Source organism: Myotis yumanensis, unplaced genomic scaffold, assembly GCF_028538775.1.
Source record: "Myotis yumanensis isolate MYYU_CA2020_CCGP unplaced genomic scaffold, mMyoYum1.0.hap1 SCAF_16, whole genome shotgun sequence".
In the NCBI taxonomy this organism is placed as follows: Eukaryota; Metazoa; Chordata; class Mammalia; order Chiroptera; family Vespertilionidae; genus Myotis; species Myotis yumanensis.
The window spans coordinates 34,226,805-34,788,132 of NW_027223767.1; the positions used below are offsets into that span (position 1 = coordinate 34,226,805).

The 561,328-nt window shown below is 48.1% G+C and overlaps 22 protein-coding genes, 2 long non-coding RNA genes and 2 pseudogenes across 52 annotated transcripts in view; 14 read left to right on the forward strand and 12 right to left on the reverse strand.

Moving 5' to 3' along the window:
• TANC2 (tetratricopeptide repeat, ankyrin repeat and coiled-coil containing 2) overlaps positions 1 to 65,953 on the forward strand; it is a 265,295-nt gene extending 199,342 nt beyond the window's left edge. For 5 of the 10 annotated variants that reach the window (XM_070395132.1, XM_070395136.1, XM_070395137.1 and 2 more), the window contains 17 exons: positions 385 to 616; positions 5,028 to 5,194; positions 9,160 to 9,767; positions 24,091 to 24,199; positions 33,602 to 33,724; positions 34,966 to 35,202; positions 39,560 to 39,745; positions 43,113 to 43,206; positions 49,127 to 49,260; positions 50,162 to 50,285; positions 54,123 to 54,298; positions 54,987 to 55,119; positions 55,670 to 55,699; positions 56,523 to 56,614; positions 58,506 to 58,652; positions 61,468 to 61,568; positions 63,128 to 65,953. In XM_070395132.1, the coding sequence (XP_070251233.1) occupies positions 385 to 616; positions 5,028 to 5,194; positions 9,160 to 9,767; positions 24,091 to 24,199; positions 33,602 to 33,724; positions 34,966 to 35,202; positions 39,560 to 39,745; positions 43,113 to 43,206; positions 49,127 to 49,260; positions 50,162 to 50,285; positions 54,123 to 54,298; positions 54,987 to 55,119; positions 55,670 to 55,699; positions 56,523 to 56,614; positions 58,506 to 58,652; positions 61,468 to 61,568; positions 63,128 to 65,090 (4,656 nt within the window). In that variant the 3' untranslated portion in view covers positions 65,091 to 65,953. The remainder of the gene's footprint in view (positions 1 to 384; positions 617 to 5,027; positions 5,195 to 9,159; positions 9,768 to 24,090; positions 24,200 to 33,601; positions 33,725 to 34,965; positions 35,203 to 39,559; positions 39,746 to 43,112; positions 43,207 to 49,126; positions 49,261 to 50,161; positions 50,286 to 54,122; positions 54,299 to 54,986; positions 55,120 to 55,669; positions 55,700 to 56,522; positions 56,615 to 58,505; positions 58,653 to 61,467; positions 61,569 to 63,127) is intronic. The other 5 variants (XM_070395133.1, XM_070395139.1, XM_070395135.1 and 2 more) reach the window with 3 other exon arrangements.
• A 7,360-nt stretch (positions 65,954 to 73,313) lies between these two features.
• Positions 73,314 to 83,307, reverse strand: CYB561 (cytochrome b561). Of its 2 annotated transcripts, none has more exons than XM_070394063.1 (6): positions 83,240 to 83,307; positions 77,226 to 77,437; positions 76,432 to 76,530; positions 76,145 to 76,248; positions 75,514 to 75,671; positions 73,314 to 75,302 (listed from the first exon to the last, which is right to left on the reverse strand). In XM_070394063.1, exons 2-6 carry the CDS (start codon positions 77,422 to 77,424, stop codon positions 75,110 to 75,112), a joined length of 753 nt encoding a protein of 250 aa, XP_070250164.1. In that variant the 5' UTR covers positions 77,425 to 77,437; positions 83,240 to 83,307; the 3' UTR covers positions 73,314 to 75,109. The 2 variants fall into 2 exon arrangements, with proteins under 2 accessions (XP_070250164.1, XP_070250166.1); XM_070394065.1 differs by lacking the exon at positions 83,240 to 83,307 and adding an exon at positions 78,944 to 79,151.
• Positions 83,308 to 83,486: 179 nt separating this feature from the next.
• On the forward strand, positions 83,487 to 113,418 carry LOC138994669 (uncharacterized). 2 transcript variants are annotated; one of them, XR_011468458.1, is made up of 6 exons: positions 83,487 to 83,603; positions 89,888 to 90,462; positions 103,843 to 103,890; positions 104,979 to 105,144; positions 106,782 to 106,922; positions 111,775 to 113,418. It is a non-coding gene; the product is annotated as an uncharacterized lncRNA (long non-coding RNA). The 2 variants fall into 2 exon arrangements; XR_011468459.1 differs by lacking the exons at positions 83,487 to 83,603; positions 89,888 to 90,462 and adding exons at positions 93,469 to 94,865; positions 95,498 to 95,832.
• Positions 113,419 to 113,547: 129 nt separating this feature from the next.
• On the forward strand, positions 113,548 to 132,489 carry ACE (angiotensin I converting enzyme). Of its 2 annotated transcripts, XM_070394684.1 has the most exons (25): positions 113,548 to 113,839; positions 114,394 to 114,561; positions 115,158 to 115,251; positions 115,838 to 115,981; positions 116,427 to 116,618; positions 117,195 to 117,292; positions 117,672 to 117,844; positions 118,146 to 118,369; positions 118,677 to 118,821; positions 119,133 to 119,231; positions 119,485 to 119,607; positions 119,965 to 120,176; positions 120,848 to 120,984; positions 121,999 to 122,157; positions 122,476 to 122,563; positions 124,420 to 124,563; positions 124,738 to 124,929; positions 126,135 to 126,232; positions 126,419 to 126,591; positions 128,376 to 128,599; positions 128,910 to 129,054; positions 129,357 to 129,455; positions 131,207 to 131,329; positions 131,629 to 131,816; positions 131,979 to 132,489. In XM_070394684.1, exons 1-25 carry the CDS (start codon positions 113,576 to 113,578, stop codon positions 132,206 to 132,208), a joined length of 3,936 nt encoding a protein of 1,311 aa, XP_070250785.1. In that variant the 5' UTR covers positions 113,548 to 113,575; the 3' UTR covers positions 132,209 to 132,489. The 2 variants fall into 2 exon arrangements, with proteins under 2 accessions (XP_070250785.1, XP_070250786.1); XM_070394685.1 differs by lacking the exons at positions 113,548 to 113,839; positions 114,394 to 114,561; positions 115,158 to 115,251; ... (7 more) ...; positions 119,485 to 119,607; positions 119,965 to 120,176 and adding an exon at positions 120,236 to 120,706.
• Positions 132,490 to 142,967: 10,478 nt separating this feature from the next.
• Positions 142,968 to 160,408, forward strand: KCNH6 (potassium voltage-gated channel subfamily H member 6). 3 transcript variants are annotated; one of them, XM_070393543.1, is made up of 14 exons: positions 142,968 to 143,043; positions 144,137 to 144,367; positions 148,039 to 148,200; positions 148,302 to 148,507; positions 148,845 to 149,270; positions 150,541 to 150,940; positions 151,947 to 152,146; positions 152,751 to 153,003; positions 155,999 to 156,192; positions 157,722 to 157,812; positions 158,142 to 158,243; positions 158,356 to 158,524; positions 159,183 to 159,366; positions 159,450 to 160,408. In XM_070393543.1, exons 1-14 carry the CDS (start codon positions 142,968 to 142,970, stop codon positions 159,741 to 159,743), a joined length of 2,988 nt encoding a protein of 995 aa, XP_070249644.1. In that variant the 3' UTR covers positions 159,744 to 160,408. The 3 variants fall into 3 exon arrangements, with proteins under 3 accessions (XP_070249644.1, XP_070249646.1, XP_070249645.1); XM_070393545.1 differs by lacking the exon at positions 158,142 to 158,243 and having other exon boundaries at positions 150,541 to 150,695; positions 150,855 to 150,940; positions 157,722 to 157,806; XM_070393544.1 differs by lacking the exon at positions 158,142 to 158,243 and having other exon boundaries at positions 157,722 to 157,806.
• A 2,157-nt stretch (positions 160,409 to 162,565) lies between these two features.
• DCAF7 (DDB1 and CUL4 associated factor 7) lies at positions 162,566 to 184,608 on the forward strand. Of its 2 annotated transcripts, XR_011468519.1 has the most exons (8): positions 162,566 to 162,963; positions 172,813 to 172,971; positions 173,636 to 173,747; positions 174,124 to 174,242; positions 177,496 to 177,705; positions 178,649 to 178,766; positions 179,813 to 180,049; positions 184,549 to 184,608. XR_011468519.1 is itself a non-coding variant. In XM_070395610.1 (7 exons), exons 1-7 carry the CDS (start codon positions 162,826 to 162,828, stop codon positions 179,983 to 179,985), a joined length of 1,029 nt encoding a protein of 342 aa, XP_070251711.1. In that variant the 5' UTR covers positions 162,566 to 162,825; the 3' UTR covers positions 179,986 to 184,608. The 2 variants fall into 2 exon arrangements, 1 of the variants encoding a protein (XP_070251711.1); XM_070395610.1 differs by having other exon boundaries at positions 179,813 to 184,608.
• Positions 184,609 to 187,642: 3,034 nt separating this feature from the next.
• On the forward strand, positions 187,643 to 187,990 carry LOC138994905 (small ribosomal subunit protein eS26 pseudogene; annotated as a pseudogene).
• A 989-nt stretch (positions 187,991 to 188,979) lies between these two features.
• On the forward strand, positions 188,980 to 195,209 carry TACO1 (translational activator of cytochrome c oxidase I). Its single transcript, XM_070393009.1, has 5 exons — positions 188,980 to 189,426; positions 189,729 to 189,835; positions 191,194 to 191,321; positions 191,821 to 191,998; positions 192,336 to 195,209. Exons 1-5 carry the CDS (start codon positions 189,147 to 189,149, stop codon positions 192,534 to 192,536), a joined length of 894 nt encoding a protein of 297 aa, XP_070249110.1. The 5' UTR covers positions 188,980 to 189,146; the 3' UTR covers positions 192,537 to 195,209.
• Positions 195,210 to 200,270: 5,061 nt separating this feature from the next.
• MAP3K3 (mitogen-activated protein kinase kinase kinase 3) lies at positions 200,271 to 262,337 on the forward strand. Of its 2 annotated transcripts, none has more exons than XM_070395028.1 (16): positions 200,271 to 200,680; positions 210,210 to 210,331; positions 223,954 to 223,994; positions 228,598 to 228,697; positions 232,163 to 232,276; positions 237,316 to 237,436; positions 248,149 to 248,282; positions 252,831 to 252,904; positions 254,595 to 254,662; positions 254,858 to 254,950; positions 255,566 to 255,757; positions 256,279 to 256,427; positions 257,045 to 257,176; positions 257,668 to 257,797; positions 258,108 to 258,285; positions 259,583 to 262,337. In XM_070395028.1, exons 1-16 carry the CDS (start codon positions 200,677 to 200,679, stop codon positions 259,809 to 259,811), a joined length of 1,881 nt encoding a protein of 626 aa, XP_070251129.1. In that variant the 5' UTR covers positions 200,271 to 200,676; the 3' UTR covers positions 259,812 to 262,337. The 2 variants fall into 2 exon arrangements, with proteins under 2 accessions (XP_070251129.1, XP_070251130.1); XM_070395029.1 differs by having other exon boundaries at positions 252,831 to 252,892.
• On the reverse strand, positions 233,071 to 233,409 carry LOC138994835 (small ribosomal subunit protein uS10-like; annotated as a pseudogene).
• A 1,262-nt stretch (positions 262,338 to 263,599) lies between the features above and the next one.
• On the reverse strand, positions 263,600 to 265,947 carry LIMD2 (LIM domain containing 2). Its single transcript, XM_070392961.1, has 5 exons — positions 265,800 to 265,947; positions 264,995 to 265,085; positions 264,760 to 264,804; positions 264,540 to 264,679; positions 263,600 to 264,462 (listed from the first exon to the last, which is right to left on the reverse strand). Exons 2-5 carry the CDS (start codon positions 265,034 to 265,036, stop codon positions 264,303 to 264,305), a joined length of 387 nt encoding a protein of 128 aa, XP_070249062.1. The 5' UTR covers positions 265,037 to 265,085; positions 265,800 to 265,947; the 3' UTR covers positions 263,600 to 264,302.
• A 2,295-nt stretch (positions 265,948 to 268,242) lies between these two features.
• Positions 268,243 to 291,554, reverse strand: STRADA (STE20 related adaptor alpha). Of its 5 annotated transcripts, none has more exons than XM_070395313.1 (14): positions 291,468 to 291,554; positions 290,173 to 290,344; positions 286,623 to 286,678; positions 284,890 to 284,947; positions 282,637 to 282,665; positions 276,706 to 276,808; positions 276,161 to 276,282; positions 274,758 to 274,866; positions 274,519 to 274,642; positions 272,771 to 272,942; positions 272,190 to 272,294; positions 269,731 to 269,972; positions 269,401 to 269,443; positions 268,243 to 269,131 (listed from the first exon to the last, which is right to left on the reverse strand). In XM_070395313.1, the coding sequence occupies exons 3-14, from the start codon at positions 286,632 to 286,634 to the stop codon at positions 268,979 to 268,981; spliced, it is 1,272 nt and encodes a 423-aa protein (XP_070251414.1). In that variant the 5' UTR covers positions 286,635 to 286,678; positions 290,173 to 290,344; positions 291,468 to 291,554; the 3' UTR covers positions 268,243 to 268,978. The 5 variants fall into 5 exon arrangements, with proteins under 5 accessions (XP_070251414.1, XP_070251413.1, XP_070251416.1 ...); XM_070395312.1 differs by having other exon boundaries at positions 286,599 to 286,678; XM_070395315.1 differs by lacking the exons at positions 282,637 to 282,665; positions 284,890 to 284,947.
• Positions 273,446 to 290,504, forward strand: LOC138994955 (uncharacterized). Its single transcript, XR_011468498.1, has 3 exons — positions 273,446 to 273,680; positions 282,194 to 282,311; positions 290,251 to 290,504. It is a non-coding gene; the product is annotated as an uncharacterized lncRNA (long non-coding RNA).
• Positions 291,555 to 295,632: 4,078 nt separating the features above from the next.
• On the reverse strand, positions 295,633 to 312,082 carry CCDC47 (coiled-coil domain containing 47). The gene is made up of 13 exons (XM_070395123.1): positions 311,890 to 312,082; positions 307,232 to 307,500; positions 306,663 to 306,770; positions 305,976 to 306,150; positions 304,279 to 304,400; positions 303,983 to 304,048; positions 303,443 to 303,544; positions 303,150 to 303,260; positions 301,865 to 301,950; positions 300,484 to 300,542; positions 299,600 to 299,709; positions 299,225 to 299,392; positions 295,633 to 297,719 (listed from the first exon to the last, which is right to left on the reverse strand). The coding sequence occupies exons 2-13, from the start codon at positions 307,493 to 307,495 to the stop codon at positions 297,639 to 297,641; spliced, it is 1,452 nt and encodes a 483-aa protein (XP_070251224.1). The 5' UTR covers positions 307,496 to 307,500; positions 311,890 to 312,082; the 3' UTR covers positions 295,633 to 297,638.
• Positions 312,083 to 312,241: 159 nt separating this feature from the next.
• On the forward strand, positions 312,242 to 349,605 carry DDX42 (DEAD-box helicase 42). Of its 4 annotated transcripts, none has more exons than XM_070395116.1 (18): positions 312,242 to 312,664; positions 316,486 to 316,722; positions 324,040 to 324,190; positions 327,285 to 327,346; positions 328,716 to 328,752; positions 329,589 to 329,738; positions 334,469 to 334,573; positions 335,947 to 336,066; positions 338,397 to 338,573; positions 338,989 to 339,117; positions 340,303 to 340,402; positions 341,020 to 341,067; positions 341,593 to 341,690; positions 342,544 to 342,820; positions 344,028 to 344,254; positions 345,532 to 345,642; positions 347,421 to 347,522; positions 348,110 to 349,605. In XM_070395116.1, exons 2-18 carry the CDS (start codon positions 316,502 to 316,504, stop codon positions 348,824 to 348,826), a joined length of 2,832 nt encoding a protein of 943 aa, XP_070251217.1. In that variant the 5' UTR covers positions 312,242 to 312,664; positions 316,486 to 316,501; the 3' UTR covers positions 348,827 to 349,605. The 4 variants fall into 4 exon arrangements, with proteins under 4 accessions (XP_070251217.1, XP_070251216.1, XP_070251218.1 ...); XM_070395115.1 differs by lacking the exon at positions 312,242 to 312,664 and adding an exon at positions 312,677 to 312,830; XM_070395117.1 differs by lacking the exons at positions 312,242 to 312,664; positions 316,486 to 316,722 and adding an exon at positions 322,101 to 322,863.
• Positions 349,606 to 349,707: 102 nt separating this feature from the next.
• FTSJ3 (FtsJ RNA 2'-O-methyltransferase 3) lies at positions 349,708 to 356,788 on the reverse strand. 2 transcript variants are annotated; one of them, XM_070395120.1, is made up of 21 exons: positions 356,588 to 356,788; positions 356,347 to 356,439; positions 356,078 to 356,183; positions 355,751 to 355,797; positions 355,553 to 355,632; positions 354,834 to 354,933; positions 354,557 to 354,751; positions 354,342 to 354,457; positions 354,120 to 354,224; positions 353,933 to 354,033; positions 353,631 to 353,711; positions 353,390 to 353,536; positions 353,110 to 353,245; positions 351,903 to 352,084; positions 351,674 to 351,797; positions 351,320 to 351,594; positions 350,978 to 351,063; positions 350,798 to 350,897; positions 350,511 to 350,694; positions 350,334 to 350,428; positions 349,708 to 350,255 (listed from the first exon to the last, which is right to left on the reverse strand). In XM_070395120.1, exons 2-21 carry the CDS (start codon positions 356,411 to 356,413, stop codon positions 350,063 to 350,065), a joined length of 2,520 nt encoding a protein of 839 aa, XP_070251221.1. In that variant the 5' UTR covers positions 356,414 to 356,439; positions 356,588 to 356,788; the 3' UTR covers positions 349,708 to 350,062. The 2 variants fall into 2 exon arrangements, with proteins under 2 accessions (XP_070251221.1, XP_070251220.1); XM_070395119.1 differs by lacking the exon at positions 356,588 to 356,788 and having other exon boundaries at positions 356,347 to 356,552.
• A 61-nt stretch (positions 356,789 to 356,849) lies between these two features.
• On the forward strand, positions 356,850 to 360,946 carry PSMC5 (proteasome 26S subunit, ATPase 5). The gene is made up of 12 exons (XM_070395124.1): positions 356,850 to 356,954; positions 357,503 to 357,574; positions 358,457 to 358,526; positions 358,835 to 358,932; positions 359,098 to 359,154; positions 359,232 to 359,462; positions 359,754 to 359,880; positions 359,977 to 360,167; positions 360,267 to 360,365; positions 360,444 to 360,554; positions 360,648 to 360,734; positions 360,838 to 360,946. The coding sequence occupies exons 1-12, from the start codon at positions 356,931 to 356,933 to the stop codon at positions 360,889 to 360,891; spliced, it is 1,221 nt and encodes a 406-aa protein (XP_070251225.1). The 5' UTR covers positions 356,850 to 356,930; the 3' UTR covers positions 360,892 to 360,946.
• A 55-nt stretch (positions 360,947 to 361,001) lies between these two features.
• SMARCD2 (SWI/SNF related BAF chromatin remodeling complex subunit D2) lies at positions 361,002 to 372,830 on the reverse strand. The gene is given in 14 exon segments (XM_070395121.1): positions 361,002 to 361,937; positions 362,010 to 362,111; positions 362,227 to 362,349; positions 362,538 to 362,673; positions 362,850 to 362,947; positions 363,099 to 363,260; positions 363,382 to 363,483; positions 363,627 to 363,722; positions 364,421 to 364,576; positions 366,879 to 367,001; positions 367,148 to 367,190; positions 367,383 to 367,567; positions 372,300 to 372,362; positions 372,364 to 372,830. Coding segments are annotated over 14 exon segments (1,596 nt in total). The 5' UTR covers positions 372,517 to 372,830; the 3' UTR covers positions 361,002 to 361,883.
• Positions 372,831 to 376,462: 3,632 nt separating this feature from the next.
• LYZL6 (lysozyme like 6) lies at positions 376,463 to 383,389 on the forward strand. The gene is made up of 5 exons (XM_070394781.1): positions 376,463 to 376,503; positions 379,829 to 380,056; positions 380,958 to 381,116; positions 382,031 to 382,109; positions 383,236 to 383,389. Exons 2-5 carry the CDS (start codon positions 379,918 to 379,920, stop codon positions 383,303 to 383,305), a joined length of 447 nt encoding a protein of 148 aa, XP_070250882.1. The 5' UTR covers positions 376,463 to 376,503; positions 379,829 to 379,917; the 3' UTR covers positions 383,306 to 383,389.
• Positions 383,390 to 387,522: 4,133 nt separating this feature from the next.
• On the forward strand, positions 387,523 to 393,016 carry LOC138994762 (intercellular adhesion molecule 5-like). Its single transcript, XM_070394909.1, has 7 exons — positions 387,523 to 387,577; positions 388,805 to 389,071; positions 389,925 to 390,245; positions 390,501 to 390,779; positions 391,460 to 391,729; positions 392,376 to 392,618; positions 392,814 to 393,016. The coding sequence occupies exons 1-7, from the start codon at positions 387,523 to 387,525 to the stop codon at positions 393,014 to 393,016; spliced, it is 1,638 nt and encodes a 545-aa protein (XP_070251010.1).
• Positions 393,017 to 397,872: 4,856 nt separating this feature from the next.
• On the reverse strand, positions 397,873 to 405,529 carry LOC138995012 (somatotropin-like). The gene is made up of 5 exons (XM_070395381.1): positions 405,510 to 405,529; positions 399,105 to 399,312; positions 398,731 to 398,847; positions 398,393 to 398,554; positions 397,873 to 398,073 (listed from the first exon to the last, which is right to left on the reverse strand). Exons 1-5 carry the CDS (start codon positions 405,527 to 405,529, stop codon positions 397,873 to 397,875), a joined length of 708 nt encoding a protein of 235 aa, XP_070251482.1.
• Positions 405,530 to 406,494: 965 nt separating this feature from the next.
• CD79B (CD79b molecule) lies at positions 406,495 to 410,165 on the reverse strand. Of its 2 annotated transcripts, none has more exons than XM_070394398.1 (6): positions 410,021 to 410,165; positions 409,320 to 409,367; positions 407,836 to 408,138; positions 407,495 to 407,613; positions 407,178 to 407,219; positions 406,495 to 407,067 (listed from the first exon to the last, which is right to left on the reverse strand). In XM_070394398.1, exons 1-6 carry the CDS (start codon positions 410,085 to 410,087, stop codon positions 406,969 to 406,971), a joined length of 678 nt encoding a protein of 225 aa, XP_070250499.1. In that variant the 5' UTR covers positions 410,088 to 410,165; the 3' UTR covers positions 406,495 to 406,968. The 2 variants fall into 2 exon arrangements, with proteins under 2 accessions (XP_070250499.1, XP_070250497.1); XM_070394396.1 differs by having other exon boundaries at positions 409,320 to 409,370.
• Positions 410,166 to 414,359: 4,194 nt separating this feature from the next.
• SCN4A (sodium voltage-gated channel alpha subunit 4) lies at positions 414,360 to 445,492 on the reverse strand. Its single transcript, XM_070393323.1, has 24 exons — positions 445,078 to 445,492; positions 444,869 to 444,987; positions 444,648 to 444,737; positions 444,220 to 444,348; positions 443,681 to 443,772; positions 441,378 to 441,692; positions 440,509 to 440,572; positions 440,130 to 440,271; positions 438,901 to 439,110; positions 438,216 to 438,369; positions 435,597 to 435,835; positions 433,634 to 433,807; positions 432,132 to 432,488; positions 426,143 to 426,637; positions 424,115 to 424,247; positions 423,261 to 423,415; positions 422,771 to 422,944; positions 421,760 to 421,882; positions 420,140 to 420,418; positions 419,839 to 419,892; positions 419,470 to 419,607; positions 418,876 to 418,980; positions 417,978 to 418,248; positions 414,360 to 417,473 (listed from the first exon to the last, which is right to left on the reverse strand). Exons 1-24 carry the CDS (start codon positions 445,348 to 445,350, stop codon positions 416,248 to 416,250), a joined length of 5,511 nt encoding a protein of 1,836 aa, XP_070249424.1. The 5' UTR covers positions 445,351 to 445,492; the 3' UTR covers positions 414,360 to 416,247.
• A 21,684-nt stretch (positions 445,493 to 467,176) lies between these two features.
• Positions 467,177 to 469,921, forward strand: PRR29 (proline rich 29). 2 transcript variants are annotated; one of them, XM_070393370.1, is made up of 6 exons: positions 467,177 to 467,257; positions 467,560 to 467,635; positions 467,938 to 468,044; positions 469,183 to 469,406; positions 469,540 to 469,610; positions 469,803 to 469,921. In XM_070393370.1, the coding sequence occupies exons 1-6, from the start codon at positions 467,198 to 467,200 to the stop codon at positions 469,829 to 469,831; spliced, it is 567 nt and encodes a 188-aa protein (XP_070249471.1). In that variant the 5' UTR covers positions 467,177 to 467,197; the 3' UTR covers positions 469,832 to 469,921. The 2 variants fall into 2 exon arrangements, with proteins under 2 accessions (XP_070249471.1, XP_070249470.1); XM_070393369.1 differs by having other exon boundaries at positions 469,540 to 469,921.
• A 902-nt stretch (positions 469,922 to 470,823) lies between these two features.
• ICAM2 (intercellular adhesion molecule 2) lies at positions 470,824 to 480,636 on the reverse strand. Of its 2 annotated transcripts, XM_070393368.1 has the most exons (5): positions 480,277 to 480,636; positions 475,358 to 475,454; positions 473,359 to 473,625; positions 472,020 to 472,340; positions 470,824 to 471,024 (listed from the first exon to the last, which is right to left on the reverse strand). In XM_070393368.1, the coding sequence occupies exons 2-5, from the start codon at positions 475,428 to 475,430 to the stop codon at positions 470,846 to 470,848; spliced, it is 840 nt and encodes a 279-aa protein (XP_070249469.1). In that variant the 5' UTR covers positions 475,431 to 475,454; positions 480,277 to 480,636; the 3' UTR covers positions 470,824 to 470,845. The 2 variants fall into 2 exon arrangements, with proteins under 2 accessions (XP_070249469.1, XP_070249468.1); XM_070393367.1 differs by lacking the exons at positions 475,358 to 475,454; positions 480,277 to 480,636 and adding an exon at positions 474,013 to 475,145.
• Positions 480,637 to 489,023: 8,387 nt separating this feature from the next.
• Positions 489,024 to 559,184, reverse strand: ERN1 (endoplasmic reticulum to nucleus signaling 1). Of its 2 annotated transcripts, XM_070393151.1 has the most exons (22): positions 558,975 to 559,184; positions 535,093 to 535,213; positions 521,564 to 521,597; positions 520,483 to 520,555; positions 516,932 to 517,004; positions 514,768 to 514,890; positions 511,433 to 511,534; positions 510,362 to 510,623; positions 509,448 to 509,526; positions 508,344 to 508,509; positions 504,282 to 504,400; positions 503,445 to 503,636; positions 502,260 to 502,527; positions 501,506 to 501,596; positions 501,032 to 501,221; positions 500,180 to 500,279; positions 499,718 to 499,917; positions 496,560 to 496,707; positions 495,434 to 495,561; positions 494,355 to 494,478; positions 493,899 to 493,966; positions 489,024 to 493,188 (listed from the first exon to the last, which is right to left on the reverse strand). In XM_070393151.1, the coding sequence occupies exons 1-22, from the start codon at positions 559,035 to 559,037 to the stop codon at positions 492,937 to 492,939; spliced, it is 2,976 nt and encodes a 991-aa protein (XP_070249252.1). In that variant the 5' UTR covers positions 559,038 to 559,184; the 3' UTR covers positions 489,024 to 492,936. The 2 variants fall into 2 exon arrangements, with proteins under 2 accessions (XP_070249252.1, XP_070249253.1); XM_070393152.1 differs by lacking the exons at positions 520,483 to 520,555; positions 521,564 to 521,597; positions 535,093 to 535,213; positions 558,975 to 559,184 and adding an exon at positions 517,324 to 517,478.
• Positions 559,185 to 561,328: the final 2,144 nt, after the last annotated feature.

The following is a 561,328-nucleotide window of genomic DNA, read 5'->3' on the forward strand; positions in this document are numbered from 1 at the left end:
CAAATTACTGATCTTAGATAAATCAAGCAGTTTCTTAGTAGCTTTGTGGGTTTTTTGTTGTTGGTTTTTTTTTTGCTTTTTCTTTTTTAATATATTTTTATTGATTTCAGAGAGAAAGGTAGAGGGAGAGAGGGATAAAAACATCAATGACGAGAGAGAATCATTGATCGGCTGCCTCCTGCACGCCCCACACTGGGGATCGACCTGGTTCATAGCTTGATGCTCAACCACTGAGCCATGCTAGCCAGACTGAGTTAGCAGCTTTTATTTTTATGAAAAAGTTGAGGGATAGGGAAACAAAAAACCATGTTAGGGAAGATAATAATCGTGGCTGTTGCTCTTGCTACTGGTAAACCTGTCTGCATTCTCATCTTTCTTTTGTAGGTAGTTGCCTATCATTATTGCCAAGCAGATAATGCCTACACCTGCCTGGTGCCAGAATTTGTCCACAATGTTGCTGCCCTGCTCTGCCGCTCCCCTCAGCTGGCGGCCTATCGGGAGCAGCTTCTTCGGGAGCCTCACCTACAGAGCATGCTGAGCCTTCGGTCCTGTGTTCAGGACCCCATGGCCTCTTTCCGGAGGGGTGTCCTGGAGCCCCTGGAGAATCTCCACAAAGGTACAGATGAGATGCAAAGAAGATGAAAGGTGGAGACTCTGGAGCCCGAGTTTACCTGCAGCATGTTACAGAAATGATTTTTTTTATCACATTGCCAAAATTAAATGCTCCATAGCTGATGTCCCACAGAATACAGTTAACAGATAAAAGATTTTACTTGAAAAATAAAAATTCCTATAGGAAGTGCCACTTCCTCCTTTCCTTATAAATATTCTCATTATCATTTCCAAATATAATGCATCTTTCTTGTGGTAAAGATAGTAGAACTTCCAGTCCTTTCTGTGAAGTTCAAATAAATCAGTAAAATCATGGCTCCAACTCAGTGTTGTGGAGTTTCCACTATTAGAAACCTCCAATCTTTATGCTTGATGCTTTTTATTACTCTACAGTTCAGGTAAAAGGAAATGGCATCCATGGTTGCACAACTCTATATATATATATACATACTAAAAATAACTTAATTGACCACTAAAAGGCATAAAGATATTTTTTTAAGTCGGGGAAGGGGTGAAATGGAATTCTCCCTCTCATGCCTCTGCCTTCCTCCTCTTTTCCTCGGCATTTCTAGTGTTGACTATGGAGTAAGTGCAACGTCTCCTCCTTTACCCATCTCTGCCCTATCCCCACCCCATCCCCTTAACAATGTTTTGTCAATTCTGGAAGCCAAAGAAAAAGATTTGAGAAAGCATGAGATTCCTCAGCAATCCTGTTTATTCTTGGGAGAATTATTTACCTTTCTTGAGAGTTTTGGAGATACTCATAAGAAAGAACAAGTGATTATAATTTCTGTTCTCCTGGCTACCATCTTCAGCTATTTCAGCTGTTGTGCTATTTACTCAACTATCAAAATTTCTCTTCTCCACTCTGATGATCTCTGAATATCTCTATACCTATTAGCTTTACCACACCCTAGGCTTGTTTAAATCTTGAAATTTCTCCACAAATATATTTAATTATTTTTTGTACATTGAAGTTTCTCAGCCACCAATATGAAGTGAAAGATCATACTAATATGTTATCACAACTAAAAGGAAGGTAATTCACATGTAATATGCAGATTGTCTGAACAAAAATGTTGTCTAATATGAGCCGCCTTTTCACTTTTGATAAGTTCTGTACAATATACAACAATGAAATATCATGCACTGGGATTCACTTCTAACTTTGGTACTTGCTACCATCTCATCTCATGCTGTTTCTATAATTCTTATTTCTCTCAGGTACCTAAGTAGAATCTTACAATGGGACTAGTAAGGAAGAAAGTTCAAGTATTTGTTAAGTATACATGTGAGGGCAGTGAGGAGTCCCTGGCGAATATATATATATTTTTTCAAGGGATTAAAAACAAGGATTAAAGGGTTTAGGAAACCTTTCCAAAGACTTGTCAGCTAAAAAAAAAAAACTTGTCAGCTAGAACAGTGGTTCCTAAGAACCAGTCCATTTGAGGTTTTCATTAGTCCATAGCAAAATAAGAAAATAGAAACAGCCTACTTGAAACCTGTATGGTTTTGTGGACTAATGTCACCCCCATAGATTCCATTTTTTTTAAAAAAAAAAGAAAAGAGTCCGGCTGGGGGTGGTTCAGTGGTTGAGCATCAACCTATGAAGCAGGAGGTCATGGTTTGATTCCTGGTCAGGGCACATGCCTGGGTTGTGGGCTCAATCCCCAGTAGGGAGCATGCAGGAGGCAGCTGATCAATGGTTTTCTCTTATCATTGATACTTATTTTTTTAATATATTTTTATTGACTTCAGAGAGGAAGGGAGAGAGAGAGAGAAACATCAATGATGAGAGAGTATCACTGATTGGCTGCCTCCTGCACGTCCCCCACTGGAGATTGAGCCTGCAACCCAGGCATGTCCCCTTGACCAGAATCGAACCTGGGACCCTTCAGTCCACAGGCTGACGCTCTATCCACTGAGCCAAACCAGCTAGGGCTTATCATTGATATTTTTATCTCTCTCTCTCCCTCTCCCTTCCTCTTTAAAATCAATAAAAATATATTTTAAAAAAAGAAAAGAAACACCTATAAATATAGATGTAGTTTTGCATATGCATATATGTAAAGTTTAGATAGATTATGTCTCTTTTACTTCTTTAATGTTAAAATACTGTTTTATTCTATGAAATAATGGTGATAGTGGATAGTAGTTGTACTTTAAATGTTCTTACATTTAAATATATAAGTAGTAATTTTTAAATTTTTCATTTGTCTGTAAAGTCTTTTAAAAGCTACTGAGTTAGGGTATGTTTTTAATAACCTACAAAGGTTTGAAAATGAACATGTAGGAATATTCTTATAAAGCTAGCTGCATTTGAAAGACACAGTCTAAAGATCCTCAAAGTTTTACCTTTTAAGTTGATAATTGAAAAACTTCATCATTTAGCAAAGAAAAGAAATTTAGGAATAGTTCTCAGTGTTTTGCAATATTAGTATCATTTGGAAATTCTTTGCCTTTGTTTATCTGAATCCTAAATAATATATTTTTAGATAAACATGCCATCCTTATTTCTTAACAGGGGAAATATTTTGACACCTAATAGCACCTGTATTCATAGGTGACTTCTAAGTAACTCCTTCAAAAGAAGAGAATCTCAAAAAAAAAAAAAAAAAGTCAAGATTTAGAATAATATAATTATCTTAAGTAAGGCACTTATTTCATTTTTTTAAGAAATGATATATTGTTTACTCATGGGATGAATAAAATTTAATTTTATTAGGCACTGAATTGTTTTGTTCATTAAAACATCTACATCATAATTTAACGCAAGTTCTTGATCTTGATGCTCGAGAATGTGTTTGAAATGTTTTTCCCAAAGAAAATCTCAACAAGTGCATTATCATCAGACCTTTTTCTCCACTTGAAAATCATGGCTTTCTTGTGAAGGAGCCTGGTGAAGTTAAAGGACGTGTAATTGAAGCAGTGGAGACAGTGGTGTTGCTGGTAAATTTTTAACAACCAGCTGCAGGAGGAGAGCTTGTAACAATTGCCAGTTTCCATTGTGTAAATAAATATTCCCACCTTGCCTATTTTAGGGTGCCAGTTCTTGAAAATATTACAGTGTATTCTCCTGAAGCAGTCAGGATGGCTCCAGTGCACCACTGGGTGGGGTCAGGTGATGGTGCTCAGTAACAAGGGATAGGTCTATTATAGCTGCCCAGCAGACTGCAACTAGAAAATTCCTCTATCGAAATTAAAGGCACAATTACACTTAAGAGAGCCAATGTCCTCAAAGTCAAGAACATAAAAGCCCCCAGTTTTGCAGGTAAATCCCAATTAGTGCCAAGCAACTCCACTCTTCCTTAATGCTTTGGACTCCCCAAAGGAATAATGTGCTTTCTTAGTACTACATCATATAGAATGCTGTCTCATTAATATTCATTGTTAATGGTAAGAACTAGGATCCTATTTCATTTCTCGTCCTAAAATGTCACCAGATAAAAGTAATAGTAAAAACTTTTCATAATTTGAAAACCGACTTTTAGTACTTAGGATATTGAAATTAAATTCCTTTATATAAAGCTTGTACTTTAGGGGGGGAAATATAAAGTCTTATTAATCATGCAGAAAAATGTACATCTTTTCAAATGTGAAACTAAAATATGTAGACTTTCATTTGGTCTTAACTCTTTTAAAGGCTAACATTTGTACTAAAATGTTGATTCAACTTGGGAATTTTTTAATTGTTCAATGTAGTAAATCAATAAGCATTTAATGAGAGTAGAAGCCTGAAATGTTACCAACCCTTCTTATACAGCCTAGCCCTAAGGATAAACTGATTTTGTCAATTTAAGATAGAATAGAGTTCAGAAGGGAACTGAACACAAGCATGGCATACTTCATGTGACTTATCCCCTGGGAAGATCACGGAAGGGTCTAATCCCACTGAAGCTATTTTAGGGATAGTCTAGGAGGCTGCTAGTTCTATAGGAGTTTGTGATCCAACCTGCCTAGTTAAAGTCTGTCTATTGGTTGGGATTCCTTTTCTCTGTTCCCCCATCCCTTCCTTCTCACTACACATGCACATGTAGTCCTTTATACTGCTTTGGACTTCAAATTAAACCTCCTTTTTTTTTAATTCCCAAAGGAACATGAATTACCATGTGCAGATTGTCATAAATATAATGCTCAGCCTGTCTCACATCTGATAACATGGGGGAAATGATGATGATGATACATATATTTAATATATATGTGACAAAAGCTTTTATACCTGATGGAAACAAAATGAATTCACTACATGAATTATTCTGTCTTTATAGTAAATTATGTACTCTGAGCACTCAGTGAACAAACGAAAAACCTTTTTTTAGTATTTTTTGCCCCAACCAGATATCTAATCAAAGACCCATAAAGAACTCACTTATTCACTTGGTAATTATTAAGTAATTTGTTTCTTTCTACCTCAGAGAGAAAAATTCCAGATGAAGATTTCATCATCTTAATTGATGGATTAAATGAAGCAGAATTTCACAAACCGGATTATGGGGATACAATTGTATCATTTCTGAGTAAAATGATTGGAAAATTTCCTTCCTGGCTCAAACTAATTGTAACAGTTAGGACCAGTTTACAGGTATGTGTTTGCTTTGGAACATAAATTATTTCCCTTAGAGAGTGCTTAAACTGAAAAACTTCTAGGTCCTTTTCCTTTAGTGATGAGGTTTACTAAACCTCTACTATGTCCTAGAGCCCTAGCAAGAATAATTCCCTAAGAGCCTATTCTGAGAGTAAGACATACGATTTAGAGAGCACATTCTCTGTATATGACTCTCTTAGCTCCGATTCTCATTCCTATTGCTCTGGGTAAGTTTTGATAAAGTGTCCTTCAAAATAGCATGAAAAGAAAGTGTCCATTTTTCTAGACATTGTCCTGAGGACAAACAGCAATGCAAATAGAGTTCCTAACACTCTAATTTACTGCTTGACTTTTGTTTTATATTTTTTATCATTTAATGCCATGCTAAAGTTGGTACAATCTAGAGTCAGATTTTCTAGTTCCTCCCTCTGCTTCTACTTGAACAAATTTTCTATAGCATGATGGTGGGCTTCTATGTGCCTTCCTCTAAGAACTATTGGCAATATTAAGGTTTGAGGTTAAATTTACTACAACTACGAGATAAGGTTTATTTTTAATTACCTTCCCTGCTCATTCGCTGATCACTTAATGGCCCGGACGAAGGACTAGGAATGTGGAACTGAGCCTGTAAAAACATATGGTCGAAGGATAAATGACCCCACCTTCTCTGCCATTCTCATTGTAGCTGAGTTGGTATCTCTCATTCTTTACTTATTTACACTTGTTTGCAACAGGATTTCTCAACATTTTTCCCCTAACAAGCTGTCTTTTTTATAAACATTAAAATATTTTTTTAATATATTTTATTGATTTTTTACAGAGAGGAAGAGAGAGGGATAGAGAGTTAGAAACATCGATGAGAGAGAAACATCAATCAGCTGCCTCCTGCACACCCCCTACTGGGGATGTGCCCGCAACCAAGGTACATGCCCTTGATCCGGAATCGAACCTGGGACCTTTCAGTCTGCAGGCCAATGCTCTATCCACTGAGCCAACCCGGTTAGAGCAAACATTAAAATATTTTGATGAACACTAAAATCTTATATATTATACACCTATCGCAGATCCTCAAATAACGTTTTGTTCAGTGTTGTTTTACTATAACACTGATGAGATGCCATATGAACTTAATTCTTTTTTGTATCAATTAGCATATGATAAAATTGGTTTCGTTATATGTTGTTTCACGTAAAGCTATAGAACCTATTGATGAAGTTAAGTGAGGATTTACTGTATTTTGATGCAACCCCCTCATAACAATTGCTAATGTACAGAAAGTGGTCTTGCTTCCCTCCTTTCTCCCCTCCCAGGCACTTAGTATCATCCCTGTATATTAACCAATTAGCTTTACTGCCCTCTTTCAAAAAGTATATTTCTAATGCTGGCTACCACCTTGTAGATGTTTGTTATTAATCTCAAAGTAATTTGAATTAAAGGCTGTGAATGAATCAGCATAAATGCTCTTTACAAATAAAAATTATATAATCTACCATTATCGGCCAGTAGCTTCATTGTTAAAGATGAAGGATGAATAAAAGAAACTTCTAGGAACACTCATCTCTGATTAATTTTATTAAATCTATGCTTAGGAAATGTTATCCTCATTTATATTTTTATATAATGCCATGTGTAATCTCAAAAGACTTTTTAAGTATAACTTTCATCTTTCAGCTATGCCAAAGAACAGGAAAAGTATTATGCATATTAATCTACAAAGTCCAAATTTCAGTGTCGTTATAGACTTCCCAGATACTTCATTCACTTCAACCAAGAATTTTAAAAAATTATTTTCATTCAGCTCTGAGAGTGAAATAATTTATAGGTGTTAAACAATGAACCCTTGTATTGATCATTCGTTATTTCTACATTTCTTAAGTTCTTCAGGTGTGTCAGGCATTTGCTAAGAGCTAAGGATACAACAATGAACAAGACAGACAATTTCCCTGCCCTCATAAAGCGTATGTTCTATTGAGGAACACAAACAATAAATAAGTAAAAAATTATATATACATATATTAAAATTATAGGTAGTATTAGTGCTACAAAGACAAAATAGGATAAAGGGATAAATGGGGGTGATTGTTGTTTTAGATAGGACAGATAGGAAAGGCCTCTTCAAGGAGCCTTGTAGAGTGATGAGATCTGATTTACCTTTTTAAAAGATTTCTTTGGCTGCTGGCTGTGTAGATAATAGAATGTAGGGGATTAAGAATGGAAGCAGAAATACGGGTGAAAGATGATGGTGGCTTAGATTAAAGTGATGATGATGGAGACCCTGTAAAGTCATATTTGGACAACATTTTGAAGAATCAAAAGGATTTTATGGGTTAAATGTGGATGTGAGCAAGAGAGAAGATTCGGGCGTGAATCATGGGGTTTTGGTGAGCAACTGGGTAAATGCTGGAAAGGAGAAAGATCATAGATACCTCCTACAGTTTGGTTGTAGGGTTTGTGATAATACCATTTATTGACATGGGAAGGTTTTGTGGAGGGGGCAAAATTCAGCAGTTCTGATTTAGTCACATTAGGTTTGTGTATGAAACATCTAAGTGTAAATGCTTAGTAGACAGAAATAAAAGAGGAGAGCTCAAGGGAGATGACTAAGCTGGAAATACTACAAAGCTAGGCATTATCTGCATAGAGATGATAATTTAGAACTATGGAACCAAAACTGTCTTAGGGAATGAGTGGCTGGATAAAAGAATGGAGACCTGAGCCCGGGAGGACTGAGAAATGAAGAAGGAACCAGCAAAAAGTCCTGGGTAGGAGTTGCCAGTGTGCTAAGAGGAAAGTTAAGGGAACATGCTATAGGGTAGCAAGCTGCAGAAGTGACTCAGGGAGAAAGGTGTGACCCCCTGTGTCAAATACTGCTGCGGAGAGATTGAGGAAGATGAAAACTGCAGCTTGATTATTGGATTTGGCAAGGTGACAATTACTGATAACCTTAACCATTTCAGTCAGGTGATGGTGTGGAAACCTTATTGCAACAAATGGAGGAGAGAATGGAAAAGGAAGAATTAGATACAGTACATAGAGAAAACTTTTATGTGAAATTTTACTAAAAAATGCGAACTGAGCCCTAACCGGTTTGGCTCAGTGGATAGAGCGTCGGCCTGCGGACTGAAGGGTCCCAGGTTCAATCCCGGTCAAGGGCATGTACCTTGGTTGTGGGCATATCCCCAGTAGGGGGGGGGTGCAGGAGGCAGCTGATCGATGTTTCTCTCTCATTGATGCTTTTAACTCTCTATTCCTATCCCTTCCTCTCTGTAAAAAATAAAAATATTTTTTTTAAATGGGAACTGAGATATAGCTGAGGGGAGGAATTATGGGGTCTGTGTGATCCAATAGTAGAGAAGAAATTGATGGCAGGAAAGAGAGTGGTTACTTATAGGAGCAAAGTCTGTAATCAGATGACAAAAGATAAAATCCAAAATATGAGTCACCACAAAGCCCTATCACCTCTCCCCAATATATTGTCCAAGCTAATCACCAAGGCACCACACTTTCTACTATTAGAAATATTCCTTTGGGCTAAGGCATCTTCAAAAGGTCTGTATTAAAATGCATCATTTTATTTGGAAGATTGGAAAGCCACATTTTTATATGGCGTTGAGTCCTTGTGCATTTCTTACTTTGACATTATGCCATAGTTTACACTGAGGAGGAAAAAAAGTTATATGGTACTCCATTTTCTGTTTATTTTAAAGTGTTATTTAGAATATTGACCATTAAATCACTCCTAAAGTATCCTTTATGAAGAACCATAAAATTATCTTAAGTCTCAATATTAGGAAGAATGTTCCTCCTGTGCAACTAATTTGTTTTAATCTATGCATACTAATACTTGATTATGTTTTCTTTAGCCACTCAGAAGTTCAAAATAATTTTTTAACCCCATAGTTTATCATAAGAATTAGGGGAAACTGAAGGTCTTTCTGTCTATCTCTCTCCATCTGTTTTAGGAAATTACCAAGCTGCTGCCTTTCCATAGGATTTTTTTGGATCGACTAGAAGAGAATGAAGCCATAGACCAGGACCTGCAGGCTTACATCCTGCACCGGATACACAGCAGCTCAGAAATCCAGAATAACATTTCACTTAATGGCAAAATGGACAATACTACATTTGGCAAACTCAGTTCTCATCTCAAGACCCTCAGTCAAGGGTCCTATTTATACCTGAAACTCACATTTGACCTCATAGAGAAAGGCTATCTAGTGTTAAAGAGCTCTAGCTACAAAGTAGTTCCTGTTTCGCTCTCTGAGGTTTATTTGCTCCAGTGCAATATGAAGTTCCCAACCCAGTCTTCCTTCGACCGGGTGATGCCTCTCCTGAATGTGGCAGTGGCCTCTCTCCACCCACTGACTGATGAACATATCTTCCAGGCCATCAATGCCGGTAGCATTGAAGGCACACTGGAATGGGAGGACTTTCAGCAGAGAATGGAGAACCTCTCCATGTTTCTAATCAAACGCAGAGATATGACTCGTATGTTTGTACATCCTTCTTTTCGAGAATGGCTTATCTGGAGAGAAGAAGGAGAGAAAACCAAATTTCTCTGTGATCCCAGGTAAGCCATAGATCTGTAATAAGCAATTCTGAACCTATTTTGTTTTTACTGCAGGGAGCATGGGTATTGAAAGCAATGAGAAGTGTTCTCCATTGAACATTTCACATAAAGGAAATATCTCTGTTTCTTCTCAAGACAAGGCTATAGTGAGATTAACAAATTTATTTTCTCACATTGTTATTTCCTTGAGATTCAAAATCTGCATAGATATGCAGAATGCTCCTGTACATTCCTGTATTTTTCCTAAATAATATTCTGGGTTCTTACTGGTGATCCCAGGCTATAATTAATTTTGCCATTTAACAGACTTCTTCAGTGTTCTTCAGATATGAAGAAAGAATTGATATATTATCCATCTCTTTGACTTAGAGCAGAATCGCTTTAAAATTGCGATTGCCCTTTTAAAAGCCATACCATTGTTAAAAGTCACCAATGATTAATCTCATTAAAGCCCAGCCAGTACTAAAATTTACACTGGAAAATTGAATCTTAAATCTCATAGCTGAAAAAGACTGGTGACCAACTAAAGAGATCATTTGGTTTAGCCACTTTACCTTTAGATAAATAAGGTGCCATTATTCCCATCTATAATAATAAAAGCATAATATGCTAATTAGACCGGACAGCCAAACAACCTTCCAGACGAAGCTGCAGCAGCAGGGGCCGAGGCAGAGGCTGTTAGGGGTGATCAGGCAGGCAGGCAGAGGGGTTAGGGTAATCAGGCAATCAGGCAGGCGAGCGGTTAGGAGCCAGCGGTCCTGGATCCCCCGAGGGGTCCTGGATTGCGAGAGGGTGCAGGCCGGGCTGAGGGACGCCACCCCTCCCACCCCCGTGCACAAATTTATTAAAACTCTAGTTTTACTATAAAAGGCCTTAAAAATTCTGAATCACTTGTCAAACATCAAGTTAATAGGTGCGAGAAAGGAGGAGGGTCTAGAAGAGGGGTGGCAAATACATGGTATGTACCACCACTCCCATCTTTCAGCCATGGCAGACAGCACTGATTCACCCCAGCATTCTTTCCTGATGGACTTGACCCTGACTTAAAAATCTTCCTCAGCTCAACAAACCAGACTACATATGAAACTGTTTCCCATTCTCTTGGGTAGAACTAGATCTCTATCTTCCTAGGGGTGTGTTCTTTCTACTTCTCCACATTACCTTTTTTCAAAGAATTATTCCTTTAATTAAGTTGGTGTTTTCAAAAGCAGGTCTACTCCTGATTTCCTGGAAACAAAGAAGACACCAACAACATAGGTGGCAAATGCAGAGTTTATTCTGGCTCAAAAAGATAGGCCAAATTTGACTGAGGTTTTATTACTCTCTTGGCATGTTCGTCACCCGGCCTTATTAGAGACAACTGCTTGTGGGCATGCTGCTCAGCCCACTTCAGGCTGATTCATTAGAAAATTAGTTCCAGGCTCTGATGATGATATCAAGCCAGACAGTAGATTTCCTGGTATTTACTCTCAAAGGGAAACTTAAACAAACTAGTGGAAAGAACATGAACTTTTGAGTCAGATTACCTGCTTAGAAATCTCACCTCTTCTAGGAACTGTGACCTTTGGAAAGTTACATGTTTCTGATATAGTTTTCTTATTTACATAAAAGGGATAATAAGTCCTAAAGTTGTTGAGAATTAAGTGAGATGTAGTAAGTATAATGCCTAGACTAGTACACAGTACATACAGAGTGTTTAGGAAATGTCCTTTTTCCCTCCTTCTCTTTGCAGTAATGGACCCTTCAGGTCCACTTTAACTCAATCTTAAGATTAATTGGATAGGTAGCAACAGTCTTCTGCTATTAGCATTTTGGGGCACAAGATTTAAACAAACAAACAAAAATTGTATGATATTCCCAAGAGGATTTTATTATAAATCCCACGAGTACTGCTGAGTACTGCTACTGATGCTTAACACATAAGAGTTGGCAACCACATATTTAAGAAAAAGAGACCAATCTAGAATTGGTCTCTTTGACTTATAAACACTTTGAAATCAGTTTCCAGAGAAACTTTGCTAGTTGATCTGCTCTTTCATTCTGAAACATCTCAGAGGATTGAAAGCTGAGGTTCACAGTAGCCAGACTACCACAGAATTAGCAGTGTCCTTACAACAAATGAAACCTTCAAGGGCTCCCAAAGGACAAAAGGTGGTATTTATGTAGCCATATCATGGTTTTACAGTCTTACCTTCTCAACATTGTTTATTAACTAGGAGCATTTCAGCAACAGGCTGATACACTGAGACAAGAAGAGCAAACACTTCTAACTTCAAATGCTGTGTATAGGCACACCTGAGAGATATTGCAGGCTCGGTTTCAGACCACCACAATAAAGCAAGTCATAATCTTTCTGTTGGTGAAGGGTCTTTCCTTTAATTTGTTAAAAAAAAAAAAACAACGCAGCATCAGTGGAGCTCAATAACATGAAACACAATAAAACGAGGTGTACCTGTAGTCTGTTGCCTGGTGATTGAATAACGCTCGGGGCTGCTGAGGGATCATCATATATCACTTAATGGCAGAGAATAAAATAGTAGGACCAAGAGTTATCATAAAAGCTTCCTTACATTTCATTTCAGTTGGAATTCAGTCTTCCACCCAGCACTGTCTGGCACCAGCTTTGTTACTAAAGTATTGATCTCAGAGTTTGAGGCCCTCTGGGTCAATGAGATGGAAATTCACTAAGAATTTAATGCTATTGGCAAAGCCCAAGGTGGCCTTTCAAGGAAACTGGCTGTAATTGTTTTCCATTTCAGGCAAGTCTGATTAGTCGGGCTCTCTCCAAACAGGGTTTGTCTTTGTGACCTTCTGCTTCTACTTCCTGTACATATTTCCCTCTCTGTTCTCTACCTTCTTTCCAGTTTCTCTCTATAGCATCTAATGTATCTCAGTAGATTAGGGGAGACCAACTTGATGCCTCTAAAATTACACTAGATAGGCCAGTGCCTAACATACATATCTCTGTGTAAGGAGAACTTTCAGAAGCAAGGGACCATCTCTGTCTCCTAGTCCATTTTCCTGGACTTTCAGCACTCACTTGTTCACCCTGAACTTGTTGACCTTATTAGGGCATTAGACACAGATAAGAATATTCTACTGAAGCCAAAAGTAGTTGATTTCATCAGAAATAGGCCACCCAGGAAGCTACTTCTGCTAAACTGAAGAGTCAGTAATCTGAGGATGGTGCTGGAAAGAGGAAATAGCAGAGGCAGAAATCAGTGTTGCAGTTGAGACAGTTTTCTTCATTTTAAGTATCAGACTTTCTATTGTTCCACAACCAGGGCAGAGAATTGATGGCCCAGAGAAATGACCTAATGTTGCATAGACATACAACTGTCACAGAGAGAGATGAGTTAAAGATGTCTTTTCTTGGCTTGTTAACAAGATGTAGGGTATTTGTATGTGTGTGTTTACCAAACTAAGTAAAGTAGCACTCAAAAATCTTTTATTCAAAACTTGTAAGATTTTGGATTTGCTTTCTACATAAAAGTATACCCTTTGAATCCCTTACAAACCTGAGACCACCACATTATTCTGTTTTTTATTTCCCACTATTCATCACTGTCATACTCTATCATACTCTGAAATTAATCTGTCCTATAATTTTATTCCCTTAAGCACTGAGATATCAGATTAACTCACTAATCTAATAAACTAATCTCTGCTATTATGCTAATAAGAGGGAAGTAGAAAACCCATTTGAAGCAACTTACGCATTTTAAGTAAGGCTTTTGAGAGAAGTCACCAGCCTTATGCCTAACCTATTAGTGACTTTGCTAGGTGAAATTTTAGGCTGATAAAGTAGACAGTTGGGACCTCCAGCCTAGTGGTGCTATATAGTTTTTAAAACAGTGGTTCTCAACCTTCCTAATGCCGCGACCCTTTAATACAGTTTCTCATGTTGCGGTGACCCCCAATTTCATTGTTACAAATTGAACATAATTAAAGCATAGTGATTAATCACAAAAGCAATATGTAATTATGTATGTGTTTTCTGATGGTCTTAGGCAACCCCTGTGAAAGGGTCTCGACCCACAGGTTTTAAAATTTAAAGCCTTGTGGTGCTGCTTAATATTTCTCCATAGCTTTAGGCTATCCCTGAATGAATCCCCACTCTATGTTTCTGTTTCCTTTTCTCACTATCTCTATTTTCATAGTATCTGGACTCACCTTCCCTAGGAACAGCTTGCAAATCAACATATATGTATAAATGGGAATATATATGTAAGATTTTAATACAGAGATTAGAAGACTCAGCCGCCTTATTTTCTTTTTAATTCTCAGTTGCCTTATTTTTAACTGTTTGAATAAAACACATAAAGCTTGTTGTGAACATTTTTTAATGAGTACTGAGCTGCTACAACCTGAGATTGTGATTTAGAAGCCTAATTTGGGGGTGTCCTGATTTCCTCAAACTAAGAGAAACAACTTTTATGGTGAGTGAGAAAAGGAAAAGGCTACACAAATCCTGTTTATACCTATGAGGATAGTTGAGTACTTACTTGATTCTTTGTGAACAGAGTTGATATATTAAGTGGTCTATTGAGATTTTTTTTCCAATTATTTGGGCCCTGTTAGTCAGTGAATTATACATTGGAGACCTGGTGCTCCAGATGCATGCCACAAAGCAGAGTGTCAGAGAAGAAGCAGCTTATCTAAGGAAAAAAGAGGGCAGTCTTCCTATAAAGGAAAATTCACTGTGCCAGGACCTGGACAGTCTGGCTTTTTGTAGAATGCGTAGGTCTGAAATGACCACAAACTGGTGAATTACAGGGTTATGGTGATTTTGTTCATTTTAATCCAAACACGAGCCTCCAGACCAGATGACATTTAACCTTCCCCCGACTGAAGCGCAAACCCTCAAGTTAGGTCATGGGTTCCGCTTTCTAAAAGCATTAGGAAAGAATTCAGCAAAGTGATGGGTCATGGGGAGAAAAAAAGAACTCCAGGAACTAAATCAACCCTTAGGAGGTTTGAAAGAGTTAAAGCAAAGAGAAGGGAAGTATACCAAACATCCCTTACTAACACTTACCCATTAGTAGATGATCTTAGCTGCTGAAAATATTAACTGTCTGATCTCTGTACTGGATTTAGATCTGCTTCATTTCTAATTCTTTTCTACCACTAAGGGGAAATCACTATTCTCGTGTCATTATTTGGATGTGTGATTTCCAATAGAGATTTCATTAATCTGTAATATTATTGGGGATTTGTCTAATTTAACAATAAATATTTTTTCTTATTATCTATGTTTCTAACTCCCTATTGGCATCAAGAGTAAATTTGAGACTCATATTTGAAGTGTTACTCTAGTGACCATAGCTGTGGTTTTATGATATAATGCAAGGGGAAAATTACATTAAATCTAATGTATATATGCACGAATGTTCTTCTACTTTACAAATTTTTCTCATGGGACCTACATCTATTAGTCAGATAGGCAGATGTTCCCACCTTTAAAACTCTCATATCTTTGAAGATGGGCAGCAATAACATTTTTTTTTTCCTTTTTCAAACCCAAAATTAAATTTGGAAAAAGCTGGTTATCAGAATTCTTCTCCAACACATTTAAAACTGAGAATTACTTATTCTTATTATCAAAGAAACTCATGTGAAGTTTGCTAATTAATAAGTATACAGAGAAATAATTCTGCTTATAAGATGGAGAAAGAACATCATTTTAAGACTTGCAGGCATGTAAGAGAGTGAACTAATAAAAACACAGAAAGAACTTGTACTCTCCTATATTGGTTGATTTTGCTACAAGAAAGTGATAGAGCTTATATGTTTAAAAATATATTTAAGTGGATATGGACATAGTTATATATGTATACAAGGTGGGACAAAAGTAGGCTTAAAATTGTGGGTGTGTGAAACCCAGAGTTTATTCTTGTATAATTATTTATTTATTGTATTATTTTCCATACAAACAACTATAAACCTACTTTTGCCCCACCGTGTGTGTGTGTGTGTGTGTGTGTGTGTGTGTGTTTATAGCAAATACTGGTTAAAACAACTTCACCTAAAAATCTGAAAATGGGGAGAAGTAGAGCAGGTGGTTAAGGGAAATTTTTGGTACAGTAGCACCCAACCCCCTTATCCACATGGGATGTGTTCCAAGACCCCCAATGGATGCTTGAAACTGAATAGTAACCAAACCCTATACAAACTATGTTTTTTTCCTATACATACACACCTATAATAAAATTTAACTTATAAATTAGGCAAAGTAAGAGATTAACAACAACAATAATAAAATAGAATAATTATAGCAATATACTACAATAAAAATTATGTGAGAGAGAGTGTGTGTATTTTTTTTGTGTGTGATAACCAATATGGCTACTAAGTGACTAACAAGCAGGTAATGTACACAATATAGATACTATGGACCATGGAATTATTTACTTGTTGGGCAGGATAGAGCTAGAGGGCATGAGATTTCATCATGCTACTCAGAACAGCATGCAATTTAAACTTATGAATTATTTATTTCTGGAATTTTCCATTTAATATTTTCAGAATGGTTGACCACGGTTAACTAAAACCAGGAAAGGTAAAAACCCTGTATAAGAGGGGGCTTCTGTACTGAAAGTTAAGAAATAGAGGCTAATTTGTCCTGTTAATGAGTCTCTGAAGCAACACTGGCTGAATGAAAAGATGGGAACTCCACTGGATTTCCTAGGTTGTCAAACTAAGATTAATGGCACAGTAATCAGAAGGAGTATCGCCAGCTTAATGGGATATGACAGCACACTGTCTTTTTTGTGAGTAGAGCAACTTACTCTGCTGTCTCTACAGTCTTTCAAAAGCAGATAGATCTCCACATTTGGTAAAATCAACTCTAATAGTGTTCTATTCTCTCTACATGGCTGTGACATGTATTCACTGTAGCATATCTAGTTGGTGCTACCACCCAAATTTTACTTTTAAGTATCCACTTATTTCCATCTCTACTTACCACAGTGGTTCTCAACCTTGGCTGCGCATTAGAATCGCCTGGGAATCTTTTTAAAATCCTGATTTCTGGGCCTCATCCTCCGGAAATTCTGTTTCTTGTTACTAATGTTGTGGCCCCACCCCATAACAAAGAAACAGAATTTCCAGAGGATGAGGCCCAGAAATCAAGATTTTAAAAAGATTCCCAAGTGATTCTAATGTGCAGCCAAGGTTGATAACCACTGACTTACCACACCCTAGGCTCTCACGTGAACTACTTTAGTCTCCTAATTGGTCTCCCCTTCAATCCATTTCACCAGAAGCCAAAGTGATTTTTAAAAATGCAAATCAGACCATGTAACCTCTTCCTGAAATCCTTCAATGGTTTTTTGTTGTGATTATAATAAAATTAAAGACAGATTTTTCAAAGCCCTGTATTACAAAGATAGCTTCTGCCAATCTCTCTAAATTGAGCTAGTTTATATACAATTTCCTGGTCATAAACAGTCATCTGCCAATTCCTTGAACTTGCTGAACTCCTTCCCACCTCTAGGCCTTTGCACTTAACAATTCCCTCCATCTGGAGCTCACTTTCCCTGGCTCATCACATGGCAAGATCTCATGCCTCCTTTAGATCTCGGCTTAATGCCACCTCTTCAGAGAGACTTCCGCTTGTCACCATATCTAAGTAAGTTTCTCCTGGTTTTCTTTATCATAGCAACCTTTTTTACTTTCTACACTTATCCCAATCTATTATTAATTTACTGTATATGAATACTCCTTTCTTGTTTACTCTCCCCTCTAGAATGTCAGTGAGCTCAAGTGAGAACAAGAACCTTTTTTATCATGCTCACCTTGGTGTTCCTAATGATTAATAGAGTGCCTGGCACACAGTGAGCACTCAGTAAATACTTTTTTAATAATGAGTTAGTGAACAAAAGAATGGTGAGTGGTACTAACACTAAGCTTGCAACTGAAAATATTTGAGAAACTCCTCTCACAGTTCAAAAGACAGTGTCTTTTGTTCACTCGGTGACCATGTGTCAGGAATAAGCAAAGACAGGCATTTCAACAAGCATTCAGTGAACATTTATTGTGTAATATAGTCAAGGTTCTGTGTTAAGCACTGAAGGAGATACAAATATGAATAAGATAGATCTGTCTACCAGGACTTACAGCTTAGTGGTTTTAACAGACACATTTATAACTATAATTCAAGGCAGAGCCCTGTACTAGTGGTATAAACAAAGAGCTAAGGAACATGGAGGAGTAAGAGCGACGTGATAAATCCTGTGCCTACTGCTGATGTTTCAAACGGCGACAGTTTGGTGAAGTCATAGCTCTTCTGCCTCGTGAAGCCCTGCCAACTGCTTAAAGACTCCATTGTCAGAGGAGAGGCATCCGTTTTCCTAAGGCCAGTGGTGCATTAATGAACCAAAGGGCAATCGGAAACTGAGGCAAAGTGGGAGAAAGCAGTAAATCTCTCCAAAGTCTATGTTTAAAAAGAATAATGCTGTTCTGCTCATTTCTACAAAGGTAGATCTTGGGCATACTTTACTTAGTCTGCTACATATAGTTCATCAGGCTCTTTAATTTCCACATTGAATAAGAAACAGTAAGACAAGCTGACTAGAAATGTATTTTGTATTTAGGATCCATAAGAAGGACATACCAAAGCAATTTCTAACTGATAAGCTAAAGAGAAAGGAAAGAAGTGTGGGTGTTACTTGCTGAGAATTGATAGCAGCAAGCAGACTGTAAGGCAGCAATCACCAAAGTTTAAGTGCAGGCAGAATTTTTTAAGTGAGAGGTGAAAAAGATCAGGATTGTCCATCTAGTCTCAATATTTGAGCCATAGTCACACTCATTTCACAGTTGAACAATGCCAACAGAGATGCCCACAAATTCAAGTCTGAGTTGGATAGTGAATTGGAAAGTGGACCTAGAAGTCCTCGTGTTGCTCTTCCTGGAACCCATCTGCTTAGCATTTATTCATTCATGAAATATTTGTTGAACTTCTATTCTACAAGGACTGTGCTATACTCTAGAGAAACTTAAGTGAGTAAGACATCCCCAGCATTAAAGCCTTGCCCTTTAAAGGGAGGTCAGGCACATAGCAGCCAACAATAGGGCAATAGTGCAAGTGTGAGATGCAAAGTGCCTTTGGGGAATTAAAAGAAGTTCTGATGGTCTGAAAGATTGATAGGAATGTGGCTAGGGAAAAAAGCCTTGAAAACCATATTTAAGACCTTAAGATTGTATTCTGTAGATAATAAGGAATCTCTAATTTTGAGGCAGAGGAGACAATGATCAGATAACCCTGATGATGTGAAAAATAGCTCTGACAAGTGGCATGTGGCCCTATTTGTCTGGGTGAGAAATGCCACGGCCTGTAATGTAAGAATAGAGAGCCAGGTATGCGTGGGAGAGACATTTTGGAGATACTCAACAGCACTTGGTGGGTGTGAGTGTGTAGAAGGTAAGGGTGGAGGGATCAAAAGTGACTTCAACACTTACCCTGAGCGGTGTAGCAGAGTTAAGCTACTGATGGACAGAGCATTCTGAATGGAGGAGGGGTCCTAGCATGAGCAACAGCAGGAGAAAGAACAGGCTATGGGGAGAAGGTGAGTTCTATGTTGGACATGTTTATAATGAATTACCTCCAAGAAAAGATGCACAAATATATTTAAACATGTGACTTTGAAAAATAGAAAAAGGGAAAACTCAGACACAGAATTATGGATTTTGGAGTTATCAGTGAATAACTGACAGTAGAAGCCATAGGACTAAATAAGATCACTTAAGAGTATAAAGCAGGAAGTTTAGAAGTATGATAACAATATATTTAATACTAAAATAAAGTGATGAACCAAATAATAATTTACAAGGGTAATATTAGAGTTAGAAGGAGAAACAAGAAACAGTAAGGTTGTGGAAGTCAAAGGAGATTTTTCTGGGCCAGGTCTGAAGCAATGAATGTAATTTCTGCCTGTATTCCATTATCCAGAACTCAGTCACATTACCCTCTTGAATGTGAATGCAAGGTCCCTGGCAAAGTAGCCACTTCACCACAGCTCTTGACTGTGCAAAGGAGCACAAATCTTTTGTAGGCAGCTACCTGTCTCTGCCCCATAATGCTGGTCTCACTGTGTCTCCCTAAGTCATTCTCCACATTTACCTCTATTACAGAGATTTTACAGCAGCAAACATTATTTCAGTCCAAATTATGAGATAAATAAGATAGGCTTTAGATTGCAAGCAGTTCTTTGCCAGCTGGCTGTGACTATATCACTTTATTACATCTGAGCACCACACACAGGAATATCAGAACACTTCAGTGTTATTTCTCTGAAACACCAAAGTGTTGTATATCAAGTTTGTCATTCCAAGAGCTAATGAAATCTGTGTGACTACACATTAGTGACTACGACTAGAACAATGGAGAAAACATCCATGCTAGAAATGTTTGATTCCATCTGTTAGCATGTTTCAGTGCTACAAATAGAAACTTTAAGGCTTGCTATCTCCCTGGGGGGGCTAAGTGAAAATCTATTAGAAAAACAAACATAGTGTCATTATATGTTTTGTATAAAACAAGTTATTCAGCTTCTCAACTGTTAAATGTGCGGTGGTGGGAAGGAGGGTGATTCTTGCTTTAGAAAAGGTTTTCTTCTTCTAAGAGACCTCATAACTCTCAACTTTCAAGGTCTAGGGAAGTAGGGTTGTCATGCAAGGGTAGCTCCTCACTGCCTTGTTGTAATCCACAGTTGTAATCCATATGGAGGGGCTAAAAATGAGAATGGAGATAGGATCTACCCTCTACTATTCTGGGTACTCCCTCTCTGCCTTTAGTCAGAGCACGTATATATCCAGGACAGGGGACCAGGGACAGTGCTGGGAAGAATCTTCAACTCTGACCTAAGGCTAGAGGGAGAAAATAGAAAGAAACAAAATCACAGGCTAAAAGAAAACTAATTAAGAGGCTACTGGTGATCTTAGAGAATAGTAAGACTAGAAGTCAAAAGGAAGTGAGTTCAGGAGTAAGAAACTGATAAGAAAAATACAAATAAATATAGACAAATGTAGTGTAACACATTCGGACCATAGGTTAGCCAGTGGCACCATATTTTATCAGAACAGTAAGGCACACATGGAAATGCCAGCATATATTGTAAATTGCTTTTACCCTTTGTGTCCTGAACACCGTAAGCTTTGAGTTCAATGAACTGATCAGAGTCATTCTCTTATGAGTAATGTAATTTGCTTATATCTAAAAAAAAAAAAAAAAAGAATTACATTGTCTCCTTCATCTTTCTCTTGGCCTATATTGCTTTTTGTTTCTCCTGTGTGCCTGATGAGCAACAACAAAGCAAGCTCTATTAGCTGAAATGCAAATGTCTTACCAGGATTTCTTAGTTATGGTAGTAAAATGAAGGCACTAGGGCAAAGTCAATTTTGTGTCTAACTAAAATTTCATTTTCTTGTCAGACATGAACTTTTTTCCCCCTTAATTCTGATAAGCCTGGATTTTCATTAGAATGCTTCAGGCATAGGTGGTGGATCAGAGGCCTGTATTCAGGAGTTCTAGTCACTATGTACAGCTATGGATAGTTATTTAAAGTAATAATTCTTGCCGAAACCGGTTTGGCTCAGTGGATGGAGCGTCGGCCTGCGGACTGAAGGGTCCCGGGTTCGATTCTGGTCAAGGGCATGTACCTGGGTTGCGGGCACATCCCCAGTGGGAGATGTGCAGGAGGCGGCTGGTCGATGTTTCTCTCTCATCGATGTTTCTGACTCTCTATCTCTCTCCCTTCCTCTCTGTAAAAAATCAATAAAAATATATTTTTTTAAAAAAATTAAAAAATTAAAAAAAATAAAGTAATAATTCTTACATCAGGGAGGCTACTGATGGTTCCATGAAGGCTATCCTTGTCTGAGATATTCTCTCAATTAAATAACTTCCCTGCCATTGTGGTTCATCTTATCCAATCAGATAACCACTAGAATTCGGAAATTCTATGAAGCCCAAGATTAGAACATGGTAAAATTATTTTTTAATCTTATTAGAATGAAATCTCCATGAGATGACTCCTGTAAGATGGGAACTCTCCCACCCCCTGTTCTTTACTGAAACTTAAAAAAACAAAAACTAAGAAATAAAGAACATGTTTGTTTTAAACTTCAGTGTGAGATATCTTAAATGTTAAACCTGGCAGAGTAGCCAGTGTTCATTGTGAGAGAATATCATCCAGTAGACATCTGGGCTTCCTCTCAAGGAAGTGTTACCAACAGAAATTCACTTGCTACTTTTTCCTTCTGTTGGATTAATTCACTGGATTTGAAATTGAAATTGGGTTTATTTCTCTTTTCTATGACACTTCAAATGAAAGGAATAGAAGAATTGTGTTACCAGTGGCATTAGGACTCTGCTGGCCACTAACCTGGTGGGGAGTAGAGAGTTACTTAAAGTAATACAGTTCCACAGAGTTTTGTGTCCACAGAGCTAGAGCCAGTGTGGCAAGAAGGCACATCCCAAAGGCGATCGGGTGTCCTTTCTTTAATGCCCAGTTTTCTTTTGCTTTCAAAAAAATTTATGGGAAATTTTTATATGCAATATTAGAGGCCCGGTGCATGAAAATTCATGCACTGGAGGGGGTGTCCCTTAGCCCAGCCTGCCCCCTCTCACAGTTCGGGAGCCCTCAGGGGCAGGAGGTGACCCAGCGATCAGGGGAAGGTGATGCCCCATCACACCTCTGCTGCTGCCACTGCTGGCAGCGCAAGCCTCAGCCAGCCCTGGTTTCCTGAACCTTGGGCAGCCCTAGGCAGCTTGGCAGCCAACATCCGAGGCTTGTCTGTGCCTCAGGCCAGCCCTCGGCAACTGGGGGGATTAAGGGGACTGGGGGACTCCGGAGGCAGGCGCGCGGAGCGGCCGGGCCCACCTGGGGGCGGGCCCGGCCTTGCCATGTGCCTGCCCCCCCAGCGGGGCTGAGGGGACTGGGTGCCGTCATCTTGTGGCTGTGGGCACCACCATCTTTGAGAGCATAGCAGTCAATTAGGATATTCCCTCCTTATTGGCTTTGGGCACCGCCATCTTTGAGGGTGGGACAGTCAATTAGCATATTCCCCCCTTATTGGCTGTGGGTGCTGCCATCTTTGTGACAGCATGAGGGTCAATTAGCATATTCCCTCTTTATTTGATAGGATATGATGCTAGGTGCTTTGAAGAATATAAATCACTCAGAATTTTTGTCATAAATGTAAACAGAAACACACACACATAACCCTCGATATATACACATGCATATACCCATACCTATCCATACATACATTCACACTTTAAGGAGTATTTCATTAGGATGCTTTGAGCTAGAAGAAATAGAAAATTCTAGCTCAAATGGATTAAATAATAAATTTTTAGATACTTTATATAACAAGAAATCCAAAATTAGGGCAGCTCCTAATGCTGTACAGTCAGGGCTCAGGTGCTATATTTCTGCAATTCTCTTAGCTTAATTCTTCCTTTGGCTTTGTCTTAGCGTAGCTGCCACATGATTACAAGAGGGCCACAATAGTTCTGGGCTACAGGGGCAGAGAACACAACATGCAGAGGCAGAAAAGGGGTTTTCTCTTTCATAACAGAGTGGGAATCTGTTAATAAGGAGATAGGGAGGAATGGATGCCATCAGGAAACCTATAGTCTAGTAGAGGAAAGGGTATGTGGAAGTGTGGTAGATACTGTATAAGACATATAAAGTATATATAATGGTAGTTCCAAAGAAAAACTATTCCTTTTCCTCTACTGGAAGGAAAGGGAAGATAGCTGCTGACCAGAGAATACTTCACTTGGGGAAGAGGTTGTTAATCTAGTTTGAATTTGAGATACTCTGGTACCTCCAGGTGCAGAAATCCAATAGACAGTTGGATGTATACTGACCTAAGGCTGAGAAGTCTAACTAGAGAAAAGGATACAGGATGCAGGTGGTGGTGAAGGCCCTGAGGATGGATGAGCTAATTCAGAGGACAGACCAGGACCGAAAATGAGATCCTTAGGAACACTGACATTTAAAGCATGGGTGAAATAAAGTAGTTGACAGAGACAAAAAATAAAAATGAAAATCTTTTCATGCCATCTGTGTGTGGGATGGGTGTAAGCTCACTAGAAATGACATTTTGTGATATTCACACGTGTGATTTGGGTAAAGGACTGGTAAAAGCGAGGAACCTTTCAATACTTATTCTTTGCCCAGTTGCAGTTGTCCTTCCCTAAGAAACTGGTTGAATGAGACAGGATCTTGAAGGTTTGGCTAGACCTGAACAGTCCTCCACCCAAAGCAGAATTGGTACATTAACATTTCTAAAATGAGTCTCTTTTTCTTTGCAGGAGTGGTCACACGTTACTTGCCTTCTGGTTTTCCCGCCAAGAGGGAAAACTAAACCGACAGCAGACTATTGAACTGGGACATCACATCCTCAAAGCACACATTTTTAAGGTAACGAGAGAAGTTAGAGGTTTTTTCTTTCCATCTCCAGCAGGCTTTCCTTAACAGTATTTTTGAAGCTACTGGTATTTCAGTAAAGTCCTTGCTTTCTGAAATTATTTTGTTGCAAAGCCAGTCCATGTCTTGAAAAATATGGCTGTTCCTCCCTAGGCATTTGGAAAGAAAACCTCATTTGTCATCTCCCAGCTTAGCATACTGCTAGGCTTTCCAGGGAATGTACGTGTATTATCATTCAGCTGAGAAGCATATAGATGTATATTCAATATATGACCTACAATCTCCTGAGGACAGTCATGTTGTAGCAGTTAGTTGCAGATTTTCACAATATCTAAAATCACTGAGAGCACTCTTTCAATTTTCTTATAAGTCTTTTTTAAAAATTGTATTTTATTGATTTAAGAGAGGGAGAGAGAGAAACATCAACCTATTGTTCCATTTATTAAGGCATTCATTGGTTGATTCTTGTGTGTGCCCTGACCAGGGATTGAACCCGCAGCCTTGGCCTATCAGGACAACACTCTAACCAACTGAACTTCCTGACCAGGGCCTTGTTTCTTAGTGAAGATTTCAATTCACTTAGTGAAGATTTTAATATTTCTAGTGTTGTGATGTTCCAAGTATCTGGAACCATTCTCTTTTCAAATTATAATCCCAGTTTGTCTCCCAGTGGTTTCAAAATTTTTAAGTACTCTATAGCATCAGCTCCCATCTCTCCACATTCACAAGGCTGGAATGGAGGACCCCGAGGCGGGCACATCATTCACTCTTTGTGCACGAATGCATTTGTTTACTCAGCGCTTACTGAGGCATTGTCCTAGGTACTAGTGCTGCAAAAACAAGAAAGATACAGACCCTAATCTCAAGGAATTTGTAGTGTTGATACCAGTATAGGGTAAAAACACAAAGGTCAAGGAAGAAATGTTCTGATTTTTCTAGCCCACAGTTTGCTGGAAGTCTGCTACTTCCCATCCTTACAGTCTCTTCAGACTGCCTTTCCTGGCTCAGGGTTGAGATACAGGTATCTTAAACAGTTCTCTGGGTTGGACTTCCTCCAGGAGATACTGTTAAAGATAAATCAGTTCTCTTCAAAGAGAAAGATGGCAGTAAGGACGATTCAAAGAGCCTAGCAAATCTTCCCCATATGTAAGCACACAGCCAGAGAAGCCTGTTCGTCAGATAGACAGATGTGAACCCACAGTGACGGGTCCTTTATTTGAATCATAATTTTCTTCTCTGAAAAATCACTGTACTAAAAAAAAAAAAAAAAAAAAAAAAAAAAAAAAAAAAAAAAATTATCTTACCCAATGACAAGTGGGAGAAGAATGGGACTAAAATAACAGGCAAGGTGGCTTCTTCCTGTTTCAAATGGGCCAAAACGGCCGAAACCGGTTTGGCTCGGTGGATAGAGCGTCGGCCTGTGGACTGGGGGGTCCCGGGTTCGATTCCGGTCAAGGGCATGTGCCTGGGTTGCGGGCGCATCCCCAGTGGGAGATGTGCAGGAGGCGGCTGATCGATGTTTCTCTCTCATCGATGTTTCTAACTCTCTATCTCTCTCCCTTCCTCTCTGTAAAAAATCAATAAAATATATTAAAAAAAAAAAAAATGGGCCAAAACGTATCTGCTGCCCTAACCGGTTTGGCTCAGTGGATAGAGCATCGGCCTGTGGACTGAAAGGTCCCAGGTTCGATTCCGGTCAAGGGCATGTACCTTGGTTGCGGGCACATCCCCAGTAGGAGGTGTGCAGGATGCAGCTGATCGATGTTTCTCTCTCATTGATGTTTCTAACTCTCTATCCCTCTCCCTTTCTCTCTGTAAAAAAATCAATAATATATATATTTTAAAAAGTATCTGCTACTTTGAGAAATTCTGAGATAATTATCCTTCAGTTAGATAGGAAATTTAACTTTTAAGCATCACCACTTTGAACTCTAAAGCTTTTAGCATCACTGTCTGCCTAGGATCAGATGCAAAGCAATTTATGCTTGTCTTTTCTGTACCGTAAAATGAACACCACATTAACAGGTAAATGATAAGTTTTGTTTGACCCACTGTGACTATATCCAGTGCATGGAGACCTACATTTTAACCATATACACCCATCATTGACACAGTTTTATCTTATGTTGCTGCAGACAACATGGTTGCCTGAGATAAGAGTGGCTCCCTGTGTGATTCAGGCCATAAATACTTGGGTGTACAGCATAGGTGCTGACATGACTGCAAGTAGAAGAATGTAGACTTGGACTACGGTTTTCCTGATGCTGCACTTTTAGGGTCTTTTAAATGCAGAGTGCTCCCTGTTGATAGGCTTTGGCTTCCCCCAGACTGCTAGAATTCTCAGTGCCCATCAGCTGAAGGTCATGAAAAGGCAAAAATAGACTCTATGCTTATACCCTGTACCACTTAGAACAGGGGTCCTCAAACTTTTTAAACAGGGGGCCAGTTCACTGTCCCTCAGACCGTTGGAGGGCCGGACTATAGTTTAAAAAAAAACCTATGAACAAATTCCTATGCACACTGCACATATCTTATTTTGAAGTAAAAAAACAAAACGGGAACAAATACAATATTTGTATTTGCATGTGGCCTGCAGGCCATAGTTTGAGGACCCCTGACTTAGAACCTCTAATCAGCAGTGACATGTAGCCCAATTTATATTTATTTCCAGTTAATTTTCAATTTCCCTTATTTTATCTTTGTGAAAAAGTACATACCATGTCATTAATCACTCTAAAAATTCTGAGGTTGTGGGTCTGTAATTCTGGAAATTAGGCTGGCTATGGAGCCCTTTTCATTCTTTTTGCCTCTAACAACTTTATTGGGGTCTAATTTATATATCATAAAATTCACCCATTTTACTCGTACAAGTCAATGACAATTAGTGTAATTAGAGTCGTGTAACTATCGCCACTATTAGTACCTTTACATTACCCTAGAAATAATCTTTGTGCCCATTTGAAGGTATTCTACATGCTTCTTCTAGCTTCTGGCAACCCACTGATCTACATTCTCTCTATAGATTTGACTTTTCTGGACATTTCCTATAAATGAAATCATACAATATGTGGTCTTTTGTGTGTGGCTTCTTCACTTAGTGTGATGTTTTCAGGGTTCATCCATGTTGTAGCCTGTATCAATACTTGATTAATTCTTACTGCCATATAATCCATATTGTTTATTCATTCACTAGTTGGACATCCAGGTTGTTTCTATTTTTTGACTATTGTAAATAATACTGCTATGAACATTAGTGTACAGATATTCCCCCTTTTAGTTTTTTTTTTTTAAATAAAATTAGCCATTTTATAGTGAACAACTCAGTGGCACTGAGTACATTTACAATGTCAGTGTTCAGGTTTTTGTGTGGCTATGTCTTCACTTCTCTTGGAAATAGACCTAGAAGAGGAATTGCCAGTCTGTTTTTCAAAGTGGCTGTACTTTTTCACAACCCCACCAGCAATGTATGAGTGTTCCAGTTTTTTTAAACCTTTGCCAGTACTTGTTAGACATTGTCTTACCTTTTCTTGATATTAAGAAAATCATATGCACTGTGCCACAAAATATAATTTGGCCATATTGGTAGATAGGAAGTAGTTTCTTACTGTGATTTTAATTTGTATTTCCCTAATGACCAATGATATTAAGCACTTACAATTCTTTTATCATCCTCTCATTGCTATTTAGATTTTTTCTTTTTAATCTCTGAAAAGAAAGCAGGGTGTTTGTGAATTGTGGCCAGAAATATTTCAATCTAGTTTGTGATGCAGGGTGTTTCACTGATTTGGGTCTATTCACTGGAAGGATTTTGGAATGCTCTTACATTAGCTCCCTAAATGCTGCCTTCTAAAATGTTCCTTGGATTGGTCAGTACTGTAGCATTTCTTACCAGAACAAAACTATTGGCCAGGGGGAAAGTGCTATAAGTAGACATCTAGAGCAGCGGTTGCCAACCTTTCGGACCTCGCGGACCACCAGTGATCCGAGGACCACCGGTTGGCGACTGCTGATCTAGAGGGTAGAAGATCCTTAGACATCAATCAAAAGGCATGGTTTCAAGTACAGAACCCATTTACCTTAAGCAGTCTCAGTTTTCTCATCTATAAAATGGTAAAAATATCTGTCAGGTTGTTATAAGGAGCATACAATAAAATACATAAGGCACATAATAAAATGCAAATACATAATATATACTAGACATATATCTAATACAAGGTTATATGACTCAAATTATTAATAAAAATCTCCTGACAATAAGACTTAATCATAAGCACAGATTTTATATGGTAATATCACCCTTACACTTCAGAGGTTACTTAGCATCCTCTACAGCAGTGACGGGCAAATATGGCTTTGTACTTCATAGAGTCTCTCTGGAAACCACTTAACTCTGTCATTGTAGCTCAAAAGCAGCCAGAGACAATACAGAAATGAATGGGTGGGTGTCCTTGTCCTTGTGTTCTTATAAAACATGATTCATAAAAACTGGTGGAAGGCTGGATTTGGCCTTGGGCCATAGTTTGCCAACCCCTTTTCTACAATGAAAGACATCATCTCCTTTGTTTACCAGGATCCTTTCATTATAACCAAACATGGCTATTTGGGTGGTGGATAAAAAGGGTAATGATCCATTTGAGATCTTTGAATAGCTACTAGTGGGTTATTGGCAATATACTTGTAAATAATGTGCCTTAAAGAAACTCATTAAATAACCCCCCAAGGTTAGTTTTTGCCATGATCTTAAGATACCTGAGCCATAGTTAAGATCCCTAAGATGAGATTGCTCTGGCTTCGTCATGCTTTCTCTTTCTTCGGGAAGTATTCAAAAATACTGAGCAAGTTTCCTACCAACTAGTAAAGTGCTATAAATTTAGATTCTAACAAATATTTAAGAAAGGGACTCCATTGCCATTCATCTCTGACAAAACGAGATCCCTTCTTGCCTGAGCAATAGTTATAGATACTGAAAAGACCTTTTTCTAGTTGTCTGAACCTCAAGGTCTCTCTAAGAATCCATCAGCTTAGAACTATGTGAGGTTTTTGCTACCTCCTGCCTGGTAATGGGATCTGCCTGTCACCTTTGTCAACTTGAGTTTAACTAAACTGAACTCTTTGGAGCAAAGGGTCAACCCCACCAAGCAGAAGAAATCAGTAGACTAGCAAATCTGTAGTACAAGTAAAACTTATACCACAAATCCTAGAATCTAGCTCTATATTTCAGACTTATTTCCTATGTATTTATTCCAGCCTCACTGGGACTCTGAGTGTTGCTTTGTGGTCTCTTTCTGGACCATTTAATTGAAGTTCATTTACCAACTCCTTTTCCCATTTTTTCTCCTCTAGCTCTTAACCAAGTCAAATAACTAAACAGCCTGATTTATGAGTCACTATGACTTCTTTAACTACTCTCCTCATCTCACTAGTAAATCATTCTATATCATTATCAATTCTTACCTTTTTCTCATAGAGGACAAGATGTCCCTGTTCCTATTTTTTTTATTATGAAATATATCTAACACATAAGAAAGCAGAGGTAATTGAATGATCAAATACTATACCATTTTTAACAGGTGTTAAGATTTGTCCATGTTTGCTTCAAGTCTTTTTCTTTATGTTTAAGAAACAAGTACAGGAGAAGTCCCCTTTGTATCCTTCTCTTACCCCATTTCTCTCCCTTCTCAGAGATGATTTCTACCCTTGAGTTATTATGTGTTCTTCTCATCCATAATTTGTACTTTTCCAACATAGATATATATTCATAAACAATATACAGAATTATTCCATGATTTTTAAACCTGGCATAAATAGTATCACAGTCGTTATATAATTCTATGTATATTTGAGATTTATCAAGAGATCTAGATCAATGGTTTTCAACTCGTGAATACAGTAGTCCTCCTTTATCCTAAGGGGATATATCCCAAGACCCCCAACAGAGCTTCTTCATCAGTGAATGTAGCCTCTCCAGTAATTTTTATATTTTTTAGTCCAAATCTCTTCCTGAATTTGTGTAACTGTCCCTTACTTGTGGTAAATGGCTAGATGTCACTTGTTTCAGGGGATGCCTTGTGGAAGTTTTCATACAGGCTTCATGCTTTCTGGTGTAACTTGTTGCTGTCTGTTCGTGTTTTCCACCCACAAATTTAATGTCCTTTCTATCTTAACTAAGCACTTACACACACTGGGGTCATAACTTTTGCAGTTGAAGATACACAACTAGCACTATTTCATTTTTCTCGTTCACAATTTCACACAAAAGAGATTTGTCCTTGCCCTAGCTGGTTTGGCTCAGTGGATAGAGCATCGCCCTGTGGACTGAAGGGTCCCAGGTTCGATTCTGGCCAAGTACACATGCCTGGGTTGTGGGCTTGATCCCCAGTAGGGGGCGTGCAGGAGGCAGCCAATCAATGATTCTCTCTCATTGATGTTTCTATCTCTCTATCCCTCTCCCTTCCTCTCTAAAATCAATTTAAGATATATTTTTTTTTAAAAAAAAAAAAAGATTTGTCCTTACTGTAGAGATTAACAACTTCAGCATACTTTTTTATTTTCTTAAGTCAAGAACTTTCACCTTTTCACTTAAAGGAAGCACTTTACAGCTTCTCTGTGATGTGTTTGAATCACCAGCATCCCTACTCTTGTGCCTTGAGGCCATTATTAAGTAAAATAAGGGTTACTTGAACACAGCACTGCAATACCACCACAGTCAATCTGATAACTGTGGCAGCTACTAACATGACTACTGGGCAGGTAGTGCATACAGCGTGGATACACTGGGCAGAGGGATGATTCACATCCCAGCAAGATGGAGCAGGACTGCAAGATATCATCATGCTACTAAGAATGATGCACAATTTAAAACATAAATTGTTTATTTCTGGAATTTTCCATTTAATATTTTCAGACTGCAGTTGATGACAAGTAACTGAAACCACAGTAAACAAAACCACGAATAAGGGGGGACTACTGAACGTTAGATTCTCCTGGGGAACTTGAAGCACATACACATATTTCTTACTCCCAGAGACCATTATTCATTATTCTGGAGTATAACCCAGGCTTCTGTTTTTTAATTGGTACGTTTTATTTCTTAGAGCAATTTTAGGTTTACAGAGAATACAGTTGGTTCTCATATACTCACTCCCCCACCACGTTTTCCCTGTTATTAAAATCTTGCACTGGGGTGGGACATTTGTTATAGTTGATGAGCCTATATTGACATATTAACTAAAGTCCATAGTTTACATTAGGGTTCATTGTGTGTGTTGTAGTGTTGTATCGTTCTATGGATTTTGCCAAACGTGTAATATCATGTATCTACCATTACAATATCATACAAAATAGTTTCACCTACTCATAAATTCCAAAGCTATCAAAAGCACTCCTAGGTAACTCTGTGGAATTGGCAGGCACACCCAGTGGGGAAGCAGCTCTAATGAAGCCCAACTGTTCTGGGCTTCATTCTATCCTAAATCTTTGGCCCAGCAATTCTTCAACTTGTAGTCCTTCCATGTCTTCAAGGAGGATGTATTTTAAATTTTGTACAGCTTTGCCCTAGCTGGCTTGGCTCAGTGGATAGAGCGTCAGCCTGCAGACTGAAGGGTCCCAGGTTCGATTCCGGCCAAGGGCACATGCCTGGGTTGCGGGCTCAATCTCCATTGGGGTGCGTGCAGGAGGCAGCCCATCAATGATTCTCTCTCATCATTGATGTTTCTATCTCTCTCTCCTTCTCCCTTCCTCTCTGAAACCAATAAAGAAATATATTAAATTTTGTACAGCTTTTCCAGTTGTCCTTTGCAGGAATGTTTGTCCAAATTACCTAGATCAACCATTACCAGAAGTGGAAATCCACCCAAGTTCCCCTGAGCAAAAATTACAGCACAACGTTCTGGGAACATCCGGCTTTACTCTAAACAGCTTAGGCTTTCTCATTTAAAATGTACTTGGTGCCCTGAATGACTGAAACTATCCTGGGTATCACGTAGAAAAAAAGGGTAATTTACATTCAAGACTTATAGGTCCTAAGCAGAGGAGAGAGTGCTACATCTTTCAGAGAAGCTAAATACACGTTGCTGATTTGAACATAAATAGAAGAATGTGCATTTCAAGGCATAAAGCAAGCAGAAGTAGCTTAAGTTTTTAAAAAGAATGCCTACCCAAATCCACTTATTAGATCTCAAACTTCATTGTTAATATCTTTCTGCCCTTGGGATTTCCTGCTTTAACTCCTCACTTGACCCAGACACTGGCGGAATGGTAAGATGACTGAAAGAGTCTTGCCCTAACAACAAAAAATTTAAAACACAACGTATTCTAACTTCCTTTTGCAGAAGCCCACATGAAAGGGGCAAACATTGGTACATGCCATGGGAACTAGGCCAGCCATACAAGAGAAAATTTGTTACTGATGGCAGTCAACCTATGTTGTTTTCCTGCGGGTGAACAGACATGATCATTGCACTGTGTATCAGGGTGAGGAATGCTAGCTACTGTAACAAACCTACAAAATCTCAATGACTAAACAAAGGTTCATTTCTCATTTACATTGCAATTCAGTACAGATCCTTGGACAAGCTTCTTCCACTTAGTAGTAAAATCTCCAAGGACCTCAGAATCCTCCATTCAAGAAGAACAATAGAAAGTGTGGGGAGGCCCTGGCGGGTATGGTTCAATGGTTGAGCATCAACCCATGCACCAAGAGATCATTGGTTCGATTCCCAGTCAGAACACATGCCTGGGTTTCGGGCTTGATCCCCAACATGGGGCATGCAGGTGCAGCCAATTAATGTTTATGTTTCTCTGTCATCAGTGTTTCTATCTCTTCCTCCTCCGTCCCCTCTCTCTAAAATCAATTTCAAAAATTTTTTTTAAAGAAAAAGTGTGGAAAAATGCACAGGAAGTTTGGGTCCAAGCCTGGACATGATCTATTACTTCTGCCCATATTTTATTAGCCAGAAATCAGACACATGCCCCACATGACTGTAAAGGAGATTGGGAAATATCATTTTCCCAAATGTCCAGGAAGGAAATGAGATGGAGATCAATGATCACATTGCATTTTCTGTGTCACAGTGTGTATTTTACTAACTTGAATTTAAGAGATTGATTCAAGGCTAATAGAAAAGGTGTGTGTGGGGGGGGTTATATCCAAATATAGCAGAAGAGAGAGGTATTATGTAGATTTGTTACAAGAGACTGCTAAGATAGAGACATTTGACCTTGGCTTATTCCAACAGAGCCAGTCTATGTCCCTGTCAGTGGTTTTGCTGGGCACAGGCATTGTTAGGGTGAGACTCTACTCTCACTTATTAGTATCCCAAACCTAGAGGTCACTAACTTATTGCCAGTGGTACTTTTTAGCTGGGCTAATGACTTGTCTCAATATTTCTTTTTCAGGGTTTGAGTAAAAAAGTTGGTGTGTCATCCTCCATCCTCCAAGGTCTCTGGATCTCCTACAGCACAGAAGGTCTGTCCATGGCATTGGCATCTTTAAGAAATCTCTACACTCCAAATATAAAGGTAAATGAATACGAGTTACATAGATTAAAGAATTAACTGTGAAACATAGAATTAGGAGGACATTTAAGTGGCTATTTAATTAATCTTTGACTTGCCTTAGACTATCTCCTATTAGCCTTTTATTGATAACTAGAGACCTGGTGCATGAATTCGTGCACCAGTGGGGTCCCTCTGCCTGGCCTGCGTGATCGGGCCAGAACTGGCTCTCCGAAATCCCCCAAGGGGTCCCGGATTGCGAGAAGGCTCAGGCCTGGCCGAGGGACCCGACCAGTGCACGATCAGGACCAGGGAGGGACGCAGGAGATTGGCCAGCCAGAGAGGACCGCAGGAGGGCTCCAGGGAATGTCTGGCCTGTCTCGCTCAGTTCTGATCGGCCGAACCCCAGCAGCAAGCTAACCTACCAGTTGGAGTGTCTGCCTCCTGGTGGTCAGTGCACGTCATAGCAACTGGTTGACTGGTCAACTGTCTGCCCCCTAGTGATCAGTGCACATCATAGTGAGCGGTTGAGCGGCCTTAGCATATCATTAGCATATTATGCTTTGATTGGTTGAACAGATGACCGGACTCTTAGCATATTAGGCTTTTATTATATAGGATATGTTTTTTAAAATATTTTATTTATTTCAGAGAGGAAGGGAAAGGGGGAGAGAGAGATGGAAACATCAATGATGAGAGAGAATCACTGATTGGCTGCCTCCTGCATGCCCCACACTGGGGATTGAGCCCGCAACCTGCATATATGGCCTGACCGGGAATCAAACTTTGACCTCCTGGCTCCTAGGTTGATGCTCAACCACTGAGTCTCGCCAGCAAGGCCGATAATATGTTTTAAATGGTTACATTTTATTCTGTGAATTAAAGAGCAAACTATTGGCCTCCTATAATAGTTGACCCTGATTTATAGGATCAGGTCCTGCTGCTTTTAGGGAGTAAGTCAATCTCAGGTGGCCTTTGTTTTAGTAGGGGCTTTTCTGACCAATAGTTCAATGGTAGAGACTATGTTCAGCACGACAGTACAGGTGGCATTTTCTCTAGTTACTAAGTGGTTTATGTAGAGACATTTTACATCCCTTTCCCAAGGCAAGGTGTTGAAAAAAAGGAACACATAACAATTATTTTATAAAGCAGTTAATTAAATGCTACTAGACACTATTATGGGGTCCCAGGTGACTTAATAAAAGATGACTAAAAGGATGTGACTAATATTTGTTTGAGTGTTATTTTTATTTACTTATTTCTAGGTCAGCCGACTGCTGATTTTGGGAGGTGCCAACATTAATTACCGGACAGAGGTTTTAAATAATGCCCCAATTCTGTGTGTCCAGTCTCATCTTGGTTACACAGAAATGGTGGCCCTGCTGTTGGAGTTTGGAGCCAATGTGGATGTCTCTTCTGAAAGCGGCCTGACTCCTCTGGGCTATGCCGCAGCGGCGGGCTACCTGAGCATCGTCGTGCTGCTGTGCAAGAAACGGGCCAAGGTAATGGCTGCCTGGCTCTGCTGCTTCTCCTTTCTTCCCTTTATCTCTCTTCCTGCTGTAGTCATCCTTATCTCCTGTGTTACCTCATGAATCCAGGTGGAGCGCATCAAACCCTGTTAGGGAGTAGATCAAAGGGAATACGGGCTCCCCAGACATCCCAGTGTTTGCATGCCAGCTCCACACTGCATCTGGTCACAGTCCTAAACCCTTTGAGGGGCACTTAGAAAACCTCATTAGCAGCAGCCACAAAAAGTCTCTACCTAACAACCAAGAAATTCTCTACTGAGCTCAGAGTAAGGAAAGAGAAGGTGGAGGAGCAGGGAGACTGCAGTGGGAAATCTGAACTGAATGGTGCCTGCAGCCTCAGCCTTTCATGTGTAGAGAAGATAAGTTAGCCATGGAGATAAGAACAGAGACCAGACTCCCTCTTCCTATCCTTGAAGATCCCCACCAAAGAGGTATGGGGAGAAGGTGGTTCTCTCTGATTATCCTCAAATTGACCAGAGGCACTCAGAGTGTTCCTGTTAGTATATTTTAATTCTCTAAAAACCTTTCTAAAAAATGTGTTTGCTTTATAGTAACCCAAGAGCCACTGATGTAAAATAACTCAATTTCAAAATATTGGTGAAAAGAAAAGTGCTGGCCTCAAAATGGAGGCCTCTGAGGAAATTGTAGCCTTGTGGTATTTTGTTTCAGTCCTGAAAACAAACTGAGGATTTTGGTGGTTTTGCAATGAAATATAAGTAATATGAAATATAAGGATGACCTCATTCTGAGGTGTCCAGTGTTTTTACCAGCGAAGAGAATGGAACTCCTGAGACGCCCTTGGGAACTGGGACCTGGGACCCTCATTGGAACCCCGAGCCTCTGATGTTTACGGTGACACAATGATGGGCCACCTCTAAAGTCCTGTTCAATAGAATGAACACCTCAAGAAATAGAATGATAATTGGGCCTTATTACTGTTGCTGTGAATTCATATTTTAATCTCAACTGGGTCTTCCCTGCTGCTCAGCTGTCATTTTACTCATCTCTCATTTTCCCCACAGTAGATGTATAAATCTTTTGTGTTCTTTTCAGTACCCTCTCAAACTTACTTTACCCTCCTACATTACTAAGATTGAGTTCCTCTCAGTGTATATCTCAAAACTACGAATCCTTACCTACACTCCCCTTTACTTCTGCCTTAGAAAGGAACTGTTTCCTCCCTTTCCAAAGCAATGGCCTCCAACTATATTTTTTATCTCAATGAGTTGCTCATTCTCTCACATTTTATTTCATTCTTTTTCTAATTTATACTGCCTTTTCCCCCAGTTTCTACAACCTTATGAATGTCTCCTCTAACTCAAACGAGAAATTTTCCTTTCTCCTGCTAACCAGGAGCTCCCATCTCTTACCTTCCATATCTACCACACCTGTTCTACGAGTCATCTGTACTTGCTACCTCTGTTCACTTAGTACTCCTTAACTACTTGTCGTGTGGCTTCCATGAGAGAAGGAGGAGGCAAGTCATTAAAAATTGTATACTTTGGAATCAAACACAACTTGGTCAAAGCCTGCATTCGCACTTACTTTCTGTAACGGCTTGGAGAAGTCATTGAACCCCTCTTAATCTTACTTGTTTCATCCAGAAAATAGGAGAATTAAAAACAAGAAAGCCTTTTTAAAAAGAGATGAACTCTCTTTATCTGATTTAGTGCCTGATAAATAATAGTCTTTAAAAAAAAGAACACACTTGAACACAGACAATAATGTGGGTGAAGGCCTGGATGGGGTGGGGTTGGGGCAGGTTGGAGGCGGGAAAGAGAGACATGAGGGACATCTGTAATACTGTCAATAAATAAATAAACAAAATAAAACACAGTCTCCTGGCACTCAAATGTAGCCACTCTCTCAAAATCCACTAACAACTGCCAGTCACCAAATAAAGTAACTTTTTCTCATTTCTCACCCCTTAGACCAGGGGTGGGCAAACTTTTTGACTCGAGGGCCACAATGGGTTCTTAAACTGGACCGGAGGGCCGGAACAAAAGCATGGATGGAGTGTTTGTGTGAACTAATATAAATTCAAAGTAAACATCATTACATAAAAGGGTACAGTCTTTTTTTTTTTTTTTTTTTTTTTTTTTTTTTTTTTTAGTTTTATTCATTTCAAATGGGCCGGATCCGGCCCGAGGGCCGTAGTTTGCCCACAGCTGCCTTAGACAGTATTGAGTATACTTCTCAGAACTTGTAATATGGTCCTAGTACCCCTCCTGCCTGTCTGGTTGCTCTTCTCTCTTCCTTCTCTTAATATAACTGTTCACTAAGATTTTGTCCTCTCCTCATACTCCCTCCCATGGTTTCTGCATTAAGAAGATAATGAAGAATATTAGCCATTTATTTTGTAGAAAGTTCTTGAATTTTAGTTTGTTTTATATTTTCTCGTCATTAGAATATATATTTTTGTCAATTATACCACCAAAGTGATACCATTAACTTCTGTTGCTTTGTTAAGGTGGTGCCTTCCAGGTTTCTCAGGTGTGAAGTTACTGTCTACCCTTTTTAATTAAGAATTATATTTTAGGGAGATGCTTTGAGACCTGTTTCTCATGCTTTTGTCCACTAATTTTAGGATCCATCAGTGTTTGCCCAATGGTGATTTTCTATTTCTCCCATTCCTTCAATATTTTTAAATGGAATTCTATTGTAAAGAAGAGCTGTAACTTCTCCCCCATGTATTTAGTCAGTTATTTCTAGCACAGTGGATTTCTAGATACTGATTTTATACTATGAACTGTAACCGTTGCTATTATGATTTATTTTGTTGCTCAACTTGGCCCATATTTGATCATTGGAAGCTCTTTCAATTTGGGTACTGTGTCCTTTCAAATCCCTAACCCATTATTTCATAAGACCCTCTCAACTTTGCAGTTTAAACTAACGCTTTATGTACCCTTTCCTTAAAAAAAAACAAAAACTAGAATTAATCATTTCCTATTAGTGAATTAATATAGACTTAAGTTCATTTGGGCGTTGTAACAAAATACCATAGAGTGAGTGAGTGGCTCATAAACAACATTTATTTCTCACAGTTCTGGAGGCTAAGCCCCAAGATCGTGGTGCCAACAGATTCGATGTCTGGTGAGAGCTTCCTGGTTCACAGACAGATCTTCTTGCTGTGTCCTCACGTGGTGGAGGAGGACAAGCAAGCTCTCTGGGGTCCCTTTATAAGGACACTAATTCCATTCATGAGAGCTCTGCCCTCATGACCTAATCACTCCCCAAAGGCCCTATTTTCTAATGCCATCCGGGTTAGAATTCCAACATATCATTTGGGGGGGATACAAACATTCAGACCATAACACCTTTACGACTAAATTCATTTCAGGTTCTAGCTGGGAATGCTCTGAAATTTTATTGCACCTTTACTCTTCTTATGGCATTTATTATAAACTTCTTTTTTGGACAGACGTTTGTCATATTGGTCACATCTCCCCTACCTTGTTTGAAAATCCTTGAGCACGGAATTTATATTTTACTATCTTATTCACCTTTTCATTCACCTTGCACATCGTAGGCATTCAGTAAACATTTGTTAAATAAATGGCTGAGTGGACCTAAAGCTGGGGGAAATCAGATAGAGAACTTGTTTCAGATGTTCTAACTACCACTGGAAGATAACCTGCCTACCTGTCAGAAAAGGCTGTGGCTAGGGACCTTCTGGTAGATTGATCTTAATCAGGCCCTTCCTTCAGCCTAAACCAACACTGCGTTGTAAAAACTGCTTCTGGAACTGAGTCTAGCATTAAGGTCCAAGTAACTCTAGCCATTTTGGTCAAATCTTTGAGATTCTGCCCTCACACGGGAAGAAAGATGCAGCCTTTGCCAAAGCTTGGTGGTCAAATGTGTGATTCATGGTACAAAAGATATTTTACTTCTTTGGAAGACAAAGGGGGGGAGGGGGCAGAGAGATAGCTTCAAAATGGTTTTTTTTTTTTCCTTTCATGGTTTCAAATACATTTTTTTGTACCAAGAGATCTACGAGTCTTTCAAATCATGGTCGGAAAAGAACTATTTAAGGACAAAGGAGAATATACCTCAGAAAAACAAAGCTGAAACTGGAGGGTTTTTTTGGTTTCTTTTGATGTGAAAACAAAAGCCTGACCCTGTAACCTCAGGGGGCTTCTACCAGAGTTATAGCTCAGTAGTGATTTAGGCTGAGTAGGAGAGTATCCTCTAAATTTTCTCAGATTGGTTCAGGTCGTGGGAAAAACAGACTCTTAGTAGTCCAGGCTGTGCAGTGGGATGATATGACTGGAGTGGGGGTACAGCCCCATTCTTCGTTCACACAGATTTCTCTGTCCCCTTCCCTTAGGTGGATCACTTGGATAAGAATGGACAGTGTGCTTTGGTCCATGCTGCACTCCGAGGTCATCTGGAGGTCGTCAAGTTTCTGATTCAGTGTGACTGGACAATGGCCAGCCAGCAGCAAGGGGTGTTTAAGAAGAGCCAAGCCATCCAGCAGGCCCTCATTGCTGCAGCCAGTATGGGTTACACTGAGGTAAGAAAGCAGGCAATTAAAGTTGGGTTTTTTTTTCAATCTATGTATTGAAAGACTAGGAGACGAGGAGAAAAGGGTTGCATTATTGCAAAATTGCCACTCTAATTAATGTGAATTCGCTTTTTGATCACTACTCTGAGGAATAGGAAGCATAGACTCCATGAAGCAGTTGAATTCTAACCAAGGTACCTAGAATTGTGGGCACAGAATGTGGGAATTAGAAAGGACCTTGGAATTTATCTAATCCAGTTCCTCCCCATCCTTTCACCCCTATTTAACAGATACTGACACTAGGCTCAGAAGGATTATTTATTGAGCTGTGTCCCCATGGATAGGCAGTGTGACATGGGAATAGCACACATTTAGAGTCTCAGAAGGACTAGGTTTGAGTCCCAACTTTGCCACTCATTAGCTCTGGACCTTGGGCAATTTACCCAATCTCTTGGAACCTTAGTTTCCCATCAATAGAGTGAGTCCAATAAACTATTTTTACAAGGCTTGTGTGAAAGGTACTTTGTAAACTATTAAATACTATACAAATGGTATTTTTGCTAACTTAATTATTTATGATAGTAATAATATAGTGGCAAAATATATGGAATTGGTAGTATACTAGGAAATGTTAACAATCAGCTATGGGAAGGAGAGTGAGTGGAACAGGAGAGAGGGAGGAGGAGAGTGAGAGAGAGAAAGAGAGACAGAGACGAGAGCATACATACAGTCATGCGCCACCTAACATGTGCCACCTAATGACATTTTGGTCAACAACAGACCACATATATGAGTGTGATGTAACCAAGGAGTATATAAATGGCATCTGGAAGAAGACACTCAAGAGGTTTGTCCCTAATTTCAAAGGATTTACCAAGGATGTGAAGGTTGCAAAAATCAACAGGGCTGTGGCTGAGATGGCAAACACTTTAACCTGGATGGGGGTGATGATGAAATTGAGGAGCTCCTAGGGGTGGTTCCTAAGGAACTGACTAATGCAGAGTTGTTGGAACTAGAACAGGAACACATAACTGAAGAAGAGGCAAAAGAAAAGGAATTGCAGAAGAAAGAGAAGAAGAATCCCTAAGAAAATTCACAGTAGGGTTTAGTAGAAGCTTTTGAAGACCTCAATAAGCTCCTTTAAAAGTTTGAAAATATGGACCCCCAACACCAAAAAATTTTCATTAATAATGCAGTATCTGCTTATAGGCAAATTTATGATGGAAAATAAAAAAAATTTTTTAAAGACCACCATGGACATATTTCTGAAAAGATTGACAAGTCCTCAACAAGAGCCTCAGGCAGGTCTTTCAGGGGGTGTTCCAGAAAAAGACATTGTTTTCATAGGAGATGACAGCTCTATGCATGTTATTGCCCCTGAAGACCTTCCCGTAGGGCAAGTTGTGGAGGTGGAAGACAGTGATAGTGATGATTCTGAGCCTGTGTAGGCCTAGGCTAAGGTGTGTGTTTGTGTCTTAGTTTTTAACAAAGGAAGTTTTAAAAATAGAAAAAATTAAATTTTAAAAATAGGAAAAATCTTATAGAATAAGGACATAAAGGAAATATTTTTGTGCAGCTATACAATGTCTTGTGTTTTAACCTAACTGTTAATACAAGAGTTGAAAGTGTGTTTTTTAATTATAAAGTTAAAAAGTTATTGAAAAAAATTTTTTTTTAATTTGGTGTAGCCTAAGTGTATAGTGTTTAATAAAGTCTACAGTAGTGAGGCTCTAGGCCTTCACATTCCCTCATCACTCACTCACTCACTCACCCACCAGAGCAACTTCCAGTCCTGAAAGCGCCATCATGGTAAGTTCTCTATAGAGATGCACCATTTTTTTTATCTTTTATTTTGTGTTTTTACTGTACCTTTTCTGTGTTTAGATATACAAATACTTAATATTGTGTTACAGTTGCCTGTGGTATTCAGTACAATAATGTGCTGTGCAGGTGTGTAGCCTAGGAGCAGTAGGCTGTACCATATAGCCTAGGTGTGTAGTAGGCTATAGCATCTAGGTTTTTGTTAAGTGTACTCTAGGATGTTCAGGCAAAGACAAGATCACCTAATAACACATTTCTGAGAATATGTCCCCATCATTAACTAATGCATGACTATACTTAAATTTATTATAAATTTTACTGATACAAAGAACATGTAGTACCAGTTTACAAGTGATAATGAGCACAATACTCTTAATTGAATGCTAATGTTGATGTTTGCTAAATTTGTGTCATAGCCAGCCTAGCAAGTTGGCTACCATGCAACTCCACTGTGATTTTATAAAATGAATTTGTACCCCAATTTACCCAATAATTTTATTGTCATTAAATCTGATATGTGACCTATTGTTAAACTACTTCTTGCCCTCATGCAAATTATATTCATTAAACTGGAAGTTCTTTTAGCTGCAGCACTAAATCAAATCCTGATTTGTAATGTTTGCCAGTTTCAGGGTGTAGATACTCCCTCCGTGGCCGATTTCAAGCTACCAATGTGACATCACTGAACACAAAGTTGTGGAGAGGTACACAGTAGCACACCATTCTGTAATATTTTCATCATACAGACACAATAGATATAAATCACCTCAAGAGCATAGATAATTGTAAAACAGTTAAATAATCAGGAAATTACAAGATTTTGTTTTTTAACTTTTGTTTTAAATATAATTTAATTGTGATTTAACTTTTAATAAACATCTTTGTTTAACACTGGACTTGCAAAAATCCCGAAAATTTAAAGTTCAGCTTTCATTGGCCGGTACCACTGCATGAGTTGCTTCAGTAATGCAGCTACCCTATCAACTGACCTAACATGTCACCAAGGGAATGTTAAGTAAAACTGGAATTTTATTATCTTTGTGAGGCTTTTTAAAACTCTCTACACAGTCAAATTTCTAGAAACAGAGCTGTCACTTTCCTTTCTAATTAGCAGCCATTCCCCCATGTCCCTAAAACAGCCCTTATATTTAAAGGAGATAATCGCTCTGCTCTGAAGATATACAAGCCCTAAGGTTGTCCATATTTATTTTATTTTTTGTTTAATGATTGTTTTTTTTCTGTTTATTTATTGGTTTTTTATTTGGAGGATGAAGGGTTGCTTCTTTAAGTTAAATATGAGAAACATGTAATGTTTAAAAGTCACGTGCCATGTAAGCGAATTGTCTTCAGAGAAGCATGTAAACTGTGCCTGACAGGAACAAATACTCATCATGGCAGCTTCGGGTCCCTTTGCCAGGCCAGGCACTTCAGTTCCTTCTGTGTGCAAGAGGCTTCCTAGCACTTGTGTCATCCAAGTAGCTTTCAAACCTCACAGGCTAGTGTCAGTAGCATAGTTTTCCACCTGAAGTTGAGCTGACACAACTTCTTGTTTCAGATTGTCTCCTACCTACTTGATCTTCCAGAAAAAGATGAAGAGGAAGTGGAGCGAGCACAGATCAACAGCTTTGACAGTCTCTGGGGAGAGACAGGTACTTGTCATGGACGGCACTCTCGTCTCTCATGTATGTGTTGTATGTGTGCGGAGGTGTTCTCTGCATCACCCACCCTGATTTTCCCTCTGGCACACCTTGGGCATCTCTCTGGTGGCTTTTGTATTGGAGACCAATTCAGCCGAAGTAAAAAGTCAAGCAATTTCTCTCTTTCAATTCTCCTTCCCTTTGGATTCCCCATACCATTAGCACCAGAGTCTTCTTTCAAACAAAACTTTCCCCTGCTCTTGTTTCCAAATATTTTTAAAAGACTGAAAGTTTCCTTACAGTGTGCCAAACCAGAGCAGAAAATAGTTGTGGCCTTTCTCTTTTTTGATGTTATCCTTGTAACAGTTAGGAATAAATAATTCTCCTGTCAAAATAACTCTCTTCACCTGTAGTTGTAAACCAGGAGATTACATTTTTATCTACGATTCTGGCTTCACCAAGTGCTATGGCAGAGTGGTACCTGACACAGTATGAGTCAAGTGGGTCTCTGGGGGCAACATGAAGGTGTCACCCTGTAAAGTGCAGCCACATGCCATCTCTCTGTCTGTAGCAAAGAGATTTCTGTATTGCTCAGTAATTTACTACATAAACGGAAGCCTCTTCCTGTGACCTTTGTAGGAAATGATTATTGTCTTTCCCCCAAGTCTAAACTGCAACATCTGGAGAAACATTAGTAACCTCCTATGTGTTTTTATGGAACCAGGGCAATGAAAATTGTAGAGTCACCACAGATATGTGTCATTTTTGCCAGGAGGAGACCAATATTGAGATGGCCAAGTTAGGGAGAATATTTACCAAACAAGAAGGCTATGTGTTTTGCTTAGAGTCAAAGTGTTATTAAAAATAAGAAAAGATACTTGAATTCATTTAAAATTTACAATCACCTACTGAATTGCAATGTTTCCATCCATGGCAAAAATCTTACATAGGTTTCATGGCTTCTCTAACATTATGTAGAATGGTCCAGAGCCCAGGAATTTACTCCTCAAACAATCCCTCCCTCTGTAAGAGCCAAAGGGAGCAGATGCCAGGCAGCTGCAGCTTAAGAGCCTGTGACAGATTAAAGGAAAATGTGCAGCTGGAAACAGCTGTTGTCTCTGGGACCTCACCCTGAGGGAAGCCAGAGGACAGACTGGGAGAAGAGACTGGCCAGGACATCAGCAGTCCTGGAGTACGCATGTTGTGAGCTAGAGCTGCAGAGGGACATGCTGGTTTACTGCTCCTGTCAGCAAAGCCTTCCCCAGCACAGCGCTGCCATCCCTCCCAGCAGACTCCCGTGGTCAGACCACGCACATATAACCACAGGGAGAACAAAAAAGTAATGGTCTAATGGTGATAATGGATAGAAATTACAAGACCTACACATTCTAGTAGTATATTTAAAATAATTACTAAAAATGTTCAAGAAGGGTGTGAACTAAGTAGAAGACCTTTTTATCTTTAAGAATTGCTTACTAGAATAAAGCTTTTGGTCTGAGGACTTTTAAAACATTTCATACTTTAAGTATGCAGTAAAGTTTGTTACATTGTCTTACACATGTATCATATCTCAAGGTTGTGAAAACTCAGAGCTTCGTGTCAGTTTGATTATAATCAGAATTGTGTTTAACGTGATATTTATATGAAACAATTTCAGCTTTAGAAACATAAAATGCTATTTAAATTTGGCATAGAATGAAATACATTTGTAGTATAATTTATAGACCTATAAAAAGTTATTTGACCTTAGAAAAATTTGGAGGAAATGATATCTTTGTATGTGAAAATGTTCTGACAACCCACCAAAAATTATGAGTTGCTTTTCTTTCTATAGTGATGGAACTAAGTAAACATGTTTCTTTCTAACTTATAGCACATAATCATTTAAAATTTATAATGATCAATTGAATTGTGATGTTTCCTCCAAAGACAAAATCTTATATATGTTTCCCTTATATAGGGAACGAAGGTCTATGATCTACAGCCAGCTGGTTGGCTGCGACCTGTTCTAAACAACACAATTTATCCCTGAGGAAAATATGATGGTCATGATGTCTTCAACAATCTGTACCACTTGCTAAATTGAATCTAAGACACCAGTAACTATAAGAAACTATATAATCAATACATTTTGTGCCAGTACAAAAAACAACAACCTCTGCCAGTTAAACACTTGGGTTGCGGGAAACGAGTTAAGTCGGCTCGCGTGAATTGCGCGTACTCGGCGGGAGCCGTCTTAACTCGGTTCATATAGATTTGCGGTGGAGTGCGGGAAACGTGTAAATTCGGGCCGATTGTAACTGCGTATTACCAAATATTTGTTTCAAAGATACCTACCTGCGTATGCGAACCGTTTCATACCCATTTCAATCGAACCCATACTTCAAAAGACATAGGAATTTTAAACTAACTCTGATTTTGCGCGGGAAACCTAAATAATTGCCCGCGCCAGCTTATATTGTGGCGGGAAATTCACCCGACACCAGAGTGTAAACTGGCACAATTCTTTATTACCACATCAATTGTAAGAGGCATTCCAATTCAGAGGTGTTAAAGTGTGAAAGAAAAAAGCACATCTTAGAATCAGTGAACTATATCTTAGCATGTAGTGAAATATTGAGGTGCAATTTTTACATGTCGGATTTTCTAAAAGCAGGTCACCAGAATATCCTTGTTGCCTTTGTCCCCATTTTGCAGCCTCTTATCCTTCCAGGTAGCATCTTCCTACATCCAGCTTTCACCCTCTGGCTGACCCCTCCCATCCCACAGGGTTTTCACAGACTTTTTATGGAACAACACAGAAGAAAAGCAATTTGGTGACAAGATTATTCGCCACTTCCTCTTCTCCTTTGTCGTATGGGCAAAAACTATGACCAGCATTAAAAGCTTCTAGCAACTCAAGGGCCTGAGTCATCCCATGGCCCAAAGGAAGCCAGTTCCCAGAGTAAACAAGATACCCTCATTCATGCCCTCATCATCTCTTGCCTAGATTATTGCAAATACATCCTAACTGCTCTTCTTGTCTGTAGCCGCACCCTTTTGTGATTCATCTCCCAGACTTCAGCCAAAGCAATCTTTCTGAGCCACAGTCTGTTCATGTCACTTTCCTGCTTACCCCCCTTCAATGACCACCTGTCACATTAATTAAGTTATTTAATGTAACATTAAAAGACCAGTCATGATCTCTAGCCTCATCTATTGCCAGTCTCTCCAGTTACTCCATATACAATAAACATGCTATTTCCTACCTCATTGCCTTATACATTCTCTGCCTGTGCCTAACATGCCTCCTCCTTGCCTTTGAATGCCTGTAAGTCTCCTATTTCTCTTTCAGCTTCTAGCTCAGATTATCATCTCTTCCTAGAGACCTTCTCAAACACTTCTTCCCCTGTGACACCTCCATACAACCAACATCCATGGACTTATTTCTGTTGTACACATCACACTGTATAGTAATTTATTTGTGTGGTTTTTTTTTTGTGATTCTTACTGAACCATGAGTTCCTTAAGAGCAGAGACAGTGTCTAACAAGTAGCTCAATAAATGTTTAATTAACGTTTTGTAGCAGTGATCAGTGTATGTCTCACAACCACACCCTCCCATTGGTCTGACATGACCTGTCTGCTGCACTCTTTCTAGGTTGGAAAAAAAAAACAAAGAACCATTTGCTTTGCTGTGTTCTATTTAGTGTCAGCATCCCATCCAAGCAGACTGGCTTTTCCCCAACTCTGAGCTGTGTCCTGTCTGCCTCTTCATACTCCTTAGATTTTTCCATTTGGAAAAGGACCATTTATGTCAGATAATCTCATCAGATGCTGACAAGCTAGCGAGCAAATTTTGTGACTGGTCTCTCAGAAAGAGATTTGGCTCCAAACTGTTGTGGTTGCGCTGAGAATCAGTTTGTTGTTTTTATAGAACTGGCTTTACCTTAATCTTTTTTCTTTTTTTCCCCCCAAAAAAAGTTTTAACAGTTTTTGATAAGACTGCTATAAAATCCAGCCAAAGCAACTCCTTACTTTTGGATTTTGAAAAGCACAGATTCCATTTTACATAGTTGTGTTGCTCTGAGATGAAATTGGCCAGCTGCGTTAATGACCATATTCAGCTATCAGCTTTGAGATATGAATTCCTGCCAAATTACATCATAACCTAAGAAGATACAACAAAGAAAAAGGCCAAATGAAACATTCCTTCTCATATAAATGTGCAATCCAGTGGGTTGAAATGAGCCAACCAGAACAATATAACTCCAGGTTAGAATGGACAGTATAAGTTTAGCGTTCAAGATGGGCCCTGGGTATGCATGGCAGCTGTATTCTATGAACTGGCATCATTGCTGAAAGGCTGATTCTGAAATACTGTGCATGTTTTCTCCAGGGAATTATAAATTCTTTTGTGAAAAATAATGTATTTGTCCCCCTTTTCCCATACATAGGATATTAAAAGGGAAGTTTGCTGCAACCCTGTCACCTACCTAGTAGCTACTTTAAATGGGATCAGAACATGGGAGTTAGAAATTTTCCAGATTATTTGTTTTATGTACCAACAAGGTGATGTTACAATTCCTCACAAGTATCTAACTTATTCAAGTTCTTTTCACCCCCAGCTTTACTGAGATATAATTGATATATGACATTGTGTAAGTTTCAGGTATACAATGTTATAATGTCCATTCAAGTTCTTAGACTGCTCTGGTGTTCTGACCCAAGAACTGAAGTGTTGCAGTTTCTGAAGTATTAGAAATATAAACTTGAGAAAGAGGGAAGATTGCTTTGATTTTGATTTGAAGAATAAGAGACAAAACTTCTTTATCAAGTCAATAGTCAGACCCATCAATACCTGCACACATTCATTGGGGGTTTAGAAATGACCCTCACCCCAGGTAGGACCACGCCACTTCCTGTCTGTGAGGAACAGGACAGAAATAATGTTAGGATTTCTCAAATAAAACTGAAAATGCATATAGGACAAGGCATAGATGCATCTAGTTTGAGTGAATATATCTTCTACACTTGCCCCTTAAGCCCTTCTTATCACTGAGGAAGGAAAAGATTACTTGAAGGTTTATCTTGGTGGAAATTACAGGTCATCTTGGTTTTGCACATGAGTCAGTTGTGGATAAATTTGGCCAAGCCCAAAGACAAAATGCTATAATTTGCACTTGAAAAAGATTATAAGTGACCATTTGATTTGAATTTCCATTGCTTCCCTCATTAGATACCAACTGTATCAAAGATCACAAACAAAGGACAGCAGCAAGGAAAGACTGTTTAAGTTTCTTCCTGCTGTGTCTCTTATACTCACTATAGCTAATTTCTATCTGTGACTTCATCTTTATATTCACAAGAAAAGAGTTTTTGTCACACCTCTCATCTTGACTATTGCCTTGAACACTTCTGATCCTCATATAAAAATGGTTGCAGATATACTAGAAATGTCTGTCTCAACTAATGAAGGAAAGGAATGAAAACTGTCCCAAGACCCGTGGACTGCAATTTCTAACTTTGGTTCTTGGGTTTAAGGATCCAAGAACTGAGGTGGCCAGAGATTGTTCCTAGCTAATTCTAGAAACAAGACCTTACTCTGCAAAAGCCCTCTCCCTGCATTCCAGCCACACAGATACCAGTAGAAGGTGTGTAGCTAGGAAGAGGTACCAAAAAAGAGGGTAGGAAAAAATAAAATGAAGTAAGTTTGATCAAAGGTGATTTTTCCGTAAATGTGTTCTTATAATTGTTTCTGCATATTATAAATAAGCCCATTTAAATGTAGTTGTATTCACTTAAATTTTCATGACAAAAGTAGCTAAAAATCATTATTCTTGGAAGTAAAGTAGCATTTATATGAATCAAACACAGATATACTGCCATGTTTAACACACAGGATTAGAGATGGCAGGAGCCACCTGTTTTCAGTCTGTGTTCTCTGCCCTTAGCCCTGACAGCTGCAGCCGGAAGGGGCAAACTGGAGGTATGTCGTCTGCTCTTGGAACAAGGGGCGGCAGTGGCCCAGCCAAACCGTCGAGGGGCAGTGCCCCTATTCAGCACTGTTCGCCAGGGCCACTGGCAGGTAAGCAGGGCAGCTACTTCTAGGACCATGGGCAAGAGTGAATTCTAGGTGGGAAGTTCTGATGCATAGAGAGAAAAAAGAATCTCAAAATTTGAGTTACCCAGCAATCATCCCATTTGAGGACTTGGGTGTTTGTTATTAATATTCCAGTTGGGAATATGTCAAAAATTTAACATTCCAAATCATCCTCATTTCTAGATTGTATAGAAAGACTGGCTACTTTTGGCCTGGTCGTAGAATTGCCTCTTTCCAGAGAACATTTTACAGTATCCACAAGTTCTTGGGGAGGTTCATATCTCAACAGATCCCTGCTGACCACTTATTTGCAGGTGTCTGATTTGCTAAAAGAAAATGTGATGTATATAAATTCTAGTTATGCGGTCTTTCCAGATGTTTGGCTTCTGGATAGATGCTCATTTGTACACTTAGGATGGAAACGAAAGCATATTGGTAATAATCCTTTCCAAAGTACTTGAGTAGAAAAAAGGCTGTAGAAGCCAAACAGTGGTAAAGAGTTGAGACTCTCTATATTCAGTTCAGTCACAAATATTCACTGCAGGCAGCTTTGCAACTTCTAGAGGTTAATAAAATGGCACTGACACAGGAGGGACTTGTGTTGGAGTTTAGTTATGGGATTGCTTAGTCCCCATCTTGGCCATTGTTACCTTAAATTCTTTTTTATTTAGTGGCTGAGTCGAGCATTCAGAGTTGAGTTCTTCACATTTAGCTGTCCCTGCGAGAGTCGGAGATCAAATCACATGGTACAAGGACGGTGCGGAACTTGAGGGGGTGCTTGCAGTGGAAAGTTATCTGGGGGTTCACACAGTGTCTGGGATAGCGTGCCTGCGTCTGCTCAGCAGCTCTTCCTGGATAATTGGCTCCTGTTTCTCTGAACTTGCAGATAGTTGATCTTTTGCTCACCCATGGAGCTGATGTCAACATGGCAGACAAGCAAGGCCGGACTCCCTTGATGATGGCTGCTTCCGAAGGCCATCTGGGAACTGTGGACTTTCTACTTGCACAAGGTCAGTCCTGGGCTGCCAGAGCTGGATGGTCAGTGCCCATAATTTACCGTGATGGATTCCAAGACATGTTAAGAACAGATATTAATCCTTGTGGCTTGAGGGATCTTCAGTATTCTAACCAAATTAACATATTCAAACTCTTCAGTTAAAGTGTTTGAATAATCACCAAACTTGGCATTTTAATGTATCTTCCAGGGCTTGTATTTTGACCTTAACTTTATCAATTATTTTGCAGTCCTGCACAACTAATATTTTTCTTGTATCCAAAGAAGGCAACTGGAGACTAAGACAATTGCTGACAATGGTACCCTATTTGAGGACTCGGGATATTATTACCCTCCTCTTGTAATAAATGCCTTTTGACATTTACCAACATTCACATATTCCTGGTGAATGGGAAATAAGTTAAAGGATACACACCACCATCAAAACATTTCAGATTCCTTTTGATTGCTATGACCTCAGTTACCTGTGCAGAACAGTGGGGAGTGCTGGTGGGCCTCTGCAGTGGAAACGCTGGGGTCACTACTCATTCTGCACTACTATCTAGTGCAGTGGTTCTCAACCTTGGCTGCACATTAGAATCACCTGGGAATCTTTTTAAAATCCTGATTTCTGGGCCTCATCCTCTGGAAATTCTGTTTCTTTGTTACTAATGTTGTGGCCCCACCCCATAACAAAGAACAGAATTTCTGGAGGATGAGACCTAAAAATCAGGATTTTAAAAAGATTCCCAGGTGATTCTAATGTGCAGCCAAGGTTGAGAACCACTGCTCTAGTGGAACTTGAGCATTTATTTGCATGAAGCAGGAGGTAGTGTGATTGTGACTTGTCTTAATGATTCCATTCTAGTTAGCTTCTCCTGTTAGTAAACTGGACCAAAAACATCTGTCCATAAGCACATACACTTCAAGGAAACCAACCTCCTGAAGAATCATGCCCAGGTTAGAGCAGCTAAGGGTAATTGAGTTAGAACGAAGAGGTTTCTTCTAAGATTTTAAACTACAACTCGGTCAAACACTTACTGGATCTTTAGTTGGATCTTCCAAAGAAGATTTGTATCCACAGCCTCAGGCTCTAAAGGTGGGATCAGAATCAGAGAACTGCTCTGCCGGCGTGCAGAGAGGTTCTTGCTTCCTCGGTACAAGGTACCAAACAAGTCTGGTTTCATATCTCTTCTCACTTCTGCTTAGAGGGAGTTGGTTGAGGAAGTGGGATGTGCCTGGACTCCCAGGATAAGATGTGGCAGGAGTAGATGTCTCAGGACAACCCAAGTCTCCTGGAAAGGCAGGAGCTCTTCAGCCACTGATGACCTTGAGGTAACTGCACATTCCAGTAGAAGATCATCAGGCACAGATTCCAGCAAGTTGTTCTCCCTTAACCACTGCAGAGATTCTGATCTTTATACTATTTAATTTTTCACACTTAAATCAGAAACTTTTACTAAATCAACAAATTCTATGAACAGTTATTTATCCCACATTATTTGTAGAACTCTATGCCAGGAACTGTGAGTAATTTTTTAAAATTAATATACAATAATCTGTGCCCCCTCCAAGAGTCCATAATCTGGTTAGGAAGGGATGAAACAAAGATAAATAATTACCTTAAAAAGCAGAGAATCCTGAGTGCTCTGGCAAAGGTATTTGAGTTAGAATAGGACAGACTTTGAAATTTGAATAGGAAAAATGTTCTCTGTTTAGGGAGGGGGAGTAATGTAATTGAAAAGTGAAGAAGGAGGAACAGTACACAAGTTTGGGGAAATAGGCAAGTTGTCCGGTGAAGTACATGAGTGCTGTTGAGAAATAAAATAGGAAGCATATGTGCAAAGAAATGGAAAAGGAACAGATTAAAAGAGTTTGGACTTAATTCTAAAGGCATTGGGGAGCCTTTCAAGATTTTAAAAAAGGGAATTTATGCCAGAGTTGTGCTTTAAAAAATAAAAAAGTCACTCAGGCAATAATGTGAATAGATTTGATGAAGGAATTATAGGGATCCATTAGGAAGCCATTGTAGTAGAATGGATGAGAGGTAATGAGGCCCTAATCCAGGTGCAGTAGCTGTTAGAATAAAACAGAAGGGCCAAATGCAACAGTGATTATGATACAAAGATTGATTGCATTTAGGAAATAGGGAGGAGGGGTTGAAGACAACTCCAAAGTTTGAAGATGGATGTTTGGAAGAACTGTTGGTCTTAACTGCAAGGGGGGGGAAGAAAGAGGAGGAAAATTACAAATTGAATTTTGGGTTTATTTCATATGTATCTCCTTTTAACTTCTTAAATTCCAACTTTTCTTATTTTTTGAAAAATCACTTTATAATATACATCCAGAACCTTCTTATCCTGTTTTTTTCACCATTGGAGGCTCTGACCAGAGAATTTATAGATGTTGTGTCTAAGAAAACTCCTTGGATTCTGTCTCATATTCAAAATCATTCCATGGTAGAGTCAGTGTTTTTATTGTTATTTTTTAATCCTCACCCAAGGACATGTTTAGAGGAAGGGAGGAAGAGAAAGAGAAACATCAATATGAGAGACGTCGATGTTCATTGATGGGTTGCCTTCCATATGTGCCCCAACAGGGATCGAACCAGCTACCTTTCAGTGCACAGGACAATGCTCAACCAACTGAGCCATTCCAGCTGAGCAGAGTTGATGTTTTAATTGCAGAACGTACCATTGTGAAAGCTAACCCAGAACATTTATGTGTTAGAGGTGTGGTGCCTTCCAGCCCTTCGTCCTGCTATGGGAAACCACAAAGTGTGGCTATCTGACCTCTAGGGATACACAGGTGATAGGCCCAATAGCTGCTGAGTAGACCTGAGCTGGCTGTGGCAGGTCCTAAGCTTAGTCTGACATCTGAATCCTGTCCTGCTGAGGGGCAGCCTGGAAAGTGTTCCCTGTGCAGTAAGTTGATCTCTTTAATTTAGTGAGTCTGACATGCCAACTGTGTGAAAAGAATTATCTTAGGTTCCCTTTGAAACTAGCAAGGAAATAATAGGCTCTTTGCCACCCAAAAGCTTACAATTTAAGCTGAGAACCAAGTGTATATTGAATTTTAGGCTAATTACAAAAGGTGTCAATTGAGCTTGATCTTTATAGATGAAAATAGACATTTTGAAGGCAGATGCAGAATATAAAAGGGGCTTAGACAGTGGGCATGAAGTTATTGAAGGCTGACTAGTTTAATTAAATTTGAATTTCCTCTATGCCCTGGATCTCTTTCCATGAGTCCATTTCCCTCACATTCTGTCAAGGAGTTTATACTATTATAAATGAAAACTTTCACTGAGTTCAGAAAACATTCATTGAGAATTTAAAAGATTAACTACAGAATAAGGTGACATGTTAAACAGATTCAAGAGGAAGTAACAGTGAACCACAAGAAGCTTGAAGACGGGGATTGGAGATGGTTCCTAGGAAATGGGCAGAAGTGAGGCAACTCGTGGGGGGCGGGGGGGGGGGACATATTCTGCACATGGAAGCAACATAACCAAAAGTGAGGGTTCAGGAACATTTATGGGAGAGTCTAGAGGCAGTGAGTACATCCATTTTGCCAAAGTAGCGGATTCTCACAGGGAAGTGAGGAAACTAAAGGACAGAGGGTATGCTTGGGAGAGATTGTGGAGGACCTGGAATGCCCAGTAAGACAGCTGGACTTTCTTCTCCTCTGACAGCTTGTAGGATCAATTTTTTTAACAGTTTTTATTGAAAGGTAACTCATATACCAGAAACAAAACCTGTGCTTTGGCAGAATGTACGCCTTAAGTTCCATCTTTCCCTTCTGCTATTAATTTTCATGTTTCCTCAGTCCTACGTTATACTTGCTCTCATAGGTGCCTCCATTGCTCTGATGGACAAAGAAGGGTTGACAGCCCTCAGTTGGGCTTGTTTGAAGGGTCATCTCTCTGTAGTACGTTCTCTGGTGGATAATGGAGCTGCCACAGACCATGCTGACAAGAATGGCCGCACCCCATTGGATCTGGCAGCTTTCTATGGTGATGCTGAGGTGGTGAGTGTCTTTAAACAAACTTCACAGTGGTAGGGATAGGGCAGGGGTGGGCAAACTTTTTGACTCAAGGGCCACAATGGGTTCTTAAACTGGACCGGAGGGCCGGAACAAAAGCATGGATGGAGTGTTTGTGTGAACTAATATAAATTCAAAGTAAACATCATTACATAAAAGGGTACGGTCTTTTTTTTTTTTTTTTAGTTTTATTCATTTCAAACGGGCAGGATCCGGCCCGCGGGCCGTAGTTTGCCCACGGCTGGGATAGGGGAATGTTCCCTGTAAAGTAAGTTGATCTCTAATTTAGTGAGTATGGCATGCCTACTCTGTGAAAAGAATTATCTTAGGTTCCCTTCGAAACTAGCAAGGAAATAATAGGCTCTTTGCCATCCAAAAGCTTATAATTTTAAGCTAGAACCAAGTATATATTGAATTCTCCATCCATAATGCTATCTGGGGTTGAGAGTTGTGTGTGGTGATTCCTGATATAAAGTTCTTGGATCTATACTTTAGAGGACAGAAAAATTCAAAACATCACTAAAGACCAAGAATATAGGTATGGCCTAACATACCATGGCTACTCAGTCTGGTTCAGACCCGCAGTTGAATAAAGTGCAGGCAGCAGCCAAAACCCCTGGTGGAGCTGAACCATTGCACTTGTGTTAACTGCTCTGCTTGATCCATGTGCTAGGTCCAGTTCCTGGTGGATCATGGGGCCATGATCGAGCATGTGGACTACAGCGGAATGCGCCCGTTGGATAGGGCAGTGGGTTGCCGGAACACTTCTGTTGTCGTCACTCTTCTGAAGAAAGGAGCCAAGATAGGTAGGAGAAAGGAAGAAAGTGCTGGCCATCTGTGCCCAGGGGCCAGACTGGTCCAAAGGTCTGGCTGCCTTGGGTGTTTGGTGTGAGTGTATATAGTTTCCCCTCTGCCCTGGCCCAAATATTGTCCAAGTGAACAGGAAGCCTCTTTGCCCAGAGAAAGCCATCTGAGCCATGGTCTACACTACCCTGAGTAAAATCACAGGGTTCTCTGCCATGCCCCGTGTAGCCTTACCCAGGAGGCTGCTCTGAACTTTCAGCACATCTTAGTGCTAGTGCCTCTGTACCAGCCCCACCCTGTGAGCATCCTGGATCCCTGCACGGCCATGAGCCTTTGCTTCCCTTGCTCTGTATGTGCTTCAGACTCTCCAGTCCCTGCTGCTGCTGCCCCATTCGCTCCCCACCCACAGACCTGTAGACAAGGGTTGGCTTATATGCTGGCTTTTTTGCTGCCTGCCTCTCACTGCTGCTTTTTCCTTCTTTTTTTTTTTTTTCACCTTCATCCATTTTTTTTTCCTCTCCTACAACTTTTTGTTTTCTCCTTTCTTTGAAGGTTGTCAGACGTTACCGAGTCGCCCACGAGGTATATTTCACCGCTGTCAGCATCAGGCGTGGTCTGATGGCTTGGTCAGCTTTGCCTTCTCCTCTTTGATTTAGCCTGCATGAGTTCCCCACACCTCTAATCTTTTAATTTACTTCACCTTAAAAGAAGATTTTTTTAAATGACTGTTGTAGAGAATAACTTGAACTTTTCATAACTAACCCTAAAAAGCTTAGTTGGTAAATAATTCAGGCATCTGTAAACTAGTCAGTTGAACCTGTTCTTTCTCTTTGGGGGTAAAATAATCCTCAATAATGTTGGCTTGTCTCGTGTCTGTCTGACATTGGGACTGTGCTCCTGATACACAGTAAATCCCAGGAGTCCTACTCGATACTTAAAAATTAAGGGAGCTTTAGGGTCTTAAATGGTTTCCCTCTGCAAAGTACATATTTAAATATTAATAAACTAAATAGTTGGGGCCTTTGAGTCCCAGATTCTAACATAAATTTCTCTTTTTGGATGTTTAAAATCTTTTAGTGACATTTAATATAAACCCTTTCTCCCAATTTTTTTAAAATAACTCCAGGCTAAGCCATTGCCTGCCCAAATACAGTATGCAGACTTTGCTGCCCTCCTGTGGTGCAAACTGAGTTCAGATATTCTTATTTTAAGGTGAATACAGTCCAGTGCAGCTTCTAGGCAGTGGGAGTCATTAAGATACTCCCAGGTCCAAAAGATGAGGAAATTCTTGTGGAGCAAGTTGTTCTCTCAGCAGAAATTCCCCCAGGATGTTTTTTTCACCTAGCTTCCTACCACCCTTACATTGTATGAGTTTTTTACCCATCATGCATCCTGTACACTACAGGTCCAGCCACATGGGCGATGGCCACCTCCAAACCAGACATCATGATCATCCTGTTGAGCAAGCTGATGGAAGAGGGGGACATGTTTTATAAGGTGAGGGGAAGAAGGAACAGAGTTTCCTCAAAACAGCCACTGACTGTTTTCTACATAAGGAACCTACCGAAGTCTTGACAATTCTCGTCTTTGGTCCTAGAGACAAAGGGAGAAAATGTCATCCCTCAGTGCCCGGCTCATAAGTTAAAAATCCAGGCTTTTCACCTTCTCAACAAGAGAGCAAGAATAGCCTACACATGCCTGTAGCTAATCAACCTAAAGACCTAGTTTAACCACTATTGGGCAGTTACATAGATTCTACATGGAATCTGCTAAGTGGGACCTGAAAATTCATGGGACAAGTCAAAGTAAAATAATGTAGTGCAGATAGTTTCAGTCCATGGAAAAGAGTTTTGATCTTGTCTTTCATATTTAATATATTCATAGATTTAAAAGTCTATATAGTTTATCAATATCTCTGAGTAGGATAAGACAACCAAGACAGAGAGCAATGAGAAGATTTGCTTGAGGTCACTCATTGAATGACAATAATAATAAAAAGAATGGAGTCTTTTTGTACTCACAACTCAAGCTGAGGGCTCCATGCCCTCCTAACACAAACTCTCATGGCCTATAGGAAGTCCCGTAAGAACATTCCATGTCAGAATTACTGTGTTGTGTTAAGGTTAGCTGAATTGTCTTCTCCTGAAGGTAAACAAACACAAATCCAGCCCAGCTTTGGGCATTGGGCCTCACTGAGACGTCTCTAGGCGCTGGAGATGACTGTGAAGCACTTTATTTCCCCCGCCTCCTACCCCGAGTTCCTGGGGACAGAGTTGTATTTCCTGAGGAACTTTGAGTGAGACTCATGATAATCTAGGACTCTTAGCCTTCTAGGAAATTTGAGTCCTGACCCAACCATGATTTCACATAACTTCAAGGAAGGGCCTCTTTTGCTGTCATATTTATGGACCTGAAAATGGCATTGCCCTCAAGAATCTAAGCCCTGGTTATAACGTAACTTCTGATATTCTAAGACAAGGAGTCCTACCTCCTAATGAGAATGGGCAGTGCTACTACTGGTCTCACCCAGAATCCTACCTTGCAAGATTCCAAACCTCTCCTTAATGAGAGGTGCTACAGAAAAAATAAGAGATCGGGATCCCTGGTAAAGTTGCAGCTAATCAGAAAGATTAGAGCGGATAAAGATTAGCTAGAGGAAGGGTGGTGCCTCCTGCATCATTCTTGGCTCAACGTGTAGATTTTCAAATACAAATTGTAAGAAAAGTTCAAGGCTCCTGTGACCAGGTCCCTAAGTTGATCATAGATTTGCTTCATCTTGGAAAAATCCCTCCTACATAGTCAGATAGAATCACAAACTCTAAACTTCACTTCTCTACTATCACCTGACCCATGCCTTTTCCAAAAACGGGGGAAACTGATTGATATTATTTTATGCCATGAGAGTAGGGAACCAGCAACTAGATTGTTTTAGCTCCTGCATCCTTTGTGAGGAAGAGAACTGGCAAGGTGGAACATCAAACAAGGAAAGAGTTTTCCAGATAAGCAAAATTCAAGAAGTAGTCATTTTGGTGTGCTGGAGACTAGGAAATATGTGTTCCCTGGAGATCAGGTCAAGAGAAAGCTCCTTTGAAAGAGCGAGGTCAGTCCCTTAGGAATCCATTTGAGAAGCTGGTCCCAGGCCTTTCGTCACATGGCTTTGTTTCTCTGGCTTGTATCTTGAGTAACCCCTTCACCTCTTCAACGGAGCCTTTCTTGCCTAAGGCAAGGCTGGCCCCTTCTGCTCTCATGTTCAGGGCCACACCTACTCTCTTAAGTGGCATTTGGGAGGTCTAACTCTTCATAATAACTGGAGAGAAGAAGGGAGTGGGACCAAACTTAGCTGCTCAGCAGACCAATTTTGTGTTTTGCCATCTTGTCCTCCCCTTAGAAAGGTAAAGTAAAGGAGGCTGCCCAGCGCTACCAGTACGCTCTGAAGAAATTCCCTAGAGAAGGGTTTGGTGAGGACTTGAAAACCTTCCGGGAACTGAAGGTGTCTCTTCTCCTCAACCTCTCTCGGTGTCGCAGGAAAATGAACGTAAGTCCTTCTCATCCCAGCTCCTTTCTGCAGTCCTGGAAGTTGACAGTCCAAGTCATTCACTAGCCTTTACCAGGCCCCTGATCCTTCTCTGGCCCATTTGGAACTTGGTTGTCCTTCACAGAGCACTGACATTTGCAATTTGAAAGAAATCAACTCTTAAGTACAATCCATATCAAACTGTAAAAAAGTTAATGCTGTGGGCACTTTATAGGTTTCTGAGTTTTCATAATTCCCACTGAAAGTGATTAAAAAACTGTCATCATCCTCCCCACCCCAAAGTCAACTTTCTGGTCGTTGGGAAAATGTGAGAGCAATTGTCACTAAAATTCCAGCTGCAATTAGTTATGAATTTTAATCATTCCCTCCCTTTGTAGAAGGCCCCCGAGTCACGTATGGATGGGCTAGAAAGAGGACTCAGGACCGTGAACTTAAAGATTTAATTTCTAAGGCTAATCTTGAACTTTTCACTTCTACTCATCTTTTTATCCTAGCATGCCATGTCCCTTCTTTTTGCAGATAGAATCTTAGAACTCTTCCTGGTCCCTTATTATCTCCCAGATAATCCTTGGTCCTTCTTGCCTGCTTTGCAGATAGTCTCTGATGCCCTCAGCAACCTTGACATGCAGACACTCCAGGGCCAAGAACCCTCTCTCAGATACTGGGAATAGCTAAGATCATGTCAAGAGTCTCTGACATCCACCAGCCTGAGGTTTCATAGTTCATCAAGAGATAGAAATAATCCAAGCCAAACAGGAGTGTTGATCAATAAAGAACTCAGCTCTACAATAGTGAGATTTCAGCTCAGTGGCAATGGCTTTGCTATCAATACCAGAAAGATTATTTGCATATATGATCTTCATATCATCCATCTAAAACTTGACAATGAAAAGAGCCCTGATACAGCTTGGGTGTCTCAGAGGACACAGTTAGGACCCTAAGAGGCAGACCTGTCCCTGGTGCTAAGGAGAGTGGGGCCACTAGAGATTCCCATAGGAGAGGGTGGGTGTCTTAGGGGAGGCAGTGAGGTTCTTAGATGAAACAGAAGAATCTTCACCAGGGTCAACTGGGACACCAGCTAGTGAGAGAGAGACAGCACAGGAGCTGCTGCCACCCTGCTGGCTTCTCTTTGCCTAACAAATAGTATACTTCAAAAAAATAATCTTCCCAGACATAACAATAGTCTCAAAAGAAAAAAGTAAAGGGTAAGGTTGGAAACAATAGGGATAGAAGACAACCTTGCTAAGATGGAATACTTTCTCTCTAGCTCCACATTTGTTCAGAAATAATCACCTCCCATGAGCAGAACTCTGCTTAGCACCTGAAGTCTGTCTTTGGTAGAAAATTGCCCATCCTTCTTTTTTTTTTTTTTAACCTATACCCCAGGGCCTTTGTTCTGCCTAAGGCCTTGTTTTCTGCATTAGGAATCACAAGTGTAACCAGAGGCTACTGTGCTGTGCTTTGACATTAAAAGAGGAAGGAAAAACTTCTCTTTTGTGTAAGGCAGTGGTTCTCAACCTTCCTAATGCCGCGACCCTTTAATACAGTTCCTCATGTGGTGACCCCCCAATTTCATTGTTACAAATTGAACATAATTAAAGCATAGTGATTAATCACAAAAACAATATGATTATATATGTGTTTTCCAATGGTCTTAGGCGACCCCTGTGAAAGGGTCATTCGACCCCTAGAGGGGTCTCGACCCACAGGTTGAGAACCGCTGGTGTAAGGGTTAAAAACTACAGCTTTATGCCTCCAGGGAGCCTCTGTGATAAAGAGATGAAGTGATAGCACAGACAGGGTCCTCTTTTGTTTTTTTTACTTTAAATGTTTCCTAAATAAGGAGCCATTTAAGAGAAGAAACAGACCAGAGAAGTCCTCTGAAATAAAAAGGAAACTACCATTTACTGAGCATCTACTGTGCCAAGAACTGTTTACAGAGCATTCAAATGCTGTATTGCTCTTATTCTACCTGTGAAGTAGGTATGCATAAGAAAACATACAGCCCTGACCGGTTTGGCTCAGAGGATAGAGCGTTGGCCTGCAGACCAAAGGGTCCCGGGTTCGATTCCGGTCAAGGGCATGTACCTTGGTTGCGGGCACATCCCCAGTGGGGGGTGTGCAGGAGGCAGCTGACCGATGTTTCTCGCTCATCGATGTTTCTCACTTTCTATCCCTCTCCCTCCCTCTCTGTAAAAAATTAATAAAATATATTAAAAAATAAAGAAAAAAGAAAACATACAACACATTCTGAAAGGTCACAAAGCAGACCAGATAATTAAACACTGTCCTTACTCCATCTAGCCAGCGCAGACCTCATCCTCTTGGATTTCACTCATCCCTTGGAAAAGGAATAGTGGGTGTGGCAGGGAGGTGGGAGGTAGGGTGAATTTCCATGTGAGGTGTAGGTGTGTGTGTCATGGGAGGTGATTATTTATGTGTGTTGGCCTCATTCATGCGTGTTTAATGAGTTCAGGTTTCCAACTTCAGGCACTTCATTGGGTTGACATTTGGCTTCTGGCCTAGAAAGAACTTTGTGAGAAAGGCAGAAAGAAGGCAAATTAAAAGTATTTTTATACTTATGGGCAGATTCATTCCTATGAGTGGTTGCAGGGCCACACAGGGCAAAGGCAGAAGGAACTTTCAAGCTGTGGGCCAAAGCTATACCAGGCTAAAGCTATACCAGGCATGTCCGGAATCCCAGGTATTCCATCCATAAGTGTCAAAGAAATGTACATATGATCTGTGTTATTCCCAAGTTGTCTATTTTTCATATCTCTTCAATGACTCATTTGCACACCTATTGTAATGACAGGATTTTGGAATGGCGGAGGAATTTGCTACTAAGGCCCTGGAGCTGAAACCGAAATCTTATGAAGCTTACTATGCAAGAGCAAGGGCAAAACGCAGCAGCAGGTGAGGAGAGAGAGAGAGAGAGGGTAAAAAGCAAGAGGTCTCTTTTCTGAAAATCTGGCCAAGGCAATGTAGGCCATCCTGGGGCATATGTACCCATGTGTGTCTATCCCTGAGGACTCGTAGGGCCACGCTTTGGGGATGGCTCCCATAGCAATACTCAGCTTAAGGTTGGCAAGTCTTCCGGGCTGTGGAAATCTAGCGCATTTTGCTTTGGGTGAAAAACGTCTTTTTCATGTTGGAGAGTGGCACCTTCTTTCAAGAACCCTCCGCCATCTCTCAATCGTGTTAACCCCCAAGCAGGTAGCACAAGGAGACACTGTGACTTAGGAAGAGGTCACTTAGCGACATCCCCTCGACCCTTTCAGAGGGAAAAGTGGGGTGGGTCACGTACATCACAGGCTCCTCTTTCCTTTCCTGTAGCCATTTGGGGGATCCCTGGATTGTTTGGTCTTCCTTGGGGGGCTCCCCTCAAGTCTGGTGGCATCAAACCTCTTTCTTACCTAAAGCCCTACCACCCACACCACAAACTCGTGGAGACAGGATTGAGGGGACCCACAATGGACTCCATCCCTCATGCCCATCTGCTGTGGTTTGGCCAGTGGGCAGGAAGGGTCCCAGAAAGACCTAGAACCTGCCATCAGTGATCTTCAGATAACTTGTCCCTGTCCTTGATGCCTCCTGCCAGCATCCCACCCTTTTCCCAAACTGCGTGGCAAAGAACTGCTTCAGGCTCACTGATATAACCAGGGCGGGGATGTGGTCCTGGAAATCAAACCCAGGGTAAGTCCAGTGACGACAGTGGCAGTAATACTAATCTTAACTAGCTGGGGTAGTGAAGCTCTTCAGAAGCTTGACTGTCAAGTTCTCTTTCCCACCAGATAATTCCTTCCCCACAAATCAAATGGCTCCTTTTCTGGGCAATATTAATAGAGAGAATGGGAAATCTTTGATAGTTCACGTCCTAATTTGTAAATTAGAATCTGAGCTGCCTAGTCAGCAAGCCTAATATCTTCCCAGCTTTGATGTAGCAGAATGGAGGAGCAATAGTGCTGTGGGATGAGGGTAGGAAGGGCAGAAGACAGGGTTCTTGCCTAGGACGGAACAAGCCTGAAACTTGGAGCCAAAATATTAAGAATATAACAAAAAAATTCTGGATCAGCAAGATTTTTAAATATTGTAGTTATTATTTTATTCCTAAGCTAATTGACAGTGACCCTGTAAATGACAACCCCACCCAACCCTCATACTGCCTGGTGTGCATTTGGGCACTAAGAGAATCTTCCTGAAGGGCCTGGCTGGACTGACAAAATGAGGACATTTCTTCACTAATCCCAGAGAGGCCAGAAGGAAGATGGAGGCAGAACGGGTTAGAGAATCATTCTGGAATCCTCTAGAATGACAGCCTACCTGTTTCCTTCCTTACAAATTAAATAAAACCAAAAACCCCCGGCTCTGACAGATGCTCCCACAGTTCTCTGAAATAGTGACCATGTTCTCAGCTCTGGGCGGTTCCTGTTGATTCAGAGTAACTCCAGTTCCTGTGTTTACGTTTTGTTAAGCAGACAGTTTGCAGCAGCCTTAGAGGATCTGAACGAGGCCATCAAGCTGTGTCCAAACAACCGTGAGATCCAGAGACTCCTGATGAGAGTGGAGGAGGAGTGTAGGCAGATGCAGCAGCAGCAGCAGCAGCAGCCGCCACCACAGCCGCCTCAGCAGCAGCTACCAGAAGAAGCAGAACCTGAACCACAGCATGAAGACATATACTCTGTGCAAGACATTTTCGAGGAAGAGTACTTGGAGCAGGATGTTGAAAATGTTTCCATTGGCCTCCAGACAGAGGCACGGCCCAGTCAGGGGCTCCCGATCATCCAGAGCCCACCCTCCTCTCCAGCCCATAGGGACTCCGTCTACATCTCCAGCTCACCGCTTGGCTCTCATCAGGTTTTTGACTTCCGGTCCAGTAGTTCTGTAGGTTCTCCCACTAGACAGACCTATCAGTCCACCTCACCTGCTCTTTCTCCAACTCACCAGAACTCTCATTATAGGCCTAGTCCACCACATACTTCCCCGGCTCATCAGGGTGGATCTTACCGCTTTAGCCCCCCTCCTGTGGGAGGGCAGGGCAAAGAATACCCAAGCCCTCCCCCTTCCCCTCTGCGAAGAGGTCCTCAGTATCGGGCCAGCCCTCCAGCTGAAAGCATGAGTGTCTATAGAGCCCAGTCCGGCTCGCCTGTGCGCTATCAGCAAGAAACAAATGTTAGTCAGCTTCCTGGCAGGCCAAAATCTCCATTATCCAAAATGGCCCAGAGGCCCTACCAGATGCCTCAGCTTCCTGTGGCGGTTCCCCAGCAAGGGCTCAGGCTACAGCCTGCTAAGGCCCAGATTGTGAGAAGCAACCAGCCCAGCTCTGCTGTTCATTCAAGCACTGTCATCTCCACAGGGGCCTATGGTCAGGTAGCCCACTCAATGGCTAGTAAGTACCAGTCTTCACAAGGGGACCTAGGAGTCAGTCAGAGCCGGTTGGTTTATCAAGGGTCAATTGGGGGGATTGTTGGGGATGGGAGACCTGTGCAGCATGTCCAGGCCAGTCTGAGTGCAGGCGCCATCTGTCAGCATGGAGGGTTGACCAAAGAAGACCTTCCACAGCGACCGTCCTCGGCATATCGAGGTGGCATGAGATACAGCCAGACACCACAGATTGGACGTAGTCAGTCCGCATCCTATTACCCAGTCTGTCACTCAAAACTAGATCTGGAGCGTTCCTCTAGCCAACTAGGTTCCCCTGATGTGTCGCATCTAATCAGAAGACCTATTGGTGTCAACCCCAATGAAATCAAACCCCACCCACCAACTCCTAGGCCATTGCTGCACTCCCAAAGCGTAGGCCTTCGCTTCTCTCCATCTAGCAATAGTATCTCATCTGCCTCCAACCTAACACCTACCTTCCGGCCATCCTCCTCGATTCAACAGATGGAGATCCCACTAAAACCCGCATATGATAGGTCATGTGACGAGCTGTCGCCAGTGTCTCCCACTCAAGGAGGATACCCCAGTGAGCCCACCCGATCCAGGACCACACCATTCATGGGGATCATAGATAAAACAGCCCGGACTCAACAGTACCCCCATCTTCACCAGCAGAATCGGACCTGGGCAGTGTCATCAGTGGATACCGTTCTCAGCCCCACGTCTCCAGGCAACTTGCCTCAGCCTGAGTCCTTCAGCCCACCATCATCCATCAGCAACATTGCCTTTTATAACAAAACCAACAATGCACAGAATGGCCATTTGCTGGAGGACGATTATTACAGCCCCCATGGGATGCTGGCGAACGGGTCCCGCGGAGACCTCTTAGAGAGAGTCAGCCAGGCCTCCTCCTACCCCGATGTGAAGGTGGCTCGGACCCTCCCTGTGGCTCAGGCATACCAGGACAACCTGTACAGGCAGTTGTCCCGGGACTCTCGACAAGGGCAGACATCCCCTATCAAACCAAAGAGACCATTTGTGGAGTCTAATGTTTAAAAGACATTTGTTGGAGTGAGACCCGTATGTTTTCACTGCACATTTTTAGGCTTGGTTTCCACATTTGAGGTAGTTCTCCAGCTTAATTTCTCATGTAGTTTCTGTGTGGTGTTCAGAGGTGGCAGCCCACATGCTGAAATCCTTTGCATGCAGCCGACTGGGAAGCTGGCCTCCAGTGAGCCAGGACTTGTTTCTCTTGCTGTGCCCAGCCACATGCTCTCTCCCTCTCTTCAGATGCCAACGAGGAGATTGTTGTGCCGTGTGCTTTAACCCAGGGAGATCAGACACACTGGTCAGCTTTTTCCAGGAGACAATCGCTTTCACTGATGTTCTTGTTGGTTGTGTAAATGTCTTTCTCTTTTTTTTTTTTTACAAAAATAAGATGTTCTTGTTTGTTTTCTTCCAGGAACTTTAGAAAGAGTGTGATGCTCCCTTTGCCTTTGCACTCTAACCCCGTGTTTTCCAGATAGCCAGCCCCAGTGCATTCTGGTGCTCTGGTCTCCCCTACTGCCAGCTCCCTGCAGTCTTCAGGTCTTGAGTGTTCCTTTAGGTTGTTGCTGGTCTTCCTGTGGGGGTGAAAGGATCAAAGAGAAAGAGAAGAAATGTCTGTTAAATTAGAAAAAAAAACACACCAATGTAATTATTTGAAATAACCACTATTTATTTTCCAAGAAGTATTTTAACAACATTTTAAAAACAACCAGCTTTTTAAATATTTTGGTCAGCCAAGAAAATTGGATAAGAATCATGGGTAATTTTTAATAATTCACTGAAAATTATTCTTTAGATGTTTAGCCAACAATTACCATTAAAAACTACTGATTTTCCATGGGTGAGGGAGGGAATAAATAAATATATAGGAAGAGAGAGAGAGAAGGAAAGACTGTTCTGAATTCTCATTGAAAGGCTGTAGGAAATCTTTGGAGAAATCCCCCTTTAGATCCTGAGCATCAGATTCCACAAAAAGTAAACTGAAGATTGGCTGGTGCAATAATCCTGTTAGGTGGATCGTCGCCTGGAGCTAGACTGTTCTACTGGCCCTCTTTTTTAAAACCCAGATGGTATTTAGTGAAGAAACTGGTTCTTTGAGAAACAAATTGAATTCTCATGGAACTAAAAGACTTGTTCCCAGAATTTGCACCCAGGGCCATTGCAGTTTGTGCCAGATGTTGTCTCATTCCATTTTGAGATCTATAGTTTCATTATCTATTGTTTCTTTTTTGAGGTAGGAGTGTTCGGGGAGTGATATTTTGAAAACCAGGCCCCACAAAGTGTCTCCTTTCAGGGTGAAGAAGGCCCCCTTTCAGCCTGAGTGGGGGTACATGAGATACCAGGTCTTCTGATCCAGCACCCTCCACCCATCCGTGTCTCTTGCTAAGCTGTCCCTGAGGGGCTGAGGCCAGCATGAGATGAGTGGCAAGAACACTGAAAGCCAAAGCCTTAGCATAGGCCCGGCACTGAGTGCTTATCAGTTCTTGGAGTTTAACCTTCTAAACAAGTCAAACTCAACAAAAGAGAATTCGTTCTCTGTTATGGGGAATCACTGCTCTTGTTCGTAAAGGGCTACAGGTAGGGCAACTTCCTGAATAAAAATCCAGATGGGCTCAGACCAGTTTGTAATTGTAAGTGTCCTCTGGAAGCATTGCTCCAACATGCTTGAAGCATGAAATTGAGACCAGAAACACTTCTTTACTAGTTTAGGTTAGGCCAACTAGATGGACCCCCCTCCGCCTCCAAGCCTGAAATAGGCCAGGACTTGACCCTGTGCTAGAGGCAACAGCTGGGCTAACTCAAGACCCAGACTCTTTCTCTGATGCCAAAGGACTATCTGCTCAATGACAGCAGAGTGGGCATCAGCCTCTCTCTCTCTCTCTCTCTCTCTCTCTCTCTCTCAAATGTACAGCATTAGTACAGCCTACAGCTGGGAGCCCAGCAGCCTCTCACTCCCTCATTGTCCAGGTCTTAACCCTGTTGGGCTTTTTGCATCTTATCCTTTTTAACCACCTCTCACTGAGGAGCCGCTGCTACATTTTGAAAAATTTCTCAGTGTCTTAGAAAAGTGCCCCTGCTTATTTGGAACAAGACACATACATCTGTACTCCCCTGTCTAGGTGGGTGAACAGGTTCTGTGATTTTATAAATATGCTACTTCTCCCCACAGTCTCTTTCGGTTTTCCAGGATAAACAGGAAATTTTAGGGTCTGTGTCTCATTGGGCAGAACACCTAAAATGTCGACAAAATACAATTTGTTTTTAGCCATTGGAAGAGGGAGTGAATATCACTACTGGGCGCCAGTTGTTTTTGCCTACAATATGCCCACTGGACCTTATAGGGGAGGAGACGGAGTTCTTCCTTGTAAGCAGACTGCCTGTGCCCTGTTTTGCTACTTCACTGCCATGGGATGATCTTAGTACTGTACCTGAGAGTTGCCCCTCTCCCAACAGCATTTGCTGAATCAATGTCTGGCTTCAGGTGGGGCGGGGGGAGGGGGATTTTTCATATGAAACCAGTAAGTTCCTCTCATCCTGTTCACATCACCCTGAAATGGAAACAGTGGTGACAAACTTCAGCTTATAGGTTGTATGTCCCGTTTGCCCAGAATTCTTGCACTAATGGGTTTCCATCACGTCATGTCTATAAATGGGTGCACTTTACTGTTTGAATTTGTGACTCTAATACTGGATATTTAAGTGTGAGTACTGTCTTCATTAGAAAATAGCAAAAACGCTCTTGTCTTTTAGTGTGTTTTTCAAGGAAAAAAAGGAAAGAAATCAAGCAGTGGATCACAACATTTATAGCACAAGAAATAACTTGTATATAAGCATCAAAAAGAGTAAGAATTTTTAAATACAAAAAAATATTTGCAGTGATTTTAAAGTGCTTTTCCAGCAATGTTCTTAGGGACTCCTGAGACATGGTTACTTTATTTACTGGATCAGTAAGGCACACAACTAACAATTAAAAATTAATGTTTATTTACAAAGTAAAGGGAAAACCTGTGTAAATGAGAATTTGGCATGGACAAAATGGAGGCCATTTTGTGTTTGCTGCTGTAGCTTGCCCAGGTCGCAGGCGTGCACTATTAAAGTCCCAAGTTAATAGAGCACAAGCCCTTCTTGTTCTCCCATGTGCCCTCTTCTTAGATGTGTTTAACTTAAACTCGAAGGCTCAGGAAAATTCCACTTATTAGGATCATGTACAGTACCCCAGGGCGTTGTCCAGAGATACAAGTTGGCTGATTTAGTTAAGCCTGGATTACTAAACACTCTTCCTAAATTATTGTAAACAGAACAGCTTAGAGAAAGGTATTCTTAGTCCTTATATTGTATAGTAGTTTATGAAACCCTCTCTAAATATTGGTATTTTTGTATTCCAGAGATGTACCCAATAGAAAAATTAATCAGTATCTAATTTCATATCCTTAAGTATTTTCCTTAGATTTTAGTCCTAGACATTGGGTTCTGTGGATGTCACCTTGCTTCACCATACTTTACCACTAGGTGTCACTGTGGCTCCGCATCAGGCTTGTCCAGTAGCAAAGAAAGGCAGCATCTCCTCCGGGGGCTGCCTCTAGGGCAGCAGGCTGGCCCATAGCTCAGAGGGTTCAGGAAGGCGAGCAAAGGTCTGGAAAGGGGTCTTCACACATCTGCGCCAGTTGTGAAGATGAGCTCTTTGAACACCCTGCTTTGGACCTTCAGCCAGGCAGAGGCTGGGAGAAGGTTGGCCAGAACTCCCTTGCTCTGGTGGGTGGATGGGTATGTAGAAGACCCCTTCTTCCCCATGAGCACCCATCTCAGTCCCTCTTGGCCTCCAACTTTTTATTAACTCCAGAAGTGTCACAGTTGGATGGTTTGATTCAAAGATAGTTATTTTTCTACTGCAGAAATGCCTTGGACAAAACCAGTTGGTCTCTGAATCTTTGCCACTAAATGGAACAGTCTCTCCTGGGGGGTCAGGATGTGCCTATCCCTGTCCCAGTCTCACCCACCCTGCCTCTCTGTCCCTGGGCTGCCCACTTCCCAAGCTAACCTGCAAGGCAGCCTGCTGCTGCTCCTGCACGGAGGCCGGAGCTGCCCTGTTGCATGTGCATTGGGAGGTGTGGCTTTTTCTCCTTTTCCTTTAGGAATTCCAGACTGACCATCTACCATGACTAACAACAATGAACAAAGGGCTTAGGGGTAAGAGCTACCTACAAAGACGTGTCATGGAAACCTTCACCATGCAATGCCTTGAACTCAGCTCTGGCTGCTCCCAAGAACAGGTGGCTGGCTGGGGGCCTGGACACAAGCACAATGGGGCTGGTGGAGCCATGTGCAGCGCTACTTGAATCCCCACCGGGTCTTCATCAACTCCTTTTATAACAGACCACTCAAGGGCTGAAGTGTCGGTAACCTGCATTTCGGTGTCCAATGCCTCACAGCAGCTGAGCTACCCTGAGATGATGTGGCCACATGATGGCCACAGTCAGAGCTTTGAAAGTCAGTACCAAATGAACGCATAATTGGACACCAAAAATCAAGTGTTACTTTCATGTTTCCTCACCCACCTCATCTCATTTCTTCCTGCTGACTCTGTGATAGCTCCACTAAGCTGCCCTGTCAGGTTTTAGCTGGATGCATATACTAGTAGGTACAGGCCAGCATCGCTTGTGTTTTTTCAGACAGACCTACTCTGTGGAAAGGAAGGAGCCTAGCTGCTTTGTTTTTCTTAGCACTTGCTGGCTGGATTTTTCTTTTGCCTAATCACTAACCAAAACACTTGGTTAGGGGGACTCAACCCAATCCCTTCTGTCCCTGGGACCAGACAGAGTTAATTCTGGAAATTTCAGTACTTGAATGTACCTGCCTTATTGTGTACCAACTTAACGAAAAAAGTTAGAAATGCTGGCTCTAGATCTCTACTTCATTCACAGGTTACTTTGGGAATCTAAGTTACACTTCCTATTCTGGCTTCGTTTCTCTGTTTCGTTTTGTTTTCCTTTGGCTGATTCCTGCTGAGTGGGGCCGGTTCCTCGTCAGGCTCCAGACGGGTGCCATTCTCAGGCGTGGCCTCCCTTCCGTACAGCACAGCATCTCCGTCTCTGTTCTGTCTCCTCCAAATCCAAGATGATTTCAATTAGTACAGACATGTACAGTCTACAATTAAAGAGTGATTTGTACTAATCTGATTTTGATTCTTCCTCCTTTTGCTGTCCTTTCAAGACACTTGCTGGAAAAAGCTTTAATGCACTTAGTTTCCTTTAGGTTTTCTATAACTCGGATGTAAAGGACTTTCTCTGTACAGTATATATTATCCAATGCATGTTTGTTCTCTATCCTGATATATTGAACACCACACAGTTGTGAACTCGTGCCGTGGGGAGTCCCACACCCACCAGAGGCGTCTAGCCCCCCGTGTATAAGGAAGGCATTTCCTTTGCTGTACTTGCTTGAGCAGTTTTATTGTCTGTACATGTGAGCTGTGTGAGATAGATGTGAAAAGTTAAGTGAATGCATTTTCCTGCCCATGTATACAGATCGCCATCTGTACAATGAACTGTATGTATGAAAGCAAATGTACTTATTTATAAATGGGTAACACTTGGAAAAACATGGCGTTGTGGTGCTTTCTCCTTCCGTGACCTCTCCAGGCAGCTGGCTCAGGCCCACCCTCACTGAGGCCTGCGGTGCCGAGGAAGCTCCTGAGGACGACTCCACAGGTTAAGGCGAAGGCCAAAAGCGAGATGATTTGGTTGGTCTCCTGTGAGACCTTCCGATCACCCCTCAGGCTGTGCTCACTGGTTGAAGTGCTTGAGCACCTCCTTGGAGTTGGACACTGATAGGCCCTGGAGAACCGTGGGCAAGAAAAGGCCGTCAGAGGCCTGTCCGCCGAGGCTCACCGCGTGTGATGAGAAAGGGAGGCTTTTTCTTCAGTGGAAGAGTTTTTCTCCAGCCACACCACGCGAGCACTGACCCCGGTTCATTTGAATAGCTGAGGTGAGGCTGCACCCAATCCAGCTACCGTCCCCAAACTGCAGGCTGAGGCGACCGCCAGTTAGAGCTGCTAGGTTAGAAGCTGTGCCCGAGGTGGGGGGCAGCCCTAGCTGTCCCAGGACTGGCTCAGTGAGCGCTGGGAGCCCACAGCTTCCAGTGGCTTTATATTTTTTTTTTCAGAAATCTGGCCGGAAATTCCAGTGCTCACCATGCAGACAGCTAGGCAGATGCACTGTGAATGGAGAGGCTGCAGATTTCCTGAAATTGGCTGTGGAGACTCATTATCTTACAAAGTGGCCAGCACTGAGTCCGGCCACCTTTCCTGCCTAGCTCCTACCTCTTTACTTCAGGGACAAGCAAGGAAGGAGACCACTTCCTCTAGACACTGGATTGTGCTGAACAAACATGCCTGCTGGGTAGCAACTTCCATTTCCCCCACAACCTAAGCTGGGGTGCACCGCCATCCCGGCCTGGACGCCAGGACTGTCGGGAGAGGAGAGGACCCGAAGGAACCACCTGCTCGGTCTGAAAGCCATTCCTGGGCGGCCAGTTAGCTCATTAAAAATAAAAAATGAGTAAGTGGTTGGCAAGAGGGAAAAAAAGCCTTTTAAGGATGCCTGGGACATTGGAAGAAAGGTGAAGGTAGTGATTCCTAAAAAGCTAATTCTTAAAAAGGAACTTACCTTGAACCTGACTAAAGAAACAGCAGCAGCAAACAACAAGGTCTTTGTCGAATCCCAGAAGTCCTGAATCAGACCATCTTCCCCGTATTTTCATGCCCCACAGGCGCCCTTTAGCAGCTCCTGTAGCGCAATGCCCCGCTGCACACGGGCGCACGAGATAGCCAGACCCCCTTCCACAGGCAGAGATGGGGGGGGCGGCACGCAGCGTCATCCTCTCAGCTTTAAAAATGGGAGCTGGAGGAGTCTCGAGAAATTTGGGAACTGAGTCTGTTCCCAGGAACAAGGATGGGCGTTCATAACAAGTGTATTGTGTCTGGAAGGCCCTGTGGTGAAAGGGGAGGTCCTACAGAGGCCATGTTCAGAGCCCATGGTGCTCGGCTGTTCTCAAGACACTGTGGATAGGGACTATATACGTTCTCTAATTTTCTTCACTTAACCTCTGGCAGTTGGCATCATTCTCTCCAAAATGCAAATGCAGATCCTGAGACCTTAAACTGAGACAGGCAAAGGTGGGACTGACTCGGACCTGCCCGCACGGCTTCCCTGTGCCAGGCTGCCCACTTCTCAGAAGAGGTGACCCACGAAGCAAGCAACCTGAACAACTGCAGGAGTAAGGGCAGCGGGTCAAGAAGGAGGCTTGGAAAATGCTACTTTTTGCTCCTTTGGAGAAACAATTCTGCCGAAGTCAAGAGGAGTCACTGTGGCACCTGTAGGGGCTTTCCGGCCCTGTGAGGAGGTGGGTGCCTCCCGAGGAGGTGAAGGAGTGACACTGGAGGGAGGGGCGTCACCCGGTCTGGATCCTTTGAATGTTCACAGACACAGAGACCCTGAACTCTCAGGGGCTCCCACAAAGGCCAGAGAGAGAGGGCACACTCACAGGTCATGGTGCCTCTGCCCTCACCTGAGAGCCCGCAGCCCTGACCCTGACTGAGCTCAGCTGTGGCGTGTATCGAGCAACGTGCTTTGCATGCTTTTAAGCAAATGAAGGTCCACAGAGAACCTTGATTCGGGAGAAAGACTCTTCAGCTGCATAAAGCAAAGACCTCTGCAGCTCTGGCTCAGACACCACACTGAAAAGGAAGGAACTGTTAGGAAGAATTTGTGTCAACAAAGGACTATTTACCACATCAGAGGGTTTGCTGTAGGGTCCCCGTGGAGTGAGCTACGTTGTGGAGTACACGGTGTATTCCCTCCGGTGAGATCCCACCCAACGTTCCAGAACCTCGGTTCTCAAGGCTTTGCTCTTAAGGAATAAAGAGGCGTATTTTTAAAAAGAAAAAGGTTAATGGAATACTGGGGGGAACTTCTTGCTGAGGCTTTTATCAGCCCCTTACAGCTCCACCGTGCAGGGCACTCGAGGGGTGAGAAAGGGGTTTCCCTCATCACATGGAAGAGCCTCCCACCAGCCCCGTGCCCGGGCAGAGCTGGGCTGATAAATATCATTAGTCATGACCTGTGTGCCCAGCCTGGGGACATCCTATTTCTCTCCGCCCGGCAGAACCGCCTTCACGTACCTGACTGCCCAAAGCACTGGCTCCTTATTGCCACAATAAATGACGATAGCAGGTGAGACATCTGCTGCAGACATTTATTAAATCTCCTGTTGCATCGACACGACGTTATATTTCACAAAAGACTGGCCACAGGCAAATACAATAAACTACGCGGGTCAGCTTTCGGGGGCTTTTTGCTCCTTTGTCATCCAACATACACTTTGGCAAACAGACTGGTTTACAGATTTTCCTTGCAAATCCAAGGCTCCGTCCGTTTCTCTGTGAGGCATTCGGCAGGGGAGATAGTTTCCTTTGGTAGTTTGTCTAAGGTGGAGTTTTCTCACATGTAAACATTGACTACACAAGCGAGTGCCAGGTGATGAAAGAATTGATGAGGCCTGGGCCCCCACTGAGTGCACAGTCTGAACGAGCCAACACCCTCATCCAGGCGAGCTGCAGGGGAGGCGGGAGGGGCTGGGTGGAGCCCACGCGGGGGAGGCGCTGGACCACAGCCACCTGCTGAGAAGTGGCCTCGCTGGAGGCACTGAGTATCAGAAATCGGAGCAGTAGAGGAGACTACCCCCTTTCTCCAAGGCAGCATGAAGCTGTGAAAAAGGCAACGGTTAAGAAAACACACGCTAGATTTGGAAATGTTATTAACTTCTTCATTTAAGTAAACCGTGTCTGTCTCGAACTGTGTCATGCTCCTCACAGCCCAGAAAATGAACAAAACAAGGAGAGAACACTCGCCAAGTCCAAGCATAAGATCGATGCTCTAATCACGTTATTTCTAGACTGAAGCCAAACAGTGACTCAGCTAACAGCACAGCACATGTGTGGGGTTGGGGGTTACTGTGATTCCGACTCAGTCCCCACTTCCTGCAGAGATGGGCCCTGGAAGGTCAGGGCAGATGAGGCTGTCCTCCCGGACAGAAGCGGGCAGCCCCGCCGCCCCACTGAAAGGGAAAGGGGGCAGGAGGAGCAGCTTTTCATTGATAAAAAGGTGGTGCCCTCAGCCTCTGGTCAGAGCAGTGCCTGCCTGGCTGGTCAGCATGGACAATGGGAGCCGCAGGCTGAGCTGCAAGGTAAGCCACCACCCACAGCAGCCTGCGCAGGGGCCCTCTCCCTCCTCTTCAGCTGCAGGGGGAGGTTTGTCTGTGCCCCATCCCCTCTCCCAGCAAAGCCATCCTGGGGCCAAAGAGCTAAAGAAGGGAAGGCTCGAGAGCACAGCTGGGCGAGAGCTGTCTCCAGAGCTTCCCAGGGGCCAGTCCCGCCCCTCTCCAGGGGAGCCGCACTCTGAACACCCACATAGTTTACAGATAATATCACTTGCTCCACTGCCAAACACCAGGCTCATTCGGACCACGTGTCCCCCCAGGCTAACGAGACTCCCGGCTTGAATTCAGTTACACAAAGCAAGTCTTGGCTTTGCCGGGCCTGTCGCTGAGGCCCAGTTCCCCCACAGCCCGAGGACTCGGCCCTCACCCACTGCCTCTACTGGGGGAGCCGCTCTCCGACTCCTTCAGGGGTCTGAGCTTCTGCGATCACCCAAACGCCTACTCAAAGCTTCTCCATTTGAGGGGGTGATGGGGACACCAGGGACAGGGTCTGTGCATGACTAACAGGGCACTAAAGCATCAGTGAGGAGGGGGAAGCAGAGGTGGCCAAGCCCTACAGCCCGGAAACCATTGCTCAAAGAGGCAGGTGCCCCCACGGTCCCCACCCACTCCGGTCCCCACCCGCTCTGCCCAGCATCCCGGGAGCCAGGAATCCTGAAGGCAGAGGCTGTGGGAGAGACACCGGTGATAACGGCGACCCGAGGAGGCCCCACACTCAGGCCCCGCCACCCCCGCAGGGCCTGAGCAGCCTGTCACTGGGAGCTGGGGCTGTCGCCCTCCGTCAGTGTCTTGAAGTCCATGGAGAGGGCTTGCTCTTCGGCCTGGGGGGGCCGCTTCCATTCGGTGCGAGTCAAGATGTAGAGCACGACCAGAGCAAAGCCAGCCAGCAGCAGCCCCAGCACGTTGGCCAGGACACCCTCGGGCTCAAACGTGCTGTACTTGGTCCTGCAGGGTCAGGGTGGAAGGGAGAAGCCACCCCCGGGGTCACCATTAGGCCACATGCCATTCACGCCTGAGCCAGAAAGATGCCTCGTCCAAGCCCAGCCCCCCGCCCCCCCCTACCCCCCCACCCCCACCCCCGAGAGAAAGCCACTAGGTGGCTCACTCACAGAGAGCTGGCTCAGAAGGCAGAGGTCCAGGGGGTCAGGCCACTCACCCGAGTTTAAACAGCAGCGCCTCCTTCAGGCCCAGCAGGGCTGTGCCCACAGACAGGAGGAAGATGGAGGCGCCAAAGAAGATGTGCAGTGGGCGATAGCGGCTCCGCAGAGAAAACGAGGCTCCAGGGAACAGGAAGAAGCTGAAGCCCACCAGCCACTGGAAGGGACGGCGAGGAGGGGACCGCGCTGGCCATCGGCTCACCAACCGAGGACACCAAGCCGGATGGAACCCCTCCCCCCCTCCCCCATCCACTGGTTTCCTCCACCGTCAGAGCGGTGGGCGGGGAGCAGCGAGCACTCGGGGTAAGGTCCTGGCCTCAGGCCTGGTCTCCATCACTCCTGCACCCTCGGAGGCCTGGGCCTTGGCCAAACTACGTGGGTGTCAGCTGGAAGGGCACCGGGATCCAAGGCCCCTCACCCCTAAAATCCTGGCTTATCCCCATCTCAGAATCTGAAAGCAGCATCCAGCTGTACTACAGGACTTTCACCTGTGGGCACACACCCTGGACAATGGGGCCGCTGAGGCACCCGCACTATTTTAGCCCCTTCCTCCCCACTCCTCTGCCCGCCCCAGCCCTGGCTCGCCCTGCCCCCTGCCTCCCTCACAGCTGTGGGGCGGAAAGGACTCACCTGCACAACATAGAGAACAAAGGCAAGGATGCCGCACCAGCTGTGCAAGCTGTACAGGTCAGCATAGCCCTTTTTCCGGTGGTAGTCGAACACTGCCACCAGGCCTGGACGGAGACAGGGTCACGTGAGGATGGGCCAACGGGGGAAGGGAGAGGGCCAGGTGACCCAGGAGAAACCTGACTAGCCGGGACTTCCGGGACTTCTGGGCTCCCGTCCCAGCACCCAATGTCCCGCCCCGCCTGGGACACCTGGAAGGCAGGGAGGCAGGGCTGTGCCCGGGAACTCACCCACCAGGGCGATGATGAAAGCAAAGCCGTGCAGCAGCCCGTGCAGGATTTTGGTTGTGCGTTTGGCCTCGTTCCTGAAGACGCGGTAAACCAGCAGGGCTATGGGAGTGAGAAAGGGAGTCAGCACCCTCACGAGCACCAGGCCTTCCTGCCAGAGCAGCAAGGAGACACATCATGGCTGAGAGCTGATCTGAGTCAAGGCCTTGTCCAGGTACCCCAGCAGCAGGAAATGGAGGAGAAAACTGGCTCCATGGGGCCCAGCTGGTCCGACACCTTCTTGCCAGGCGTCCTGTGTATTCCAGGTTGAGTGTTAGGTTCATCATGCAGTCACACGGAGATGCCCCGAGCTTCTGAGCTCCCATTACGGCTGTGAGGGTCCTCAAACAGATCAGATATCCACTGCTTTCAGCAAGCAGGGCTGGGACCTCGCTCCTACCCAGAGAGAGCACTGTGCGGCATTCCTCACCCCGCCGCCCACACACTCACTATTCCCCCAACTTCAAATGGGGCCTCAGAAGGCAGCTCAGCGCCCCGCCCCGCCCCTGGGCTCCTCCCTGTGAAGCACACACACCGTTGGGGGCTCCTTATTGAAGCCGGAGGTGAAAGAGCTGGGACACGTTGGAAAGGAGGAGCCACCACCAATGGCAGGGCTCCTGTCTGGACTCCCAGGGTCTCCAGGCCCCTTCTCTACCTGTCTTTTCTAGAATCTTCCATCTAACAGCGAGAGACCTCAGGGGTGATGGGGTCGCAAAGCACCTCTGTGGGAGCGGCTGCGGGGAGCCCGCAGGACTCACCGTCTCCCTGCAGGAAGACCAGGCCTATGACCATGCAGAGCGGGTGCACGTTAAACTGCAGGGCGCTCTCCCAGGCGATGCCTCCCCGGTACAGACCCAGCCAGGCGCCGGTCACCGCCACCACGGTGAGGCCCAGCAGCTGGGAGAAAGCCACACAGTAGGACAGCCCTCCAGGGCGGGGGCTGGCACGGCTCTCCATGCTGAGGCGGCAGCTGCAGGAGAAAGACAGCAGAGCTCAGGGGACAGCCACAACCTCCAAATGACACGGCCCAGGACCCCCAAGGCGAGCCCCTGCCGCCCCCCTCTCTGCCGCCCCACACCCCACACTCTGTGCTAATGTGCTCACCAGCCTCTCCCAGCCCCCTCCACACCCACCCCCCACTTTCTGAGTGCCGGCTGTCCTAACAGGAGGGAGCTGTTAATAACACACACTGCCTACAGTAAAATACACATAAGCAAAAAGAAAACCCACAAAAACTCAGCATTTTGATTTACAACCTTTTCTTCTAGAAATGTATATACATTCTTTTATAGAAACAGGATCACACCAATTTCTAACCTGCTTTTCTTTCTTTAATCCTCACCTAAGGACATGCTTTTATTGTTTTGAGAGAGGAAAAGAGGGAAGGGAGGGAGGAAGGGAAGGAGAGAAAGAGAGAGAAAGAGAGAGAGAGAGAGAGAGAGAGAGGTATCAAAGTGAGAGAGAAACATCGATAGGCTGCCTCCCACACACGGCCACCGGAAAGGAGATTGAAGCCGCAACCTGGGATGTGCCCTTACCGGCAACCAAACCCACCACCTGTTGGTATAAAGGACACGACGCTCCAACTGACTGCCCCCCGCCCCCCCAGGGCTAATCTGCCTTTCTAACTTAATGATGAATTGGGCACTGTTCACTTGTTAAACATCACCCAGCCCTCAGGGTTCTTCTTTGCACACCTGCCTAGTTAACTCCTAACTGGGGGAATGGAGTCCCGAGGGGAGGGCCAGGTGCTCTTTTAGGTCTTAGGTACATTCTGGCAAGTCATCTCCCAGAAACACAGCCATGGTGATGGGAACACCTGTGTCAGAAACCCCGGCCCACAGGGAACCTCTCGCCTCTGTCCTTACCTGTCGCCTCTACGCTGGCGACTCCTACGGCTGGTGCCGGTTCTGTCCTCTCCCCCAAGGCAAACCCCGTCTCCCTGTCCACTAACATCTCCACCTGGACATCCTGACACACAGCCCATCCGGGGCCACACTCCTCCCAGGTGCCCAGAGCGGCCGTCTCTTCCTCGTCCCCGTCCCCTCGCAGACAGCCCACCCAACCCGGGGGTCCTCCCCAGGCCTCTCCCCATCACCTCCCTCCTGGCCACCTTCACTGTCACCACCCCCAAGCCAGGGCACCGAGCTTCTGCCCCATCTCTCTACCCTCTTCAGTCTGTCTGACCCGCCACATGAACAGCCGCTCACTCCCCCCCAGTGAAATGCCAACTGACCCTCACTGAAATGCACATGATCCTCACTCGGGTTCCACCTGCAGCCCGAGTCCGCTCGGGGGGACTGTCACTGTTCCTGGGTCTAATGACACAACCTGTGTTATTCTCCCACTTCACACGCCCGGGCGCCGGGACCCCTGCTCCCTGCGACTGGCCCCTCTTCCCCTCCCGCCGCCCCCCCCAACCTGAAATGGGCGCATGTTCATCACTTCATCCCCCTCCTCCATGGCGCTTGCTCACCCTTGTTGGTGTCCTGCTTCCTGTGCTCCCGCGGCCTCTCTGCTAGCCACCCTGTGAGCTCCTTGAAGGCAGGGAATGCACCTCACTCTCTGTGTCCTTGGGGTCTAATCCTTGCCCGACTCCAGCAAGGAAAATGTGCCGAAGAGAAATGCTGTCCTGTCCTTTATTAGATTCACCCAGCAAGCCCGGGCGGTCGGAATCTGATTAGCTCTGAATTAGGAAGGACAGCAGGAACCTGCTCTGCCCCTGGGCCTGCCACGCCTCTCTCATCCAAGGGGGACGGACAGCTAGAGCAGAGGGGGCGCTCAGGCGGCCAAGGACGGCCACGGGGACTCGGAGCCGCGGTGGTGAGGCAGCCAGAGCCAGCGTTGTTCCCGACCAACCAGTTTCCTAGGGAGACAGGCAGAGTGGAGGGGAGGACGGGGACTTCATCACTAGGGAACCCCTACTCTGCCCTCAGCACCCCCCACGTCCTACCATGTAATCTTTGCAATGACACCATGATAATAGCATTATCCCCGTTTGACGGATGAAATTGGGGCTCAAAGAGGATAAAGGACGTGCCCCAAATTATCAGCAGCAAGTAGCTGCTCAACGCAGTTGTTTGCTGAGCAGCTCCTACAAGCCGGACGCACTGCCGGAGGCCGGAACCACGCAGGAGAGGCCCTGCCTGCAAGGGGTGCATAGGTAACTTGCAGAGCAGATATAGATTTTAGAATAAAAGAGAAGAATTCAAGCCAGAGTTAAACTCGGGCTCCAAGAGCGCTTCCCCCGGTCCGCGGAAGAGCACCTCCCTCCTGAAAAACGCTCACGCGGCGCCCCCTCGGATTGGCTGTCTGTGGGTGTTGTGACTTTGCCCATTCCGATGCCCAGTCACTAGGGTACAGCTGTCACGCTTTCCAAATACTGAAGCCAATCCTGGATCTGAATGGGTGCTGGCCAAGGAAGGTGCTTTGAAGCAGGGCTCCAGGGCAGTCTCTCCGGTCCTCCTCACCCTGGGGGAACCAGGCTCCTAAGGCCGTTTAAACCCATGACCACTGGCGCCCCCTGTGGGCTGAAAAGCCAGCAGGGTGGGAACAGAAGGTTAAGAGAGCAGGGATAGCAGAAGGCTCGTGTCCAGATCTTCGTGTCAAATGCTCCAAAGGCAGCCCTCCTGGTCCACATGGACCCCTGGTAAGTAGGCATCCAGCCAGAGACAAAGAATGACCTTTGGAATTACGGAGGCCCAATCTGTTTCCTCCGTTCCCTTCCAAACTGAGGGTGATTCTCAGCCCAGGTATGAGGGACGACAGGAAAACTCACACCAAGCAAGACCAGCCTACCTCTGGCAGGCCTGTGCCTGCCGCCTACAGGTGACCGAAGCGTGAAAATCCAGATTTACAGAAAAGACAGAGCAGTGAGTGGCTCTGTGTTTTGTAGACGATGAGCTGGAGGATGCCATCGGCTATGGCACTTCCCCCCTTGCTTATTTCGTTCAACAAAACTGACAACCGATCTTTGTGCAAAGAGGGGCTGCTTCCGATGATGTCGGGGGTTCAGAGGAGACATTTCCAGGCTGGATGGAATCCCACCTACCCACAAGCACATTTGCATTTGAAACTGTGAAATCATTTGAGACGCTCTCCCTGGTAAGCACATGCCTTGGGGTCATGCTCCTTCACTTCCCAATGGGGAGAGCAAGGACACTCTTCGTCCTTCTTTCCCAGCTGGGTTGGCCCCCCAGAACTCTGGCAGTCCGTGGGCCTCCCTTGTTCCCAGAGCGAAATGTGGGCGGCAGCTTCGAAGGCCTGGAAGCAGACGCTCTCCATCCCAAAGGCTTCCTCTGCCCAGACCAGTCTTGGAGCCGGAGGGGCCCATGCGGCCCCTCGCATGGCCACCGCCCTTCCTCTGTCAGAGCACAGGACGTGGCGCCAGACCCTCCCAGCTCCTGCACAGACGCTCCTCCCTCCATGTCCACCTGAGCCAGACTCCACTTAATGAAATCAACCGGGACCGGAGCCACCCGCAGGGCTCGAACGTGCTGAGCGTCACTCTCCCTCCCCATGCCACTGTTTCGTTAAAAGGTCGCCAGGCCTAATCTCATTGTGGGGACCAGACACTGCACACGTCCTCCGGCCTGGCCACTGCCCTTCTTATCAACAGCAGGGCTTTAACTGGGTTAGATAGACTGTGTTGGGGGTGGGGCTGGATCTTTTCTTGATGGGCGGGGGCGGGGGGGGGGGGGGGAGTAAAGCTCAATTTAAAAGAGGCATGCGACCTGCTGGCCACGAGTTTGACATGCTAGCCCTAGAGTGTCCTAGAACAGTGGTCGCCAACCGGTGATGCATGAGGTCCGAAAGGCTGGCGACCACTGTCCTAGAAGATGATGGAGGAGTGGCAACACGAGGGCTGAGCTGCGAGGCAGGGCACTTTCTTACCAGCCCACCTCCCAGGAGCCCCCAGGAAGAAAGCTGAGCTGAAAGTCAGACATGGAGTCCAGTTCCCCATTAGGTACGGGGGACTCAGTGCCAGGGCTCCATTACTTATAGGGACCCTCCCCCCCAAAAAATGTCTTGATTTCTGTTGAAATCAGGAGGAAAAATAAAATTTTAGGGTTGAAGAAAATGTTTTAATTTTTAATCCAGTCTGGATTATATTTGTCTTTAAACCTACACAGTCATGAAACGTCATATTTACTTTCTATAGTTTTTATGGAGGAAGGGGTCCGCAAAGGCCCATGGGAGTCACAGTGCAGCCTGGTCAGACGTGTGGCTTCAAAGCCAGCGCCAGTTCTTGACTGTGTGCTCCCAGGCAGCCCCTGTCTCCCCTCTGAGCCCGCTTCCTCGGCCATAAGGAGGAGGACACTGAGGTCCACTTTACTGGCCTGAAGCAAAGATGAGGTGGAATCGGTCTGTACCCAAGCCTCGCACGCTGCCTGCCACGCAGTAGGCATTCAGGCAACAGCAATCGAACAAAAGCTACTAGTAAATCTGGTCTTAGTAGGAAGAGCCACATTTCAAACGCTGTTGACACCCGTGGTTTGGGGCTACAGAGAGCCAGGTGGCACAGACAGCAAGACCCCCTCTAATAAAGCCACACTCCCCTCTGTCCATCATCAGCCATCCACTGAGCAGAGCCCCCCCCCCCCAAGCCCCTGGGATCTGGGGAGATTCTTTCACCAACGCCTTCCACTGCTGCCGAACCACCCCAAGCTCTGCCTGCCAAGGGAAGCAGTGGGACAAGGAGGTGGTTGCACTCTGGGTTCAGGAGGCTCCTCCTACACCGGGGTGAGGTGGTCGCAGCCCTTCCTCTGTATGGGGCTCATCTTGACATTTACACGTTGCTTGTATTTTCTGCCTCAATCCAATTTCACAGGAGAAACCAAGGTACCTACAAGAAGGTGGCAAAGCTTTTTTTTTTTTTTTCTGTGAAAATACAGGAACAGAATCGAGCTTCATTTAATGAGCCTTAGAAAATTCTCCAAGGCCACCAGGTAGAATGAATGAGAGGAGAGGGGCAACCACTGGGGAGAGAGGTGTGGCGGGGGTGCCAGCCTCCGAGGACCTGCCAGGACTGCAGGGCCCACGTGGATCTCTGGCGGTGCCCTGGGGGAAGGGCCGGCAGAGAGGGGTGGTGCCTTGCCGGCCCGCAGGTGTCAAAGGCCTACGTCGCTCAGTTCTGCACCTCCTGTACCCACAATTCACGGCCCACCCAAGCCAACCCAAGGAGTCAGGATTTCCCAAATGATTAACTCCCACTTTCACACCAAAAAGCTGAGGATGTTAGTTTGGAGGAGGGGATCTAGACAGCCCAGCCCTGCCACAGGGGCAAGAAGGAGAGAAGCGAGGCGGCGGGAGGCACAATTTGGCCGTCTCGGTCTCAGGTTTCAGAAGACCAGTCGTGGCAAAAGGTGGTTGATCCACTTCTGTCTTCTCCCTCCTTCTACCCCGGCCAGGGAACAGGGCCCAATCTCAGCCATAGGCCCTTCCATTCCAACTTCCGCGGAGACTCGCACAGAGGAAGCCCGGGGGCCGAAGGCTGACCGCCCGGGAAGGAGCAGGGCACGCTCTTTACCCTCGGGCCTCGCTCGGTGGTCCCCGAGCCCGGGAAGCAGGGGAGGCGAGAGACAGGTGCGACCGCAGGTGCGGCCCACAAACACCCGCTGCGCTCCGGGAGCCGGGCCTGCTCGGGCGCGATCGGGCGCACCTGGCCCGCCGTCCCACCCGCTCTGCGCCCTCCGCCCCACACACGCACACACACACCGAGCGCCTCCCCGACCCTCGCCGGGCGCCGCTCCCCCAGACCCGGGCCGCCTACCTGGCCGGGTGCCGGGCCCCGAGCTGGTCCCCGCCGCGCCGCGCCGCCCACCTGCCCGCCAGCTCCCCGCGCCGCGCCCGGGCCGCTCTGCCGGTTCCGCGAGTCGCGCCGCCCTCGGTGCCGCGGCGTCGCCATGGCGACCGGGCGGCGGCGAGTTGGCAGCGCCGCGGCCGACGCGACGAAGGTCAAGCGCGGGGATGGGGGGGGGCGTCGCGGGGTCCGGAAGTGCCCCCAATGGTCCCTGGATCTCGGGACAGGGTCCTGTCACATCCGAGCCCCAACCTGGAGTCCCGCGTGGCAGGGGCGCAGGATGCTGGGGGGCTCGCAGGAGGCCCCCGCCACCGGCCTTCCAGAGCCAGCGCAGGTAACCTTCTAATCCGGGGTCTCCCACATTCGGGGGCGCATGGTGACCTGCGACCCCGTGGGTGTGGAGGGGTTCTTCTCGGCCCGGGCTCCTCGGAGGCTGCGGGCCAAGCTGGAGGGATGGGCGGGGCGGGGACGGGCCAGGTGCCGGGGAAGGAGCGCGGCCAGATTTCCTCCCTTTCCTCCCTTCACCTTCTGCTTTGCCCTCGCCCCGCCCTGGTCTCAGGTGGCCACTAGGTGTCAGACGTAGCCCGGGCCTTGGCCCACGTTGCAGCCACGAAGGAGATGTTTCTCTGCTGGAAAGCAGGACACCCCGCCCCCCCTTCCCCAGCGCGCGTACACACACACACACACACACACACACACACACACACACACTAAGGTTTTGCCCCTTTCCCCAAGCCAGAGGGCTTTGCCTGAGACAGACAGGACTACCCAACCCCCCAGGTCAGCTGACCTAAGGATACAAATCGGTCCTTCCCATCCTCTCATGAAGGCCAGGGGATGTGGGGGGAGGGCTGGGGTGGCCAGGTCAAGGTTAGAGGCCAGCCCCTACTGCAGCCCGGACCAGGTTCTTTTCCCAGGAAATGCTGTGGGTAGATCACAAGTCCCGCCCAGGCTTCCTACAAGCTTAGAACAAAAGGCCCTTTCCTGTTGAATGCCTGGCAGGGAGACCCGCGTGTGAGCTGCTGGGTAGGTTGTCTCCAGAAGTTGATGAATTCATGGACAAGGAAGGGATAAGCAAAGGGAAGCCAGTTATTACAGTGAAAGTAACAAAGCTCTCGGCCCGCAAGAGGGGTCCCGAAAAGGGCTGTCGCGAAAGCTCACTAGTCTAGAGGTTTAAATTCCTGCACCTGCCTTCTCTTGGCTCTTTCGGAAAAGCACCCGCCAATCTATTTTTGCCTTCATCTCCCGGCTTTCAGTTCCCACTCTTGGGTTTACCGGGTAGGGCAGCTCTACGGTACATTCTGCCCATCTCGCTCAAATCCTGGCCCTCTGGCTCATCTCCCGTTTATCTCATCTTCCCTCCCTGCGGCCCTTACCCTGAACTGCCTGATCCCATCTAATGCCTCATGTCCCCCCTCTGATGGAGGAACCCTAACTGCTGTTAGGGAATTGAGGGGACAGCTGTTGTAAGGAGCCCGGCAGTCGGGGTTCCATCTAGATTCTAGATCAGGGGTCCTCAAACTACGGCCCTCGGGCCACATGCAAATACAAATATTGTATTTGTTCCCATTTTGTTTTTTTACTTCAAAATAAGATATGTGCAGTGTGCATAGGAATTTGTTCATAGGTTTTTTTTAAAACTATAGTCCGGCCCTCCAACGGTCTGAGGGACAGTGAACTGGCCCCCTGTTTAAAAAGTTTGAGGACCCCTGCTCTAGATTCTAGAGGCTTCGGAAAATCGGGTTATCCACGAGGGGTTCCATTTCCAGAACCACCCGTAATTTGAAGGATTCTAGGCAAGAAAGCACAACGGCTAAACAGCTAAAAATTCAGGGTCCAACAATTGGGAGGAGAACTACAGAAACCAGGGAGCCCAGAAAGGGTAGGAGCCAAATTACGCTAGGCAGCCAGGAAGAGGGCGACGCCCGGTGTCCTGGCCCCGTTGGCTGTACTTCTGCAGCCATTCTGCCTGTTTGTAGATTTTCCTTGTTTGTCTCCACGAGGCAGGAGTTACTGATACAAGTGCCGCAGGTTTTGTTTATAACTGTGCAGACTCCTCCTTGTTCTGTCAAGAGGTAATCAAGGCTAAACGATTATTCATGACTGCGTTCCGCTATGAGGACCTGGAGTCCTGCTCTGGCTGCTGCCCTGGTGACCGGATCAGCTAGCGGCTGCTAGCCTCTTTCCTTCCGTGACCTCATCCAAGCCTCTTTGGCGACCCTTGCAATGTACCTCTGAGGGGAGATACACTGAGGACAGGAGCCAGTCAATCTCTTTGTGATATTTAATTGAGGATCCATTCGCTGTCAAGAAATGTCTTTCCTTCCAGATGGCCCCATGGGCATGGAGGACTAAGAAAGCGTATTTACTCTCTTGCCCTTACCAAGCTCTCATGCTCTTGTGAGGGTGATCAGCTTGGCTATCTGAGCGCTAGTGCCGGGGGGGGGGGGGTGAGTCGGGGAGCACCCCCAGAGCTGTGGTGAGAGTGACCACAGCATACCCAGCCTTATGCACCCCATGTTTCTAAGGGGTCTCCCTTAAGTCTTCTCTGGCCGCATAGGTTTTGAGTACTACCCGTTCACAGTCATGCTCTGTTATTTTTTCTTTCCGGAGGAAAGTGGATGGGTTTAAAGGGGGGCAGGTCTTTATTTGGACTATAGGCCCCTCTAATAGCAGTGCCTGATATTCGAGAAGACGGCTCTCCGAAAGCCATAAGCTTCCTTTGGAGGATAGTAAAGCCATGATGTTATGGGCAGCCAGTACCCTCAGGGCCTTTCCTGAGGTTAACTTGGTGGCCTCTGGAACCAGCAGCACCACAGCAGCCACAGCCCTTGGCCACAAGGTCCAGTTCTTTACTCTGATATCCCACCGGCTGCTGAGCGGGCCCTCGGGCCTGGGTCACTCCGAAGACTGGCCCTCCCCTTCGGGTTGCGGGTTGCGTATAGGTTGAGTTCCTGCCCTGTGGGGAGACTCAAGGCTGGGGCTTGGAGGAGCGCCTCCTTGAGCTGCCTAAATGCTAGCTTGGACTCAGGCTCTCATTCAATAAATTGACCTTCATTCTTTTGAGTCTCTTTCATTAGTTGATGTAAAAGTCTGGCTATTTCTCCATATCCTGGGATCCAAAGCCTACAGAATCCTGTTATCCCCAGAAATCCTCTTGTTTGAGCGTTCAAGGGAGTGGAAAGGAAGAGGTGGGTCTGATCCTGTCCTCCCCTAAGATCCCGGTACGTGTGGTCAGGTTTAGCCCTAAATATTGTTTTAATATATTTTTATTGATTTCAGAGAGGAAGGGAGATGGGGAGAGCGATAGAAACATCAATGATGAGAGAGAATCCTTGATCGGCTGCCTCCCGTATGCCCCACACTGGGAATCGAGCCCACGACCTGGGCATGTGCCCTGACCGGGAATCAAACCGTGACCTCCCGGTTTATAGGTCGATGCTCAACCACTGAGCTACGCCAGGGGCTAGCCCTACATATTTTATGGAGCTCTTGCAGAGCTGGGCCTTGGTCCTTGAGGCCTTATACCCTCTCTCAGCCAAGCAGTTAAGGCTTGTGTGCCTTCCTGTGAGGTTTCCGCAGCTGGGGCACAGAGGAGGGTATCAGCTACAGACTGTAGAACCTTAGTCTGCGGCAAGTAAACTCATTTAAATCCCATGTTCGTGCCTGACCAAACAAATGGGGGATCTCCCTATACCCCTGGGACAGAACAGTCCAAGTTAGCTGGGTGGACTGGTCAGAGGGATCCTCAAATGCAAAGAGATATTGTGAGTCTGGGCCAAGGGGAATTCAGGAAAAAGCATCCTTGAGGTCCAATACCGTAAACCATTCAGAGCCACCAGGGATTTGAGACAGCAAAGGGCATGGATTGGGAACTATGGGGTGTGAGGGTACCACTGCCTCACCTATGAGGCCGACATCCTGTCCCAGTCTCCATTGCCCATTGGGTTTTGGTACTCCCCAGATGGGAGAGTTCATGGGCTATTCCAGGGCTTAAGGAGACCCGGTGTTTTCAGGTTTTCTGTAATTATTTGTAAACCTTTTCTAGCCTCAGGCTTCAGGGGTTACTGCTTCTGGTGGGGAACAGAGGTTGGGCCCTAGGAGGAAGTTGACTTCCTTTCCTGCAACAGTCAGGATCAGCCAGGGCCCCCGGGCAGAGAGGACAGTCCGAGCTGGAGCCGACCAGGGATGCCCGGGGGCCCTTCAGGCCTGTTGCTGAACCACCTGGGATGGAGGATCCGCCCTTGGGAGCTTTCGCACTTGGGGACAGTTCACCCTCCAGTGGTCTCCCTTGCAAACAGGACAGGGTCAGGCGACTTTCAAAAAAGCACCAGCCGATCTCCTTTTCCCCTCATCTCCCCGCTTTCAGTTCCCCCTCTTGGGTTCAGGGGGAAGGGCAGCTCTACGGTGCATTCTGCCCATCTTGCTCACATCCTGACCATCTGGCTTATCTCCTCTTCATCTACCATCTTCCCTCCCCGCGGCCCTGACCCTAAACTACCGATCCTATCTAACTCCTCAGCAAGACTCACCAAGCGCCTGGGGGTGGAAGAGAAATAAGGTTTCCTCCCCCGACACATAAATGAGCCTCAGCAAAGGGACACCCCTCCCCCACCTGCCCCCAGCACTGTGGGCTTCCCACGGGCGGTGGCCAAAGGCTCCCGGAGGGCCCTGGCCAAAAACGGGCCTTGCTGAGAGAACACACTTGGCATATCGCCCACGGACGCCCCCTGCACAAACACCACTGCCCCCGCGGAGGGGCCGAGCTCAGCCCCTCCGTGAACATAAACTTTGTTGGGGTGGCTTTCCAGTTGGAGGGAGTTCATGGGCATTTTAAGTTAAGAAACAGCTTCCTTAGGGTGCCAACAGGCCAGCAGCCGGTAACAATGCCTTGTGAGTTGAATGTGGAACTGAGCCATTTCTGGGGTGGGCAGAGGAGCAGAGGCTGGCTGGGAACTCCCTGGGAGTGCTGCCAGCCCCTTCCAAGGCCAGGAGGCGGGATGGGGCCCTTTAGGTCCTCCCCCTCCCCCCTCAGGACCATCCCCCCCCTCAGCCAGGCAGTGCCCTCAGAGGGGAGAACGCACCCTGCCAGCAGTGCTCTCAGGGGGCTGCTTCGGTGGAGAGAGGATAGACATGGCTCTCTGAGTGAGGCTGGCTGCCTCCCTGGGGACCAGCCACAGGGGGTCCTCGTTCTAAGGGCGCATGGCTCCACCCAGTCATTTCAAAGAGCAGGCGATCCCACCAAACTGCAGTCAAGCACCAGGATCCGTGGCCTTGCCCCCTGTTAGCAGAATCCCCAGCCCCGGATGGCGAACACTCTCCCTTCCTGCCCCCTCGCTGCTGCTGAGACTCCTGCCCTGGAGGCCCCGCTCCAGCTGGGGTGGCGTGGGGTGGGGACAGCAGCCTCGGGCCCCTTCTTGGGGATCTCCGATGTGGTCCAGGACGTTTTCCATGCAAACTCCGCCCCTCGCACACTGGCAGCACTGCTCTAGCCTCATGCTTTCAGACTCACCAAGTTCATTCCCACGGCCACCACCCCACCATCATTTGGCTCATTCCTTCAGATCTCAACTCGGAACGTGCACTACTCAGGAAGGCCTTCCCTGCCCACCCAGTGGCTGGGGTCGGGTGGAGATGCAGGAGATGCCCTGCATTATGTGCCCTGGTGACAGTGCTGGGAACCACGCCTGGGGCTCACGCTGTTCTTGGCCAAAAGCATTTAAGGAGCAGGAAAAAGCAAGACCGTGAACAGAATGTCCCATGTAAACAGGACCTGAGATCCCCAGCACCTGCTGATCCCGACTGCCCTGCTAAGGTCCCCAGATTTAGAAAGAAGGAGAAATCCAGGAGGCCCATTTAAATTTAATTTTTTTTTGGCATAAGTATGCCCCACATATTACATGGCATATATTAAAAATGTATATGTTGTTTATCTGAAATTTAAATCTAAGTGTGTGTTCTGTATTTTATCTGGCAACCCTACCCTTTTTCCTGTTTGGGGAGGACAGGCGAGGGGCCTCCTAGCCACTGTGGCCCCTCCCAGCACAGCTTCCCCGCCCCAGCACACGCACACCCAGTTCACTTCTACTGGGCACGTGTTTGGGCTGCAGAGAATCCAGAAGGCATGGGAGACGGGGTCCCCCAGTCCCAAGGCCCAAGACCCTGTGAGATGCAAACGCTGGACACAGAATTCATTCACTCTTTACAGCAGTTTTATCGAGTCCCTTCCATGTGGCAAGTGCTGGGCAACATTGGGGCTATAACAATGAATGTGACAGGCACAGCCTTAAGAGTCAGCACATAAAAAGGGTGCTTAACCCAGATGTGAGGGTGAGGGGAGGCTTCCGGGGCATGTGGCATCGAACATAGAGCTACAGGGCGAGCAGGGGTTAAGCTGGCAAAGGGACAGTGGGCAGGAGTGTTCCTGGCCAAAGACACAGCCAAAGGAGCAAGAGCACCCTGGCCGGGTAGCTCAGTTGGTTAACACATAGTCCTGATGCACCAAGGTGCGGGTTCGATCCCCAGGTCAGGGCACACGCAAGAATCAACCAATGAGTGCGTGAATAAGTGGAACAACAAATTGACCTCTCTCTCTCTCTCTCTCTCTCTCTCTCTCAGAGCAAGACCTTGCTGTGCTGGAAGGAGGTGGAAGAGGCACTGTACTCGGTCGCTGGGGCCGCTGCCTAAATCAACATGCCTGAACCAAAGCTGCCCCAGCTCAGGGAGGTGGCCTGGCCTTGGCACAGCAAATAATGGAAAGACCCGTACCCTGACCAGTAGACAGAGTTCCTGAGGAACTTGCCCCAACTTCCTTGCAAAGAAAGCCAGGCTGCATGGGAAAGCACATGGCTACTGTGATGAGCTTACAATGGAACAATAGTCACTCGGGGGGAAAACCTATGTTCCAGCTTCAGGGGGAGCAGAGCTGGCCAGAAAGGCAGCAGCCCCGGCAGGAGCAGCAGGAGCCCCCAGCAGAGCAGCCGCCATGCGGCAGCCAGCGAGGCAGGGGGGTGGCCACCGCTTCCCGAGCCACCGCTGAAGACAAGGAGTCACGTGAGACCTCCAGAATTCGAGGGGATGAGGCTGAGGGACATCAAAAGCTGTGTGTCCCAAGATGACCTGAAGGCTGAGTGACCACCTGCCCATGAGCCAGAATCACGCTGCAGGATGGGTGGAGAAGCGACAAGAATCAGGTCAGGCCGGCTTTTTACCTCTGCAGACCCCAAGGGAGCGGGTTGTGAGATGGATGAGCAGCCGTGGTGGGGACCAGCTGGGTGCAGGGGGCGGCACAACAGCACTGGGCACCCAAGGTGGGCGGCAACGAAAGGGGCGGCCTTTCCCAGTCCCCAGTGTCTCTGTGCAGCCCTGGGTGGGGTGTGGGGGGGACTAAGGGGGGTGGGGGGGAGTGGGGAGGATCAGGAGGAAGTTGTTTTCTTTTCCCTCTCCTCCTTCTTCCCTCCCTCCCTCCCTTCCTCCCTGCCTTTTTCCCTTCTTCTCTTCCTCCCTCCTTCCCTTCCTCAATTCCTTTCCTTCTTTCATAAGGGTTTGTTGGGCACTTACTTGTGTCAGGCACTGTTCTAGGCCCTGCAGAGACAGTAATCAGAAAGACAGACGAGGCCCCTGCTTTCATGTAACTTATGTGAAGTGGGGAAGACAGAACGTGAAAAAGTAAACTAACAACATATATACACGCAAATGTACACACATGTACACAGGAACCTAGCTGCATGTAGCAACGAGTGCATGAAGAAAATAGAGCAGGAGGAACGGGCTGGAGCATCACGGGAGGGAAGATTATTGCTGAGGGAGGCTCTCTACGGGGAGAGGACTCGGGGTGCAGCCAGGTGAAGATCTAGAGGAAGGCAGTTCCCACCCGGGGAAGAGGAAGGAAGGGCAAAGGCCCTGTGGCAGGAACGTGCAGGGCCCTGCCCTCTAACACTCCTCTTTCCTCAGCACAAGAATCAGCACCGAGGGGAGCAGGCATGTAAACAGGCCATTAGAGAGGGCAGAGGTCCGAGACATGAGCAGGGACGCCCCCAGCATTGGAGTTGTGTCTCACCACGACCATATCCATCACACACTGGAGTCTGGGCCCTGGGTCGCAGTCAGTAGGACACCACCAGGCTGCTCCAGCCCAGAAGGTTTGCCCTGCGGCTGGTGGCGTGGGCTGAGCAGGAGGCATCAGCCCCAACATCACGCCCCCTGGGCCAGCTCTCCCCTCCAGGAAGGAAATCTTCAGGAGGTTTATGCCCCAGTCTATTCTCAATCCCCACCTCCCTGCTGTTCTCCCTGAGCCAGTCAATCAATCAACAGACTTGGAAGACCTGTGTGAGTGCGAGCAGCATGGGGAGAGCAAGAAACTCTCAGCGGAGCAAGAGTGTGCAGCCTGGGGCTGCAGCAAGAGGCCTGGAGAGGTACAAGGCAGAGCTGCTATATTGACAGGCATCTAATCACCTCCACAGACCAGCCCCATACTGCATGGCAGGGACTTCTGTACTTTGTTCAAAGCCTGTGACAGCTCTGGGTTCTCACCTTGGGTCCTCAAACTGTTCTAACTCTGGCTCCATACCCCCTGGCCCTCAGCCAAGCCCCTTGTTCCAGCCAAGCCAAACGTGCAGAGTGAACAAGCCACAGCCCCGAGGCTGCTCCGTGGGGATGGGCGAAGGCACAGCAGTGTGCTTCTGCTGTAGCTCTGCGACAGCCCTCTCCCAGAGCAGGACCTCAGCCGAACTCAGAAGAGCAGAGAGAAGGGGTAGTCATGTGAGGCCCTGCCTCCAATGCGTGCACTAAGCCTGGGTGACCTCCGAGGCCGCAGCAGGTCAGCAGCACACGGTCCTGAGTCAGAGGTTCCACTCGCCCTGCTCCTCCCCTATCTCCATCCTGTCTACTGCTCCTGACCTTGGCCTTCACCTCCTGTCTCAAGCGTGCTCTCAGGTCAGCTGGTCTTTGTTGAGAGCAGATTAGATGTGAAGGCACCTTGACCTTAACTCAGAAGCTCCCTCACCCAAGAAGCCACACTCCCAGCTGGTGGAAGAGCCTAGCATAGGCCCTAGGCCAGTGGTTTTCAACCGTGGCTGCTCATTAGAATTGAGAGGGCGAGGACTACGCCCTCCATCTTACCCTGTGTCCTCCATTTTGGGGCAGCCACGTGCTTGGCAAGGAGCTTCTTCCCGGAAGTCTAAGCCTCTGCTAGCCACACCCAGGAGCAAGACACCGACTTGCGCCTGGCCAATCGGCAGGGCCCACAGTCCTTTCTCCTCCCCTTACTCAAACCCCCCTATAAAACCCCTCTCCACAAAGAGTTCTCTCTCTCTGCTTCCTGCTGCTGTGTTGGCAAAGTGGGGGAGCCGAGCTAGCTCGAATACAGACTCTTATGCTTTTGCATTGGACATGGCTGGCTCCCTGGTGTAGTTTCTTGGGAATCATGAAATCTGAACATAGCATTTGGGGGCTCGTCCGGGATTCCCAAGAACATGTAGGGACCCTCAATCTGAAGAGTCTGACTGACTGCAGTAGGTGTCTGTGTCGTTGTGTGTTCTGTTCTGTGTGAGCTCGTTTCAGCAATCTGTAAGTGCCTGAGGGGTCTAGGCGGATGCGCCGTGAAAGACCACAGGCGGAGGAGAGTTGGAAGACCTTCCACTCCCCAGGAGGGATGTGTATTCCCCTCACAGATTTGAGACCAGGCAGGTCGCTCCCGCCGGTTTGGCGTAAGGCCATCGTCTAGTGCAGGGGTGGGCAAACTTTTTGACTCGAGGGCCACAATGGGTTCTTAAACTGGACCGGAGGGCCGGAACAAAAGCATGGATGGAGTGTTTGTGTGAACTAATATAAATTCAAAGTAAACATCATTACATAAAAGGGTACGGTCTTTTTTTTTTTAGTTTTATTCATTTCAAACGGGCTGGATCCAGCCCGCAGGCCGTAGTTTGCCCACGGCTGGTCTAGTGGCTTCCATGGAGTTGGAAGGCTATATTTTTGGGCCCATTTAGTTTTCTGTGTTTGTACGTTTCTCTCTGTGGACTTACTGGACAAACGTTATGGGATGGACTCAGACTGCTCCTTTGAGGCGGCGGGTGTCGCGGCCGCCCTTGGGGAGCCCGGCGGGCGGGCCAGTCGCACCTGACAGGATTCCGCCCCAACCGCGCACACCGGTCTTTCCCCCGCCAGGCCCACCCCCGGGGCCGCGGTTCCGCGCGGTGCCTCGCCTCGGCCTGGCGCGGAGCAGCGAGGCCCCTGGTGGCGTCAGGTCCAGGGGGAGGTCACAAGCCGGGCCCTTCCCGTGGAGATCACCCCAGCTAGATGATAGAAGTTAAATGTATCCTTAAATGTAAAAGTATTGATTTGAAAAATGCTAAGTATTTAATTTGCTAAGATTTAAAGCTCTGAAAGTTTAAGGTCTCTTTTCTTGCCATTAAAAAGTTTATTTTGGTGGAGGGAGGGGTAGACACACCCTTCCCCTAGCATTAAGCATGACTTTGGGAAAAATACACCATCTGAGTCATTTGCTGAAACTTCTCCCAAAGCAGGATGTGGGGGAAGGGAAGAAGGGAACACATGGCGATCCAATATAGACGCCCCCTCCCCAAGCATTCTAATTTAAAGTACAAAATTTAGAAATGCATCCGGGATTTCTGTGCACACGTAAGGGGAAAAGGCCAGTTTAAAAAGGAGTGCGCATAGTTTTGAGCTGGACTTGACCTTTTGCTGTGTACAGAATAAAAACCCGAGACTGTTTTGGCCTTAAAAGTGGCAGAGATGAACCTGACAAAGAAATGCAGGCTGGTTTCCCAAGGTGATTTAAAATAGCCCTTTTGAAATTTCCCACCCTGAGGCAAGTACCACCAGGAAGTTGATAGTCAAATTTACATGTGAATAGCTAAACTTAAAACTTTTAAGTTCAAATCATCTCAGGAAGTATGCTTGCCTCGAGGATTTATTTTTAAACTAATACAATTAAAGGTTCAGGTAGAAACTGGTTTCATACTGGTCTTAGAGGGCTCCAGTTCAGTGTTCTGGAGACTCAGGACATGCCTAAGTTTAACCTATGTTACCCAAGGACTCTATATGATGTGTTTCTTAAATATGTATCTTTGTTGTTTAAAATTGTTTAGTGAAATTTCTGTATCTCTTTAAAAAAATTGAATGTATTGCTAATCTGAGGAATGTTAATTATTTACATGTCACCTAAAAATTAAGGCTAAAAGTTCTAACTAACTGAAAAGCATGGCTTTGGTGTGATGGGAGGAAAGAGAAATGTTGAATGGATGGTAGGCCAGTGAGCTGGGACTGGTCACTGGTGGTGGATTGTGAGAAGGGCTGGACGCGGCCTAACTTCTCCTTCCTTGGTACCCCTGAAACATCAGAGGGTACTTCTGGCCTTGATTTTCTTGGTTTTTGGTTTTGGATTTGTTTGTTTGTTTGTGATGAAAACCATTTCTATCTGAATGAGACATAGGTCAAGAATCCCGTCCTGGGATGTGGGAAAGAAAGGCCCCCACATCTGTTCCTGTCAGGCCCCCATCAGGGGACTTGGGCGGTGTTCCTGTTATCTGCTCAAGAGCCCAAGACTGTAAAAATACTTGTTCACTGAAAAGGTGTAAGTATAAATGTTTATTTGATGTTTGTAAGCATCTCTGTCTGTTTGTTTGCTGGGAACTTTGATTTGCTATGTGATATTCTGTGCTGGGTTGAAATTTTGAAATTCTGGGGTAAATTTAAAAGGTATTTGTGGCTTTTCTAGTCTGATTGGGACATTAAGGGTGGGGCTCACAGTTCCTCAGGGCAGAGATTTCATGGGCCCTTCCCCCTGCCTGTGCTGAATTAGATAATACAGGCCAGTGTCATTTGGCTTGCTGATTAAAGGAAGACAATGGGCCTTGGAATCTGTAAAGATGGGTGGGAATGAAGCTGGTCATATGTACTGAAAGGGTTTGGTACCTGTTGCTGCTAGCAAAGGAGGGGCTGATATCTCCTTCTAGCGCACTCCCTTGAAAAGAGGCCTGGTTGCTGCTCTGCCACAAAGGGAACTGGTAGAAAGGCAAGATAGCAGAGTGCTGTAACTAATAAACAGGGTTACATAAAAGCCATCAGGACTTTGAAGTTCTCCAAAAAAAGGAGAAATCTGACTCAGAGACTGGTGGGGACTGGGTGGCTCACCTATCATATTTGGCGGGCCACCCCCTATAAAACCCTTTTCTTTAACTATCTCTTTCCTTGGGAGGGCTTCAGAAGGTGCATGAGGACATTTGGCTGCGCCTCCACGCCATCTACAAAACCAGCCCAACCCCAACTCCTCATCGACATAGACCAGGAGGTTGGGTCTACGTCAGAAGACATCACCGAGAAACCCTTGAGCCACGTTGGAAGGGTCCCTACACTGTGGTGCTGACGACCCCCACTGCTCTCAAGATAGACGGCGTCGTGACCTGGGTCCATCACACTCACGTCCAGTCAGCGGATCCATCCATGACCCGGAAAGACTTCATCACCAAATGGAGCATCGATCAAGATCAACGCAACCCGCTCAAGCTCAAGCTATGGCGTGCTCGACCTGCCTGATGCTGGTAACATGACTCGCGATCACTCCTGTCGCCAGGAGCCCCCACAATACTGTGTAATACACTTAGATAATGCCTGCATCTTCATGGACATGGCTCCAAAGAGACAAGGACAATTTATAGGATCACATGTTTAGTAGCAGAAGATTTGGCTGCCTGAAGCGGCCATGATTGATATGTTATATTAACCTTTGATTCTTTTGCAGGTTTGAATGTATGTTGGCTGTCCTGGAAGGGAGCTGTGTGGGGTGACCCCCAAAAGTAAAGGGTGCCTAGCTGCCAAGAGGGCAGGTGCCCAACTGGGCAGGGAACGGTGCCCATCAGGTTTTGGTCTCTGTTGAGAGACAGCTAACAGTTGGCAGCCTGTAATACTGTCTTGCAGGCCTGAGTCACCATGCCCATGTCAGGGGTAGTAAAGCTGGAAAAAAAAAAAAGCCTCTTTAGAATAGAAGGACTGAGGCATGGTTATGCATAGAAAGAAAGTTTAATGCCAACAATTACTGTTTTGTTAAAAGGAATTGGCAAGGAAAGTCAGAAAATCTTAGAATAGATCAGTATGTTTTTCTCCTTATGTAATTCCTCCGAAATTTGGCAATGCTAAATAAATCATGGCAATACATTTCTTTGCATAGATTCAATAAGACCGGTTCCTAATAGTGGTTTTATTAACATAAAACTTTTACTGGAGTATCAGGTTTTACAGAGCCCTGTCTGAGCTCTAAAGACTTGAAGCCAGTAAGAATGCCACGAAAAAAGCCTAGTATCCTGCTTGGAAGCCCTGAAGATGGCTGGTGCTAGAGCGTCAGGCCCATGCCCTAGCATCACTGGCGGTTGGTAAGAGTAGAAGGGGAGCAGTAAAGATGCCTCTGCATCCCTGCGGAACCCCCACACACTCTGGGCCGCAACGGGTAGGAGGGCTACTGAGATGGACCTTAAAGCCTGGAGCGTGGGCCTGATGGCAGCTGGATGGCTTGGCTTCCAGGCTCTACGGGGCACATTAAGATTCAACCATGAGATTCCAGCAAAGGTGGTCGGTTACCATTCTTGTTGTGTTTATGCAAACATCAGGCCAAATTAAATACAGTAAATTAATCTTGATTTGGCTTTTTGATAGCCATGGAGGAATTTTAAGAAGAAAAATCCTATTTCAATAGAAGTTGTTAAAGCTAAAATGGTTTCTTTCCCTTCCACCGGACCATTTGTTAAGCGTATAGGGATAGTTCAGTTGATAGTTCTGTGTGCCCAGTATGGGCCTCTAGCAATGGTGAAATAGAAATGCAGTCCCAGTCCGTCTCATGATTGAGCCGGAAGTTCCAAGACAAAGTGGGGAATGAGAGGGCGAGGACTACGCCCTCCATCCTACCCTGTGTCCTCCATTTTGGGGCAGCCACGTGCTTGGCAAGGAGCTTCTTCCCGGAAGTCTAAGCCTCTGCTAGCCACACCCAGGAACAAGACACCGACTTGCGCCTGGCCAATCGGCAGGGCCCACAGTCCTTTCTCCTCCCCTTACTCCAACCCCCCTATAAAACCCCTCTCCACACAGAGTTCTCTCTCTCTGCTTCCTGCTGCTGTGTCGGCAAAGTGGGGGAGCCGAGCTAGCTCGAATACAGACTCTTATGCTTTTGCATTGGACATGGCTGGCTCCCTGGTGTGGTTTCTTGGGAATCTTGAAATCTGGGCATAACAAGAATCACCTGGGAATCTTTTTAAAATCCTGATTTCTGGGCCTCATCCTCCGGAAATTCTGTTTCTTTGTTACTAATATTGTGGCCCCACCCCATAACAAAGAAACAGAATTTCCGGAGGATGAGGCCCAGACATAAGGATTTTAAAAAGACTCCCAGGTGATTCTAATGTGCAGCCAAGGTTGAGAACCACTGGCCTAGGAGGTAACCTGGTGCCGGGGAGAACCATGCCCCTCAGCTGGTCCTGAATTTGGGTTGATCCTTAGTGTCCTATACGTATATGTATTTCAGAATTTCAAAGTAAGATGATTATCTCTCAGTTTAATTCAGGTGCTCTATCTATCAGATTATAACCCCCCCCCCCCCATCAGTTCAAGGTCTCACCCCGAAGACCCAGGGCCCAAAAGTGTTCCCTGGGGTTGGCTCTTAGGTTCCAGGGCTAAGGCTGTTGGAAGCCAAGACCACTACATACTTGTGGGCTTTCATACGTCGTTATCCATCCCCACATCCCATCATCCACTGTGACATCATCTGCCCTTCACAGCTTGAGGGGCAAGGTCAGGTCCAAACAGCATGACTGCAGGCGGTCTCATCTATCTTGTGGAGTTTTCTTGCCTTCCATGGGCCTCTCTTCATCTGATACACACACACACACACACACCAGGGCTTAATTTGACCCAAGGCTCAGCCCTGGCTGCTTCACTTCACTGCAGAGTCAGGACCTGACTGCACCTTTATGCCTGGGCAGCTGCAACACCAGCAAACTTGACGGCCCCATGCCAGCGAGGCTGGCTTCTGAGCTCTTTAGTGGCCCAGTGCTCTGTTCCTGGGCCTCCATGGAGCCCCCATTGCACCCAGGTGGCCGGGTGAGTGCCCTCTGCAGAGCCCTGCCCCATCCAGGTTCCTCCAGGGAAGGGTTTCTCCCCAGAAGTCCTGCGCCTTCTCACCAGCTGACCCTGGGAGGGGCTGCTGAGATAGAAGGGTCTCCTCTCAGTGGGTTCCTCCTCTTCTGCCTGTTGGTCAACTCACCCACCCGCTGTCAAGGGAGGGGTGACAGGAGGTGGCCTCTGCCTGGCCACAGAAGTCCACTGCCACCTTCCCCTCAGCATGGGACTTTCTGCCCAACATCTGCCTCGAAGGCCCCTCAAGAGGTGTTTCCTAAAACAAAGCAAGTTCCTCCAAGGTAACCAGATGGCAATGTGCCATTTTCCTCCTAGGAGCCCTCCTCTGACCCATGTTCGAAGGCTTCCAGGGAGTTTGTTTAATGAGGGGCCCTGGGGGAAGGGCAGGAAGACAGGCAGAGGGTTCCTAAGGGCCCAGGCACTCACAGGGCCTGGCCAGGGCCCTGGACATCTAGAGGGGAGGGGTGGACCCCAAAGATGAATTTGCCTCCGTGCTCTGGGTCCCATGATGGAGACTCTTAGAGGCCAACAGGGGTGCCTCTCCCCCAGCCCAGTGGGGCTGGCAGACCCCCAGCTCCAGATCCCACGCTGGTGGCAGCGGTCCCTCCCCCTCTCCCCTCTCTGTGGGTCCCCAAGTTTCTGTCTGTGCTGTCACCACAGGCCTTGTTTTGCCTCGCTTGTTCTCAGCTTCTCTCTCACACTCTCCCTTGCTGTCTTCCTGTCTGAGTGAGGTTCCCTGGGCTCCCTGAGTGTGGGCAGTTCCATTCATTTCCTGGCTCCTCTCCGGGAACAATGTATAACACACACACAGCCACAGAAAGATACACACCGAGGCTGGGGAGCACTTCAGGGCCAGTTAGAGCCCCCAAGCCCCAAGCTGCAAGCTGGGCCCCAGTGGGATTAGGAAGGGAGGTCACTGGCACCCAGCCAGGTCCCCCTCCTGCCCCCTGACCCAGCAGGAGAGAGAGGGCCATGCCGAGGCCCAGGCAGCACAGCCTGAAGCTGAGATCAGCGGAGGCCTGGGCGCCCGACACCCAGCCCCTCACCACCGCCACCCTTACCTGCTGCAAAGGAGGCTGGAATTCATTGGTTCTAGTCAGGCTCTCAGCAAACCTGCCATGTCCCTGGGCGACCAGGGGTGCACCGGGCTCTGGAAATGGGAGTGTGAAAGTGCCCAGGTTCTACCATCCTGGAGCTCTGCGGGAAGATAGGCAGATGGCTGCAATCCTACTCACGGACCCTGTGCCAAATGCCAAGGGTGGGCTTTGAGGGAAGAAAGGTCGATGGGTGATGACCAGGCATCGGGTGGGGGTGGGGCATTCCAGTCAGGAAAGACCCAAGGGCCCCAAGAGAACAGGGTGTGCTCGACATCCCAGTGGGACCAACTTCTGCAGAACACCAATGCCAAGTAAGGACAGCCTAAAAAATAGTTCATTTTCTCTCACCACCTTCTATGAAAGAAGTAATGTTTTAACTAGAAAAGAAAGACTAGTTGGAATAAAAGGTATTGCAACCAAGAAAGGACAGCTGCACCTGGACTATCTGCTGACTAGAGGCCCGGTGCACAAAAATTTGTGCACTTGGTGGGGGGGTTCTTCAGCCCGGCCTGTGCTCTCTCGCAGTCTGGGACCCCTTGGGGATGTCCACCTGCTGGCTTAGGCCCGCTCCCCGGGGGATCAGGCCTTAGCTGGCAGTCAGACATCCCTCTGGCAGCCCAGGAGCCCTCGGGGGATGTCCACTTGCCAGGGGGGAGCAGACCTAAGCTGCAGTCGAACATCCTTAGCATTGCTGAGGAGGCGGGAGAGACTCCCGCCACCACCACTGTGCTGGCAGCCGTCAGCCTGGCTTGTGGCTGAGCAGAGCTCCCCCTGTGGGAGCGCACTGACCACCAGGGAGCAGCTCCTGCATTGAGTGTCTGCCCCCTGGTGGTCAGTGGGTGTCATAGTGACCCGTCATTCCCAGTCATTCTGCTGGTAGGGTCAATTTGCATATTACCCTTTTATTATATAGGATAGAGGCCTGGTGCACTGGTGGGGGCCAGTTGGTTTGTCCCAGATCAGGGTAGGGGGACCTGCTGGGGTGCCTGGCCAGCGTGGGTTCGGGGCTGAGGGCCATTTTCAGGCTGGCCAAGCCCCCCAGCGGGGACCCTCACCCCACAGGGTGTGGCCAGCCTGGGTGAGGGGCTGAGGGCTGTTTTCAGGCTGGCCACACCCCCTTCAGGGTGGAGGTCCCTGCTGGGGTGCCTGGCCAGCCTGGGTGAGGGGCTGATAGCTTGTGGGCATGGCTGAACGTAGTGGAGGGATGGTTAATTTTCATGTTTCTCTTTTATTATATAGGATTGCTTTGATAGACTGAGTGATTCTTGTTTTCATCACTTTATTGCTGACTACTGAGCCCTTTATCAGGGACCAGAGCCCCAGGGGACTGATAGAGGGACTTTGGAGGTTGGTGAGAACTGGGCACAGGCAGGAGGCAGGAGCCACACCAGGAGGGGCTTTGGACTTGACACTCAGGACTGTGGCTTCTGCCCTTTGGTTGATGATAAGCCGGGGGGGGGGGGGGTTGTTTGCTTGTTTTAATATATTTTTATTGATTTTAGAGAGGAAGGGAGAGGGAGAGAGAGATAGAAACATCGGTAATGAGAGTGAATCATTGATCGGCTGCCTCCTGCATGGCCCCTACAGGGGATGGAGCCTGCAACCCAGGCATGTGCCCTGGCCGGGAATCGAACCATGATCTCCTGGTTCATAGGTCCGACACTCAACCACTGAGCCACGCCGGCCAGCCAGGGGCAGGTTTTAAGGGAATGGATGCTGTGATTGGAGTCACATTTCTGGACAAGCATCCACTCTCACAGCTGTATGTTAGCCTGGGCAGGAGAGGAGGCCAGAGGAACCATGAGAGTCTGTAGTGAGGCCAGGACAGTGGCCGTAGGACTGGAGCAGAGGGAGCAAGGAACAGGCTAAGCAAGGAGCACCCACAGGTGGCCAGAATAGAGAGCTGATTATCCTGAGATGAGAGCACAGTGGAATTATTAAGGTAATGGAGACAGGCTTCATTTTTCCAAAAAAATGGTTTATTATGTAATATATATTATGTACAATATGAATATGTACGTACATGATATCTGATGTGTACATAGATTAGGAAGCATAATAAAACCAACACCGCTAGACCCACTACCCAACACCACTCTTGTCTCTCTGAATCCTGTGCTTCCCTTCCCATCTCCGGCCCCCACCTGCACTCCTGGGTTTATCAGCCTCTTCTCCTTTCAAAAATAATTCCAGGACTTTGTATGTCTCTCACATGGTGTAGTCTTTCTCGTTTTAGAGCTTAATTTAAAACGTGACTCCTAGATATGTACCTAAGAGAAATGAAACTATGTTTGCGAAAAGACTCCCATGCAAAGCAGCCCTATTCAGAGTAGCTCAGAAGTGGAAACAACCCAAGTGTCCATCAGCTGGTGAATGGGTAACAAACTGTGGTATATACACACAATGGAAGGTTATTTGGCAACAAAAAGAATGAAGTTCTGATACATGCTACAACATGCATAAGCACCAATGATGCTAAAGTGTGAACAAGTAAAAACCAGACACAAAAGACTACATATTGTATGATTCCATTTATGTGAAATGTCCAGAAAAGTCAAATCTATAGAGACAGACTCCAGATCAGAGGTCGCCTGTGGCTGGGGGTGGGAATGGGGAGTGACCGAAGGTTACTTTGGGGTGTTGGAAATGTCTTGAAATTAGACAGTGTGGTGGTTGCACAGTTCTGTAAATAACCTAAAAATCATTAAATCATACATTTAAAATAGGTGAATTATTCTGCAACATGGAAATGGAAATTATCCTATCTAATAAGAGAGAAACATGGTAATTAGCCATACCTCCGCTACCCTTCCCATTGGCTAATCAGGGAGATATGCAAATTAACTGCCAACCAAGATGGCGGCCGGCAACCAGGCAGCTGACGCGAACAGGGAGGCTTGCTTGCTTCAGTGACGGAGGAAGCCAAGCTTCCCCGCCTGCCTTGCTGGCCTCTGAGCTGCAACTCTAAGAAACATTGTAACAAATATAGAAGCTAAACTAAACCCCAGAAACCTGCTTTAGTCAGCCAGGCTTCAGCCAGCAGGACCGCAACATTGTTTCAAATACAGAAGGTAAACAAAGGCCAGAAACCTGCTTTCAGCAGCAGAGGCCTCAGAGCTAAAGCTGGCCCAGAATAAAAAAGAAAAAGAAAAAAAAGGAGCAGTTGGGAGCTTCAGTCACCCACCAGCCTGAAAACGGCCCTCAGCCCCTCAGCCAGACTGGCCAGGCACCCCAGTGGGGACCCCCCACCCTGATCCAGGACACCCTTCAGGGCAAACCAGCCGGCCCCCACCCGTGCACCAGGCCTCTATTCTATATAGTAAAAGGGTAATATGCCTCCCAGCACCGGGACCAGCGGAGCCGCGAGGCCTCCCGGCACTGGGATCAACATGACAGGGGGCAGCGCCCAAACCCCCTGATCGCCCTGTGGCTCTGTGTGTGACAGGGGGCGGGGCCACAACCTCCCTATCCGCCCTGCTCTGTTCCTGACAGGGGAAGGCGCCCCAACCCCCTGATCAGCCCTGCTCTATGTGTGACAGGGTACGGAGCCCCAACCCCCCTGATGGGCCCTGCTCTGTGCATGACAGGGGGCAACGCCCCAACCCCCTGATCGGCCCTGCTCTGTGCGTGACAGGGGGTGGCGCTGCAACTTCCCTATCGACCCTGCCTTGAGTGTGACAGGGGGTGGTGCCCCAACCCCCCAATTGGCTGTACCCTGAGCGTGACTAGGGGTGGCATCGCAACCTCCCGATCCGCCCTGCTCTGTGCATGATTGGGGGCAGCGCCCCCAACTCCCCAATTGGCCCTGCTCTGAGCCCGACCAGGGGCTGCACCTAGGGATTGGGCCTGCCCTCTGCCACCCGGGAGCTGGCCTAAGCCAGCAGGTCATTATCTCCTGAGGGGTCCCAGACTGCGAGAGGGCACAGGGTGGGCTGAGGGACCCCCTCTCTCCCCGAGTGCCCAAATTTTTGTGCACCGGGCCTCTAGTCTATAATAATAAAAGAGTAATATGCTAATTAGACTGGACAGTCAAATGACCTTCTGGACAACCTTCTGGGACAAAGCCAGGGCTGCAAGGGTCGAGCCCCTTGCACGAATTTCATGCATCGGGCCTCAGTGCTTCAATAAAAGGCATCATAGTAGAGTCTTCTGGAGCTTGTGTTTTCTCTTGCAGTAATGTTTCTGAGACCGTGTGGGTGCTATGGCGTAGAGTAATGTAGACAGAGCTGCCGTTCATTTATGTTCATAACTCTATATAGTCCACAGTCCACGCTCCAGGCTCCAACCCTGTCTCTGGACACTTGAGTAACTTCTTCTTTTTCTCTATCACAGAACAATTTTCCAGGAAGATTCTCATACACGCCCCCTTGGTGCACTCAGGTAACTTTATGTCTATTGACTCTAAATGAAGTATCAGGGCTTGTATATTGCATGTCTTTTTGTTCACTTCATTATTTTAGGAATTCATTTTTTATTACATTTTATGAAAGTGTTATTCCCCCAACGGCTGGGAAACGAAAACAAAAACAAAACTGGTCCTGGTCCCAGTTTGAGATGCATTGCTCTGGGGAGTGCAGTGGGAGTGAAGTTGCTGGGTCAAGGGTATGCGAAAGTTCAGGAGAGTCCAAATGGCCGACTGCTTTCTGAACGACTTGCGCTGATTTGCATTCCCGCCAGCAGCGCATGAGCGTTCCCACGTTGCGCCAGCTCTTCAGCAGCACTCAGTATTGTCCACTTTTTAACTTTGCGCCAGTTTCGTGCGTATGGCATCTTTTCATTCCTTTGTTGCTAAGTGAAGTGGAACATCTTTGTATATGTTTATGGGGAGTTTGTACTTCTGTGCTTTTCTGTTTCTGTCCTTTACCAAATTCTTTTTCTTATTGACTCATACGATTCTTTATATATTCTAGATATTAGTCCCTTGTCATTTCTCCCAATTGATTTTTTTTAGAGGCAGTGGAAGGGAGGGAGGGAGGGAGAGAGAGAGAGAGAGAGAGAAACATTGATGTGGGAGAAATACACACAGCTGGGATTGAACCTGCAACCCAGGTATGTGCCAAGCCCTTGTCATTTACATGCGTTGCAGGTATCCTTACCAGTTTGGGGCTTGCTTGAATTTTCTTGGGTGCCTTTTTATAGCAGAAGGTCTAATTTGTAAAGTAATTGGATTTTATCTATTCTTCCTCTTTTTGGCTCCTCTTCGTTCCCCACACATGCTTTCTTCCTGCACAGCCCCTACTGAACTGACAATTCCGGACAGCACCCTCCAGCCTCCAGGCTCATCTCAGCCCCACTTTAGCCTCAGTCCTTTATTCTGGAGCCTGTGCTCTCACCTCCACTCTTTCCCGGCTGCAGAGACCGCCCCCCCCCCCCCCCCAGGCGGCTCGCAGAACCAAGTCATCCCCAAACCCCAGCTCCAGCACAACTGCCTGTCTTTAACTAGTTTATTTTTTTGTTTGTTTTTACAGCCCGAGGTGTTTTGCTGTTGTTGTATTGGTATTGCCCTGGTTTTTTAAATACCTATTGAGCCATGAATTCACAGGGAAGGGGATCCAGCAGCTCGAGCTCCTTCCCGCGGTTCTCACAAGGTGGGCCTCTCTGGGCAGACCAGGCTGGCGCTTCGGTCGAACCCAGGTACCTTGCTCTTTTGCTCCCTTCTTTTTTGGATCATTTCCCTTCACATATTTCAGGAAGCCGTTGTGGCTCTTGGAGTAATTAACATGCCCAGAATGTCCGTTAATTCTCTTGGCAAGCATCTGGCCCTTAACTTGTTTGTTTCCCACAATGCCCACGGGGTCGCACTGTGGACTCGTCCAGTTTTGCCATGGCAACATTTGTGGGGCCTTCCTTTTGAGCAGTGCCCGTTCCCTTGATGTCCACAATACCACCTTTCTTATAGATTCACGTGTAGGTGGCCAGAGGAACAACTCCGTGTTTCTGAAAGGCCCAGGGGACATGCAGAGGAGTCCCTTCCCCTTCCCGTTGTCTCAGCCATTTCGGTGAATTACTAGAAGATGAAGATGCTGCTGAGAGGCACAACCTCCTCTTTTTAGGAGCATCTCCAGGCCCCCACGGCTGAGCCACTTCTTCCTCTAGTCCGTGGGCCCAGGCCTTGCTAGGTATCAGGTGACTGCTAGCATAGGGGTTTCTGACTACTAAAGGGGATCATTTTTCCTTTGGATAAGTGTAATTTATTAAAGAGACACACATGTCAAAACATGGGATTTCTTAGCCATGGGATGTTTGGAAGGGGAAAAGGTGGGGAACCACTGCTTATTTTGCCAGTGATGCCTACCTTATCCGTGTCACCCTCCATGTGAACATTTCCAGGGATAGGAAGCTCACTGACTCCGTGGGCTGGACTGCTCTGATTTCTTTTCTTTTCTTTTTTAAATGAAGCTGAAGAATTCTTTCTTTTTAAAAAAATACATTTTGTTGATTTTTTTACAGAGAGGAATGTTATGCCCAGATTTCAAGATTCCCAAGGGCCCACCAGGGAGCCAGCCATGTCCGATGCAAAAGCAAAGAGTCCTTTATTTCAAGCTAGCTCGAGCTCCCCTACCCTCCTTACTGACGCAGCAGCAAGTGGCAGAGAGGGCAAGGCCTGATGGGACCAGGAGTTTTATAGAGGGGTGGAGTAAGGGCGGGAGAGGGGACTGTGGGCCCCGCCGATTGGCCAGGCGCGAGTCGGTGTCTCATTACACAAGATGTGGTCATAGTGATGGCGTGCACTTCTCTTGATTATCATTGGTTAGTCCAGAGAAATCCTGGGTGTGGCTAGCAGAGGCTTCTTCCGGGAAGAAGCCTTTGCCGAGCACATGGCCCTGCCCAAAAATGGAGGACCCAGGGTAAGATGGAGGGCGCAGTCCCCGCCCCTTCACTGAGAATGCGGGGAAGGGTGGGGGCCGCGTGTCCACAGGTTTGAGATCTCGCCCTTTCAAGGAATAGAGAGTTAGAAACATCAATGAGAGAGAAACATTGATCAGCTGCCTCCTACACACCTCCTACTGGGGATGTGCCCACAACCAAGGTACATTTGAACCAGGGACCTTTCAGTCCGCAGGCTAGCGCTCTATCCACTGAGCCAAACTGGTTAGGGCTGGACTGCTCTGATTTCTTACGCTAACTCCGACTCCTGCCTCATCATTTATACTCATTGTTCTTCCCTCGGCTCTCTAGAGAAACACTTAGTGAGTCTTTTTCTCTCTTTGACATGGCCACCCTTCAACAGGAGAGGTAGCATCCGTATCCGTGTGTCTCCTTTTCTCCAGCGGACACACACCACCTGCAGTCCTTCCCGGGAAGCGATGGTTTCCAGATCCCTCTGCACCTGTTCATTCCCTTGTGAATGGACCACAGACGTTTCCAGATGCCTCACACACTGCACACGCATGTTCGAAGAAAACCCCAAGGTCAGTCTGACAGCACAGAGGGGGCCCTAATCCCGCCCACGTGAGTTACTGGTGCAGCCGAGGAGTCTGGAGGCCGTGCTGGCAGCCAGGGCAGCCCTGTGGTCCACACTGCACCCAGGAACTGGTGAAAACCTGCAGATCTTTTCATGGGAAAAGTCACCAGCTTGTTTGTATGCCTCCGATCTCTCCCTCTCGAGGCAGGGTATCCACAGAACCCAACCTCACTGCTTTGACATCACACACCCATCTTTTGAAAAAGTTTTCTTTTGTGCATGTGTTTAGCTCTCCCCCTGGTTTCATGTCCAGCAGCACAAATTTAATGAGAAAGATACTGTGTGTTTTTTAACGTTACATTCCAAGGATAATACCCGTGGCAATGAGCCTGTTTGGAGCCTGTCCCCACTGCACTCTGGTTTGGGTGTCAGGCTCCGACCCAGGAGGCGGGGTCAGGGAAGGTGCAGGGCGAGGCCCAGCTTTGCCAGGGCTGCGGACAGTGACAGTCCGCCTCCGCCGGCTGCCCCGGCCAGGAACATCTGAGTAATCTTGGACTCGTGTCTGTCCTGTCTCCTATTGCCTAATCTTGCCTGGCCTTCGTTAAAAACATCTCGCTCCTTCACTTTCTCTCACTTGTTCCTCCACACGTTTCTCCTGGGACCACAGTGCTTGTGCCAGAGCCTGAGACTGGTCTCGCCAACACAGACTCCCAGATATTTAGAAGCAATTCCCGAAGGGGTGCCAGGCCCCTGGGGGTGTCTCTCAGACTGCACCCTGATAGGAGGACTAGGAGTTGGTTAAACCAGTCGCTGGAAGACTCACATTTCAAGCCAAGGAAACAAAGGAATGTCCACTGGTCAGCACTGGGATGTGAGCAGAGGGTGCCAGGCCTCCTCCTAAGGAAGGTTTAGGTTGGGCGGTGCCATGACTGAAGGCCCAGAGGCAGTGGAGGGAGGCAGCCACAGGGGGTGTGGGTGGGAGGCAGAGACGGGGAGACTGGGGTTCAGGGGCCAGCAGAGGGAGCAGGGGAGGAAAGGGGGCAGCAGTGATTGGATGGAGGGAGGAGTTGAAAGGGGTGATGATGCCTTAAAAAGCATGCTCCTAGGAGAGGAACATTCTAGAAGCAGGTTAGGTGGTGGGAGAGCGAGGAGATGAGGACTAGGTTTAGGAGGGCCTTTGCTGTGAGAAGGTGGGTGACTGAGGAGCCAGTTGCTCACTCCCGCCCCCGCCACCTCTGGGGCTCCTCAGTCCCCTCCCCTTTCTGCAGTCACGAGACCCTTTGCTCCTTTTCTCTGCCTGCCTCCTGCCTCAGGAGGATGCTGGACCAGGCGTCCACCCCAGAGAGTCTTCAGGAGGGGTTGAATGCCCCCTACACCCCCTACCCCACCCCGAGCCCAGCATATTCACAGCTCACCAACTTTTGCATCTCAGTCACCTGGGTGAGTGTGGGAGGGGCAAGTGAGAGCTGCCTGAGGATCAAGGAGTTCAAAATACTGGCCAAGGCCCAGGAAGGCACTGTTCATGTTAGGGCTTTGAGAGATGGGTAGGTTTGGGCTAAGCAAAGAGGGTATTCAGTGAGAGAACCATGGGCTTCTCTGAAAACAGACCAATAATCAGGAGATTCCTTGATGAACATAGAATGACAGACGTAAACATTTGGGCATATTTTTAAGTAAGTTACATTGAAATATAATTATACCTAGACTACAAAATCCCCCCGTTTAAAGTGTACAATTCAGCGGTTTCTAGTATATTTGCAGAGCTGTGCAACCATCACCAATCATTTCACTAGAACATCTTCATTGTCCCATGAAGAAACTCCATACCATTGGCAATCACTCCCATTCCCCCTCCCTCCAACCCCTGGCACCATTCATCTACTTTCTGTCTCTATGGATTTGCCTATTCTAGACATTTCACTTCAATGAATTTATACATATGTGGCCTTTATGACTGGCATCCTTCACTTAGTGTAATCTTTTTAAAAAATATATATTTTTACTTATTTCAGAGAGGAAGGAAGAGGGAGAGAGAGATAGAAACATCAATGTTGAGAGTGAATTATTGATCAGCTGCCTTCTGAATGCCCCCTCCTGGGGATCGAGCCCACAACCTGGGCATGTGCCCTTGACCAGAATCGAACCCGGGACCCTTCAGTCCAATGTTCTATCCACTGAGCCAAACCAGCTAGGGCAGTGTAATCTTTTCAAGATTAATCCACGTTGTAGAAATATTTCATTTTTTTAATAGGACTAAACAATACTCTGTTATATAAATGTACCATATTTTGTTTATTCATTCGTCAGTTGATGGACATTTGGGGTTTTTCCAATTTTTGGTTATTATAAATAATATTATCCTGCTTTGAACATTCATGTAAAAGTTTTTGTGTGGACATGTTTCTAATTTTCCTGGCTACATACCCAGGAATGGCATTGCTGGGTCACATGGTAACTCTATGTTTAACATTTCGAGGAACTGCCAATCTGTTTTCTTTTTTTTTTAAATATATTTTTATTGATTGATTTCAGAGAGGAAGGGAGAGGGAGAGAGAGATAAAAACATCAATGATGAGAGAAAATCATTGACTGGCTGCCTCCTGCATGCCCCCTACTAGGGATCGAGCCCACAACCCAGGCATGTGCCCTGACCAGGAATAGAACCGTGACCTCCTGGTTCATAGGTTGACACTCAACCACTGAGCCACACCGGCCGAGCCCAATCTGTTTTCCAACATTGCTTCAGCATTTTACAATCCATCAGGAATGTACACAGATTCCCATTTCTCCATCTCTTTGACAACGTTTGCTATTGTCTGCCTTTTTTACTTTAGGCATCTTGATGGGTACAAAGTGGTATTTCATTGTGGTTTGGTTTGCATTTCCCCGATGACTAGTGAAGTTGAGCATCTTTCTATGTGTGTTTGATAATTTGTGTGTGTCTTTGCAGAATGTCTATTTAAATCTTCTGCCCACTTTTTAATTGAGTTATTTGTCTTTTTATTGTCGAATTGTAAGAGTTCTTCATATATTCTGGACACAAGTCCCTTATCATATACGTGCTTTCTCCCAATCTGTGGCTTGTCTTTTCATCTTCTTGGTGGCGTCCTTTGAAGCACAAAAGTTTTTAATTTTCATGAAGACCAATTTATCTAAGTTTTCTTTTGTAACTTGTGCTTCCGGTGTCATATCTAAGAAACCATTGCCTAATCCAAAGTCACAAAGAGTATACATGTGCTTTTAATAAGATTTTTATGATTTTTAGCTCTTACATTCTCTATGACCATTTGGGGTTAATTTTTGCAAACGGGATGAGGTAGGCGTCCAACTTCATTCTTTTGCATGTGGAAATCCAGTTGTCCCAGCACCTTTTGGTAAAAAGACTTTCTTCCCTTTCCCACTGCCCCATTTAGTTGTCTGTCATCCTTGCCAAAAACCCATTGAACATAAATGTAAGGCCTATGTCTGGACTCAATCCTATTCCATTGTTGGCTGTATTTTCTAAGGGGTTTTTTCTCCAGCTGTGCTACCGGGTGGCCCATCCTTCCCTAGAAGAGAGATGGAGCGATCTCTCAAGCAGACTGCATTTCCTGGGTCCGTCAGGCCTCATCACAGTTAGATCCTCCTGCAGGATCCAGGCCTCCTCCATTGTTTTGCTGGCAGCTGGGAGGTAGCTGACCAAACGAAGGACCTTATCTCTCTCCTGCCTCCTAAGGTTATTGTAAATATCAAATTAGATTACTAACACAAAAGAATTTAGAAAGGTCTGAAGTGCCATCCAAATGTAAGGTGTACTAGTATTCTTCTCATTACTGTGCCTCTCCATCAGGAATAAGACCTAAATATGGAGAAGTTACTTTCAACTTTCACTCATTGGGATCAAGGTTGTGATGTCTGTACTGTTGCAAATTCCAAATGAGTGCGGTTTGGTGCTTCATGTCATTCTTTTTTTTTTTTTTTTAATATATGTTTATTGATTTTTTTTACAGAGAGGAAGGGAGAGGGATAGAGAGCTAGAAACATCGATGAGAGAGAAACATCGACCAGCTGCCTCCTGCACACCTCCCATTTGGGATGTACCTGCAACCAAGGTACATGCCCTTGACCGGAATCGAACCCGGGACCCTTCAGTCCGCAGGCCGATGCTCTATCCACCAAGCCAAACTGGTTTTGGCTTCATGTCATTCTTGAGGAGGCTGTGAGCTTGCCCTTGCCACCGGGAGATTGAATATCAATGTTGGCCATCCCTTCCTTCCACTCCCCCTTCCTTGAATGAGGGCCTCGTTTGTGCCAGGCACTGTGCTAAGCTCACAGGCAGACACAACCTCTATCCTGCTGAACTCACAGTTTAGCAGGGAAGCTGTATAATTCAACAGCCATTATGGTCAATGTGACCATGATGAAGATGCAGGGTGACCCTCCAACCAGCCCTAGTATCAGTTCATTCCAGGTAAACCAGGGGGTTTAGAGTATCTTCCAACCTCAAATTGCCTTTGCTCCTATGAGGTCTCAAGGAGGCAGAGGCTGTGCTATGCTGAACTCGGGCCCTAACCCAGATGTTCTGCAGCCACTGTCATGGTGCCACACCGTGGTACCTGAGAATGGGCCAGCAGGACCGAACATGGGCTCCGCCATCCTCCCAGACTCAGTTCTCAGGAGCCCGTCAGAGGCGGGGCCCCAGCTGAAACCTCCTCCATGTGCCTTCTGCACCGTTTCTTTGCTGATAGTAGAGAAGGGCTCCCTGGTTACAAGCAAAACCTCAGACTCTTCTTCCTCTCTACCCATCCCCTGGCCCTGGCCCCCCAGGACCACTCCCCCAAGGCCTGAAGGGGTGCCACTCTCAAAATCCCTCCCTTCAGCCTCCACCGGTGGGCAGACTGCTCCCTCCCAGAAGACAGAAGTTCACGTACATGGATGACCCTTGGCCTTAAAGCCTGGAAAACCAAGCTGGCAGGACCACCGGAGAGCTGGGTGGCTCCCAGGAGAAGAGCCCAGGCCACTGCCTCACCCTCAGCCTGGTCCTCACCCTCACTAGGGCCACTCTGATCACGGGTGTCCACTGGCCAGCACTGAAGTACACTGTTGTCCCTTGGTGAGAGGAAAAGCCACAGGACCCCAGCTTTCCTCCACCCTTCCTCCTCTCCCCGCTCCACTGTGGTTACTGGCAACACCCTGCCTTCCCCACTCCTGGGGCTGGGGCAGCCCTTTCCTCTTCTGCCCACCTTCCTTCCCACTCCTTCCCGCGTCTGCTACACACTTCTCCCTGGTACCATGTCACCTGACAACTCAGTATGACCTCGGGTCTACTCAAGTCGCACAGCCTCCTGCACACACTCCCTACGCCGAGCCGAGCGTGACACGTGAGCGCGTGTGTCCCTCCGAGCCCCAGGCTCCACACCACCTACAGACACCCAGGAGTCAGGAGACTCCCAGAGGCCCCAAGCAGCGAATGGGTTGGGGACTCCAAGCAGGTGACCCTGGCCCCTCTGCCCAGCCTCTACTTTTTTCACAGAACCCTCCACATCCTTGGGGCATCTGCTGGGGTGTAGGGTCCTCCGACCTCTGGGGACAGACACCATGGTGCTAAGGAGTTAGGGGAGGCCCCCCAGCCTCCACTACCACCTCAAAAGGATGCCACTCTCCTCCCTTCCCCGATGCTTGTCACTTAAAAGGACACGTGGATGAGACAGGGAAAGACTGATGTGGAGTGTGGTAATGAGGTGACTTGGTTTTTTCAACTGTCAAGCCAAGGGCTGTTCTCTCGCTAGGCTCCTCTTTGTAGCTGTCAAAGGCTGCCACTCTGGGGGGTTGCTTCTGGAGGAGTGACAGGCAGCTGTGTCCCCAATAGGAAGAGGCAGGTGTGCCAGCACCCCTGTGCCTCTCTGCCCTCCTCCCAGGACAGCCCCCCATTCTCCCCCCCCCCCTTTCCCACCAGCCTCCCACCCAGTCCCCAGGTGTGTGTGTGTTGGGGCGGGAGGGGGCAGGGGAGGGGGGCGGGGTCTGAACATCTTTGCAGCACCCCAGGTGCCCGCCAAAGCCTAAACTCCCCCCCCCCCACCCACATGGAACACACACACACACACACACACACACACACACACACACACACACGGCCTCCTGAAGGAGGCAGCGGAGTGCCTGCTCATTAACCTGTCCCTGCTGCGCACACCTTGTGTGTCACTGGAGTCCAGGAGGCCTGGGCTGTTAGGCCCGGAGGCTGAACGGCAGAGGCCGCGGGGGGCCCCCGGGACCCGCACTGAAGCGGTGAGTCTGTGTGATGGGCAGGAGGAGGGAGCCCGGTGGGCAGGCTGGGGTGTCCCAGCAAACTGTTGGGTCCCTCCTCTTCAGAGGTGTGCGTGTTGGGGGCAGCGGGGCCTGGCGAGCTTCCTCGGCCAGAGTCTGACCTAAGCCCCATCCGCACCCGCGGGCTGGGCCGCCTGGGCCCCTCCCCGGCCGGCGCCCCTGCCCGGGCGGGCCCAGAAGCGCCGGTCCCCGCCCCGCTCCGTTAGGCCCGCGCGGCCGGCGCTGGGAGCCGAGGAGGAAGCGCGGCGGGGCGGGGAGGTGGGGGTGTGTCGGAAGGCGGCGGCCGCCGGGTTTTATAATCCGCAGAGCCGGCGCGGCGCGGGAGACCGGGCAGCACCGCGCACCGCGCACCGCGCCATGGGGGCCGCGTCGGGCCGCCGGGGGCCGGGGCCGCCGCCGCTCCTGTCGCCGCTCCTGCTGCTGCTCCTACCGCTGCCACCGCCGCCCTCCGCGCTGGCGCTCGCCCCCGAGATGCAGCCCGGAGACTTCTCCGCCGACGAGGCTGGGGCGCAGCTCTTCGTGCAGAGCTTCAACCCCAAGGCCGAGCAGGTGCTGTACCAGAGCTCAGTGGCCAGCTGGGCGCACGACACCAACATCACCGACGAGAACGCGCGGCGCCAGGTGGGCGCGGGGGCCGGGCGGGGGCGGGGCCCGGGCGCCCAATCACAGGCCCGCGGCGGGCAGGGGGCGGTGGGGGGGAGTCACCGTGGGGCGCGCGCCCCCGGGCCCCGGGCCCTCCGGCCTCCCCCCCCCCCCCCACTCCCACCCGCCCATCAGACAGGAGGTGGGCGGCCGAGCGCGGTGCCGGACGCATGGTCCGCGCCCCTCCAGGAACCGAATGGATGAGGCTGGCTCCACGGAGACCCAGTCCCCTCACCGGGCAGCGCCGGGCGGGGCCAGCAGCTGAGGGTCTTGGCTAAGGGTGCCCTCTGCTCCGAGCCCTCCTTCGCTCTGTTTCTGTTTCTGTCGCCGCTCATCCCTGTCTGTTCTCCCTCTCCTCCCCCTGCCTCTCTTGCCCCAATTTCTGCTCCACGCTCCCCTGGGGCAGAGTCCCCCCAGTTCCTGGCCCCCGGGCCCAGGGGGAGAAAGTCCTGCTCCTGGAGGCCTTGGCCTTCCTGCCCTCCCCCGCCCATGCCCTCCCCATCTACACTCCCTTGCCCTCCCTGTGCTCACAGGAGGAATCGACCCTGCTCAACCAAGAGTTCGCCGAGGTCTGGGGGCTCAAGGCCAAGGAACTGTTCGATCCAATCTGGCAGAACTTCACTGACCCGATACTGCGAAGGGTCCTCAGTGGCGTGCGCATCCTGGGCCCTGCCAATCTGCCCCTGGAGAAGCGGCAGCAGGTGGGCCCCGCAGACTTGAGGGTAGAGGAAGAAGTGGCCGGTGCCTCCCAGCGCCCCCCAGTGCCCAACTGAGATGGGGAGGGGAGCTTGGGCGGGCTGCCTTTCGCTGTCAGCGGTCAGCGGACCCTGGGATCGGCAGGGGAAACCAGCCAGAGCATAGAATGGCTTCCTGGAGCATTGCTTTTCCTTGGAGATGGGACGGAATGTTACTTGATGCTACAGCAAGTATTATGGAGTAAAAAGCAAACTGCAAATAAACCGTAAAAGATGAAACCAGCGTTTTCAGAATTTCTCCCTAGGCAGGTTTGCTTTAGAGATGTCCTTAGAAAGAGCAGGGACTTGGAAGGCATCAAAGCCACCGAGAGTGAGAGGGATTTATCCTCACTTTGAGGTGGGAGCCGAGCCCTAACTCTCAGGACACTTGTCTCCACCTCCAGCGGCTGCCTTCCTTGGTCAGAAGTGCTCCTGGCGCCACTGAGTGGTCTGAACAAGCCACATCCCCTCTCCGAGCCTTCATTTCCTTTTAGCAAAAAGAGGAGGGACGGCCAAGTGGTCCTGGGGCTATTGGTCACTAACATGTTCTCAACTCTCCCTAGTACAACTCTCTGCAGAGCCACATGAACAGAGTCTTCACTTCTGCCAGGGTCTGCTACCCCAACATGAATGACAGCTGCTGGTTTCTGGACCCAGGTACAGCCCTGTCGCTGCTGCCTCTCTCTAGCCCTTCCCATCACCCTCCATCCTGCTTTTCCTGGTAAACTGACTTCTAGAATCTCCAGCCCCATCCACGCACCCCTCTGTGCTTTGGCCTCTCCCATTGCCACTGGCCTTCCTCCTGACTGCTTCTTGTTGTTTTTCCCTTTCATGGGTGCTCTCAGTCTCCCCAAGGGCCCTCCATAGGCCCTAGACGCCTCCCAGCTTCTGATTATATCCTCCTCTTCTCCCCTCACTCCCCACCCCCTTGTCCCAGGCTGGCTGAGTCAGCCACTCCATCCAATGAGCCACGAAGGGTCTGTTCAGGTTTCGGCCTTCGGATGTGCTCTTAGTGTAACCACCTTCGATGGGCATTTCCCTGGAGTCAGTGACCCTGGCTGGGTGCTTGCTTCAGAGAGCTCCCAGCCCCATGCCACCCAGCGTATAGATCGCCCTTGGCTTTGGGGGTATCGCGATGTTGAGGAAGCGGGTGGAAATGGAGAGGACCAATGTGGGAGCTCTGATGAAGGCTGACGCCGACTTCGGCACAGAAGTCTTCTGACTCTGCTCCTTTGCGTCTCAGACCTCATGCATGTCCTGTCTGTCACACGAAACTACGGGCTGCTGCTGTACGTCTGGGAGGGCTGGCACAATGCCGTGGGCATCCCCCTGAAACCCCTGTTCCAGGAGTTCACTGCCCTCAGCAATGAGGCCTTCAAGCAAGATGGTGAGCATGTCCTGCCCCCGCCCTTGTGTGGGTGCCGCCCTCCCCAACTTGAAAGGTGTTCTCCCACCCACTATCTCCCTTGAGCCCCAACTCCTGAGGCAGACAGAGCAGCTGTCGGGATGGCTCCATCCACTGACCAAAGGTTGCACAGATCATGGATGGCAGAACCAAGCTTGAGCCCCGTCTGCCTTCTACCAGGCTGCTGCCTTGCCCTCTTCCCTGCCCCTCCTGGCACTCCCCCCGTCCCCAGCACTCGTCCTTGCCTCTTGGCTCTCCAGGATCTAGTTAGCTGGAGTTCAACTCCTGGTTAGAAAAGTATAGACCTCAAGCCAGCCTTTCCACCAGCTGGCAGGGGCACAGGCCCCGAGCCAGGAGAGAGGGATGCTGGGAGGCGGAGTGTCAGAGCCTCTGGCCTGAGCTGCACCCCACCACCACCCCCTGCCAGGCTTCGCAGACACAGGGGACTACTGGCGCTCCTGGTATGAGTCGCCCACCTTAGTGGAGGATCTGGAGAACCTCTTCCATCAAATAGAGCCCCTCTATCTGAACCTCCATGCCTACGTCCGCCGCAAGCTGCACCAACGCTACGGGGACAGATACATCAACCTCAGGGGACCCATCCCTGCTCACCTGCTGGGTAATGACCCGGGCCTTGCCTCCACATGTCCCAGGCATTGTCCTCGTTGTCTCCCATTTTAGAGCACCCCACTGTTCCCTCCCACACGTGTGAGCCCTTGAGGCCCGTCCAACGTGATCATAAAGCAGGAGATCCTCCTCCTTATCACTCCTGCTGTCCAGACGGGGACCTGAGGCTTGGGGCACATGAGTGACTTGGCAGAGGGCAGAGGGCAGAGGGCAGAGGGCAGAGGGCTAGTCAAAGGCAGAGCCAGGAGTCACACTGAGGCTTTGACTGCAGGGGGAGGAAGAATAATCATAGTTTGTGCCCCAGGAGGCCATCCCCAGGTTCCCACCTCCAGCCTGGAAGGCAGGGATCCCAGCACCATCAGAAAGGGCCCGACAGCCTTGCCTGGGCTCCCGCTTGGCACCTGGGGCACCCAGAGCACTTGGCACTATGAATGGGACTAATGTGGAGATTCCTGGTCTCAGCCCCAGGGTCTGGCTGCGGGGGGTCCGGGGGGTTCAGTGCTGGGCAGGGGGAAGCAGGCTCTGGCCGAGCAGGAGCCAAGCTCTCCGGCTCTCCTCCTTCCTCTAGGGGACATGTGGGCCCAGAGCTGGGACAACATCTACAACATGGTGGTGCCTTTCCCTGACAAGCCCACTCTCGACGTCACCGAAACTATGGTGAAGCAGGTATGGTGCACCCTGGGCCAGGGTGGAGGCAACAGAAGGGAGACAGGGGGGAGGGGCGAGAAGGGGCCATGTGCAGGGGACAGGCTGGGTGGACACTCGGTCCCTCCCTTTCTACAGAGCAGCAGCCTGAGTGTGTGTACAGCGATAAGCTGGGCTGAATGTCCTCAGGGAGGTGCCCGTGCCCCTCTGCAGGCCCCCACTGGTGGGGCGTGAGGAGTCTACTTCGCTTATCTGCTCTGGTTATTAGGGGCCACACCTCTAGGAAGAGGCCACAGAGCAGACACACCCTCCACGGGCAGGGAGCTGACCTGGGTGGGCGACCCAGCCACAGTGAGCTCCCGGCAGCCGGCCCCTGACCTGTCCCCACACCCACCCCCAGGGCTGGAACGCCACACACATGTTCCGGGTGGCGGAGGAGTTCTTCACCTCCCTGGGGCTCTTGCCCATGCCGCCTGAGTTTTGGGCAGAGTCCATGCTGGAGAACCCAAACGACGGGCGTGAGATGGTGTGCCACGCCTCCGCCTGGGACTTCTACAACAGGAAGGACTTCAGGTCTAGACACGGGCAGGAGGGGTCTGGGGCTTCGGGAAAGGCAGGCAGCCTGGGCACAGAGAAGCCCGTTCCCAGGCCCAGCACTGGCAGAGGGGCTGGTCTATGCCAGGGCTGCCATTGGGCCGCCCCCCTCAGCAGCTTTCACGGTTAGTCAGCTCTGCCCCTTGGAATGATGTGGGCTGGGGCAGGGCCAGGCGTCTGTACGTTTCCACCAGCAGCACACAGGGCAGTCCTCTCCCCCTGCTCTGGTCCCTGCCCTGCCCCGTCCTTCGCCCTCACCCTCGCCCTTCCCCTGCCCCAGGATCAAGCAGTGCACACGGGTGGCTATGGAGCAGCTGTCCACAGTGCACCACGAGATGGGCCACATCCAGTACTACCTGCAGTACAAGGACCAGCCTGTCTCCCTGCGCCAAGGCGCCAACCCTGGCTTCCACGAGGCCATCGGGGATGTGCTGGCGCTCTCTGTCTCCACTCCTGTCCATCTGCACAAAATTGGCCTGCTGGACCAAGTCATCAATGACACAGGTATGGGGGCGTAGAGGCCCCAGCCAGCCCCACAACGTCCACAGCAGGACTCCGCTAGCGCCTGCTCCCAACTGCCCTTCTCATTTCTGCTGCCCCGCTCGGGGCAGGCACGTTTGGGAATCCACCTGAGGCCCAACTCAACTCTGCCCAAGGACCCTCTGCCCAGCAGGGCCCATCGCCTCCAAGGCTGGTCCTCTCTTCTCTGCCTCTGCCCAGCCATCCCTCCCAGTGGCTCCTCCCCAGCCCCGCCTGATCCCAGCCGGACTCCCTTTTCTCCTCCGACCTCTCTCCTCTCATCTGCCAACAGAAAGCGACATCAATTACTTGTTAAAGATGGCACTGGAAAAAATTGCCTTCCTGCCCTTTGGCTACTTGGTGGACCAGTGGCGTTGGGCAGTCTTTAGTGGACGCACCCCTCCTTCCCGCTACAACTCTGACTGGTGGTATCTTCGGTGAGTGAACGGGGATCAGGAAGGGCCTGATGGCCGCCCCTCCTGGGCACGCAGGAGCCTCCTGCCTCCATCAGTCCCAGGCCCTCCTCTCTAATGATGTCTCCATCCTTTCCCCCACTGCTTTCTTCTTTCCTGCCGAAAACTCCCTCCGCCAGGAGCCCTTCCTCCCCAGCTCACCTGATGGGGAAGGGGTGGCCAGGGATGGGGGGTTTGGGGGGGAGGAATGCCTGCTTAGCAGCCTTGTCTGCAAAGTCTAAATCAGCCCATATGCAACACTTAGGTCCTCAGGTAATTTAACCATTTTCTTCTAGAGTCAAGTATCAGGGCATCTGTGCCCCAGTTATCCGAAATGAAACCCACTTTGATGCCGGATCTAAGTATCACATCCCACATATGACACCGTACATCAGGTACTTCTGCCCCACCCCATCCTGTCCCACCTTTCGTCCCCTTCCCTCTACTCCTGGGGTTCTGGCCCCATCCCATGCCCAGGGCTTGTCCCCACATTCTTTCCTGGAATTCGAATGGGCCTCTCCCCAGAGCCAGGCTTGGTTCTCCCTTCTCCCCAGGTGGCCCTGTCTCCCCTCTGCCCTGTGGGAAGCTGGATGGTGCCTGGGCAAGGGGCCCTCACCAGCCCCCTGAACACCCACCCTGTGCCTTCAGGTACTTTGTGAGTTTTATCCTGCAGTTCCAGTTCCATCAAGCCCTGTGCAAGGAGGCAGGCCACCAGGGCCCACTGCACCAGTGTGACATCTACCAGTCCACCAAGGCGGGGGACACGCTCCGGTGTGTGGGAGGAGATGGCGGGCGAGTGGGAGGGTTAGAGGAGAGGCTGGCGAAGGGTATGTCTGGAAGGCAACTGGCTGCTCCACGGGACCCCTCAGAGCCAGCCTGATTGGACAGCGCCTGTCTTCCCTACCCCCTGCTTTCTTTCTCGCATCAAATATGTATTCAGTGTGCCCAGATCTGAGGCCCTAACGGCAATGTCCCCGGCCCCCTTCATGGAGATCCTAGGTCCCAGAGTCTTGATGCCACTGTTCTTGCAGTCGGTGGGGGCAAAAGTGGCCGGAGGTGGGGCAGGTGGGCCAATAGCGGACACTGGCCTGAGTCCCTTGTGTCCATGGTGCCCGTTCTGCCTGGCAGGAAGGTGATGCAGGTGGGCTCCTCGCGGCCCTGGCAGGAGGTGCTGAAGGAAGCGATCGGCACAGATGCCCTGGACGCTCAGCCGCTGCTCAACTACTTCCAGCCAGTCAGCCAGTGGCTGCAGGAGCAGAACCAGCAGAACGGCGAGGTCCTGGGCTGGCCAGAGTTTCAGTGGCAGCCTCCGTTGCCCAACAATTACCCAGACAACGTTGGTAAAGCTCTGAGTGAGAGTGGGGCAGGCCTCAAGGCACATTCTCCATTCTGGGCTCTGGAGGCCAGGCCCCTGTTCCAGTTCCTGGTCAGCTCCCCGCCGCGGGGCCCCGGTGCCCAGCTCTGGAGGGCCAGGCCTCCCCTTCACTCATCAGTAGGGCCCTGGGGTGGAAATGGGGCGGTCTTTCCCCCAGCATTTTAGAGAGGGTTCCCACCCCACCCCCAAGGGTCCCACAGAGGCAGGCTGACGCATCACACTGCTCTATGAGGTCACACTGCAGGTTCCGCTCTTATTGGCCGGGGGCGGTGGCTGCAGGGCTCTGGTCTCCTGCGGCCATGGGCCAAGGTTGGGCTGCTCCAGGACTGCCCAGCCTCCTCTTCCTCTTCCTGCTCTGCTTTGGGCACCCCCTGCTGGTGGTCCTCAGCCAGGAGGTCACCCAGGTGACAACCAACCATGGAACAACCAGAAACCAGACAGCAACTCACCAGGCAGCAACCAGCAGCCAGACAACCCACAGCCCAAGCGGGACCAGTGGGTGGATGGGGCAGGGCCTTGAGGGGGCGAGGAGGGGGCAGGGAGGAGGGAGGCGGGGGGGGGGGGGGGGGCAACTCAGCACAACTCCAGGAGAGGGCACGGGGAAGCCGGGCTGTCTCCCTCCGTTCTGTCCCACAGTTTTGGTGACGGATGAAGTGACGGCCAGAGACTTTTTGGAGGCCTATGACAAGAAATCCCTGGTGGTGTGGAATGAATATGCGGAGGCCAACTGGAACTACAACACCAACATCAGCAAAGAGACCAGCATGATCCTGGTAGGGGCCCACTCCACGCCCACACTGGTGCGCAGGGACTGGCCTTCCAAAACGCAAGCCAGGGCAAGGCCCCCTCCCCGTCTCCCCTGGATCCCCTCCGTGCAAGGAGGCTGCCGGAATTTGTGAAAAATCCAGATGGAATATTTAAAACTATACTCATTTTCAGGTTTGGATGGGTCGATACTCAACGCCTAAACAAGTTGTATCTCTTACCAATCTGTTGTTACTGAAAGAATAATTTGTACACAAATAAGTGATGCTAAAGTCAGTTTTCTTTTTTTAAATATATTTTATTGATTTTTCACAGAGAGGAAGGGAGAGAGATAGAGTCAGAAACATCGATGAGAGAGAAACATCGATCAGCTGCCTCCTGCACATCTCCCACTGGGGATGTGACCGCAACCCAGGTACATGCCCTTGACCGGAATCGAACCTGGGACCCTTCAGTCCGCAGGCCGACGCTCCATCCACTGAGCCAAACCGGTTTCAGCATAAAGTCAGTTTTCTAAAAGATGCAAAGCCCCTGTTTGCTACCACAGCCAGGGCTACCCTTCCCTCCAACCCCCTTCCCGACTTGCGTGGGGAGTGCAGATTATCCCAAGGTGAGCCACAGAGAACCAACATTGCTTGAAGACCATTGTGAGCTGGCCAGGGTTCCGTGCCCTTCACATCTGTGGCTTCATTTATTCCTCAACAGCCTTGCAAAACCAGTGATCTTATTCTCATTCTACAGATGGGACCCTGAGGCTCAGGGGGGCCAGTCACAGCACTAACACCAAGCTACCTTCATCCTAACAGCCTTTACGATATGGGGTGCAGTTCCCCTTCTCTCCCGTGCCAGGATGTGTCTGTGGGCATCTGTTGAGGGGCATGGACTGCATCTAGGGCAATAGACAGTCTAGGTTGGAGAGGGTCTTTATAGGCAAAGGCAACAACTTGATAAAACTGTCCTCCTTACTACCACCCCCAGTCCCTTTGGCTCCCCCCACAGCACGGTTCCCCCTGTACCTTCAGATGGAGAAGAACACACAGATGGCAAACCACACTGTAGAGTTTGGCACCCGGGCCAGGCATTTTGACATTACCTACTTCCAAAACACCACCCTAAAGCGGATGATATACAAGATTCAGGACCTAGAGCGGGCAGCGCTGCCTACCTCGGAGCTGGAGGAGGTATGTGTAGCTTGGGGAGTGGGTGGGAGGCGGGGAGAGGGCAGGGAGTGGAGGGTCCAAGGTCAGGACCAGGTCCCAGCTCAGAGTGAGCCTAGTACAGGGTCTGGCCTTTATGCTGCCGCTCTTCCTGGATTTGTCAAGCTGTACCATCTTGCCTTGTCAGTGTGTCTACAGAGTAACTGAGACAATAGCATCTTTGGGACCAGGCACCCCCAGGTCCATTGCCGCCTCCCCCACCCCACACACACACTGTGATGGTGCCGGGTGGCGCAGGCAGCAAAGGGGTGCAGCTCGCTGCCTCTCTTCTTCCTCCCGCAGTATAACCAGATCCTGCTGACCATGGAAACCACTTACAGCGTGGCCTCCGTGTGCCTCCCCAACGGCACTTGTCTGCAGCTGGAGCCTAGTGAGCGCACATGGGGAAGGAGAGGGAGGGTTTCGGGGGGGGGGGTTGGCGCAGTGTTGGGGGTGCTGGCCGATGAAAAGGTGTTTAGGTGCTCCTACCTGGTGGGGTCAGCATGCCCAGGACACTCACCTCCCTGTTTCCCACCAGTGGGGCCTCCCTGCCACCACTCAGAACCAGCACCGACTTCCTCTCGGCCCTAAGCCACTGCCCTGCCTGCCCAGTGGCTCCCACCAGGCCAGGACCCCTCTGGGATCTCCTTTCTCTCCCTGCTCCCTGCACTCCCAGCAGGGAGTCTCTCAAACTTGTCTTCCTAGGACTCTGACTCCCAAATCAGAACAGGAACTCTAGACACCTCCACTTCGTGCTCCCTTCTTGATCCTTTCCACGGCTTCCCTACCTTCTCTGGCACCTCCCTTGCCCCCCCCCCCCCCCCCCCCTAGAAACCGCTTCCATGATCCAGGCTATTCCCACTTCACTCCCTCGACCACCACTTCCTGCTGGAAAGAGTGGACTGATGGTTGCTTGTCCCTTTCTCTGGCCACACTGGCGGGTCCTTCTTACCTTCTCCCCTTTGGAAGAGCTCACCCTGGACACCCAAGTACCTACACCCAGATGGACACACCCCTCCCCTTCTGGCTCACCCTTCCAGGGTTGGGGAGACAAAGGCATAAACATTATTTCCAAGGAATCTCCACCCAGAAACAGTCTCTTCCTGGCCCTCTGCCCAACTCCCACGTTAGAACAATGACAAATAGAAGGGGAAATGGAAAGTAAACAGGAGAGAGAAATAGCGTTTGTGGACAGGGTTTGGCCTACCGGTTGTGTATATGGGTAGGCACGCAAAGTATTGGAGGGGTATGTGCCGTGTGCATGTGTGCAGCGTATGTGTCTGCGTGTGTTTACGGAGAAGAGCATTAAAGGGAATGTAGCTCTCGTCCTCCCCACCGCCCATGGATTAACCTCTTAATCCAGGGCTAGGTCCTCAGGTCACTGTCATTAGTAAAAATATGAAACATCCACAAACACAGAACACTCACATCAGCAGAGGGCAGACATGAAATTCTCAAAATACAATTTTTTATAAACAAAATGTGGTGTGGACAACCCTACACGCTGTCCAAAGTCGTCCAGCTCGGGCAGGGCAGGGAGGGAGGCCAGCGTCGGTCTGAGTGGGGCTGCGGAACTGAGCCGCCGGCTCTGACACGGATGTCAGCTCCATGCAATCCGTATCAAGGAGTCACCGTGGCTTTGACAGGACACAAACCGGACTTCTGGCTCCCTGACGATGCTATTTTTTTATTCAATCCAGTTCGATTACAGTTTGAAAGATGCCCTGAGCCCCGTGGAGACACAGAAAGGAATGACGGACACTCCCTGCTCGGGGGCCTCACGTCTGAGTTTTGGCTCCCCTGGGAGGGCCGGCATTACCCCCACTTTGGAGATAGGGAAAGGGGTCCCGAGACTTGCAAGGTAATCTGGGGTCAGTAGAGACTAGAACAAGAGCTCAGGTCTTGTGACCCCCAGGCCGTTTCTCCCAGGCAGGGGCTGGGCAGCCCCTCTGGAGTCTGGGCCTTTGGATTGTGCCCCAGCTCGGCCACTTCCCGGCTGAGGACCCAGCCATATCACCTCACTGCTCATATGAAAACAGCACGTTGGAAACCTGCGATTGCCTGACGCCCCGGGCCTGGCAGCCTGCAGGCCCCTTAGAGAGGGCCCACCCCACCTCCCGTTCACTAGCCTTGCCACCTGTGCAGCTGTATTCCAGCTCTGAACTCCTGTGCTGAGTCCACCTTAGCAGGAGGTGGGAGGTGCGCCGAGGGCTGGGGACTCAAGCCAGTGAACACCCCCTCCCCCAGATCTGACCAATCTGATGGCCACATCCCGGAAATATGATGAACTGCTATGGGCGTGGAAGAGCTGGCGAGACAAGGTGGGAAGATCCATCCTCCCCTTTTTCCCCAAATATGTGGAACTCTCCAACAAGGCTGCCCGGCTCAATGGTGAGTCCCTCCTACCAATATCACTGGCTTTCTGGTCCCAGCCCCGCTGGGGCCCTGAGAGAGGTCCTCGGAGACCCTAAGCCCAATGAGACGAAGTCCCCGAGGAGGTGGTGGCGGCGGGGGTGCTCAGGGGACGGTCAGGTGTCGGAGAGCCTGGCTCTGTCCCCTCTGCAGGCTATGCAGACACAGGGGACTCGTGGAGATCTATGTACGAGATGCCGACTCTGGAGCAAGACCTGGAGCGTCTCTTCCAGGAGCTGCAGCCGCTCTACCTGAACCTGCACGCCTACGTGCGCCGGGCGCTGCACCGCCACTACGGGCCCCAGCACATCAACCTGGAGGGCCCCATTCCCGCTCATCTGCTGGGTAAGGGCAGGCGCTGGGCCTTTAGGAGGAGACAAGACAGATGCCAGTGTGAGGGAGGGTGGGGCCAGAGCTGGCCAGAGAACGGAGGGCAGGCAGGGGAAGGTCTGCAGCGGGCGCTGCAGGCTGGGAGAGCAAAAGGATTGAGCCTGGAGGAAATGTTGCCAAGGCTGAGTGGGTGGGGGTGGCACTGGGGAGAAGAGCGCCTGCTTGCCTTTGGTATCATATTTGCTACAGATACACATGGTGCAAGTCCCATGAATGGGACGGTCGGGGGCGGGGGGGGGGGGCAATTCATGATCTTGCCACAGGGAACCCACATTACCCCATCACAGCTCAAGGCAGCATGATACAGAGGGTGAGGAAGGGGCTGTGGGCGGAGCTGAGGCCTGTCCAAGGGGTGGCGTGTAAGCACAGCCTTGATAGGTGAGGCGCTCTGGCAGGTGGAGAAAGTAGTGGCAGGGAAGCGAAGGCAGACACAGCATTCAGTCTCAGGGAGTTAGGAGACCAGAGAACACTGGGAGTGTAGATCCACCTCAACTGTCGGACCCTCTCTTCAGGGGTTGGAAATTCAATGCCCTTACCACACGGAGTAGGCAGTGGAAGACAGTCACTACTTTGTACTTCAGACTCCACCTCATGTCAGCTCAAGCTTAATCTCTTTCGTCTGTGAACGATTCTGGACCTTTCCATGCATTCTGAATATCTCCTTTTCTCCAGTCCTCTCGTGTCCTAAGGGCAAAGGCATCAACCTCTCCTGAAGGCGGGTGGGACCGTGTAAGCCAACCTCAGGCAACGTGGAGGGGATGCAGTAGAGGCTGGCCAGGAGTGCAGCCTGCCTGCCTGCCTTTAAGCCCTAGCCCCTTCACTTAGGAGCCATGGGACTTGACTCTCAGTAAGTGGTGGCCACATGCGCGATGTTCCAAAACTTCTGCATTTGTACACAGTTGCTAGTGACACTGGTCTTCACTGGTCACAGGACCACCTTGACTCCTTGATGGCCACAAGGATCTCACCCATGAGACAGGAAAGTGGGCTGGACTGAAGATAATGAATGTCAGATGCCCAGCACAATTTGCAAACAGCAGGAACTGAAGAGATACATTACGATCAGCAAGACTGGGATCTACGTCCCTCTCCCTGCATGATGGTGCTGAGCCTAAGAAGTAACATCTATCTCTCCTGTCTCTTCCCCTACCCGTCTCCAGGGAACATGTGGGCACAGACCTGGTCCAACATCTATGACTTGGTGGTTCCCTTCCCTTCAGCCCCCAAGATGGATGCCACGGAGGCCATGATAAAGCAGGTTTGCACCTGTCCTCTCTGGACACTCTTGCTCCCCAGAGGGGCCCAGGGCACAGGGGAGGGAAGGCCCTGCCCTGGGGGGCAGGCCCTTTGAGCCCATTCCTTCAGCTTGGCTCTCTCCCAGCACCCTCCCCCGCTGGGGCACACAGTCTGTCCCCAGTTTGGGCAGAGCTCCCTCGGTTTGCAGGGCTGGACACCCAGAAGGATGTTTGAGGAAGCAAACAATTTCTTCATCTCCTTGGGACTGCTGCCCGTGCCCCCCGACTTCTGGAACAAATCGATGCTGGAGAAGCCAACCGACGGGCGGGAGGTGGTGTGCCATGCCTCTGCCTGGGACTTCTTCAATGGCAATGACTTCAGGTGCGTCCAAGGGACTTCACCCTGAGTCCATAGGCAAGGGGACGAGCCAAGTAAAGGCTCCACTGCGTGCCCTCCCAGCCAGAGTGAGCAGAAACAGGTGCAGAGGCCAGAGTTGAGATGGAAGGTCCAGAGTATGGGCCCTGGCCTCAGCTTGGTCACTGGCTTCTGGCTGGGAGGGTCTTTTCAAATGGCAGCCAGCTCTGCCAGCCTGGTCAGCCGTCAGCACCCAAGATCCCAGTCCTGGGGGTGAGCTGCCCAGCCTTCCCTCACTCTGGGGAGGCCCCTGCATACAGATAGCCCTCTCCTTGGGTGCATGTGCCTTGACACAGGGAGACACATGAGGACATGGGTGACTTTGCACAGATCCACCTTCACTGAGGCTCAGAAGCTATCTTTATCAGAGGATGTTTCAATTATCCGTTGCTATATAACAAACCACCTCAACACTTAGCGGTATAAAACAACAATTTGATTATTCTCATGATTTCGTTGGTCAGGCAACACAGTGGAAATGGCTTGTCCCTGCTCTGCAATGATGGAGACCTCAGCTAGGGTAGCTCTGCTGGCTGGAGATGGCTGGAGTGGCTCAATGAGGCCATCTGTCTGTGGCCTTGGTTTTAGCTATTGGTTTGGTTCCTCAGTTTTTCTCCATGTGGCACTTGCTGATGCTGGAACGTTCAAGCTGGCTTTTTACTCACACGTTGAGTCCCTGGGTTGGGATGACTGGACAGCTCAGGGCTGGTGGGTGATTTCTCTCTCCATGCTAGCTTGGGCTTCCTCACAGTATGGCAGTCAGGCAGTAGAATTTCTTACCTGGTAGCTGGCATCCCCCAAAGCAAAAGCAGAAACAGCCAGGTCTTTTAACGCTTAAGTCCAAAGCAAGCACAGATTCTATTAGCTAAAGCAAGGCCAACCTAGATTGAAGAGAAGGGAAAGAAGACCCCACTTCTTGGGAGGGAAAGTGGCAAAAATGATCTGTGACAGCAGATGAAGTGTCTCTTATGAGAAAAGTGGACACAGAGAGCATTCACAGGATCACTGGCCTTGGGTCTTTCCTTCAAAGTCATGAGAAGAGGTCGGAGTGCTTTTAGGGCTCCTCCCTTATATGGGAGTCATAGGAGAAGGTGGACAAATGCAAGCCTCATTGTCACCAAGATGCTGGGCAGCTCTTCCCCTTCCCAATAGAATGGCAGAAAAAACTGGCCTGAAAGGCTCTGCTTAGATCCAAGGGAGAATTTCATTGGCTCACAAAAGAGAATGAGGAAAGGTGGAGAAAGGTGGAACCTCTGGCTTGGACGGCGCTGCAGATGTCATTTCAGTCCTGGCCATAAAAAGTCATAAATATGTTTGCTGGTGTTGGGTACATGAGATACAGAACAGCTCAGACACTGGTGTTTCCTTTAGGGAGAGCAAAAACATGTGCATGAGAAATCAGAAACCACATTCTAGAAAGTCCTACACTGACCATAAAGGAGTGTCCCAATGCCTCCAGAGCAACTACTTTGCACAGTCAGAAAGCAACATGGCCATGTGGGCTGGAGTTATTCACAAAAGTTGGAGGCGGAGGAATGTCCTGAGTGACTATACTCTAGGGGCTTCCAACCCCCAGATTCCCTCTTCCTCATATTCACTCCGGATCTCCTCTTGGTTTTCTTTCCCATAATGCTGTGTTCCCTGCTTACAGCAGTGGTGGGGGTCTGTTTGCAATAAGAACAGCAGGTCCCTTTGCCTCAGGGCTCCTTGCTGTCCCCTTTCACACCCTCTCCCCATCCCCATGTTCCCAGGATCAAGCAGTGTACCACTGTGAGCATGGAGGACCTGGTGGTGGCCCACCATGAAATGGGCCACATACAGTATTTCATGCAGTACAAGCACTTGCCTGTGACCTTCCGGGAGGGTGCCAACCCTGGCTTTCACGAAGCCATTGGGGATGTGCTGGCCCTCTCCGTGTCTACCCCCAAGCACCTACACAGCATCAACCTGATGAATAGCGATGGTGGCAGCTATGGTAAGAGAAGAACAGGAGATCCTGGTGGGCTGAGGGACCAGGAAGGGGCAGTGAGCTTGTGAGGTGGGGAGAGGGGACTTAATGGCCCATAGGCAGAGGCTGGGACAGAGCAGTGGGGAAAAAGAAGGCCCCCAGCAGGGTAAGCCAGGAGGATGGAACCCACAGACCATGCCAAGAGGCAGGTCACAGGAGCCAGATAGGTACAGCGCACTCCTTCCCTCGCCACCCTTTGCACACCCATCACAGCTGAGCCGCTAGGACATGGCAGGAGGCAGGTGAGGATCTGATTTGGAATCCCTTTCCTTGGCAGAGCAAGATATCAACTTTCTGATGAAGACAGCACTCGACAAGGTCGCCTTTATCCCCTTCAGCTACCTCATTGACCAGTGGCGCTGGAGGGTGTTTGATGGAGGCATCACCAAGGAGAACTACAACCAGGAGTGGTGGAGCCTCAGGTTCTAGAACATTCCTGTGGGGGTGTAGGTTGGGGGCGTCTCCATGGGTGTCTGTGTGTTCCTGCATGTCTCTGTATATAGCATCTAAGTGTGCATTTGTGTGTGTACATGCGCACCTGGGGCTTTGTGTGTACGTGATGGGACACGTAGGGGTGATTGTGCACAGAGACAGTGCACGCTGGAGTCTGCAATGCCCAGGGCAGCCCCAGGTGCAGAGACCATCCTTCAAGTCAAAAATGCCAACCCTCCCTGGCTTGATTCTCCCCCATACCCTTTCTCCAATCTGTCTTCCACCTTGACAGGCTGAAGTACCAGGGCCTCTGTCCGCCAGTGGCCAGGTCTCAAGGTGACTTTGACCCAGGGGCCAAGTTCCACATTCCTTCAAGTGTGCCTTACATCAGGTAACAAGGGAAAGGGAGGAGGCCGCTCAGTGTCCAAACTGCTGTCGCTGCCACGTGAGGTCAGGGCGACCTGGGAGGTCTGCCTGCACTGGACAGCGTGCCTGAGCCACTCACCTGCAACCAGGGCTGACCGTCGGTTCACTTTTTTTATATGTTGAGAGCTTCTACCCTGCACACAGTTGAAAACAGAAATTCTACTATAACTGGTGGATGGTTACAAGACCTGGGTTGGGTAGTTAACATTATTAACTGTGACCCATGAGCACTGCTCCTCTGGTTTTGTTCTTGACAAGATTGTGATTCCTTTACTTTATATAGTGAACATATTGCCTGTGATATAATGTGAGTTGTTCCTGGAAGACCTTCTATACACTAAAACTAGGCGTAGAGACCCAGTTAGATTGGGAGGCTGTGTTGGTAGAGGTATGGAGTCCTGGGCTTGGAGTCAGACAGAACTGGGTTCAAATCTTGTCCCCACTCTTTTTTTTTTTCCTTAAGTATGTTCCTCGGTGTCTACATCATTTCCTCACCTGTGAAATGGGATTTCACAGGATTGTGGCAAAAGTGAACTTCCAAACATAGTGTCGAATGCAGAGCAGGCTGGGGAAATGGTGGCCATAACCCACCATTATTAAACTGCCCTCTGACGTGCCATGTGTAAACCCACTGGTGCAACAAGTCCGCCCCAGCAGCACGAAGGTGTCCAGTGCAGCCCTTTCCCTCTCTGTATACGGGCTAAATGGGTAACTGCAGGATCTGGAGTCCTCTTGGGTGGCAGGGGTCTGGGGAGGCCTTGGGTGGAGTTCCAGGTGCCCTGGACCGCAGGCCACCACGCGGCAAGGCGCAGAGGGCTGTGAGGGCCGCCCCAGGAGGGCTGTGCCTCCTCCAGACCTGCCTCCGATGGTCCCTGGAAGCCCACTGACGGAGGGCCCACTGTGCCCGCCTTTCCACCCCAGCAGCCAGCATGACATCAGCACAGAGTCAAGGTCTAATTAAGTGTGGAGGAAGTGAATTGTGTCCCCCAGGGTCCAGCAAGGGAAAGAGCCTGCTCAGATGCTCTAGGGAGCAGCAGTGAGCAGGGGACCGAGGAGACTCAAGGACACCTGGGAACAGGCCTGACCTTGACAGGGTGCCAGGATGACCCGTAGGGAGGGCTTCCACCCGCCTTCTCCACTGGTTTCCAGACTTCCAAGCTGGCATTCACTTTCACACAGAAGCCAGGCCCACGTGGTTAGCTTCCGAGCTTAGCATAGATAATTCTCCAGGCAGGGCTGGGCGAAGGAGACTCATTCCCGATTCTGACCAGCAGCTTTGGCAAAGCACTTGTAGGAAACACCAGGAAAGTCAGTGGCACATGGCTTGTGCCCAGCATTCAAAGTGGGAGGCCTGTGTTGTTTGTTTGGGACATTCAGAATCCCTGCAGACTTAGAGGTTGCTCCAGCCTTGACCAGCTGGTTTCTACCAGGGACTCCCTGCTGCTTTGGGATCAAGGAGATCACTGGGCTGGCTGCCCTGCTCAGAGCCCTGCCAGACAGATGTGACCCTGGCCTCTACTTGCACATACCCCGGGGACGGAGACCTCGCTGTCTAAAGCAGCCTGCCCTGACCCTCCTCACCCACAAGTGAAGGGGGCCTGGATGACGCTGAAGGCCAGGCTGGGTTCACCCTGACACCCTGGCCGTAGTGGGAGGCTGGGTATCAGGGGCTGCGGCACAGGCTCCTCCCCCCAGCCACGCCTCCCTCCCCTCCAGGTACTTCGTGGGCTTCATCATCCAGTTTCAGTTCCATGAGGCGCTGTGTCAGGCGGCTGGCCACAAGGGCCCCCTGCACCAGTGTGACATCTACCAGTCCAAGGAGGCAGGGAAGCGCCTGGCGTGAGTCTGCCCTGGGCTTCCTGTGGTGTTCTCTGCCCTCTGACCCCTCAGTCTCGAGGAGCCCGTGGGACTCTTCTGGGAACACCTGCCGTTTGGTGCTTGGGCTGGGAACTCCCAGGTGGAGCCTATGAGTGGTGATGAGCCCTCCCCCGGAGGGAACCAGAGCCTCCTGGTCCCGGGCCACCCCTCGCCTAGCCCCGCTGCTGAGGTGGGGAGAGGGGGGCTAGGCCGAGGCAGGAGGGGCAGTGAGCCTCCCCACCGGTCCTCTGACTCGGTGTCCCTTCGCTGGTGCTGCCCAGGGACGCCATGAAGCTGGGCTACAGTAAGCCATGGCCCGAAGCCATGAAGCTGATCACGGGCCAGCCCAACATGTCGGCCTCGGCCATCATGAACTACTTCAAGCCGCTGCTGGACTGGCTCCTCATCGAGAACGGCAGGCACTCGGAGCAGCTGGGCTGGCCTCAGTACAACTGGACTCCGGACTCTGGTACCAGCACCCCGCTCCTCTGCCCCGGTGGCCCCACCCCAGCCCCTGCCTAGAGCAGCCTAGGGAAGCCGGCCGCAGTGCCCCCTGCCCAGCCCCTGCCCGCCGCCCTGCCCTGCCCTCTGCCCTGCCCACCGCCCTGCTTTCCTTGCTTCTCCTGCTCAGCTCGCACAGAAGGTCCCTACCTGGGCAATGGCCGAGTCAACTTCCTGGGCCTGAACCTAGAGGAGCAGCAGGCCCGTGTGGGCCAGTGGGTGCTGCTCTTCCTGGGCGTCGCCCTGTTGGTGGCCACCTTGGGCCTCACCCAGCGGCTCTTCAGCATCCGCCACCACACCGTGCACCGGCCCCACCGCGGGCCCCAGTTCGGCTCCGAGGTGGAGCTGAGACATTCCTGAGATGATGGGCTGAGCGGGCCAGCTGGGAGCATCCGCCACTGAGACACTGGGATAGGGGCCCCCATACCCGGACTCCTCTCACTGCTCACCCTGCCCTCCCTCCTCCTCCTGCCCCAACCCTCCTCCCCTCCTGCCTCTAGTCCTGTGCTGAGAATCCGTCCTCCAGACCCAGAGCCACTGCGACCCCTGCCCCCCCTCCCCCCCGCCCCTGGGCACCAGGCCATCTAACAAGGAACCCCCTCCCAGTCTCTCTGTGAATACAATTAAAGGTCCTGCCCTCCCATCTGAGTCTGTGTCCCTCGCTGGGAAGTCAGGAACAGGGTCAGGGATGCTCTCCCACCTCCTGGCAGTCAAACGGGTCACTTCAATGGGTGTCTTCATCCTCCTCCAAGAAGAGCCTGGGAAAATGCCCCAGAGCTCTGGCCTGGGCACCACCCGGCAGCGCCCACGCCTGCCTTCCCTCCAGCCCAGGCAATCAGCCAATGTCCTGCCTTGGCAGTCAGCCCCTGCCTGGCCAGGGCACCAACCCAGGAGGACTCTGGGAAGCAGGCATTCTGGCCTTCCCACCTCACATTTCCATGTGCTTTGGGAGTCCTACCCCAGCTGTTCCCATAGATGGCCAAGTCCCCAGCGGGGAGGCTCCCCTGGGGGAAGGTGCTTTGCATGTGCCTGACTCATTGAGGGCACAGAACTGTCCCCGTGGCCACCTCCAGCTCCTACCCACACCAGCTCCATGTGCACTTACCAGTATGTAAGTGGACAGAGCCACTGAGTATTGCCCGTGGGGCCCACGGCCAGGTCCCTTTGCCCCAGCTGGAGGAGGGCCCTAAATGCTGGGAAAATGCCCCAGAGCTCTTGAAAATGCCCCAGGCAGGGCAGGAGCCAGAGCCCACCCAGCAATTAACTGCCAGGAGCTGCCCCTGCCTGTGGCCCCAGCACATGCCCTCACCCTGAGCCTCCCCTCAGAAGGCCGATATGGATCTGAGGGAGTGTCATTTTGAGGGACACATTTTCATAGCTTTTATCTATGTTTACTGTAGAAAATTTGTAAAATCCAGAAAACTTTAAAGAAATAAAAACCCTTTATGTTGATACGAAGAGATAAGCACTGTTGACATGTTGGTGTATATCTTTCCAGCCCGTTTTTCTCAGCCCAGAGTTTGAATGGGATCACACTGTACTTAGTTGTGGATCCTTTTCCCCGCTAACAGGACCAGATGGATTTTTCAAATATGTAAATGCCAAGTCCAGAACCTAGCCAAGTGGAAGTGGGTCAGTTTCCAGGGCCATGGGCTTCCGCAGCCAGCCTGGCCCCCTCTTGCAGGACCCTCTGCCCTGAGCCTCTTCCCAGCTTTGTGGACGCCTTGACCCCTGTCAGATCCAACCCCTAATACCTGTCCCCCAGTATTCTTTTTGCTCCCCCATCTTCGGCTGCCATGTTTGTGCTTGTATCAATACTTGTGTGTGCATATATCTGCGTGTATCTGTGTGTGTGTGCGTGGGTGTGTCTGTCTGTGTGTGTGTGTGTGTTGCACGTAGACGTGTTTGTACAGCCCTGTTCCATGGGGCAGGATGTGGAGTTGAGGTATTTGGGATATGCAAGAGGGTGGAAGTTTATAATTACTTAGGGCAATGGAATTTATAAACATATTCTCTAAATAGTTCCAAGCCTCTCCATCAATAGGCTTAATTACCTCCGCCCCAGCCTGATGTTTTGAAAGCTCTTTGTCTTCCAGGCAGAGGTCATTGTCACATCATCCCCCTTCCCGTCTCCCTGAACTGCAGAGGTTCACGCTGCCTGTGAGAGTGTGTGGGTAGGGTGAGGGCACTAGCACTCAACACCCAAAGGTCTGAGCTGCAGAACGAGGGCAAAGAAACATAACATTGTGGTCAGCCTGGCCAGCCTTAGCCACTAGGCCTTTTGAAATATTTAAATCGTTCAGACTTCCTGTTGCTGCCTCCTTGGGTGATGGGGAGGAGGCCCAGTCTACCCGGAAGGTGGCAGAAGAGGAGGTGTTGACAGCAGGAAGACAGGTCATTCCAGCATTCGGACTACTGGTGGCTCAAGTCTGAGCCCTTCCCCCTGCTGAGCCTGCCAGGCACCGGCTCCTGTGTGATCAGCCTTTTCTTCACCTACGTTCAAAGGTGGTTATGGTTGCTTGACAGTTTCTCCCCACCCCCTCCCAACCCCCATACGTGACAGATGAACGGACAATGAAAATGTGACTACATATACAACAACGTGGATGGACTTTGAGGGCATTGTGCTAAGTGAAATAAGTCAGAGAAAGACAAATACTGTATGATTTTACTTATATGTGGGATAAAAAAATAAAAATAAAAACTCATAAAGAGAACAAATTGGTAGTTGCCAGAAGTGGAAGCTGGGAGGGTGGGTGAAATGAGTGAAGGTGATCAAAAGGCCTAAACTTCTCATTGTAAGTCCTGGGATGTAATAATGTGCACATGGTGACTATAGTTAACAAAAAAAAAAAATACTATGTTTTATGAATCACTGAAGCAGGAGGAGGGATTTCCCTGAGAGTTTAGTCAGTTTAACCAGAAGTACCACTGATTTTTCTGTTATGTTTTAAATTTTTATTATAACAGGTCATAACTGGAGGGCTGTTTGGTCAGTTTCTCTGATAATAATGTCAGCTTGTGTGAAGGGGTGTGAGGCTGTGGGTGCACTGGGCTGAGGAGGGTGAATGAATAGGACATGGGAGGAGGGAGTCTGGGTGTGGAAAAAAGTGACTCTGGAGAAGGAATTGTAGCCCTGGGTGGTGTGGCTCAGTTGGTTGCAGTGCCATGCTGTACACCAAAAGGTGGCAGGTTCAATTCCAAGTCAAGGTGAATGCCCAGACTGCAGGTTCAATCGCTGGTCAGGGCATATGCAAGAGGCAACCAATAGATGGGAGGCAACCAATAGATGTTACTTTCTCTCTATCTATCTATCTATCTATCTATCTATCTATCTATCTATCTCTATCTCTATCTCTCGCTCTCACTCTTCCTGCCCACCCTCCCGCCTTCCTCTCTTAAAGAAAAAAAAAAAAAAGAGCCCTGATTCTCCTCTTGGCTCTGTCACTCGCTAGCTGTGTGAACTAGGTCCTATGTTCACTATGTGGATCTCAGCCTCCTTACCTGTAAAATGGGGACAGTTAAACCAGAAGGTGGGTGGGGCTTTCCAGCTCGGACATTCCCTGGCTGACCCTTTAGCCCCTGATGTCACAGTATGGAGCCAGATCATGACTGACTTATAGCTCCACCCAGCTTTGCTGTTCTCTTGGTCATGGACACAGATGGACTTGCCCTGGACCTTCTCTACTTGCCATGGAGCGAGGGTGAACAGAGCTCAGGTGGTGCACGGGATTAGACAAGGAGACCAGACAGGGGCAGGCCGCTTCCAGGACAGTTTAATGCCCACTTCCTTCTCTGCAGACAAGCTCTGCAATGAAACCGTGGCAAAGTAATTCCTCAGTTGTATGAGCATACAGCCCAGACTGTGTGGAACACGTTCATGGAGGCCACCTGCAACTATGTCACCAGCATCACCAAGAAAAATCAAGAAGAGATGGGATAGCACTTGCATCCCAGCCCCTTCTCCCCTTGCTCTTCTCAGGGGCCTCAGGAGGTATGTGTGTGTGTGTGTGTGTGTGTGTGTGTGTGTGTGTGTGTGTGTGTGTAGGGGGATCCACACCTTCTGCCCCCTGTCCAGAGCTCCAGGAAAGAGAGAAGTCCCAAGTCTCCATGCCCTTGGTGACACTACACACTCTCTGGGCGAGAATCTCTCACTGCTTTCCTCTTGTAACTATTTCCTACTTGCTTTTAGGGACCCAGACTTTCTCTCTTCTCCCTCTTACCAAATCTTCAATGATTCTGAACCCTTAAAGCGGGCCCTGGGAGGAGGTTGGGGGGCTGTGGCCCTGGAATTCAAAGTGGGACCCTTACTCCCTCCCCTCACTTCCCATGACAAATACGGTGACCCTGCTCCCAGCTGCACAAGGAGGAGAGATCCCAGCACATGCTGTACTTTGGCACCCGGGCCTGTCTGTTTAAGAGCGCCAGGGCCCAGGATCCAACCGTGAAGCGCATGCTGAGTAAGCTGCAGAACATAGGCAAGGCAGCCCTGCCAGACAAGCTGCAGGAGGTGATGACTGGAATCCCCAGGCCTCCAGGCACCTGCTCCCCCGACCCAGGGGTTCATGGGCTGGCTGGTGGAGAACCAGGGCAGAAGCGAGGTTGGCAGGGCAGGGTCAAAGCATCCTCTGGGGAGGAAGAAAGCAGAGGCTGGTGGGAAGATGCCTCAACCATCTAGGGGGGCTAGCCCATGGCTCAAGTTTCAGGCCACAGCATGGTTTTGGGCGACTATGAGGGGCCTGCTAGCTCTGCACAGGTCTTTATGTTTATTTGAACCTTTACAACCCATAGTCATTCATAGAGGAAGAACATGCGCCTCACGGTCACACAGCAGCCCTGGGGTGGCAGAGCTGGGCACTCAATCCTTTATCCTTTCACCCTCCCACCCCTGCGCCAAATTCAGGACCAGGTCTCACCAGTGGGATTGGCAGAATCTTGACCTTGTACCTTTCCTAAGGGCACAGCTCACCAGCTATTGGAAGCACCTGGAGGAGCCCTTTTTCTTCTTCTGTGGACATGCCCACCACCGCCTGAATGATGGAGACTAGGGGCTGAGGGAGGGGGGTGGTGAGTCTCCAGGCCTTGAACAAAACCCTGTCACTTGGGAGAGGAGCCTCCCAACTCTCTGTCAAGCTCAGAGGGTGATCCAGAGGTGCTAGTGAGCCAACAATAAAACAATGAGCCTGTTCGTAGACTTTGTCTCCTCCCAAGGATTGGTCATTTTATCCACATTTTACAGCCGCCCCCATCCCCCCCACGCCGTTTTACAACAAGATTCAGTGACAATTAGTCACCATCACACAGCTTGGAAGGGTAAAACCAACCCTGAGCCTGAAAGAGATTGGGATCTGTCAGTGACTAGTTCCAAGTCCTGCCACCAGTTCTCTGACCTCTAAATCTTGGTTTCCTCGTCTATAGAATGAGAATCACAGCAGTGTTGTGCCACAGGGATGTAACTGTATTCTCGGTACTGCTTGCTAGACGAAAGGACCTGTTGACTGGTCTAAACTGGCCCCCATCATTAGGATGCAGGTAGGGACCTTGCCTGGGGGTTCCCTCCTGTGTCCCCAGAATAGGGTCAGTGTTGAGAGTTCCTAGCATAGAGGGCGCGCTCAGTCCGTGATTACTGCTGTTATTATTTTATTCTGATTCCCAGTCCCATGTGTTTTCAACTCATTTATTTAATAAGTAAAAATGCATTGTGTCCTCTGCACGCTGGGTCCAGTCTTGATAGCTGAGAACCCCACTGAGCGGCATCCCTGTCTTCTCCCCCAGGTCGAAGCACCAGGGCCAGTGTCCCCATCCCTCCAACAGAGGATGAATTTGATCCGGTGCCAATTTCCACATCTCTGCCAACGTGCCCTACATATGGTAAAAGTCTGGGCCCTGCCAGCAGGACCAGCTTGGGGAGTTGGAGGTTGGGGACTTGAGAACCATCCAAGGACTTCCAGGAAGGCCCTAACCCCCCTGCATCCCCTCCCATCTCTTACCATCAGGTCCCAAGCCTTCCGAGGGCCCGCCCCGGAACCCCTAGGGCTTTTATATCAGATCCTGTGTGGAGGACAGAGGAATATTCTAAAGCACCTGTGCTGTCCCCGAGGGGAGGGCAGGAGGGAGGGAGGCAAGGGTTGGTTCAGAGGCTGAGGAGGAGAGTCCTCGCAGTATCCGAGGGCCAGTCTGCCGTGGGAACCTCCACCGGAGCTTTGGCTGCTGACTGGGACTTCGTGGCCACTGCTGCTCCCATCAAAGGATACTGGTCTGGTGAGGTTAAACCTGGGTCTACTGGTTTCAAGACCAGCGCTCCAACCACTGACATGGTCTTTTCCCCACTGATTTTCAACTAATTTCCATAGGTCCATTTCCCTAATTGGTCAAGATCATCTTGAGTTTTAGTCCTGTCTCCCAGAGGATTAACAAAGCCACACATTTCACATCCTTTGCAAATGTAATGAGCATATTTGTGATCCCTCCATGCAGTTGGTCAGTAACTAGTAGGCCAGATGGAGCTGCAAGGCTGAGCCCCTGGCTTCGCTCCCAGGCAGGGGTGCACCTTGCTCGCCTATCGTCTCCCTCGTCTATTTGCTTTTCCATCTTTTCACACTACGGGGGTTTATTCTGTTCAACTGCCCAGGTTGGAGCTTTTCTGAATGCACAGAACAGAAGGAGCTTCTCTGCTGTCGGCATTCATGTCTCTGACTGCCCATCATTCATTCATTCAGCCAGCATTTACTGGTGCATATGCCCACCAGCCTGCTCTGCAGCCAGCAGGGGGCAATGGACCACAGGATAAATCGGTCACCATAATATAAGAAAGGAGCTGGTGCAGTAGGAAAGTGCTTTGGTGAACATGCAAAGAGGGTGAAGAGATGCGGGGGGACCAAGGAGAGATCTCTGTTCCAAAAGCAGTAATGCATAAATAGCCGACATTTGTTTTCAACACATCAACTCACTTTTAATTCTGAGCCTTCATCCCACTTGATTGATGGGACATTTGACTCAATCATTCTCACCACTTCCCTCCTCTCCTCCAACCAGGGCACACAGACTTCCAGGGTCAGACTTGGCACCCAAGCACGTAGGGGCCTTGCCACCCTTTGCTGATCCACTGCTCACTAGTCCTCATGCATGACTTTCCAGACTCCTGCTCAGGGAAGACTCTGATTTCCAGGTTTAGAATTTTAAACACCATTTTTTGGGCAGAGGGCAGAGGAGAGGTCTCTGAGAAAAATGGATGTCATGAGCTTTGAGGAGGAGAGATGATAGCAGAGTAGAATTTGGGCTGTGGAGGGAGGAGTAGGTGAGTGTTTGCATGAGAGACGAATTGGGGCAAGATTTTTTTTTTTTTAATATATTTTATTGATTTTTTACAGAGAGGAAGGGAGAGAGATAGAGAGTCAGAAACATTGATGAGAGAGAAACATCGATCAGCTGCCTCCTGCACATCTCCTACTGGGGATGTGCCCGCAACCAATGTACATGCCCTTGACCGGAATCGAACCTGGGACCCTTCAGTCCGCAGGCCGACGCTCTATCCACTGAGCCAAACCGGTTTCGGCCCTCTTTTTTTTTTTTAATGGAGAAAACACTGCCACTTTAAAAAAAAATAAAACATCAATGATGAGAGCGAATCATTGATCACCTGCCTTCTGCATGCCCCCTACCGGGAACCGAGCCCGCAACCTGGGCATGTGCCCTTGACCGGAATCAAACCCAGGACCCTTCAGTTCGCAGGCCGACGTTCTATCCATTGAACCAAACTGGCTAGGGCAGGGCAAGATTCTTGGCTGCTCTTTTGCCTAATATATCTTAAAACTTGATTTTGGTATTTTTTACTCACCTTCCTAAATGTATTTGCCCTGAGCCAGTCTCTGGTCTAGTTCTTCTGGGGATGGAGGGTCTAAATGGACTTGCTCCAAATTTCCAAAGTCCCCCTGCCTCATCCAGCCAGCCATGGTGGGCTTGACCTTATCCATGGGGCCTGTTGCTGCCATCTTAGAGTTGAGAGCTCTGGGCAACACCCAATTGCCACCTCTGCAAGTCTCAGAAGTTGCTCACGTAGGCCATCAGCTGGGCTTTGGGTCAAACCTCTTGTTCCCCTCTCCCCGCAAAGGATTTTCTAAAGAGGCAGATTCTCAATGGTCTAGCCAGCCCTGTGCCAGCTCCTACCCTAACCCAGCCCTAACCCCTAGTCCATCTATGATCTGGCTTGAACGAGCATAGCACTGCTGCTGCGTGACCCTGTCTACACCTGCTGCAGCCTCAGCCAAGCCCATAGCCCACGCCCCAGCCCATGCCCCAGTTGCTTCCTTGTGCACTGTCCAGCTAGATGCCAGTCTGGCATCTGAGCACAGGGTAGCATTTTGTCTCCTGACCCCTGCAGCGAGCCACTGCTGAGCACCATAGGGTACGTAGCCCTATCTGTGCCCATCTCCTCTTCTGCAGAATCAGACATTCCTGTACAAATCCTTGATGCCCAGTTCATGAGCACTGTGCTCTGTATACTGGCCAGCACTTCTTTCTGCTGATCCTCTGGCCTGCCCTGTGTTGGGCTGCATTATCTAGCCCCCCTAAGCTACTTGCCAGCCATCTGAGATGAAGTAACCTCATAAAATGCCCACAGCCCTCCCTGCCCCAGCCCAAGCCCTCCCAAATGGAGCCAGTGGGTAGCTGGGCATCAAGCCATGCTTGATTAATGATTGACTTCTTGAATATTTAAACAAAGCTCATCTCCAGCCATTCAGTTTCAGAGATGGCCTTGTTGGACACACACACCTGCTGCCTGGTCTGTTGCCCTGGGGATTGAGCACAGGGCAAACAGCACCATTCCAGACTCAATGGAGGAGGGGACAACAGGGAGGGAATGCTGTTGGAGGACTCCAGGGACAAGCCTGGGAAGAGGAAGGGAAGGCCTCTGCTCTTGTCCCTTCTAGCCCTTTCTTTCCAGCCTGGGTCTGCCTGCTATGGAGACAAACTGAGTTTGGACTGAAGCTCCAGGGCCTCCTGGGGAGTCTGAGAATCAGTTCCTGTCAGAGATTAGGGAGATTTGGGGGGAAGTAGCATCACAGAGAGGAGGCACCAGGACCACAGTTGAGCTGGTGGGAGGGTGGCCAAAGATGAGACTGGCTCTCTCTAGATTAAGAAGTCAGGAGCTGTGTGGCTCAGTGGTTGAGCGCTGACCTATGAACCAGAGAGGTCACAGTTTGATTCTCAGTCAGGGCACATGCCCGGGTTGCAGGCTCAAGTGCAGGAGGCAGTTGATCAGTGATTTCTTCTCATCATTGATGTTTCTATCTCTCTCTCTCCCTCTCCCTTCCTCTCTAAAATCAATAAAAAATATTTTTAAAAAAAGAAGTCAGGTGCTCAGGGAACAGAGGCACTGGTCTGAGTTTTCCATGGACCCTGCCTCTGCCCAGGTTTCAAGAGGTCTTCCTGAGTTGTGACCGAACCCATGCACTCCTTGCTCAACCACAGGCTTCACGGCACCTTCATTTGATGTCTCTGTCACTACGTTGCTGAGTTGTAATGTCCTTATTTGTCCCCATTACTAGCTTTCAGCTCTATAGGGGCAGGGCACCTATCAGGACTGTACCCCCGTGTAACATCTGTGGCCAGCACAGACCATGGCACATAGTGGGGACTTGGAAAATGTTTGAATGAGTGAATGAGTGTCCCACTGTCCTAGTCCCTCCTCAGAATTCAGCACCCCATGAAGTGAGCCCATGAAAAACAGCCCTACCTTTTCTCCACAGCCCCACTGCCTCCCCACACACGGAGACAACTAGGACAACTCTGCCCCCTCCCCTCAAGGAGGCCACATTTGCAGCTCTCCCATCCTTCAGCCACAGTGGCCAATGAGTCTCCCATCAGACATTGCGGCTCTGAGTGGCAAAGGCACACCATCCCAGGACTCCAAGCCTCTCACCTGGATTCCAGCAAAAACCTCATTAAACCTCCTTGTCCATCTTCCCTTTCCCATTTGTTGTAGTTTATTTCACTGAAACATTTCCTTCAAGTCTAACGATGTAAGAACTTGGTTGTCCATCAATTAAAGCTAGATGTTCACCAAAATGCCATCTGAGGGTCTTTATCAGTTCCCCTTTTCTCCAACCTCACCTCTCTCAGCCCCTTTGCGCTGATTGTAACATCAGCCGTTGCCATTTGAATGCTTGCCCTCCAAGGCCTGCCTCAAAACTGGTCATTGGACCCTCGTCAAAGCTCTAAGCCTGCCAAGATTCTCAGGGAACAGTGGTCCCTTTCTCTCCCTCCTTTCTAAGAAGACTCTTTCAATAAACCTCACCCCATCTTCTTCTAGTGTACTCCTTTTCAATGGGTACCCAGACACTTTTATCAGTGGTTACTTGCTAATGGGTGGTTTTAAATCTGCTCTCCTCACAAGCAGCGCCTGTATGCTAAGAGCCCTCAGGCCTCTGAAGAAAGCACCTAAATTGCATATTTCTTGTACCCTTCGGGTGTGCTCCTACCCCATCCCCCCAGGACCAGGTCTTAGGTGGGCTTGCCACTAGGAGTTCTGCATGGGCACTGGGGGTCAGTTGGAGGGCACAGGCAACGGCAGGCAAGAGATCTAACGGCACCGTTGCCAGGATCTGGCCCAGACCATCTGTGGCCTCTAACAACCTGTTCTGCCCCCCCCTTTCCCTGCCTGAGAGTCTCGCCCCAGCAAGGCAACTCCCTACTGCCCTTTGGTGTCATGAGAGGTTCCTAGCGGGGCTGAGGTCACTGGCCACTGGAACAAGAGCAGAAGGTCCTCAAAGAAGCCCTGCCCCATTCCCCGAGCCGGGCTCCCGCCCAGCTCCGCCCCCTAGGAGTCATGGCCCCGCCCCTGCCCCATGGAGTCCGGGAGAAGTTGCCCCCGCCGCTGCCTCGGGCTCATTTCAGCACCGTGGCGCGGACAGCTCCCGGGCGGGCGCGGAGGGGAGGAGGCGCGGCGAGCCTCCCGCCGGGGAGGGTCAGGGCGGGTAGCGTACCGGAGCTGCAGGAGGGCGGGCGGGGCACCGAGGCCCGCGGCCCTCCTCGGGGGCGGCGCCGCTGAGAGTGAGGACAGGCGAAGGCGCCGGGAGCCGAGGTTCTGGTGGCTCCGGGCAGAGGCCGCGGCCAGAAGATGCCGGTCCGCAGGGGCCACGTCGCGCCCCAAAATACTTACCTGGACACCATCATCCGCAAGTTCGAGGGCCAGAGTGAGTGTGTGCGTCGGGGTGGGGGGACGATCTGGAGTTCTGTTTCCGTGGCAGGGGCAGTCGGACCCCTCTGCTAACTTTGAGTGGAGCAGGGTGGGGGATACCGGATGCTGAATGCAAAATTCTTTTTTTTTTTTTTTAAATATATTTTATTGATTTTTTACAGAGAGGAAGGGAGAGAGATAGAGAGAGTTAGAAATATCGATGAGAGAGAAACATCGATCAGCTGCCTCCTGCACATCTCCCACTGGGGATGTGCCCGCAACCCAGGTACATGCCCTTGACCGGAATCGAACCTGGGACCCTTCAGTCCGCAGGCCGACGCTCTATCCACCGAGCCAAACCGGTTTCGGCTGAATGCAAAATTCTTTGCTTTAATGTCCCCCCACACCATCTTCTCCAGCGGCCCCACTTACCTCAATGTCTGTCCTCTTCTCTTCTGGAGCACGAGTGTCAGCGCACAGCACCTGCCCGCCCCCCTCCCCGCCCCCGCCCCCCCCCCTCCCCCCGCTTTCACTGAGTTATTTTCTTTCCCCCCCAAGCCCTGACCTTCCCTTCTATCAATGCCCAGCTTCCGCCTCTTTACACACACACACACACACACACACACACTTCCTCCAGAGGTTTCCTTGACATTCTCCTCTTCACCGCCTGACCCTAACCCTCCCTGGTCTTTCTAGGAACTCCCCCAGGTCTGACCCCCAGGTCACACCCCTGCTCCCTCTTCCTGACCCTCTTCATTGTCTCCAGGAAGCCCTAGGCCTCCCACTTCACTGACCCCATTATTGCCCTGGTCTTCCCCACAATCCCCAGGACTGACTTTCCTTCCCCCACTTCTCAGGTCACTGTTCTGCTCCCTGCTTCTGACACCCTCCCCCCATTACTCTCAGGCTCCCCCATGACTCGGGCCTCCTTGGTTTCCTCGCCCTCCTCAGGCCCGACCTCTCCTTACCTCACTCTGGTCACTGCTCTGCTCCCCCATCTAGATACCCACCCCCACCCCCACTGCTGCCAAGAGTCCCTATAATTTTTCCCTCCCTGCCACCCAATTCTGGTTGCCATGGGCTTCCCCTCTCCCCCCTCCCCCCCCCAGGTCGAAAGTTCCTGATCGCCAATGCTCAGATGGAGAACTGCGCCATCATTTACTGCAACGATGGCTTCTGTGAACTCTTTGGCTACTCCCGAGTGGAGGTGATGCAGCGACCGTGCACCTGTGACTTCCTCACAGGCCCCAACACCCCACGAAGTGCCATGACCCGCCTGGCGCAGGCCCTGCTGGGGGCTGAGGAGTGCAAGGTGGACATCCTCTACTACCGCAAGGATGGTGAGGTGCCCTCGGGCCACAGGCTCTTGATCCTTCTCTTGTTCTGCCAGAGTGGCCATGGGGAGGGCACTGACCCTGGGACTAAGGGCCTGGATAAATCTCGTTTCCTGTCTGGGCCTCAGTTTCCTCATCTGTGTGGGGAAGTGATGGGCATTGGAGGTGATGCCTTTAGAGGTCCTTTTCAGAAACAGCACTTCAGGCTGAGCCACTGACTGGTCCTGGTTCTGGGCAGAGCCTCCCACTCCACCATCCCTCCCCCATGTCCCCAGTCTCCTGGCTGTCCACTCTGTCACTGTCAGCCCCAGCTGTCAGGCAACTGGGATGGAAATTAACTTTGCCTCATCTCTGTCTGCTCTGGGGATTAGGGGAGGAGTCAAGGCCTCTGTGGCCAAGTAAGGCATGGTGGCTGCTGGATGGGAAAGAGGGGTGGGTCTGGCTCACCCAGCCCTGGCTCCTTGGAAAGAGAAGGTCTGGAGATTGGCCTGACCTGGAGGCTCATTGAGTTTGGGATGTCACTGCCAAATTTACTGCAAGCAGAACAGAAGCATAGGGCAGGGCCTGATGATAAAGACTTCTGCAGGCCTTTGAAGCCCTTCCCCAGGACCTCTGAGGCGCTATTGGATGAAGCATGGGAGCGGGGTGGGGGGTGGGGGGGGGGGGGGGTAGTAGATGGGTGGGAACTAGGATCATAAAAGTCCCTTTGAAATGACCTGGACCGGTGCCTCCCCCCCCCCCACCCCCACCTCCCCACACACACACACTCATCTGGTTCTGCATCAAAATTACCTGGGGCTTGTTTTCCAAAACACACCTTCCCTAGAGAGAGGCTGACTCAGAAGTGTGAGGTGAGGCCCAAGCAGGTATATTTGGAAAAATCCCCCTGGTGGTTCAAATGTTCTCCTAAATTTGGGAACCACTGGCTTAGGTAAATCCTTTCACTTCATGGATGAAGAAACTGAGGCTTAAGAAAAAGAAGGGACTTGACGAGAATCCTACTGCTGGGGTCCAACCTGGGGCTGGATTCCAGGTCTTTGGATCCTTTCCTAGAGATATCTCTGTGCTGAGTAACCCCAAGAGGGGAGGAAGGGCCCCAACTGCCTCTGTGCTCAGAGGCAGGACTTTGGGGAGAGTCATGAGGGCCATCTGAGTGCAGACACAGGTCAGGCACCTCTGGATGGGAACTGAGCAGGACTGAAGCTTAAGTTCCAGGGGCCAGGTGTGTGTGTGTGTGTGTGGAGCACGGGTGTAAGCGTGAATGTGAACACGTGTGTGAGTGCGTGTGTGTGTGTGTGTGTGTGTGTGTGTAAGGGCTTCCAGGGTGCTTCTTGGGCAGGTCCTGGCTGTCCCTGTGGCTGTCTCCTGCTGTTGCCACCCAAGTGAATGCAGAGGTAGAGATTAGGTGACAAGGAAGAATCTATCTGGCTTAGTGCGGCGGCACTCACAGGGTTAATGAAGTCAGAATATTTTAAAAAGCTGTGATCTCACCTCCTCATGTCATTGCAGGGAGGAGGTGACAGTCAGGGGAGTGAGAAGGGTCCTGGAAGAACAGGATGGGACAGTAGGAAATGAGGGCGAACAACAGGTCCTTCTCTGTCCCTCTCCTTGACCCCAGAGCTCTACCTTGGCCCCAGAGGGGTGAGGGCTGATTCTAGCACCTGGAGAAGTCAGATCAGGATTATTAGGGTCTCCTCAGCACTCGGCATGTGACTGGGCAGGGGCAGAGGTCAAGGCCAGGCCTTGGCCCTCTGAGGTTAGAACTTAGGTTTTCGGAATCCTCCACCTATATCAGAAGGGACCCTGGCATGCACTCACCCACATATTCACATTCACACTGATACCCATGAAAGCGGACCCCAGGGGAAAATGGAAAATTATATACCTGATGCCCCCAAATGCCAGTCTATTCCCACTTCTACTGCAAGCCCTTTCCTGTCCTGTAGTCCAAGCCTTTGACCACCTGGACCTGCCTGAAATTGGCCCGAAAAGGGAGCCCAGAAAAGGGAGCTGCTCAGCCTGCATTAGCCTAGAGGAAGGATGTGGTTCTCGGATGATTTGTTTACCCTATGGTCCACTCTGACCACATGACCTTTTTAAAAAATCATATTAACATACATCTTACAATCCTGCTGAGGGGCATCCTAATGCTGACTTCCTCTCAGTGCCCGTGACTCACAGGCGCTGGGCTGACAAGAGTGCCAGGCCCTGGCCTGGGAGGCAGGCCTACAGCACTGCGGCCCCAGGAGTGGGTCACAGAGGCAGGTGGGTGGCCTCGCCTTGGTGTGGATGTCTCCCCTGGGGCCCAGTACAGCAGCTGGCAGATGACTGCCTGGTGCCTGGGAGTCTGGGAATCTGATCCAGGAGATTCCTGCTTCCAGGGAGGAACGTGGGAGGGAGGATGGAGACAGCTCAGCTGTATCCCGTGCTGATGGCTGTGAGGAGATACCGAGGGAAGTGAGCGCTAAATGGAGAGCCAGGAGAAGAGTGATTCTAGTCGACCCCAACGTAGCAATATTCCGGCCCAGCCAACCTCCTACCCCCTCACATTTACATATACATTCATTCACTCCATAAACAAACAACACCTGGGACAGGTGCTGGCCGCTGGCAAATGAGACAGACCCAAACCTGGGCAGCTCCCTCTTCTGACTTGCATGTTTACCTGAGGCCCCTGCCCTTTAGAATCCTGCCCTTTGGGCCTGACACCCCCAATAGTTTGAGTTGAGGGACAGAGGACCACCAGGTACTATGGAGAGCAGGCTCACGGGGTGTCCACCCACTCACCCAGCCCAACGGCAATTTTAGCTTGTTCTGTTCCATCCACCTACAGAGGCAGGGGAGCAAGACCCTGTAGCAAAATAAGGAACAGTGAGGCAAACAGCTGGGGCTGGGCTGCCCAAAAGGATGGAGAGAGTGGCAGGAGGGGCCTGTCCTGTCCCCACACTGCCATCTCTCTCCTTCTCCAGACCCTAGGCCATTCACTGCCCTGCCCTCTCCCCAATCCCAGCGCCTCTGCTTTGAAGCTCTGCTCCCCTTCCAGGCCTGGAGCAGCAGCCTGGCCTTCACTCAAGCATCCCCATCCCAGACAAGCCCCGCCCCTCTCCAAGCTGTTGTGTACTGAGAGTTCAGGGATCCCTGCTCCATGTCTCCGCCCAGCCCCAGCAGGTCAGTTTCTCAGAACCCAGGCTCTCATCTGCAGAATTGGGGTCTCTGCCTCCCCACAAAAACCCACTGGGCTCCACCACGGAGACTGAAACCTAATGTGCCCACTGGCTCAGTCAATGATAAGATCCCTCCAGTGTCAGCTTTGTGGGCTGGGAACATGGGAGCTGAACCCAGGGCCAGCCAGAGCTTCATGGGGTAGAATGCCCAACCCACCTCCCCACTTAATCCACCCCCATCTGCTCTGCTTTAATTACAGCAGAAGCAAACCTCAAGGTTAAGCCCTGAGCTGAGGCCTGAGCACAGACTTGGACCTGATGCTACATTATCTCCTAATCAGCAGCTTAGCTGCTCTCCCCACCTCTGCCCTGTAGCATCACCAACCCTCATCTAGGCCTGCTCACCCTGTGGCTGCCCTTAATTTTACTTTTACCCAGCCCCCTTCCCAGCTTCCCCTGGCCAGGTTCCCGCAGGAGAGGACCCCTTCAGTGACACCCCCATGGTGTCTGCAGCCTCCAGTTTCCGCTGCCTGGTGGACGTGGTGCCCGTGAAGAATGAGGACGGGGCCGTCATCATGTTCATCCTCAACTTCGAGGATCTGGCCCAGCTCCTGGCCAAGAGCGGGAGCCGCAGCCTGTCCCAGCGCCTGTTGTCCCAGAGCTTCCTGGGCTCTGGTGAGGAGGGGTGCAGGTGGTGGAGGGAGGGGTGAGTGGGGGCACCAAGTAGAGCAGCTGGTCCCTGACCCTGGCTGCTCTGACCCTGGCCCTGATTTCAGAGGGCTCTCACGGCAGGCCCGGTACGCAGGGGCCTGGCATGGGCAGGGTCAAGTACAGGACCATCAGCCAGATTCCGCAGTTCACACTCAACTTTGTGGAGTTCAACCTGGAGAAGCACCGCTCGGGCTCCACCACGGAAATTGAGATCATCGCACCCCACAAGGTGGTGGAGCGGACCCAGAATGTCACGGAGAAGGTCACCCAGGTTTGGCCTGCAGGGCAAGGCAGACCGGGCTGTGCTGGGCCATGAGGGTGGGAGGGGCAGAGGGGAGAGGGCTCAGCTGCATGCAATAACCAACCCCCGCCTAGGATATGTGAGAGGTAGTCAGGGTTCCCTGGTGCTCAGGACCTGTCCAGGCCCCAGACTAGCTACACACCTCAAATTCAGCTCTTTCCATGGAAGGAGCTGGCCCCAGGGAAGGTCTTCATTGGTCCAGGCTCCACAGGGCCTTCCCAGGCGTCACCCCTACATCTTCACCGCCCCCAGACCCATCTCACCAGCAGCAGCTGCCCCACTGACCTCCCCATGGCCCCCACCCCAGGTCCTGTCCCTGGGTGCAGATGTGCTGCCCGAGTATAAGTTGCAGGCGCCACGCATCCACCGCGGGACCCTCCTGCACTACAGCCCCTTCAAGGCCGTATGGGACTGGCTCATCCTGCTGCTGGTCATCTACACAGCCGTCTTCACACCCTACTCAGCCGCCTTCCTGCTCAGCGACCAGGACGAGTCTCAGCGCGGGGACTGCAGCTACACCTGCAGCCCCCTCACCGTGGTGGACCTCATCGTGGACATCATGTTTGTCGTGGACATTGTCATCAACTTCCGCACCACCTATGTCAACACCAACGATGAGGTGGTCAGCCACCCCCGCCGCATCGCCGTCCACTACTTCAAGGGCTGGTTCCTCATTGACATGGTGGCAGCCATCCCCTTCGACCTGCTCATCTTCCGCACTGGCTCTGATGAGGTGAGTGAACCTGCAGCCCTGGGGCCTCCCTGGCCTCACAGCCCTGGGTGCAGAGAGTACCTGGCACTGGGCACCTTTGCCAAAGCAAGTGGAGGTGAGAAGGGGGCAGACATCTCCTGTCATCTCCCAGCCCTGGAAAAGGACCACCGAGGCTGTGCCCCAGGCCTGGGTGGCCTCCCTGTGCTCCACAACTCAGCCCCTTCTGGGATGGGCATTTCTATAGTCCCAGGTTCTCACGCTGACTTCTAAACCACACTCATCTTGGAGTTAGAAAGGGAATATGCAAGCTGCTCCTTAATGCAGCCTGACCCCTCCTCACCCCTGAGCCCATCCACTTCCCATAGCTGATGTGAGGGCATTTTCATGCTTTTCTTAAAGCTTCTAGTCCCACTCTGTCCTTTCCCCCACCTCTTTGGGATCAGCTTTCCACTCCAATCAGCTCTGCCTTTTGTGTTCCGGTCACACACACACACCCCCACCCCCCGCCCCAATCACCCCAGCCTGTGCAGCAGGGTCTGTCCCTCATGACTCCCTGCTCCCATGCCCACCCATTCCCAAAAATCTTTCCCCAAATCCTCTCTCCTCCTCTCTACCCACAGCCCCTGCCTGGACACGGAGTGGCCTTCTTACCCATGTCTGCCCCAGCCCCACACCTGCCAGCCATACTCCTTCCACAAAGAAGCCAGAGAGAGTTTCAGATCACTCAGATGACCCTGTTACTTATCTGGCCCTGTCCTCAGAACCTTAAGTGGCTACCCAGTGGCTTGGGATAAAAGCCACTCTCCTTCTGGTACCTCAGGCCCACAGGAAAAGCCCTTGCCCATCTTCCAGGCTCATTTCTCTAGACGCTGCCATCTTCCTCACTAAGCTCCCGGCTGCAACACCACTCTTGGTTTCCCACTTCTAGGCCTTTGCTCTTGCTGCTCCTTGAGCCTGGAATGCCTTTCCCCTCTCCCTCCTATCTGCCTGGAGGCCCATCCTCATCTCTCAAGACTCAGCTCATGTGTCACCTTATCTCTGCAGCCTCCCTGCTCTGCTCCTGCAGACTTGACCTCTCCTTCCTCTGTGCTCTCCCTGGATTTCTGTCCCAGTAACTGTAACACTGCTTTTGAGCTCCTTAAGGTCCCACTCTGTGTCCCACTGCCAAGAGCCTGGCCCCAAGCAGGTTTTTCATGAGTGTTTGTTGAATGACTACGTGACCATATGTGGTCCTGAGCTCAGACTTTCAAGGGCTGACCGCTAGCCCCATGGCCCTTCCCTGCCCCTCCAGACCACAACCCTGATTGGGCTGCTGAAGACTGCTCGGCTGCTGCGACTGGTGCGCGTGGCCAGGAAGCTGGACCGCTACTCTGAGTACGGGGCAGCCGTGCTCTTCCTGCTCATGTGCACCTTTGCGCTCATCGCGCACTGGCTGGCCTGCATTTGGTATGCCATCGGCAACGTGGAGCGGCCCTACCTGGAGCCCAAGATCGGCTGGCTGGACAGCCTGGGCGTGCAGCTCGGCAAGCGCTACAATGTCAGCGACCCTGCCTCAGGCCCCTCGGTGCAGGACAAGTACGTCACTGCCCTCTACTTCACCTTCAGCAGCCTCACCAGCGTGGGCTTCGGCAACGTCTCCCCCAACACCAACTCAGAGAAGGTCTTCTCCATCTGCGTCATGCTCATCGGCTGTGAGTGCCACCTCATGCCCCGGGCCTTACCCGTAGAGTTTGATTTTTAGTTTTGTAGTGAAACGTAACAGCCCATAGTAATAATGTGTGTGATAAGCGGAGCCTAAGCATACAGCGCAATGAAACGTTGCGTGTATGCACCAAGTATACACAGGATTTAACACCCTGCAGCCCTCGCTATGTGCCAGGAACCAGGAGCAGCTACATCATTTGCAGGGTCCAGTGCAAAATGAAAATGGAGAGCCTTTCCTTAAAAAAATATTAGGATTTCAAGACTATGACAGCAGAAAATTAAACCAAATGCGGGGCCCTTCTTAGCACAGGTCGCATGCCTAGGAAGCCAGACCTGCCAGGCACTTTCCTAAGTGCTTATCAAAGGCCCACATTCCCTTCCAGTCACTACCCACATAAGGGCCATATTATGAACCCCATTTACAGACCAAGAAACCAAAGGTCCTAACCTACCAGGGGATACCCAGGGACCCAGTTCCAGTCCCGGGGCCCTTCCCAGGGCTGTGTGTGCTCAGGCTCTGCACTGTGCTGCCAGCTTCCCAAGACACCCAGTCTAGGAATGTGAGAGGCACTGTGGGATTTTACACGTAGATGAAGTTGTCATGTTCAGAGTATTTAGAGATGTGAAAGCCCAGAAAAACAAAAACAACAAGGAAGGGAAAAAAAGGATGAAAACAAGACCAAGAGTTTTCCCTTTATTATACTTTTACAGCTGAGTGAGAAAGCAAATTTGAACTAAAAAATTCCATTGCCCTAGTTCTTTCTCTCAGGAGTTTGGCCTCTGGGCCCAGGAAGATGCCAAGAGGCAGAGGGCAGAGGGAGGAGGGCAGGAAGCCCAGGGACCTCTGTCCCCCAGCTGACCTCGTGCTGTTCTGGGCACTTCTGACTCAGTCCTGGACAGAGGAAGAGGGGGGCTTGAGGCAGGCCCTGGGGTGGGGTGGCCTGGTGGGGATGCAGAGGAGCTCACTCCCCGAACCCCGGCTCCCCGCCCCAGCCCTCATGTATGCCAGCATCTTTGGCAACGTGTCCGCCATCATCCAACGCCTGTACTCGGGCACTGCCCGCTACCACACGCAGATGCTGCGAGTCAAGGAATTCATTCGCTTCCACCAGATCCCCAACCCGCTGCGGCAGCGCCTGGAAGAGTACTTCCAGCACGCCTGGTCCTACACCAATGGCATCGACATGAACGCGGTGAGCCCGGCCGCACTGCCCGGGGTGGGATGGGCGACCCAACTCAAGTCCCACTCTTTTTTTTTCTTTTCTTCTTTTTTAATATTTTTGTTTATTTCAGAGAGTAAGGAAGAGGGAGAAAGAGAGATAGAAACATCAATGATGAGAGGTATCCATTGATATCTCCCAACTGGGAACTGAGCCTGCAACCCAGGCATGTGCCCTTGACCAGAATTGAACTTGGGACCCTTCAGTCCAGAGGTCGACATTTTATCCACTGAGCCAAACTGGCTAAGGGCTCTTATTAAAATATATATTTTTTTCATTGATTTCAGAAAGGAAGGGAGAGGAAAAATGAGATAGAAACATCAATGATGAGAAAGAATCATCGATAGGCTGCTTCCAGCACGCCCCCAACTGGGGATCGAGCCCACAACCTGAGCATGTGCCCTTGACAGGAATGGAACCCAGGACCCTTCAGGCTCACTCTCTATCCACTGAGCCAAACCAGCTAGGACAAGTCCCACTCTTGCTAATGGGGGAGAGAAGGTCCCGGGCTCAGGGCGCCCCCCAAAGCCTTCCCTGCCCGCTCCCTCAGCCCCACCCCTCCCACCTCGCCTCGCAGGTGCTGAAAGGCTTCCCGGAGTGCCTGCAGGCCGACATCTGCCTGCACCTCCACCGAGCGCTGCTGCAGCACTGCCCCGCCTTCCGTGGCGCTAGCAAGGGCTGCCTGCGCGCGCTGGCCGTCAAGTTCAAGACGACGCACGCGCCACCTGGGGACACGCTGGTGCACTTTGGAGACGTGCTCTCCACGCTCTACTTCATCTCCCGCGGCTCCATCGAGATCCTGCGCCAGGACGTGGTCGTGGCCATCCTAGGTGGGTCAGGCGGGAAGCGTGGGGTGGGGTGCGGTGGGGGGACTGGAGATGTCCTGCCTGGACCACTCCGTTACTGGTGATGGTGGTGGCACCTTTTATGACCTGCATGTGCTGAGCGTGTGCCAGAGAGCTTTATCCCCGGCTTGCTGAATCCTTAAAACGAACCTCTGCCATAGGTCCACTTTCCTGATAGGGAAGTTGAGGCTCAGAGAGATCATGCTGGTAAGTGGCCACGCAGGGACTCCAGGGCAATATGTCTGACTCAGAAGTCCAGGCAGGCAGGCTTCTACCGTCTTTCACTTTAGGGGAGCACAGGGTGAGAGGATGAGGGTTTGTCATGGGTGGAGGGGAGGGGTCTTCGGTGTGATTCAGCACAACTACAGGGAAGGCTGGACTTTGGAGGAAGGAAATGAGCACTGGGGGCGGGGGCAGATGTGGGGCACAGCCTCTGCCCCTTACCAGCTGTGTCCGTGTGACCTGGGGCAGGTCACTTCACGTTTCTGAGCTTCACAGGGTTCTCTCTTTCTCATCTTCCTCGCCTCCCCTCCCCCAACTTCAGCCACCCCAAGTCCCTGACCAGGACATCAGCCTTGCCCTCCCTTGGGTCTCCATGGCCCGGCCCTCCTCCAGCACCCCTGGTCAGGCCCCCTATGCCCACTCCTTCCCCTCTGGTCTACCCTCAGCTGGTGTCCACCACGCGTGGGGCTCTGGTGTCTTCTCATCCTACACTCTCACCTGGGCCAGCTCCTTGCTCCCAGGGTCTCAACCTCCATCTGTGCCACAAGCACTCCCAGAACTCTGTCCTAGCCCCAATCTCTCCTTAGACAAGAATATTCCGTTCCTTCCTGGGCATGGCCACCCTTCTATTCCTGAGGCAGAGCAAACAACATATCTCAACCTGAAATCTCCATCTGCCCTCAGAAGCAGCTCCTTTGGCATCCCCGTCACTGTGAACCACCCATTGCCTGAGCCAGAGACCTTCCTGCCCCCATCATCCAGGCAGCCACAGAGCCCCTCTGTCTCCCTCTCTGTCCCACACGCGTCTCCTTGTCCCTGCCTGGGTCTAGCCCTCATAGTGTCCTTCCTGGACAGGGTATCCGGAGCTCCTTTCCCATGTTCCTGCATCTGGTCTACTCCCACTCTCCGTCTTCCACCTTCTGCCAGTGACCTGAAATTCACATCTGTGCATACTCCTCTTCTGTTCAAAATCTTCCATGGGCCCCCCTGGCTCACAGGACAAGAGTGGATACCTGTGGGCACAGTCTTCCCCAGTCTAGCTACCCTAAGTCCTGCCACCCTCCCCCTGGTACTTCCGGTTCCAGCCATGCAAACTACTTATCACTCTCTAAAGCTGCCTGTCGGTCACACATCCCTGCCTTTGCAAGTGCTGCAGCTCCTCTTGGGGCACCTACCTTGCACCCCTGCCTGGCAGGCTCTGGTCACTCTTCAAGGCTGAGCTCAAGCACAGACTCCTCTCTCAGACCTTCCCTCACTGCCAGCCTATTTTAGAAGCACCATGCGTGTGGGAGGGATAATAATTATTATTAATAATTAAGAAGCCAGTCCAATCTAAGTTTCAGTCAGAGACATGAACTCTCATTTTGTCCTGAGTGGAAATGGACTTTAGATCATAATCCTTCATCTACTAGAAAACCATCGCTTTATAATGTTGCCCAGATTTCAAGATCCCGGGTTTCATAGGTAATCCTGGCAAGTCCCTTTCATCTTTAGGCCTCAGTCCCCTCTTTCGTGAATGACCTTTGATCTTCTTCTCTTGGGGGACATGTCCTGGCCTCCATCCATCTTTGTCTGTGACCCTTGTTACAGCATGACCAGACTGAGGGGGCTGGACTTTCCTGCAGGGAGCTCAGACATCAAAGCATTCAGCACCCAGCCCTGGGCTCTCTGCCCCCAGCCCTGACTATAGCACTGACCACACACTGTTTTACTGCCAGATTGCCTTTCTCCTTGGGGCCCAGTCCTCATCAATTCTCACAACCCAGCCCCCACTTCAGTTCCTCTGTAAGCCCCCCTCCTCCCTGCTCCCCAACCACTCCTAGTAGATGAGCCCCTCCCTCTTCTATGGCACCATAGCTCTTGGCTCTTCCCTGTTCTAAGGTCAAAGGTCATTCTGTAATCTAGTTCTTGCTTATGTGCCTATCTCACGTGGATGTGAGGGTGGGACAGCATCTTATTCATGTTTACATCCTGTGGCCAGCACTATACCTGACACCAGGAGGGCCCAATACCCTCATCACATGCCCCAAGTGTCAGCCCATGTCCATCCTGTGACATCTATCGATACCAATGCCTTGAATTGCCTCTTGCTATTCAAGGTACTTTCTCAAGCATCATATCTGCTCCTCTGGACAGCCCAGGGGGGTAGACAAGGGAGATATGGTTATACCCATTTTAGAGATGTGGACACTGGGGTCCAAAGAGGGGAAGTGAGTTCCCGGGCTTCCTCTGCCAGTGTCATGCTGGTTACCTGGCCCCACAATGGGGAGTGGGAACACAAAGAGACAGAAGCATCGGGCCCTGAGCTGGGGGCTAGGTGCTCCTGGCCTTGGACTCCCTGCACTCTTACGTCACTGCAGCAGGCTGCGGAGAGGGGAAGAGGTTGAGCAGGGAGCCTTTAGTGTCCTTTACTGCCCACTGACCCCCAGGGTGGGGGTAGGGCAGTCCCAAAGCATGTGGAACTAGGAGGGGGGATTCTGATAGAGGATGGCCCGGAGGGTCCAGAGACAGCTGGAGCACCCACGTTCTGGAAGCGGGGGGTGTCTCTGCAGAGCTCAAAGGACAAGGTAAGCGCACACTCCTCATCCCCAGCCAGGACATCCAGCCTTGTCCCCAGAGCTTGATCCTGAGCACCTGACCCCCCTGGCAGAATCCCTGGGGTGAGAGAGAGGTCATGGACAAGGGACCCTCAGGGAAGAGCCTTAGAAGAGAGCTTGGAGCCAGATCCTAGAGAAACCCCCACCCCTCTGGCTGGCAGGAAAGAATGACATCTTTGGGGAGCCTGTTAGCCTCCACGCCCAGCCGGGCAAATCCAGTGCAGACGTGCGGGCCCTGACCTACTGCGACCTGCACAAGATCCAGCGGGCAGACCTGCTGGAGGTGCTGGACATGTACCCTGCCTTCGCGGACAGCTTCTGGAGTAAGCTGGAAGTCACCTTCAACCTTCGGGACGTGAGTCTGGGCTGGGTGGGCCAGGATGGGGGGGTGGCCCTTGGCCAGCTGGTAACAGATAATGCCCAGGCAGCCTGCTGGTAGCTCCGCCTGCTTGGCCTGGGGGATCCATCTGAACACCTCCTTTTCTTTCAACCCATGCTGTGTTCTTTACCATAATTTCTTCTGTGCCTACCATGGCCTGCATAATGCTAAATATTATGATAGGTCCAATTATTGAGCACCTACTATGTGCTAAGCGCTGGGCTTCTTTTACATTATCTCATTTAATCCTTTTTCTGGCAAATGCTGTTATTATCCCCATTTCCCAGATGAGGAAACTGAGGGCCAGAGAGGATACATTGACCAAAGCCATTCAGCCCCACAGTAAGCCATACATACAGTCAATGGCAGAGCCAAACTGTGGAGTCAGGTTTGTGCCACTCCCGAGCCCAGGCTTTGCCCGCCCTTTGTACCAAGCTGAGAGGGAGGGTGTGTGCCGTCCAGGGGCTCCTGGTGCCAGATCGTGGGGTGTAAAGAGTGAGAGAGCTGTCTCTCCTCTCAAGCTTATCACTCAGTGGAGGAGATTAAACAAGCCAGGAAAATAAAGAGCCACGCGGTTAAATAACCAAGGAGGTCACGAGGGTGTGCAGGGTTGCCAAGGAGTAGGATAGCCAGACAAGAATGCGTGGAGGCAGGGGTCTGGGATCAGCTAGTGGGAAGGAGGTGGCAGGCGTGCTTGTCAGGGGCAACAGTGGCTGAGGCCCCGGCTCTGAGCCCCTTTCCCCCCAACATAACACCCCACCCTGAGGAGGAGGGGCTCTGCTGGCCCAGACCCCACACCCAGGATGGAGGTTGTAGTGCTGAGACAGGTTTTCTTACTAAGTACAGCCCTCCCCACCCAGTGCCCTCTGCTCTTCCCCAGTCTCTCCCCTTCCCAACTGATCTGTCCAGGAGATACCTTGAAAGGGCCCTGCCTTGAGGGCCCCAGCCACTAGGAGCCACTAGCTGGCCCAAGTGCTCAGTGGCTGGATACCAGGGCAAGAGTGATGTGGTCTCCATGAGCACCTGCAGCCCCCTAGGGTGGCCCTAAGTGGAGGTACCAGAAGGGTGGGCTGCCGAGGGTGTTGCTGAGGGCACCTCCTGGACTGGGGGTTCCAGGCCCAGTCTCCTCAAAGGAGACTCCCATTGGCCATGCTGAGGGCGGGGGCATGGAAAGGGAGGACTGGAAGAACAGCTCCCCTGCCCCCTCCTCACATCCCCCCCCACCCCCCCGCAAAAAAATCAGGATGCTCAAAGTAGCCTTTCCCAAGACTCTGGGGGTCTGCATGCCTCCAAGCCTCTGTTATCCCCTGCCCACCCAGGCAGGAGGGAGCCTGCAGGAAGCTGCCTGGAGTATTATGGGAGAGCCCCGCCACCTGTCACCACTTTCTCACCTAGTTGTCACCAGGGCCACAGGGGGCAAGGGGAGGGGGGGCGGGGCAAGGGAGAACCAAGAGGCCCTGTCCCAGCTTTGGTCCCTGTTACTTGATGCTCTTGTTCCCCACAAGGCAGACGGGGGTCTCCAGTCATCACCCCAACAGGCTCCAGGCAATCAGGACCACCAAGGCTTCTTCCTCAGTGACGACCAGTCAGGTGAGCAAAGCCAGTCTCCACCAGCGTCTGCCTCCCCCAGCCCAAAGCCCCGGCCAGCCTCCTGCGCCTTCGCAGTCCTTTCATCCTGCTTCCTCGAGGAGAGGCCTCCCCAAACCCTGGATGAGTGGAGAGGGGCTCCCTCCCTAGGCTCGGCGCTGGAGGCCCTCTCACCCTTCCTCTCCAAGTCCTCAGAGCCTGGGTGAGGGCTAGCTGGGTGCCCAGTGCTGTCACAAGAAGGGGAATACTGACCACTCCTCTGGCAAGGCTCCAGGGAAACCACTAGGTTTTAGCTTCCTGGACAGTGAGGCCTGGGCTGGATGTCCCCACCCAGCCAGCCCCCAAAGCTGGGCCCCAGGCCCCCTCCCAGGGCTACAGCCTTATGGGTCATGGATACCAGACTTCTATGGAGACAGAACCTCATAGTCCTGGGCATGCAGGTGAGAAGAGCCACTCCTCCCGCCCTGTGTTCCCATTGCAGGTAGGGGAGGGGCATAGGCTCAGGTGCGGAACCAGCTAAACCAAGTTCAGGCTTTCCTTTGCCTCCTGCAGGTGCAGCCCCTTCCCTGAGCCTCTCAGATGCATCTGGCCTCTGGCCTGAGCTGCTACAGCAAGTGCCCCAAAGGCCAAGGCACAGCCCTCCAGACCCTCAGGGAGACCCAGACTGCTGGTCCCGAGAGCTGGGCCCCAGGCTAGAGCAACTCCAGGCCCAGATGAACCGGTGAGTGCCATGCAGGCCAGGTTCTGGTGGCTGCGGAGAGCAAGCCCAGCAGCAGGTGAGGCACGGATGCCCCCTCCTGGTGGTTCAGGAACCTCACAGGATGTCCTGTAAGTTTCAGAATGGCCAGCCCCACTTAACAGCGGGCCTGTAAGCACAATTCCTTAGATGGCTTGTCCCAGCAAACCCTGGAACATGTCAAGGAAGCTTTCTTGAGGGAGGGGCATAACTTCCTGTAGAAACAAACTTCAAGGGCCCTTGGGAAAGGGAGCTGTGGTGGCAGAATTAGGGCTTAGGGGCAGCACAATCCTGGGTTCAAATGCTGACTCTGCCTCTTACCAGCAAGAGTGTGGGCAAGTTACTTAATCACTCTGTGCCTTAGTTTGCCCTTTCAGAATACCCATATCAAAGCTTCTTGATGAAGACCGAATGACATGCAGACAGCACCTGGTCACTTATTTTCAAAGTTAGGGATGTGCTAGGGGACTTTGGGCAGAGGCTATGGACTGTAGCAAGGAAATGGCTTCAGATAGACCCCAGGCTGCCTTTCCAAGCATCAGAAACTGCATGTAGGCTACCAAATTGGGAGCTGTCCGAAGGTCCTGAACTGCCAACCCTAACCCCAACCCTGGCCCTGATCTTGACCCTGACTGTTTGGCAGGCTGGAATCCCGCCTGTCCTCAGACCTCAGCCGCATCCTACAACTCCTTCAGCAGCCCCTGCCCCAGGGCCACACTGGCTATATTCTGGGAGCGTCAGCTCATGACCTGGCCTTGTTTCCTGTGGCCTCAGCGACTCAGAGTCCAGGAACAAGGCTGCCCCAGGGTGCCCTGCCCCCTGCACAGGTGAGCTGGTGAGGTGTTCCCCAGGGGCTTGCCTGGAGGCTGCTGCATTCCTTCCCCCACCCCTTCTTTCTTGCCCTTCTCAGGCCCCATGCGGTGGTGACTTGGACCAACGCGAGCGGAAGCACAGGAACGCCTCCTCCGGGATGCCTCACCGGGCCATGGCAATGGACAAAACTCTGACACTGTCCTCTGAACTGGAGCATCCTGAGGGGCTCCTGTCATCCCTGGCCTCACCTCTGCATCCCCTGGAGGTACAGGGACTCGTCTGTGGTCCCCGCTTCTCCTCCCTCCCGGAATACCTCGACTCTGTCCCCAAGCAGCTGGAGTTCCCGAGACATGGCTCAGACCCTGGATTTGCAGGGAGTTGGAGCCACTGAACCCCAAGACAAAAGACACCATAAGGGGATCGAAGGTGGGTGAGGTGAGAGTGAAGGAGTTGAGGGAGGCAGAGAGCTGCCAAGAGGGACCTCTGAAAATCATTCTCTTTGAGTAGCTACAAACCGCTAACCCAGGTGACCCAAGATGGCAGAAGGGAGGAGGCTCAGGATTTGTCCCAGCCTCCAGGCCTCTGTTTAGATAGCAAGCCTGAAGGAGGGGCCAGCACCTTGGGTGTGGAGTTAGCTTACAGGGAGTGGGGTCAGTGAGGAAAAGACAAGTTTCTGATCTGTGTGAGAGAGAGCCTTGCTCTGGGCCCAGTGAAATCACCTTCTGGCTCACAACTATCCACTGCCTTTCAGCCCAGCACCCCAAATTGGTCAGACCTCCCCTGTGAGAGCCTGTGTCCTGGCTGGAGATACAAGTGTCCTCTGTAGTGGACACATCAAGGCACAGTGCTCCCACCCTCAGTGGCTCAGTCCCTGATGGCTTTGTGATGACCTCTGGGACTCTAGCGGACGGTGGAGTGTATCACAGCTAATAAAGTCTGCACATTTCATCTTGGGCTGGGTGTATAACTTACCTGAGGGTGATTATGTCCTTGACTCTGCCATGACTCCAACGACTCGGTTGTCTTCTTCAAGCCCTTCTCACAAAGAGCTGTGTTGGGGACTTGAAGATGGCTCTGCTGGACCCAGGAGCCCCTAAACCATGGAGCTCTTAGCCAGGCTGGGGTGAAAGGGAGTGAGAGGCACTGGCTTGGTGACCATTGGGAATCATGACAACAGTCGCCCTGTTCAGCGCACTGTGCTGACTGCCTTCAGATATTCGGTTATTTAATCCTCTCAAAAACCCTAAGGGGTCACTGTTATTCTCCCCATTTTAGAGACGTGGGGTCAAAAACAGAGAGACAAAAAACTTACACAAGCACGACTGGACTTTTGGTACCATTCTGCTTCCTGGTCTCGGTGCTGGTTACATGCGTGTGTTGTGAGAATATGTGCACTTTTATGTATAAATTATACTACAATAATAATAATAAAAAGGAATCTTGCCCACAATAGAGGAAAAGAAGGATGTAATTTCAACCCAAATGGTTTGGCTTGAGAATATGCACAGTTAACTTCCCCACTGAAATGGACTGTACCCGGTCACTGGCCTTCAGTCCTCTTTGCTCCATTATTCCCTAAAAGAATTTGAAAATGTATTTGCCTCTTCGCACATTTTTAAGTTGACATGTGAAGTATTTCATTATTAAGTTTAAACAGTTGTAAAGGATGTAATTTCCAGTGTGTTGTATATATTGACACTTTATAAGCTGTTTTATTGCTATGGATCCATTTTGATCCAAATAGCATAGTGATTTGTGAGCCAACATCATTCATTTTAAAAACACTAGCACAAGCACTTCTTTAACATCATTTATTTTTTCTCATAATTCCATTCTCTTCTTCTCAGTTTATACTACATATAATTTATTATCCTGCTTTAAAGTCTATTATTCATAATCTTATCATAACTATTTGCAACAGATATGTAAATTGAAAATATATAGTATACATTGAAATTTTAAGATTAATTTTTATAACATTACTAAGGCTTTAAGGGTTACACTTATTAGTACAGAGTTGTTCAAAACAACATAAATATACATTAAATTTTTATAGAAACTGAAATTTTATTGGAAATGCATCTCTTTCCTCTCAGTTCATGTGTGGATGAATACCCTTTTTAAAAAAATTAGAATAAGACAAGGTTCAGCAACAATTTTGTACCTATTTTTCTTTCCTTTAATAAAAACACAGAACTTAAGCACAGAGAAAACTTGTTCCTATAAATGGATGGGACTGTAGGGGGTTTGTGACATATAGCAGTGTCACTCAGTTCCTTGAATTCTTTCTGAGTTGTCTGATAACAATCACATTTACTATTTAAAACTGTATTTAGTGATACATCACAAGTCAATATAATCCTTTAATTTTGCTGAAAGCAAAGAATCGGAAACCATTTGATGACAAAGCTCTGGACCCTTCTCCAATTCAAACTCAGGACACAAAAATGTAGAGTTTGCTTAGCTTTTGCTTGGGGATCTGAGGCGAAAAAGGGATGGTAAGGAACCTAAAAAAACTTAGAGCCACGCTGGTCGGAAAGGTGCCTTACGAAAACCAGCCCTAGAATTCCTAGCATTTCTAGATGGACTGCATACGGCCCGGCCCCGAGAACACCGAGAACACCGGCGGGTCGGTCTGCACGCGGCGTGTCCGCCCCCTTCCCTGTTTGGAGGAGCGTTAGCAGGAGTGAGGAGAGAAAGTGCTTCCCGTTTGGCTCGCCGGACAGACTGCCAGGCCAGGGGTCCCACTCGGTGCCGCGAAATGCAGCAGGCGAGCAGGCCCTCGCCTAAGGCAGCATTTTACTTTTCACTCGACAGAGTAGAGAAGCCGCTCGGAATAGCAGCTGCAGAGTGGAAGCCAAAGGAGGTCACACTAGAGGTTTCGTTCTCAGAGACTTGGCCTAGAACTTGGAAGCCTGGAGCTCCGCACTCTCGCCTCTAGGCCACCCACGCCCCCATTCACCCGCACTGCGCTGTTATCTCTCTGACTGACATCTTTGTCAGCCAATGACCTTTGGGACTGAGGAAGAGCCTGCCCCCTGGGATTAAGTGGGACAAGTAATTGGAAAGACAAACATTTGCACCAATAGCAAGGAGGTTCCAAAAGCTGAAGGTACAATAGCCAATGAAGAGAAGGAACACGTCCTAAGTGACGTGTCAGGCAGCCAACGCCCGGCGCCACTGTGGGGAACGCGTGGCTTCCGTTCCGGGAGGGCGGGGCAACGTCTCAAACGGAAGGTGATTGTCGTCGGAGCCTAAGCAGGTTTGAAACTGGGGGTCGGACCCGGCGGCTGTCGTTGTCTGTCGTTGTCTGTCGCTGAGGCCCCGCTTCCGGGCTCGGCCGTCCCTGCCCACCCGGGCCCCGCCTCTCTTCGGACCCTTAGGTCCCAGGCCCGGCTCCCCGCCTGACTCCCGCCCCGCCGGCCGCATCCCGCTGCCGACCGGGCCCGCACTGCGGCCCCGCCGCAGCCACCATGTCCCTGCACGGCAAACGGAAGGAGATCTATAAGTATGAAGCGCCCTGGACCGTCTACGCCATGAACTGGAGCGTGCGGCCTGACAAGCGCTTTCGCCTGGCGCTGGGCAGCTTCGTGGAGGAGTACAACAACAAGGTGGGCCGGGCAGGGGCTCGGAGCCCAGCGGACGGGGAGCGGGCCCCGGGAGCGCCCCCTCCGGGCCGGAGCCCAGACCCCAGGACCCTCCCGCGGACTTGCCTTGGCACCACGGAGCGGTTCCTCTGAGTCTGGTCCTGAGCAGAGGGCTTCGCACTGGTTTCATTTAATCCTGGCAGCATTCCCGTGTAGTCAGGAGGGTAGTTACTGATGGGGAAACTGAGGCACGATGTTGTGACGTGCCGGAGTCACAGCTATGTCGTGGCAGAAGCAGATCTCAAACTCGAATTTACACCCCATGCTACGCTATGTACCACTCCTACCTCCCGCCTCTCCCGCCTCATTGCTTCAGCCGTGGGGCGGAGGAGGAAAGAGGGAGTGATAACTGGGAAGGAGGATGCTCGCGCTTCAGCCGGTGGTCATTAACTCCTGGCCGCACTGGATTTCTATGGGGGCTGTCCATTTCCCCTCCTCCCGCTCCCAGCCCCAGGTGCTATTCATGGTCACCCCGGTCCCTCTGCCAGGATTGCCATTGCTGCCTCATATCTGTCCTTTAAAAAGCGATCTCTTTTTTGGAAATCTTGGCCTGTAGCCTTGATCCCACCATTGCTGTCTGAATAGAGAAGGACGACACTTGCCATATCTTTTTTTGGCTTTTTCATACTAATACAGATTTGTAACCGTGAGTGGCAAGTATCCATCAATTTGAGAAGCCTTCGTAGAAGTCCTCCTGGTAGTAAAGGGGGAGCGTTTAAGCTGGCAGTGCAGCATACATTTATTTTTGAAAGCTGTTGAGTAAGTCAGTGGGAAGAATTTTCTTTCCTTTACCACTTAATTTCTTTCTTTTATTAAGAGTAAATGTTGTGATTATTAGGGATCAGAGCAATTGAAAGCTTTGGCTAGTGTGCTTAAAGCACTCCCGCTGGGTAGGCTGGTGCGAGGGGGAAAAGCCAGGCAGTCGAGGATCGGTTCCCGTCTGACCCATTGACTAGCTGTGGGAATTGCACATGTCAGTCTTACTATTTCTGACCCACAGTTTGTTGTAGGAAAGGTGAAGGTCCTGTAAAAAGCATTTGAACATTGTAAGTTTGTTTACAGTTCTTCAGGAGCACAGCTGTTTCTCTAGGGTTATGTTTTAACTTCTTTGGAATCCCCTTGGAGAAACTGATAAAAGCGATGGACTCTATTGCCCTGAAGTTAAACAAATACCATGGAGTGCACACTGATCTGGAAGTCCACCCGTTACCCACAGAAACCAGAAAGTCCTGAGCAAGACATAACTTTCTTTTCTCTGTTTCCTCTTTCTTCCTTATTATGGCCATAGTGGACAGCAGAGCTGGGAATGGAATTCATGGTCCTGATGTTGAAACCATGTTAGTAAAATTAAGAACACTAGAACTATTGTTTAAGAATACATGTTTTTTAAAAAAAAGTAAAATAATGTCTTTTAGAGGGTTTGAGTCTTCATACAAATAGATGTTTTTTTCCTTGCAAGTTCTTCCAGAGTTAACTTGAGTAAGCAGTAGAAGTTACATTTTTAAGAAAGACCAACTGAGCCACAGTCTGCTGGTGGAATCAGTGGAGTAATTGGTGCCAAACTTCAGTTGCAGGAATTTTACCTCAAAGTTTGTCCCTTCATTTAGCAACTGTATGAGAGCTCCTTTGTGTCGGGCACAAAGGCATTGTGGCCTTAGTAGTGTAATGCAAACTCATAATCCCATTTATTATTTACTTTTATTACTTAAACTTTTTATTACTTAAAATTATTTTTGTGCCCCCACCTATGTAAGTCAGGGTTTTTAATGTGTTATATGCACACCATGGACATCTCTTTGGCAATCTGCCATCAAGAGACCTTTTTTCATAATTATGTTTTCAAATGCATAAAAATATAGGACTAAGAAGGAAACCAGTTATATTGAACTACAGTTATCAAAAACATTTTTTTTAAGGTGGTGATATATGACCTGGCTGGTGTGGCTCAGTTGGTTGAGAGTCCCATGCATTGAAAGGTCACCAGTTCCATTCCTGGTCAGGGCACATGCCCAGGTTTCAGGTTCGGTCCTCTGTTGGTGCGTACAGGGGGCAACCCATCTATGTTTCTCTCTCCCTCTCCCTTCTTCTCTCTCTCAAATTAAAAAAGGGGTGATATAGTAATATGTACTTTTATATTAACTCATTAAATTACACCATCCAGTGTAATTATTACTGTGCTTTTGAAGTAATGAAGGTAAATAGCATTTCAACATATTTAACAACTGCAATGTGATATTTAAAAAATCAGTTATTTATATTTATGACAAAGTCACCGATTCATGCCGCTTTGAAGTAAATGCTAAAGTTCAGCTAAAGGTTAGTGAAAATATGAATGTAAATTTCCAATTCAAGTTCATGGACCCCAAGTTAAAAAATCCTGCTGTAGAGAATCTCTGCCTAGGGACTGGTGGACGGTAAATACCACTTTAAAGCTCTGATTCTCAGGCTTAGTTTTGTGGAAACTTGACATGGAGGTACCAGATTTCATAATTTGCAGGAATTTAAAAATTATTGGTTGAAATTTTCAGACCTTTGGCTTCTGCTTGCCCTCGACAATGATTGCCAGCAAGACAAAATAAATGGACATAGCAAATTAACATTGATGAAAAGCCCAAAAATGGTCTTTTTTACTGTGGAATCATTGACTATAAGAAAATATGGTTATGCTTTTTAAAGTTTGTATTAATGTAATCATGTTTTCCTATAGTAAAATTATTCCAATGTTTCTCTCTCACATCAATGTTTTGAGAAAATTAGCATTTCAAGAACAACTTGACTTTCAAATGTTCCAACATCAGAATAAATTTGGGAATCATTGCAGAGTAAAGAACAGGATAATGTCAGTCACACCTGGAATAAAAAGTTCCATTATCAGAAATTGTGTTTGTTTTTATCCTCACCAAGGATATATTTTTACTGATTTGAGAGAGAGAGAGAGAAAGAGAGAGAGAAAGGATGTCTCTCTTTCTCTCAATCCTCATTCTTTTGCTCATTAATTCAACAGATATGTATTGAACACACGCATATATGTTTTAGGCATAGTGATGATGCTTGGTAACTGTGTAGTCTTCATTAGCAGATATGAGATTGGCAGCAATAAAGACAGTGTATTTTTTTATTGATATTTAGACTTTTGGAAGTTTTGCAGTGTTCCATCAGTCCCTGGCAAGACTGTCCTGGGGAATTTAAAACATAAAACTCTTCCGGTTTTAACTTCCTTCTTTCTTTTTTTCTAGACAGTGAGAGGACTAATTCCTCCATAGGACCAACTGGATAAAAGTGCTGCTGCTTTATTGCTTTTTGCCATAATTTGGCTCATACAGATAATACTGGAGATGCTATGATTTGAACAAGGAATGAGTCCATGTTCTGTAGGTAGTCTGACCTGCCTGAGGCTGCGATGCCTAGTTGTTCAGCCTCTGTGCCAGGAGATGAAGGAGTGCTGTGTCAGAATTCATCTGAGTTTGACAAGGCAGGCTCTCTACAGACATTGATCAGCAATAGTCAGAAATAGGCTGGAAGGGAGGACAAGTGGAAAAGACCAAGAAAAGCTGCTTTATTCTCTCAGAATTTTGCTTTAGCTGATTTTGGTTATATTAACAATTTGGGGAAAATGTTTCACTGACTGGAGTGGTATATTGATTTGGATAACTTGGGACTTTTTTTTTTTAATCACATGTATAATATGTATTAACCTTCATGTTCTAGTACTAGCACTCTGTAATAGATGGAATACACAGTTTTCTCCCTGAGGAAGCTTATATTATTAACAAGATAGATATGACATCTTTTAATTTTTGAAAAATAAAAGGTGTGAGTAATAATTTATGTTATTCATGTAAGTAATAAAAGTAAAAGTGAAGATGTGGTCATGCCTTCAAGGAGTAAATATTTCATTTTGCATATCTGCTCCTTAGGAGACATTTGACATAGTAAATCCACAGTGTAAAAATAAGTAAAAATAATCTTGCTTCACGGCCTTTTTTTTTAGGGGCATTTGTTTCACATGTGGGTGTAAAGTGTTGTGAAACAACAGATTCAGAAAGAGAGTGGAGATGGGAAGTATAAGAAGTTTAGCAGGAGGATGGGGAAAAAGGTAGAGGGGTAACTTAAATGTTGATAATAAGATGATTAAAGTCAGATAATTTTTCCTTATGTTCTGACAAGGATGAGGAAGGATGGCAGTATGATGAAGATCAAATGGGATGGGGAAGATGCTGAGATAGGGTATCTGTGGCTGCAGTTTTAAACTCAAAAGAGAACAGTTCTCCAGAATAGGATTTTGATGGGCAAAGTCAACAATCCTTCGTTTGGGAGAGTGAAAAGAGGGTGCACAGGCTGGCAGCGGGAGCTTCTTCAGATCCCAACTGACACTTTGGCAAGAGGGGAGCTAAGCTTTACAAGAAGACACATAGATGTGCTATCTTCTCTAGAAGCATTAGATGAGGCAGGTTGAATGAGAGACTAAATTGTGAGCGGCCTGGCAGCTCCTCATCTCTGTTGGCTGGCAAGATGCAAAAGCTTCATGTGTTTCTATGAACTTGGGGCATGGCTATGACCTCTCTCCCACAAGAACCTTCTTTACATCATCTAGGAAGAACTTGCCTCATACGAAAGGAACTGGCACAGTAATTATAGAAAGATATTATAAGAAAGGGGGAGGGGGGAATGGGAAACCAGTGGCAGGTAAAGTACCCACACTAGAAAAATGTTTTTTTACTTCAGTTGGAAATTAGTGGCCAGTCCTGCCACCATAAAGTCAAAGAACTTAAGCAAGTAAAAAACTCTAAGCAGAGATACAGGCGATCAGGTAAAATGAGGCATAGTAACAGGAGAAAATGAAACATCAGCAGGTGCAGCCCAGGGAAATAGTGGAAGAGAAAACAAAAATTATCACAGGATTAAAAGAATAAAAATACCAACTGTTAAAAACAGAGTGAAGGTTAGAGAAGACATTGAGAAAATGAAATGGAAATAAATAATTAGAACATAATAGATGCAGAAAACAAAGATCTAACTTAGGTATAATTGGTATTCCTGAAGAAGACCAAAGAACTGAGACACAAAAACTCAAATATGCAATTAAAGAGAACTTTATAGAAACAAAGGTTTGAAGTAATGAGTTCAAACTATACCTCAAGAAAAATTGACACCGAACAATTGGCAACAAAACACTTCTTAGGAAAGTTTCTACATTTTAAGGATGAATAAGGAATGTTTTGGACACCCAGGCAAAACAACCGAGTCCTCTTGAAGAGGGGAAAGCGAAATTAGGCTAGCCCCATTTGACAGAAGATAATAGAACAGTGTGTACAAGTCGACAGCTATTATAGATTGTTCTCTGTAAATACCTGAAAATACACTTAATATATAAGATTTATATGGGGGAAAATGCACTTTTTAAAAGATAACTCAGTTTATAAAAATTGACCACATATATATATATTTTAAATTTTTTAAAAGAGAAGTTAACAGATTGGAAAAAATACTACATATCAATACTTATGGGAAGATGAGGAAACTAAAGCCCAGATCTGTTAAGTGATATTGAAGATAAAAGAAGAGCCAGAACTGGAATACTATCTGTCTCCAGAGTTTTAAATAGATATTGTTGTAAAGAGAGGAAAAATAAGTTATGAGGAAAGGGTGTTGAAAAATAGTGGGGCACACTTGCTCTATCAGATTAGAATAAGCATCCTGGAATTGATATAGCCAGAGAGGTTGGTGGAACCACATAGAATGATCCAAAGCAGATCTAAATGTATATAGAAGTGTAGTATTTGATAAGATAGTACCTTAATTCCCTGGGTGGGGGGAAGGGGATTAATGAATTGTATGACATAATTGGCTGTCCATCTGGCAGGAAAATTTAAAACCCTCTAATTCATGTCATGCATGAAAATCAAATTCCAGGTCAAAAATATCTAAATGTAAATAAAGTCTCACAAACAGTAGGAGAACATTGACTAACAAATTTGTACTGGGGCAGAGGGGATGAGCAGAGGAGAAAACAGCCTGTAAGTCACTCATTAAATCAAGAGTCAACTAAGGAAAGGATTGACAGATTATAGTATATAAATAAAACATTTCTATATGAAAAGATACCTTGTCAAAAGACTTGATAGGCCGGGGGAAGCATTTCCAAAACATGGCAGACAGTAGGAGCTAATTTATTTAATGTGTTAAAAAAAAAAAAAAAGAAATGGACAAAGTATAAAGGTGTACCAGTTAATACGGATTTTTTCAATAAATGTTGTTACACATATGTTGATATATATTTGATTTGATATGTATGCTATTTTGTTGTATTACTCCTTCAGATTACCACTTGTTCTGATCAATGGTACATGCACTTTCTGAGCAGCACTTCAAAACGTATGAAGAAGTGGAAAATTGGGTCTCTGAATGGTCTGCCTCAAAACAAGAAAAGTTCTATTGGAACAATATCCACAAATTACCTGAAAGATGGGGGAAAGATGTAGCTAGCAATGCACATTACTTTGAATAAAGCACTTTTGATGTTTCTCTTGAAATTATCGTGTTTTCTACAAAATCTGCATTATTAACCAGTTAATAGTTAATCCACACTATTTTTTTTCTTTTTTTTTTAATCCACACCAATTAACCGGTTAATAATCTGCATTTTTAACCAGTTAATAATTAATCTGCATTTTTAAATGGTTAATAGTTAATCCGCACTATTAAATGGTTAGTAGTTAATCCACATTATTAACCGTAATAATGCAGATTTTGTAATCAAAGAAAACATGATAATTTCAAGAGAAACATCAAAAGTGCTTTATTCAAAGTAATGTGCATGGCTAGCTACACCTTTCCCCCATCTTTCAGGTAATTAGTGGATACCGTCCCAATAGAACTTTTCTTGTTTTGAGGCAGACCATTCAGAGACCCAATTTTCCACTTCTTCCTACGTTTTGAAGTGCTGCTCAGAAAGTGCGTGTGCCATTGGTCGGAACAAGTGGTAATCTGAAGGAGTAATACAACAAAATAGCATACGTATCAAATCGCATATACTAGTATAACAACATATGTATAACTCTATCTATTGAAAAAAATCTGCATTATTAACAGGTACACCTAGTAAATAACCAGCTCCAAGGAGAGGAAATGCAAGTGATCAATAAACAAGAAAAGGTATTCAACCTCACAGGTAGTTAAAGGAAATTGGAATTTAAGTTATCGAGATTCTTGTATTGTTGACAGTATAGAGAAATGAGCACCTTTATATACAATCTAGATATGTGCCCTGATTGGGCACGACCTTGGAGCATCAGGATGCCTCTCTAGCCAACTGAGCCTCCCGGCCAGGACTAAAAACATCTCTTCTTTAAAAAACATTGAAAGAAAATTACAGAGCAGCCATAGACTAAGAAGATACTTGTAAAACACATAACTAGGGACTTGTATCCAGAATATACAAAGAACTCTGAAAACTCAAATAAGAAATCGAGGAACCCAGTAAAAAGTACAACTATTCTGTATGATACTATAATGGTGGGTATACACACATCATATATTTGTCAAACCTATAGAATGTACAACACAAAGACTGAACTCTAATGTAAACTCTGGACTTTGGGTGATAGTGATGTATCATTGTAGGTTTGTCAGATGTAACAAACATACCACTTTATTACGTTGATAGTGGAGAAGGCTGTGCATGTGTGGGAACTCTGTACTTCCTGCCCAATTTTTGTGTGAATCTAAAGTCTTTTTAAAGGACAAAATATTTTAACAGACTTCACCAGAGAATAAATACAGGTGGCAGATAAACACATGAAAAGGTGCTCAGTATCATTAGTTGTTAATACACACCTATTAGAATGACTTAAAAAGTTGGCCATACCAAGTGCCGACAAGTATGTGGAGCATATGGAACTGTCACGTAATGCTAGTGGGAATGCAAAATGACAAAGCCACTTAGAAAACAGGTTGTCGGTGTGGCTTGGTTGGGCGTTGTAGACAAAGTTTTTTAATAAAGTTAAACATACACTTACAATATAAACCAGCAGTTTCACTCTTAGTTGTCCACCAAAGAAAAAAATGAAAATTTGCCCCCTCAAAAAAAACCCTCATACATAAATGTTTATATCAGTTTACATTAATGGCCCCAAACTAGAAATAACTCAAAAGTTCATCAACTGGATATAGTGTTTCCATATAATGCAATATTATTCAGCAATAAAAAGAAAACACTACTGCCCTAGCCAGTTTGGTTCAGTTGATAGAGCGTCAGCCCTGAGATGGAAGGGTACTGGATTCGATTCCAGTCAAAGGCATGTACCATGGTTGCAAGCCCAATCCCTGGCCCTGGCCCTGGTTGGGGCATGTGCAGGAGGCAAGCAATTGGTGTCTTTCTCTCATATCAATGTGTCTGACTCTCCCCCCCTCCCTCCCACTCTAAAAATCAATGGTGGGGGGGAGGGAATATCCTTGGGTAAGGATTAACAACAACAAAAGAAGGTACTACTGATACACACAACATGGATGAATCTCAAGAGCAGCATGCTGAAAGTCACAAAAGTCTCAATACTGTAATTCCATTTATGCGGTATTACAGAAAGGCAAACCTATAGGTCAGGGGTTGCTTAGGACTAGGGGTAGAGGATTGACTGCAGAGGAGCCCCAGAGAACTTCTTGGGGTGATGCAAGTATTCTCTATCTTAATTGTTGTGGGGGATGGGAGAGCTTACACAATTGTATACATTTGCAAATATATATATTCCAAATCATTGAAAAACACTTAGTGAAATTTTATTGTATGGGACTGTACCGAAATTAAAAAAAAAAAAAGATAGGAAGATACTTGTATCTAAGACTGAAGCAAGAGTAAAAGGAATTCTGTTTTCTGTTGTATGGTTAGTGCTTATCCTCTCATTATGGATTGTTAGCAAAAATTTTCCATTCCATCTTCCAGTTGATGGAAATTCATAAGCAAATATACACGGCATTTCCCATTGAGCCTGATTAAGTTTGACAGCAAAGAATGGAAATCAATATTGGCCCAAAATTAACTCTAAGAAAAAGTGGCCAGAACCAGGGAACTTCCTCTCAGTAGTTACCCCCACCTCCCCCTTTTTTTTTTTGCCAGTAGAGTGGTTTGGATTCTTGAATGCTTGTTTTTCACACCTTTATGTGGAAACTTGTTACTAGCCAGTGTGGGGGAAGGGGCAGTTTGTGCGTGAGATGTCACTTTGTTGTGTGGAACTGGGACTGCACAGGGGCTAAATACACACAGCACTTCAAGACTGGAGTAACTGAACCACACACATTATCAGATGCCTCAGGGTTGTGGGGGAAGGTGTAACCTGCTGGGCAGGTAACGCAGTTCTGTGGGTCAAAAGTGCAGGATTTGGCCTGGCCGGTATGCTTAGTGGTTAAGCATCAGCCTATGAACCAGGAGGTCACGGTTTGATTCCCAGTCAGGGCACATGCCCGGGTTTCGGGCTCAATCCCCAGGAGGGGACGTGCAGGAGGCAGCTGATAAATGATTCTCTTTTATCATTGATGTTTCTATATCTCTTCCTTTCTGAAATAAATTATTTATATATATATAAAAACATTTTTTTTTTAAGTGTAGGATTTGGAGTCTGAAAACCTGTCTTCAAGTTTTGTCTCTGCCTCTTACTAGCTTTGCAGTGTTGACTGTAACCCAACCCTTCAAGTCTGGGTTTCCTCATCTGAGAAATGGGATGGTTGGACTAGATGTCCTCTCTGTAATAGTTCTTGACTCTGCAGTCACTTCCCAGGAATCTGATGTCTTTGTCACGGCTCAATTTTGTTGTGTTACAGGTTCAGCTTGTTGGTTTAGATGAAGAGAGTTCGGAGTTTATTTGCCGAAACACCTTTGACCATCCATACCCCACCACAAAGCTCATGTGGATCCCTGACACAAAAGGCGTCTATCCAGACCTACTGGCGACAAGTGGTGACTATCTCCGTGTGTGGAGGGTAAGCAGGTGCTGTTTCAGCTGTTATCAGAAGCATGGAGTCACAGAGAACAGGCTGGGGTTGGAGGCAGCAGAGTGTCATTGCCACGGGGGAGAAACAAATGCGAGCGGATCTGAAATGACCTTGTTTGACTCAGCAGATTTCCTAGCCAAGATTCCTGGAAGTCCCTGCTGCTGGCCACAGCCAGCCCTGGAAATCCAAGGCTCAGCTAACCTGATAGAACCTCTGAGGGGGTGGAGATACTTGAGGCCTCTTATTCTGTTTACAGTCAAGATACTTTTGAGTAAATTAAACAGACTACGGGCCACTGATTCTAGTCAAGTATGCGTGTGGATTAGGGAGTTGATGAGTGTCATCTGCCCTCTCAACTGAGCTAATCAGCATTGGCGTCTCCTGGCCCGGAGGTGTAGTGAGTGCCCAGCCAGGCAAGGTGAGAAGACCTCTCCTCTAGAAAAATTTGGAAAACAAAGCTAGGCGGGGGGGAAAAGCTTGTAGAGAAGTAGCATTCAGGGAATTCCTCTGGGTTTTATTACTCTTTATGGTAAAAATGTTCCCCCCCCCCCCACCCCCCATGTCTTATATTTACTAAGATATTGTCTAAAGGGGGATTAAAAGTTTTTTGGGGAAAATGACTGGCTGATTTTTTTTTTCATTGTTCTTTCAGGTTGGTGAGACGGAGACCAGACTGGAATGTTTGCTAAATAATAACAAAAACTCAGATTTCTGTGCTCCTCTGACCTCCTTTGACTGGAATGAAGTGGATCCTTATCTTTTAGGTAAGGGAGTGAGGGGCTGTGGATTACAGTTTGAAGAAGCAAAGATATGTTTTCTCAGATTTAACCAGGGGCTTGAGGTACAGGCATCATCCTAGAATGGGACCAAGCGAGAAAGAGACTAGATAGGGAATGTGGTTCATTCCTCATATGGAATCAAGCTTCTCATAGGTGTATGGTTTGTCTCCAGTCAGAGTCTAAGATCCTAGGTTAAGGATTGAACACTTGACTCTTTGGGGCTCTCCTGGTACCCTCCCTATGCTAGGAAGTGTTTATGGCACGTGGTCTCCTGTGCTGAACTGGTGAGTAGGCACAAGGAGAGCAGCTTGCCTGGGAACCTCACTCCTGTCCGCTACTGACGTGCACTGATTGTTTCCAGGTACCTCCAGCATTGATACAACTTGTACCATCTGGGGGCTGGAGACAGGGCAGGTGTTGGGGCGAGTGAATCTTGTGTCTGGCCATGTGAAGACCCAACTGATTGCCCATGATAAAGAGGTAATGATGCTGTCCCTCTTCTGCTTTCTGTGCCTTCAGTGTGGTCAGATTGTCTTGTCTGCTCAGTGTTTTGCAAATGATGTGGAAAATCATAATGCTAACATTGTGTCTGAATTGGAAATAGTAACGTATCAAGAATGAAAAACACTATTGTAAAGGAATTCGTTTTTTGACTGATACAAACAACTTGTCCTATAGTAATTTTTCTTTTCATGCCAAAGATTGCTGTTTGTTTTTGTTTTTTTTAAATATATTTTATTGATTTTTTACAGAGAGGAAGGGAGAGATATAGAGAGTTAGAAACATCGATGAGAGAGAAACATCGATCAGCTGCCTCCTGCACATCTCCCACTGGGGATGTGCCCGCAACCCAGGTACATGCCCTTGACCAGAATCGAATCTGGGACCCCTCAGTCCGCAGGCCGACGCTCTATCCACTGAGCCAAACTGGTTCCGGCCAAAGATTGCTGTTTTTTAACAATGAACTCTCTTGTAGACAAACTCGGACCTGATGTGATTAAAAATGAATCTTAGAGTAACATTTATCTTGAAATATATTTGCTTTTGAGAGGGAGAGGCAGGAAGAGAGAAATTTCCTGGCTGTGAAACCTAGTTAATCAATTTTTCTCTAAACTTGTTTTATGAAATTCTAGTATGTTCACTTAATACTTAAAACTGTTTTGAATTGAATATGGTTTATCTTGATGGTGATGTTTCCCCTGTGTTTATTGCAAAACTCACAGGGAACTCTTTGTGGCCGCGTTTTAATCAAAGAATTCTCATGAGTGATTTTGGAAAGTGGTCCTAAATCTTGTCCTCCCAGAGCTGCTGCATGCACCTAGTTCTCTGATTTCCTGTGGCAGTGTTTCCTTTTCTCTTCTACCTTTCCCTGCATAGCAAGGAATATTAATACCTGTACAGATAAAAAGGATGCCTTGACTTTAGGTCAGAAACTTGAGGTTATCCACAGAATAGGAGGTTGGTGACCAGGTTATCATTCTTAGTAAGGGGTTGTTGTTTGGCTTTCTGTGCTCCTAAGGGTAAGATCTGTTACAAGACTGCTGGCCTGGCCTACTGCTGAGCCAAGGGACAAAGGAAGAATTTGTCCTGCAGAGAGGACCAGTAAGGAACTTCTGGAAACCCAGTTGACATCAAGTGGAACAGGTTGCTACGTTTTAGTTATGTGACAATGTAGTCTGCTGTTTTCTGTCAGGGTCCAGTTCAGAAAACCAGAACTACTCTAAGTATGTAAACGGAGGGGACTTAATCCAGGGGATTGCTTACACAGACATGGCAATCTAGAGAATAGGAGCAGTGAGGCAATCTAGAGCAGCGGTCCCCAACCTTTCGGATCTCACGGACCACCGGTTGGCGACCGCTGATCTAGAGAATAGAAGCAGCAGGAAGTGGCACTGCCCACAGGCCAGAAGGGCCAAGGGAAGAGGCAGGGTTACTGGAATCCAGGGGCTGAGTGTACCTGGCAAAAGCTAGAGCCATGGAGGGGACACAGTCATTGCCAGAGATGCTTCAGGGGACAGAGAGAGGGGAGGAGAAATTCCTTAGCCTCTCCCTACCAGAGCGGAAGGCCAGGACCAGCAAATAGGCCCTGGCCTTGAAGAAATGAACCTGACGATAGTTGCTCTGAGAGAAACAGTGATACCTCCTAGCACCTATGGCTTCTCTCAGCCCACCTCTCACTATCAAAGTAAAGACTTATTTGGGGGCTCCTGTTGCTGCCTGGCAGGTTGGTGTAGAGGAGGGTTGTCATCTCCCCGTGGTTTATAATGAAATTACTGGTGGAGCCCCATGAAGAAGCAGGCAGTTAAAGCTGAGAGAGCTTTACACACTCGGTCACATTGCCCACGGCACCTTGTTGCTTAGTGATGCTGCTGTGGCGTCCCTGTTCTTGGCAGTTACTGAGAGCCGGCCCCCTGGGGTGCTCACATTGATAAACATGCCCCTGTCCTCAGGCAGGACAGCCTGGAGCTGCAGGGCCTCCTTGTGGTGACTGCCCAGTTCCTTTCGAATCATTCCTACTGTAGAAAGAGAAGTGTAATTTCTTCATAGTCAAAGAAAAAGGAATTTGTGAGGTTGAATAGAACTAGATGCTCGTTTCGCAGTGTCCCTTGGCAGGCAGAACCTCAAGAAGGTGGTGTCATGGTACTTAGTGAGAGTCAGTCATGTCTCTCCAGAAGTCAGCTGTTGTTAATCTTGACCCCAGAGGTGGGTTTTGTTTTTCCTTTCATTTGTTTTTCTTTTTCAGTGTGTCTCTCTTCTCTCTGCTTGTCTGGCTCTGGCTTGTCTCTCTCTGTCCTTTTTTTAAAAATATATTTTATTGATTTTTTACAGAGAGGAAGGGAGAGGGATAGAGAGTTAGAAACATCAATGAGAGAGAAACATCGATCAGCTGCCTCCTGCACACCCCCTACTGGGGATGTGCCCACAACCAAGGTACATGCCCTTGATCAGAATCGAACCTGGGACCCTTCAGTCTGCAGGCCGACGCTCTATCCACTGAGCCAAACCAGCCAGGGCTCTCTGTCCTTTTTTATTTTTCTCTGAAGTTCTCTGTTGCTCTCTACCTCTGTTTTCTCATAGACAGTAGTGGTGTGCAGTGTTCGCGGCAAGTAGTAAATGCAGAAAACAGTGATTCAAAACCTAAACCATTTATGAATGCAGGCCAACTAGGAGAAGAAACAACTTGTCCTGGGACAAGAGAGTGAGAACTCTCTTTGCGAATATAGGAATGCCTCCCATGGTATAAAACTGCTGTTACTTCTTTCTTGGAAATGAATCTCAGGTCCAGGTTTCACAGCAGAACCAGCTTGGCTAAGCGGCCACAGGAGGGTTACTTCCACCGCTCTAAACTATGATCTTGGCCTCTGACCCCACACAAATAGAAGCCACCACTGTCTCTGGCTTGAGCTGAGCCTGTCTAAGCATACAGAACACTTGCTCAGAGTCACGTGTGCTCTGTTGGTCAGCAGTTTATCATAGGGATTGGAGGAAGAAGACTTGGAAAGCAGGGCTGTGGGAAGAAGCCAGCCAATTTCTATAGCAGAATGATCTTCACTCTTTGGAAAGTCACTGATGTTAGAGCTCTCAGGTTCCAGACTTGCAGACATTGTTTGGTTTTTTTCTCTCCTCCTGTGTTACAAACAGGGGTTTAGATGATCTAGGCATAACAGATTTCCTGCTATGGAAAAGGAGGTAATGGATCGGAATCTGGCTGAAGTGTCTTATTTACCAACAGGTCTATGATATCGCATTTAGCCGGGCTGGCGGTGGTAGGGACATGTTTGCCTCTGTGGGTGCTGATGGCTCGGTGCGGATGTTTGACCTCCGCCATCTAGAACACAGCACCATCATTTATGAAGACCCACAGCATCACCCACTGCTTCGCCTCTGCTGGAACAAGCAGGACCCTAACTACCTGGCCACTATGGCCATGGATGGAATGGAGGTGAGCACCCTGTTTCAGGCTAGCATGGGCCTTGCAGCCTAACTCTGGCACTAAGTATATCTAGAACAGTGGTTCTCAACTGGTGGCAGATTTCTCCCAGTGGATTTTTGAAAATGTCTGAAGACAGTTTCGATTAACCCAACTTGGGGGAGGGCGGGGGGAGAGGTGGGTGCTACTGGCATCTAGTGGGTAGAGGCCAGGGATGCTGCTAAATCTCCTATAATGCACAGGACAGAGTTATCTGACCCAGAATGTCAGGAGTGCTGAGATTGAGAAAACCTGATCCAGAATAAGCACAATGTGTTAAAAACTTCAATACTTGAAGAGTTGGGGTTGGTGTCAAGAAAGGCAATATCTAAAAAGTAAACCAAATCATACGTGCTTATGAGGCTGAGTAAGAAGCAGTTTTCCCCTCTGTATTCAGGACAGATTCTTCCAGCTTTAGCAAACAGACATGGAAATGGCAACTCTCTGTAGCCTGTTACTTGATACAGGCAGTAAATTGTGGGTAGAGACAATGCAATTATTAACTTTGTTTTGGTGAAGCCAGCACCTCAGAGTCCTTACATTCCAAATTCTGCTTTGGGGGCAGAGGGTGCTGTCACTCTGTCCCGCTGAGCATGCACAGAATCTTAGCATACGCACCTAACGGACTTGGTGCATTATCCAGATTCATGTTACCTACTCCTGCTTCTCCCCTTCCATATCAGTCTAAAGACCCTGTATTGCTTTAGATATAGACTATAAACTACCTGTGTCTTATTTTTTCCTTTTTCTTCAATCCAGTAGCTGCTTTTGGGACAGAGATACTCTGTATCTAATAATCTTTAAATCCACAAATGAGGAAATCATGATTAAAAAATTTTGTTTTATTTTCTGTAGTGTCTTTTTTTCCCCCCTCACACTCTGAAGTCCCTGGGCCTTTTCCTTGTTGTTTCTGCAGGTAGTGATTCTGGATGTCCGAGTTCCGTGCACGCCTGTCGCAAGGTTAAACAACCACCGAGCATGCGTCAATGGCATTGCGTGGGCCCCACATTCATCCTGCCACATTTGCACTGCAGGTAAACATGGTGTGGGAGGGGCAGTATGTGGGAGGAGAGGTAAGGAGATCTTTCGTGTTTCCTTAGAATTGTAATCCTTACTATTTCCTGAGGATAGTTTGAGAGATTTACCAAAGTAACTCAACTGGGAGCTGCTCTATACTTGTGAAAGCGAAGCAGTCCAATTTTCCAAATGCGCTTGTATTCTCAGAGCATCTTCCATGTACTGTTTTCGTCATGTATCAGTTACAGGCTGTGTCTTTCATATGTCCACCCCTGAAATCTAGGTTGACACATAGGACTCAGATCCATGAATGTGGAAGAGAGGGACAGTCTGTCATAGACGTAACAGAGTCTTTGGGACTGCCAAGAGTGACATCTCCCTTAGGAGATGTAATGAACCTACAGTGAGCTCTGGATGCACTGAAGGGCCCGGTGTAGCCTGGTCTGGTCATTGGTGTGTGACCTGTAGTTTTCACATCTCCGTTTGCCCTGATGAGCCTGGCCAATTAGGGTTTAGTTTATTCAGCTCCCCTGAGTATAAAAGACATCAGGATAGGCTGATGGGATTAGAAGACACTGATATTGAAGGTCCTTTCCTTGCTTTTTCTTCTCTTAGACTAAGAACTTACTATTTCGATTATAAAAGTAACATGATAGACATTACAGATCACTTAGGAACTAGAAAAAAGTAAACTTAACTCAAAACCTTGCCATCCTTATCTCATCGCTTCATCCTTTCCTGGTGCGTGCTATAGGATGAGAGATGCCCACCAGGTCCCATTCTGTCACCTACCTCCAATGCAGTGAACACAGCCCGGGGATAGCCAGAGGCTAGCTTTGAGTCCTGGCTCTGCCTCTCACTGGCTACATTGCTCTGTGGTTTTGGGCAAGTCCTTTAAATTTCCAAATCTCAGTTTCCTCATCTATAAAATGGGGGCTTAAAATAAAATCTTTCTCACTGGTGAGCAAATGTTTTGTAAACTGACCACCAGCACCGCCAAATGTAGGGATCATTATCCTCTTTGCCTGAGTTGTGACCTTGCTTTCTGCTTTTCTGTTACCAGCGGATGACCATCAGGCTCTCATCTGGGACATCCAGCAAATGCCCCGGGCCATCGAGGACCCTATCCTGGCCTACACAGCTGAGGGAGAGATCAACAACGTGCAATGGGCATCGACTCAGCCCGACTGGATCGCCATTTGCTACAACAACTGCCTGGAGATACTCAGAGTGTAGTGTTGGAGGCGCCGTGTTCACGAGGCAGGGGCTTTCGTGTTTCCCGCCTCTGCCCCACCCCAAAGTAAGAAGAAACATGTTTCCAGTGGCCAGTGTGTCTTTCATTGCTTTGCACCCACTGTTACCAGAAGCTGCTCTAGGAGTTCCTGGCCAGTCACCCCATTGCTCTCTGTGCTACACTCAGGGCTGTGTGGCACCTCCTCAGCCCAGGGCTGAGTTTTAAGATTTTCTCTCCTTTCTTCTTCTTTAGTTCCTCAATTAAAAATTTCTGTATATTAGTTTGTCAGCCTTTGTGTTAATGAGCATTACGGGCACTGGCTATGTTTGTATTCATCTGCCCCAGATGTCTCTGTCTGTCTGTTGCCCAAGGCAGCAATCTGTGTCCATGTCCGTGTTAGCACTTAAGTGGGAACAAATACCAATTTGAAGTTGTCTTTCCTCCTATTATCAATGTCTGTAACAAATTTCAACTTTGTATATTTTTTATCTACCAGGCTAATTTTTTTATGAAAAGAATTTTACTCTCTGGTTTCTTCCTTTGTTTCATAGTCCTCCCTGATAGCACCTTCCTCTCCTCCCTCAGTGCCCGAACCTGGCACGAGGCCCTTGATCCCATGAGCAGTTGCCTTCTTGCGTCACTGCCTGAGCAGAACAGACCTGACCGGGAGTCCCAAACCGCCTTGGTGCTCTGAAGCCGGCCAGCTCTCTCACCTTTTTTTAGTCTGGCTCTTCTCAAGGGCATTCTGGGCTCCAAAACACACATGTGAAGCCTTCTGTTACTTGCCGAAGTACCTCTGTCCAACCCCACTGGGACCTATTGGGAACGTGCTAGAGCAGAAATAGGCTGATGGGGGTACCTGACTTGAGGGGAACAGTTTCATGAAAGCTGAGTCTAGAGCATATTTCCAGTACATAGTTTCAGAGTTTGTTTTTCCCTCCAAATAAAAGCCCCAGGCCATTCTGTTTCATGTCTTGAATGATGGACAAAAATGATCTATCAGTTGAACTTTGGTATCTCTGTTTGTTTAGTTAACTGTGACTGGTGGTATATCAGCCACTCTTTGGATTGAGAGCTCTGAGGTGAGAGACTCCGGCTTGAGAGGCACACAATCTGTGCATCTAATCCTGAACACGATCTCCTTTAGAGTAGGGAGACTGTCGGCTCTTGTAAGGGGGGCCATCGTGATTTCAGGCCATCAATTACATAGTTACAAAAAGAATCAGAGGCCCAGGGTCAGCCAGTTAGGAGCTCCGGTCTAGGTCTGAGCAGTATTTGAACTTGCAGGCTGCAGGGGTCTGTTTCCATTATGTGAATGAGTTCCATGGAGAGGCTTGGATGTCACTGGTAGTAGGCTGAGTTTGGAACACGCTCAGAGTCTGGGCGGGAGCCTGCCCGGTTCATCTTGCTCTGCCCAGTGGCTGAAGGTTTCTAAGACCCGAGAGTAGCAAACCAGACCATAAGGCTGATGGTTTTGTCCACTTAGGCTCTCACCTGCTCTTGAGAAACAAGAAAGTTAGCTTTGTTCTTCTGAGCCCTTTGAACCCTTTGGTTGAGTCTTCCTTTTCAGAAGCAGATGTATTTTTATCCCCAAAGCTCTTTGCTTTACTACACAGGGGCTTGTCCCAAAGTAAAAGGCTCTTTTGTTAGAATATTTTCCTTTCTGCCTTTTTACTTTTTTTTTCTGGTTTGGGGGCTCTTTGGCTACTCAGCTGCTTGAGGTTTACGCTCCTGGATTTACCAGATTTGCAGCGTGTCATTTGGAGATGTGAAGTGAGCAGTTCTTGCTCTGAACCCTTCTCTGCTTGTAGTTATGTTTGATGGCTCCAGGGCCCTTCTCGCAAGGGTCCCAAATCTAGATTGATGGCTGTTTGCTCTAGGAGGCCATCAGTTCCTTCTTGTGGAAAAGGGTCTGAAATGGAGATCAGAATGGAAGAGGGAGCTGGTCCTGCTGAGGCAGGGCTTAACTGTACTGAGATCTGATTTAAGATCCCTTCCTGATCTGCACCTAAGCCTGGTCTGAATGGTGAGATTTGCACAACTAGAATTCAAAAACAACCTGGAGAAAAAAAATTAATTAATAGTAATTAGAATATATTTGGGTAAAGTTGCTATTTATTCTGGAAATCTACAGCTTTTGATTTTTCCCCCTTGCCCTGTGGACTCCTTCCTAGCCCTATCACTGTCCTTAGGCCCCACAGTGCAGTCCTGACATCCCACCTGGGGCCCAGGGGAGACTCCCACGCTCCCTGAGCAAACACACACTCACGGTTGCTGGGATGCTGGTATTTGGAAGTCCTGGTTCTCACCCTCTGAGGAGGGGATTTCTGTAGTTTCAAGATTGAGAAAACCTCTTAGCCAGCCATGTTCCAGAAAGCAGAGATCTGTTGTAGTTTCAAGAGCCAGTGCCTGTTTAGTTTGTTTAGGTTCTTAAATTGACAGGCAGAGAGCACAGCTAGATCTGCTCTCCTCGAAAGGGCGAAGAGCAGCTGCCAGGACTTCACTGGAAAGGCCACACACCCTTCTGGGCTCTTACTCTGGTGACCCTTTGACTTGTTCGCGGCCCCTGAGCTGAAGCTGCCTTTGTTTTTCTTGTCTCCCTCTGAAGGGAGAGGAGGAAGTGCTGAATAAATTAGGCCTCAGGTTCCACATCAGAGAGCTGGTGAATGGGTACAAGCCTTCAAGAGCTTGAGTGTTTACACTCCAGAGAGTTGGAACCTCTCCTTCCAGGTAGGAGTCGGGCTGCAAGATGAGGGACTTGAAGATGGGAGATATTTGATAATGAGGTGAGAATTTCTTATCAGAACCAGGATTGGCTCTCAGAGAACTGGTTAAGATTTGGGAAGAAACAGAAAAAATTGAGACTTCTACAAGGTTTGATGATAGTTGTGACTAAAATTTTAGGAGGCAGTTTAGGATGTGGGAGAAAATCAATGGTAAGTGTTGCTTTAGATCAAAGGAGAAAGTATTAGAGGGCAGTGATGGCCCGAAGTGAGGAAGTATTCAGACTGCTGTGTGGCATGGAGTGAGACTGTCAGGGACCATTCATCGGGTATCTGTGATCCTGGGTAACTGGGGGACAGGAGGACAGCTCGGAGCAGTGGAGCCCCTCCCTGCAGCAGTGCAGTGATATGTGATGTTTGCTGGTAGAAATCCTCAGGTCTTGGGAGTCCCATGATTGTTCGAGACCATGGCTCTTCTTGGTTTTGGGTTTGTAGGGAGCCGAAGAAGCAGAGGTTATAAACAGTCATGCTGAATTTCCCCACGCCTCCCTTTTCTCGTACCCTTCTCTTCCCACTTCCTTTCTACTGTAGAACTTTCTCCCTGCTGCAGCCTGGGCCTTAAATTCCTACGCTGTGCAGAAGCTGCAAGGTTTCCCAAACATGGCAGTGCCAGCCCTGTACCATCTCTCCACCTTCCCCAGTTTGAGAATTTGTCAGTTCCTTCAACTGCCTGGCTTGGGGTAAGGGAGACCATCGAAGTAGAAGTCTCAAAGCAGACTCCGCTTTACGATCCAGGATGAGGAAGGAGTGTCATGCTTGGCACTTCAGTTGAGTTTTCCCTGGGAGGAAAGCTGAACTGAGCAGTCACTATGAACTCAGGGCCAGGCTCTCTAAGAATTGTCTTTTCTGTACCAGCTGAACTAGCTACTGAGAAAGTCTCATGTTGCAGAGCCTTGCCCACCTCCCCCATCTGCACCCTTTTCTTCTCCCACAGTTGTCATTGCTGCTAATGGTCAAAGGCAAATGTATGGGCCAGGTCCTCTCAGGCTACTTTCCGGATGTTATTTTTTAAATATGGGACATGCAGGTGCCTTTCCAAAGAGGCTTGGACTGGTATTAAAAACCAGAAACAAATAAGCTAATAGAAGTATGAACTCAAGAAGAAAGATGTTGGCAGTCTGTGTAACAGCTGGAAAACTTTTAAGTGCCCACCTTTGGGACAAGTGACTGAAGATGAACTTGTAATATCTGCTATTTAAAAGAAATGTTCTCACCTTGGGTTGATTGTGTACAGTATGTTATAAAACTTGTTGAGCTAAAGCTTTGACTTGCTTGAGTCGAGTATGAATCATTTGCTTTGGTTCCTGTGTATTTTATGATTCCCCTGTCAGTGACTTTCCATCCCTATCCCTCCTCCCCCTAGTGTGAATTTGTAGCATGATTGTACAAACCTCTCTGTAGAAATGGAGATTTCTTGTTCTCTGAAATGTTACGCTCTAGCCAATCAATCTAGCCTAGTGTGTCTGAACTTACTTTCTTGTTATATATTTAAACTTTTCCTCTATACTATGGATTTTGTGGCATCCTATGGTCAGGTGGAGAGGAAGCTGCCCCTTACACAACTGTACTGTAACTATTTTTCTTTTTAAGAAATTATTTTCACAGGACTGATTGTACACAGGGCTTATAATAAATTTTAACACTGTGCTGTGAAACCACAATGGTAAATCCCCATTGACGGCTATTTCAAGAGCACCTAAAAGTGGAGTGTTATGTCTATGACTTTATTTCTTGCTTCCTGAGTATATTAAACCTAATTTTTGCCCTTTCATTCTGTTTCAGCCTCCTGTATAAGACCGTATTTTCTGCCCATCATACTTTGTAATAAAACTTGAACATGTATAGGTTGACTGAATAATTTCTTGTGGTGAATTTAGTTCTTCCCATTCTGCTACCATGGTCATGTTCCAGAGACACTGGCTGGGGGATTAGACTGCACCCCACCTCATCACTATCTGACAGCCTAACTTATCACCTTTAACAAAACACAGAGCGCCTCCTCTATGCCAGGGACCGTGACCCACAAGTTGCTCACAGTCTACCAGAGGAAACGCCACATAAACAAATACTGTCAGTGTTGTGCAATAATAGGTGTGTTCAGGCTTACTTGTAGCCCTGGGGAGTTAGTAATCACCTTTGACTGGGTGGGAGCCAGAGATAGTAAGGGGAAATCTCATAAGACATACTTGAACTGGGCTTTGAAGGCTGAGTTGGAATTCTCTAGGAATAGGGAAAGGCATTTAAGGCAGAGGAAACATTCAGGTACCAATCTATAAACGCAAGAAAGGGTGTGATCATATTCAGAAAAGTACAAGTTGATGTAGGGTTTTATATGGGAACTGGTGGAAAATGTGGCTAGAGAGGTAAGTAGGAGCCAGATCAGAATCTTTTGTGCTTTGCAGAAAGATTAGACCTTACTCCTGTATGAGACTGGAAATTGTACATAGAGGCAAGTCATGCTCAGAATTGCATTTTAGGGAGCAATGAAGAAATTACCTTTGAGTGGGGGGTGAGATAGGGAGTCAGTTCACCTGTTATAATAGTCAAAGTGAGAAAAGAAAAAAAAAGCCTGAACTAAGGAGAAGCAGGAAAGGAGAATAGGCCACAATTGAAAAGATTTAAGAGCCAGGATAATCAGGATTCAGTAATCTATTGGAAGGGTGATAAAGAAATGGTAACTCTCGCCCTAACTGGTTTGGGTCAGTGGATAGAGCATTGGCCTGCGGACTGAAGGGTCCCAGGTTCGATTCCGGTCAAGGGCATATACCTTGGTTGTGGGCACATCCCCAGTAGGGGGTGTACAGGAGGCAGCTGATTGAGGTTTCTCTCTCTTTGATGTTTCTAATTCTCTATCCCTCTTCCTTCCACTCTGTAAAAAAAAATCAATAAAATATATTTTTTAAAAAAGAAATGGTAACTCTCAAATCCTGTGGGTTTGGACACTAGGCTCTAATGTGATAAGGAGAGTTTCCAAGTCCAAGCCACTTTCCCAACATGGTAGGATGGAGGAGTTCCTGTCCCCACTGCTATCCAAATGCAGGAAGTCCTAGGTGAATACTCCTCCCACTTATTTTTATTGTCATTCTTTATTCATGTTGGGCCATTTCAAGGGAAGAAAGAAAAGCAAAATTGTGATTCGTTCAGTGAGCCAGAATTTACTAAGTGCCTGCCATTCTGTCAGAAGAATGGAGCTGAGAGTGGCAATGGATCTCTGAAGGGAAGTATATACTCTGAGAGTTTGTTTTATGTGGCAAAATGAGCATCTACTGGCTCTGAACAAACTGCTATGTGGTCTGACTGTGTGTTGTTGTTTTTTCCTGACTCTGTATTTTATGGGAAATACATGATTCTTACTCTTTCGTTTTTAAGGGAAAAGCTGGTAGAGTAAACTATTCATCTCAGACGGGGCTATACTGCAGTTAAAAATCAGACTGAACACAACAAAAATTTGGGGGTTTGCTTACACCAGCAATTTTCAACTGGTATGCCACAAGAGTTTTTATTTTTTTAATGAAGATTGAGAGGTTTTTGTTTTATTAGTTCTAATAAGTTTTTTGTTGTTGTTGATTTTAGAGAGAAAGGAAAGAAGAGAGAAACATTAATGTGAGAGAGAAACCAGTTGCCTCCTGCATGCCACCCACCTGGGATCGAGCTCACAATCCAGGCACGTGCCCTGACTGGAATCAAACTGATAACCTTTCTGGTCACACTGGCCAGGGCCATGAATGTTCATAAAAGCATTATTCAGGATAGTCAAAAGGTAGAAATAACACAAATGTCCATCAACCGATGAATAGATAAATAAAATGTGCTCTATTCATACAATGGAATATTACTTGGTAATAAAAAGGAATGAGTACTGATACATGCTACAACATGTATGAACCCCGAAAACAAGCTAAGTGAAAGAAGCTAGTCATAAAGGACCATATATTTTGAGATTCCATTCACATAAAATGTCTAGAATAGGCAAACCCATAGAGACAGAAATAAAATGGTGATTGCCTAGGATTTGGGTAACTGGGAGAAATGGGTACAGGATTTCTTTGGAAAGTGATTAAAATGTAAAATTGTGGTAATGGCAGAACGAATCTGTGAATATACTCAAAACTTGTACACTTTAAATTGGTGACTTTGTGAATTATATGTTAAAGTTGTTATTTAAAAACAAGAAGTATTCTAGGCAAAGGAATACAGTTCTCTAAATAATTTAATATCATAGCAGAGGCGGACATAAACATTTTGAGACATGCATGAAAGATTATGTGAGCACACAGAGTAGGGCATCTGAGCCCAACTAAAGAATTTGGAGATGTTTTCCTTTGTTGGGAAATAATGCCTGAGCTGAATCTTGAAGGAAAAACAAATTATCAGGGTGAAGTGAGGTAGGACACAGACTAGCAAAGACACAAGTTTGTGCTTAATATAGGAATTAGGAGAAGTACTAGAAGAAATCTGGCCTTCCTTCCTTTCTTTTAAAGCAACAATTTTTATTTTATTTTTTTTCCCCATCACCATTTATCCCCCATACACCCTGTTCCACTTCCACCCAGCAATCTGGTATTTCTAATCTGCAAATACAAGGAGGAGAGTGCTGAGCCCAAGTAGCTTGGATAACAAACAGTAAGAAAAGAACAATGCATAAGTGAACTGTGAGTTATAGCTTAAAATTCAAAGGTGGACTCTTTTACTGGGGAGGTGACAGCTGAACTGGGTCTTGAGTCAGAGATCTTAGCGAGACAGAGAGAAGCAAAGAGATGATAAAGAACTCATATTCAGAGTACAGTAATTCCCTCCAACCAGAGTATAATGTCAGGACATGAGAACAACAACAACAAAAAGAGTAGATCTGAGCTCTCGGGTCCTCATTTCCAAGATGACCAAGAAAAGAAGGAATAACAGTTGTTCCAAAAAAGGCCGAGGCCATGTGCAGCCTATTCGTTGCACCAACTGAACCCGATGCATGCCCAAGGACAAGTCCATTAAGAAGTTTGTCATTTGAAACATAGTTGAGGCCCCAGCCGTTAGTGACATCTCTGAAGCAAGTGTCTTCGATGCCTATGTGCTTCCCAAGCTATATGTGAAACTACATCACTGTGTGAGCTGTGCCATTCACAGCAAGGTAGTCAAGAATTGTTCTCAGGAAGCCCAGAAGGACCCAACACCCGCACCCCAATTTAGACCTGCGGGTGCTGCCCCACAACCTCCACCAAAGCCCATGTAAGGAACTAAGTCCTTAAGGAGTGAAGAAAAGTTCTCTGGGGGGAAAATAAATGGAAATTGTACTTAAGAAAAAAAGAGTAGATCTGAGATTATGGAGGTACTTATCTAATAATAACTAACATAAAATCCATGCCCATGTACTTTCCATCCATTATCTCATTTAATCCTTGCAAGGAAACTGAAATCTAGGAAAATAAAGTAACTTGCTTAAACTTCACACTCTCCTAATCCAACTTCACACTTGTCCTGCTCCTTAACAGACCAACTCCTTTGAATTTCATTTCATCAGTATGAAAAGCCATAAGAAAGTTTTTTAGCAATTGCCACTTAATTTCTTCTCTGTCTTCTCCTTCTAATGGCCTCCGTTTTCTCTTTTGGGAGAGCAGAAGGGAAAATGGAGAGGGGACTTTAGCTCCAGAAAGCGTTTCTGATCATCCTCCCTCTTCAGAATGGCCAGTCTCATCTGAATCGCAAGCCCTCTTGCATTTAGGGGCTTCAACACTATGATCGCTCTGCTGTTTACATAAGACTGTTCTTTTAAAGCTGCAAGAGCTTATTTTGTGTTTTTAACCTTCTTATGTAAAGCAAGTACTAGTAGCGTCCTTATTTACAAATACCGAGAAGGAAGTTCAGAGAGATCAAATGATTAGGTAAATCACAACTCTGGGCGGCGATTTCTTTTCCTGTAAAATGCGGTTGTTGAAGTACACATTTCTTTGCAACAACAAAATATTTATCATTCTGGACCTGCTCAGAGTTGGCAAGCAATTCAGAAGCAAAATTAGTTTACTAACTCAGACGTATCTCTACTAGATCATTGTGGGAAATAAAGTCCTGCGCTCCCCAGGGCAGCCGAGGTGGAGTGCGTGCAGATGCGGAACGGATTTTGAGAGCGGTGGGGACGCGTTTTTAGAACGGACCGGAAAAAGGAAGTGTGTTACACCAGCCAGATGACCCACTCCCGCTGCTGCGGGTGCGGCGCGGTGTCCGTGGAGTTCCGGCTGCTCCTGGCGGGCCTAAGCCCTTGAGTCACCGGTGGCAGGTGAAGGGGACCGCAGGCTCCTGACCTGCTTGATCCGGCGGTGACCGGACTGGCTGATGACTTTGGCCGCTGCCCTTTCTCTGTTCTTGCTGACCTTGGCCCAGGGTCGGAGCCAATGGCGGCTTGGGCCACTGTCTATTTGAGCAGGACCGCTGCACCATGCTTGCGGGCTCTAGGCCCTGGAGCCCAGGCGGCTCTTCCGTGCGTCTCCCCAGGTTCTCAGCCCCATGCCCCGGGCTGTAGCCCCGCTCGGGGCCGGACGCTGCACCTCACCACCGCAGTCCCCGCCGGGCACAACAAGTGGTCCAAAGTCCGACATATCAAGGGTCCCAAGGACACTGAAAGGAGTCGCATCTTCTCCAAGCTTACTTTGAGCATCCGCCTAGCGGTTAAAGGTGAGAACCTGACCGTCACCCACGGCTGGTCCTACTGCCCTCTCCGTGCCCAAGGCCTCATTTGCCTAATTTGTCCGGGAGCTGGGTCAGGGCCTATCCCCATCCCTGGCCCTTCATTTTCCTAAAGACAGAGTGAATTAAAAACTTTTCTAAAATATTTCTCCTCCATATTTCATACAAACACTGGGTAAAGTATTCTAGACTAACTGAGAACAAAGTGGTGACTTGCCACTCTTTTGGGTAATGATGGGGTATAGGTCTGGAAATAATTAGATGACTTTACTCGTTCTTTTCTATCTCAGAAGGAGGCCCCAACCCTGAGCTCAACAGCAACCTGGCCCACATCTTAGAGGTGTGTCGCAACAAGCACATGCCCAAGTCAACGATTGAGGCAGCGCTGAAAACGGAGGTGTGTCCTCGATTTGACATTCTTGTTATTGATCAGAGCCTTTACAGGATCCATGTCTGAAAGGCCACCAGCCACTCCTTAAATTATCAGAGAGAAGGGTAGCAATGTGGTTGACACCTTCAATCCAGAACCTTTTGGTGGCTCTCCTTGGCCATTGGTTATGGGAGCACAATCAGGAATAGGATGGATAGACAGTGTACAGAGTCATAGAACCTAGGACTGCTCAGCTGAGTTGTGAGGAGATGGGGTAGAAAGAGTGAGCACAGTGTGGGGAAAGTTCTGATGTTAGACTGAGGAAGGATTTGTTTTTCTGATATTTGCGCACAAAGGAGAAAAGCCAGTAGAAAGAGGGAGAGTTCAGATGACAGTGATAGAGCCCAGGTGAGAGGACCTCTTCCTCTGGACAAGTGGGAAGGATCTGAAGAAGTAATAATCATCTTAATAGCTAATAGCTGAGTGCTTACTGCAGGCCAAGCACTTTGATAAGAAAATGGAATGCATTATTTCACTGAGTCCTCAGAACAACCTTAAGTGGAGACTGAGACACAGAAAGGTTAGGTGACTTGACCAAGTCACACAGAATTGACAGAACTGAAAACAGACAGACTCCAGAACCTTGCTCTATCACAAATATTGTCTTCATGTTGGCCTGGTGTAGATAAGGTGGTAGAGTCAGGGGATTTTTTCCCCACCTGGTGGTGGTTTATTTCCTTTGTGCAAGAGGAAGGGAGAAGTTATCAGTTGAGAGTTCCTGGAAAGGCAGCAGGCAGGGTGCTTGAAGAGAAGTGGCAAGGATTGGATGCATGGGCAAAGTGGCATGGGAGATCCAGATGAGATTGGTCATTATAGTTTTTGATCGATTGTTTGAAATTTGGAGGCCATGCTATATTCAGTGGCTCTTGTGAAAAGGCGTAGGTATGCAACTTTGTGTAGCGGTGCTCAGCAGCGCAGGGTGGGAGCACAGGTGGATCTCATAAGGGATAGGATGAAGGAAGTTGAGTTTTGGTTGGAGTTACAAGGGTGGATAGGTGTGAAATTCTGCTGGGGAGAAGAGGAATCAAAGCTGGGACATGGCTAATTGATTGTTCAGGGACCAGAGAAACAGACTCCTTTCCAGGTAAGGGGTAGTACTTCTAATTATCTTAAATGTTGGTCCCATGGGCCTCCTCTAAAAGGGGGAGGGGAGAGACACAAAAATAAACACTTGAGAGCTTAGGCTCAAGCCCAAAGAGCCCATTTATGGAGTCAACTGTACGGGTGGTGCCTGTGGTTCTGGGGGGGGGGGGGGGGGGGCAGGGGGGGGGCGGGGTGCGGGATTGGGAAACAGGAAAATGTGCTTATGTTGTGTTTTTTTGCAGAAAACCAAGGACATTTATTTGTTGTATGAGGGTCGAGGCCCTGGTGGCTCTTCTCTGCTCATTGAGGCATTATCTAACAGTGGCCCCAAGTGCCTTTCGGACATCAAACATATCCTGAACAAGAATGGGTAGGTGTGTGGGGAAAGTGGAGGAGCCTTTAGGTTTTAATTCTGTGCAAGGAAAGTACTGTCCTTTCTGGTACTGGTTCAGATTTTATACATTCTTCATCCTTAGCAGAATCTAAATGGGCTAATTTAGTCTCCCTTAATGTGTTCTGTACTAGGTAGGATCCAAAAGACTTGTTCATAACTGTAGAAGGGGCTCTTTATCCCATCTCATCTATAGCCTTATAATGTCCACATCTTAAAATGTACCACCAGGACTGGAATCTAAATGGCATAGGAACTGATGAGCAAAGTCTTTGCATCCTCTAAACTTAAGTCAGGGCAGAAAATAGAGGGTGGGGATATATTTGGATTACTGGATTAGTGGTGGCTGCATCTTCTTCAGGAAGAGAGCTGCTCCATGTCTGTATATGCTCCAGAGGCGAGGTGGAAGAGAGACATGCAGTGCTGTGTGGAAGCTGAGCATCTAAAGGCATTTGTTCTGGCCCATTTTCTTTATCAGGGGAATGATGGCTGAAGGAGCTCGCCACTCCTTTGACAAAAAGGGGGTGATCGTGATTGGAGTGAAGGATAAAGAGAAGAAAGAAGTGAACCTAGAGCGTGCCCTGGAGCTGGCGATTGAAGCAGGAGCTGAGGATGTTAACGAAACTGAAGACGAAGAGGAACAAAACATTTTTAAAGTAAGTATGAAGCCTTAGTGTTTGGTGGACTTCCAAGAGGGCCCTAATAGATGCATTAAGGCATGCCTCTCTGTTTCTTCTTTCCTGCACCGGGGGTACAGATGAGATAAAAGACTTCACACATTGCACAAACGTTTATTACGTGAATACTAGGTAGGACTTGCTCTACCCAGGACTGTGAGGAGGATTCAGAACAATTGAAAATGACATCTCTGCCAGTGAAGAGCTTAAGCCGAGAGATATATTATAGTAGTTCCATTCAGGTGTTGTGACATTCTGTCTCGCTTTGTCCTGTTATCTCCTGGCTCCTCATCTCTTGACTTTGCTTTGTCCCTAGTTTATTTGTGATGCCTCTTCACTGCATCAAGTGAGGAAGAAGTTGGACTCCCTGGGCTTGTGTCCTGTGTCCTGTGCACAAGAATTCATCCCCAACACAAAGGTGCGGTTGGCTGACCCGGACCTGGAACAGGCTGCCCACCTCATCCAGGCTCTTGGCAACCATGAGGACGTGATCCAGGTCTATGACAACATTGAGTAACCAGACTGTATGTGCCCTCCAGCTCCTTCCTAGGCAACTGGCAGCTTGTTCTGGAGCACAGGCTTCTACAGTGTCCTCTAGACTGAAGTAGGTCTGTAGCCTAGCAGGTTCAAAGGCATAAGATCTACAGCTTTGTGGGCACAGGAACCCCCATACTTCTCTGGGGCCTCTTTGTCAGCTCCGCTGGTGTCTCCCCATTCCCTCCTGGATGCAGAGTGGGGCTAGTCAGCTGGTCAGACTGTGATCTCAGGAAGTTGGCCCTTCTGGGGATGGTAGGTGCTGTGAGGGCCCATATACTCTTAAATAAGAGTGATGGATCTGTGTTGCTGCATTGTTGTATATGGCTCTTGAGTTTTCTGGGTTTGTGTCCAGCTGTTAAGACCCTCTTGACTACCTTTCAAGTCTGTAAGCCTAGTTCCACTACTCCAATCCCAGGACTGTTATTTATGTTTGTTTTGTTTTGTGGTTTGTTTGTTTTTTTGATTGACTATAGGAATGTAACTCTCTCCAGACACTCTATGCTCTAATGCAGGTCTAATGGCCTAAACCTGTCATTCATTCATGCAACTGATGTTTATCAAACACCTACTATGTACCAGGAACTATACTTATCAAGAGCACTAGGTGTTCAATTGGTACCCTGTGTTAGATCCTACTCTAAGACATAGGACCTCAGGGGAAGCTGTCCTAGGCCAGTGCAAGCTGCTGCACATGCATTCTTATTCTCTTTGTGTGCCAGGGAGCTGAAGGCTCTGGCTCAATAGGAAATCAAGTGCCAATGATAAGAGACTCCTGCTTTGCCCAGGCCCCTGTGTGCTCTGAGATTTGTTAGAGTGGACCAGTCAGCAGATTAGGTTACTCTCAGAAAAGACCATACCAAGCTGGTTTAGAAAGGTGCTTGGTCCCCAGAATGCCCAACCCTAGCTCCTCTTCATCCCTAATGCCAGATGGTGAGGTACTAGGAACAGGAGAGGAAATGAGAACAGAAGGCTGAATCAAAAGCCTGGCCAGGTGGGAAATAGGGCCCTTGGTGATTTTTGCTTCTAATAGTCACTTCTGGGTTTAGAGAGGCCAGGAGTGTCAACCACCTGTTCTGAAGCCCATCAGCATGTCAGGCCTGGACTGGCTTTTTGATCCCTGCTATTCAGCTATTTGTAAGTTGTTTAAGCCAGTCTGAGCTCAGAGCAATTTTCATGAAGAAGTCTCAGGTAAATGAGGATGGAAAAGAACTAAAACGAAATTAGTTATAGATGACAACTTCAGCTTCTAGGAAAAACAGATTACTAATTCTTTGATGACTTAAGCATCTGAAGAGTGAAGGCTAGGGAAAGGAAAACCAATGAAATAATCCACGATCATGCCAAAGTATATGCTCTTATACCTCCTTTCATTATCATCATACTACCTGGGATTCTTTAGTTTTTAAAAGATAACTTATCTAAATATCTGAATAGCACATCATTAAAATAGGGCAACTTAAAAGTTTAAATGCTACTTCATAAATTATAATACATTTTATTTATTTGATATTCACAACAAACCTAGAAAATAGTTAGGCCAAGTATTTTATGTACAAATGACCTCATACCAAGCAGGTAAGAACAGGTCTAATACTAGACCTTAGTTTACAAAATAGCTGTTTTGTAAATGTTGAGTATAAACTTGGAGGAATGTGATCATTTCTGAACTAAGGAAGAGAATTTGCTACTTATGTGGAATAGTGCTTTAATAGATAGGATTTGTTAATAGGGATTCTTTAACCAATTTTCTTACATCAAGGCATACTAGATGGCTCTGCACTGACCCCTGGTGGTGCCTTAGCCTTTCCTGCAGTTAATATGGAAAAGGCAGAAATGAAACCTTACTTGAACTTGTTCTGCCTCTAGATCTGGTGAAAAGACCATTACCTACATAGGGTAGTTAAATAACTATTTAACTGAATAGTTAAAGATAGTATGGGTTATTCTGCCACTAGCTATTATTTCTCAAAGAATATGTCAGAGGAAATATTTACAATATAATGTTAAATGGAAAACAAAGATGCAAAACTATATTGTATGGCCCAAATTTAAAATATGTATCAAACCATAAAAATGTCTTTTTAAAAAAGACTAAAAGAAATTGTACCAAAATGTCAAAACTGGTTATCTCTGGATGGTAATGTTATAACTGAGTTTTGTTTTCATAATCATGTATTACTTTCATCAGGGGAAACATTTTAAAACAAAAAGAAGAAGAAAACTAGTCACAATATTGTCCAACTAGGAGGACAGCATGTGAGAGGATGGGAGTCAGGTGTACCTTAAAGTCAAAAGAATGGGCTCTGGTCCTGGCCTGCCCTTGCCTTATCTTTGGTCACTGCCTTAGCAACATAAAATTATTTAGCACCTTAGAGCTGGCATGGGTTCATTTTCAGATGTCCTTTCAGTGGGTTGGAGGTATCTGTGATAGGCTCTATCCATTGCTTTGACTCTTAAAAGAAGCGTTCATGTGATATGTAACTGCCCCCCACCCTCTGCCAGAGGCCCTGGCTGAATGGAACAGGAACAGTGAAGGAACAATGAAGGCTCTGCCTCCAGCCCACTATGACAATTCAACCATGTGGTTGAGTTACTTTCTTTTCTGTCTCTGAAACATAGCATAGCAGTCAATAAAACATCAAACTCTAAGAGATCCCAACTTTAGACTTTTATTTGAATCCTTGCAGACTGCTCTGGAGAAATCTATAAAGAGAAATGAATCAGTAGTTCTGACAAAACAGTGTTATGAGAGATACCACACTGGCCTTGACAAATCACTTTATTCTGTCTCCAGACAGTGAATGGGATAGCAATTTTTTCTCTTTCCTTTTTTTCTCTTTCTGTTGTCACTGCCAGAAAGGTAACATTTATTGTTTTTTAAGAAGCCAACCCTTATTGAAATATATAACAATAAAAGTCCCATCTAATCCCATTGCCTGCAATATAACTACCATTTATCTATATTATTCTACTCATTGGAACCAATCTGCTGGGGAACAAATTCTGATTGTCAGTTGCTAGAAACCTTGGATGAGAACTTAACCTCTCTGCAGCTATTTCTTCAACTGTAAAAGGGGGATAATAGTACCTATTTCATAGAGTTGTTTTGAGAATTAAGTTAACATACATGGTGGAGCAAAAGTAGGTTTACAGTTGTGAGTATATGAAAAACAATTTATTCTTTTATTATTTATTTTTAAATATATTTTTATTGATTTCAGAGAGGAAGGGAGAGGGAGATAGAGATAGAAACATCAATGATGAGAGAGAATCATCAATCAGCTGCCTCCTGCACAGCCCCTACTGGGGATTGAGCCCGCAACCTGAGCATGTGCCCTTGACTGGAATCGAACCCGGGACCCTCCAGTCTGCCAACGCTCTATCCACTGAGCCAAACCAGCTATGGCTCTTTTATTATTTTTCCATATGAACAACTATAAACCTACTTCTGCCTCACCATGTATGTTAAGGGAGAGTGGAGAAGAGTATTCGAAACAGAAAATAGCACGTGGTTTAGAGGCAAGAGTCACACTTGAGGAACTGCCAGTGGTTGTGTGGTGAGAAGTAGAATATCAATGATGGGGTTGGTGGAGGTGGGAAATGGGAAAACCATAGTCAAGATTAGCTAGCTTTGGGGGAAGGGAATAGAGAGGAAGAGCTCTCCAAGGTAGATAACTCAAAGGCATCCAACTTGGGGAACTGAAGATGGACAGAAGAAATAGGGAGGAAACTAGGGAGGAAAATAATGAATTCCATTTGGGCCTGGAGAACTTGAGGTGCCTGTGGGATACTCAAGGGGCGATGGCTCTGGAGCTTGGAAGAAAGTCCAGTGTGGCGACTGCAGCGTGGAAATGGTTGAAATGGCTGGTTAAGGGACAGACGATGGAAACGAAGCCCTCAAAGAAAGTAATTTCTAGAAAGGTAGAAGAAAAGTCAGAAGGTTCTTTTCAGCTGGAGACGTATTAAGTAGTTGTATGCTGTTCTCCACTACATAAGAGGCTCTATTCTAACTGCTGGTGATAGGGCAATGAACAGAACAAAATCCCTGATCCTACATAGCTTATGTTCATCGTAGTTGGAGGAAAGACAGATAAATAAATACATAATTCGGGCACTATGAACAAAAATAACACAATATGAAGCTCCAGAATGATGGAGGGGAGAGAGGCTATTTTGGATGAGGTGGTTAGGAACTCTTTAAGAGTTGACATTTGAGCAGCGACCTGAATGAAAAGCAGGAATTAGCCCTGGGACATCCTGGGGAAGAGTGTATCAGGCAGACCAAACGGCAAGTACCTGAGGTGAAAGAGCCTGAGTCTGGTAGGTTCAAACTCTGGTGAGAAGGCCATTGTGGCTAGAGAGCAACGATCAAGGGAGAGTGGTAGAGATGAGGTAGGAGAGGATGATGGGGGCCAACTCCTGTTGGACCTGGAAGGCCATGACAGAGTTTGTGGTTTTTTAAAATTAATTAATTAATTTATTTTTGTTAATCCAAACCCGAGGATAGTTTTCCATTGATTTTTAGAGAGAGTGGAAGGGAGGGCAAAGACAGAGAGAGAAACATGGATGTGAGAGAGACACACCAATTGGTTGCCTCCCGAACATCCACTGACCAGGGCTAGGGATTGAGCCTGCAACCGAGGTATGTGCCCTTGACCGTAATTGCATCCGGGACCCTTCAATCCATGGGTCAACGCTCTATCCACTGAGCAAAACCAGCTAGAGCAGCGTTTGGTTTTTATTGTGTGATGGAAAGCCATTGAAGGGTTGACAGCAGGGGTGTGACATGACCTGACTTACATTTTATAAGAATCTGGCTGCTATGTGGAGAATCATTTGTTGGGTGACCATAGAGGAAATAGGGAGAGCAGTGCTCCAAGAGAGAGGACGGTGGCTTGGACTGGGCTGGTAGTGGTAAGATGTGGTTGGGTCCAGATACATTTTGAAGCAAGAACAGATACATTTTGAAATAAGAGCAGAAAGATTTGTTGAATGATTGAATATAGGGGTGTTAGAGAAAGAGTAAAATCAAGGAAGATTTTAAGAATTGGGTAACAGAGGAGTTACCTCCCGGGGATTTGGTGGTATGGGGAAAAGAATCCAGAGTTCAGTGTAAAACGTTAAACTGGAGATGTGTTTTAGAGTAGGATAAGTGCTTTGATGAAGAAAGTACTCTAGGTGCTTTGTATTCCAAGAGAAGCTGCTGAAAACAGCCGTGGGCAAACTACGGCCCACAGCCGTTTGAAATGAATAAAACTAAAAAAAAAAAAGACCATACCCTTTTATGTAATGATGTTTACTTTGAATTTATATTAGTTCACACAAACACTCCATCCATGCTTTTGTTCCGGCCCTCCGGTCCAGTTTAAGAACCCATTGTGGCCCTCGAGTCAAAAAGTTTGCCCACCCCTGGAATAGACCCTTGGATACAGACCATGAAATGGGAGCTAGATTTCTACTGGCATAAATGTGTCTTTTAAAAAACATTTATCTCAGGTGAATAAAATAAAGGGTCGGATCTGAGCCTCAAACTGGCAGATTAGGACCTCCAGCATAAGCCTATTTCACTCTCAACAGAGTGATATCCCCAAAGGGGTGACAGAGTTTGGGTTTTATTCTGGGTGAAAAGAGATTCTTAACGGGTGAAAAAAATCTTAGATAATACAATGGTGTGTGGCCTTCAAAGCTCAACCCTACCTAACAAAATCTTATTCCTTCATATTTAATTTCTCTCATCTGGAAGAAAATTTAACTTGGAAGGTGATGATAATAATAATTTTTTTTAAATGGTTGAAAAACACTGGCCTAGTGCAAAAACATAGCCTTTGGGGATCAGATAGTCCTGTTATGAATCCTGACTCTATCATCTGTACATGGTACTTAAGTTCTCTGAGTTTTATTTTCATTATTTAAATGCGAATAGTATTAATGACCTCAGAATGATTAGGGCCCAGCCGGCATGGTTCAGTGGTTGAGCACTGACCTATGAACCAGGAGATCACAGTTCAGTTCAATTCCCAGTCAGGGCACATGCCTGCAGGCTCAGTCCCCAGTGTGGAGCATGCAGGAGGCAGCCAATCAATGATTCTCTCCCATCACTGATGTTTCTATCTCTCTCTCCCTCTCCCTTCCTCTCTGAAATAAAAAAATTAAAAATTAAAAAATAATTATTAGGAAGACGAAATGAGAGGACATTCCTGGCCTATAGTAAATGACTGATAATATTAATTTTCTTTTCCCTATACTCAAGCTCCCCTTCCCAGAAAAAAAAAAAGGTTATTATGGTTAAGGAGCTATAATAAACTGGATAGGGATCTAATCAACAGGGAAAATGATAGACTTAAAAGCTTGTTCAAGAAAAAAATAAACTTAACAGGACAAAAGGCCAGATAAATATTTGGGTGGGGGTATAAATAAAGAGGAGTGTAAGGTAATTCTTAAAGCCCCCACTAAAGGTTCTTCGTTAACAGCTGGAAATCACATCTGAGGAAGAGAACTCTGGCATCTCATTTACATTACACTTAACAGGGGCCAGAGGAAGGGAGCCCTAGGCAACTGTGGTGAACATCTGGGTGTACAAAATGTGGAACAATGGGGGGCTGGAGAAATTATGGTCAATCTCTATTTTGAAATATGCGGCCAGTACAATTGTTTTGGAACAATATTCAGTGGCACGGGGAAAACACTTATAATGTAAGCACACCACAAAACAACCTGAAGCCATTTTTGTCAAATGTTGTATATTTAGGTGGGAAAGATACAATGATCTCTGAGGTGGGATTTCTTTTTCCAATATTAATACAAAGAGCTTGTATTGCTTTTATAACCAGAAAAGTTTGTATCCCTTCTCCCTCCCCCCCCGCCCCGTCCCCCCCAAAGAACCATTTGGCTTTGCCACTTACTGGTTTCAGCCCTGGCCAGCGGCGGAGCTCCCAGATTTCCGAGGACCCGCATTCTAGCACTACCCCATTCCTCGGAGGGTGCAGCCCCGGAGGTCTGAGAGCCAAGAGAAGGCAGGCAGTGTGAGGCCGCCCCTCCCTCCAGGCAAGCGTGGTGTCTGCACTGGAGGACTTGTCAGGGGATCGTGTGGAAGAAGTGGCCACACGCCGGGAAACGCTTAGAGCCAGAACCCTCCCCGCTTATTACGCACCCAGTGTGGGCACAAGGAGAAGGGGCTGGGCACTAGGCTCCGGAACGCTGAGAGCGAGGAAGGCGGAAGGCCTGGGGACGCCTCCAGCCGCTTTCCCAAACTCCAGCCCGAAAGTAGCCGACAGGGAACCGTGCCAGCCCGCGCGCCCGGGAGCCTCGGGCGACTGACGCGAGGAGGGGATGTGGGCGGAGCCTCACGCACGAGCTGTGATTGGAGCAAACGACACCTCCCGGGGAGAGAGGGAGGGTGAGCCAGCGAGGGATGCGCAGAGGCGGGTGATCAGAGCCGTCTACGTGATTGGCTAGCAGCGGAGTGAACCGGGTGCTGTTTAGATGATTGGCAGGCGGTAGATAGCCCTCGGAAACCTCCTTGGCTTCGCCCATTGGCATCCTGCGAGAGTAGGCGGGATCGGTTCTTCGTTGTGGTGCTGATGATTAGCTGGCGGCTGAGAGGGTGTTGGGAAGGGAGAGGTGGGGGGGCGGTGGCCGCGGGGGTGGGGGCAGTGACTTCATCCTTGTTATTGGCTGTTGAAGTGAGTGGGGGTGGTACGAAGGTCCCGCGACTGCCTGGGATTGGCGAGCGCTGGGGTGAGTGACAGGCAAGGGGGCGAGCTGCGCGACCAGCGGTTTGTTTTTCGGAGCGTTCCTGAGGTGGAGAACGGTGGCCGGACGGAACGACTGCTGGACTGAGGGGCTAGCAGGCGGGCGGGCCGAGCGGCGCAGCCGAGGCCGGGCTGGGCCGAGCCTAGGAGCGCCGGGGATGTAGCGAGCCACCCTGCCCATGCCACAGCGCCCGGCCGCGGGCGGAGCCGGAGCCGGAGCCTGGGGAGGCGGCGGGGGCCCCGAGCGCAGCCCGCGCCCCCCGCCCGGAGCCAGGCCCGCTGCCGTCCCCGCCGCCCGGGCCCCCGGCATGCAGCTCCGGCTGCGGAGGTGACACTCGGGCCCGACCAGCCGCCTCCGCCATCGCCACCATGGGTGAGTATCGCCACCGCCCCGGCCTGTGCCCGCGCTACTTCGCGTCGCTCCGCCCCAGGATGAGTGAGGGGAGGAGGACCCAGGGCCGCCGCCTGACAGGCATGGACAGCCCGCCTGGCCGGGGCTGCGAACCGCCGGAGCCCGCCCGCCCGGCTTGCGGCTCCGCGGCCGGGGCGGGGGTTCTGGCTCCCCCGGCCCGCCCGGGCGGCCCCGGCTGGCGGAACACACTCCGCAGCCTCCTTCCGGGCTGCGCGGCGGGCGCATCCCGAGGAAGCAGCGGCGGGATGGGGGCCCGTGCTCGGCGGGGCAGCCCGCTCGGGCCCGGGCGAGCCGGACCGCGAGCCCGAGGGCGGGGGAGCGAGAGCGCAGTGTGGGGCCCGGGCTGGAGGCTGGTGCAGGCCCAGCTGCTGTTGTGTCTTTTCCTTGATTTGCTTTTTTTTCCTGCCTGTGTCATTTCCTTCCCTTTGCTCGCACAGGCCGGTCTGTGAGAGTTCCCGGGGATTGCTCTCCAGCCCTGTGCGCGCCCCAGCGCAGGGGGGAGGGCGTATGGGGAGATAGGCTGGGAGGTGATTACAACGGCAATCACTGTTATCAACAGCGCGGCGGAGAAATGCTAGCTGCACGCAGATTGCTGGAGGCTGGGAATTGGTCGGGGGCTGCCACTTTATAATTCACGTCCTACTTTTTGAAAGATCCGGTTGCAGTGTTTTGCATCATTGTTTTTATCTTACGATATCCCTGGAATTACATAACTTTTGAGAGAAGCATTAGCTGCACAAAAAGAAGCTATGAAATTATTTCCTTTTTATCAATATTTGCAATTTCTGTTGTGAAGATGTCATCAAAGAAGAGCTTTTAATGCCTTCCACACACAGCATTTGAACCGAATTATATTTCACGTCCTTTTGGGTAACTTAGCACAGAACTATTGGACTAGATCAAGAAGCAAATAATATTTTAGATGTACTTTGCTTGTCTTGTTGGACCAGTTATTGTAATACTGTTGTGTGCAATCACAAGTTTTTGAAAGTTTTGGTATGGTCCTAAATAATCAAGGGGTAAACTTCAGTGAAAGAATCTTTTGCAGAGCCATTCATTGCATCTGTGAAGTGCCCCATGTGAAGAGGGAACGTTAATGTTTTGCTTTGCCCTATAGCAAGGTCAAGTCATTTTCGTAGGTTAAGTGTATGCTGTGTCACATTGGGCAGATACTCTTTTGTGGCCTATCTGTACACTCTGACTTTGAATGAATTGCCTTGTTCTATTCCAGGCTGCCCCTCATACTGTAAGGAATGGGTTTGCTCACTTGAGGACTTACTGTTTCCTTCCCATGCTTTACTTCAGAAGAGCTTGCTCTTCTGGGGAAAGTCTCCTGTGACAATAAGCAGAAAAGGAATCCAGTAAGGCCTGGTATTTAAATACATAATTCAACAAATACTTATTGAACATTTACTGTAAATGGAGCACATAATTCTTCTTGTCCTCCTTAGGCTTCAGATATTTAACTTGTGTTCTGGGACTTGATGATTGCATTAAGTCTTTGAATTAATTTGTGAACCTATATTTGTGATAGTCTTCTAATAAGTCTTTGGAAGCAGTCTTAAGTCCCAAAGGGGAGTGTGAAATACTTGAGGGTGTGCAGACCTCCTACTCCCCACTTTCTTAACTGCTAAACTAGTTAGAGTACCCAGATGTGTTGGCTTCTTTTCATTGTCTAACATAAAAATAGATGTCAGCTTTGGCTGGTGTGCTCAATGGTTAGGACATCAGTCTGCACATCAAAAGGTCTCAATTCGATTCCCAGTCCAGGGCATGTACCTGGGTTGCAGGTTTGACCCCAGCCCCCATAAGGGTTCATGCAGGAGGCAACCAATAGAGGTGTCTCTCACTCTTTCCCCCTCCCTCCCTTCCACTCTCTCTAAAAATCAATGAGAAAAATATCCTCAGGTGAAGATTAACAATAACAAAATAGTTGTCAGCCTGTTTTCACATTTCAAACGATTTTCAAAAGTTTATTTTAAGTGTGTGGATCTATAGAAGGGCTAGTGATGGGGAGGAAAGGAACTATATAGATGGAGTCTAGAGGCACCCCCTCTCCCTCCACACCCCCCCCAAAAAGGAGGAAGGTGAAGGGATTGAGAAGTATGGATTGGTAGTTACAAAATAGTCATGGGGATGTAAAGTACAGCATAGGAAGCATAGTCAGTATTATTGTAATAACTGTATGGTGCCAGGCGGGGAATATTGGAGGGAACACTTTGTAAAGTATATGATTATCAAATAATATTGAATGTTAACTGTAATTGAAAAAAAATTTTTTTTTAACTTTAAAAAGAAAAAAGGACCAGGATCTCAGTGTCTTCTCATTCGTCCCAGTATCAGTTTTACATGAAGAAACCAAAACAGTGAGGAGGGAATTAACTTGCCTGGTAGCTACAGTATATTATTAGGCAAGGTGGTTTAAGAACCACTGCCTGGCTTTCTTCAGCCTTGTACCGTTCTCTTTCCTTTTTATAGATGACCTTGACTTGCAGAGCTAATACTGAATTCTCCCAGAACCTGGCTCTTTAATTTGCTTTGTATAGGACTCAGTAAGGGTACATACACACTCACACATACACTGCCTCTCTTTTAAATACTAGTTTCCATTTTGGTAATATTAATGCTGAAAATTCAAATTCCCAGACTTCTTGGTTTGCTTTAGTTGCTATAGTTCTAAATAAACTCAAGGGTTGATATGAGACAAACATAGACTTATTAATATTTTCATTACACTCATTAGACTCGAGCCCAGTGAGGAAAGGACTAAAGCTAATTTGAGTCCCTGCAGGTTCTTTGGCCAACAGTCATATTTTCCTGAGCTGTTCTAAACCCAGACTCAAGTCTGTTTGACAACTTCGGTTGCTAATAAAAATGCCAGATTTTATATTGGCTGTTAGCCCCAGTAAATTTCTAGTGGAAACTATACTTATCCCTGTAAATAATAGGAAATATTCTTTTTTTTGGCTTTGATACTATGTAGTTATTTTAAAAAATTGGGATTGACTTGTCATATTCTCTTGGTCATGCTAGAATTCTCTCCTAGTTTTAGTAATTTAATGGCAAATTTTGTTAACAATGCCTGAGATTAATTCAGGCATTATTTGGACTTTTAAATAAATGCAATCTGAAACTTAGTGGGAAGTATTACTGAAAAATATGTAACAACTTGGAAATGTTACAGGAAACTAATGAACTAAGTCTAGGATTAGGATGGTGTGGTTCTGGTTTGGTAACTTGGTTTGAAGTCAGAATCAATATGATTTATAGACAACTTGGAAACTCCCAGTTAGACCAGTCTCAATTCAGTTTGGCTAGAATCTGACCACCTGTGCAGACTCTGAATAGTTAGCAACTGTTTTCTTTGAAATTGGGATCGAGATATAAGAAACCAATATGGCAGTGTTACAACTAATTTTCTGATATTTTATTTTTTTAAATATATTTTTATTGATTTCAGAGAGGAAGGGAGAGGGAGAGAGAGATAGAAATATCAGTGATGAGGGAGAATCATTGATTGGCTGCCTCCTGCACGCCCCCTACTGGGAATTGAACCCATAACCTGGGCTTGTGCCTTTGACGGAAATTAAACCCGGGACCCTTCAGTCCGCAGGTCGATGCTCTACCCACTGAGCAAAACTGGCTAGGGCTAGATTTCACATATTTAAAAAAAAAACGACAGCTGGATTTTAAAACAGAATTTTAGCCATTTGTAAAAAGTAAATATCTGTCCAAGTGAATAACACTTAGAGAATAAAAGGATAAGAAACAATTTTCTTTGTTGTATATAAGCTATCCATTTATTCTTTGCCCATTTATTGTCATTTATATGTCAGATGAAGAGTTAAGCCCTGCACCTGAATTTATCATGTCCTTAAGAAGTTATGGTTAGGCACAGTAAATCAGAAACATATAAACAAGTGTAATGAGGTGTTGTAGGTTGTACTTTGTCAAACTGTAAAGGTACACAGGAAGGGGAAAGATCAATACTGTAGTTTTGGGATTGACATACATAATCCTATAGTCAGACCTTTAGGTTAATTTCATTAAACATTAAAATAAAATGTAGTGGTGAAGTATTGATTCTTAGGAGGAAGCAGTGGCTTACTTTGTAATATATATCTTTACATTTTGAACCACCAACTAATACAAAGGGCTCTTATATTCCAGAAACAGAAAAATAAATACCAGAATTTGACTTTGAGATCTAGCAAAAGTTCAACCACATCCTTGAAGGAAAAAAGTTCATAGTGAATTGAGGATTGGGCTGTTTTTGCTTATACTTAACTATAAAATGATGTTTGCCTAGGTATGGACAGGGTGGAGGCAGTGGGAATATGTGAAATATGTAGAATAAGATAATAAAATCTGACTCAGAGAGAGTCTGAAGTTCAGGATCTCCTGGGTGAGCATTGTGATCAGATGATCTGGCACAGTAGGGTAGAGCATTGACAAGATGAAGAAATAACATCATTAGTTAAATGAAGAAAAATAAGTATTACTTTGGAGATTTGTATATATGGAAAAGAGTGTGTCTGACATAGTAAACAGACATAAAGGACAACAATGTTTACCAAAGGACATGGTTCTTCTAGAAACTTTTCTGTGTTTTTAGCCAAGAGAATTCATAAATGGGAGTGCCTTAAGACCCAACTTTTAGGTAGGGAAGCAGTAGCTGGGTCTGGAAGTCACTTCCTGATGGAGCTAAAATAGAGGAGTGTGTTGCCTGGTAGCCCCCATATCATATAGGTCAGGGTATCTGGAGAAGTATATGCTGGCGGCTAATTGTGTATAGCTGTCTGCTTGAGACTGCCTAAGAGTTTCCACTGTTTAAGCCTTGTTTCATAAATTCCTTCTTTTTTATTTTCTATGAATACTCTTCCCCTCTAGATTCTTAACCTCTTAATCTCTAGAATCAACTTCTCTGCGGCTTCCTGGTAGCTTTTAAGTGTGTCAGATCATCCCATCCTCAGGAAATCTTTTCAAGGTTATAGCACACTATTACCTGCCTCAACTTGTTCACATGTTAAGTTCACAAATGAATTAATTGTTGACTTCCACTACTTCCAATTTTCTTTTAATCTCCAGCTTCTTGGTTCCCTTTAAAATTTGTTTCTGCCTCTACTACTCTATTGGAACTGCCTAGTTTATATCTGCCACTACCCTTCTTTGCTCTTGGCTTCTGTGGTGTCACTGTTTGTTTTTTCCAATCTTGTTAAAGGTTTTTTTTGCTAGCATACCTTCTTCCTCCTCTCCTCTATAAGGATTACAATGCACTGAGGATCAGTCTCCTTTCTTCCTCTCTACCTCTCACTTGCTTTTATGTCCTTTCTCCACCTCAGTTCATTTTTTAAAACTCTCCTTCACAACTGGAACAGCTTGCTTTTCTGAACGAATCTTTATTCTGTTAATAATTATGTAAAAACCTGTCCAACCTCTTGCTACTCACACTGTAAAAAAATTTTTTTACACGTGTGTTTATGTACCATAGTTTGTATACTGTCTGATTCAAGCTCTGTTTGTATAACCTCGTGTTTGTGTGTTGTTTATTCTTTTATCCCTAGAGTTTGAATGCCTTGAAGTATCTTTCAAAATTAATGTATACTACATTACACACAAACCATTATACTCAGTAAATGATTATTATTAATAAAAATTCAGGAATAAAATTAAATATTAGGGTAGATTAAGTGGCCTTAGGTTTTTCCCATTGACCTTTTTCCATTGATGATAATACTAGCCAGCATTTTTTATAGCATTACTAAGTGTTAGGTAACATGAGGGGTAATTTTTAAGTTTGTCTTCTTCTTTTAACTCTCACAGAAGCTCTGTGAAATGATACTTTATGTTCTCCATTTTACAGATGAGGAAATTGAGGTTTCGGGTGAATAAGTGATTTGTTCAAGGCCTGCTTAAACCCAGGTCTTTCTGACTCCAAAGTTCATTGACTGCTGTACTCTAAGAAAGCTATTTGTTTTCAAAAGTTTTGTTTGTTTTTATTTTTTAAGGAATTCCATACTGGAGTGATAATTCAGTTAAAATCTCACTCCAGGAAGAAATGCCTAAAAGTGCCACTTGATTTACTTCCTGTCTTTATCCATGCCCTCAGTTTGAAGTATCATTTTAAAAACCTGTCTGCCTCTAGCAATATATTTGACTTTTGACACAAAATCAGATTCTTCCTGGCCAGAGTGGCTCAGTGGTTGAGCATTGACCTATGAACCAGGAGGTCATGGTTCAATTCCCAGTGGGGGCACATGCCCAGGTTGCAATTTCGATCCCCATTGTGGGGCATGCAGGAGGCAGCCGATCAAAAATTCTCTCTCATCATTGAAGTTTCTCTCTCTCTCTCTCTCTCTCTCTCTCTCTCTCCCTCTCCCCCTCTCCCTCTCCCTCTCCCTCTCCCTCTCCCTCTCCCTCTCCCTCTCCCTCTCCCTTCCTCTCTGAAATCAATAAAAATATATACTTAAGCCCTAACCGGTTTGGTTCAGTGGATAGAGCGTCGGCCTGCGGACTGAAAGGTCCCAGGTTCGATTCTGGTCAAGGGCATGTACCTTGGTTGCGGGCACATCCCCAGTAGGAGGTGTGCAGGAGGCAGCTGATCCATGTTTCTCTCTCATAGATGTTTCTAACTCTCTATCCCTCTCCCTTCCTCTCTGTAAAAAATCAATGAAATATATATATACATATATATATATGTATATGTATATTTAAAAATAATCAGATTCTATAATCCTGTTTCACTTGTATCAGTTGTCCTGGATTTCAAGAGATAGTGCCATACCATCCCTCTAGAGCAGCGGTTCTCAACCTGTGGGTTGCCAACCTGTGGGTCGCGACCCCTTTGGGGGTCGAACAACCCTTTCACAGGGGTCGCTTAAGACCATCGGAAAACACGTATATAATTACATATTGTTTTTGTGATTAATCACTATGCTTTAATAATGTTCAATTTGTAACAATGAAAATACATCCTGCATATCAGATATTTACATTACGATTCATAACAGTAGCAAAATTACAGTTATGAAGTAGCAACGAAAATAATTTTATGGTTGGGGGTCACCACAACATGAGGAACTGTATTAAAGGGTCGTGGCATTAAGAAGGTTGAGAACCACTGCTCTTGAGTCTAGTGTATTCTCAACACTGGAACTACCAAGCAAGTTTATCCATTAAGTAATGCCAGGAATTGGTTAGCTTCCTGGAAACAGAATTTGTCAACCTGATAAACCAGCTCTTATAATAGCATCATCGTATACAGAATTAAAAATGATTTACAAAGTCTGTTTGTCATGGATTTAACTTAAAAAGCATGTGTGTGTATTTACGTCCATTTTGTTTCAATATCTGAGTTGAGACAACTGAAATTCTCAATTCTAAGTGTGGTTACCTTGATACGGAAAACTCCATGCATTCTGCTGCTAGAAATATTGTTGGATGCCCCTATGAAAACACCTACCTAGTCATAATCCTCCTTATATTGATCACAATTTACTGTTACAGTTGGCCCAATTTTATACATACATCTTTAATAATATATAAGCCAATTTAATGTATAAGCCTATATATACGCCAAACTTCCTAGCCTAGATGTTATTCTCTAGTTTTTAAATCTTGATTGGGAGGTTAAAATACAAAATAAACAAATACCCAAGCAGTTCCCTTGTTTGAAGGAGCCTATAGAAATAGAAAGTTGTTAGAAAATGAGATAATTGATGGGATATATGTGTTTTAATTTTGCCAAATGTCTTTCTGTAAATACCAACTTCCTCATTCTTTATCCCATTTACCTCATTCTTTTGGTACAGTTGTATCACTCTCATGCATATTTTTGTAAATATGTATATTTTGGTTTTTTTTGTGTGTTTTTTTTTAAAATATATTTTATTGATTTTTTACAGAGAGGAAGGGAGAGAGATAGAGAGTTAGAAACATCGATGAGAGAGAAACATCGATCAGCCGCCTCCTGCACATCTCCTACTGGGGATGTGCCCGCAACCCATGTACATGCCCTTAACCGGAATCGAACCTGGGACCTTTCAGTCCGCAGGCCGATGCTCTATCCACTGAGCCAAACCGGTTTCGGCAATATGTATATTTTGAAGTGGAATTAGATGGGAAGCTACTTGTGTTTTTTCCTGCAAGTTTTTTTAATTTTATTTTTATTTATTGATTTTAGAGGGAGAAAGGAAGAAGCTGGGGAGAGAGAGAGAGAAATATCCATTTTTGTTGTTCCATTTATTTATGCATTCGTTGATTGATTCTTGTATGTGCTCTGACCTGGATCAAACCCTCGAATTTAGCGTATTGGGATGACACTAACCAACTGAGCTACCCAGCCAAGGCCTCAAATCTAATTGTACTGTTCTGAGCACACAAAAACTTCTTCAAGGGCACCCTTCTTTTCTGAGGTCATGTAGGACACCTGAGCATTTGGTCTAGGAAGAGGGGAGGGCCATAGAGTGCAGTTTTACTTCCAATACTTCATGCTCTTCTTTCCTTTCCATAGGGTATTAGAATATTTCCAAGGGACAGTGATAAAGGGCAGAAGATAGACACTGTATTTGGGTGTTCTTGATTCTTTTAAGGTATGCCCCAAATCCCCAGGTGACTCACTTGTCACCAAAGCAAGTATAACAACTCCATCCCTCATGTTCCTTTTCAGATCAACAGATTTATTTATTTTCAACTCTCAAATGCGATTGAAGTGGACAAGGAGAATTTGGAAAACATGGAATTGGGCTGGTTTGGATTTTGGATTTTGGCCAGTTGTCTTCAGTACATGAGAACTCTAGTACTTTATGCTATTTCAAGAAAAGGGGTTTAAAAGTAATGCCAGTAAAAAAGAAACAATGCATTGCTTGGTTAGTTAGGGAAGAAAAACAATAGAACTGCCTTTGACTTCCCATGGGAAGCAGAAGGCCTATAAACTTGTGACAGGTTGGGAGGAGGGTATTCAAAGGCTAGGCTTGTAAGACAACTTCTGTTCAGAACTACTACCTGAGATCCTTGTTTGGTACCTTTTAAAATGTGCTCTCCTACATATGATACTTGAAGAATAAGCCTGTGATTAACTTCCTTCCATAATCAGCTCTCCATGAATTCATCTTTTCACTCAGTACCCTACTACACTGTGCCGTGTTGTTCTTCAGTTCTCCAACTTTTCATCTGTTTTTCCTGGTTGAGTTTCTGTGACATTGGAAGAATTGCTCTGTTTGAGCACCTCCTTTGCCCCCAGTGAATTGGTAAATGTTGCTGCCTGCGATCTGATTAGAGAACTGTTAAAAATCCATTAAAATTCAAACTGCCATAGTCTGACCTCAGTTACTTTTCAGAGAGATTTCAGAGAGAAATGTATATAATTATAGTAATAGAGCCTGTCGTTTTACCTGGGAAGAACTCCCTGAGAATTAGTCATACAATTTGTGAAAGTACTTTGCTGGTCTGTACTAAAGTATCTTAACCCATGTGCTCTTTTTCATTGTAGATGAACAGGAGGCATTGAACTCGATCATGAAGGATCTGGTGGCCCTCCAGATGAGCCGACGTCCCCGGGTGCCTGCATATGAGACCATGAAGAACAAAGACACGGGTCATCCAAATAGGCAGGTATGTGTGGCCCTGGCAGACTTAACAAAATTTGTTGGGGAGGAGTTTTCAAATAGGAAATATTTGAGAAGCCAAGGATAAATACTTTTAAGTAACACTTAAAAGATTGTGAAAAGAAACCTGGCTCAGTGGTTGAGCATCAACCTTTGAACCAGGAGGTCATGGTTCGATTCCCAGTCAGGGCCCATACCCGGGTTGTGGGCTCGATCCCTAGTAGGGTTGTGCATGAAGCATACCATCAATGATTCTCTCTCATCATTGATGCTCCTATCTCTCTTTCCCTTTCCCTTCCTCTGAAATCAAAAGTATATTAAAAAACAAAAAAGATTGTGAAAAGAATTATGATCTGGAATCCAAAGCCTTGTGCATCTAACCTTATGTATAGTGTTTCATTTACAGAGAATGAGAATAATTCCTGTATTTATTATGGGGACAGTATTTATATAACTTTTCTGGTTATTTGGCCAGTATTTTATCCAGATTTATGATCCCTAACTCAGAAGACAACTTTACAGTATATACTCAGGAAAATCTAATTAATTTTAGTATTAGCTTATATAAAATATAATTACGAAGGGAAATTTATTTAATAAAATGTCATATAATATATTCTAAAGGTAATAATGAGTGAGTGATTTTATTGTTGTTTACAGTTGTTTTCCTTTATTAACTCAGAAAGTTGAGAATACCTATTTTATTGAGAGTTGTATGGTTCTTTTGGAAAACAGTTTTTATTTTTGTTAACATTTAAACTTACGTGCTGAGAACCTTCTCTGTGCAGTGTCATTTACCTCCCTATTTCCTGGGTACTTTGGCCTGCAGAAAGGAATGAATGATGGGGAGCTTTCTTCCCTAGTGGGTATCTAGCACTATATTAGATGGTGGTGTTTGGTGTGTTTGATGAAAACTTGTCCATGACATCCTCCCTTGTGGATCTCTTCATTATCAGCTAACCTCTCTCCTCATTTGCACCTTGTCTACCAGTTCTTCAGAAGTACCCTTGGCTTCTAGAGAAAGTATGACACCCTTGAAGTTTTTCTGTCCGAGGTCTGCTAAATATGGCCTCCTAGAGTATTTCATGCCTTTAGTAAAACTGGGGACCCTAAGTACCTTTTGTTTCATTTTAATAGAAGGATTAGTTTAGAAAGTTGTTTTTATTTTTGTGGTTACCTTACGGAACTAAGGGAACAACAGAATAGGGCCCATTCTTGTATTATTTTCATACGTTATTCTGTCTAATTGTGTGGGTTCTCCCTTGCTATAATTCATTTCTATTCAGAGCTGCTTTTGGAAGGAGCATTTTACCAGAAGTGAGTCCCCTCCCCCAGGCTTGAGCCTAATGACCTCACTTTCCTTCCTGTCTTCCTATGTGGAGTATGCTTGCTAACTCTGCTCTAGTCAGCTGATCTTTCTCCAGACTGGACTATTAGCCTGTATATCAGTTCGTAAGTGAAAAGGAAAAGCTTTCTTGAGTTAGAAAGCCCAAAGGGACCAGGCTGGGAAGAGGGGGGGTAGAGTGGACCCTGATTGATCCTTGAGAGGTATTTACCTTTTAGGGATTTTGCTTAGAGCTAAAAGCCATTATAAGAAAAGTCCTGATTATTGTGCCTACAGCTGTTAGTGGAGTGAAGTCAGTGGTTATGAAGGTAGAAGGCTGTGAAAAAAATTGACTACTGGTTAGGAAGTAATCTTAGCAAGAGGTACTGGCTATTTGGATTCATAATTTACTTGAATATCGTCAAACTTTTTCACTTGCATAGAGGAGGATACAAGCTATTAATCTAAGTTTTTTTGTTTTTAAAGAAAAAACACAACAGCAGTAGCTCAGTCCTTGTGAACAGCCCCACAATAACAACAAGCTTATGTGCAGGGGTCAGTGCGACAAATTTTTGGTAAGGAACCAAATTATCTGTTAAAGTTAAAATATTCTTTTGAACCTGATACTAGTGCTGCAAGAGTACGGAGTTCATTTCCCAGACAAGTTGTGGATTTGTAGGGAGTACTGGTTACTTGTTACCTATGTTAGGTGCTTCTCATCACCATTCCTCACAATAATATTACTTGTAAGCAGACTCTATCAGTGTTGTCCAATAAAATTTTAGTAATGATAGAAATGTTCTACATTTGTGCTGTCCAGTGTAGTAGCCACTACCACACATAGCTAAAGAGCAACTGAGAAACTGAATTTTAAATTTTATTTAATATTAATAATATAAAATGTAAATAGCCACATGTGACTATTATCTTGGACAACACAACTTTATATATTATACTAGAGGCCCAGTGCACGAATTTGTGTATTAGTGGGGTCCAGCCAGCCTGGCCCCAATCCGGGCGGATCGGGGCTCGGCCTGTCAGGAGGAAGAGATGGTGAGAGGTTGGCTGGCCGGCCTGCCCCCCCCCACCCCCCCATCGGGACCCATCAGGGACTGGCTGGCTGGGGGAAGGGGCTGCTTCCGACTGGGGTTGGGGGGCTGATTGGGGGTGGGGCCAGCCCTGCCCCCGAATGGGGTAAGAGGTGCCAATCAGGGGGCCAGTGGCCTGGGGGAGGGGCCATGGGTGGTTGGCCAGCTGGCCCTGCCCCTGATGTGGTGGGGGGACCAATCTGGGGTGGAGCCAGGTGGGGGAAGGGGCTGCAGGAGGTTGGTGGGCCAGCCCCTCCCCTTATTGGGGTGGGGCCGGCCAGGAGGAGGGGCTGTGGGCTGATCAGGGTGGTGGGGGCCCATCAAAGGCGTGGCCAACTGGGGGGAGGGGATGTAGGAGGTTGGCCAGCCAGCCCCAATCTCTATTGGGGTGGGGGTGCAATCAGGGGCAGGCCGGCCAGGGAGAGAGGGGCTGTGGGCCTATTGTGGTGGGGTGGGCTGATCAGGATGGGGCTGGCCCAGGGGAAGAGAGGGAGCATTTGGCCATAGGCCCGCTCTTGATCAGGGTGAGAGAGTTCAATCAGGGGCGGGCAGGCAGGGGGGAGGGGCCTCGAGGTTGGCCAGCTGGCCCCACCCCCTGATTTGGCCCATTCGCTGGCCACAGTGGGCGTCATAGTGATCGATCATTATGGCCATTACAGTCGCTGGCTTATTATATATATATATAGATAAGGGACTACTGATTTGCTGGGCAAAAATTCAGTACATGCTTGGAGATGTTTAGTGATTCATTGACACATTCATTTCTTCATACAGGTCATAAGCTTGAGAAGCTATGGAACAAACATGGTGTTATGTTAATTGAAGCACAAAGTGTTATGCTAATATTGGGTAAAAAGGCAATGTTAGTTTTTTCCCTTAATAAAGTCAAGGCTGTAGAATGGTCTCTCCTGGGAAGCCTAGTAGATGTTTAACTAATGTCCAGGAGAAATATTCTTCAGCAAAATCCTGAAAGCAGAAAGAGGGAGGAAGTCTCAGTGAATGCATTTTTAGGAAGGATGAAGTGAAATGGAGGTGGAGGGAACTTTTAGGGGAGAGAGGTGTTTACAGCTTAGTGTAATGAAAAGACCCTACCTAAGAGTCTGGAGACATTAATGATCTATTAACATAGGATTTTACAATTTACAGAGTGAATTCACATTTTTTATTATTTTTGTTTTTGTTCACTTGGGCCTGGGGTGGAACTAAACAGTTTTCTCCATTATCAGATCTTTTGCCAGAAGGTCCATGCTTAGGAGAAGAAAGGAATGAAAGATCAAAACCTAATTTAAATGGCTAAGAGATGTCAAAATTGGACTAAAGATAGAGGCCCAGTTGAAAGTAGTTAAGTATTTTGGCCAGCAGGAAAGGTTTTTTCATGAGAGAGAGAGCACTGGCAGAGGCAAACAACACTTTAGTGTGAAAATGGCAGTGCTGGCTGCAAGGCAGAGCTGAGATTGGCACAGATTTATGGGGCTCAAGCTTGGTACAATAAGGAAAGCCAGAGGAGCTGTGGGTTCATTGACAGAATTGTTTGGAGGCTGAGGCCTGGAAGAACTAGACCACCTAATTTAATATATCTGCTTGGCAGGGCTTCAGTCATCCTCTTCTCTAAGTAAATAAGCTAAGTAACTGATTGAAAAAGAAAATGCTTTAGGGAACAACTAAACATCTGAGCAGCTATGGAAGTACATGGGCCATGAGGTGCTCAGCTATGAACTATTTGCTAGGAGGTAGGATCTGTGTTCTTTGTACTTTTCCTTCTGAACATTAGGTCCCAGAAAGCCTGCAACCTGATTGGAGCTGGCTGGACATTCTTAGACATATGGCACATTCTAAGTGTGCTAGGGCCTATGGATAGTCTTGCAGGTAGTGATATGCAACATCCTTTTAGCAGTCATCAACTCACAGTGCTTTATAATCAACAGGTGCTCTTTTTCTGTGAGCTTGACAGCTTAGTGTAGTAAAAAGATTACTGGTCAGAGCCATTGAGTGTTAATAATCCATTAACATAGGCTTTTACAACTAACAGAGAGCTTTCCACAACAACAGTTAACAACAGTAATAACAACTATAAGCATGTGTGTAGTACCTTAAAGTTTACAAAGTGATTATGCAAAGTTATTGAGTAGAGCCAAGAAGCAAACCCAGATCTTCTGACTCCTGATCACAATAATTTTACTGTAAGTCTAACAGCCTTATAAACCTCAGTATTTCTGCCTAAAATACAGAGAAAATACCCATTGTGTTTATCTCATCAAGCTGTTTTAAGTTCATGGACAGAACGTAGAGCATTTTATACATTTAAAACTAATGAAGCAGTAGTGATTACATCACATCTGTTATGTCCTGGCATTGTAGGTATGAGCTCTAGTGAAAGCTTCTAACCAGAATTATGCAGACTGTCATGGAACCTAAAGGGTTAAGGTTTTCTACCTTTATTGAATTGTTATTATTGTCTGATGGCCCTTTGCAAACTTCTGAAACTAGACTCATTTCTGAAAACCCAAATGGAGGAAAATATAGAATTCTTATTTCCACAGATTCTTATTTCTCTCAAATCTTATCAAAATGGTAGGTAGAGGCTTGAACAAAGCCCAGGGTCTCAGTCTGACCCTCTAGATCAGTGGTTCTCAACCTTCCTAATGCTGCGACCCTTTAATACAGTTCCTCATGTTGTGGTGACCCCCAATTTCATTGTTACAAATTGAACATAATTAAAGCATAGTGATTAATCACAAAAACAATATGTAATTATATATGTGTTTTCCGATAGTCTTAGGCAATCCCTGTGAAAGGGTCGTTCGACCCCCAAAGGGGTCGCGACCCACAGGTTGAGAACCGTTGCTCTAGATGTTCATTATTGGGTGCTTCAGAATAGGAAAGTTGCTTTCTGCATAGCAGGCACAAGCAGGTCAGTTCTCTTGGCTATCAGTTCTAGAGGAGAACTTTAAGAGTTGTTCCCCCAGCAGGATCAGTGATTTAACAGACTGCCTTTTGTTTTTACTATGATAGACCTGGCTCTTCAGGACTTCCTTTGTCTTCCAAGGCAAAGATAGGCTGGCTAGTTTGAAAATAAAACATAAAAGAATATACATTGGCTGGCATTGCTCAGTGGTTAGAGAGTAGGCCCACACACCTATTTTTATTCCCGGTCAAGGGCATGTATCTGGGTTGCAGGTTCGATCCCTGGCCCCTGTCGGCCCCCATCTGGATGCATGCAGGAGACAACCAATTGATGTGTCTCTCACATCAATGTTTCTCTCTCTCTCTCTATCCCTCCCTCCCTCTCTTCCCTTCCCTTCCATTCTCTCTCTAAAAATTAGTGGGGGAAAAATATCCTCAGGTGAGGATTAACAAACAAAAAAAACCCATACGTATAAAGCAATACACAAGCCTGGTATTCTATGTTGTAAGAAGCTGCTTTAAAATAATGTCTTCCACTGATCTATTAGGACATTAATGAGTCACATACAAGTAAAATGATTTTTATTGCCCTTTTCTTTTTCTTCTCATTTATTTATCTTTGGCAAAATAAGGACTCTAATACCAAAGATGTGGGAGCCATCAAAAGAATATAGCAAGTATAGGGAGAGTGAGCACTATAGAATTAGAGGGAGGGTACCAGACTTGATGGCTAGCTGAGCTCTTTGTCAGGTCAAATTAGTTCACAAACCTTTAACAAACACTGCATTTTTTAAATTCTTGTGAGCCATATTCAATTGTTGAGTTCAGACTTTGAGAAGTTCATTTCTGCATAAGTTTGGTGTCATCGTTTGTTACTCTTATTGCCCCTACTGAGTTCCCAAATATGTAGGTCACCCTGGAAACCTGCACTGTTCTCCTGGGTACATCTCTCACTATTCCCTTCACCAGATTGGTTGTAGTGGGCAGGGAACTCTTGAATCTGTCTAGATATGAATTTTTGTACTGGAACTTTTATCTCAGCAGCTATGGCATCTCTCCATTTAGTTCAACATGTGCCTATAGTTTAAGTTTCTTAGACACACAAAAGAAATATGTTATGTTTGCTGTACCCTGGGAAGCATGCAGTCATATTGGGAAATGAGAAATTCATGAAAAAAATAAACTAAGGTAAATGTGACTATGCCTAAATATATGGTACAAGTAGTGAATGCTATAGGAAGCCAGGAAAGTGAAAGATGAACTTGGGCCAAGGAGTTATGGAGTCATTTCTGGAGGAGATGGCACTTGAACTAGGCTGCAAAAGTTTAGTTAGGTGGAAAGGAAGAAGAATGGCATCCCAGGTTGGGAAACTGAATGATTAAAGGCCTAGGGAAAGGAATGAATATGGCATATTTCAGGAAATAGGGTGGACATTGATCTGTCTGGAGAGGCTTCCTGTTGAGAACAAGCAATGTGAGATGGTTAGGTAAACTGAATGGACTTAAATTCCAGAGAACTTAGAATGATAGCTGAGAACTTAGACTTTATTCTGTAAGGTCATGGGCATTACTGATTACTTTTTTAGTAAGGAAGGGACATGATGAAAGCAGTGGTTAAGATGATTGAAATTGTAGAGGAATGTAAACTATGTTGGAAGGGGGTTGCCAAAAAGTACAGAGTTACTTTTAGAATCCAGGAGTGATAGAATAAGGGGCAAAGTAAGTGATGATGGAGAGTGGGTAACAGAATCTTAAACCAGAGACCTTTGAAGGGAGAATTGGAACTTGCTGTCTGGCTGTGAGGAGGGGAAAGAAAGGAAAGGATCAAGCAGAACTCTGAGATTTGAGCCTGTAGCCAAGACAACAGTGGTACCAAGGTTAGAAACAGCAACACTAAGAAGGGAGACTAGTTTAGGAGGGTAGTTGATGCAGACTATGTCTAGGTTGAGTTTGATATTACAGTGAAAAAAACAGACTGTGCGTCTATATATGGTTTTTGCAGGTCCAGAGTCCCTTATCTGCAATTCAAAGAGTACTGTAAACTGAAAGGCAATTTTATTATTTTTTGGTAAATTTGTGGCAAACTCGTTGGCAACAAAAGCTGGTGTGGCTCAGTTGGTTGGAGCGTCTTCCCATGCATTGAAGGTTCTTGGGTGCAATTCCTGGTCAGGGCACATACCCAGATTGCAGGTTTGATATCCGATGGAGGTGTATGTGGGAGGCAACCGATGTTTCTCTCTCACATCAATGTTTCTCTCTCCCTCTCCCTTTCTCTTAAAAATAAAAAACCATATCCTTGGGTGAGGATTATAAAAACAAAAACAAATACCTGGTCTGAATGAACATAGGGGTTATTTGTAGTCTTTATTCCATTTATTGTGAATATTCATACTTTTCATTACAAAAACTAGTTTAACAGATAAACCCTAAATCTTAGTGACTTAACACAATATGTCCAATACAGAGAAGGGGAGGATAGGATTCCTCAGTCACTTAGAGACCCTAATTGAGGTTGGCTTCACTGATTTGGAACATGTGGCTGTCAGGGAAGATCATCTGAAATTCAATTCTGTCCCCAACTCTTGGTCAGAACAAGTCACAAAGCCCAAAACTAACTTCAAGACAGGCTAAGCAATGCAGAGGAGTATGCGAGATACCTGTGAGCATTCTACCTCTGCCATGGGAGTGCTGCCCCTCCTCCTGGGGGGAGGTGTCAAATAATAAAAAATACATAGAACATGTACCATACTACCTCTCTAAATCCAAAAGTGCATTCTGAAATACTTTTGGCCCCAACAGTTCTGGCTAAAGAATAATGGGCCTGTATTATTATTTATTGAGCACTTATGATATATCAGTTCTCATACTTTTATCAGTTATTTCATCCAATTCTTTTGATAGTTCCATGGGATAGATACTATCACTATTCTCACTTTATAGATGAGAAAACTGAATCACAGAGAGGTTAGTAACAAGTTCAAGGTCACAGAGCTAAGAGGTTGTAGAGCCAGGGTTTGAAGCTAGTGCTACATTCTTCTTCTTCTTCTTTATTTTTTTTAAATGTTTTTATTGATTTGAGAGAGAAAAAGAGAGAAACATCGAGCAGCTGCCTCCCACATGCATCCTACTGGGGATTGAGCCCACAACCTGGGCATGTGCCCTAATCAGAATTAAACTGGCGACCCTTTGATGCGTGGGACGACGTTCAACCAACAGAACCACACAGGCCAGGGCTAGCACTACATTCTTAACAACAACATATCTGCCTTAGATATGTGGAAGACAGATGAATGTGGGTTTTTTTTTTAATTTTAATTCTTTATTGTTGAAAATATTACATATGTCTCCTTTTCCCCGCATTGACCTCTCTCTGGATGAAGTTTTGCTTGAGAGATTGGGGCTGAATATAGAGATTTTTTATTTCTACTGAGGAGAAGATGTGAGGAGGGATCAATCCAGAGGCCAAAAGTCCAGATATCAGGACAGGTCTTGTGCTGGGGGAGGGGTGGGAGAGGAAATGAGGAAGAGGAACCAACAAAGAAGCAGAAGTGGTTAGAGTGGTGGCAGGTTCCTTGGGCTGGGATAGAGTCACAGAGGCGGGGGGAAAAGAGAAGCTCATGAAAGGGGACTTGACCAGTTTGAAATGCCTCAGAGAGGCAAGGAGAATGTTTGGTGGGAAGGAATTGAATTAAATTATCTTTATCTGAACTTTCCTTATCCATGGCTTACTCTTGTGAGCCTGAAAAGGGAAACTCCGATTTGGGAATTTGGCAGATTTTGGCACATCATGTGGTACATGGAAGTTGGTCATGAATGTGCTCTGAAAGGCTGTCATCACATCAGAGAAGGGATTCAGAACACTAGGCTTCTTTACTTACACTGCTTACTAATCACATGCTTGAGTAGGAGTGATCTGTAGTTTGGAGCAAAAGTTTAATACCCTTTTCAACTAAATGCACTAATTTCTGACTAATAGAATAGTGCTTAGATTATGAATGTATTTGGTTCCCTCAGTCCCAATGGACTGAGGGGATTCCTTCATAGGTACTTCTAATTATTATCTCAGTTTTAAAATGAGAGCTATTGTTATGTGCTTGTTATTGCTATAAAAATTAGATAAAAATCAACAGAGAAAACTAAACCTAAGGACATCTGGATAAACTATGGACTTTAATTAATACATCAATATTGGTTAACTAGTTATAACAAAAATAAATGTTCCATACTAATATAACATGTTAATAGTAGGGGAAACTGTAGAGGGCGGGTATTTGGGTACTCATTACTATATCTGGTCAATTTTTCTGTAAATCTAAAACTGTTCTAAAAATAGAATCCTATATAATAAAAGGGCAATATGCTAATTGACCCTCACCCCATCACAAAGATGGCGGCACCCACAGCCAATAAAGAGGGAATATGCTAATTGCTTCCCCGCCCTCAAAGATGGCAGCACCCACAGCCATTAAGAAGGGAATATGCTAATTGACTGTCACACCCTCAAAGATGGTGGTGCCCAGTCCCCTCAGCCCTGCTGGGGCAGCAGGCGCCTGCCTCCGGACTCCCTCCGCCCCCCAGCTGCCCAGGGCTGGCCTGAGGCGCAGGCAAGCCTAGGATGGCCAGTCACTATGAGGCACACTGACCACCTCTTGGTCCCTCCCCCCAGCCGGCAGGCTCCGATCGCCTGATGGCAAATGGGGAACTAAGGGTGGGTGGCAGTGGGGGATGGGTGGTGATGGGGGGCGAGGCCGGCTGTGGGCAGCTGGGGAAGATGGCCCTGATCACAGGCCAGGCCTAGGGACTGTACCTGCACACGAATTCATGCACTGGGCCTCTAGTCTATTAATAAAAAATAATAATGAAAGACTACACCAAGTTATCCTGGACTGTGAGCAGGAGGAGGTGAAAGGATGTAGTAACTTACCTGCAGGGACAGACAGGACTGCAAACTGGTGAGCACTTGGACTACTCCAGAGCCAGTTGTAGAACTAGAGACAGTGGTAAGCTAGAGAGGGCATGTCAGAGCCCGGCAGCAGGTCTCAGGCACCATGCTTTGGAGAGCTCTTGCTTCGGTAACTGTTTAGTGTTTCAGAGGAAGAGAAAAGAAGACAGTGAAAAAACTGCTGTCACTTGTTACAAACCTTGAATCTACAGGATAATTTTCTTTGCAGCACCACCTCCCCTCCTTTCTGCTACACATACACATATCTTTACCCTCACCTAGAATGCAGACCTGGTGGGACACAGTGCCTTCCCCATTTACCTCCTCCATCCCCATCTACTCACAACCCTAACCACAACCCTCCCTACTGGTCCCCCAGTTCCCATAGCTTGTTTCATGATTGATACCAATCTCCTGGTCTGACTCCATTATTACCCTAGATATGGGGAGCTTTTCATCTCCTCCATGAGTTCCAAAAAGTAATATTACAAAAGATCATTTGACAGTTTCCTTCTTTCAGTGCTCCCATTGAAGCCCTGCATCTGTGAATAAAATAAACCTCCTTTGCCTATGTAATGCTTAACTTGTAGCATAATATGGTAGTTAAGAGCTGGTCTTCCTCAGTTCAAATCCTGGCTTTTTTTTTTACAAGATTCATGACCTTGAGAGAACTTATTTAATTTCATTGTAACTCGGTTTCTTATATAAAATAGGGATAATAATAGTACCTGTTGTGAGGGTTAGTTTAATTGATATATGTAACACTAGAGGCCTGGTGCATGAAATTTGTGCACTGTGGGGGGAGGTCCCTCAGCCTGGCCTGCGCCTTCTCACAGTCCAGGACCCCTCCCTCCTTACTGCCCGCCTGCTCACTGCTCCTTACTGCTTGACTCACTGCTCCTTAGCGCTTCTGCAGAGGCAGAAGAGGCTCCCACCACCGCCACTGCACTTGCCAGTTGTGAGCCTGGCTTCTGGCTGAGTGGCCCTCCCCCTGCGTTGAGCCTCTGCCCCCAGGTGGTCAGTGCGCATCATAGTGACCAATCGTTCTGGTCATTCTGCCATAATGGTCACTTAGGCTTTTATTATATAGACTAGAGGCCCGATGCACAAAATTTGTGCAAGGGGCTCAGCCCTCACAGCCCCGGCTGCCTCGGCCCTCATGGTCCCGGCTGCCTCAGGACCTCACGGCCCCGCCCCCTGCCCACTGGTCATTCTGGAAAGTCATTCCACTGTCCAGTTAATTAGCATATTAGCTCTTTATTATATAGGAAGGATTATATAGATAGATGCTTAGAACAAGTCTCAGTATATAGTAAATGCTCAATAAATGTTAACTATCGTCATATGTTATTCATGGATGAAGTGGTCCATATGTTATATTAAGGATGAGAGGGCTATATCAGGGTTGTATTTGGAAGAATTGTCACATCACAGACCTATTCCTCAGGGAAGCTATGGTCTCCACTGTTTAGTAGGAGACCTTTTCTGGGCCATTAAGCTCTCTGGCCCCCAGTTTCCTTGTATTTAAAATAATCCGAGGATGGAAAGCTTATATTTTAATTGAGTGATTCTCAAGGTGTGAATTAGGGACCTCTGGGTGGTTCCTAAGACCCTTTCAGGAGTCCTTGAGGTCTAAACAATTTTCATAATAATAATACCAAGATGTTACTTGCCCTTTTCAGCCTCATTTTCTTAAGAATCTAAAGTTTTCCACAGGCTACATGATATCTAATATTGCAATATATACAAAGCAGAAGCTAATATGAGAATTCATCTGTCTCCTATTAAGCCATGCATTGAAAAGATTTGCATTCTCTCACTAAACCCTTTTAAAAAAAATTTTATTTATTGATTTTAGAGAGAGAGGAAGGAGGAGACAGACAGACAGACACGTCGATTTGTTCCACTTATTTATGTATTCATTTGTTGCTTCTTGTGTGTGTCCTGACTGGGGATTGAACTCGCAACCTTGGCGTATCAGGACAATGCTCTAACCAACCGAGCTACCCAGCCAGCTCTCACTAAATTTTTAAAAAACATAGTTATTTTTTAAAATAAAAAATGTATTTATGTTAACATGTGATGGTTTTTTATTATTTTAAAATGAAAAAAAAATTTCTCAGTTTTAATTTCTAGTATGGAAAAATTAGATATAATTTACATAAACAAAGATCTTTGGGGTTCTTCACAATTTTAAGAGTGTAAATTAGAACCACTGGTCCAGTTCTTCAGTGGACTGGAAGAGAATTGTAGGCCCCTAATCTCTTGGGAAGAGGAAGTCCTTATGTATCCATTCTACCTTTCAGGCTCTTCCTTTTTTGTCTGTTCTGTCTTCCTCATCTTCAAATGCTTTGAAAGCCTCTACTTTCTTCTATGCCATTCTATAAATGTGTCTTTCTCAATATGATCTTCATTGATTATGAATTCTTTCTCTTTATATTATTTGTTGATTTCCTAACAATCTTACTTTTTCCCCCCTCTATATCTGTTGTTCTGTCATAGCTCTTCCCTTTTCCTTTCATTTTTAACTCCCACAGGTTGTTTGTTTGCCCCTCACAATATCTCTTACTCCTTGATTTGTTCCTTAACATTCTAACACTTCTACTTCCTTTTATTTCTGATATTTACACTCAACTTTGTTCTCTAATTAATCCATTTAATAAATATTAAGCATATATATTACATATTCCCTTGATTGTCTCCGGGGTACAGAAACAAGATAGATGTGATTCCTGTTCTCCCAGAGCTTATAGGCTACCCATGATGGTCATTTAGGATAAAGCTGGGGGCAGTTATAAGGTAATTTGTCCAGGGTCCCACGTTATCCCCCTGGGGGTAGCCTTGAGAGGATCACAGAAATCAATACTAGCAGTAGCAACCATTTATTGCATGTCTACTGTATATCAGGCACTTTATTTCTATTATCTTATTTAGTTCTCATAGCAACTCTGCAAATTAGACATATTTAGCCCCATTCTACAGATGGAAAAACCAAGATTCATAGAGGATAAATAACTTGCTCATAGCTATATAGTTAGGAAGTATTAGTACTAAGATTTCTTTTTCTGTTCAGTTACATCAGCCAAGAAGGAACGGTATCCTGGCCAGGAAATTATATGGAGGGATGAAATGCCAGAGCATAGCAACTAAGCTGGGGCAGCCGCCTAGGGATCTTGTCCCAAGAGCTTTGTTGCCCCTGAGATTAGAACTGGAAGACTACAACTGATTGGAAAGGGGAATACCCAGGGGGTAGAGATGCTGGAAAAGGACATCAGGGATATTTGCTTAATGTTGCTAAATGACTGCCTATTGCTTACCTGGGAGTAACACATGCCAGAGTACCCGCTAACTTGTCTGTCATTTCTTTGGCAGAGTGACGTCAGAATCAAGTTTGAGCACAACGGGGAGAGGCGGTAAGTCTGCTTTCTGATTAGTGGTTGTGTCCCTGGAGTGATTCTTGTGGGTCACTGGCTGGACAATGGGGTTGATTGGACATAAAGGGTAAAGTTTCACCCTTGGCTTGGCCTACCAATTGAACCTTATTTCTAGTCTATATGGAAGCCACTTAAACTGATGTTTTACTCTCCTGCTCTTATTCTGCTACTGTGAGATCTGCCAGTTTGCGAGGGGAGGAAGTCAAGACTTCAGCCCTTCTCAGAGTCATAACTTCCAGACACTCTGACACTGTACCACTTGCACGCATTAGAGGGAGTTTATGATTCTCCTGTGATGTGCCATTACCTTCCCTGATAGAGTGGCCCTAATTTTGTCCATGTCAGAGGCCAGGATGATGAATTGGAAGTTTTGTTTTGTTTTTTTTTTATATTTCATTGATTTTTTACAGAGAGGAAGGGAGAGAGATAGAGAGTTAGAAACATTGGTCAGCTGCCTCCTGCACATCCCCCACTGGGGATGCGCCCGCAACCCAGGTACATGCCCTTGACCGGAATCGAACCCGGGACCTCTCAGTCCGCAGGCCGATGCTCCATCCACTGAGCCAAACCGGTTTTGGCGAATTGGAAGTTTTTTATAACGTCTAGGCCATGGGAAGCTTCACCAAGTCCCTCAGATGTGAAGGAGTTCAGATCATTTGAGAACAAAGAAAGAGGGAGTTTTTCAGTCTATATTCCCTTACCTTGTTAGGGAAGTGAAAGTAATATTACAAAACCCTGATGTCCTTTTCTCCATTGTCAGTATTTAGTTTTTTTGGTGTGTTTTTTTGTTTTGTTTGTTTTTTGGGGGTGTTTTTGGTAGGAAGTTAAGGTAGATGTTCTTAGTGAAGAAAAATATGACTTCACTTAATTTCTCATGTTATTTAAAGAAAAACTTCTAAAAGCCATAGAGAACTCTGGTCATGGGATATTTGGGACCCTGTGTGTATGTATGTGCATAAGTGTGCCTTTCATATCTGTCTCCCACTCTTTGCCTTTCTTTCATTGATATCCCCCATTTTTCTTTGCTCCCAGCATTTGGAGAGGCGAAGAGGATACTACTGATAAGTATAAGGTCCCCCTACTTTACAAGTCCCTCCAGAGGACCTTAGTTTCTCCAGACATTCTTAGTATTGGCACCTCTCTGCTGCTGGCAGTTTTCAGTCCACTTTGAAGCTAGCTCCATAGGATATTTGTGGCTATAGCTCTTCCTTAAAAAGATACATCTACAAGCCCACAAAGTTGTCAGAGAAACATTTTGCAAAGAGTGGTCTGCATTGCCATAATCTTACTGCTGCCATGTGGGTACTAGGGCTCTTCCAGGCCTGGAAGGAGGAAGGCCTTCTGAGCCCTGTCACCAGCTGCTCCTCTTGTGTCTTGCCAGTAGCTGGGAAGTTAAATTGTCACTTCATTATTGCTGCTTTTCACACTTCTAACCTGACTGGGTTTTGGAAGCATGGCCAGACTTGCAGCCCAGAGTTTTCAGTAGATATGAAATCAAAAGCTCAATTGTGTTGGAGCCTAATTATGCAGTTATGCTCTCCTGAATTCCTGTTCCCAAAGTGGTATGCAGTTACAGTGAGCAGACTTACACTGAGAACGTGTATGTGTTTAGTTTCAGAGAAGCTGCCAGATCGAAACCACAAATATTTAAGGTGGTCAGGCAGGAATGGTCTTTTGAAGCCCTGAGCAGCAGAACATTGGTATCAAGGTTTTGAAAACTGCATTCTCTTTTTATGGAGCTGTTTTCAGGAGCCATGGCATTTCACTGTTTGTGTACTATGTGTAGAACTGAGGACTTTATAAAGTTGGTGCAAGGAAGCCAAGTTCAAGGTGCTTTGTGCGAGACAGCTCTGGTTTTATGTATTTCATGTCTTAGGATTTTGTAGAGGATGTTATTGTGGGCTTTCTTTACTTTTTACAAGGAATATAGACAGTATTTATCTAAATAGTCCCTTACAGAATTAAAATTTATAGAAAAAAAGTAGTGGCTTTTTCCATTCATCTATGCCAAGTATCCATTCGGGAGAGCTGACTTCCCCTTTGCTTTGGAAGTTTGGAGCCCAAACTCCTGACCTTTCTCCCTCTTAACCCCAAGAGGGCAGAAGAGGAGGCCTGTAGATTAGGATCTCCTTCCCTCTGAAAACCTTCATGTCTGGATACTGGTGAGATGATTGTCATGGGTGTTTGATCCCTCTTTGAAACACTGGCCTAAAAATGCTTGTTATTCACTGGGTGGGCAGCAGTTTAGATCTTACCAACTTTGGAAGTCCTGGTTTCTGATCCTGACCAGGCTTTTGGGTTGCTCTTGGGGGTTTTGAATGGCTTGTCTCCAGGCCAAGTGCAGGAGAATTTATCTCTGAGCCATCCTTTTCTCATAGTGTGCTGGGGACATTTGAGTGGTCTGATATTTTATTCAAAAAGGCTGGCCCCTTTTGAACTGCTGCTGAGGTCCTAATGAAGGGGCGGGGGTATGATTTATGATTAGGAATTTACAGGAGTCATTCTCTCAGGCTCCAAAAAACACTCATATCTAGGTAAACCATCTCTAGATAGCACCCAACAGTATCATTGTTTGGGACAGATGATTTAAGGGAAAAAATATAAGGATTACAATATGGTTGGATTTCCTGGTGGATATAGACTAATATATTCAGCAATATAACTTCCAACATTAAAGAAGTTAATCTGGTTAGATTTCATTAAAATCCAATAGCATAGATTCCTCTTTCCTGTGTCTTGTTGCTTCTTCTGTTCATACCTCTTCCCCCTCTGGGGAAGCAGGAAAGATGTGAAAGAACAACACACTGCTTCCTCTCAGCATGGAGGAAGGCAAGAACTGTAGAGGTTCCATGGCTGAGTACTTTACTCCACCACATGGTAGTTAGATTTCATCTAGCCTAGACCTATTAAAAGATGAAGGAAATTTTAATATGCATTTTTCCCATCACACTAAGCTTCTTTTCATGTGTTTATTAGCCATTCATAACTCTTCTTTGAATTGTCTCATCATACTTTGCCTGTTTTTTTAATTGGATTTTCTGACTTTTTCCTATTGATTTGGCAAGTATTTTCTCCAAGTTTGATGTGTGTGTATGTGTGTGTGTTTGTGTGTGTGTGTGTGTGTGTGTGTGTGTGTTAATCCTCACCTGAGAATTTTATTTTTTTTGAGAATATTTTTTTATTGACTTTTAGAGAGAGTGGAAGGGAGAGGGAGAGACAGAGAGAGAGAAACATTGTTGTGAGAGAGACACATCAATTGGTTGCCTCCTGCACGTGCCCCGACCAGGGCCAGGGATTGAGCCTACAACCGAGGTATCTGCCCTTGTATCAAACCCGAGATCCTTCAGTCTGTGGACTAACACTTTATCTACTGAGCCAAACTGATTAGGGCGATATTTTTTTAAACTTTGTTGATGATTTATTTTGTCATCAGAAGTTTAAATTTTGTTGTCAAATCTGTCTTTATCCTTTTGGTCTTCTATATTTTATGTCATAATTAGGAAATCTATCCCCATGCTAATATTTTTTAATCTATATTTTCTTTTATATGTATATATAGAAAGAGTATATATATGAGGTTCTCTCTGATATTCTCATCTGCTTATCTCTTGGCTTATTTTTGTTTTAATTTAAGTTTCAAAGTATTATGTTGAATCCATATGAAATTGCCTCTTTAGGACTATCAGCAATATCATATAGTTCATCCTAATACATTCATTAAAACTTTTTAATGAAAATTTCAAACACACACAAAAGTAGAGAGAATATTATACTGAACCTCCATGGACGTGTCACCCAGTTTCAGTATTATCAACATTTTGCCAGTCTTGTTTCATCTTTTCCCACTTTTAAATTTTGCTGTGCTAGTTAAAGACAAATCATGTTAACACTTGTATAATCTTAACAAACTGTACAACTCAGTGGCTTCTAGTATATTCGCAGTTCTTACTGTATCCTCCATTATAGGAATTGTTCTTTGAACTGACCCAAGGAGTCTTTCTAGAAGAGCATCAATATCAACACTACTTACATGTCCACTTGTGTGGCTGGTTAATAAACTAATCAGACATATAACCAACTCAAGGGAAATTCCTGTAACTCTATGGTAGGAAATCTCGATTCTGAGGATAATCAATATTGAGATTCCTATGACATCTCAAAAATGAGCAGTGGAAAAAATCTTTCAAGTCTGAAGTTGAGTCACTTAGGAGTTAACACCATGGTTTTAGGACTGCTGCACCAATCTCCAGGTTTTCTTCCTAACAGGAGTATTTGGAACATAGTTTTTAAATCTAGGTGTCCTGCTATGATACTGAGCTGTCATTGACAGAAAAATCTAAGCTGAAGTGGTAGAGCGGTGGGTGGGACTAAGCAAATACTTTGCTAATACTATTAGCAAACCTTAAAGATGCTTAGAGGAAGAGTGAAAAAATACAGATAGATAAGAGAAGAAAAAGAAACAATAAAGAAAAAGGCAAATTGTGTCCTATATTGAAAAAAAACAAGAAAATCATCAGAAGTCATAGCTTTCTAAATCCTACGTTAAAATATGCAATTAACCATGCTTCCTATTCCTTTTCAGAATTATAGCATTCAGCCGGCCTGTGAGATATGAAGATGTGGAGCGCAAGGTGACAACTGTGTTTGGGCAGCCTCTTGATCTACATTACATGAACAATGAGGTGAGAAAGTAGATGGATGATATGGGGACAACAGTAGGGACAGCTGCCTACCTTTTTCCTCTCTGCTTAGCTGAGGATTTCTTGGTTTGTTCTTGTAATATCATCATATGTTTTCACTTTCTGGAGCTTTTTTTCTTAATTCCAATAACTCTGGGATCTCTGGTGGATTTTTTTGTTTGTTTTGTTTTGTTTTCACTATATGGGGAGATTACATAGCTATTTTCATTTCCCTTGCTCTTTCAGTGCCGGTAGCTCTAATACTCCATGGTGGAGTCAGGTATGGTGTCAGAGCCAGGTCTTATATTGTCTCCTTTACATTTTGGAGGTGATCTTTTTCTTTCCAGCATAGACTTAACTAGAAGCAGAGGAACTGGGAAGGGGAGAAAACTGGTGGGTAGAACCTCTATTAACAGTCATAAATGCCCGATTCTTCTCTCAGAATTTAACTCCTGATTGTAGCTTGCTTCAAAAGTTAGCACGTACTTCAACGATTTCTTTGACTCTTTCTCCTTGAGCTACCTGACCAGGGCAGGAAGGAATTCTTTTTTTTTTTTAATTAATATATTTTTATTGATTTCAGAGAGGAAGGGAGAGGGAGAGAGAGATAGAAACATCAATGATGAGAGAGAATCACTGATTGGCTGCCTCCTGCACGCCCCCTTACTGAGAATTGAGCCCACAACCCAGGAATGTGCCCTTGACTGGAATCGAACCCGAGACCCTTTAGTCTGCAGGCTGACGCTCTATCCACTGAGCCAAACCAGCTAGGGCAGGAAGGAATTCTTTTGATTGTCAGTTAGTTGGCTGCTTTCCCGGCTATAAGAAAGGTACTAGAGGCTGCAGTCTGTTTAGACTGGTGCTTTGCATTAGTCTGAAAGGTAACATGTTTGTGCCTATTAAAGAGAGTATGTCTAGAGCAGTGATTTCCCACCTTTTTCAGCTCATGACATACATACAGTAATTACTAAAATTTTATTTTATTTATGTTTATATATTTATAATAATAATTTTATTAATATACTAGAGGCCCGGTGCACAAAAATTTGTGCACTCCGGGGGAGGGGGGGTGGTCCCTCAGCCCGTCCTGAGCCCTCTCGCAGTCTGGGACCCCTCAGGAGATAACGACCTGCTGGCTTAGGCCTGCTCCCGGGTGGCAGAGGGCAGGCCCAATCCCTAGGTGCAGCCCCTGGTCGGGCTCAGAGCAGGGCCGATTGGGGAGTTGGGGCGCTGCCCCCTGTCATGCACAGAGCAGAGCGGATCGGGAGGTTGCGATGCCACCCCTAGTCACGCTCAGGGTACGGCCGATTGGGGGGTTGGGGCACCGCCCCCTGTCACACTCAAGGCAGGGTCGATAGGGAAGTTGCGGCGCCACCCCCTGTCACGCACAGAGCAGGGCCGATCAGGGGGTTGGGACGCTGCCCCCTGTCACGCACAGAGCAGGGCCCATCAGGGGGGTTGGGGCTCCGTACCCTGTCATGCACAGAGCAGGGCCGATCAGGGGGTTGAGGAGCTCCCCCCTGTCATGCACAGAGCAGGGCCGATCAGGGGGTTGAGGAGCTCCCCCCTGTCACTCACGGAGTAGGGCCAATAGGGGAGTTGGGGCACCGCCCCCTGTCACACACAGAGTAGGGAGGATCAGGGGGTTGGGGCACTGCCCCCTGTCATGCACAGAGCAGGGCCCATCAGGGGGGTTGGGGCTCCGTACCCTGTCACACACAGAGTAGGGCTGATCAGGGGGTTGAGGAGCTCCCCCCTGTCACGCACAGAGCAGGGCCCATCAGGGGGTTGAGGAGCTCCCCCCTGTTACTCACAGAGTAGGGCCGATAGGGGAGTTGGGGCACCTCCCCCTGTCACACACAGAGCAGGGCGGATCAGGGGGTTGGGGCGCTGCCCTTTATCACCCACAGAGCAGGGCCGATCAGGGGGTTGGGGCACCGCCACTGTCACACTCAGGGCAGGGCCGATGGGGAGGTTATGGCTCTACCCCGTCACACACAGAGCAGGGCCTGTGGGGGGGGGGGGGTTGGGGCGCCGCCCTCTATCACCCACAGAGCAGGGCTGATCAGGGGGTTGGGGCGCTGCACCCTGTCACACACAGAGCAGGGCCGATCGGGGGGTTGGGGCGCTGCACCCTGTCACACACAGAGCAGGTCCGATCAGGGGGTTGAGGCCCCGCACCCTGTCACACACACAGCTGCAGGGCGATCAGGGGGTTGGGGAGCTCCCCCTATCAGGCACAGAGCAGGGCTGATCAGGGGGTTGGGGTGCCTTCCCCTGTCACGAACAGAGCAGGGCGGATAGGGAGGTTGTGGCCCCGCCCCCTGTCACACACAGAGCCGCAGTGCCATCGGGGTTTGGGCGCTGCCCCCTGTTACGCTGATCCCGGTGCCGGGAGGCATATTACCCTTTTACTACATAGGATAGAGGCCTGGTGCATGGGTGGGGGGTGGCTGGTTTGCCCTGAAGGGTGTCCTGGATCAGGGTGGGGGTCCCCACTGGGGTACCTGGCCAGTCTGGGTGAGGGGCTGAGGGCTGATTTTAGGCTGGCGGGTGACTGAAGCTCCCAACCGCTCCTTTTTTTCTTTTTTTTTTTTTATTCTGGGCCAGCTTTAGCTCTGAGGCTTGGCTCCAGCTCTTAGGCCTCGGCTGCTCAAAGCAGGTTTCTGGCCTTTGTTTACCTTCTGTATTTGAAACAATGTTGCGGTCCTGCTGGCTGAAGCCTGGTTGACTAAAGCAGGTTTCTGGGGTTTGGTTTAGCTTCTATATTTGTTACAATGTTTCTTAGAGTTGCAGCTCAAAGGCTGGCAAGTCAGGCGGGGAAGCTTGGCTTCCTCCGTCACTGAAGCAAGCAAGCCTCCCTGTTCGCGGCAGCTGCCTGGCTGCCAGCCGCCATCTTGGTTGACAGTTAATTTGCATATCTCCCTGATTAGCCAATGGGAAGGGTAGCGGAGGTACGGCTAATTACCATGTTTCTCTTTTATTAGATAGGATAATTCACCTACCATAAAATTTACTCTTTCCAACCCTGCTATGTGGTCTAAATTTGTGTCCTTATTTAAGTAACAGTTTTCATCCTCTTCCAGCCTCCCTCCTCCAGTATCCCTTTTCTTCTTATTTCGTTAATGTCAGACAGGATTCTACTGCTTAATTTGGAAAGAAATATGCGGACTATAGCTGTTTGGGGGCGGCCGGTGACTATAAATAACACAAGAGATCTGTTTTGAGCAGTGAAACGTTTTAAAATTGAATTGCGGTGATGGTTGCACAACTCTGTAAATTTACTAAAAATTATTGAATTGTACATGTAAAGAAAAGAAAATATCTCTAGTTTCAATGTGATCTTTTAAGACCCCATAGTATCCAACGAGATTGTTTTCTTCCAATTTTATTTTTGTTTATTTTGCTTATTTCTGCAAACTAAAGACTTTTATATGACTTCCTTTTTTTGTGTGTCCTGTGTCACAGCTCTCCATCCTGTTGAAGAACCAAGATGATCTTGATAAAGCAATTGACATTTTGGATAGGAGCTCAAGCATGAAAAGCCTTAGGATATTGCTGCTGCCTCAGGACAGAAACCATGTAAGTAGCCCCTATCATAGCCTGGCAGCGGAAAACAAAGCTTGCTGTCCTTCAGTTCACCTTGCTTCCTTGACAGAATTTTGTGTTCCTCAGCCACTACTAAAGTGAAAACATAAGCGTGGCCACAGTGTCAGTAGCCAGCTAGCCTTCTGCATTTGATTTCACTGTGAAGCCAGATCATCAGTGTTAAAGTTGCAACTAAAGGTTACTTGGCTTGTGGTGTGGGAGGAAGGAAAACATTTTATAATAAAGGATATTTTTTTCTCTATATTTACGTCCTTTCAATTAGATTTGGACCCTAACAAGAAAGATTTGATTAGTGTGGGGGGTGCTGATAAGCAAAGGCTACCAAGGATTCAAGACTCTCATGCTTTATAAATCCCAGCTCCTCAGCAACTGTGCCTTTCTCTTAGGACACATGTAGGAAATAAACTTTTCCTTCTCTTCATTGGAAAAAAGGCCATTGGGCTGTAGGACTCTTGTAACTTACTAGCTGCTGCCTTACCAAATGGCAGGCAATCAACAGGGACCGTCAGAAGTGAGGAGTTATTCTTTGTGCAGTTTCCTTTCCTAAAGGGTCTCTGAGGGACTACGTTCCACAAGAATGCTTGTAAACTGGGTCTGGCTTCTAATGACAGATTCCTCTACCAGTTTTCTTCAGATGCATGTTCCCAATGGTTTCTTGGCACTCTTTCCTTCCCTTATGCTTGAAGACAGCCAACTGTAGACAGCTGACATGCTGTATGAGAGCCATGGGTGCACTATAGCAGGACAGAATTTAGATGGAATGGTGCTCAAGCATCTGCAATGGTGACTTCAACTCTACGTGATGGAAGTAATCTGGTTAACAAAGGGGGTGTGCAAGTTAATGAGTCGATTGTGGATCCTCATCTGAAAGTGATCCGAAGTCTTAGAACCCTCCCCACAGGGAGTTTTTCTCGTAGTGATTCTCAGAGTCTTGGTAGGCATCTGAACTGGTCCTTCCACTTTGAGATTCCTTTCTGTTGCACCTCTGATCAAATGAGCATACACCTTCTCCAAAGGCTTTACATTGTGGCTAGTTAGAGAAATTGTGAGTTGGTGAATCACCACCTCTGGTTCCACGGTGTCTTTCCGGTATTTTTAAAAGCCATGGCTGCGGCACAGCTGCCTGACCAACTTGTTCCTGGGTGAGAGTGAACAGTGGTGAGGCAGGAGTGGGAGGGACAGAGCTGCATTGCAGCTGCAACCATGTCTTCCTCTGACCATTTATTTTTTTAAGAGACATATGGGGTTGAACTGTCCTATTAGGAGGAGACAAAGGAGAATGCAGTTAGGGAGCCTTAGAATTAAGAAGACATTTTCTGATATTACAGACGTGTCCTTGTGCATGAGGATTGGTCTTCTCTATCCCAAGTGTGTCTTTTTTAAAAATATGTTTTGGGAAGTATTCTGAAGTAAAAATACATACTTTATTATTTCATTTCTCTATTTAAATTACTCACCTGCACCTTACAGTTCTTCCTTATTGCCTGTCATAGATCTACATTTAGCCTAGCACCCAGGGTTTATCACCAACTACCCTTGCTTTTAATTCCCCAGTCTCATCTTTCCACATTCTTCCTCATACTCTCCCATTCTTCAGTTCTTCTTCCTCTTTGTCAGACCATGGCCATTACCTTTTAAAGGATCTAGCCTGATATACCCCCTACAATTTGGTTAATATATTGACTGAAACCATTTTATTTATTCCCTATTAGTTTAGTCATTGGATGTAATTTGCACCCCAGTTTATAGGTTGCTTAATTATTACCCTCTAGTTGTTGCATATTTATAACTTTTACCCTATAAGAGCATACAATCTTCATAATTATAATTTATAAAAATACATAATTCCCTTGAGTTGGATGTACCATAATTTAATTAAATAACCATTTGTGCTATATTGGGACACTTAAGCTGCTATTATTTTTTGCATTTGTAAAGATGTGCATTTAAGACTAACAGTGAGTGATAATGGTGGTGGTAATTCCTTGGGAACTTCCTCAACTAGACTTCAAACTTCTTAATAAACAGAAGTATGATTCAAAATAGCTATGTGCTCAGGAATCCCACCTCTAGAACAGTGCTTCTGTAACTGTCAGTGATGCTTCACTCTCACATCAATGTTTCTCTCTCTCTGAAAACAAAACAAAAACAGAAAAACATGTCCTCGGTGAGAATTAAAATAAAGACTTTTCTAAACATGTGTGCATCTAACTATTATCTTTCTGCTCTTGATCTTCTTATAACTTTCTAGACCCAGCTTTTAAGCTTAGCATTCTTTTGTATTTGCATACAAAAGCATATATGTAATCAAAGTCTGCAAAGCATTGAAGAGTAGAAGTAATGAAAACAGGTTTACTCACCTAATCTCAATATGGATTAGCTCTGTGAATATTGGTGGTATATAACAAAAAGAAAAAAATAATTTATATGAGGGTTGTAAACATGGCATTCATTCAAAACATTTTTAAAGGTTTTTAGTAAATTAATGTTAAAGCTATAAATTTATTAAATAACCTGCCTAGATGCTTCTACAACTATCATAACTATACTGGTATTCATGCAAATGTCTCTTGGTGCCACCATTGAAGCAGAGCATGGTGAGATCCAGGGTGCTGTTTCTCAGCTCGTGTTCCCATGAACCTAATTTCCCCCCTGCAGAATTGAATCCACTTATTCCTTTTGTTTGATGCCACCAAATCTTGTATCAGGATTGTAGGTTAACTTTTATAACCTCTTTCTCTGCTGATCTTCTAGCTTCCACTCACTGCAATCTTTATGTACATGGTTCCCTGGTAATGTTGCATGTTGTTTGTGTCAGCCACATACACTGCTACCCACAGAATCCTTCAGTGAAGTTTTCATTGAATGGTCAAATGTCACATTCTGTTTGCTAGCTTTAGAATGTTCTGCTAGCTACACCCTTCACACCTGTTGACTCTCTTTTCACTCTGTTATAGTTCCCATTTATTTTTCCTAGTCCCACCTTCCTTCTTCCTCTTTCCCACTTCTAAGTCTTATTCAAGGTTCTCTGAATCCTTGCATCAACTTCATTTTTGTTTGCTACACCATTCTCTTTTATCTCCTTAAATTGGGGTTTTCAAACTTGACTATTACAAACACTTGGGAAGATTTGAAAAATGCCGATCTTTGAGCCCCATCCTCTGAGTTGGTCTGAAGTGTCAAAAGCCCCATGGGCAATTCTGATGGGTGGCTAGGATTGAGAAGCGTTGCCTTAAATTAAAGCATGACTCACCTTCTAAGACATTGCTGCTCAAAGTATGGACCATGTGTCAGCAATATCACCTGGAAGCTTGTTAGAAATGCAGATTCTCAACCCCACCCAGACCTACTGTGTCAGAATCTACATTTTAACAAGGTCCCAGGTGATTTTGTGTACACATTCAAGTGTGAGAAGCCTTGCTTTGAAACCTTTATTAATTTCCCTTCATCTGTTTTCCAACCTGTTGCCGCAACTTAAGCCTCTTTTTTTTTTTTTACAAATCTTACGCTGGCTGTTGAACCTACTTTCCTATCTCAGCTTTTAGATTTTAAAATTGAGAGTTTAGAGTATATGTTCTTTGATACATTTCTAATTCATATTGCCAAGATTTATTGAAGTCCCACTATGTGTAAGGCCTTGTGTCCAAGCAGGTGTCTTTAAGTGCTCATCATGCAGCTCTTCTGACTGCAGGGCTGGGCCCTTCGCTTGCCCTTCACTGGCCTGCTGCCTCAGTATGTGGCTTTCTGACTCTCAGCAGAGAGCTATTGCATCTTGGGGGCTTCAGCAAGAACATTCATGTCCCCTTGGTTCTGACTTCCCATTAGAGCAATACAGTTTGTCAAGACAACTTGCATGTGAAAAGTCTGGCCTGGGGAAACTAGAGGAGGCTGCTTGGCAGCTGAACTCACCCCTGAGAATGGGAAGCCTTTTTCCTGGAGGACAGGATATAGTTTGTTTAAGTCAGATTTTTTTTTTCTTCTGGGAGGTAAAAGACAGAGATGTAAGTAGAAACTTTGACCCAAATTATTCATAAATCCCAAGCTCCCATTTCCACTCTCAGTAGTGCTCTGGATATTTGTAAGCACATCCTGACTTCACTTGCTCACCACCAAACTTCAGTTTTAAGCCTTCTCAGTGCAAGGATCCCCCTTTATTGTTTTGTTTTCTCTCTAGGGCTTGACTGGGTCAGTGCAAAAGTTGGGGGTCAGTATGGTAATGCTGCTGATCCTGTTTTGAGGTCCTTGACCTCTGACAGAATAGAAATAGCCTTTCCCAAATGAACACAATTCTGAGATGGTTTACATGTAAACTTCAATAAAATGAAGCAACTGAGATCTTACCTTAATTTTCAGGGAATGATTATGGGAAGAAATAGCATATCAAGTTACTTTTTTTTTTAGATTCCTATTGCAACAATCCTAACCTCAAATACTCTTCTTAAAATATATTTTTTTATTGTTGATAGTATTACAGATATCTCCCATTCCCCTCCTTTACTCCCCTCCTCCCAGCCCCACCCACCCCCCTCAAGTTACTTTTAAAAATACATATTTACCAACCAGAATTTTGTTGGGCAGGGAGGTTGCCATCATTCTCTATTCTGACCCCCACTCGGCAGGTGGTCTCACTGCTGAAATAATTTCCTGCTTTTCCTGCTATTCTTCCCAAGCTCTCTGGAGAATTTTATGAGAGGGTATTTACAACTCTTTTCTGTTTGGCAGATTAATAGAGGAATGCCTGTTATTCCTCCATGTCTGGGTCATTGCCTATTAAATTGGGGCACCGGGTCTCAATGCTCATATGTCAGTGAAGCCATAAAACTATATAGAGCAAATAGTAATTTTCCAAGACAGACTGAGGAGTGAAATTTGCAGGAAAGCTGGGTAGCTGTAGCTCATGTATTGAAAGCATGAAGGCAGCTGAAAATATGTGGATTCTAGGTAAGTGTGATGGGGCTTTTCTCAGCCCACCTGCTTAAAGCTATCTCAGTCTTTTTCCTCTTATCTTGCAGACCAGTTCCTCTCCCCACTCCGGAGTGTCCAGGCAGGTACGGATCAAAGCTTCCCAGTCTGCAGGAGATATAAATACTGTCTACCAGCCCCCTGAGTCCAGAAGCAGGCACCTCTCTGTCAGTGAGTATTTCACCCCTTTTTTTCTCTCATCTAATATATCTGCTCATATTTTTAAAAATTATTAATTAAAAAACAATCAGCAAACATTATTGACTGCTACTCTGTGCAGAATAATCCTCTATGCCTTTATTTGGGAAAAAGGAATAAAAAAAAAATGACTGGGATGGTATTGTGATCCTCAGGAAACTTACACTGTAATGATGTGATGGCATAATCAAATTCCTTTTAAACATCTCTGAAAAACTGATCTCCTCAAACATCTGTGTGAAGCCCTCCAGCAGTAGTCTACCTTCATTTTTGACCATTCTTTCCCCGAAGGATTGTGACTTGTGGAGTTCAGAATCAGGTCTAAGTTTGAGTTTTGACCTCAAACCTCTTGCCTGTGATTCTTGAGGAGTCCCTGTGCTTCAAGGTAGATGTTGACAAATGAAATTCTGGAAAAGTCAAACTAAGTTGTATGGGAAGGACAAGAGACTGTTGACATAGTGTATACAATTGGCTAATTAGGAAGAAAGCTGTGTAGCTGCTGCTGGGCCTCCCCAGGAAATAAATCTAAATCAGATCTGTACATTATACCACATAACTCCATATTGCTCTAGATCCTGTTTCCTAGAATCTGAGGAAAAGGGCCATTTCTTGACTTCTGGGAATTTGTATCAAGGGGGAAATCTGGCCTTTTCAAACATTTGTGTTGAGCCTACTGTCCTAACGTTGCTGAGACCCCTGCTGCCACTATGAAACCAAATTCTATCCATACAGGGAGAATTGCATCAAACTAAATTGCTCTCTAAAGATCTTGAGCTGAGCTTAGGGAGGTCTGAGCATTGGTCCTGCTTCTAAGCTTGTCTGTGAGTGATAAGCCTCCTGAGGAAGTAACAAGAATATGTTGCTGAGGCACTGACTTCGACTCACTGGGTAGTTTCTTGAACTCAAACAAGCACTGGTAGTAAGTGTTGCCAAGCTGAAAGTCTGTGTATCAGTTTCATATTTCTCTAAATTATTGATAATTGGCAGCTGTGTTTTCAATAAGCTGGTTGAGGAGAGAGCCTGTACCCCAGCAAAGAGACTGCCCAGAGCATCTCTGGCCCTGGAGATTGAGCGGCTGGGAGGGCAGCATTGTTCATTTGTGGAATAAGCGATGAGAATTGACTTGGGGCAGTGACTAGGCCTTCTTTTCCTAGGCAAGTGCCTGTGATTTGTATGTGGAAGCAGGAGCTAAATGCTGGGCCATTGTTGTAGAGATTCATATATGAAATTCCTTGTCCGAGAATGCTGAGAAATAAGATTTCTATGAAGTAGTTCTTGTTTATCTAGAGAGTGGGCAATACAGCCTCCCAACACAGGTAGATCCTGGGTTCCTTCATTCAGTAAGCATTGTGTACCAGCCACTGGGCTGGGATGAATGCTATAGTGAAGGCAAATGGAAGGCTAAGGGTAGTGTGGGAGCACAGAGGAGGCAGGCAATAACCAACTCTGCCTAGGACTTTGGAAAACAGCCTTCACAGAAGAAGGAACATCAGAGCTGACACACAAAGGAAGATTTACTGAGTTTAAAGTAGAGATCTATTCCAAGCACAAGAAAGACCACCTGCCAGACATGATCACAACAGAAGGTGGTGAGGTCCAAGAACCCCAGGTGGTTTGGAGTGGTAGATGTAACAAGAGTAGTGGGCAGAGCCTGCCAGTCTTTCTATAAAGCTGAGAATTGGCCCTAGCTGGTTTGGCTCAGTGGATTGAGCTTCGGCCTGCGGACTAAAGGATCCCAGGTTCGATTCCAGTCAAGGGCGCATGCCTGAGTTGCAGGCTCGATCCCCAGTGGGGGGGGAGGGGTGTGTGTGTGTGTGTGTGTGTGCGTGCAGGAGGCAGCCGATCAATGATTCTCTCTCATCATTGATGTTTCTATTTCTCTCTCCCTCTCCTTTCCTCTCTGAAATCAATAAAAAATATATTATAAAAAAAAAAAGCTGAGAAGTGGTAGAGATTATTTCTAACTGGGATGACCTGGGAAATGCATTCTGGCGAGGAGCTATTTGAGCTGATCTTTAGAGATTATGGAGGATTTCCATAGGCAAAGATGAGGGGAGAGGGCTTTTCAACCATTTGCCTATGGAACTCTTACTTATCCTTTAGATTGGAGGAAAAATAGAGTGAGAAAGGATGCCTGGACCACTTTCTGAGGAGCCTTGACTGCACTGAGGCTTTGGTAGGCAGTGGGAAGCTGCTGAAAATGTTGACTATTTATATCCCTCTCCATTATAATGCTTATCACATTATCTTGTTATCTCCCTATCAGACTGCATTTTTATTCATTCATTCATTTATTCATTCAAGAAATAATTGCCAAAGTATCTGTGTGCCAGCAACATGAGAATAAAAAAAGACATAGCTCCTGTCCCTATTTCCCTTATAGATCTGTGGGAAGACAGACATCTACTTGTCATGCTGTGACTAATGTATAATTATAGACTATGACTAAAGGTGTATGGTGCTGTGAGCACATATGACAGATGGATGTGGCCTGATTTGGGGGCCAGGAAAGCCTTAGGCTATAACCCAGAGCATGAATGAGAGTTATACAGAGGAGATACAAGTAAGAGTTCCAGGCAGGGAGAGCCTGATGGCTGAGGGAGTATGGTGTGTTTGAGAAACAAAGAATCCTGAGGGCTGGAGAGCTGAGAACAAGAGGAAGGGGGGCAGGCTGAGACTGGGGAGGGAGGCAGAGCCTTGCAGAATGTGATGAAAATTTTGATCCTTGAAAGCAATGGGAAATCCATTGTAGGGTTTTTAAGTGAAAAGGAATGAGTGACGTGACATACTCAGATTTACTTTGAAAAGATTGATCTAGCTACAGTGTGGAGAACAGATTGGAGTGGGGCAAGAATGGATCTAAGGGAACCACTGGATCTAATGCAGTGGTCCAGATGAAAGAAGACAGAGCTTGGAATAGGTTAGTGACAGTGGAGAGAGGTGTTCTTGAGACATTTAGAGGGTAAAACTGACAGAACATGGCATTGCAGTGGTTCTCAAGGTGTGTTCTGGGGACTTTGGAGTGGTCTCTGAGGTCCTTTCAGGAGGTCTGTGAGATCCAAACTGCTTTCATAATAGTATTAAGAAATTATTTGCCTTTTCACTCATTCCCTCATGAGTTTTCCAGAGGTTACATGCCTGAGGCAATGTCATTTCTCTGGTGGCTAATGGAATGTGTGCGTGAGTATTACTGTGTTTTAAAAATTTCTGAGCTTTGCCCTGGCCAATGTGGCTCAAATTGGTTGGGTGTAGTCCCATGTACTGAGGGGTTGCCAGTTCAATACCTGGTCGGGGCACATGCCAGGGTTGTGGGCTTGATTCCCCAGTGGTGGGCGTGAAGGAGGCAGCCAGTTGTTTCACTCTCGCACAAGTATTTCGCTTTCTCCCCCTCTCCTTTCTTCTTTCTCTAAAAATCAATTTAAAAATCTTTTTTAAAAATTCTGAGCTTTAATTTATAATACCGTGAATATCGATATAATCTACATTAATAAAAGCTCTTTAGTGTCCTCAATTTTTAAAGTATAAAGGGGTTCTAAGACCAAAAGGTTTAAGAACCACTATGGTATTAGATTGAATTTGCAGATGGTGAGAGAGCAGGAGATTAGCTTTATGGATGTGTATAAATGACACTGCCTTTTAGCCTGACAGGAACTCCAAAAGAGGCCCTGGTTGGGGTTCTGAAAAGGAACAGACCTGATGTTTTAGACAGGTTGAATTGGAGGTGCTTTGAGACAGCCAAGAGGAGATGCCAGATACCCATTTGATATGTTAGATACAAAGATCTCTAGGTCATAGGGGAGAAAATCAGGAGTAGTGAAAAAATTGGAAATTGTCAAATTGAAGCCATGGACCAAGAAAAGAGCGCCTAAACAGACTGTAGAACGAGAGAGAAGAGGGCCTAGGACTGAGCCTTAAAAACCCAGACCCTCAGTGGCCTATTAGAGGGGGTTGAGCCTATAAAGGTCACAGGAAAGGAGTGACCAGAGAAGTAGGAGGGAAAGTAGGAGAGGGCGGGAGGAGGCTTTACATACCAGCCAGGTTGGAAAGGACAGACCAAGGGTAAGAGACATAAAGTTGTCATTTTCATCCATAAATTTCTGAGTGCTTGCTATGCTGGTACAGGGTAAAGCCTTCTGGAAGTAGAAGAAAACATTAGGGGAGGAGTCAGGGTCAAAGCATGAGGGAGTAGAATCCTAGCAGTAAAAATAGGGTCCAAGGACAAGCCTTAGTGATTCAACCCCCCAGCAATAGAAGGGGGATTCTATGCCCTCCTCCCCCACCAACAGTAACATACCTATGAGTATTTAGTGAGAGACTGAACATGTAAGTCATTGAGCTCTCATTGAAACATCTTCATAATGGGGAAGTGCAAGATAGCCCAATCCAATTTTAGACAGTTCTACTTATTTGCAGTTCTTCCTTTTTTAAAAAAATAAATGTTTTTTATTGATTTCAGAGAGGAAGGGAGAGGGAAAGAGAGATAGAAATATCAATGATGAGAGAAAATCATTAATCGGCTGCCTCTTGCACTGGGGATCTGGCCCACAACCCAGACATGTGCCCTTGACCAGAATCTAACTCAAGACCCTTTAGTCCTTTCGCAGACTGATGTTCTATCCACTGAGCCAAAACAGCTAGGGCCCTCCCCCTCCTTTTTTTTTTAAGATTTTTAAAAATTGATTTTTAGAGAGAGAGGAAGTGAGAGGGAGAGAGAAAAACATCAGTGTAAGAGCAAAACTTTAATCAGCTCCCTCCTGCACAATGCCCAACCAACTGAGAGCCACACTGGCTAGAGCAGCTCTTCCTTATTTTGAATTGAATATCTGCCTCACTTTACCTATTGACTCTAGTATTGCTTTCTTGAGCAATTTAGATAACATAAATAACATATTTCATATGACAATTTTTCAAATATTTGAAACCAGTTATCATGTTCAACTTTTGTTTTTGACATCATAATATACATACCTTGAATTACAGTTTTTTTTCAAGCCAGTTAATCTGTTAAACTAATTCATGCCAAAACACAAAAACAAGCCAACCACCCCCTCAAAAACAAAAAATTACTAGGTAATGAGGTAACCCAAAAGAGAGACCCCAGACAAGACAGATGGAATTTCCCTATGTACGTGAACATGCTCTTCCTCCTATCTTTGCCTATAGAAATTGTACCCACTTTTGAAGTTGAGCTCAGGTGCCATTTCTTCTATAATACATTGGGTGGTGCCCTTAAGCCATGTAGCTAGCCAAACCTCAACTCAAGGACTTGTCTCTCAAATTCTGACACGCATTTGATCTAATCAAGGTTTCATTAAGCCAGCAGTCGCCAACCTTTCAGACCTCATGGACCATCAGTGGTTCACAGACCACTGGTTGGCGACCGCTGGTCTAATGCAACTCAAGCGCTTTGGCTCTGTTTTTACTCCATCTTGCTCCTTTTCTTGCCACTGCCTCCCACAGTGAGGCAAGCCAGGTTGCAAATTCTAAGGAATGCATAGCCGAGGAGACAGTGAAAGCAATCAGTTCTTTCAAGACGCTAGGGTAGGCCCTAGCCGGTTTGGCTCAGTGGATCGAGCGTTAGCCTGTGGACTGAAGGGTCCTGGGTTCGATTCCAGTCAAGGGCACATGCCTGGGTTGCAGGCTCGAACCCCAATAGGGGGCGTGCATGAGGCAGCCGATCAATGATTCTCTCTCATCATTGATGTTTCTATCTCTCTCTCCCTCTCTGAAATCAATAAACATATATTTTTTTAAAAAGTTAGGGTAGTGGCTTAAGAGAGTGGGAGAAATAAGCTCAGGATATTTTTAGGTTAGAGATTTGAGCAGGTTTATGAAGGGAGGCACAAAGACAGCTGAAAAGAAGATTGAAGGTGGTGAGAGGGGACCGTGGAGGAGCTGACTCCTGCTAGGGAGGAATTGGGAATCTAGGTAGAGGGCTTATAATGCCTTGGCAAGGAAGAGGGGAGCCCTCTTCCTGTGTGAGGAGAGGAGAAAAAATTCAGGCAGAGGAGAGTTGAAAGAATAGGGTGACTTGTATTGACACCCAGACAATAATTAGTTAGAGAGCTGCACACAGTGCAAACCTCCGATCCTAGTACAGATTTGGAAGAATGGAAACCCCAACTGCAGAGGTAGTGACCATACACAGGGGAACAAAATGGTCAGCTTCTTTCACTTCTATAGGTTTTTCTCCTCATTATAAATTCTTCTGTGATACTAGATGAGACCAAAAACTGTTTAATGGTGGTAGCAACTTCAAAATAAAACGCCAATTTTGAAAGTTGACACACATAGGCTCTTCTCGTGGTCTTATGGAATGAAGATGGCCTGGTCCATTATAAGGATATTGGAAAATACTGGTTAAGATTTTCCATTGAGGAAGAAAAAATGATTTGATTCCTCCCCCATCTCATCAGCCCCCCAACAGAAAATAGGGCTGAGAGAAAATAGTTGATGTCCAAAACAAGCTGTCTCTTTGTACTTGCAATGACCTGCACATTAACAGACCCAAAGCCCTAGTACTCCCGCCGGAGGCAACTTCCTGACTGCATCAGCTTCCTGCCAGGAGGCTCCTATGAGAAGGGCTAGAATCTGAGAGCCCGTCTTTCAGCTTTGAGTCAGAGTACAGAGCAAAAGAATCAGCATATTCTACCATGAGAGTTTTGTTTCAACTCTGCTGTTCTGGGTTAAGGAGTCTAGCAGAGAGCTAGTATGCCCTCGGAGGAATTCGGACTGCTGGCAGCTTAACCCCCTGGCTTCCTCCTTCATGGGAAATGGTGGGGTACTCTGAACACAGGACTACTACTCTGATCTTTTGCTTAAGCTGGTATTAGAATGGGGCCTCTCGGTACAAATGGCCTGATGAGACTAGAGCCAGAGAAGGGTGTCCCAGAGAACCTGCCATTCCTGCTGTGCTTGCCTTCTGAGACCTAGAATGACGTGTGTCTCACATAACATTATGATTTGTACTGTTTGGCTCACTGCTATCCCTGCTGGTAAATGTGTGAGCATCGATGAATCTTAGAGTTCTCTTGGTTCAGGATCCTGTCCTGTTCAAGTCCCTGTCTCATTTGTTCTTGAGTCCTGTTGTGCATCTCATTGGCCCCCAGTTTCTGAAATGGAAGATAAAAACAAAACTGAAAATGCTCTAGAGCAGTTCTGCCAACTCCTGGTTTTTCCATTGGCTTCCTCTGATAGCCATTGGTTTGGGGAGACTTCCCTTTCCTGCCACAAGCTGTGGCCTGTACACAATAGCCTCTGGCCCATTGCCCATCAGATAACAAGGCTGGCTCTCTGCAGGCAGCAATGTGTATTGGAAAAAGTGAAAGTCTCTGGCTGGAAATAAAAGCTCAGAAAACCTTTGCTATTTTCCCCCAACCCCTCCTGGGTCTGTAGTGCTGGCTTCAGGTAAGCTAGTCCCATCCCACCTATAAAACCAGGAAAGAGTTTACTAGCAGCTGATGGAGAGAATGGGTGTCAGGGGCCATGGGTATTTTATCCCAGGGAGGTCTCACCTTAGACACTCTAGGTCATAGATTGAAGGCAGTTCATCTTGTCTGGGGTAGTTTGAACCAATGTCTGCGCTCTCCTCAGTAAGTAAGAGTTTTTCTTTCTCTCTAATCAGTCGCTTACAATAGACATTTTGTTCTAGGACACTTCAGATTTTATTGGCTAGAATTCAGTTGCACAGAACAGAAATCTAACTAGTTTCAGCAAGAAGAGATTTAGTGCACTTCTGGCTTATCAGAGCATTGGGAGAGTGAGAAACAGACAAACCACAGAGCTCCTCCCTCTTCTATAATCAGGAAGCCACCAGATCCAGAAGTGCAGTGCATCTCTTCTCTGGTCCACACCAATTACATGGGGATGCCTGCACCTGTACAACTGGAGACCAAGTGTGTGGCCTCTTCTAATGCTGCAGCAGGAAAACCAAGGCTTCCGTGTATGGTACCCAGAAATAGCAAGAACAGCAGGAAGCCATCTAAATCTCACACAAGTACATCTGAGTGGCTGAACCTACAGAGGGTCTTAGAAATAAAAGCTTTTAGGTGATTAACATTTGAAGCACAGGAAGGCCTGCTAGAAGGGTGGAGTGGATCCTGAGCCTAATCCTATATAATATCCTATATAATAAAAGGCTAATATGCAAATTGACTGAACAGCAATCGACCAGTCGCTATGACGTGCACTGACCACCAGGGGGCAGATGCTCAACGCAGGAGCTTCCCCCTGGTGGTCAGTGAGCTCCCACACTCAGCCAGAAGCCTGAGCAAGGCTCACAGCTTGCAAGCACAGCAGCAGTGGCAGGAGCCTCTCCCTCACCTCTGCAGCAGCACTAAGGATGTCTGACTGACGGCTTAGGCCCGTTCCCAACTAAGCCGTCAGTCGGACATCCCCTAAGGGCTTCTGGGTTGCGAGAGGGTGCAGGCCAAGCTGAGGGACACACACACACACTGCACAAATTTTGTGCACTGGGCCTCTAGTACAGTGGTCGGCAACCGCGGCTCGAGAGCCACATGCGGCTCTTTGGTCCCTTGAGTGTGGCTCTTCCACAAAATACCACGTGCGCAGTGCGATTGAAACTTCGTGGCCCACGCGCAGAAATCGGTTTTCAGAAAGGAGATAGACGAAACAAGTATACAAGACGAGTGTGGATAGTAGAGTTGGAAGGGGTCGACCTCAAAGAATGTACCTCAATCAGATTGAGGACGTTTTTAGCAAAGGCCAGTTTAGGAGTACCCTAATTAAGTTAATAACAATGTACCTACCTATATAGTTTAAGTTTTAAAAATTTGGCTCTCAAAAGAAATTTCAGTCGTTGTACTGTTGATATTTGGCTCTGTTGACTAATGAATTTGCCGACCACTGCTCTAGTACATTATATCTGCCACAGAGTGTGAAGGAAACAAATGGAATTCTACTGGGTTCCTACCATATCAATTTACCTGTGTCCACCACATTTATAACTTCGAAAAAAAAGTTTATGAGGTAGATAGTTTTTCAAGTGAGGAAATTTTGTTAAGAGTTTAAATTACTTAGCTAAGTGGCAAAGCCTGATTTGAACCCCTGTTCATCTAATTCCCAAGTTTAGGCTTTTCTCACTATACCTTGCTCTGGGTTGCTTCTGCTGCTGACAAATGTTGCCAACATATGGGTTGACTGTCCATAGAATGGGCTACTAAAATGTTATCCAAAGCCACAAGTGTGAAGCGGGCACTAGGCTAATGTTTGTAAGCCAAGTATTAAACAGTGCTCCATGTTTGGGGGTATGAAAAAAACAAACCATCTTTTTTTCGTGGGCACTAGAATTCTGTGCTATGGTGCCAAGGGAAAGGGCCAGCTATGTAGGTCTTTGACATTTGGGCTTCTGAAAAGTGGAGTAGATTTCTTATTTTTGGTCCAGATTTCCCTTACCTCCATCTTTAAGATGGCCAAATGGCATCTTGCATCCCTGGCCTTTGACTTACAAGTGACCATGGACAGAACAGCTCTGAATTTGAGCTGCATGAAACATGGCACTGTTTCTCCACATTAGCTCCTGACAGAAAGGCTGTCACATTTCCCCATGGGTGCAGATCCTTGTCCTCTGTTTGGATTGTTCCTGGGGAGCTTATTGTCCCCATGGGAGAAGTGTTGCCTTTGGCCACTGTATTGAGCAGCATGCCTACCTTTTGGAAATAAATTACGTTCTCAGAATTGCCTTGGTCGATCTGTACTAGAAATCACAAAGTCTATCTTCTAGCTGCAGCCCCACCATTAAATCACTCTGTGACTGGGCTGGGGCTTCCCCTTCTGTTGAGTGTGGATGATAATGCACTTCCACTGCAGGGGTATTGTGAGGGTTAAACAAGAGGTAACAGTGTAAAAAAAGAAAAGAAAAAATGTCTTCGCTAATTTCATTGCTCTGTTAGTTCATGGTACAATATCCATGAGTTTATACTCAGAGTAGTGTCAGTATTTGCTTAGAGGCTCAGGGTGTCAGGGCTTGGAAAATTTGAACAGACTCTTTTCCTCCATGAGTTATTTGAGATCATTTGGAAGGCATGGCTCAAGTACCTCAGAATTGGTAGCCTCTTACCGTGAGTGGGCTGTTGAGACTGGAAAACCAGCAAATATCTTTGTCTGTTTTCAGAGCAGTTTTGTGTCTGGTCTGTGCTGTGGAGACAGGTGAGAAAGCTAGGTTACTGAGAGCCCCAGGTTAGCCTTCCCACCTGAGAAACCTAATTGTCATGGTTCTTAAAGAGGCTGGGTTGATGCCCCCAGCAAGAAATTGGAAGTGTTCTAGATGGCCAATTCATTAAATTATCTTCTCTACACCTGGATGAGCCATATATTCTTAATGACTGGTTTCGTGTGGAAGAACGAAGGAGTGTTTCTTGAAGGACATTGAAAATAATAGTTTAAACTCCTTAGAGACTGTCTTTCAAAAAGCAACCCTCCCCACCACTCTTTGACTTTTCTGTAAGTATTTTCCCTCCTTTTCTGGGGTTTTTGGATTAGGGGGAGGAGCCATCTGGCTCAAGAAGTTTATTTGAGCTTTAGCACTCTCTTCTAGGATGTTCAAAGAGCCGTGACAAGCCCTCCACCAGCCTCTGTAAGAGACTTGGTCTGAGCTAGCTGGATGTCTGCTCCTCTCAGTCTGTACATCCCGGGCTGTACTCAAAGGTCTTGTTTCTGTGATCTAGGCTCCCAGAACCCTGGACGAAGCTCACCTCCCCCTGGCTATGTGCCTGAAAGGCAGCAGCGCATTGCCCGGCAGGGGTCCTACACCAGCATCAACAGTGAGGGGGAGTTCATTCCAGAGACCAACGAGCAATGTGTGAGTACAGGCTGGGGTGCGCCTTTGAGTGTGTCAGACCAAGGTTAAATTGGGGCATTCTCAGTGGGCATGGTGCAGAACTAAGGGACTCGAGCCCCATCCAATAGCTCTTCTATAAACCAGTCCTGCCCAAATGTGGATTATGCCTTTCTAGGGGCAAAATATCAATTTGTGCCAAAAATGGGACCTAAACTACCTAGCCTTCTTGGGTGCTGAATATGCATTTGATAAAGTTCTTCTCTTCTATAGTTCTCTCACTGATGTCCTTGCAAAATAACACTCTTGGTATTTGTATATTCCTTATAACTACCTGTCATTTCCACAGTTTAACATATGACCAAATCTAAGACACAGATTTTTTTTTTCATCAGCTGTATTTTAGTTTTGCTGTTTTTTGATAAAAGGTAGGTTATAGCCCTGGCCAGTGTTGCTATTTGGTTAGAGCCTAAGCCTGCTCACGGGAAAGATCATGGGTTTGATTCCGGGTCAAGGGCATGGAATCTCTCTCTCTCTCTCTCTCTCTCTTTCTTCCACTCTCTGAAAAGCAATGGAAAAAATATCCTTAGATGAAGATTAACAACAACAACAAAATTTTTTTTCAAAGGTAGGAAGTAATGCCATATCCAGATTACACTGCAGGATTAGTTACTTGAACTTTTATGATGGTAAGCAGCTATATTCATTTTCTATTATTACATAACAAATTGCTACAAACTTAGCGGATTATAACAGCACATATCTATCCTATATAATAAAAGGCTAATGTGCAAATCGACCGAATGGCGGAATGACTGGTCGCTTTGATGTGCACTGACCATCAGGGGGTAGACACTCAACACAGGAGCTGCCTCCTGGTAGTCAGTGTGCTCCCAGAAGCCGAGCTCACAGCAGGCAAGCACAGCGGTGGTGGCAGGATCCTCTCCCACCTCCATGGCAGCACTAAGGATGTCTGACTGACGGCTTAGGCCCACTCCCCACAGGGAGCAGGAACTAAGCCATCAGTCAGACATCCCCCAAGGGCTCCTAGACTGTGAGAAGGCGCAGGCTGGGATGAGAGACCCACCCCCCGGGGTGCACAAATTTTGTGCACCGGGCCTCTAGTATTTTATAGTTTCCTTGGGTTAAGAATCCAGTTATGACTTAGCTAGGTCCTACACTCAGGCTCACACAAGGCTGCAATCAAGTGTTTGCCAGGCTACATTTCTTTCTGGAGCTTGGGGTTCCCAAGCTCACATAGTTGGCAGAATTCGGTTCCTTCTGATCATAGTTCTTACTGGCTTTTGGCCAGTGGCCACTCTAAGCTTCTAGAAGCCACCTACAGTTCCTTGCCATGTGGCCCTCTCACAATATGGCAGCTTCTTCAAGGCCAGTGAAAGAATCTCTTGCTTCAGTCTGCAAAGATGGAGTCTTACAAAATGTAACATCATCATAGAAATGAATATCCCAATATCCCATCCTCTTTGCCGTAGTCTATTGACTAGAAGCAAGTTCTAAATTCTACCAGTCTCAGAGAGATGGGATTATACAAGGCTGTGATTCATGGAAGAAGGACCACTTTATGGTGGGTCCACCACAAGGGATAATCCATTTTAATGGCTAGCTTTTTTTCTCTCTAAGACTTCTACATGAATATTTACTAGTATAAGAGCTTTATTCATTAAGTGTCAAAAACTTGAAACAACCTAAATGTTCATCAAAGAGAGAATGGATAAACAAATTGTATTATAGTCATTCAACAGAATATTAGACAGGGGTTTTTATTTTATTTATTTATTTTTAATGAGAATGTTTCTGATTCTCAAATTTTATTTTATTTTATTTTATTTTTGTTAATCCTCACCCGAGGATATTTTTCCATTGATTATTTTTAGAGAGAGTGGAAGAGAGGGAAAGACAGAGAGAAATATCGATGTGAGAGAAACACGTCGATTGGTTGCCTCCGACCAGGACCAGGGCCTGAGGAGCCTGCAACCAAGGTATGTGTCCTTGACCGGGATCGAACCCGGGACCCTTTGGTCCACAGGCCAAGGCTCTATCCACTGAGCCAAACCGGCTAGGGCTAGACAGGGGTTTTTAAAAAGGAACACTGATATATGCAACAATTTGAATGAATCTCACAGCATGTTGATTTAAAAAAAAATGGCTAGTGTTTTAACTAGTGGCTCACTTGATGAAAATGGCATTTTGGTTTAGTGAACTCAGCAAGAGTGAGAATTCTGGCCTCATTTTGAAGTCTTTTTTTTTTAATGTTTTTATTGATTTTTTTGAGAGAGAGGAAGGGAGAGAGAGAGAGAGAGATAGAAACATCGATGAGAGAGAAACATACTGGGGATCGAGTCGTAACCTGGACATGTGCCCTGACCAGGAATCGAACTGGTGACCTCTTGGTTCATAGTTCAGCACTCAACCACTGAACCACATCAGCTAGGCCTCATTCTGAAGTCTTCAGTGACCTTGCTTTGATTGCAAAAAGATCCACTCTTATAAATTTTGGGGTTTTGGTCTGGGAAGGGGAAATTTCTTAAGGGTAAACCATCCAACAAAAGGGCCAGCAACATCACATGGGGGATTTTACAAAAACTGCTTCTTGTAACTTTTCTTTCTTCTAAAACTGATTCTTGTAACGTTTCTTTTCCCTTTAATAGCCAATCTCTGTACAACATTATTTGGACTATGTAAGCTATGAGAGGCTCTTTACACTGCTTCTTTTCTCTTCTATATTTCTGCCTTCAGATAAATTTATGTTTAGAACAGTGACCTGGAGTGCTTTTAGCTGCATATTCCCTTCTTGGGTATTTTACTGACCATCCTTCCTGTTTTCTCTAACCAGAGCACATCTGAACATCAGCCGCTCTAGGGGTGACTTAGGTATAAAATCTTGGAGATTGCAAATAGGTTTGGTTGCTTTTGTTCTATATCCCTCCCCATGGTCCTGTACCCTCATCCTTTTACTGCTTTCTTTTACCTGGCTGGTCCTCCAAGGCATAGGAGTATTAGACTCCCAGTGAGGACTTCTGGAAAGAGGCCAAGGGAGGTGGTGGCTAAGGAATGCCTAGGTCATTCTCCAGTGCCCCGCCTCTTTAGCTAAAGAGAATTGCTGCTGGTAATTGAGCTATTCAAGATAAATGAACTTAGAGACCAAAACAGCATAGTGTATAGTGAAAGAATATTCAATTGAGACTTTCTTAAAAAGTGAAACTAAGTTAAGTTTATTTTGTTTTTGATTTAATCAGATTTAGGTAATAGTTGCATCTATTTGCTAATTTTTACAATGAAATTCTAAGAAGCATGATTCGTGTTTTAATTTTGGGAGGGGGGGGCTTAATTTTTGTAACAAAAATTTTGCTAGTGCAACGTAATTTTCCTCACTTCCCCTTTGATTTCTGCAGCACTGTCATAAAGAGGGTCCTTTTTTACAGACACCTTCACAGGATTCAGTGGGTTTTCCAAAGGCCTCTCTTGAACCTTTGGTATTCCTGCTCCTTCTTGATAATTTGTCATGTTGTAATACTTGCCCATTCTCTCTTCTTCTATTAACTGCTTCTACTGTGCCAAATATGCATTTGATGAATTACAAGCAGTTCTTTCCATATTGGTTTTATCCACTTTGGAAAAATCCTACATTCTTAGCAAGATTTGCAGTTTTACTTTGCCATTAATTTGTTTTGATTGGTAGTTTTTAAAAATATGTCATATATGACAATATGACCTAATGTGTTTGAAATTATGAGTGAGGTGGACCATAGTATTAAATGGTAAGAGATCATTTGAGTTGGAAACTAATTTTATGAAAGTTATTAGTGAATTTTCATAATTCCAGTGTTCTGCTTTCCTATGTCATGTTTAACTTTGGATCCAGATAGTAAATACTCTTGCTAGTAGATAACCACTTCCCCCATGGACAAAATGAAGGGAAGATTAGTTGGAGACAAAGCTAATCTAAAGGCTTTTTGTTACTGCATTTGACTAAGGACCAGAGAAACATTTTAACTTATATAGCTACCTATTGTTCCTAAACGAGAACCAGAAACTGGGAAATTTTTTATCTGTGTTAGCTGCCTTCTAACTGGTTTCATAACTTTAGACCATTCTCTTCAACTTTCTAGACCTGCAGTGGCTCATTTGTGAAGTGAGAGCAATACTTGTCTTTGTAAATTATAGATTATGGAGTGTAAACAGAAGGATTATGGTCCCACCCAAATGCACTGGAAGCTTTTGCAGGGTAGTACCATCTCCCGCGCCAGGCTCTAGCAGTCATGAGCCAAGAAAATGCCAACAAGAGAAGCAATATCAGCTTTGCTTTCCTTGCAGAACTCCTTGGGATGCCAGCCAGGCATTTTTCTCCCTCCTGGAACTTGCCATTCGAACTTTGGGGGAGAATGATACCTTCCTAATCATTCTTCTCACTGCACAGGCAGAGAAAGGTTACTTTCATATTTTGACAAAAAGGATCATTTGCTGGCCCTGGCTAGGCCTTAAAGCCCTCACTCACCTGGATTCAGGGATTTGAGCTAGGGCTCGGGTTTTATTGTATGACTTGCCTTGCAGATGCTGGATCCCCTGGACAGTGCTGAAAATTCCTTGTCGGGAAGCTGCCAATCCTTGGACAGGTCAGCAGACAGGTATGGGTTGTGGGGTTAGTACCTAGGCGTTTTGGAACTGATGGGCTGAGGAAATAGAGGTAGCTAGTATGTGTGTCTCCAATTTAGACACTGGTCTTACATGCCCATGGTAAAAATGTGCTTCTGGGAAAGAACCTCCTTAATTTTCCAAACACCATGAGAATGTTATGTTTATATAATTAGATGAATATAATAGCTGAGAATAGCAGCTCACCTGTATTAAATGCTTGCTTTATTGTCTCTACATAATACATGCTGCTCTAGTACTCTTGGCCTCTTTTGTGATCTGGACTGAGAAGCAGTGGACCTTCAATGTTTTGGGGACAAAATTGAATTATCATCTATGGGTTCTTTTTTTTTTTTTAAATGTTTCTGGTGGAATAATAAACTAGGATATAAAAAATAAAATATCCAGACTGCCTAGCTTACATAACTGCCTAGTTGGTGTGTAATCTTGTTCTTGCACTTTGGGAGGGGACAAGTGCTGTCCTTTACATGCCAAATGGTTCTGTGGAGCTGGTTTGCCCATCAGCAGGGGTTTGTTTGGAGTTGGCTTTGGCACTGATCCAGCCAGTCTCTCACCTTGACTTTGTTATGACCAAGAGAACGTTTGATCACATCTGATTGGGCTCAGAGCTGTGGTCAGAGGCTATGGGGCAGGTTTGTAAATTTTTTTTTCTTTGTGTCACTGATTAAATTGTTCCTGTGGGTACTGACCTTGTGACCATGGCCAAATTGGTACTATGTCTTTCTTAACAGATCTGAGCACTGGTGAGCACTGTCTTCCCTCTAGATACAGAATACATACAGTTATAGTTATTGATATCTGATTTATAGCTTTGTTTGAGGCTTGCTACTACAAACTGAGGGCTCTGCCAGGATAGGGACCAGCTCTGGCTTTGGACTATCTCCTAAGCTTTGTGGCCAAACTGGGATGTAGGGATGGGGCAGCAGGACAGGACTAAAGAAGGTCTGAGTCTAGTCGTTGTAAGAGAAAGGATGATTCAGATGGATTCTGGGAAAGACAGCCAAATTTACTCACTTGATTCTTGGGTTTTTCCTCCATCCCTCCCTTGTTGTTGTTTTTTCTTCTCCTTGGGAGTGAAACCCAATGACCTGGACTTCTTTGTTTGATGCCTGGCCTAACTTGAGCATAGGGTTTCCATCTTCCCTTCATAGGATCTAGGGCCAGATGGACCCCAGCTGCACCAAATATTAGTCAAGTAGCTTTGAATAAGTCCCTTAACCTCTCTGTTCCTCAGTTTCCTCAACTCCAAAATGGGATAGTGGTGTTGAGACTGAAAGGAAGATGCTTGGTGGTGTTGCTATTTTTATTACTGCCCTAGGCAAGGGTTTGTTTTTTTTTCAACTCCTCCGTTACTAAGGTGGGAGGGAGGAAAGGGTAAGAAGGGAAAGTGCTGTGCAGCCAGAGTGGAGTTCGGTAAGACTGGAGGGGCTCATCATTCAGGGTTCTATCAGATTTGGGTCTCAGACTAGTAAAGAGAAGGTAGGAGGCTGAGCCCAGAAAAGGTCTGTTTTTCATGTACTCTGCTTTTTACCATACAATGACGTGTGAGGAAGTTAGAAAAGGGAGTCCGACTGGAGTCTGGATATCCTGCCTTTTGCCCTCGTGAGCTGCTTTGGAAGTATGCTAAAGTCTACTCCGTGATTTTGTTTTGTTTTTTTCCAGTCCATCCTTCCGGAAATCACGAATGTCCCGAGCCCAGAGCTTCCCAGACAACCGACAGGAGTTCTCGGGTGAGTTCCCCTGAGCCTCAGTGAGCCTTGCAGGGTGCCTGGGTGCTTCTGCTTTGGAAAGCTGAGTTGGGAAGCCAGAACTGTGTTTTAAGTTTCCTTGGGCCTACTGATCTGAGGTCTCAGGTGACCTAGGGGCTTAAATGGATCACTCACCACTATCTACCCAGAAGCCAGTGATTCCTCTATCTTACTCAGATCGGGAAACTCAGCTCTATGACAAAGGGGTCAAAGGTGGAACCTACCCCCGGCGCTATCATGTTTCTGTGCACCACAAGGACTACAATGATGGTGAGTTCATTTCCACCCTGCTGGCTGCCTCAAAAAGGACATAGTTACAGCTTTGCCGTGGAAAAGCCACTGCAAAGGGATGGGTCAGGGCACTCCAGATCCTGTGTTTCCTTGATTTCTGAGGAGCTATGTCCAGACTTGAGGCTTTAGAGACAGGGAAAAACAAAAAAGGGGGAGACAGCTTTTGTAGATTCAGGATACTGTCACTGGGAACTTTGTTCTTTGTTTGAGTGTGCAGCCTGCTCCAGGTCACCAGCTCTCCACTGCCCTCTTCTGCCCTTTGGCAGCAAACGGAATGAAGCTTCTGCTGAGATTTAGGATTAGGATGCCAAGGGAAATAGACTTCAGCTATGGATTGGCCTGCGAGTACTGTGGGGCCTAAGAAACAGCCCTGTGCCTTCCCTTTGGCCAGAGCTTCCTTAACCATCTCTGGCTGCTTCCTAATTCCTGCTTTTGCCCTCATTCTTAAGGTGTGTGGGACATAAGCCATTCTGGCATGAGTTAGGCAGGAAGGCAGGTAGGATGGACCAGAGCTGGTGTTATGACCTGGTTTGCACATTCAGCTTCAAGACCAGAGGTCTGACTTACTCTGCTCTGGCCCCTGCACCCCTTCAGGCAGAAGAACATTTCCCCGAATACGACGTCATCAAGGTAACCTGTTCACCCTGGTGCCCTCCAGCCGTTCCCTGAGCACAAACGGCGAGAACATGGGTCTGGCAGTGCAATATATGGACCCCCGTGGGCGCCTGCGGAGTGCGGACAGCGAGAATGCCCTCTCTGTGCAGGAGAGGAATGTGCCAACCAAGTGTAAGGAGTGGACCCTGGCTAGAGGGAAATTGCCCAGGGGATGCTCAGATGAGCTGCAGGTTGGGAAGCCAGTGAGTCTACTGGGTTGTCTGGCTCAGCAGTAGGTTGCTTTGGCCCATCCTCTCCAAACTGGAAGAGCCTGCAGGGGGACAGCAGACCCACTTCACCTTAGTCCTTACTCCACCTTTGTGTGACAGGCCACTTCCCCTTGTTGGTCTTTAGTTTTTCCATGTTTAAACTGGAAAGGGGCTTTGGAAATATGGGTGTTTGATTGATGCAGAAAAGCATTTAACCATGACTCAGTCAGTCCTCTGCTTCTTGGGACTCAGGCCTGAAGGTCTGATTGGCCAGGGCACTGGGCCTGCTGCAGGTGGGGGTGGAGATGATGCAGTCAGTTGCAATAGTGCCAAGTGATGGGGGAGCTCCAGCCAAAGGTCCCATATAGAGCCTCTGGGGAATCAGGGAGGACATCAATAAATAATGTGCACAGACTAAAGCTCTTTCCTTCTGTTCTCCTATAGCTCCTAGTGCCCCCATCAATTGGCGCCGGGGGAAGCTCCTGGGCCAGGGTGCCTTCGGCAGGGTCTATTTGTGTTATGACGTGGATACAGGACGTGAACTTGCTTCCAAGCAGGTCCAGTTTGATCCAGACAGTCCTGAGACAAGCAAGGTACTGTCTTCCCCTCAACCAAATACCTGTCTTTGTTGCACAGGCTAATTGCTTAAAAGCTACAGGTTGTTTCCTCCATTATTCTTCCTCCCACGTTCCTTTGCTGTCCACTGTGGCCCTGGCCATGGAGTGAAGGGACTGTGGTCCAAAGTACCAGCACCCCAAGGAAGGATTCGATATGAGGAACTGAGTTGATGCCAAAGTACTAAGCAACCCAAAATGAGAGTGCCACAAAGAGTAGCACATGCCTTACCACACGATGTCTCTTTCAGCCCAGGAAGGAGCCTGTCTTTGTAGTTCACCTTTGGGTGTGGCCTACACTCCAGTCTGAGTGGATAAATACATCAGTTACCTGAAGTACAGCAGTGACCAGACACCCACAACTCCTTCTCCCACCTCACTATTTTCCTATTGCCTGTGTTGGAGTGCCAGCATTCAAAGGGTTGCCCTGCATTGAGGCCAACAGCCAGACAGTTGAGAGAGGCCCCCGTTTCTCCAGCTGAAGTTCCCAAGGCAGATTGACCCCTCTGAAGACACTGACTAGGGCAAGCTGAGCTGATCCCAGGCAGGCAGACCAGGGCCCTGAGAGCTGAGGTAAACACTGGCCTCTCCCCTAGGAGGTGAGTGCTCTGGAGTGTGAGATCCAGTTGCTGAAAAACTTGCAGCACGAGCGCATTGTGCAGTACTATGGCTGTCTGCGGGACCGTGCTGAGAAGACTCTGACTATCTTCATGGAGTATATGCCGGGGGTATGTGCCCCCTGATGTGTGTAAGACACCCACAAGAGAGGGCCTGACCTGGGGTTTGGGGCTGCAGAAAGGATCCCTTTGACATGGGTCTGATCCCCTGAAACTCCAGAGGCTCATAGGAGAAGGTGAGGTGACAGCAGGATGTGTAGTCGAGAAGGGCCTGCCTGTGGTCACAGTGATGGTGTGGGGTGAGAAATGCTCCCAGGCCACCCTCACCTGAGGCTTCCAGGATAGCTGCACTGTCCACTAAGTACTGCCTTTACCTGGAGCAGTGGGATCCCCCTTCTGGATTTGAGTCGTACATTGCTTGAGGGAAGGGCTGTCTCAGACTTTTCTCCAAGCTGCCCAGCAGTCCCTAGCAAAGCGTCTGGTACATTGCAAGTGGGGATTGGATGAATCACTTCTTGGCTGCAGTGCTGGGCGCTAGAAATAGCCTTGCCCCCCTCCTGCCACCTTCCTGCAGTGACTCCCTCTGACTTCTGTGGCTGTAGGGCTCAGTGAAAGACCAGTTGAAGGCCTATGGGGCCTTGACAGAGAGTGTGACCCGAAAATACACCCGGCAGATCCTGGAGGGCATGTCTTACCTGCACAGCAACATGATCGTTCACCGGGACATCAAGGGTGAGTAGGGTCCCCAAGACCTGGTCGCTTAACCATTTTGAACTTTCTGAAAAGTAGGTCTCTAATTGCTTTCTTGGGGAATTGGTGTGAAGATCAGTTGAGCAATTTGGACAAATATTGCAGAATAAAGTGCTCAGCAATGTTGGCCATGGCAGTGATCATTTTGTGCTGTAGGGCTGAGGCTTGTTTGCCCTGTGCAGTTCACGTCTAATTCATGGTAGCCCCATCTTACCCAGCAGCCCTGTGACCTGGGAGGGAGGAAAAAGGCCTGAGGGTTCAGGGATGCAGGCTCTGCCCTTTCATGCCTTAGGAGCCAACATCCTCCGAGACTCTGCCGGGAATGTGAAGCTGGGGGATTTTGGGGCCAGCAAGCGCCTGCAGACCATCTGCATGTCAGGCCCGGGTATGCGCTCGGTCACCGGCACACCCTACTGGATGAGCCCTGAGGTGATCAGCGGCGAAGGCTACGGAAGGAAAGCAGATGTGTGGTGAGTACTACGAACATGCTGGGACCCCATCTCCCTGTCTGGGCTCTTGTGGCCCCAACTTACAAATGAGCTTTGGGCTCTGGTGTGGTGGGAGGGAAGGAGTGTCCGCCTCTTGCCAACTAGATCAGGATACAGAGGTGGCAGTATGTTTTAACTCCAAATAACAAATGTTATTGCTGGGAACTTATGGTGTGGGAAACATCTCTGACATTTGCTATAAAGAGGTTAAATCCATTCTGAGGGCCTGGATCAGCCTCTAAACACTAGCAGGCTTCTGCTCCCTTTCCTACTACTCAGACAGCTTACATTTGCTCCCCTTAACTTCATGTCCATCCTCTGAAAGGGTCTAGAAGGCTCTTCCCCTTGGAACATTTTTGTGGTGGGCTGAATGATGATCCCCTGAAGATGTCCACGTACTAACTCCTTTGACTTGTTAATGTTACCTTATATGGCAGAGGGGCCTTTGCAGATGTGATTAATTTAAGAATATTGAGATGGGGAGATCATCCCAGATTATCCAGGTGGGCCAGCATAATCAACAGGGTCCTTATAAAAGGGAGGCAGGAGATCAGAGTGGGTAGTAGGTGTGACAGGGTAAGCAAGAGGTTGAAGTGGTGCAAGAAAGGGGCCACAAGCCAAGGAATGCAGGCAGCCTCTAGAAGCTGGAAGCAGCAAGGAAATTCTCCCCTCAGAGCTTCCAGAAGGAGCCATCTCCACTGAGACTTTGACTTTAGCCCAATGAGACTGATTTTAGACTTCTGACCTCCAGAACTATAATAATTGTATTGTTTTTTATGCCATTAGGCTCATTTGTACAGCAGGCACATTTGTGACAGCAGCAATAGGAAACTAATATAGTTATCTTGGAGCTCTTTCTGTCCATACTAAGTGGTTCTCTTCCCCAATCTCAAGAAGTATCCAGGTGGGTATAGGTTGATGAAGCTGTGTGGATAAGGCTGATAGTTTTTTGAATCCTCTTCTGGCCTTGGGGACCCTCTTTAGCGCGGTAGCCAACCGGTGTTCTGCGGACCACTGGTGGTCCGTGAGGTCTGAAAGGTTGGCAACCACTGGTTTAAGGAAACTTTTGGGGCAGCGGTCACCAACCGGTGGTCTGCGGACCACTGGTGGTCCGTGAGGTCCGAAAGGTTGGCGACCGCTGCTCTATAGGGTGTTGACCCTCACCTTGGCCCATCCTGCCTCAGTGTATTCTGAGAAAACCACCTCCTTTCACAACAGTGGGCAGGGCAGCTGGGTGCCTAGGATGGCCAAGAGGTGACATGGGGTTCTCTCTCTTCAGGAGCCTGGGCTGCACTGTGGTAGAAATGCTGACAGAGAAACCACCTTGGGCAGAGTATGAAGCCATGGCCGCCATTTTCAAGATTGCCACGCAGCCCACCAATCCTCAGCTGCCCTCCCACATCTCTGAGCACGGTCGGGACTTCCTGAGGCGCATTTTTGTGGAGGCCCGACAGAGACCTTCGGCCGAGGAGCTGCTCACACACCACTTTGCACAGCTTGTGTACTGAGCTCTCAAGGCCACGCTGCTGCCAGCTGCCCCTGCTACAGGGCAAGGGGCTGCTATGGGACTCAGCAAAGTTGCTGCTTCTCCCAGGCAAGGCTGTGAACCATGGAACTACAGTCCAGCCGGCATTTGTCTGTGCCCCTTCTGCCACTGGGGCTCAGAGCCAGGGTGGGGTGGCTGCAGCCTCAAGGATTGGAAGCCCCCAGCCTGCCAGACCTGAGAGTTCCAACCTCGTAAGCTCAGCATGGAGGGTAAGGGGCTAGGAACAGTGTGCAAGCTGCCATGGTCTCCACCCTTGGGGCTGTGTCCTGACACTGCAATCCGCTCCAGAGCCCAGAAGGTCTGGGGCACAAGATGGACACGGGGTCCGAATAGTGTTACTTTCATTCAGAGTGTTATTTTTGTTTCTCCTCCCCATGTCTGGAGATCACCAGGGCATCTCTGGGCTGGCTGAGCCCACCCAAGCCTGAGGTAAAGCCCAGCGTCCTGCAGCCAGTGGAAGGCAGAGGCCTGGGCTGCACTCCCCCTGGAGCCCCAGGTCAGCTTTGCCAGTCCCTTCCTTACCAAAGATGAATGAAGCAATGTTATGCTGCCTTACTCGGGGAAGGAGGACCCGTCCTACCTGCCCTGTGACCCTGCCTTCCCAAGCAGGAGCCTGAGATGTGGAACTGCCCCACTAAGGGGCAGTTTTGTCAATGCAATTGTCTGTTTTACAAGTTGGAGTCACTCTTATGCTGTACCCAGTTTTTGAACTGGAGACTGTGTGCCCTCTGGGTTCTGAGTCCCCCTGCTGTGGGCCCAGGCCTTGGGCTGGATTGGAAAGAGCTGAAGGTAATGGCCTTTGTGCTCCTCGCCTGGCATCTGTTCTCCCACTGCAGCGGACAGGAAGATGGACAGCACACTGAGAGCTTCTGATCCAGCTGACCACCCGGCCCTGAGCAGGCCACTTAGGCTAGCCAGGGGGGTTGTATCAGGCTGTCTGTGAGTATGACCCTGCTAGGCCAGAGCCCTCTCCAACTTCTACCAGAAGGGAGAGCCCCTGTGATGCCACCAACCATGTCTAAAACCGCCAGCTCTGTTCCTCCTTGGCCAGCCTTCCCATCCCCATGAGGTCTCACCCTCTTTCCCTTCTTGCTCCTTCGTTGGGGGAGGAATGGCATCAGGGGTCTGGGAGCCAGTATCTCCAAGCAGCTTAGAGTTGGCCTTATTTACCTCAGCCTGGGCGCTAGTCCTTTCTTCCGGCCCCTCCCCTCCAAAATGTGCCTATTGCTAGAGCTCCTCCCTCTCAACACCCAGTTTCCTTGGGAGTTGTTATTAAAGGAAAAAAAAAAAAAAAAAGCCAATGCCCAGGGATGGGTGTCTCCAGGGAGCTGAGGATTAGCGCCAGGCAGCTCATTGCCAGCCATGCCCACTTCCCTGCGGGCACCAGAACAAGCCAAAGCCTTCGTTGTATGTTGACGATGCACTTTTATGAATGTAGTTTCTATCGCTGTTTTTAGCCTTTTCACATCATGTAATGTGAGGCCTTGTACTTGTTAATTTATATCTCAGATCATATTTGGTGGTTTATATATATCACTTCTAGACTGTTACAGGTGATGGATGCCTCAAGAGACAGAAAAATGAAAGCAGGTTTTGCAGGAATGTGTTGCACGGTGCCAGTTGGGCCTGGGCCCATTTCCATCCTTTTCCCCCGGGGGTCTTTGTCAGGCACCCCCAGCCCGGCCCTAAGACAGCGAGCATATGCTCCTGCCTCCACCTCGGCCCTTGCCCAGGGTGGGGACCAGTCCCTCATCTCGACCAAAGCTGCGTAATGGCAGCTCGGCCTCTCCATGACCCTGTCCTGATGGCTCCACCACTCTTCTTGGGCCCACACCCCTGTCCTGTCTCCATTTCCCAAGAGGAAACAGAGCATGCGCAGTGCCGGAGTTGACAAGATGAGACGACTCTGTGTCCCAGGTTCAGGCTCTCACAGAGCCCCCGCTCCCCCCACCCCAGGGTCTTACCTCACAGGGAATGTGTTTTTAAAAATTAATTTGCAAACAAACCAACAAGCCATGCACTCAAAAAAAAAACACAAACGAACAACCAAGACCCTGATATTTGTGCCAAAAATGTGGACATGCTGGCTCAGCATCCTCAGGACCAAGCTATTGCTTAATTTTAATTTATTATTAAATAATCCAGATGAAAAGTTGTGGACTTAGAACGGCCTGGGTCCAAAGGTTCTGAAGGGCAGTTCCCAGCAGCTCCAGGTTGCTGTGGGAAGGGCCATGTGCCATTTGCTCATCATTCCGTGGGGTATGTCAGCCTTGACCAACCCAACAGAGGCCAGGGCTGGGGAGAGTCTGCCCCTGCCACCCTCCTGCCCCTCCCACCCACCTCAGCTCTGTGTCTGTGTCTGAATTGTGGGTTGTGCAGAAGAACCTGCAGCCATAGTTATTTGACTATATCTTGACCGAGGGCTTGCAGAGCAAAGCCAGGCCAGTGTCATGCATTACTTAAATAAAAAGGGATCATTTATACCCAAGGGGTCCCGTGACGGTGCTTTGGGTTGCAGGGTGGAGGGAGCAGGTGTTTCCCTGGGAGGTGCCAGGCATAGTGCCTGTTAACAAATTTGGGCCCCTGAGTAGAGAACTTGAAATGACTCCAAGAGGCGGTCCTGGGATGGGATGACTTGGCGGGTACCACTGCTAGCTGAGATGGCACCTCCCTTTCTCGCTTCCAGGGGCTCTGCTGAAGGCAGTTCTGTGAGGGCTGATTTACCGACATGTCACTGGCAGCCCCCATTGTCACCAGTGGCTGGATTCCAGCCCAGGGGTCTTCCCTCAGTCCCATTCTTTCAAGGCCGGAATCAGGTGCCTCCAGGAGCCATCTCTCTGGTATCTCCCCCTGGTCTATCTGAGGCTGTTGCTTAGTTCTGGGCAGAGAGACCATCCTTGTCCCCATCTGAAGCTCCTGATGCAGAAGTCGGGCCTGCCTTGAGTGAGGCTCTCGGAGGACCCACTCTGCTTACTGAGTGTTAGCTCTGCTGCTTCAAGGGGCAAAGTCTACTTCACAACAGTGGCCCATCTGCCACCAAAGCTTGAGGCCTCATTCTCTACCCTGTCCTAGGGGCATGAGGCCACTTAAGAACTTGAGTATATGGGGCAGTGGCAGCAAGTCCCCAGGAGCCTGCCCTCTTGCTCTACCAACTTACATGGCTCACAGGCTATTTGGGGAAATCGGGACAGCTGGGTCTGGGGTGGGACAACCCAGACTTCTTGCTTCTATTGGGGGTGGGCGTGGTTTTGGGTCCTCCAAGCTTGCCTTGTTGTCCCTCAGAGGGGGCAGGCAAGCTGTTTGGACTACCTGGGACAGTGACCATGGCTGCCCTACTCATTGGAGCTTGAAAAGGCAGGGTGAGATCTGCTGATTCTCTCCATCCCTTACTGATTCCAGGACAAAAGGGGCCCAGAGGGTTCTGCTTTATACCCCAACATATTGAAGTGCAGTGAAGCCAGGCACCATCACGCACTGATGGCCTGACCCTCTTAACCAATACCAAGGCTGAAGGACAGGAGTTTCAGTTATAAATCCAGAGTGGTTGGACAGCATGGAGACCTGGCTGGGAAGAGGACACCCTTTTTCTCAGGCTGACTGGTATTTCTGATATGCATCACGGTCCCCCATCAAGGCCAGATGTGCTCTGAGCTGACCCTGCCCTCCCCGCCTTCACCTTTGCATGACGAATGTGTCCCTGTCCCCCCCCCCCAACCCCCCCCCCAGCCAATCAGACCACATAATACAGAGTCAGGATCTGTTGAAACATGTTTAAAACAGGGTTGATCACAAGTCAGAACCAGCAGAAAGAAGGGAGTGTGGCCCCCGCCAGATCCCTGCCGGTCTCTGTGGCTCTCAGCCTGGCAGGTGCTTTAGCTTCTGCTTCTTGATATGCACGGGTGGTGTGCGCCGGTCCCAAGCCCCACTGGGGCCTGCCCTGCCATTTCCCTCCCCTCCCCCAGAGCCCTGGCGGACCTTCTGCGAGGCCCAGCAGAGGCACTCGGCTCTCCTTCCTCCAAAGTCTCCATGGCTCAGAACCAGGCTAAGGACAGAGGTAGATGGGGAGACAAAGGGGCCGCACAGGGCCCCAGGTGGCAGTGAGGGAGCTTAGGACCCTGAGGGGGCATGCTGACTCCTTGCTGGAGAAAAGGCACCTAGATAAGGAAGCTGGGCTTGGGGGCCTCCCAGGGAGCCAGGGGGTGCGGCGGGATAGGGTGAAAGAAGCAGGAAGCAGGGTGGTGAGCAACCCCCAACCCTGGTTCCCAAGTCCCCACCCACTGGGGAGAATGAAGGAATCCCGGAGCAGAGCCCTGCCCCCATGACCCTCTGCTGGAGCAAGAAGGCCTCACCCCTTCCCACCCTGTCTCCCCGCGTGAGCCCAGGTCCAATCTCTTCCACACTGCCCACTGTCCTGCTCCAGGCCCTCGCAGAGGGCGTGGATGGTCAGAGGGCCTTAGGCTGTCTTGGTGCTGGGGTCCACTTCCTTGTGGGCCCAGAGCTCCTTGTGCTGCTTCCGGCCGAAGCCCTCATCGTAGTTGCCTTTGCTCTTAAACAGCTGCTGGAAGTGGGGTTTGCAGTAGAACTCCCCGTGCAGCGCCGCGTAGTTGCCCAGGCTGCAGAAGCAGAACAGTGCGGGTCAGGTCGGGTCGGGTCGGGGCTGGAAGCGGGCGGGGGCAGGGCAAGGGCGCACCTCAGCTTGGAGTGGCAGTGCTTGCAGCAGAAGCAGGAGTTGTGGAAGATGAGCTTGTCCGCCACCAGCCTCTCCATGGGGTACACGGTCTTCTGGCAGGAGGCGCAGGTTTCCTTCACCTGGGCCCGCAGGCTGAAGGACTGTGGGAGGGAGACTCAGCCGCGGCTCCGACCCACCGGCGCCCGTCCCCGCCTCCCCCGCGCCTCACTCCCGGTCCTACCTTGGAGCGCTGGACGGTGCTGGGGCCGCCGCCGCCTTTGGCTTCCTGAGGGAGAGGGCCAGTCAGTGCAGGGGCAGCGGAGAGAGGCCCCCGACTTCCACGGGGGTCACCAGCCCAGGTCCCGGGGGCACTCGAGGGGGGAGGGGCAAGGGTGGCAGGCAAGCTCCGCTCCGCACCCCTTCTGCCCTGGGCCAGACACCTGCCCGGGGCGTCCTCCCCCCCGCGGGGCACCTACATGAGCGGGGGCGGCCGGGGCGGCTCCTGCGGCCTGGAACATGCTGGTGGGAAGCGATGGAGGCCCGGGGAGACGCGGCACCCGCCGGGTTCTGCAAGGGGAAGTCGGCAGGTCAGGCCCCACAGCCCTCCCCAGCCCGCAGGGTGGGGTGTTGACAGGCCGGGGGGTGGGGGGCTGCGGTTGGGACTTTCCCTCAGTCATTTCCTGTTGCTCTGGGTCTGCCACTTCCGCCACTCACCCACCCCCCCTGCTCCCGCCAGCCCCCCACGCGGCTCCGCGGGGGCAGGGGCTCCTGAGGGGAACCAGGTGTCGGGGCGGGAACAGGGCGGCTGAGGAGGGGGCTGCGCACAGCCGCCGAGAGCGCCCCGCGGAGCGAGACCATCCGGGCTGGGGGTCGGGTGGGGGTGAGGGAGGTCAGGAGAGGGCGGGCCGCAGGGCTGAGGCGGCAACCGCTGCCCTGGCCTGACCCCAGCCCGACGCTGCCCGGCGCGGGGCCGAGGCGCCCCCAGCTCGGCGCCCCACTCCCTGGACAGCGCTCCCCGGCCGGCCATCGGCGCGCCCCGTTTCTCGGCCCCCAGACCCGCGTGGACGCAACCCCACACCCGGGACCCCCGCGGGCCCACGCGAGCGAACCTGGCCCACCCCCGCCGGAGCCTCGTCCTGGAGGCCGGCTGCTCGCCTCGGGGCGACGGGCTGCAGCGCCCCGCGTTGGGACCCGGAGCGGCGGCCCCCGCAGCCCTCGCGAGGCGCCGGTTCGCGAGCCCGTTGCAGACCCCACCCTCCGGCTGCCCGCCGTGTGTCTCACCGGGTCCCCACCCAGGCCGCGGGGCGGGGGTCGGTCTCTGGGTGGCGCCTCGAGTGCGAGGTGGGCGCGGGCGCGAGCTGCCGCCACTCGCCTGTGGTCCCCGGGCGCCCGCCGCCGCCACCGCCTTATCGCAGCGCCGCCCCCGCCGGCCCCCGCCTCGCGCCCGCCCATTGGCTCCGCCGCGCCCGGAGCCGCCTCCGGAGCCAGCGCCGCCACCGACCCCCTCTGCGCTTTGTCTTCCCTCGCGCGCCGGCCCCGCCTTTGTCTGCCCCCCGCCCCGGCCTCGCGAACCCGGGAGCCCGTCGGCCCGCTCCGGGCGGGGGCGGGGGCGGGGACGAGTTCAGGCTGAGGCGCTGGGGTCGCGGGCCAATGGCGCTCCGGCGAGGCCCCTGCGGCGGAAAATGCGAACCGGCCTTCGCCTGGGCCTTTGGGGGCCTGCGTTCCCCTCGTCGGCCCCCGAGGGAGCCGGCCCGGCTGCCCGCTTCCGGCCGGCGCTCCGGGGGCCCCGCGGCTCCCACGCCTCCTCGGGCCACGGAGCCCTCCTGCCGCCAGGGCCGCCCCGCGCCCGCTCGGCCGCCGGAAAGATGCCCGCGGTGGCCCTGCACGCGGTCTCCCGGCCCGGCCTGCAGGCGGCGAGGTGCAGGGAGGGCGCGGGGCCTGTGTCCACATCGCCGGCCGCCGCCAGGGCCCTCAGCACCGCCTCCCGCGACCCCCGAGACGAGGGGCCCGGGAAGCGACTGCCTTTAGTGTCCACAACACTCGTCCTCGCAAACCTGGCGTTTCTGTGGCCAGATTTTGTGGGGTTCGTCCCCCCTGGCCCTTGTGGGCACCGTAGGCTGTCAGGTCAGGACGCCCCCCTCAGGGGAAGAGACCTCCATCCTCAGGACAAGCAAACCTCGCGCACCCGAACCTCACTGAACGCACGGGACCGAGGCCTGCGGGTTTGCAGTGACTTGTTCCGAGTCACACGGCTGGTGAGGCAGCGGGGAGGCCAGGCCTGGCCCGGCCCCGGCGGACCCCTGCCCCAGCCCCGGCCAGGTCCGAAGCCGGCACCCAGAGGTGGGAGGTGGGGGCCTGCGGGCACAGGGACTGCGGGGCCCTGCCTGACACCAGGCGGGACGCGGTTTCACGAAGCACAGCCCTAAACGGCCCGTCCCCACGCGGCAGCACACGCAGCCCTGCACCCGGCAGCGAGGGCGAGGCAGCGGGCGTCCCCGGCCCCCGGCTGCTCCCTGGCTCACTCGGCGGCCCCCGCCCCGCTGCACTGTTCGCAGCCTCCCGTTCCTCCCCGGAGGGTTGTGTTTGGGTTGAGCTGCAGGCCTGAGGACTCCCTGGATGGGGAAGAAACTTCTAAACCTGCTTCTGTGTATCTTTCCGGGCCAGGTTTCCTGCCCTCGGTTCTCAAAGGGGGCCGGGCCGTAATGATTTAAAAAGGGTGAAGCCCTGATCCCGCGGCCCCTGGCCCTGACCAGGTCCAATCTGTGGGCTGAGCTGCAGGAGTCAGCAGTTTGGCTTAAGAATGAGCTGACAAGCCAGGTGAAGAAAAAAGTTTACAAAGAAAACCAGCTGATAATGATGTTAGGAAAGGGGAACTTGAGGTTTAAAGAAGAAATAAAGAGCTGGTCAGGGGAGAGGGTTGGAAATAAATGTGACCTGACCTCCCACACTCCATCTCAGGCCTCCCCACCCCACCTCATGGTTGGGGTCCTTCCTTCACATCCACCCCTGTAACTGCCAAAGGAAGAGTTTTTTCTTTTTAAAACTGTTGTTACCATTTCGGAGGAAAGGGAGAGCATTCGATGCTTCAAAGCGGCTTCAAGGAAGAGGGAGGGGCACTTCCTTAATCTGCCATGTGAGGGGCCTCACCCAGTGCAGGGCACCTCACCCCTGAGGGGCTGCAGGGGGAGGTGCCCGGCTGGTGCACGTGCCGGCTGAGCAGCACCATGAAAACCCAGGTTAGAACCACCCCCTGGCCGGGCCACTCTGGCTGCTAGCCAGGATGACAGGGCAGGGGCTGGGCTGGCTCTTGGGTTACCTGCTCTTTGGGTATTAGTTCCAGGGGTAAGGAGACACCGCAAGTCATGTTACAAAGTAAGCCCTCCACCTCCTTTCCTGCCAAAGGTGAGGTCCTTAGTCTGGACCCCTGGTGGTCCTCCCCTCAGGGGGGCTGGTCTCCAGCACCTAGTCCTTTCCAGCCCCAAAGTGTTTGGATGGCCACAGGCTAAAATGAACAGTCTTTAATTTTCAGATAGTTAAGAGACAAAAATCTATTCTGGGCTGTAAGAAAGAATTGGTGTGCTGTGAGGCTGTCTGCTAAAGAAAGGTCACTGCTGTGCTTCTGTAAGCACCTGTGGCACCGCTCTCGGATGGCAGGGCCCCGGGTGGAATGAGACATGTCTGAGCCTGTATGGGCGACACACAACGATGCACTCCCCAATGGGTTCTCTGAAAATTTTAATTTGTTCTGACAATAAAACGAACACGGTGTAAGGACTTACGCCCTCTGGCTAGGCAAGACATTAGGACCCTTAAGAGAAAGCACCAAGGCAGCGGCAGGAGGCGGTGGGATGGACTCGGTGAAAAGGAATGCACTACACAGATGAACTAGGGAGGAAGGGCCCAACGACAACAAGGGTCAGACAGACTGCCCTAGCCTTGACCTGGTGCTTAAAAAGAGCATCACACCCTTCCCCCAATTGCTAGGGAGAGGTCCGGGGGGAGGGGGCACAGGGTGCTTATTGCTGGCCTCTTCATGGGCCTGCAGCATCTGGCAACACTGGAAAAGAATGGAATTTGGCTGGTAGGAGAGCATGAGTGGGAAGAGGAAGTCACACAGTTCTCTGTGTCAATGAGTCAAACCCTGGACTTGAACTTCAGCCCCCAGGGCCAGGATAGCATCTCTTCCTTCTGAAGAGGTCATTGAACTCCCAGGACTGGGAATATCCGCTTTCTGGCTGGTCCGGATCCCTGGTGGGTGTCTCAGAAGCCTTGGAGCAGTAAAGAAAAGTTTCTCTCCGGGAATTTCTTTCCCCACCAGCAAGCAGGCAACTCTCCTGGCAGAAAAGTCCTTTCTACCCAGTCTGCACCCCGGAGGGTGGGAATGTGGCCAGCCCTCAGGAAGGGCCCCGGAGGCTCGCACGTCCATCCCGTGCTGGAAAATGTGCACCTTCTTCAGAGGCTCAGAACTCCCAGTCGTCCACCTCCAGCTCTTCCAGGTTAGTTACTAGGCCGAAGATCCCACTGTGACCCTGAGACTGGCTGCCCTCAAAATTGGTGATGGGAGTGACAGGACGAAGTAACTCAGGCAAAGCCTCTGAGGCTCGTCGCTTGATCTGGGGGAGGAAAAGGGGGGAGGGGATGGATCCTGCTGCTCTGGTCCCAGGACATCCTGAGGGAGGAACCATGGCCCCATGACAGATGGGCCTTTGAGTCAAGAGCTTCTATAAGAGGAAGGAGCAGCACCTTTAAGGGGCTTCAGAAATGGTCATTTCTCTGATGTGAAGGAAGGAGGAGAGAATACCTAGACCCCAAAGCTAAGGGTGTTGGGGGAGTCAGAACCATAGGCAAGAAAACGGGGAGCCTCAGCAAAGTGCTACTGTACCTGCTTGAAAAAAGAATGGCTCAGGAGGGTGCTGGCACTTGGTCTGCAGAGAAAAGGGAAGAGAGACCAGCATCACCCCTGTGCCCCAGATTTCCAAAGTCCTGCTGCTTATACCTCACCCTCAAGTGCCCTCTGCTTCATCCCTCAGCTCAGCCAGAAAAGCAGACAGAGCTACTCAGCCTGGCTTCTTAGCAAACCCTCAGGCCGACTCCTCTGGCTGTGGGGGCTTGGACTCCTCCCCGGAACCCAGGCCCTTACAGGGCAGATACACCCTCTCAAACCCTTAACCCCCAGAGCCCACCTGCTCCCCGGAAAGCCCAACGGAAATACCTTACATCCGGGTTGCGCTGAAGGCACTGCTCCACAAAGTGGTGGAAGTGGGGGGAGAAGGTACGGTGGTAGGGGTGGGATAGCGAGTCTCCGTTGGAGGTCCTGGGGGTGCCTGTGGTCAGGCTGTCACTCAGGCCAGAGTTGGCCGCTGAGCGCGAGGTGCTCATGGTCAGCTCCTCGGCGGGGATGGTGCTGGTGTCCAGCAGGCAGGGCACGGTGCCATTGAGCTTCTCCAGCAGCATCTGTGGGGGACAGACCAGGACTGGGCTGGAGGCTGGGAGACCTATAGTGTTTCTTCACAAATACACTTTTCCCCAAATACACATGTGATTTGGGGGGAGTACAGAAAAGACAGAAGTAGAATAAGTAACTTTTCCAAAGGAATGCTTGGCAGCCACACCCTCGCTGGGCCAAATTTTTGCAGAGGGCCAGCAAAAAAGGGCCCCCTTCAACGTTTAGCTGCAAGGAAGGGGCTCGCAGTCTCCTCCTGTTTATAGGCATCAGATCCTTTTAACTGTAGAGCCCTCACCCTCGGGTGAAGGCAGCAGCTGGCAGACTTTCTTTGAAGCCCAGCCCCAATTTGCCCCAGGTGGGTCTGATGGGGCCCATTAGCAGCACCTGCAGTGCCACATCCTGGGCTGGCACTGTGGCAGGCTACACAGGAGCAGCACACCCAGGAACAGGCCAAGCTTGGACAGCTGTTTGAAAGCCCGCAGACTCAGCACATGTAAAACCCACCCCATCTTGGGGATCTCTGTCTGAGTCTGTGGATTGCTGTCCAAGCCAGAAACCTGAAAATCTCTCTCAAACTGCAATAGTATGGTGGCCACTTAGTATATGTGGCTATTTATATTTAAACTAGAGGCCCAGTGCATGAAATTCGTGCATGGGTAGGATCCCTTAGGCCTGGCCAGCGATCAGGGCCAATTGGGGCCTTCCGGCTGCCGATCAGGGTGTTCTGGCTGCCGGCTGGGGTCTTCCTTTGTTCCTCGCTGCCCCTTGGTGGTCAAGCACACATCACAGCGAGTGATCAGTCTCCTGGTCAAACTCCCAAGGGGACACTGCATATCAGCCTCTTAGATATATAGATATATATAGATGAATTTAAATATAATTAGGTTTAAAACTCAGTTCCTCAATCTGACTGGCCACATTTTAAGTGCTTAATAGCCACAGATGGCTAGTGGCTACCATACTGGACAGTGCAGATATAGAACATTTGGGTCATCTCATAAAGTTCTATTGGACCATGCTGTTCTGGATCTGTACCTCTTATTCACCTTAAACAGCCTTTTAACTCTTCCCTGAGTATCTTTCTGTCAGTGTCTTACTTAGGTTTTCTAGATTCCTAACCTAGATTTCTACACCTTCTTGATCTCCCAGATCTAACCCACCTGCTAGAGTGAGCTTCCTCAAATATACTAGCGGGTCTGATGCTATCACTCTGTGCTTAAAAGCCTTCAGTGAGTCTCCACAACCTTTGCAAGAGGCACCAGGTATCCTGACATGGCACACAAAGCCCTTCATGATCTGCCCTAGCTCCTCCTCTAGCCACATCACCTAGCACCGCGCCCAGATGCACCTATACTTAGGCCATTTACCACTACGTACTTGCTATTGCCCAGATCCTGTTCTTTCTTGACTCTGGATCTTTGCACATGCTGTTCCCTCAGCCTAATCGAGTTTCCTTCTAGTTCCCATTCTTCAGTTAGTTCCTATTTACCTTCAAGACTCAAGTGTCACCTCCTCCCAGAAGTCTCCCTGGGCCCCCTGCTCTACAGAGTTCCCCTTTGGCCATTCTCTAGCTGCCCTTCTCCACAAAGGGTGAACAGGATGTGGGTTCAAGGGAGAGGCTCACTCGGAACTTGTAATGCACCCCCACTCCCTCCCAGTTCTCATGCTCCAGGGACCGGCGCAAACTTTGCCCCAGTGACCCAAGACCACTTCTTGGACTTGATAAAGCCTGGCTTGATAGGCCTCTTCCGGGGTCTACCTCCCAAGGGTTGACTATGCCACTGGCTGGGTATGCCTAGGAGTGGCCAAAGGCAGTTATTGTAAGGGGCATGAACAGAGGTCTGAGAATTCTGAATTAGAAACTGGCCTTTTATGTATATTTATCAAGGTAGGAGGACAACGTATTTTATACATTTATAAACGTGTGAGCTTGATTTACACATTTTAAAGGCACCTGGTCAGTGGGCCTCCTTTTGCACCCGTTCCAGGCCCTGCAGCTGTTAGCAATGGGCCTGCTCCTGAGCTCCCCTCCCCTGGTCTGCATTTGCACAGCAGTTACCACACAGAAGCAAACAGTTACACAACCACCTCCCTGGGTGGGGCTCTTGAAGGAAAGGCCTGTCTTTCACCCGAGTATCTCTGGCGGGATCCTGAGTGTGTGGGTAATCAACAAGCATCTGTGGGAGGCAGGCAGGCAAGAAGGAAAGCACTGCGGTGCAGCTCACCTGGGTGGCAGGCATATCCTTAAAGGGGACATGGCCGTTGGCCAGCTCACAAGCTGTGATTCCCACGCTGTAGATGTCAGACTTGGCATCATAACCCTGCAGATTCTAAGTCAGGAGGAAAAAGCCACACATCACTCCATTTGTAGCCTTGGTCATTATTCCTTGAGAAAGAACGGGGTGGAGCTATCACTGAGAGGGAAAGAATGCTTCTCCCCAAATCAGGGCCAGCTGTGAAGACTCTCCTTGCCTACACAACAAAGAGCAGCTGCTAGTTGAGAAGGAAGGACTGTTTGAAATAAGCAGCAGGAAGTGGAGCCCCAGGCTTAGTACAGGGATGGAGAGAGCACCAAATGCTCACTTCCCACAAAATGCGGAGATCTCTGAAGGGAGTGGAAATAGTGTCAAGCAGTTTGGGACCCCACAGAGGGGCACCTACTCCATCTGCCAGGGGCACATCATTGCCCTGGGAAGGGCCTTCCAGGTCTACCTGCCGACAAGAAAGCCTCCCTCCAGGAGCCCTTACTGCGCTCGGAGGGAGGCAGAGAGCACCCCCTCCCAGCTCCGGGGGACCCAGTACAGACCTGCTGGAGGACCTCCGGGCTGAGCCAAGGCAGAACCTTGATACTGTACTTAGGGAAATCGTGGACCACCCGCTGCCGCTGCCCGTGGCTGATCATGCTGAGGTTGCTGCGTAAACCAGACAGGTAGACCTTCCCATCCATGGAGATCAGAATGTGGCTGGCTTTGACACTCCTGTGGGGGTGAGGGGTGGCAGGTGGCGGGAGGAGGGTGTCACAGGACAGCAGGAGCCCCTCACACTGCAAACCTTTGGTCTTTACACACTAGATCCAGTCAGCTCTCGCCCCGGCAACTCGCGCGCTTGCGCGCGCGCAGCGCGCGTGTGTGTGTGTGTGTGTGTGTATTATACGTGTATATACATATTATATACACAAATACTTATTTTTGTGAAGTTTCAAACATTCCCCCAAAAGAAAAAATAAGCCTGACCCCACTTACATATCACCAACTTTTTGTTAAAGTTCTCTTTTATGCTCACAGACCACTGCTTCCCCCACCACCTACTACTACTGACCTGTTCTTTTCGTTTGTTCTTGTAAGTGTATCACTGTTTTGTTTGCATATATGTTCGGTTTACCTAATGCTACTGTGATATGCATCCCATTCTCAGTGCTGTATTTTTGAGATCCATTCATGCTGCCATCTGGGGTGGGGTCTGACACTTTTACTCATCCATTCCTCCAGCAGGGGACACTCCCACTGTCTCCCACCATGGAAATGAAGTGATGTTGCATACAGGTCCCGGATGGGCCCGTGGGAGGTTTCTTCGGCATGCACACGAGGCAGCACTGATGGTTCTGGTTCCCAGTGACCCTGGCTGGCTGTGTCGGGCCGTCTTCCACTATACAGACGGGCGAACTGACCGCCTCACCGCACTGGGCCTCCCCCAGCCTCCAAATATGCCAGTGCCTGGTATGTAGACTCACATCCTCCTGTTTTGCTTTTCTGATTGTTGCTCATATGGCTCCTAGCCTTTAGGCTTCCTCTTTTATAAACCTCATATCCTTCACTCATTTTTCTATTGTTTTGCTATCCTTTTCTTGGTGATTCACAAGATTGCCTTGCTACCTACCAGCCTCTTGTGTATTTTAGACAAAGCTAACATCCTCCATGCTGTCACCTAGAGAACAGGTCTACTTACCAAACAGGTCTTAACTTCATTTAAGGTGTCCTTTATTGGAGAGAAATCTTTAATCTTGGTATAATCAAACTCACCAATTTTTTGTCTTATGTTTTGTGCTTCTAAAACATTTAGAAGTTCTAAATATTTCTTTATGTTTCCTTCTAAGTCTGTAGTTTTACATCAACATAAGGCCTTTAATCCGTCTGAAGGGCTCCTTTGTATGGGGGCGTTAGGTAAGGGTCCCCTTTTATTATCTTCCCTACGGTGAGCCGCTTTCCTGACACCATCTACTAAGCATTGTCTTCTCCCCAGCCTCTCAGCATAGGGCCGACTCTGGGATGCACACACCAGTTTGGGTGCCCCAAGGAAGAACGGGGAGAGACAGGTGCAGTGGTCCACCTCAGATGTCCCTCTCACCCAATCAATACTCAGGGCCAAACTGCTCAGTGAAGAGCAAGTCAAGAGCTCCAGCACCGACACGTTGGATGCTCTGCCCACCAGCTCAGAGGCAAGGGCAGAATCCCAAGTCTGGCTTCACTAACTTCAGTCAGCCTTCCAGTGTTTACTTGAGGGCTCCTGGGCACAGATCCCTGCTCCTGTGAAGGGTGAATAGGCTTAAGAATGCACCTGTGCACATATCCCATGTGGTGGATGTAGTCAAGGGCCTTGAGCACCCCCTGCAGGATGTAAGCAATGGCCAGTTCATTCATGCCATCCATGAAGTGAGTACAGATGAGATCCTTTGCAGAACCTGAAGAACAGAATTGTGGGGAGGTAGGGAAGGGTAACAGAAAAAATACAGCACGTAAGCCAGCTGGCAACAGATTCTTAGAACGCCCCTCTGCGGGGAGCCCTTTCCCACTCACCGTATGCCATGAATGGTGTGACAACCCACAGCTCATTGTCTGCAATAAAGGTGGCTCGATAGGGCAGGATATTGGGATGACTGAAGAGTTTAGACACATGAAGCTCCCCCTGCAACCAATGATAACTGAAGTCAGAATCAAGGGGCACAAGGAATGACACTCAACAGGAAGGTGGCAGCATGAATAAGATGGGTGCTCTTCTGAGAATCCTGGGAGCAGCAGGAGCCTAAGCAGGTGCCCTCTGGAGTGAGAGAAACCAGCTCTGCTCTCTCTGCCAGCCAATGGGAGGGCCTCCAGAAACAATCCCGCCAACAGGGAAACTGCTGATAACAGTTCCCAACCACGGAAGCGCTGAAAACAAACTGTTGATTGAACATTTCGGAAGTTCTAAGCTTAGCTCAACTTCAAGGGCCACGGCACAGAACTCCTCTTTAAGATAGAAAAACAAGAAATGTTTTCCTATTGTTAAGGAAAAGGTTGTAGGCAAGGGAATAAAGCATTAAAGAACAAACAACTACTAAACATTGGAAGCTATTTCTCCAGCTAACCTCAGATTGAGAGATCCCTTCCTTAGAAGCAGCTATAGAAAATGTCAGACCTACGAAATTTTAAATTTGGATTTATTTAAAATAAAAGATGTTAAAAAAAATGGACAAGAGGACTATAGAAACTAGGGTCCTGGCCTGTGGGATGTGAGCTAAGGCCAGATAGACAGTACCTCCTGCCTGTCCATTGCTCTATAGAGTAAGAATCTGGAAGTCCAACATGATCTAGAATAAAGTCAGATATGTATGTTTTTTTCCCAAATAACTCAGTCAGGACTGACTTTCTGTCACATCCTCAGATCCGGAAAACTGCTCTGAGCCTGTGGAGCAGGATTACAGCACCATTAGATGAGCATGATTTCAGGAGAACATTGTACATGAAGAAGGGAAGGGGTGCAACTACCTGTACTGAAAATACGCTAACTCAGGCCCTAAATCGAAGGAGTTCTCAGTGCAAGCCTTCATCAGCCAAGGAGAATTTGGTCCCCAGTCAGTTATTAGACCTGTGGTCTCTCCAGCTAAATGAGAGGGTAGCTACTTGCTTCTCCAATAGAAAGGAACCTCAGGCCAATAGGATGCTAAAAGCAGGAGAGTGGCCCAGCCTCTCTGAATAATAAATAGATGAGGCAGGAAGGAGTCCTTGTAGAAGAGAGGAATATAGATTGGGCTGGGCAGCATTACGGAATCCTCAGTGCTAAATGCCCAAGGTTATTCACTGAGAGCTTCCGTAGCTTATCGGCGTGGTCTACCTTCATTTCCTGCCAGCTGCTTTCAGAAGATAGAGGGAAGAGATGCCTTGTCATTACTACTGGAGCAAAGAGCCCACCCTCCAAGTGTCACATCCACATTCTTTTTTACCTGCAAGAACGTCACCATCTCATTGGAACAAGCTTCTAGGTTAATCCTTCGTACCGTCACATACTCTCCCGTTGGTTTGTACCTTGCTAGATTCACTGTCATCAGGTCCTCAAATCCTTTCCCTAAAAGAACAGAGGAATGCCATAAGCAAGGTGAACAACAGCAAAGGTTTCCTTCTTCCTTCAAGAAACTTGATTTCAAAAGAAAATGCAAGTTAAGATTTGCACTACTGTTACTTTCATGGCTGACAGTTCTTGATTCTTCGCCTAGTAGTTCTTTCTCAGCCAACCATTCTGACTGACACTGGCCCAGGACACCAGAAGCGTTCAGCCAAAAAGAAAAAATTATAAGAGCTCCTTTCCTGGGAACATGATCTCTTTTCCCATACTTGGAGAAACAAAACCCAAGAAGACACAACAAAGCCAGTTCTGTCACCACAGTCTTCTAAGTAGCTGACAGCCTCAGGCACACATTCATGGCGATGCGGGGAAGCTGCAGCACCCACACCCTGGAGCTCCAAGGTCCTGGCAGTCCCTGGACATTACCTATAATGGTGAGCAGCTCATAACACCCTCCCTCTGGCAGAAAGCTACTCATGATCTCCTGCTTGGAGAAGGATGCTATCGACTCGGAGCTCGCCTCATTGGTCTAAAGAAAAAGAAAAATTGGTTAATAAGAGAAAATTGGGGGTGGGATGAGAGTGGGGAGGCGGTAATTCAGACCCACGAGGAGACTGGCATCTAAACAAGCAGAAATTCTGGCTCTGGTGCCAGCAATCTTTGATGAGGAATGTGAAGTAAAACATCGATGTAGCACCATCCACAAATGTGGGTGGGGGACAAGGGCCAGTTCCAGCCAGATGTTGATTTGCTTGTCCTTCCCACCAACTGGCTCATTTGCTAAGAACTATAAATTTCTTTTAAAAAAAAATTTTAAATGTTTTCCAGTTACCGTTGACATCCAATATTATATTAGTTTCAGGTACACAGCATGGTGAACACGATGAAATTCCTACTTGGGGGAAGGATGTCTGGAGAAAGGACATTTATAGAAGAGAAGGGGGATGGAGAGGTGGGAGGTTCTCTTGAGTTTCCTGCTGCATGAGGGTCCTATTTTTAAGGTCCTGACTATAAGATCCCAAAGATCAAATGCTGAACCTTGCTATAGGGAAAATGTGGCCATAAGAAGCCCTCTCTCTAGCAAACCAAGACCTCAGACCAATCAGTCCCTCAGACATTTTCAAGGGAAGCAAGAACACAGCCAACACACTGGGCTGTGGGAGAGAGAGAGCTGTCAGGTCTCAGCTATCATCCCAGGCAGCAAAAGTGAGCTGCTCCTCATTCCTGCCCATTTGCGCTGCAAATGATGCTGGATCCCAGCCATTTAGGATGTGGGCGTCACCACTGGCCTTCGAGGTACTGAAGGAAAGCGCCCAGCAAAATACATGGCAGACCAGCAGCTCTTCCTTCAGTTTAATAGGCTCAGTTTCCTTCTTCCAGACCGAAATGTATTTGTATGACCAGGGGACTGTGTATTTTTCTTTCTGAGTATTTTCCTTTCTTTTGGATTCTTTTTCTTTGGATGCGTGTCTAACTGAAATGGAGAGCCTCAGGCCAGCTCAGATTTTGTATGCTGACCTCTAGTCAGGAAAAGGTCTTTGTGAACTATGAAAGGCCCTAGGCTCAGCACTAACCAGAGGAGAGTGACTAAGAATGCTCTAATATGGCAGAACCTCCTTGTTGGGGATCCCTGATGTTTCAAGTGCACCTGGTTTCAAAACAGTTGATGCTGCCAATAAAAAAGAAATTAAGTGGGGTTCTGCCTCCTGTACCACTTATGCTGACAGTAGAGGAACCTAGTCAAGCAAAATTGAGCTTTGTCAGCAGATTATTATTCTAACTTAATCAAATTCTACATTCCTAAGCTTCATCCATGTTGTATTTAGCCTTTGGTACACCCATGCTGTGTCATGTTCATCTTGGGGACCTAGCTCAGTTTATCCATTCCAATGCTGATGGGCTTTTGGGGTAGTTTTTCAGTTCTGCTACTCTGAACTGTGCTACTAGAAACATTTGAATGTGTCTCCTGTTCATATATGCAAGAGTTCCTCTAAAGCTTGTACCTAGGAGTGGAATTGCTGGGTCACAGAGTATATGAACAATCGACTGGGAGATAATGCCAAATTGTTTTCCAAAAACGGTTATACCAATATACACTCCCACCAGCAATGTATGTATGTTCTTGTTGATCCATCTTTTCCTCCCCAACACTTGTATTCAGACTTAATTTTTGCCAGTCTCATTGTGGGTTTGATTTACATTCCCCTGATTGCTAATGAAGTTGAACATCTTTTCATGTATTTATTGGCCATGTGGGTTTTCTCCAAGGTGAAAGTGCTTCTTTCTGTCTCTTGTCCATTTTTCTACTGAGTTGTTTTAATGTAGGGTTTCCCCAAAGTTTACACTTCCAATTAAGTTAGCAAATGCAGACATTCTCTCATGGAGAATCACCAGGCATACCTACATATTCAAGGCTCTGAAAGTCCTGTAGTAAGAAAACTTGTTCAACTTTGTTCAGCCTAACACTTCCCAAAGGTACTTGTCCACAGAACCCTTTTGTGCCTAACATTTGTTAAATATTGGAAAAGATAATTTGGGAAAGGCTACTTTAAGTAAAACATATGGTGTAACACAAAGACCATAGGCTTAGGGGCCAGCCAAAGGCAGAATTTGAACTCAGGTCTATCACATGTTCTGTGACCCTGGGTAAGTTACTCTACTCTCATAGGATCTCCGCTGTCTCATCAGTGGAGTAATTCCCACTTCATAGTGTTGTTGTGACAATGTAATGAGATACAATATGTAATGAGCCTAGCACTGCCGGGTTTTCAGTAAATGTGAATTCTATTCTTCTCCTCCCTCTTTGGTGTCTGCTTTTTGAGCACTCTCCTGCTCAACAAATAAGGTGGAACAGAGAAAACAGAGAATCCTAAGCAGAGCTTGATCAACAGTTAAGGCTGGTTTGATTTTGGTTTTTACATTTGTGTTTTACTTGTGTTTTCAAATGTTCTGAAATCAAATTCTAGGATCATGTAATAGCCACTGTAGCTTCTTGAAACTACTTCGTCTTTGGAACAATCTGCAGATACTGGTTACTTACTACAACATGCTGGGTGCCTCAACAGGTGAGAGAGATAAAAATGGGGTAGCAATTTGAGCGAAAAGCTTAAACCAAGAGCTCTGAAATGACAACTCCCCCTTTATTTAGCATTTACGAGCTGCACGCTAAGTTATTCTTGAAGAATCCCATCTTTTTACCATTATACCTCTAACCGCCTGCACATAGTCTTGCTCTGCAAATCCTGTGTCCTCAACTACCAATCTACTCAATTAAACCCGCACCACCAGTCAATATGAATCCAGGGGTTGCTTTCAGACCCAGCTCCCCGCTCTGGCTGTGAGTACCCACAAGCTGGACCCTCCCCGCTTCTAGGACCTGCCGCCAAAGCACCCTCCCTGACTCTGTTGCTCCATCTTAGGAAACTTGCCCCAGCTGCCCTACCCCTGCCCCTGCCGTTTTCTCATGGCTGGTTATCCTTCTTACTGAGGTCTCGACTTAAATGTCATTTATTCATTGAAGACTAAAGTAAAATAGGCTCCTAGTCACTTCATTATCTTGCTTTCCTTTCTTCATAGTAGGAATTACTGCAGTTTACCTATCGCCTGTCTCTCTAGGATGCAGGCTCCATGCGTCAGGGACCTGACCGGTCTTGCTCACTGATGTATTATTCCCCAACGCCTACAACAATGCAGGCATTGTCTATGGAGGCCTCAGGCCAGCTCCTATTTCGTATGCTGGTCAAATACAACAATGCTGGAACACACTTAAAAAGTCATTTAAACAAAGTTTAATGAGGAGGTTTTCTGCCCATGACCTCATCATTCCTATACCGGAAATGCCAGCCCTCATATAACACATTCACTAGAGGCATGTTATAGATCAGAATCTGTACCTGCATGTGAGAAAGTACAGCAGGTCCTCAAAGAACACTGTTTCATTCAATGTTGTTTCGTTATAACATTGATGAGATGCTGTACAAACTTAACTCTTGTGTTTATCAGTTAGCCTATGGCAGTGGTCAGCAAACTCATTAGTCAACAGAGCCAAATATCAACAGTACAACAATTGAAATTTCTTTTGAGAGCCAAATTTTTTAAACTTAAGCTATATAGGTAGGTATATTGTTATTAACTTAATTAGGGTACTCCTAAGGCTTAGGAAGAGCCACACTCAAGGGGCCAAAGAGCCGTACGTGGCTCGTGAGCCTCAGTTTGCTGACCACGGGCCTATGGTAATACGTTGTTTCTCTTAAAGTTGCAGAGCCTATTGACAATGTTAAGTGAAGACCTACTGTACTGCATATGTTAGCAGGTAACAATATGGTCTCAACGAGAACAAATCTAGGGCTACTTTGAAGTTCTTCTCTGATCTTCAGGCAAACTTCCTTAACGTTTCTCTAATTTGAACGAGATTACAAAATTCAGCTGGAGTCCTGAGATTAAAATATTTATTACATACATTTTAAATAACTCCCTTTGGAAAACTACAGATACATACTTTTTTATTACCCGTGTCCTTCTTCCTTGCTAGGAGTGCATATAAAACAACTGCTACACTAGGCTACAGTCTAAAGACACACACTTGTTGAGTCTAGGTAGGGAATGATTCATTAAACTACTGATGTGAATAGTTAATAACTTGACAAATATTTCTACTATCTTTGTTGACTATAGAAAACTACTCAATGACTTCTTGGGCAATCTGCAATTGCATAAAATGACTAGCCTAGTGGTTGCTGTGGTTTCTCGACCACTCTGTCCCCAGCCGACTGGAAATGGCACTGCATTGAGTCTTTCTACTTTGTGGAGGTCCTCTAGGTTTGAGCTCAGAGAAAAACCAACCTTTACTGAGGAAAACAAAGGTGGTGTTTTGAAAGGAGGAGATCTGGTCTGATATTGCCTCATTATGTTGTTTCAGATTTAGAAAAGGTCAAAATTCAGATGAAAAGGATGAAATACTTAGTCCATTTTCTTTAAACACAGCACGGCATAGGTTTATTCGTGTAATGCGTAATCTCAAGTTGCCTAGAGAAAGAAACTGATTCTAGCAAAGCCTAGTCTTAGCTCCCCCATCATGAGAAGCAATTTTTTTCATTTTGAAACATTTAAAAAATACATAAGCTACTCATATCCAGAAATGACCATAACATAACTTTGTTTAGAGAGTTCAGAACAAAATACAACAAAGGACACAAAGACAATACTGCTACCAAATGAACACATTCAACCACAGGTTTCACACAGGATAACTTTTTGGTGTAACATCTGCAGCTGTGAAAATAGAAATATTATATATAATTGGCACTGCATTCTGGAAAAATACCTAATTGAGCCTATAGAAAACATGTTTGGTCTCCTGATTGGAAAATATTTGGATCTGAGAGAGAGGTGCTTACTCCTGGCTAGCAGACTAAGTAAGCACAGTCAAAGCTTTCCTCAAAATTCCTAGTCAACATCCTCATCCTTCACTTGACTGTGGGGTTGCTTGCAAAGGTGCACATGTCTGTCATCTGGAACGAGTAGGAAGTTGCCGTGGCCGGTGTGGCTCAGTTGGCTGGAGTGTCATTCCATGCACCTAAAGGTCGCAGGTTTGATTCCCGGTCAGAGTACATGCCTGGATTGCAGGCTTGGCCCCTGGTCGGGGCTTGTGAGAGGCAGCCGATCGATGTTTTGATCGATGTTCCTCTCTTTCTAGAATCAATATAAATAGGAAGTCTATTTAGAAAAGGCTTCTTACCCTCTCTCTGATTCACATTATCAAAAATAGCTTAGTATGCTATGTGCATTGTGTGTTATTTCCGTAGGTAAAAATAAGCTAGAAGAGTTGGAAGCAGGGCAAGTCTTGTAGCTTTTGCTAATAATAAAAAATGCATTTTCTGTTTTATAGTTTTTAATTTTGGGCTTTGTTTTTCAGGTAGGAGATTTGAGGTCCTGCCTTACAATCTAGACAGAGATCAATGTCATCTCTGTGGACTACCATCTATTATTCATAGACTAAGTGTGGAAAATGTAATACCACTGGCCACTAAAAGGTAACCACATTTCAGATTGTTGAAACGTTCTCCTTTCCTGGAGGGGTGGCGGGCAACTGGGAGGGCTGGGAAGGGGAGGAGACCTTAATCCCCAGGAGAGAGGCAAAAAGTGCCTGAGATTTTTTTTTTTCAGTTTTCAAAGTCTACATCAAAATCTTTCCAGGGTGAAACCTGAATCTCTACAAGTGAAAGAATTACACTTAAAATAAAGCTCAATGACAGAAAAGCAGAAACATAAAATGATAAGCCAACAAAACACATGAATTGCCACAAGAAGTCATCTCCATGCAGCAGCCACAGGGGTAGAGCCTAGAAAGTCACTTACTTTTCTCCGAGTGTCACCCGGAGGCTGCTCTGGAGTAGAGAAATGGGTTGTTGGCATTTTGTTTTTTAGTAGAAAACACACCCACATTCAGAACAGCAACTATTGCACTTAGGACTACATTTATTAATAGAAAACACTTAAGAGTCATTACATCGAAAAGTGCCTGCAGTGCTACATATAAACACACACACACACACACACACACACACACACACCCACAGTAAAAATGCTGCAGATAAGATGGGATTTTAAAATGAATCTATGGGTCTTCAAAACTTGACCAGGGAACTATTCTATGGGTATATTTTACTGAGTATAACTCAACTGCTATAATTCTGGTCATACATTGACTTTTCCTCAGCATGCAATGTTACTTTCAATAACCTGGTTTCAGAGTCTAATACTGTGAACAAACAATTCATTATAAAGTTAAAGTGTTAGCTGGCTATTTCCCAGGGAGTGCAGGACGAGAAACAGGTTTTCTAAAAAAAGTTTTAATACAGCAACACGTGTATGTGGGACCATTACCCAATTAGATTCTCTAGTCAGACATTCTATTCTGAATGCAAATAGAGCAAAGGCTTTGGAGCCCTCTGCTGCTTTTGGTGAAAACGAAGAAAGCAAAAGACAACTGAAACAACTTTCTGCTCTTAAAGTGGACAAATTATGTATCTGTGCTTTTGATTTTCTCCATTCTGTAAAAGTGATAAAAATAATCAAAGCAAGATTTTTAACTCTAAAATATTGGAATACATTTCCAAATATCTTATATTAGAAATTATAACATCCAACTGTGCTAGAGGAGAGTGGCTGCAGAGTCAATTAGCCTCAATTTATCAAAATAATATATATATATTTTTGCCTTGGGCATCAGTTTTCTGGTACACAAATGGCAGGAGCAGTGCTTGCTTAAGACAGTCTGCCAAAGGTGACTAGATTAAAGGAAATCAAACCCAATCTTCCAGAGTAGAGGGCAAATTCCAAGTTGTACAAAACTTAGTAATATAAGTATGTAAACAATATACAGAAGAATCTCTTCACCCGCCTCAGATGAGAGACCAGGGAACTGTAAAAAGATAGCCGGAGATCCTACACTCAGGATCCTATACTGAAACCAAAATCCATAAATTCAATTCACATACCCTGGAATATTTTAAACTAATTGATTATACACTGGATTCCCAATTCAATTTTCATCAATGCCAATGTTTACTTTTTTAAAAACCATTGTATCCCCATTAATGATGGGAAGAAATTGAGGATAGGACCGGAATGTAGTATTTCTGTTCCGTTAGCCTTTCCGTTATTGTACAGCTAATTTTTGTTCTTTATAAGGAACACAAAAATAACTCATCATTTTTCTGAACTCATTTATCTAAAACACAATCTTTTGACAAAGTTGATAAAAAATACTGCTCCAGAAGTTTGTTGAGTGGCATTAGGGAAAATAAATTCATAGGTATCACCTAGTAATTAACAAGTTTGAGTTTTCAATTACTTAGGCCTATTCGGGGTATTCTGGATCAGTCACCAAATGCATTCAATCTGATAACCTGTTTCTTTAGCTACAGGTGCCAAAGAGAGTATCTTGGTGTTCAGACACAAAGAATGCAGCCCTACTACTATTATTTTTATAGAAAAGGATTTTATTTACTGTAAATTAAAGGTCATAGTTCCCCAAATGGCTCAATTTGAAAATAGCCAAAGGAAAATGCCTGTGCCTGTTAAACCTCCAAGTTGCAAACCTAAATAACTTCTGAAATCAGCATTTAGGTTTCCCAATAGGAAGTTAATATTTTTGTTCTGATGGATTTTTTCCTTGGTTCTCTTAAGTCTCATAATTTCTGCCATGAAAAGATGAGTCAACTAGACTGATCAGTAAAACCAGAACTTTCATACCATTGCTACCTTCATCCTAACAATAATTTTACTTTTAAAATCTTCAAGGCTAGCAACTTTTAAACACTTACATTTTCCTTTAAGAATATATATTTCAATTGGACAAATACTTAGGAGAAATACATGTGCCTTTGAGTAAATACTGGCTTTCTAATAATCAAGACAGGCTAATGACAACTGCCAGATTAGTCCTCAAGTTTTTGGGAAACCATGGATTCAAAAGGAGCCAAATAAATATAGCAACTCTAGTGTACACTTTCCCTTAGAATTGTTCATTTCTGTGAATGGATTTAGTCAACAAAAGAGCAGTGAGATTTATCCTGAAGTGATGGCTAAATGCCATACTGTACTTACCTCCAAATAGTTCCAAATCTCTTAAGCCCTCAACAATGAACTTTTCCGAGACCCACCGCTAAAGAGGAAAACCCCAAAGAGAATTAGTATTTCTTCCAAACCACAAAAAATTAGCTCTCAGCCGTTAGAGAGACAAACAAAACACAACTACAAAAACAGAATCATGCATTACAGTTAAGATACATTTCTATGGAAAAGTTTTGAAAAGAATCTTGAATTTAACAGCAGAAAACAATAGATGGATTCCTTTCTCTATTCCTCTTTGCCTAATTTGATGAATTATTCTTACATCTGGCAAATTGAGAAGAACCCAGTACTGGCCCTGATAATGAAGAATGTTTTTCTCCTTTCTACATGTAAAACAACCTTTTGGCTCCATCTTACTCATTCCATGGCTACCTATTACAGATGCTCAGGCCTATTTGAAAATTACTAGAATTCACAATATAGAAAATAGGGATGAAACAGAAGTTTTTCACAAGCCTCTACTAGTTTGTAAAAGGAAATTACTAGCTGCATATCCTTCATCCAGTAGGATCTCTAAAGTCATCGCTGCTAACATTTGCTACCAAATGCTACCTTTACAAGGACAGAACTAGCATGATCAATCTATGGTTCATTTTACTGGCCTATTTCAACCGAGTATTGGGTTTCCACATACTGATCAGTGGTCTGGTTTCACCTGTATCAGAGTGGGTTGAAATAGAAAAGAAGCTCACATTTAAAAGCAATGGAATCAAGGTTGTATTTCACATAAGGACTGGTGTTAAAGTTTGGCTTGGACACATTCTTTCCACTGGGCAGAGTTCAGGCTAAGGAGAGAATCTGTTTTTCCTCTCAGCTGACAGTGAAGTTTACTCTTTACAATGTAAATTGTTCTTATAAAAAGATTAAGCAACATTCAGAAATAAGCTGCATAATACGAATTATAATTTGGAACTATAACATCATTCTCTCTCCTTCTCCAAATTAAAAAACACAACACTATCAATTAAAAAACACTTGATATAAAAAAATCACATGCACTGTGCCACAAGATAGTTAGTAAAAATAAACTATCACTTTAATATTTAAAGAAAGTGATATATTCATCATGTATCATAGCATTTATACATTGTTGCAAGATTTTAAAATAATTACTATTGCATTCAGAAATTAAATACTTGATAAAAAATAAAATACACTCTTTTATGAAATCATGGTAGCTGGTAAGGAGGCTAAATCTAGTATTCATTCTCAGGGTCATTTTAGCTGGTGAAGTTTTTGGGTATTATAAATTTTTTCATGTTAAGAAAGTTTTCAATGAAAACCTATGATTATATTTAGAAAAAAGTGTTCCAAGGATTACAATTTGATACTGATTTTTCAAACACACAAACTCACTGAAAATACATAGGAAATGGGCAGATGGTTAGTGGTTACATACCTACACATTCAACTCATTTAATGTTGAATGATGGATATTCACAAAATACACCACCTTGTTTCTTCTCTACCAGACAAGCTGGTGGGTGTATTCTGTGTCTCTGGTCAGCCTCTGCTTGCAAGCTCTTTCCTCCGAGTGGAGGCTGCGATACCCAGTTTACTTCCCACATGCCTCTCTTCTTCATGATTCTGAACCTCACATAACAAACCACCTACGGTACTGCCAAAACACTTTGCTCTTCAGGAAATAAAAACAGTAAAGCCAGAAGAATAGAAACACTCACCCTAATTCGCTCTGGTTTACTTACAAGAAAAGACATGAGTTCCTAATGTGTAGGCCTATTTCAATTTCAAAAATTTAAACCTAAAAGGAAAATAGAACAGGTGGAGTTAGTCAAATCTCCTTTTGTAGAAATACCTTTTGATTAATAAAAACTTACTGCAAATCTACCATTCAAAGTACTGTGCTAAGACTATAAATTGTAGATTCCAAAGATTTGCTTAGAGAAACTTTCAGTGACAATTGACCTGGATGTACTTTGGCCAAGTACAATCTGAAATACTGCAACTTCTATAAGAAAGAAGTTTATTATATGGTTTTCTTCTTTAATGTTTAAACCTCTCTTGGCTCAATCCCCACTGACTCCTTCCCAGAAGTAATTATCTTCTATTCATGTGTCTGTTTAACATCATCATTTTTTAAAAATTTTAATATTTTTATTAATTTTTTTACAGAGAGAGAGGGAGAGGGCAAGAGAGAGACAGAGAAACATCGATATGAGAACAAAATATTGATTGGCTGCCTCCTGCATGCCCCCTACCGGGGATCAACCCAGGCATGTGCCTTGATCAGGAATCTAACCAGCAACCTTACTTTTGGTGCGTGGGATGAAGCCCAACCAACTGAGCCACACCAGCCAGGGCTCATCATCATTCTTCGTGTGTATATGGCCATGATTTATCCATTTTAGACACTTATCTTCTAACTTCCTACCATGGTAGATGGGGACTAAGCTCTCCTGTATCACCTTCTTGCACTCCACTTTCCTGCCTTCATTCTTCTGATGCAGTGCTGGCACAATGTTTGATTAAATCGGTATCCACGTTTACATGACTGTGACTATGCAAACATGGTTTGCAGCTAGGCAAACAGGTAAAGATGACCATGTCTTCTTTCTTTATAAACATTTAATCATTGCCTCATTTTTTTCACTCTCTTGGTTTTCCATGTAGCTATTAAGTTTTTCCAAATATTTCAACATCTCTGCTATTTGTCTTACCAATATATTTTTCCATACACTCAAACTCCCCTGGAGAGTGCCTTCCAGGGCCCTCCATCCTCCTGCTGCAATCTGCACAGCTGCTTTCTAGCCCATCTGCACTTTTATATTTGAAATGTTCTTGTATTATTTATTTTTTATTATTGTTGTTAATCCTCACTCAAGGATATTTTTCCATTTAGTTTTTTAGAGAGAATGGAAGAGAGGGAGGGCAGGTAGGGAGAAGGAGAGAGAGAGAGAGAGAGAGAGAGAGAGAGAGAGAGAAACATCTATGTGAGAGAAACACATCAATTGGTTGTGCCCCGTTCGGGAATCAAACCTGCAACCTAGTTATGTGCCCTGATGGAAACTGAACCTGCCACCTTTTGGTGTATGGGATGACGCTCCAACCACTGAGAAACCCAGCCAGGGCAAAGAGTTGTTTCTCTCTCTCTCCCTTCGACTCTATCTAAAGTCAATGGAAAAATATCTTCAGGTGAGGATTAACAAAAATCAAACAAACAAAACCTATGGATGCCTGGTCCACCTTTAAAAATTTTAAATCAGGAGGTCTGGGGATGCACAAGTAGAAATGGGCAACTCCCTATGGAGTTCAGCAAAGGGAACGATTACTGGAGCAGAGGTGGATCTGCATAGTTTCATGAAGGGGTGGGGCTTGAGTGAATTCTAAGCATGAAATAGGATTAGCTATTGTCTGTTGCTTACTCTGTCTTGTCCAGAGGTGTATATATCACCTAGTCTCTAGAACAGTGCCTACCACAGAGCAGGCACACAGTACTATTGAACGACTGACCAAATGTGCTGCTAAGTGTGTCAGCACCTCATGGGGGGCAGTTAGAGAAGCAGAATTCCACATATAGGAGAGCAATGAATAGGTCTTAAGTGATGCTAGAGTATGGATTTTATTCAGCAGGCAGAAGAAAGTCACTGTAGGTTTTGAACAGAAAGGGGACAAACACAAAACTGTGGTCTAAGGTAGTGTCTCTCAAACTTTATTGTACATGCAAATCACTTGAGGATCTTGTTAAAATGCAGATTTTTATTCAGAAGGCCTGGTGGTTCTAACAAGCTCCCAGATAATGGTAATGTGCTGATCTGTGGACCATTACATTTGAGAAGCCTTGTTCTAAGGAACATAGAAGGAATATTAACTTGAAAAGGGATGGGGGGGCGGGGGGGGGGGGGGGAGGAGTGGAGTGTAAAAATAACCGAGAAAGGAATGCCAGTTAGAATACAATTATAGTGGACCATATTTGTGGTGAAAGAGCCTGTGGTAGAGGGAATGTTAAGAAATTGACGGATAGGGGAGAAGAAAAATTAAATGTATTTAGTTAGTAAGGATACCATAAGTTATCTAGCCCATCCTGCACCCTTTGGAGGAATAGCTTTTACAAACTCCTGGATATAGTTATCTAGCCTCTGCTTGAAAATGTCCCAGCTAGAGACTCACTACCTTATCAGGGAGTCCATCCTATCTGTGGACAACTCTGATGACCAATTCTTTGTGTGAGCTCAAGTAACTGGGAAAAGAGTAGTGTGTCAACAAGAAAACAGGAAAGCTGAGGTGGAAGTGGTTTGGTGGAAAGATGAGTTCAACTTTTTAAATCATATTTCAATTGAGAAAAGTTATATATTCCAAGAGGAAATATATAGCATTCAGTTAGAAAAGTTAAGACTGATGCTCAACAGAGAGGTTAGAGAAGGCTACGTGGAGGCGGAGTTAGGAGCTAAAGCTGTACAAGTGACAGGCACTCACTAAAGGAGAAAATGGTGAGAGAAGCAGAAGGCTGGGAAGAGCCCTGGGAAAGTGAGGACATGGCGCTTGAGAGGCAGGGAGGAAATGGAGCCCAAAGGAAAACTTTCAAGATCCTGCTTTCTGCCTGGCTGGTGTGGCTCAGTGATTGAGCATCGACCTGTGAACCAGAAGGTCACGGTTCTATTCCCGATCAGGGTACATGCCCAAGTTTCGGGTTTGATCCCTAATGTGGGGCGTGCAGGAGGCAGCTAATCAATGGTTCTCATCATTGGTGTTTCTATCTCTCTCTCCTTCTCCCTTACTCTCTGAAATCAATAAAAATATATTTTAAAAAAGAAAGAAAAAATATCCTGCTTTCCCTTCGGAACCACCTTCCTGCCCCTAGACCTGTCCCTCTCAGTCGTCCGGTGCTACAGGAAGTCCTCCCTCACTCCCCTTCCACCTATGGTAGATGTTTGGCCTCTGTATTTTTTAATATGTTTTTATTGATTTTAGAGAGGAAGGGAGAGGGAGAGAGATGGAAACATCAATGCCCCATAATGGGGATCAAGCCAGCAACCTGGGCATGTGCCCTGACCGGGAATCTAACCAGCGACCTCTTGGTGCATGGTCGGTGCTCAACCACTGAGCCACACAGGCCAGGCTGGCCTCTGTATTCAACCCTTACACCTATCATACTCTTAATTCCCTTGAGGGTAGGGAATAATCTTGTTCGCTGTTGCATTTCCAGGGGCTACTGTGCCCAACACATAATATGGGCACTCTCGTATCTGCTAACTTAATGAGAGTAAGAATAAAAGCAGCAAACATTTGTGAACTTACTGTGTGCCAGGATCTGTGCTAAAAGCTTCGCAGAAATCAGCTCACAATAAGTATTATCTTCCCTGTTTTATGGATCAGGAAATTAAGGCTCAGAGAGGCTCAACACCCAGAGTCACACAGCCAAGTGGTAAAGTACTGATGAGGTCTGTTCCAATGCCTGTGCCCCAGAAACCTGTCAAGAGATGCCGGGGAGACCTGTCAAGACTGTGTGTGCAAAGGTATAATGATGACTGAGAAGGCACCAACTGATTGGACAATGCTGATGCCCAGGTGACAAATGGTATAGCAAGGAGGATTCATTTATTCATCCATCCCCCCCACCCCCCTATTTTTGACACTGGTTTTCTAAACTTCCTCCATGTCGGAGGTTACAACTATAAATACAGCATTTGAGCCACAAAACCTCTAAGAAACCTGGTTAAAGGCTGGGGGAACCGATTAACTAGCTCAGCACTGTAACTAATGGCGGGAGAGGCTCCTGGCCGGAGACAAGTAATCAGGTAAGATTCAGGGAGAAGAAAAGGTCCTGGGTGTCCCTAGAACATACCAATCCCTCCATGAAGAACTGCCTGATGCCGCAGATACCTACTGGAAGATGGTTCTATTTCAACAGCTGTTGCGACAAGAAAGGGACCGATTCGAACGGCGTTTCCCCTTTGGGGGATACACTGAGGATGTGTTGGGATGTCTTGGCGGAAGGCTGGGCAGGGAAGTCGGTGGCCCATCTCCCGGGAACTTGGACTATTTTCGTTAACCACGCCCCTTCCTCGCACTCCCTTCCATATCCCCGCCCGCGGTCTCCACCCCAAACCTGCCGCGGACACTGCACATACTTGGAAAACAAGACGCTGGGGAGCTCTTTGTTTTCGCTAATTCGGGGAGTCACCCGAATCTCTGTGCTGCCAGAGTCTCGACCCGCTGCCTGTCCAGCCTGGGAAGATGGGGATGAGGGCGAGGGGGCGGAGAGGTAGGCTCTGCCGTCTCTGGGCTCGAGGAGGACACACTGAACTGGGCCCCGAGTTCGCCACCTGTACGTCAGGGGGGACGAGGGGGCGGGAAAGCAGGCGCTCGCCTCTCCCGCCCGGTAACTCCGCTCCGGTGTCGCCCCGCCAGGCCCAAGCCTATGCTGCTCTCGGGATGCAACGGCTCACGGAGGGAATGGAGTTGGACTCGCTGAGAGCGGGCCCGGGATGGCCGATCGGACCAAGGCCCGCCCGGAGGAGATGGGGTCGGAGGCGGGGAGAGGATGGGCGGGTGATCCCTGGACCGCACCAGGCGGCCCGCCAGCCCGGTACCTGGTCCTGGAGTTAGCGAGCCGTCCCGATCGCGCCTCAGCTCCGCCTCCTTAGTTTATGGCCTCGCCGCCGCCTGGCCGGTTGCTGGGAGGGAGGGACGCTACGTGCCATGCGCAGTCGAGGGGCCCGGGGAAAGCGGGAGCGCCCCGCCCCGCCCCGCCCCGCGCGGGGGAAGCCCCGCCCTCCCCGCTCGGCCCACGCGGGTCGGAAGCTCCGCCTGGTTCCCCGGTCGCTCGCTCGGGCCGCCCCCACCGGCTCTCGGTGCGAGTTATCTCCTGCCGCGCAGACGTGCGGGAGGCACTCCGTCTCCAACGAAGGGACCCGTTTTCCCAGGTGGGTGGAAGCCACAAAGACCGAGCCTTTGGGTCGGAAAAGGGCTCCCAGAACCTCATGCCGCCACAGCAGGAAGGAAGTGGGATGGTTTCAATAATGAAGCGTTGGGGGGACTAGACTGCTGACTGGGCTACTTTGAGAATTTTACTTCCGAGTGGTGGGTCTTAAATGGGACCACCTGCCCTACACTCTAGAGAGAGGAAAGGGGAGGGAGAGAGAAAGCGAGCACTGGAGAGACACATCTGTTCCACCTATGGATGCACTCATGGGTTGATTCTTGTAGGTGCCTGACCCGGGATGGAAGCGGCAGCCTGCCTGGGGGGTCCAGGCTCTAACCAAATGAGCTACCCCACCAGGGCACACTGCTTTTATATATATTTTATTGCTTTTTTACAGAGAGGAAGGAGAGGGATAGAGAGTTAGAAACATCGATGAGAGAGAAACATCGATCAGCTGCCTCCTGCACATCTCCTACTGGGGATGTGCCCGCAACCAAGGTACATGCCCTTGACCGGAATCGAACCTGGGACCCTTCAGTCCGCAGGCCGACACTCTATCCACTGAGCCAAACCAGTTAGGGCCAGGGCACACTTCTTTAAAAATATTTTTATTGATTTCAGAGAGGAAGGGAGAGGGAGATAGATAGAAACATCAATGATGAGAGAGAATCATTGAAGGGCTGCCTCCTGCACGCCCCCTACTGGGGATCAGCCCCCAACCCAGGCATGTGCCCTTGGCAGGAATGAAACCCTTCAGACCGCAGGCCGATGCTCTATCCACTAAGCATACCGGCTAGGGCGAGGGCACACTTTTTAAAAAAAGACATCGCAAATGCCCCCTCACTTTGGCCTCTAGGGTAACAAGCTGACAAGTTGCAAAGGGAAACCCACACTTTCTATGTTTCAGGTTACTTATCTCTAAAAGGAAAACAGCTCAACTAATGGGACTATCATTTTTATCTTTTTTCTCCCTGGATCCTTCCTCATCTGCAGCCCTTAGCAGCGGTTCTCAACCTGTGGGTCACGACCCCTTTGGGGGTCGAACGACCCTTTCACAGGGGTCGCCTAAGACCATCAGAAAACACATATATAATTACATATTGTTTTTGTGATTAATCACTATGCTTTAATTATGTTCAATTTGTAACAATAAAATTGGGGGTCACCACAACATGAGGAACTGTATTAAAGGGTCACGGCATTAGGAAGGTTGAGAACCACTGCCTTAGAAATACGCTGTTTGCAGACACCTGTAAGGTTTGCCTTGATGAGGAAGCTAGCCTAAGCCAAGCAGGCAGGGCTTGAGAAATGATGAAGCAATCTCAAGTGATGGAACAAACCTTCCTTTTGTGCGTTATTTTGTTTTTTCAGTGACTTACTCCAACCAGGAGGCGGGGGAAGGGGGGGGGCGATTTTTCTAAAATTGAATATATACCCAGAGGTCCTCGGTTGGATTCCCAGTCAGGGTGCAGGGATTTGGGCTTGCTCCCCAGTAGGGGGTGAGCAGGAGACAACTGATCTATGTTTCTATCTCTCTGTCCCTCTCCCTCTGTCTCTAAAATCAATAAAAACATATTTTAAAAAATATCTAAAAACAAAAAGGTATGAATGCCTTTTTTTAAAACTTTATTTTGATATTTTTAAAAATATATTTTATTTATTTTTCACAGAGAGTAAGGGAGAGGGATAGAGAGTTAGAAACATCGATGAGAGAGAAACATCGATCAGGTGCCTCCTGCACACTCCCCACCTGGGATGTGCCCGCAACCAAGGTACATGCCCTTGACCAGAATCGAACCTGGGACCCTTGAGTCTGCAGGCTGACGCTCTATCCACTGAGCCAAACCAGCTAGGGCTATTTTGATATTTTTTATTGATTTTTAGATAGGGAGAGGGAGAGATAGAAACATCGATGACACATCGCTCACCAAACTCCAGAAACTAAAAAAATACTTTTTGCTATTGCTTTAGCAGTCTGTAATAGAAGCCACTCCTATGGGTATAAATGTCTCCCCCTTACATCCTTCCAGATCATTGAAAATGAGTGAAGGCAGGAACAGTAAAGGAGAGAGAATCCCGGATGATAAACTACCATATTTCACCCTTCCCACCAAAATCGATCCTTGTAGACACTGCTCTAAATAATTTTCACATTGCCCATTTCTATTGGATGAGTGGAGTGAGAGTACCAGTCAATGTATTTCTTTGGTCTAAGACTCATCTGAAGGAGATTCACATCTTGGTGCTTGACAGGGAAAGGTTCTATTACTAAGGAAACAGAATTATAAACTATTGCCCTGCCCGACAAAAAAAGTCAAATATTGCAGATAAAGTTAGAGAACTCTGAAAGGATCTGCTTGGTTTCTTTTAGGAGAAATAAACACGAGAGTAAAGCAAAAATGCACCACTTGGAAAATAGTCCTAGGTGATTTATTTTTTTGAGAGAGGGGTGGAGGTGGAGGGGAGACATCGATTTGTTGTTCCACTTATTTATGCATTCACTGGTTGATTCGTTTATGTGCTCTGACCCTGGATGGAACCCCAAACTTTGGTGTATTAGGACATCGCTCTAACCAACTGAGCTACCTGGCAAGGGCACATTTTAATTTTTAAATTTCATTTAATTTTTTTTCAAATTATAAGAGAAAGGTTTTTTAGAAAGTTACATAGACGTGAGCCAGTTGGGCTGGGCAGGCTCAGGAAACAAGTTATAGAAGCAAAGAAGAACCCTTGAAGCGGTTCTCAACCTTCTGGCCCTTTAAATACAGTTCATGTTGTGACCCAACCATAAAATTATTTTCGTTGCTACTTTGTAACTGTAATGTTGCTACTGTTATGAATCGTAATGTAAATATCTGATCTGCAGGATGGTCTTAGGCGACCCCCATGAAAGGGTCGTTTGACCGCCAAAGGGGTCGCGACCCACAGATTGAGAACCGCTGGCTTAGAGGGAAAAGCAAAGGTAACAACACTTGGGGGAAGAAGAGGGGAATGGGAAAGGTGCTGGTGTGCTTCGGACAGGGAGAGCCAGACGCCACTAACATTTTTTTGAAAATCCTCACCTGAGGATATGTTGTATTTTTTTTGTTTTGTTGATTTTTGAAAGAGAGAAAAACATCCACCGGTTGCCTCTTGTTTGCTCCTTTACCGGGTATCAAACCCGCAACCTAGGTTTGTGTCCTGACTGGGATCGAACCCATAACCTTTGGGTACATGGAACTACACTCCAATACTGAGCCACCTGGCCAGGGCACGGCCCTAACATTTTTACAATGCTATAGTTTAGAAGAGAATTTTACAGATACTATCTCTTGGTGTTGATATACCTGTGAGGTAGGTAGAGAAAATAATTACGATCCTTACTTTGTAGAAGGAATAACAGAACAGAGACTCAAAGAGGTTAAGGACTTGCCCTAAGTCAAAGGATTTGTTATTGGTTTTGTTGGCACTAAAAACCAGGTTTTATTTCCCAGTCCAGCACTTGTTTCAGCGTTGCTAAGTGCCCAGGCAATGCAGACAAGATTGGAGATTTTAGTGGTTTTCCAATGTGTGACAGTTAACAACATTCTCTTCTCTCTGTCCTCTGATTCCTAGAAGATAATGGTGTCCTCTAACTCAAGAGGGGGACTTCAGGGAGTAGCCGATCAATAACAGATGGAGTTCTAAAAATAGAATTATTTAAAAAATAACTGGCAACAATTACGGGATTCTTGTCAAGGCCAACTCTTTTGAAGGAAAAGCATTTAAGTGATTTTTACTGAACAGAAAAAACATTCCTATGGGCTTATACTGTTGTAGAGAAACCCGAGAAAAGTAAAGGCGGCACTCTGAGATTTTTGTCAATGAGTTTAATATATGTCCATAGGTTACCATTCATATGAATGCTTAAATTACAAAATTAGCTGCCATGGCCCAAATGTGTGGGACTTTAAGAAAGCTTTTATTAAAGATAGCTAAGCATATCAATTTTGATTTCTAAAATGTATTTTAAAGGTTTGTAAAACAAGGCTAATTCTAGAATTATATAGCATTAAGTTTTGTTATTTTTAATAACTTAATTTCATGAACTGTTTTAAAAAATTACATTTGCATTTCCCAGCTGACACATTTCTTCATTAACTAAGAGAAAAACCCATGTGAAAAGTTTCCATGCAGTTTCAAAGGCAGCAGCACATTCTGTTTCCACAGCAACTTGTTATTGCCTCAGAACACACCTGCACATAAAGCATCAGCAAAAATATACCCGCCCACCCGTCTCCCACCAAAAAACCCAACCCTTTCCCATCCCCAGCAAAAATTACCTGGTGAAGCAGTGACTTAAAAAAATGCTTTCTTACTAGGAAGCATTTATAAAATGCAGAAATCTGAACAAGCTAAATGCTCGTGCAGATGAATGGGCCTCTCCCCCAAGAGTTCCTTTCTCAAGAGCAGGCAGGGGTGGGGATCGTCTGGCCCAAGGGTTGTATAAGGCCCATGAAATCATTTGGTCTGGCCCTTCCAGGCATGAGGGATGAGTTAATTAAATGCCTGACCAAATATAGCATGGTAATTTTAAATATATATATTTTTATTGATTTTAGAGGAGAGGGATAGAAACATCAATGATGAGAGAGAATCATTGATCAGCTGCCTCCTGCACACCCCATACTGGGAATCGAGCCCACAACTCTGACTGAAATCAAACCTGGGACCCTTTAGTCCGCGGGCCAACACTCTACCCACTGAGCCAAACTGGCTAGGAGAGCATGCTAATTTTTAAGTTGATAATTTTGTATGGCCCAAGAATATTATAAATATCCAAATGGCCCTTGGCAGAAAAAAGGTTCCCCACCCATGCTCAAGAGGCAGAACTCTCAATAGTTTAGGAAAGCTCATTTTTAAAAGTGTATTTATGCATATTCATGGCTATTTCTCTGAAAAAATATACCCAGCCTCAGCTGTGGAAGAGATAAAAGCAGGAGAAGCAAAGGGACACAGCCACAACACAGAGAAGAGAACTTCTCCATGAACATCCAATAGGGTGAGGCAACCAAGAAGGAAAACATCTTCAACTTCACGTAGACCACTGATCTGCTCTAGGTGAAGCAGGTAATTTTTCATGCATTTAACTCAAAAAAAACATACAACCACTTAAAATACAGCATTCACAATGTCATTAGCTTATGGTATCAGGTAAGGAGAAAACTGTGCTCCTGTACTACTATCTGTAGAATTTTCCAGTACATGTCAGTACCCTAAAATCTGGATACCCTATAATACTGTCATCAGCACCCTCCACCTACAAAACAGATAGAGTGAACTACACTGTTCTGAGTCCCTGAAATTTCAACACCACAGATAGTGTTCTAAATTTTATTTTTTTACAAGTTTAATGTAGACACACAAGAAAACAAGCAATGTTTATTGTTATTTGTGGAATCTTGGTTTAGGGTCATTCTTTATAGCCATTTCAACTGCCTAGTTTAAACAAAAAGCAATAATCTAATTGTTTATCTATAAACTCATGATATTTCTTCAAATATAATAGCACTAAAAGCACTGATGATTCATGTTATAATTTTAAAAGTATTTTAAAACTACAGAGTTCATATATCATTCCTTTTGTAAAATAATCAAAAAAATGTGATTATCTGGAAGAAAATTACTGAAACAGAGTCCTTCCTATGTATTTCTAACTTCCGTAAATTCCAAACCAAAAACAGAACAGATGATGAAATAAGGATTTCTCAGTCACTGGGAGTGCTTAAACTTTCAGATGAGAAATGGACTGGTATTTTTAACGCTCCCTGTGAATACAGAGCTTATAGGTGGCAGCAGGACTCAGATCTCTGGGATGACTTTACATGGCTTTCACCTTGATTTGTTTCATTTTCATTTGCTTCTTTTCCAATTTCTTTTGCTCACGTCTCAAGGCAGCTTCCTAGAGAGACAGACAGACAGACAGAGATAATCCAAACTAAGCTCTAAGCACAGATTTTTAAAAAATCAAAACTAGAATACTGCCTATAATATTATTCAAAAACCTAGACTTGTACTATAAACAACATTCCAGAAGATAGTTATAAAAATTGCTAATATCTACATTGGTTAACAAAAATTAACTTGAAATGAAGCAAAGGTAACTACAATACCAAATCAGAAACTAAATACTATATTTAAGTTGGCTTTGTTAGTCTGGTCTGATTTTTCCTATACCCAGGAAACACTAGGTGCACTTTCAACATAACAATTACATGAATTTACCAAGGATTTGTACTTCATTTCAGAAAAGCATAAGATCTTTTTTAAAAAATTGATTTGAGAGAGAGAAACATCAATTTGCTGTTCTGCTAATTTATGCACTCATTGGTTGATCCCTGTATGCACACTAAACATATATAGAGTTGGGGAACTAAATAAGCTATATTTAGTTATAAGCTAAAAGGTAACAGTGGTTACCTTTAGGCATGAGAGTTGTGTAAAGGATTATTTTATTTTTACATGGTAGAATTAAGGTTAGTTCACTTCTGACTTAAGTTCTGGGCCCTCCTTTTTCTTAAATCTATTGTAGTTTCAAACCCTGGAAAGAACTAGAAAACTTTTTTCATAGAAAAATGAAAGGCATTATCTATTAATGATTCCATGTAGATTGTTCCAGTGTATTTATTAAAAAGCCATTTTTATTTATACAGAAGGTTACATAAACACAGAGCTCTATTTTCAGAGGAAAAATTCCCATAAACTAAACTAAAGAAAAAATGATGAGAAATGATAAGATGAGAGGAGGCCTGTGGTATCCTGGGCACTTGGCTCAACAGCTTTAATGACTCTACAGGCAACTAAAGTGCCACATCACCCAGAACTTTATTCTCCTCCTCTTTTTCTGATCAGCATTTATAAGATTTAAAATTTTAGAGCTGGACTGTGGTATCTTACTTCACAAAAATGTGAGAACATGCTGGTATCTGAAACATAATATACCACAATCTAAAAAGCTCTTAAGTTTGAAAATCTAGTTATGTACAAAATAGACACCAAAAATACAAAAAAATATCATAAGTCTCTAATTCTATAATGAAATTAGAAATGTTATAAAACAAGTTTATTTGAACCATAGGGTACATGTGCTGGCTTCTATTAAAATTCCTACTTTCTACTTCAGTAAGTATTTGGCTTAAAAGATGATAGTTTAACTTGCAAAATGAGATTGTGCAGGGGGAATATGGTAATTCATATCATTCTCCAGGATCAGACTCACTCTAACATGGTTTGAAGCCCTATTCTTCAAGTGCCACTAACTAACTGAAGGTCCCAAGTACTGAGAAAATGCTAAACTTTTAGCCTGTGTACATTCCTCCACAAAATTACCTTAAGAGCCAATTTGGTACAAATAGGTATCCTTATAAATCTTAGTTTTACCCCAGTAATAAGAAAAGTTGGTGTTACCTCGAGCCTGCGCTGTTTCTCAGGATCTTCCTCATTCATGATCCGCTCCTTCTCTGCTCTTTTCTTCTCCTCACGCCGAGACTGTGCAGCTTCCTGTCTTTGCACATGCGTCAGCTTCAAGAATTTCTCTTCCACTCTAGCTCGGTTCTTATCTGCTTTTTGTTTGCCCTTTCCCCAAGAAACAAAGAGTTTCATAAGAAATCCATTTTAATTCAACAGAAGCAAAAGCCCATTTAGTATTCTTTCATAAAACTACTCCCATTTAGCACTTTCAAGTAAAGTAGCAAAGATACAATCACTGAAATCCTCGACAGATGATTCCCCCAGAGGAAAAAAATAACAGGTGCCAACTTATGATAAAGGCTGCAGTCTTACTTCTCTGTTGAGACGGAACTTTTTGGCTTTGTCAATAGAGTAAATCACCATGTTCATCAGGGGTAGCAAGGCTTCCATATCCTTTGGGTAAGTGTTTCCTGAGCCAGGCACTGGAAAACAAAGCCATTTCCTATTGATTTAACAGAGCATTAATACTTCTGAGTTGCCAACTCCCTCTCTTTTTTTAATTAATAAACTCCTTTTTTCTTAGGCAGCTAAAATGCAACAGAAAATATAAATTAAAGTATATACAAGGATCTCTTATTGAAGAAACCCAACAGCAATAAGAAGGCATGGGGTTTGTTTTAATATAGTTTGTTTTTTAATATATTTTTATTAATTTCAGAGAGGTAGGAGGAGAGAGAGAGAGAGAGTGAGAGAGAGAGAGAGAGAGAGAGAGAGAAAAACATCAGTGATTGGCCACTTCCTGCATGCCCCACACTGGGGATTGAGCCTGCAACCCAGGCATGTGCCCTTGACCAGAATCTAACCTGGGACCCTTCAGTCCGCAGGCTGACGCTCTATCCACGGAGTCAAACCAGCTAGGGCTAATAATATAGTTTTAAAAAATATATATTTTATTGATTTTTTTACAGAGAGGAAGGGAGAGGGATAGAGAGTTAGAAACATCAATGAAAGAGAAACATCAATCAGCTGCCTCCTGCACACCCCCTACTGGGGATGTGCCCGCAACCAAGGTACATGCCCTTGACTGGAATTGAACCTGGGACCCTTCAGTCCGCAGGCCGACTCTCTATCCACTGAGCCAAACGGGTTAGGGCTAATATAGTTTTTTTTATAGCTGTCACTTAGGAGGGAACAATACTCTCCTTAAGGTCATCTCTCAGAAAACAAAGAATCCAGACAGGACATGGGATACTTACCATTAAATGTAAACAGTAGTGTCCTCTTAGTTTCAGGTAGCTTTAAAGGCTGACCTTCCCTGTCATGAAAGAAAAGGCTATTTAGAAAGAACACAAGAAAGATATTCTCTACGCATATAAATTACCCAGTTCACTTAGATGAATAGATACCTACAATTAATCAGCATAGTATTTGGCTTGGCATCCCATAGTCAAATATAATCTCAGAGCCTGAAGGAGCTTTACAGGTCACCTGATCCACTTGCCTAACTGATGAATGCATTCCCAAGTGACCTTTATCCTATACTTGAACACCTCCAAGTGATATCCCCTCCAGGCAAGATAAATTCCATCTCACCTGGGGAACCAGAAATAAGCCTATGTTTAAGTAAGAGGCCCATATTTTAAATAACATTTCTGCTTATTTTGATGAGTTTCTATGTTCTATTTCCAACTCCTATTTCATCTTCCTTCCTATAATGAAGTATCTTATTTTTGAGCCAGGCTTAGAATAAGTTTAGAAATCATCAACTATAGCATATATAATTTAGTTCCGACTCACCAAAGATTCCCTTGTAACCTTTGACTATCAACTCGCCTCTCCCCCACCCCAAAAGGTTCCACAGTTACCATAATGTGGTATTTTGCCCATGGTGTTGATATTGAGTTAAGCAAGGCAAGGATGATGCAACACCATCTAAAGGCAAAAGGACCCGAGTAATTCTGACACACAATAAAAATCCAGAATGGCTTTTAATTGTACTCAACTCCACAGCCTATGAGAGAGTAACCCTTAATCAAAAATTTAGACCAGAACCATTTCTACACCAAGGGTGAACTTAAATAAGTATGTTCTCCTGAAACGGGAACATACAACAACAAATTGGAATTCAAACAACAAATTCAAGCCCTGAATACATACATTTGAAATATATTACTATAAATATTACTATGGGTATTTAACGTGTTTGATAATATACTAGGAAAGAATGTAAGCATCCACTATACAAAAACAGAATCCAGAAAAGGCCAGATTTGCAATTAATCAAACATTACAGATTCATATCATAAATTGAAAAAAGGAAAAAAAAGAACATAGACTACAAAGGACAGAGAGTAGCAATTGCATTTTCTTATATGAGCCATTTTGTAAGATTCTCTTTCACGTCACTGAGTGCATGGTGCACACGTGCAGCGACACATGCAAACTGGGGAGGCTTGTTTATCTCCCATAGGTTTCCAACTACCTTCCTGATGCATGTAGTCAAAGCAAAAGGAAACTTGGGAGTCATGAACTTCCCTCACTCATATGGTAAGGGAAACTGCAGAAGCATCTTGCAGGTGTTTCAACACAGAAAGATAAAGAAGAAAATCATATTCAGTATTTTTATTTCATACGTACTCTTGCATAATTTTTGGACCCGAGAACTGGTCTGAAAAATGAACGGATTCAATCTTGTCAGCGTAGTGTGTAAGAAAGTGGACCATCTGAAATAGAGAAAATTATTATATTTTAAAGTAGGATTTGATGTATTTCCCTTTTTTCATAAAGATATTTACTCTTCAGTCCTCCTTGCTATTGTACAATGTCATTAAGGCTAAAGCTTTTAAAAAATTAAATTTAGCCCTAACCGATTTGGCTCAATGGATAGAGCGTCGGCCTGCGGACTCGAGGGTCCCAGGTTCGATTCCGGTCAAGGGCATGTACCTTGGTTGCAGGCACATACCCAGTGGGGAGTGTGCAGGAGGCAGCTGATCGATGTTTCTCTCTCATTGATGTTTCTAACTCTCTATCCCTCTCCCTTCCTCTCTGTAAAAAAATCAATAAAATATATATATTTTTAAAAATTAAATTTAAATAAGATAAGGAATTTATAATGAAACTTGTACCTTTTCTTTAGTAACACCAATGCTTAAATATTCTTATTGAGCAGCTGAAAATATGTCTCATTCTAAATAAGAATAAAAGCATGGAGCTAAAATCTTAAATAATTTTAGGAGATTCTTCATGAACATATCACCTTGAACTTACATTTATAACTGTCTTTGAGCTAGCCTACATTTTTATGATATTAAGATGTACTGTTACCATTATACAACCAATAGAAAAAAAACATGGCTCTCTATACATCCCTCTTCTCTTACACTAGTTGAAACTAAAATAATGGACTAAATGACATGGTGATAAAGATAAAAGTTGTAGTCCTTTTTTAAAAAAAACTAAAAGCCATCAGCAATCCTAGGAACAATTTGCTCTGGATTTAGAGAGAATTCTTCACTAAACAAATTTTTTTGACAAGTTAATCTATTGCTTAAAGAAAGAATTAGAGTATTTTGGGGAAAGGAACACATAATCAATACACTATCATAAATGAAGAACTCGTACAGCAGTGGTTCTCAACCTTCCTAATGCCGCGACCCTTTAATACAGTTCCTCATGTTGTGGTGACCCCCAATTTCATTGTTACAAATTGAACATAATTAAAGCATAGTGATTAATCACAAAAACAATATGTAATTATATATGTGTTTTCTGATGGTCTTAGGCGACCCCTGTTAAAGGGTCGTTCGACCCCCAAAGGGGTCACGACCCACAGGTTGAGAACCGCTGTTGTACAGCGTGAGTTTTAGGGAGAGCACCTTGCAAATGCCAAGGTCTGCAAATATATGCCTTCCATCACACTTACCTTTGTATCCATCATTCCCTCTGTGACTTCTCCCATCTCTGACAGGATGGCTAAGGAGTCTGGCAGTCCATACTTTGCTCCAGACTTAGGTTTGTCACTACAAAACTCACTCTAGAGGAAGAAGTAATTGAAAGTAAGATGTGACATCATATTAAGCACAGACGTTTTCTTCTCAAGAGAATATGTACTGACCTATTTCAAAGTGATTAATTATGCTATGCTCTGAAGCTGAACATCTATGTAATAATTAGGCACAATTTCTATGTATGTCTGAGTTATAATAGTCAACATACCAGATCCTGCATCTCTTTCTGCAGTCGTACCAGGGCTTTCCGAGTACCAATAGCAAACACATAGGTATCCATGTCTTCATCATTCATGGTTACTTTTATTTGCTATTAAAACAAAAACAAAAACAAAAAACAAACAAAACTCACCTGTTAGGTTCTGTGATAGGCCTATTTCTAAGATGGCCCCGAAGATTCCCCTGGTGTATACGTACATACTCCCCTTGAATGGGAACAGGACTTGTGAAATGATGGGATATCACTCCCATGACTCCGTTGTGTTATGTAACAGAAGGTCCCTAATCAGCTGACTTTGCTATTAATCAAAAGAGACATTATCCAGGTGACTGACCTAATCACAGGCACCTCCACCCACAGCTACACACTGAGTGGACAATGATCTGTGCAAATAGAGAAGGGCCCATTTTCTGACAAAGTACACAAGTTGTCAGTAACTCCAAACAGAATCTAAACAATAAATGGAATAAGCTCTAAGAAATTAAGAATTCGATCTGTACAGAGAAAAACAGCAAGAAGAATACATACCACTTGATCACTTGCTGGCCTCATCATACGGGCCAGGACGTTCAGTAAGTCCTGTCTCTTGAGGAACTGGAAAAAAAAAAGAGAGAACAGCTGTAACCTCCACTTACTACAAAGAAGAGACCCTGGAGAGGGAATCAGATGTGTGAAATATACTTGACATTTGCCAGTTAGTAGTAGAAGATGACTTTTAGACCTCCTTGAAGACACTAAACTTGGAGGATTTTGAATCATGCTGGAAAAAACAAACGGTGGACATATACAAGACATATACATTGCACCAGAAATTCCCTACTTACCCTGAGCTGGATAAGCATCCCCTCACAGCACACTCTACCAGAACACCACAGGTTGTAGATATGCTCATTCTCCTGGTTCAGCTTTCCTGTACTTGTGGCTTCTTTGTTTGTTCCATCATCCCCTAGGAGTAAACCACTTAATGTGATTCCCTAAAAGTGTTGAGGCCTAATTACCACTCCCTCCTCCACTCTGACCCCACAATGATCAGAGTTTTAGGGTGGCAATACTTTGAGATCATATAGAACTCTCCTTTGAACATACAAGACAACAAATGGGCATCGTTCCTTTTACTTTTAAAACTCTATTGTCTCCATAAAAAAATCATACTCTAGCATTACTACTATGTTCTTGTTCATTAGACAGTCAGCTTCAGTATAAGTTTCTTAAGAGTAGAAAAAAAATGGAGCAAAATCAGTTTAAATGTTTTTCCCCAAAGTTAAAAATACTGCCCTAACCAGTTTGGCTCAGTAGATAGAGCGTCAGCCTGCGGACTCAAGGGTCCCAGGTTCGATTCCGGTCAAGGGCATGTACCTTGGCTGCGGGCACATCCTCAGTAGGGGGTATGCAGGAGGCAGCTGATCGATGTTTCTGACTATCTCTCTCCCTTCCTCTCTGTAAAAAAATTAATAAAATATATTTTTAAAAAATACTCCCAATGTAATGAATAATAATAAAAAAAATACCATCACTACAAACTATTTAACACTCCCTCACCATGTGTATGACTTAACTTTGACCAAGTTTGCTTTTTCAACAGCAAAATAATAGTGGTATTAAGAGCTGTATTTTAGATCTAGAAAAAGCTAAAATTCCAACCATTCTCTCACTTCATTTAATTAAATGTATGAAAGAAAGTGCTGAACCTCACAAGGTAAAGCAAGACTGACACACCAAATGAAAACACATGAGAGGAAGTGGAAGGCATTAAAGGCGGCTTATTATTTTCCTAATGTCCAGGTGAATAAGTACTCTGAAATAATAATGGTACAGCAGAGACAGCATGGAATTTGAAAGCATGAATACTAAGTTTAAATATATCATGGTTGCAAGAAAATAGCATTTCTGGATTTCAGTCCCCTCCTTAGGAAAAAAGAAACTTTCCAACTGACAGTATTGTTACAAAGTTTAAATGAGAAACAATATATGCAAAGTCCCTAGCACAACACAGTAAACAGTCTGCTAAAGAGCAGAGCAGATGCATACTTGCTTCCTATTAAAGGGAAACAAAGTGTTAAATGCCAAACAGAGTTGAAGGTGGGCAAGTCCACCTTACTCTTTACACTATACAACTGCAGGGGCTCCTCTCCTGTACTTCAGTGTACACACCTCTTCAGTGGATCAGAAACTCAAGTGCCTAGAACCTGAGAGAATTCTAATTTCTAAAAGATGAACTGAAAGTATTTATCAAGCTACTTAAAATGTTAAAATTCCTTGCTTTCAGCCAGACTCTTATCCAAATGTTTTGAAACAATTGCTCTTTAGCAAATGTTGATTAATAGCAGATGAGAAAATCATTTCATAAATACAATTTATTCAGCATATAAAACCTAACAAAAACAGGATCCCTTGAAAGAAAATAAAAAAGCACCTCTTTGGCAGTCCCTGAAAGCAGTTAGGTACTTATACTGAGGGGAATAAATAGTTCTTATTAGATGTTTTCCAAGCCCACAGCAGGACTTCTATTAGCCTAACTTACCTACTAAGGTAAAGTTACTCTCCAAAAGTTCTCTATGAGAGTTAAACCAGGCCTGAGCAAGGCGACTGTTTTTATTCTTCCCAATGATATAGTTCATGATGTAGGCGAGCAGACCAGTCACCATCAAAATTTCTAGGTAATAACTCTCCCAACTGTTCTGGAGGTGTGCAGGAACCTAAAGAAAAACAATTATTCCATTTAATGTTAGTTGAGGCTGAAGGATGGAGGCTAACTAATGGAATGAAGGGACAACGAAAAAACCCATAAACAGAAGTAGATACTTTAAATAACGGTCACTGAATATGATTATACTTTGAAAAACATGCCCATTTTGATTTTCCAGGCTGGCTCTGTAAAAGACTCTTTAAGGAAATGTGAAGACAGTCAAGTAGGATAAAAGGATGGAAAGCCCTTTGTATTAAACTTGATTCTGACTCCCACCCCAAAATAAATCCAATGGCTATCATCTTCATCATTCCTTAATAAATAAAACTATGAGGACTAGAACAAAAACACAGGGATTGCCTCTATAGGTGTGGAGTTTTATGAGAAGAATTGATGTCAAACTCTTTCATAGCTACCACTATTATATCAACACCAGCTACATGTCACTAATTATATTTCTGGGATTAATAACAGTAAGATATTTTGTTGGTTAGTTTGGAATTTAGAATCCTGTATACCTACATCAACAATTGTTATTGGGTCTTTATTTTTGCTAGAAGAAGTATCTGGTTTGTCTTCATAACCTTCAAATTCTTCATCATCATATGGCTCACCCTCGGTATCTCCCTCCTACAAAATGAGGCAGCAATCTGTTTTTCTCTACACATGTCACCAGCAATTATATCTCTTTTTTGAAGGCAACAATTGTAGAGGAAAATAGAACATGTTAGCAACAAGTACAGAACACAGAGATATTACATGTTTTTAACAAATGACTCTCCAATGCTCTTGAACCCTGAGTTCGAAATGATATAATTCCCATCCACACATAGAATCCATCCTCTATCACTTCCAACCCCCATCCCATGCTTTCCAAAGAGGAGAAAGACAATTCATTTTTCCATCAATGTGAAAGGTGGGAAAACACCACAAAACATTTAGAAGAACTCCACATACTAAACAAAAATGAAGATACCAGAGAGTAAACATCTCCCTAGACCTGGGTCTTACTTTTAAAGTCTGGGAAAAGTGCTAGTTAAAAATTTTCCCATCCTTCCAATTTCCCGAAAAATCAATAAAAAAAACCTCACCTGGGTATCTGCATCTTCAAAATCTCCTTCTTGGTTTTCATCTTGCCCTTCTAACTCCACAGTGGTCTCGTCTTCATCATCTTCAGTGGTAATCACCCGTTGAGGAGATTCAGTAACAGAATCTTCTGTGACATCTTCAAATTCAGCAAAGTCATTATCATCATACTCTACTATGTCTTCCTCATCCTCAAAATCATCAAACTTAGCTTCAGAGACACTCCCGAACACCAAAAGGACAACACAGAAAGCAAGGAAGACTTTCATGGCACCTTAAAAAAAACACACAAAACCTAAATGGACTGCTACTTTATACACTGATCAAATTTGGAAACAAAAGATATATCTATGACACTCTCCTACTTTTCTCTCAATATTATTCATTTTAGAAAGCATCACAAAAAACGAGGTGGGGGTAAAGAGGCCTAGGTTCTCAGCTGGATTCTGTCACTAATTATCTGTAAAATTTTTTACACTGTGCATTCAGTAAGCATTTTTTGAAAAACTTTATATAGGAACTGGGGAGGGATATAATAAGAATGAGATGCAACTACTTATCTGTTGGTGGTAATGAAAACAATACATGAGCAAAATAAATGACCAAACAAAATTGAAACAGACTCCTAGAATCACAGAACAGACTGATACTTGCCAGAGCCTGGTGGGGGGTTAGAGGAGGGGATTGGGAGTTGGGCCTGAGGGGAAAAGTGAAGAGATAAAAACTACAAATTGGTAGTCCCAAAAATAGTCATGGGGATGTAAAGTACAGCATAGGGAATATATTCGATAATCCTATATAATAAAAACGTAGCATGCTAAGTGTCCAACTGATCTGTCAAACTTTTGGTCAATACCTCGACCAGTCGCTATGATGCAGACTGACCACCAGAGGGCAGATGCTCCAACGGTTGGTTAGCTTGCTGCTGGGGTCCGGCAATCCGGACTGGGCAAGAGGGCCTGGGCGAGAGGGCTGGACTTGCCCTGGAGCCCTCCCGTGGTTCCTCCTGGGCCAGCTAACCCCCATCAGCCTCAATTGGAACTGGGCGATCACCAGCCAGGCAGAGGGACCCCACCCGTAATAACTAGTATTATAATAACTATATATGGGCCAGGTGTGTACCTGAAATATTGGGGGGGACCACTTTGTAAAGTATATTATTGTCTAACCACTATGCTGTACAGACTAAACTAACACAAAATAAAAAGTTTGTAAAACCTTTTAAAATGGGAAAAACCACTCTTCGTTCACAGGCTGAACAAAAATAGTCCACATCTCAGTCTGCAGATCCCTCCTCTACAACTGTCTCAAAATCAACAGGTACCTGAATATCTCTATTTTTATATTAATATTAACCCCATTTTCCCAATCTTACTTACTGAAAAAAAAGCAAGATATCTAATTTCTCACTTTCTTTTCCCTTTGAAATCTAATCAGCCACCAAATCCTGGTATTTCCTTTGATTCTCAAAGCCACCATAACCTAAGGTACCACCACCTGCTGAAGAACCACAGTATTTTCCTAAATGGTCTCCCTTGTCTCAACTTTCCATAAAAATCATGGCCATTTTTCTAAAATGCAGCTTTTGCTACCTAAGGATTCAATAACCATCAAAAGCTAGCAAGTCCTGCGGAATAATCTAAGACCTCTGGCTTTTACTGCTTTTCATAAAATGATCCTACGATATCTAAATAAATGTACCTTCACTGAACATACTACCATGTCAGATATTAAGCCAAGAGAGTAAAACATAACTCCTGAATAATTGTAAATTTGCACAAGAATTCAGCTTCAAGGATGTGTGTTACAGTATTACTTATAGTAGTGGAAAATTTGAAATTGTTTGGTTAAACCGTGGGTATATACGAAAAGCAAATTTATTTTTTGTCCATTAAAAATTGTTACAAATGGCCCTAACCAGTTTGGCTCAGTGGATAGAGTGTCGGCATGCGGACTGAAGGGTCCCAGGTTCGATTCTGGTCAAGGGCATGTACCTTGGTTGCGGGCGCATCCCCCGTGGGGAGTGTGCAGGAGGCAGCGGAATCAATGTTTCTAACTCTCTATCCCTCTCCCTTCCTCTCTGTAAAAAGTCAATAAAATATATATTTAAAAAAAATTGTTACAAATGAAGTTAGAATCCATATTATTTCAGAAGCGAATACGTGTAAACAAAATAGTTTGGAAGGATGTATATACATCTACATATAAATAATAATTACTTTGTATGGTAGGACTATGGGCATTTTGCCTTATTTTTCTTTATGTTTTCTAATTTTCCTATGATGTGCTTTTGTAATAAAAAGAAAAAGTTCTTTAAAAAATTAAAAAGCATGGTTTCTGCATGCAAGAACAGGCACTGCAGATGGAAGAATAGTTATGCATAAAGGCCTAAAATAACATATTGTAGGAGTTTGATAGGATGTTGGGTTTATAGACTCAAGAGGGGGAAATGAGGCTGGAAAAGCCAACAGGGACCAGATCATAATGATCTTTACTTAAATGCCACACTAATAAGTTTGAATAATTAGAATCAACTAAAGAATTTAAGTAGGCGAATGACACTATCTCTGACAGCTCATACACAGGGTGAACTGGAAAAGGGCACCTGAAGCAGGAAAAATTAAGTGGTTGAAATAATTAGATAAGAAAAAAAAAAAAAAAAAACGGCCCTAGCTGGTTTGGCTCAGTGGATGGAGCATCAGCCTGTGGACTGAAGGGTCCCAGGTTCGATTCCGGTCAATGGCACATGCCTGGGTTGTGGGCCCTATCCCCAGTGGAGGGAGTGCAGGAGGCAGCCGATCGATAGTTCTTTCTCATCACTGATGTTTCTATCTCTCTTTCCCTCTCCCTTCCTCTCTGAAATCAATAAAAATATTTTTTTTTTAAAGAAAAAAGCACACGATTGAACTGGCAGTGGTATTGGGAATGAACAGGAAAACAGATCTGACAGATTTAAGACTTATACTTATCAGCATTGCCCTATCAGCGTGGCTCAGTGGTTGACCATCGACATATGAACCAGGAGGTCACAGTTCGACTCCTAATCAGGGCACATTCCTGGGTTTCGGGCTCAGGCCTAAACCGGTAGTCGGACATCCCTCTCACAATCCGGACAGCTAGCGCCTAACCACTCACCTACCTGCCCGCCTGATTGCCCTTAACTGCTCTCCCCTGCGGGCCTGATTGTCCATCTATCCGGTCTAATTAGCATATTACCCTTTTATTAGTATAGATAGTCAAAAGTAGAAGACACATGAAAAATAGCAAGCATTTGGTATAGTTAGATTTGGTTTAATGTCAGCTCTACCATTTGCCAACCATATGATCTTGGGTTAATTACTTAAAATTTCCTGCTCCCCACTTATAAAAAAGAGATACCACTGCATCACAGGGCTGTAGTGTGGGCAGTACAGACTTGTGCCTGGCACACAGAAGGTACGCAATAAATATTAGGTCCCATTACTTCCTTCCCCTGTGCCTTATGAACACTCTTTAAGATTTAAAAACTTCGTTTTTAGTGTTTTTCTTTTCAGATCTGGTTTAAACTTCTTCAAGTAGAAGCAAATAAAAGTTAACACTGACACAGTCAATTGCCTGCCAAACGGTCTGATCATTTCAAGCTGGATTTCCACGTAGAATGTTCACACCATAGAAGCATTTCTAAGATAACTCAGCACTGTAACATAGAGCCTTCTAGGTTATTTAGGTTAAAATTATCCAAGCCATTTGTGCCTTGGTCTTCCCTTTTAGGTCTCTCTGCTCCACCTGTCAATTCATTTCTCAATTGCACAATTCCCTGCCAGGCCACCAGTCCTGAATGAGACTCCTGGGCAGGGAACACAAACACTAACAAGTCTGGCTTCATTACCTCCTGCAAGCTCACTCGGCAGCCTCTCACAGTTTGGGTCTGGACTTACAAAACCAGCGGGGAATAAGTGGGAAAAATCATTACTTGTTCCAGCGGTTCTCAACCTTCTGGCCCTTTAAATAGAGTTCCTCATGTTGTGACCCAACCATAAAATTATTTTCGTTGCTACCTCATAACTGTAATGTTGCCATTGTTATGAATTGCTAATGTAAATATCTGATGTGCAGGATGATCTTAGGCGACCCCCGTGAAAGGGTCGTTCGACCGCCAAAGGGGTCAACCGCTGGGTAGGCCTTTCTGACAATGGCCAGACTTCTGGAAGTCACGCACACATTGAATGAAAACGCGTTTTGTGTTAGAACCCGACCGAGAGGACCAGTCAGAGGTGGTTGCTTCTGTCAAACCACCAGGGTCCATTCCCCACTACGGAGAATCAATTCAACCTGACATCTGTACTCCATTCTTCCTGCTACATACTGTAAGCTTCCTCTACCTTTGCCCTTCGGGTTGGCATTTGCTCACAGATCTGTGGGGAAGTGCCGCAGAACCGTTCAAAAGCACCCCAATCCGGAAGACCCACAGAACATGGGCCTTGGAGTGGGCGAAGCTGGCTTGTGTGGTTTAAGAAAGTCGGGAGAAGTGAGAAGGAGCGGCGGGGGCCGGTGCATGTCGCCACAGGCCTGACGTAGGGGGGTGGGTGGGAAACCGGACCGGGCTAGGCCACGCAAACTCGAGAGCGACCACTTGGGACTGGCCCGGCCCCCACCGACTCACACACCACGGCCCGCTTCCTACCTGTACCGGGGCTAGAAGCCGGCTCAGCGCTCCTGCGTCTGCCACCTCTACCCCACGGGCCTCGCGGCCTGGCCGCCGCCTGCCCGGTCACCGCGGTTTTACTGCCCCTGATGCCTCTAGGACACAGCAATACCCGGTAGCTCAGTCACGCCGCCCCACTCGTCACGTCGCCTCTGCCATCCGTTACGTAGACTGTGTGCGGCCCGTCCGCGCCTGCGCGCGGCGAAGGGGCGGGACGCAGCTTCCGGGACCGCGCGAGACCTCCCCCACCTACGCCCAGCAGAGGTGAGGTAGGGCTGCTGGGAAAATTACATAATCTCGGCCCCGGGGCCGGAACTGCCCTCGCCAATCCCATCCCTCTCCGCTAGGATTCAGTCAAGTTGTCATCACCCTGAAGTGGTGCTCCGGAAGCTGAAGGTGGCCATGCTCCATGGAACCACGCGGCCGGAGGCACGAGGAGGGATGTTGCCCAGGTCGTATTTGCAAAGGACCAGCGTTTAGGGGATCGACGGTCTTATGTACATGCGGCTTCTGCCCCAGCCCCTTTTCTTGGAATTTTTGAGCGGCTCCTCGTCATTGCTACTCTTTCTCCCCTCCTAGGCCCATTTCGTATACAGGCTATGGACACCCCTGACCCAGCAGCAGAGCCCCTTCGAACGGCCTGAGCGGTCTCCAAGGCATTCTGGAGCATTAAGGCCAGGAGCCCGCGGCGCTTTCCGGGAATCGCAGACCCAGACCCCGCCCTTCGGCCCGCGCTCTGCATTGCGCATGTCAGGTGTGTGCTCCCCTCCCCCAGTCAGCAACGGGTCGAGTGGCGGCGGCGAAAGGGGCGGAGAAGGAGGAGCGCGGCGGGACGCGGCCTGGACCGCGCGTACTCCGGGACGTGAGACTCCGCGGCGGCGGTAGTAGTTGCCGCCGCTACTGCAGCAGTTTTGCGCGAGGTGGGTCTGGACGCGGGGCCACGACCCCTTGGTCGTACCGGAGGCAACTGCGGGGCCTAGCGAAAGCCAGGGGACCGCGGCCTCAGTTAACAAAGAGTCGGCGGAGCCCCTGGGAAGACGGGGAGGGGCGGGAGTGCGGGGCTGAGGCCTGGAGGGGTCCTTCCGAGCCGGGTCGCCCTCCCCGGCTCCCGCTTCTCCCGCAACTCCTACGGAGGCGCAGTTGGCGGCTTTCCGGAGGCAGCGCCCGCCCCCTCGACTACGGAAGAGATTTCCAAGTTGCCGAGCTCCGAGGCTGGGATGGCCACCGGGAGGATTCTGACCCTAGGCGGCAGCAGTTGGCGGGCGCAAGCCTCCAAATCGGGGGGGATCCCATCGGCAAAAGTTGCCAAATCGCAAGACAGTAAATGACAAAGTGGGTGATGTTTGTGCAGCCTTGAGTAGATGGTGATTAGCATCGCCATCGTCACACAAACTTTTTTGCGGCCTACCCGATGTGAGTAAATAATTTATGTGGAGTTGCAAGCATACGTACCGATAATATAAAAAACTACCTGCTAGTCGAGAGTTTGGGGGAAAATGATAGCTTCCTTGTCACTTTGGTGAAGCATTCCCCTTTTGCCCCTCACTCCTGTAGGCTCCAGTTTCCTTTGGCTTCCTTGGATGTTGCTTTTTCTTTCTTTCTTCCTTTTTTTTTTTTTTTTTTTTTGGTAATGATGTTTCTGTATCTCTTCTCCCCGCTGTATACGCCCCGGAGTTCCTACAAGGCAGAGATTATTTCTTAGTCACTGTAACTTTTCAGAGCCAAGCCCAGTTCTGGCACATAGGAGGTGAGCAATAAGTGTTTCATACAAAAATTAATGTTCAGACTCTGAGCAGTGAAAAAAAGGTATATTGTGTTTTCTTGTACCTAGAAGGGGCATTATATGGCCTCATTTGAAATTCATTCATGCATTTAAGAAATATTCTTATTGATGCCTACTATGTGCCTATTCCTTAGCCCTGTTTTAGGCTCTGATGCCCCCCCCCCTCCACCAGCCCTCATGAAACTTACTTTTTAGTGGAGGGAAGAGAGACAGAAATAAATCTATAAATTATACTGTAAATTAGAAGATTATTAGTGCCTTAGGAAAAAATACAGCTGGGGTGAAAGATGGGAAGATGTTGCATTTTGAAGTAGGGTGGCCAGGGATACAGATAACCTAATATTTAAGCAGGTTGAAAGCAGGTGAGGGAGTGTGAGAACAGCCAGTGTCTGGGGAAAGGAATGTTCTAGGCCCTAGAATCTAGGCAGAGGTTAGCACCCGGTTAAAGGCCTGGCAGAGGACCAGTTCGAAGACCAATGTGCTGTAGCGCTGTAAGCAAAGGAGGGAGTGGTAGGAGATAAGCTCAGGGGAGGAAAGAAAAGAATTGGGGATGGGAGCAGAACTACTGGGACCTTTTCGGCTATTGTGAGGATTTCACTTTTGCTGTGCTGGAGATGGGAACCATCTGAGGGTTTTGAGCAGAGGAGTGAAAAGATCTGACTTAGATTCTATTGTAATAATTGAGTATAATTCATGGAGGAGTGCAGCTGTTTGTATTTTAGTTTTTATCAAAATGATACTAATATAATCAGCTCTTCTTTTCCTCTTTAAAAAAAAATTACCTTAGGATATGTTTTTCACTGATTCCAGAGAGAGAAAAATGGATTGTTTACCCCCTCTACCCCCTTCCCCCCCCCCCCACCACCATGCACCCAGAACAGGAATCAAGCTTTGACCCTTCTGTGGAACTAAGAGTGTGGCCTAAGGTTGAAGATTGGCATAGCATAAATCAAATTTAATACTAAAATTGAACTAAGTGATGTAATACTTCTGACAAAACTTGTAAGATATATGGGGGAGGGGAAGAGAAGCAGAAAAGTAGAGCATGTTGTTCTTGGTCCGTCATCATAAAGAGCCATTTTTGGAACTCTTTCCACATATGCTTCAGAGCCCATTATAAGTATTTTAATTTTATTATTAGTTGTAAACTTTACTACAAACATGAAAGTAAAAATCAAGTAACTGCAGTTAACATTTTGATTAACAGCCCTCCAGCTATCTCTGGATATGTTACACATGCTTTTACATTGAATTATGTTGAATAATATCGTCCACCTTGTTCTATGCCCTTTTTATTTGACTTAATGTGTAATGGACACTTTTCCATAAATGTGAGTTGTAATTAAACATTTTTTAAATTAGAATGCATTTTCCCTTTGACTAAGCAATTGCATTTTAAAAAAGGATCCTAACGAAATCAAGGTACACAAAGATATAGCTATATGATATGTTTCACAACATTATAAAACAGCAGTAGAGAAATATATTTATTGATATTCAAAGATGTTCATAGTGTATCATTAGGTGAGGAAATCAGTAACTGTACAGTATGATTTTATTTTGTTTCAAATTGTGTGTGTGTGTGTGTGTATACAACTTAAAAAATAGTGGAGAGCTCTAGCCGGTTTGGCTTAGTGGATAGAGCTTTGGCCTTCGACCTGAAGGGTCCTGAGTTGGATCCCTGTCAAGGGCACATACCTTAGTTCCATACCTTGGATGCCTGTCCTGTGCTGGAGGCAACCAATCAATGTGTGTCTCATATAGATGTTTCTCTCTGTGTCTTTCCCCCTCCCTTCCACTCTCTCTAAAAGTCAATGGAAAACTATCCTGGGGTGAGGATTAGCAACAACAACAACAAAAATAGAGTAGAATACATAGCAAAAGAGATCAACAAGGTTATATATCTGGGAGAGGAAATTTCAGGCAGTTTTAAATTTTGTTCCTTTATGCTTTCTGAGCTTCTTGCTTTTCTACAAAACTTAGGAAACTTATGTATATAAAAACATTTTTTTGGAGCCAAGACTAATAAGATGCTATAAAATATTGTTTTTAATTTGATTGAATTGAAGCTCAGGAAATTTCTTTGTAATCCTTAACCATAGGATTAACTGAACACATAAGGCAACATATCAATGAATAGGGGTTTCTTCCTAGTTAGTGTTCTAGTGTGCATTTGCTAAATAAATGCATGGTTCACAAGTACCCTTCAGAGATAATAACAGGTAATTTCTACAAATTACTATTTTTTAAATTTTGATTCTTTGACTCTTTGAGGTGTCATTACCAGAAGAAAATCGTTAATTTTGGGACAGCATTGCTGATAGCACCTCAGTCTGTTATAGCAAGCATTACATTAATTGTAGATTGTTTTAGTGGCTTTTGTGTGTTTTTATTTTTGTCTGTTTTCCTGGTAAACTGTAAACCTCTTGAGGATAAGATTTAAGAGCTTAAGTCTTTTCAATTGATCATCCAAAATATTAGTTGTCTTAGGAGTATTTTTGCAGCTTAACAAATATTAAATTAGCAATCAAATTCTTTTAAAGGAGATGATATTAAATGCTGCATTCCCATTTAGATTGAGAGTCCAATAAAATAAAAATTTCTTCAGTGTTTTAGAAAACGTGACCATTTCATTGAAGTTAGCATACTGCATATCTGAAGTATAAAGTTAAAGTTAATTGAGAGGCACAAGTTGAGAATGAAATTGTAGGTAGAGGTTGGGAGAGACATAAAGTCAATGGCTATTTACTTTATAAAGTTAATTTTCTATTAATGTATCTTGTTCCTAACAGATCAATCATTGACACCATGAACTGGAATAAAGGTGGCCCTGGCACTAAAAGGGGATTTGGCTTTGGAGGTTTTGCCATTAGTGCTGGAAAGAAGGAAGAACCAAAACTCCCACAACAGTCCCACAGTGCCTTTGGGGCAACCAGCTCTTCTTCTGGATTTGGGAAGTCAGCTCCACCACAGCTCCCTTCTTTCTATAAAATTGGATCTAAACGGGCCAATTTTGATGAAGAGAATGCGTAAGTGGTAACTTCTGATAATTTAACAAAGGTTGGGCTTTGAGATAATTCATTCCATCAACAGAAATTAAGGCAAAGAAACACTTTGTTTCCAGAATAATAACTTCTAAAATTGATTATCTCACTGAATTGTTGCTAATAAGTTAAATTGTCGAGTTTACTCATTTGTAAGGAAAAATACTTGTGTGCTTACTTGTACCTTTACTTGTTCCAAAAAAGATTTGAGGCCAATGAGACCTAAATATGGCTAAAGAGATTTTAAATAATTCACGTGTTGTTTTTTATGTTCTTTACTGAAGTCTTTTATTGACATCATATAAATTGTTTTGTAAACACAGGCTATTGTCAGAACGTAGGGATGGGATACAGTTTGCCTCAACACCCGAGTTCTTAAAACTGTTATGTTTTAAGTTCTTAATAGTTTTATATAATACTTTAAACATTAAAGAATTTAAGTTAAAATAAAAAAATCTTAATAGTGGTAGAAAAAAAATCTCAGATTTTTGCCCACAGTTCTCAGGAAACATATTTAGCAGTTATCTTTTTTTAACTCTAATAAGGTAGTTATTATAAAAAGATGGGGTTTGAGTTCTAATTCCTATAGATTAGTGGTTCTTAACCTTCTGGCCCTTTAAATACAGTTCCTCAGGTTGTGACCCAACCACAAAATTATTATTTTTTTCTGACTTCAAGTCAATTATTTATTTATTTATTTATTTAAATTAAATCTTTATTGTTCAGATTATTACAGTTGTTCCTCTTTTTTCCCCCCATAGCTCCCCTCCACCCGGTTCCCACCCCACCCTCTGCCCTTACCCCTCCCCCAATTGTCCTCATCCATAGGTGTACGATTTTTGTCTAGTCTCTTCCTGCATCCCCCACACCCCTTCCTCCCCCCCCAGAATAGTCAGTCCACTCCCTTTCTATGCCCCTGATTCTATTATAATCACCAGTTTATTCTGTTCATCAGATTATTTATTCACTTGATTTTTAGATTCACTTGTTGATATGTATTTGTTGTTCATAATTTGTATCTGTACCTTTTTCTTCTTCCTCTTCTTAAAGGATACCTTTCAGCATTTCATTTAATACTGGTTTGGTGGTGATGAACTCCTTTAGCTTTTCCTTATCTGTGAAGCTCTTTATCTGACCTTCAATTCTGAATGAAGCTTTGATGGATAAAGTAATCTTGGTTGTAGGTTCTTGGTATTCATCACTTTGAATATTTCTTGCCACTCCCTTCTGGCCTGCAAAGTGTCTGTTAAGAAATCAGCTGACAGTCATATGGGTACTCCCTTGTAGGTAACTGACTCTCTTTCTCTTGCTGCTTTTAGGATTCTCTCTTTGTCTTTTGCTCTTGGCATTTTAATTATGATGTGTCTTGGTGTGGTCCTCTTTGGATTCCTTTTGTTTGGGGTTCTCTGTGCTTCCTGGACTTGTAAGTCCATTTCTTTCACCAGGTGGGGGAAGTTTTCTGTCATTATTTCTTCAAATAGGTTTTCAATATCTTACTCTCTCTCTTCTTCTGGCACCCCTATAATTCGGATGTTGGTACGCTTGAAGTTGTCCCAGAGGCTCCTTACACTATCTTCATATTTTTGGATTCTTTTTTCATTTTGTTTTTCCGGTTGGGTGTTTTTTGCTTCTTCGTATTTCAAATGTTTGACTTGACTCTTGTGATCCTCTAGTCTGCTGTTGGAAGTCTGTATAATGCTCTTTATTTCAGTCAGTGTATGCTTAATTTCTAGTTCGTCCTTTTTCACAACCTTGAGGCTCTCACTAGACTTATTGAGGATTTCATTAAATTTATCGGCGGTCTCACTAGATTTCTTGAGTGTCTCACTAGGTTTATCGGCGGTTTCTAGAAAATTCTTGAAAAACCTTAAAAGTGTGGTTTTGAACTCTATATCCAGTAGTTTGCTTTCCTCCATTTCTGTCATTTGTGACCTGTTTCTTTGTCTCCACATTTTTTATGCTTCCCTGTGTTGATAGAGTGGCTTTCTGTGCTAGGTGTCCTTTAGGGCCCAGTGGCTCAGCCTCCCCAATTACCTGAGGTAGACACTCTTGGTGCACCCCCTTGTGGGCTTTGTGCACAGTCTTGTTATAGTTAAGCCTTGATTGTTGTAGGTATCGCTGGGAGGAATTCACCTCCAGGCCAATTGGCTGTGAGAATCAGCTGTGTCTGCAGTGGGAGAACTTCTGTGCTGGAGACACCCTTCTGGGGCAAGACTTGCTTCAGTGGGGCTTTGTTGCTCACTGAGTCTGCTCCCTGAGTGTGTCCCTTATGGATCTGAGGAGTTGTAATCTGGATGGTCCCACTCTGACCACTGAGTACACTGGCTCTTGGATCTCTAAGGAGTTGCTAATTTAGCCTCTGCCTGAGGCTACCCAGCAGGAGCTCAGCTGTGAAGGAATGCAAGCTGCTGTGGGGCCTTTGGCCAGCTGCAGTTGGTTAGGTAATTTTCAGATTGCAAAGGGCCAGGCATTTCATATGTAAAAGCCAGCACACAGCTTGGGCGGGGCGGGGCCTCAGGGGATCAGCAGGGCGGAGCAAGCAGCTATGGCTGCTCCTCAGTCCTGCCCTCAAGAGGCCCTGCTTCTCAGTGTCCCGATCGCTGCAAGCACCTCTGAGAGAAAGCCACCCTCGAGGTCCGACCAATGCCAGACAGTCCAGTTTCTCCCCGTATGAGTTTGGGTCCCCAGAGACTCGCCCGGGACTGGAGTTCAGAGCAGTCGGGAGCTTGAGACTCCCTCCCGATTGAAAAAGACAACCGGGTCCTCAGCCGCCAGCCCTTTCCGCGCCTCCGTACCTCTGCACTTTACTTCCACACCGCACCTCCTCTGAGTCTCAGTATGCTTTTCTCTTTCCTTCTAGTTGTAGAATTTCCGCTCAACCAGCCTTCCTGTGGTTCTGGATGATGTCTGTTTTATCTTTTAGTTGTATTTTTGAAGTCTGTGGTTCTGGATGATGTCTGTTTTATCTTTTAGTTGTATTTTTGAAGTGGTTGTGCAAGGCAGCAATTTCTGATGTATACCTATGCTGCCATCTTGGTTTCCTTCCATAAAATTATTTTCGTTGCTACTTCATAACTGTAATGTTGCTACTGTTATGAATTGTAATGTAAATATCTGATATGCAGGATGGTCTTAGGTGACTCCTGTGAAAGGGTCATTCGACCACCAAAGAGGTCGCAACCCACAGGTTGAGAACCACTGCTATAGATTATAATTTCTGTCTTTGCTGAGTCTGAAGAAATCTCTTAATTTCTTACCTGGTTGAGTGACACTGCTTGAGGTTTTTGTTTGTTTTTTTTTTAACGAAAATACTTCTCAAGATCAGTTTTTTTTAAAATATATTTTACTGATTTTTTATAGAGAGGAAGGGAGAGGGATAGAGAGTCAGAAATATCGATGAGAAACATCAATCAGCTGCCTCCTGCACACCCCCTACTGGGGATGTGCCCGCAACCAAGATACATGCCCTTGACTGGAATCGAACCTGGGACCCTTCAGTCCGCAGGCTGATGCTCTGTCCACTGAGCCAAAGCGGTCAGTGCAAGATCAGCTTTTTTTAAGTACATGCTGCTGCTATGTTATTCAGGAATTCAATAGAGAAGTAAGTGTTTAAAGTTCAGCAAAGAATCATTATTCTAGAGAGCAGTTCTTTAGTTAAACGAAACCTATATAAATGAATATGCTCACGTGCGTGTGTCACATAAAAGCTTTTAAAGTAATTTCTATAAAGGCTTGTGCTTTAAAATTTTAAGCTGCAGCTATTTAAATTTACAATTATATTTATGATATAATCATACTATATTTAAATTTATTAAATATTTGGTAATATGTTTAGTTTTGAGGTAAGGCATAAATAATGTTTTTGCTTTGGTTTAGTTTATAAAGAGCTGTATTCTTTTCTGGGATTTTTGTTAGTGATAAAGTGATATTTTCTTCTGACTTTGAAGTTGTCGTTTCTGAATACTTAAGTAGTATGATGAATGGTTTCAGATTGAGAATTTATTTTTAATTCTAGAACAGTGGTTCTCAACCTTCCTAATGCCGTGACCATTTAATACAGTTCCTCATGTTGTTGTGACCCTCAACCATAAAATTATTTTCGTTGCTACTTCATAACTGTAATTTTGTTACTGTTATGAATCGTAATGTAAATATCTGATATGCAGGCTGTATTTTCATTGTTACAAATTGAACATAATTAAAGCATAGTGATTAATCACAAAAACAATATGTAATTATATATTGTGAAATATTTATTTCTGATTACAAATAAATGAAATTTTGTCTTGAAGCATGGTGTAGCATGGGTAACAGTCTTAATATAACAACAGTAAACTACATTGCTACATGTTGCGACAGTGTGCATAAAAAGCCAACGTCAGTGCGAAGGTTGAGATTGCTTCTTTCTCACCAGATCAGAAATTCTTGGGGCAGTCTTTGCAAGAGCACAACGAAGATCATCTTCCACAACAAGTCTACTTCTGTATTTAGACTTGATAACCAACAAGCTGGAAAACCCTGTTTCACAAAGATATGTTGTTGGAAGAAGGCGCAACACAGTCTCAGACAGAACAGGACGTGACTGCAAACACTTGATCCAGAATTTTGTAACTGGCATTATAGAGAAATCAGTTCTCACTGCATTGTTGTTAATAAGTTCAATGAACAACTCTTGTGATGTCTCGGGAACATCTTCAACTTTGTGAATGGGCTTCTGGCAAGTGCAAATGGGGTGTCAGGCAGATTTGGAAAGTACGATGAAATTTCGTCTACAAGTATGTGCAAGTATTCTTTCACAAAAATTATCGTAATCCTTTTGTCTGGTTCAATGTCATGTTCCTCAAAGAAAGCAGATAAGGTGGGCAATATGTAAATTTTATTTTCATCCATTTTTTTTTTTTGCCAAAACTGAAGTTTCATTTGGAATGATAGGATCTTTTCAGACAAATCGAGGCATATGGCATTTGGTCCTTGCAGTGATAAATTTAACTCATTCAAGATGGCAAAGATGTCAACCAAGTAAGCTATTTTCTGCAGTTTACTTTTATTGCTGAAAAATGCTTCGAACTGTGGTCTTGCTTTCTGATTAAAAAACGTTTTGAGTTCATCACGAAGCTCAAAAACACGTTTTAAAATTTTTCCTCTCAACAACCATCTCACTTCAGTGTGAAATAGCAGAGCATTGTTTGGCGCATCCAACTTGTTGCACAGTTGCAAAAACAGTCGACCATTTAAAGTGCTCGCCTTTACAAAATTGACACAACTTATGACGCTTTTCATTACTTCTTGTAACTTGTGGCGTGTCTTTATTGCTAATATTTGCCGATGAATCATATAGTGATGACTTTTGGTGACTCATTCCATACCAAACGTTGAAATCCAGATCGACATCCTAGCATAGCTGGAGCACCATCTGTGCAAACACCACAAACCTTTTCCCAAGAGATCTTATGCACTTTCAGAAATGAACCAACTGTGTTAAATACATCACGTGCAGTAGTTGTCGTTTCAAGAGGTTTGCAAAAAAAACTCATCTTTAAAGTCGCCATCCTTAATATACCTCACGTAAACCAGTAACTGAACAGTTTGCAACGTCTGCCTCACGTAAACCAGTAACTGAACAGTTTGCAACGTCTGTAGATTCATCAAGCTGGATACTAAATATTGGAAGTGGAGCAGATTTAATTTCCTGGATTACCTGATCAAGAATATCAGCAGACATGTCATCTATTCTTCTGTGGACAGTGTCGTTAGATAAGGAAATTGCACTCAATTCTGTAACAAATGTGTCTCTCCGATCATAACAAAACAATGTCTTTGGCCGCTGGCAACAGTAAATCCTCAGCAATGGTGTGAGGTTTCATAGCTCTGGCAATTCTGAGTGCCACCAAATATGAAGCTTCAACGGCTGCTACATTTTGTTTGTGGTACTTGCCACCAGTGTCAGGTCTGGCTTTCTTGAGTCCATCAGCTTTGCTTCTAAAATAGTTGGCATCCTTGCCGGCAAAGCTCTGATGCTTGCTATCAAAATGGCGTTTTAGTTTGTTCGGCTTCATAGATTCGGCTGATAGAACTTCACAACAAATAACACATTGCAGTTTCTCAATTCCTGCTGTAATTATTGAGGTAAAACTTTACTGTAAAAAAATCCTCACTATTTTTTTTTCTCTCACTATATTTTCTTAACGTTCTTCTCTACACGATCCATTGTCATGGGATGGTTTGCTAATGAAAATAATATATAACAATAGCTTTAATAATACAAAAGATGATACATGGCATAGTTCAGTCAATTCAGTTCATTCAAGTTTCCTATGATTTACCATTGTGTTGTTTTTTTTTTACATACCTGTTACTATCACAAGGGGGCAGTATTCATATCAACCACAGCTGAATATAAAAAGACCGATCAGCATCCAGATTAAGTTCCCGTGGTACAGATTTTTTTTTTTTGCAATAGTTGATGATTTTACATTTACCCAGTAATTATAATTCATGAAGTGTCGTTTTACCTCCAATACTGCTGCTTTCAACACAGTAGCTGCTTTCAACACAGCAGCTGCTTTCTACACAGTAGCTGCTCTCTACACATTTGTGACTGGTCTGCATAAGTCCATTATGGTGCCAGCCTTGTCACATACACCTGTATTTGTACAGGGTGTATGTGATGGGGTTGGCGCGATGGTGTCATCATGCTGGGTACTCGTATGTGGGCGTATCTGCATGTGGATGGACCCGCCTGGAGACAGATAGAGGAGCTGTGTCTCGGTTCCTAAGACCATCAAAAATATGTGTTTTCCGATGGTCTTAGGCGACCCCCAAAGGGGTCGCGACCCACAGGTTGAGAACTGCTGTTCTAGAAGTTTTCTGTTGGTCCTCAGGAAATAGCCCAGAACTTCTGATGGAAGTCCCTACCCTTATTAATATGTCTCCAAGATATTTTAAAGGATTATAAGAAAATTTTAGAGGTTTTTAATATTTCATTTGAAAGTAATTTTTCCCATAGCATACATTCTTTATATTTGCTGTATCTATTCAACAATAATATACTAAATTTGTACTGAAAACCTAACAGAACTGGAAATTGATTTGAACAGACGCTATTGAAATGGAGAATCTGCTGTGACTTTTTTCATTATTAAGTAATACTGAAGTCTTTAGACAAAGCCTGAAGGTCTCTAATTTGACCTGTGTAGTTTAAATCTCTCAATAGTAACATATATTATAATAAACGTTTCTGTTAAAGATTCATTGACCCCAAACTAAACATTCACTTTACCAGTCACACATCTTAATTTTCAGATACTTTGAAGATGAGGAAGAAGACTCTAGCAATGTTGATTTACCTTACATTCCTGCTGAAAACTCCCCTACCCGCCAGCAATTCCGTTCCAAGCCAGCAGATTCTGACAGCGATGATGATCCCTTGGAGGCATTCATGGCTGAAGTGGAAGCAAGTATCAACTCTGTTTTGTGAAAATGCTCAGTAATTAGAAAATAGCCCAAAGTAACCTAGTGCTTCAGTCCTCATTCAGAATTTGTTTTCTGGCCTTTTTGGGGGAGAATTTTGCTCTTATACTCCAGTTTCTTAAATATACTTCCGCTTGCCCTGTAAACCTTGAACATAGTAGTTCAACATTTTTGTGTGTGTTTTGTTTTAATAATTCTTGGTATATTCTTAAGTGGAATGAACATCTCATTCAACCTATATTTTATTAAATACATATTTAAGGCAGTTACATTTAAGGAACTTGCTAAAATCACAAATTTTGTATTCTCTACTTTTAATGTTTAGTATTTCTTACTACCAACATTATCATCAACATTCATGACTTCCCTGTAGAAATTGAAACTTCTGGCTACTCCATAAAATTCTTCTTACTAGGCTCTTATGATTTTGCATTTTGTCCTTTTTTTCCCCATCTCTGATTTTTCTTTTTATTTATTATTTACTTGTTATTAAGAAAAATTTTAAACATACAAAAGTATAATAATAAAATGAGCCTCTAACACCAACCAAAACTATTCAGAACATAGATGTGCTTTTGCATCATGGTAGCAAGTTAGTAAATATATTAAATGATTCTCTCTAAAAGTAAAGGCAGTAAATGGTTTGTTATGTTTGAGGTGTCTTTATATATGTATATAACCTTCAGATATGGACATTTCTCAAAGGAGTTTATTTCTCATTATTTCTTGAGATATCCTTACTGATGAATGAGAAGAAAAATCAGCTCTTTATTTTCTAGGTTTAAATTTAGATTTGATTTTTGGTAGTGCAAGCTGTCATCACCCTTTTTGAGTGGGAGTATCCAAGCATGGCCTAGATTCAGTTGCTTGGCATTTCAAGTAGTTGAAGCAATTTGGAGATTAAATCTTTTTGATATAGTATCATTCTGAATATTTTCTGGTGTAGTATCTAAAAGGGTCTTACTGGTTTTAGGACAGAGATATTGGATATTGTCTGATCTTGGAGAAAGTGTTGTTGCCAAAGTATACTGATCTTCAGTATAAATTTTTCTATGATTGAACTCAAAATGAGGATTTTATTTTACTTTTTTAAAAAATATATATTTTATTGATTTTTTTACAGAGAGGAAGGGAGAGGAATAGAGACTTAGAAACATCGATGAGAGAGAAACATCTATTAGCTGCCTCCTGCACACCTCCTACTGGGGATGTGCCCGCAACCAAGGTACATGCCCTTGACCAGAATCGAACCTGGGACCTTTCAGTCCACAGGCCGACGCTCTATCCACTGAGCCAAACCGGTCAGGGCTTATTTTACTTTTTGAGGTATGATTTTTGTTTTTCTCTTCTCAGTCATGTGAGGATTTATTTTTAGCCAGTGTTTCAAAAAGGATTTTTGTAGGCTTAACAAATATGTTCTATAAGTGTTTGCCAGCCATTTCTTATGTTACATTGTTTATGTCGTCTTCACTTTAATTATAGCCTTAAATGCAGGTGGAGCCAAAGTAGATTTACAGTTGTCCGTATGGAAAATAATGCAATAACTAATAATAATACAAGAATAATCTATGTTTCACATACAACTGTAAACCTACTTTTTGCCCCACCCTGTATATCTTATATGTGGCTCAATCCCTTGAAAAATAGATTGTGTATAATATTTATTTTTTTTAAATATATTTTTATTGATTTTTACAGAGAAGAAGGGAGAGGGATAGAGAGTTAGAAACATCGATGAGAGAGAAACATCGATCAGCTGCCTCCTGCACACTCCCTACTGGGTATGTGCCCACAACCAAGGTACATGCCCTTGACCAGAATCGAACCTGGGACCCTTGAGTCCGCAGGCCGATGCTCCATCCACTGAGCCAAACCGGTTGCAGGGATCCTCAAACTACGGCCCGCGGGCCACATGCAAATACAAATATTGTATTTGTTCCCGTTTTGTTTTTTTACTTCAAAATAAGATATGTGCAATGTGCATAGGAATTTGTTCATAGTTTTTTTTAAACTATAGTCCGGCCCTCCAACGGTCTGAGGGACAGTGAACTGGCCCCCTGTTTAAAAAGTTTGAGGACCCCTGGCGTTAGAGTTATAATATTTCTTTTAAAAATAATTTCTCTTTGTCAGGACCACTTGATTAAATAGGATGCCAGGTTTTTTACACTGGCATTTTTTAAATGGAAGAAGTCAGAAAAATTCATGTTACTTTATAACAAGAAACTTGTGTAGAATGTGTTTAACTTTGGGAAAATTTAATTTTTCTAACCTTTATATTCACACATAAAACAAAGAATTTAGATCAGTGATTATAAATTTTCTTTGTATAAGAATGTGCCTGTGGAAAATGGGAAAACTACATGGAATTTACTCTATCCACAAGGATTCTGATCTAGGAGGTTTGGAGCAGGGTGTTGAGCCCCAGAACTATTGGGGCTCAGTCATTCTTTGTTGTAGTGACTGTTCTGTGCATTGTTGGATGTTTAGCAGCATCTGTGGCCTTTATCTTTAGATATTACTAAAGACCTCTCCTTCACTCCTCTGGCCCCAAAGTTGGATGATCAGAAATGTCTATAGACATCACCAAAAGTCCAGTAGGGACAAAATTGTGACCCTTCTAGTCAGTGTCAACTTCTAAACTTGGATTGACAGCAACCTTTCCTCAGCCAGATCCAGAAATCTGCATTTTTTACTATCCCCAATGATAATGTGAAGCAAATTTTCTTACCCTGCACCTTGAGAAAGCCTGATTTGCCTAAGTTTAAGGTGTTTTACAGCCACTATTAGTTCATTAACTTAAAAAAAAAAAAAAAAAAAGGTGACCAAGCATTTTTACTAATTTTTCTATGCATGTTATAAATTGCAGGTAAAAGTCATCCATATCATGTATAGCCAAGGTTTTATAACATTTGGGTATTTCTCTGGAAAATTGTTAAAATGTAGTTTGATTGCATCCAAATGCAATTGTCAAAATGCATAGCTAAAAGTATGATGGCATTTGTTTGAATCTAAAAATTCTTTGTAAAGAAATTTCTTTTTTAGTTGCTATGATTGTATACATCCTTTTGTTTCATTAGGATCAGGCAGCAAGAGACATGAAGAGGCTTGAAGAAAAGGACAAGGAAAGGAAAAACGTAAAGTAAGTTGTTTTCTTCTCACAAAGATTATATAAAAATAAACTATTGAAATAAACTATTGCAAAACCTATAGCTCTCAAAATTTATAGAGGAAAAATTAAAATACATAAATTCTTGACTTGAAGTTACCCCTGTATCTTGAATAACATTTCTGCAGATAGTAGAGATGACAAAAGTAGCATTTTTTTTGGTAAAATGGTATTTGATGTTCTGTAGTTTTTGTTCATTTTTTGGTTTGTTTTTTGGTTTTGTTTTTAGTAAACTCAGGAATGAGTTACAGTTGGATTGGAGTTAAGAGCGCATAATTACTAAAGTTTGGGTTCACTGTTCTGATTTTTGTTCCATAATTAATAAAAAAATAGGTAATGCCTATAGGGTTGATTATGAGAAGTAATGGTGATTATGCCATTTAAAAACTATGTATATTGTTAATAAATAACAGTCTAATTTATTTAAGGAGTTACACCATGCTTTAGCAATGAGTCAGAACTTGAAATACATTATTTTCTGGAAAAATGAGTTCTCCTCTGTCCCTTGCTGAATACACTCCTCTTAAAGTTTTTGCTACCAGACAAAAGTAGGCATGGTTGGACTTTTCCCTCTGCTTGGTAATCAGTGCTTCAGGCCCTCCCCAAGGTTCCTGTGCCATATGGAGGTTCAGCCCTCTCTTTGGTGCTTACTGTGTGTTCATCCTCTTTCAGTAAGCCTACACTGGCGGTGTAGCTTGCCTTAGGAAGAGTAAGTGCTCTAGATTAGGCAGAACGTTTGATTAGAAAGAGATGGTTGTGGGAACTAAGCAACCACACTTTCTAAAGCTCCTGATAGAGTCAGCAAAGGAACGTTTGTCCCCTTCTCTAGGTGAACTGCTTAGGAGTTTTAGTCTCAAACTTACCAAGAATTGATTTAATTTTTTTTCTGTCTCCAAGTATTCTATAGCTGAATGCAGTTACTCCAGAGCTAGGGGACATTAAGAAAATTGTGACCTATTTTAGTGTACCAAAAGCAGGGTTGTTTTTTTTTTTAATATAAAATGCTTTTCACAACTGCTTGGTGTTTGTTTTATGGGATTGACAAGGCTAGGGTCCTTGGGTATATATCTTCAGAAGTTTTTTACTCCTTATACCTTGTTAGTAATTGATGTTTCTAGGGGTACCCTACACCCCATTCAAAAGAAATGCAAACTGCCACATATAGAGTGAAATTACACATATATGATGGATGGATAGTTTACAGTGTGCTTATTGCTGCTTTGTTGTTATTAGTGTTGAGAATTCCTGTGCTGTATGGAATTCAACACTAATCTGCTATAAGTATGGAGCTGGGTATGTGGAACATTTGCAGGGAAGTTTGTTTCTCCGCTTGTTTTTCCAGGGGTATTCGAGATGACATTGAAGAGGAAGATGACCAAGTGAGTTCCTATGCAGATTTCTATCTTTTATGTTTACCCCACAAAGTCTACACTGAGGACAAGCTAGAGCTTGCCTTCACTGAAATGGCCATTCCTGATACTCAGGAGGGAATGTCATTTGACTTGCTCCTTTTCTACATGTGTGACCAATTGGTAATACAAAGATTAACATGGCCTTCCTCCATGTTGAAGATGGAACTTTTGATCAACTATGACATCAAAAACAAATATGAGCTTTATTCAGCTTGATTTTTTTTACAATCCAAACTAATGTGTATTCTCATAAATCAAGAAGTAGAGTAGTATGGGATCTTCTGAGGCCTCTAGCAACTCCAACCTCTACCTCTTTCTAGGGGTTCTGTTTGTGATTTTTATATTTCAAGATGGAACATTAATGACTGTCCTTTAGTATTTTTTTTCTCATTGGTCAGTTATGGGATGGTGAGAAGGGAACCAAAGTGAGCAGTAGCCCTTTCCAGGTTTATGACCCTTCTAATCAGTGGCACCTTCTAAAGTTGGATCGGTAAAGCCACAGCATGTGTTCCCACAGCTCTGGGCAGGGTAGGTAGACACCCCACCCCAGGAACGCTGTGCAGCAGACAGATTTGTAAGTCTTCTGTTCAGTTAAATCATTTTGTAGTACTAACTGTCTCACTCATTTCTTCTGATTGTCCCTCCAAGTACTGCTATTGTTAAAGGAATCATTGCTAGTAAAAGTCTTCTTACTTGGTAGGTATTTAAACTGCAATTATCTGGTACACAGTGTGCACTAATTACAGGAGCAGAAATGTTCCCAGTTGTACTTGGTATGATTATGTTCTTGTGCTTTCCTGCAGGAAGCTTATTTTCGGTACATGGCAGAGAACCCAACTGCTGGTGTGGTTCAAGAGGAAGAGGAAGATAATTTGGAATATGATAGTGATGGAAATCCAATTGCACCTTCCAAAAAAATCATTGATCCTCTTCCTCCCATTGATCATTCAGAGGTATGGTGTTGTTTGATGAATTTGATTCTTGTTTCAAGCCAATAGTTTCTTCAGTGTTAAAAATATCTGAGTACTCAGTATCTGAGTACTCCTGATTTATACTCCTTATGTCATAAGAATATTTGTTCTTTGGGATCTTGTCAGCTCTGCTAAGTGGTTGAAACAAAAAGTAACTGAGTGATGGAGGCTTTATAGCCTATGTTGTTCAAGGTACAGCTGAATTGCTTGTTCACATTCGATTATATGTGAAGAATTTTTTTTCAATAAATTGTACTTCTTTTCTAGACCAGTGGTCGCCAACCGGTGGTCTGTGGACCACTGGTGTTCTGTGAGATCACTTACCCATCTTCCTTTCAAAATGGACCGTTAGACCTGCATTTATTTTTTAATTGCTGTAAACCTTTACTATTTCTCACAGATATGGAGCAGATAAGAGACTGTTCTTTCAAAGGAGTACCAGGAATTACAGGTTCCTTAAATCAGGAAAAGGAAAAGAGGATATCAGTGTATTCACTTGAAAAAAATCAGTATTTCATCGAGGTTAAATATCAGACTAGACCTTTGATACCCTAGTGATTCTAGATCTAGAACAATGGTTCTCAAGTGTGGTCCAAGGATTCCTGGAACGATCTTTTCAGGGATTCTAGAGTCAAAGAATTTTCATAATGCTAAGATTTTTGCTTTTTGTTTACTGTGTCAGCATTTGCATCAGTGCTTAAAATCAATGGTAGATAAAACTATTCTAACACCTTAGCATGAATCAACAGTGGTAACTAGCCCTGGCCGATTGCTCAGTGGTTAGTGTCAACCCGTGGACTGAAGGGTCGCAGGCTCAATTCCTGGTCGAATGCACATATCACAGTTGCAAGCTCAATCTCCAGCCCCGGTCTCTTTCACGTCAATGTTTCTCTCTTTCCTCCCACTCTTCCCCACCTCACTCCCTTCCACTCTTTCTAAAAAATCAATGGAAAAAAATATCCTTAGGTGAGGATTAAAAAAGACAGTGATACCAACTGTTCTTGTAGTCAGTATACTCTTTCCTGCTAGACCAGTGGTTCTCAACCTTGGCTGCACATTAGAATCACCTGGGAATCTTTTTAAAATCCTGATTTCTGGGGCTCACCCTCCGGAAATTCTGTTTCTTTGTTACTAATGTTGTGGCCCCACCCCATAACAACGAAACAGAATTTCTGGAGGATGAGGCCCAGAAATCAGGATTGTAAAATGATTCCCAGGTGATTCTAATGTGCAGCCAAGGTTGAGAACCACTGTGCTAGACTGTCACAGTTAAAAAAAAAAAAAAAAAAAAAAAAGCCAGCTTCACTTAAGAATATCTTTGAAACAGCCCAGCTGGTGTGGCGCAGTGGTTGCGCATCAACCTATGAACCAAGAGCCCACGGTTCAATTCCCAGTCAGGGCACATGCCTGGGTTGCAGGCGTAAGCCTCAAGCATAAGCCTCAGTGGTGGGCATGCAGGAGGCAGCCAGTTAATGATTATCTCTTATGATTGGTGTTTCTACCTCTCACTCTCCCACCCTTTCTGAAATCAATAAAAATATATTTTTTTAAAATAATACCTTTGAAACAGAAATTACTATTTACTAAATCTTGATCTTAGGTTACATGTCCTTTTTTCTGTGTCAAACAATGGGAAGTAAGAATAAAGCATTTGCCTTAGCTGGTTTGACTCCGTGGATAGATCGTAGGCCTGTGAATTGAAGGGTCCCAGGTTCGATTCCGGTCAAGGGCACATGCCCAAGTTGTAGGCTCGATTCCCAGTAGGGGGTGTGCAGGAAGCAGCCAATCAATGATTCTGTCTCATCATTGATGTTTCCATCTCTCTCTCCCTCTCCCTTCCTATCTGAAATCAATAAAAACATATTAAAAGAATAAAGCATTTAGGTATGGGAGTTGTGAGTTGAACTAGCTGTTTTTCTCATGGACTATTGTTTTTACTTGAGAAAATGAATGGCACTTTAAGGAAAACAATTACAAGTTTTTATTGCCAAGGTTAGAAACTTAAACTTTCAAACAAAACTTAGAATTTTGGAAACATATTCATCACAGTGAGCTTGTCAGCTTTCTTATATGTAAAGTCTGTTGTAATGACATTAATGGTGATAACTGATTTTAAAAATATGTGTTTATAATGAAATTTTACCATTTGAATCATCTGCATACTACCTCAGTAAACCAGTGTTTTCAAAATGGCCAGTCCATGATGTTACAAAATCATGCATGAATAAAGACTCCCATTCAAAGTGTATACGTTAGATTCATTGGTTATAATGTAACAGAATGTAAAAGTTCATGATATGATTTCAGATTACGCAGTGAAAATAACCTGTAAGAAATGACCTCTTGTCAAGTTTTAGTATAGAATTGAAGAAGAGTAAAAATCCACAACAATCTGCAAAGGCTGTTAATAAATACTTAATTCCCTTTTCCAACCACGTATCTCTGAGGAGCCAGATTTTTTCCTGGGCTGAAAGCAACCACTTTCTTTTGTCAGACATTAAAGAGATTTCTAAAAATGTAAGACAATGTTGTCAAAACTTATTTTTATTAAAGCATTTATGTTAAAGTGTAATGGGTTTATTGTAAATTTTTTAAAAATCTATTTTTATTGATTTCATAAAGGAAGGAAAAGAGAGAGAGAGAGAAATATTAGTGATGAGAGAGAATCATTGATCAGCTACCTCCTGCACCCCTTACATTGGGTATCAAGTCCATCACCAGGGCAATTGCCTTGACCAGGAATCGGAACTGTCGATGCTCAACCACTGAGCCATGCTGGTCGGGCTGTTGTTATTTTTTAAATGAATTAATAAATTTTAAAATTTTTTTATTTTAGTTTTAACACAGTACATATCAATAGATATAACCCACATATCTATTTTTGTTAAGTGTAAAGGGTACCTGAAGCTAAAAAGTTTGAGAACCACTGGTCTATTCAGTTTTTTAAATGTTTCTTTTGGAAAAATGCTATCACATAATGCCTTCGTATTTTACATGTGACAGATGAAACGAAATACTTGAACCTGATCTAGGAAGAACTATCCATGATAAAGAGTGAAAATTCAATAAGGAAAAACATACAAGTACTTGAAATAATCATCTAATAAAAAAATCTTTGACAAAGTGCTCAAACTTCCTCATCCTGGGTTACTCCCAGTTGTTCTTATGTAATGGGTAGTCTGCCAGGAGAGACCAGAAGTAAAGGAAGGATATCCCTTCTACTGAAAAGTAGCTTTCTTCTCATTCTGTTTCTTAGTATAAAAATTTACATGTTTATATGTAAAATTTGTGAACAAAATAAAAATTCTTGCTCATGGAGCTTCCATTCTGATAAAGAGAACTAAAGGAAATGGGTGAAGACTCCATTATGTGCAGCAGCATTGTGGGTCTCATAACAAAAGTTCCTGCCTAAAAGGCAAACTGTAAGACTTTTCGTTGATAGTGCTATAGAAAGGTAATTAGGCTGTGTCCAGAATTAGGAAATTTTTGACCACCTAGTAAAGACTTAGATTCTCCTTAAATAAGTTTATTATTGTGGATATACCATGTTGTCAAAAAGAAAATCATTTAACCAAATTCTTATGTGGTGGTTTGCTTCTGTTTTGTATTATTAGTACAGTAAGCAATGAAGAGTAGCAGAAATTACTTCTTCCCTCCTTGGAATTGGAAATGCTTGGTCATTCCTTTTTTAAAAGTTATGTAAACAGTTCCATGTTTTTAAAAAGAATAGAACTTCCTCTACACACAGATCTGTCCCCAAAGGAAATATTAGAAATATTTTTAAATGCTTAGAGCTAAGTGAGTGAACAGCTTACTCCAAAACATTTAAATGTTATAGGGTGGGCTATTTTCTTTTAAAATCTGAAGCCTTTGGCATTGTAAATTCCTTAGTCTTCATCAAAGTTGTTAAAAATCTTTTTTTATTATTTTTCTTTTTTTTTAATATATTTTATTGATTTTTTACAGAGAGGAAGGGAGAGAGATAGAGAGTTAGAAACATTGGTGAGAGAGAAACATTGATCAGCTGCCTCTTGCACATCTCCTACTGGGGATGTGCCCGCAACCAAGGTACATGCCCTCTCGACCGGAATCGAACCTGGGACCTTTCAGTCCACAGGCCAACGGTCTATCCACTGAGCCAAACCGGTTTCGGCTATTATTTTTTAAAGTATTACATATGTCCCCTTCCCCGCCCCTCTTAACCCCCTCTACTCTGCTTCCACCCTTCACTCCCCTGAAGTGTGGTGTGTTTTTTTTGTGTTTGTTTTTTTTTAAATATATTTTTATTGATTTCAGAGAGGAAGGGAGAGGGAGAGAGAAACATCAGTGAGGAGAATCATTGATTGGCTGCCTCCCGCACACCCCTTCCTGGGGATCGAGCCCACAGTCCAGGTGTGTGCCCTTGACTGGAATCGAACCTGGGACCCTTCAGTCTGCAAGCCAGTGCTCTATCTACTGAGCCAAACCGGCTATTACTGAAGTGTGTTCTTATGAGTCTCTTTAGAAAGCAGGTTGGTGTTTACATTGAAAATGGGATTAGGGAATGGTAATAGTTGTACTTTGGGGATGTTTGTCATGAATAAGTGAATTCCTTTGTTCTCTGGTTATGGTTTTACTTGTGTAATATTTGTAAAAGGTTATTTTGCATTAAAGTCAAACTTACAGGATTGACTCTTGAATTCTAGACTAACTTTGAATAATTGGACCTGCAGATTGACTATCCACCATTTGAAAAAAATTTTTACAATGAGCATGAAGAGATAACAAACCTCACCCCACAGCAGCTAATAGATCTCCGGCATAAGCTCAATCTTCGGGTAAGTTCAACCATTAAGCTAGATATTCTTAATCTTGAATTTCTTTTCTAATGGTCTCTGAACTGTCTTTGTTAGAGTAATAATTACATCCCTTGGGCTCATGTGTCTTGTTTTTATTGTATTAGTCTTCCAGCTCTTTGAGGATAGGATTGTATTCTTCTTGCATGTGACACACATGAATGCTAAATGTGTTCAGTCAACTCTGTATGTTGTATGGAACAATATGTCATTGCACTCTTAAAATTAATCAAGTATTTCTCCAACGAATAGTGTTTTGAGAACTGTGTTTGGTGGGCTAGAAATGAATGGTAGGAGTCACCTTCAGGAAGAGAAGATAAGATCAGTAGATGTGATCAATACATAAAGTCAGAATATTTCAAAATTAAGATACACTTGCTTCTCAAATTACATACAGCACAGTTGTGTGTGTTTTTCAATTAGAAAAAATTAACACCTTTTAAAAACATGAATGCACTAATTTCACAGTAATAGTTTAAATTGCCCACCCAAAAAGTTTAGGTTATACATTGGCCATGTTGTTTAGGTTGCTGCTAGATGTTATAAAGTGAAACACACACAGATAATACGGTGATATCTACTCTGGTGTGGACAACTTTTTGGCCTATGCCTTACCAGTTGTTATGTGATATTTGAACTTCTGTTTTCTGAGAGTGTATATGTGTGTGTCTATTTGCCAAAAGTACCCCCCCCCCCCCAAAAAAAAAATACCTTTTACGCAAAATCCTGATTAGAAATAGATAGATAGCATCACCAGAGGAAGCATTGAGAGGTTATCACTGTTGGAATCAACATGGAAATTGTAAGCTTCATTCTTTACCTGGGTACAGTATAGTGCTTGACAATGTCTGGACCATCACTGAGTGGAGCATTAACTCTTCAAGCATGACTGAAAATGGAGATGGCAGGTACCTTTGTAACCAGTGGGTTACAGAGGCATACCATATCTACAGCTCATTTGCACTCTTTATTTTATCTTAAGAGCAACTTTTATTTTTTTCTACCATCTGGCTAATAGTTATGCAAAATGGTAAAAAATAAAATGACATTTTTCAATGAATTGAACAATGATTTTTTAATTTCTTACAGAAGATTAATTTTTATTAAAGAGATGTCTAGGCACTTAATCATTTTAAATCATGACATTTATCTCAGGAATATTTATCCTGGAGTCTTTTATATAAGGTATTAGATCTGTTATTTTTTTACCTTTTTAACAGCATATGCTTTTGGCTACAGATGTACATTTTCACATTATATTCAAGCTAATGCTAGGTTCAGGTAAATATTGTTGAACTTCCAGTGCTATTGATTTTGAAGTACAAATCATTCCTGGGAGTTGTCTTTACCTCTAGGTCTCTGGTGCTGCACCTCCTAGACCAGGAAGCAGTTTTGCTCATTTCGGGTTTGATGAACAACTTATGCACCAGATTCGGAAATCTGAATACACACAGCCCACTCCAATACAGTGCCAGGTAAGTAAAGCATACTGAAAGGAAAATGAAGTAGAGTGATAGTCAATGACTGTGTTTATTTTACAAACAAGTCAAATCAATAAAACACTAGTTAGTGCAGCCCTGGCCAGTGTGGCTCAAATTGGTTGGAGCATCGTCCTGTACATCAAAAGGTGGCAAGTTTGATTTCCCATCAGGGCACATAGGTTGTGGGTTCAATTCCTAATGTTTCTCCCTCTCCCTCTCTCTAAAATCAATTTAAAAAACAAAACACACTGATTAGTACAGAACTGTATTGACATGGGTAGAATGTATCCATATATTCCCTCTGTAGCTTCGTCTTCAACCTTTACCCTAAATAAGGGGAGAGGAGGGAAGACATACATGAAATAAATCTACACTAATAAAAGAGAAACATGGTAATTAGCGTACGACCGCTACCCTTTTCATTGGCTAATCAGTGAGTATATGCAAATTAACTGTCAGCCAAGATGGCGGCCGGCAGCCAGGCACTGAAGCAAGCATGAGGCTTGCTTGCTGCAGACTCCAACGTTCCCCGCCTCACTTGCCGGCCTCTCAGTTGAAACTCTAAGCAACTATGTACTATGTTGCAAATAAGAAGGTAAACAAAACCCCAGAAACCAGCGGAATGAAACCCAGCTGGACCGAAACATTGTATCCATGTTTTCAACAGCGAGGCCTCAGAGCTAAAGCTGGCCCAGAATAAAAAAAAAAAAAAAAGAAAAGAAAAGAAAACGAGCGGTTGGGAGCTCCAGTCTCTCGCCACCTGGAAAACAGCCCTCAGCCCCTCACCCAGACTGGCCAGGCACCCCAGTGGGGACCCCCACCCTGATCCAGGACACCCTTCAGGGCAAACCAGCCAGCCCCCACCCGTGCACCAGGCCTCTATTCTATATAGTAAAAGGGTAATATGCCTCCCAACACCAGGATCAGCGGAGCAGCGAGGCTCCTGGCACCAGGATCAGCGTGACAGGGGCCAGCGCCCAAACCCCCTGATCGCCCTGCAGCTCTGTGTGTGACAGGGGGCGGGGCCACAACCTCCCTATCTGCCCTGCTCTGTTTGTGACACGGAAAGGCGCCCCAAACCCCTGATCAGCCCTGTTCTGTGCCCGATAGGGGGGAGCTCCCCAATCCCCTGATCAGCCCTGTTCTGTGCCCGATAGGGGGGAGCTCCCCAATCCCCTGATCAGCCCTGATCTGTGTGTGACAGGGTGTGGCGCCCCAACCCCCCTCCACGGGCCCTGCTCTGTGTGTGACATGGTAGAGCCATAACCTCCCCATTGGCCCTGCCCTGAGTGTGACAGGGTGCAGCAACCCAACCCCCTGATCCACCCTGCTCTGTGCATGACAGGGGGCGGCGCCCCAACTCCCCAATAGGCCCTGGTCTGAGCCTGACCAGGGGCTGCACTTAGGGATTGGGCCTGCCCTCTGCCACCCGGGAGCAGGCCTAAGCCAGCAGGTCGTTATCTCCCAAGGGGTCCCAGACTGCAACAGGGCACAGGCCAGGCTGGGGGACCCCCCTCCCCCCGCCCCCCGAGTGCACAAATTTTTGTGCACCGGGCCTCTAGTAGTCTAATAAAAAAGATTATGTGTGGCCCGGCCAAAGATTTCTGGTTGAGTGTCATTCTGTGAACCAAAAGGTTGCCAGTTCGATTCCCCGTCAGAACACATACCCAGGTTGTGGGTTCGATCCCTCTCCCTCCTCCCCATCAAGGTCAGGGTGTGTACAGAAGGCAACTGATCGGTGTTTTTCTCTCACATCAATATTTTTATGCACCCCCCCCCCCCCCAATCATGTCCTCGGTTGAGGATAAAATAAAAAATAAAGATTTCTGTGGACAAATTTAGTACTCGTCAGTGACTAGGATCCCTTTGGCTGTGACCTGAAAATTCTCATTGTAACTGAAAATAATAACTTCTTTTTCACATTTATATACCGGATTTATTCATTCCTACACTAAAATTGAGAATTTTATGTATGTGGATGGGGCAGTCTGTACCTTCTTAAGGGGACAAGATCTTAAAAATTTTAGTAACCTTATAAAATACAATTTTTTTATTTCTATATTTTAAGCAAAATGAAGTCATTCATATTTTGTAAGTGGTGGCTGATCCATATGAAGAGAATGATAAATATTTCTTCCAAATCAAGAAGTTTAGAGGAATGCCACATATTTTTTGTTATTCCATAGTTGGTATGCATAGCCCAGGATAATTTTGTTCCAGTGAAAATGAATGTCATTAATAGTCATTTACTCCTTCCCCAGGATTTCCTTCAAAACATCTTCACAATAGAAGGTTGAAAGTGGATATACTTTCTTTTTCTCTAGGGTGTGCCTGTGGCATTAAGTGGAAGAGACATGATTGGTATTGCCAAAACAGGCAGTGGAAAAACTGCTGCCTTTATCTGGCCCATGCTGATTCATATAATGGACCAGAAGGAACTGGAACCAGGTGATGGACCAATTGCAGTGATTGTGTGTCCTACAAGGGAGCTTTGCCAGCAGGTATGTGCTTTGTATGGAATGCCTCCTTGCAAATGTGAACTAGCAAGGGACCAACCAGTCAAGTGGGTAGAATTACAGGAAACTTCTTTTTCAATTGTGATAAAATACACATCAAATTTCCCATTTTAACCATTTGTAAATGTGCAATTCAGTGGCATTAAATACCTTTACATTGAGCTACCAGGAAACTTTTGGAAAATATTGTTATATACTTTCTATATGACCAAATACATACTTTCCTTTGAAAAACTACTGTTTTAAGATTTTTTAAAATGGCTATGAGAATTGTTTAAGTATTTTCTAGCATTTTATTTTCTGACATTTATTCTGAGTGTATTCTATAACTCCCTTTTTTGTTGTGACAAAGGTTTTTGTCAGAGTTTGTTAATGTGTCATTATGTCCACAACTTTTTAGATCCATGCAGAATGTAAGCGGTTTGGGAAAGCATATAATCTTCGATCAGTGGCTGTGTATGGAGGAGGAAGCATGTGGGAGCAGGCCAAGGCCCTTCAGGAAGGGGCAGAGATTGTTGTGTGTACCCCAGTAAGTATGTCTTGGATTTAATGGCTTCTCGGCCTCTCTTTGTATGGAAAAGTGGTTAGTTATTAGAGGGAATTCCCCCTAAAATGTGGCAGAGCAGGGTAGAGAATACTCTGATGAGTCACAGCCTATGGCCATGGTCGGCAAACTGCGCCTCACAAGCCACATGCGGCTCTTTGGCCGCTTGAGTGTGGCTCTTCCGCAAAATACCACGTGCGGGCACGCGTACAGTGCGATTGAAACTTCGTGGCCCATGCACAGAAGTCGGTTTTTGGCCTGGGCGAGTCTATTTTGAAGAAGTACTGTTCATATTTGGCTCTGTTGACTAATGAGTTTGCCAACCACTGGCCCATGGCATTGGTTTAATTTTGATTAGTTGACTAAAATAGCAGTCCAATAAGATTATCTGATCTATATATTAACGAGAGGCCTGGTGCGCTTGCGGGTGCGGCGGGCGGGGGGCGGGGGGTGTCCCTCAGCCTGACCTGCACCCTCTCACAGACCAGGAGCCCTTGGGGGATGTCCAACTGATGTGGGGGGAGTGGGCCTAAGCTTCAATCTGGCCTCCCTCTGCGGGAGGTGACCCACAGGTCGATCGGGGAACGGCTCCAGCCAGTGAGTGGCAGCCCCTCCACTACCCCCCCACCCCCATTACCGTCCCCTCCCTCTGCCTGCTGGCACCTGCCTTGTCTGGCCTGGTGCCACCTGCTCACCAGCCCCGCCCCCTGCCAACTGGTCATTCCGTCATTCAGACCATTTGCATATTAGGCTTTTATTATATAGGATAGCTACAAATTCCCCTTTATTTAAAATAAGTTTTCTTATGTTCTAGAAAATGGATGTGGTCATTGAGAGCATCAAGAATCAGAAAGACATTCAAAGTATAGTCAGGCTGTCTAGAAGAGTAGTCTAAACATTAAAGCCCATCAGTAAGGTTTTAAATTAGGTCATTTCAGAATGCCTCACAAAAATTGTTCTGGCCATTTTCCCACAATTTAAATCACAATGTAAAGGAAGAATCTAATGGAGTTTTCAAAATTTCTGGGGTTTTTTAGGCTTTGTCAAGGCTGTCAGACCAGGGTCTGTTATAGTCTAAGACATATTAATACTTTTGCCAGGAACACAGCTCTAGGAAGTTGTTGTAAATGCCTTTAATTATATTTACTATTCATTTTCTGGGTCTCATAGGGCCGACTGATTGATCATGTGAAGAAGAAAGCTACCAATCTTCAGAGAGTCTCTTACCTTGTATTTGATGAAGCAGATCGAATGTTTGACATGGGATTTGGTATGCTCTGAATACCAGTTTCTTCTGTCCCTGATCTCATGATACTAGTTTTTCCCATGTCTGGACTTAGCAAATTTTTTTTTTTTTCTGTGAGAGAAGCTAAAAATATTCCTGGGGAGGGTTAGATTGTAGAGCTACAGCTAAAATATTAACTATTTTTAGGAGTTCCCTCAGGAAAAGTATGTTAGGTGTGATTGGGTTGAGGACAATTGAATATGCCTTTGTATATAGGGGGAATATTGGTTTTATGTTTTACTTTTATTCATATGCCTTTGATTGTGGATGTCAAGGTCTGTGTTCTTAGTTGGGTGGATGTCATGTCATTCAAGGCCCTTTGCTTTCCTGTCCTCCTTCACTTAACCTGGTTGTGTGAAAATTCTAGCTATCTTATTGATTGAAACACTACTGGGCCTACCCCAACTGGGTGGATGACAAAATGTTTTCTGCCTTTCATACTGAATGATAGATCTAGGAGTTTCAAAGTTTCCTTATTCCCCCCCCCCCCCCCCCCCAATTCTTACAACCTTTCATATAAAGATTTTTACTAAAATGACTTTTCCAGGCATCCCAAACTGTATTGCAGAGTTATAATAATTGTACTGTTCTACTTCTTCCAGAGTACCAGGTGCGGTCCATAGCCAGTCATGTCCGTCCTGACAGACAAAGTATGTATGAAGCAGTTTATTAAGCCACATTTGTACTCAGAATAAGCTCCTCTATTTATTTTAGAAGCACTCAGTTGTGGCAGCAAAAGTGATCATGTGTGTGTCCTGGTGAGAACTATAAAGGGTGAGATAGTGACGGTTTATCTGAGCTGCACAGGACCTTAGAGGTCATCGGTTATAATTCACTCATTTTTATAGATGAAAATACTAAGGCTGAGAATTGAGTGACTTCCTCCAATATATACAGTTTTATTGGGTAGAGGCAATGCACAGTGCAGATCTGATTTCTGACAACCCTGTCTTAACAGAAAATGTATAAAAATAGAGTAAGATCAAGCCTTTTTTCCTTAGTGAATCAGTTTTTTTGGTTTGCTTTTGTTTTAACTAAAGTTAAAGTTCAGGTAGGCTTATTTTTTAAAAACTGAATATTTTTTAAAAACTATTTTGAATGTCAGTAGGAAGCTTAATGGTTATTCAAAAAAGAAGTCATACTGTTTCTTTAACAAAATTTAATTTACCTTTTAGCTCTCTTATTCAGTGCAACTTTTCGGAAAAAGATTGAAAAACTGGCCAGAGACATCCTGATCGACCCTATTCGAGTGGTGCAGGGAGATATTGGAGAGGTAACCTTAGCAGGGCTGGATGGGACTTCAGTGATTATGGAGACATGGAACGAATTTCTTAACTACTGAGAGGAAAAATATGTATTTATGGATGAGGCAGCATGTTTCAAACTTGATTTAAATTTAAATATCCAAAGAGAAGGGAAGCCCTGTTGGTTAGAGTGTGGTCTCTATATACCAAGGTTGTGGGTTTGATCCCCGCCAGGGCCCATACAAGAATCAACCAATGGATGCATAAATAAATGCATCCATTTTAAAAAAAAAACATCTGTGGAGAAAAAAGAAACAAGCTTTGCCTAGAAGACTACCAGTCAGGATAGAACTGACATTTAAAATGATGGAGGGAGGAGACCCGCACAGCGTGGAGTGGGGGACTTGAATGGCCTGGTGAAAATGAGTTAAGGGTTTTTTCCTTACCTGTATAGATGCGCTGTGTGGGAAATTTCTTAAGTTGCTTGCCATGTTTATTAAAGTTCTGTGCAGTTAGCATTTTGACAGTGTCCATTCTTCATTTTTGAGTGCCTTCTGTGTGTGTGGATGGATTCTAGGAACAGTGAGTGGGAGGGGCAGAAAAGGAGCTTAATTTATTAAGAATAATCTGAGTAGTAGGCAGATAAAGAATATTGCGGTTAGCAGATTAGTTGGTACGTGTACGCATTAGGGGAGATAGAGAGCACAGTGATTGAGAAAGGGACCTAAGTTTCGAGTGCACTTGACTTGCTGAAGGAAGGCCCAGGAGAAGAGAGATTGTTTACGGTTCTGCTAGATGCAGGTAGAAAATGTGATGTCTGGTCCTTGTTCAGGTGCCCTGTGGCACAAATGTCACAATCCTGTTTCATTTCTTCCTTTTCAGGCAAATGAAGATGTGACACAGATTGTGGAAATTCTCCATTCTGGGCCTAGTAAATGGAACTGGCTTACCCGGCGTCTGGTCGAGTTTACCTCTTCTGGGAGTGTCCTCCTGTTTGTTACTAAAAAAGCCAATGCTGAGGAGCTGGCCAATAACCTTAAACAGGAGGATCATAATCTTGGGCTGCTTCATGGGGACATGGATCAGAGTGAAAGAAACAAGGTCATTTCAGACTTTAAGAAAAAGGACATCCCCATCCTGGTGGCCACAGATGTTGCAGGTAGAATATGAATTTCCCCAATAACCTTAGGTTTCTGTGCTGTAAGGATGCTCTGTCTTGCTATACAAGACCTATAATACCTGATCAAGCTGATTGAGGGTGCTCTGCTGGCCTGGCTGGTCATACCCCATGGAGCAATTTAGAGTACACTGATCATAACCAGAAAGAGGTTAATTTCTCAGCCTCAAGGCATATTTGAAGCTGATTTTAATTTTTTATATATTCCTGGTGCAAGAGAGGCAATGGCAGGTTGTTATATGGCAGATGTTATATACCTTACAGTAGGTAGACCTGCATCATAGAATCTATAGTAGTGGCATTTGTTCTAGAAGGGTAACTTGTATCTCAGCTCAGCAAACCATGCACTTTGCCTAGATAAGAATGGAATTTGGGCCCGGCTGCAGTGGCTCAGTGGTTGAGGGTCGACCTATGAACCTGGAGGTCACAGTTTGATTCCCAGTCAGGGCATATGCCTGGGTTGCAGGCGTGATCCCCAGTAGGGGGCTTGTAGGAGGCAGCCAATCAATGATTCTCTTCATTGATGTTTCTATCTCCATCTCCCTTCCTTTCTAAATCAATAATATATATATAATATATATGTAAAAGAATGGAACCTGGGTTCTTAGAGATTTAGCATTTGGAGTTACTTTGCTTTTTTGTTGTTTTTTTGCTTTTTTGTTTTTTTAAAATATATTTTTATTGATTTCGGAGAGGAAGGGAGAAAGAGAGAGAGAAACATCAATGATGAGCCTTGACCGGTTTAGCTCAGTGGATAGAGCGTTGGCCTGCAGACTGAAGGGTCCCAGGTTCGACTCCAGTCAGGGGTATGTACCTTGGTTGCGGGCACATCTCAGTACCTTGGTTGCAGGCACATCCCCAGTAGGGGGTGTGCTGGAGGCAGCTGATGTTTCTCTCTCATCGATGTTTCTAAGTCTCAATCCCTCTCTCTTCCTCTCTGTAAAAAATCAATAAAATATATTTTAAAAAAGAAACATCAATGAGAGAGAATCATTGATCAGCTGCCTCCTGCACGCCCCCTACTAGGAATCGAGCCCACAACCAGGCATGTGCCCCTGACCGGAATCGAACCTGGGACCCTTTAGTCTGCAGGCTGGTTCTCTATCCACTGAGCCAAACCAGCTAGGGAGGGGTTACTTTGGTTTTTGACTCCTGATGAAGAATAAAAGAATTTGGTTTATTATTTCAGCCCGTGGTCTGGACATTCCTTCAATTAAGACTGTCATTAACTATGATGTGGCTCGAGACATTGATACCCATACTCATAGAATTGGCCGCACAGGACGAGCGGGTGAGAAGGGTGTGGCCTATACCTTGCTAACCCCCAAGGACAGCAATTTTGCTGGTGATCTTGTCCGGAACTTGGAAGGAGCCAATCAACATGTTTCCAAGGAACTCCTAGATCTGGCGATGCAGGTGAGGGGCTGGGCACACTTCAGGTTGCTCCAAATTGTAAAACTAAACTAGGTTACCAAATTCCAACAAGCCTGAGGCAGATAACCTAGAAACATGTCAAGAGGGGAGGGGCGGGGGCGGGGGAGATAGTGCTTAGAGGTACTGATCAGTTTTGTAGGGCATTACAATTCATCTGGTTATCTTCTCATCTCCTTTCAGCAGCATCTATGTAAGTGTAATTTCAAAGATGGCTTCTATTCCTCCCAAACAGTCTTCTCTTTTGGGGGCTAAAAATGTGTGACGTCTTAAAAAATTATGTACTTATTCCTCATAGACTTAGATTTCAGATTTTAGACTACACTGATGACCAGTCCAAAATTGAGTGAGCCATTCTACCGAATTAAATCTTAAGTCATGTTAATACATGCAGTCCCTAAATTACAAATGTGTTCAGAGTACACATTCTGATATCAGAGACTTACGTGTTTTTCAGATAGGCCAGCCTACAGCACTGTTACCCATAATGCGGTTGTCATGTGGTCCTGAGAGTAAAGGACCTGTAAGAGTAGTTTCCTTCCCTTTCCTGGGTGTAGAGAGCCAATCCTAAACTGAAAGTTTGAACAAGATACATCTCTTTTTGTGCCTCACGCTTCCTGTGCTCTCATACTGTCAGCTTCTCATCACCTTTGCCAAGCTTGCCCTGCCTCTCAAGAGCTTTGGCATATGTGCTTGTCAGTCAAAGCTCTAACCTCCCCCAGAGGTGTTTGCTTTCTGAAGAGAATGTGAATAAATCTGATTAGTAGTATTCTGGCAGTGATCTAGTTCAGTGAAAACTTCTAGGCTCTGTGGGTAAAATTTTATTTTTATTTATGTGACTACCAGTCCTGGGCCTAGAGTCGATTCTAATAAACCTCACTTCACGTAGTTTTTTTTCCGTCTACTTCTGAACCCAGTAATTCTTTAAAAGCTCTGAGTTTTTATGTCCAGTGGTATGTATAGATAAATTGAAAACTAGAAAACAAATTCACTTTCCTCAAGGAAGTTAGAAGTGGCCAGCATAACTAATCACTTCTCTTCTTGGAGGCCTGGGGGAAGGAGCAATAAAGGAAGCCTTAGATAAAATTCTAAACCTCCTGACAAATTGGTGGATTAAACTACCTAAAGGAAGTGAATCAGTGGTTCTTGGCTAAAGATGAAGCAAGAAGTTCTTCCCTCCCACTTAGTTTCCTCTTCGATCTTATCCTTTCTCTGGCCCCTTCTCTCTACCCTGGTTTAACCTTGAATTGTGTTCTATGCAGAATGCCTGGTTTCGGAAGTCCCGCTTCAAAGGAGGGAAAGGCAAAAAGCTGAACATTGGTGGAGGAGGCCTGGGCTACAGGGAGCGGCCTGGGCTAGGCTCTGAGAACACGGTGAGTCCATACTATGATAGTGCCCTGAAGGCTGGTCCTGAGTCCTGAGTAATGTAGGACTGTTCTCCTCTACCTGAGAAAACCTCAGTGAGTTCAGAACCCTGTCTAGAAGGAAGCTTGTGTTCAATTTGCTGGCTTACCTCTATGTGAATGCTGGTTCTTAGTATTGTGACTTCTGTTGAAGAAGCACCTTGATGTGCTCAGGAAATCAGTCTAGATTAGCAGTGGTTCCTGGACTAGCAGTAAATGTAGACTATGCTTCACTGCAGACCTGGTGAATCAGAAACTCTGGACATGGGACTCCACAGTCTGTTTTCCCAACACTCGCCTAGATAGAGCCTGCTGCTAGACATTGCCACAGGGTCACTGTGTAGATTCCAGTTGTATCTTGTAACTAAACTCAGGAATAATTTCTACATTCTCTGGGAAATTTCATCAGAGAGAGAGGAGAGAGAGAGCTTTTCTCACAAATCAGGTAACAAAGCTCTCCCTGACTCGCTATCTTAACTGCCTGTTTCCTGTTACTCTGATTCCTAAGCCAAGTCTACATTTCTGGATCATTACAGTTAGCTTGGTATCCTTGATAAATAATCTGTTCCCACATTACAGTAATGATGATGCGGATGACGCAGATGAGAATGTTAGCTAATATTGAACACTTACTGTATGCCAGGTCCATTCCAAGCAGGCATGCATTTTTTTTATTGTTTTATTGCTTAAAGTATTACAAAGAGTTTTACATATGTCTCCTTTTTTTCCCCGCCCTTGACAATCCCCTGGCCTCCCCTACCCCCCAGTGTCTTACGTCCATTGGTTATGCTTATATGCATGCATACAAGTCCTTTGGTTGATCTCTTACCCCACTCCCTCCTGCCCCCCAACCCTCCCCGGCCTTCTCGCTGCAGTTTGACAATCTGTTTGAGGCAGCTCTGCCTCTGTATCTATTATTGTTCATAAGTTTATAATGGTCTTTATTATCCATGAATGAGTGAGATCATGTGGTATTTTTCCTTCATTGACTGGCTTATTTCACTTAGCATGAGGCATGCATATTAACTCAGTCTTCTCAGCCACTCAGTAAGAGTGAGTACAGATTAAAAAACTGAGGCACTCAAGGTTACACACTGGTAAGTGACAAAGCTAAGGTTAAGACTCAAGGGTCTGGATTCAAAGTATGTGCATACTGCCATGTTGCCTTTCCATCTTTAATATAATCTATATATATAAAAGTCTAAGTGACCGTTATGACCAGATGACTGGCTGGTAGCTATAATGTGCACTGACCACCAGGGGGCAGATGCTCGGTGCAGGAGCTGCCCTCTGGTGGTCAGTGCGCTCCTACAGCCAATCTCCCACTGCCAGCCAACCTCTCGTGGTCCCTCCCCCAGCCGGCCCAATCAGCCTTGATTGGCCCTGATCGCTAGCCAGGCGGGGGGGGGGGAACCCCCACTGTGCATGAATTTGTGCACCAGGCCTCTAGTTTTTACATAATTACATAAACATGTTCATGTTTGTGTATAAATAATGCCACATAATCAGCTTTGGGCATAATCCGATCTCATTTCTCATTATTTATGATTAATTTCCAGAAATAGAAATACGGGGTTAAGGCATAGTGTTTCTAAATTATTCATCATTACCACACCTTTTCTCACAAAACATAACTTCCTAAAAAAAATCCTCTTCCCTTTCCCACTTGTTTTCAGTATGTTGAGGCCTAGTCTATAGCTGGGGCTTTCCTACTTTGTGTCCATTCTTACAGTGTGCTTATTTTTTAGGACCGAGGAAATAACAACAATGTAATGAGCAACTATGAGGCCTACAAGCCCTCCACGGGAGCTATGGGAGATCGGCTGACGGCAATGAAAGCAGCTTTCCAGGTATGAGATCAGCATTTAGTTAAAAGAGCTTCAGCAGTAATTCTTGGGCAATGACGAGGGGGGCTAGTCTTGAGATGTAGCTGGGCTTGTGCGCTTGATACTGGATTTCTCTCGCTGCTTTCCATTTTGAACATAAACTGTAGCTAATCTAGAGATGCAGGTGTAGAGGCTACAGAAACCCCTCTTGCTGTCGTCTGCCTCAGGCACGCTGAGCCCAGGACTGGGGTACGGCAGCAGGATTGCTGTTCCCTTCTGCCTCACCAACCTACTGAGTTGCCCTCCTCAAAGGCTACTGCTATCTGGTTGACAGTAATATTTTAGCTAAGACAAATTTGATTCTGTATCTAGGGAACTCTTCTACCTTTACCCCTCCAGTTAGCTGGCCTTTATTTACATATTTTATCCATCTCCAGATTAATAGGCACAGATGCCACAGGATTGTGGGGCTGTCAGGATGCTAAAGTCACAGGGCCAAGATAGTATGGATACTCTCGTGTGTGTGAACACCCTAGTTCCTGTATATCATTGCCAAGCTTATAAGTTTCTTGAATTCACCAATAACTATTTTTGTTCTCTTTCTCTCTTAGTCACAGTATAAGAGTCATTTTGTTGCCGCCAGCTTAAGCAACCAGAAAGCTGGAAGTTCTGCTGCTGGGGCAAGTGGATGGACAAGTGCAGGGAGCTTGAATTCTGTACCATCTAATTCAGCCCAGCAGGGTCTTAACAGTCCTGACAGCCCCGTTGCTAGTGCCACCAAGGGCATCTCAGGCTTTGGCAATACTGGGAACCTCAGCAGTGCCCCGGTGACCTACCCCACTGCTGGAGCCCAGGGAATCAACAACACGGCTTCAGGGAATAACAGCCGAGAAGGGATTGGGGGTAGCAATGGGAAGAGAGAGAGATATACTGAGAACCGGGGTGGCAGCCGTCACAGCCATGGAGAGAGTGGCAGTGGCAATCGGCATGGTGATAGCCCACGTCATGGAGACAGTGGTCGCCATGGAGATGGATACCGCTATCCAGAAAGCAGCAGCCGTCATACTGATAGCCATCGTCATGGGGAGAACAGGCATGGAGGAGGTGGAGGCCGACATGGAGAGAGCCGAGGTGCAAATGATGGCCGAGGTGCAAATGATGGCCGGAATGGTGAAAGCAGGAAAGAAGGTTGTAATCGTGAGAGCAAGATGGACCCCAAGGTGGATAGCAGTAAGACGGATAAGATGGACGGCAAGACAGATAAGACAGCTGATGGTTTTGCTGTCCCCGAGCCACCCAAGCGCAAGAAAAGTCGATGGGACAGTTAGATGGTATGTGCTGAAGTGTGAAATCCTTTGTTATTTTTAGAAAGATTTTTGGTAATTAGGTGTCTCAGGGCTGGGTTGGGTGGGGCCCAAGGTGTAAGGACCCCCTTCCCTTAGTGGGTAGCTGGCCCTTGGAGACATTACCCCTTCATCTGGATCGTTTTTTTGGATTATTTTGGGCGGCTGCTTTGATCATAAGCAGTGAGAGCTGGAAAGCTTCTTTTGGCTCTGGGTTTGTCGTGAGGGCCTTATAGGATATAAAACTCTAGGTTTATATCATGTAGTGTGTATTTTTTACTGTCAGCTTATAAACATCTGTAAGTAAAAATCTTTTTCTTAGCCATGTGCCCAGGCAATCCCTTTTAGGAGTTGGCTTCTGCAAAGCCAGTCCTTTGAGGTGTTAGGGATGTTTGGGAAGCACTTTGGTGCTTCCATACATTTGCAGGGAAGGAAGGTATCTGATTCTAAGTGGAGTTGATGCTCAGGTTTGTATCCAGCCCTGAGACAGGAAGAAGCAGCCTGTAGTAGAAGCCCAGAGCCACTACTATTAAAAGGTGAAAGACCCCAACAGCTTTTAACTGTCTTCCCCTATTTCATTGTGTGTTGTTTTTTTTAACTTGCCACAATGGTAGGAAAATCTTTTGCGGAAATGATTTTGATGATTTTTGTTCTATGTTGTTTATAAAGAAAATATACATAATTCAAATTTTGTGACTTTGTGAAAGTTTCTTTAAGATGTGCATTCTTTTCTGCTTGCTCTAGTAAATGTTTTACTACTGGGACCTGTGGATTGTCTGTCATTTCTACCTCAGGAGTCAGAACATGCTAAATAGGATTTAGAACAGTGCAGCACCTAAGTTAGCACTTAATAGGAAGGCAGAAAAGACATCTATAATCATGGTTTTATTTAAATGTCAATGGAAGAGGATGGAGAGACCCGAGAGGCCCAGAAATAGACTAGAGTGAATACCACCGCAACACTCAAGTTCCCTTTTATGATTTAAAAAAGTACCCTGTCTTCTTCATGGAAGGGTTGTGGAGTCCAACAGGGCACTTCGGCAGTGCTTTCACAAGAGGCAGATGTCCTCACCGCTCAGAGCACCATGAGAGTTCTAGGTACCCCACACCTCACCGTCTTTTCAGATGACTGAAGCAAGCGGTGCAGCTGGTAACGGAGGCTGGAGTAAACTGCAGTCGCTTCTCCATACACTGCCTTCTCAGAGGCCCTGGTGGCTCTGCTTACTTCCGCCTGTTTTTTTTCTTCTGCTCCTTCCGTTGCTGTGCTCTTTGGTCCTTCTTCATCCTTGAGTCCACCACTTTGAAATGACCTCTGACTCCAGCTGGCCGGCGCACTTTGCGGCCCACACCTTTTTTGGCTACGACATAGGTGACCTGGCGTTTCTCCTTGCCAAGCCCAGCCTTCTTGTAGAGACTGTAAATGGAAGAAACAGTTGGCTTTCTGGCACTTTTTAACCCCTATGTATCTTTGTGGGTGACCTCCCCCAATTACCTTCGAAGCTGTGCCACTTTCTCTCGTTCCGAGATGTCCACCGTGTTCACCACAGCTTCTGCTTTCTTCTTGGTTTGTTCCAGCTTCTTCAGCATCTGTGTGAGGCCCTCAGTCAGGTTAATCTCTTCCCCACCCCTGCCCCACCTACCCCTCATCTTGGGCAGCCCCAATACTTACCCTGCGTTTCTTTCTGGCTTTAGCCTCGGCCACTTTCTTGATGGGACGTGCATTGATTTCTCGCCACCGTTTCCGATAATGCTCCACCTCCTTCTTGTCAATAGGCAATTGCCGTATCCTGTGCTGCTTTTCCTCCTGCACAAACCACTCTGGAAGCTCGCCTTCATCCTCATTAAATGTATACCTAGGTGGAGAGGATACAGCCTAATGACACTCGATGCTCTGTAGAGAAGAAACCACCACTTACCCCCACACTGGGCGACTTCTCGTGATTTTCTTCCCCTTACCGGCTGAAGGAATTATCTATGAGGTCTCTCTTGGCCTTTTTGGAAGAGGCAATAATAGCACCTAACGCAAGGCCTTCAGGGTCCAGTATCCGATGTTTCACTACAGGGGGAGGAGAAAAGTCCAGGTTCGATTCCCAAACATCCATGGTCTCCCATCCCACTGGGTGCAGACCCACTCACCTGGGTCCTCAATAGGCACGATCTCAAACCCATCATCCTCTGACTTAGGCCCACGGCCTCGCTTCTTACCATGGCGTGGTTCCCAGCTGCAGAAGAGAAGAACCATGTGTCCACCATCATTCCACGTCACTCAGACCCACTCCCACCTCGCCTCAACCCGGGTTCCTATTTAAGACTGGATAACTTCCAGAAATCCTACCATGGCTGTACCAGTTAAATCAGAATAATCAGTATTTTTAAAGCTCTAAATCTACATGCAAGGTTGAAAACACCCAACTTAGAGAAATGGTTAGAACCACTGCTTCCTCATTATCCCTTCTCCGATCAGCTGCAACCACTCACCTCTCTTCATCCTCACTGCTGCTACTGTCACTGTCGGAGCTGTCATCTTTCTCCCCACCCCCAGGGCCAGTGGCAGCCTCTGTCCCTGGTGGAGCCTCTGTCTCCTTAAGGGCCTCATCCGGGCACTGGGAAGGTTTTCTCTCAGTCTTCAAACTAGAAGATGGTGGTGGTGGTGGCAGCTGCGACTGCCCCTTCCGGCGGCTCTCATACAACAGCTGGGCCTGACGGATCTCCAGAGCCTCGTCAGCATCATCCTCAATCCCACTGAAGCCATCCTGTGATAGGGGAAGTCCTCAGGTATCCTTCAGCAGTGAATGCCAATTCCTTGAGTCTTGACCCCTAGCCGCCTCTTACCTTTGAGAACCACAGGCTGGCTTGTTCTTCCTGCAGGACCCCCTTTTCCTCCAAAGGCACCAGCAATGGGTTCTCTTCTTCATCCTCCTCCCCTTTACCATCTTCTGCTTTAGCAAATCGTACACTGTAGCCCCAAGGAAAGTGGGTTAGTGGGCCAGTACCCTGGAGAACTCGCATCCCTCCCCACCCAATGCCTTTGGCAACACCTGCAGACCAGCCCCCACCTTACCACTTTGGGTCCTTTCGACTCTGAGGATCTCTGCCTCCTGCCAGCTCCTCTGGATCCAGGTCACTATCCAGAGATGTATCATCATCGTCCTCACCATCTGACACATAGATGTCATCTCTTGGCAGATCGGACAGAAACATGTCTGCAGCACTCATATCCCCTTGTGTTACCTCCTCTAACAACTAAAGTTGGACAGAGAAACAGATCGAGGGTACTTAAAAGAACATACTGCTTTTTTGTGTCCATTATCTTAGTTTCAGCAAACACATTATCTCCTTTTACAGACATGGAAGTGATGGGGCTGTCAAAACCATCCCATTCCAAACCAGATCACTCATCTGTTCCACTCAGCAGTCTCATCTTCAATGGTAGCAAAAATAGGTTTATGGAAAAGTATCCATAGCCTAGATAACATCAAATTTTAAAATATTCTTACATATTTTCTTTAAAAACATTACCTCAAAAAAAAAAAAAAAAGGTTCCCCATCACTTTCTGAGAATGATATAATGTACGAATTTTGTTTCCACTGAATAAAGGAGTCCAGGCAACATTTTTATTCACCCCCAAGCCCTGGTAGGTAGGTTCTATTATTCTCTTTAACAGATGAGGGAACTGAGGCAAAACATGAATAAATGGTAGTCTGCTCCAGAACCACTACACTTTCCTGTACAACAAAGAAGACCTGGTTCCCATTCCCACACAGAAGCCACAAATTGCCTGTGACACTGCTTTTATTTAAAAGTCAAATTCCCTGTATTCACCATCCAGCAGCCAAGTGCGCCAAGGTGCTACCTTGGTCTCGGTGAACTGAGGAGCGTTGCTCCCCTCCGAGGGAAGCCCTCCATCACCGTGCTGGTAACCCAGTTACCCTGGCTGCATCTACCAGAAATAGCTTCTTGCAAAGAGTGCCTCTTGGTTCTTCTATTTTTACATATTATATATGATACATACACATATGTAATATTCTTATAGTATTCACAAATCTTCCTAATTTCATGTTATGTTTATGTTTCTTCCTGGCCTTTGAAACACAAGGCTCTTGCTTGTTTTCCCAGTCACCCCTCACTGAGTCGTATATTTACGGGTGGACACAGCAGCCATGAGCGGTGATCATGCAGCACACTTAAGAAAATGTTTAAACCCCGACCCCCTTCAAATACACAAACAGATCCTCTGGTCTCCTCAAACTGTTCCAACCCGCCTCACCTGGTGACCCCGGATGGTGCGCAGGGAGAACATGCCAGTCTCCCCCTCATCTGCGATGGAAACCCCGGGAAGATCCATCTTCAGCTCCACACGCTCCCGCTGCTTTCTCTGCTCACGCAGCAACTTCTTTTTCTTCCTGAGGGGATAGTTGGAGGAATTATACCTGCCCAGCTCTGAAAATTGCTCAACCATTTCCTCATTCTCTTCTTCCATCCCCACACAGAAACTCTGTGGGAGGTGAGGGGGGGCAGTTCCCCAAACTCTTCCCTGCTCTCCTCACCTCTTTAATTCTGCCACCTCCTGGGCCTTCATCTCTGCCAGGGTCCGATTCAATTGTTCCTCCTCTTCCTCCTCCTTGGAGAGCTGCCTCGGGGTCCCAGCTGTTGAGTCCTCTTCATCACCTTCTTCCTCCTCTCCTGAGCTGAGGCTGACAAAACAGCCCAAGGAGCTTGGTTATTTCCTAGACACGCCCCCGCCCCCAACACCCAGTCAACATCTACTGTGCTTCAGCTCCTCCTCACCTGATGTCCAACGCCTTTGCTTGCTCTTTCAGCTTCTTGGCTACATATCGCCGAAGCTTCGTTCTCCAGTTCAGTAGGGATCTGTCCCAGAAATACCATTACAGACCTTCAATCTCCCTTTGTCCCTGCTTCCCTCCTCTGTCATAGGCCCACACCCCAAATTTCCTATTTGAGTCACAAATCTTAGGGCTCAGGTTCCCAGCCCAAACCTCTAGCACAACAGCATTCTGTTCTGAGATCAACATCATGGCCTTCAAAGGCCTTTCCCTGCCTTTGGCACCTACACCACCCTCACATCATACCTAAGCTCCTTGCGCCCCAGCACTTTGATATCCTGACAGCACACCCGTATATCCTCAGTGGTAGCTGGATGCTGTGCCAACTCTTCATCATCTAGTGAAATCTGTTTGGAAGAAGGGAAAGGAGTTGGGAAACATTCAGGCCATGTTTCCGGGGTTCCCTTCACCCTCTCCCAGGTCTGGGACTCACTTCACTGGCTTTGGAGAGGAAGTCAACCGGATTGGCAGCTCGGAGGAAGTCAGTGACTGAGGTACGATGATAGAGAGTGAGGTCACCCTCAGCATAGCCTTCAGCCTTAGGGAGGGAAATAAAGAAGGTTGAGTGGTCCCTTATGTGGTGTCTATTGGACCCATCAGGCCCAATCTCCCCAGAGATCCAGGGCCTGAGAGTGACCACATTACTCAAACACACCTTTGGTTTCTTCTTAGTCACTAATTCAGTAACTGTCTTGGCCTGAACTTCAACCTCCTTGAAGGCAAATTTTGGGTCAAAGAATTTACTGTCAACCTTGTCAGGAGCCAGGTATCCTAAGATGATAGGATATATAAGAAAGTGTAAAAACAAAAAAAAAAGCGTGCTTTAGTAGTTAAGAAACGAGTCAAGAGAAAGAAGTGATGCCCACCCACCCTGGCAGACTACAAAGATCTCTGCAGATTCATGGCGAGAGGCCTGGGGCTTGGTGGCCTGGACATGGCGGAACAGCTGCTGGAAGATCCATAGCAGGGGCTGATAGTCACGGGAACGGAAAACCTTTGTGATGAAGCAGCCACCACGGGCCAGGAAATCACAAGCCAAACGGAGAGCCATCAGTGTCAGATGGGCTGTGGGAGAGAGAGGATTAGCCGAGGACCAATGCAGCCTGACAGGGCATGCCCACCTCCACCATCTCCACACCCCTGGCACCTTGTGAGTAAGCGTCATGGACCCAGCTAGCCCCGACATTGGGGGCCCCATCATTGAGCACAACGTCCACTTTCCAGGTCTTCAGCTCCTTCCTCAAGGCCTACAAAAGAGGGAAGGGGTTATAGCAACAGAAACACAGGAATAGCTACAGATGGAGGAGTCCCTGATCCAGTCATTTGTCCACCCAATCATTTATTGAGTGCCCATCAAAAGCCAAATACTGTGCCTGGCACAGGGGGTAGATATAACACGTCTGCCAGGGTGGCGTGGCTCAGTGGTTGAGCTCAACCTATGAACCATGATGTCACAGTTCAATTCCCCGTCAGGGCACATGCCCAGATTGCGGGCTCGATCCCCCATGTGGGGTGTGTGGGAGGCAGCCGATCAATGATTCTCCCTCACCATTGATGTTTCTATCTCTCTTTCCCTCTCCCTTTCTCTCTGAAGTCTAAAAAAAAAAAAAAAAGGAAAGAATACTAGTGAACCTTCCTGGAAATAACGTCACTGAAATCTCTGCACTTCTTCCAATTTCAAACACCTCATTCCTGACCAAATAAAGGCTGGAGTGGACGAGGCATATCCCAGGCTTACAGACATCATGCAAACACTGCCCAAGGCACAGTGAACATGAAAAGTCTCGCCTTCAGAAAATCTGGGTGAGAAGAGGACAGAGGGGGATGTTTGCATATAAAGGGGACAGGAAGAGAGATTCTCATCACCTGCCTACAGCGTTCCGTTGTGATGTCCTCTTGGAGTGTCACCACATTGGGAAGAGGCTTGATTGGTACCAGATCCACCCCTGGAAGAAGTCGGGTCAGAGTATTCCAAAAGGTTGCCTCAAGCATGAAGAAAGGAAACGTAGAGCACAACACCTTGCACTCCCACCCCTAAAACACCACTGAACCACTGTCACTCACCCACAATAAGACTTGATACAGGCATAAACTTGGCAGCCACCTGCAGCCTACGAAAGAGTAAAGATTTAAATACCCAGGACTATTCCTTCCCAACCCTTGACAATATAAACCCTCCTTCGTGTTAGGAGGAGCCCTGCCAAGTGCAGTGGCCCGAGCACGTCCTGTGTACACGTTCCAAACCTCTGCAGTGCACGTTCTGGGGAGTAAGAAACTGAGGCTGGTATTACTGTATCCCCCTCTCTTCCCCCAGTGCAACTCTCAGTCATCCCAGCCCGGGTGGAACCCAGAAACCAGCCGCCAGGAGTGACAGGTGCGGGAGTTACGCACCATCCCCCCGGCGCCGCACACAGGTCCAGCAAGGCTCGGGCTTTCTGCAGGAATTGAAAGCGACGGTTCAGCTGAATCAGCTTGAAGGCAGAGCGGGAACGATAACCTGGGGGCGTCAACAAAATCAAGTCCACGAGGTGCTTTCCCGGCGGGATTTCTGCGGCCTCACAACCCACTGTCTCTTTTGCGAGAAAAACTCAATGTTCGGAAAGGGGGGCGAACCTGACAAGTCGCCCGTCTAGCTCGAGGAAGGCGCGACTGTGGCTCACCTGTCTCCTTGGCCAAGTGATAGAACTTGTCCCGCCGGCTCTTCCCGACTTTGCCCTTCTTGCCCATGGTGGGACGGGCGAGTGTCACTCAACCTGGGGAGAAAGGAGAAACCGGACGTCTCTTCCCGGAGCCCTAGACTCCGCTCGCCGTAGCAACCACACTCAGCGCCTTGCTCCACATCACTCGCTGCCAAAGCGCTTTCCACAACTCCAGGAGCAGCACATGGAGGCAGATACGTACTTCCGCTTCCGCTTGCGTAGCACGCGTCCCCGGCTCCACGTTTTCCGTCACTTGGAGCGTGGCCACAAAAAGTATTCTACTCTGTCGCCAGGTTTTATATAAACTGTAGGTTGGGACCAAGAGAGTAGACCACGTGAACTAAAACCGAGTTTCTAGAGACATTTAGGAGTTCTGTGCCCTTCCAACCTCCGCTCCCTCAGGGCCCTTGTTATTTGTTATTCCCCCGCGCACCCGGCCCATTGACCCGGAAGCACTCTCTGCCCCGTTTCCGGCTCCGAGTCCCTCCTCTGCGCCTGCGCGCCGAGGCGGCTGGGATGCCGGCGAACTCCGCTACAGAAGAAAGATGGCGGTTGATGGGCCTGAGCAGGTATGTGGCGGCGGCGGCGGCTGGGCGGGGGCCGGGGCTGGCTGCGGATCAGGAGTGATCCGAGGTGGGCCGCCGACTGGGGCAAGAGATCGGTGGGTCGGGGGTGGGTGGTCCAATCCAGATCGGGCCCTGCCTGGGACCGGATGTGCTGTGTCAGCGCAGCCCCCGGGGGGTCAGGGCCGGGCCGGGAGAGAAGACACGGCGGAGGCGTAGTGAGATGAGCGATGGGAGCGGGAACGGGCCCGTCTGCGAGTCGCAGGAGACAGGAAACGCGTCCTTCGTCCCGGCTCCGCCTGTGGTCATAGCACCCGGGTCGGTAAAGCGCCGGGCTCGGGACAAAGCGCTCCGTGCGTGTCTGTCGTCTCTGGGTCGTTCTGGTTCCTATGAGGGAGGCGGCATTCGCATTCTGCTTTTAGTTTAGTCATGGGGTCAAGGAGGGCTCTGAAGAAATGCAGGAAGAGATTAGAACCCAAATCTGAAGCCTCCGTCCAGGCTGGAAGTGGCTTGGCTATGTAGCCTGTTATTTAATAATTACACTGTGTCTTCAGATGGAGCTGGAAGAGGGGAAGGCAGGCAGTGGACTCCGCCAATATTATCTGTCCAAGATTGAAGAACTCCAGGTGAGACGGGCTCCAGAGGGACAAAGGGAACCGGCAGGGGGATGAATGGTTGATGGAATTTCAACAATCCATACAATCCCACTGGGGCCAGTGGGAGAATAGTTTGTTACACATCTTCCAGAGTCAAACAGAGAAAGCCATTCCTTTGGGTAGACGCCTGATGGAGAGGATTTCACATAAAAGGGAGGACACAGGCTCAGGAGCTGAGGTTTATCAGATGGGGGTTGGGGTAGAGTGAGTCCAGAATTGAGTCTGGACAATGCCGACACCAGGGGACTGAACGAAAAGGAATTGGCAACACAGTGCTCTTGCCTAAAGAGGGAGCGGGGACCACAGAAATAAGGAAAATAACGAATACGCATTGGATGGAGGAAAGCCATAGGGAAAGTTTCGAAACTCCAGGTACATTTGCAGGTATTGTATATGGGTTTCATTTTTGAAATGCACTTGTGATTTCATACAACAGTCCTGAAAAGAGGCATGGTGTAGTGATGCTATGCCCACTTGCAGTTGGTAACAGAACTAGATGTTTTAAATGGCTCTACCTAGCAGTTAATTGGCAGCAGGAGGGCTAGAACTTAGGCTTCTGACTCAAAGATCTTCCCACTGGAGCATGTTGATATGCCACCCTGCAAGAAATTGTCTACATGAGCCAGTTGTACTGTTGCCCCGTTAGGGTTTGTTCTTCCTGGATCAGTGTTGGATAAGTAGCCTTTTTTGATCAGAGGGGCGGCTGGAGGACAGGCCAAGGCCATTGGCATCATGGTGAATCTGAAACCTGCAGATGCCTGTGCTCTTCCCTCACTCGGTTCATACCAGCCTGAGGGTCTTGACCAAGTTCTTAACCTACTTTTTTCTGCCTTTTGAAACTTTTCTCCGCAGCTGATTGTGAACGATAAGAGCCAAAATCTCCGGAGGTTGCAGGCACAGAGAAATGAGCTTAATGCAAAAGGTGAGATGGAAGGGAAGAGGGAAGGTTGGCTGTGGGCAGTTGGGTCTGACTTCTGACTGTTCAGATCTCCCTGAATTACCTTCACATTGGTGCTTTTGTTTTCTCCCAGTCCATGGATATGCCTTGCAATGGTATATAGTTAATCACATGCACATCTCTTTCCAAGCCCCATAGCAATCCCCTTACATAGAATTTTTATTTTCTTTTTGTAGCTTTCCCTTCCAAATGTGCTTAGTTCCTGGGTATTGAATTATCGGGGAGGGAGCACCAAACAAGCTGGGTGACCACTATGTCTGTTTCCCATCCAGTTCGCCTATTGCGGGAGGAGCTACAGCTGTTGCAGGAGCAGGGCTCCTATGTGGGGGAAGTAGTCCGTGCCATGGATAAGAAGAAAGTGTTGGTTAAGGTAAAGGCAGCATCACCCCAGGGACCATCCGCTGCATTCCCATACCTTTGTGTGTAGCCTTCCAAGGACAGCATTCTGTCACATTATTTTAGGACTTACCGGTCTCCCTGGGGGAGGTTGGTGGTTTGGTGACGTCAGGAAAAGTCATGAGCCCTGTTTCTTTAGGTGCATCCTGAGGGCAAGTTTGTTGTAGATGTGGACAAGAACATCGACATCAATGATGTGAGTGCAGCAGAGGAGGTGGGAGTTTGGGTCAGTTCTCTCCACACAGCTTCCTGAAAGTCTCTCCCCTCTCCCAGGTGACACCCAACTGCCGGGTGGCTCTAAGAAATGATAGCTACACTCTGCACAAGATCCTGCCCAACAAGGTAGACCCACTGGTGTCACTGATGATGGTGGAGAAGGTGCCAGATTCCACTTATGAGATGATTGGTGGACTGGACAAGCAGATCAAGGAGATCAAAGAAGTCATCGAGCTGCCTGTTAAGCATCCTGAACTCTTTGAAGCACTGGGCATTGCACAGCCCAAGGTGAGTAGGGCTTCTGTGGGAGGGCCATGCTGTTCTTCACCTGTCCCAGGCCAGACTGGGTGCAGGGTTTGGGGAGGGATAAGTTGGCCCTCCCCACTCAAGAGGGCTGGGGGAGAGATACTATCAGGGCACTGAGGAGGTTTGGATACAAACACCAGAAGGGACCTTGACATTCATTCTTTTATATCTCTAAGCCTCTAGTATGGGATCCAGCACAGAGCAAGTAGTATGTGTTCATTGAACGAAACATGGGGCTGGCTTTCTGCCCTGAGACCTGCTGTTTCCCTCTAGGGAGTGCTGCTGTATGGACCCCCAGGCACTGGGAAGACACTATTGGCCCGGGCTGTGGCTCATCATACAGACTGTACCTTTATTCGTGTCTCTGGCTCTGAATTGGTACAAAAATTCATCGGGGAAGGTAACTGTGGCTAGAAACATGAAAACCAAGCAGAAGGGGGGTGGGGGGGTAAGGGTGGGGAACTCAACTCCTAATGCCAGCTTGGCCTTGGCACAGGGGCGAGAATGGTGAGGGAGCTGTTTGTCATGGCACGAGAACACGCTCCATCTATCATCTTCATGGACGAAATCGACTCCATCGGCTCCTCACGGCTGGAGGGGGGGTCTGGGGGGGACAGTGAAGTGCAGCGCACCATGCTGGAGCTGCTCAACCAGCTGGATGGCTTTGAGGCCACCAAGAATATCAAGGTGAGGTGGTGTGAGAGATGGGATGAGCTGAGGGAAGGCCATGGGTGAGGTGCAACCTGGGGAGGAGCCTAGCTGATGCCACACCCCTTCTCCACTCAGGTTATCATGGCTACTAATAGGATTGACATCCTGGACTCGGCTTTGCTTCGCCCAGGGCGCATTGACAGAAAAATTGAATTCCCACCCCCTAATGAGGAGGTTTGTGATGGACAGTGCTGGGCATGGATCTGGCTGGGGGGTAGACAGTGGGGCTCAGGTTTTTCCTCTCATCTCTAGGCTCGCCTGGACATTTTGAAGATTCATTCTCGAAAAATGAACCTGACCCGGGGGATCAACCTGAGAAAAATTGCTGAGCTCATGCCAGGAGCATCAGGGGCTGAAGTGAAGGTAATCGGAGGGCCCAAGGAAAAGGAAGGGGCAGAGGCAGGAAGCTCTGGGTTCAAGGGCACAGCAACAGCCTGTCTTCCTTTCCCTGCTCAGGGTGTGTGCACGGAAGCTGGCATGTATGCCCTACGGGAACGGCGAGTCCATGTCACCCAGGAGGACTTCGAGATGGCGGTAGCCAAGGTACAGGTCTCCATCTTTTCTGCCTTTGCTGACAGTGGCTCTAGAGCAGTGGGGATAGGGCCTGTGTTCACCCAGTTTGTAACTTAATGTTTTCTCTTTGCAGGTCATGCAGAAGGATAGTGAGAAAAACATGTCCATCAAGAAGCTATGGAAGTGAGCTGGATGGTCCCTGTGTAGATCCTCAAATAAAGCTCTGCAGGACAAGGCCTTTAGGACTTTGGTCTATTAATGAGTGGCCGCACTGTTCAATGACCAGGTCTGGGCACCACCAATAAACAAGGATTTATTTGGAAATTTCCAAACCTGCCAGAAGTGGCACTTTCCAAGCCCTAGGCCCACCCTTCTTATCAAGCTCCAAATGGCAATGAGTCCCCCCTCCCCCCCTGCCCTCCACCAAGCACACCCATGCCTCAGGCCAAGCCAGAGAACTTGAGTGTCCCCTTCCTCTAGGAGGCTTAATAGCCCTGGGCCCAAGAGCTGGAGTGGCAGCCCTCTGGCATCCCAGGAGATGATGGCGGCCAGAGCCGCTTGCATAGATTGAGGAAAGAAAATAAGGGAGGAGGCACCAAACAGGGCTCCCTGAAAAACCCCAACTTGCCCCCTGTACAAAAAAGTGGCTCCCACATAGAATAACCTGCTCCCCAAATAGTGCAAATACCCAAAGGAAAGGAAAAAGCCAGCAGCTAGGCTGGGCTGGTCGGAATGGCAAAGAACTTTGGTTTAGAAAGGGTAGGAAGAGTGAGCTGAGTCTCCTCCTTGCCCAGCTCCCCAGAGCCAGCTAGGGCACTTGCCCCAAGGGGAGTCTGTAAACAAGCAAAGCCAATGGCCTTTGGTTCTGAACCTTCTCCCTTACAATGGCAAAGCCAGGCCCCCAGTAGTCCTACGGGGGCCTGCCTGCAGGGAGCAGAGGCATTTATTGTGAACCCAATTAAAGCCAACGCGGAAAGTAAGTAATAAGGCTTTGGGGACCAAGCAACAAGGAATCCTACCGCTACATTTATGAAACTAACGCTGGGAAGCTGAGGGTAGCAGGACAAACCCTCACCCTGCTCCTTATCCTATGTGTCTGCAGCCTCAGATGGGGGTCCCTTCCAGGCTGAGAAGGGGATGATGCCTGGGCTGGGAAGAAAGGAAGGGATCCCTGAGCAGTTAGGTCAGGCGAATTCCCAGCACCTGTTCCAGTTCCTGCCTTCGCTGCTGCACCTGGAAGAGAGACCAGCAGCTCAGGCTTCTGCTGCTCACCACCACAGGAGGGCAAGCAGGGCAGAGTCTCACCTTGGCAAAGATATGCCTCCCCACTGCTTCCTGGGCCCAGGGCTGGTGGTAGAAAGCAGCTCGTCTCTCCTCCTCAGGATTCCCGATCACATCAGTGATGATCTGCAAAGAGCCAGGAAAAAGTATAATTCCCACTCCTGAGCCCCTGGAATCAATAGTGATGGGGATAAAACCACCCAGAATTTAACCTGGACTCATCACCAGGAAAGGACCACACCTTGAGGTCTCGGCGCTGGGAACGGAGCCATTCCTGGATGAAGTCCTGGGGGTCAGTGCTAAAGCTGAGCATGAAATCCCTCTGGGTCTTCAGCTGATTGATGGACTCGATGGTCTCATGGATCTGGGGGGGAGGGGTATATATATGTGTCAGACTGGCCCCCACTTCTAAGGAGTCTGTTTCCAGACCTAACCACAAAGGACTTGGACAGAAATCCTATCCCAAGGTGCTACATGTATAGAAATGCCCAACAGAGAATGCCCACCCCCAACTTGGGCCCCAGAGGGGGGAGGTAGGTGCAGAGGGCCCACCTTGACATCAAGGGAGGCAATCTCCTGCTGATTGGTGGTAGAGGCCAGGAAATTGCTCATCTGGGCCTTGAGTGGGTCATCCACCTCGACGTCAATGTCATAACAGGCTGTCTTCTTCTGGTCATTAGGGTCCACGCTGTAGGCAGCACGCAGGAGGGGAAGGATGAGTACATAGCAGTATCCATCCCACCCACCTGGGCCAAACCTACACACATTTGGGGAGCAAGAAACCAGACCTGCTGCTTCTCTTTAGATCAATCCAAAGGTAAATTGCTCTTAGAAGAGCCTTCCCATTGCCCTCTTCCCACTGACCTAATGACATGGTTGATAACAATGGGGTCTGGATGCTGCAGCAAGCCAGCCAGCTTCATGGGAATCTCGGAGAATCGGAGACGACCACAACTGAAGATCTAGAGAGAGTACCAGAGGTGCCTTTCAGGGCACGGGGGGAAGTGGGTCCTCGCAGGGGGAGTGTGAAGAATGGCCAAGAGCTAGCTCAGTGGGGCTCTGGGACACCAGGCAACACAGGGGCTGCAAGACTAGGAGGAGTTCCCAGCTAACCTGGCGGAAGTAACGGTTGCAGTTGATGTACTCGCGCTCATGCCCGTCCTGCAGCTGGTTGTGTTTGATGTAAAGCCACAGGGCCTGCATGATGGCGGCCCTTGTCTGTGTGTGCACTCCCAGCAGCCTTGCCAGTCGGGGGTCCAACTTGTACTGAGGAGGCTGGGGATAGAAGGAAGTCAAAGGAGGGGTTCTTGTGAAAAACCAAAGCCAAAGAATAGGGCAGGGACAGGAAGGGTTTACAATAAACCTGCCCCTGTCCCTGAGACATGGCCCCAGTCACCTGATGATCCAGCATGAGCAAGAGGGTACACTTGACATTGAGGTCTCCAGGCCGTTTCACCTGGAAGCCATCCGTTTCCTGGGTGGTGGGCATCCGATGCCACTGGCAGGGAGGAAGGGAGCATAGTTCATCACCAAGGGGTGGGCATGAACATACACACTTGGCCCTCTCCAAGGGGACCGAGCCTATTTCTCTGTGCACCTGGCACATCAGCCTGTGCTCCCATGCCCCAGGTCCACTCTCACCTCCACCAGGTGGTTGTCAGGCCCGTACAGCTCCTTGTCTAGCTCAATGACGAGGCTCTTAAAGAATGAAGAGAACTTCCTTTTCTGTTTGCTAGGCTGGGGAGGGAAAGGGGTGAGATGGCAGTGCTGCTGAGCTTTCAAAGCTAAGCTATGCTAAGCCCCCAAAAGAGGAATACTGTTTCAGCCCTGAGGTTCAGGGTACTGAGGATTCTTAGGCCCTGAAGGAAGCAGGAAAGAGTGAATGACTGGAAGTAGGAAAAGGACTCTCTGTGCAGCCCCACTGTTAGCCAACATAGGATTTTTAATTAAAAAAGGGACACCCTAGCTGGCTTGGCTCAGTGGATAGAGCGTCGGCCTGTGGACTGAAGGGTCCTGGGTTTGATTCCAGCCAAGGGCACATGCCAGGTTGCAGGCTCAATCCCCAGTGGGGGGCATGCAGGAGGCAGCCAATCAATGATTCTCTCCCATCATTGATGTTTCTATCTCTCTCTCCCTCTCCCTTGCTCTCTGAAATCAATAAAAGAAATATATATATAAATACATATATATATATATATTTTTTTTTTTTTAAAAAGGGAACCCCTTCAAGACACTTTACTGCCACCTGTAGGAGAACTGTTGTAATAACCATACAAATCTCCCAACCTCTGACTGGCTTGGCCCAGTGCAAAGCTTGACTGGGAGCACTGCCCTATCCCTCAGGTAGGACTTCCCAGAAGTGCCCAAGTGGCTGGCCCCAGTCTTAAAATCCACACAGGCCATGTCCTCTCCAGACAGCTTCTTCCCCAACTCACATCATCCAGGAGTTTTCCTTCCACTCGGAGTTCCCAGGAAGCCACCTTGTCCCCTGATGGGGTTCCCCCAGGGGTCCCTGCAGTTCCTGCACTGTCACCTTCCGCCTTGCTGGGACTGAACGTATTGGAAATATAGATCCGCAGCTTTCGTTTTTGCTGAAAAGAAAAAGAGGTGGACCAACATGTTAGAAAACAATGCTACCCCTGTCTTGCTATCTGAACTCATTGAACATCAATACTGAGTGGCAGCTATTGGCCAGCACCTTGTTAGGCTCCTTATCTTGGCCTTCAAGGGACTCCCAGTTTTATGGGGGGAACAGATGCACTATCCACAGTTCCAACCCTGTGGAATCAGTGGACACACAAGGTGCTATCAGGCAAATCAGAAGCCTCCAGCTCTTAGCTACACTAATAAAAGACAAAGATGCTAATTGACTGTACCTTCGCTATGCCCTGAGCTACACCCACCGGCCAATCAGAGTGACGATATGCAAATTAACCCAACCAAAATGGCGACTGGCAGCCACAGAGCTGGAGCAAGCAGGAGGCTTGGTTGCCCGGGCGATGGAGGAAGCCAAGCTTCCCGCCTGCCCTGAGCCGGCTGTGGCCTCTGCTCATGGCAACAGTTTCAATTATAGAAGACAAATAAATCCCAGATACCTGCTTCCAGCCAGCCTCCACTGGGAGCTTGGGTGGCTGGGGTTGTGGCCATCCTGCAAATAGCCATCAGCCCCTCACCCAGGATGGCCACACCCTCATGGGGTGAGGGTCCCCGCTGGGGGGCTTAGCCAGCCTGAAAACGGCCCTCAGCTCCTCACCCAGGCTGGCCAGGCACCCCAGCAGGAACCCCCACCCTAAAGGGGCTGTGGCCAGCCTGCAAACAGCCCTCAGCCCCTCACCCAGGCTGGCCAGGCACCCCAGTGGGGACCCCCACACTGAAGGGGCTGTGGCCAACCTGCAAACAGCCATCAGTCCCTCACCCAGGCTGGCCAGGCACTCCTATATCATAAAAGGATAATATGCAAATTGACCCTAACAGCAGAACAACTGGGAATGACTGGTCACTATGACACACACTGACCACCAGGGGGCAGATGCTCAATGCAGGAGCTGCCCCCTGGTGGTCAGTGTGCTCCCACAGGGGGAGCTCTGCTCAGCCACAAGCCAGGCTGCCGGCTGCCAGTACAGCGGTGGTGGGAGCCTCTCCCACCTCCTCAGCAGTGCTAAGGATGTCTGACTGCAGCTTAGGCCTGCGCCCCGCTGGCAAGTGGACATCCCCCGAGGGCTCCCGGGCTGCCAGAGGGATGTCTGACTGCCAGCTTAGGCCTAATCCCCCAGGGAGCGGGCCTAAACCAGCAGGTGGTCATCCCCCAAAGGGTCCCAGACTGCAAGAGGCACAGGCCAGGATGAGGGACCCTCCCCCACCCCCCACCCCGAGTGCACAAATTATTGTGCCCCGGGCCTCTAGTTTTAAATAAAACTCATCACAGCCCCAAAACATTCTCGTCTCCTAGAAAGCCTTCACCATTCAGAGGACTGTGCTAGATTATTATTAAAAAGAAAGAGGAAGAAGAAGAAAAAGAAAAGCTCTAGGGATGGGTAAGGAGAGAAGAATTATCCTAATCCTCCAGTTTTATCTTTCAAACTTCTGACCATGATCAACATGATTTGCATTTTATTTACTTTTTTTAACTTTTAAAAAAAGTATATATTTTTTATTGATTTCAGAGAGGAAGGGAGAGGGAAAGAGAGATAGAAACACCAATCATGAGAGAGAATCATTGATCAGCTGCCTCCTGCATGCCTCCAACTGGGGATCGAGCCCGAAACCTGGGCATGTGCCCTTGACCAAATCGAACTCAGGACTCTTCAGTCCACAGGCCAACACTCTATCTACTGAGCCAAACCGGCTAGGGCAGTGGTCGGCAAACTGCGGCTCGCAAGCCACATGTGGCTCTTTGGCCCCTTGAGTGTGGCTCTTCCACAAAATACCAACTTCTGCGCATGGGCCACGAAGTTTCAATCGCACTGTATGTGCACGCCCACACGTGGTATTTTGTGGAAGAGCCACACTCAAGGGGCCAAAGAGCCACATGTGGCTCTCGAGCCGCAGTTTGCCGATCACTAGGCTAGGGCAACATGATTTACATTCTAAATCATGACCCAGGATCCACACACATCTATATAAACACCTGAAACAAAAATGTTATGAATAATACCTCTACTACTCTGGTAAGTACTTTACTATGGAGAATTATTTTAATTTCTACTATTTTATATTTCATAAAAAACATGCTGGTCCCACCACATTAACTGAGTTCATGCTCCACTAAAGGCTGCATCCGCAGTGAACTATCCTGCTCTACCCATCACAGACCCTTACTTAACCCCCAGAAAACCAGGCTGAGGAGAGGCAGAGAGCGTGGGAAGGCCCAGGATTAGCCAGGGCTGCACACACCGTTAGAGGCTTTTTGATGGCCTCCTGGATCTCCATCCGCTTGCGAGCAATGGTCTGGTCCAGCTTCCGCTCAAAAGCCAAGAGGTCCATGTACGCCTGAGACTCTGGGACAAGCTCCCGAATCTGGAGGGAGAAGGAATTCATCCGTTGTTTCAGCTGCAGCTCTGGCTCTTTCTTCTCTCCCTTCCCCATCGCAGGGCTGGAGGAGATTGACTCCATCCATAGCCAGCCATTGGGTGGGCCCCCTAGGCCCCTCCCAACATACTCACTCGCTGAGGTAGAACCTTATCTGCCATCTTCCTCCTCTTTAACCTGGGGAGGACAGAAACCCAATTAACAGGTCAGTGGTCCAAAGGACCCCCAACCCCATCCATCCCTCCAGTCCCCAGGATCCTCCCCGAGAAGAACAAGGAGCCTTCCTCAGTCATAGCAGTTCTTAGGACGGAGGAAAGCCCTCTGTTGCCACTACAGCTGTGCTAGGTAGAGTGGGAAAAACAGGCTTACCCCCGGCGCTGGGCAGGCATCGGGGGCTGGGCCTGGGGCACAAGCAGGCGTTTTCGGAATGGGTCCATCATGGTGGGTGGCATGCCAGGTCGAAGTGGAGTAGCTGTACCAAATGGGGAGCCCGTAGGGGGTCCCACCTGCAAGCCAGCCATGGGCATCCGGCTCCCTGGTGACATGCCCGGCCGCTGGGGGAAGTGAGCCAAAGGGGGTGCACAGGTCAGTGGCAGGGCCCTATGAGGCCCAGAGCCCAACCCCTCCATCCCTGTCCTCGGCCAGGTCCAGCCCTGAGCAGCACACCGCAGAGGCCAGGCTGAAGTGCCAGAAACAAAGGGAAGCAGGCGTCTGATGGCAGAAGTGTAAACCACACCTGCCCCGCCCCTTCAACCGCCCTGGCAGCTGTGCCAGCGAATGAGGCCTGCAGAGCCCGGGGGGTGGGAGGAGAATCCTGCCTGCAGAGGGAAAGGCCTGGGGGAGTTTTCAGGGCCTAATGCCACCTTCCAGCCCCAGCAGGCTGTGCCCCTGCTCCTTGGGACTAGCCAGCTTCAAGGCACTCGTAAGGCCCTCAGATGGTCCAACCAAGCATTCCCATCCTAAGATGGAGAAGCACAGCACAGGAGCCCGGGGGTGGTGTCATAGCCAAGCAGCAGGGTGCAGTGTGTGGTATGAGCAGGCTGACCGGGCAGAGCCTTTAAACCCATCCCCTGTTGCCAGCCTGGTGCTGTGCCTGAGGAGAGAAAGTAGTTCAATAGGCTGGCAAGCCCATCAGGCAGCAGCACCCCAGGTAAGCAAGCTGCAACAGGATGGCTTGGACATGTCTCAGTTGGTGGGGGTGGCCGCAGCACAGTATGGAAACATCTGGTCACCATATGGCCCCTACTCACAACCCAGAACTGGACCCTGGACCCTTCGCTCACCTCCCTACTGCCCAGCCCCAACCCCCTATACCAGAAGATCCCAAAGGGAAGCTGTGGCTCATGGGAGACAGAGCAGCTGACACCTGGACTCTGCCTATGTCCACACACCACCTGGCTCATAAGCCCTCACAGTCCCAACCTGGAGAATGGAGATAAGATTATCCTGGGACACAAGGGACAGAGTCATAGGGGCAGCAGAGGAATCTGGGTGACAGAAATGACTTCTTTAGAAGCTTGTAGGCTTTCCCAGAGGTCCAGCTCCCCAACATTTGTGGAGCCCATCCAGAGTAACCAACCCTCTTCCCACCTCCCTTCCCATGGCTGCTGTCTGCAAGGCCCGTTTGGCAGCTCTGCCTCACACACAGGCCCTGGCAGCTTCACAGGGCTGGCCCCAGGGCCCAGATTATGCAACCAGCACAACCAGCCAACCAAGCCAAGCCGGTGGGGACTCGCACCAACTCAAAGGACCCCTGCCCCAGCATCATGGAGATGAGATTCTTCCTCCCGTCTCTTCATCTAGCATCCATGTTCTCACCACAGAGGGTCAGATTCTTGACCAGATGGAGAGATGGAGAGAAACATGAACCAAAAGCATGGGGAAGGGAAGAGTAGGTAGGGTGGGAAGGAAGCATTTGGGAGAATGGAGAGTTAAACATGGGGGTGGGGTGAGAGCTCTGGGGCCTCAGGATTCCTGCCATAAGTCTCTCCTCATCAGAGAGATTTTCATCTGAGCTGCTGAAAGGCAAAAGACAGCCGTTTCTCTGCCTTAATGAGCCATGGCCAGGGATTACAGAAAAAAAGTCAGTGTGACCACAGCTGTAAGCCCACCCCCCCGAACATCCCAGATATGTTTTTCCCACCCAGTGCCTGATCCGAAGGGGAGGAACAACTGAGGCAATGAAACCAGCCGAGTGCGAGCTAGTCCTCTGTGCTCTAGGCCCCTGTGCTCACTAGGGCGTTCACAAAACCTCTGCAGCACCACCCCTCCTGGGCAGGTGCTCCGGTAACTGAAAGTTCCAAGACGAGGCGGCACAGGCAGGCCTAGAAGAGGCCCCTCCCAGACATCTGCTCCAGACTTCCCAAGCGCAGAGCCCCCAGCGCACCCCAGGCCCCTGGCTTCCTCCAGGAGGGGGAAGGGGCCCAGGGGAGGGCTGCTTATAGTTCATGAAATCCCAGCTTGGCCCTGCCAAGCTCCACCAGTAACTCTTCCTCTTCCAAAAAACAACCCAAGGATTATAAAAAAGGAAAAAGAATGCAACCCAGAACTTTCAAGTTCCCTAACTCCCCACCTGCAGCAGGGCTAGGAAGGTCTGGCTCAGTGCCCTGAACCCCAGAAGCCCGAGGTGAACTCCTGGCACTATAGCCTAGCACCAACCCACATTCTAAGCTTTATTTTACCTCCACCACCCAGGAGCAGGACTGGGCCTGATGCTGCCCCCTCCAGGCCTCCAGAAAGCATGTTCAGCCCTGCCTCAAAGCTGGTGGCTGGGCCTACAGGCCTAGAAGAAGACATCCCCCTCCACAAGTGAAAACTATTTTAAACGCTCTGGAGTGAACACAGCAATGTGTTTCTTTGTTGTCTGCATTAAGCTCCTCAGCTGCGAGCTTGGCTATCTGTGATCCACAGCTAGGACCACCGCCTGGAGGAAGGTGGGTCATCACTTCCCTTCTTTCAATAGGCTCCCCTGTTGCTCAACTTGGGCCCTGAAAGCTTTGCTCTTCCAGCTCACCCCATGTGCCCTAACAGACAGGACCCCCCTTGCTTCTCAGATTTCAAGTCCCTTCTCCTTGAGCACACAACTGGACTTGGTAAGAGACCAAACACGATCCCCCTTCAATTCAGGCAGAGAGAACTGGGTCTTCCCTCCCATCAACCTCTACTGCCTCCCCCTGGAAGAAGACGAGCTGGTAGGATGGGCAGCCCAGGGAAGCAGAGGCTCAGTGCCTTCCCCGTGAGCCTCATCCCTTTTCCCACCCCCAGCAGCCTGCAGCTACCCGACCAGCCTGCTCAGTCTTGCCACTGGCTCAAGGTCACTCCCTACGGCAGTGATGGCGAACCTATGACACGCGTGTCAGAGGTGACACACGAACTCATTTTTTTGGTTGATTTTTCTTTGTTAAATGGCATTTAAATATATAAAATAAATATCAAAAACATAAGTCTTTGTTTTACTATGGCTGCAAATATCAAAAAATTTCTATATGTGACACGGCACCAGAGTTAAGTTAGGGTTTTTCAAAATGCTGACAGGCCGAACTCAAAAGGTTCGCTATCACTGCCCTACGTGTTGCTGTGGAATCCATCCTCTCAGGGGCTTTCCCCAAGGCATTTCCCATGGGTTGCAAGCTGAGGAACTAGAGAGGCTCCTCTCATCCCTCGGGTCCTTCTCAGGCCAAAGGCCCATAGGAGGGCTCCCAGGCCAGGGCTCAGCTAGCTGGCCCAGGGCTGGAATGACTGATGGAGGCATCCCTTCGGGGCACCTTGGGATGCCTCCATCAGAGCCAGGGGAGGGAGGGGGGGTGGAGAATTCAGATCACTTCCTAGGACCCCGCCCCCCCCCTCCCCCCCCCCTCCCCCCCCCCCCCCCCCCCCCCCCCCCCCGGACCTACACTATTTCTCAGCCCACCTGCCCACAACTCACTGGCTCCCACAATTCCTCCATCCAAGGCGATGAGCAAGATAAGACAGACTCCAGCTGGAGTCCAGACCAGGTCTGTCTCTGTCAGAAAAACCCTTTGTTTTTCTTTTGTTGTTTTTTTAGAGGGAGCAGGGAGAATGAGTAGTAAGAGGGAAAAATCACTCTTCCCAGGTAAGCATCTTCAGGAAGTGGGGCTCAGGGCTCCTGGGGTGACATGTGTACCCTATTCGACGAGGACCCATTTCGAGGACCTCCACCTGGGGACATAAAGGAAGAATAGAAGCCCTGGCTTCCTTCTTTCCCTCAAACTTGCCAGGAGCCAGTGCCAAGTGGCACATGGGTTGGAATATGGCATTGCTAGAACTTAAAGGCTAAATAAAAGTGGAGCAGGGACAGGAAACAGGATGGGTGCAATTCCCAAGCGTTGTGGGACAGCCAGAAACAACGGCTGGGAGGCTGATGAGTCCCACCAGCAGTCAGGCTAAGTTCCTCACACAGGCTCCCAGCCTCTGCCTCTCAATGGCCTTTGAAGCTGCAACCTGAGAAGCTCTCTTCCAAGCCAAGCCCCAAAGGGCTCTGGATAGAACCCTTTGAAGCAACTCTCCCAGGATCCTCCAGCCCCAGAGCAGCAGGGCTCGGTGGAGCCTCTCTGCTCCTCCAAACAAATCAACTGCTGGACACTGCGACACCGGGCAGAAGGCCAGAGAGTCTGCCCAGAATGGGCCGGGCTGTGTCCTTCTTCAGGCCTGGCCACCACTGTCTCTGGTCCAACTCAGAGTCATCCCGTGAAAGGCCTCCTGGGCCTGACCCAGGGGTCCACTCGCCACTGCACAGGCCGAAATCCCCTGGCCCCATCCTGGGCCTCCGGTGCCCGTGGGAAGCCAGGCCCTTCCTCCTCCTCATGAGCAGCTGGGAGCCATCTCAGACTCGCTAGGACCCTGCCAGTTCCCAGCTACAAACAACAGAGCAGACTTGGAGTGGGACCGAGGCCAACTGCAGGGTAACCCTGGTTTCTCGGGCGGGGGGCCCTTTTTCAAAACTTTCGGATCACTTCCTAGGACCCGCCCCCACCCTCCCCCCAGGACCTACACTATTTCTCAGCCCACCCGCCCACAACTCACCGGCTCCCACAACTCCTCCATCTCTCAGCTACTCAGAATTCCCTCCACCCTCTTAGCCTGTCCCCTAAGTGCTCCACCACCACCTCGCCGATTCCGAGGGCCCCTGGCCGCCTTGCCCTCCACTTTGTCCCGTGCGTTCCACATGCAGGGCGCCTGGACCTCCAGTCCAGGAGGTTGCCCCTGAACCCCCTCCCGTACCCTGACACCCGCGTGCTCGCGGCGCCGCCCGCCCATCCTGCTCACCTGGTACTGCGCCGCGGGGCCCGCGGGGCCCATGGGGCGGAAGGCAGCGGCCCCCGGGCCCCCCCACGCCTCCTGCCGGCCCCGGCCCTCGGAGCGCCGGTCCGGGGAGCATGCCGGGTCCGGCAGGCGGAGGCGGTGCTCCCAGAGCCGCGGCAACGGCACCGCCGCCGGGACTCAGCGGGGGCAGCGGGAACCCGCCCGCGCCACGGCCAGACATCACTCCGTCCCGTCCGGCGATGCAGCGATCCGGACTCCGGGCTCCGCGCCGAGTCCGCTCCGCGATCCGTGCTCCGGGACTTTCCGCTCTAAATTCCGGTTCTGGTGTTTGTTGATCCGGGTTCCGGGATTTCCTAACCCAAGTTCGCGAGTTCCTCACAGACTGGTTTGGGGCAGGGCTGGTCCTGATTCCGGTCCGGCCTGGAAAGTCCTAGATCCGGGTTCCGCTACAGGCCGGCCTGCCTTCCCCGGCCTCCGGAGGTTTGGCCGCCGGAGTCCAGTTAACCCAGAGGCGGCAACTCACTCCCCGCTCCGTCCAACCCAGCCCTGCGCTAGGCCCCGCCCACACCCGGCAGCCCAATGCGGGGATGCCTCCTCAAATCCCGCCCCTCGCGAGACCCGCCCCCAACAGGCACGGCTCCTAACCGCCGGCTCCAGGGCCCCGCCCACATCCCTTGGGCCGGCCCTTCGCGGGAGGGGCGGGGGCGGAAGCTGCGCCAGGAAGCGCCGAGCAAGGTGCGGGTCATAGGTCGAAGGTCACCGAGGGCTTCAACAGTGGGTAGTTGCTGCTCTCTCCCCGGTGCACCCTACTCGCCGAGAGACCTGGCCACCACACTCCCCGGAATAGTTTTGTCAAGTCTCTACATTTTCAGCATTAAAGATTCAACGTAGAGCTGCGCTCAGGGGCAGAACTGCCACCAGCTTAACTTTCTTTAAAAGTCCGCGTTGACTCAGACCTGCCACGGGACCTGGGCTGCCTCAGATCCGATCCAGCTGTGTGAAGGGTGGACCTGGCCCAGCGCCGACTTCTTATCGCATTTTTGTTAATGTGGCTCCGCTTCAATTTAAGGAAGACGAGTACTAATTCCACAGGAAATGTTTCTAGGCGAAGGAATTTTATTATGACAGAACTCCCTGCAGTTAAGTAAGGTCTTTCTCTAGGATTTATAGCACCTAATTTTCAAAAATTAAATACCTTTTCAGAAACCACTGCCCTGTCTCAGAAGGTATTCAGAATACAGTGCGTCAGCTATGCCTGGGAGCCTACCCTCTTGGCTGGTGATACGGGTTTTTCTTCCCATGATACAGACCAGTGCTGCTTAAACCGTAATGAATATAAGAAACATCTGGGACTCCTGTCAGAAATACAGATTATGACTCAGTAGGCTTGGGGTCTGGAGTAGGGCTCAAGTTTCTGCATTTCTAATAAGCTCCCATGGCTCTTAGATTGAATGTCACAGTCCCTCCCATAAAATACAAGGTTCTGCAGGGCCTGGCTCCTGCTCACCTTCTCGGGCTCATTTTAAATCTCTGCCTTTGGCTCTCAGAGTCAGTCTAGAGCAGCGGTTCTCAACCTGTGGGTCGCGACCCCTTTGGGGGTCGAATGACCCTTTCACAGGGGTCGCCTAAGACCATCGGAGAACACATGTAATTACATATTGTTTTTGTGATTAATCACTATGCTTTAATTATGTTCAGTTTGTTAACAATGAAATTGGGGGTCACCACAACATGAGGAACTGTATTAAAGGGTCGCGGCATTAGGAAGGTTGAGAACCACTGGTCTAGAGGTTCTTGTGACAATTTCCCAAACTGCTAAGCCCCTTACCACCACAAAACCTCTCCGCCCTCAGCTCTTCCTTAACTTTTCTCCTCTCTCCCTTTATTACTTCCTCCAAGTGATGATCCCAATATATAATTACTTGCTTAAATATGTTTTTTTAAATCAATTTCGGAGAAGAAGGGAGAGGGAGAGAGAGATAGAAACATCAATGATGAGAATCATTCATTGGCTGCCTCCTGCACGCCCCCTATTGGGGATCAAGCCCAGCAACACAAGCATATGCCCTTGACCGGAATCGAACCTGGGACCTTTCAGTCTGCAGGCCGACGCTCTATCCACTCAGCAAAACAGGCTAGGGTAGGAACTGTCTCTTTATTTTTATTGAAGTGAGATTTACTTAGCTTCCGAGATCAGACGAGATTGGGGACTTTCAGGGTGGTATGGCCGTAGACAGAAGTGAGATTTACAATGCCTAAAATGAACCCTTTTAAAGTAAATGATTCAATGGCATTTAGTATATTCAGTGTTGTGCAACCACCACCTATATCTAGTTTCAAACCATTTTCATCACCCCAAAAGAAAATTCCATACCCATTAAACAGTTGCTTATAAAGCCATATACTTTCACTTTGGTAAAATGTACAGAAATTAGCATCTAATAAAACCAGAGGTTGCCAGGCCATTCCTGTACACAGCACACCCTAACAGGTGCTATCACTGTTGTCCAAAAGCGAGGCAGGTCTGAACCTCGTGGAGGTAGCAGGGCTCTGTGACTTAGGCAGGTCCTGGTGCCTTTAAATCTCAGGCTCCACAAGTGTTAAATGGGGTGAGTGTGCCCACCTCACAGGATCACAGGCATGAATGAGTGCTCAGTGTCTGGCACAAAATAGGTGCTCAATGAAGATTGTGTCTTCTTTCTCTATAAGCAGTCAGGCAGCTTCTTGCTATGGGTATGGAAGAAGGATTGGCTTTGCCAAAGTCGAACCTGTCAAAGTTCATCCACAGCGGCTGGTCCTTGATACTGTTGCAGCTGTCTAGCTTGCAGCCACCACTTATCTACTTGGAGCCTCTGCTGCCCCTGGAATTTTCCCACGCTCCCTAGAAAGACCCTGGCTTCTCATCCACACAACCTGCTGACCCTCTTATCAACACAGCTTGTATCCACTGTTCCCAGATTGAGTCCTTCCTACATAAAGAAGGGCTTGCAGTCTTTCTAAGCTACTCATCTATCCTATATAATAAAGTGGTGATATGCAAATTGACCATCACTCCAACACACAAGATGGCAGCCCTCATGAGGACACAAGATGGCCGCTACACGATGGCCTGCAGGGGAGGGCAGTTGGGGGTGACCAGGCCTGCAGGGGAGGGCAGTTGGGGGCAACCAGGCCAGCAGGGGAGGACAGCTGGGGGGACCAGGCCTGCAGGGGAGGACAGTTAGGGGTGACCAGGCTGGCAGGGGAGGGCAATTAGGAGCAATCAGGCCAGCAGGGGAGCAGTTAGGCGTCGATCAGGCTGGCAGGGGAGCGGTGAGGGAGTCATCAGGTTGGCAGGCAGAAGCGGTTAGGAGCAATCATGCAGGCAGTCAGGCGAGCAGTTGGGAGCCAGCAGTCCTGGATTGTGAGAGGGATGTCCGACTGCCCATTTAGGCCCGATCCCACCGGGCCTAAATGGGTAGTTGGACATTCCTCGAGGGGTCCCAGATTGGAGAGGGTGCAGGCTGGGCTGAGGGACACCACCCCCCCCTGCACAAATTTCGTGCACCGGGCCTCTAGTATATATATAAAAGGCTAATATGCTAAGTGTCCAGCCATCCGACTGGTCACTACGACACACACTGACCACCAGGGGGCAGATGCTCAACACAGGAGCTGCTGAGCTGCAGTGACTTGGCAGTGGCAGTTCTTGGGTGATGCACCCGGAAACCAGAGAGGAGGGAGCCTGATTCCTCGTGGGGCTGTGCGATTCCACCTTTGGCTGTGGGTTATGTTGTTGCTGGAACACTGTTGACCCCAAATCTGGTTTACTGCACACTTGCATTTGTGTTCCACACCCTGTACAACAGCAACTTTGCAGTTGGGGATGTTGGAGAGCCAGTTTCAGCCCGATCCCTGCAGGCCAGGTTGAGGGACCCCACCTGCCAGAGGGACCGGGCTCCACAGACGCTGGGGAAAGACCACAGGAGGTTGGCTCCAGGGCGTGTCCAGCCCATCTCACCCTGTCCTGTCCCACCAGCCACTTTCTAATTAATTTCAATGTGCACGAATCTGCGCACCAGGTCACTAGTCTTTAATAAAAATGATAGTAGTAGCAGCCATATATCAACCCTACCTGTGCCTGGGCTTATACCCTCTATTTCTCTGCTTAATCTCTGCAGGGTGAGGCTCAGAGAGGTGGAAGAACTCAGTCAAAGTCACAGGACCAGTAAGTGGCAGCCTATCTGGCTCCCAAGTTTCTTTACTGTACTACACTTCCTGAGCTGTCTCCATTCCATCTTCTACCTCAAAAGGTGGAGGTTCCACAGTTGGTTCTAACGTTTGATTATGGCATCCAAATTTGATAAACATTGTTATAAAACAGTGATGGACCTTTGACTCCCCTGGAAAGAATTTTTAAATGCCAAGGTTGTGGGTTTGATTCCTGGTCAGGGCACATACAAGAATCAACCAATGAGCCCTAGCTGGTTTGGCTCAGCGGATAGAGCATCGGCCTGCGGACTGAAGGGTCCCAGGTTCGATTCCGGTCAAGGGCATGTACCTGGGTTGCAGGCACATCCCCAGTAGGGGGCGTGCAAGAGGCAGCTGAGACGATGTTTCTCTCTCATCGATGTTTCTAACTCTCTATCCCTCTCCTTCTCCCTTCCTCTCTGTAAAAAATCAATAAAATATATTTAAAAAAATAAAAAATAATAATCAACCAATGAATGCAAAAATAAGTGGTACAACAAATAGCTCTCCTTCTTCTCACTCTAAAAAAAAATCAATCAATAAAAAATTTAAATATATGGTAGCACAGGGAAGTCTCTTGGTGTTGAGGGACCAACAAGGTGGAATCAGAAACTAAAGAGACCTCATCCCAAATCCCAGCTCTACCACTGTATAAAATGGAGATATTGCCCCCCCCCTTCCCCCCCCCATACTTTCTGGGCATGGGCCGCTGCTGGCCTCTAGTGGCCACTGGATAAATTGCACAGTGAGTTGGCCTGAAAATGGAGATGTGTGAGAAGCTTTTCTCCACTTCTGAATCTATCTGATGCTGGAGTTCTCAAGTTTGACAGATCCAAAACTCCCTCTTCCATAAACTGTTATCAACACTCTGATTTCATAAACTTTGTATGTTAATGTCATTTTCATAGTTTTAGAAACCTGTAATTCCAGATTTTAATTTGCCTTTAACCCAATACTCAGGAGGGAAGAAGTGTGTATGTGTGTGTGTGACATTGTTTTTTGTTTTGTTTTGTTTTAGTTGTTGCCAGAGTATGGAGCCTATATAATTCCTCCTTTGGAAGGGGAAGTTGAGTATTATTTGTAGTCTATTTTATAAATGATTTGTAAAAGTATTTGAAAAGGGATATGTTCTGTGGGGTAAAGTTTAAACCTGATGATAAAGCCAAACACTCACAGTCTTATATGGTTTGAGTATGTCTAAGCGGTGACTGTCCTTTCCTGGGACATAGGCTACCGTCAGATCTGCACCCGCACCTTTTTCAGCACTGGTGTCTTTGGCCCAGTATAAGTCTGTAATCTTCGTCGTCCATATCCATCCTCTTTGTCTCATTGATTCCCCGTGTCTTTCTGCTCTGCATGTGGAGAACTTCTCAAATGTGCGACTTCACCCTTGTTTGAGTTTTCTGCAGTGTGGAATCCGCTCCTCTGCCTTCAGCGCAGATTTCATCTCTCACTGATTTTGGTTCTGTGTGTTCTGCATTTCAGCAGGCTGTATCATTTGAGGTTTTTCTTGTATTTTACTGAAAACTTAGAACAGACATTTCCTCACATTTTCGATAGCAATTGATTTTTACTGTCTTTTCTACTCTCACCTTTAGAACTGGCAAGAGGAGCTCCTACCTGGGCCCTGTACTTTCCAGTCCCCCTCATACAAAATAATTAAATGTATCAAGGACCACAGACACCTCTGTCACTCAGGATCTGGCCCACAGCCTGGCACCTAACTAAACACCCACTCTCTTGACTGGGAGGTGCTTCTTCACATCTTACCTAAGTCTATGGGGGCAAAACTGCAACTGCCTCTGCAGGTTTAATGAAAGCTTAATGGGGCCCATGCTAAGTACTATTTGAAAGTGCAAAGAGGCTTTGAGTAGAAAAGTACTTAAGAGAAAAGACAAATTAATGAACTTGTCAAAGCTTTCCTCTCAGATAGCAATAGAAGTGAGTGCAATGAAATAGCATTTTCTAGTAATGCCGAGTGTGCAATTTCTTCTTGTTCTTGTGTTCCTGTTAGTGGTTCTGGAGGTACCTGTGAATTAATACAGGATTTGCCTCAGTCGTAAATGGAAGCTGAGGACATTTTTGCCATATTACATAAATCACATTACGCATCATTCTTAAATCTGTCTATATGTCTGCACTTTAGACATAACATGACACTAATTATTTACACTGGTAACTAGATGGATATTGAATGCTAGAATTCTGAATTTTAATATTTTTGCATAAAAAGTTACTTAAGTTTTAAGTTAAAATTTTAATTAAATGTATAATTTAAATTTAAAGTTACTTAAAATTGAATTAAGCTTTCAAAGACACAGTCAATTTGCATGGTTAAGACCAGAGTATTTCCAAGAGAGTGATGATGTCACAGAACTGGGGTTCCAGGAGGCAGGGGGTGGGGGATGGGGGTTGCCCAGCATTCCCACCTTCTTTAGAACAGGCAGTGCTGTGAGCTGGGCGGGGCTAGAGTATAGTTCATGAGGAAGAGGAGGCTCCTACCCAAACAGCTTTGTTCTACAGATTCTCACAGAAATTCCTGGGCCAGTTGGGACCGGAGTCAGAGAGGGGTAGGAGAGAGGTAAGCTTCAGAAGGGGAGGTAAGAATGCACCTGCCAGAACCACTGTTTTCCCCAAGGGGACCTCAAGAGTGGACTTCATTGCTTTCCAAGGCTCAGTGACACACGTCTCTGAAGGAACCTGCTCAGTCAGGGCAGGGTAGGGTTGCATGAGACATACTTACACTAAAAAAAACTATTCGTAGTTTGTCTAAAATTCTCGTGTGACTGGACATCCTGTGATTTTATCTGCTAAGTCTGGCCACTCTAGGGTGGGAGACAGAAACAAAAGAATGGTTGCAAGCTCAGGATGGCATGGAGTGAGTCTTAGAAGACAGAACAAAAGATCTGTGAGGAGACGAGGCCAACAGGGTGGCCACCTTGTTCAAGCAGAAACTGCTTCATGTCTGACTCAGGGAGCTGGTGGATAGAGAAACCAAGGCCCTTGCTCTCAGGAACATACACCTAGTTTAAGGGGAAAGATACACCCATACACACACGCACACCCAAACACCACTAGTGTCAAAAATAGTCCCTTTCTTTGTTTTCATGGCATTGACTGTTTTGAAGAATATAAGCCAGTTATTTCCTAGAAGTTCCCTCTGTTTGGCTTGTCTGATGTTTCCTTGGGATTAGATATAGGTTATTCATCCCTCGTCAGAATAGTACATAATAATTAAGGAGAGACGAAACAGCCAGGAGGGGAGCAGTGAGTGAGCGAGGACGTTTGGCTTCTCTTTCCAGATTCCTCAGACTCTCAGAGAGAGAGCCAGCAGGAAGTCTGCGAGACCCTAAGAACTGCAGGCCCTCAGCTAACCTTCTCCCCTCCGAGGATGACAAGGGCATTATTCATCTCCTTGTTCAGCTGCCTTGTTGCCATAAACCAGGCCAGCCTCATCAACCGCTGTGACTTGGCCAAGCTGCTGCACCAGGAAGATTTGGATGGGTTTGAAGGCTACTCCGTGAGTGACTGTGAGTGCCATTTCCTCACCCCCACCCCTTTTTCTCCTGTCCTGGTCATCTCCTACTTGACCATCTTTCTTTCTCTCTCTCTTTCATCTTTAAAAGCCAAGTTCAAAAAGCAGCCCCCTCCAAGACACCTTTCCCAACATTCCATATTCAACAATTATTTATTGAGTATTGTTATATACCAGGAACTATTTTAGGTGCTAGGGATATAAACAAAGCCACTTCTCTCATAATGTTCACATTCTGGGGAAGAGACAAGCAATTAACAAACACAAAAATATATAAAGTACTTCCTGGTGTTGACAAGTGCTATGCAGAAGAATAAAGCAGGGGGCAGGTGATAGGTAACACTGTACTGGAAAGGGAAGTCAAGGAAGGCCTTTCTGAGGAGGTGACATTGAACGGTGCTGCTTAAAGTAAAGGGCATGGGAAAGAGCATTCCAGGCAGAGGGAACAGTCAATGCAAAGGCTTCATACTATTGCATGCTAGAGATATCTCCATTTTGCCCAGAATTTGTGCACACCAGTCCTACAACACTTTCATTTTTTAATTTATTTTGTGGTATTTGTAGGTCCTTATCTTCATTCTTGTATTATAGGCCATTTGAATGCAGCATCTGTATTTGGACCAACTAAGTGTCCCTTGCTGGGCTTTGCACAGTTCCTGGCACACAGTAGGTGATTATTAAGTGCCGGAAGCATGGATGGAAAGATGAATTGTTAAACTGATGGGTGGGTTGATGGACCAAAGGATGGAAGGAGAAGCTGGGAGGTGTTTCTAGCCCACTAGCCTCATCTAGCCTCTTAGCCCTTGTTTCTTTCGAGTCCTCATTTCCCTTTCTCCTTCATCTCCCTTCTCCCTCAGCTTGGCCTCCTCTAGCACCCTCTTCTCTTTTTTCCTAAGGGCTGTGCCTAGCTTTTGTGGAAAGCCATTTCAATATGTCAAAGGTAAATGAATATGCAGATGGCAGCTCTGACTATGGCATCTTCCAGATCAACAGCCACTACTGGTGCAACGATTACCAGAGTCACTCGGAAAACACCTGCCATGTGGCATGTCAAGGTCTGGCCAGGCCCCGGGGGTGGGAGGGAGGGGGAGGGGAGGGGAAGGAGATGACCAAGTTCTACTCACAACACTTCTCTTTCCACTTGCAGTCTGAAAGTGCCCCCAGAGGGATGGCTCAAGGAATCAGGGGCTTCCTTTACTGAGCAGGTTTGACTAGTGGCCATAATGCTCATCAGTTAGGAGATTCTTCTGTGTCCTCGAGCAGGGTCCAGAAGGGCTCCGCACAGCCTGCAGCAGTAGAGCAGCAGCCAACATCTATTGAGAGCATGTTATGTACTAAGCACTTTACATGCATAGCTGATTTCATCCAACTTTCCATGCTGTGAAAACCAGTATTCCCACTTTACAGAAGAGCAAACTGAGGCTTATCGAATAAGTGGTGGCCAGACTGGTGATCCTGGAGGCTAACCAATAAGTGTCCCTCTAATTAAACCAATAAGTGTCTTTGGCTAATGATCTGACCAAAAGCCAAGGGCAAACTCTCCATTTCAGAGTTGATCTAGTAGACTCCACAGGTGCATAACTCTGCCCCTCACCTCATCTTTTGTATTCTGATTAATGTCCCTGGATATTTACCTAAAGAGTCCCCTCATTCGTGCTCTCTGTGCTGCCTGTTTTGGCATTTTCTTTCCCTAGAAACTCCCAACGTTTGGGTGAACCACCATCTACTCTGGCTAAAAACTATAATAGTAAACAGACCCAAATTTCAGTCTTCCTGTCCCCACCTTTGGCCACCCCAACCTCCAGCAGGCATCGTAGGGATGTCTACATGGGCCTCTAGGAGGGAGGCCTCGCCTACCCTGGAAGTACTCAGCCCCCCGGAAACACACGCCTGGGCGGGAGAGCAAGAGTCTGCCTCGGTCTCTGGGACTGTCCTCTGTTCTCACAGGTATTCTCTTTCTCCTTTTCAGAACTGCTGAGCCCCAATCTTCTCGCAACCATCCACTGTGCAAAAAAGATTGTGTCCAGAGCAGGGGGGATGAAGAACTGGTGAGGAGGACACTGTAGGACTAAGTTAGTGGGTAGAGCCCCAACAAGGGTGTGGTGACAGGGAAAGGGGCAGTAGGCAAGGACCAGACCTTTTCCGCAGTCTAGACCAGTGTGGGACAGTGGCAGGGCTTGGAACTCTGACTTGAAGACCTGGGATCTAGTTCTTTCTCTGATATTAAAGAAAAGTCTTTTGGCTGCAGTAACAAAACAACCTGAGCTAGCTGAGGGAGAGTTGATCTGAGAAGACTCAGTGACTTGCCGAGCCCGCAGAAGGGGTGCAGCTGGGCCTCAGGAACACGGTGGAAGTTGGGCTGGAAATTGGCAGGTTTCTGCTTCTCTTGGTGCATTTGCTTCACTACTCCCTCTGCAGACCAGCCTTCTCTGCTCCCGGTCTACAAGACAGACTATGCCGCCTACGTTTGTGGTCTAACATCCTAAGCAATCACTGGGACTAGCTAAGCCCAGGCCCCATCTAAGTGCCTGGGATAGAGAATCCGATTGGCTCAGCTTTGACCCCATGTGTCCACTTGGTTCAATCAGCTGTAGACACGGGAACAATTGAAATAATGCAATCATGGCTGCCACAGGGTTTCTCTCTTCATCACTGGCAGCAACATTTTCTATAAAAATGTGTTGCTCATCATCTGGCAGTCAACCCCAAAGTTGTCAGCTTACCAACACTGGACGTTGGGATGGTTACTTAACTTTTCTGAGCTTTAAACTGGATACATAAATAATGTAAAAGGCTGCCTCTGCAGGCAGCTGTGAGGATGGAAGGAGTTAAGTGCCTTGCATACTCTAAAAATGCCTTGCAAAACAAGGGGCATGATGACTGGTAGGGCTGAGCCTTTCTGGTTGCACCTGGGATATTTATCTATTAGTAACTCTCAGCCCGTAAAACAGTGTTCTCCCCCTTCAGAAGGAGAGAAGGATTTTAAAATGTCAAAGCATACTGACTGGGGGGAAAGTACAAATACCGTGGACAAGGGAAACTTAAAGGAAGAATCAGAGGGGCGGCAGAAAGATAGATGAGAGAGCTAGGCATGAAGTTGCTCTGCGTGGAAGACTCACTAAGAGCTGGGTCACGTGTGTGGGGAAGCAAGAACCAGTCTTTTTCTCTCCACAGGGCAGAATGGTCGATACACTGTGCCGGCCGGCCACTCTCCTACTGGGTAACAGGATGTCACATGGGATGAGGCAGGGTGCAGGCCTGCTGTGGAGTCATTCTAAAACTCCTCTCCTCCCATGGGGATTCTGCCTCTTGCCTCCACTTCATGTTATTTTCTTCCCTTCCCATTTACAAATAAAACTGACCAGAGCCCCAGGAATAAATGGTTTTCTCGGGCTTACTCCTTGTTCCCATCCAGGCCCAGGACCCTGGCTGCTGATTGTCATTTGTAAACTAAGAGGACCACAATGAAGATGTTTCTGTATTTTGGGAATGATTAAAACATTCTTTGTGCAAAGAATGTGTTAAGTATTCATGATTAATTCCACATATCTGAGAGCATCTAATATAGTTGGAGTATGTTAGGTACTAGAAGAAGGAAGATGAAACCTAACCATTGTTCTTGAGGTGTTCAGAATCTAGGTGGAGAAGCAGAGACACACAGGAATAATGATGCACAAATGAATGGATACATACATTCTAGCCCCTTCTCCCAAAGCACCCCCACATCAACGGCACCTAGCACCATTTCTCCACTCCACCACCACTTTCTTCACCTTAGTACACCTGACTCTTAGCCCCACCCATTACCGACTTCTGAGCCTTTTCTAACTTCAAAAATAGTTGGCTGTGGAGGAAATACTGGGGTCCCGATACTGTTTCAAACCAGTAATTATAGATTTTATTCTCCATTTCGTTATCCATCATATCCTCCATTCTCTCCTACTGATAGAGGATGACAGAGGTGGGATGATGAACCAAGCTTGTTGGTCGGACAGATCCAAATTCTCATTGCCACCTTTGGGACAAGGGGTGGTAAAAAGATAAATAAATAGCTATATACAGCGGTATTCTAGCAAAGGTTTAACAGCCAGTACTCAAAAAGAAAACTCTCCTCCCTAATTTGTAACCTTTGACGATGTTAGTGATGTAAGTACTTCCCCACCATGAATGTCTTCAAGCCACCAACCTGCTATCACTAAATGCCAAGCTGGGAAGAGATGGGCTAACCCATAGAAGCTAGTGGAGGGCACCACGGGATGGTTCCCTCAACGCCGGGTAGTGGTACGTGCTATAAAGAAAAAGAAAGCCCAGTACTCTGAGAGAGAGTAGCCAGGAAACGCCTTTCTGAGGCTGTAAAAGGCAGGCAGACTACCATCCATTGCACACCTGAAGGTGGAAGCTGCACGCGCCGAACGGATTTAGGATTTACGACTTACATAGATGAACCAACCTGAACAGCCAACTGAAGCCCAGCGGAACACAAGTGTTATAACCAACGGTTTACAGAAGAAGCCACATAGAGACTGAATAATATTGAATGTAAACTGTAATTGAAAAAAAAATTTTTTTTAATGGTCCTCTCTGTATAAACTAAATGTCATTCCCTCTGACAGATGAGAAACTAGGGACAATGTTCTGAGAGCCAACCTGGGAAGACATCTGACATGGAAACTCAGGAGAGGGGAACAGGGTGGAGAGACGAAACAGGTGGATTTACTCTCTCTCCCCCACTCCCATGGCTCCCTCGCGGTTGGGGGAAGCGGGAACACAGGCCCGGTTGGTAGGAAATGAGGAAAGTCTAGTCTGCTCAAGCCTGTGACTTGCATGTGAAGGCGGCACACAAAAGTGGCTGTTCGGATGCTGGCAGAGTCTTGCCAAACCCTTCTCTCGGCACATCCAGAAACGGGCCGAGAGGGCCGGCTAGGACCTGAAGCCCGAAGACCGAGGTCCAACGCCGAACGAGCTCCGCGGCCCAAGGCGGGAAGGCAGCTGCGCGCGCAGCCTCCTCCCGCGCCAAACGGCTCGCGTCTCCAGGCCGTACCACGAGAGGAACAGGCGCAGGGGAAGACAACCCCTGGTTTTACCGATGGAGCCATTATTTTCTGCAACAAACCCTTTACTTTTGTTTTAATTTTTATGTAGTTGCGATGAACTTGAGTCAAAGAGGCTTTCTCTGCCGAGCAGGATCCTGACTTGCCTACCTGGATCTTCCCCGCGCACCCCTCCTCTCGTTTTAGCTTCCTGCTCGCCTCACTCGTTTCAGCCAACCCTGGCGAAGCTTCTGCGTTACGTCACGAGTTTCTAGGCAGATCAGGAGCGCCCTCGCGCGCCCCCGCCTGGTGGCGCCTCCTTGAGCGACCAAACGGTCCCAGCGCGTGGCGGGACCCGAGAGCGCGGCAGGCGAGGCGTGCGAGACGGGCGGGCGAGTGGACCGAGCGACCCGAGGAGAGGAACGGCGGGAGCGGCGGGGAGCGGCCCTCAGTGAGGATCTAGGCTTGGTTCTGTTTGCTCGGGTTTATGCCGGTGTCTCCTCGCGGAACCGATAGAGATCTGACCTCATGGCCAGCTTCGCCTCCTCACACGTTCGTGGGCTGGACACCCTAAGGAGCACTTGTCTTTTTTTTCCCACATATATTTTTTAATGTTTTAAATGCCATTCCCTTTAAAAGCCTTTACGGTCTGCGGGGCTACGAGCGTGAGAGCCACCCTAGAGAGGAAACTCCTTCGGAGCAAGAGCTGGCCTTCTGCTCTGTTGCAGCCTATCGGTGGGCGCGGGTCCTCCCACAAGTATTTGTAAATATCCTCACCCGTGGGTTGGCTGGTTCGTTCATTCCTGGTTTTTTAACTCCTACAACCATTCTGGACGCGTGGGATCCATCAGTGACGCACACGCCTTGCGCTCACGGGCCAGGGAGGGAGGTGGACATACTGAGAGGCCCAAGAGGTAAAGGGGAGGGTGCTGGGAGCTCTCAGATGGCCCTCCATTCAGAGTTGTTTGTGGTGCTGTGGCCCCATCCAAGCACAGATAATATGGACTCACAGAATATCTAGAAGCAGCGAAGTCCTCAGACCGCCGACTGGGTTTGAATCCCGCCTGAACCTCGTCATTAGTTGTGTGATTTGGAATAAGTTATTTTACTTCTCTTAGCCTCCGTCTCACCTGTAAAAGTAGGGGTGATTAAAGCAAAGCACTCAGTCCGGTGTCGGGAGCACCGTATATGTTTTCCAAATGTTAGAAATTACTGGACAGGATGGGACCGAGAACGTGCCTGTAGGTCCGCAGTGAACGCCCAGCTCGGAGTAGGTGTTAAGAAGAGAGCACTTTGTGTCAAGGAATTAGAAAGTTCATCGGGATTCTAATAGTGCCCACAATAAAAAAATAATAACGTTAATTGGCATTCTGCAGTGTATGAGTTAATGTGACTGACATGAAAAGAATCATACCGCTAAATAATGTTATGCGTGCCCTTGAAACAGTGAGAAAGCCATTTTCCCGTGCCCTTCAATATGAACAACGGATATTTTCTAAATCCTACGTGAGATGTGAAAAATACTTAAAACACTGCTATTTTGATTGATCTGTAACATACACTTCTAAGTAAAACCAATATGCAAGCACAACCTCTAACCCCCATTTCCAATGAAAACCATACTCCCTCAACGTCTTCTATCTAGACTTTTTAATATCCATGAGCTGTAGGACTCATGCTTTGCATAAAGTGAGGCACAGATAATGTGAATAAGTGAGGGGTTGTGAAGTTGGACAGGGTCAGTCAAGAAACCTTTCTCAGGAGAAAAAAATCTTGAATGAGGTTTTGAAGGAAAACGCTTATGGTTTGGTGGAGAAAAGAGAAGTGGACACTCTCCATTTAACTCAGCCCAAGAAGTAATCCATTGGTGAACATGGAAGCAGATCAGGAAAAGACAGATTATCTTGAGGGGCGTTTCATAGAGATCATGAAGAAAGAGGCCTGATGAAATATGTCTCCCTTACATCAGAGGCTGGGACTCCAGTGACCATTTTCTAGATTCAGGGTCACTGTCTGCAGGACAGTGCTAGATAAACACCATCAGATTTTATCCCTCTAAACCTTGTTTTTCATGTTTCCATGCTAACAGCCTTCTTCTGTTGACTCAAGTAGAAGCAAACATGTAAACAGACAAGTGCGATACACGCTTATACAGGACTTCCACTTAATCTAATATTCCCTATTATTTTCCTGCGTCTTTTTGCTATATGCATAAACCAACCCAAAATACAAGCAAGATGTTCTTTTCATATCACCCACACCACTGACACTCTTGCTGCAGTTTCTCCAAACTATGTATGGTTTCAGGAAAGGAGCTGGCTTTAAAAAATACCAAAGATAATTTTCTATATCTTTTTTTTTTTTTTTTTTTGGTCACTTTCTCCAGCGTTGCTCTTTTCGTTCTCTCCAGCTGTCGGCCTTTCTCATAAGGATGGAAATGCTACTCTTTGGTGTCTGGGTCCTGCTGGCTTTGATCTCTTTCCCAGGTGAGACTATTTGGAAAAGTTTCTTTAGCTAGTATGTGTCAGGACACAGGTGGCTGGTCAATGAGGAAAAGGACAGGAAGTCCTGAACAGGGGAACACTCTAGTATTATTGCCCCCTGGACTCTTGGGAGAAATATCTATTCCTTGCATCACTAGGACACAGAATCTAGGTGTCTCTGACTGTATTGGGATAACCCAGGGCTGTCCTACTTTTCTCCTCTTAAAAAAATAGTTTTACTTCCTTGTTGCCACCCTTTGTGTCATGAAGAGCCACAATAGGACTTTGATAGGATAGGGCCCATAGCTCAGTTATGAGGAGTTCTCTGAATGATTAGAAAGGAACTGAGCCTCAGTGGGTAACATTGCCACGGGAGTGCCTATTCCCAGAGGGGACTGGTATTTGGGAGATGAAGTAGGTGGGCTTGGAGTAGCTAACGGGGATTGTAGGGAAGCTTTCATCAGGCATCTAAAATTTACCTGAGCGAGGCCTTTCTCATTGCGCCTGAGATTTCCCTAACAGGCTAACCTCTTAAGCATTCAAAAACATCTGTTGCTTTAGCACCAGAGCAAAATGGAACAGTCTCACTTTGAGAAGAGGTGAAAAGTGCCATGGAAAATGAGTGACCCTGGGAGTCACATTTAGAAACTCGTGGTCCTCATAACTTAGTGTGCATTAGGGTCGCCAGGAGTGCTTGTTTTGTTCACCTGCATATTTCCAGGTCCCACCTTCACGAGTTTTTAACCATTCAGTCTGAGGTGGAGCTAGAATTTGTAGTTTTACAAGCATTCCAGGTGATTCTGGTGATGGTCATGTTTAGGCCATATGGTTTGAGAGAAACACTGCTTTGAGATAAAACAAAGCTCTTTTTTAGGGGTCTAATTACCCCAGCAGCCAGTTGGGTCCTCAGCAGCCAATCCTGAGAGCTTCAAAGATTTCTGGAAATTTGGGAAGAGAATGGCTTCCTGAGCATAATTTTTTTTAGCAACTCCATAGTTTCCACAGTGACACTAATGGGAAAATCAGATCCCAAGAAAGATGGTGAGTGGAGGGAATGATGGTGGAATCAGGGTCCTAACTTGTTCATTAAGGGTCTTTTTGTCTAGTCCCCATACTTTTTCATTCAGGGTACGTTTCCTATTCTCTGTAACTAGGTAACTAGGCTCTGTAGTTTGTGAGGGTCTTGTGGTCTTCACCGAAGTCTTTGGCATATATGATTGATCATTTCAGGGGCCACAGAAGGGCTATTTGAGGTCTCTGTTTGGCCAGATCAGGCTCTGGTAAAGTTTGGAGAATCCCTAGTGGTCAACTGCAGCACTAACTGTCCAGACCCAGGACCCAGCGGAATTGAGACCTTCTTAAAGAAAACCCAGGTGGGCAGAGGGCCTCAGTGGAAGGAGTTTCTCCTGGAGGATGTCACCAAGAATTCCATTCTGCAGTGCTTCTTCTCTTGCGCAGGGATCCAAAAGGACAGAAGCCTGGGCATCACCGTGTATCGTGAGTGGGGCTGAGGGCTGGGCAGGAAGAGAATGGGGGAACGTGACTGCCTTCTTTAGGGAAATATTGGACAGAGATTTCTTTCAGAGGAGAGAGGGCTCTTAATAAAGATTTCCATCATATTGTAGGAATTATAGAGCCAATTACTTCTATTTACCTTTGGTGTAGGCTTTTAAATGAGGAGCATACCATAGAGTGCATGCAGACATCTGTGCTGGAGAATACATTCAAATACAAGGGGAATATGCTAATAATGCTCACTTACAAATATTCAAAAAAGTATAAAACAAGTGCTGAATTATTTGCCACAAATCCTTAGAGTAAATAGGGGTTGGAGATGGAGTGTCTCCGTGGGCTGGGTTGGAGAAGTGTTCATGGGAGAGGAGACTCTTGAGCTTCACTCTGCAGTCTGGTTAGGATTGGAAGTGATGGAGGTGGTGAGAAGGGTCTTTCAGGTGGGCAGATAGTATTGGCAAAGATATGGCTTTAAGAATAAGTGTGCTCACTGTGGGGGTAAGAGCATGGTTAACTTGGGTGTAGTTTTTGTGTGATGCCAAGGAGCTCCTCAGAAGCTGCTCGCACCTCTGAAGCACTCTGGTAAGAGATAAAAGCTCTCTGAATGGCAGCAACCATCAAAGCAAGGCACCCCTCTGCATGCCAGTTCTTGGTTATGGCTGTAGCCACCTTTCATGGGCAGAAGAAGAGCCAAAGGCTAACTTGTCCCATCTGACACTGTTGATCAGATGGTTTAATGGTAGCAGTCACCTTCTATCACAGGCTGCCTGTCCTATACCATTTCTTTCTGGAGAGGTGAGTAGCCTTCTCTCATCAAACCTGCATTTTTGTCTTAAAGAGCCACCGGAGCAGGTGATCCTGGAGTTGCTGCCTGCGTGGGTGGCCTTGGACGAAGTCTTTACAGTGAAGTGCCATGTGCCCAGGGTAGCACCCCTGGAGAACCTCACCCTGACCCTTCTCCAGGGCAACCAAGAACTACATAGAAAGACCTTTATGAGTGTGGCTGTGGCCTCCCAGAGAGCTGAGGTCACCATCATTGCCAAAGCACAAAGGGAGGACCACAGGTGCAATTTCTCCTGCCATGCAGAACTGGACCTGAGGTCACATGGTGGTGGGCTCTTTCACTCCAGCTCAGCCAGCAAGCTGCTCCAGATTTTTGGTGAGTTGGAGCTCAGGTGTGGAAGGAATCCTGAGGCTCATTGTCCTCATCTTACCTTGGCCTTGAGGACTAAGTTCCCACGGGGTTTAGGATGAGGGTGTGAGAGTAACTGAGCTTCACCTCATCTTGGGCTTTAAACTCACCCTGGGGGACAGAGAGCTTGTTGCCCTCCTCCCTTCCTACATCGTGGGGTCCTGTGTGACATGATTTACCATGGGTTTCCTCCTTTCTTTCCTTTTCCTCATTTCTTGGCAGAATTTTCTCAGCGTCCCCAAATCTGGGTCTCCCCACTTATGGAGGTTGAGACAGCAGAGACTGTGAGCTGTGGGATGGCGAGAGTGTTCCCAGCCAAAGAGTTAATGTTCCAGATCTTCTTGGGGGACCAGGAGCTGAGCCCCTTTCTCTCCTGGGAGGGAGACACCGCATGGGCCAATGCCACTGTTCGGGCCATGGAGACTGGTGATCAGGAGCTGTCCTGCCTTGTATCTCTGGGTCCGATGGAACAGAAAACAAGAGAGCTAGTGCATGTCTATAGTAAGTTACCGGCTTCTTCCCTTCCCCGTCAGGGTTCTCTGCCCCTGGAAATGCCTGCAATAAAGCCTTGGGGATTTTCTGATCAGCGCAGGCAGATTGGAAACATGCATCGAGACAGGAGCTTTTTCAGCCTTCATCCTGTTTGCTTAGGCCAGTGGTCGGCAAACATTAGTCAACAGAGCCAAATATCAACAGTACGACGATTGAAATTTCTTTTGAGAGCCAAATTTTTTAAACTTAAACTATATAGGTAGGTACATTGTTATTAACTTAATTAGGGTACTCCTAAGGCTTAGGAAGAGCCACACTCAAGGGGCCAAAGAGCCGCATGTGGCTTGCGAGGCGCAGTTTGCCGACCACGGGCTTAGGCCATGCTACTCAAATGCTTGAACTCCTTTCTAGAAACAGTCATTTGAGTGAGGAGGAAATCTGTAAGATGAAAAGACATCTTGCTATCCTTGCCAAGGGACGTAGCCAAATGTGGGCACGCCACATTTGTTGTAGGAAAAGCTCTCAAGTTCCTAAAGCACCTTGTTGCTCCTGCCATTCAGCACAGAGCAATAAGAGTCTCCACAGTCTTCCCCTTGTTGTCTGTCTACCTGAGGGATGCCAGCAGCAGCATGAGTGCCCAAGGCGCTGCCAGTTTGGAGAAAGATGTGTGGTTGTCTTTTTCCTTATAGGCTTCCCTCCACCGATCCTGGAGATAGAAGAATTATACCCACTGGCAGGGACAGATATTAACGTGACCTGTGCAGGGCATGTGTTAACATCACCCAGCCCTACTCTTCGACTACAGGGAGCCCCAGACCTCCCTGCCCCTGGGGAGCCTGCCTGGCTTTTACTTACCGCCAGGGAGGAAGATGATGGCCGAAATTTCTCCTGTGAGGCCTCTTTGGAGGTTCAGGGTCAACGGCTGATCAAAACCACCACAGCCCAGCTCCATGTCTTATGTGAGTACCGGCCCTATCTTTCTTTTCAAAGCAAGGAATATTACTGTCCCTTTTCCAGAGATCTTGGCCAGCGGCTTTTTATTAGAGTTCCCACATTTTTTTCTCATTAAACAATCAAAAGAAAAAATTACGTTAAAGCTCTCCATGCTGACCTTACCCCCAGCAAAGTGAGTGGGGAGAAATGTGAGGGAACTGGGAAAAGAAGAGAGAACGCAGTTACAGTAATCAGGTGGTGGTGGTGGTGGGGGCAATGACTGAGAACCCAGTAAGTAATAGTTAAGAGTTTATGCTGAGAAAGGAAATTTCCACCTAAAAATCTGTGCTTTGAAAAATAGAAAATGCTCATCTCTGGTTCACCACTACCCACGTTCTCACTCACTAAGAAGCAGGGGCCCCAGAGCCACCATTAATGGAGCAGTCAGATCATTTAGTCACAGTCCATGAAAATGCCTGGTGCTGCACCTCAGCAGACTCCTTGGCAGCAGGGACGGAAGAAAAGGAGAGAGGCTCAAAGCAGGGAGCGGATGGTCCTCCTCTTGGGTGGAGGGGAGACAGCATTTGGATTGGAGGGAGAGGTGAGCATGACTAGTGAGGAGGGAAGGTGCACACTGAACTCTGTTTCCTCTGGGACTCTTTTTCCCCCCAGACAAGCCTCGGTTAGAGGAATCTGGTTGCCCTGGCAACCAAACATGGCTAGAAGGCAAGGAACAGAAGCTTGCCTGTGTCCCAAAGGGAAACCCAACTCCATCGTTGGTATGTACCTGGAATGGAGTGATCTTCGACTTTCAAATGCCACAGAAAGCAACCCAGAACCACACTGGAACCTACTGCTGCACGGCCACTAACCAGCTGGGCTCTGTCAGCAAAGACATTGCTCTCATTGTTCAAGGTGACCATGGCTCCCCTGCTGCTAGGCCCAGGATGGGAGTCCCCCAGGGGTGGGAGTCTTATCCAAACATGGAAAGAAGAAAGATTTCAGCGGACTGGGGAGGAGGAGACCGAGAACTGGGCTTGGTGGGCTGGGGCAGGGTGATCCTCCTTGCTCTTGAACCCTTCCAATTCTCTGTCTTCTGTGCTTGGGCAGAACTGAATGAAGACATCAGCTCCATCGTCATCATTCTTATTGCCGCCCTTGGAATAGGCGTATTCAGCATTGCACTGTATTTTAACTATCTGCCCTGCAAGATAGAGGGGAGGAAATCGCCCTATCGGCAGAAGGAGAAGAACAAAGAGGAGGAAAGCCAGTTTGCTGTTCAAGCAGAGACATGCAGCGCACATGACTGTTAAGTAGAACGGCTGTTTGGTTGAAGGTGACCTCTATTACTGGGTTTTCTAAGGGAGGAAAGGGGGTAGAGGAGAAAGGAAGAGACATCCTCTGTGTTAGGCAGTCCCATAAAGCATGCTGTGGGCCCCAAGCCCCTTGTATCCAATCCATTCACAAGCTGCACTCTCCAGCTTCACTGCAGTCACTAGGAATTTCAGTCTGTGTTCAGCTAGAGAGGACCCTCGATCCTTGCTGTATGCCTCACCAGTCCCCCAGATTAAAGAAGATGATCCTGTCTGTGCCTCGTCCTTCCATTACCACGGCCCTTTGCTCCCAATTATCAGACCGAAGAGATAGAAATGTCTCAGAAATGCACCTCATTTCTCATGGTTTCCTCATAACTAAGTGGGGACCAACAGGCCACCACCCAGCCTCTCCAGCTCTCAACCAGCCAGAAGGCCAGTAAGTTGGAAACCACCTCTCCCCTCGGGCCTCCCCGCAGGAGGTGCCCTGACCAGCGTGCCCTGCAGACGGGAAACCGGGCGGAGAGGACGGACTCGGACCTCGCAGGCCTCTCTCCCCCTCGCAGCCAGTGCCCGGGGCAGGAACCCATGGTCCCCGCGGGGAGACGAAGGCGGCGGCCGCCAGGGACTTACCGGACAGGGCGTGGCCAAGGCACCCCTGAAATCTCCCAGGAGCCCGAGGAGAAAGCCGCGGCTGTCGCTGCGGGCGCATTCAGTTTCCACGCCCCCAACCGCGCCGATAGCAAGCCGGTCGCGTCCCTGCACCCACCGCGGTTAAAGGAGACCCGGCGCCTTCGCTGCAGGGCAGGCTCCACGGTCTCCGCTCCAACCTTTGCCAGGCCAGGCTGCCCAAGGCCTCTGTCCACTGTCGCTCATCCTCTCTGAGAATTTTCAAAAGTTACCATTTTATTTATTTATTTTTAAAATATATTTTATTGATTTTTTTTTTTATAGAGAGGAAGAGAGAGGGATAGAGAGTTAGAAACATCGATGAGAGAGAAACATCGGCCAGCTGCCTCCTGCACATCTCCTACTGGGGATGTGCCCGCAACCAAGGTACATGCCCTTGACCGTAATCGAACCTGGGACCTTTCAGTCCGCAGGCCAACGCTTTATCCACTGAGCCAAACCAGTCAGGGCACCATTTTATTTATTTAAAAAAAATATATCTTCATTGATTTCAGAGAGGAAGGGAGAGGGAGAGAGATAAAAACAACAATGGTGTCCTAGCTGGTTTGGCTCAGTGGATAGAGCGTTGGCTTGGGGACTGAAGGGTCCCTGGTTCCATTCCCGGTCAAAGGCACTTACCTGGGCAATCGGGGTGCATGAGAGGCAACCAGTCAATCTGTCTTTCTCACATCACGCCCCCTCCCTCTCTTCCACTCTCTTTGAAAAGCAATGGAAAAAAACAGCCACATGGCTGAGCATCGACCTATATGAACCAGGAGGTCACGATTGGATTCCCAGTCAGGGCACATGCTGGCTTGCACGCTGCATCCCCAGTGCGGGCTGTGCAGGAAGCAGCCGATCAGTGATTCTCATCATTGATGTTTCTATCTCTCCCTCCCTCTCCCTTCCTCTCTGAAATAAATAAAAATATATTTAGAAAAAAAAAACATTAAAAAAACAAAACAAAACACCCACAGGTGAGGATTAACGAAACAAATAAACAAAAAACAACCAAAACAACAAACTCTTGCCTGGATCCCTCACCAGACCAATCAAATCAGAATCGTAGGGAGTGGAGGCTACCACCCAAGTTGTTTAGAAAACATCCCAGGCGTTTATAACTTGCAGTGGAGGTTGCCATTCACTGCCAAATTGAAGAGCTGAACGGCAGAATAACATTGTTGTTTTTTTTATCAAAGAGTTTAGGGTAGATGGCCTTTAAGGTCTTTTTAAATTCTAAAATTTTTACAAAATCAATTAGCATCTTTAAAATTCTCAGCCAGCAGGGGTGGAGTTGATTCAGCTGTACCCGGAAGGAATTGAGCGGATACTCTCTGGAGTGTGGCGCCCCCTGCAGTCGATTGCTATCATGACACTTTAGAATCCTCTTACTAGTAGTGTTCCTCTCCTGCCACGTTCATTCATTAAATACAGTAAAACCTCAATATAACGGACGAATTCAGGAGAGGGGCGTGTCCGTTAAAGCCAAAAGTCCATTATATAATAAAAGGTGGTTTTCCGAATGGGTATGTTAAAAAACTGACAAATTAGTTTACCTGCTTTTACTTATGCAGACACCGTCATGTAATTAAAATGAAATTACAGAAAAGTCTATATATATTACTATAATTTTAAATTTATGCTAAATAGGTCTAGTGGGGTGTGCAGGAGACAGCCAATCAATGATTCTCTGTCATCCTGATGTTTCTCTCTCCCTCTCTCTCCCTCTCCATTCTTCTCTGAAGTCAATAAAAATATTTTTTTAAATGCTTAAATTCTGATTAAAAAAAAAAAATAAGTCTAGTAAATGCATGCATACTCACCAGTCACCTTGAGTAAGCAAATGCACATGGCCAGGTGGGGCCTAGCACTTCTCAGAACACTGCCAACACGCATTAAAACTGCTGCAGAAAGTCACTCCAGGTGACAACAGAACCAAGTACCGCATGCGATGCAGTGTGATCACGTGCAAATCATTTGTCAAACATTGTTTATGAGTGACTTGGATTTAAATATGTAGACTATAGTTGTAGTTCTGTAAAATATTTCTTTCTGTTGGCCAAATTACTACAGGGTTTTCCCCCCCGACATATGGCCCATTCGCTAAAATTTGTTAAAAATGACAGTGACTTAATAACAAAAAAAATAACCTGTTAATTAAAGTTTAAGCAAATCTTGGTTAAAAGCATTTTATAATGAACAGGGTGTTAATCTTCACATAAGACATATAGACCGGAAATTTTGTCCGTTAAATTCGAAGTCTGTTAAATCAAGATCCACAAAATTGAGGGCTTACTGTACTTCTTAAGATGGCTCACATTTTCTTTTAAAACACTTATTCAAGGTGAGACATAATTATATATCTGTGCTAATGACATCAACTTCTAAAGACTGTGAGATTTCCAACAATTCTAAGGCCAAATGAGGCTCCTTGCAGAGATGGATTTTAGCTCAATGTAAGACAGCAATTCTCAACCTGTGGGTCGCGACCCCTTTGGCGGTCGAACGACCCTTTCACAGGGGTCGCCTAAGACCATCCTGCATATCAGATATTTACATTACGATTCATAACAGTAGCAACATTACAGTTATGAAGTAGCAACGAAAATAATTTTATGGTTGGGTCACACCATGAGGAACTGTATTTAAAGGGCCAGAAGGTTGAGAACCACTGAGAGAGATACTTCTCTGAGAGCAGAGAGATTTAGTGGAATGAGTTGCCTTGTGAGCTAGCGATTCCCTTCACGCTAGTGCCTCACAAGTCAATACTATCTGCAAGGGATGCTATAGAGCAGTGGTTCTCAACCTTGGCTGCACATTAGAATCACCTGGGAATCTTTTTAAAATCCTGATTTCTGGGCCTCATCCTCCGGAAATTCTGTTTCTTTGTTATGGGGTGGGGCCACAACATTAGTAACAAAGAAACAGAATTTCCAGAGGATGAGGCCCAGAAATCAGGATTTTAAAAAGATTCCCAGGTGATTCTAATGTGCAGCCAAGGTTGAGAACCACTGCTATAGAGTAAGATCCCTAATTTAGATGAAATTAGGATGACCTAAGAGGCCCTTCTAACTCCAAAATGCCATGATTTTCAAGTCAGACAATAAAAGAATAATCTAAGGCAGATGAATGGTTTCTGAGCAATAAAATGAAGCTGATTTATTCCAACTTTCACCCTCTCCCCAAAGACTTATGTTACTAAATATAAAATATTGCAAGTGAATACTGGTGAGTCCTATTCTAAAGAAAATGCATTACAGCACATACAAATCTGAACTTCCCAGGGAGATTAATTAGAAGGTGATTATTTGCAATTTAGAATCCCTCCCCCACTTTTCTTGTCCCACTTCAGATCCCAAACATTCGATTCTGTTTGTCCCAAAGCGATGTTTGCCTCATTCCCATTTCCCAAGGGTAGTGGAGCCTGATGTGTATCTCCCTTCAGATTTCTGCACGAATGTAATTCTATGGTTTCTCTCGTTTTCTCACATGTCAGGGTGTTTTGCTTCTGTACTTACAGCTGTCACGCTTTCGTTTCTTCCCACGCTTGGGGGCTAGGTTTGGGTTGCGGTGCTGGGGTGGGTGGCGGGAAACACTCCAAGTACTTTCTAGGGGTGGCCCTGACCTATGGCTGCCCAGTAAGCAGGGACCACGGACCTAGCAAGTGGACTTGGCGTGTAACAGAGAGGAGTGAAGGTATCAGCTTCTTTCTAACTCAGGAAGAACCTGGCCAGTTATTCAGCAGCCTGTTTTTTGGGTTTTTTTTGTAAATATATTTTTATTGATTTCAGAGACAGGAAGGGAGAGAGCGTTAGGAACATCAATAAGAGAGAAACGTCTATCGGCTCTCTCCTTCACACCCCCTACTGGGAATTGAGCCTGCAACCCGGGCATGTGCCCTGACCCTGAATGAACCAGCAACCTCCTGGTGCAATGGATGACACTCAACCAACTGAGCCACAGTTGGGTGTGGCCTGGTTCTCAATAGACCCCCCAGAGTTCCTGCAGGTTGTCCTCCCAACCTGCCACTTGCCCTGTTCGAATCCCCCACCCCCTTCACAATAGAATGACTTCTACTCAGACATTATGATGCAAATGTATTTTATTAAGAAAGGATGGTGGGCACTGGAGGGACCCTTTCCAGGGTCAGGGGAGGCACTGGGGAGGGTCACAGAGATGGCCAGCTGCTAGAAGGCACAGCCGCTTTCCATGAAGCGGCGACACTTGGTGAACCGCAGGTACGTCTCAACCTTGTGCAGGTCCTTCTTGAAGCAGGAGAGCAGCCCGTAGTTCTTGAGCACGGTGTCACCACTACGCAAGTTTGTGTCAAACCTGTCGTAGGTTTGCGTAAGGATCAGCCCCGAATGCGAGCTGCCATCTTCCAGCTCCTGCAAAAGGGAAGGAGAGACAGAAACTCAGCCCTCGCCTTGCCAACTGTGCCTCCCTCTCCCTCGATATCCCTCCCTCCCCTCCCGGGCTTAGAGGAGGATGGGGAGGAACCCAAAGGGGAAATGAGGGGGAGGGTTTCTCCTGGGTCAAGGCTGGACTGCTGCAAAGAGAGCCGCAGTATCTCTCTTCTCCAGCCCATGTAAGTCCCCAACCCCTCAGCTAAGCCAGCTGGGGCTCCAGGCCCAGGGAAGGGCAAGCAGACCCCGGCCGGAGGGGGAGGGGGTGGGCACGACACGGGACCAACAACACCATCCCCACCCGCATCAGGGCTTGGATGCCCTCCTCCAGGTCCTTCAGCTTCTCATAGACGCCGTTGGAGATGCCCAACAGCAGGCCACTGGTGAAGGCCCTGCTGAGGGCCTGCATGGGCCCGAGCCACGACTGGATGAGTAGCAGCGAGAAGCGGAGCAGCTCTGTGTCCTGCGGGGAGAGGGTGGATGGTGGGCACCTGGCAGCCCCGCCAACGCTGGCTTCTGCTGGCCTTCCCCCACCGTCCCACCGCCCTCTGCCACCTCCGCCACCTTGAGGAGAAGGCAGCCCAGGGCCCGGGTTGGGGGGAGGCCCTGCTCCCAGGCTGGGCTATGAAGGCCACTCACGGATTTCTGCCGGGCCTCCTCCTTGCCCGTGGGGGCCGGGATGGTCTCCGAGAAGCAGTAGGCAGCCTGGGCGTTCTGGATCGAGTATCTCTGTCCCTCTGGGATGTAGGAGCGCTCCTGGGAGAGGGAATGTTCGCCCAGGTCTGAGCCGGTGCACGGTTCTCACCATGGCTTTATTGAAACCCACCCACTCCCTCCCAGTTGACAGCATCTTCACTTGGATAAAACCACCCTGAACTCATCCGTTTTCTCCCCTTATGCTGGGCAGGGTGGGGGGAGTGGGGAATCCAGCCCTTCCTGCCACCGCCCCACCACCCGGCTTCCGCCCCACCACCCGGCTTCCGCCCCACCACCGGGCTTCCCGGATTGCTTACAAAGTCTTTGTAGGTGTCAGCAGCCAGTTGGTGCAGGTGCTGGGCCCGGAGCACAGCGTTGGCAAACATGCTGGACAAGGACATGGTGGGGAAGGCAGCCACCTCCTGGGGCCAGGGCAGGCAGAGGAGGGCAAAAGCCAGGAGCAGGGAGGTCCGGGGGCCTAGAGAGACATGGAGGCCGAGGGTGGGTTCCCAGAGAGCAGGGAGCCTAAGTCTCCAGCCAGGCCTCTTCCTGCCCCAGGGGCCTTCCTTTCTCCTCCACCGCCCCCCATCCCCACCCCTAGGGACTGAGAACATTTTAAACTTGACCAAATGTCTGGGCGTGGATGTCTCATGCTCTCTTTTAGAATCCCCAAAGCCCAGGGTCAGTGCCCCATCCACCTATAGGGCTCCCGTATTGCCCCCTAGTACACAGCAAGCCCAGGGGGATTTTCGGGGTGCCTACCTGCAGCCATTACAGCCGGGTGAGTTGTCCACAGGTCCCTGAGCGGCTTGGGAGCTGGGTCCTAGGATCCTGGAATGGGTCCCTTGCGGACCCTTTTTATACCCTGGTCCCATCTCTCTCCCCCTCTGCCCCCACCTGCTTTTTCTATGCATTTATGTATAGGCCCACTGACAGGCCTCTGCTGATGGATAATTTAGAACCTCCTCCCACGCAGGCTGTTCCCGCTCCTCTCCTGGGGTCATGTCCCCAGGCTTTTCCCCTCTCCACCGTCACCAGCCATGTGAGGGTTGCTTGCACAGGGTCTCACCTAGGGAGATTACCAATCTGTCCTCTTTTTAGGAGGGGTGTGACAGAAGGGAGTCGTCTGAGTCCATGTAGGGTATTGCTGTGAAGTTGTCCACCAGGTGAGGAGGGTCCACCTGGTCCCCCAGAGGGGGGCTATATCAGGATGACTGTGCCTGCAGAGCTGTGTCAGCCCTTCCTCGCTATAGTTCTGTCCTCTTCCTTTCAGTTCCCTCCACCCACCACAGAGAATGTGTGTGTTGGAAAAGGGATCAAGACAGCAATAGTTTGGGGGCGCAGTTCAGCCCAGATTCTACCTTGGCCTCTATCACCATCCTCAAGGAGACCATCTCACCTCCTGGTCCCTTGGACAGCTAGATGCAGTGCTAGTACTGACCACTAGAGGGCATTGGCCCGACACACTGCCCTCTCCTTTCTCTGGGTGTTGGGGCTCCCCCAGGTGGCTGGGCAAAGGACGGAAACTTTAGGTATGGGTGCTCCTTTGGACCTACACAGAGGTACAAACTAAGAAGCAGAAATCCAGGGAACAGACAGGTACCACAAGCACTTCCTCCCGCAGGCCTGTCACCATCAGGGAATCTCAAAGTTGGAAGAGAACTTGAGAGTCTGAGCCTTGTCCCCAGGGTGGGCACCACTGCTATTTTAACTTCACATCCCTCTGAACACGGGGATCCTGCCCCTAATCACGAGGGTCCCTTTGCCTCATTTTGTCCTCTCCTAAAGGGCAGATTGTTGTCCCTTATTTCCTAGGTGAGGATGGCCCAGAGACACAGGTGCATGTTGGAGACCACACAGCAGGCAAGGCTAGGGCCGGGCAGGCTAGCCCTGCTGCCTTCAGCCTCCTGCCGCTCAGGGTGCTGGCTCTTTCAGCATCTGGAGGTTACCAGCATTAAATCGCCCCCAGGGATAGGAGGAGGAAAGAACACTTTCTCCTTCCTTTAAACCCTTTGCCCCTGAGTCTGAGGACATTTAGCACTTGACCTGTGGGAAAACAAACAAGCAAACCCTTGTAGAGGTGGTTGGTTATGCTGTTGACAAACAACATTGAGAAGTCACAGCCACAAGGTGAGTGCTTGCACCTTGCCGCCTCCCCCTGGCAGGACCAGAAGGTAGAGCTCCCTTTCCTCCCATCCTTCCTGGTTGCCCAGCCATGCCCTGGGTTTACTATCTGCTAGGGAGGACTCGGGGGCCTGTGGGAGCTGTTCAAGCAGGACTGTCAGGTCAGCCTGAGGGGGCAGCCAAGCCAGAGGCTCTGAGGAAGCGGGAGGAGCCAGGTGGGCAGTGGAGGAGGGTCTCTGAGCTCTTCACGCCTTCTGCCTCCCCTGCCACTCCTTCCGCTACCTGGGGGAGGGGCACTGGTGTGGAACCCCTCACGACAGGCTTCTAGCTAATGCTGGGGAACTTCTATGTGAACTGTGCCCCATGGGAGAAAAGCCCCAGGCCTCCTCCAGGTGTGAGGGCATAAAGCTCAAACTGGGGAGTGCGTGAGAGCCTCCCGCGCATGGCACAATGAGGTGTGGCCGAGGCTCCACCAGGCAGGTCACTGCCAAGAACAGAGGGGACTGGCCAGGACACGGAGCGTCTCCTCTCACCAAACCCACTTCTGTTGACCCCAGAGCTAGGTTGGCCCAGGGGACTCTGGGGACCTCCAGGGACACACCTTTACAGAAAGGTTACCATGGCGGCAACTATTGGACCCAAAGAGGGAAGAACTGAAGGGTGTGGGGTGGGCATTGGTGATTCTCTCTTCTGGTCTGGACCTTTTCAGGGCCTTTAGTGATGGAGACCACAGACATGATTCATCGCTAGTAGAAGATAAACTCTGAATGAGACAGGATTTTCCCTTCGGTGCGGGGAGTCACCTACCCTTTCTTGGGGCCAGAGCCCTAGCTACTCCAGGTTCAGAGACTGCCCAACAATAGCCTCTGCATGGTGGCCAGTGGGGATGCTGTGCCCAGCATCTCTGAGGTCTACCTTGAAAGGCTCGGACGAACCCCCCCATTATCTTGGAAACCATGAATTTCAGGGTGTTTCCCTTCATCTTTAAGATTTGTCCATCTCTGGGGATCTCTGTACCGACTGTGGGAGCTCTCATGTCTGTTCTTGATCCAAAAGTGGCCTCTTTCAGGCTTCAGGAGCCACTCCGAGGTTCAAGGCCGTGGGGTTTACAGCCATCTCATTGTTCCCAGTCACACTGGCCCTGAGCTTAGGCACAGCCTCAGAGGGACTGGTGGCAGCTCTTTCCGCTCCCCCTTGGTCACTGGAGACCCACACTTGCCACTGCTCACTCTGTCCTGCCTTCCTCGAGGCCAGAGTCTGGGATGATCCCCGGGGCAACTTGATCCTCTCTGCTTCCAGGGTGGGTCTGAACACCGTGCTCAGGGCATTGAGTCAAAGTCTTTAGAGAATATTATGTGGGGACTCCCATGGGCTTCTCCAGGGGACATGAGGAAGGAGATCAACGTTTCTGCGTGCCCACCACATGTCAGGCGCTGTCCTGGGTGGCAGAGGGGTGAGGCCCATTTCATAGAGGACACTCAGGCTCAGAGAGATTTGCCTGGAGTCTCCCACTCCTAGGTGATGGCTGCCCAGGGCCTGGTGTTCCCACTGCGCCAGCTCTTCAGAAGCTCATTTAGGAAAGACGGTGGGGCTGCCAGGCCAGGGCAGAACTTTCCGCAGCGCAAAGCTAGCGGGGCAGCGTCTAGTCTCCGCACAGATGTTCAAGGCAGGTGGGGGCAGATGAACGCAAGGACCTGTAGCCCAGCATGAGGTCCATAGGCACTAAGCAGAGTGGCAGAAAAACAACCCGACGGAGCGTGATTGAATGAACCACGCCACATCATCCCTCACATGTGCATTGCACGTTTCAGTGTGCATTGAGTTTTCACTTCCCTTATCTCAGCGGACCCTGGGGCTAGCCAGAGGGCTCAAGCATGGAGGACGGGTCATGGAGGGTGTTGTTGACAACTGGGTGAGGATCTCTGAGCAACCTGGAAGTGCACAGCAAGCTGCATAACTGGGCCTACTGAGTAATTTCCACTTGATGGATTATTCTCCAGGGAGCCCGGCTGATAGGGAAAGAAGTAATAAGAACCAAGGTGTGTCCAGCAGCTGTGGGAAGCCTGGGGTGCTTTCCTGATCGGCGATCTCAGCTGGAAATAACTTCTGCCTCCTTTTACCTTATTCTGTGGCTAAGTGTGGACATCTTATTCTCCTTATGGGACTGTAGGCACTTTGAGGTGAATTCGTGCCATTCAATCATTCATTCATTCATTCATTCATTCTCTTATTCATGTACAAACGGATTCAACAAGCAGTTGTTGCTCCTTCCATATGCCAGGCACTGTACCAGGCAGATGGACATGCATGCATACCTAGATAACAAAAGACACGATCCTTTCTCTGCCGGAGTGTACAGTCTACGCTATGGGAAGAGAGACAAGAGCAAACGAATAAATACACAATGGTAAAATCTATACAGACATTTCACATAGGGAAAACTGCCATGAAGGAAAGAGCCAAGACATAGGGGTGAGAGAGCAGTCTGGGGGTGTGGGGGGAACTGCAGCTGGCACGGTCCCAGGCTCAGGAACTCAGCAAGCATCCGCTGCATGGATTGAATGGTTAGAAGGATGGTGCCACGGAAAGAGCTCAACTACCCACCCAGCCAGGAATGACAAGGCAGGCCACACTGTGCCTCGATGTCCTTCACACAGTACAGTGATTTAAATTAACAAGTAAAAAAAAAACCCCAAAAAACAAGTGCAGGATCTCGCAATGTACGGCAATACTCCCACGAAAACGTTTAATCGAAAAAAGCCAGACACAAGGCGGGCGTGCAGATGCTGATCCCAGTGCACACGCATGTTCCACACGGACTCACAACGTTCAGAACGTGAGCCCTAAGCGAGACCTAGCAAGGGGCCCGGCCCTCCCACTCGTGCCATGTGAGAAAGGGGTGTGAGGGCCCAGAGAAAAGTGTCTGTCTCTTTCTTTTTCTTCCTTGGAAATTTGCATTAGGATCCATCGAAATGTGTTTTCACAAGCCACTCTGAACTGGGGATTGAATGCTGGTTGCATTTCCCGGGAGAGCCTTCTGGGTTGGCGACGGCAGCCGGCTGAGGGGTTCCAAGTGGAAGGTTTGTGGTGCTGGTTGTTGTGTTTGTTTGCAGCTGAGTCCCCGGCAGGTCCCTAGGGGCCATCGCCAGGTGCAGCACGGACAGCAGGGACCGACTCGGGAAGGTCACTGTCGTGAGCCTGAACCAGCTACTGAGGTCATCTAAGGAGAGCCGAGCCCGCGTGCAGGATCCGGCGTCCCACGCCCTGTGTGCCGAGATGGCCTTTGAGGCCCTAAACAGAGGACCCCGCCGGGCTCGACACCTGCCCTGGGACCGACCCTACTTGCCAGTGACACCCGGACAGGGGCAGCTTTTCGCGTTTTGTTTTGTTTTTCTCTCACCTCCAATCTGCTGGAAAAACACCCAAACCCTCGGTCAGAGGGGCCCAGGCCTCGCAGCACCTGCAGCGAGAGGGCCGGAAGCCAAGCTAGCAGAGGAGGAAGCAGCCTGCCCTTGCCCCAGGGCCCCAGGGACTGGGCTGGATTCCCCCAGTGGGCAGTGGGGCATGTGCCCACCCTCAGGGCTGCATTCTGGGGAGAGCGAGGGCCAAGCAGCGGCCCAGCCAAAGCTGGACTCCTGGAGGACGCCGGGTGGGCCCTCCGGCCTGTTGGGGAGGAGCGGGGCCTTCGGGGCTTTGGGTCTGGTGAGCGATGGGGAACTGGCAACAAAGGGAGCCCTCCCAGGGAAAGCTGAGCCAGATCATGTAAATGGGCATGGAGATGCCCAATAAAATTGTATTGGCATTAAGCGGTGCTCAACTTGTCAATATCTGGGGGGTCCCAGTAAAAGATTTTGGTTCATGTTCTGGATCTTGGTGGTGGTGGTGCTGGTGGTTAGACAAACCTGCATGCATGCTACAGACTGCACCCCGAAAGAAAACAAAGCCACTTTTACTGTGAGATAGTTTAAAAGACACAAACAGCACCTGGCTCAGTTCCCTGCCCTCAGCAAAGATTCCCACCTTTGTTTCCGCTGCCTAAGTCAGACGTGACGACACCTTAACACAGAAAAACAGACCAGGGAGGGCTTCTCTATCACAACCGGGAAGGCAAATGCCCTTGAGGGGGGCGTGTCTGGTGGAGGAGGCAGGCCTCGCTGCTCAAGTGATTCTCTGCCGACAACGCTTCAAAGCGTTAGGGAAACTCAGTTATTCAAAGGTCTTAAGTTGCTTTTCGGTAAAGCCAAGGCCTCCCTTAACTCAGGTCGGCCCCAAGCAGGGGGAGACCCTGCTGGGGGGAGAAGTGAAGACTCCCCCACCCCCAGCCCGGCTGGCTGCTCCGGGTCCCTGGTGGAGGTAGGAGGACAGAATTAGTGCCACTATGCAAAGCAGCCAGAGAGGAAGGGCTCCAGCTCAGTGGAGGCAGATACCAAAACAAGCCAGTTCCCTGTGGCAGCCCAGACACCAGGGAGGGAGCCGGCCAGGCCCAGGCTGGCTCCAAGTGGGCGTCACTGAGTGATGAAGAGGTGGACTGGAAGCCCCAGGGCTGGGTGCCTTAGCCTCCTGCCCCACCCCGAGTTCCAGAGGGAAGCTGCTCTCACTGGTCCTCCCGCATGCCCATGCCGCATCCCGTTCCTGAGGGCAGGGATTGCTCCTGCCCGAATCCAGAGCACGAATGGCAAAGAAGTGTTTTAGGGTCTCCCCAAGGGCAACAGGAAGTGGTGCGCAGCCTGGCTTTGCACACTGAAATTACTTGGTTAATTGCACTTGAGCTCCCAGCTGTGAGCTCCTCCCACTCACTCCAGCAGCTGGCAGCTTGGGGCCCTAATTGGTAGGACCCTAGGGACCATGTTGTGGGGACCTTGTAACCCTACGGGGCTTCTGATGTGATGATTGGAAAATGAAGGGGTCACCTGACCAAGGCCCCCCGCAAAATTTGCCACCACAAAGCCTCCCTCTTTAGGAGTCTCTCTTACATGGCTCTGGGTCAAACAACAAAAAAATAAATTTCCAGGCTCAGTGGGGGCCAGCGGGGTAGGGGTAGGGTTGGGGGTGGGGGTAGAGGCAGGGGAACCCCTGCCCTCAGGCAGCTTCTAGTTTAACTGGAAAACAAAGCCCATGTGGACAGCACAAGGCTGTAGCTAAGTCAGAGCTGCAGAGGCTGGGGCAGAGCAGGGAGTGGGCAGGGACTGGGGCACTTTGGGAGGGCTTCCCGTAGGTGGAGGGCTTTGAAGGACAGTAGGATTGGGATGGGGAGGGGAGGAAAAGCTCCTTCAGGGCTGAGATCCCTGCCCTACAGAGCAGGACTCAAGTGCTGCTTGTTGGCTGCAGGGAATTTAAGGAGAAGGGCCAGTCCAATCAGCCTTTCCCCGGCTTCTCTGGGCCCAGCCGGGGTCAGAGCAGGGGACTGAAGGAGGCCATGTCCCAACTGACCTCCGGAGAGAAGTAGCAAGTGAGCCCAGGAGAGGTCCCTCGGCCCCATGGCAATGGTCCCCTCCCACGCCCCACAAGCCCACAGGTGCCAAACATTTGTGCTCAAACAGATACTCTCATTCACCCCATACTCAGAGATGTCACAAGCCTGGGTGTGGTTTCTTAAGACACATTGTTTATTCCATGGGAGAGTGGGCTCAAGGCTAGGAGCCCGTGGGGCGGGAGAGAGTGGCAGAGAGTGGGAGAGGGATGAAGCTCTCGGTGGCCTATTCCTGGCCAGGCTTCATAGGAAGCTCTCTGCTCTGAGTCCATTTGCAGGTTCCAGACCAGTCCATGCCTTCCCTGTCCTGGACTCAGGATGGATCCCCGCATAGCACCCCGAGAAAGCTGGGCCCAGTCTGTCACCAGACAACTCCCGGCTACAAATCACTGACCTATGGCCCTTCCACTCCAGTCCCCTTGGCAAGAGCTGGGGGCCAGGGGCCGGAGGGGCAGGCAGATCTGGCGGGCCAGCTTTGGAGGCCAACAGGGGATCCAAGGGAAAAGGGATGGACTGGGAGCCAGGCGGCTCTGAAGCAGTCAATGAGGCCCAGCAGGCTGTGCCCAGGGGCATGGGGAGGGCTGGCCTCACTCCTGGCCTGGGTGCTCACCCACCGACCACTTCACCTCCCCTGTCCGCAGAGTCACTATGTCCTCGTAGGTGGCCGTCTGGTCAATGTTCAGGCCCTGGAGACGTGGAATGGAGCTCAGGCCTTGGCTACTCCCCAACCACACCAACAGATGCTGCTGCTGACCACCCCGCACCCTCAGAGCTAGGGGTCCACCCTGCTCCTTACCTCGTAGGTGTGGTCTTCCTCCATCCCAGCCTTACTGTCATCCTGGTGGGGGAAGAGATGGAGAGCAGAGTGTTGGCTCACTCCTCCCCCATCCACTGCTGGGCCAGGATGGGGGAGGCCAGGGAGACTGGCCTGGGGTCAGGGGTGAGGGGTGAGGGGTGAGGGGACAGGAGCTGAGGTACTCTCTCCAAGAACCACTGAAGAAGTGAAGGAGTGATGGAGCAGGTCAGTCACTGGGCAGACTCTGGGGATGGGGAGATGGAGACCCTGTCCTTGTCTGGCCTGCCCCAGGGTGGCCTCCCCGCTCCGAAGGTCACCTTGTCCAGCAGTAGGAAGATGGGCACGGTGATGAAGAGGATGATGAGCAGGGTCTGGATCATGATGATGCCATCTTTCAGTGTGTTCCGCCGCTTCAGCTGAGCCAAGGTGCTGAACCCTGGGGGGAGGTGGGACGGGGACAGTGAAGCTGGGGCCACACTTGGGCCTGCACCCCTCGAGACCTCTTCTCCGCGGCTGTCCTGGGTGCTCCGGAGCCACGGCCTCCTCCACAGTGTGGCCCTCACTGGTGGCAGGCTGGGTGGGGTGGGCTGTGGACGAACACCTGTGGCCCCGCCCACTCCCACTCCCCTCCCTGCTGGAGGGCAGGCCCCGCACCCACCCATGACTCGGAGTTCACTGCCGCAGCCCATCTGAAGGGACTTGTCCGGACATCTGTGCTGACAGAAGTAGATGCCGTTGTCCTGGAACTGGGCGTCGTGAATGGTGAGGGTGGCGTTGGTGCTGGTCTGGGTCTGCTGGATGCGTCCCGGTTTCACCGCCAGTTCCTTGGGCTCCGAGTCCATATCCTGTTTCCAGAGCCAGCTCACAGGGCCCGTGACCTCCAACTGGCAAATTATTCTCACCACGGAGCCCCGCTTCTTAGCCATGAAACGTGGGTACTGCCCGATCCCACAAGTGCTTCCTGTGGGCGGCAAGGCCAGGATCAAAATCCCACCTTTCCCAGCATCTTTCTGGCTGTCAGCCCTGCCATGCCCCTCCCACCCCCCGTGGGTGGCACATACCCTGGCCCAGCCCCCCGGGTCTGTCCTTGCTTCCCAGGGTGTGGGGCAATCAGGAGGCATTGGTGTGGCGGGCGGAGCCACATGAGAGGCCACAGGCCCAACCACTGGGCCAGCCCCTCTGACATCTGATGTGCCTTTATTATCTATTTATCCTCACCCGAGAATATTTTATATTTTTCCATTAATTTTTAGAGAGAGTGGAAGGGAGGGGGAGAGACAGAGAGAGAAACATTGATGTCAGAGAGACACAGCGACTGGTTGCCTCCCATGCGTGTGGCGCCCTGACTGGGCCCGGGGATTGAGCCTGCCACTGAGGTGTGTGCCCTTGACTAGAATCTAACCCGAGGCCCTTCAGTCCGCGGACCGACGCTCTATCCACCAAGCCAAACCGGCCAGGGCTTGATGTTCCATTAGAAGGGCCCTGGAACCTTCGATTCCTTTCCACAGCCATTACAGCAGCCTGAACCAGGCCTCACCCCCCACCCCCAGCCTCCCACCTGGCCTGTACACCCACCTCTCCCTGGCCTGGCCTGGGCTGCCTGGCACCAGTCTGAAATCCTCAGGGACGTTCCACAAATCCTTAGCCTGGCAACTGAGGCCCCCACATTGATCCCCTGCCCTCTTTCGTCCATTACCCGCCTCTATCCCGCTGCGTGGACCTGCTCCACTTTTTATTCCCAAACCTTCTTTCTCAGCTTGGCATGCTCTCCCCACCCACTGCCTCACTGGTCCCAGCGAGAGGCCCCCAAGGAATCCCCGAGCCCCTGTGTCCTGTCAGAGCCCCTGAGGTTAGGGGCTCCTGCTGGGGCTGAATCTGACCCCAGCTTGACTAGCCCAGTCCCCCAGGTGCTGGGCCTGGGACACTGTGTCTAGTGAAGATGACAACTGGCAGGGGATGGGGGTGTGGGGTGGCCAGGAGGCCTCGGAGCCAGGCTTCGGAGAGGGAGACAAGCCGGCTAGGGAGGGGAGTTCTGGGTGGGGAGGCCCAAGGGGTCAAGGGCACAGGGTCAGGCATCAGGCCAGTGAGTGGCATTGGACACGGGCATCCTTGCCCTCAGAAGGGGCAGGGGACGTTGCTGACCTTGGGAAATCCGTTGCTGGTCCTTTGCTTCCGCGAACACAGTCTCACCTGCTGGTTGGGAGGAAGTGGGCAGGGCCAGGTCAGGACCTCTCCTTGGAGCTGGCCGCCCCACCCCTGCACGCCCTCCACCCTCTGAATTCTCAGAGGCACTTCCTCCTCCCCAGACAGCAGTGTCAAGACCCCTCAGCCCTTCCCACCCCTGCTCTGAAGACAGGAGTGGGGTGGACAGAGCGAGGTGGGGTCCCCAGAGGTCTGCCTCCCAGCCCCCCTTCTGCTTTGGACCAGGCACCTGGATGAGACAGGAGGGAAGTCAAAATCACAGAGCTCTCCGGTCCTCCAGGGAGGTCACCTCTGGAATATGTATGCCCCAGGGTCTGGCTGGGGGCAGCCTTCCCCCTGCCTCAGGGGGTGAACCACACTCCTCTCTCTTCCTCCCTGGCCTGGCTCTTGTGTGGTTAGAACCACCAACCCCGCGGGCCTAGCTCAGCCGGATAATGCAGACTGGAGCAGGCTGGGTGGGGCGCAGACCCCTGAGTTCATCGCAGACCCCTGAGCTGATCCCCACACACTCAGGCCCCAGGGCAGCAGAGGGAGACAGCGGCAGAAAGTGTGAAACAGGAGGAGGGTGGAGAGAGCAGAGACAGACCCGGTGGAAAGAGTGGCAGAGAGTGAAAGCAGCAGGCCTGCTGGAGGGGCTGTACCTGACAGAAGCATCAGCAGCACCACCAGCCCGTTGCTGGGCACAGGAGACAGCGCCAGCCTGGCCATGGCCACCCCTCGGTCTCGGATCCCAAGCCCGCAATGACGACGAAGGCTCCTGGAGGGAAAACGTGTAACTGCCTGGGCTGTAGGCTGTCCCCTCCCCGCCTCTTCCCCACCAGGCCCCTTCCTGCCATGCAAATCGGGACCCTGGGGAGGCACCGGCTCCCTGGGGACCCTGCGGAAGGGCGGGCTCTCTCGTCAGCTGTGCTGCTAAGGCTCAAGAGCCATCCCAGCTTGGCACCGCAGCTCGGTCTATAGTGGGATCCCTGGGAGGCCGGGACCTCTGAGCCTTCCGAGGGGAGCTTTCCTGCGTCTCCACCCACGGGGGCCCTGCAGCCTCCCCCCTGAGCCTGGATTCCCAGGCACTTAGCTGAGAGCACATGGGGTCTTTAGATGAACCTGAGAGTGACCCCTCTGCTCTGGACCAGCCTGCGCCCTTAGGGAACAGGAGCACCAAGAAAGGAAGGTGTGGGGCCCTGGCCGGTTTGACTCAGTGGATAGAGCGTCGGCCTGCGGACTGAAGGGTCCCGGGTTCGATTCTGATCAAGGGCACATGCCCAGGTTGCGGGCTTGATCCCCAGTAGGGAGCATGCAGGAGGCAGCCAATCAGTGATTCTCTCTCATCACTTATGTTGCTCTCTTTCCCTCTCCCTTCTCTCTGAAATCAATAAAAAAATATTTTTAAAAAAGAAAGGAAGGAAGGAGGGAAGGAAGAAAGGTGTGGGGTGAAGGGGAACAGCCATGGGGTCCAGGCCAGGCACAGGGAGGGCCCAGAGCACAGCTGCTGGCTGGAGTGCAGGCAGCCATGTTAGAGGTCGATGGAGACGTGACCCTGTGGTGTAAGGGAGCCACGGAGGTTCTTGAGCAAGAGCAGCCCAAGTGCGGCAGCCCCTTGGGAGGAGCTTTGGTCCAGGCCCTGGTGTGAGGCCTCCTTCCCTCACTCACTTGGTGGGAGGTTTTTCTGGGAGCTGCTGAAGGGGGTGGACTTAGGAGGAGGCGGCTTAGAGAAAACCCACCACTCAGCCTCAGGGACTCCCCGGGCACGGAGTGTCGTCCATCGCTCCAGGTGTCTTTGGGAGGCGGACAGACAGGAGGCGACAGTTGGGAAGGCTCAGGTTCTGAAACTCAAAGGCTCTCTGGCTTTTCTCACCAGTCAGCAGAGTGGTGGGTGGAACGGCAGTGGTCAGGAACCTGTCTAGCTTCGTAAACTCTGCACCTGTGGGTCAGACACAGCCCGTGCCCCTGGGTGGTGGTGGCAGGGTGCCCAGCGGTGCGGGCAGGCTTGCCCACCAGCCTGCAGCCCAGCCCAGCCCGGCTTTATGTTTCCTGGCAGCCTCTTTTCTCTCTTGTCCCCTCTCTCTATTCTCCTAACCTCCAGGAGGGAAGAAAGATGCCTTGCGTCCTCTGCCTGCGTCTCATTCTCCCCACCACCCTCCATTTTTCAAACAGCCTGTGCGCCCGTGGGTCTGGGTTCCAGGAGCTGAGGACCCGCCTCTCATGCCGGGCTTGGCAGCGAGGAAGGCCGCGGTCTGCAGGCTGCCCTCTCGGCCCCGGGCCTCGGCCTCACCTGGCGCAGTGGGGGCCGCCCCCGAGGAGCAGGGGCCAGGACCCAGGCTACGGAAAGTGGGGACAGGAGGTTTTAGGTTTCATCCAGGGAGCGGCTTGTTCCCGGCAGCCCCAGATGTTCTTGCTGTTTCCAGATGTTGCAAATGAAAAACATTTCCCTGAAAAGGTGCCAGATGTTCCGTTCACAGAACAAACAGTCCGGGACTATAAACATCAACTGAGGTCAGCGTGGGGGCCACAGGCCTCTGTTGCTTGGGGGGGGGGGGTGTTTGGAGACCCCCCCAGCGGAAAGGGGGTCGATTCAGGGGTCTCTTCCTTTAGCAAAGTTCCTCCTGATGATTTAGGCCTTGGTTAGCTTTGGGGCTTGTGTCCCCTAAAGTTGGGAGGATAATTGGGGAAGGCTTGGGGTACGTGTGTGTGTATGTGTGTGTGTGTGTGTGTGTGCACGTGTACCCTTGCATGGGGTTGTTGCCCAGGCTGTGTGGCTTTGGGCCTGCTCAGGAGCTGGTCTTGAGGCCCAGGGTGGCTATAGGGGCACAAAGACTACGAGAGGCAGTTGGCATCCTCCAAACACACACATCCATGCCCCCTGGAGGGACACAGATGCAGATGTGTCCTTTGGACTCATTCCTATTCATGCCAGGCAGGGATCCACTTTCAGGAGGGGTGGGGGCGGGGCCACCGCCTGCAGGGTTATTTGTCGTAGTTGGGACCACGCTGTTCCCTCCCAGGTGACAACAGTACCGAGCTCTGTCCGGGCTTCGTGATGCCTTTTCTTTCCTGGAACACGGGGCCTTGGCTCCCCTGGGCTGGGCATCCTGACATCTGGCAGCCTCCACCCCACTTTTCCAGGAAGGCGGCTTCGAAACAAGAGGTGGGGCCCCGGCTGGGTGGCCCAGTAGGTTGGAGCGTCGTCCATACACCAAAAGGTTGCAGGTCCGGGTCCCAGGCAGGGCACAGACCTAGGTTGCAGGCTCGATCCTGCATCGGGATGCGCACAGGAGGCAACTGATCGAGGTTTTACTCTCACATCAATGTTTTTCTCTCTCTCACTCCCTTCTTCTCTGAAATCAATAAAAACATATCCTCGGGTGAGGATTAAAAAAACACACCAAGAGGTGAGGGGGAGGGGACCAGGAGCACAAGAGTTTGGGGAAGCAAGAGGGCAAGGTCCCCCCCCCACCGCCCGGGGCAACCCTGGGAAGATGGGAAAGGTAGAACCCCAGTTCGGAAAGCAGGGCTCAGCCCCCTGCCCTCTGCCCTCCACTCTCACTGGCTCCAGGTGGCCCCCCGCTGACCGCAGGCGAGGTTTGCATTCCGGGGCTGTTTGTTCTGTTGCTGGGAGGAGGCTGCTGGCTAACAGGATGCAGGTTGAATCCTGGCCCTGCTGTGTGCCAGCCAGAAAGGCTCCTCCAGTGACCCGGCAGTTCTCAAAGAGGGTGGGCCCGCGCCGCCCAGGGAGCATTTCAAGGGTCGCGGGGACCAGTGGGCACCACGGGCACCTGGGGCCAAGGACGGTAAAGGTCAGTGGGAGGGCCAGTGTCTCACACGCCCAGTGAAGCATCACCTATTCTTAACCCTTCAGAAACCAAATTTCCTCATTTATGTAAAATGGAAATCACTGTAGTAATAGTTCTTCACGGGGCAGTGGTGAGCTTGGAAGGAAATCCTGTGTCTGCTCAGGGAGGTACCCGGACCACGGTTCACCCTTCAGACGGTGACGAGTAGCATCGCTACCTGGGGGTGGGGCCGATTCTGGAACATGAGCCCATGTTATCTGTGTTCTCAGTGTTCTGCCTTTTTTTCTCTGTCATTCAAAGCTCAGGGGAAAGGTGGGCTGCGGCGCCTGCCAGCTCTCCTGTCCTTGGGGCCGGATACAGTGAGGAGCCAGGACCCAGGGAGGGAGGTCAGCACCCTGAGGGGGGCTCAGGGAACCCTGCAGGATGCTGGACCCCTCCCCCCATGAGAGGAGAGCAGCAGGGGGTGGAGGTCTTGGGGACACGGCTGAGGGACACGTGAGGGACATCAGGGTGGTCTGTGTGTGCCGCTCCCCAGACCCCATGGGGGTCTTGTAACCTCTGGACCCGGGAAAAGGGGGTGCAGAAACCCTGAAAAAGACTCAGTGTTTACTAGTGTGGAGGAATCTAGCCCTGGGAGGCAGGAATCAAGTCATAGAAAACAAATTATATACAAAATTCTGTCTCACCCACTGGGATTAGGGACTGAGCTCACTGCATATTACTCTTTGTCACAGGCCCGTGGGACTCTGGGCTTTCTGGGGTCGGGGGTCAGAGGCAGGGTCCTGGGGGGAGGGTATCTCTGAGGAGAGGGAGGGGCACCTTGGAGCCTCTGAGGGGGGCGGGTAGAGAAGTGAAGGGGTTTCCGGAGAGGAGCGGCTGGGGATGCGGGATCCGGACAGCTCTTTGCTAGGTGCTGTCATGGGTGGGAGCGGAGGGATGTGACCTCTGACCTCGTGTGGCCTCCAGCTGGACCCCGAGCCTTCCTTTAGGCGGGGCAGGAGGGAACCTGGGGGCCAGAGGAGGAAGTTGGGAGCATCCCGCCCTCCCGCACCCCTGCCCGGGACTCCACCAGTCCTCCCTGCTGGGCTGCAGTCCCCACCAGCCCCTCTGCCGCTTGCTGCCCTCAGCCCCCTTGACATCTGCACTCGGAGCTGCAGAAGGAAGAAGCCCGCACACCAGGGGCTCAAGGGGGAGGTTTATTGTAAGAACTGTACAAAGGGGCCTGTCTGCTGGCCTGGCTTGGGCCTGTGCCTACCCGGGCACGGCACGGACGGGTGTGGGTCTGCCAGTGCGGAGGGGGCACAGGCAGGGGGAGGCGCTACAGTCTGTACACAGTCTCTCCAGTCCAACAGACGCGGAGGCTCTTGGGGCCACGCCAGTCCGGGCCTGAGGAGGGAAAGGCAGCGGGCAGGGTGCTGGCCAGGGAGGAGGCTGCCCCCTGTAGGGTGAACCTTCGGAAGGAAGAGCCGGACGGAGTGGGGCCCCTTCCACAGAGGACACAGGCAGGAGACACCGAGCAGGGCTGGGCACGGGTGTGACGAAAACAACCAGCAGAAGGGAAGATCATGGAGTCACAGGGACGAGAGGGGGACGCCCAGGGTGGGCGATGAGGAGGCCAGAGGGCGGGGCAGACAGAACAGAGGGCTCTGGCCCGTGGGCCACACACACACACACACACACACACACACACACACACGCACACTTGCACTTTGTTTTGGAGGTTTGGCTGCTTCCTGAGTTGTAATCAAACTGTTCACAAGAAACAAGAAAAAGAAGAGGAACTAAGGCCAACAGGGACTCGAACTTCGCACATGTGTTCACACGCGTACACACACTCACACGGACAGGCCTCTACAGAAGACACACACACACCGGCCAGACACCACAGGGGCCCACTGACACACATTTCCACAAACAGACCCAGACACACATGCATATGTAGGCGTCGTGGGACACAATGGTGTACACACTTGAACACACACACAAGTGAATCAATCCAGTGACTCCTCCTCCAAGCTCAGCCTCTGACTGTTCTCCGGGAGCCAGTGGAGGCCTGGCACTGCCGTGCCCAGATCGGCTGTGCCAGCAAAAGTGCTCCCGGCATTCCAGGCAGCAAGAGGTTGGAAGGTTGGGCCTGAGCCAGGTGGGCTGGGCATGGCCCAATGTGAAATCTCTAACATGGGCTCAACTATAACATTCTTAGGATCACTTTTTGAGTGGGGGAGTGGGGGGGTGGTGGTGGTAGGGAAGGCTGAGGAGGAAGGGAGGAAGGGAGGGAGGGAACAAGATGTTTCCTCCTGAGTGCCGGGGTTCCAGCCCTACCCCAGGTCTGGGAGCTCAGGCCAAGAAGAGCCCCCAGTGCTGTGAGACTGGTGGACACGATCTAGAAAAAGGCAGGTCCCAAGTGGGGTCCTCCCTTGTGCTCTTCCCCCAGGGGCCAGCCAGGGGCTGGAGGTCTGGACAGTGGACACACCAGGAAGTGGTTTCAGGGGCCACAACCCCAGCCCGATGCACCAGGATCCAGTGGCCAATGAGGCTGGTGGAGCCACTGCAGACCAGCAACTTTTCCCTTTTCCAGGGAATTCCTGAGCCACCGGGGAAACTGTCCCAGAGATGGGGGGCTGGCGGGCCCTGGGGCCAGGTGTCTGCTCTCCCTGAGGGTAAGGCGTCTTTGGAGAGGCCAGCAGCCTGTAAGACTCTGGTGGCAAGAGGGCAGCCAATCCCTCCATCACAGGCCGGCTCCTCCCCCAGTGGGGACAGAGATTCTGATGTTCCAACCGCCCTCCAGGCCAAGAGGAGAGGCAGCAGGGCCCCTGAGGAGGTGAGAGCAACATGAAGGCGAAATCACAGAGGCAGGGGTCTTGGGCCCAGCGTGGAGCCTCGGATTGCAATTCCCATTTTCCATGGCGGGGGGAGGCAGGGGCTCTGGCCTAGGTGTTAGCCCCACAGTGGCCACGTCCTGTCCCCAACAGGGAGCTGGATCAGTCCTCGACTCAAAGTCCCGCTCCCTCAGCCTGCAGGCAGCTTTGGGGAAGCTTCAGGGCTCTACCAGCCTCAGCTGGCCAACTCACTGCCACCTGCTAGACCAGAGACTCTTTGACCCCTGGGCGTACTGTTTGCCCTGGGGGTGGGGAGGCAGGGAGGGCAGCGTCGGAGGGGCTGATGGGTGTGAGTCCCACGGCAGGTCCAGCGTCCCCCGTGGAGCCCGTCTCCTCACCCTTGCCCTGCACATCGCTGTCCCCGTTCTCAGGGCCGTACAACTTGCTCATGGTGTTGATGATCAGCCCCTCCTTCTCGGGGGCCCCGTCCCCGCTACCGTCCTGGCTGTGGCGGTACATGTAGGACGCCTGCTTCACCGAGCGCTGAAGCAGGTGCCGGCGGTAGGCCCTCTGGATCTTGATGGCACATACCTCCTCGTGCTTCCTCCTGAGGGTGGTGGTGATGGGCTCATAGGAGACCTTGGAGGGGTTGGCTGCCATGAACTTCTCCTCCATGGTCTCCTTGAGGGCATCCATCTCCCCCGAGTCTCCCAGGACCTCTTTGGTCAGGGCGAAGAGAATGTCCAGGCAGTGGATTTTGTCGCCTGGCACCATGGGCAGGTCCAGCGTGATGAGCTTGATCTTGTTGGGCTTGGCGATCCTCAGCGGCTCCTGCAAGGTGTCCACGAAGTCGGAGAGGCGGCTGTACTCGATGAACTGCGTGGCGTCGGGGTCGAACTTCTCCCACGTCTCGTAGAACATCTCAAAGTCGTCCTCACAGAGGGGCTCGCCGCTCTCCTCGGTGGCCACGTTGAAGTTCTCCAGGATGATGGCGATGTACATGTTGACCACGATGAGGAAGGAGATGATGATGTAGCTGCAGAAGAAGCAGATGCCGACGGAGGGGTTGCCACAGTCACCCTTGATGCTGCTGCCCGGGTTCTCCAGGGTGGGGTCACAGTCGGGGGGCCCGCTGTTGAGGATAGGGTTGAGGAGCCCGTCCCAGCCGGCCGACGTGGTGATCTCAAAGAGGCAGATGATGCTATTGCCAAAGGTCTCAAAGTTGAACATGTCATCGATGCCCGACTCCTTCTTGACGTAGGCGAAGTTGGACATGCCAAAGATGGAGTAGATAAACATGACCAGGAAGAGGAGGAGGCCGATGTTGAAGAGGGCAGGCAGCGACATCATGAGGGCAAAGAGCAGCGTCCGGATGCCCTTGGCCCCACGGATCAGTCGTAGGACACGCCCGATCCGGGCCAGGCGGATCACACGGAACAGTGTGGGGGACACGAAGTATTTCTGGATCAGCTCAGAGAGTGCGAGACCTGCAGGGAGGAAGTGATGAGCACTGCTGTCCTAGGGTGGGGGGGCTGGGTTAGGGAGTGAGGGGGCATGCGGCCTCAAGGGGGCCTGGCCTGGTGCGCTCAACTTTTGGAGCACAGCCCAGATGGTCTCACCCATTAGGCCGGGCCCTCCCAGGGTCTTGGGGCAAAGGGTTCCATCTTTGTCCCCACACAGCTGGATGGAAGTGAGGTATGCTAAAGTTGATGGGGCGAGGGTCAGGCCTATTCCCAAGGCTGTTTGCAGATGCCGTAGGTGAGTTACTATCATAAGTACATACATGTCCATGCACTTCTCCAGTGTGTATGGATACTGGAACCCGAGTGTGCAACTACTTGTCAGGTAAATGTTCCTTGAGGTGTATACAATGTGCCTCTGTGCATGAGGTGTGAATGGCAGGTGCACACGCACGTGCGTAGGTGTGATGATGTGTATAAGCAGGCCGGGCGCATGTGTCCATGAGGACAGCCTGGCCTGGCCCTGCTCACCTGCAATGGACAGGATGACAACCACAAAGTCGAAGATGTTCCAGCCGACGGTGAAGTAGTAATGGCGCAGGGCGAACATCTTGAGCACACACTCCCCCGTGAAGATGATGATGAAGATCATGTTGATGTTGTACAGGATGTCCACCTTCAGCTGGCTCTGGTCGTCCGTCTCCACCATCATGGTGACCATGTTGAGGCAGATGAGGATCATGATCACGATGTCGAAGACCTGCTTCGTCACAAAGTCGTACACCACGCCCTGGATCTTGTTCTGCAGCACAGATGGGAGTGCAAGGACACATGTGGGTGCACAGTGGGGGGAGTAGTCAGGGCCCACACAGGACACGGACAGGTAAGAGACACAGGATGACACAAACATGAAAGAGAGAGGTGTGTCAGGGCTTATGGTGGTGTTGGCCAGGAAATGGAGGGCAGACCCATTAGACCAGGTCATTCTATGGGGTCCCTGGGCACCTTTCCTTGCTCTGAAGGTCTACCTGCCAAGGTCCTCAAGCAGCCCCCTCACCCTTCCCCTAAGCCATTGCTCACTGGGGAGGGTGTCTGGCCATCATCTTCCTCCCCCTTCTAGGGACCCCTGCCCCAGAATCTACCAACTGAGGAGGTGAATGGACATTGAGGGGCTGTGTAGGGCCGGGTGAGGGGTGAACCAGGGACTGGAGTTTAACGGGCAGCTGCTGCTTATGTATATAGCACCTCAATACAGTTACAAAGAGGCACCCCTCCCGGCCAGTGGACCCAGACTCCCTGCGGGTGGACTCAGCCTCATGCCAGGGACACAGCCTGGAGGGCAGAGTGTAGGCTGCATTTGGGCCCTGTGGGCCCCCTCAGGCGGGAGCCTCACACAGGCTGTGGGAAGAGAGGCCCAGAGGGCAGGTACCTGGGGCCTTGGAATTGGCTTCTGAGGTTTCTTGGAGCCAAGCTTCTTCATGGCATTATAGTATTTCTTCTGTTCCTCCGTCATAAAGATGTCTTTCCCTCCAAAGTATAGTGGGATGGAGCCCATAAGCTTGGGAGGTCCTCCTCCTCTGCCTCCAGGACCTCCCTCCCTCAGGCACCACCCTTAAAGCAACCCTCATCCCAGCAGGTGCCCCTGGTGGAAAGCGGGAGAGGGACATGGAGGGGCCAGAGATGGGGGTTGAGGAGGAGGAGGAGGGGGATGACAGAGGGAAGGGAACCTGTGCTGCCTCACAGTCTGTTTTGGGCCACTTCCCATCAATATCTCATTGGGTCCCCAGAATCACCCAGAGAGGTTGGTAGCATCCCCTCATTTGATGGATAAGAACACCGAGGTTTGGGGAGGCCAGGTCACTGGTTCCAGGTTGCCTGGTGGGATCTGAACCCAGATTTGCTGCCTCAGCTGTGTTCCCAGCGACAGCACAGGGGTACTGAGGCAGCGTTTGTGAACTATAAGGGCTGAATGGACCAAGGACGGGAGGAGGGAGGCCCAGGGAAGGCGGGGCTGGATACTCATCTTCTTCTTCTGCTGGTTGAAGTTGTCAATGATGACGCCGATGAAGAGGTTGAGGGTGAAGAAGGATCCGAAGATGATGAAGATGACGAAATAGAGGTACATGTAGAGGTTCACCTCGTACTGCGGCTGCTCCCCTTGCTGCAGGGGCCACAGGGTGTGCTGGGTGGGCTTGGGGACACACGTGCTCCCTGTCCCACTGTGGGCAGGAGAGGCCTGGGGCCCAGAGGTGAACCCATCCACCCTCGGAGTCTCAGGGTCTCCCGAGGAGGCAGTATGGGGGTGGGGATGGGCAGAACGTGCCGCTGTGTCTTTGGTCTAGTCCTCCCCTGTGGCTCACTCATGAGCCATATCTCGGTGACTCCCACTCACCTCCCGGGAGTCCACGGCTGCATACATGATGTCCATCCAGCCTTTGAAGGTGGCCTGAGAAAGTGTAGTTGGGTGTAAGGGGTGGGGCTGCTTGCTGCCTCTATCATCCAGCCTGGTCCTCCCCCTGGGCCACCTGGCCACAGCCCCACTGGGTAGGTATCAGATAGAGACCAGAGAGGTCTGGGCACTACTTCAGGGTCCTGCAGCCCTGGAAGCAGGGTGGGCAGTCCCCTAACAAGGAGTGGCAGGAAGACGGGGGCACCTCTATCCACGTCCCTGCAGGGCCAGGGGTCGCACTCACCACCTGCAGGAGGGAGAGGTAGCCCAGACCCACGTTGTCGTAGTTGACCTTGACGTTGAGCCAGCGGACCTGGCCCGTGTACATCAGGCTCTCGCACTCAGACTTGTTGTTGACCTCGGAGATGTCGAACCTCTCAGAGGTGGTGGTGTTGATGCAGTAGTAGAACTTGCCAGCAAACAGGTTGACGCCCATGATGCTGAAGATGAGCCAGAAGATGAGGCAGACAAGCAGCACGTTCATGATAGAGGGGATGGCTCCCAGGAGGGCATTCACCACCACCTGGGGTGGGGGTGGGAGGGATTCATTGTCAGATCTTCTCCCAGGCAGGGGAGCCCGTCTCCTCTGGGAGACAGCTCCCCACCGACACTAACCAGGAGACCAGGAAGGGCTGGGCATGGCTACTCAGGGAAGGCTTCCTGGAGGAGGGCACTCTGAGCCAGGCTTGGGGAGAAGTCTGCTGGGCTGTATGGTTGGGGCCAGGGGGGCAAAGAGTAGGGTTGGGGGCTGCCAGCATGGTGGTTGGAGAGGACTCTCTGCTTGGCTGGAGCTATCAGCCCAGAGTTGGGGCCCCGGCCTTCTCTGGAAGCAGCCTGGCTATGGGTCACCAGGCAAGAGACAAACACTCTTTCCTCGGCCCCCATAGGAAACTCAGCCCCCGTGACCAGCTCCTGCTCACTTGTTCACGGTATTAGAGACACAGGCATCGAAAAGAAGCCACCAGACTCTGGACCCTGGGACCAGAGTCCTGCACCCCACCAGCCCTGGCCACACAGGCCACCTCACTGTTCCAGGCTGAGCCCAATCTGAGAATTGTTTCTTTTAAGCAGAAGCCGTGACATGACCTCCAGACAGAGTGGGTGGCACAGGCCTGGCGATGACCAGGGCTCTATTCCTGGCTGGGGTACCAAGCAGCTGTGTGGCCACGGGCAGGTCATGTCCCCTCAGAGGGTTGGGGTCGGCCACTCTGGAGCTGGGAGGGCCCAGCACTGGCCTCTTGTATGAACAGGAGGGAGCCGCTCAGGCTGAGTGCACTGATGGGCTGCAACCAGCCGATTCACAGAGGTTTGTCCCCCTGGGGCTGGTCTTGTTCCCAACAGACCTCCCTTCACTGGGGAAGTCCCATTTGTCTTGCCTGAACCCTGTGTTTACCAGTCACTTCCACCCTCAAGAGCCCGAGGGGATCTTTCCAAACTTGCATGACCCTGAGCTCAAGGGTCAGTAGGCTCAGAGCCCTGGGCACAAGTACCTTCCTGTTTGTTTGAGTCTCAGAGCCATGGGGAACCCCAGTCTGAGCTGGGGAGGGACACGCATAAATACACAGACGGGCTTTTGGTCCACCCTTCTCCCGGCCCTGGCGCCCTCACGCCCTCCTGGGAGCTGCCGCAGCCTCTGCTGCCCCCCAGTGGTGGCAGAGAAGAGCTAAGGCGCAGGACTGCGGGCAGGAATGGGCACTTGGGGCTGGTTCAGGAGGGCTGTCTCAGGCCCCCAACCTGGCCTACAGCAGGACCCTCTGCTTCCCCTGCTGGTGGCTGGAGTACAGACATGTGGTCCCTGCCCTTTGCCCTGTGGTGGCTGCTCCCCCAACCCCCAGTCCTGCTCAGAGCCCTCCCCAGCACCCACCCTCATGCCCTCGAATCGGGACAGTGCCCTCAGGGGGCGCAGGGCCCGCAGCGTCCGCAGGGATTTGATGGGTCCCAGCTCCGAGTAGCCCATCCAATTGGCCACCAGGCTGATGATGGAGACCTGCAAGGGGAAAGGAGGGTTGGGGTGTCAGGGAGTGCAGGGCCCCTGGCTCCCCCCAAAGCCCCGGGACTCAGCCCTTGAGGACAGGTCTGCCACAGGGGCCTCCTAGACTCACAGCTCTAAGGGGTCTCTCCCAGGCCCCTTCCCTAGTGGGTGGTCCTCTCTAGTGGGAATTGTCCCAGCGCCTATAGGAGCCTGGGCTCTATCTCAGCGATGTCATCAATTAAACGGCGGCCCTGTGCCCGTCAGGGAGGTTACAACAGTGGTTCTCAACCTTCCTAATGCCGCGACCCTTTAATACAGTTCCTCATGTTGTGGTGACTCCCAACCATAAAATTATTTTCGTTGCTACTTCATCACTGTAATGTTGCTACTGTTATGAATCGTCATGTAAATATCTGATATGCAGGATGTATTTTCATTGTTACAAATTGAACATAATTAAAGCATAGTGATTAATCACAAAAACAATATGTAATTATATATGTGTTTTCCGATGGTCTTAGGCAACCCCTGTGAAAGGGTCATTCGATCCCCAAAGGGGTCGCGACCCACAGGTTGAGAACCGCTGGGATACAACATCTTCCACAGATATGGGCAAGGACGGTCATCACCCTCCTACTCGCCCTCTTGCCCCCAGGCTCCCCTTTCTCTCAGGGAGCGGAGGTCCCCTCAGCCTGTTAGTCCTCTTCCTGGCCAGCTGGGTCCCAGGAGCCTGAGACCAGTCTCTGCGAGGGCAGGACGGCTAACCAGGGGTCTGACGCGCTCTGTGACCTCGGGCAGCTGCTGCCCCTCGGGCTGGGGCTTCCTAAGGTCCGTGGCCACAAGGAGGGCCTCTGGGTCTGGCTGCGGGGCGGGGCGGGGCGGGCCGGGCCGGGGCGGACTCACGCCCACGATGAGGAAGTCCAGCCAGCACCAGGCGTTGGTGAAGTACACCTTGAAGCCGTAGGCCACCCACTTGAGCAGCATCTCCAGGATGAAGATGTAGGTGAAGACCTTGTCGGCGTACTCCAGGATGGTGCGGATGGTGGGCCGCTGCTCGATGTAGATGTCCTCGAAGGCCTGCGGGCACCAGCACGGGGTGGCCAGGGCCCAGGAGGCCGGGCAACCACGTCCCCAGCCCTGCCCGACGCTGCTGGGTCCCAGGGGCCTGGCACGGGGCCCGGCCGGTGGCTTCTCCCAGACCCCCCATGCCCATCATGGGGGGTGAGCGAGTTTCCCGTGGGGAGAAGCTCCTCGGGGGAGTTCCTCGAGGGCTCTGGGCTGGAGCCTGTTCAGGCCGCGTCCCTCCCGCAGTGTGAGAAGGAGGGAGCCCCGAGGGCCTGCTTTGGGCCTGGCACCTGCCTCGGCCCATGCCCCTCTCCAGGGCAGTGCCTACCAGGGCGCCACTGCTGAGCAGGATCATGAAGACAATGAAGGTCTCAAACCAGTTGTGCTCGACGATCTTGAAGCAGGCCCTGCGCAGGGTCCACCACGTCTTCCCTCGGCCCTGGGAGACGTCCACGTAGAGGCAGGGACAGCGCTGCACACAGGCTGGGGAGCACAGGGGCACCACGTCACGGCCAGGTGGCTGCCTCCCCATCCTGTCAGCATGTTCCCGTCACCTCCCAGGATGCCCCTCCAGACCTGCACCTCACTGCCCCCCCCATTCCCGGCCTCATGTCCTCCACTGCTGGTTGGAAATGGGTCCGGCCCCTCCCCTAGAATGGGGGTCCCAGGCTCTCCCCGCACAGCCTTCTCCGCCCATGTGCCAACTGCTGCCAGGGATGGATATGCAGCAGGAAGACAAGCAGGGGTGTGGGCCCCCAGCTCAGGGACTGTCCCACCCTCCCCGCTCTGCCAGGCAGCCCTCACTCTGCACAGCCGGGCCCTGTTCTCCAGAGCTGTGCCCTGAAGGCCTTTCTCCCCGAAGATGCTGCCCAGGAAGACTGACTCAGCGCTGCCTTCCCTGAGCCCCGCTTCGTGTCCAGGGCTCGATGGGGAATCGGCAAGGCAGCCCTCGGGGTGCTGCCGGCACCCGCTGCACACACTGAAGGCTCAGGTCAGGGCTGGAGGCACCCCGGCTCTGACACCCCTGCCTGGTGCTGCAGGGCAGGGTGGCGTCAGGGGAGAAGGTCCCACATGCTTTTGGTGACATGCATGCCCCCGAGAGGTCCCCAAGGAGGCAATGGGCTGGGGTCTGCTGGGCCGGGGGTGCACCAGGCGAGGTGGGGTGCACGCATGAGGGCTCACCCTCAGTGAAGCACTCCTCAGGCTGCTCCCCCTCGGGGTTCTCCTCCACTTGCTCCTCGGCATCCTCCTCGGGGGGCTTGTAGTCCACTGTGCTGCAGACGGAGGAGTTCCTGTCCAGGGACTGTGGCAGCTTCTGCAGGGGCCACAGGGTCATGTGACCCCTGGGTCCTCCCACCAGGTGGGGCAGAGGAGGTCAGGGTGGGAGACCAGAGGGAGAGGAGAGAGAGGGGTTGGACAGACCTACTCATTCACTCATTCACTCACTCACTCACTCACTCACTCAACCATGGATGATGGAGCAGGCACCGTGGCCCATGCAGAAGAACCAGTTACCAAGGCAGCCGTGGTCCTGCTCTTGTGGCACTTAGATTTGGAGCAGGGTAGGGCTCAGGCCTGGGCAGGGGCGGTGAGGATGTGAGTGGGCATGTAAAGGCCTCAGGTAAGGGAAGAGGCTGGGAGAAGAGCAGGCTGGGGTGCTGGGTATGGCTCGGGCTGCTGGGAGTTCTGGGAGGCGTGGGAAGGCCTGAGGAGGGCAGCAGAGGAATAAGATGCCTAAAGGTACTTGCGACAGGCCCGAATGGGGGTCAGAACAGACTGGGGCTGCCACAACCCCAGATATCAGTGCGTGGTGTCCCCAGGCCTGTCCCTAGGAGCTGTCTGGATGAGGAACCTACAAAGGACCAACAATTTTCCCAGCTGGAGCTCCAGCCTGGGGCCAAGAACCTGATGGGAGTGGAACAGGCGGGGAGGCTGGTTCTCCGACCTGGCCAGGCCTCCCCCACCTCCTCCTGGGCCAGCTCCCGGGCCCAGACTCCCCCCCTCAAGGGGACCCCTTCATGGCTGGGGGTGAGGCCCCTGAAGAGGAAGATGGAGAGGGCAACTGGATGTCAGCTCTGGATCCAGAATGGTGACCAGAAAACTAAGGGAGTCCTGTGCCCAGTTGACAGAAAGGGAGACTGAGGCACGGGGCAATAGGTCAGCAAGGGCATCCACTGAGTCAATTGTCCCGCCCATGTGCCCCCACTCCCGCAATCCCCCTTGGAATCCTGTTTTCCTGGCTCTAAAGCGTGCTCAGAGCCTTGGCCTGGGTGTCTCCAGCCCTCCCCCACCCCTGCTCCTCATACCGAGGTCCGTGTCAGAGTCCCGGGTATTTATAGCTTGGCAGGCACCTGGCCCCCTGGAAAGTCAGCGTGCCACATATTTGGGGGGAGTAAGAAGTCAAGAACTTTCAGGGCAAAGTTCATCTGGGCCCCGGTGCCCAGCCCGGCCCAGAGCCCATAGGGTGCTGGTGGGCAGGGTCTTATGCTCATCCTTCCCCAGCTAGGCCAGAGGGTGGGTGAGGGGCTCAGAGTCAGCTTCCCGAAGAGGCCCAGGCAAGGCCCCAGAGCTTCCGGGGGTCACCACCAGCCCCTCACCATCCTGGGAGGGAAGGAGCAGGAGGAGGGGACATTTCAGCCCAGCCGCTGCAGGGCCCCTACAGGGGCTGGGTGGGTGGTCAGGACTCTTACTGAGGCTCCCTGCTCTCTCCCTTCCCAAACTCCTTGCTCCACTGCACCTCTCCTCAGAGTCCCCAGCCCAACCTGGCACTCTGGCCCACCCTGGAGGGAAAGGGACCAGCCCCAGGGGGGCTCTAAACAGAAACAGGTAACAATGGCAAGAACGCAGAGTGGGCTAAAGAGAGCCCTGCAGTAGAGGTTTCACAGGGAAGAACAGCCTGTCCAAGATCGCCACCTGCTGGTGAAACAGGGCCCTGCCGGAGTTGTGGGGGTGGAGTGAAGGGTGTTAGGGCAGGCAGGATCTGTCATACTATCCTGTCAATAACAGCAGTAACCGTCACCATTTACCCAGCGCTCACCATGTGCTGTACACACATCCTCTCATCCAAGGTCACCACAGTGACCCCAGGTAGGCACCATGACCCCCATTTTTCAGATGGAGAAATGGAGGCTTGGAGGCTTGAATAAAGTCACACAAAAATGTGAAGCCGTGACCGCTGACCCCCCACGCCAGGCTCTGCGACGGGCTCACCTTGACATCCTCAGCCTCCGAGAAGGTGTCAGTCTCCTCCTCTGTCGGCATCTCCAGGTCGGACTCCTCGGAGGCGATGGGCACGTGGATGGTCAGGTAGGGGTTGTTGATGAAGTTGAGGTGGTCCAGCTCAATGCTGGGGGTTGGCCCGTCAGCCAGGCCCACGTGGTTCAGGATATGATTGTCCTTCAGGTCCTTGTCACCCTCCTTGGGCGGTGGTTCCTTCTTCTCGTCCTCGGGGGCACTCTCCCCGGCCTCCCCGGCCTCTCCAGCCTCCTCGGCCTCCCCGAGCCTCCCGATTTGGAGTATGATCTCCTTGGGGCTCAGGATCTTGCCGTGCAGCAGCCCCAGCAGGAAGGCTTTGGCGAAGCTGATGCCCCACTTGATGCGCCCGATAGCGATCTGCAGGTTGTTCATCTCGCCGTCCTCGTCCGGGGCTGCCAGGCTGTCGGCGCTAAAGGAGCTCAGCAGCAGGGCCAGGAAGAGGTTCAGGACCTGGGAGCAGGGGTTGGGGAGCCTCAGCTCAGCCTCCGGGCCCCTGAGGGTCCTCAGGCCTCCAGATCAGATCTACCCCATATTGAACATTTAAAACAGCGCCACCTAATGGAGTCCTCACGACTGCTCATGGAGGTGAGGCCTGCCACTCTCATCCCCACTTGGCAGGTAAGGAAACTGATGCTTGGGCACAGGCTAGGACGTTGCAGACCGAGGCTGAGGCAGGGCTTGGGAGGCCCCTGGGTGATAGGGACTCTCCATGATGCTGTCCTCCGCCTCCACTGCCAGGGGATGCAGAGCAAAGACCAGGGTGCATGTCTCCGAGCTCCCAGGAATTACTGGGAACCACTTCTCTGAGCCATCTTTTCTTTCCTGATAAGTGGGATTTTAATAGACCCTGTGCTCCCAGTGCTCAGAGGCATGTCTCCTATTGCCCTGGAAGGGGCAGTAACCCCTTTCTCCATGGGGTCCCCTGCTCCACCTGGTTCTCTTCCCATAGTCCTGCTGAAAGGGACTTAAGAAGCTTCTGGTCTACCCACTGCCTCCTGTCAACTTCATCTTCCAGTGGCCAGACATTTACTGGGCCCCTCCAGTGAGCACAGGAGCCAGTGGCCTGAGGGAGCTCCCACCTGCTAGAGACAGACATCTGATCAGAAAAATCATATGCAGTGAGTTTGCACGGCCGTGGAGATGGGCACGGAGGCTCTGAGACCATGCTGCTTGGTTTCGAATCCTAGTTTACGAGCTGTGTGTCCAGCGGCAAGTCAGATCTCTGCTGTGTGCCTCGGCTTCCTCATCTGCATATGGAGATGTTTCCAGTTCCTGCCTCCTTGCATTGTGGTGAGCACACAGTAGGCACTCCAACATGTTGGCTGTTATGTGTGCAATATTGGAAGGCAGGGCCAGGCTCTTTCTCTGGGGGCCTTGGGGAGGCCCTGGGAGCCTGTCCATGGGAACCTCCCACCCTTGCCCATCTCTCTGCCCGCCTCTCACTGTCTGACTTTCACCAGCGTCCTCCAAGGGCCTTCTGTCATCGTCTAACCATTGTGTTAACATAATGCCTTTAAAATAGACAGGGTGTCCCCACAAAAAAGTATACATTCTTTAACAGCTGACAGCTCAATTTTGAGAAAATAAAGACTGCCTTGATAATTATTCAAAGTATGTATATACATTTTGGGGACACCCTATATATGTGTGGTGTCTTGTATATCTTCTTTCCTTGAGCGAACGTACTGGGGGGATTCTGCCCCATCTCCATACCCCCAGCTACTTTGCTGCCTTTGCCCCTCACCAAAATTTCTTGGTCTTTTCTTCTCTCTCTTGGGGAGAGGCATCCAGTTGCCAGAAACACATCTGAGATGGGAATTAGCTGCTCTCTGGGTCAGCAGGGTTTGCACACGGCTCTTGCCTGGGACAGAAATAGCCTCCTTGGGCAAGGCGGGGAGCGGGGGGACTGGAGGGGAGGGGCATGGACATCGTGCTCCCTGGGGGCTCTGAGGGATGGGTTACCTATGACTTAGTCATTTCCCCTCCTTCACAGGAGCCCAAGGAAGTGCCCAAGTGCCACGAACGCAGGGGACATGGGTACCCACACTCCCTGGCAGGGTGCCCTCATGCCCTCTGCAAACACCTGCCTCCATGAGCCTGGGGCGGGCGGGGGGGGGGGGGGGGACCGGGCCCAAGGAGCTGACATTGCCGCCTCCCTCGGCTGCTCCGCTCCCTCTGAGCAAAGTGGGAGAACCACAGAGCTGGACCAGAAAAGGGCGTCAGCAGTGGGTGAGGGAGTGCGTGCGGGGTGTGTGTGCGTGTGACACACACACAGACTCAAGGCAGGGGTTCCAGCCTCGAGCCAGACTGCTTCGGCTCACAGGTGACTGACTCACTTCCCGGGGCCTCTGCTTCCTCATCTACAAAGCAGAGCTGAGCACACGGAGCGTATGCCGAGTGCTGGATGAATGTAAACGGAGGCCAGCCGTCCCCATCCTTGCTGGTGTGGATGTCATCACTGTCAGCACTGCAGTTACTATCTACGTTATTGTCACGGGAGTTCAGAGACACAGGTTCTAGTCCAGGCTCAGCTTCCCACTAGCTGTGCGGTCTGGGCAGTGCCTCCTTGGAGCACAGAGCCAGCATCACCGGCCTCACAGGGTTGTGGGCAACATCAAGGATGATGCAAATAAAGCCCCTTACGCAGGCACCGGCCCCTGGCAGGAGTGTGAGGCCCCCGATGGGGATCTACACCACACACGCCTGTGACATTTGAACTCCCCTGACCTCGAGGGCCAAGAGCTTTGCTAATCACTGAGATGTGTGTTGTGTAATCCTCAGGACCACCCGGTGAAGTGGGTCATCCCCATTTTCCAGATGAGACATACTGAGACCAAATAGGTTAATAACTTGCTCAGGGTTTCCCAGTTAGTGGTGGCAAAGTAGGGGCTTGACATGATTTTGAGTTTGTACACAAAAACCCCTTGCAGAGCCTTTCTGTCACCCCCAGGTACTCAAACTACATGACAAACTGCTACTCAGAGACTGCTACCCACACCCTAATCCTGCCCCCGAGATCTGCCCAGACATCTTCCCTCTCTTTCTCCACTCCCCAAGACCCAAGACCTCCCTCCCAGGGACAACCAGCCTGGGGCCTCCTGTCTAGCTGTCCCTCATCCCAGGGTCTCCTCCTCAGTTGAGGTGACAACCCACCCCACCTATCTGCTCCTGCCCCCAGCCAGAGCTCAGCGATATCTGAGACGCGCTGACCCAGCAGCCCAAGGATTCCACAGGCCTTTGCAGAACATGTTGGGGAGGGAGGGGGATGGGACTTGCGTCTTCCCGCCTCTGTTGCCCAGGGCAGTGCCTGCCAGTCACCGCAGGGGGCAGCTGAGCACAGCACTCCGGGTAGGACTGACCCCCACACCACCCAGAGAAGGGGAGGAGTCAGGGTCGGCAGGGTGAGGATAGATGCCTGCCAGGCCCGAGCCACAGAAATGCTGGTCAGCTGGACCACAGCCCCACAGCCTGTTTCTCATCAGCCCCTGCACCCCTTCCCTGCACCAGTCCCCCACAAGCCAAGCCCAAAGTGGCAGGATGGATGCTGTTTGTGCCATCTCTGGATTCTCCCAACACCCGGGGCCTGATTCCCAGGTACAGAGGGTGAGAGGGTGGGAGAAGGCCAAGAGGCCCAGCAACCTCAGATGCCAACTCCGCGCGGTGCCTTCTTGCACACTGTCACGCCACTCCTCCCAGCCACCCTACAAGGTACCCACTCTTCTTCTTTCATGTAAAATTGGAGAGTCCAGCCAACCAGAGAGCAGTAATTGGTTCAAGGTCATGCAGATGGAAAAGGAGCTGGGATTGGAACTTAGACCTGTCTGATTCCAATTATTATGTTACTTTACCCAAAACACTAGGTTTCAACAGCACTGATCACAGTGCCAGCCCTGGGCCAGCAGCAAGAGCATCTCCAGAGCTTGTTAGAAACACAGATTCCCAGGTGCTGGCCCAGAGCTGCTAGATCAGACTGGGGTGGGTGGGAGGAGGCGGCAGGTTCTAAGAAACTCGCAAGCAACTCTTAAGCAGGTTAAAATTTGAGAATCATTGGATTAAACCACAAAAAATTTTGCCATTTTGAGGGAAACAAAAGAAAAAATAAACAAATGGGACTGCATTAAACTAAAAAGATTTTACACGGCAAAGGAAACCATTAATAAAACAAAAAGACAACCTACGGAATGGAAGATTTTTGCCAATGATATCTACACTGATAAAAGAGAAAGATGCAAATTGACCGTACCTTTGTGATGCCCACCAGCCAATCAGGAGTTAGTATACAAATTAACCCAACAAAGATGGCGGGTTAATTTGCATACACAGGTGCTGAGCGGCCGGGGGCGGGGCAGGATGCTTGCCTCATTGCTATGGTGACAACACAGGCATTCTGCATCGCCCCAGTTGCTCCGGGCCTCTGGGCAGTGTGGGAAGGTGCAAAGGCGGCTTCAGCCTGAGCGAAGGCAGTGCTGGCAGCCAGGGGAAGGAAGGCCCATTCTCGCACGAGTCTTGGTGCATGGGGCCTCTAGTATCTTATAAAGGGCTAATATCCAAAATTTATAAAGAACTCATACAATGCAACACCAAAAAAACCAAACAAATCCAATCTTAAAAATGGGCAAAGGACCTGAATAGACACTTCTCCAAAGAGGACACACAAATGGCCGATATAGGAAAAGATGCTCACCATCACTAATCATCAGAGAAATGCAAGTTACAACCATAATGAGATATCACCTCACACCTGTCAGAATGGCTATCGTCAATAATCCATAAACAACAAGTGTTGGAGAGGATGTGGATAAAAGGGAACCCTTGTGCACTGGTGGTAGAACTGCAGATTGGTGAAGCCACTATAGAAAACAATAGAGAGCATCCGAAAAAAATTATGGCCCAGCGATTCCACTTCTGAAGAAACCTAAAACACTACCTGGAAAGAATATATGCACTCTTATGTTCACTGCCACATTATTTACAATAGCCAAGATATGGAAGCAACCCAAGTGCCCATCACCAGAGGAGCGGATAAAAAAGTAGTGATGCGTATAAACAATGGAACATTACTCGGCCATAAAAAAGACTAAAATCTTATCATTTACCACAGCATGGATGGGCCTAGAAGGTATTATGCTAAGTGAAATAAGTCAGTCAGAGAAAAACAAATATCATATGATTTCACTTATACGTGGACTCTAAAGAACAAAATAAACAAACAAAATTGAAACAAACTCATAGATACATAGAGAACAGACTGATCGTTGCTAGAGGGGAGAGGAATTGGGGGACTGAGTGAAAGAGGTAAAGGGATTAAGGTATAAATTGGGCCCTGGCTGGTGTGGCTCAGTTGGTTGGACATCATCCCGTGCACCACAAGGTTTCTGGTTCCATTCCCAGTCAGGGCACATGCCCGGGTTGTGGGTTGTGGGGGTGTGCAGGAGGCAGCCAATCCATGTTTCTCTCTCTCCCTCTCCCTTCCTCTCTCTCTAAATAGAAATAAAAAAATATATTAACAACAACAATAAAAAAGAAGTACAAATTGGTCATTACAAAATAGTCATGGGGCTGTAAAGTCCAGTATAGGGAATATGGTCAATACTATTGAAATAACTAGCTCTAGTACTAGGTGGGGAATGGAAATATCAGGGGGAACGCTTTGTAAAGTATGTGAGTATCTAACCACTATGCTGCGCACCTGAAACTAATGCAAAATAATACTGAATATAAACTGTAATTGAAAAATAAAATTAAAGAAACAATTTGTCATTTTGGGGGGCTGAGGGGGCAGGAAGAGAAGAGCCATGTATCATGCAGTTCAACTCATAGGAAAAGGGCCCTCGCATGACAGCCCCCTTCAAAGGGAACAACGGAGATAAAAGAACGGGTCATGTCTTGGACACTTGGATTTCCTGGGCAAGGGTTGGGGGGCCACCCAGCCGGCCTCACTCACCACTAGGTTGCCGATGACCATGACCATGAGGAAGACGGTGAGGCACATGGCCTGGCCGGCCACCTCCATGCAGTCCCACATGGTCTCGATCCACTCGCCACACAGGATGCGGAAGATGATGAGGAAGGAGTGGAAGAAGTCATGCATGTGCCAGCGGGGCAGGCTGCAGTCCGAGGCGATCTTGCACACACACTCCTTGTAGCTCTTGCCGAACAGCTGCATACCCACCACGGCGAAGATGAACACGATGATGGCCAGCACCAGCGTCAGGTTGCCCAGCGCCCCCACGGAGTTGCCGATGATCTTGATGAGCATGTTCAGCGTGGGCCACGACTTGGCCAGCTTGAAGACCCGCAGCTGCCGGGCGGGAGGAGGGCAGGGGCGAATGAGGCCCAGGGACCCCTGGTCAACCCAGGGGAACCCTATCCTTAGGGGAAAGAATCATCTTGAACAGCTCGATCTCCCATTCCCTGAGTGATTGGAAGGCCTGTTTGCCTCTCTGTTAAATGAGAACATTCATATCCTACTACCTCATGCTCTTCATATGTTCAAAAGGGAAAAAAAGTCCTTATTTGTCAAAGATACAGATAAAGCTTCCAGCCAGTGTGAGTCAGTGGTTGATAGTCAACCTAGGAACCAGGAGGTCACAATGCCTGGGTGGACACCGGTAGGGGGCATGCAGGAGGAGCCAATCAATGATTCTCTCTCATCATTGATGTTTCTATCCCTCTCTCTCCTTTCGCTGAAACCAATTTAAAAAAACACCACATATTTAAAGATACAGATAAAGTGTTTACAAGTCAAATTATATGTTGGGATTTGCTTTAACATACTCTCCTCCACAAAAAGTGGGGGGACAGATGAAACAAGAGCAGCAGACTATTGATGGCAATTGAAGCTGGGTGATAGGTACACAGAGGTTTATTATACTTCACTAGAGGCCCGGTGCATGAATTCATGCATGGGTGGGGTCCAGCCAGCCCGCTCTGATCGGGGCCGGCCACAGGGAGGGTCCAAGGGCAGCTGGCGGGCCGGCCCCACCCCTGATCTGGGTGGGGGGCTGATCGGGGATGGGGCCAGCCAGGGGGAGGGTCTGCAGGTGGTTGGCCAGCTGGTCTCGCCCCCTGGTTGAACTCCCGGTGGAGGGGACAATTTGCATATTAGCCTTTTATTATATAGGATACTTTTGTGGATGCATGAAATGTCCTAGAATAAAGTTTAAACAAATAATAAAAGTGCTCCCAGGGGGTGGTGGAAAGGGCACTAATTCACAGCTCCGATTCTATCACTAAAGATCCTCCCAAGCCTTAGCTTTCATGGCTACAGGCCGGGCCAAAGTGCCTGTTCCACTGCCACCCAAGGTCACAGGGGTCAAGCTCCTGGGCTGTCATTTTGGCCCCCAGGAGCCCTGTGTGATAGGGGAGGGGGCTCCCTTTCACCCTATTTTCAGTAGGAAAATCCCCACCCTGCCCCTCTCCCACCCCAGCCCGGGGCTCACGCACCAGACGGAAGGAGCGGAGCACCGACAGCCCCTGCACGTTGGCCAGGCCCAGCTCCACCAGGCTGAGCGTGACGATGATGCTGTCGAAGATGTTCCAGCCCTGCTGGAAGTACTCGTAGGGGTCCATGGCGATGAGCTTCAGCACCATCTCTGCTGTGAAGATGCCCGTGAAGACCTGTGGGGTGAGGGGCAGCCCCGTCACAGGTCACAGAGCTTCCAGGAGCACAAGGCTTTGAGAATCTCCTACCCGACTCCCACCTCCTGGCAGAGCCTGTGGGGCCCAGAACCCTGAAGGGGCAGGTAGTGGTGCCCACGGCACCCGAGTGTGCGTGTGAGTGAGGGGTGGGATGGCCATTCCACAGAAGAGATGCGGACCAACCAGAGACCTGGGCCCTTCCGCTTTTGGCCATGTGACCGAGGGCCAGCCCTCAACTTCTCGGGGCCACTCACAGAATATTTAACACTCACAGAGGGCTTTGTGGTTGCCATGGTAACCTCATTGGTATGCTGGTTTCAGTGTAATTGGAAGGGATTATCACACCCGGCTCAGGAAAAGGAAACTGAGGCTCAGAAAGGTTAGCGGGAAGTGCTCGGTCGTGCTGCCCACATGGGAACGAGTCAAGTCTCAAACCTGCTTGATTCAGTGTCCTGTTTCTGCTCCCTACAGCCTCTACCCTCCCTGGCATGGGTCTCAGGACCCAGCCTCTTGGTGGACTTGGAAGTCTAGGGCAGGGGCCAAAAGGAGGCAAAGTTGGGAACAATGAGGAGGCCAGAGCTGCCTCACCCCCAAACACAACCCTCGATATGGCGTCTGAGGGCTGCAGAGTCCCTGAAAACTACCCCCTCTCCCCCAGGGCACGGCCCCCCTCCTGCCAGACACCAGCTGCCCTGGGTCCACAGCTTGCCCTGGCACATGCTGAGCCCCGCCCAGGAGCTGTCCCTGGCCATAGCAGGTGCCCAGTCGGCAGCAGAATGTGGGCAGGGGGTGAGCAGGCTGTGGGCCGGCCCCATCACGTACACCCCAGCAGCTGCACCAAGTCCAGAGCACGCCCTTGGCCCCTCCGGCCCAGCCCGGCCACGGCTGCTCAGGCATCTCCACGGCACAGACTTGCCTGCCTCCCAGGCTGGGGACTCCAAGGTCCGAATCCCTTGCTATCCACCCAGGCCTGTCCTTCCTCAAGCCTCACATCTCACTCTCCTAGGCCCCCCTGACCCTCAGGGTGGGGGAGCGTCTGGCCCATCTGCCATCCTGAAAACATTTGAGGGAAACTGAGAAGGGCAGGCAGGGCTGGAGGAGGAGGCGGCTTTTTCCCTTTGTCAGGCTCCACCGTGGCTGGCAACGAGGTGATAATACTCCTAATGGGTAGGGATCAGCAGGCGGATCAGTGTGTGTCAACAATAGCGGAGCAGGCAGGGCTGCGGAGGGTAGTAAGCCTGGCCTCGCTGGAGAAAGGGGAGCGGGCAGGGGGCTGAGGGTTGGGGGGCTATGCCCTGGGGACTCCAGGGTGAGCTGGGGCCTCTTGGGCCAGGGTGCCCATGGCTATCTGTCCTACTTCCGGGTCCATAGTCCCTCTTAGGCCCACAACAAACAACCTCTAAAGGTGGAGAGACCTGTCACCCAGTCCCCCGACCTCCGTTGCCTCAACTCCCCCATATCTGCATCCATGGCATGACCTGGACTCCAGATCCCCGGAGTCCTGATCTTAAGGATTCCAGAACCTCATCCCCACTCTCTCTGCTCCCAGCTATCCTGAAACCCAAATACATCCCGTGGATCACCCCATATACCTTCCTTATACATCAACTTATGTCCCCCACATGCTGGGAAAATAACCCTAGCCTGTCCACATATGCCCCCCAATAGTGCCCCATATTTCCACACAGCTGAGAGGGCTCCATCAGGCCCTGTGTCCTCTCTCCTGTCCTGCCTGGGAATGACCACCCCTCCCTTGTCCCCTCCCTACCAGGTTGCCCACGCTGAGCACGTGGTCAAATTCCTCTGTCATGGGGTAATGCTCCATGGCCATGAAGAGGGTGTTGAGCACGATGCAGATGGTGATGCCCAGGTCCACGAAGGGGTCCATGACGATCAGGTGGATGATGTTCTTGAACTTCATCCATGGGGCGCAGCAGTTCCATATGAGCACTTTGTGGGCACACTTGTACCACCACGGCGGGCACTTCTGGTGGGCCTCTTCCAGCTCTGGGGGTAGGGTGGAGTCAGACACGTGATGTGGATCCCCCTCTCAGTGGCTACCTCCCTCCACTTGGTCTTTGGGGATCCCCAAGCCCTGCCCCTTAGATCACATTTCAAACCCCACCTCTCAGGGCCCCCTACTCCAAGCCACACCTCTCAGTGCATCACCCTCAAAACCCAACCCTTTAGACCAGCCGTGGGCAAACTACGGCCCGTGGCCGGATCCAGCCTGTTTGAAATGAATAAAACTAAAAAAAAAAAAAAAGACCGTACCTGTACCCTTTTATGTAATGATGTTTACTTTGAATTTATATTAGTTCACACAAACACTCCATCCATGCTTTTGTTCCGGCCCTCCGGTCCAGTTTAAGAAACCATTGTGGCCCTCAAGTCAAAAAGTTTGCCCACCCCTGCTTTAGACCCTGCCCCCCAAAGACCTGCCCCTTAGCGGCCTTTGCCCCAGGCCCCTTCTCTCAATGGGCTAGTTCAAGCTTCTACCTTCTTGACACAACCCACGAAGCCCTGCCCCTCAGTGACTGTCACCCCTGCCAGCAGCCCAGGACAGTGATCCTGCACCCTGCTCTCGCAGTGCCTGAGGGTCCCTGGTGGGAGGTCACTGCTGGGGGTCGGTTCCCAGTTCCTCCTGCCGCTGGCCAGTGCCACTGGGGAGCAGACTGGGATCCCCCTGTGGGCTCTTTATCGCTTTGGCAGTAATGCCGGCCCCTCCAGACTGTTCCCAGCCAATCAGTCACTTCCCACCAGGGTGGCTTTCTGGAAATGTCCCCTGTTCTTGCCGCCCTAGCTCAAAAGCCCGTAAGGCCCATGGATAAAGCTGCTCCTCCACCTGGACTTCCAGGCCTGTGCTGCTGTGGGAATCCTCAGCCCAGGCATGATCTCATTTCATTCCCACCAGAACTTCATACATGCTGTTAGTGCCTCCATCTCATAGAGGAAAGGGGACTGGAGTGGGGCAGTCCCATGGATCCTTGGATTTGTAAGCATGATTGGGACACCCCAGGGGTAGGGGTGGCTGACTCTCACCCCCACCCAGGAGTTAACAACCTGGGCCTCTCATAAAGGCTACACATTCTAGTCCAGCGGTTCTCAACCTGTGGGTCGCAACCCCTTTGGGGGTCGAACGACCCTTTCACAGGGGTCGCCTAAGACCATCGGAAAACACATATATAATTACGTGTTGTTTTTGTGATTAATCACTATGCTTTAATTATGTTCAATTTGTAACAATGAAAATACATTCTGCATATCAGATATTTACATGACGATTCATAACAGTAGCAAAATTACAGTTATGAAGTAGCAACGAAAATAATTTTATGGTTGGGGGTCACCACAACATGAGGAACTGTATTAAAGGGTCGCGGCATTAGGAAGGTTGAGAACCACTGTTCTAGTCTGACCTTAACAACGCCACCCCACCCCCAACCTGGCTGCTACTGCAGGTGCTACTGCCAAAAATTCTCACAACCATCCAGCAAGGGCAGTGTTGAGTGATCTCCTAGGCCAGCTCTGCCCATCATTCTCTGGGGCATTCTCTGGCAGGGCACCCATACCTGGATGCCTGTCATACAAGGTTAGGTGAGATGGTGCCCTCTAGAGGTGTGCAAAGTCCTCTAGGACGGCGGTTGCCAACCTTTCAGACCCCACGGACCACCAGTTGGCAACCGTTGCTCTAGGACCTCCAAGTCCTTCCTGACACAAGTGGCCTGGGAAGGGAACTAGATCTCTTCTATGACAGATTTCCTTCCTTCCCTCACTCCCTCTCTCTCTCTTTTCTTCCCTCCCTCCTTGTCATTCATCCATATACCCATGTGTTTCTTCCCATTCATTAATCTTTTAGCCCATCCATCTATCCATCATCCATTCATCATCCATTCATCCATCCATCCATCATCTATCCATCCAGTTGTGTAAATCTATCTGCCTTCTTTTTATTACCTCATGCTTATCCTCCTCCTGAGACTTGGGGAGCAGCATGGGCATTTGAGGGAGTCTGTGACTCTACCTGGGCAGAGTCTGGCCTTTGGCCTTTAACTTTTACCCAGAGACATTTGAGGAGCAGGATCTCCCGTTTCCGGAACTTTGGGCCTTCCTGGTTAGTATTAGCATCCTGTCCTCCATTGCCTTGGCAGCCCCCAAGGCCCTCCCGGAAGCCCCCATTTCCCGTGGCAGCCTGGCCTTGCAGCCAGAACGGGGCAGGGTAAGCCAGGACTATATTTATCGTGGTCATTTCTTCGATGCCAATATTAAGTTACTGTCCTCCTGAAGCTGGGCCCAGCCAGCCCCACCCTCACTTCCCCAGGAGCCCAAGTGGCCTGATGGGCAGGACATGCAGTATAGGATGGGTATGGGCGAGCCGGGCACTCACCTTCCATAGCATCTGAGATGGCGCTGTCTGCGCTGCAGCTCGGCCGTGGGGGCCCCTTCTCCCCTGGTGATGTGTCCAGGCTGCCATTGCAGTCTTTGCCGTGGGCTGGGTCACCACCTGCCTCCGCATCTTCCAGAGCCTGGGCAGCCTTGGCCTGTGGACCGGCAGGGTGATGGGCATGAAGTCCATTTCTGAGTTTCCTCACGAACCCTTTAGGATAGGGCCTCTCTTCTTGGCCTGCACTGAACCTAGTGGTGGTCCAAAGTGACAGAGGACCCTCATCCTTGGAGACCCTCTACTCTGACGCCGTGACTGAGCCTGCACTTCGTGAGATGATGAGAGAGTGGGCACTGCTCCCTGGGGCCTCATTAGGACCTGCCCCTCTCTTGACAGGGACCCATATTCTGCCCAGAAGGAATCACAAAATCATAGGTATTCAAGCTGGAAGGCTACTTCTGATTCCTTGTCACATATGGGGAAACTGAGGCACAGAACTGCAAAATACTCTTTCTACTGCCTGGATGTCTCCCATCCGACCAAAGCCCCCAGCCCGGGGCCTCTGCTCCCCCTGCCTCCAAGCCCCGCCCCTTCCTCTCCCTCACCCTCAGCCTGCCCAGGAGAACCCAGGCTGAGGGGCAGGGAGATAGATCCCTGGGTCCTCCGCCTCCTCTCTCTGAGTCCAGACCTTCTCCATTTCCTCCTGATGCTTTTTGTATTTCTCCAGCAACTGCTGAAACTCCTCTTCTCTCTCCAGATCCTCAGCCATGTTGGCCTCGTTCTGCTCAGCGTAGGCCATGGCCACCACCGCCAGGATCAGGTTGATGAGGTAAAAGGAGCCCAGGAAGATGATGACCACAAAGAAGAGCATGTAGGTCTTGCCAGCTGCTCGGAGGGTCTGGGGGTGGGGGCAGGATGGGAAGTATCACATGGTGCCCGCCTGCTTCACCCACCACCCCTCTCCACACACCCATAGCCCAGAGAGGTAAACAGAGAGGGTCCCTCGGAGAGCCTGGTGATTTGAGGCAGGGTCTGGTCATCCTTGACAGGCTGAACCACACTCTGGGGAACTTCCAAATGTATACCCAGCACCCAGACTTTCCTGGTCTCCTGACTCAGAGAGCCCTGAGGACCAGCCAGACATCGTGAGGTCAGAGAGCCAGGAGAAAAAATGGTGAACATGGGCCATGGGGGCCTGAGTCCTAGCTTTGCCATGGTGCCTGGTGTCTAGTAAGAGCTCAACAGATAGTAGTTATTATTGTTACTATTTTCATTAATATCATCAGTGTTAGAAGTATCACCAGGGACCAGAAGGCATTGTCGCTCCAGACTCAGCCTGACTCTTCTGCGAACAGTAGAAGCTAAATAATTGTGTTTGGGGCCCTGGCTGGTTTGGCTCAGTGGATAGAGCGTTGGCCGGCAAACTGAAGGGTTGCAGGTTCAATTCTGGTCAAGGGCACGTCCCTGGGTTGCAGGCTTGATCCCCGGTCCCAGTCAGGGTGCATGCAAGAGGCAACCAATCGATGTTTCTCTGTCTGTCTCTCCCTTTCCCTTCCACTCTCTCCAAAGATCAATGGAAAAATGTCCTCGCGTGACGATTAGACAAGCAGTTAAAAAAATAAAAAATAAAAAATTGTATCTGGGTAGAGTTGAATTTCTAAGCTGCCCTGCGGTACTGCGAGGACTGGGGATCCGTGCTGGGCCTGGATCTCAGCAAAGGTGGAGAAGGATGCAGAGGCTATGGCTCAGATCTGGGCAGGTACCCAATGTTGGGGGCTCTAAGAAGCTGTCTGTATGTAGGGGCACTGAGGGGGTCCCCCAGGTGAGACAGCCCTGCTGGGGGTCCTGCCAGGCGACGAAGAGGCTGTGGGGATGAGGGAGGTTCTAGGGCTGAAGAGCAGGGCGGGGCAGCTGTACCAGCTGGAAGAGGTTCTCCCAATAGTCCTGTGTCATGAGGCGGAAGAGAGATAGGAAGGCCCAGCTGAAGGTGTCATAGCTGGTGTAGCCATAGTTGGGGTTCCGCCCAGCCTTTATGCACACGTAACCCTCGGGGCAGCGCCTGGGGATAGAATGGGGTCTGGTTTTAGGGAAGAAGGAGAGCCCCAACTGGGGGCCAAGAAAGGGGGCACCAAGGGGAGGAAATGCTTCAGTCCTGTGTCCCAGAAACAGGGAAATGTTCCATCCACGCCCATTGGTTTCCCCTCTATTCCCATCCTCCCCTGGTCCTTGGCCCTGAGCAGCCCCCCGTTTTCTGACACCCCTGGGGCATCTTTTCCCATCGCCCAGCACCACTCACCCAGCGTCGCTGCTGTTCCCACAGAGCAGGGCGTCGAGGGCACCCTCCAGGAAATAGAAGTTCCCTTGGGGGTCAGAGGCCACAGAGGATACAGGTCACCACATGGACACACCGTGGGCACATGTACCCACTGCACACCTGGGGACACATCTGTGTGGACTGCACCAAACAGCTGCTTCCTGGTCCCCCTCCCCCTCCTTTAGGGGCATCCCCAAATCTAAGGTCTCTGGGTAGATACACGGCAGGGAGCTCAGCTCCAAGTGGTGTGAGCTCAGTGCCTGGTGTGGTTGCACAGTCAGAATGAGCAGGGACACAGAGAGACGGGAGGAACATGTATGTGTGTGCATGGGGCTACCATGTGTCTGCGCAGGGCCCCTGACTGAGGGCTGAGGCTGGGGGACGAGGAGGCCAGACCCCAGGGTACCAGGCTGAAGAAGGGGTACCTGTTTCTAATTTGCCAGAAGGCATTGTGTAGACGAATGGTGGCCGTGGGAGAATGTGTGCCTTGTGTGTATGTAAAGTGTGAGTATGTAAACAGGATGTGGGTGTGTGGGTGCCTGGTGGAGGCCCTGCCAGGGAGTGCATAGGTTAAGGACGAGGGAACACGGACTGCTGCTTTATATAGTGGAAGCTTCAGGATTTTCCAAGCAATTTGGCATTTGTTGTCCTATTAACCCTTTGAGAAAGGTGTTGTCATCTCAGTTTTCCAGGTGAGGACTCAGCATCAGGGAGACCAAGTGACTTGTCAGAGGCAAGTGGGAAGTGATGGATCTCAGCTCAGGTCCTCTCCTGATATTATTTTACGGGGGTGCTGCCCTCGGGACTGGGACCGGCACCGGCCCCCCTGGCCTTCCAGCCTCCATCCTTACCTTCGTCACTGATGTAAGCATCCCAATCAAAGGTGTAGTTGCTGGCCCTGCTCTCCGGGCTGTCCCAGGTGTCATTGCCGTACCAGGTGTTGTTGCTGTCCCAGGTGTCGTTGCCAGACCACATCTCATTGTCGTACCACGTGCTGTTGGTGTCGTTGAAGGGTGGGGGCCACCGCACGCACTTCTGCCGCAGGTTTCCCATGAAGAGCTGCAGCCCCACCAGGGCGAAGACGCTCAGGCAGAAGACGGTGAGGATCATCACATCCGAGAGCTTTTTCACCGACTGGATCAGGGCCCCCACAATGGTCTTCAGACCTGACCGTAGGGTGGGTAAGAGTATGGACGGGGAGCAGGCGGGGCAGGGTGGTAACTCCCTCCCTCATCCTCCAAGCCTCTGCCTACTCCATCTCCTCAAGAGCTGACTTACCAGGGGCACCACTTCCCGGAAAGCTTCCCAAATTAACCCCACTCTTCTCTGATCACATCCTTAAGCAGGAGCCTTCGATGGCCACAGAGTCTCAGCCACCAGGAGAATGGGCTATAAAGACTTCACGGGCTGCTGCCTGACTCACAGAGCAACACACAGGACACAGTGGAGCGTAATAAATGTCACTAGGGCCTGGCTGTTTGCTCAGTGGTTAGAGTATTGGCTCAAGGACCAAAGGGTTGCAGGTTTGATTCCCGGTCAAGGGCATGTACCTCGGTTGCAGGCTTGATCCCTGGCCCTGGTTGGGGCACGTGCAGGAGGTAACCAATGATGTGTCTCTCTCACATCGATGTTTCTCTCTTCCCCTCTCCCCTCCCCTCAACTCGAAAAAAATCAACGGAAAAAATATCCTCAGGTGAGGATTAAAAAAAAAAAGTTAAGAGAGAAATATACATTTAAAAAATAGATATAAATAGAAAACAAACAAAAAAATAAACGTCACTAGGTCAGCATTCCCAAAGTGTGTTCCACAAAACACTAATCTCCCAAATTGTGCCCTTAAAGGGGAGCAGGTATTCAATAATGTTTGGGAAAGGCCGAGCTGTGTATTTCTCTTGGAGAGTCACTGTGTAGATCATCTAATCTAAGGCTCTGACAAGTCCTCCAGAAACAAACAAAAACTTCTAATACCACATTTATTAACGTACTCGGCCACAGAACCCCTTTCCCGATAATGCCTGTCAACCCCCAAGGAATAGCGGGGTTCACGCTGAGAAGCTCTAGACTGACTTTGTATGATCACCGCATTCGGCCCTTTGGATGGACAGCGGCATAAACAAAACTTAGGGAATTCCAGGGACCGATTCCCATCATTTATGGAAGAGCCCTTCCCTTGGGCCTAATCATAGCGTCTCTCGCTTCAGTATTAGTTTATTTCCTTTTCTTATCCTGGCATAGACAAGAGATACTCAGCAGCCTCCTTATGAAAGCCCGCCAGAGCTCCAAGGATGCTGCGAGTGTGGCATCGAGGAAAGGTGCTGTGGCCTTGGCTTCGTGGCCGGCGTTTGGCCTTCGGTCAGCACTTGCCCCTACTGGGGTCTCTTGGGGCCTCCTTCCCACACCGCAGTGTGAGGCCTTTGGTCTACAGGAGAACTCAGGTGCTTTCTAGCATGAAGACGGAGCCATTTCCCCTCCTCCCAGAGCCTGCTCACCATGCCTTGTCGCCTTTCTCTCCTCTAATGAGCCTTCTCCAGTTTCTACGCGTGCTTTTTTGAGGGTCTGGATGATCTGGGTTCTATTTATTTCCTGCTTCCTGATGCATTACTTTGGAATTGCCCGGCCCCATGGCTCAGTGGGCAGTGTGCTCCCTACGGAGCCTCAGGGCCGGGACTTTCCACCCTGGTCCCTGTGTGTCTTGGCTGGAGGTCGCTGCTCTGCACACTGGCCGCGCACTAGTGCTCTAAGTACCCTACCGATATTAAAGCATTTGATCCCCATAACGGCCCCAGGCACGGCACTGTTATTATCCACATCCTACAGATACTGAAGCACAGACAGGGTAAGCCACTGGCCCAAGGTCAAAGTTAGGAAATGGTGGAGGTGAGAACTGACATAGGCAGTGTGGCTCCAGAGTCTGTGCTCTTCCCCACTTGCTATGCAGCCCCTCAAATGCCCATCCTCCAGCTGGGGGCCTTTTCTCCTCTCTGGCCGTGGGACACGCGCTGTGTCCACGCTGTGGTGTGTGTCTTACACACTCAGCCTGGGAGTCTTGTGACCCTGGGTCAGGCTCCTGGAACTTGAGTGTCAGGTTCCAGGCCTGGGCATGAGGGTGGGGGGCTGTTGACCCCAGCGGAGGGTCCCTGCACCTCCCCAGTACCTGGGATGACTGTGATGGTTTTCAGGGCCCGCAGCACCCGGAAGGTTCTCAGGGCGGAGATGTTGCCCAAGTCCACAAACTCCGTCACGTACCTGGGTGGGGGTGGGGGTGGGGTGAAGGCTGTGTCAGAGCCGAGGGTAGGTGAGAGGATAGAAATCAGGAATCCTTGTAGTTGGGGTTCCCACAGGGGGCTGGGGAGCAGGTCACTCCGAGGTTCCTATGGGAGCCTGAGAGTTGGGAGAGAGGGCAGGAGCTTGGCTGGGGAGTGGGTATGGCCTCCCAGTGGGTGAGGCCTGGGGCTCAGGGCTGTTGTAGGCTCAGGGCTGCTGTGTGTGTGCGGGGGGCAGCAGGAGAGCCTTCAAGCCAGACCCTGGGATGGTGGCTCCGGAGTTGTACGTGTAGCTCACTGTCAGCACCCCTGCCCCGAGGCCCCTGCTGCCCACCCTCTGAGAGGGGAGCCCACTCAGCTGCTCTCTTTGAGGCCTGGCCCTCTCCGCTCCCCTGGCCACAGCCTCAGGACACCCTGGGCCCCTGCTCACGCCATCGTGATGACGCTGAAGTCCAGCCAGTTCCAGGGGTCCCGGAGGAATGTGAAGTCATCGATGCAGAAGCCTCGGGACAGCATCTTGATGAAGGATTCAAAGGTGTAGATCCCTGTGAAGGTGTACCTGGCGGGGAGAGGGCCGGCCAGGGCCAGGTGTGTCATGCCTGGGTAGGGGTGTGGGTGGCAATGATGGACCTCCCAGGATGGAGGGGCATAGAAGTGAAATATGCCACCCGGGGCTGAGGATGTTGGTGAGAATGACCGTGTGTGCCACCTGGAGGCTTAAGGTGTTGATGGGGTGATAGTGACAGTATGTGTCCCCCTGGAACACAATCCTCAGAGTGCGGACACCTGGGATGGGCAGAACCCCAGGGCCAGAGGGGTGGGGCTGGGGAAGGTTGTGGGAGGGGAGGAGAGACTTACTCCACATTCTTGGACCAGGAAGGCGGATCACTCATGGTCATGAACACGCAATTGGTCAAGATGGTGATCATGATGAACATGCTGAACAGCGTTGGGGGGAGGGTCAAGGAAAGTGAGGGAGCAGGTGGGGAAGGGAGGTGGACAGAGGGCCTCCTCGCCCACAGCACCCCATTTTGCTTATCCCTACCCCCGCCTCTGCCTCTCCCCTCTCAGCAGGATATGAGTGGATGAGCACCTTGATGGCGCCGCGTCTGATGACGTTGAAGGGGCTCAGCAGGTAGAGGGCGGGGGTGGCAGAGAAGCGGAAGATGGACTTGCCCTTGTTGAGCACGATGAAGGTCTGAGGCAGGGAGAGAGCTGTGAGGCCTAGGGACAGGCAGACAGACGGACGATGCACAGACAGGCAAAGCAAAGCCTCCCAGGCCCCCACCTTCTTGTCACTGTAGTAAGGGTCCAGGTCCTCCAAGGGAATGCCGATGACCTCTGGCGGGGGGTCCCCATAGATAAGGGGCAGGTTCTTGCCAGCCTCCAGGTCGCCCCGTGGCTTCCGCTCAGGCTCCGTGATCTCCATCTCCTTGTTCCGCTGCTGCCGGGCCGCCTCCTCCACTATCCGCTGTTCTATGGCTGCCAGGGACTCCTGGGTGAAGGGGCGCAGGCTGTGGGGGCCCACAGGCACCACGGTGGACAGAGACAGGCGGGCCATCCTTGCATCCTGGGTTCAGGGGCCAGGAGGGCAGTGGGCAACAAGGGCAGCTGTAGCGTGCAGGCCCCCAAATGCTGGGTGGCCACCCGCCCACGGGCCAGGCTGGGGGGGGGGGGGGTGTGCAGGTGCTGCTGGGATTGCAGGGTGTGCCTGCAAGGCCTGAGCGCTGCTGCTGTCCAGGTATTGGACGCAGGAGCATCACCCCCGAGCCCCACGCCACATTCTCCCCAGCAGGGGTTGGCTGCCCTCAGGACTGATGACAAACCAACCAGATCCTCTTCAGCCTTGGAGACTGGGGGTCAATGCCCCAGTGCCATCAAATGCCTCCTGGGCCTGAGCTCCGGGAACAGTGTGGCTTCAGCCTACAAGGAGAGAGAATCACAACAAGCTATTATACACACACGGCCTCCATGCCCACGTGGGGCAAAGAGGAGTCAGGTGTGAAATGTGCCGGTGGCCTGGTGGGATCAGCCTTAAGCACAAATGGTGGATGGATTTCACCTTGAGGGTCAACTTGGGTTGGCTGCTGTTGGCTGCCAGGAGATGTGAACAGAGACCGTTGAGGTTGCAGCCAGACTCAGTGCAAAAAGACTGCTGTGATTGATTAGTGATGTCTGCCAGGGGCACAGGAAGGAGAATGTAGTGTATCTGCCTGTGTTTGCCATCCCTGGCCAGGAGGGAAGGGAAAGGTGTGGGGTGTGGAGTGCCCTGTCCTGAGCTTTGGGGAAGTGTGATATTGGGCTGGAAGGGGGACGAAGGAAAGACCCTAGGCCCTGCGGAGGGTCCTACCAGCTCCCTCCCACAGGACCTCTGGAATCTAATCCACAGGCAGGCAGGGTAGATGGAGCAGGAAGATGCAGGGTCCGTATGTGTGTGTGTGGGGGGGGGGGGGGGGGGGAGGGATGGGCTGCAGATGATAACATGGAAAAGATGGACACACACGAAAAGTCATGGGCACAAGGAGATGGACAGTTTCAATGGTGGGGGCAGGGCTGGAGCTCCCAGCGACTGTTTTGGCTGGTGGTCCCTGGATGAACTGGGTGGATAAAGGGCACCCACCAGGAGCTTTAGAGGCCTGTGAGCACTGTGTGGACTGTGTCCTGGGCCAGTCCCTTGGCCTCTGCTGGCCCTGCCCAGCCATCATGAGCCTGTTCCCTGTGGAAGGGAGGTAATGGGTCACTTATCTCAAACGCCCTGGGGAATGACCCACATCAGCAGGGAGACCCCTGCAGCCTGGTCACATGTAGCCACCATGGGACCCACATAGACAGCCCCCACGGAGCCACCCAGGCTGGGGGTGGCAGCCTTCTCACGGTGGGCCCGCACGCCCCAGCAGGATCCCTGGCCCAGCCAGTGCGGGCACTTCCTCAGGCTTGGTCAACAGGTGGGAGGGCGGCCCAGGGAGCGGCCAGAGTCATTGGGCAGAGCTGGCCACGCCCCCGCCTGGCTGCCCAGCTGCTCTCTACCATCATCACCCGGGGAGTCGTGTTTCCACAGGATGACTCTGCTCATTCCTGCTGACCCTGTCCCCCAGCTGCTCATTGGCCCCTTCGTGTGCGTGGGAGTGTGGATGCGTGAGCCCACGTTCACGCACATGCATACACGCTCACACATCCAGCCTGAAACCACCCCTCGCACGGGTGGTCCCCATAGTTTGTACCCTGCCCCTTAGCACACACCTTCCCGCCTTCCTCTCCAACACAATCCCACACCCCCCCCACACAGAAGATGCTGACCTGCCAGGTGACCATGGAGGGACCCCACGGCCGCTGGGCACCCTCCCAGTTCACGGGCCCCCGTTGGCAACAACCCTCTGGGCGATGCTGCCCACTCTCGCCTTTGCAGAGCCCAAGAGGGACCGTAGACGCCAGAGTCAGGCTGGCTCCGGCCCCAGCTCTCGAATCTACGTTCAACGACGCTCACCTGAGGCCCCCAGCGGACAGCCCCAGCGGTTTCCACTCGCTGGCCCTCCCTCCAGCACTCACACCACTACCGAGAGAAGAACCAGACTGTCCTTCCAGCCTCTCCCTCTGCTCTGAGCTCCTCCTTCCTGCTCCTGGAAGATGCTGCTTCCCGGGGCCCCGGTCACAGCCGCACCTCCCCCTCGCCACAGTCACATCCACCACCCACCTCCTTTCCGTGGCTCTACAGCTTTAACACGTCTGTTCCCGCGCCCCACGGCCCAGACCTGTCGAGTCACGGCTCCCTTTCCTGCACAGCCACAGCCTGCACAGCCCTTAGGTCCATGGTCACTCGTGCCCCGCTTGTGTGGTTGTCTGGTGGTGTCTGTCTCCCCCGTCAGTCTCCTTGCGGGCTGGGTTTGGGGTCACCACTGAATTTGGTGCCTGTGGTGTGACCCACAAGTGGCAGGCAGCCCAACACCTCCTCCTGCTGTTCCCCAGCTGGCCCCACTTCACCTAAGTTCCTCTCCTCCCACCTGAAAGCCACTTTGCGTCTGGATGTCTTGTTATGCGAGAGGGAAAGTGTCCTCGTTGGCCAGGCCAGTTGAGGCACGGTTTTGGTTGGTGGCTGCTGAAAGCATCCTGGTGGTACGCCTGGCCAGTCCCCACGCCCTGCTGTTGCTCCCTCATCACCGCTTACCTGCTCTATTCAAATAACCACCCATCTGCCTCTCTACCTACCGCTGGGCTCCCCTCTAACCCACCATCCACATTTCTAAAATCACAAATCTGGTCATGTCACCCCCCCTGGTTAATCCTTCAGTGGCTTCCCGCTGCTGGATATATAGAGTGTTCCCACTCCTCCACGGGGCCTTCCTGATGCCTTCCATGATCTGATACCTACCTTGCCACTGACTCCCTCCCACCCCTCTGGCCATGCGACTTCCATTTTTACAAATGGCCCAAGCTAGTTCTCACTACCCATGCCTTTGCTTATGACCTGTTTGCCTCCTGGAACACTCCTCTTTTTTTGTCTCTCTGGAGAGCTTTGATTTGTCCTTCCAGACTTCACCTACACAAAAACACTGCCTCCAGGAAGTCCTCCCTGGGTACCCTGGCTGAGAGGATCAATCCCTTTGTGCCAGCAGTGTGCCTAATGCTCATTATTGAATGAATGAATGAGTCCCAGGAACACTCCGCCTTCGCCCCTTTCCCCTTTAAGCGCACCCTGAAGCATAACCAGAAGCTGTATGCCCTGCCCCCTCCTTCCTCCACCCAAAGGCCGGACCTTCCACTTGGGCTCCGGCCCCCACTGTCTACGCTTCCCAAGGGCCTTATTCTCTAGCTGTCTTCTCTCCACCACCATCAACGCCTCCCTTCTTCAAAACAATGGCAGCCTCCTGGCCTCCCATCTCCTTTCATCTATGGCCCTATCTTTCTGGTCCTCTTCACAAACCAACTTCTTGGAAAGTGTCTACACCAGCTGTCTGTACTTCCTTACCTTTCATTCACTCTCCAACCCCTTCCAACCTGGCTTCCATTTCCCCAACTCAACCGTAGCGGCTTTTGTCAAGTCACTAGCACCCTCCCTGTTGCCAAGTCTGCTGAACACGTTTCTGTCTTCACCTTCCTCAGCCTCTCAGAAGCATTCAACCCAGTTGGCCGCAGCCCCCTTCTGGAATGCTCTGTTGTCTCGACCTCCGTGAAAGCATGCCCATGGTTTCCTTCCCCCCCCCCGCCCCCCCGGCTGTTCCTTCTCAATTTCCTTTGCTCGTCCCTCTTTCTCCCCCTAATCCCTCAAGGTTCTCAAGACTCGGTCTGGGTCTGGATGGCACCATTCCTATGACTGTAAATAGTGTGATAAACTTCTCCTTTGAACTCCAGGCGGATACATTAACTGGCTACTAGACCACTCCATGTGTGTAGCCAATAGGCATCTCAACCTACGGTGTCAGAAATGACACACGTGTGTTCTTCCCAGTCTGTTCCACCCTCAGTCTTCCTCAACCCAGGAAACGGCACCATCCACCTGGTTGCTCAAGTCAAAATACAAGGCATCTCTGAATTCTCCTTTTTTTTCTTCATCTTCTACATTCAATCTGTCCAAAGTTCTGTTAATACCATCTCCAAAATATCCCTAACCTCACCTTTCCCCCCTGGTCCACATCACAATAATTTCTTGCAATAGCCTATTTCCTGCTAACTGCTTTTGTCCTGACCCTCCAAACCAATCTCACAAAGCAGCTGATGATTTTTTAAAAACAAGAAATGAATTCTGTTTCTCTTGGTTAAATTTCTCCAGTAACTTCCTGTCCCACTTAGAATAAAACCGAAATGTCTTACTAGGTGTACCGGTTAATAATGCGGATTTTTTCAACAGATGGAGTTACACATATGTTGATATATATGCGATTTGATACGTATGCTATTTTGTTGTATTACTCCTCCAGATTACCACTTGTTCCGAGCGATGGCACACGCACTTTCTGAGCAGCACTTCAAAACGTAGGAAGAAGTGGAAAATTGGGTCTCTGAATGGTCTGCCTCAAAACAAGAAAAGTTCTATTGGGACGGTATCCACAAATTACCTGAGAGATGGGGGAAATGTGTAGCTAGTGATGGACATTACTTTGATAAAGCACTTTTGATGTTTCTCTTGAAATTATCGTGTTTTCTTTGATTACAAAATAGGCACTGTTATGGTTAATAATTCGGATTAACTATGAACCGGTTAATAGTGCGGATGAACTATGCACCGGTGCCTTTGGGCCATGGCTCTCCCTGGAGCTCTCACCCCTCCCTCTTCACATGCTGTTCCTCCTCACCCCCGGCCTAGACGCAAATGTCTCTTCTCCGAGAAGTTTTCTCCTCCTCTAGTCTCCATCACAGTCCCCTGTATTTTTCTTTGACGTCGTCATCATAATTGGTAATGTCTTGTTCATTTGACTGATTTATTTGTCTGTCTCCTCCACTGGGCTGAAATGTTGAGAGGACAGGAACTGTGTTGGTCTAAGTCATCATAGCCAGTGCCAGCCTGGGGCACACAGAAGGCACTCAATAAGTGTTTGCTGAAAGAATGAGTGGATGTGGCCTTGGCTATAGACCTTTCCAGGGATAAAATGGATTCTAATATATTTCCTCCACCCACCCACCCATCCATCCACCCACCCACCCATCCATCCACCCACCCATCCATCCATCCACCCACCCATCCATCCATCCATCCACCCATCCATCCATCCATCCATCCATCCATCCACCCATCCATCCATCCATCCTGTTCATAAGCCAGAAGCTGACCTAGCTCTGAGGAGGACACAAAGATGTCCCAGTTGAGCATCCTGCCTTCAGAGAGCTGATAGTTGGGGAGAAGGTGGACATGGGCACACGTAACTACGATATGAGGAGAAAGCAATGCCTGCCCTAAAGCGGGGAGGTGATTGTGCTACAGGAATTCAGGGGGAGGTGGGTTGGAAAGCTGGGCCAGGGCCTTGGATGACAGGCCTGAGAGTCTGGGTGTTGTCCTGCAGCCTTCGAGGGCCCCTCACAGGGGTGGTGGGTGGAGGTGGGCCAGCACATACCTGTCTTCTGCCCACCCTCTCAATGTAGAGGAGACAAGCTGTGTTGGGCACCGGTGGAGGAATGAAAGGACACCTGGGACATTGCACAGTGACTTCCTGGCTGAGACAAGCGTGGCAATGCCCCCTATCATGGTCTGGGTGTCTCACTGGCAGATCTCCATGTGGCTCCTCCAGCCACAACCTAGAGTCAAAGGGGCCAAGGGGACAGCTCAAACCCTCCTTCTCCCAGCCCAAGACCAGACTCCGGCCTCGGCCCTGTTCCTCAGATGTGGCAGCTAAAGGCTTCCAGGGGGCTTCAGGCAGCCTCTTCCCACTGAGTTTGAGAATATTGGAGTTGCAAGGACCTGAGAGATCAACGAGTCCAACCCCCTCATTTTACAGATGGGGAAACTGAGGCCTAGAGAGGAACAAACTCTCCCAAGATCACACATCTATTCATTCAGCAAACATTTCCTGAGCATCTGCTCTGTGCCGGGCTCTGTTCTGGGAGGCAGGGATATAGCAGCGGCGAAGTCCCTGTCCTCACCAAGCTTGCATTCCAGAGGGAGGAGGCAGATAATAAATAGGGAAGCAAATAAGATAATTTTAGAGAGTGATAAATGAGAGGCCACGCCAAAATTAAAACCCAGCTCCTTGGGCGGCAGGACCAGAGCCCATTTAGTAAGTGAGAAGCCCCGTTGGAACCTCTGTCGAAACGGAAGTTTGGGTAGAAGTGGTGGGTAAAGTCAGGCCACCTTGGGGGCCTGGAGGTGGTGAGCAGACGGACGGCTAGGGGAGGAAGGGTCGGGAGTCAGGGAGCCAGGTGGGGCCAGCTGTCCATAGGCAGGGAGCCCAGGGTGAGGACACTGGAGGGTGAGGCGGCTCTTCGCTGGAGCTGGTCCAGCCCAGCATTGTCTCTCTCTCTGTGGGGCTGCCAGATCAGAACACCCAATTCCAGATATAGTCTGACCACAGCGAGAGGCCTTTCCTCCATGGCCTGGACATCCTCCCTCTTCATTCATCCCAATATGGCATTTGCTTCTTCAGCAGCCATGTTGGTGGAGTTTGCAATCACCCCTGTAATTTTACCCCCTGAGCTGTGGTCAAATTAGGTCTTTCCCATCCTATCAATAGTGCAATTGATTTTTCTTTTCTTTTAAATCCTGGTGGACCTCAACAAAATATTTTCAAATTGAACCCAAGAGTACATTAAAAGAATTAGACACTAGGACCAAATGGGATTTATCCCAGGTATACAAGGCAGGTTCAACATTAGAAAATCAATTGATATAATTCATCACATCTGTAGGCTAAAGAAGAAAAATCACATGATTATATTAATAGATGCAGAAAAAAAAAAGCATTTGACAAAATCCAACACCCATTCATGATAAAAACTCTCAGAAAACTAGGAATAGAGGGGAACTTCCTCAACATGATAAAGAACATTTACAGAAAACCTACAGCTAACACAGTACCTAATGGTAAGAAACCAGAAGCTTTGACACTATATCAGGAACAAGGCAAGGATGCCACTTCTTACCATTCCTTTTCAAAATCTTACTGGAAGTCCTAGCTAATGCAATAAGACAAGAAAAGGAAATAAAAGATATACTGACTGGGAAGGAAGGAATAAAACTGTCTTTGTTTGCAGAGAACATGATTATCTACGTACAAAATCCAAAATAATTGATTAAAATAAAATAAAAACTCCTAGAAAAAACAAACAAACCCCCAAACCTCCTGGAACTAATAATGATTATAGCAAGGTTTCTAGGATGCAGGGTTAACATAAATCCAGGTGTAGGCTTGTACATCTGCCTCTACCTAAGTTCCTCTTCTTCACTGTATTTCTTCACCTCCAGTCTTTTGTGAAAGCCTGATGGAGCTTGATTTTTCTCTCTTAGTTCAAGGCCATCCTTCACAGCTGGGTGTCTGTGATCCTGATTATCTCAAATTATTGGCCAAACAAGGCTCAGGACAGACACCACCACCCCCCTCCCTCCTGCTGACGGATGCTTCTAGAATCTTCTCTCTTAGAACACATATGCTTTCAAGGTGAGTCCTTCGAACATCCAGAAGCCCACCCAGCTGCACTACATCAGCCTGAAATCCCCCAAGAGGCCTCAGCCAGGCCCCTCCAGCCCAGGGTGCACAGGCCGCTCTGAGAAACCCTCCTGAAGATGGAAAATGGGTGTGACCTGCCCCTCACCGGCGGTCCCCCAGGGCATATCCCTGAGGATGCAGAGGTAGCTTGCTGACCTCGCTCAGGCCCCAGTCACCAGCCTTCTTGCCTACCACGCATGCTCTTCATCTCCAGCACAGCTTCTGGTCGCCCCCCAGGGCCCGGCTATTGATTTCTCTGTGGATTTGGAGCAAAATTTCCTGAAGCTGTGTGCGGCCAGGGAAGGGCCCACAAGCTTCACCTGCAGAGGGGGCTCAGACTCAGAACTTTCTGGGAGACTGACTGAAACAGGTCCAGACCCTTTCTGTCCTGGCCAAAGACAGCATCCGGCATCCTGGTGGCCTACTTCCCAAATTCCTAATTCCCACTGTGGCCTCGCTCCAAGAATACAAAATGAATCCCCATGACCCCCTAGTAGTGGATCTCAGGGCACAGCTTTTTCTCAGCTAGGGCGGGGGTGGGCGGTGGTGGGGGTGGGAGGGCAGCCGTGTTCTTTCTTTGCCAGCACTTAGTGCCTTGGCTGGACGGGCCAGGGGCCTGGAGGAAGTCATAGGGGGTGGCCCCCCTCCTGGTCTGACACTCTCTGCAGAGGAAGTTGGCTCCAAGCGGTCTTGGAGGGCGGCCTGAAGCCCGGAGCCTCATGCAGAAACCTCCGGACTCTCAGGAGCCCTGAGAGCTCTGGAAATAATCAGGGTCGCCTGGGGTGCTCCTGGGTGAGGGGTGGGCTGATGCTGATTGCATTTTCCCTGTGTGGTTCACTGGGTCAAAACAAGCCCCCTTTTCAGGCACCTGATTCAACCAGCCTGATGATCTGTCCTTCCCGAGGGGTAAGAATGACAGTGGTGGCCACTTTTATTTTGCACTTACTGTATGCCAGGGCTGGCTTCCTGCTCAGGATATATTGGCAACCCTTTCCCCCACAATCAGCTCTGTACTCTCCCGAGTCCCAAAGGCTCTCTAAGAACATTTGGTTAGTTTTCCCCCAACTTACTTCCTCCTTCCAAACCTGACCTTTCCCTCCACCCCGAGGGCTTCTGGTTGGTGAGGGGCCCGATGAAATAAAAACTCACACATGGGCTGTGTTTGGGTTTTGTGAGCTGTGCCCACTTCCCGCTAACCCTTCCCGCTCGGCTGTGGGTCACAGAGTCTTTTCTTCCCAGAAGCAAAGGCCTGAGAGTGAGTTTTTGCATCCAAGGCTGAGCCTTAAATCACACCTTAAAATACAGAATTCCAAGCCTCAGCCAGCTTGGGAACGAGTCTATTTAAGGTGGACGGGTGGGTTCTTCGGGTCCCCAAATCTCAGCACCATTGTGCTGACGTGCCCAGGCCCACAAAGTGGAGGCTTAGAAATATTTCTTTATGAAAAGCAGTTCATTGGGGGTGGGTGGGGGGGGGGGCAGTCATGGATACGTTCATTTGGTGCTTACCGTGTGCCAGGCACTGCTCCATGTGCTTCCAATTAGTCCCAGCTAACAAGTGCAGAGCAGGGATTCGAATGCAGCTCTTTGATGCCAAGCCCATGTGCCTGTGCCTACAGATGCCACCTCCTTCTGGCCCCTTGGAGAAGTCGGCTGGGCATGGCTGCCCTCCCCATACAGGGCACACCAGGTTGAGGTCCCATCTAGGCTGTCCCCCCTGGGTTGGTCTGATCCTCATCTGTCTGTCCTCTGAGAAGGACAGACCAGGGTCCTTGGGCCAAGGCCCTGAAGGACGTGGGTTGGGGTGGGAGTCTGGCAGGACCAGGATCAGGCTTCCTAGAGCCTCGTGGTGGAAGCTGTGGGTGGTGGGGCCTACAGGTTAATGGTTTGGTAAAGAGATTTCTCCAAGGTTTGGTTTTTATTTGCACGAATCCAGTGGTTCTCAACCTTGGCTGCACATTAGAATCACCTGGGAATGTTTTTAAAATCCTGATTTCTGGGCCTCATCCTCCGGAAATTCTGTTTCTTTGTTATGGGGTGAGGCCACAACATTAGTAACAAAGAAACAGAATTTCCGGAGGATGAGGCCCAGAAATCAGGATTTTACAAAGATTCCCAGGTGATTCTAATGTGCAGCCAAGGTTGAGAACCACTGCACTAATTGATCCTCATATACCCCTAACTCCCCCTGCAGCCCACTTGTGTGCGTGCGCGTGCGCGCGCGCACACACACACACACACACACACACACACACACACACTGGTCTTGCTTCCATGAGTCATTGCCCAACTGCCCCAAAGGGTGGGGAGGCTGATTGGTTCAGGCCTGGGGCTTCCTACCCTCTGCTGGCTCAGCAATTTCCAAGGAGCCGGCAAGCATCATGCCCCAGGCTCCACGCATGATCACCCTCAAACCTGTGTGTGCACCCATCTCCTACACACATGGCTAAGGCCACTGCACAGCCCTTGGACAGAGGCACACAGGACACAGGGCTGCCTCCCTCCACCTGTGTTAGCCCCCAGATGTTGGCCTTTGCTCTCTCCTGTCTCTACCCTGCACCATCACCCCTCCCAGACCACAGCTGACAGGCCTACTTCCTGCCTGGAGTCCACCAAGAGGACTTTGCAACACTAAGCCTGAGCCTGGAGAATTCCCACCGCCTCCCTACCTCCTCCATCAACCCTTCACCATCTGGGCGGGGTGGGCCTTGAGCTCGGGCCCCAGGCCCCAGCCAGGCCCCGGGAGTTGGGGTCATGGTCACCAGCACCGGGACGAGCGGCCCTCTAGCTGCCCGAGGACCCCGGGCCTAGGACCTGAAACCCCCAAGAAAGGCTGAGGGACTGCGTCCTGCCCTTCAGCCAGCCACTCACGGGCGGCCACAGGCTCAGAGAACTTTGCTCAACCCCCAAAACTGCGCCAGGGCTGTGTTCTCACCAGCTACCCCGGTCAAAGATCCTGCTCCACAATGAGGCCCATAGAGAACGCAGAAGCCTCAGAGAAGAGGAGAGTGGCCGGCAGACCTTGTGAAAGTTGAGAACCACTGCACTAATTGGGACTCAGCTTCGCCCTTAGGCCTTCACGGCTCCCAGCTCTCCCAGCACCATTGCAAACGTCAGAACTTCAGACTCCGCAGGTCTTTCATAAAGGTTCTCCCTCCCCTGAAAAATACACCCCCCACCCCAGCTAAGGGGATACGGGGGGGCCCTGCTTTCTGCCCAACAGCCTGCAGACCCGCCTTGCAGTCCCTTCCAGGCCTGTTACTCCCCCTCCCAAACCCCCAGCAGCGAGACGTTTGTTGCAGAATCACAGCCTGGTACCAACCACAACAGTTAACCACTGGGCAACACTCCGCAGAGCTGGCTGCTTGCCGCACACTGTCCTGGGCCCCTCCCACGTCCTGAGCTCATTTGATTCTCACCACGATCCTGTCTCCTGTCGTTATCACTGCATTTCACAGATGAGTAAACTGAGGTGCAGAGAAGGTAAGGAAACCCCCAGAGGTTATTTGCACAATAAACTAGGGCTGGAAGCCGGGGTGCCAGCTCTCAAAAGAGACCTTGGCTCCTAACCACCGAGCTGCATGGCCATGACCTTCCCTGGCCTATCTGGTGGGAGGGTCACAGGCCAGTTCGAAAACAGAGTGGGGCCGGGTGATGATGGCACTTTCCATCTCTGCTGGGGGCCCAGTGGGAGGGCCAGCCTGCTCTTGGAGGGGTACAGCCTGGGCCCCTCCTGCTGACCCACATCCCCAAGGAGGGCTGTTGACTGAAAACTGCAGGGAATAAAAATAGCTGTTGCTGATGAGGCAGATCGGGGGCCAGAGCACATGAAAGGCCTGCGGCAGGGGAAGTGGAGGTGAGGGAACCTGGGATTCCCCAGCCTCATAAGCACCTTCTGATGGAGCCCCAGGGAGACCTGGCCTGTCCCTGCCACTGCAAAGCTGGGGACACACAACTCTAGGGAGACCCATTGGAACCCACTGCCCCCCGGGTCTCAGTAAGGAGCTCTGCCCCCACCCAGCCTGTGCCAGGGTCGGCTCCCCCCTGGGAACAGTGACCCTGGCCGCTGTGGACAGAGCCCTGCTGCTCCCTAAGTGTGCCCCCTTGGGGGACAGGACCCTCTGGCCTGAGCCCTGCTGGTAAGAGGAGTCGAGGGACCGAAGGTTTGTATAACCTGCACTGTGGTTGTTGACACCACCCTCCCCCCCTCCCTCATCTCTCCACTGCCCCCAGGCTCAGGGTTTTTATTTCTCTCCAGCTCTCTCCTGTCACCTGGAGAGCCCTTCCACCCCTCTCTGTAAGGTCCACCTCTCCTCTCCTCTCTAGGACACCTCCCCCTCCAAGCTTCCCTAACCTCACCCCCAGCTGCACCCCTGCCCCTCCTTGCCATTGTCTACACTTTTCTCTGTTCTGGTGGCGGGAGTTGCCCCCAAAGGCAGGGACCTTGTCAGGACCACCCCAACCTTGGCCAAGAGTTCTGTCTTCAGCATCCGCCTCAGGGCTGCCCCTTGGCCTGGGCCTGGGCACGGGGCACAGGACCCTGAGTGATGGAAGCTGCTGGGCAGCCCTGACACCCAGGCCAGCCTGGAGCTGGGAAGGTGACCTCGAGTCCTGACCCCCCGCCCCACACAGGTTCCCAACCAGAAATGACCAGCACGGCCAGGCTGGGACAGGCTCACCTAGAAAGGACCCTCATTACCTCCCCCAAACCCTGCTCAAGTTCCAGCCAAGCCCTTGAGAGATGCCTGGGATGCAGATGATGGTGGACCCTCAGCTATGTCTGGGTCCCCCTCTGCTGCCCCCCCGCCCCCGCAAGGTGATGTGACCTCAAATACTAGTGCGATGACCACAAGTGCCCACGCCCCTGCCACACAGAGTGAGGCCGCTGCCACGGGCAGGGGGCTGGGGATGAGATGACCGCAGAAGAATGTGGAGGGTCCTGGGAGAACCAGCCCTCTCTGCCTTCAACCCCAGCCCTTCACGCCCAGGACTGGGCTCAGTTCAGGGCCCCAGGGCAGTCACAGCCTTGGTCACAGATGCCAGACAACAATGCCCACCCCTGCGCCACCCTGCCTCTCTGCCAGCCCCTCCCCTCTCCAGACTGGCCAGAGCTTGTCTCTAGCTCCTCTCCCCCAGCTGGCTCTTCAAAGGGCCTTCAAGACTCCTTTGGGCTCTAACCTTCACTGGCCCGGGAGGGGGGCGGGATTTATTTCTGTCAGACCTCCGCTGGGTGGGAGGGCGACAAGTCTAGTCCCACCTGGAGGGCTGCCTCCCAGCCTGGGGCTCTGTGAGCCCTCATCTTGACCTGGCCCCTGCCCTGACCCAGTACCCAGGCAATGGGCAGCCAGACACAGTACGTAACCCGTGGACCCCTCCCACCCCAGGGCATTCTTGGAAAGCCTCAAGCAGCCCCCTCCTCAGGGCTCTGTAGACGGGACTTCCCAACCTTTCGACCAAATGCCCCCCTCTGGGCAGCAACAACCCTCACACCCCACTGCCCTTCGGCAGGCCTCAGAACGCCACCTCGGCTCGGCCACTCGCTCCTTCTCTGCTAGCCACTGCCCACCTCCCTCCCAGAGTCCCGGGCGCCCAGCTCTGCCAGCAGGAGGGGGCTGCACTCTGCCCTGGCACAGCACCCCTGCCCCCAGCTCCTGCCTCCAGGCTCCTCCCGAGACCCCCAGAGTCTTCTCAAGCTCCCCATCTTTCCCCCCTCACTGCCGGCGTTCTGGCCGCTAAGTGGGGCCACTCCTCTGGCCCCCTCCCCTTCCTGGCTTCTCCAGGAAAAGAGCCCAACTGTGCCCCCAGCGGGCGGGCCGGGCGGAGAGGCGGCGGCGGGCAGAGCCTGGAGGGCGGCGCAGCAGCCCGAGACGTGTCCTCTGCTGGCATCTCACAGATTCCTGTTGCAGAGAGCAAAGGAGCCGCCGCCGCCTCCCCCCCACCCCCCTGGCCTCCTGCCGCTCCCCACACCCCTGCCAGGCGCGAGCAGGCTGAGCAGGGCACTGCGTGGCTCCTCCACTCCCTCCCGAAGAAACGCAGCCCAGCCTCCGTCCCCCGGTCACCCCGTGCCCCCGCCATGTGTGACCCGGGTGAGACCCTCACCGGCGAGGGCAGGACAGCAGCCAGGCCGGGCGCACAGGGCAGAAGGCAGGGCCGAGAGAGGCGAGTTCGGGGCCAGAGGGTCAAGGCACCAGGACCTTGGGCACGGGCGGCCGAAGAGGAGGGCCGGCGTGGGCAGGACAGCAGTGCCCAGAGCAAAGTGGTGACTTCCTCGGAGCCAGGCTGGGCTTGGGGCCAGGCGGCCTGCCCCTGGGGTGGCCGGCCGTCGGGTGGCGGCCCCGGCGGGGTGCGGAGGGGCGCGGTACTCACCGTTGGCCGGAGCGGAGCTCGCTGTCATGCCCACCTCGGGCTGAGGCTGGGACTCTGGGGGACTTGGCCGGGGGGCCGGGCCAGCGGGACAGCTGCTGCGCTGATGTCACAGGGTCATGAGTGAAACCTGAGGACTGGGCCAGTCTTCAGGTGGGAGCCTCGGCCGCGCTGGCCTCGCCCGGTGAGCGCTGGGCGCAGCCTGGGCCGCCTGGGCGGGTGCCCACGACCCGGACCCGCAGTGCCACACACGCGCCCTCTCACACGCGCACGCACACTCCCGGGGGCACACGCACGAGCCCATCCACGCACTCCCTCTCGTGACCAATGTACATAAACTCATTCTGGTTCGCAAACTTCCTTTCAGGCTCATTTTCAGAAACACCCCTGTGGCACACACTCACACACACGTGGACACACTCGTGGACACGCCCCCCGTGTGCACACACTCACACTCTGACACACACTCGTGCACACGCATTCCAGGTACTCACACACACACATGCTCAGCCTGACACGTAAATCACTCTGCACACAGTCACACAAATGCTTCTGCTCGTGTCCCACCCGTGCACACACGTGTACTGCTCACACCTCAGACACACGCCACACTCAGTTCCGGCTCGAGCATCTATGCTCATTATTACGTGATGCAGCCCTAGGCACTCTCCCGCCAGATGAACACGAAGGCCACGTGCCGACGGACACTAGACTTGTATTGAGTGTGCATCTGTGCACACACTCCCACTTCCAGGCAAGCTCACACGTTCACGCATTTCCACGCACGTTACTTCTATCCATGCAGTTGTCTGCCCACGTACATCCTCCTGTTCACATGTACACAGGGCCACCTATATGTACTTGCGGCCACTAGATTTTTATCAAATGTATGCCTATCTGTACACTCACACCTACACATCACACCCAAACACACACACACACATCACACCCAAACACACACACACACACACACACACACACACCCCAGGCTCAAGGGTCATTTCTCCACCCTCACCACCCCCACCACCCCCACCCCACTGGCTAGCCATCTGTCCCTCGGAGCTTGCGGAGGGGCTCTGGTGGGGGCGGGATGCGGCTGGTTTAGCCCACCTCCCTTCACGCTGGGGCTGTGGTGACCCCTAGTGGAGCAGCTGTGAAATGCCCCATCTCACAGCTCTCCCACCAGCACCTGCCCAGGAGACACAGAATCCCTGGGTGAATCCAGAATCCTTCCCCGAGTCTCCCAGGCTCATCCCCGAGTCTGTCTTTTCTGGCAGCCAGAGCCCCAGCTGAGCTGAGTCCAGGACAGAGTGGACTTTGAGAGGGGCCCTGGGAGGCCTGGGGAGGGGTGACCCTTCATCCTGGGGGTGGCCCAACAGCGCCTCTCCACCCAGGGACTCTGTGTGGACACAGCCTCAGCAGGTGGACCTCCTTGGGGGCCAGGCCTGGCTGTGGTTTGAGCAGCATCTCACACACTCAGAGGTGTGACTTCTAGGCCAAGTGGGAGTTTGGTATTGTCTAAGCCGCTCTCTGTCCTCCTGTGCTCACTGGCCTGACACTTTCTGGAGCTTTACTGCTAATGCCATGCAGGGTCTGCTGCTTCTAGCACTCAGTGGAAAAGCAAACAGTTTGTCTCAGATCCTTCCCAAGGGGTCTCCCCACAGCTGCTCCTTGGGGTCCCTGTCAGCTCTCCTGGCCCTGCTGCGGCTCGTTTGCTTTGCTGATGGCCCCTGCCTGGCACCCCTGGCCACTGTCCGCCTGCTATCACTCTGCTCCGTTGGGTCCTGGAGGAGAGGCGGCGGGAGGCGGCTGGCATTCCCATTTACGGCTCTGCCCTTTGGCCTCTGCCTCGTCATGCCCAGCGCTCTGTGGGGTAAGGCTTTCTGTAGTGAGGGATGGAAGTCACTGAAGGGACTTGCAGCACGCGAGGGGCAGGGCTGCTGCATCCGGCTGTCCGGTTGTCCACTGCACAGTTCTGGGCACCAATCACGTTTGTCGCCATTACAGCTTCGAGCATTTAAAACGATAACTTTCTAGCAGATGGTAGCGGAACGCCTAGAAGGAGGGGCCAATCTTTCTAATTTGCATAAGGTGTCTTTTGGATTAGGGATGGGGCTGACTGGAAAACAAAGCTGTATGTTAAATGTGACTTTTTCTCCACAACCACAGAGGGATGCATGCTCCTTCTTGTGGTAATTTTCCTCCTTCCTTTGGGGAAGGGTCCCTACTCCAAATATGTGATTCTGGTGGGGCTGCTGCCTGCAGGACCGCCACCCTGTCCCGGCCACAGACAGGGCCATGTTACCGGGGCGTGGCCAATCCTCTTGGCCACAGTGGTTGGTCCAGAAGCTGAAGGAGGGCCGATCTTAGTCCTCCGGGACTTATCTGTATTGATACAAAAGAAAGTAATCTCGCCCGGTAGGCGTGGCTCAGTGGTTGAGTTTTGACCTATCAACCAGGAGATCAAGGACTGGGAATCGATCCCCAGTCAGGGCACATGCCTGGGTTGCAGGCTCAATCCTCAGTGTGGGGCGTGCAGGAGGCAGCCGATCAATGGTTCTCTCTCATCACTGATGTTTCTTTCTCTCTCTCCCTCTCCCTTCCTCTCTGAAATCAATAATAAAAATATATTTTTTAAAAAGTAATGTCTCTCTGCCAGGACCCTCTAAGTGTGTCTAGAGTCACTGGAGAAAGTCTGAAGGTGCCTGGGGTGTGCCTCCCACCGGCCTGAGGAGGAGGGAGTGAGACCACCGCACAGAGGGAGCGACGAGGGAGAAGGGGCCTGGAGACACCTTTTGACTCCCGAGCCAGTTAAACTACAAACCAGCTCTCTCCCTGTCTTTCCCTATCGCATGAGCCAGAAAAACACCCCTTTTCCTTAAGCCAGTTCAGGTTGAGTCTCAGTTGTCCACAAACAAAGGAATTCTGCAAAACAGAACTGCCTTTCAGAAAACCCCTCCCTGACTCTCAGGAACTGGCCTCGTCGTGCCCTGTCCCAGCCCCAGACCCCAGCCGGCCAGTCATTTTTCCCCTGAGTCATCTGGTCGGGGTGATTTTCTGGAAGCTTCAGGAGGTGCTCCCCATGGTCGCTGGCACCCCAATTCCAAGGCGGCGGACGGACTTTGAGACGGGTCCTCATCACGGGCATCCCACCGATGCGATCTGTGTGCTTCTCCGGCCCCAGAAGTGCCCCCGGGGCCTGTTGGACAAAACCCCATACACACATCTCACAGGATGACCACGATGTGCAGAAACAGCATCATCAGAGCCTCTAGAAACAAAATAAAACCACAACAAGAAGGAAGGTCTCCACGTTGTGCTCTCAAGCCTCCTTCACCATGTCGTGCCCAGGTGGGCGTGGAATCCTGCAAAGCGGCATTCCACTCCTCTCCTCCAACCCTCACAGTCTAGCTCCTTCCAGTCTGGCTCCTTGAGGGACCGAGCCCAAGAAAAGGGCCCCCGGCCGGGTCCTCTCTCTGCTGGCTGCGCCCTCACTGGTACCGAAAGAAGCAGGGAAGTTTCCACGGGAATGCTTAGGCGCGGCCCTTTTCTCTCCTTTTCTGGGGGAGTAAGGCGGGAGCTCTTTTTCCCAGTCCCATAAATCCCCTTGATTTTACACACACGTTCCCCTATTAGTAGATACGGGGTAACATTCAATGTTCAACTCTTAAGAATAATGCTGCGATGGACACATTTGATGAGTGATCTTTTTCCATGTTTAGTTTAGTCCCAGGAATAGATTTTTACCAAGGCAACAGGGAGGACTTTGGGTACATATTATCTTGGGAGAGTACAAACAAAATCCGCCAAAACAAAAAAACAAACACGTGAAAAGGAAGTAGGTGGAGTGGTCCACGGCTCACAGGAAAGAATAGTAGGCGGGACAAGTCGCCGGACTGATGCTAGATCTTCTACAAGCGAAATAGCTCTGGCAGAGAGGTGCGCGCTTTTCCTTTCTTCAAATAGCAAATGCTTCCGTTTCCTCTGACCAAGAACTCTGATCGAATAGAAGCAGGATCGTTTTGGTTCAGCCCTGTCTTCCAAAGCACACGATTCGCGTAGGGTTAACAGGCAATCTTCTATCGAAGGTATTGAACCAGTCACCTCCAGCCTGCTCTGGGCTCCTTTTAGAGGGGGGAGGGTGATGGCCTCCTTGCTGGCCTCCTTCTGGCCTCCCTGCCTCCAGTTTGCCTCAGCTTAATTCATTGACCACTGTATTCCTAGACCAATTTTCTTTAATGTTTACTGCAGTGTTTTACTTCACCAAACACACATTTGTCCTAGAGCTACTAGAATAGCTTTTGCCTGGAGTTTTCAGCAGCCTGGGGGCAGACAGGGAGAGCGTGGGAGGCTGGTGTCTTAGTTTGGATCCCCCCAAAGGCCTGGATTTGGGAGCAGGCCGTTTCTTTGGAAGGAAATCTCAGGAAGCACAGTGAGGGAGTGGAGAAGTGGGAAGAGGAGAAAAGCCAATAGGCTGTGCGTTTGTGAGCGGGCTGTCACTGGGAACACTGGGGCGCAAGGCCACGGGGAGCGCTGAGAAACGGTGGGGAGGACCCCTCAGAGTTGCCCCACTGAGGCCAGGAGGCTGGGGAGCTTACCATCAACTCCTGTCCCTTCATGCTTCAGGGTTGCTCCTGGGACAGCCTCAGGACTGCCTCCCTGGGCCCAGAAAATGCCCCAGGTGGAGACGGTAGGTGAGTGCAGGGATCAATCGCAGGAGCCCCTGGGGGAGGCTGGGAGGTGTGGTCAGGCCTGGCAGCAACTCTGTAGTTGCTTCTCTCTCTTCCTGCCTCCCTCCCTGGCCACACACACACACACACACACACAAGCGCACACACAAGCACACACACACACAGATATACCTGTGATCTTAAAAATAGAAATAAGAGCCCTAACCGGTTTGGCTCAGTGGATAGAGCGTCGGCCTTCGGACTGAAAGGTCCCAGGTTCGATCCCAGTCAAGGGCATGTACCTTGGTTGCGGGCACATCTCCAGTAGGAGATGTGCAGGAGTCAGCTGATCGATGTTCCTCTCTCATCGATGTTTCTAACTCTCTATCCTTCTTCCTTCCTCTCTTCGAAAAATCAATAAAATGTATTTTAAAAAAATAGAAATAAGATCTTACTATGCTTATTGATTGTTTTCTCAGCTCTTTTGGACATCATTCCACATTAATACAGGGTGTCTCCCAAAAATGTATACACACTTTGAATAGTTATTTCCAATGGCTTAAATCTCAAAAGAACGAACCATTGGAATTAATAATTATTCAAAGTGTGTACAGACTTCTTTTGGGACACCCTATGGATACATTCTGTACCAAGCATGTCAAACTCAAAGGCTAACACGGGCCAAATAAACAAGGTTTAAGTTTATGTGAGCCGCAAAAAACCCAAAAGCTTCAATTTTCATAGAAACGTAGGTTTATTTTGATAGAGACATGCTGGATACAAAGGGCTGAAATAAATGAGTCGTTGTTAACATTAAATAATAGAAAATTTTAATAAATATTAATATTTTTTCTTTAACATTAACTTACCAGACACTGAGTAACTGCGTAAGGCAAATAAACCTATTTTTCTTGTTCTCTGAAAGCGAAGTATTTCCTGTTGCGCACAGCAAACAAGTCAGTCCAAGACTAATGACATGGCAATCGGCTGCTAAAATATTCGCTGCTAGTATTAGTGGAGAGAAATGGTGGGTCTGTGCGTAGGCGCATAAGGGAAATGAATGCAACACGATTATAGTAATCAGTCATTAGCGAACGTTGTAGTTCGTTATTAATAATTATGAATAACAGGATATTGTAAAAATTAAGTTACGGAATTTTTATTTAAATGTTTCTTCCATACCGTTCTATTGGCTGGACCACAAAAATATTCACTGTGGGCCGCATGCGGCCGGTGGGCCACGAGTTTGACATGCTTGTTCTCTACCAACATTGTCATTATATTCCGTCGGGAAGATACCCCATCCGACATTTGTTCTCGCTAATCCTGGCTGACAGAAGCAAAGATGTGAGGAACCCGATGCATCTTCCTTATTTCTCTCGTGCTCACATCCCACCAAGAGCTCTCCATTACCCACATGGTGAATCCCAAATTCCATAACCAGGCCTTCGAGTCTGACCTGTGTCTGCCTGGGCTGCGGGGACCTCCCGCTGCCCAGCTCCTCCAGCTCAGCCAGACAGTTTGACTCACTGGATCATCACAGGCCCTGTCCACTCCCTGCACCTGCACCTCTGCTCGGGCAGTGCCCCAGCCTGGGGTGCCCTCTCCACCCACAGAGTGCCTCCCCTCCCTCAGAACTCATCCCTCAGTGAGGCGTCCTCTCTCTTCAGGATCCACGGTGACTTTGCAGTCTTGTACCTTCGCTCTCTTTTCATGAGTGGGTCTTCGCTCCCAACAGCGCTGGAACCAGGAGGCTACGCTACGGTGTCCCCGTGTTCAGAAGGCGCCTTGCACACACAGGCACCTCCTCGGTCGGTCAAGGCAGCTGATGGTGAGCTCAAGGACAGGTGTGTCTTTCTCCCTGGAAGAGGGTGGAGCGGGAAAGGTGCCCTCCCACTCCCGGGGCCTGTGACCTCAGTGCCCCATCTCTGTTTGTTGGTGGCTGTTGAAGCCATTACCAGTGGTTCTCAACCTTCCTAATGCCTCGACCCTTTAATACAGTTCCTCATGTTGTGGTGACCACCAACTATAAAATTATTTTCGTTGCTACTTCATCACTGTAATTTTGCTACTGTTATGAATCGTCATGTAAATATCTGATATGCAGGATGTATTTAGGCGACCCCTGTGAAAGGGTCGTTCGACCCCCAAAGGGGTCACGACCCACAGGTTGAGAACCACTGCATTAGACCCGCAAGGGCAGTGAATGCGCTGTCCACAGACACCCCCCCCCCCCACCCCACCCCCCGCCCTCCCCTGGAGACAGGGACTGAGGCTCAGAGGAGGAGGTGGAACTGGTCTTTCTGATTTTAGACGCCTGGACTGCCGGGAAGGGCTGCTGAACAGACGTGGGGGGTGGGGGCAGGGCGATGCACGGGGTGCTAATCCCAGCTTCCTGCCCTGATTTTCCTTGACTGTTGCTCAGGGCCTATCTTACGAAGTTCACAGCTACCGAAATAGATCTTTCCTCTCACCTGTTCTTGAGCAAAGAAGACCTTGGTGACTTCCTGTCAAAGAATGCATGCTTTGGTAATTTTTCCAGGATGAGGGACAATAATGGGCCTGCTGCTGAACTCCCAGCTTCTCGCCTTGGCCAAGGAGCAGGGGGCAGACAGCTAAAGGGGAAGAGGGTGGGGAGGTGGGGGAGGGGGTGGGCCAGGGGCCAGCCTTTTCCGTGGACTTGGTTGGTGTTTCCTTCCATGGTCTGCTCCAGAAACCACCCTTGGCCCAAGGATGCCCCTCTGACTCAGAGAGACAGACAGCAGATCCTCTGCCCACCTCACCCCCCCCCACCCCCTCCCCCCCCCCCCCCCCCCCCCCCCCGCCGCCCCTGGCGGATCCTACAGAACTCTCTATTCCTGCTTAACTCATCATCTAGTCATTGGAGCTTTGGGACCTGAAAACAAAGTGTCCTGAGTTAGGGCCACCTCTCCAGCCGCTCACTCATTCACTCACCAAACACAAGCCCCCCGGTCAGGGGCTGGGGTGGGTAGGCGTCTGGAGTTACACGGAGGATTAAGGCGCATACCCAGCCCCGGCGCAGGGGGTTTGGGGGTGGACATCCGGGCCTTTTGGGGGGGTAGGGTCCTGGGGACCCCACGTCCTTGGAGGTGGAGAAAGGGGAGCTGAAGGCAGCGACTTAAGGCAAACGCCCCAGGAATCCCGAGCGGGTGGGGCGGGACCTGCGGTTGCCAGGGAGGAGACTTTGGCGTCGCGTCGCCAAGGTAACCCTGACCGAAGGAAGCCGGCTATGGCCTCTGGGACTGGAGGGAGCTGGGGTCATCCCCCACCGCAAAGGGCAGCCCCCACGGTGAGGCTGAGCCAGGGAGCGGAGCCTGCCTTTCCCGGGAGGCCTGGGGGCGGTGGCAGAGTTGGGGAGCGGTCACGGGGTGGGCGGGCCGGGGAGGGGTGAGAACTGTGGAGGGGGTGGTGGGGGATGAGATGAGGAGAGCGACCCAGCTGGAGAGGAAGAGACTTGGCAGGGAGCCGGGAGGCCAAAGGGGCGCTGAGGGGTTAGGGAGGCAACTGGGGCGCGGGCGGGGCGGGGGCGGGGGAGGGTTGGATCCCCAATCCCTTCTCCGCTTAGCCTGGCTGAGTCACCCCTTTCCCCAGCCCTGGGTGACGGTTCTGCAGCCCTTCCCATGGGCCGTCCCACCGCCACCCCAGCAGCCAGGACGTGTGAAGGAAGGTGAGACTCCGGGCTCCCTCTTGCCCCTGTACCTCCCTCTAACCCGCACCTGTCTGGGCATTGAGGCTGCATCACCACCCGCTTCTGTGCCCCAGGGCTGGGTGTCTGGGAAAAGGCCCTGGGTGGGGCAGAGGGCTGGGGTGGGGGCAGGGGGCTGGGGTGAGGGCAGGGGGCTGGGGTGGGGGCAGGGGGCTGGGGTGGGGGCAGGGGGTTGGGTGGGGGCAGGGGGCTGGGGTGGGGGCAGGGGGCTGGGGTGGGGGCAGGGGGCTGGGGGCCATGCCTGCTGAACCTCCGTCCCCTAGACCTGATGGAGCTGATGCTGCTACAAAACGCACAGATGCACCAGCTGATCCTGGGTCGCCTGGTGGCAGCAGCGCTCAGCCCCTGGCCGGCCTTCTCTGGCCCGCAGGTGGGAGGCTGGGGGGTGGGGCTGGGGGGGATTCTCCCCCCACCCCTGGGGGCTGCCCACCTGTAGGTCCAGGGGTGGGGTCCATCTGGGGGGTCCCCTGGGAGAAAGGACCAGGTGAAAGGAGCAGGGAGTCAGCCCACACCGATCCGTCTGGGTCTGGTTGGCACTGACTATGTGCCAGGCCTTGGGCCAGTCTCCATGGGTTGGGGCTGGGGTCCCTAACCCAGACCACGCAGGCCTTGTTTTCAAGCAGCTGTCCCTGCAGTGTGTCCCTCCCTGGGCTGCAGGCCCCGGAGGGCGGGCGCCAATGCACCTGGACCTGCAGGCGCCTGGTACTTAGGGGCTGATGTTTGCTGAGAAGCCAATGAATAAATGAATGACTATGAACACCAGGCAACTTTGGCTGCGCCGGCACAGGAGGGGTGCCCTGCCTGCGTGCCCCCCTGGCTGGGCATGAGGAAAGGCTCCGTGGAGGGGCAGGTGGCCTTAGAACAGTGATGGCGACCTTTTGAGCTCGGCGTGTCAGCATTTTGAAAAACCCTAACTTAACTCTGGTACCATGTCACATATAGAAATTTTTTGATATTTGCAACCACAGTAAAACAAAGACTTATATTTTTGATATTTATTTTATATATTTAAATGCTATTTAACAAAGAAAAATCAACCAAAAAAATGAGTTCGCGTGTCACCTCTGACACGTGTGTCATAGGTTCGCCATCACTGCTTAGAACCAGCCCTTGACAGCCACATGGGGTTTTGATGGTTGGAGGTGAGGGTGTGTCCACCACCCAGGCTGGCAGAGCCCTCCAGCGGCCCTGGAGTGAGTGGCTCCAGGGCCTGGGGCAGGCCAGGGGCAGCTTCCTGGCCCCCTCCCCAGCTCTGGAGTCAAACCTGGATTCCTCCAGTCCCTGCTCGCCTCTCATTAGCTGGGTGACCTTGACCATCAGCTCAGGCTCTTCAAGCCTCAGGTTCCCACCTGCAAAATGTCTCCAAAGTGCCTGCTTACATGTAGCAAATACCAAGAACCAGTTGATGATGCAGATCTGGAAAAATAATTTAGAGGCAAGGAGGAGTGGGGGTGGGGAGAGCCTGACCCTGTGTCACCTCCCCTGCCCCCCGCCCTCGCAACCCCCAGGTCCACATGGAGGGTCCGAAGGAGGAGAGTGAGGAGGAAGAGGAGCTGGAAGCCCAGGAGGAAGGGCCTCTGGTGTTCCACCACCACTACCTGCCCTGCCCGACGCCCGCTCTGGGCCTCCAGCCTCCCTGGCCAGCACCTTTCCTTCCCCCTCCGCCACACCAGCCCCCCTTGCAGGATGCACCGAGGATCCAGCAGCGCCCTCCTGCCAGGAAAAGGGGGGTGTAAGTGAGGCGAGGCCCTGCTCTGGCTGGGCTGGAGGAGCTGCCTTGGGGCTGGGGCGGGTGGAGATCGCTGTGGGTCAAACCGCAGAGGTCGCTTCTGATGGGGGCATTTCTTTTCTCATCCCCACCTCAGGAGAGCCGTGCCCCCACCCCCACCCCCCAGTGCCACAGGGACTGTGGGTGCGGATGTACCCCCGGCTTCAGGTAGGGGCAGGGGGTGTGGGCAGCAGGCTCCAGGCCTAGGGATGGGTCAGGAGGCTAGGGGGGTCGTGTTCCCCCGAGGGCGGGGGTGCTGTCACTGCTGCAGGCAACTGGCCCGTCCCCTTCCCTTTCCCTCCTTGGGGTCCACTGAGGCAGGAGGGAGTCAAGATGAGGGTGCTGTCTCCCCCCACCCAGATTACTATGATGCTGAGAGCTTACTATGAAGACAGACGCTGGCCCAGGGACCCACCCCAGCTGCACTGCGAGGCTGGATACAGCCCCCCCGAGGGCCCCTCTGGTGCTCACAGCCACACCTGACAGCCCTTCTCTGCCCAACCCCAACCAGGCCCTCCCCTCCAGGGTGAATCAGTCTCCTCCCCTTCCCATTAAGACCTGAGCCATCCCATCTCTTCTCTGGAGTGTAAGCTCATTAGGTTATTCACTGTTCAAGGCCCTCGACCCACATGAACACCCAACTCTGCCCCACTGTTTGCTTCCCGGGCGACGGGGAGGCTGGGAACGAGCCCCCCCAGACCTCAGTCCCTCACCCCTCTCTCTGGGAAGGCCAGGGCTGCGGGGTCTCCGCTTGGCCTAATAATGGAGCAGGAGGCGAGAGAAGACTGGTTTTGTTGTCCACAGCTCTGTAAAGGCCAAGATGTGGGAGAATCCTGACTGGGAGGGTCCTGGAGCTGCGCCAGCTCCCTGGGGGCCCCCACCCTCCACCTCCACCAACAGGAAGCTGGCTCTGTTGCCGTGTCCTGCTCCGACAGGGAGTGGCCCGAGTTCCCGAGGGCCATGTGGGAACAGAGCGTCTCTGCCCGGCCAGGCCAGGGCACACTGCCCAACCCCACCGAGGAGGCACTTGTCACTCGGGCCCGATGAGGGTGGGCGCCTGGTGCCTCCGCTGGTCAGCATGGGGGCGCCCCAGGGCTGGGCTGGTCCGAGGCCTCTGTGAAGCAGAGGGTGGAGGGACACAGAGGAGGCTTCTAAGGAGAGAAGTGTCGGCCGATGAGTCACCTGCCCGGCCGCTGAGCACTCTCCCAGGAGGAGACACGAGGCACGGGGTTAGGTCCAGGCGTTTGTATTCAGACTAGAAAAGGAACTGTCCCCCAAGTCCTCTGCGGCTCGTCACTGTCCTTCTGCCACGGCCGGCCGGGCCACATCGCTGAGAGCCACGCTGAGTTCCAGTGGCTGCCGGGGCCGTGGCCACGCCCCCCCCCCCCCCCCCCCCCCGCAGGCTATGCCCGGTAGGAGCGTCTCAGCCTCCTCCACGCGGCTTGTACCCCGTAATTGCCTCTCCGCCTCTGGTGCCACTGCTGGCCGAAGACAAAGCACAGCAGGACGGACGCCACAAACAGCAGCAGCAGCACCGACACCACGGCGATGATGATGACCATCTGGTTGTCCGGCATGGGCTCTAGGGGAGAGGGCAGTGGTCTGAGAAGGCCTCCGGGCCTTGTGTGCACATACGCATAACCCGTGGACGCAGACAGTGGGGTGGGGAGGGCTGGGTGGGGGGGCGGAGAGAGGGGGCTGAAGAGGGTCGATGGGGGAAAAAGGAGACACATGTAATACTTTCAACAATAAAGATTTAAAAAAAAGAAGAAGAAGTGCTCTGGTCCTAGGTGCCAGGGCCCAAGGGGGAGTGAGATCCACCCTCATCCATCCTGCAGTCACCCGGTCCCAGAGACGAGTGACAGATGGTGTACTAACGAGGGGAAAGGTGAGCTGGGGTCTGGGCTACCGGCCAGACCTCGGTGAGACTGTCAGGGCAGCCTGTGGGCTCTGGGCACCATGGTCTGGACAGGGCACGCCAACCCCTCCCTGGGCAGAGCCGAGTGAGTTTCTACCAAACTCGCTAAAGACAGGGAACACCTGCCATCAAGAGTCACAGAACCGCCCTGGCTGGTGTCGGTGAGCAGGGAAGGGTCGTGGGTTTGATTCCCGGTCGGGTCGGGGTGTGCGCGCGGGAGGCAACCAATAAATGTGTCTCTCTCACATCAATGTTTCTCTCTCTCTGTCCCCTTCCCTCCCTCTCTTCCACTCTTTCTAAAATCATTGGAAAATATCCTCAGGTGAGGATTAACAATAACAAAAAGAATCAAAGAACAGTGGAGTTCTAGAAGACCTGAGGGGTCAGTTAGGTCAAACTTCTCATTGTAGAGAGGAGCCAGAGAGAGGAGGTTGACTTGGTCAAGGTCACACAGCTCACTAATGGCCAAGCAACTAGTCCAGGTCCACGCTGGGGCTTGGAGAGAGCTTCAGGGAGGAGGGACCCCTCTCAGGACCCAGTGTGGGGCCCCTGTTGCCTACCCCCCGAGCTGGCAGACAGTGGGCTGAGGTTCTGACTTCCCTAAGGGCCTAACGTGTCCTTCCCCCCCTCTCCGGGGCAGGCGGGGGCCTCCTCCTCACCATGGATCTCAAGCACCTGGGGCTCTGAGGTTCTTTGGATCAAACCCCCACCACGAGGCTGCAGGTCCAGCTCAGCCCGGCAGGAGAAGTTGTGGCGACCGTCTTCCTTGTGAGCCGTGCTATTGTGTGTGATCATGGCTTCTTGGGGGGCAGCTGTTGCCCCCTCAAATCTCTGCATGTGCAGGGGCTCCTGGCCACGGAGCAAGGTGAGGGTGAGGTTCTCAAGGGGTGCCACCGCCGGCACCCTGCACTCCATGGTGAAGACTTTGCCCACAGTCACCCAAGTGGGCTGCAGCTTCAGCAGCACTTGCTCTGGGGGGTCTGTAGGGGAGAAAGTGGGGAGGTTAGGGGCACGGTCCCAGCGGGCCCACCCAGCCAAGAGCACCCCCTATCAGCACCGTGTGCTCAGGTCCCCGGCTGGACTTGTGGAGGCTGGGGCCTGGCCTGCCCCAGAGTGTGAGAGAGGAAGAAGGAGGCCGTTTAGGGTGAAGGGTGTGCCGGGTGGTAGTTTTACGAACGTGATGGGTTCTGCCATGGACAAGAATGGAGGCGGTTAGGTGTCTCCAAAGAGAGGGTCAGAGACTGTGCAGCCAACTAGAGAGATGTACATGTTTGCATCTGTCTCCTTCCTCTCCAGAATTTTAAAAACTAAACAGTTGGGCAATTATGTTCAGAGAGACTTAGAAGGGAGTGCTCACTGGAACTGGGCATGAGCTGTGAGTTCTCACTTAACAGGCGGGGGCCAAAGTCAGACCTGCCTTCATCCTCTAGGGTCAGGTTCACAGCCCCCTCAATCCCTTATCCAACGGAGCCCTGGGTGCGGCCTGCATTTCCCTCTGAGCCAGACATCTCACCCCAATCACACCAGGATACTATGTTGGATCTAGGGCATCATTTATTTGATCCATTAATGGGGAGGATCCCAGCAGCACCCTTAGTGCCGAGATGTTGGGAGAATCCCGGCCTCTCCAGGCCTCCGTGGCCATGGGCAGGTGTGTGTGTGATGGTCCCACATTTGCCGAGGGCCCTCAAGGGAAGAGAAAAGCACCCGGGGACTCCTCAACCTCCCCTGGAGAGCGTGCAGCCCTCCTGATGGTGCCCCCACCACTGGTCATGGGATCTGGGGTGTCCCCCGGACGGGGCTGCTGCTGAGCTGGGAGGAGGCTGTGAGCACTGCAATCACCCTCTTCTGAGCAAGCCTCAAAGGCGGGGTTGCCACAGGCCCACGGAGGCCAGCGAAGGGTGGGAGCAGACTCTGAGCCCAGGAGCCCAGGGAGGAGCAGAACACCCAGGAGCAGGCTCGGCGCTGGGGCAGGAGGGTCGTGTGAGAGGCACTCACAGAACATGGTGATGCTGGCATTCCTCTGCAGCTGCTTCCCAGAGCAGGTGAAGTGGCAATATACGACCGTGTCCTTGGAGACGTTGAAGACCCTGTAGAGCTCCCACTGAGGCTGCTTCTCCAGCAGAATCTTGCTTAGGGTGGTCTCCAAACCGCTGACAGTGGGCTGCAGACAGCTGGTGCTGCAGTTGATATCAGAGTACTCTCCGTGCTCCACCACCAGCTGCTCTGGCGACACGTATACCTCGAACGCCTCGTCGCCAGACCCTGGAAGACCAGAAACTCTGGGCAGCAGATGTCCCCGCTGTCCGGCCCAGTGGAGCTGCCCACCCTGATTGAGGGGGCGGGGCCAAAGAAGAAAGGCCAGGGATGGTCCCTCTGCTCCTAGACCCTTGACCCTTGTTCAGGCCTCGTGGGCTGTCTCCCTGCCTCTGGGTGCCCCTCCTCCAGCCTGTCACGTCCAGGCAGATTCGTCTTCCTCACGTGCTTCTCTCTCCATGGAGGGGGACCCCATTCCACCTTCAAGGCCCAGCCCCAGTGTGCCCTCCCTCCTCCACCAAGGCCTCTCCGAGATGAAGGTGGACTGTGTCTTCGGAGCTTCTGTGGCCCAGGGTTCAACCCATCCCTCCCTCCTCTCCTTTCTTCCTCAAATACTTTTTGAACGCCCGCTTTGTGCCGGTACTGTTCTGGGCTCTGCGGGAGTGAACAGAGCAGACCAAGTCCTGCCTTTACAGAGCTCACATTCTAGTGAAGAAAACAGACAACAATAAACAAACATCCAGCCCATTGGATGGTGGTAAGCGCCTGGGAAACGAAACAGGGGGGTGTATGTGTATGTGTATGTGGGGAGGGAGGGGCACTTTAGCACAGGCCTCACCGAAATAACAACATCTGAACAAAGACATGAGGGAGGTGGGGGTGAGCCCTGCCAATATCTGGGGGAGTATTTGTAGGAGACGCCCTGGGTCGGGAGTGGGTGTGCTGTGTCTGCCTGCGGAAGAGCGAGGTGTCAGGATGCTCTAGCTCAGCGAGGAAAAATGCAGGGGAAGCGAGGTCAGAAAGGAAATGGGACCACCCTGCCCATGGCCCGGGATTGTCCCAGTGATTCACACTCCTACGGACTCTCCCTTCGCCATTTTGGAGCTTCTAGAAGGCAGGACCCTGTCCCCCACTGTCCTGTGTATGACAGACTCAGGAAGCATTTGATGCATGGAGACTGAGCCCTCAGCACTCACCTCTCTCTCAGCAACGACCAGGAAGGTCCTCGATCCCAACCAGCTGGGCCCAGCCTGGGTCCTGTGCTAGCACCATGCCCACATGCCCCCACGCAGCCCCCAGATGGTAGGACATAATGAAGTGGCAAGAGACGGGCTTTGCAGGTACATAGAGCTGGGTTTGAATCCCGAGTTCACCATGTGCCAGCTCGGCAAGGTGCTTGCTCTCTCTGAGCCTCCGTTTCTTCATCTGTGAAATGGGCTAGTAATTCCTTTCCCAAAGCTGTTGTGAAGGTTCAATGAGATAGCACTTCAAAAGCATCTGGCAGGTTGTGCAAAAGGGGGTGCGTGGCACCTGGTGGTATTTTCCCTCACCGTCCCCTTGACCCACTGGCAGGGCTTTCACTTTCGCTCTGAGGCCCTCTGCTGCCCTCTTCTGTCCCCTAGGCCGCATCTGAAGACCAGGTAGGCCGGGCATGCCTTCACCTTCTCTTGAACCCCAGCATCCTTCACCTCCTGAGGCCCCTACTCAGCCCACCATTTAGTCCCCATGACCTGCCACATCCACACCATGAAGCTGTGGGGCTATTCAACCTGGTGTCCCAAAGGCCAGGACCCTCACCTGCTGCCCAGGTGTCCATAGCATCCTGTGCCCATGGCTGGGGCCACTATGTCAAGGCCTCCGAGACTTCAGGGTTAGCACCCCGCCCCTAAAGCTGGGGGAGCAGGCAGCCCACCCTCTGGGCTGGCACAGGCCCAGTCAGGAACCCCAGGCACTGGCTCACCTGGGCAGAAGAGCAGAGCGAGAAGAGCTGCGGGCAGGCCCCAGCAACAGAAAGGGGACATCTCAGATGGCATCCGCGGGCTGGCAGCGGAGGGGGCCTGCAGAGATAGAGAGCAGGGTCAGGGAGTGGTGGCCTGGAGTCATGGCGGAACCGCCAGCCTTTTGTAAGCTGGTGACTGCATTTCCTCTCATTATCTGAGCGGTTCTTGGGAAGCCACGTGGAAGGCGGCTTCCTCCGCCTGGGCTGCAAGAGTCCAGGCAGAAGAGGGCGGAAGCTGCTGCTAAGCGGGGCCACAACTTGACCCTTGGGCATGCTCAGTTTAGAGGTGATGAGTGCCCACACGTGGGCAAGCAGGTACACGTGTGTGCGTGATGTGCGTGCACACAGGATTCTGGCGCGATGTGTGGGCACAGAAGACAGGGGTGACTACAAGCCCCAAGTCTCACAGGACACACTGTTGGGATCCCCTCTGGGAAGAAAATACCCTAAGTCAGGACCTGTCCAGAACAGGGTCACCCTAGCAACGCAGATAAAGAGCTGGGCTTTTCTAGGGAAACGCAGGTGGGACTTGGAGGCACTCCAGCTAACAGCCCAGCACAATCTACTGAGACCTTCATTCCCGCATAGCTTTCAACCTGGACCTGTCCCTACCCAGCTGATACAGGGACAGCCTGAGGCCCAGAGCCTCAGGAAATGTCCCAGCCCCCGGCAGCCCAGCCACAGAGGTTATGGGATCAGTCCGACTGTAGCCCAAATCCTCAGCCTCCATTTCCAGACCTGGCTTGTGGGGTCTCCCCTCCCCATCCAGGTGGGGAACAGAGGTCGGGGTTAGGGTCTGACAAGCTGCAGTGTGTTTCCTGGAGGCTTTGTCATCTGTTGCGGGATCCTCAGACGCTGTGAGGGGGTGAGGGGGAGTCCGATGGTGGGGAGGGTCTTGCCAGGAGGCTTTGGTCCTGACACATCCAGCCTTCTTGCTCCAGCTGTGGCCAGGAGGCCCGGGGGCCAGCTGGCCTGGGAGAGACAGGACAGCAGCGGGCTTCCTTGCTTTCTCAGCCCCTCCTTCCCCCCGCTCCCCCCCGCCACCCCAAGAAGGGGCCTTGCCAAAGGGATGCCCCAGTTTTTTCAGGGCTCGGGCCAAACCTCATTCCTGGGTTGGGAGGGCGGGGAGAGGCCATGCCCTTCTCTTTGGCTGCTGTTACTATCGTATGTGGTGTCAAGGGCAGCCCTTGTCAGCAGGGACCTGGGGAAGCCTGCGACAGGCTGCTCTCTGGGCCTCGGAATGACACAGAGAGAAGATGGAGAAGAGAGTGGAACTGAACTCCAGTCCACGGTGCGGCTGCAGGAAACACTCCCCCAATCCAAGCTAGAGGCTGAGGGGGCACCCCAGGGGACCAGACAATGGGCCCTGCTGTGGTGGGGGCTCTGTGGTCTCCACTGGGTCCGAATAATAATAGTAACAATAACTACAAAAATAATCACAACAGTAATACAATAAAGTGAACATTTACTGACTGCCGGTCACAAGCACTCCACAAACATTAACTGATTAATCCCCAACTCTCCGAGGTAGGTACTGTTACTGTCCCCATCTTACAGATGGGGAGACTGAGTCACCGTTGGGGCAAACCAGGCCTGTGCCCATGGCTTTGTTGGACATGTGTACTGCATTCTGAGAGCTGACATGTCAGTCTCCCCTCCCTCCCCACTGGCCTTTCCATCCATGAGGGCAGAAGCTACAGCCACCAGGAAGTGACACTGCTTGGCACACAGTAGGTCTTAATAACTGCTCAGTCAGTAGATGGATGGATGGGTGGATTAGCAAATGAATGAGAGACAGTCTTGATAAACAACCCAGAGGACCTTTCTGGTGGGCCCACTCAGCCTATCTTTCTCCTTCTGGTGATGTCTCTGCTGCCCCCCAGGCTACAGCTGGGCTATAAACAGGGACAACCAGGGTCCCATGATCTTTACAAATCCTCAGATTTTTAATGTGATTCAGGCTGGTTCCCTTGGAAACCACAGTTTTCCATGCGACTAGCAAATGGGCGTGACCCGGATCTTGACACAGGAGTATGGAATGGTTGAAAGTCAGAGGGTGGAAAAAGACAGCCCCGGCAAACAGTAACCAGGAGAAAGCCAGGAAAGCTGCGCTGATATGGGACAGAGGGGACTTTCACGATAAAAATACTTACTAGGAACAGGGTAAGTGCCTAAATGAAAAGGTCAGTTCACCAGGAAGTTAGGATAGTTCTAAACTTGTAAGTATCTAGCTTCAAAGAACTACAAAGAGATAACACCACCATCAAAGCAAGAGGTTTTAATACACTTCTTTCAACTACGAATAATGAAGCAGACCAAAAAAAAAACACCAACCCAGTAAATGAATAGAAGAGCTGAAACACAGTTTAAAAGCGTGATGGGTGCCTATAAATCAGAGAATACAATTTTTTTAAAAGGTTAGTTTTAAAATTCCATATATTTGGTAATGTAAAAACATGCCCTGAATAACCCATGGATCAAAGGAAAAAAAGAGTAATAACACATTTAAAAAGATTTAGAATTGAATAGTAATGAAAAAACATATATTACACTTTATGGGATGCATCAAACATGGTACTTAGAGGGAGAGTTATAGCCTCGATGCTTGTACTAGAAAATAGCCTGAAATACACATCCAATTTAAGTAAGTAGTCAAGAAATTAGAAAAGGAAAAAACAAAGTAAACCCAAAAGTAAACTCAAAGAGAATAATGAGCAGAAATCAATAAACTAGAAAACAAAGTAGACAGGATGGATAAAGCCAAAAATCAGTTCTTGAGAAAACAGAATGGGCATATCTATTTATAAACAAAAGAAGGCACAAGTAATTATTATTAGGAACGAAAACAGGATCATTATAGGATTAAAAAGAAGATGTTCCAGCCCAGCGGCATGGCTCTCGGTTGAGCATTAACCTATAAATCAGGAGATCATGGTTCAATTCCTGGTCAGGGTACATACCCGGGTTGGGGGCTCGATCCCCAGTGTGGGGTGTGGGGCGTGGGGTGTGCAGAAGGCAGCCAATCGATGATTCTCTCTCATCCTTGATGTTTCTATCTTTCTCTCCTTCTCCTTTCCTCTCTCAAATCAATAAAAATATATTTCAAAAAAGAAGACGTGCCCTAACCGGTTTGGCTCAGTGGATAGAGCGTCGGCCTGCAGACTGAAAGGTCCCAGGTTCGATTCCGGCCAAGGGCACGTACCTGGGTTGTGGGCACATCCCCAGTAGGAGGTGTGCAGGAGGCAGCTGATCGATGTTTCTCTCTCATCGATGTTTCTAACTCTCTATCCCTCTCCTTTCCTCTCTGTGAAAAATCAATAAAATATATTTTAAAAAAAAGAAAAGAAGACGTTACAAATTCACAGAAAAAGGAAGCAGAATGGTGATTGCCGGGGCCTGGTGAGTTGTTTGACGGGTAGAGTTTCTGTTTTGTATGAGAAAACTTGAGGTTGGTTACAAGAAAACATGCATGTACTTACCACAACCAACTATTGCTATCAGGCAAAGAGGACTTTTATTACAAAGATATTGATAAGGGATAAAATGGGTGCCTAAATTAAAGGATCAACTCATAGCTCTACATAAGCATCTATCTTGAAAAAACTACATAGTATAAGCACCTATCTTGAAAAAAACTACAAAGAGATCAAACCACCAGCATAGCGAGATATTTTAATACACGTGTCTCAAGTACGGATAAAGAAGCACACTAAAAATGGAAAAATGGTTAAGATGGTACATTTTGTGTTATGTGAATTTTACCACAATTAAAAATGTCTACAAATAATTTGTGCCAAGAACTATGAAACAAAATAGAATAGGCATGCATATGTGATAAAGCACTAACAACATCGGGAGGGTGGCTACATCTGGGTGGGAGCGAGGAACGCACAGGTAGATTCAGGATTTAGGAACATTTCATGCCTGTGTTGAGTGTTGGGTTCAGGCCTGCCCATACTACCCTGCTGTAGAGACTGTACATGCGTGCTACATATGTTACGTTATGCGCCACACATTAAATGTTACTAAAAGGATGCCAGGAGAAAAGAGAAATTCCCACGTGTTAGACAGAAGAGGAGGCTCTATGGCTGCGGTTCTCAACCTGTGGGTCGCGACCCCTTTGGGGGTCGAACGACCCTTTCACAGGGGTCGCCTAAGACCATCGGAAAACACATATATAATTACATATTGTTTTTGTGATTAATCACTATGCTTTAATTATGTTCAATTTGTAACAATGAAAATACATCCTGCATATCAGATATTTACATGATGATTCATAACAGTAGCAAAATTACAGTTATGAAGTAGCAACAAAAATAATTTTATGGTTAGAGGAACTGTATTAAAGGGTCGCGGCGTTAGGAAGGTTGAGAACCACTGCTCTAGGGGAATGGGAGGGAAGTCCCCTCTCACGGAGGGAGGATTTCACTGGGATTCATCACGAACCCCAGATGCAAGCCCCAGAGGTTGGGGACTGTCCCTTCCCAGGCTCCGGCCCAGCTCAGAGGGCCCAGGGCATACCCATCTGGGCCCCTGGACCAGAAGGCAGCCCCGCAGCTCTAAATCTGTCACCGGGACAGAGCAGGAGAGGAAGCAAGAGAACAAAAACAGGAAACTACCACAAAGCGCAGTTCATGAACTCAGAGAGCAGACAGGAGCTCCGTGGAGCTGGGGACCTCTGCGATCTCCAGCCTTCTCCCCCAACCCCGCACTTGGAGTGTGTGTCTGTGTGTGTGTGTGTGTGTGTGTGTGTGTGTGTGTGTTGGGGGGGGGCGGGGATGAAGGTCCAGGGAGGGGGAGGGATTGGAACTCAGGCTTTGATGCTCCATCCCAAATCCTTTCCACCCTGCCAAGGGAGGTGAGAAGCGTGGCCTTACCTGTCATCTGCTGGATGGAGTGAGTGATGGGGAAGGAGCGGTGGCCAGGGGTCCAGCACACCCCGAGAGGTGGAAGCTGCATGAGATGCTGCCGCTGGGTGCCCTGGTGTCTTGGGGTCTGACGTGTTAATTCAAGTTTCTTCCTTCCTTCTACCCAGAAGTCACGTGCTTCCTATGCCTGGTTCTCATCGCTTTCCGTCTCCCCCCCTGAAAAAAAACAAACGGTGGTTAAAACACACAGAGCCAACAACGTCAGCACGTTAACCTTTCCTGGTGTACGGTCCTGAGGCATTCAGTACTGTCACACGCTGTGCCACCGTCAGCACCACCCATCTCCAGAACTTCCCCATCTTCCCAGACTGGAACTCTTCCCCGTGAAGCACTACATTCCCCAGCCACCCCTCCCCCCAGGCCCTGGCAACCAGTTTTACTTTCTGTTTCTATGAATTTGACGACTCTAGGGACCTCATATCAGGGGGATCTTTGTCCTTTTCTGACTGTTTGTTGCACTGAGCGCAATGTCCTCAAGGTTCATCCATGCTGTGGCACATGTCAGAATTACCTTCCTTTTTAAAAAATTTTAATTAAATTAAAATAAAAAACTTCTGATTAGAGAGAGAAACATCGATTTGTTGTTCCACTCATCCACGCATTCATGTATGTGCCCTGACTGGGAATTGAACCCACAACCTTGGCATATAGGGACGATGCTCTAACCCACTGAGCTGCCCGGCCGGGACAGAATTACCTTCCTTTTTAAAGCTGCATAATATTCCACTGTGTGGATAGACTACATTTGTGTCTCTACTCATCCGTCGATGGACACTTGGGTTGCCCCCGCCTTCTGGCTGTGGTGAATAATGCTGCAATGAATGTGGGTGAACAAATCTCTCCTCAACTCCCTGCTTTTGACTCTTTGGGGTTCATGCCCAGAAGAGAGATTGCTGGGTCCCATGGTCGTTCTGTTTAATTTTTTTGAGGAACGGCCATACCATGTTCTTCTCTCTTTTGAGGTGCAGTGTCTGTACTACTTGGGGCCTTTGATGAATGATAGAGTTCCAGGGTGAACCACCTGTTGCCCCTGCAGGAAGCTAGTCAACATCACAGAGCTGGGTCTTCCCTGGGATAGACCTGCCCCACCACCAAAACCTGTCTGTGACCAAGAACCATCCCTTTCTCAGATCACATCACATCCGCCACCTCGCCTAGCAATAAAAAACACACAAAAACAAACAAAAAACTACCCTAGCAGAGTGACTGTCCCAATAGGCAGAAAGAATCAAAGCTGGGTGCAGAGGTGGGTGCTGGGTGGCCAGCGAGGCTCGCCCACAAGCAGGGATCTCGCCCCCAGTGGCCAGCCCCATTTTAAACTCCTGGCTTAGCCAAGTCACAAAGTAGACGATGTCAGGGACCAACAGGACAGTCAAGGCCATGCCCACACAGGGTCTTCTAGGCTCGAAGCCATCTCTCCTGGTGCTTTTGTGTTTCGGGCTCTTCATAGAAGTTCATTTTGGAAAGTTCCTGTCTCGCTGCTGCCAAAACACAACCAAGGGAGAACGTCGAGGTGGGGGCATCAGGGCCAAAGGCTTTGTGGAGCCCGTGTGACGCTAGAGCTCTGATGGTATCTGATACACATTAGGACCCAGCCAGTGTGGCTCAGTGGTTGAGCATCAACCTATGAATCAGGAGGTCGGGGTTCGATTCCCCATCGGGGCACATGCCCGGGTTGCAGGCTTGGTCCCCAGTGGGGGTGTGTGTGCAGGAGGCAGCCTATAGATGATTCTCTCTCGTCACTGATGTTTCTATCTCTCTCTCTCCTTCTCCCTTCCTCTCTGAAATCAATAAAAATATATATATATACTAGAGGCCCAATGCACAAAATTCGTGCACGGGTAGGGTCCCTAGGCCTGGCCAGCGATCAGGGCCGATCAGGGCCTTCCAGCTGCCAGCTGGGTCCTTCCTTCTGGCTGCTGGCCAGGGCCTCCCTTCCCTGGCTGCCGACCGCCAGCCGAGGCCTTCCTTCGTTCTGTGCCACCCCCTGGTGGTCAGCACAAGTCATAGCAAGCAATCGAACTCCCGCTCTCCCAGTAGAACTCCCGAGGGGACACTTTGCATATTAGCCTTTTATATATATACTAGAGGCCCAGTGCACAAAATTCATGCACTTGTGTGTTGGGGGGGGGGGGGTCCCTCAGCCCGGCATGCGCCCTTTCGCAGTCCAGGAGCCCTCGGGGGATGTCCAACTGCTGGCCAACCTGGCAGTCAGACATCGTTAGTGCTGCTACAGAGGCAGGAGAGGCTCCCACGACCACCACTGTGCTCGCCAGCCGTGAGCCCAGCTTCTGGCTGAGTGGCACTCTCCCTGTGGGAGCACACTGACCACCAGGGGGCAGCTCCTGCATTGAGCATCTGCTCCCTGGTGGTCAGTGCCTGACTGGTCGTTCCGCTGTTTGGTCAATTAGCCTTTTATTATATAGGATAGATACAGTGGGGCCTTGACTTACGAGTTTAATTCGTTCCGTGATGGAACTCGTAACTCAAATTACTCATATGTCAAATCAAGAAGTGAACGAGTGGAGATCAGGGGGAAAGATGGCGGCATAGGTAAACACCGGAGACTGCTGACGCAAACAACCACTTCAAAAATACAACTAAAAGATGGAACGGACATCACCCAGAACCACAGGAAAGCTGGCTGAGGAGAGACTCTTCAACTAGAAGGAAAGACAGCAGCGTCCCGAGGCTCAGAGGAGGCGCAGTGTGGAAAATTTAAAGGTGCGGAGGTGCGCGCGAAAAGAGGGCTGGTGGCTGAGGGCGCGGTTGTCGTTTTCGGTCGGGAGTGAGTCTCAGACTTTGGGCTCCAGATCCGGGCGAGCCTCTAGGGACTCAGACTCAGACGGGAGAAGCGGGATTGTCCGGCATCAGTTGGAACCTAAGGGCAGCTTTCTCTCCGAAGTTTGCAGCGGCTGCCGGGGTTCTGTGAAGCAGAGCCTCTGGGAACGGGACTGAGAGCAGCCATAACTGCTCCCTCCGCCCGCCCTGCTGATCCCGTGCGACCCGCCCCGCCCAAGCCCTGCGCAGAGCCATTTGCAGGATCGCCTCAGGCAAAGGCTAGATTAGCATCTCCCCAGAGGACAGAAGTTTTCCCGGGCAGACACAGGTGATTCTCACAGCCAGTCGGCCTGGTGGGCAAATCCCTCTAGTATTAACTACAACAATCAAGGCTTAACTAGAACAAGACTGCCACAAAGACCACAAGGGGGTGCACCAAGAAAGCATAAAAAAATGCGGAGACAAAAAAACATGACAGAAATGGAGGATATGGAACTAAAAACGCAATTTTGAGGGCTTGCAATAAACTTGAGAGCCTCACGAAAACTAATGAGACCCTCGATGCTACGATAAAGAAACTAGAAATTAAGCATACACGGACTGAAATAAAGAATATTATACCCAATAGCAGACCAGAGGAGCGCAAGAATCAAGTCAAAGATTTGAAATGCGAAGAAGCAAAAAACACCCAACTGGAAAAGCAAAATGAAAAAAGAATCCGAAAATACAAAGATAGTGTAAGGAGCCTCTGGGACACCTTCAAGCGCACTAATATCAGAATAATAGGGGTGCCAGAAGATGAGAGACAGCAAGATATTGAAAACCTATTTGAAGAAATAATGGCAGAAAACTTCCCCCACCTGGTGAAAGAAATGGACTTACAGGTCCAAGAAGCGCGGAGAACCCCAAACAAAAGGAATCCAAAGAGGACCACACCAAGACACATCATAATTAAAATGCCAAGAGCAAAAGACAAAGAGAGAATCTTAAAAGCAGCAAGAGAAAGAGACTCAATTACCTACAAGGGAATACCCATACGACTGTCAGCTGATTTCTCAACAGAAACTTTGCAGGCCAGAAGGGAATGGCAAGAAATATTCAAAGTGCTGAATACCAAGAACCTACAACCAAGAGTACTTTATCCAGCAAAGCTATCATTCAGAATTGAAGGTCAGATAAAGAGCTTCACAGATAAGGAAAAGCTAAAGGAGTTCATCACCACTAAACCAGTATTATACGAAATGCTGAAAGGTATCCTTTAAGAAGAGGAAGAAGAAAAAGGTAAAGATACAAATTGTGAACAACAAACATGCATCTATCAACAAGTGAATCTAAGAATCAAGTGAATAAATAATCTGATGTACAGAATGAACTGGTGATTACAATGAATCAGGGACATAGAAAGGGAATGGACTGACTATTCTTGGGGGGGAAAGGGGAATGGGAGATGCGGGAAGAGACTGGACAAAAATCGTGCACCTATGGATGAGGACAGGGTGGGGAGTGAGGGCGGAGGGAGGGGCGGGAACTGGGAGGAGGGGAGTTATGGGGAAAAAAAGAGGAACAAATGTAATCTGAACAATAAAGATTTAATAAAATTTTAAAAAAAAAGAATTCAAAAAAAAAAAAATAAGTGAACGAGTGAGACAGGTGATGCTGGGCTGATGTTGTGGCGTTCACTGTGACGTTCGCTGCGCCAACTAGCGGTGGGGTATCTGAAGCTGGCTCGTAACCCGAATTTTAGCTCGCAACTCAAAGCAAAAAATTGGCCGAGAGACGGCGCGTATCTCGAAAAACTCGTTAGTCGGGACACTTGTAAGCCAAGGCCCCACTGTATGTAAAAACTTGTTTAAAAAAATTAGGGCACATGTCTGATTCACATTTTCCCCCGGAGTGATGGCTGGACTTGCCTCTTTTGGAGAAGAATCCCTCCTTTCTCGACCACAAACAGGTTTTCTGGGGAGCTGCTATTCTCCTACTCCACCCCACCTTCCTGGCCAAACGATTGCTCCAAAGTGGCATCATGGTATTTCAGGTATTTACTTGAGGTTTTTTTTGTTTTTTTTAAACAAGTTGGGGAAAGAGAGTCTTTTCCTGCCAGGTTGCAGAGGTCAGAGGAAGCCAAGCCTCCCATTCACAGGGCGATGGGTCTGTAAGAGGCGAGAAGGTCAAATGCTCAAAGAAGAGGTGAAAGTGGTCCGATGGTTCCAGTCCTTGGTTCCAGCCATTCCTGAGGCCTTTCCTGCAGGTTGGCGTCCACCAGCCAATTCTTTTGGCCTTTTTGCTTGAGCCGGTTTTTTTTTTTGTTTTTTTTTTTAATATATTTTATTGATTTTTTACAGAGAGGAAGGGAGAGAGATAGAGAGTCAGAAACATCGATGAGAGAGAAACATCGATCAGCCGCCTCCTGCACATCTCTTACTGGGGATGTGCCCGCAACCCAGGTACATGCCCTTGACCGGAATCGAACCCGGGACCCTTCAGTCCACAGGCTGACGCTCTATCCACTGAGCCAAACCGGCTTCGGCTGCTTGAGCCGGTTTCAGCGGGTTTCAGTCCAGAGCCAGAGACCACGCATCCCCAGAGGACTCGTCAGTCAGCAGGGTGGCTGCAGAGTGAACTGCACGTGGCCTGCACTGGCTAGGCTCCAGGCCCTACTTTGGTGCTGGGTCTTCACGACAGGAGAGGCTGGGAATGTCTTCCTGGAAAGAGAAAAATAAAGTAAGATTTGATGACAATATAACATTACTTCTGCCACTCCAAACATCCTTCCTCCCTTCTTTTTTTGAAAAATTGCTTTCAGAGCGGAAGGGAGAGGGAGAGAGAAACAGAAACATCAATGATGAGAGAAAAATCATTGATCGGCCGCCTCATGCACGCCCCCTACTGGGGATCGAGCTCACAACCCGGGTGTGTGCCCTTGACTGGAATCGAACCCTGGACCCTTCAGTCCTCAGGCTGATGCTCTATCCACTGAGCCAAGCCAGCTAGGGCCCTTCCTTTTTTAAAAATAAATGAAAGGCAATAATTGGAGGTAAGTGTATATCCTGATTTGGAGAACAAGCTGTCAGCCTATGAAAGGCCTCTGAACAGTAATGCCATCAAAATCTGCAGCTATCCCAGCGTTTCCCTAATTCATTTGGCCACTGAGCCCTTTAACCTCAGTGTACTCTCCTTTGGGACTCTGAGGTGCAAACGCAACTGTCCTAAATGAGTCAACCCTGGGCCTTGTTTCTCTCACCTGGTCCTAGCCACGCCGTAGGGCAGTGATGGCGAACCTATGACACGCGTGTCAGAGGTGACACGCGAACTCATTTTTTTGGTTGATTTTTCTTTGTTAAACGGCATTTAAATATATAAAATAAATATCAAAAATATAAATCTTTGTTTTACTATGGTTGCCAATATCAAAAAATTTCTATATGTGACACGGCACCAGAGTTAAGTTAGGGTTTTTCAAAATTCTGACACGCCGAGCTCAAAAGGTTTGCCATCACTGCCACAGGGCATGTGCGTCTGGGACATGAGACACCCCACCTGACCCCAATGCTCAGCTCTCCTGGCCCCTCCCCTCCCCTCCCCTCCCCTCCCCACTTCCTGTGATTCACACCAGCTCAGGCAGCCTCTTCCAGGAACTCACCATAGGGAAGGGTAGGTCTCAGTCATCTGTGCTTATCTGGAAGGAATCTGAGTTCAACCTCTGACCCAAAAAACAGTTTCTTCCTAGTCTGTTCAGGATGAGGCCCTTCTCCTCTATTGGAATCCCTCCCCCCCCCCCCCCCCCAAAAAAAAAAAAAACAACCAAAACAAAGAGACTCCTCACTCACTTACTCACTCACTCACTCACTCACAGAGCCTCCTTTGGCCCCTGGGCAGCTCAGGCTGAAGGGCAGCCCCTCCTGGAGCTGGGTCTGCTCTCCTGGACCCTGTTCCCCCGACTCCCGCTCAAACCTGGACCGAGACAGCAAAGCCAGTTCCTCCCGTGACAGGTATCTGAGGGCCTAACAGCAGTTTCTTCAAATGTCTGTGAGTTTCTAGGCCCCTCACAGCCCTACCCTTCACCCTCAGCCCCATCATTACGATCAAGGCAGGACTTCCTGTCACTTTCTTGGGTTGAGACTCAGCAGTCCAGTTGCTTGGCATCTTCCAGAATCTTGACTGGGTCACGAACCACGCTGGTGTTAGTCACTCTTTCCAGTTTTGTCTCACCTCCAGGCACACTCCACAGGCACTTCCGTGGCTTCCTCCAAGTCATGGAGCAGGCCTGGGAAGGGACTCAGAGAGGCAGGAAGAGGAGACAGCAGGGAAGAGCATTTAGTGGGCTCACTTGCCAATCCGCTCTGGGGGTCAAGTTGACTCAGTTACTGCCCCTCCTGTTTTTGAAACATGGCCCCCACCAACCCCCACCATCCTTCACTATGGTTTCCCGGGGCTGCCAAGCTCTTACCAGTCCTGCTCCTCTGCCCACAGCGGATGGGCCCAGACACGATTTTGGCCCTGCCGAAGCGTCTGGTCAGTCTCTCACTAAAGTGGAAGATGTCAAGGCCAAGGATCGAACAGGGCACTGATGCTCCAGCACAGTGCCTGGCCCGGTATTAGCTGTTGTCATGATCTCTTGAAGCTAACACATGACCCCAATGAGACAAACATAGAGTCCAATAAGTGCATTCGCTGATGGAATACAGTTGTGTATGTGTGTGCATATCTATATATATAAAAGGCTAATATGCAAAGTGTCCCCTCAGGAGTTCAACAGGGAGTTTGATTGCTCGCTATGACGTGTGCTAGCAACCAGGGGACGGTGCAGAATGAAGGCCCTGGCCGGCAGCCAGAAGCCAGGGAAGGAAAGCCCCAGCCGGCAGCCAGAAGGCCCTGATCGGCCCTGATCGCTGGCCAGACCTAGGGACCCTACTTGTGCACGAATTTCATGCACCGGGCCTCTAATGTTTAATAAAGTGCACCAGACACTAAGAAAACACATCGTCTTTGCAGCCCAAAGCTGACTCAGCACGAAAGCAGCAAACCCTGTCTCAGGGCCTGGAGCCCGGGCCCCGCCACCTGCTGGCCTCCTCTCTCTGCTCTCGGAGGCAGCTAAGGGTGCTGCCAGCTGCCTTCCTCCCTGGCCTGGGCCAATTCAAGAGGCAGACGCAGTCCTGGCGTAATAGCTGTGTGGGGGACGCAGGAGCTGCCTCTGCTGTTGCATCAAGTGACAGGAAGCGAGCCTCCCGTGTGCCCTTGGCTTTGCTGTGTTCAGAGCTGCAGACGGCAGGCGGGTATGTCTATGGTTCTCAGGAACGCTCCGGTGCCCTCTGAGGTGGGGAGAGAGGGGGCCACGTGGAAGGAGCCAGTCTTGAAGCTGAGCCCCGGCTACACTGTCCGGGGGCTGGTGGGCCCTTCAGCGTCTCCCTTCAGGTGCTGCAGGAGAAAGCAAAGCCCTCTGATTCTAGAGGGATGGATGGGAGAAGGAGAATGCGTTCCTTGGCATGCGGGAGGACACGCTCCGTGCTTTCCCAGCTCTGTGCTGGCCGAGTCACCTCAGTGGGTTTCTCTCATCCTAGACTTCTTGGTCCAGCATCCTATTCACTGTACATGTGCCCCAAATTCTGCTGGAGCCCAAGTCTCACCATGAGGCAAGTCTGTCCCAACTTGGCCACCTTCCTGGAAGTCAGCTCAAACTGATACTTCAGGGGACTTCCTGCAGTTTCAAAGGGTCTTTTCCCACAAAGAGCCACCAAGAAGGATGTCCCAGCCCCATTCCCTGCCGCAGACACCAGCGGGCAACTGCACCCCCACCCGCCTTCCCACCGCTGAGCCAGCTGCTCACCCTCACCAGCCACCCCCTCGCCCCGGAAGGCGGCTGGGATCAACCCCTTGGTCTGAGTGGTGGTCGCATCTTTAAGAAGATGAAACTGGCTTCCAAATCTAAAACTACCTTTATTTGTGGTTGGCTCAACATAAGACGCCATCATCAATCAGCAGAATTATAAAACTGTACAGGAGGTACAAAAATAGGCCATTTAACTTATATAATTACCCTCACATTGTCAAGCTTTAAAAATACACATAAAAGTTGTACAATCTGGCAGTTTATAAAATATAAAGCTAAAAAGGAGGATTTTAGGCTCCACAAAGAGGATTGTTTCACATAATTAACACACATTTAACAACTAACCACCCACAGAGAAGACACGATGGCACAGAATTATTTTTAAATCACTTAAAAATTAACATTTTTACCACGACCAAATCATTCACCCTTCACTAACAAAGCTACTGTAAGGCATCCATCCCGTGGAAGGATACAGTATAACTTTTCCTTTTCCAGTTTTAACATGGTCAGGGGTGTTGTCCAAAACAAATTGTCTATGCTTTAAGCAAGTGCAATGGTAACTGGGGTATACTTCAGAGTAAAAATTAAATAAATATAAATAGGTTAAATAAATAGGTCATTGCAAAAAGAACACTACGTAAGGTTTGCATCTGAGAACGTGGCAGAGTTGACTGGTAATGCTTTCCGGGTACTGGGGACACCCCCGTCACAGCTTCTGGGATACTGAAAAGGAATACTGCACCCACCCAGCGCGGAGCTCGGGAGGCGGGTGTGGGACCTTGGTCGCGGTTGTGGGTTAAGGCTGCCCGGGTGGGAGGCTCACTGCGGATGGTTCCGTGGTTCTCCAATGAGCACAGGAGAGATTTAAGTGCTGCTACAGTCAGAACTGGAGTCACGCATGGGAAATCACTGTTTCAAAAGGAAGTACAGAAGAGGGTAGACGCTTTGGTTTGAAAGATAACGGTCCAACCCTGGAAGGAGGAAATCTGGCTTATCTGGATGGGACACGCAGTGACTTCCTTGGAAAGGCTGCTGCCAGGCCAGGCACATCTGAACAACTCCAGGATGGCGCAGAACGGCCAGGGCAAAGCAACGCCGGGAGGCATGAAGGAAAGGGATTTTAGAAACCGAAGGAAAGCTAACGAGAAGGTAAGGGGGCTCTACGGGGTGCTGGGCTCGCTCTTCCTGCAGAGAGGGCTGTGGACGCAGAGCCAGCCCATCTTCCGCAGGAACCAGCCAATGAGCACATGGAAAAGGGGAACAGTCTTGGGAAACCCAAAGTGTCGGGAAGCTGGCCAGAGTCCAACTTCTGAAACAAGAGTGGCCAAGAGAAAGCACTGCTGTCCAAAGGCCCCCACGTCAGCGAGAGGTCAGAGCAGCAATGAGAGGGAGTCACACAGATACACGAGTCACGTCCACACAAAGCCTTGGCGGGAGGACCAGGGTAAATGCTGAGAAGGACCGTTCTTGACGGGAAGAAAATACTTTGCTGGGCCCACTGGCCTGGAGCTCTTCCAGTACAACACACGCAGCGGGCCGGAGTGACGTCTCCCCGCACAGAGCCTGCGGTGACTATCGCACTGAGACAGGATCTTGTACTTCGGCGCCCAGATGGCTCAGTGACTTACCAGGTAACATCAGTGAGTCCCGAAAGTGCAAATGCTCAGATGCCTAGTGACACGCGGAGTCTTTTATAAAATGAGTTAGAAAGCTCGAGAAGCAATCAGAGAAAAGTGTCGTAAAAATAAAACCGAATACTTCTAAAAAGTCCAACAGCCTTCAAGGACTCGTACTCCACGTCCCAGAGCTCAGCAGCACAGCAGGAAACCTGAATGCTAGAGGCTGAGACGGGATCTACCACAGGGTGTTTCCACGGCAAGTGTCTACGCAAGACCTCTGCAAGCCCCTGAAGGCCTGGGTCCCGAAGGCGATGAGGATAAGATGGACAGAGAGCAATGTGGTCCCAGGACACGGGCGCTTTAAGACTGAAAAGGTGCAAACCCCAAATCACGCCTTTCCCCAACCCTGGGCTCCTTCATGCACTGATGTTACCTTGTCTCTCACCACAGGCTCCTATGAGAGCACAGGTTCTATCTTGTCCCTCTCTCTGTCCCCAGCGCCAGTGTCCCAGCATGCGGTGAATCAATGAGTCTCAGTGGGTGGTTAGAAATATGATCAGCAGAAAAGGCATTTTAAAAAGAAGTTGTCCTGCAGGCAAGTTGAGCCAAAACAGAGAGATGACAAGTATCGGGCGGCTAAAAACGACCTGGCTACTCCGCAAAGAGAATGCTCAGCAGTGCGGCACAGCCGCACCCGGCAGCTGAGAGCTCGCAGCCCGGGACGTCACCCGTGGCACCTTCTCCGCCTGTCCCTCGGGCTGGTGGCACAGCGACCCTCGGAACGGAGCTGGCACAGGCCAATGAGAGCGGGGAGAAGAACCCGTCTGGCTGTGCAGGTCTGAATGAGGTAACTGGTGAGCTTCACAGAGGTGGGTCCTGTTTAAGAGAACGAGTGGTCTCAGGCATCATGGAAGGGAACGGACGTCTACAAAGGCAGAACCAGAGCCTGTGCTGCGTGGCCTTCACACACGAACACCACGAAGACATCGCACAGTAAGACACAGTGATTTCCCGTCAGGCAGTGAACTCCACGGTGACACTCGCACGCCCAGCGGAGTCTCCGAGTTCACCAGGGTGCAGGGCGGACCCGCATGAGCCGCTCCCCTGGCTGGAGAACGTACAGGAAACGCTTCCTCACGTGGTACCCTCACTGCATGTAACCACTAAGGCTCTCGGTAGAGAAAGGACAGGAATTGATTAAAACGAAAATTAAAAATTACATTAAATTTCGGGGGAGAAAGGACACGGCGATTTAGGGAATATTACTTTGAGGATGACGTGTATAGTGACGCTGTAATGCTTGCTCTTCACCGGCGCTGGAGAATGTTCTGAATACGAACACTCTTCCTGGCGGGGGGGAGAAGGGGGAGGGGGAGGGGGAGGGGTACCACACAGAATAGATGTATTGCATTTCTTCTTCATGAGCAAGCTTCACGTGACGCTTAGCTCACTTGTGCTAAGGTAGCATTCTACAGTGTGATCAAACTATAAAGTTATTAAAATCTGCCAAGAGAAACAAAAAATCCTGCCCACGAGGCACGTGGGGAGCCTGGCCTTGGCCACCAAGCCCCTGGCCATCCTGCTGGCTCCAGGGATAGAGGCCTCATCGTCTGCCCTCTGGCCCAGGGCTCTCCTGGGATGGCCACAGTGGCCAGGTAGGCCCTTGACCCTCCGGTACCGAAGGCCTGTCCCTGCCTGGGTCCTTGATGGCCAGGGAAGTATCACTTCTTGCCCCCAAATGCTCCTAAGCATCCCTAAATGGTCCAGGCCACAAAGCCACCATGGAGGCCACCAGCACATGGGGCCGCAGCTGCCTTGGAACCGAGCGTCTTCTCCGTTTCCCACACCTGCGGCCATGGACTCCCTTCCGGCGTGCGCTGACCTGTCCCAACACCACACCCCACTGCCCCGAGGAAGCACTGGGTCCAGTGACCTGGGACACTTGGGCGCACTGTGCTCAGTGACCAGTGACCTCCGTTCCTCCGTCGGTGCCCCTCAGCCTGCTGGTTGGGGAGAGCTGCTCCGGGCCCCGCACACAGGCAGGCCTTAGGATTTCTTCCTCCCGCTTCCTTCAAGGCCTGCAGGCTGACATCGAACAGGAAGTTTAAAAAGAAACACGTCTGAAGCCAGTCTATCCAGGAGGAGGTGGAGGTGCCCTGTTGCTGCCTGGGGACGGCCCTTCCCGCAGCTGTTCCCTGGTGGTGAAGCTTTCACCCCTGTCTTCCCAGCTTCCTGCAGGTCAGGAGGGGTCACCTCTCCCCATCTAGGGGTCAGACCCTCCTCTGCCAGCTGCAGAGCAGGCAGCTCAAGGCACTGGTTTGGGAGCCTGGTCTTCTTGCTAAGTGTGGCCTCTGGCCCTGGATTGCAGACAGGGGGCGCTCAGTCACAGCTGGGGCCACAAGACGGAGTCCGGCCTGGCTCAGGGGCGTCTGCAGTCTCGGGGGCCTGTGGCTCGGGGGGCGGGTGGAAGTAGTAGGGCTGGAAGAGCCGCTCGTGGCTGCACAGCTCCATGGCCCGGTAGGTGTGCGAGAGGAGGTGGGGGAAGCGGGACGTGAAGTAGCGCACGAAGTCGTCGGGGAGGGAGCCCAGGGTCTCCCGCACCTCCACGGGGAGCTCCCGGTAGTGGTGCTTCTGCAAACAGGGCGACACAGACATAGCCCATCAGTTAGAGAGCCCAGGAAACGCTGGTCAGAGACCCTTTTATTACTCAAGGAAGAAAACGTTAGTTAGTTCTCTGTAAAGGAAAGGGGAAAGGGTTAAGCAGCCCACAATCCATCCTGCTCACCATGGCTGCTTCCTCTCACTCGGAGGAGACCTCGGAGCTGAGCAAGGCCCAGCGTGGGGAGTGGCGTGGGGACCTAGCGAGGCCCCTGGCAGCCTCAAGCGGAATAAAGTCGCCTGGAACTGAAGTGTCTGCCCCCATGGGCTTGGAGGCCTCGTCTGGGCCTGGGCCCTGTTTGAAGGCTGCTCAGTGACAGCTCAGGCCAAGACACCCCCAGGTCCCTCCAGAGACAAGTGCGGCCCCTGCCCAGGGCCCCGGAGACAGGCCCGTGTGGGAAGTGCCCAGAGCGCCCTCTAAGGGTGGACATGGTGCTGGATCGGGCAGGCAGAGGGCACCAGACAGTCAGTAGAGACCACAAAGGACGCTGGCAGCAGAAAGCCTGCTTCCCAGGTGAGCTGCTCACCTCAAGGTCCCCGAAGACAAAGCGTGTCTAAGGGAAGAAAGTCTCTAGTTTGCCAAGTCTGGTTAAGGCCGCCCAGAATTCCAGGCTGGGTGAAAGGGTGCGTAGAGAATGGATAGGAGGAGAGGGTGGCTGAGCGGCTGGGTTCACAGCCCTCACCTTATTTCTCATGGCTCGGAGGAGATCTCTGACGGAGCCGCCTTTGTAGGTTCTGAATTTACGCAGATCTAGAAAAATACAAGGAACGCAATGGAACAAACACTTTCCACAAGAAAACAACTCCTGAGGCTCCTGGGGACTAAGCGATGGGACTGAAACAACATCACTGCACTCTCATCGAGGACGGGAGCGCGACCAGACTGAACCTGGGTGGGGCTCATCTGCATCCCACCTGCTGATCACACCCGACCAGAGACAAGCACCACCCACCACTGATCCGTCACTCAGACAACAATGAAACACACTGGTGTAACGTCTGCCGTGCATCTAAACCAGACGACACCCACAGAAAGCCTCCACTCTGCATGTGGTGCTTGGAGCTCAAACAGCCTGCGGCCGCCATTTCCACATTTGCATCTCAGAACCGGCTGCAGCTTTGGGAACATCGGTGGTCACCTGTCTGGAGGGGGACAGTGATGTTCTCCCTCCAGTCCATCTTCACCACGGCTCGCCCGCCTCTCTCCAGCTGCTTCACGATCGGGCCGTCCAGGGACTCCTTTTCTATCCGGTCACTCACGTCCTGCAGGAAGACGAGGCCACAGGTGGTGGTCAGTGTGGAGAGAAGCTGAGCTGGAGGATCGACACCCAGGCAGAGCGGTCACTGCCTCCTGAATCCTCAGCTGGGATGAAGCCGGCCTCTGGGCGGGGCAGCTGGACTTCTGCCTCCCCCACCCCTGTGAGTTAGCTTTCCTCTGGGAGTGGCCATGTCTGCTGCTCACTGCAGAGAGGCCCACATGGTCCGTCTCCACGACAGAGATGACACAGATCATACCTGTCCACGGACCCTGAGCACCTCACCTGCATGTCATACCAGGGAGGACGCTGAGAAACATATCACCTTCCCCAAAGCCACCTAGCAATACTAGGAGGCCTTAAAATAGCCACAACTTTACAGGAGTTCATGTCCATTGATCCTGTAATTTAACCTCGGAATCTATCTTAAGAGCTGGGCAAACAAACAAACAGAAACCCAATATAAGGAAATGTTTAAATCTGTGAAACTTGAATGAAACTGTATGACACCTGAGGTTTGCTTCAAAATATTCTGGGGCGGGGAGGGGTGGAGAGAGGGCCAAGGCTGAGTTAACAATTGCTGGACCCGGCTGATGGCTAACCGGGAGTTCATTATCATATTCCCTCTACTTCTGTGTGCATCTGAAAGCTCCCATAACACAGGTTTTAAATGATGGCACACGCATATGATAGAATGCAACAGTCATTATAATTTTAGAGCTTTAACATGGAAAAATACTTAAAATAGTATATACAGTAAAAAAAAAAAAAGGCAAGATACAAAACTGTATATATAGCTTGATCCTGATCTCACTTTTATTTTATGAAGAAAATATATTAAGCTGCCAGGCGGGCTGCCTCTAGGTATGGGATCGGGGTCATGTCATGTGTCTTATTCCTTGTCCTGCTGCCTTCTCAGCGCCTGGCGAGCGCTACCTCAGTCTGCATGGAGCCAGGCCCACCTGGAAGAACTGGAGCTGCTTCTCGAGGCTCCAGAAGAACGGGTGCTTCAGCACGTGCCTCGCTGACGGGCGCTTCTGAGGGTCCATGGAGATCATCTTCTCTATCAGCTCCCGGGCGATGACGTCTTCTGCGGAGGAAGACAAGAAGCACACGACGAACGCATCATCACCAGCCCAGCGCCACGGCGGACCACCCCCACCTGACCCGTCTGCACGCCCTTGGACTTAAGACTCCATGGACGGGAATTCGTCTGTAACTTAACGAAGAGCTTGCCCAGGAATCTTCAGCGGATAAGGACAGTCCTCATCACAGGGTGTGAAAAGGGCTGGGAATACCCACTCAGAGGCTCGGTGACAGCCATGCCCCCTACCCTGAACTGGGGGCCACGAGAATGACACTCTGGCTGAACACGGGTCAACACGGAGAGAGAGTCAAGGTGAAGCTAAGAACCGAGCATGTTGCAAAAGAGTATGTGCCTATGCACATATGCCTAGATAGATGACCAGAGTAACATATACAAAGGTGTCATCAGCACCCATTCATCACTGTATAATGGAATTATGGGCCTTAAACATTTCTCTACTGGGAATAAGGGAAATTAATCCATCAGCAAAAACGTAAGTTTTTAATTTTAAAAAGTTAAAGATGTTTTTAAGAACTGGGTGTCGTGGGTAAATTATAACACAGAAAAGCCTGAGGTCAGGAAGAAAGACTTGCTGCACCCACGCCTGGAGAGTGAGGACCAAGCTGGCCTGTCCCTAGCCCCGCCTGCACCAGCTGACCACTGGCGCAGACCAGAGCCAGCCCAGCATATGACGCACGGGCTGCGTGTCCTTCCGAACGTTGGTGCAGGAAAGACCTCAGATTATATAACCCTCGCCAGTCACGAGCTGGAGAACACAGGTCCCCACAGGGGCTGCCCAGGTCATACAGGTAATGGGTGACCTGACGGAAACTCAGCTTCTTGGCTCTAGAAGGAGGTGCTGCAGGAATAGTCCCTCCAGCCACAGGTGGGCTCCTGGAGAGAGCATCCCTGGGAACACAGAGCTGGCACTATCCCCGCGCAGGGGCCTCCGGGCAGCTGAGGAGCAGCTCCTTCCCCCGCACGCCCTGCTGCCCGCTCACCGTGCTTCTCGGGCTGTAAGCAGTCGAGGCTGTAGGCGCCCAGGAGGATGTTGGCCTGTCGCTGCAGGGACTTGCCGAAAGGGTGGCTGCCCTCAGAAACCACGTAGTAGAACACGCAGCCCGCAGAGAAGATGTCCACCGTGTAGGTCTGAAAAGAAGTGCGGGTGTGAGAGGCCTTCTGGGAGCCCCTCTCCCAGCAGCAGGGGAGTGCGGCTGCCACTTCCTCCACACTGAGCATGTCGTGGAGGACGGGCTGACGTTTGGGAATTGCTCGGAGCGGTGCTGGGCCCTGCAGGGGCCGCTTGGGTGGCGTGTTCACCTTGGAGTCAGGGGCTCTGGGGCCAACTGCCAGGACCCGGCTCTGCCACCGGCCAGCTGGAAGCCCTGTGACCGCTCTGTGTCTGTGTCCTCCAACGGAAAACAGGGAGAACATGCTATGCTTCTCAGGGTTGTTGTCAAGATTACGTGCATTAATACGTGAAAATTCACCTAAACTGGTGTGTGGCCCGAGGAAGCTCCCTCCTAGCCATCAGCTACTCTTCACCCAGCCGGCAGGTGGCTCCTTGGAGGTGGGGATTTCTGTGCCTTTGCTGCCTGGTGTACCCCAGGGCCTGCTTATGTTAGGCTTTAAAACTTAAGTTAATAAAGGAATAAAACACTCGCTGCTTCAAAAATAGCCCCAGAAAGAAACTATGTGGCAAGTTTCCAGGGAGGTCATTCTGATGTTCACGGACACCTCTCACTGATCCCACAAACCCGTTCTGTGGTTTCCAGCCTGCACTACTTGGATGTAACACTAGGTGGCTCCCGAGCATGGCCTGTCGCCAGGCTGCACCACTGATTCTCTAGCAGACACCTGAGGACCCGGGAGGGAAACCCATGAGCCCGGCACCTTCCACTCGGGAAAATACTCCTGTAACAATAATGACCTGCCGTTCACCCTCAGCACAGCCCCACGGGCTGAGCACAGCGAATCTCATAAAGACCTGGGCAGAGAGGTCCAATGACGACCAGGACAAGGTTGTCCTAGTCAAGGACAAGACTCAGGTCTTCCAATTCCCAACCACCCTTATCTCATCAGAATTGTCCTCACGTGGGTGACAGATTCGGGACAGAGGAGCAAGTCCACCATAGCTGAAGCTCTCACCTGTCACTTCACCTGCTCAGTATCATTCAAGCTCCCCGTTTGCCACAGCCTGCGCTGCCTGACGCCCCCGGTACACTCAGCACTGATGCTGGGGCGCTCTTGTCCTACACGCCTGGGTCCCCTGCTCCCACCAGCTCATCTCTACGCTCAGTTATGTTCTTTCCCAAACTTATTATTGCCACTTGTTCTTTAATTTAAATATCCCATAAGCTGTTAAAACACGGCTGCCACTAACTTTGAGGTGAGCTGAGTTTTGCAAAGATTCAATAAAGGGGAGTGGCTACAAACTCCTATGAACTGGATGTGGGAGACTCCACTGTAAGGGACTGGGACATAAATAGTGAGCTAGGATTTTGCTCTTAGGACGGGTGTGAAAAGTCTAGGTCTCAAACTAGAAGGCACAGAAGTGGCATGTGAGGTGCTTATACAGGAGAGGAAATGAACAACTCCATTCAGTTGGACCCGAATGCGAAGAAAAAACCTACATCAAAGATTCCTATTACTTAACGAATCACAGTACTTGCTTTAAGTTAGCGTTTAAAGTATGAGGAATTTTCTCATGACCTTCATCATAACTGACTTCTTTGACTCACTGACCAGCTGCTGGTCCCCTGTGAATGGGGTAAGAGGGCTCGACAGAATCTCATCTATGTTAGACTGGCTGATCCCATCCGGGTCTGGATCGGGGGATAAAGGTGCCAAGACACGATGGGCTCTCAGCAGAAGGATGAAGAAGCCAGCGGGAGGGCTCCCGCTGAACCAATTTGAGTGTCAAAAGGAGAAACAAAAAGAATAGGGAAAAAAAGGACTATAATGGATTATAACACTATTTTAAAAAATCCATGAATTCATAGTGACTCAAAAAAAGAGAGAGAGAAAGGGGATCAGAAATAAAACTCTTCTTTACAGAAAAATGTCAGCTAATACATGTAGAAGAATTCCCACTGAGTTAAGGAATTCCGGGAGGGACTGTCAGTGGACGCTGTGCCATCAGGTGAATGACTGTTGGGAAAGAGGACACCATCCACGCTGTGCCAAACATGGCCCCACAGGGAACAACAAAGAGGAAAACGTGGTGGAGAGAAAAGCAGGTGCCACCTGCGCCGAGTGAGCCCAGTTGGCATCGCTAGCGGGGTCAGTAACAACAGTACAACTGCCATGCTGTGCCTCCTGATGCCGTGGCCTGTGACGGCTGCTGCAAGAACATGTACCTTCAATCCATTCGGTCCTTTGGACCTACTTTTAGTTCACAGGAACACGAGGACTACACAGGCGAGTTACCACCACCACGAAGAAACGAGTGAGCAAGCCCGAATGGGGCTTCCTCCAGACGAGCGCCTCACTCTTCAAACGTCACTCCCAGGGAGCAGAGGTCGGGGACCGAAGCAGATTACAGGGGAGAGCGTCACATGCCGTGCAAGGCACCTGACTGGACCCTGGTTTGCAAACACCAGCTCTGTAAGCGGGATCTGGGGCAATGTGAATGTGGACTGAGTGTCAGAGGTCAAACGTTAGTTGTTGAGGTGTGATATGGTGTAAAGCTTAGGACTGTGCTTGTTCTTGGAAGACACCTGCTAGGGTATTTATGGGTGAAGGACTGGGGTGCTTCCCTTTTATATTCAACTGGTTCAGCAACAGACAGAGAGAAAGTGAAAAATAACTAACAAATGTTCAAGCTGGACGGAGGTACAAAGGTATTTTCTGCACATCTTAAAAATCCTCAAAATGAAAAGTTGAGAGAAAAAAACAAAAAGAAAAAGAATACAAACTGGAAGTGCGTTCACCTTATGGAAGCTCTGAGTTCCCAAATACGGGGGAAGTGACTGGGAAAGGAGGGAAAACCAGACACTTGCTCCCGCTGGCCCCTCTCGTTCACCTGGTCGTGAGACGATACGAAGGGCCAGCGGCGTGCTGTTAAACACGTGTCACTGCCCTCCAGTCCTGACAGGAGGCTCCTAGTCCTGACCGTGCGAGAGGCTGCAGTTTTCAAAGGCCTGTGCCCGTTACTCACGGGGTTCTCCTTGCAGTCCTCACTCAGCATCTCCGGGGCGATCCAGCCTTCGGTGCCGGGCACCCCCGAGCAGCGGCTGAAGCTGTGCCTGCCTACTGCCAGCTTCTTGCAGAGGCCGAAGTCGGAGATCATGGCCTTGATCCTGCCATGCGCATTGGGCATGGAGAGGAGGATGTTGTGGGGCTTCAGGTCTCTGTGAACTAACACAAAACTCCGGATGAGCCCAATGTGAACCACGGGCAACATCGGGCCTCCTCCTGCGATGGGAGTGCACCCTCCTCAGACTGCCTAGCGCCCTGCGCCTCTAAAGGCTTCAACTGTGTAAGAATCCTCCTCAGACTCTTATACAGCGTGCACGCCAGCGATGCAGCAAAGAGCTTCAGCAGAGGCCAGGCCCACCTGGGCAAGCCCGTCCCCCTGGTCACCCTGCCCGGGCCGCGCCTCGTGGAGGAAGCCTCTCACCGATGTTGAGGGAGTGCAGGTGGGCCAGGCCGGAGGTGGTCTGCTGCAGCAAGGTGATGGGCTCCAGGCCGAGGTGGGCAAAGTCCTTCTGCTCCACGTACTGCAAGAGACACGGCCAGGTCGCGGCTTAGCCCCAGGACTCGACCCCTCGGTGCATTCTCCTCTTTCTCTTTTTAAAGTGATTCAATTTTATCTAGAAAAATCGTGCCTCCAGCTTCCTGCTTTAACATTTGGTATTGAGTCAGCTCATTTTCTTTTATCATATTTCAAGAAAGGGAAGTTTTACTGACAATATTCTGTCCAAATCCTTATTTTTCCAAAGACTTTCTCCTCAAAGAATAGGCTAATTTAAACAAACAGCTAAGCTCCAACTTACTAGTTTACAGTGGGAAAGATAAGAGGGTAAAAAACTCAAGTTCACTGCCTCATACATTAAACCTACGAGTGAATGAGTGAGGCAGTTTCACGGTGAGTTGGAAACTGAGCAGAAGAATTATGATCCTAACGACTCGGGTCATCAGGAAGCATCCTCCAAGCCCACACCAGGCCTGGGATCGGGACCGGCCAGGTGTTCCAGAGGCCAAGAGGGAGACGGATGCTAACCACAGATTGCCCCCGGCAGGCTGAGGGACACCCCGGGTTAAGGTGGGGTGATAAAATTGCTCCACATTTTGACTTTGTTTAAATGGGTATACAACTTTGCAAATGCATCAAACTGTCTGTCTTAAACGAGTACATATTATAACTTCAAGAAAGTTAATAAAAGGAAATAAAAAGGCAACTCCGGCCATCCCTGAAACCGTGCCCCAGGTGCCGGGAGGAGGGGGGCTGCGTGGGGGCGCGGGCACCCACCTCCTGCAGCGTGGCCGCGCACAGCTCGATGGCGATGTACTGGAACTGCCGGTCCTTCTCTGTGCAGAAGTAACGGATCACGTTCGGGTGCTCGTCGGACTCTCGCAGCAGCTGGACCTCGCGGTCAGCGAAACTGAAGCACTCGGGGAGGATCCTCTTGACCGCCACGTCCCGGCTGTCGAACATGCCCCTGCAGGACGAGGAGTGGGGTTGGGTTGGGAGGTGCAGGGGGCTGTGGAGACGACAGGAGGCTCGTGGACCCACAGTGTTCCTTCTCCTCTGACACAGCGGCCACTCATCTGCCTCAGAGCCCAGGAGGTTCCAACCAACCACCCGTGGTCACCCCTTCTCTCCCTGGAGGCGGCACTCTTCCGTCTGAGTCACGGCTCTGACCCTGCTATATTCTGGAGCCTGGCAAGCGACAGGCACTCCTGTCTGTCGTGGTGAAGGCACAGGGCTCTCCAACCCACTCACCGGTACACAATTGTGCCCTCCGCTCCGTGGCCCAGAACGTCCTTGGGACAGAAGGAAATTTTCCCAACCATCACCATGCTGGTTTCCTCGTCTGGGACAAAACGGGAAAAAGGAGGGACAGTGTTAAACAAACCCAACCTAAACCTGGAGGCGAGAGTGGCTACAGCTTCCTGAGCTCAGACTGAGACATGCATCTCAGACTCTATGCCTGTCCCCTGCCCCGGTCCTGCCTCTGCACTGCTGTGAGAATGAACGTCTTACACCTTCCTGAAGACAGGAGCTCGCTACAGACCCACCTCAAGGATTTGCTCCTGAAACACCCGTGTGACATGGGGAGACCAGCTGCAGAGTCTCCAGCGTGAGACTGAGGACTCTGAGGTCTCCTGTCCTGACACCAGCCTGAGCCACCCTCCAAGGGAAAGTGGACCAACAGCTGCGCTTTCTTCCCTGGCCCCTGGCTGGCCTCGGGAATGCTCTCAAGCCAGGGGCCAGTGCACCTCTGCTCAGCAGTGACTGCCAGCCCTTGTGGGGCAAGACGAAAGGGGACCACGGGGGCTCCCAGAAGGCCCTCTGAGAGGAGAGGCCACAGATGGGCAGAACCCTGGCCTGAGAGTGGGAGGGAGTCAGGTGAGAATATGTTGAACGCTTGGGAACTTCGTAACCCCATGGACACGCCCAGGAGGGCCATGTGCTGTGTCTCTCAGGTGATACTCAAATGAAAGAGAAAACGACACCAAATGGCAAATGGCTTTACCCTCGTCGTCCTGCTCCAGGCAGGGGCTGGTGCCGGCTCTGGAGGCAGAGCTGCTGGAGTGCAGCGAGTGGTTGGAGGCTCGGGGGGACGTGCTGGGGCTGCTGGTGCCCGAGCTCTCCGAGTACAGGCCGGACGAGTCCAGGAGCTCGGCGTCCTGAGCCATGTCCCTGGGTGCGTGGAAGGGCAGCTGCTGCTGTTGCAGGAGCTGGATTTTCTCCAGTTCCTTCTGGAACTGCCGGTGCTGGAGCTGCTGCTGCTGATGCATGCTCTGGGAAGAGAAACACACATCCAGACAAGTGCGGCGTGTCCCCTGGGGCCCGGGGAGAGGCAGGGCTACCTGTGCCAGAGAAGCAGGTGCACTTTATGTGACCCCACAGGGTGGAGGAGACGGTGGGAAGCACAGGAGGCAGGGTCTGTTCAATGGCTGGTCGTCTCCCTGCCAGTTAGACTTCCCAGGACAGCCCATTCTTCCCACTGGAGGCTGACGGCCACCAGGCAGGGGCAGCAGAGGTGGACCCACTTAAACAAGTGGAAAGCACCCCCAAAGTAAAGGGTTTATATGCCCATTCCTATATGGGCATGCGCTTACCGGGCACTGTGAGCTAAGGTGATAACATTTCAGGGCTCGGAGCAACCTGATGAAGGAATATTCCTCTGGTATATGGTATCCAATGCACAGCCTACGCGACTATGTGACTTTAGCTCACTTATTTCCAACTAGAGAGTGGGAGGGATGACCAGGCCACCTTTCTCACTCTCGCTGATATCTCTAATAGCCAGTTTTTAAGGGAAGAGAGTTAAAGGGATTTTCACCTATTATGGCTATTCTTAAAAAAGGAAAATATAGTTAACTATTCAAATGGAACTGTAAGCAAGGTTTACAAATCAGTTTGTACAGTCAAACCATAAGATCTTGGTTACAAAATCATCATTTTTTGAGAAGCCAGTGTCTCTCTAATTATAATGCTTTTAAAGATTAGCAAATACTGACTTTTACATGTGAAAAGAAACGTATATGCTTGTTTGCTGTGTTTGCCCGGGCCTCACTGTCATCAGGTGACAGGCACAGAAGCTTGGAAACATGCGGGTGGACCAGGGGGAGGGGCCGGGCCTCACAGTCATCAGGTGACAGGCACAGAAGCTTGGAAACATGCGGGTGGGCCAGGGGGAGGGGCCGGGCCTCACCAGGGGGTAGGTGATGATGAAGGCCACCCAGCCGATGAGCAGGAAGGTGCTCAGGACGATGGTGGCGATGTCCTTGAGCACGGAGTCCACAGGGGCCTCGGGCTTGGCGGGGGCGTGAGCGAACTTCTCCTCCACACCCTGAGAAACGGTGCTGGGCGCATTCCCTGAAGTCTGGTCAACCAGGTGGATAACCTTGTGTGGGAGAGAGTGGTTACATCTCTGCAACATTTCCAGCAAGACAAACAAGCCAATCAAGAGAAGCACTGACTATTCACAAGGAATATGTGAGATGTGCTGGATTTTTTAAGCCCTCCCAGAGAGCACAGGGCCGGACAACCGCTGCCTTTCCCAAAGCGACTGCCTTAAGAATTACTGCTGTGATGTTATCGTTACTCAGGCTGAGCAGCCACTGGACTCCAGTCTCCCCACTTCCTCTCTCCGTCTTCCCTCCGCTGCCAGGGTTGTCAAGGTTTGGTAACATGGTTCTTCTGTAGCCAAGTGATCCCCTTTCCCACTGGTCCCCACCTGGTAGCCTCAGATCCGGTCAGGCCTGTCTCCTCAGCCCCACAGCTGGACACACAGGGTCAGCCTCACCTCCAGGCCTAAGCTCTGCTGCTCTCCTCCCTCCAGCGGCCTCTGCTGCTGTTCCAGCCTTCGGCCCCACTGCCTTTCCTGCAGCTTTTGCTAATGGCCATCTCCTTCCTCCCCTCCGTCCCTACCAGCTGTCATTTGCTGTGGACTCCCCAGCGGAGTTGGCTGTAAGCTCTAAAGGCAAGAGGAATGCCTTATTCCCACCACCCGACCCGAAGAGCCGTCACTGCTCCCTGCCCCACTCACGTCCTCAAAGCTCTTTTTCTCAGAGTCGGCAGGAATCACATTTTCCCGGTGTTTGGGCAGATTGTTGGGGAATCTCTCCAGCATCTTGGTAGACGCAGACAGTGGCGTTTCATGGTGTCCTGGGAGAGGAAAGGACACTTTCATGAGAACAGCGTCCAGGTGGGGGCAGCCCTTGCGGCCCAGCTGAGGCAGCAGTCACTATCCACGGAGAGGTCGCAGTTTGTAAAGGAAGAGAACGAACACGAGAGGCAGCTGCTAGGAATGTCTCATCAAGACAGAAGTTTCGCCCAGCGGGTGTGGCTCAGTGGTTGAGCATCCACCCATAAATCAGGAGGTCACCAGTTCGATTCTGGGCCAGGGCACATGCAGCGTTGTGGGCTCCATCCCCATTAGGGGGCATGCAGCCAATTGATGTTTCTCTCTTATCAATGTTTCTCTCTCTCCCCCTTCCCTTCTTCTCTCTAAAATCAATAAAAACTTTTTTTTTTAAAGGGAGACATGTTGTTACTTAATGGCATGTATCCAGTCTTCTCAATCTCATAATGAGGAGAGGAATTAGGGTGCTGGGGATATGTTTCAGAGCAAGACTTGTGTGCGTGTTCCTAACAGGCTGTCTGCGGCTGAAGCGTTAGGAGGCTTTGTTCAACGTCCAGGGAGTTCGCCCTTCAACGCTTCCCCTTGTAACATCACTCCACTTAGAGTATCAACTTCCCATCTTGGTTTTCAATTGCTCCGGGGGAGCTCTATTTCTTTTACTGCAATGTGAGCTTCCATCCGGGGAGTGGTGAGCTATTCGCGAGAGCAACAGGACATACTTGCTAGGAGGACAGGGGTCACGGTGCTCTCAGCCTTCACTCGTTGCTCTCCACACGACTACATCGTGACTACCTAGTATTCATCACACGTTTATTGAGCATCTATTGTGCGCAAATGACCCCACACTCCGCCAAGTGTGCCAGTTCACCTCTCCCTGGGCTGCTGGCACCCTGGCCCCGGACACTTTCCTGTTCGCTCTCTCACTGAGATCGGGTCTCACTGTGATCTTTCTGCTATTCTATCCAAGGTTTTGCGATGTATTGCTAAGATACAAACAGCAGCTAGTCCAAGCTACGGACATTTTTTGACCTAGAAAAATCCTAAGTCCCTCGCTTTAGGTCAGTTCTCTACCAACAACACAACACTGCTCTTCAAGGGAAGCCTCACTTTGGTCTGATCCGCCCCTAGTTGCTCCTTGTTGGCCGAAGACCTCGGAGACAGGCTTTGCGGGGGAGTCGTACTTCCTCACGTGAGGTCTGCAGACCTCGGACTCAGATTTGCTGGTGGGGCCCAGGGACCTGAACATATCTCCCGGTCCCTCTGAGGCTAACAGAAGACCTTCACTCTAAGAGAAATCAAGCTGTGCCTTCCACGAGCCACCATGGGCAGCAGTGCCCTGCCCGCCCCCACCCCTGACGCCCGCTCTTAGTGCTCCAAGTCCTGCCCCTCCTGTAGGGCACCTCGCAACCCACTGCCATGGAAGTGATTAGCCCCAATTCATTCGTCTTCCTCCTGTAGTTCTTACGCACAGGCTTCTCCCTCAGCTCGGTAATAACATGCTTCACATGCTGAACCACGTATGCTCCAAACGTACTCACGAGACCCGGAAACACTTTCATGTAAACGGTACCTGCGTTTTAGTGATTATCTACCATCAGCAGTTATGTCCGGACTCCAGAGCAAAAGCAGAGGCCCTGCCCTGGATCTACTGATTCAGGGTCTCGGGGGCTTGAGTGCCTAATTGACAAAGCCCCCAGGTGAAGCTGAGAGCACCCCAGGTTAGCACCGCTGCTCTGGGCAACCCCCAGACCAAGTCCCTCAAGCTAAGAGGACTTTACTTTTAAGATGAATGTGATGTGGGGATATCCTTAGTTTCTTCCACAAAAACCAAATAGAAGAACATAATAGTTCAACATGAAGAGCATATCTTTTGACCTTGGCCCCAGTTTACACAAAGACTATTTAAAATGGGGACGCATGGGAGTTCCTCAGAAGGGTCTTCAGAACTGCGGATGCTTCCCTAACTACTTCTTGATACTTTGTGGGTTTTTCAGTTTTCTTACTTGAGCAAATTTTCCTTTTTAAAGGGATATCATTTTGCAATGATAAAGCCATGAAGATTTTTTTCTGTATTTTTTTTAATAGTCTTACATACACCTTTCCTTAATTCACTTCTTAACCATTAGTAGGCAGTCTGTGTCCCCTTAACTGGTACATAAAATGAGTGGCCTTATCACTTTAGTGGCCTGTGCTCATTAGCTATTTTTCCCCTTACTGTGAGCCCCTTCACACAAGTTTTCCAAACTACTTCTGTTAAAAAAAAAATACAGAATTATTTTGCCATCTCCTTTGCCCATTTTTTGGTAAAGATGATGACTAAAAGAAAAATGGCTGCAAGGAGTCAGGATGAATGAGAAGAACAAGACCTGGGCAGCTACAAAGGGAATGGTCAGGGCTTGAACACACCCAGGTTCCTCTCTGCACCACCCAGTCACACTGCTCCCAGGCCAGCCACCAAGGCCCTGCACTCCCCAAGCCCCTCCACATTCCCTACCCAGTACCCCGGCTCTGCCCTCTCTCTGCCCAGGGACCAGTCAGCAGAGATCAAGAGGGAAAATGGCAAGGAGAAACCTCACGAGCCCCTGTGCACGCTGGCACCCCCAGTTCCCTCCTGCCCACCCCACCCCCTGCGGCTGCATCCCCGCCTTCACCACCTCTGGGGCTGGGAGGCAGCAGAACTGGGACACAGAACGGGCAAATCAGATTCAAGAAGACTCGGTCCTGCTGTAATTACTTGGGACACTTGCCAGAGACGCAGCTCTCTCACCTCTGCCTTCATCTGTCACACTCACTGCCTCTGGGTGTCATCTTGACTCTTATCTGGCTGGCTGACAGCGGAAGAGAAGGAGAAGGGACTCCCCACACACACCCAGGATTTTTGCCGTGGCTCCTTGACCCGGATCCAGCCTCTAACTCTTCACCTCCCTCAGTCCCTGCTGGTCTTCAACCCTCTCCTTCCCCCGCCGCCCCTACACCCACACCAACTCCAAGTGAATTCTTCCATAGAAATCGCTCCAGTTTCCTTAACTATCAATGGAAGTAACAAGGGTGCCTACCTGTGAAAAATAGGAAATGTATTCTAAAGTGCTTAGTGCCAATGCCTGGCACATTACAGACATTCAGTGCATCAGATGGCTGCACAAAGTTTACATTACAGTCACGTGCTGCCTAATGATGCTTTGGTCATTGCCCGATTGCATATATGAAAACGGCCCCAAAAAATTATAATAGAGCTGAAAATTTTCTATTGCCTAGCAACGTCGCCATCATGATGTCACAGCACAACCCATTACTCACGAGTCTGCGGTGATGCTGGAGTAAAGAAACCTACTGCACTGCCAAGTCATACAAAAGTGTAACACAGACAATTATGTACAGTACAAATATTGACAATAAACATCTATGTTACTGGTTTATGTATTTACTATACTATCCTTTTTGTTATTTTGAAGTGTCCTCTTTCTACTTATAAAGTTTGCTGTCAAACAGTGTTCCACGTTATGCCAGTAGCAGCCTCATCCATCTTGTGCTTGCTGTGTCTCTGGATGGCATCATTTCTCTTGGGCTTGATTTAATCTCGTGCTGCTTTGGGCAGTAACATGCTGTGCAGGCTTGTAGCCTAGGAGCAGTATGCTGTGCCGTATAGCCTAGGTGTGTAGTAGGCTGTACCTTCTAGGTTTGTGTACCAACACTCTGGGATGTTTGCAAACTTACAAAATCGCCCAACGACGCATCTTTCAGACCGTATCCCCGACATGACTGTACTTAGTACTTGAGTTCTGGAATAGTCGTTAAACAATTTTGGGGAACTGACTTGGCAACACAGCTGCCCTGTTCACTTCCCTTGGGGGTAAACAGTTCAAGGTCCGGAAGACCAGGACACGAACTAAGCACAAAGCAGTTGACTGTAACTCGCAAAGTCGGCTCTGCCCACCAGGGGGCAGCACATGGCAGGGAACCACTCACCGATCAGAAGCCAGTAGTTCCTCAAGTAGTTGAGCTTGTTCTTCCCTTTGAGCCCAGGGTTAAGCTTCAGGTCCGTGCTGGGTGTGATCACACACTCCCCTTTGTCCCCAATGGTGACACCGTCAGTCTGGGGGCCTTCCAGCAAAGGAAGGGTGCTGCCTCGGGGCTGTGGACAGAGCTGAAGTGAGGCCTGGGCAGCCCTTGTAGGTGAGCAGGCCTTCCCTTCCTGTGACTGTCCTAAGGCACTGTCCTACCTCCGGTTGGGGCTGGTCCAGGATGGCAGGGGAGGCTCCCCCCTCAGGGCGTGAAAGGCTGTGCTGAGGTCTTTAACATGGACACCTTTTCAAATTCTTTTGTCTAGGAGCTGGGGACGGGAAGGGTGTGTGTGGAGTTCCCAGCGGCTCCTGTGAGCAGCAGTGTAAGTGAAGGAGAATGCCAGGGCACTGAGCAATCCACGATCGATGCACCTGACCAGGGTGGAGTCAGCTCCCCCAACGAGCCCGCTGCTGGACCTCAAGTGAGGCTGCCCTGCTCATGGGAGCCGCTGACCAACCCGCCTCACTGGAAAGACAAGGGATGCCAACCAAACACCTCAGACACCAAGTGAGCCGCCAGGAGCATGGGGTTTCAGACGCCCAGAGATGGTGCACTGACCAGGTCAGAAAGGATGAAAAGGATCTGAGTAGCGAAGAGGAGGAAGGGGAGGGCCGGAGTGTGAGGTGCAGCCTGAACTAAGGCTGAGAGAGATGGACAAGGAACTTCTGAGATCAGCAGGAAGCCCCACGGGTTGGACCCCAGCAGTGGGGAGGACGGGCACTGTGGGCCTGGGCTGAGGAGAGCTGTGACCTCCGGCCGGGGGTTTAGACTTCAACACCCAGGCCCAGGGGATGACCAGGGCTTCCTGGGCCTAGCAAACCGTTTTGTCACGCAGCTCTCCTCGAAAGGAGAAGGTGGCATGTGCAGGAAATGTTTTTGAGGATCTAAGATCTTAACCAACAGATGTTTATATATGATTCAAAGTCACTTTTTGCAAAAATGGAACAGGAGCAGTTAGGAGGCTGTATCTGTGAGCCTCCCCCTTCACCCTCTCGCAAGGGAACTTACCACAACAGCAACCCCCTCGTGGACCATTGAGGGGGAGGCGTAGAGGCTGGTAGAGTATTTCCCAACGTACAGGGTGGGCCTAGGAGAAAAACGGACATATGCATTCCACAGTCCTTTAAATTCTGGGCTTTTTGGAGAGAAGAATCACAGCCCCAGCCCCAAATACCACCCAGAATAGCCAGATGAACTCCTAAGCACTCTGGGGTGTGGAGGCGAGACTCCTGTCCCGGCGGCAGGAGAACTGGACTGCAGGCCCCGGCTGCCACTCCCTGCCTGGTGTCCTCATCTGCCACGGGCAGGGCTGTGCTCAACCATCCCCACGGCGCCCAAAGGAAGGACTGCGTGCAGGGATCGCCCGGGAGAGACTGATGCTTACGACCACGGCAAAGCCCCTGAGATGGTGTTGTATAGTTTAGAGGAAACATTCCTGCACATTATCTCATTTGCTCTTCTCCAAAAGCTCTCTCAAGTGGGAAACTGAGGCCGAGGTGGGGATGGAGAGCACAAGCCTGCTGAATCTTAGACACATGCACCCTAACAGTGTAGGCCTGATTTTTAAGTGGCTGTAACTTACAGTAAAAACTTAAAAAATACATGAAATGGGAAAATGAGTACATTTCTTATAGTCCCACTACCTGAGATATATCCAAATTGTACTATGAATACTAATTGTCTCTTTCCTATCCCCACCCATCATTTTAATTCATTTAATACTTAAGAATTCTGAAGCGCCAGGGGACGCCCCCGGGTTCTTATATTCTGGGGTTTCTGAATGAGCCAGTCTTGGCTCTGTTTTCCTCATGGATTCAGAGTCAGCTGCCCGAGCCCTGGCCCCGTGTGTGGTGTGGCACGCTGCGGCCGGCCCAGAGTGTCAGGGTCACAGAGGCCCTTTCTGCCTGAGCCCCCCGACTCACGTCAGCTTGCTCTTGGCCTCCGTCTCCTTGGGGAAGGGGTACTTCCACTTGGTGATGCGCCCCACCTCCCCGGACATGAAGGTCAGGTAGCGCAGGGTCTCCACAGCGACGTTGATGTGCATCACCTTCCGCAGCCCCTCCCGCTGCCAGACGTAAAAGGCCACCACAGGGGAGGCATAGTTCTGGATCCACAGGACGTCGCCAGACTCACTGTCCACAGTCACCACCAGCCCATCGCCATTGGACACAAAATGGGACACCTCTGCACAGATCAAACAAAGCCACATCAAGTCTCGCCCTGCTTTGCAACCACATCCTCAGGTCCCGGCAGGTTGTGGCCACTCAGCTAGAGGAAACAAGGTTTCTGGAGTATTCTCTGATCTCCCCCGAACAGTTTCACTCTTTTCCAATGAGCTCGCTCAGGCTCTACCACAGCAACACACGAGGAGCTGCCTGGTTTGTAAGCCTAAGACAGGATCACCCTCCGGAAGGCGACGTACTTAGTGACATTCGCCAGCGTTCCATTCGCTTAGTGAGAGCAAATACTGAGCAGAAAGGAGCCAACGGGGATGCATTTGATAGCAATCGTTTCAAACCTAATGATCAGGTTCAAAGTCAGAGCTGAACACATCTGACCACAGAACTGGTTTCTATCAGACTTCCTGACCCTGGTATTAAGTTGGCAGAAGTGGTTTTTAGTTTTCATTTGAGTTGGGGGAATGTTTACTAGAGAAATAACTGGAGGGTGAGCCACATGTAGGCAGTGAGTTGTTACTGTCACAGGTGATGCTTTTTCCTGCTTCCCATTGGGCTTCTAGCAAGTTCCTTCTGAGACAAGAGGGACAGGGCAGAGTGCACCTTCCCTCCTCTCAGGCTACCTTGCACTGTTTTACTTGACTTTTCCTCCTCACTTCTCACCAGGACCTGCCTTCAGTGTTGCCTGTTAAAGTATTTACTCTAATTCCATTGGGAATTCAGAACCTGCTGACCAAAACTGTCTCAAAAAAGATCGAGCTTTTCTCCTGGATCACAAGGACCACCCAGCCTGGCACAGCCACCCGGAGGACTTACTGTAGTCCACGTCGTCCTCGGGCAGCGAGGCTGCGTAGTCGAAGTAGGTGGCGTTCCACCGGAGCTCTCGGGTTTTGGTGTCGTACATGGTGATGGTGTATTCTGAGGACAAACATCAGCCCGTTACCAGAGGGGCCACGGCACCCACCGAGGTGCTGACCTTATCTAAATTACAACAGACAAGTCCTCCCGAAACTGCCCGCAGAAAAGGCCAGGCCATCCATGTGGAAAGAGAAAAGGCCATGTGGAGAACTGAAGTCTCAGACCCATGAGTGAACCCAGTCAACAGCACGTGGAGCAGAGACGAGCCACCCCCGTGGTGCCCTTGAACGCAGGACTCACAGGATCATGACCAACACTTAGATCACAGTGTTGTTCTAAGCCACTGAAGTTCTGGGGTGGTTTATTATATAGCAATAGACAGATGATGTTAGAAATTGGTACCTAATAAAGCGGGAAGGTGTTATAACCCAAACCCAAAACATGTGGCATTGACTGGGACCAGGTGCCAAATGGAGGCCGAAAGGTCGATGTGGAAACTGAAAAAGCAGGAAGAAAACTGCTACTGGAAGCCGGAAAGGGGTAACCCAGGTTATGGGGTGGTGACACAATTGCTCAATGAACTTGTGGATCTGGCTAAAGAGATTTCCACGCAGAATGCAGAAAGTGCCGAATGGCTTCTCTCAACTGCATGTGAGACATTGCAAGACAGATAAACTAAAGAAGAAACAATTTGGTTTTTGAACTGAACAGAGAGGAAATATAGAGGGTTCAGGACTGACATTCCAGCTGAAAAAGATTCTCAATGTCAAAAAAGTGGCTTTAGGGCAAAGATGAAGTCCAGGGTGCTACCAGCAAAAAATGGCCTCGAGGTCCAGATCAAATCAGTTAGCCCTTGTCAAGTAGCTCAGTTGGTTAAAATGTTGTCTCAATAGGTTGCAGGTTCAATCCCCGGTCAGGGCACATACTAGTACAAGAAGCAACCAATGAATGCATGAATATGTGGAACAACAAATTGGTGTTTCTCTCTCTAAAAATCAATAAAAAAAATAAAGTGAGGCATTAAGACCCTTCTTTGAGACCTGAGAGAGGTTTAAGGTAGTATTTCACAGACCTCCTGCTATTAAGGTAGCATTTCACAGACCTTCTGCTAGATCAGAGGGTCCTAAGAACCGTGAGAGTGTGGTCCATAGCACAAAGTAGAGAGATGTGCGGGTGTGGTTTAATCTTATAGAATGGACTATAATTTGACACATGCTAAATCTATTTTCCCAGCCCCTGGTTCTGGGCTGGCTTCCTGACTTGCTTTGACCAGCAGACTGCGGTGGAAGGGAGGTTCCGGGACTTCTGAGCCCAGGCCCGAGGCACTGTAACGCCCACTTTTACTCAAGGAGAGGATCCAGTCATCGTGGAAGGAAGTCCAGGCTCTCTGTGTGGAGCTGAGCCAAGTCCCCAGGCACCTGAGTGAACCCAGCCAACAGCATGTGGAGACCACTGATCCCTGTTGAGCCCTCCCTGAATTTCTGATGCACGGAATCCTGAGCAATTTAAGTGTTGGTGTTTGAAGCCACTAAGTTAGGGTGGTTTGTTAAGCAGCAATAAACAAACAATAGAGACCTTCCTGCTCACGTACAGGGCCCCGGATTGGCCTCACTCACTCTTAGAAAAGCACTGTTTCCACAGCACCTGGAGGAAGGTTCCATCTCTTTTTTAAAGCCTTGGCTGCCTGAATGTTTAGACAAACTTAGCGCTCAACTGTAATTTCTTTTTATTTTAATCCTCACCTGAGGATATGTTCATTGATTTTATAGAGAGAAGAAGGGAGAGAGGGGCAGAGACAAAGAGAGGGAAAGGGGGTGGGGAGAGGAAAAGAGAGAGAGAGAGAGCAAGAGAGAGAGTGAGAGCGCGCGCAACATCAATGTGAGAGAAAAACATCGATTGGTTGCCTCCCATTTGCGCCCTGACTGGGGATCGAACCCATAACCTTTTGGTGTACGGATGACGCTCCAACTGAGCCACCCAGCCAGAGCTGTAATGATTTCTAAGTTTTGGGTACAATTTTTTCCTTCTAAGTGTATGGAGTGTTGGAAGATGTCAGGTGCCGCACACATACGATGAATAAGGCAGATCCCTGCAGTGAAAGGGCTCAGCACCCACCCACTGGCTCGCTCCAATGTCTGAGCACCTGCTACATGTCGGACAGGTGCCCAGTGTGGAGATACGGCAGGTGAGCGAAGTCAAGTCCTGTCCTTGGGAAGCTGATGGTGTAGTGCAGGAGGCAGAAAAATAGGCAAATATGATTTAGAAACATGTAGTGACAAGTATTAAAAAGAAGACAAGGCCGAAACCGGTTTGGCTCGGTGGATAGAGCGTCGGCCAGCGGACTGAAAGGTCCCGGGTTCGATTCTGGTCAAGGGCATGTACCTGGGTTGCGGGCACATCCCCAGTAGGAGATGTGCAGGAGGCAGCTGATCGATGTTTCTCTCTCATCGATGTTTCTAACTCTCTATCTCTCTCCCTTCCTCTCTGTAAAAAAATCAATAAAATATATTAAAAAAAAAAAAAAAGACAAGGCTGAAAAAAGAGGTGAGGAGGGTGCTGCTGATGCCTTAACCCTTTGCGGTCCAATGTTATTTTTGGAATTCAAACAGTCTGGTCCAAATTAATTGACGGGATTGAATGTTGAACTTTTTAATGTTCTTATTGCTCAACGTTGGGCCTGCTCCTAGCGCCTGGTCTGTCGCGTCAGCCTCGAGGTTGGACTGAAAAGGGTTAAAGGGCCAGTGATGGGCAGTGAGTTGGTGGCTGTAACCGGCCCACGGGCCCACATAGCGTGCGTGCCCCAAGGATGGAAGAGCTGTCCTGGGCAGGGACGAGGAGCTGAGGTGAGGATGAGGCCTCACAGAGAGGGTGCCTTTTGAGCAGCAATGTGAAAGGAGACAGAATGTTGGCCAGACAGGCAAAAACGTGCATACCTGTTAGAGAGGGACCCACAATTCCAAGTGTTTTAAAATAGCACGGCTTATTCTGGGAGCTGTGGGCAGTTCATCTTCACTGGAAAATGTTGAAATGAGGGAAACGTATTGAGGGAGAAGGGGAAAGAGGCAGCAGCTGCAGGCTTTGTGGGCTGCGTACAGATTGGACTGTAACCCTCGGGCACTGAGGAGCCACAGCGGGACTAGAAAGGGGAACCATGCGGTAAAATCTGTGCTGGAGGAGACGGCTCCGGCCGCCTTCTCGATAAGGAAGCCCGGAGGCAGAGACCCGTGGGGAGGCTACTTCAGGTCCTCTCTAGAAACAGGCAGGTTTGCACACGACAAAAGGCTCCTTCTTACCTGTGCGCCCAAGGTACAGAAGAGAGGTCGAAGGGCAGAGGCTATCTGCAAAGGCCGATGACAAAGTCTGCTGTTTCTCCCCGGTCAGAAGGTCAATGACATACCAAATGTCCTGCTTTTTACCTGAAACGTCACAAGGACACACTGGTTTACACTCGTCCTATATGGACAAACACCACTGCCGAACCAGCAGCCCACGATGATCTCTGTCCGAGAGACAGGCCCTTGTCTTGTTACCCTGCTCAGAGGTGGTAATGGTAACGTGGAGATAATAAAACGCTTGGGCCACAGGGTCTCATAAGAACTGAATAACCTAATCATGTGCAAAAATTTCTCCAAACCTAGTAACTCGTATTGTCCTGCTTTGATTAGCGGTCTTAAATACTGCAAGTCTGGCCTGGAAAGGGCAATCCTTTCCCCACTAGGATCTATATAAATCCACAAGTGCACCCAGGGGTTTAGCGCGCTGCTAACCATCATCCCTATATCGCAACCTCCCTACTGATGAGCTCACGTGGAAGAGGATCTAGAGTGAGTTTCTGACTCTAATGAGCTGGTACCTGTCACTGGGCAGTGGGGCTGGTTACAACCTGGTGCTAATGAGATCCAAGTTATCTCAGCCCCTGTTCTAGCCAGGAAGTTATTCCCAGCCACGGGCTACACCTCTCACCTCAGCTGATTAAAAGGTCTGATCAGGTGGACGGCATAGCCAAACAACACTTAGGAAAACTCAGAGATGTGCATCTACAGTACACACACCAGAGCATCATGGGAGTGGTGAGTCCGTAGCATGGGCCTCCCATCTGAAGGTCAACACATTCACTATGATGTGTGTGCACCTCTGTTTTGTGAGGTGTGGCCCCTTCCTAACTTACTGGCCAAGTTTCCTATTTCAAGGGACTTTCAGAAGCAGTGCTGAGATGCCAGGGAGAGCCCCGGGTATTCGAATTTGCTAAGGCTGCGCTTAGTTCTAACAGATGTGGCATACACACCAAGTCCACATGTGTGACACATGTCCACGGGTCCTAACTTTCTGTTCTCAGCAACAAATCTTAATATGAAAAAGATCTGAAGACAGAGTGAAAACATCACCAAACAGCTGTGACCACGGTCCCTTCCCAGCTGGCACGGCGCCTCTCTGGTTACTTCGAGGACCACTGCAGTCTCCATAACCCAGCACCACTTACATGGATGGACTGGACAACTGCCACACTTTTAAATGTGTGTAATGAACTCACTTAAGAGGCACCACACAAAGGTGATGGAACCACAATATCCTAAATGCAGCCTAAGTGATGAATCGCTGGAAGGCCAAACAGAAACCAGCGATACCGATGGTCAGAAGGCGCTCAGAGGGGCCTGGGGCGTGGCGCAGAGGAGAGAAAGCCTGGGCTGTTCACTTCCTCCAATTCCCTCGGCTGGGGGTGGGGGGAGGTCCTCACTCTGAAGGTGTGGAAGGAAGCCAGAGCCCGAGTCCCTAGCAAAAACTTACTATTTGGCCTGCACTAGAGGTTCAGAAATACACATACAGGCTCCCCTACCCCCAGGCATGAATAGGCACTGAGCACTTTCAGTTCCTCCAGAAACTGGTGTATAAATACAGGATATTATTACGACTACGATTTCAAGATAAATACAGCTCTCCTTTGTGTGACAAATGCATTTTTATTGACATTCTGGCAGCGACGTGGTAAAGGGAAAGCAGGTGATCCGATGCTTTGGAAGATGTGGCCCCTGTGGGTGTTAAGTGCAGTTTTCACCCAATACTCTGATGCAGGAAATACTCAGACAGCCCTATAATGGATAGGCAGGAGCCTGGCTTCCCTTTCTTGGCTCACACCATTGTATTCACTTAAAATTTCGTCCAATGCTTCTGGGTATGTTGCAATCTTTAAATCGCAGGGGTAGGTCAACACCGCAGCTAAAAGCTTGTTAAATGAGTAACCATATTAATGGTGTCGAGTCTGTTCCCAAGTGGGGGGAACCCTTTCTTAATTGTTCAGCTGATCCAGGCGCGAACAAGCCCAACCCAGGCAAGAAAGACCTTTCCCAGAAGGGCTGGCGAGGGGACCGCACACCCCTCTCTCAGAGACGCCACTCGGCCAGCTCCTGGGCTCATTTCCAAAGAGCTCAAAATTTCAGCGCGGAACACAGGAACTCTTACCCATGTAGAGAATCCCGTCTGAACTTCGGCATGGCGATGCCTGTACCAGCTCCGGGATGGTAAAGGGAAGTTTCTTAAAAGAAAAAAAAAAGGCAAAGGGAAAAATAAGTTAACCAAGTCTTACACAATTATTACAATTTTCACAGTATACTCTGCTTCTGTTACCCAATTCTGCTAAAAAGAGAGAAGCACTGTTGGTGGCAGATGGGCGTTTTCCTAACTGGAGGCCCAGGAGAGGGGTGCCCTGGGCTTCCAGATCCATTTTGGACAAGCCCTCGGCTCCCAGGTCCCTGGCACTATAAACACTAACTCCTTTACTCCATGGGCCCCCCAAAGTCTCTTTTCCGGAGCACTCCTGGGGGCAACACAGACCTTTTTCTGAAAAGACTTACACAATTATGGAGAGTTACACAATCTTTGAAATTCTAAGGGGGCAGGAAGAATTTGCTCGTCTTGGAAAATTGGCCCAGAGCCAGCTAAGACTGAGGAGAACGTCAATGCTTCTCAGAGTGAGAGAGAGCCATGAGATTCATTCTGAGGAGCAGCCATCTTCCGTGCCCAGCGGGAGCTCCGAGAAAAAGAAGTCATCATTATGTGGGCAACATAGGAGCCTGAAGTGGAAGAGAAGTGTTGATGTTTTCTTCAGTAAATAATTCTCTACTGAAAAACAGAAGACAAATCGGACCTTTTGGTGTTAAAGGAAGTCCCGGTAAGTGCCAGGAAAAGAAACTCAGAGGAATCCACATTGTTTCAGCTGCATTTCATCATAAAACCGATTCTTCTGAGCCTCCAGCTGACATCTGACGAGTCCTTTTGGTGAAGGCTTGTTTCAGTGTGCTTTATTTTTGGAACACGCTGTGTTTCTGAAACTGTTCTATAGATAACTGCCTCTACTACGCTGCCACCTTTTTCTCCACGAAAGATTTCTCTCTGGCTTCAATAAACAGAACTTTAAATAAGTAATCATTTGGACTTTCCCATCATCCCAAGGTTTAAGCTAAGCCTTAGAAAAGGAAAAATGCCACAGAGCAGCTGTAATGACTGGGCTTCTGCCAGATGTTTCTGAGAATCAGAAAGTCACTGCAAGGCTTCTGAGTCCTGTGTTCTCTGCCGAGCCTCCCGATCAGGGCCTGAGCTGCTAACCCACAACACAGGAAGGCATCATGCAGGGCGGAGGTCAGAGCATCCTCTGGAAGTTAGAGAGCTCTTCAATCTCAAGTCCAACGTGAAGCTTTGGACTTGGCGTGTTCCTTCACGCCCCCTTGCCTCCAGGCATAGTTTCCACTTCTCTAATATGGGGACAACACTGACATCCCAGAGGGTTGCTTAGAGGTTCAGGTGAGACAACGTATACAAGTTACTGGACCCAGTTTCTGGCCAGCAAAGCGCTTCAGTAATGGAGGCTCTAGTGACGTGGAGAGAAATGTTGAAGGTGAAACACACAGACCTCTATCTACACAAGGCCTGCCCTTCTCCCACCTGTTTCAGAAGTCATCAAATAATTTTAAACTTCCCAAATTAAGGCTCACAAGCCACCTACAGTCTAGACCAGTGGTTCTCAATCTTGGCTGCACATTAGAGGCTTTTTAAACTTTCCATTGAAGCAGAACTTACAATCAGAAAGCTCAGAAAGCTCGGGGATGCGTACAGCTCAGTTACATTTGCAATGTGAACATGCCCATGTAACCAGCACGCAGGAGGGGCACAGAACCTTCACAGCACTCCGAGAGCCCCTTCTGGCCCCTTTCCAACCATGATTCCCCAGGTAATCACTATCCTAACTTCAGAACACCACAGACTCGTTTTCCCCGTCTTTGAGCTTCAGAGAAATGCATCATTCACCGTGGAGACTTTCTTGTTTGCCATCTTCTGTCCCCCCTTATGTTGGCGAGATTCGTCTATGTCACAGACTATTCTCATTGGTGTAGACTATGAAACTATACAATGCCATAATTTATTTATCCCGTCGACTGTTGGTGCTATTTGGGTAGTTTTCACTTCTTGGTTTTATACCTAGTGCCACAGTATATTCGGGTACCTGTCTTTTGGAGAACACATACATGCGTTTCTGTTGACATATAACCCAGGAGGGGATCACTGGTCACAGATACTGCTACAGTTTTTCAAACTGGTTGTTCTGACCTGTACTTCCACCAGCAGCATACAGGAGTTCAGTTGCTTTGATTCCCCCCTTCCCATTTTTTTCCATTTTTTTCTTGTTTTAGCCATTCTAATGAATGGGTGGTAGTATGACACTGATTTTTTAAAAAATATATATACATTCTTATTGATTTCAGAGAGAAAAGGAGGGAGAAAGAGATAGAAACATCAATGATGAGAGCGAATCATTGATTGGCTGCCTCTTGCACGCCCCAACCCTGGGGATCCAACCCACAACCTGGGCATGTGCCCTGACCAGGAATCAAACTGTGACCTCCTGGTTCACAAGCTGACTCTCAACCACTGAGCCATACAGGCTGTGATTTTTATTTACATAGTTCTTTATACACAGTGGGGCAAAAGTAGGTTTACAGTTGTGAGTATACAAAACAGTTTCTTCTTTAATTACTGTATTGTTTTCCATACAAACAACTGTAAACCAACTTTTTCCCCACCGTATATATTTTGAATACAAGGACTTGGTTGGATATGGGTATTGTGACTATATTGTGGCCTGCCTCTCTTAATAGTGTCTCTTAAAGAAGAAAATTCTGAATTTATTTCGATAATATATTGATTTTCCCTTTTGTTAGTGTGAGATGTTTTTGTTTTGTTTTGTTTGTATCCTATTTATGAAACCTTCACCTACTCTAAGGCCATGAAGATGTTCTGCTACTTTTTGTCTTAAAGTTTATTTCCCATTTCCCATTTACACATGCAATCTATCTGGAACAGAGCTTTGTGTGTCTGGTGTGAGGTGGGAGTTGAGTTTTTTTTTTTCCACGTGGATATCCCAATTGACCCAAAGCATTTATTGAAAAGATGAACCTTCCCCGCTGCACTGTAGTGTTGTCTTTGTCATAAATCAGGTGCTCATATGTGTGGGCCTGTTTCTAAGTTCTCTTATCCTGATGCCTACACTGATTAAATGGACACTTGAAACTGGGATCTAGATTCAGCATTTCTTTAGGGTTCTCTAGGTTTTTACAATGTGTAGCTAAGGTGGATCACACCATCTAGATTCTCAAATGGAGATGGGGATACCATGTACCCACCCCCCCATGCGGACGTCTGTAGGGGGATGGGCAGTGTTTCAAACTACCCTGCTCTCCACACCAATTTGAGAATCACTAGCTAGAGTGAACCCTATTACTGAAGGGAGTATTATACCTTTCCAGGGTGTTGGCTGGACCATCAGAACCTGCTTGTCTAGATTAACGTTTCTGAACTCTGGCTGTCATTTAAAAGCTGTAAAAACATATCGATGCCCAGGCCCCGCTCCAGACCACCTGAATCAGAATCCTCCAAATGTCTTTAAGCTCTCAGGTGAGCAAAAGTGGAAGATCGCTGGTCCAGAACCTCTAGAGTACAAAGAAGCTAAATACACTCACCGTTAGGCCTTCACTGTGCTTGCCCCCAAGTGTATACAGACTGCCATCATTGGGATCCGGGAGGAAGGCAGGCCTAGAAATGAAGCAATAGTATCAATGACAGATTACAGCTCAGGGCACAAAACAAACTACCAAAGCCGTGAAAGCCATGACTGGGGGAGGGGGAAAGTGGTGTGTGTGTGTGTATGAAAGCTAATTCTACCCGCTGCTTGTCCACTTTAGCCACAAACAAAATATCACTATGGTGGTGTGTGCTGTACTTGAGTAGGAAAAAAAGCCACCTGCAAAGGGAAAATTATAAATCATCACGGGAGAGTACATCATCATTGGGTCAAAGCCTCTGGACGAAGGTAAAGTAAGTGAAAAGGACCCAGCGAGCCTGCTTTTCAGCTTTCAAGTCAGTAACTTCAACAACTAGTACTTAATAGTGCGGCATGGTACGTAAACAGGTAGAACAAACCTGCCTTTAGTGTCCAACAAACATTTATTTTTAAACCAGAGGCAATAAAAGCAGACTTTGAAAGCTTGACATCAGAAAGAACCTGCCAAGGACCTGGATAAAGGTCTCTCGGCCGGCAGCTTCCCATGAAGCAGCTGCGAGGTGGTCTTTGGTCAAGTGAACCTGCTGAAGGACTATCCTGCTCACACAGAAACCCCGGAGGGTCACCTGAGGCTCTTACAGGTGCCATCCCGCCTTTATTCTAACACACACCTCTAGCAGCAGGTCACCCTCATGCTTCCCCTCCGTGGTTAACACAGTGAGAGGGAGAGATCTAAACCCTGAGGCCTTCCTGAGGACTTTGGAAGCTTAAGTTCAAACCTCAACTTAAGTTCCATCTCAAATAAGCCTTTTTAAACAACATTGCCCTCCTCCCCCATAACGCCACTCACTCCCAAAGGAACTGACTACCCTCTCCCCAACACAGGCTTCTGTCATGGCACCTGTAAGACTTTCTAGGTCCCTATCATTTTCTTATACCTTAAACTTGTGCATATGTACTCCCAGCAATTGGCTTCATAAATATTGAATAATGCAGAAAATGCATTACAGGAAAGTACTGAAGCAAATCGGAAAACTTACTCTTCAACGTGCGTTGGAACCTGCAGAACTGGATCTGTGTGAAAGAACAAAGGCACCATCAGACAGGCTCTGAGATGTCAAGACTCCTGGAGAGTTCCCAGGGCCAATTCACAAGCTGTACCGACACCTTAGGTTTATTTACATGAGATAACGTGCAAAAAGGCACTTTAGAAAACGCACACACAGAGACAAAATGTAAACTCTTATGATCGCCACTGAGATTGGAGAGAGAACTGACGGCAGAATGTAACTGCTCTCAAGAAACGTGCAGATAACTTGGGGGAGGGACAGCGAAGGGAGAACCGTCACAGCCCTCAGTGGACAGTGGGTCAGTGTCACTGTCTGACACATCAAGGACTTTTAAAACCAAAACCATCACCTTGCCAAATGCCTGGAGCAGTACCAGATATTCCCATTGAGAAAAGCAAAACTGTGGCTTAAGAATCAGTTTTGCTGTTGATGAGAATCTGACTGGATGGGAAATGGGTACCCCCTTTTGGAGCAGCAGTATGGCAATCTTAGAGCCTTCAAGTGTTCATTCTCGTGATTCTCTTTGACCCAATAACACAGTAAGCGCCCAGCCTGTTTTGTCTTCCGGACGGAAAGTATAGTGTCAGTCACCGGTGACTGACTGGGCGCTTAATGTGTTAATCCCACTTCTATAAAGTGTAGGATAAAAATAACACAGAATATAGAAAATGCTTTCTGTACAAAGATGCTCACAGTAGCATTACAAATTACTCAACTATTCAAGAACATGGTTAATTTATGAAATGCCCACCTCTAAGAAAATTAGGGCTCCATAAAGTGCTTATAAAAATTTAAAACGAGTACAAATCGTTACACTCTTCTGTTTAGGAGAGCAGATGACACTGTATATAGAGTATTAACGCAGCTCAGAACATCTCCCATGCACATTGATAAAACTAGATACAGAAGCAAAGAATGCTAATTGTGAGTTATCTCTGTTGAAAATATAAAGTGAGTTCCCCACCTTTTCTCTATTTCCTCAAATTTGTATAAAAGTAGGCATTACTTTTTGAATTGGGAAAAAAGTTTTCTCTCCAAGTCAGTGTTATATCTGTAGTCAAAACGGCAGAATTTCTTCTTCCCTAGATTCTCCTGGCACAAATCCAGAGGACGCTCCGGATTCCTGGGCGGGATGGGATGGTGGTGGGGTGAGAGGACGCTGACGCAGTGGTGTTGCGACAGAGCTAAAATCCACAGGCATGAGATGGCACAGTGATGAGGTATCTCTAGCATCAAAAACCCCACGGGAGGTACAGCCATGCCATCCACAACTTCAAAGCTGGGGGCGAGGACGGCTAATACTGTGATGTGATTGTGGACACAGAGTTCCAGGCTCCCCCGGCTCTGCCTATGGTGACAGGCAGCTGTCTGTTTCTCCCAGTCGGTTGGGATGGTCAAAGAAAGCTCTGTCAAGCCTTATCAAATGTTGACTTTGCCTTTCGAGCCCAGCTCCCACATAAAGGCATACGGTGTTCACAACAACAGAGGCACACATACCACATGTGGTCTGTGGGCAGCAAACAATTCATTAAACCAAACACATTATAGGAAACTGGAGAAACTTCCAGTCAGTAAGCACATGTCTGCTGTTCCTACTAATCACCTCTCGGTACAGGCTCACAAACAGACTGATGCAAGAGGCAGGAAATCAGGACCCACAGCACTCTTGCACTGAACCACTCGCGGTGCAGTCGACAGCCCGGTTACTGCAACAGCCCTGCAGCCAGGCCAGCCGGGAAAAGCCAGAATGCTGCAGCCAAAGGCAAACACTGAGCCACACCGGCGGGGCCAGAGGGCATCTCGTTCGTTCATTTCACAGGAAGACAATGCCGAATTCTAACAAGTCACCAGAAACAAGACTTGGAGGCCAAGGGGTTTGTGATTCCGATTCATGAGCCTATCTTTGTTGTCCAGCATCTGCTCACTCTCAGGGACTCGTCTTCAGGGGAAGATTTCCCTGGCTTCCCAGAGCGTATCCACTGGCCACCTGACACTGAGGCCTCAGGTCCCAAGTCCTGCACCACAAAGGCACCAGTAGTGACACAGGCTGTCACTGGCAGGAGCCAGGAAAGGATCGGTGGGACAACGATGCCATTGTTTGAGAACCATGCTGTTTTTCTAGGCTTAGGAGGAGATGCACGCACTCCAGTGGGGGAACCTTCTGGCTACCTTAGCTTTCCCATCCACACAGAAAAATTGGTCCCCGGAATAAACACCTGCAGAGCTTAGGGCCACAGATCGGCACAACTATTAACAAGCTCTCACAGAAGCAAGCACACGGCTGCTTTCTTTTTCTTAAAAAAAATTTGAATTTGAGATCTGTTTTAAAACACTACAGAAAAAAATTGTATGGGGGACAGATTAAAAAATGGCAGCTTGTCAATAACTGTTTAAAGATGAAAATGACAACATAGGGCAGTCATGTTGCCCTTCTCTCTACATATGCTTGAAATTTTCCATAATGTAAAAGGTTAGAGATAAAAATAGTGGGAAAGCCAGCAAAATAAAAGCAAAAAGCACCATGTGAAAACATGCAACGAAAGCCCAACACGAAAAGGTGGTTGTTTTTATTTAATAATGAGAACTGGTATCAGGCAAGATTCTTGTTTTTTTAAAAAGAGCCATGAGAAAAGAAACCTGGCCTAACTATACGAGCATAAACAAATACTGCTACCAAATAAGCCACTCTATCTATATGGAGACTGATAAGGATAAAAGCTGTTTTACTTTCAGAAGGAAAAAAAAGCGGGGGGGGGGGGGGGGGGGGCGTTAGCTCACAAGTGTAAAAATGGGTATTATTCCAGGGGAAGGTAAGGGTATCAGATAAAGGTAAAAATATCAGAAGAGGAAAAACAATGGCTAAAAACCTGAAAGTGGTGATTTGTCTCTTGGATTAACACAGGAAGAAACAGAAAAACGAACCTGCTCGGTGCTGCCCTGGGGGCAGCCACTGGACTCGACTTGATCCCCCTGACGCGTCAGGCCGGAAAAGGCACAACCTTTATACTTAGAGAAACCTGGGTGAGATTATGGCACACTCATTGCTCCTGTTTGTGCTAGTCTAATCCTCCTTTTTAACTTGAGACAGAAATGACTCAAAGTAGATGTTCACATCTTCCCTTTGTCCAAGTTCGGAAGGGTAAATATTTAAATATTTTTATTTCCAAAAGAAGTGCTGGCCTCCCTGTATTCCTCGAATACCGCCAAGCGTGCCCTTCCCTCAGGGCCTTTGCATTTGCTGCTTCCTCTGCCTAGGTCTTTGATCAAATGTCACCATCTCAGAGAGGTCTTCCATGACTACCTCCTACCCCCCAGGATGCCCCGCCCTCTTCCCTGTTTAGTTCTTCTCCATGACACCACCTCTGAAGTATAGTTGTATATTTTATTTAATGTCTAACTACTATAAACTTTGTGAGGGCTAGGATTCATCTTTTATTATCTGCTATATCCCAAAAATCTACCACAGTGCCTGCACACAGGAGGGGCTCAATATATTTATTAGTTTCCTTCCAATTCCTATTCCTGCGCAGCCTGGGAATCCACCGTTGATCACTTTTTTTTATATATATATATATTTTATTGATTTTTTTTTTTTTTTTACAGAGAGGAAGGGAGAGGGATAGAGAGTTAGAAACATCGATGAGAGAGAAACATCAATCAGCTGCCTCCTGCACATCCCCCACCGGGGATGTGCCCGCAACCCAGGTACATGCCCTTGACCAGAATCGAACCTGGGACCTTTCAGTCCGCAGGCCGACGCTCTATCCACTGAGCCAAACTGGTTTCAGCAACCGTTGATCACTTTTAATGATGCAGCAGCTATGTTCTCTCAGCCTTCAACCCAGAAGCTACCAAGCAGCCCCCTCCCCCGCCACCCCCCCCCCCCCACCCCCCGCCACACACACACACCAGGCTCTGAGCACTGCTGAAGAAAACACCACACTCTTGGAGATACCATTATACATCTGTGGCCAGTGGGGCCCCAAGTCAAAGGAGATAAGTCTATCTACTTCCGGGTTGGCCTCTGCTGCCTGTTCCTCACAGCTGGTGCCTCAAACCTTTACTCCTGGACTCAAGCCCCCCTTCTCTCCACACACCTGGGCCTCCTGTGGCTCTCTGAAACTCCTTACCCTTCACCCTTCAAGTGTGTCCAACTCTACCACCCTTCCCTTCGCATCTCCATAGAAGGACAAAGGTTTCACCTTCACATTCACAGACATTTCACACTCATCTATCTAGGCCTTCAAGCAGTATCCTATCGCCAAGGATCGTCCAGTCCTCCTGGCTGGCTACCGCCTCCCCTGACTACAGACACACAAACTGGGCTTATTCTCTCTTTTGCATGTGCTCTCCTTTCTCTCCTAATGCATCCACTTTACATGTACAGTTCGATGAGTCTTGAAAAACATACACATGCATGTAACCACCCTCACAATCAAGATATAGATCATTTCCATCCCCCCAAACATTTCTCACATCCCTTTAGATGCAATAACCCTGACTCCCACCCCATCTAACCACTGAGAGATTCGTGTGTTTGTTCTAAAAGTTCACAAATGGAATTCATGTAGTAGGGTCTTTTTTGTGTCTGCATCACATTTTTGCAATTCATTCTTATTGTTGCGTGCCTCATACTTTGTTCTTTTTTTTATGGTGGAAGGAGTACTCACAATTTGCTTTACCTGTTGGTGGACATTTGGGTATTTCTCGTGTGTGTTTTTTTAAATATGTTTTTATTGATTTCAGAGAGGAAGGGCAAGGGAGGGAGGGAGAGGGAGGGAGGGAGAGAGGGAGGGAGGGAGGGAGGGAGGGAGGGAGGGAGAGAGAGAGAGAGAGAGAGAGAGAGAGAAACATCAATGATGGGGAAGCATGGGGGTGGTAAGTCGGCAAAACAGAAAAATGTCTCTGATGAAGTCAACCAAAATTTAAATAATTGTTTCAAACCGGAGCAATAGGGACTGACGGCCTCTCTCTGGAGGTAGCTCCAGGCGGACTTTCTCCCAGGTAGGAAGGAATATCCTTTGATTATAGAAGCCACAAGAACAGGCTGCCCATTTGACTGGAGCTTAAGGAACCTTCCAAGATCATTGCCTCCTCTTCCCCAGATGAGCTGATATTTCCGGAACACCCTCTTCTCTGGCAGAATCTAGATGAGCACCGGTCCACTTCACTCTTCTCTCTAAAGCACAACCACCTACTGACCCCTACACACCCGGTGCTTAAAACCAGCTGCTCTGACTGCAAGACTTCTCCAGGTACAACTAAGACGTCAGGACCAGTTAGAAAGTCTCCAAACCAGCCCCTTCTAAGTGCACTTCTAGCGGGGATTTGAGATGTTCTGAGCCCTTATGAAGCACCGAAGACCACAAATGAAGTTCCTATCTGCTTTGTGCTCCCTATAAACCTCCCCCAGGCCAAATATTCAAGAGCCTCATCTTTCCCTCCCTTCCCAGCTATTAGTGATTACTGCTGAGATTTGGCACACACACCTCATAGACACATCAGACATCTACCATCAGCTTGGTTCCCTGGTTCATGCCATGCAGGAAAAAGAGCTTGGAAAGCTTGTACACACGAAACCAAGTATAAAATAAATGGCGGAAACACGTGGTATACGCCATAGGTATCACAGATCACCCAGGTGAGAGAACTCGGGGAGGGCTGGTGCACTCAGGGAGAACGGTGCCATAAAGTAGGCTGCCCTGGCGGGTGGGGAGGACAAGACTACAAGAGTGAAGAACTACCAGCGCTTTGTGGGAATGAGGACACAGGCTTGGCAATTGTGAAGTGTTCCTTCTGAATGCGAATCAGGTCGGACAGCAGACAGTGAGACCGTGGAGAAAGCCGAGAGAACTCCGTGATGTGGCGTGGCGGGCACGGGCTAGGAACTGATTGTAGGTGTCTGAGAAAAAGAGAGATGTGATACAGTCCTCTGAAAAAAGTCAGACAGGGCACTAAGCAAATGAGAAAAAGAAGGAATCAGAAAGGGTAATGAGGAAGGCGACTTAATAACCACAGTAAGATGGCCAGGGTGGGCCCGGGTGGGGGTAAAGGAGGGATGGTCAGGAACCAAAAAGGAGGGGGAAAAGGCCAACAAAACTTAGTCCTGATCAGAAAAGTGAAGTGAAAGAAAGGAATGAGTTAGAGGGCACACGATTTTAATCCTAGCCAACGGTGAAACTAGATCAAACTAGATCGGCTAGTCTGATGGCAGTAGACAAATGCCATTTCCTCAAGAAAAATGCTTAAGGTTCTAACACTGTTTCCTTATAAAAGTTATTGGTAGAAACAAGGTCATTCACCCTCCCTTAACTCAAAACTCAAGTCTCCCAAATATGTTTCTCGTGCTCAGGTGAGGCGATTAGGGACACTTCTCCCCAGTGGCAGCTCATTGCTCCCTCCAGAGGAAAGTACTTCCGGAATCTACACTCTTCACTCGTCTTCAGTTGTTAGATCCAAACTGTGGCGAAGAAAGTCTTAAAACATTTCTCAAAATTCAGCTCGCATGAGAACATTTTAAAATAGACATCCAATCAAAAGCGCCTCAAAATCCAAATCTCATCGGAACTGAGAAAGGATGTAACAGGTTTTCTTACAGGTAACCTCTGCAAGTCATGCAATGTCATGTGTGATGAAGGTGATCGTGGGGAGATACCAAAGTAACCTAAAAACCTGCCCATAGCAAAGGCAGCTGACTTCTACTAGGCTCTTATTCACCTTCACCTTGGCAGGAGTCAGTCAGACCTAAAAACACACACTGAATGGTACAATCACTTGTGAAGGAAATTAAAGGGGAGGATAAGGCAATTCAATACTATGACTTACGACCAAATGCCTCTCAGCATGTCCTAATTCACAGAATTCATTCTTGAGTGATGGGAGTGCCAGCAAACCTTGCACGGCATCCCAAGATGAACAAAAGGATAACTAACTAAGTCACAGCAAATAAAAAAAGGAGTTTTATTCATGCACTTCAGCATTTACAACTGTGCTCTGATACATACCAAGTAATGCAGCAAAGACTACCCACTGGAGTTGAAATCTATGCTAGGTGTGGTGGCTGCGGGCTAAGAGGTGTCTCTACAATGGGAGATGTGCTGCTCCGAAGCCAATCCCGAGCGTGAGGGAGGCTGTGAGCGGGTACAGATGAGACAGGACACCAGCTGGTGACGGCTGAAGTTGAGTGACAGCTACACGAGCGTTCATTATATAATCATCTCTATGTCTGTTTATGTTTAGAATCTTCCATGACAAAGAGTAAAATACAGGAAACACATTTCCAAGATGCTCAAAAGCAGAAACAGGCTCTCTCATGTCCCTTCTTGTGAAACTTAATTTTCAGTCCTCCAAGACAATGGTGAACAAAGAAACACTTTTCTTGTGCTTAGCCGATAAAGTAGAAAGGTGGTGATGCGTATCTGAAGCCTAGAAAGGTTCTTAGGAGAAAAGAGATTAGGGCTATTAACAAAATGTCAACCCTTCCCACAACTTCCCTTCTCACGTTTCCATCACACCTCTGCAGGCAGAAGTCGGGCACTTCCAGAGGCACACAGCCTAAAGGAGGACAGAAAGCCTCCTGCAGAAGCCGCAAAAGCTGTGTGAAACTCAGATCAAAAACTGGAACTGGAAACTAATGTGACGACGGCACGAGTGGCAGGCGAGTACCCTGAGGAGGCAAAGTCAAGTCTCATCTGCTTTTCAGGGCTCCTGAAGGACGTCTAGTCAGAAGGGTTCTGGAACTCTAGTGGGCCTCAGGTCCTCCGACATTTCCTGAGCATCCCTGGCTGTCTAGAGACCCCACCTTCAAGGAGTTAGAAATTCGGCAGGAAGACAAATGTAAACAAAAATTCGCACCACCAGCAGGAAGTGCCTCCAACACCCACTTGAGGAAAGGGCTCACCCTGCTTGAGGAAACAAGCAAGTAGCCTGGGATGAAAGGAGCCTGCCCAGCAGTGCAGGCTGCTGGAGGGGAAGGAGCAGGAGCCAAGGCCCAATGTCTCCGAGGCCTGGAGAGGAGTTGTGGCTGCAACAAGGCGCACCTCTGGGGGGAAAAGGGGAGTTGAGGCTGCAGAGGTGGGCAAGAGCGGATTCGGAAGGGCCTTGCATGCATACTGAGGAGCTCGGCCTTGACTCTGTGGGCCAGTGCTCCCCAAACTAATCAGTGAAGGATCACACCATGGGTGATGCTTATCCCCCTTTGCACTTCTTTCCTCGTGCACAGGTAACGCAGGAGGGCAGACCACACCTGGAGCAGCACTGCTAGCAGTACTTCAGCAGAGGTGTGGTGTGGTCAATTAGTCTTTTCAGGGGGCACGTCTGACAGCAGTGTGATGGGTGAATGGGAAGATAAGACAGGTGCAGGGACCACCGTCAGGAAGCTGCCGCATTCATCTGGGAAATGAATAGAGAGCCTGGCTTAGGCACCAGCAAGGGGATGGGGAGGGGGAGTCAGATTTGGGAGACACTTCTCCAGCCTGCGTGACAGGACTCCGTGACCGAGTAGCAGAGCATCACTCTATTTCCCAGACTGGGTGGGCCGTGCTGTCAGCACTGGGAGAAACCATAGCAAGAGGCACACGGTAAGAAAGGGAAACTCATGTGGGAAGGTTTTCTTCAAATTTCAAATAACCAATTTAGTTCTGATCCCTCCCTCATAAGAATCCCCAATATTAACCATTCAAGGGACATCTCAGGAGTCCGGGCCCATCTGGTTGGGAAAGCAGCCATGCTGCACAGTTAGCATCTACACTAATAAAAGAGAAACATGGTAATTGGCGTACGACCGCTACCCTTTTCATTGGCTAATCAGTGAGTATATGCAAATTAACTGTCAGCCAAGATGGCGGCCGACAGCCAGGCAGCTGGAAGCGAACATGAGGCTTGCTTGCTGCAGTGACTGCAGACTCCAACTTCCCCGCCTGCGCTGCCGGCCTCTGAGCTGGCAGTTTGAAACTTTGTAACAAAACCCCGGGATCTCAGAGCTGGAGTTATACATTGTTTCGATTATAGAACGCAAACAAACCAGCAGAAGCCTCAAAGCTAGAGCCAGAGTTAAAGCTGGCCCAGAATAAAATTAAAAAAAGAGAAAAAAAAGGAGGGGTTGGGAGCTTCAGTCAACAATTGCCAGCCTGAAAGCAGCCCTCAGCCCCTCACCCAGACTGGCCAGGCACCCCAGTGGGGACCCCCACCCTGAAGGGTGTGTGACCAGCTGCAAACAGCCATCATCCCCTCACCCAGGCTGGCCAGGCACCCCAGTGGGGAACCCCACCCTGATCCAGGACACCCTTCAGGGCAAACCAGCCGGCCCCCACCCGTGCACCAGGCCTCTATTCTATATAGTAAAAGGGTAATATGCCTCCCAGCACCGGGATCAGCAGAGCCGCGAGGCCTCCTGGCACCGGATCAGCATGACAGGGGGCGGTGCCTTAATTCCCCTATTGGCCCTACTCTGTGAGTGACGGGGGAGCTCCTCAACGCCCTGATCGGCCCTGCTCTGTGCATGACAGGGGGGAGCTCCCCAACCCCCTGATTGGCCCTGCTCTGTGAGTGACAGGGGGCAGTGCCCCAACCCCCTGATTGGCCCTGCTCTGTGAGTGACAGGGGGCAGCGCCCCAACCCCCTGATTGGCCCTGCTCTGTGAGTGACAGGGGGCAGCGCCCCAACCCCGATTGGCCCTGCTCTGTGCGTGACAGGGGGTGGCGCCGCAACCTCCCCATCGACCCTGCCTTGAGTGTAACAGGGGGCAGTGCCCCAACCCCCCAATCAGTCTACCCTGAAAGTGACTGAGGGTGGCACTGCAACCTCCCGATCCGCCCTGCTCTGTGCATGACGGGGGTGGCGCCCCAACTCCCCAATCGGCCCTGCTCTGAGCCTGACCAGGGGCTGCACTTAGGGATTGGGCCTGCCCTCTGCCACCCGGGAGCAGGCCTGAGCCAGCAGGTCGTTATCTCCCGAGGGGTCCCAGACTGTGAGAGGGCACAGGCCGGGTTAAGGGACCCCCCCCCCCCCCCGCAGTGCACAAATTTTTGTGCACCGGGCCTCTAGTATTTTTATAATTAGTAAAGGGTGGTTCTAAATTAGATCCAGTCCTCCGTGCCATGGAGGGCATGGGAGTAGGGTTGCTAAAGAGTTAAGTGCAATTTGATGAAGATCTGAGTGTCAAAAATCGGTTAACTAGCATTTCAAATTGAGTGCAAGAAGCCGTAAACCAGAGCTGGCAATACCAGAGAAAGTCCTTTGGACCCCAGCAGGCCGAAGCGAGCTTCGTAAAACTAATCCAACAGAAAGCATGAGGACAATATTCTCTGTTTGCATTTGGGCAGAAAGTGCAGAAATAAAACATCCTCAACCATCTGCACTGGTGATATTTCAGAGACAGACAGACAGCAGGTACTACTATTACAAAAATCACAGCTTAGACAGATCACAGCTAATGTACAGTGTCAGAACTCAACTCAGTGTCGAAAAACAAGTAAAAGTCTTTTTCTGCACTAGGTGCAGTCTGCCACGGTGGTGTAAGAAATCTCCACTTCTGGGAACAGCAACACGTGTTTGGGCGAGGAACAAAAGCACCTGCCAAAACCACTCTGTGGAAAGAAAAAAAACAACACTCCCAGCTTGTTGGCCCCTGAAACAAGTAAACAGTTAGGAAACCATGAAATGGAGTAACAGGTATATATTCTGCAGAACCCCAGTTGGATGAGTTAAAGGTGTCTGTCTGCATCGGCAAGGTTTTTCCATTTGACTTTGACTGCCCACTACTGTGCAGGCCCAAGCCCACGGCCTTCCTTGCCTGGACTGGGGCAGTAGCCTCCACCTCGTCTCCTGCTTCCTCCTGGCCCCATCAGTTCAGTCTCAACACAGCACCTGCTGATCCCGTACATGGAGGCTGGGTGTTTTAGTCAGCTGGGGCTGCGGTAACAAAATCCTGTAGCCTGGTATTTATTTCTCACAGTTCTTCAGACTAGAAGTCGAAGACCAGGTGTTGGCATGGTTGGGTTCCTTGAGCTCGAGGATCTTTGGTCCTTCCTTCCTTGAGCTCTTACTCAGTGGGGCTGTCCCTGTTTAAACTTGCAGCCCCTTCCACCCCGACCCCAGCAGCCTGGCATCCCCTACTCCACTTCCCTGTTTTATTTTTCTCCAGAGCTCTTAAGTGTCATTTATTTCCTTATCTGTTTCCCCATAGAATAAAAGCTCTATGAAGAAAAGGATTTTGTCTGTTTCCTTCACTTGTATCCTCAGGGCCTGGAACAGTATCTCAACACTTATAATCTATTTATGTGCTAATTGTTTGCAAATATCAATGTTGAAATCTCTGGTTATAACTGCAAGATAAAATTGGCCCTAGTCAGTATGGCTCAATGGATAGAGCTTCAGACTGAAGGGTCCTGGGTTCGATTCTGGTCAAGGGCACATGCCTGGGTTGTGGGCTCAATCCCGAGTGGGGTTGTGCAGGAGGCAGCGGATCAATGATTCTCTCATCATTGATGTTTCTATCTCTCCTGTTCCCTTCCTCTCCGAAATCAATAAAAATATTTTAAAAAATAAATAAATAAAATTGAACTGAAAGCTCAGGGTCTCCATATTACCACCTGTAATTTTTGTAAAGAAATATATATTGAGGCTACTGGTAGATAGGGCTAAATTTCACTAAAACAAGCCAGTTTATTTGCAGAAAAACAATGAGACTTAGAGAATATTAAATATTGAGATTATTAGACCTTAATCAGATTTCTCTAATTCTTCCTTTAAGTGCCTTTTACCTCCTCCCTGCTCTGCCTAGACGTGCTACCTCCTTTCCTTCTCCCCAGGCCTCGCGTCTCCAGACTGAATCCAATCTACCCACCAAGGTTCAGCTCCAACATCCCAGCTTCGTGAAGCCTTTCCTGGCCCCCTCCCTCCGGCAGCTCCTAGGACCTCTGTGAAGCGGTCACAAGACGCTCTTTGCGGAAGTTCTCCCTGCCAGACTGTGGGCTCCCTGAGGGCCAGTGCTGTCTTTTTCTTCTTTGGGCCCACAGAGTATCTTTCACAGACCAGGTTCTGTAAACACATGTTAAATTAAGTAAAAAAGGGCTAAGTCTTTAAGCTCTAAACTACAGGAGAGAACAGACTGATTCTTATGTTTGGCTAAGTAACAAACAAGGCAGGCCACCGTTGTGCTCGATACAGCGGAGGCTACTTCTAGAAAGTAAGACTTGGAGAAGATCAATTTAAAACAATACAGGAAAAAGCAAAGCAGAAGAATGAAGTGTCCTTGGGGCAAAAATGTCCTGCCTAGGAATACTGCCACTAAGGACCAGCCTTAACACAGAGTAAAAACGCTTATCGCAATCCTTCTGCACCTTGTTGATGTCCATCTTTGGACAAAATCTGAAATTGTGAAATTTCAACAACTCTGATTTTTTTTTTTTAAGCAGTAAAAGACTTGCACAGGAATGAGAGACGGTACAGATAACATCTTGTAATGCAATGCCAAAACCCAGCTCTATCATCTTCTTGTGGCCACCGACTCCCAAGAGCTGGTCCTTTCCGTTGCTTAAAGCCCCTGCTGATCCAAGCAGGACCCCGCCAGGTGCGGCAGGGCAGTCTGTAGTGCCTCAGCTGCCATCCTCTATGGATGGTAACTAGGTTTGCTGCGGCACTGACAAGATGACGTGTGGCCTCTGACACAGGCCCCTGTTTTCCCATCTAAAATACTATTTGGGGACATTTTATTAAGGAAGGAAAAACACTTGCTGTTGCTGTGCTCACGACAATAATGAGTCACGGATTAGTGACGGAAGAGAACACGCTGGTCAGGCCCTCATCTCGGGCCAAGTGAGGATCATTACTGGACAGAATAACAGAGATGACACGGAAAGCCCCAAATCCCGGGATTTGCATGGCTTTACCTGGGAAGATTGCGTGGGAAAGCGAATACAGTTTCACAGCTGTAGGACTCCACTATCACCAGGAAGACAAGACCATAAACTGTGGGAGATTACGAAAGGAGAAACAGGTCCCGTCTTTTACTTCCCTCCATGTAGAGAACCAATCAAGTGGCCAACTTGGATGAATGTCAAATCTTACAGCCCTCAATTATCCCAGCCTCTATAAAAGCAAATGAGTCATTTGCGGTTAGAGAAGATACCTTCTTGTAATTATGATGACAAGATTTTAATTATTAGAACTTAACAAAAAAATTTAATGCAGCATGTGTTTTGTAAAGACCAAGCCAGAACTATTAATAGAAAAGCCTAGAGCTCTTTAAACATGAAATCTGGACAGAAGCAAAGAAAACAAAAAACACACAGCCCACAGTGCCTCTTCAACTGATGTACTTAGCAGATAAGCACAATCTAAGCTGTAAACATACCTTTGAGCCCTATCCTCTCCTTGACTCCATTATTCCTTTTTATTTTATTAAATAACATATAGCTGTTTTTCTCTTTTTCTGGAATATGTTTTCTGGAAGCAGCAGAGCACATGAACATGTCACCCAAAGACCAAATCCAAATTACCTTCTTTTAAAGTCCATTTGATTGAGCCTGTCCTCTTGCTGACAGCGTGCAAACTTCCATCCAGGGTTGACACAAACAGCAAGGTTTCAGGAAGCGTCACTGTGCTGGGACTTCCAAAAATCTGCAAAGAGATGGAGAAGAACCTTCCTGGTCAACATGATTCTTCACCTGGGGCATGTACCACCAGAGACCTCTGCCCCTGAAAGTTTCTAAAACCCACCAGCTTAGAGATGAGGAAACTGAGGATGGAGGCCTAGGTTCCCATCAAGGGCCCCTGTCTGGACAACAGCTGAGTCAGGACTAGGGCCCAGGTCACCTATTCTAAGTGACAATCCTTCCTGCAGAGGGACTGGCTTATGACCTAACATGACAAGGACAGGGATTTTGAAATAATCCCTGAGGTAGAAAGTACGCTCAGCTTTTTAACTGACTTCCTTCTCTTAGTTATATTTCACTTTCTAAAACTTGGCCATCTTGCAAGACTGATAAAGGAGAATGCCAACACACCCACACACACCCATACACACTTATAAAATTTTAAAGGGCAAAGAATTAGGGGGAAATGTTTAAAGAAAAATAAGGAAAATAGCTCCCATTCTATAATGAGTTTATGTAGTAATAAAGCACCAAGATTTCAAAAGACACGTTATCAAAAATGCATAAAAAACATAACCCAAATTACTCTTCACTTATACTCAAAATACAATTTAAATTAAAATGCACATTTTATGCTCAATGAATTAAAAAAAAAATTTTTTAAAGAAACTAGCCAAAGGTAGTGAAATTCGCTTGTTGGTGGTGATAAAAATGGTTAGTGTAGTCTTTCTGGAAAGTATAAACGTGCTCATATTTTTGGTCCTGTAATTCCATGTCTATATCCTTAAGAAATAATTCCAGATATGGAAAAAGCTCTGTGCACAATGATATTCATTATATCCCATTTTATAAATACAAAAAAAACCCAAAAAACAAAAAACCAACCTAGAAAGGTCTGAATTTCCAATAATATCTAAATGGCTGAAATAAATTATGACCCACAATGAAGCATTATGTAATCATTAAAAAAGCATGTGGAAAAGCTACAACAATACAGAAAAATGCTTATATTCATTGTCACATGAAAAATAAAGAATCTAAAAATGTTTTAAAAATACATTTTTACTGATTTCAGATAAAGGGAGAGGAAGAGAGAAAATCATCAATAATGAGAATACCTACCGGGTATCAAACCTGCAAGCCCTGCCCGGAAATGGGTTCATGCTCAACCACTGAGCCACACTGGCTGGGCTGAATCCAAAAGTTAATGTAACTATGGTTATAATTATACTGGACAGATTCTTTTTGTCTGCCTGTCCTCTAGCTTTGCTAGAAATTGTACATATCCTCATCCACACAGATTCCATGGGAGCAGCTGTGTGTGTGTGTGTGTGTGTGTGTGTGTGTTTGTGTGATGTGCAGGTGATAGCTGGAAGGTTTCCTAGGAACATGCTTTTGCGATATGGGCCCATTCAGCAATGCCATCTTGTAATGAGCTTGTCTCTTCTTTTGTCTCTATATTGTCCTGCACATTAACTGGTTTCTGTAGCTGTTGAATTAAAAACAGGCCAACTTGCTTATACTGAGACAGTTTGAATTTTGGCACAAATGTTATTTTAAAAATATGGCTGGCTTTTAGCATGAACTCTAATAGCTCGGGGGATTACTCCCCTGTGCATGGGAGTCTGACCCTCAAATACCTGGTCATTCTTGGTAAGAGCCAGGATGATGCCCAGTTAATCCCTTAAAAGGGAAAGCCAAGTGGCTCTCCCTGGGACAGTCTGAGGTGGCAGGACAAACACTCCAGCCCCTGCATTCCTTTTCAAGGGGGCGACACAGCTGCCAGGACTTGGAGCTCATCTCACCTCCTTTGTGCCTGGCCTGGAGGGGGAGAAGTTCCCCCTTTATTTTGTCCAGAGCCAAGGCCCACTCACCTGGATGGGAGAAACCACATCCAGCCTTATTGCTCCTGCTGAGCCTATTCTCTGGGTAACGCCTTAAACCCGAGGAGGAAGGGTCTGCTTCTAATCCCACCTTTGGAACTCGGAAATCAGTTTTAGTTAGATTGGCTAGAACAGTGGTCGGCAAACTGCGGCCCCTTGAGTGTGGCTCTTCCACAAAATACCACGTGCGGGCGCGCACGTACAGTGCGATTGAAACTTCGTGGCCACACTCAAGGGGCCAAAGAGCCGCATGTGGCTTGCGAGCCACAGTTTACCGACCACTGGGCTAGAAAAACAAGCCTCAGGGGTGGTGCCTGCCCCAGCTGGAATCAAGAGGCTACGCACACCAACTGTTGGGTGTAGTTAAAATTATTTTAGGCCACAGGGGATAGACGAGGACAAGTTTCACCTAGACCTGCTCACACCTGAAGCAGAGGCGTGCACATTGCCCGGAGCATCTGGCCTGGAGAACAGTGGCCCTACAAAGACCACCGAGGCTGCAGCTGAACAAGACCGAGGGCTGCCTCCATTGGGAGGGGGTGGGTTTGCAGCTTGATGTGGGATGGCAGGATTCTGTTGGTAGGGGCAGTTGGGTAACTGAATAAACAAAAAGAAAAGACCCAAGCATGCCTGGGGGCCAAGAGATAGAAATCCCTGCTGAGCCCCCCTCCACCTATCAAACAGTTACCCCAGGAACTGCCCTTTTGCACGCTACGTCTTGTGATCACACAAGAATTGGGTTGAACTCTCTGGATGGATGAAATGGTAAGAAATTAAACTTGGGAGATTTCTTTGAATATGTTTTCCTCCACGTGAAAAACAACTGGATGAGAGAAAGACAAAGGCAGAAACAGAGAAAGAAGCCGGAGAAGAAAAAAGCTGAAAGACTGGGAGGGTGCGGCCCACTTCCACCAATCCTCAGGCCTCGCCAAGTCCCTGTCCCTGGGCTCAGAGACACCAATCCTCACAATTAATTCCCCTCTTTGCTCAAGCTTGTTGGAACTAGGTTTCTGTCACTCACAACCCATACAGTCCTAACACACACACACACACACACACACACACACAGCAAATGAAAATATACAGAGAAAAAAAGATGAGGAAAATATTGCAAGATTATTGCCATAGCCTTTTCTCCTCTATTTTCTAAATTTTCTATAATAGGATCACATAATCAGCAATGAATTTTTCATAAGACAGGAGACGGACAAGTTAGCAGGTGGAAGAGAGGCTAGAATTTAAAGGAGCCTCGGCAAGCTCCTAAATCCCAGGTGATGCGCTTTCCATCCAGGACAAGAGGCAACTCGACCACCTTGGATCATTAATATCCACCAAACAAGGAACCAAAGCTAAGAAACACAGAGGTCTCCTGGCAAGACAGTGTGCTTCCAAGAATAGAAGAGTTTGTTGTTGTTTCAAAGCCTACAGTACAATTACAATGAACTAAATGCCCCCAAGTACATTTATCACATATTGAAAGGGCCAATATTAAATAAAATATTAACAGTGCTGCTTTGCGGCTAGCGTGGAAACAATAGCCAGCTGCCTGTCTGAGCTGCCTGGAAACCACAGGAAGAGCAATTGTCTATGGTTGGTTGGTGAACTGAAATAAAACACTAATCACCTAACTAACACGGTCTTTTAAACATCTCAAAAATACCAGCGTGGGCTAGACGTTGGATTTGGCAACTGAGACTGCTGACAGTTCATCACAAACCCCCTCACAACCAGCAGGTTTTTCTCTTCTTTGAAGGCTCTCGGCTGTTTCAAATTAGAGTGGCCGGGAGCCCCTGTGACCAGCGTCATTCTCTCAGAAGGCAAATGAATATTACAAATGTCTGGCTCTTCACCCCTGGCATTTTTTTTGAAGCATGCATACACCTGCTTTCAATACAGTTGCTAAAACTAACATGAATTAAGCTTCTATATGCCTTTTGCAATACTGAGCAGAGCTGCGAGCTACGTGTATCTGAACATCTACACACATGCTTCCCAGTAATGAACTTGCATTCCCTGCACCCAGGCACGTCAGTCGCCAGTGCTCCCGTTTCCCTACGACGGATGAAATGGCAATGGACCCTGCGGTTAGACACACTAGTTTCCGGAGCCCGACAATGGAAAGAAAATGCTGATGCTGCAGGCCTGCGGCAGGCTGACTACCTGGAATCTGACTCACTTTTCAAACTAGTGAAATATATATTCCTGGTTTCGATGGTGACTTCTAAGAAGTGGGCACAGTAACACTGCAGAAGGTGAGAACGACAGCGGCGGGTAATCTGGTCTAGCCTAAAACGAGACACCCGTTAGCTGGTCGGTCCTCATAGAAGTCTGACATACATCATCTCACACAAGGCGACCCCAAGATAATTCTAGGAAACACCCAGACTGGTGACTAGAGGGTTGGCAATTCAGGGCAGAAGATGCTGGGGAAGTGGCTGCTGGTCAAACGGCTTATTTCACTTGGGCTGGGTGAGTGGTAAAGCAGTCCTCACTGCCGGCCTGCTCAGCCAGGACTTAAAGAGTCTCCCTCCCGTGAAAACCAATGCCGCTGCCGGGCTGCAGCCTCATGTTCTATGTTCTGATTATAAAGCAGCTACACCAGTTCTTAAGATGCACCGTCCACTTTACCTTCACTGCAAAGACCTGGAAGCAACTCCCAAGTAACTCACACAGATGATTAAAAGGTGGGTTGCCGACAGTTTCATTCTCTAATATTCTAAACTTAGCGAATTGTTAGCTGCTCTTGTATTAACTCCTTATATTTCAGGTAAAAAAAACCCAAAAAACCTTTTCTAAAACGAGTTCTGAAATAACTTTGTTTAAAAAAAGTCTTTGATAAAGAGAATTATGGACACAAGGGGCGTGATGTGTTTAAGCAGCACAAAAACACACGAAACAGCCTCTAGCAAAAACCCACCCATTTCTAACGAGTACTTGGGGCTGGTCAGGCCAGGAGGCGACTTACCCGTGGCAGGAGAAACCACCACCGGAGCCCCAGGGCTTGGTTTTGCTGCCCTGCCTGTCACAGAAGTGACTGCTCATTTCCATTCACCCTCTGCCCCTCAAGGAAGAATGGCAGGGAGCCCACTGCCAGCTGCTCTAAGATTCAGGGCACAGGAAAGGCCAGGGCAACTCAGGGTTTTCAGAAATGCTGCATTTTCCAAAGAAATGCAAGTCTTAATGCTCAGACTCACATTTCAAGAAAGAATCGGTCCACAAGCTAACCGACCGCCTAATAACAAAGGCCAGAAATAAGGTTAATAAAAATAGCACAGAACTCTCATCTCGCAGTCAGTGGGAAGAAGTGGTGCCATGCACACATGTGTCGCATACCCAGCTTTCCAGAGGGATCGAGACCTGATGAATCTATTTACAAACCTGGTGCATCCTACCCCAGGCAAAGGGGGTACACACACCCACAGAGGCCCCTCCACTGGGAACAGGAGAGCCATACACTTCTCAGGTGGCACACAGATTGACTGAATCAAACCCAAGAAAGTTAAATTTACATGACAACACTGTAGTGCTAGTTTAGCAGAATAAGTAAAATCAGTTAAAATAAAAATCTCTTCTGTGAATCTTCTCCCCTTCCTACCTCCACTCCAACAGACCACAGTTTCTAAAATAACATCAGAATCAATCATCTGGCTGAGAAAATGGTTTTCCCCCTTTTCTGGGAGAACTGCACCGACCAGGATTTGTTCAGGGATTTTTTTGTGTGTGTTGTTTTTCCCCCAAAATAATTTTTCCTCTACTTTCATTGGATTACTGTTATATTGCATAATCCTAACTTTAGTTTTATTTATTTAAGGTTAAGAAAACCATTTTTTCAAACCAAACTAGAAATCTAGCAAGGATATTGGCATGTTCCCATAAGACTATCAATACACAATGTAATGTGTACCTAAATTCCTGGAACTTACAATCTGCCATCAACACCCAGTGTGCCTTCTACAGTGCAGGGGCTCCTGGCCAAGGCTCAAATCCACTGGACAGCTGGCCTCAGAGGTAAAGCAAAGTTAAAGTGACCTCAAGTTCATTTCAGTTAATGAATACTACACATTATGGTATTACAGGTAATACTGTACTTAAAACAGGTATGCAAGTGAGGGAAAGATTGCATAAGAAAGATTTCCAAGAAATTTTGTTTTATACTTAGAACACAAGCATTCTTGAGAAGATTTAAAGCTGCATGTCACCAAATGTGGAATAATAGATTTAAAATGGATTAGAACGTGCTAAGGAATCAAGAGCTTATAATTATTAACTTAGCAATATTGCTCGGAGGTGAGAAGGGCATTGTTCTCCTGACTTTAATTAGTGAAAGCCACAGGATGGATGAGCTGATTTTAAGATATATTAGTAAAACACTTTTTGGATACCAGGGAGGGAGAGGGAGAGAGAGAGAGAGAGAGAGAGAGAGAGAGACACACACACACACACACACACACACACACACACACACAATTTGTGCAGTAATATGTTAATTCAGCAGGAAGTACCCCAAAATATTATTCTGTAATATAGTCCTTGGCAGGCACTAAATGATATTCAAAAAAGGACATATGTGTCTACAATTCTTCTATTTGTAGCAATAGTAACTACTTCAGATTATAAACTTCAACAAAGCCTGGCTATTTGTGATTCTGGCGGCTTTACAACAAGTACCCAGCAGAGTACTGTCATTCTAATGCCATTTGATCACATAGTAGAAGACTGTGCCCAATGATGGCCAAAAAGCTGTCTAGAATTCACCAAAGCAGCTACGACTAAAATCAGTGCCAGTAAATGCCAGTACACACCCATTACATAAAGATCTCTTGTTGAAAAATAGAGCCCACATAAGTATAAGCCTCAGACTGATCAGGAGAGTGGGCTAAACAAAGACTACTTTTGAAGGTTTCTTATGTAAAGGCCTGTTAGACAGATATATCAAAGATTTTTATTCTAATCACACCCTGCTCTCCAACCCCGAACTCATTTACACACCTGACCCAACAGTAAAGTCCTCTCTTCCAATTATGGAGATGTCTATATAGCCATCTGACACAGTGACACAGAAAGCTCATTGTCTAGTTTCCTGTCTACTGAATTGGGATAGAGATTAGAGGACATATAAAGAGCTTCCCAGACAAGAAAAAGCTAAAGGAGTTCATCACCACCAAACCAGTATTACATGAAATGTTAGAGTCTTCTTTAAGAAGAAGGAAAAAAAAAAGACAAAAACTATGAGCAATAAAATGGAAATAATTACATATCTATGAACAATTGAATCTAAAAAACAAAATAAATGAACAAGCAGAACAGAAACAGACTCATAGTTGGGGGAATGCGTAAAAAAGGTGAAGGGATTAAGAAGTACAAATTGGTTGTTACAGAATAGTCATGGGGATGTAAAGTACAGCATAGGGAATATAGTCAATAATATAATAACTACGTACATATGATGTCAGATGGATACAAGATTTATTGGGATGATTACTTATTAAGTTATATAATGTCTAATCACTGAAACTAATATAATATTGTACGTCAAGTCAACTGTAATTGAAAAATAAAAATGATTTAAAAAATTTAGAAAGCCTGGTAAAAAGAAGCTAGAGAAAAAAGAATTAAAACATTGGTGATATTAAGAGACTTTTCTTGTTTAATTTTGCCTATGTTTTAATGATTTCAGTCTATTACTAAGAACTAGTCCAAGTTCTGTTATACTTCATTTACTTGAGTGTAAGTCAGCAATAATCCATCAACCAAATGCTAGTTCCTTCTAACCAGCCTATCAGCTGTTAAGTTTCCGGACATTAGGTCAATAAAGGTAACCATGACATTTGCTTTGGATGGGAGTCAAGTGTCTGCTTGGGATGCAGTAAAGGGCAAGGCCTAACTGAACAGCTCTGTGTGGTTTCCAAACTAAGCAACTGAGGGAGTAAAACTAGTATTTGTGGCCATTCTTGTGTGGTGTAATTAACCACCATCCAAGACAGTTACAATTCTTTGGTTTAGGCTATTCCTTTAACGGGTCTGATAAAAGGTTCCTCATAAATTCACTTTATTCCTGAGCGCAAAGGTATACTAGTTTCAGAACAGGTAAATATATTTCACCCACTGGTTTGGGAGCCCCAGGCTGTGTCTAAGTCCAAATAGCCAGCTGTTCTGTTTGTCTTCATGGTCCCTCTGCCATCAACTTATATTGACACCATGGGAGGAGGAAATACATTTGGGCATGAAAGGTGCTCTGTGGTCAAGGAAACAAGCCCTGTGCTTAGTGTGGTATCAAATCCCTAAGGTTCCTAAGCATTTTATGGTTTATGAAAACTGAAACTCAAGCTTTCTCGATCATTTGGTGGTTGAGATTTAGAATGCGAGTATTGCCACTACTATGCTGTTGTCTTCACTAAAAGGCAACAGTAGCAGTTCAGATCTTGTAAAAACTGATACATCTAGTAGGCTCATTTACCTTAATGGGACAGCAGCATCATAAACAAACTAAACTAACAAAGGTCTGACTTAGACTAGTAATTCCTACAAGAAGACCGATTTGATCCTGCAGTTAAACCTACTGTTAGGAAGTCCTCAAACAAAAACCCTATGGGGAAAAAAGGCTCGATTAGATACCAAATTTTTCAGTCCTGATAATAGCAACTAATCAGAATCTGTCAATTTTGTTCTTTACCCTTAGTTGGGGATTTCTTTTGGGGGTAGGAGAGTGGAAGGGGTCAAGTAGAAAGTGGATAAATGCTCTAGTCCAGTGGTTGGCAAACTCATTAGTCAACAGAGCCAAATATCAACAGTACAACGATTGAAATTTCTTTTGAGAGCCAAATTTTTTAAACTTAAACTATATAGGTAGGTACATTGTTATTAACTTAATTAGGGTACTCCTAAGGCTTAGGAAGAGCCACACTCAAGGGGCCAAAGAGCCGCATGTGGCTCGCGAGCCGCAGTTTGCCAACCTCGGCTCTAGTCAAATAAAAGTTATCTACAAACAACTGCATTTATGACATAATTGCCATCCATGCTTGCCAGATGTTGCCAAGCTTCATAAGAGAAGATACCTGGACTTCCCCTGTCAGAATCCCCACTGTTTGAAGTCCATTTGAGGATTACCTACTTCTCTATTGGCCCAGTCCACCATACTGCCTTCCTGTTGCAAATGAGCTAGATGGTCATTAAGTCCATATGGCTCCATACAACACAGATCAAACTGTAGAACTGTTTACAACTTCTGGAATATATAATTTTAGAGATGAAAAGGGCTAAAGAGATCACCTTACCCAACCCTCTCATTCCATAGAAGTCAAGGCCCAGAGAGGTGAAGTGACTTGCCCAAGGTACCACAGACAGTTAACTGTAGACAGCGGACTGGAACCAAGGTCTCCGCCTTTCTGTCTGGTCCTTTGCCCACTGCACCACACTATAATTTCAATACTTTAAATCATGGTTCTCTGAGAACCGTAAGCTTAAATTATTTCAGGCCTGGAGCTCCCCTCTGAATCCTGCTGGAGAGGATGAAGAACAGCACGCTGCCCTGAGGGAAGGGGGGATAGGATCTTTTGGAAGAAGCCAAAATGTAAACTGTAGATTCTACACAGACACCCAATATACCAAAAGGCACTGCAAATTATACAGGGTGGGGTTTTAAAAAAAATGTTCTGGGTAAAAATTCCTGAGATCCCACTGTAGATCTAAGTGGGTGGGAATACCACCACAGAAAGTCAAAGGCCTTAGCCATAAAAAAAATTCTTGCGATACATTTATCCAGCCCAGTACTAATGGTTTTCTTAAAAATGCTCTTTGATGATGATGATGATGATATAGTAGCCTCTGCCAATTCCTTTGATGAAGAAAGTCTTCTTTCAAGACCAATGCCAAGGAAACACACATTACTGATCAGCACAGGACAAGTCCTTCGAACAGCAAAGACCATTTTAATGACCAAACATATGCTGATGAGCCTCAAGCACTAAGTCAGGACTGCTTCACTTAGCAGGATATATGCTCACAAAAAAAGGAAACAGGGGTCTGAATATTGATTTTTTTCATGTGAGAAAAAATCTTATGCCACCAGGTTTCCATAATGTTAGCGTAGGTTTCTATTTTCTAGGCTCCTCTGAGAAGCCCATGTAAACATCTCTATGCAATTCTCACACATTTGGGCAGAGATAGGAAAGGATAAGAAAATGCTTGGAAGACTGTGTTGGCACAACTCAACCGGGAGTGGGACAAGTGAAGGCTGAGAACAAGAGCAGGGCAAGAGGACTGGCTGGGACCAAGCTACGCTGCTTCCTCCAGCTTATCAAGACGTGGGCAGGAAACAGAAGCAGAAAAGAACGCCCAACAAGGAGATAGCAAGCCTCTGGATTCAAGGAAGAAGCCCTTCCAGGGACCAAGGAGAGCGGAACTCCCTCCTGAGAAAGGAGAAATGGCTGTCCAGGACAGGGATGGGGGAGGAACGCGCTTTTACAGGACACACTGTAGCCAAAGGCTCCATTTTTCCAGGGATCGCTCTTCCTAAAGTTACCATCCTGGTCAGGCTTCTGCCTCGTCTGGCGGTCATCTAATCTTACTGCCAATTTCTCCAGGTTAGAAAAGCAGTGTACATGGGCATCTGAATTGTGGGGGAGGCTGGCTAAGCTTCCCAATCTGTTTCTCCTTTTGAACAACATCTCTTTAACTGCTAAGGCAGTAAAACAAATATTGAGATTTCCAAAGACAAGAATTATGTAAGTACCAGGGAAGACATCTTATTGAAGAAATTGGTGGGGGAGCCAAAGATACCATCGGAAAGTAAACAAAGTCAAAAACCTGACTATCCACTCTGACTCAAACCTCAGTTGCTACTCATCTCCTCCCCTCAGGGGCAGACAGCGATGGTATATGGAACAATTAAGAAAAGATTAAAATGGTTTATGATGTTTAAGAAGGAAGAAGGATTTTTTAAAAAAGAAGGAAAAAGAAATAACTGCTGAAAAGATTTTTACCAAACGGTACTACATTTTACATTCTGGATTGTATGTGATTATCTGAAAACACTCTTACGTTTGTTAAGCTTCAATGAAGTATAATGTGATTGTTAGAAGGGCAGACTCTGGGGCCAGACCACCCTGGGCAGTCACCTTGATTTTCTCACCTGTAAAAAGGGAATAATAATAATACTTCTTGAAAGGATTGTTGGGAGAGTTAAATGAGTTAATATACATAAAGCTCTAAGAACAGTACCTAGTACACAGTGAGTGCCATATAAGTGTCAATTATTATGATGATTAATCAAGAACTGTGCAAGACACTAGGATCTAATCACAACAGAGATCTGATTCCTGCCTTCCTGGAGTTGATGATCTAATAAGGGACCATAGGAGTCAAAGAACCAGACAAACAAAATGACAAATTGCAGTAAGTGCTATGAAAGAGATATACAGGGACCCATGAGAGCATAACAGGAGAAGCCGAGTTGGGGTTGTGAGATCAGTGTCAAAGGTTTTCCTGAAGGAGTGACATCTGATTTAAGATCTAAAACAGTGCTTCTCAACCTTGGCTACACATTAGAATCACCTGGGAATCTTTTTAAAATCCTGATTTCTGGGCCTTATCCTCCGGAAATTCTGTTTCTTTGTTATGGGGGCGGGGGGGGGGGGGGGGGGGGGGGCAACATTAGTAACAAAGAAACAGAATTCCCGGAGGATGAGGCCCAGAAATCAAGATTTTAAAAAGATTCCCAGGTGATTCTAATGTGCAGCCAAGGTTGAGAATCACTGATCTAAAGGAAGAGGGGGAGGAAGGGAACAGCCTGTGCAAAGGCCCTGAGATGGAAGATAATTTACTGTGTTTGAAGACCTAGTGGGCCAGTGCTACTGGGGAGACAAAGCAGAAAGGGCAATGGGACAAGGTGGGGCTGGGAAAGCTGGCCAAAGCCAAGTGTGTGCTCATACAGCGAGGCCACAAAAATCAGAATCTTCCCTGCGTGTCTTGTTACCTATGCAGCTCACAGAAAGAGAAGGAAGAGGTGCTGTACACATCCGTGCAAAGCAAATATGGAAGAAACAAATGTTCCCCTAAGGCAGTGATGGTGAACCTTTTGAGCTCGGCGTGTCAGCATTTTGAAAAACCCTAACTTAACTCTGGTGCTGTGTCACATATTGAAATTTTTTGATATTTGCAATCATAGTAAAACAAAGATTTATATTTTTGATATTTTATATATTTAAATGCCATTTAACAAAGAAAAATCAACCAAAAAAATGAGTTCGCATGTCACCTCTGACACGCGTGTCATAGGTTCGCCATCACTGCCCTAAGGTGAAGTTTGATACACAAGACACAATCTGTGTTCACACCCTAGGTGAGTCTTCCCTGGTGTTTTATTTTATACTAATGCTGGACTGATGCTGGTTTACAGCTGAGTATCACACACCAAAACTTCATGGGAAAGTTTAGTAGTAAGACTGTTATATGAAGTATGGCCTATAAAGCAAACTCCAACACAACATCTTTTATGAGACCCTCCTCCGAGGGACTTCTCTGACCAGCCACCAGGCACGGATTTGGAGGCCCAAAGAGTGGAACATGCCTCCTGCTGTCCTTTTATCCACCGGGGTGCTCCATCTCCCCAGTACCTGCGGTCAATTCCAGGCTCTGTTGCCACAGGAAGAGTAACCATACAGTAAGGCTGAGTTGTTGGATCACAGTCTCGCATTACTCATGCAGGCTGACAAGTTATCAATCTCTTCCAGGCACTCCCTGCTTCACACTTCTTCCTGTTGGCTGACTCGTCTATGTCCAACTTACTTGCTAAATCACTTACTTCAACCCCACTCCCGGGACTGGACTCTCTCTTTTAACCTACAGATGCACTGAAAGAAGGGCCCTGTTACGTAGAAGGTACTGGAACCCCAAGGCTTATAACACTCCTGCCTTCAAGGAGTTAGCCATCTAGCAGAGAAACTGTACAACACAAGGGGAAATATGGCAGGTTCCATAACCACGCCTCCTGAAGGCTGGCCTGGCAGTGTGCCCAGGCCCTGTCCAGGGCGATTCCCTACGATTCTGAGCCCACACTCCCCTGCTCGGGCCTGCTTGTCAATCCTTGGCCTATCCTGTGTTCACATAATTCCAAGTTAAAAAAACAAGAGTTCCTCAGGTATCCCCACAAGCCTGGCACATGCTCGACAGGTGATTTTGGGTGAATGAAGCTGAAAGATGAGACTGGGAACAGGGATATATGTTCTGGCTCAGGCTCTGGGCAAGTCATTAAATTTCTCCTGCCATCAGTATATGATTCTATGAAGGAGGAACACTGGGTTGGAAGCTCAGAAGTGTGATGAGCTATGATTTACCAGGCCCTCATCTCTCCTCAGGCTTTGCTGTAGATTCTTCTCCCCGTAACTGATCAAAACATGCCAAAACCCACCTGAGAATTTGAGAGAGTTTAGAAGTCCTGATGCCTCTGAACACAGTCATCCCCAATCCTGGTCTTTCAACATCTTGGTGTCTCTATGTATCTCAAATTATTGCAACATTGGCAATTAGTAATAATCTGATTCACTTTAAGGTTCGGGGTGGGGAAAAGAAATACCATAGAAATCAACCAATAATATGTGGGAGGAGGTAGGTTACTCCCAAGGACACATGCTATGGGCTATAAAACCAACCATCTCCTAAACCTAAACTGAAAGGGAGATCTCTATTCTTCTCCAAACCACAAATCAGATAAGTGATTGAACTTTACTCCAGTTCCAAAAGCCCCAGAGATTTCCAAATACTGAACCTTCAGATCAAGATGTCTTAGGGTTGGTTTTAGAAGCAACTGTGGTTTGGCTCCAAGTCAGTTGAAGAGCAAAACTACAGATAAACTTGTTCTTAATCTCTTATGTGTAAAGGAAACCGTTTTCTTGGTAAAACAAGACCACTGCAAGCGGAAAATGAACCCTAACAGAACTAGAGGATAAGGCCACTAGATTGTTCAGAGGTCAGCGATTCCCCGAAACTGGCTTTACATCTTTCATGCAGTATTTGAATTTGCCCGGAGATCTTATAAATCCTTCCCCCATGGAAGAAACTACTTAATGTTCTTTGAGTAACAACTGAGGTCGCTGAGATAACTGGCTGGCCATGTCCCGCACCTTGCTGTACCGCCAGGCCTTTCAACCCGCACCTGCTGCAAAGGCCTTCGAGCTGAGAAGCTGAGAGACAGATATCCAGTTCTCACAGAAAAGGGGAAGGTGAGTCTCACAAACTGTCCCCTTCTACAATTTGCTTCCAACACACACATTCTCACCCTGATAAGAAAGTTCTTTTTTGTTTATATGCTTCATTCTTGTACCTTAACTATCGGACTTACTCCTCCCACAAATTTCTTCCACACCCACACCACCCTGGCTACTTCACTCTGTCTACAGAAGGCTCTCTTAAAACTCAGAGATTAATTTCACCTGCAAGGGTGCTGCAATGGGATCTGGAAAGTAATACTGTTTTTATTCCTTAGGCATTCTGATATATGGAGAAGGTAGCAATAAGTAAGCTAAGTGTCACTTTAAATAATTCTAAACATTGTGTAATTCAATAACTAAGTGTATTTGAATGTAAGGCCAATTATTAGTTAAAGTTGATTTTTTTAAATCCTCCCCCTTGGATATGTTCTTATTGATGTGTTTTTTTGTTTTTGTTTTGCTTTGTTTTGTTTTTTAAGAGAGAGGAAGGGGGAGAGAGAGAGCAACATCAATGTGAGAAAGAAACATTGATCCGTTGCCTCCCACATGCGCCCTGACTGGAAATTGAACCCCCAACGTTTTGGTTTACGGGACGACACTCCAAGCAACTGAGCCACCCGGCCAGAGCAAAGCTGATTTTTTTTTTTTAAGCAACTGGAATACTCACCAGTCTGGAATGACTTGCTCTTTTAAGAGTTGGGCAATATTGGACTATATTAGAAACAAATACAATGCTAGATTCTCTATTCCTAGTTCTGCTGCTAACCAGCAGAATGTAGCGATCCCAATTCTCTAAAAGATAAGCCCAAAGCTGTCTCTAGGCCAGGACAGGGCTCTGTGATATTACAGGGCACAGGTAGACACATCTGCTCTGTCTAGGATTAAGGTACAGGAATTACTTAATGGCCTCAATCTGGCTGCACATTAGTCACCTGGGGCTTACAAAAATGTTTTTTAAAGAAAGGATGCCAGCCTCCATGCCTAAAGATTTTGATTTCATCCACCTGGGGTGGGGCCTCCGCACAGGGTTTTTTACAAAGTTCCCCAGGTGACTGACTCAGCCAGGGCTGAGAGGCACTGCCTCGAGTCACACATTCCTGGCTGCAGCTGGGGCCTTTCTTGCAGGTGTTTCTCTCGTTCCTAGAGGCCCCTCAGGAGTCATGGGCCATTGGCTTTAAGAGAAAAGATGTCTGATTTAGTTTGGCAACAAACTCCTCTGATAACTGTAGCTCAATGGCAACATCAGGTTCTCTAAAGATCTGATGGCAATGTTTGTTCAGAAAATGTATGAAAAAATTCAGTTTCCATGACAAACACTCCTGCAGCCTAGACAAACAATTATTCCCCCACTGGAAACAGAGGGGGGAGGGGCAATAATCCACCGGAGAAAGGGTTGGTTTTGAATTATAATTATAAATTAGTCTACTAACTACGGAAATCATGTTTAATACATAAGACGACAACCCTGGATCAGGGTTCATTCTTTAATAGTGAAACATCATGCTGAGTGAAAAATGAAAGTGACTTGGAATAATCACAACCCATTTATCTCCTGGGGCTTGGCAATGTTAAAATTAATCTTATTACTGATATGAGGAGCCCAGCGAGAGGGCACCACACACTATGGGTCGTGTCCACCCAAGCAAACATCCTGGAAGCCCCTCTCATTCTGTAGAAAGGAACACTACCGATGAAATCCCATTAAAGAAGATAGATTACAGCTAAAGCAACATCTTCCTCCCCTCCAAATAACCCACAACCCACTTGCCTGATGATAAATAGCTCCTTGTTTTACTGGTCTTCACAAGACTCAAAGAGGCATTCCATCAGTATTTGCTGAGTGCCCACTACAGTGAGTATGGCCGACTCACCATGCCAAATGCTAGAGGATGCGAAGATAGCAAGGCAGGGTCCCTGCCTTCTAGGACAGATCAGCAAGAGAAGTGTGACAGCCCCTATCCCAGGGCACCTTCTTGGCTCCTTCCTCTCTTCCCTCATTACCCTCTCCTGCGACCCACCTAAGCTAACCTGAGTCCCTCCATTGTTGTCCAATGTCCACTGTGTCACTCCCTCTCCCATCATCGCAGACCTACTCCCTGGTGCCAGAATTGCCCGGGAGGTAGGGGCCTCTGCAAAGGCAAACACCCAGGCCCAGCTTGATAATGAGAGTTCTGTCTTTTCAGGATTCCCTGAGGAAGGTGACTGCACTATGGAGGACTGACTTTGGTTCAAGGCTTCTCAGACATGAACTTTCAGTTTTGCTGTTTCAGAAACATTTCTGGGCGAGATCTTACTGATCAACATGCACCTGCGTAGATATTATTAGACTTCACGCAAAGAAATGAGCTTCAACTGTGAATTAGGTTTAATCTCTCCATGATGGCCGCTAGATTTGGCTCCAGACTTCAGAAGTTTTGCTGGAGAGTCTCAGGTGAAGGCAGTGTTTCTGACTCTAGTTGCATCTTTCCTACTGAAACAAAGGGTAGGAGGCTACAACTCTTGTGGGAGGAATAAGAGCCCTTATCTGAGCATTTTCCTGAAGCTTACAAATCTGTCTTCTCTCGCTGGTCCTTGGTCCTTCTCTAGATCCTGTCTCTCACTGCAACATGGCTGGGTCACCTCCTCAGGGTGTGACTGGTGTAGCTGGACTGATTTGTTCTAACAAACACACCAGAACATAAGCACTGCAGGGAGTGCTCTTCAAAGGGAAGCAGGAGGATTAGGTTCAAGGCTCAGTTCTGTCAATGACACATGACCTCAAGGTCACATGACCCTCTCTGGCCTCAGCTTTCTCATCTGTCTGCTCTGGGAACAGAGCAGGGCAGTGATCGTTCAACTTAGGGAGGGAAGATGATGCCTGAGAGAGGGTGGTATATGCTGCAAACACCCCCACCCCCACCCCCAAAGGTTCTAATGTGCTCCCACTGTTACTGACATGCATCCTGTTCCTTATGTGGGGATGGAGTGGGGGGAAACACTGACGCTCATTGCATTAGACCAGTGAGATCCCTGCCAACTGTCTAATATGCTCTGATTCCAGTTATCTTGGGAAGCATTTATACCTTTATGCAGCTGTGCTCCTGTTGCTCACAAATATTTCTGGAGTTTTCTGGAAATTCTCTTCAAAGAATATACCTGTGAGTCCCCTACATGGTGGAAAGTCTTTAGTTGGTTTTTAAAAACAACCAAAAATCCTATCCAAGTGTCCTCAGCAACTTGTGCAATCAAGCTGACTAATAGTTTTCACCAAAACTTCAGTGTGAAGCACATGAAAGTTATATTCAAGCACAGATCGGAAGGAATTGGGAAATGTTTTAAGTTGTGTAAGGATAATTGGCTCAAGAGTAAATATTTGCTCTTTTAGGGCTCCCTTTGTGTTTTAAGTTGAATTATTAAACTGATTGACTACATTATTAAATGAAGTACTGGAAAGTAAAACAATTTTAAAAAGACTAACTTATAGGACGTCAACACTGACTCTGAAGGGGTGATTACGTATTTTGAAAGAGACAACATTCCTTTGGATGAGTAAGTTTAGGTATGTTTGTGGGAAAACAAAAAAACACCAAAGGCACGATGGTATTGTCAAGTGGCACTTTAATCTGCCCAGGAAATATAGCTGTATGGACAAGCTGTATGTTTTAAGAATAGCTGCCTCCAAAAGGCACAACCAATGCATCAATTATCGACTTACCAATAGTCTTGAAGCAAAATTGTAAATGGCCTCACAACCAACCATAGAAAGAATCTTGTCTCCAGGAGGCAGGCTACCCAAAACCAAACCTGCAGATGATCCCGAGGCAGCTGAGGGTGCTCACGGGAGCCACAGCTGCTACAAAGCTGATCTGAAACCACTGCAGACCCAAGGGCCCTACAAACAATTTACTGAACAAATCAGCAGAACAAAACATTTTCTCAGTAGCTCTTGGTACATAAAGAGTCATCAATAGACCGCTATGGTTATTTACGTTTTCAAAATATAAGCAAAATACAATCTAAATATTTCATTTTCACTTGACTTAAAATCCATGCTGCTAAAACAGCTTACTTTAAAATGGCTATTATAAACCCAATTTAAGGCTTGTGCTTTTTAAAACATCCAAAATAGTTTGGGGCTGGGGGAAGGAGCTGTAAAAGATTACATTTGATCAGCAAATTCCAATTCTAGGAATTTATCCCAAGGAATAATTAAGCCGTTAAGATGCGTTCATGCCCTGGCCAGTGTGGCTTAATTGGTTGAGTGTCATCCCATGCACCAAGAGGTAGGTAGCTCGTTTGATTGCTGGTCAGGGCAGGAGGCAGCCTAAAGATGTTGATGTTTCTCTCTCATTGATGTTTCTATCTCTCTCCCCCTCTCCCTTCCTCTCTCACTAAAAACATATTTTTAAAAAAGAAAAAATGGTTTATTACATTGTTTATAATAATGAACATTAAAAACAGCCTCAATATTCTACCTGGTTGAATAGTCAAATTATGTTATATCCATTCAGAGAAGTATTACGCAGAGAAGTATTACGAGAATGACGTTGCAGAATTAAATTTATTAACAATGAAAGAAAGATCTGTGATATGTTCCAGTTTGGGGAAGAAAAATACTACCTATGCAAATATGTGCGCAGAAAAAAGCGTCTGGAAGTATATATATCAAGGTGTTAGTAAATTAGCCACCAGGGAAATGCAAATCAAAACCATAATGAGTTACCACTTCACACCCACTAAGATGACTATAATCAAGAAGGCAGATAACAGCAAGTGTTGGTGAGCATGTAGAGACATTGGAACCCTCCTACATTGCAGGTGAGAATTAAAATAGTGCAGCTGCTTTAGAAAACAGTTTCTCAAAAAGTTAAACATACAGTTACCATATATATGACCCAGAAATCCCACTCCTAGGTATATAACCCCCCAAAATGAAAATATATGGCCATTCAAAAATGTGTATTCAAATGTTCATAGTAGCATTATTTATAATAGTCAAAAAGGAGAAACAACCCAAATGTTCCATTAACTAACGAATGGATTAACAAAATGCGGTGTGACCATATAATGCAGTGTTAACAGCAATAAAAACAAACGAAGCACTGATACATACTACAACCTGGATGAACCTTGAAAACATTACGCTAAATGAAAGAAGCCAGTCACAAAAGACCACATGGAATGATTCCACTTACAAAATTATTTATTTGCCTGTCTCAGAGGCTGTGAGAGATGGGGAGTGACAGCTAATGTGTATGAAGTTTCTTTGGGGATGATGAGAACATTATAAAATTGATTGTGGCGATGGTTGCACAATTCTGTGAACTGTACACCATTGAACTGCACACTTTAAACGGGTGAGTTATATGATATGTGAATTACATCTCAATAAAGCTGTTAAAGTATTAATAGAGGTAATATTTGGATTGTAGGATTATAGAAAGTTTTTTTTTCATTTAGACTTATCTATGCTTTCTAACTTTTCTACAATGAATATGACTATTTTAAGGGATTAAAGAAATCTTCCCATATTATCATATAGAAATTTTCCCATGTTATCCTTCAGGAAGCACTAAACACATAAAAGATTCGAAAAAAAAAGGGAAATAGACCTTTCCTTATAATAGTGGAAACTGCAAACAATCCATATGACCTCAGCAGGGTGATCGCTAGGCAAAGCAAGGCTTAGTACCATGTCAACCCTGGTCCCCAAGCCAGGGCTGAGCACAGAAAGCTCACATGTTTTGTCATGAATGATGGTTTACTAAAGTGCTACTAAAAGTGACAAATGCACTCAGAACATTTCCTAACAGGTTATGGGAAACATTCTGTGGGAGCGAGGGAGGGAAACCGAACAAAAATATAAACACATATTTTTACACTGTTGTATTTGCTGGGTGTTTGCACATGTCTAGATGTAACTTAAATTTTTAAAAAGGGCCCTAGCCGGTTTGGCTCAGCGGATAGAGCATCGGCCTGCGGACTCAAGGGTCCCAGGTTTGATTCGTCGAGGGCATGTTCATTGGTTGCGGGCACATCCCCAGTGGGGAGTGTGCAGGAGGCAGCTGATCAATGTTTCTCTCTCATCCATGTTTCTAACTCTCTATCCCTCTCCCTTCCTCTCTGTGAAAAATCAATAAAATAAATTTAAAAAAATTTTTTAAAAAGAATGCAGGCTAGGAGCTTATGATTACCTTTTAAAGTTCTACTTTCCCAATCCATATCTAGTCTCTTTTAAGTATCTCTGAGAATGTGTTGCTCTGTGGCAGGTTACCAAACATGGGATATAGCAAAGATAAAGACAGGGGAAAAAAATTGCCAGCCCCTGGGAAATATATTCAACCCGCATGTTTCTTATTCATGGACTGTGATTCACCACTGTTTAAGCCAGCATCACACTCTAATCATATTGCTAGGTTACAGGCCCCAAGTTATTTGTGCATAATAAAAATGGAATCCATTTGATACATTAGGTTTTTCTCTCCTATATCATCTCTTTAGGGAGAACATTTGATCATTATAAAACACACACACTACTGAACCAAAAGATTACTTTGGATCCTCAAACCAAAGAGGTTTCCAATGATTCTTCGACCTGAAAAATGGAGTCAGAATCTGAGACAGACAAATAACTATCCCCCAGGCCCACGCAGGTGGTGCTACTCCGTCCAGACATGAAGAAACCTGTACGTAGCCCACTGTCCTATATGCGGGGATATGTCCTACCGTTGAACTCTCTCAAGAAGACTTCTCATACACTTTTTCTCCTTGCTCTGAGAAGCTACGCTACTGTGGAAAGCCCAGTGGGCAGGCAAGTTAATGAAATAACACACAAACACATGTGCACAACTACAGTCTCATCTCATGATTAGCAGCCCTGATAACATGAGCTTAATGAAACATTCTCCTCCTGGCCTCAGAATAAGTACCTGCTATCTCCTATTAGGATAATTCATGCAGGTGATAACTATCAGGATACACGGTAAGCGAGGACATTCTGAGTTAACACTCGTGTCTCAGATGATGTTCTCAGTGTGTTTCTGTACTTACATGGTCCTCAGTTCGCGGGGACGTTTTTTATTCTGCTCTATAACCAAAACACTGGTTTTAATCACTATGTTGTACGCCTGAAACTAATATAATATTGTACATCACTGTAACTGGAAAAGAATTTTATTTAAAAATAAATAAAACCAAAACACTGAATAAAAAAATGATATCCTACATAATAAAAGCATAGTATGCAAATTGTCCCCTCTACCGGGAGGTTGTCTGGGAGTTCAACCAGGGGGCGGGGCAGGCCAGGGGAAGGGAGGGAGCTGCTAGGGACCCTACCAATGCACGGATTTCGTGCACTGGGCCTCTAGTATATTATAACGGAAGAAAGTATTTTGCCACACATGCTACAGACCTCTTTGGTACTCAAGAGAAGGGGCACCTCAACATGGGAAAATGAGGACTACATGACAGCGATGATGTGACAGCAGTGATGTAATACAAACCAACATGAGGTACAAGATCCAGGTCTAGGATGGAGGGGAAAACTCCCTGGATTAACAGTCTCAAATCCTTAATAACACTGATGTTATTGCATTTTGATCTGAAAGCCTAGAGTTGCAGCCCATGATGAGTCAACGTCTGGCTCAATCAGACACAAACTGAAAGAAAAATCACAGTATTGCCTCCAATGTTCTAGTTATATCATCAATCAAAAAGAAACAGCATCCAAACATGCTCCTTGCAGACGTATAATATATACTTTAAAAAAATGACAGAGAGTAAAAAGCACCTGGAGGATTCGAGGGGTAAGGAGAGTACATTTATCATCTATGAAGTGCAAGGTGCCTTCAAGCATGTTAGTATGTTGGCTGTCCCCATTGCACTTACAGAAAACAGAGTCTCTAAGAAGTAAAATAACTTGCCTGAGGGCACAACTAGAACCCAGGCTTGTCTAATTCTACAGTCAGTGCATGCTACCCAACATCACTGCTGCCTGGTTTTTACTGCACACTTTGCAATGGGTTTCGTTTAGAGTTTTCATGTAAGAATTCTCACTACATTTGGGGATAGAAATTTTTACTGTTAGATAATTCTGGGAGTGAAATTCTGACCTTTTACCTAAAAATGTAGTGAAAAACATAACCTTTCAATGTGGGTCTGGAATATTTTACCAGGAACTCTGAGACGTTTGGATTTCTAAATACAATTTGCAAATATTTACATGACATGAAACTATATTCCCAACCAAAGCTAAATAGTTATTTGGGGCTGTTTAAGCCTAAGTTATTCAATAACTAAAACACTAGACTCCAATGAAAGAACAGCATGGAATATGTGGCAAAGAAAACCAATACACTCTGGCCTTCATTATTCGAAATGACCAGTTTCCCTGCCATACATATGGTCATTCTCTTATCTGTGAACATATGCCAAGCAGCAGTTAACCAATCCACGATATAGTGTTGAAGTTCAAAACCTGAATCTAGTTGTGAAAGTGGATTTTTTTTTCTTAAATTAGAAGAAAAACTTAAATACACGAGTTCTAACGTGAAGTGTGCACCAACTTTCCTTTAAAAAACAAAACCCGAGTGTGAAAAAGGTAACCTTATATATTACTACAGCTGTTCCCAAATCCTTGTTACTCCAAGAGCATGGAGCATTATTTACTTAAAATGCATAATCTCCAACGAGTTCCCGCTGTGGCACTCAGGTACACATATGTCAGTTTTCCACCTGGACACCTGGCACATGGTATCCACATTAAAGAGTACACAGTGGAGGTCATTAAACAGATCCTGCACCGATGTACCATACCCACATCCTGAACAATATGTTTTTTTAAAAACCACTCGCTAGGTTCTTCCAACCAGAAGAGGAAAAAAAACAAGTGTGTCCACAAAATGTCCTCCCAGCCGTGGTGCCCAAATCCACAGCCAGAGTAAAAGGTCTTAAATAGTTAAATAAATGTAAACCAGGCGCTTCTCCCCGCAAAAAGATGAGAAGACGTCTCGGACAGCCCCCCAGTGTTCTCACAGAAGGAGACAGTCTTTTACTCAAAGTTCGGAAGCGGCTTCGCCGCTGTCCCATATGGGGTCTTAAAAACGAGCCCAATTCCCACAGCTGAACTTGCTTCACGAAATCTTGGTGCACAAAAGGCAGCCTCCTGCCTCACCAGACCAAGGAACCTGCAAGACAGGTGAGCAGGGTCCAGCGATCGAGCTCTTGGGTGGAAAAGCTCACTCTCTCGCAACTGCACTCGTCTCCCGAAGTTCTCGCGTATTAAAAGTTCCAACCAGGATTATAAACGCAAGGCATTCCTTTCCCCTCGGCTACAGGGCCCTTTCAGTCCTTCCCCAGCGGCCACCGCAGGCGGAGCCCGCGCCCACTTGTGGGGAGGGTCCGGCAGGTGGCCTTCTGGAGACCAGGGGTGCCACCGGGGCGACACAAAGTTGCGCGCAAGGCCGCACCGAGAAGCGCTGCCCGGGACACCGCGCTGGCCGCGAGGCCCTCCGGGTGGCGTGCGCCTCGGCGTGGCTGGCCGCGGCCGCCACTCGGACCAGCCAGGAGGCGTCCGCTCCCCGCCCGGCGCTGCCTCCTACGCGCGTCTGGAGCCTCCGCCGGGGCGCACGGGGCCTCGAGCCGCGGCCGCTGCGCTCCCAGCTCGGAGTCCGGCGGGGCCCCGAGATGTCCCCCCATCCCACCATTCCCGGTCACTCACCCTGGAGCCGGGCAGCAGCAGCGCCAACAGCAGCAGCAGCAGCAGCCGCCGCCGGGCGGGCATGGCGAGAGCTCCGTCCCAGCTCCCGGCCCAGCCAGCCGGCTCTGGGGGGCGGTGCGGGAGGGCGGAGGACGGGGCGGGGGCGCCGCGAGGACAGCGCGGCGGCGGCTGGTCTTCAGCGAAGGAAGAGCTGACTAGGCGGCGGCGGCACCCCCATTCCCGACCCTTTAAGCGCCGGGCCGGCGCTTCTTCCGGTCGGGGCGGGTCCGGGCTGGGGGCGGGCCCGAGACTGGGCGGGGCCCCCGCGGGGGCAGGGCCAGGCTCGAGTGTGGGCGGGGCTGGCGCGGTGGGCGGGGCCGAGGTCAGCACAGGCTGCTGGCCGGCCCAGGTCCCGCGGCTGGGGTGGCTGGACAGCACCAGCCCAGGCGTCCGCATCTAGGGGCGCCGGGCTGTCGAGGCTGGGAGCTTATCCGGGTGCGGGGGCAGGCCGGCAGCCTCGCCACGCGGGCGCACCCCTTCCCCCAGGAGGTAGGAGGTACCGCTAGTCCCTCCGAGAGACCCCTTGAGTCAAACTTGATCAGGGGAAAGGCCGGGAGACAGGCGGTGCCGGCTGCCCAGAGACCCCGCTTGGTCTTCCCGCCGGCGCCCTCCGGAGCGAGGGCAGCAGCTGACGGGAGGCCAGCAAATCCAGCGCTTCTGCCTGCGCCCATGTCGCCGACTCCACAGCCCTGGGGTCCTCCAGCTGCCACTCAGCTAGTCGGAAGGCCTTTCTTCCTTTTTCTTTTTTCCCCCTCAGGAATTCCCCCTCAAATCATGTCCAACAGGCATCAGTTCCTTTCGGAATAAACCGTGGCCAAATCATTTGCCAAAAATTATCAGTTCCAAAAAAGGAACTCACTTCGGCTGCTGGTGTCATGGTGTTCACGTGGCATTTGCATCTGTGACCTCCTGAAGCTTGGGATGGATGACACGTGTCACAACTCATCGGAGCGAGTGGGTGTGTTGAGGTGCCAAACGAGTTCTGTTTGCGGGTTGTGGGCTATTAGCCTAAATTAAAGAGCCCAGCAGCTGTGTGGTCACTGGGTCCCATGCTGCCCTCCACTTGGAAGAGAAGACAGAGGACATGTTGTTTGTCATGAGTCAACTGAGAGCGGAGCAAGACACTAATAGATCTTAGGAGAAAAAGGGTAAGTAACTTCTCTAATTTTTCCCAACCAGCTCATAATAAAACCTAAGATTTTTCAGGGTTTGGGGAAAGGAGTAAGTAAGCAATGCAAGAGAAAACAGCAAAGCAGTGGGGGACTGGCCCTGGATCTGGTCTGTGTGCACTGTGCACCAACCCTCCCTGACTGTAACACAGGCATGCGTGAAGTAAGCCAGCATCCTGTAAACAGTTACCCATTCCCAACCCCTACTCCGAGGCCAGTCAAGGGACTAATCAACCATGCCGAGAGTCCAGAGCAGTTTGAGTCTTGGCCGCTGTGAAAGTGGTAGACACGTTTTGAAAAGTGTTATCTGCACGTCTAAATGCAAACAGAGAGGTTTGGGATTGGCGGGGAGCTGGGTTAAAACAGAGGCTGCATCTCTCCCGAGCAGTGCGGCCAGGTGCCCAGGGAGGAGCCCTTTAATGATTACCTGCCCGGCTTGCAAGCTGACAACAGGATCTGTAAGACCACATGCTTGAGTTAGAAAAGAAGTTTGACTAGAAAAACACCCCTTTCCCATGCCTTCTCCTCTGGTGCTTTTTCTCAAACAGAGGAAGTCTAGATGGGGGAACTTTCTGTACTGAAACTCTGGCAGCCTTTGACAATTCAAAATGTCACTGTGACCTTGTAAGCACCAGTGGACGAAACACAAAGGGGAATGCTTAACCTCAATTTGACTCATAAATCACTTTTAAAGGTCCAATAAAGAAGGAAAAAAATTCATTTCAAGGAGCCCGGTCAGGTGAATATATATATATATATATCTTGAACTCAGCTGGACCTAACACCCCCAGGTCTTAACTGCACTGTCATATGCTCTCAGAATTTCTTATGCACCAATTAGGTTGTTCTTACATTTAATCACTGGATATGTTTTATGCAGTTCACTTGACTGGCAACTCATACTGATAAGCTTTGGTTTTATTTATGGCAGCATTGTCCATAATCTTGCTCCACAGCCAGGCATTGCTTTAGACAGCTTTTTACTTCTGATAAAGCAAAAACTGGCATTACTGATAAATACCATCAGCAGTGGAAATATTTTGTAGGGTGCCTTTTGAGTAGATCTGCCCATATAGAATACCTTTCTGGAAGTCTCATTAAATAGCAACCTCTAAACCAGGCAAAGGTCGTGGTCTTATTGTAAAG

Bases quoted from the DNA above. Each gene is read 5' to 3' on its own strand.
- CYB561 (XM_070394063.1), bottom strand. From the start codon at position 77,424: ATGGAGAGCCGTGCCAGCCCCCGCCCTGGAGGGCTGTCCTACTGTGTG. The intron at 75,672-76,144 runs GTGAGTCCTTTC...CGTCCCTTCCAG, and splicing joins TTGTTCTCTATGTTGTGCAG to TGGCTGGTGGGCTTCAGCTT. The intron at 75,303-75,513 runs GTGAGTGGCCTG...CTGACCCTGCAG, and splicing joins GCGCTGCTGTTTAAACTCGG to GACCAAGTACAGCACGTTTG.
- ACE (XM_070394684.1), top strand. From the start codon at position 113,576: ATGGGGGCCGCGTCGGGCCGCCGGGGGCCGGGGCCGCCGCCGCTCCTG. The intron at 114,562-115,157 runs GTGGGCCCCGCA...AACTCTCCCTAG, and splicing joins CCCTGGAGAAGCGGCAGCAG to TACAACTCTCTGCAGAGCCA. The intron at 124,930-126,134 runs GTAAGGGCAGGC...ACCCGTCTCCAG, and splicing joins CATTCCCGCTCATCTGCTGG to GGAACATGTGGGCACAGACC.
- KCNH6 (XM_070393543.1), top strand. From the start codon at position 142,968: ATGCCGGTCCGCAGGGGCCACGTCGCGCCCCAAAATACTTACCTGGAC. The intron at 143,044-144,136 runs GTGAGTGTGTGC...TCCCCCCCCCAG, and splicing joins CCGCAAGTTCGAGGGCCAGA to GTCGAAAGTTCCTGATCGCC. The intron at 148,508-148,844 runs GTTTGGCCTGCA...CCCCCACCCCAG, and splicing joins TCACGGAGAAGGTCACCCAG to GTCCTGTCCCTGGGTGCAGA.
- DCAF7 (XM_070395610.1), top strand. From the start codon at position 162,826: ATGTCCCTGCACGGCAAACGGAAGGAGATCTATAAGTATGAAGCGCCC. The intron at 173,748-174,123 runs GTAAGGGAGTGA...GATTGTTTCCAG, and splicing joins AGTGGATCCTTATCTTTTAG to GTACCTCCAGCATTGATACA. The intron at 177,706-178,648 runs GTGAGCACCCTG...TTGTTTCTGCAG, and splicing joins TGGCCATGGATGGAATGGAG to GTAGTGATTCTGGATGTCCG.
- TACO1 (XM_070393009.1), top strand. From the start codon at position 189,147: ATGGCGGCTTGGGCCACTGTCTATTTGAGCAGGACCGCTGCACCATGC. The intron at 189,427-189,728 runs GTGAGAACCTGA...TTTCTATCTCAG, and splicing joins CATCCGCCTAGCGGTTAAAG to AAGGAGGCCCCAACCCTGAG. The intron at 191,322-191,820 runs GTAGGTGTGTGG...TTTCTTTATCAG, and splicing joins CATATCCTGAACAAGAATGG to GGGAATGATGGCTGAAGGAG.
- MAP3K3 (XM_070395028.1), top strand. The intron at 248,283-252,830 runs GTGAGTACAGGC...CTTGCCTTGCAG, and splicing joins CAGAGACCAACGAGCAATGT to ATGCTGGATCCCCTGGACAG. The intron at 258,286-259,582 runs GTGAGTACTACG...CTCTCTCTTCAG, and splicing joins GGAAGGAAAGCAGATGTGTG to GAGCCTGGGCTGCACTGTGG.
- LIMD2 (XM_070392961.1), bottom strand. From the start codon at position 265,036: ATGTTCCAGGCCGCAGGAGCCGCCCCGGCCGCCCCCGCTCAT. The intron at 264,805-264,994 runs GTAGGTGCCCCG...CCTCTCCCTCAG, and splicing joins CCCCGGCCGCCCCCGCTCAT to GAAGCCAAAGGCGGCGGCGG. The intron at 264,463-264,539 runs GTGCGCCCTTGC...CTGCTTCTGCAG, and splicing joins CACTGCCACTCCAAGCTGAG to CCTGGGCAACTACGCGGCGC.
- STRADA (XM_070395312.1), bottom strand. From the start codon at position 286,634: ATGTCTTTTCTTGTAAGTAAACCAGAGCGAATTAGG. The intron at 274,643-274,757 runs GTGAGTGGGAAA...TCTGTTCTTCAG, and splicing joins CACACCATTCATGGCATACG to GTTCTGCAAAGGATCTCATC. The intron at 269,444-269,730 runs GTATTTCCGTTG...TTTTCTCTGCAG, and splicing joins CAGCGCAACCCGGATGTAAG to ACCAAGTGCCAGCACCCTCC.
- CCDC47 (XM_070395123.1), bottom strand. From the start codon at position 307,495: ATGAAAGTCTTCCTTGCTTTCTGTGTTGTCCTTTTGGTGTTCGGGAGT. The intron at 306,771-307,231 runs GTGAGGTTTTTT...CTCATTTTGTAG, and splicing joins TTGAAGATGCAGATACCCAG to GAGGGAGATACCGAGGGTGA. The intron at 303,261-303,442 runs GTATGTTGACTA...TTCTTCCTCTAG, and splicing joins AGAAAGAGATGCAGGATCTG to AGTGAGTTTTGTAGTGACAA.
- DDX42 (XM_070395116.1), top strand. From the start codon at position 316,502: ATGAACTGGAATAAAGGTGGCCCTGGCACTAAAAGGGGATTTGGCTTT. The intron at 324,191-327,284 runs GCAAGTATCAAC...TTGTTTCATTAG, and splicing joins CATTCATGGCTGAAGTGGAA to GATCAGGCAGCAAGAGACAT. The intron at 328,753-329,588 runs GTGAGTTCCTAT...GCTTTCCTGCAG, and splicing joins TTGAAGAGGAAGATGACCAA to GAAGCTTATTTTCGGTACAT.
- FTSJ3 (XM_070395120.1), bottom strand. From the start codon at position 356,413: ATGGGCAAGAAGGGCAAAGTCGGGAAGAGCCGGCGGGACAAGTTCTAT. The intron at 355,798-356,077 runs GTGCGTAACTCC...ACTCTTTCGTAG, and splicing joins TGTGCGGCGCCGGGGGGATG to GCTGCAGGTGGCTGCCAAGT. The intron at 350,695-350,797 runs GTAAGGGGAAGA...CTCTCCACCTAG, and splicing joins ATAGATAATTCCTTCAGCCG to GTATACATTTAATGAGGATG.
- PSMC5 (XM_070395124.1), top strand. From the start codon at position 356,931: ATGGCGGTTGATGGGCCTGAGCAG. The intron at 358,527-358,834 runs GTGAGATGGAAG...TTTCCCATCCAG, and splicing joins AAATGAGCTTAATGCAAAAG to TTCGCCTATTGCGGGAGGAG. The intron at 359,463-359,753 runs GTGAGTAGGGCT...GTTTCCCTCTAG, and splicing joins TGGGCATTGCACAGCCCAAG to GGAGTGCTGCTGTATGGACC.
- LYZL6 (XM_070394781.1), top strand. From the start codon at position 379,918: ATGACAAGGGCATTATTCATCTCCTTGTTCAGCTGCCTTGTTGCCATA. The intron at 381,117-382,030 runs GTCTGGCCAGGC...TCTCCTTTTCAG, and splicing joins CTGCCATGTGGCATGTCAAG to AACTGCTGAGCCCCAATCTT. The intron at 382,110-383,235 runs GTGAGGAGGACA...TTCTCTCCACAG, and splicing joins GCAGGGGGGATGAAGAACTG to GGCAGAATGGTCGATACACT.
- LOC138994762 (XM_070394909.1), top strand. From the start codon at position 387,523: ATGGAAATGCTACTCTTTGGTGTCTGGGTCCTGCTGGCTTTGATCTCT. The intron at 389,072-389,924 runs GTGAGTGGGGCT...TTTGTCTTAAAG, and splicing joins CCTGGGCATCACCGTGTATC to AGCCACCGGAGCAGGTGATC. The intron at 390,246-390,500 runs GTGAGTTGGAGC...ATTTCTTGGCAG, and splicing joins CAAGCTGCTCCAGATTTTTG to AATTTTCTCAGCGTCCCCAA.
- LOC138995012 (XM_070395381.1), bottom strand. From the start codon at position 405,529: ATGGGCATGCGGGAGGACCA. The intron at 399,313-405,509 runs GTGAGAGCAGCT...CTGGAGACTTAG, and splicing joins ATGGGCATGCGGGAGGACCA to GCTCCCTGCTCTCTGGGAAC. The intron at 398,074-398,392 runs GTGGGGATGGTG...TCCCTTTTGCAG, and splicing joins GCATCCAAGCCCTGATGCGG to GAGCTGGAAGATGGCAGCTC.
- CD79B (XM_070394396.1), bottom strand. From the start codon at position 410,087: ATGGCCAGGCTGGCGCTGTCTCCTGTGCCCAGCAACGGGCTGGTGGTG. The intron at 407,614-407,835 runs GTGGGTGCGGGG...ACCTCCCCCCAG, and splicing joins CAGTGAACTCCGAGTCATGG to GGTTCAGCACCTTGGCTCAG. The intron at 407,068-407,177 runs GTAAGGAGCAGG...CCACGTCTCCAG, and splicing joins AGGAAGACCACACCTACGAG to GGCCTGAACATTGACCAGAC.
- SCN4A (XM_070393323.1), bottom strand. From the start codon at position 445,350: ATGGCCCGCCTGTCTCTGTCCACCGTGGTGCCTGTGGGCCCCCACAGC. The intron at 439,111-440,129 runs GTACAGCTGCCC...CCCCACCCCCAG, and splicing joins GGGAGAACCTCTTCCAGCTG to ACCCTCCGAGCAGCTGGCAA. The intron at 422,945-423,260 runs GTAGGCACTGCC...TGGTGCCCGCAG, and splicing joins TGCTCAGCAGTGGCGCCCTG to GCCTTCGAGGACATCTACAT.
- PRR29 (XM_070393369.1), top strand. From the start codon at position 467,198: ATGGCCTCTGGGACTGGAGGGAGCTGGGGTCATCCCCCACCGCAAAGG. The intron at 467,636-467,937 runs GTGAGACTCCGG...TCCGTCCCCTAG, and splicing joins GCCAGGACGTGTGAAGGAAG to ACCTGATGGAGCTGATGCTG. The intron at 468,045-469,182 runs GTGGGAGGCTGG...CGCAACCCCCAG, and splicing joins CGGCCTTCTCTGGCCCGCAG to GTCCACATGGAGGGTCCGAA.
- ICAM2 (XM_070393367.1), bottom strand. From the start codon at position 474,145: ATGGGCTGGATGTTTGTTTATTGTTGTCTGTTTTCTTCACTAGAATGT. The intron at 472,341-473,358 runs GTGAGTGCCTCT...TCTCCCCTACAG, and splicing joins TGCCAGCATCACCATGTTCT to ACCCCCCAGAGCAAGTGCTG. The intron at 471,025-472,019 runs GTGAGGAGGAGG...CCTCTCCCCTAG, and splicing joins CCAGGTGCTTGAGATCCATG to AGCCCATGCCGGACAACCAG.
- ERN1 (XM_070393151.1), bottom strand. From the start codon at position 559,037: ATGCCCGCCCGGCGGCGGCTGCTGCTGCTGCTGCTGTTGGCGCTGCTG. The intron at 520,556-521,563 runs GTAAGTTTTCCG...CTTCATTTCTAG, and splicing joins GTTCCAACGCACGTTGAAGA to GCCTGCCTTCCTCCCGGATC. The intron at 509,527-510,361 runs GTGAGTCGGGGG...TTTTTCTCCTAG, and splicing joins GAGGCCAAGAGCAAGCTGAC to GCCCACCCTGTACGTTGGGA.